The sequence below is a fragment of the Macaca fascicularis genome, chromosome 7 (assembly GCF_037993035.2).
Source record: "Macaca fascicularis isolate 582-1 chromosome 7, T2T-MFA8v1.1".
Taxonomy (NCBI): domain Eukaryota; kingdom Metazoa; phylum Chordata; class Mammalia; order Primates; family Cercopithecidae; genus Macaca; species Macaca fascicularis.
Genome location: NC_088381.1, coordinates 56,283,090 through 56,859,805, shown reverse-complemented (window position 1 = coordinate 56,859,805; position 576,716 = coordinate 56,283,090). Strand labels below are relative to the sequence as shown.

At 44.8% G+C, this 576,716-nt stretch overlaps 5 protein-coding genes, 1 non-coding gene and 3 pseudogenes across 19 annotated transcripts; 3 read left to right on the top strand and 6 right to left on the bottom strand.

Annotated features, from left to right (window-relative positions):
- Positions 1-105,578: 105,578 nt before the first annotated feature.
- TMED3 (transmembrane p24 trafficking protein 3) lies at positions 105,579-116,253 on the bottom strand. The gene is made up of 3 exons (XM_005560228.4): positions 115,961-116,253; positions 113,407-113,655; positions 105,579-106,427 (listed from the first exon to the last, which is right to left on the bottom strand). Exons 1-3 carry the CDS (start codon positions 116,132-116,134, stop codon positions 106,191-106,193), a joined length of 660 nt encoding a protein of 219 aa, XP_005560285.1. The 5' UTR covers positions 116,135-116,253; the 3' UTR covers positions 105,579-106,190.
- Positions 116,254-129,485: 13,232 nt separating this feature from the next.
- ANKRD34C (ankyrin repeat domain 34C) lies at positions 129,486-145,377 on the bottom strand. Its single transcript, XM_005560227.4, has 2 exons — positions 144,876-145,377; positions 129,486-134,484 (listed from the first exon to the last, which is right to left on the bottom strand). The coding sequence occupies exon 2, from the start codon at positions 134,438-134,440 to the stop codon at positions 132,833-132,835; it is 1,608 nt and encodes a 535-aa protein (XP_005560284.3). The 5' UTR covers positions 134,441-134,484; positions 144,876-145,377; the 3' UTR covers positions 129,486-132,832.
- On the top strand, positions 144,187-464,209 carry RASGRF1 (Ras protein specific guanine nucleotide releasing factor 1). 9 transcript variants are annotated; one of them, XM_065548269.2, is made up of 31 exons: positions 144,249-144,454; positions 237,960-238,036; positions 241,761-241,864; positions 241,963-242,345; positions 255,911-256,006; positions 357,364-357,470; positions 363,457-363,604; positions 372,319-372,411; positions 375,258-375,511; positions 387,360-387,439; positions 390,204-390,397; positions 391,039-391,148; positions 394,705-394,823; positions 397,083-397,243; positions 402,135-402,198; positions 404,326-404,462; positions 406,826-406,908; positions 416,007-416,264; positions 418,231-418,604; positions 420,619-420,744; positions 422,383-422,553; positions 423,444-423,550; positions 424,061-424,173; positions 426,478-426,538; positions 432,941-433,044; positions 434,480-434,564; positions 439,673-439,870; positions 444,127-444,206; positions 451,324-451,441; positions 453,091-453,159; positions 462,879-464,209. In XM_065548269.2, exons 7-31 carry the CDS (start codon positions 363,491-363,493, stop codon positions 462,969-462,971), a joined length of 3,366 nt encoding a protein of 1,121 aa, XP_065404341.1. In that variant the 5' UTR covers positions 144,249-144,454; positions 237,960-238,036; positions 241,761-241,864; positions 241,963-242,345; positions 255,911-256,006; positions 357,364-357,470; positions 363,457-363,490; the 3' UTR covers positions 462,972-464,209. The 9 variants fall into 9 exon arrangements, with proteins under 9 accessions (XP_045251819.1, XP_073852604.1, XP_065404342.1 ...); XM_045395884.2 differs by lacking the exon at positions 237,960-238,036 and having other exon boundaries at positions 144,187-144,454; XM_073996503.1 differs by lacking the exons at positions 237,960-238,036; positions 241,963-242,345 and having other exon boundaries at positions 144,187-144,454; positions 416,007-416,255.
- LOC141407222 (heterogeneous nuclear ribonucleoproteins C1/C2 pseudogene) lies at positions 187,120-188,230 on the bottom strand (annotated as a pseudogene).
- Positions 445,345-448,100, bottom strand: LOC141407348 (uncharacterized; annotated as a pseudogene).
- Positions 464,210-484,545: 20,336 nt separating the features above from the next.
- On the top strand, positions 484,546-506,322 carry CTSH (cathepsin H). Of its 3 annotated transcripts, none has more exons than XM_005560223.4 (12): positions 484,546-484,701; positions 489,328-489,359; positions 491,098-491,203; positions 492,446-492,516; positions 493,106-493,210; positions 495,669-495,755; positions 496,621-496,676; positions 498,622-498,703; positions 500,296-500,364; positions 502,672-502,778; positions 504,975-505,100; positions 505,891-506,322. In XM_005560223.4, exons 1-12 carry the CDS (start codon positions 484,611-484,613, stop codon positions 505,964-505,966), a joined length of 1,008 nt encoding a protein of 335 aa, XP_005560280.1. In that variant the 5' UTR covers positions 484,546-484,610; the 3' UTR covers positions 505,967-506,322. The 3 variants fall into 3 exon arrangements, with proteins under 3 accessions (XP_005560280.1, XP_065404339.1, XP_073852601.1); XM_065548267.2 differs by having other exon boundaries at positions 505,590-506,322; XM_073996500.1 differs by lacking the exons at positions 498,622-498,703; positions 500,296-500,364; positions 502,672-502,778.
- A 27,488-nt stretch (positions 506,323-533,810) lies between these two features.
- LOC135964475 (U6 spliceosomal RNA) lies at positions 533,811-533,908 on the top strand (annotated as a pseudogene).
- A 1,113-nt stretch (positions 533,909-535,021) lies between these two features.
- MORF4L1 (mortality factor 4 like 1) lies at positions 535,022-562,163 on the bottom strand. 4 transcript variants are annotated; one of them, XM_005560220.4, is made up of 13 exons: positions 562,047-562,163; positions 556,292-556,338; positions 553,992-554,059; positions 548,077-548,193; positions 546,945-547,031; positions 545,838-545,918; positions 541,777-541,802; positions 541,207-541,295; positions 540,456-540,557; positions 539,128-539,216; positions 538,528-538,700; positions 537,842-537,926; positions 535,022-535,785 (listed from the first exon to the last, which is right to left on the bottom strand). In XM_005560220.4, exons 1-13 carry the CDS (start codon positions 562,084-562,086, stop codon positions 535,701-535,703), a joined length of 1,089 nt encoding a protein of 362 aa, XP_005560277.1. In that variant the 5' UTR covers positions 562,087-562,163; the 3' UTR covers positions 535,022-535,700. The 4 variants fall into 4 exon arrangements, with proteins under 4 accessions (XP_005560277.1, XP_065404337.1, XP_005560279.1 ...); XM_065548265.2 differs by lacking the exon at positions 545,838-545,918; XM_005560222.4 differs by lacking the exon at positions 548,077-548,193.
- An 11,213-nt stretch (positions 562,164-573,376) lies between these two features.
- Positions 573,377-573,449, bottom strand: TRNAK-CUU (transfer RNA lysine (anticodon CUU)). Its single transcript has one exon. It is a non-coding gene; the product is annotated as a tRNA-Lys (tRNA).
- Between the last annotated feature and the right edge of the window lie 3,267 nt (positions 573,450-576,716).

Sequence of the window (576,716 nt, the reverse complement as noted above, 5' to 3'; positions counted from 1 at the left end):
CCAGAGTCAGTGTCTGATATTGACAACCCAGAGTCCTGACTGGTGCATGAGAGGTTGGCTTTCGACTCTTGGAAATAATCATGCCCTGGAAGTCCCAGACAGGACAGCTGCATTGAGATCCAGCTCCGAGTGTCCAGCCATGATGAAACAGAACTCACCAGGCCACAAGAGCTTCCTGATGCTTCCCTCTCCTCTGCAGGATACAGGGCCGTGTTGTTTAACACAGGGACTAAAGTGTGTTGTACTGACCAAGGAGGCAGGAGGCTTGGGTTCCAGGCCCGGCTCTCTCATGTCTGGCTCTGGTACCTTGGCCAAGGCTCTGCAGTCTTTGGACTTCTGTTTGCTCAGCTGTCGAAAGAGGAGGCTGCACCATGTGTTTCCTAGAGACCTTTGCCACTCCGATGTTCAAGGATGCCTGGATGTCTGGAGGAGAGTCCCCAGTTGTCCTGGCTGCCAATTTTTGCCTCCAAACGAGTGAGGCTTGTTGGTTGAGCTGCCGTGAATGAGAGATAAAGGAGGAAACAGTGGAGAGGGGAAAGGAGCTTTGTCCATGGTTTGAGATCCTAATTTCATCATATGAGGTGAGGGAGGAATGAGACGTGCTGTCCTGGTACAGGGGTGAGTGGGGAAATCAATACATTTTGGGCATCACCATTTAACTTACAGTCACCTGTTAACTCACAGTGTTCAAATGTGATGACAGTCATATACTTTGTTAAAGAAGAACCATGGGCTGGGCGTGGTGGCTCATGCCTGTAACATCAGCACCTTGACAGGCCGACGCAGGTGGATCACCTGAAGTCAGGAGTTCAAGACCAGCCTGGCCAACATGGTGAAACTCCGTCTCTAATAAAAATACAAAAATTAGCCGGGTGTGGTGGCACACACCTGTAGTCCCAGCTACTCAGGAGACTGAGGCAGGGGAATAGCTTGAACCCAGGAGGCAGATGTTGTAGTGAGCCGAGATGGTGCCCCTGCACTCTAGCCTGGGTGAAAAGTGAGACTGCGTCTCAAAAAAACAAAGAAAAAAAAAAGAACGACGACTCCTCCTTTTTGAGACAATAATTGCATACTAATGCTTATACAATTTATAGACATCATTGCTTTTGTTGAAACATGAATGTTGAAACTTGCATCCTGGAAAGAAGTATCTAGGCCTTCCTTCTATTTCTTCTCCACAGCACCCAAGCATCCAATAACATTCAAGTGACTTGGAAAGCAAAAGAATGAATTTTTGTAGATTTGGGTCATTGATATATCCCAAGCATTAAAACAGTGCCTGAAATACAGTAGGGGCTCAGTAAATATTTGCCAAGTGAGTTCGATGTTCTTGTAAAAATTACCGAACATGAATCTCCTTCATTTTCAAGTCGCCACAACTAACTTCAAGACCCAGCACATAATAGGTGCTCAGCACATGTTTATAGAATCAACTCTGTACTTTCACGCAATTCTATCTGGGCACCTCCCAGCCCAAGCTTAACATTAACCTTGTAATATCCTCATGCTGCAGCAGGGATTTGGTTTGTTTTTTTTTTATCATGACTTGACAGATTGGAGAAGAAAGCCACAGTGCTGTGAATGAAATGACTTCACCAGGTCGTTCAGAGAGTGGGAGTTCTCTAATGCTGTCCTAACATTTTCTCCACTAGACTGAACTTCAAAAAGAATTGGATCTCAATTCAGCATACCTAAATAATATTGCCTGTAAAGGAAAGGTCAATGAAAGGAAACTCTATCGAAAAGAGTACTTAAGAAAAATCCATTAATGCTGTGCTTGGATTGCTGGTGCTTCAGGTGCTATTTTGTGATCAGATAAAGACCTGGCCTCTCTATCTGAATGTCTGGTAACTAAGCCTCATTCTGAGAGTCCCATTATTTCCATGGAGTTATCTGGATCCCTGAGATAAACAAAAATATTTTTAGGGTCGGCACTGATGGGCACGCCTTCAGGTTTCCACTGAAATAACTACCTCCTTCATGATGTCAGGGATGTCAGATTGGTGGACAGCTTGAATCATCCAAAATTATCTACCAGCTAAGCAGAAGAAAGAGAGCTCTGTTAGCACCAGATCACAGGGTGGCCCGCATCTTATTCATTCTGTGAAAACACCAGTGCTACCAATATGTCAGCCCCTCTGTTAGCTGCATCTGAATGAAGAGATGTCAACAGAAGCTAACAATTATCTAGAACTTCTTGCATGCTAGGCATCTGTTCTGAGACTTACCTTACTTAATCCTTACAAAAATCCTATAAGACAGGTCACGCCATTATTCCCACTTTACGGATGAAAAATTGAGGCAATGAGAGGTTTAGTTATTTCCCTAAGGTTGCAAAGATAAGAAGAGCTGGAGCAGGAATTTCAGCCCAGGCAGTCTGGTTCCAGAATGTTTGTAACATTCTGAGATGAGTGACTCATGGCCTCTGCCCTCAAAAGTCTCACTGTCCACTGGGAAAGGCAGATGCCAAGAAATTCCTTATAATTCAGCGTGACCAGGGAGTGTAGAATGGTGTGGGGACACTGAAGAGGGTGGGCCATAGAGGACTCATAGGAGTGTCAGTTATTGTTAAATCAATTGCTTAATTTATTGTTTTGAATAGGTAATAATACAATGGTATAAAATGTTACAACATTCAAAAGAAACCAACTAGTTTCCTTGTCCAGAGACAACTGCTTTACCGGTTTCTTATACGTCCCTCCAGAGGCAGACTAACAAAATAAAAGCGGGTCAGCATAGTCTGTTATTTTTTATACAATGGTAACATCCTATACACATTAATTTTTTTCACCATCAACATAATATTTTGGAGATTAACAGTATTTATAAGGCTGCCTTATTCTTTTTTAATTAAGCTTTTTACTTTGAGATATATGTGGAGTCGCATGTAGTTAGCTTATGTTTTATGGTTGCATAATACTCCATTGTAGCGATAACCATAATTTATTTAATGACTCTCTATGAGGAAATATACAGGCCATTTCAAAAGTTTTGCTGTTATAAATGTCGATGGAATTAACAGACTTGAACATATTATTTCACACATTTGTGAGGAAATGCCTGTAGGATAAACCCTTAAAAGTAGAACTGCTGAATCAAAGGGCATATGAAATTTTAATTTGTCAATATTGAAATTTTACCTTCCCTTGAGGTTACACCGATATACACTCTCCTCCAATTGAGACTTCAGTTCTGCTATGGTTTTATTTCCTCTCGTTCTACCTGCCCATGTTTTACCTTCCTCTGTGGTCTGGTCATACTTCCCTCACCTTCTATCTTATCTGGTCTTTAAACTTCAGTTATATATAAGTGGCAGCTTCATTACACCTTTTGAAACCATGGCATGTACTTGGCACAATTTTGTGACAACATTTTTCCAGGGAATGTTCTTCATTTGCCATTTGTTTTTTTCTTTTCCATTCCTTTTTCTGATCTTAGCACCATTCCTGTATGGGTGCCTTGCTTGTTATTCATTTCAGAGTGACATTGTCTTTGCATATCTGAAACCTTTTTTTTTAAATGAAGTTTTGCTCTTGTTGCCCAGGCTGGAGTGCAGTGGTACGATTGCGACTCACTGCAAGCTCCGCCTCCCAGGTTCAAGTGATTCTCCTGCCTTAGCCTCCCAAGTAGCTGGAATTACAGGTGTCCACCACCACGCCCAGCTAACTTTTTGTATTTTTAGTAGAGATGGAGTTTCACCATGTTGGCCAGGCTGGTCTCGAACTCCTGACTTCAGGTGATCCATCTGCCTTGGCCTCCCAAAGTGCTGAGATTACAGGCATGAGACACGGTGCCTAGCCTGCATGTCTGAAGCCTTTAGCTTGGAAGGGACGTTTTACAGTGGTGCCTCCTGACTGTGAACAAATAAGAACTTATTCCTTGAGAAAAGTTATTCACTGAAGGTTTGAGAATGGGGGCTGGGGCCTCACTGGAGGTTGGCAGACCCCCCTCTCTTCACAAGGTCATATGAGGTGAGATGTTGGGGATGGGGGCTGTTTCAGCATTCATTTAGTTCCTTTCCTTTGCAGAGGCCAGCTCCTGCCAACTGCTCATAGTGCAGTCTCGGTCCTCACCCCACCTTGATAACAGGCTGCTGACTGCATATAGGATGTGTCTGCATCCACTCAAACTCCCACTATTTCTCTCCACATCAAACTAACTTCAGGAATTTCCCACCACCAGGCGACCCACCCTTTTCTCTTTCCTCCTGACAAGGCATTTCCGGGTTTTGGCCTGAGGACATGTTGCCTTCCCTAGAGAAGTGCTGGCTTTGCCTGGGATTTGTACAGGCAGGTGGGCAGGTGTCCCCTCTGGGGTCTTCCTTTACCCCTCGCATTCATATGACTTCCACTGCCTTTGGAAGCCCCTCCCTCATCACTTACTCCATGTTTCCTCAAAGATGGATTCTGAACTGCTTTTGCCCCTTTGGAGCCCATTTCTAAGAGTAGGGGAAGGCAGAATGACCTCTTCATCCCTTTACCCTAGAACTTCAAATCTAAGAGGTGTTCAATTGGAGCTTGACTGCTGTGTCTGGAGAGATCTGCTGCCCACCTCAGGGACCACCTTCCTTCTGTGGCTGAAGGGAGAGAAACAGGTTTCAGGTAGATGCAGTGGCAAAGATGCAGGAGAAGCAAAAGCCTCCTGGACCTGGAGGGAGAAGACCTGAGATCAAGTCCTTCCTTTGCTGCTCACTCTGGGTAGATCTTCCGGCAGGTCACTGTGCCCTCCATAAGGAGGTCACTGTCATTATCCTAGGCTGGTACCGACCCCCAGCTGCTCCCTGCCTACAACAGCAGAACTTCACAAATCAGAGTAAGTATTCAGAAACTTCCATAGCACTTTGACAGAGTAATTTTATGTATGTTGAATTTAATAATAAACAATCCTGGCTTAATAATAAACAATGCTGGCTTATATTTTTGTGTGTCTGTTTTGTTATTGTACTTTTTTTTTTTACTGCATTACTTTTCTCCAATATTTTATTCAAGTTTTATTTTAACTGATGTTACAGCATTTGAAGAGGAGGATTTAATTCCACACAAAATGGAAGACCCTAAAGTGTACCCATTAAACTGCTAAAAGGTAAATTGAGTAGTGAGAATACAACAGAAGTCCAATTTAGATTCTAAGTGTCATCGCCATGTGATTACAATCATATAGACTCTTCCAAGCTTAGAGCTGGAGCTCCTGGAATCTATTTCATACTCTAGTGCAAAAGCAAAAAACAGCAACATGAAAGGAATTAAGCCCTGAATTATTGGTTTCATTACATCCATAACTTCCCCACACAAAATGACCAAAAGAAACAGTGACCACACCCTGTAGGCCTTTTGGTGTAAAAGAGGTGATGATGAACCGGGGCAAGAACACGTCATGAAGATTTGTCTGTAAAAGTCCTTTTCAGGTGAGTTTGTACACCACTGTAATTATTAATTAGGGTTAGGAAACCAAGTTTCAATTCTCAGGAAGTCACAATTTCATTCATTTACTCAGTATGAATTTACAAAGTGCCCACATATTACCAGATTCCACTTGTAGTCATTTCTAGATGAAAAAGAAACCTGGTCTCTCTAGAGGGAACACCAAGTTCCCCCCAAGTCTACAGCTGAATTATGTTTGCAATAATTTGTAATTACTGTAATTACTTTTCCAAAAATTTATTTTTATTTTACTGTATAAAAGTATTGATTTGAGTAAATTTGGCATTTTTTAAAAAACCGGTATTTCACATCAGATAGTTTGAGAGTCACTGCTTGATAAAATACCCAACATTGCCTAATGATGTATGCAAATTATCTGAGCTCCTATTAAAAATTTGTATATTCAGTTCTCCCTGTAGAATGATAATCTAATGGATATAACATTCAAGCATCAAAAGTTTTCTTTTTCCCTCCCTCAGCATCTTAAAGATTTTTCCTCATTGTCTTCTTCCACCTAGTGTTACTGAGATAAATTTGATTTTCATTCATACACAAATAGTCTATCTTTATTCTCTGGAATTTTAAAGAATTTTCTTTGTCTTTGATGTTTTAAAAATTTCACTACAATTTGTTCAGGTGTTGTTTGTTGGATTGTTTTTTAATTCATCCTACTTGGTAAACAGTAGGCCTGTTCAATCTTTTTTGTGGTGGTAGACAATTAAGCTTTTTTTTTTTTTTTTCAGATCTTGTATTCTTCTCACCGTCATTCTTTCTATTCTCTTCCTCTAAAACTGTTATTAAGTAGATTTGGGGGCCTTTGGATTCATCCTGCATATCTCTGAACATTCCCTTTATGCTATGTGGTTTTTTCCCCTTTAACCATGATTTGAGAGAATGCCTCTGTTCAGTCATATACTTTATTAATTCACTCTTCAATTCTAATCATTCTATTCAGCTCGTTTATTGAACATTTTATTTTAGCATTCATGTTTTTATTTCCAAGATCTTCTTAGTTATAAAATATCTTCTATCCTAACTATGTGCTGTTTAGGGGAGGGAGAGAGGACATGAAGCTGTTACACATAGACAGCAAAGCCCTCTCTTCATAAAGGGTTATGTTACCAGCTTCCACTTGTAGTTATTTCTAGATAAAAAAAGAAACCTGGTATCTCTAGAGGGCATGCTGGGGGACACCTACGCAGCTGGCCAGTGGATAGTCACAGGCGGCAACTGCAAAGTCCAAGCCCATTCGGGTCCCACTTGAAGTCTGGCGCCATCTGACACTGGTGGTGGTCCACTTCAGTTTAAATACCAGTGGTGACTATGTTGAGTTATGAGGCTCTGGGAGTTCCAGGACACCAGAAATGATTCCAGGACTCCCCTGATTAGTTAGTTCCCACTTTATCAGCTCAGTCTGAGAATAATCCCGGGGCAGGAAATACTCTGCCTCCCAGCTTCCCTGCTATCCCTTTTCCTACGTGGTCTTGCCCTCTCACCATGCCACCGCTCCCCATCCCCACAATAGCTAAGAAGGGTAGCCTATGGCCAAGGCATGAACCAACACCCATCACATTATATCTGAAGTCCCAGTAGGGTCAATGTGTTCCTTTAGAATTAAACTCTTCCTTTGTTTGGATGAATTGACTCTTTTACATGGGGTTTGCTCTCTGCAAATGTTTGCTGGCTTTAATTGCAGGCTCATTTTCTTAGCCAAGACTCAGTTAGCGGATCTCCTGCTGGGCTGGGAGAAGATGAAGGAATCACCCCTGCAGAATGCACTGTGCTCACGGAGTGCCCAGGGCAGCTGTCCATCTGGGCATTAGTGTCCTCTTTTCTCCCAGGGCCCTGCCTGTCCTTTCGAGTTCAAGCATCTACACCCACTCTTCCGGCTGGAGGAAAACAGCATTCTTGCTGCTACTCTCGGGCTCCCTCCTGCCCCCAGCTTTTACCACCTTTTGACAAAGAGCATCCTCAGTGTTATCTCCATTTCTCTGTCCCAAGTTGTTCACCTATGGTGTCCCCAGCTGTCCTTCCATCTGCTATCTTAGGGCTTTCCTTAGTGGCTTTCTGCTGTCATCTTTCAAGGACCCATCCCAGATTCAACACTGAGAGTAACCAATGTGGTTTACAAGGGTGACTAGCTTATAAAACATTATTTTATATCATTTCTATGGAGTTTGTGGATAGGCAGAGTGGGTGCAGGGGACTGCGAAACCATGCTAAAGCCTTAGGACTAAAGCAATCTTCACAGCAGTGTTTTTAAAAGACAGTTTACACCTAAACATCTTGCTTAAATAACTTTTATTTTTAGTTCTTAATAGCTTTGCTCTGTGACTTCGAACAAGCATTTCACCTCTCTGATTTCATTTTTTTTAACCTATAAATGGAAGATCTGGGCAAGATCTTTAAATTTCTCTCTAGTCTACAATTCCACATTTCTGCCTTAAATGCAGCTGTGTGTGATCAAAGCAGTGGGGCTTTCTACTCAGATTCCCATAAACAACTCACAGCCTTACCATCCTTTATCTCCAAGGAGAATCACATGATTAATTCTACCTTTTCCTAGTCCTTGTATTTGCACTCCGCATTACAGTAAAACCTCATTAACTTAGATGACACTCATTTAGAATGCATGATAATTCCATAACTGGACCAAAGTTTATCTTCACTTAGTAAAAACGTGGCTTCATGGAAAGTGCAGATAAACAGTGCCAACAGCAGGGCCAAGTCAGTGTTCAAAATCCTTAAGAAGCAGCTATTTTTCAAGTCTCTGCAAGCATTTCCAACATGTGCTTTTGTATCCACCAGGAACCAGTTTTTAATCCAGAGCATCAAACCAAATAGCCTGATGGTCAGGCCTCTTGACGACTCTAAGGCTGGCTGCTTTCCCTTTAGCCCTGCTGTGTGTTTGCTCCATACTTTAAAAGATGGAAGAGTGAACAGCGCACACTGCAGAGGGGATCAAACAGTAAAACAGAGAAACTCTGGTCCTGCAGCAGCAAACAGATGATTTCTAACCACAGCTGCTGCAGCCTCATAAAAAGGGTGCAGGGAAGCTGATGGAAGACACAGGAGATGGCCAGGGAGGAGATCTCCAATTAATGAAGGAGGAAGCCCTTTCAAGTGGCGTTTACCACACAAAGTCAGACACTAACAAACCATTTCAGCAGGAAGACCTGCAGCTTTGGAAGAGAAGCCCATCTTCAGGATCCACATATTTTACAAGTGCCATAGATGATTTCTAAGCCCATCCCTAGGGGAAAAATACTGTGCTGATTAGAAAGGATTATTAACCTTGGTTAATAAGACTTATCCTGCAATGATGCCTGGAACTATCTGCAATTTAATAGACAGATGCTTACGTTAACAGCTTCCTAAACTGTGTATTCTACATTCTTGTGATTGTTAAGGAGATATAATTGAACTGTGTGAACCTGGCAACATTTGCAACTCAAATCCCTACGTTTGAGTGGGCAGAAAAGATGAAAGCAGCCTCCTGCCAAGAAGTGAACTTGGACAGAGTACCTGCCTGTGTTGGAGCCTGTTGACCCTCTCTGTGGGCGGACAAAGCCAGGTGAGCTCACGATACCTGTATTGCACTTGTGATGTCCAGCAGCTGTCTGCCTAAAGGAAAACTTTATAAATCCCTGGGAGGGTAGAGATTTTCCAGATCCCCTGGGGAAAGGGCTCATTGTCAGCTGGTGTCACAGGCCTCCCCTGTGTCCAAATGGATATAGTGAAGATGATGAGAGGAGGGGCAGGGGTCGCATTGGATACTTATGGCCTCTTTTACCATATGATGATTGGGAGTCAATGGTCCTAGACACTGGGTATTCTTGAAAGCTAAGAAGGTAGAACCACAGTGTTTCTCAGCCAACCACCATGATCTCGGCCTGCCTCGCTGACTGCTGTGAATTTGTGGCACTCAGATTCAGGGGTTTATTGTTAGATTTAGTCTCACTTTTCCCATTTGCTGTTCTAACGCCCTTCAATATCTCAGATTATTTGCATAATGAGTTTCCCCCTCAACCCTGTATTTGCCTTGAAGAGATGGAACTCCACAAGATGTTTGAAGATCTATACACTATCATGAAGCTAAAGAAAATAGCCCGATCAGACTGGATTGCCATTATTAATGAAGTGGTTCTGTTCTGATAAGATGAGACTTACGACTCCTGGAAAGAGATCACAGAACTGGCAAGCTGGGAATTTCTCATAATGGGCCGTGGATCCTGGCTGGCCAATATTTTTGGCCAAGAAATCTGTTCGATCACAAACCAGCCCCTCTTTTCCAGATGTGCCAGGTGAGAAATTTCCATACCAGCTGCCAATTCAGGGCTGAACTGAGAATTTTAAGACTGATTCATAAAAAGGCAGCATAGGAAGCCAAGAGAGATATTTTCCGAAAGCTGTCCATAGTGGTGTCTGTGGCAGCTTTAGCTATGATAGAAACAAGTTTCCAGTGTTAAGAAAAGAATTTTGAAAAGCATGCTATATTCACTAAGATGGTGTGTTCCTTGGCCACTAAAATGAAATTAATATCTGAAAGAGAAACAAATTTAAGATATGCTATGTGAACAAAAACTGCAAAGGAATCATATACTGTGTATTACCATTGCAACAAAGAAAATATCTACCTTGGTATATGAACAAGAATTGGAAGGTATGGAGCGGAAGGGAAAGTAATAGTTGATGATTTTTTCTATAATTTTTTAAAAGTATTACCTTACTACACACCCCAGAAAAAGCTTTCCTGCCACACCATGGGAATTTTGTTCGTTAAACCCCTGAGCTATCTCCAGGTCTCTATGTTCTCAGCATACAGGCCTGTAATTAAAATTTCTGTTTCATGCTTCTTGACCTTTTCTGGGAGTGCTGCTTTTGTTACGGCTTTGACAGACTTAGACGTGAGCCCCTAGAGTGATGTGGAGGGAAAGATCCAGCCAGCCCTAAGGAACCTGGCCTGAATGCACCCTCTGTAAGTTGTCTCTGTTCACAATCCAATCAAGTAGAGTCCTCATCCAAATTCATCACATAATTTCCCAAAACTAGGTCCACGGTGCAAAGGTTTTGCCACGACTACTACCAATTTTGGTCTGCAAGTTCAAAAGAATTCAGCCACCCTTGGCAGAAAAATAGTAACATCCTCCTGATATCAGATTAACAAATATGGTCAAGAAATTGCAAATAAGATTATAAGGTCCAAGTTGGGTAATAGCTCCTTCCTGCTTTGGAGGATGTTGAGAAGGCACATTTATTGCCTTATTAGAAATGACACATCGTCTTATCCAGCCCCTGACCTGTGGCTCCCTATGGCCAACATTGTTAATGCAGGACTCCTCAGCCCTGAAGTCACGACCTTCCCAGTAGGTGCCTGTCAATCTCTGGGTGTGCCTGTCCCTATTCCAGACTAACAGCAACTCTTGGTTCCCCGTGAGCACCCTGTGCTTTCACACTCTGTCCTACTCAACAGGGTCCCTCACCCTGGAGGCCTGTAGGGCTTTCCCCCATGTGAAGCTTATCCTGACACTTCATTGGGTTTCCCACATCTGCATGAGGAACCCAACATGGCATCACTGTTGATTCCTTATCTTGACATGGGCAACCTCAAAGATTCAACCTATGGTCGCTGAACACAGGCCCATTGTTAAAATTTGTGACTGTCTTTTCTTAACCTTGCTGGAAAGCTCTGTATTTTATCACAGATTGGACATGCTCAAGATGCAAACCCCTTGAGGACCCTAGGGTGCTGGTTTGTACCCATCTTGGAGTGCTTGCTGCATTATGCTTTGAGCTATAATTATCTGCATACTCCAGGTTAATTCCCCCATCCCACCCGAGTTTGATTGGGTCTTACTCATCTCTGAACCCAAGTGCCCCTCTAGGCACATTACAGGCACACAGTAGGTTCTTAATAATTATTTATGAAATTCAGGTGACTAGTCCAAGGAGGTCACCTATATATCTCCAACCACGCTAAAACTGCCTTCTCTTTAGCTATACCATCCTCATTCTTATCCCCATACCTCAACCTCCCTGTCCGTCCATTCAAACCGTATTTAGCCATCAAAACTGAGCTACAGCTACACTTCCACCTTAGCATCTCCCCTGGTTTGCCTCTTACCTACAGCTTTCTGTCCTCTTCATAGTTTCAACTGTGACTACATCACATATCGTGACACATCATTGCTTTTCTGTACTTGTGGTTTACTCATTCATTTGTTCCGCAACAATCATTGAGCATTTTTTGTGTGCCATGTTCGTGGGAATAGAAAGATTGAAAACATGCATGTAAGTAGAAGGTTGCTTGGTAGGAGGAATTCAGTACACAGGGATCTTAACCTATATATTAGGGCTCTTTGCATGCACTCACAGAATCTGAAACTGGCTAGCTTGAATTAAAAGAGAAGTTATAGGAAGGACATAGTATTGCTTCCAGGAGAGAAAGGAAGGCAGGAAACCCCAGAATAGCATATAGCAAATATCTGACAGCAACAAATGCTGGGATCCCCGCATTTTTGGTCCCTTTGCTTCTTCCCTTATCATTAACATTCAGGGAATGGTGGATCAATAGCCTAGTGTGCACTATCTCACAACCAGACAAAGGCAAGATCTAATTAAATACATACCCCACCTCCCCCTAGACGGTATCCCATAGAAGAGAAGTAAATGGCTGCCATTTTCAGCAGAAGGTGGAATAGGTGCTAGACAGCCATAAACAATTAATATCCATCACAGTGCACAGTGATACGCTCAAATATTTAACAGCATAAAGTTAAAACAGTCTGATGTATCCAGTTCTATAACCAAATCAGACCTGCCACTTAGCACAGCCATGACAAGGTTGATATGAGGGCATCCTTGCCCCTAGACAGTGCTGGGATACATACTGTCCATCCAAGACTCACAGATAATTCTTTATCCTAACTAGATTGTAAAGTTCCTGCTTGAACAAGAGCTACATAAAGTTTATTCTCATGCTCATCTCTATATCCTCCCAGTACCTAGCACATGATCTATGTTCAAATGAACATACCTTCAGTGCTACTAAATTGAGACAAGGTCAGTGTTCCTTACCTGGATGGCAATGCCCCGTCTTCAAACCTCACTGTGTGTTTATTTTAAGAAGGTGATTATTTCAATCAAGAAGTTCACTGAAGGAATCAACACAGGCTCTTCGATCAAAGCTTCTTGGTTGTTTCCATGGAGCAGTAACCCCTCTGTTGGGTTCTACAGAGCATCCGGCATGTGTCACACTCCTTGATGAGCCAATAATTGGGTGGATCACAGAGCTCTATATATAGCTGTCTGTGTTGCAAATGATTGACCTGCCAGTGCTTTGAAGGGAGCTTGGGTCCACAGCTACAGTCCTTCTCTGAATCCTTTTTTAAAAAACTTTTAAGTTTAAGGATACATGTGCAGGTTCAGAACCCTGGCTGGAGAGCTAGTGTGGTCATTTGGAGAAAGAAGGTACTCTGTTTTTTTGTGTGTTTTCAGAGTTCTTGCTCTGGGTCCTTCTCATGTTTGTAGACTGATGTTCCTTCAGTCTTTGAAGTTGCTGTCCTTGGGATGTTTTGTTTTGTTTTTTCTCTCTTGTATCCTGTTTGATGACCTTGAGGGTTTCCTTGTGTTATGAGTTCAAATGACTGGCTTCATTTCTGGAAAATTTCAGGGAGCCAAGGCTAGGCTTCCAACTCCTGGACTGCATACTCTAACCCTAGGGGATTGGTATCAGGCCCAACTTTGTTCTCTGGCTCCTCAAGTTAGGAACCCACTGTGCTGGGTGCAGCCAAGGTGCTCGCTGACTGCTGGTCACAACTCTCCAATGGGTGGTGCCAGCCAAAGTGTTTTGTAGGGCAGTGGCAGTGGGATCTGTCCTCATTCACATGTGCCAGTGGTAGTCGCAGTGGCAGTGCAGCAGGGTGCATGCTCATTGGCTACAGTAGGGTGCTAGTGGGTACCCAGGTGCCAGCCTCCATGTGGCCATTGGCAGCAGCAGTGGAGGCAGCATGGCATGGGAAGGTGGGCCCCCACCCCCAATGGCAACTTTGCATGCTGTCCCCCTGGTAGTGGTGTTAGCATGGGAGCGGGAGACTGGCAGGTGCTGATCTGCGTACACCCTCTGTGTGAGTTCATGCAGGCAGGAGTGGCTGCTTAGGGTGTGGTAAGGTCCACTGTTCTCCCTACCTAGTTTCACTCCAGCAGCAGTGTTAGTGCAGGGGCAAGGCACTGGTGAAGGTGAGGCTGGTGGGCTCTGTGCCTGCCAAGGCTTTGACTGCAATGATGGCATGGTGTGGGGAGGAGGAGGCTGAGTTCACTTACACCAGCAGCAGTGGTAGGGCAGGGCACATGCACACATGCACACTGGCAGGGCAGAGAAGGCAAGATCTGCCTGCTCACACGTGCACCAGCAGTGACTCGGGGGGTGGTCGTGGGCCCAGCAGAAACTGCAGTAGAGGAAGGAAGTGGGTGGGCTGGTGCATGTCCACAGGGGTTGCTCTGCTGGAGCTTTCTGCTTTGGGGAGCCCGGGGGGTCCGCATCACAGCTTCTGCACTGGAAAACCACTGCACTGTTTGCCAGTGCAGGAGCTGTGATGCGGGCCCCCAGGGCTACCCAAGGCTGCAATGCAAGCAGGCATGGCCAGGCTGGGGCTCCAGGAGAGGCCAGAAAACCAGGGGGTGCTCAGGTTGTTGAATTGGCCTCAAATGCCAGGCAAGACCACCCTGAAGAATTTAGTTTGACTAGTTTCCCTAGCGTTAAAGTCTGCTATGGCAGCAAGTCGAGCCTAAAGGGATGGCTGCCCCTGGCTACGCTTCACTGCAAATGCTCCCACACCAAACCCTCTGGGCTCCACCCAGGCTGAAGTGCTGCCCCTACCACTTCTCCAAGCAGCTCTCCCTGCCAACTCAAGTGTCTGTGGTGGTCAAGGGGTCTCATCTTGCCGGGATTCCAGAGGCCTGTGGTGAAAGCAGGTTGTTCCTTGCCAGTTTAACTCACCTGTTCCCCTGGTGTCATTGGGGGCCAGGAGCTAGTCCCAGTGCATGGTAGCCCCATGCAGCGGCTTCCTCCCACTTCAGTGTAGCTTCTGTGTCTTCCCTCCACCCACTCTCAGTGCCTCCTTGCTGAAGATCTGTTAGGAGGGTGCCAGTCGTCCCAGTCCCTCAGTGGCAGGTGTTCCACCTGGCTGCGTATAGTCGGCCATCTTGTCCAGCTCCTTCCAATAAGCTCCTCTGAATCTCATCCTTGTTCAAAAAGATAAAAAGATTTAAAGGATAAAATTTGGAACCATGAACTGCCCAGGATAAAGCCTTCCATTTGCATTCTCTATTGCCTAGCCCCTTTGTGGAAGAATCTACCTTTATCGCTGGCCCTAATTATCCTCCCCTGGCCAGAAAGGTTACACATTCACGTGCCAGAAATGGGGAGCTCTTGGGAACCATAAGATATATTGAACAGGCTCTAGTTCCTGCTTTTCCCTTGGATGGCTGTGTGACCCCAGGTGAGTTACCTAATATCTCTGCAACTATTTCTTCCTGCATACCTTAAATAAAATAAGTGATTAAATAAAATGATCAGTTCCGGAATTCTGAAAGTGTCTTTGCTATTGCTAATTATGAGCAACCAACATGTTTCTTGTTCTCAGGTTACAAATCAGTAAGACAAATATAAAGAGAATGCTTTGACATCAGGGGTCAAAAGACACATAAAACACTATGGTACAGATGTGACATTCCTGTCAATATATTTTCATTAAAAAGGCAGGAAATGTTTCTGGAAATTTATTGTGATAGACTTGGGAAATTATAATTTAGATTGAAGCACTTGCAAATCATTGCTTCTGAGAGGTTGCTGCCAACTTGCATAATTTTATTTTTCCTTTATCCTGGGCTATTATTCATATATATGCATCTATATATACATATATATATTTCACACATATCTTATATTTTTTTCCACAATTTAGAGCTTAAACACCTATGGGAAATCTTCAAGCAATATTTCGTAGGTCCCAAATAGCAGTCATTTCCTGTTAAATTAAGCTAGTGATGGAATTTATTGTATTAACTAAACCAATTTTCATCCAGTTGCAGTGAACATCCTGCATGGCATGCTGGCTGTCTTTGTGATAGTTGTGCTCTTTTCCTGGCCACATCACAGTTGCCCCTCCAAGTGCTCTCCCCAGTTAGGAAGATGCAATTAGATGACAGCGTCACCCTCTCCTATACTGTCAGTAATGAGGAACGGATGCTTCATTCCGATGGGAAAAATTGAGTCTTTTCACAATTATTAATATCCTGAATTAGAATGTGTTGCTTTATTTGTCATTTTACCTAGTTTTCTATGAATCTGAAATATTTAAAGTCTTGTTTATTTAACCATGAGGCTGATAAAGAAAGGGAACACTATAAACCATTCTCAGCATATAGAATTATAGGCTATGTTTCTGGAAGGAAATATATAAACCTCCTAGGCCTATGAACTTATTTTCATTTTAAACAATTATTTACTTAATGAATAGGTGGTATATGTGTGCGGTGTAAAATTCATCGAGTATGAAAGGAGCATAGGGTATAGTGAAAAGTACCAATCCAATGGAGTATACCTCTTATCTAAACTCAGCGCAAAATTTCCTAAAATGGAACTTCAGGTAATTAGTTTATCCCTCCATAGGGGCAACTAAGGTTACCAATTTCTTATGTATCCTCTAGCTTATTTTACAGTTCAGGAAAATTGGGCTCAGAACAGCAAAATGATTAATCTACAGTCACATGGCAAGTTGTTTGCTGCAGCCAAACTAGAACCTTGGCCTCTTCACTATTAACAAAATTTCACCCATAATACATAGCTGTCAGCCGGCTCCAGACAAACCAGACATTCTTTTCTTACAATGCGAACCAAAACTTTCTAATAAAAGCAGGAGGCTGAGGACAACATTCAGACAAAGTGCTTTTGTTTGGTTGAATGCTCAATAAAGAACACAGAATATTCTTTTTAAAAGAGATGTATAAGAAATCTATTCCAACGACCTTATTTTACACATGAAGAAATTAAGGCTCACACTGGGAAACAATTGCCCAGCAAATTAATGTTAGTGAGCCTATTTGCATGAACTCTGAGCAGTGTTTGTGACTTTGCAAACGGAATACAGATCCTCCCTCGCCCTACCTCCAATCATTACCTCTTGGTTCCCCTGCCTATATCTAGGGCATTGCGGCTATGTCATAATGGAAAATGCAGGAGCACATTGATTTCCTATAATGGTTTTATCTATAGAAATTTGTGAGGACGTCCTTTGGTTGGAAGATGGGCGCTGAATATCTGAAAGTGCCAAATTGAACTGAGAAGGAGTGTTCCAAAGTAGTGCCTCAAATGAACCTCTGCTCACCAAGAAAAGTCTCTCTCTGCACTTGCAGACTGTACCTGTCCTTACAGGATGCATCGTGCAGTTGGAAATGTGTTGCCAGGCATTAACGACTTCTTGTTGCCTTCTTAGTAATGCAGGTTATAGGCTTCAGGAAAAAGCAATCACGGAATCAAGCTTTTGAGAGAAGTTCTGTACTTGAATTAACAAAGAAATCTATATTGAGTCGAGTTTTCTTGTATCTTTCTAATTTAAGTTGTATTAGGACAATGTAATTACAGAAACCAAAAGAGAGATTGACCGTGAGATAACAATGTGAATAAAGAGAAGCCGTGGGCCCTTCTTCCCTGCCCTGGGAAAGATGCTATGCCTTTAAAATACTTCATGTGGTACTTCTATGCCCTTCCTCTTTTGAATCTCACAAACCTGGGAGGCAGGAATTCTCACCACTTGCATTTTAAAGGTGAGAAAAATGAAAGCCTAGAGGTCAAGTGATTTATGCAAAGCCACACAGCACAGAACTGACCATTCCAGATCTGGACCCTGGGTTTCTGACTTCCAGAGGCCATTCTCTCTGAATTCTCCCCACACCTCTCTTCCCACTCCTCTGTCTCTGTGGCTCAATTCTTTCCTCCTCTCACTTACTTACATTTAGGCACCCCTGAAGTTTCTCTCTGGGGCTGACTTCTCCTTTCTCCTTCAAATGATGTCATTAAAATTCCTCTTACAGCTTTAAATATCACCTCTTTGCAGATGCCCTATGGCTCTGACCACCTCGGGAGTCAGTGTCTTAAGCTCAAAACTGCTCCTCAGCACTCAGGTCATAGATGCTATAGGTCTCTGAAAAGCCCATGGGTGACTCGTGCATCCGATGGGAGGAACTGGGACTGGCAGAAGCAGAAGGTGCAACCCAGCCTGGCAAAGGGAACTGGGTGTTCCAGCCCTCTAAGCAGGGCCTGCAAACTAAACCTGCATAAGGAAGATCTCTGTAGAGTGATATGAGCAGAGAGGGATTTCACACATAAACATTCTTACATCGTTACAGATGAAGAATTTTTCCCTTGCTGTGGGTTGGAAGGTCAGGATATTGAGGAGCGAAAAATGATACCTCCCATTTTTATAGCACATTGCAGTTTTCCAGGTGGTTTTATGTCCATTGTCTTATTTGATCTTTCCAACAACTTTCTAAAACAGGAAGGGTAGGAACTAGTACTCTGAATGACTTGCCCAAGATCTCACAGTTAGTAAATGGCAGGGCTGGAAGGGTGAAAAAAAACCAGTCTAGTTCTCTACCAGTGCATGCCCCACTTCCTTGCCCACCTAATTCCTCTCTTCTTTGTAAGTTTTCTTAGACAGATAGCATAAATCCTCAATGGACTACTACCCATTGGCTCTCGGACAAAGCACAAGTGAGCAAACGTTTCCTGTCAGGAGCCAGGTAACAAATGTTCTAGACTTTGCAGACCATACAGCCTCTATCACAACTTTTCAGCTTCGTTGTTTTAGTCTGAAAGCAGCTCTAGGCAATACATAAACAAATGAGCATGGAAGTGTTCCAATAAAACTTTATTTCGAAAAACAGGTGGTGGGCCAGATTTGGTCCTCGGACTGTAGTTGGCCAACCCTTGACATAAACCTTTGCAGGATGATTCTTGTCCTCTCCAAGATCTGCCTCCATCTTCCCTCATCGCCTCCAGAACAATAACCAGGGTCCAGCTTCAGTTTGAACAGAACAGGGATATAGAGTCCTTACTTTAGGAAGGAAGAGTCCACATAACTCAAATAATTTCAAGAACTGGCTAATACGTACTAATAGAAACTAGGGAGCAAATGCCCCAGTATCTCGAAAGTTTGGGGCAGGGAAAACTGACAAGAAGAATATAAGGCTGCGTTGGGAGAGTTTATTGATGTAGAAGCACTCTCCCCTGACTCGGAGTTTAATATCCTGCTAAACTCAGGTACAGCCAGTTGTACTTACTGCTGGAATGGCTCCTCCAAACTTTCGCTCAACAATAGCCTTCAGCAAATGAAGTTGAGACACTGGGTCTGCCTTGGCAGCATGTGGAGGAAGAGTCAGGAGAGCCAGGGAAATGGGAATGTAAGAAGGACTCACTGTGTGAGACCAGAGAACCCACCACAAGCGTGACAGCTTCCCTGGAAATGCATGAAGGAGGCTTCTTTCCTAAGGCAATAAAAATCCACTGATGACAGAGGCATTAGCACTTTTAAGAAGCTCAGTGGCCACTGTCTCCCAGTAGCCTGGATTGACACTAGAAAATGCTGCATAGAACTAGGCTCTCTAGTAAATAGATGTGACAGGATTCCCACAAAGCAAGAATCACTTTGGTCAGAGATGAGAAAGATGTGTTAACATAACAGGCAGCAACTGGCGTGGCAACAAGGATGGCCTCAGAGGTTGATGGTAATGCCCGTTAGGCCATAGTATTCCTGGGGGGCGAGTAAGATAAATGGGTAGCTGGCTAGGGTGTAATCTGATTTCAAAACAGAAAAAGTGGAGATCTGATGAGCAGAGGCCAATGTCAACTGCTGCAACACAAAATCACTGTTCCTCCTACAGTTTCCAGAGTTAAGTCAGTTCACAGACCCAGGAACTATTGCTTCCCTGGGAGAAATCAATATTCTTCCAGTCCTTCCCCAAAGGGATCTGTGGCTACTTCCCAGAATAACTGTATGTGTGCACTCTTAGATATGAGTTCTAGGCTAAAACTGATGATAAGGGACCCAGCATGCCATTGTGGCCCCCACCCTCCCAGTTAGAGTGAGGACGTGGAAGGTCATGTGATGCACTGGCCCAAATTCTCTCACAGTGGGTCCATTGTATCCATAGACCTACCCTCTAGTTATTCGACCAGTTGTCAAGTATATAATTATTTCTAGCAGCTGACAGGACATCTCATTCATTTCCTGGTCTGTGGAGAAAGAGCTGTTAAAGCACAAAGGGTGAGTGGAAGTCCATGAAACAGTCCTTCACCCTGGTGAAGACAGCAAATTATAATCCATTCTGCCTCCTGGGTGGAATGGCAAATATTACTGGCTTCCTCAAAGATAGAAAGAGTGCAAGTGTGATGGTCCTCATCACATCTCTGTATTCAGTTCATCTACATGGCTTCTGCCAAAATGAAATAGATATAGTAGATGATGGTGAACTACTTTAAACTAAGCCGAATGATAGCCTCAGTTGCAACCGCTATGCCAGATATATTATCTTTACTGAAAGAGATAAACACAGCCTCAGGCTTTAGGACTGTGGCTACTGAGCTGGTAAATAAGTGCTTTTCAAACTCCATCAGTAAGGAGAATAAAAAGCAGCTCAGCTCACCTTTCTGTGGGAAGGACAGGAGTACACATTGACTGCCTTGCTCTAGGGCAATGTTAATGCTTTTGCTCTCTTAGTAGAGTATGCAGGGATCTGATTGTCTTGACATTTATAAAGCATCACGATGGTCCACTATATGAACGACATCATGCTAACTGGACTGATGAGCCAGAAGTGGCAAGTATTTCAGATACCCAAGGAAAACACACACTGTCAGAATATTAGAGATAAAAGTCATGAAAATTCAAGGGCTGGTCACACTGGTGATGCTTCCAGGCAGTCAGTGGTCTAAGACTTGCCAGGTTATTCCCTGTAAGATTGGTTGCTGTACCCTGCAATCTCTACCACGAAGGTTTGGTATTTTGATTTTGAAAGCAGTGTGTATAATCCTTAGGAATATTACTCCAATTCATTTATCAGACATGCTGGAAGGCTTCCAGTTTTGAGCAGGACACGAGTGAGAGAGGATTCTCTAACAGGTCCAAGCTGGCATTCACACCAATTTATATTGAGCTCCTACCACTCAGGCCATGTGACTGGGAGATCTGATATAGCTAGAAGATTCTGAAGGGAGTGAGGATGCCCTGTGGATTCTCTGGTAATTACCACAGGGGAGTTTCAGCTCAAACCCCCAGAGTTCTAGATCAAAGCTATACCATCTGCAGCAGGGAATAGCTTGCTGGGAATAGCTTGTCATGCTGCTGGGTGTGCCTGAGTTCCTGACCACAGAATCGCAAGTGACTGTGAGACTGGAGCTGAGTATTATGAACTGATATTTTTCAGATGCACTAAGGCATGTTGAACGTTATATGTATATTCAGAATTGGGTCCAAGAGGGTTCAGAGGTGGCCTCAATGGGAAGCCCAAACCTGCAATACTGCTACCTTTGACACACCAGTGCCACCTCCTCAACTTATACTCATGGCCTATGGCAGAACACAGAGGGGTCCCTATGATTAACAGATAGAGGAGGAAAAACTGAGGCCTACTTCACAGATGGATGGGCTCACTTCCTGCCTCCATTACTCTAAATTCTGTTGGATCGTAGGTTGTGATTCCCAACAAAGGAGAGGTTCTAGCAAGATTACAACAAGTTTCCACTGAACTGAAGCTATCACTACCACCTGGTCATTTTGAGTTTCTCATGCCAGCGGGACCAGGAGGCAAGGAAGAAATTACCAGATTGGCAAAGATAATTGTCCCTATCATAGAAACTGGGATTGCTGCTCTATAATGAGGTCTGAAAGGAGTATGTACAAAACGCAGGGCACACTCTGGGAGGCTCTTAGTGCTTTTTCACTAAGAGATAATGGTAAAGGAGAAAAAGTAGCCACTACCACCATACAATGGTAAGAAAAGTTAGAGTTCAGATCCCTACGGATGGGTCCCTAAGGTCTGGGTTGCCCCACCAGCCAAGCAACCTAAACTAAATAAATCACTCATAGGGGATTCTGGAAGGGGAGATAAAAGAGAACATCAATTTCTGCCTCAGGCCCAGTTATAGCAGCAAGGACTATAGCTTGTTCTGCTAACCCTCCCGTATCAAATCAAGTCTTCTTTTTTTTTTTTTTTTTTTGAGACAGGGTCTCACTGTCACCCAGGCTGGAGTGCAGTGATGTCATCTCAGCTCACTGCAATCTCTGTCTCCTGGGCTCAAACGATTCTCATGCCTCAGCCTTCCCAAGTAGCTGGGATTACAGGCATGCACCACCACACCTGGCTTTTTTCTTTTTCTTTTTTTCTTTTGAGTAGAGACAGGGTTTCTCTGTGTTGGCCAGGCTGGTCTCCAACTCCTAGCCTCAAGTCATCTACATGCCCCCTCCTCCCAAAGTGCTAGGATTACAGGCATGAGCCACTGCACCTGGTCCTGTATCAAGTCTTGATGAGGCTGTTTCACAAGGCTCTCTGGCCCAAGCAGTGTGAGGACTGGGCTGTGTCAGACATCTCTTACGCTTTACTTCCTATTCCTTGGCCCTCCTTTTTATTTTTTTATTTTTATTTGAGACAGAGACTTTCCCTGTTGCCCAAAAGGAGTGCAGTGACGCAATCTCGGCTCACTGCAACTTCCATCTCCCAGGTTCAAGCAATTCCCTGCCTCAGCCTCCCAAGTAGCTGGGATAACAGGCACCTGCCACCATGCCCGGCTAATTTTTTTTTTTTTTTTTTTTTGTATTTTTAGTAAAGATGGGGTTTCACCATCTTGGCCAGGCTGGACTTGAACCCCTGACCTCATGATCCACCCTCCTCAGCCTCCCAGAGTGCTGGGATTAAAGGCATGAGCCACTGTGCCTGTCCTCCTTGGCCATCTTTTACCCCACCAAGTGCTAGGGCAATCAGCTTTGTGCTAGGATAACCTGGCAGTGCCAAGCCTTGGCTCTATTATGAATCTCTCACTTTCTGCTTCTGGGCTTCTCTAAAGCCTCAGCATGAGCCACCTATGGGAACCCACCCAGCATTCACTCACACATGTATAACCTGGGGACTGGACAAAGTTAACGACCATGAGATAACTGGACCCATGGGGCACGGGAGCCCGCAGATAAATGCTCCACTCTTTGGTATCTGGGTGGACATCTATGAGGCATGTTCTCTTCTGCTCCTGAGGTCTCAATAGAATTGAGCCCTAGCCATCCGCAGCAGTGACCAGCTCGAGAATGCAATCTTGATGAGCTTTTCCTTCCTCCCCCTGCATGCTCCCTTTCCCCTCCTCCTGATCCCTGAGCTCTCAAAGTGAACCACCTTCCCAAAAGCCTTTGTCACAAGTTTTTCTTTCTGACAGACTCAGGCCAAGACAATGACCTCCTTTCCCTGCCCTCGCCTCCATCACTGCTCCTTTGCCAACCGACAAGGGCCACTGAGGCTACTCTTCATGAAGAATGCCTCCTCCAAAGTAACGTTCTAACGGCCTAAAAACCTATTGATGGGATTTCAATCACTAGCCACATCTATTTGAAAATGGTGTTAAATATCCCCACACAACATGCCGCATTGTAAAAGTGATTTGAGGAGAAAATCTTTTTTCTAATTCTTCCACCCTCATTTCTCTTTTCCATTTGTCCTTTTTGCAGTTACTGGCACTCAGAGGCAAAAAGGTGAAGTAACTCTTTTGCACTGCTCCATGTCACTGTTACTCATTTTTCCTCACCAGGTGAAGACAGGGTTTCTCAATCTTGACACTATTGACATTTGGGAACAGATAATTCTTTGTTGGGGGAGCTGTTCAGTTCATTGCAGGATGTTTAGCAACATCCCGCCCTCTACCCACCAGATGCTAGTAGCAACTCCAATGTGACAACCAAGAATGTCTCCAGACATTGCCAAATGTCCCCTGGGGGCAAAGCCACTCCTGGTTGAGAATCGCTGGTCTAGGAAATCCTTCTGGTCCTCCTGTAGGCCCTCTGTTATCTACCTCATACTCCTGTAAAGAAAATACTTATCTTTCCTTCTTTTCTAAATAAAAATACAAATTATCAAATGTTCATCAAGCAGCTGCTACATGCCAGAGTATGTCCTAGGCATTATGCCATTAAGAAATGACACATTAATACTAGTACTTAAGTGGTTGATATCATTCATTCAATCATGCATGTAGTCCTTCAACTAATATTTATTGAGTGCCCAGTCTGTATCAGGAAATATTCTAGGCACTGAAAATGTATTATTGAAGAAAGGAAATAAACATCCTAAGGCACATAGTATTCACTCCCCATGGTATGGTAAAATATAAGGGGTCTGGGGATAGCACAGGCCTGAGTTTAAGTCCTATTTTTGTTATCTTCAGGCTGTTTGGTTGTGGGATGGTACTTAGTTTCTCTGAAACCCAGTTCTTGGTCTAGAAAATGGGGTGTTGTAATGCCCACCTTAGCAGGCCAGCTTAAAGAGTGGAGGTAATGTATGCCACATGCTCACAATAGTAGCTGTCACCACAGGACAATTATTATTCATTCTGACGGTTTGTTACATTGTTGGGGAAGATCAGACGTGGAAAGGTCCTTTGACATTAAATGATCCGACCCCCTCATTTTACAGAAGAAAATACTAATACTTACAATGATGACAAAGTTAGGAAAACAACATGGGTCTCCTGTTCATTTCTCATTAAATGAGATAATTTTTATATACACAAAATTGTACTAAAATGATGGCATTGTAATTATCACTTACTCTCCTATTTTCCTGTCTGTTAGGTATGTTTAATAGTGAACATTCTAACAGTAATGATAACGAGAAGGCTCTCATCAGCTCTAGACCCTAGATGTCATTTTTTTGCATTGTTCATTTAATCAGCAAACGTTTACCAAAATGTCTATTGTGTGCTAAGCCGTCAACATTCTAGGCACTGGGGATGTGAAGGTGAACAAGACAGCCGGTATCCCTGCCTCTATGGTGCCTATACTTTAGTAAGGGAGACGGACAAGAGATCATTAAATACATTAGTAGATTAAGTGATTACAGATCACCAAAGAAGCCAGGAAGAAAATAAACAGGTGCTATGACAAAGAATAAGAAAAGTGACTTATCTGGATAAGGGTTAAGGGAGGGCTTGTTTGTGGAAGCGACATTGAAGCTGAGAACTAAAATATTAGGAGGGACCAGTGCTGTGAGGAGTGACAGTAGAATGGTACAGCAAAGGAAAGAGCAGATGCAAAGGCCCTGAGGTTGGGAGGAGCATGACAAGTTCGACGGGTCTTTTAGCTAGACCTCAGTGAGAAAAGTTGGAGAGAAAGGCAGAAGCTTTGCAGTGTTTAGACTTTATCCCCGGTACAATCGAAAGCCATTGATGTTGAGGACAGGGGTTGTGGACAGCAATTTCCTGACCTGGTATACCTTGTAAATTACCCTACTTACAAAGTAGAGAGGGTCATTGGCTGTCAATGGACCTCACGGAGAGGAAAAGGCCCTGCCTCTGTGGAGACTGAAGCATGTACTAGTCAAGCTGGCTTAGATCCACGCCTCCTGATTTCAGCTGTCACTGCAGATAAGAGCAGGATTACACTTGACAATTCTCACAGATGCAATTTTTATTTAGCCTTTCCAGAGCCCATTTAGGTTGACATTTGAGTAATGAATCAGAGGAATGTTCTGCCCAGTATGGGAAGGCAGGTCAGAAACCTTTCTAAAATGCAAATCTGATTGTGTCTCTCCCTTGCTTAAAACCCTTCATTACATGCCAGATAAAGGACACATTTCCTGGCATGGAATTCAAATCCCTTCCACACATGGCTCCTGACCACCATTCCAGCTCATATCTGCTACACACCATCCTACTTCTCCAGACCCAAAACTTCCAATTCTCCTGGACACATGATGTGTCTCCATGCCTCAATTTCTCCTCTTTCCACTTTTTTGCATTTTTGGACTCACACAAACCAATGATGATCAACTCATACCAGGACGTCCCCAGCTTTAACACTAGAAGTTGCACTTTGGGAAACCCTTCAGTCCTGGGCACACCAAGACAATTGAGGTGACGGTTAATTGTATGTGTCCACTTGAGTTGGCCTTGGGGAGCCCAGATATTTGGTCAAACACTATTTTGGGTGTTTCTGTGAGGGTGCTTTTGAATGAGATTAAGATTTTGCTGGGTGTGGTGGCTCATGCCTGTAATTCCAGCACTTTGGGAGGCCGAGGCAGGTGGATCACTTGAGGCCAGGAGTTTGAGAATAGCCTGGTCAACATGGTGAAACCCCACCTCTACTAAAATTACAAAAATTAGTTGGGCATGGTGGCACACGCCTGTAATCCCAGCTATTCGGGAGGCTGAGGCATGAGAATCACTTTAACCCAGGAGGCGGAGGTTGCAGTGAGCTGAGATCATGCTACTGCACTCCGGCCTGGGCAACAGAGCAAGACTGTGTCTCAAAAAACAAACAAACAAATAAAAAACATTTAAATTGGTAGACTGAGTAAAACAGATGGCCCTGGCCCTCCCTATTGTGTGTGGGCCTAGTTCCATCAGCTTGTGATGGGTAATTTTATGTGGAAACTTGACTGGGCCATGGGATGCTCAGACATCCGGATAAACACAATTTCTGGATGTGTCTGTGAGGGCATTTCTGCAAGAGACTGGCATTTGAATTGGTGGACTGAGTAAAGCAGATGGCCCTCCCCAGTGTGGGTGGGCCTCATCCAATCCCTTGAGGTCCTGAACAGAAGAAAAAGGTGGAGTAAGGGGACTAACTCTGCATGACTGATCAAGCTGGGACATCGATCTTCTTCTGTCCTTGCAGCTTCTGGTTCTCAGGCCTTTAGCCTTAAACTGGAATCTGCACCATGGTCTCTCTGTCTCATCAAACTACACCTCTGACTTTCCTGAGTCTCCAACTTGCAGGCAGCAGATTGTAGGACTTCTCCAAGGGAGGCTGAGGCAGGCAGATCACTTGAGTCCAGGAGTTCAAGGCTGCAGTGAGCTATGATTATGCCACTGCCTGGGCAACAAAGCAAGATCCTGTCTCTAAAATCAATAAAATAAAATAAAGGACATGAAGGACTCTTGAATGCATATTACTAAGTGAAAAAGCCAAGCTGAAAAGGCTACATACTGTATAATTCCAACTACATGTCATTCTGGAAAAAGAAAGCAAGGGAGACAGTAAAGAATCAGTGTTTGTCAGGGGTTGGATGGAGGAGGAGGGATGAATAGGTAGAGCACAGAGGTTTTTAGGGCAGTGAAACTACTCTGTATGATACTATAATGATGGATACACATCATTATGCATTTGTCTGAACCCAAAGAATGTACTACACCAAGAGTGAACTCTAATATAAACTGTGGACTTTAGGTGATGATGATGTATTAATGTATGTTCATCAGTTATAACAAATATACCACTCTGGTGCAGGACGTTGATAGTGAGAGAGGGTGAGTATGGGTCCAGTGGGCAGGGAGCATATGGAAACTGTATTTTTCATTCAGTTTTGCCATGAACCTAAAACGGCTCTAAAATATTGGCTCTGTTAAAAACTATACCCTTAATTCTGGTACAAAATGTCATCTGGATAGAACTCTTAATGCTGCCTTTCCTGACATCTTATTCAAATATAGGCAAATGCAAAAATGCATATGTATATTGACTGATTAATAATCTGATGCAGGAATCTGGGAGAAGAGAAGCTGAAGCAAATTACAAAACAGATTAACTAAATAGGGAAAAATGTATCCAGCTTCAGCTGCTGGTGTACTTTGTTTACTTACCCTTCATGAAACAGACAACAATGATCAAAGATTGGCTTGCACTTTGAATCTGTCTGTTTTCATTTGTCCCAGCTCTGACTGAGTCCTTGCGCTGACCAGAAAATGGGCAGCCAGTTCTTTATCCTGTGCTGCTGCTCCATGAGGAGGGAAAGAGGCTATTCTGATCTGTTTGGCGTCTTTCCATGTCTAGGCAGAGAGTGCAAAACTCAAAACAACTAAGCAGATGAAAGAAAGGTGAGCAGACTGCTATGTGCACAATACTTTCTGAAAGGCATGGTTCTCAGAAGAAAACTTTCTTCCTTCTCAAAAAATTACTGAAGAAATAGCCTCTGTGAACCCGGAACGAAGTGCTAGAGAGAGAGCAGATTTAGATGAAAAGATAAAAGGATGAAGCAAACAGACAAGAAAAGGAAATAGGAAGATGAATGTAAAAAAGAAATGAGTGAGTTGAGAGGTGCTAAGCAGCAAATGAGAAACAGTGTCATGGTTTTAAAACCTGACCACAAATTTTTTTACACTCCTGCTTTCAAGAAGTGCAGAATGCATTCCTGCCTCTTACATCTGAACGGGTGCTTTGCCCGGCACTGTCCAACACAAACATAATGCAAGCTATGTGTGTCATTTTAAATTTTCTAGTGGCTGCATAGAAACAGTAAAAAGAAACAGGTGAAATTAATGTTAATATATTTTATTTAACCAAACATATCCAAAATATTATTATTTCAACATGCAATAAATTTAAAAGTTAATAATAAAATATTTTACATTCTTTCTTGAATATTAAGTCCTTGAAACTCAGAATATGTCTTGCACTTACACTTGCCTGAAGTCTCACTTCAGGCTAACTACATTTCCAGTGACCACAGTCACATGTCACCAGTGTCAACCATTCTGTGCAGTGCACATTTTGACCAACAGAGTATGATGGAAGAGGTGCTATGTGACTTCCAAAGCTAGATCATAAATCACCATGCAGCATCTGCCTTGAATTAGGAACACTTACACTGGAGTCCAGAGGGAAGATGGAAGAAGTCCAACTACCCTGAGGTTACCATGAATTGAGGAAGCTCAAGCCACATGGATGGGCTACAAATAGGTGTTCCGATTGACATTTCTACTTAGGATGGCCAGTGAGCCATCCATGCCAGGTACTGCACAGGTGAATGAAGATTCTAGCCCCCAGCCATTTAAACCAGCCTTAGCCATTCAAGATGAGGCCCCAGACATAATGGAGTCATGACAAGTTACTCTCTGTGTGCCCTTTATAAATTCCTGACTCACACAATCTGCAAGCATAATTAAATGGTCATTGTTTTATACCACCAAATGTTGGCATGATTTGTTAGACAGTTATAACATAAAAATAAAAGTTACCACCTCACTAGAAGGAGTTAAAGAGTAGAACTGATGGAACCAGAAAGAAGACAATTGTTATGGAGGGCAAACTTTAGCATTTGTTCTGGAATTCAGAGGAAAAGAAAAATGAGATGAAGCAATAAAAAAGATGTTAGATATGGAAGTCAGAAGATGGAGAGACAATTTACTTTTGTCTCCTTGAGGAGTTGCCTGAATTGAAGCATTATCAAAGGAACACTAGAAAAAATATTTCCCAAACAGATTGTCATTTAGACTGACCATGACTTATCAGCAACAACTGATCCAGATGAAAACTGAGTGATATATTCAAAGTATCCATCTAAAATGTTATTATTTGCCGTAGTATCAATTAGGAGAAAGAACAAAATAAGGACATTTAAAATATTCAAACACTGAGTCTATTACACACAGACTTTTATTAAAAGGCCTATAAAAGGATGTATTTAAACATAAATGGGAGATATGAAATAGAAGAAACAATAATGAAACACACAGGAATTCGTAAAATATGTTGGTAAATTTAATTAAACATCTCCCTTTAAAATCTGATATTTTTGTGTTAAAGGGCAAACTAAAATTCTAAATAATAATAACAAAAAATAGTATAAGTATCTCGATGCATAAAGTCCTTATCCATGGCTGGGAGAAGAATAAAAATGTCTTTTTTTTTAAGTGTAGTTAAATATTTTTAAATTAAGTATGGGCACTTAAAAAGCAGAAACATTGGCCAGGCATGGTGGCTCATGCGTATAATCCCAGCACTTTGGGAGGTCCATGCGGGTGGATCACCTGAGGTCAGGAGTTTGAGACCAGACTGGCCAACATGATGAAACCCCGTCTCTACTAAAAATGCAAAAAAATTAGCCAGATGTGGTGGTGGGCACCTGTAATCCCAGCTACTCGGGAGGCTGAGGCAGGAGAATTGCTTGAACCCAGGAGGTGGAGGTTGCAGTGGGCTGAGATCGTGCCACTGTACTCCAGCCTGGGCAATAAGAGTGGAGCTCCTTCTCAAACAAACAAACAAAACAAAAAACACCAGGAACATCATCTACAGTTTCCAAATCAGGAGAGTTGAGTAAAAAAACAAAAACAGAAAATATTATCAGGCCAATAGAAGGCAGAGAAGAAAAAAATGAAAAGATAGACAGAAATAAGTCCAACTATATCAGTAACATTTTTCCACTTATATAGCTTGATAGCCTATAACACAGTGCTTTATAATATTTACAGATACATAAATAATATGTAACAAAAGTATAAAACAACATACATGGAAATAATGCTCTAATTCATGACAGTACTTACCTTTGGGGAAGAAGAGAGGGTACTAGTGTTAGGTACTATTACACAGGGGGTCTCAATTTCTCTGGAATGTGTAATTTCTTAAAACAAAGTTCAATAAGCCGGGCGCGGTGGCTCAAGCCTGTAATCCCAGCACTTTGGGAGGCCGAGACGGGCGGATCACGAGGTCAGGAGATCGAGACCATCCTGGCTAACACAATGAAACCCCGTCTCTACTAAAAATACAAAAAAATTAGCCGGGCGAGGTGGCGGGCGCCTGTAGTCCCAGCTACTCGGGAGGCTGAGGCAGGAGAATGGCGTAAACCCGGGAGACGGAGCTTGCAGTGAGCCGAGATAGCGCCACTGCACTCCAGCCTGGGCGACAGAGCGAGACTCCGTCTCAAAAAAAAAAAAAAAAAAAAAAAAAAAAAGTTCAATAAAGTAGGACACTGTGTTAAAATTGGATAAAACTGGAGTAGTCTGTACATAGGTATGATATTATTCTCTATTCTTAGCTGTATGTTTGAAATAGTCTCTCTAAAATAAATGTAGAAGGAGAAAGAATGCAAGAACCTCTTCTCCATTTGTAGCTCCTTCTTTGAGCTCAGAGAAGGCTGAATGTATGGGACCTATAAATAGTGGGGAAAACCCATTTCGTGGGCATTTCACAGCAAGAATGAAAACTCAGACAGTAATGCCAGCCTATGGATATAAGAACTGCTGCTCCAGTAACAATTAGACTTCAAAATGCAAAATCTGTTTGCAAACTTCCCTCCCCATGTGTATTTTTTAGGAAACCTTGGGTTGCCAACAGAAGGATGAGTCAGTCTCTCAGTCTTCCTAGCCAGAGACGCAACCAGAGCCAAGAGAAACTTGTCACAGTAAACACATGGGAACGGTGGGCGTTCTGCAAAGTTAACATTCTATAAAGATCTGCAAAGTTGATTTTCTGACAGTCTATGGGGAAAATAAACCCTTTTAAAGTATGCCTTTTTGAATGAGCTTTTTAGAGACTTGAGACAGCCTCATTCATTTATTATGTAAATGTCATTTGGTCCTAAATGTGCACTGGTCTACCCACCCCCCTATGCCCCAACTATTCAGACCCTCTTCAGCTCTCAGCATTTTAACAGCACAGTCATATACATTTTGGTGTGAATTCTCCCTCACAATGAGGCCTACATCCATGACTTAAAAATTAGAGGCAGAAAGGAGAGTATGAAATGTCTAAATGGGCCAGGCACTGTGGCTCATGCATGTAATCCCAACATTTGGGGAGGTGGAGATGGGAGGATTGCTTGAGCTCAGGAGTTTGAGACCATCCTAGGCACCATGGCAAAACTCCATCTCTACAAAAAAGTTTAAAACTTAGTTGGGCATGGTGGCATGCACCTGCAGTCCCAGATACTCAGGAGGTTGAGGTGGGAGTATGGCTTGAGCCCAGGAAGCAGAGGTTGCAGTGAGCTGAGATCACACCACTGCATGCCAGCCTGGGCAACATAGTAAGACCCTGTCTTAAAAAACAAAATTTTAAAACATGCTTAGATGAACCAAATGGGACTCGTCTGTATTTCTTCTAGGCATTTATCATTTGCTAACTACTGCCTTTGCTGTTTCTCCAATCTATAACATACCTATCATATCTATCCTTTAAAAATCAGTTTAAAGAACACTTCTGCTTGAAGTTTTCCCAAGTGTCACCAGGCAGAAGTGAGCTTCCACAGAACTTTGTTCACATATATCTTTTATAACATCTTGCTTTTATGGGCAGCATAGTGCTCACGTGTCTACAATGTCTTTCAAATTCAGTCCCGAGTGCCTTGAGGAGAGGCACTCTGGTTGATTCATTTCTGTATCCTCTCCTGGCATTTAACAGAGGTACTTACAGATAGTAGCTACTCAGTTTTTATTGTCTTATTAACAAAACTCGGCTCTAGTTCCTGCAAGCCTACCACCAATTATGCTGTTTTATTTCCTGGAATCTAGACCTAGAAATACTAATAGCTTCCAATTCAAATACTTGCAGACTAGATGTTTTTGACCTTACCCTCCCAAAATTTTGGATCCCAGCACTTTGGGAGGCCGAGACGGGCGGATCACGAGGTCAGGAGATCGAGACCATCCTGGCTAACATGGTGAAACCCTGTCTCTACTAAAAAAATACAAAAAACTAGCCGGGCGAGGTGGCGGGCGCCTGTAGTCCCAGCTACTCGGGGAGGCTGAGGCAGGAGAATGGCGTAAATCCGGGAGGCAGAGCTTGCAATGAGCCGAGATCTGGCCACTGCACTCCAGCCTGGGCGACAGAGCAAGACTCCGTCTCAAAAAAACAAAACAAAACAAAACAAAAAAAAAACAAAAACAAAAAACAAACAAACAAAAAAACTCCCAAAAAGTTGTTCAGATTCCAAATAGCTTCTCTTTAAAGGGATCAAAGAATAAAGAAGAAATGAAAAATTACTTAACTAAAACCTTGGGTGAAAATAAAAAGCCAGAGAGGTAAGTCTAGCTTTTTTCTAGTGATAAAGGGGAAGGAAGAAAAATGCTTCAAAACTGAGATTCACTTTTGGAGATGCCCTGAAGCCAGAAGGATAAAGATTCCAATTTAAGTTGGGATGACAAAGATCTGCAACCTCAGAGAAGGATGAATCAGAAGTGAACCAACTCTTGTATAGCCTTTAGCTTTGTGTCACTGGAAGGCTCAAGCTTTGCAGCCAGATAAAGGTGGTACTGAATGTGTAGTGTCATGTACCTTTTAGAAGAAAAGAAAATGTTACCTGAAGGCCTCAAATTACTTCTTCAAATAATTTTTCAAATACGAAGTCCAGAACAAAAATTAACTCAGCACACTATCAGACAAGACCACATGAGCAAAAAATCAGCTAAAATAATAAACAGTAGAAAGATCTGCACAATTATTTGAAATATTGGAATTAACACTAGCCTACAGTATTCAAAAAGTAGAAGCCTAGGCACATTGTCATCAGGTTATCTAAAGTTAAGGTGAAGGAAAGAATCTTAAGAGCTGTGAGACAAAAGCACCAGGTAACCTATAAGGGAAAACCTGTAACAGCAGATTTCTCAGCAGAAACCCTACAAGCTAGAAGGGATTGGGGCCCTATCCTCAGCCTCCTCAAACAAAACAATTACCTGCCAAGAATTTTGTATCCAGCAAAACTAAGCATCATATATAAAGGAAAGATACAGTCTTTTTCAGATGAACAAATGCTGAGAGAATTTGCCACTACCAGGCCACCACTACAAGAACTGCTAAAAGGAGCTGTAAGTCTTGAAACAAATCCTGGAAACACATCAAAACAGAACCTCTTTAAAGCATAAATCTCACAGGACTTATAAAACAAAAATACAATTTAAAAAGCAAAAACAAACTAACTAAAAAACAAGGTACACAGACAACAAATAGCATGATGAGTGGAATGGTACCTCACATCTCAATAATAACATTGCATGTAAATGGTCTAAATGCTCCAATTAAAAGATACAGAACTGCAGAATGGATAAGAACTCACCAACCATCTGCTGCCTTCAAGAGACTCACCTAACACATAAGGACACACATAAACTTAAACTAAAGGGGTGGAAAAAGGCATTTCATGCAAATGGACACCAAAAGTAAGCAGGGGTAGCAATTCTTACATCAGACAAAACAAACCTTAAAGCAACAGCAGTTAAAAAAGACAAGGAGGGACATTATATAATGGTAAAAAGCCTTGTCCAACAGGAAAATATCACAATCCTAAACATATATGCACCAAACACTGGATCTCCCAAATTTATAAAACAATTACAAATAGATCCAAGAAATGAGATAGAAAACAACACAATAATAGTGGGGGGCTTTAATACTCCACTGACAGCACTAGATGTCATCAAGACAGGTTATCAAGACAGAAAGTCAACAAAGAAACAATGGATTTAAACTATACCCTGGAACAAATGGGCTTGACAGATATATGCAGAACATTTCATTCAACAACCACAGAATACATATTCTATTCAACAGCACATGGAACTTTCTCCAAGATAGACCATATGACAGACCACAAAATGAGCCTCAGTAAATTTAAGAAAATTGAAATTATATCAAGCACACTCTTGGACCACAGTGGAATAAAACTGGAAATCAACTCCAAAAGGAACCTTCAAAACTATGCAAATACATGGAAATCAGATAACCTGCTCCTGAATGATCACTGGGTCAAAAACAAAATCAAGATGGAAATTTAAAAATTCTTCAAACTGAACAACAATAATGACACAACCTATCAAAGGTGTGGGTAAGAAGAAAGGTTGTGGCCCTAAACACCTACATCAAAAAGACTGAAAGAGCACAAACTGACATTCTGACATCCACACCTCAAGAAGCTAGAGAAACAAGAACAAACCAAACTCAAATCCAGCAGAAGAAAGGAAATAACCAGAACTAAATGAAATTGAAATGAAAAAAATACAAAAGATAAATGAAACAAAAAGCTGGTTCTTTGAAAAGATAAATAGAATTGATAGACCGTTAGCAAGATTAACCAAGAAAAGAAGAGAGAAAATCCAAACAACCTCAATAATAAATGAAATGGGAGACATTAGAAATGACACCACAGAAATATAAAAGATGGTTCAAGGCTACTATGAACACCTTTACACATATAAACTAGAAAACTTAGAAGAGATGGATAAATTCCTAGACAAATACAACCCTCCTAACTTAAATTAGGAAGAAATGGATACCCTGAACAGACCAATAACAAGCAGTGAGACTGAAATGGTAACTTAAAAATTACAAACAAAAGTCCACAACCACATGAATTCATAGCAGAATTCTACCAGACATTCAAAGAAGTGTTGATACCAATCCTTTTGACACTATTCCACAACACAGAGAAAGAGGGAACCCTCCCTAATTCCTTCTATGGAGCCGGCATCACCCTAACGCCAAAACAAGGAAAGCACATAACCAAAAAAGATAGCTACAGACTGATGATGAACACAGATGCTAAAATCGTTAACAAAATACTAGCTAATGAATCCAACAACATATCAAAAAGATAATCCACCATGATCAAGTGGGTTTCATGCCAGGGATGCAGGGATGGGTTAACATCTGCAAGTCAATAACAGTGATACACCAGATAAACAGAATTAAAAACAAAAATCACATGATCATCTCAACAGATGCAGAAAAAAGCATTTGACAAAATCCATCATTGCTTTATGATTAAAACTCTCAGCAAAATCCGCATACAAGTGATATACCTCAATGTAATAAAAGCCATCTATGACAAACCCACAGCCAACATAATACTGAATAGGGAAAAGTTGAAAGCATTCCCTCTGAGAACTAGAACAAGACAGGGATGCCCACTCTCACCACTCCTCTTCAACATAGTACTGGAAGTCCTAGCCAGAGCAATCAGATAAAAGAAAGAAATAAAGGGCACCCAAATCGGTAAAGAGGAAGTCAAATTGTCACTGTTTGCTGATTATATGATCATTTACCTCGAAAACCCTAAAGACGCCTCCAGAAAGTTCCTAGAATGGATAAAGGAATTCAACAAAGTTTCTGGATACAAGACTAATGTACACAAATCAGTAGCTCTTCTGTACACCAACAGCAACCAAGTGGAGAATCAAATCAAGAACTCAACCCCTTTTACAATAGCTGCAAAAACAAAACAAAACAAAACAAAACTTAGGAATATACCTAACCAAGGAGGCGAAAGAGCTCTACAAGAAAAACTACAAAACACTGCTGAAAGATACCACAGATGACACAAAAAAATGGAAACACACCCCATGCTCATGGATGGGTAGAATCAATATTGTGAAAATGACCACACTGCCAAAAACAATCTACAAATTCAACACCATCATTCTTCATGGAATTAGAGAACACAATTCTAAACTTCATATGGAACCAAACAAAAGCCCACATGGCCAATGCAAGACTTAGCAAAAAGAAAAAATCTGGAGGCATCACACTACCTGATTTCAACTATAAGGCCATTATCACCAAAATAACATGGCACTGGTATAAAAATAGGCACATAGGCCAAGGAACAGAACAGAGAACCCAGAAATAAACCCAAATACTTACAGCCAACTGATCTTTGACAAAGCAAACAAAAACATAAAGTGGGGAAAGGACATCCTTTTCAACAAATGTTGCTGGGATAATTGGCTAGCCATATGTAGGAGAATGAAATTGGATCCTCACTTCTCACCTTATACAAAAATTGACTCAAGATGGATTAAGGACTTAAATCTAAGACCTGAAACTATAAAAATTCTAGAAGACAACATTGGAAAAACCCTTCCAGACATTGACTTAGGCAAGGATTTTATGACCAAGAACCCAAAAGCAAATGCAATAAAAACAAAGACAAATAGCTGGGACTTAATTAAACTAAATAGCTTTTGCACAGCAAAAGGAATAGTCAGCAGAGTAAATAGACAACCCACAGAGTGGGAGAAATTCTTCACAGTCTATATATCTAACAAAGGACTAATATCCAGAATCTACACCGAACTCAAACAAATCAGTAAGAAAAAAAAATCTCATCAAAAAGTGAGCTAAGGACATGAATAGATAATTCTCAAAAGAAAATATACAAATGGCTGACAAACGAAAAAATGCTCAACATCACTAATGATCAGGAAAATGCAAATCAAAACCCAATGTGATACCATCTCATTCCTGCAAGAATGGCCATAATCAAAACATCAAAAAACAGTATATGTTGGTGTGGATGTGGTGATCAGGGAACACTTTTACACTGCTGGTAGGAAGGTAAACTCATACAACCACTATGGAAAACAGGGTGAAGATTCCTTAAAGAACTAAAACTAGAATTACCATTTGATCCAGCAATCCTACTGAGTATCCACCCAGAGGAAAGAAGTCATTATACAAAAAAGATACTTGTACATGCATATTTATAGCAGAACAATTTGCAATTGCAAAATCATGAAACCAACCCAAATGCCCATCAATCAACGAGTGGATAAAGAAACTGTGATATATATATATATACACACACACACACACATACACATACACACACACATATATATACACACACACGTAATTGAATACTATATATAATATATATATGTAATTGAATACTACTCAGCCATAAAAAAGAATGAATTAATGGCATTTGCAGTGACCTGGGTGAGATTGGAGACTATTAGTCTAAGTGAAGTAATTCAGGAATAGAAAACCAAACATTGTATGTTCTCACTGATGTGTGGGAACTAAGCTATGAGGATGCAAAGGCATACAAATGATACAATAGACTTTGGGGCTTTGGGGGAAATGATGAGAGGAGGGCGAGTGATAAAAGACTACAAATAGGGTGCAGTGTATACTGCTCTGCACTGGTAATGAGTACACCAAAATCTCACAAATCACCACCAAAGAACTTATGTAAACAAACACCACCTGCACCCCAATAACCTACGGGAAAAAAAAACAATAAAAAGTGACACAATACATTTTTAAATAAAGGAAATATAAATTCCAAACAGATTTTTTTCAATGATTGATTTTAACAACAGAGTAATGTAAACGAAACTGAAGGGAGAAGTAGGAAATAGGAAGATAGATCAGAAGTAATCGAGCATAATGAAGAAGAGAAAAAAATATGATAAAAATAATAGAAGAGGTTCTCATGACAAAGGTGATATGACAAGAAGATCTAACATACATCATCAATTGGAAGTCCAGAAGGAGAAAAGAGAGAATAGGGCAAAGATAATATTTGAAGAATTAATGATGAAGAATTTTTCAGAACTAATAAAAGACAACTGCATATTCAAGGAAGCCCAATGAATCCCCCCAAAAATGAATAAATAACAAGAAATCCATACCTAAACATATCATAGTGAAGCTATAGTAAACCAAAGAAAAGTAAAAATAGCTGAAAATCTGCCAAAATAAAAGACAAATATCTTTTAAAGGAACGAAAGTTAGGTAGACAGCTGACTTCTTACAATGGAAGCCCAAAAAACAGTGGAACAATATAGTCATAAGGAGAAGGACAATAACTAGATTTATAATCTATCATATATATATATGTGTGTGTGTATATATATATATTTCAAAAATGAAAGTGAAATAAAGTCATTATTAGGCAAAACATTGAAAGTTTGTGCCCAACAGATGAGAACTGAAGGAAATTGTAAGTGATATTCACACATATAAATAATCATTCTATTTCAAAAAATAGTAATATCATGTCAGATTTCAAAATACATAGAGTTAAAAGACAAGAAAACAACAAATAAATTTCAAAGGGATAAATTGCTTTAGAATTCCAAGACTTATATTGTCTGAGAAGAGATCAGCACTGTTGTTAATGTTGGACTTCAACAGTTATGGATCCATGTTGGTATTTTTAGATTAACCACAAAAAGAATAAAATAAAAATACATAAATATTAAAAGTAGTAAATAATAAAAATCGAATAATAAAAATGATCATCTAAAAGAGGACAATAAAGAAGAGAAAATAATCATAAAACAGGCGAGACACATAAAAAGCATGAAACAAAATGATGAATTTAACCTCAAATATATCAGTGTTTATACTAAATATAAAGGAAATAAATGTTTAAGTAAAACACAAAATATCAGTCTGGATTAAAACAGCACACAACCAGGAAGTCCTAGCCAGAGCAATCAGACAAGACAAAAATTTCTAGGCATCCAAATTGGAAATGCGGAAGTCAAACTTTCTCTGTTTGCCAATGATATGACTACATACCTAGAAAACCCTAAAGAGTCCTCCAAAAAACTCCAAGATTTGACAAATTAATTCAGTAAAGTCTCAGGTTACAACATCAGTGTACACAAATCAGTAGCACCGCTACACATCAAAATGACCAAGCTGAAAATCAAATCAAGAACTCAATCCCTTTTACAATAGCTGCAAAATAAAAAAAATTTAAAAATCTATGAATATACTTAACCAAGGAGGTGAAAGATCTCCACAAGAATTGCAAAACACTGCTGAAAGAAATCATAGATAACACAAACAAATGGAAATAAATCCTATGTTCATGGACTGAGGATCAATATTGTGAAAATGACCATACTGCCCAAAGTAATCTAAAGATTCAATGTAATTCCTATCAAAATACCCACATCATTTTTCACAGAATTAGAAAAAAAAATCTTAAAATTCATATGGAACCAAAAAAGAGCCCAAATAGCCAAACCGACCCTAAGTCAAAAACACATCTGGAGGCTTCACGTTACCTGACTTCAAATCATATTACAAGGCTATAGTAACCAAAACAGCATGATCCTGGTATAAAAGTAGGCACATAGACCAATGGAATAGAATAGAGAACTCAGAAATGAAGCCAAATACTTAGAACCAACTGATCTTCAACAAAGCATACAAAAACATAATTGAAGAAAGTTTAATAAATGGTGCTGGGAAAACTGGATAGCTGCATGTAGAAGAATGAAACTGGATTTCTTTCTCTCCTGTGTACAAAAATCAAATCAACAAGGATTAAAGACTTAAACCTAAGACCTGAAATCATAAAAATTCTAGAAGATAACCTAGGAAAAACTCTTCTGGACAGTGACCTAGGCAAAGAATTCATGACTAAGACCTCAAAAGCAAATGTGACAAAAACAAAAATAAATAAATGGGACTTAATTAAACTAAAATGCTCTGCAGAGCAAAAGAAATAATTATCAGAGTAAACAGAATGGCCCACAGAATAGGAGAAAATATATCCAGAATGTACAAGGAACTCAAACAAATCAGCAAGAGAAAGCAAATCATTTCATTAAAAAGTGGGTGAATGACATAAATAGACATTTCTCAAAAAAAGTCATACAAATGGCCAATAAACATGAAAAAATGTTCAGCATCACTAATCATCAGAGAAATGCAAATTAAAACCACAGTGAGATACTACCTACCTCAGCCAGAATGGCCATTATTAGTCCAAAAACAAAAGATGTTGGCATAGATGTGGTGAAAAGGGAATGCTTATACACTGGTGATGGGAATGTAAATTAGTGCAACTTATATGGAAAACAGTATGGAGATTTCTCAAATAACGAAAAGTAGATCTACTATTCAATCCAACAATCCCACTGCTGGGCATCTACTCAAAACAAAAAAAAAGTCAATTGCAAATATATGAAAGTAATTTAAGTGCCCATCAGCCAATGAGTGGATGATAAAGAAAATGTGGTATATCTGTATCATGGAGTACTACACAGCCATAAAAAAGAATAAAACAATGGCTTTTGCAGCAACTTGGATGGAGCTAGGGGCCATTATTCTAAGTGAAGTAACTTGGAAATGGAACACCAAATACCATATGTTCTCACTTATAACTGCTAAGCTATGAGTATGCAAAGACATACAGAGTGGTATAATGGACATTGGAGACTCGGAAGTGGGGTAGGGTTAGGGGGGTAAGGGATGAAAAACTACCTATTGGGTACAATGTACACTACTCAGGTGACAGGTGCACTAAAATCTCAGCCTTTACCACCATATAATTAATCCATGTAACCAAAAACCACTTGTACCCCTAAAGCTATTGAAATAAAAATAAATGAATAATAAAAAATTGTAAAAAGACAACACACAACTTAATGCTGCCCCAAGGAGACACGTAAGAATAGAAATATAGAAAAGTTGAAAGTAAAAAAATATAAAAAGATGTATCACGCATACTGACCAAAAGGAAGTTTGTTTTGCTATTTTAATTTAAGAAAAATAGATTTTAACTCCAAAAGTCTACTTTACTATAAAGAAAAAAGAATCATTCCTTAATGATGAAGGGTCCAATTCAATATGAAAATATAATAATAATCTTAAATGCATCTAATAAAATGACCTTGAAAATACTTAAAGCAAAAGTAACAAGCCTCCAAACAAAAATACATGTATCCACAATCATAGCTGGAAATATTTTAAAACTATAATTAATAACAAAAACTTGGTAAGGACACAGATGTTGGAATAACACAATTAACAAATTTGCGGTAATGAACAACATGGCACCCAGTAATTAAAGAATACATATTTTCTCAAAACATACATAGAACTTTTATGAAAATTGACCATCTAATGGGCCATTAAGAAAATAACAATATTTCAAAAGGGTGAAATCATATAGAATATTGTCTATTGCCACAATGCAATCAGGCAAGATAAAAAACCAGATTTTTAAAATAACTAGAAAAATAATCATATTTTGAAAATTATAAAATGCATTTCCAAGTAAGCCACAGATCAAAGAAGAAATCATAGTGTTAACTCTAATTAAATTAAATATTTCAACCAAAGTATAAGGAAATCAATATATAGAAAAACTTTGGTAATATACTAAAGCAGCACGTGGGGAAAAAAATGATAGCTACACACACACACATACACACACACACACACACACACACACGAAGAAAGGCTGTAAAAAAATAATGGGCTAGTTAAGCCCCCCAAAAGTAAAATAAATACTGCAAAAAAAGAGTAAACAAAGTCAAAAATTTGTTTAATAACATTAATAAAATTCAGGCAAGAAGGATCTAGCAAAACCAAGAGAAACTACAAATAGACAATATCAGGAATGAAAAACTAGACATCACCACCACTGTATCTACTATAATAATAGGACGATTCTTTTGAAATATTTATGCCAATAAATTGATATAAAAAATAAGAACTATATGTGAAAGGAAAAGTACTATTAAACTCATAAATATAGTAGCAAAATCATGTACATAATATTCACAAGCAAAATTCAGCATGTAAAAAGGATAAACTTCATGACCAAATGGGATTCAATATAAAATCAACATAATTCTGCCAGCTGCAGTGACTCATACCTGTAACCCCAGCACTTTGGGATTCAGAGGTGAACAGATGGCTTGAGCTCAGAAATTCAAGACCAGCCTGGGCAACATGGTGAAACTGTGTCTCTACAAAAAGTACAAAAAATTAACCAGGCATGGTGGTGTGTGCCTGTAGTGGCAGCTACTGGAGAGGCTGACGGTCAAGGCTACAGAGAGCTGTGATGGCGCCACTGCACTCCAGCCTGGGTGACAAAGCAAGACCCCGTCAAAAAAAAATAAATAAATAGCATGAAAATCATGAAAATATGATCATCTCAAAAATAGAATAAAATGTTTTATAAAATTCATCATTCATTAATGGTTAAAAATACGCTCTTAGTATACTTTTTTGTATACTAAGTGTGTAAAAGGGGTGTAAAAGGGGATTTCCCTTTTATTACTTCCCTATTGTCTAAAGAAATAGAGAAAAAAGAAAGAAAAGGCTACCAAAAACATCATAATTAATGGTAAAATACTGAAGGTTTTTCCCTCTGAGATTGGGAAAAAGAAGAATAGTCACTCACTATCACCAGTCCTATTCAACACTTTACTGGGTGTCATGCCAGTTAAAATGGTAAAATAAGAAATAAAATATATAAAGATTGGAATGGAAAAAAATTTCTATATTTTCAGATATTATGATTGTGCTCATAGACTGCCCAGAAGTACTATAGGTGAATCATTAAAAAATAATTTTAATAATTTTAACAATTAAGAAAGATTAGCAAAATTGTCAGAAAACAAAATCAATTTTACTTCTATATGCCAGCAACAAACAGAAAATAAAAATTTTAAAAATTCTACTTACAATAGCATCAAGAAGTATCAAGTATGTAGGAATCCAGATAATAAGAGATGTATAAAACTCACATGAACAGACATATAAAACTTTATTGAGAGAAACCGAAGGAAGACTCAGGCAAATGGAAAGGAATGGATTGGAAAACTGTCTTGCAAAGATGTCATTTCTCCCCAAATCAACCTATGGATTAAATGTAATCCCAGGGAAAATCTGAACAGGGTTATATTAATTTTGTGTATGTGTGTGTGTGTGTATTTTAATTTCACTAGTTGTTTCTAGCATTTTCATGGAAATGCAAACAGCTAAGAATAGCCAAGACATCCATGAAAATGACAAAGTGGGAGGACTTGTCCCACCAAATGTCAACACTTATAAAAGTTCAATTATCAAGTCACTGTGGTATTTGCACAGGGATTGACAAATAGGCTAATGAATGGAAATAAAGAGCCTAGAAACAGATTCACACATATGTAGATATTTGATTCATGACAAAGATAACATTGCAAAGTAGAGGGGGAAATATAATCTTTTCAATAAGAAACTGAAATAATTGGATAGTCATATGGAAATATCAAATAAAATTGGACCCTTACTTTCTAAAATACTAAAAACAATCCAGGTGGATTATAGACTTAAATATAAAAGGCAAAATTGTAAAGCTTTTAGTTGAAATGCAAGAGACTTTCTTCCTAATTTGGGGGCAGAGAATGTTTGGCATTTTGTAGAAGCCATAATTAGCCAGGCATGGTGGCATGCAACTGTCATCTCAGCTACTCGGGGGCTGTGGCATGAGAATCGCTTGAGCCCAGTATTCAAGGTTACAGTGAGCCTGGGTGCCACTGCACTCCAGCCTGGGTGACAGAGTGAGACCTTGTCTCAAAAAAAAAAAAAAAAAAAAAAAAGAAAAGTATTAGTCATAAACCAAAAAAGACTGATAAATTATATTACATTAAAATTTAAAGGCTGTGGGCAGTGGCTCACGCCTGTAATCCCAGCACTTTGGGAGGCTGAGATGGGTGGATCATTAGGTCAAGAGTTGAAGACCAGCCTGGCCAACACGGTGAAAACCTGTCTCTACTACAAATACAAAAAAAAAAAAAAAAAATAGCCAGGCATGGTGGCCCACACCTGTAATCCCTGTTACTCAGGCAGCTGAGGCAGAGAATTGCTTGAACCTGGGAGGTGGAGGTTGCAGTGAGCCGAGATCGCGCCACTGCACTCCAACCTGGGCAACAGAGTGAGACTTCATCATTTAAAAAAAAAAAAAAATTAAAAAATTGTTGTTCATCAAAATACCCCTTTTAGAGAATGAAAAAGCCAAACCTCCATGCAGGAGGACATATAGTCAAAGAAGCAGCAGCACATACTCAATGAGGAACAATGTAGCATATAATAACATGAAGTGATCAGACAAACTTTTTGCTGCAAAGCCCTAGTGAGGTAGAGATGGGGAGAGTGCCTCTGAAAAGTGGCCCCTCACCTGCAGAGAGTGAATACAAGGTATTTTGTTTTGTTTATTATGGTCAAAAGCACACAACATTAAATTTACCCTCACAACCATTTTTAAGGGCACAGTTCAGTGGTATTAAGTGTATTCACATTGTTAGACAATAGATCTCCAGAACTTTTTCATCTTGCAAAACTGAAACTCTGAACCCGTTAAAACCTAATTGCTCCTCCCTCCAGCCCCCAGCCCTTGGAAAATACCGGTTATCTGTAATCCATTCAGTCCTTTAAGACTGTTTTCTCTATCTGCTTTCTCTGATTCCCAGCCTCCATTATGCATACTACTTTCTGTGCAAATTTCTCCCCTGGTCTAGTGTTGTAGAACATGGGGGTTAAATGAAGACTGTGGATTCCGGTGGACCTGGGCTGAAATCCAACAGTTGTTTTATCATTTGTAAAATCAAGATAATAAATAGTATCTAATGATGGCAGAGGTTGATACCATCACGCCGGCTACGGCTGGCACTGCACACTCTATGAAGCCGGTGGGAGCTCCGCCCCTTCTGAGTTGGGGGTGCAGCTCCCCAGGTGCCACTGCAGCTACCCGAAGTGTGGCTGCAGACCCAGGCCTCCTGCTCTAGGGAGCAGAATGGACTTCTGCCCAAACTGTGGCTGTGGATCTGAACCTACCTGTGCTCTTGGAGGTGGCCAGGAACAGGCAGGATCTGCCCTCTTGGGTGCAGCTGCAGGCACCCAACCGGAGATTGAAGACCTGGGCCTTCCGCTCCAGGGAGCAGGCAGGAGTCAGAGACAAGCAGGAGTCCTTCTCCTTCCAAGTGGATGGGATGGGAACTCCCCAGGTGCAGCTGCAGCCGCTTTCCCAGGTGCAGGGCCTGGGCATCTCTGCAGCCTACATCCTCGGGGACCAGAAAGGCCCCCCTGTTCCTGCAGACTCGGGGATGTCTGCTCCCACTGCCCGGCCTGCTCCTCTCCCAGTGCCTACTCCAATCTAGGAGCGGGGTGGGGCCCAAGCCCTGCGGCCTTGAATGGCAGCCAGAGGCAAGAGTCCTGGGCGGAAGGGGGTGGGTCCCTGGTAAAGCCCCGCCTTCATGTCCCAGGGAGCATGCACAGGAGGTAAACAAGCAGTTGGAAGAGGTAGATCCCAGATGGTGATCACACTGGAACCCTAAATGGTGGCAGTGGTGTTGGTGAGGCATTGGGACACTTGGAAAGGAAATAAATCGTGTTTAGGCCCTTGTAATTGAGTTCGTCAGTGGGAATAAAGACTATATTGTTTTGGAAAGAACATTAGTATGAGATACCCATGAAAGATAATATAAAAGAAGCTTCCCTTCCCCTATATCTGAAAACACTACTTCATAAGTAGATAATCTGATCGAAATTCAGGATGAAGAGTGGCAGGAAGGATAGGTGGCTGAAATATCCACTAGCCATGCTGGTAGAAGTTCAGAGTGAAGTGGAGGACATAGAGAAAGGGATTAAGGTTTCCAGCCAGGAGTTGATGGGGGTAGAGGTAGTGAACTTCTAAGCCAAAGGAGCTGAGCACCCAGAAGAATTGTGAAGGGCAAACACAACTTCTGGCAGCCTGGGGAAGGCCAGCAGGCCACTGTGGGATAGGTGCTGCCAGTGCAGGTCAGGCATCACTGCAAGAATGACCTCTCCCCTTGCAACAGCACTTTAGCTATGCATTGTGGCACTGGGCTGGTGTGGGTATCAGCAAGTGGCAGCTCCAAGCAGGTACTACTGTCAGCCAAGAGAAGGTAGGGCTAGTCATAACTATTTTGTTTTTCAGTGAGGCAGATCACAGAGGAGAGTCTGGGGGTCCAGCCAGCTTATAGCCTCTCTAGAAAGAAGTTCCTTCCAGGAACAATGCCTGCTAAGCTGTTCATTCCAGCTCAGTTCCTGAGTAAGGAGTCAAAACTCAACAGTACCATGAACCCATGACCTGCGCATGGCTTGCATTGTGGCCTTGATGTCTCTCTCTTCCTAGGGCAGGCCTGCCATTCATGTTGCTGAGGACTGCCAAGAGGATGGGGTGATCTTCATGCCCATAGCTGCAGAGCACAAAACCTAGAAGGGCAGAGATTCTTTCCTGCAAAGTCCAGAAAAATCTAAGCCCTGTTGAGTAATGAAGCCCTCTCAAGCAGCTACTTTGTACACAACGCACATGATTTTACTAATGGGGAAACTAGGGCCCCCAAAGCTTTGTTAGTGATAGAGCTGGTCACCTCTAGGCTGTGATGCAATATTTTTAAGTCCATATGGATACTTCTGACAGCATCAAGACCCCCAGTGGGCTCTGGAAGAAAGAAGGAAGGTGCTTTGAAGACAGGAAAGGCAGCTCTGACACTGGTAAGTCAAGAGTCTGAGCTGACTTTGCAATCACATGACACACAGCCTTTTAAACCAGCGAAATAATCAGGCAAATGCAACTGTTTATCACCCCAGGGGACAGCAGGTAGCTCTAATAAGACCAAGTCAGGTGAGAGTGGCTGCAACATGACTTGTCTTCTTTTGTCCCTATTCTGATGAGATACCAGGTTAAACCCGCCCTCTCAGCCTGGGCACCTTTGGGCAGGGGAACAAACCTCTGTGACATTTAGTACTTGTTCTAGACAAAAGTTATCCAAAAGTGCTAATGGTTCAGAGGAACAATTAGGAGTTTCACTACAGATCACCTGCTACCTCCTTATTGCTCCAGAGGACCTTTTAACCTTCGTCCTGTTTTGCTAAGTGTGCATCTCTCAAACTGTTCATGCTGAAGTGAGCAGAAAATGAGACTAAGATACATTCACCTTAGCTTCTGTCTGTTGAGGGTTTGTCTCCTTTGGTTCATGGGGTCTGTGTGCACTCTGCCTTGGCTCAGGTTCATTTGTTCAAGGCTGTTAAGGTTACAGACTTAACTGGGTTTCTTTCCTGCCTTAGAGCCCACCAACAACTAGAGGATGCTGCCACCTGGTGGTGGGAATAGCCTTGCACCAGTGAGCATCAAATTGCGCTAAAAAGCTAAGACTTTACAAGAATACCCCTTGCACAGAGACTTGGAAGGGAATCAGTGTCCAGGTGCCTTGACTGCCATTCTTAAAATCTACCTGAGAACAGATTGGAACGATCAGATAGAGTCTCCTTTCCCATCTTCTCTTTTACAATGGCCTTTTTGGACAAAAAAGAAAGGCACATCCTTATCCATCCTGAATCTTACTATTGTGCATTGCCCTGAGCTTTAAACAAAACAAACAACAACAACAACAACAACAACAAAACTTCAGGATGCCAAAGGGACAATTTGAAATACTGTCTTCAAGGACAACTCTATTAGTGATTAATCAAAGCATCATAGGCTTGTCTAGGATTTGTCTCTTTCTGCAGGTCTGGGAGATATTTCAGTTAGGATAAGTGAGACATCGGAACTTATGTTGGCCTGTGCTAGAGTGTTCTGAATTTGGATATATTGTAGAGTAAAGCAATGAAGGGTTTCACCTCTTCCATCCCCCAAATATTGCCAAGTGGAGCAGCACTCTTGAGGGAGAGTCCTCTGAAAATGTAAAAATGAGCCCCAGAAAATGTACCCTCCCTCTCTCTCTCTCTCTCTCCATATATATATATATGCACACATATATATGTATTTTTATACATATATATACATATATATACACACATATATATATACACATATATATGTATTTTTTTGAGACAGAGTCTCGCTCTGTCACCCACACTGGAGTACAATGGCACAATCTCGACTCACTGCAATCTCTGCCTCCTGGGTTCAAGCAATTCTCCTGCCTCAGCCTCCCGAGTAGCTGGGATTACAGGTGCATGCCACCACACCCGCCTAATTTTTGTATTTTTAGTACAGACAGGGTTTCACCATGTTGGTCAGGCTGGTCTCGAACTCCTGACCTCATGATCCGACCCCTCCCTCGATATTTAAGTGATTCCTTTAAAGACATTTATACCAAGGACCTGCACAGCTTAGTGATGCTGATACTTTTAAGCATGATTAGAATGTTTTCTGAGCTACCAGGATTCTCCAGTATACACTGACTCATTCCTGCAGAAAAAAAGCCTTTTGTGATCTTTCAGATTTCATGCGTTTCATTCAATAATTTAGTTAAAATCTGTTTTAACACATCATATTATGAAATATTTATTCCAATTACTCTGTCATTACCTTGTTTCAGCTTATAAAATGTTTAATATTTTTCTATCTCTTTTTAACAAAAAACAAAATTATATACTAGCTGTCAGATTGATTCATTTATACAGTTTCATTAAATACATAAGGAAAGCTTGATCAGTATATCTAATGTGATTTCTGATTTTATACCTGATTCTTATTTAATTGTTAATTATTTCAAAAAGCTAGCCACCACTGTTTAATACACAAATACATACACATTTTTCAAATATATGCCTCATATACCTAGCTTCTTAAATAACAAATTTTAGCCACATTTTACATTGCAATAATATTAGAGTAGTTATTAGATGTTTCACTTCATTATTGATTGCTGTTAGTAATATATCTTACGATATGTGCTTTTAAGTTATTCTTTAGTTGTTCTTTTGAAAATACTATTTTTTGAAACACATATTGAAAAATAAAGGCAATCCTTTGCAGTTTTATTAAATAAAGAAAGTAAACCTAATGTGACTGAATAGTTTGCCAACAAGAAATTGGCTTTGCTCATCAGGTTATGTGGATGATATTTTCCATCAACTGAATAAGCTAAATCTGCAGTTCTAAGATTTCAATCATAATAAAAATTATTTATAAAGCAGGCAAGACAATTAAGACATTTGATAAAAATAATATTGGATTGACAAAGGCATACTGAAAGTAAAATTTCAATTTTCCCCACGCTATTGATTAAATATGGTGCCTGTGAATAAAGGGGCAACAGTGTAATTAATAGTCACTTAATACATATTGGTAAAGATTTTTTTGGTTACATGTTCCAGGAATATAAATAAGAAATCACTTTATGAATGGGCAACATCATTTGAAAATAAGGTGTTTTCCAACTATTTGATTTCAACAACATTGCAGAAAGACCTAATTAGGTCATCAGCTGATATTGATAGATAAGTATATCACATTTGACATATTACTTAGAAGAAGTTCCAAGAATTGAGTCACAGTTCTAAAACATAATTTCTATTCCCACCTCCATCTTTCTGAGAACAAGTTTTCTCAGTATTTGTATCTATAAAAATGAAAAAAATAGAATAGATGCTAAATCATGTTATATTTTGGCAATAAGTAAAATTAATCAATGGAATATAATAATGTTTTTACAAGCATCCATCTCATTAAAAGAATGTATTTACAACAACCTTCCTCTTTTATGTTGTAGTTAGCTGCCTGCCCACCCGTGAGCTCCCATGCCTCATCCTATAATAGAAAGTCCTCCCTGAAAAGCAGGTGTTCACCCAGTGACCTCAGGCATGTCATATGGTCATGTGACTACTTCTCACCCATAGAAAGTAAGCAGTCACAGTGGGTGGAACTTCCAGGCCAAGGCTTTTAAGAAGGTCTTCCCTATACAATCCTCTTCCTTCTCCAGCTGGATTCTGCTAAGATGACGACGAGGCGCTCAAGGATGGAGAAGCCAAAAATCAAAAGAAACTTGAGTCTCTGAATCACTGGACAGAGAGCCACATGCCAACTAGAACATCCACCTAAGACTGGAAAATGGGACAGAGATAAACGTCCATTGTGTTAGGCCACTGGAATTGGGGATTTGTTTAAACAGCCATCCCTACCTTAAATAACACAATACTCAATAATGACTTACCAATATTTATAATACATCTCTGTTGCTTTTAATAAATATATGCTAGTAATGAATTATATTAATAATTCAATCCAGAAGAATTTTTAACACTTAGAGCCTTATGGTCATAGGAAATTGTTTAAAAGTTTAATTTCAATTTCCATTCGTAATTTTGATATAGGGAATTTTGATGGCATGATCAATAAATATTAAAATGTATTATAATATAAGCTAAAATTATGTATTGGAAGGGACATGGCAAAATAAATTCAAGCAAATAAAAGGATGATATAAAACTTTTTAACGTTATGGAACAGTTTGTTCATATACAATTTTTAAAGATGATAGTTTGCCTTAAGTTGCTACCAGAGTCCTTCACTACTTCTTTAAAAATGTTTAAGACTAAAAATCTGTGCATTATAGTAGATATTTTTAAAAGTTACTAAAGCATGAATTGGCAAGTGACAGATCTGTATCTGAAGTTACAGACATCTTTATAATCATTCACAGCATGTGCATTTATTGACTACTCTCCATACTCCAGACACTGTATTAGAGACTGTAAAAGTATAAAAATAAGACACACCTACACTCAAAACTCCCTCCCCACACATACACTCGAAAATCCCTCCCTACATTCTCTCTCTTTCTCTCTCTCTCTCTCTCTCACACACACACACACACACACACACACACATACACTCCACTGGGGGTCTGCTATTTTGAATACCTAGGATGGCATATCCACCTCACCCTAGAAAGTAGGCCCATTGTTGAAAAGAAAATAGGCCCATGTGAGCAAGAAAATGGCTCAACTTAAAATTGCAAATGAAAGAGTGGTCTTGTTCATTTATACATTCTGTACTTTTTTATGATACCTGTAATACCTGTAATCACTGCTCCCTGGTATCCCTCTAGTTCTTCCCAAAGTGGCAATGCCAACAGCTAATTCCAGGTTTTCTCAGCTTCATGAAGACCTACCAGTAAATAGTCACAGCCTTGAACCCCCGTCCCACTGATTGAGGGAGCCACTGAGCACATCGCATACTTGAACTGGCCTTGTTACCTGAGGCTATTTGAAAGGAAGTCTTGGAGCTCTGCAAAAACTCTAAAACAGACCCAAGTCTAGACCAGCTAGATGATTCCAGGAAGGGGGAACAAACTCTAAGCACCAACTAAAAAGCAATAAAACAAACGCCAACAATAAAACTGCTAAACAAAAGGTATTTTGAGGTTATGATGGATAGTAACCCAATGTCAACAATTCAGTGAGACTACCAAAAGGTTAGTGCTATTTTAGAGACATTAATGAAAGCCTAGGTTCCAGAACAGAGGAGGGGTTGTTTTTCATCTATCTGACATAGTCAAATAACAATTGCAGCAGTGTGTTCTGTTCTGGGTAACACACTCTGTAAGCAGCCCTGACAAACTAACACTTCCCCATAAATTATCTCCACCATCTCCACACAAAGCAATGAGTAGTTATGGGATTAAAGTGGGAAATAAGTGGGGTGGGACTGGGGTTGTTTTTGTAATTCTGGAGTTTGGAAAATCTTCTGACATTGCATAACTCTACTAAAATACAATATGCAAAATGACCAATAGTATCTATCTCTAAGAGCATCTGTCTCTATTCTTCTTATTTAAGTTACCCAAGAATGCCAAAAGCTATCAAACAGAGGGCTCTGATCTTCATAGTATGGTTTATAAAAATTAGTGTTATACTTAAACTTAAAGAACACTTTCTCTTGAATAGAGGAAGTAAGTTTTGAGATGGCACGTCCCCTAACTTGGAAGTGATAAGCAAAGGAGGTATAGTAGAAGAGTAAATTGTTAGGTTAAATAATCCCAACTCTAACCTATGTTGCATAGGGCTGCTATGGGCTGTTTTTGCCCTTCACCTTGGATACAGAGGATGAGAGGACAACACATCTGACCATCACCACTCACCTTCCTTCTCTGAAAGGCTTCTGATGTCACATAAAATCATGCACCCTGAATAGTTTGGATGTGTGTCCCTGCCCAAATCTCATGTTGAAATCTAATCCCCAGTGGTGGAGGTGGGGCCTGCTGGGAGGTGATTGGCTCATGGGGATGGAGTTCTTATGAATCATTTAGCACCATCCTCTTGGTACAGTCCTTACGATAGTAAGGAGTTCTTGCAAGATCTGGTCATTTAAAAGTATGTGGCACCTCCTCCGTCTCTCTCTTGCCTCTGCTTTTGCCATGTGATATCCCTGCTCCCGCTTTGCCTTCCACCATGAGTGGGAACTTCCTGAGGCCTCCCCAGAAGCAGATACTCTATAGCCTGCAGAACCATGAGCTAATTAAACCTATTTTCTTATAAATTACTCAGACTCAGGTATTTCTTTATAGCAATGTGAGAATGGATTAATACAAACTCTAAGCTCTCCTGATGACAGTGGAATTTGGCCCCACACAATACTCTCTTTTCCCAGCCATCACAGAGGATGTCCCTGGGGGTAACCAAGAAAGAGATGGGTAAACACAAGGAATGTCAGTTGTTATCCAGACAGAAGGAGACAAAGCAGAGGTTGGACATTGTGCTAATTGGTGACTTGAGGAGCATGGGACAGACAGACCCTCTCCTCCTTCCTGGTCAAGGCCCAGCATCAGAGAACTGGAAAGCTGCACCTGGCATGATCAAAGGGCCAGAGGGATGCTGCTAATAAGGGCCCTTTATATGAACCTTTTGAGGCTTTGGGAATGAAACATTTTTGCAAGACTCTATGGAATTCTGAAGGTCATGAGAAACTACGAGTGTGTCTAGCATTACGAAGACAAAAGATTAGCAATTTAAGGGTGGCTTTGGTGTGAAGTCTTAAGGGAGGAGAAAAAGACCTTCATGCATCTGCTGGATTGCCCTGCTCAGCAACCCAGGATAGGGAATCAGAGAAAAAGCTCACTCTAGGAATGAAGTACACTAGTCTATTTGAAGCATCTCCTAGACTGTGTTTCTTGGGGTCTGCAATCCACTGGACAACTTGCAAAAGGAGTTATGGTCCAAAGCAGAGTTAATGTGATCCACCTGTTTGTCCTGGTCCATTTGCAAATTAGCCTTAACAAGAAGGCCTTTATAATTAACCATGCTTCATCCAGAAATATCCCTAACCCCCCAAGTCCTTGTAATCAGGTAGATAATTTGGCAGGCATTTGGTAGAGAGACATTGGGGATGGGAGAGAATGTACCTGCATTTCATCAGTTTCCATCTTGGTCTTATACATTTTTTCACGTGGGAATTTTTAACTGAATCCACCTAAAGTTTAAGCAATTTCCTGCCCAAAAGATCCTAAAAAATCATTTTGCTTCAGGCAGAAAAGGTCTCAAATGTAAACCAAAAATAAAATTATAAGCCCCCCAACTGACTGAATGGACTCCTCTTCACCAGGGGCATTCCAAAGTAAACATAAAAAACTAGTTCAGGTCATGATAAGAAGAGGGGACATCTGACATGCCTCATTATACTTTCCTCCCTTTGGAATTCAGGCACAACTTACTAGCATTAACATTAAAACAGTGATCCTAAGACTGACAAAACAGTCTCTTTGTAGCAATAAGATACCAAATTCCAACCTGACTCTAGCATAGCATCACATGGCAGATAGCAGTCCCTGGAAGAAACTGAAGCATTTTACCCTAAAATATATTTATTTGACATATTTTGAAAGGGCCCTGCAAAGTTGCAGAGCCACTGGAGAAAATTTACTGAAGAACGTCCCCTTCTTTTTCCAGGTCTTTCCCCTTGATCCAGGAGAGATTTAACTAAGAGATTTAACCTTTTAGAGTCTGATAAGAGACATTTACTGAACCTTGCTACCTGGAGGCTTCATCATAACAAGAACCTTGGCTTCCACAACCTCCCTTATCTTAACTACAAACATTTATTTCTGTGGGCTTCAGCTCTTCAGGCAGACCATAACCCTTTCAACCAATTGCCAAACAAGACATCTTTGAATCCACCTATGACCTGTAAGCCCCTGCTTCGAGTTGTCCTGCCTTTCCAGACCAAACCAACGTACACCTTACATGTATTGATTGATGTCTTATGCTTCCCCTGTATAAAACCAAGCTGTAACCCAATTACCTGGCGTGCATGTTCTCAGGACCTCTTAAGACTGTGCCTCAGTCCTTGGTCACTCATATTTGGCACAGAATAAATCCCTTCAAATAGCTTACAGGGTTTGACTCTTTTGCATCAACACAAACCCAACTATATAGACCATGAAACCCAAAGCCACAGCAACTCAGAGAGGCTGTCCACTCTTGCTTTGTATGCTGAGTTTGTCCTCATACCAGTACTTAATCTTCTGTTCATTTGCAGGAATGAAAGGGATAGATGATAAACTACTGTGGGGAGGGGCGGGAAATTCACTGAAAGATGGGCTTGCTCACATTAAACCATATTTATAACCTTTTGCAGTTGAAGACAATTGAACAGCCAAAGAAAATAGCCCAAGAGGGAGACCAAAAAAATTTAAGATGCCTTGATGGAAGATTCTTGACAAAGTTCCCAGACTAGCATAATCCTGTTGAAAATGCAGCCCTTTCTATCCCTTACCAAGAAGTTTCTATGAATAAAAGAGATAACAGCCTATGACTGGTCTTATCTCCATGATTAGTGGTGTTTATAAAACACCAATTCATTGCATGGCAAGAGAATAACTAGTGCAAACTTGTTTGCAGGTATAAAAATAAAACAGAATCTGCTAAAACCAGAAACACAAGGGCTGCATTCTCTTCTATCTCTACTCATTTGATCAGTCTAGGCTAGCAGTGAGCTAGGCTCTGAGGAATCCCATACAGATAAATCAAAAAATTGTGGATCCGTTATTTACAGCTATCAGACAAACAAGGAGAAAGCTCATTTTTCAGACATTGCCTGAAATTTGACTTGAAAAGATGGGAACACATTATGGCTATAGAAGGGGCACTGTTAAGAAAGGAGAATTCTAAACGATTCTGTTCAATTCTAATTACCTAGCTAGGAACTGAACGGTGGAGTCAGGGTTGGGGAGTGATATGGTTTGGCTGTGTCCTCACTGAAATCCCATCTGGAATTGTAGCCCCCATAATCCCTATGGGTCATGGGAGGAACCCAGTGGGAGGTAATTGAGTCATAGCAGCTGGTTTTCCCATGCTGTTCTGCTGATAGTGAATGAGTCTCACAAGATCTGATGGTTTTATAAAGGGAAGTTCCCCTGTGCATGTTCTCTTGCCTGCCACCATGTAAGATGTGCCTTTGTTCTTCCTTCGCCTCCCACCATGATTTTGAGGCCTCCCCAGCCATGCTGAACTGTGAGTCAATTAAACCTCTTTTCTTTGTAAATTACCCAGTTTCAGATATGTCTTTATTACCAGTGTGAGAACAGACTAAGACTGGGAGGGAAAGGAGAGGACAAGTCTCAGGTATGGAAGATTACAGAAAATTCTGCAGAGAAGGTGAGGACCTTATAATAGTAATTCAATTCAACATACCTGTACTTCAACCTCTCTGCCTGCATCATCCCACATTAAAAATTCTCCACCCTGGTAAAGACATCCACCCCTGCCTATCTCCACCATTTCCTCTGGGCCAATAAGCCTTCTACTTACTTTACAAGTTCTCTACCCATCTTCGTGAAACTGCCTTTACAGAATTATAAGTAATGAGAGAAGCCTAACATGACTGACTCCATCTTGCTTCTAACGTCACAGGCTAAGGTTTTTCTGTTTGTTTGTTTGCTTGTTTGTTTTTGCTTATTCTAGCATGGAGGCCAAGGTAAGTATGAGAATAATTTAGTTGATAGTTAAACTTTGAGACAAGGAAAACTGATCCCCCTTCTTGTTCAGAGATTGATGCCACATTCACAAGAAAAGGTAGAATTATGGTAGAGGCTTGAACTTTGCTAAAGAATAGGCATAAACAATGACCTGCCATTGCCTATCTTGCTTTTCTATAAGTTGCTTACTGTCCCCAGAGGCACACAACCAGAGGCTGCAAAATTTATAACTTCCCCAACTACTCCTATAGATAACATCACTATTATAAAACCTAAAGAACTGATCTTAGAAATATTTTTCAGATTTGGCATTTCAGCAGACCAAGAGATGCCCCTAGACCTGAGATGCCCCTCCCAGGAACTAACTCAGCTGCATGAAGACAGTTTAGATACTCCTGTGGTTTCATCCCTGGCCAATTGATGGTTTCAGTTCCCTAACCCCCTGCCCACCAAAGTACCCTTAAAAACTCTAGCCTCTGAATTCTTGGAGAGGCAGATTTGAGAAATTTCTCCCATTCTCCTCCCTTGGCTGGAGAGCAATTATTAAACTCTTTCTTTGCTGCAACACCTACTGTTTTCAGTGCATTGGTTTTTTTTTTTTTTTTTAGGGCAGCAGGCAATAAGAATCTGTTGGACTGTGACACTGGGGCCCAGGAAGCTGCATTTCCATCACTTCTCACTGTCACTCAAAAAGTCACCAGCACCAACCCTCATCAACAAAAGACATTTTATATGGATTTTCTTAATATAATCATAAATATTTGTATATAAAATTCATTGGTATACATCATGTCATCTAAACCTACTTAGGGACCTCAATTTCAAAATATGCAGCCTGATCAATTCCTTTAAGAATACATATCTTTGTGCATTTGGTTTTCTTGAAGTAGGGCCTACTTGGCACACTAGTTGGTAAACTAAAAGATACATTCTTAAGTATGTTAGAGTTCAAAACTTAAGGCAGTTTCAAGCATGGGCAGATGAATATTCTTTCAGTTTGATCACTGTCAGATTAGTAACAGTTCATCTGCCTCTCTGGAGAAGTTGGCTGGGAAGACTTTACAGATGCCTTTCACACAACCTGTGACTGAGATAAGCTCAATGCAGAGCTGTTTGTGTATTCAGGTAATGGCAATCAACCACAAAGGAGAAATGCCAGACATGCCAAGTAAAGCAATATGAGCAGAAGATCCTCAAAGAATGACTGTTTCGTTCACAGAACCATCAGAAGCCAAAGGACTACACCAACATTCCTTCCCATTTAAGAACTCACAGACTCAAAACTATATCCATAGGTTCCAGCAGTATATCATTGGGTTTCATGGTCTCCATGTAAAAACTACCCCATTAATAACCTAATTCTGTCACTTAAGAGGTCATAAAATCAGATATAGACATTTGACATTGAATGGCAGAACTAGTTATGAAGAGAAATTATCAATCAGTGCCCAGTTAGGAAAACAGAAACCACTCTAGGTGTTTCAGAGTGTTAGAAGTGATGGAGGAGCAAGAGGGGATGGTTGAGGTGAAACCCATGTGACTAGGGAAGCAGAAGGAAAATTGATATTCCCCAGAGCCCATTGCTGGGGCTGATGGAATCCCTACTCCTGCCTGCCCCAATCTGTGGGATGCCAGGGGACTGCACTCCTGTGGAAGCTGCAGGAGTTCTGGAACCTACAGGCATCAGGGGCTGCTCCTGCTGGAGCCAGAGTCCAAGCTTTGAGCTACTGCTGCTTTTGCAACTGCCCTGCTTGAGCAGAATCCAGGAAGCTGCCCTAGCAGGGACCTGCTATTGCCACTTGCTGGAGGTGACTTCAGATGAAGAAGGGGAAAAAAAAGGATCTCCCTTCCTTCTGAGAAACAACAAAGCAGCCCCTGACAGCCAGGAGCTGGCCTGGCACAGCAGGACCTTGGTGTTCTGTTAGACATAAACCACTTCACAGAACACCAACATCAAACAGGGCTACTCAGGGCCAATGATGGACCAAGACAAAAACAAGACTACTCCATAATTATGTGTGAACACAGACAAAACATGAGCACTGTTCAAACCATAAAAATGACCTCACATTCCCCCATTCTGGCTAATATTGTAACTGAAATGCGGGTTAGTTGTTTACCGCTTGCAGAGTCCAATTAACAAGATCGAGGTCTGGTATAAAGGGATTTATCTCCAAAGCCAGCTTAGGGGAAGAAGCACAGGCATCCCACCTTTAAATGTACCACTTTGCTTTGGGAACAGGAAGTGGGCACTTTTAAAAAGCAGGGGAGGAGGCCAGCAAGGTGAGAGTCTGCATGTTAGCTTGGAGCCTTACCTATCAGGCGGTCAAGCTAGTGATAGCTGGCATCTTCATGGGCAGGACTAGGCTGAAAACTACCCAGGTAAGAGAGAGTAGCAGACATGTTTTTCAACTATTATCTCTCGAGGCAACCCCCTGGTGGGTGAGAGTTTCCTAGTGGGCTGCTTTGGTTTATAAATCCACTGTTAACTCTCAAGGAGAGTTCTGTCTTGGAGAACATAGTCAGACGAACTTGCCTTGTAGGAAATGTATGATGAAGGAGAGGTAAAAGGCTATATTTGCATTTCTTTCTTTTTCTTTTTCTTTTTCTTTTTTTTTTTTTTTTTTTTTTTGAGACGGAGTCTCGCTCTGTCGCCCAGGCTGGAGTGCAGTGGCCGGATCTCAGCTCACTGCAAGCTCCGCCTCCCGGGTTTACGCCATTCTCCTGCCTCAGCCTCCTGAGTATCTGGGACTACAGGCGCCCGCCACCTCGCCCGGCTAGTTTTTTGTAATTTTTAGTAGAGACGGGGTTTCACCGTGTTAGCCAGGATGGTCTCGATCTCCTGACCTCGTGATCCGCCCGTCTCGGCCTCCCAAAGTGCTGGGATTACAGGCTTGAGCCACCGCGCCGGCCTTTTTTTTTTTTTTTTTTTTTTTGAGACAGAGTCTCACTCTGTTGCCCAGACTCTAGTGTAGTGGCGCGATCTCGGCTCACTGCAACCTCCACCTTCCAGGTTCAAGTGATTCTCCTGCCTCAGCCTCTTGAGTAGCTGGGATTACAGGCGTGTGCCACCATGCCCAGTTAATTTTTTTTTTTTTTTTTTTTTGTATTTTTAGTAGAGATAGAGTTTCACCAAGTTGGTCAAGCTGGTCTTAAACTCCTGACTTCATGTGATCTTCCCATCTTGGCCTCCCAAAGTGCTGGGATTACAGGTGTGAGCCACTGTGCCCTGCCTTATATTTATATTTCTAAAGGGTTAAGTAGGAAATGGAGAACCAGGGGAACAAGAAGAGAAAATAATAAAATGATTAAAAATAATTAAACTAACTCTTAGAAAAATGGAGGTGCTCAGTTACAATATGACTGACTACTGCTTCTTTACCAATTATAGTTTTGGCTGCACTTAATTTTCCCTCCTTCTAGATTTATTAAGATACCCAAACATAAAATTAACCCCCAATTCCTGGCACCATCTAATATCTCTTCCTTAGTTAAACTTTTCCCAAAAACACTGACTACCAGCCCAAGTCCTATCATAGGTCCCTTCTAACACTATCTTACAGAGGTACCCCACAATTCCCATCGTGTGCAAGCTCCTTCACAACAAGAAGCAAGCCCCACCTTTTTCACTAAAGAGGTTCTCAGTGGTCTTTGGCTGGAGCATTAACACTTCCAACTTCCAATCTGCTGCCAGCAAAGTATGTTGGATTCTGATCATCAGTTGGGAATGATGATCAAAAAAACATGAAAGCCCTCTAAGCATGAAAGTAAAGGAAAATCTTGAGTTCCTTCAAGGCAAATTCCAGGCATCTAGCTGGCCCTTAGAAATAAATAAGCAACTTGATAAGCAAGAAGGTAACAGTAACTTAAAATAATAGCAAAAGAAGCCAGAATCACATGATGTTTGATTCTTCTATAGAAACTAAAGACAACATCCTAACATACGTCCCTGAGTTGTTTTTCAGAAACCTGGATCCCCATCAAATGGATCCACTGGCACTGAGACCTCAGGCAATGGGGAGCTGAGGACTGAGCTCTAACCACTGTTCTCTGTTCTAAATTACTTCCTGAGGGGCCTGGATAAAGGTACACTCACAAACAGAGCTAATTCTTTTCTACTGACCTCAAATTTCTCAAGAAAGCTTCTCTTCCTTAACAAATTGCAAATCAGAAAATCTTTGTATCTACCTATGATCTGTAAGACTCTGTTTCAAGATGTTTCGCCCTTTAGGGCAAAACCAATGTGCAATTCCCGTGTATTGATTTATTGCTTTACTTGTAACTTCTACTTCCCTAAAATTTACCTGTGCCTTTAAAAACCCCATACCTGCAACCCATCGGGTTGTCCAACAGCCTTTTCTGGCAGCACATTGGGAGATGAAAGTGTCAATGCCCCAACCGAAGGCCACCCAGAACACCTGTAGTGGATCGGGTGGGGTTTGCTTCTTGCTCTGAGGGAGCTTGCACACTCTGGGAACTGTGGGGTACCTTTGTAAGAGAGCGTTAGAAAAGACCTGTGATAGGACTTGGGCTTGTGTTAGGTGTTTTAGGGGAGAGTTTAAGGAAGAGGTGTTAGATGCTGCCAGGATTTGGGTGTCAGGACTTAAGCATTATCTTCCCAATCTTCCTTGCTTTATGTCCTACAAATAAAAACCTCCCTTTCTCCCACTGCAAACCCAGTGTGGATCTCTAGTCCTACTGCACCAGGTGAGCAGACCTCAGTTTGATTTGATAACACCACCTGAACGCTGGAGTAATTTCCACTTCACTAATCCAGTTTTCTATAGTATCCAGTAACCCGCCGACCACCTCTGTTTTAGTTCTGCATCATATTGGACTTTGTCAGGCACCACATGAGATACATTTGGTTAAAGATGCCTTTACATCTCCACCTAAATCCTTCACCCAGAAAGAAGAATAAAAAGCTCTGTGTTGTAATTTTGAATGTCTAATTCAGGACCCAGCAGCTGGGCTCAGGTGAAAATGAAACTTGGTTTATAATCAGCTCCGCTTGAACCACATGGACTGACAGTGTGCAAAGGGCAGTTTCCAAGAAAAGCTAGAAGTTCTGTGATTAGAATTAGGAAAAATGGATCTAAGTAGACCAAAATAATGGACTCTCAATTGTTGTTATCTATATACTTAAAGTGAGTGAAAACCTGTGCATTTCGTAGGTTCATTCTCAATGCTATGGCTAGTGCCAGGGAAAACCCCTTTCATGCCCCTTTCTGCTTGGCATTGTCACCAGGATCAGCACTGACCCAAGCTGTCATGATTGTTAACATATTCCAGAATCTGCTTATGCAGCCTTTGCCCCCTCCAGCGTACAGGTAAAAAATGGGGTCTGCCTCTGTATATTTACATGTTTTACTTTTGGATATTGATATTACTTATACATATACATGTATATATATTGCTTTGGAGTTTATAATTCAGAATAAGGTAAAGAACTCCAGGATAACCCTGGAAACTTGAGGACCAACGAGGTATTTCTTCCCTAGACATCTGACAATATTAAAATTCCCTCTTGGTTGTCCAGAACAGGCAATTAAAGCCAGCAGGCTATACTAAATGATGTGTCCAGGAACCTGCCAACCTGGAAGGTTTTAGTTTTGTCCACATATTCAAGAAACGTAGAAATAAAAATCATAATAACATTTATTTATTATCAAATATCATTAATATTCACAAAGACACTCCCTTTTCTTTCTCTAGGACCAAGGGCTACTTGTGGCTTTTAAGGAGCATGGAGTCTGTGAACTAAAAGATGCAAATCACTCAGGCCTTGAGGCTGTTCTGAATGGTGCCCTGGCCTGCTTTGGAATGAATTAAATCTACTTAAACGGGGGCCCCTTATGTGGAGAGGTGGGTGGGACCAAACACCACCCTGTCACTCAGAGTGGGTATCAGGAACAGGCTTTATAGGGGAAACACAAAAGCAAAGGACCAACAAGATGAAGTGTACAGCACCTTGTTCTTCCTCATTCGTGGAGAAATGCAAGAGGAGGGGACGTCTGAACAAACCACGGCTATGCCTCAGGGGCAAGGGGGCTTGGCATGCAGAGAATAAAGTCAGTGCTCAGCTGCCATGCAGTGCGAGCTTAGACACCAGATGCTAGGACTCTGATGTGGTAGGCAGTGGGATAACAGCTGCTGGGACACAGGGAGCCCTTAGCTCCATGGAAGACTGAGTGCGTGCTCAACTCCTCTCACCTGGGGAAAGTTGACATTTGTCCCCAGATAGCCCACTTTCAGACAACCTCAGCAGGGTTCCTGGGGTCAACACTAAACAATTCTGCTTGCCCTTCCACAACTTACAAGGCACAGATTCATCTCCAGCCTTACCTTAGCAGAACAATTAAAGAACCATTCATCCTTAGAACAATTAAAGAATCAATTCATCTTGAGGGAGCATGTAAATCTGAATTGAGATTGTGCTGTGCTTTTTGAAAACAATGACCCAGCCATCATTATTCTCTGCAACTGACTTGGAAGTTTCCATCTGATGAGTCAAAACCAGTCACTTGTATATTAATGAAAGAAAAAAAAATGCACCTTAAAGTGCAGCACATTAAATACACAAAGGGCTGCTGGAATGCTGAAAAAAGAAAAAGAGCCTGACTCCTTCCTCAAAGTCACACGGCTAATAAGACATTCACCGTCACCTTGGAGCTTTAGATTTGTGAAGCCATCCCCAGGCTCTGTGCCTAACATTCAAGTAGCTACCACCTAAAGCTTAGCTTTAGGATCTAAATGGCCAGGCTTTCCAAAGATGTGGATAATGGTGAGATGGAGCAGCGACCCCTCTTAGGGGCCTACTGGGCACTATCCCCCAAGCAAGCATGGAAATAAAGGAAAGTCTTCAGTTCCTTCAAGGGGAATTCCAGGCGCCTAGCTCACCCTGAGAAGTAAAGGAGCAACTTGATAAGCAAGAAGGTATTAGTAGCTTGTAACAACAGCCATGGAAGTTAATCGTGAGATGTTTGGTTCTCTATAGAAACTAAATGTCGTGGGTGAGCAGTGACTACCTGGGCCAGCGGCTCAGGGGTGTAAGAATTTACCACGTAGTTGTAGATAAAGAAAGGCAGATTCATTAGGAACATATAAAAATAAAGTTGCAAGAAAGCAATGGGCAGAATCAGCGAGAGAGCAGCTGACTGCAAAGAAACAAAGGCTTCCCGGAGATTTTGGAGGATAGTTCTTGGGCTTCAGAGTGCTATGTACAGTACGGATAATGCCAAGGTAGCAGGAAGGTAACCTGCATTCAGAGCTATCAGCCTAGGTGTTTGATGATATTGTGAGCTATATACATTATCTACACAGGAGGGCCATATGCGCTGGGTCATACAGAAAGGCAGACCTGTAGCTTATCTGCGTCTTCTTTTTGTTTATATGTCCTGAACCATGAAGAAAGGCAGACCTATAGCTTATCTGTGTCCTCTTTTTGTGTATATGTCTTGAACCGTGAAGAAAGGCAGACCTATAGCTTGTCTGCTTTATCTCTGCTTTCCCTGGTCGTGCCAGCCTGACTCCTTTTCCCTAATTAGGACACCACATAAGATAACATCTTAACATATGTCTCTGACTTGTGAAACTAGGCCTCATAAAACTTAGAAACTAGGCCTCATATAGAAAAAATTAACACCAGGTGGCTCTGAATAGGGTCCCACCCTGCCTCGATAGGGACCCACCCTGATAGGGTCCCACCCTGCCAATTCCGGGAAACAACCTCATGGGGTCCCACCCTGCCAATTCCGGGGGTCCCACCCTGCCTCGAAGTTCCCGGAATCAACAACTCCAGGAAAAAAACCTCATAAGGTCCTGCTCTAACCAATTAGCATAAGACACTTTGCTCAGGCCATAGCTAGACCCAATCATTTTGCGCCTTAAGCTTTGTTTGAATTGCGCGCCATAAGCTGTGTTTGAACTTGTGTTTGCCTATATAAACAGCCTGTAACAAGCAGTCGGGGTCCCAGGGCCAACTTAGAGCTTGGGACCCTAGCGCGCTAGTAATAAATAACTCTCTGCTGTGAATCTCGTGTCGGTGATCCTTCGCGGCGACCCCTGCCCAGGAGGGAATCGACAGTTGGGTTCCAACACTTGTTCTTCAGAAACTCGGACCCCAACAAATGGATCTGCTGGCACACAGACCTCAGATATGGAGCGACTGAGAGGACCGGACTCTTGCTGCTGTGAAAGGAAAATAAAAACTCGGGACCCCAAATCTCTGTGCCAAAAGGAAAAAATTAAGCTGAAAGCTGAGTCATGCAAAAGCTGCCTTTTCTTTTGTTCCTAAGGAGATAGCTACAGATAAAAGGTTAAGTATCTCCACAGATAGCTACTCTATGTTCACCTTATCTTACATAAAGTGCTGATTTACTGAGCGCCAGACATACATAATTGACTGTTCCCCTACCTGCTCCTTTTCTCTTACAACACATGGATTCAGTAATGTGACCATACCCTCCCTCTTTCCCTGCTTTTCCTCTTTTAAATATTGAAGCCCTCAAAATCACCTTTGGAAAAAGGCACAGACTTGTCTCCTGGGCACATCCTTAACCTTGGCAAAATAAACTTTTGAATTAATTGAGACCTGTCTCGGATACTTTTTGGTTTGCACAGCTGTTCTTTGTTCTAAATTTCTTCCTGAGGGGTCTGGAGGAGATCACGTCCACAGCCAGACCTAACATTCTTTTCTGCTGACCCCAAATTTTTAGACAAAGCTTCTCTTCTTTAATCAATTACAAATCAGAAAATCTCTGAATTCACCTATGACCTGTGGGCCCTTGCTTTGAACTGTCATGTCTTTTTAGTTCAAACCAGTGTATAATCTTCATGTATTTGAAAGTGAAACAGGAAAGTTCCCTGATCCCCATCTCAGGATGTACGACAGGGGTGTGACTCGCCTGTTCTGTCGTCTCTGCTGCTCAAACCCCTGAGGGGAGGGAGAGCATGCAGAGGGACAGATGCAGGAGCCCAAGTGGGTGTGCATTACAGTGTGCTCTTTTAGCCCTGCCATCCACAGACAGCTTAAGTGTTAATCAGCTCAATGAACCCTCTGCCTTTTCACAAGGGCAGAGGGCCAGTGTACTAGCTTTCTGTATCCCAAGCTCTTTCCCAGTATCCTGGAAGAATCAAGTCACTCACAGGCTTGAAGGATGAATGTGGGGTTTTACTGAGTGGTGGAGGTGGCTCTCGGAGGGATGGATGGGGAGCTGGGAAGACGGAGTGGGAAGATGATCTTCCCCTAGAGTTTGGCCATCCAGTGGTCAAACTCCTCTCTGACAGCCCCCAACTAAATTCCTCTCAGTGTTCAGACATTCCTCCTCTTCTCTCTTTCTCTGCTGTGTTGTTCCACCATTCATCTGCTTGTTTCATCTCCTCATCTGCTTGTCTGCTTCTGGAACCTGGGGTTCGGGGTTTATATGGGTACAGGATCGGGACATGGCAGGCCAAAAGGCAACTTTTTGGGAATGAGAACAGAAATGCCAGTTCCAACTTAGGGCCACGGGGTTCCAGGCTCGAGGGGTGGGGCCTTTGCTGGGGAACCTGTGCTACCCAGTATTTGTCTGTCTCCTGTCTGTATGAAAAGGAGTTAGCCAGCTTGCTTTAGGCAGACAGTAAAGAAAGGGTCCCTTGAGAACCTCCGACCTGTCCCACAAGTGCTTACACCAAATGTTTTATGCAGATAAGGGAACTTGCACAGGGGGCTTGCCTAAACATGCCCGCAGGGGACTAAGGACCCACATGCACACTGGGGGAATGGGGGTGAAGCCACCAGGAATTCGGGCCTTATACAAATAAGAAACCCAGTCCCATCAGCTTGTATATAAAAAGCCCTTGTATTCAACTGTGAAGGGCCAACCAGCAACCTGCTTTTTAGGACCCCTCTCTTTGCTGAGAGCTTTCCTTTTGCTTAATAAATACTACTCCACTCACTCTATGGTGTCCGCATGCCTAATTTTTCCTGGTTGTGAGACAAGAAGCTGGACCTAGATGAGCTAAAGGAGCAAAAATCCTGCATTATATTGATTTATGACTTTGGCTGTAATCTCAGCCTCCTCGACTTAAAATACCCTTACCTGTAAGCCAACAGAGAGTTTGGATCTTAAGCATGGGCCTCCCAATTCTCCTTGCTTGGCACCCTGTAGTAAACGCTGTACTTTGTCTTGCTGCTATCCCGGTGTCAGTGTTGAGCTTTGCTGCACTAGGTGGGTGGTGGACCCAAGTTCGGTTTGGTAACAATAGAAAGGAGTTTAGAGTACAAAAATAATCAAATCTGCCCATGCTTTATATTAAAACTGAAGAAAATTAGCAATTTCCTTTTAAAAGTATTGTTTTGCTGCCCAGTTGTAAACTGTTACTATTTTAGTAAAAATATTATATATCATCAAACTGGGTGAAGTCACATTCATATATTCATCAGCCATTTGTGTTTCCTTTGTGAATGACTTGTTTCTTTGGCTGTCATTTTTCACTTGGAGACTTTTTTTTTTTTTTGAGTCATTGTAGTTCTTTGTCACTTGGAGTTTTAAAAAGCAAATTATAAGCATTCCTTAAATATAAAGTCACTGGCCATTTCTTTGTGATACAGTTCGCAAGGATTTTCCTGGTTTGCTGTTTGTCATTTTTTATATTTGATATACAGACATTTTACAAGTTTTTAGTCAGATCTATCAATCTATTCTTATAATTTCTACCTTTGTTTTATGATTAGAAAGTCCTTTCTGAAATAAAGGATGTGTAAATAATTATCTGTATTTTCTGTTGTATGGAGTTTTTTAAACATTCAAATCCACCTGGAATTTGTGTTCTTATTTGATAAAAGATATAAAACTGTTTTTCCAAATAGTTACCTAATTGTTCCTAATCTATTTATTCACTAGTCCATTGTTTCCCTCTGACATAAACTTTTCTCATCTAATGAATTATTGTGTACACCTGCATCTGATTCTGGACTGCTGTGTTTTGTCAGTCAGTCTACCCCGATCAAACAATTTTTATACTGTAACTTGGAAATGCTACATTATCTGATAGCACACATTATCCTATCCCTCTTTTTTGTTTTCAGAATGTTTGCAATTATTCTTGTATTAGTTTGTTTTCATGCTACTAACAAAAATATACCTGAGACTGGGTAATTTTTTTAAAAAAAGAGATTTAATGAACTCACAGCTGGGGAGGTCTCACAATCATGGTGGAAGACAGAGGAAGAGCAAAGTCACATCTTACATGATAGCAGGCAGAGATAAGAGCACATGTGCAGGGAACTCCCATTTATAAAACCATCAGATCTCGTGAGACTTAATCACTATCATGAGGACAGCACTGGAAAAACCCACCCCCATGATTCAATTAACTCCCACCAGGTCCCTCTCACGACATGTGGAGATTATTACAATTCAAGTTGAGATTTGAGTGAGGACACAGGGACAAACCATATCAATTCTTATACATAAATAAATATTCTATATTAACTTTTAATTTTTACTTTATTTTATTTTATTTTATTTTATTTAGAGACAGAGTCCCACTCTGTCACCCATGCTGGAGTGCAGTGGCATGATCAAGGCTCATATAGCCTCAACCTCCCAGGCTCAAGAAATCCTACCACCTCAGCCTCCTCAGTAGCTGGAACTCAGGAAGACTGAGTAGCTGGACGGGCGCACCAGCACAGCTAGCTAATTTTTTTTTTTTTTTTTTTTTTGTAGAGGCAAGATCTCACTATATGCCCCAGGCTGTTCTCAAACTCCTGGATTCAAGCAATCCTCCCTCCTTGGCCTCCTAAAGTGCTGGAATTGTAGACATCAGCCAGTGCACCCAACTCTATTAACTTATAAATAGTTTGGTTAAGTACCCCCGCAAAAAAAAATCCCAACGGGATTTTAATTAGCTTTATATTAAATGTATTAACTTATTCTGATAAACTGACTGGTTTACAACATCAAGTTTGTTATTCAGGAACTAAAATGTCTTTCAAGTCATAGATCATGACCTTAGCAAAGCTTTGTGTTCTTCTTATAGACCCTAAACAGTTTTGTGAATTCCTGTGGTATTTTATTTTTCAGTAATAAATTAGACCTTTCATTTTACTGTTCAAGTGATTCATGCTTTTTTTAAAAAAGGAAAATAATTAAGTTTCTATATTTATTTTATAAAATGACACATTCTGAAATCTCTTGTTAATTCTAAGTTGCTTACTTGATTCTCTTGACATAATTTCAGGTCATTAATTTAGTAATTATTTTGGCAAAATACGTATCAGTCATAATATTGAATGTTTAAATATTATTTTTTAAATTTTTTTATTTCCATAAGTTATTGGGGAACAGGTGGTGTTTGATTACATGAATAATTTCTTTAGTGGTGACTTGTGAGATTTTGATGCACCCCTCACCTGAGCAATATACACTGTGCCCAATTTGTAGTCTTTTATTCCTCACCCCCTTCTCACCATTTCCTCCTGAGTTCCTAAAGTCCATTGTGTCATTCTATGCCTTTGCATCCTCATAGCTTAGCTCCCACTTATAAGTGAGAACATATGACATTTGGTTTTCCATTCCTGAGTTACCCGGGGTGCTGTGAATGCCATTAATTCATTCCTTATTATGGCTGAGTAGTATTCCATCGTATATATTGAATGTTTAAATAGTTGTAAAATGTAAAATAAAATTCTTTTACCTGAGTTACCTCACTTAATCCTCACAAAAATCTTACAAGTTTTCTCATTCTTATTTTACAAATGAAGAAACTTAAGCTAGAGAAACCTAAGTCTTCCATAATCCACACCACCAGCAAATGGCAGAATTGGAACTTGAACTCTTGGAATTGGTTTACAGTATCAGTGACATATGGGCAGACCCAGTGGCTCACACCTGTAATACCAGTACTTTGGGAGGCCGAGGCATGAGGATGGCTTGAGGCTGGAAATACAAGACCAGCCTGGGCGACATAGCAAGACTCTATCTCTACAAAAAATAAAAATAAAAATAAAAAAATTAGCCAGGCTGAGTGGTGTGCGCTTGTAGTCGTAGCTGCTTGGGAGGCTGAGGCAGGCAGATTGCTTGAGCCCAGGAGTTCAAGGCTGCAGTAGTTATGATCACAATAGTGCACTCCAGCCTGGGTGACACAGGGAGACTCTGTCTCTAAAAAACTAAAAATTAAAAAAATCAATTAGATGAAATATTATGTATTTATTTTAAGTAATTCTGTAGCATACTGTCTAAATCAATGTTCCACCATTGTTTTTCGTTTTATGGCACACACAGCAGGTGATAGTATCATCATTGTCACGGCACATAGAGTGGACAGCCAGCCTAGGACTCTGACCACTTTTGGACACCTGGATCTCCGGACATATATATAATCCACTTAAGGCACTGCTGTTAGGATGCCATGGTCTAATGATGTGTAAAGATGTCTGTTTTGCAGTGATACACTACAGTACACTGTTGTAAGGAATACACAAGTAAATTTGTAACAATGCTTGCAATAGCAAAAGCCCTCAGTTAGTAGCTATTATTGCCCCTTCTCTTCTGCCCTTGGGTCTACACAAAACAAGTCTTTCTTATGCATCAAGAATGTCCTTTTGATAGAAGACAGTAACTATGTGACCCCTAAAAAGTGCTTCCCCACCTAAACACCCCTGGTTCATCGATGGCATAACCAAGTCTATCCCACAGAAACCTGTGCCTTCTTACTTTAACCTCCATGTAAGATAGCTCAAGATTCAATCCCATATTCTGTGTGGAGCCCACCCCACACCCAGCTCAACCCTCAACAGTTGCATGAATTTCTAGGTGGATTCAACATCCTGGGGGTCCTCCTGCACCTGCTGCACTCCGTGGCATGCTCTTGGCTATTGTTCTCAGATCCCGTGGCTGCCTGCCCTCTCACTGACCCGCTGTGCCCGTCCATGGCCCCAGATCCTAACTTTTTCTTCCCACAGTCTCACTAACAATTGAGATTGGATGTACTACACTTTTGCTAAAGGTTTTGGGTAACAGTGGGAGAGTACAACATAGTAAAGTACAGGCAAGATGTCATATTTATCATTAAACTTTATTGTCCTAAAAATTTATCAGACATTCCTCCCAAGGGCATTCTTGAAGCATAAGAGCAAGACCTGTTCTGTGTAGACCCAAGGGCAGCAGAAGAAGAGAGATAATAGCTACTACCTAGAGCTTTCGCTATTCCACGCATGTATGATAATAAGGGCTTTACTTGTATTTACTCACTTATTCCTTTTGCTTGGTGTGATCAGCTGATTGTTAACTTTTTGATACTATACGTGCTTTCTCTCCCTCTTCTGAGACCTTGATCTCTCAATCTCTTCAGCTGTCAGAAACAACTCCCAAGTTCTACACCATTTATTTGTGGAGCTGTTTATTCCTCTTTTTTCTCCTTACCCTTAAAAAGATCATGCCCTGGACAGGGAGACTCACCTTTCAGTTGATTTTTCTATATAAGGAGTCTTCCCCTTCAAATTGGCCAGGGATGGTGGCTCATGCCTGTAATCCCAGCACTTTGGGAGGCTGAGGTGGGCAGATCACTTGAGGTCAGGAGTTCGAGACTTGGTCAACATGATGAAACCCCGTCTCTACGAAAAATACAAAAATTTGCCAGGCATGGTATGGGTGCCTGTAATCCCAGCTACTTGGGAGGCTGAGGCAGGAGAATGGCTTGAACCTGGGAGGTGGAAGTTGCAGAGAGCTGAGATTGCACCGCTGCACTCCAGCCTGGGCAACAAAGCAAGACTCCGTCTCAAAAAAAACAACTGGGCCTTCTCCTTCAAATAAACTGTACCACTCCTCCGGTATGCAAATAAACACACAGTCCACTTTTGTTTTGAGTTGCAATTTTGTTCCTTCTGGCTACATAAGCCTCCTCACTTCCCTTGTCTTCCCCCCTGGGCAGAATCCAATTTGTCTGAGTGCCTCTCCTGGGATGCCCAGAGCTGTACTCCTGACAGATGAGGTGCTGCTGCACTCTCTCTTGTTCCAGTCACTGCATTCCCAGTAGATGCAGCGTTGGCATGCAAAAAGAAAAGCCCCTTCCCATCCCCACTCCTTTTCTTAGTTATCCTCAGACTGATCCAGACTGGAGGAATCAGGAACCCCACCCAGGTCACGGCTCTCCTGTCCCTGCTATCCACTACCCACTTATCTGAGAAGTTCACAGCAAACTTTTCCTTCAAGGACCAAATAGGCGCAGCCACTTTACCCCAGGGAAAGCTGCATGGAAGTTGCCTGCTTTCTATGAAATTTCGTTTTAAGCATCAGGCAAATAAGAAAATGTTGGGGTCTTAGAAAGCATTTTTTCTTTGCTGAACATCCACTGATGGAAATACTGTTGACTGGAAGGCAGTGGTCAGAGGTCCTAGGGTGGACCCATGACCTCCTTCCAGACCAGGCTAGGGGATGCTTCTGTTAACCTCCTAACCTTGAAGTTGGATCCTACAGATGGCTGTCATAAGAGACAGACTCCACCCCCACCGTCCCCAGCTTCCATCCCAGCCAGGTGCCAGTCACTCTCAATCTGCTCAGTCTAGGCTGCAATCCACAGCCAAGCATAATTTTCTTCTGTCAGCTGCATCCATGGGCCATTCGCCTAGACACACACAGTAGGGCTGTTGTCTGAAACCTCAGAAATAAAAAGTGAGCCATTTAAAGTTTTATGCTTTGAAATGGCAAAATGATGTCACACTTGAAGGTGCTGGCTTGAAGTCCTGACCTTGCAGCTGTCTGCTTCTCCTGGCTGTTCACAGGGTTGTGAGAGAGCAGGCCCCCAGAAAATTCCTCGGACAGAGCCTCCTCCCAGCCTGGCTCTGCTCACTGTGCTCTCCAGTGCCCTTGGCCTCTGATGGAATACAACAAGCAGGACTGACCTCCATACTCTAGTATTCCCCTCATGACATAAACAGGCACCCTTCAGTGGCCCATCCCATTAGGGTCAACTCACTGATTTATCTGATAAATGAACCTATCCTCACAGAGAAGCTGAGACCAGTACATTGATAATGTGTTACATCTCCCAAGAAGGATGTTGATACAGAATTTTCAAACAGAGCAATTGGAGACTTAGACTCACAAGACCAATGAATCCTAGGGTATGATGGCATGGAGGGACTTACAACAATGGTATAAACCAATGCATTAACTTCCCAGATGGGAAAGCTGAGGCTCAGAAAAGGGAAGTGACTTTTTCCATACTTTGTACCTCCTAAGAAGTAGAGCCATACTTTCTGATTTCCCAGCCAGTGCTCTTCCAACTGCCTTGGCAATCAACTGAAATCAGAGTGGACTCAATACACAGGGCGGAGGGCCCCCAGCTCCCTCTACAGTGTCCCAGACTCAGAATGCCCCCAGCACTGCAGTCCTCCCAGGAGGAGACGAGCATGCATTCACAGACAATAGGAACCTAAGGAGAAGAAGGTATAACACTAGTTCAAGAAGACGTGTTCTGCTTTAAAAAAAAAAAAAGTTTAAATTCTAAAATTAGTAAGGTAATAATGTGCTTGCTTTTTTTTTTTTTTTTTTTTTTTTTTTGAGGCAAGATGGAGTACAGTGGCACAATCACAGTTCACTGCAGCCTCAACCTCCCAGGCTCAAGCATTCCTGCTGCCTCAGCGTCCCGAGTAGCTAGGACCACAGGCATGCGCTGCCATGCTTGGCTATTTTTTTTTTTTTTTTTCTGTAGAAGTGGGAGTCTCACTGTGTTGCCCAGGCTTGTCTTAAACTCCTGGGATCAAGCGATCTTCCCACCTCAGTCTCCCAAAATGCCGGGATTATACACATGAGCCACCGTGCCCAGCCATGTGCTTGTTTTTTCAAAATGTGAAAGAGTATAATGTAGAAAATGGATGCTCTTCTCCAGAAGTATTAGCTATTAAGCTGGTCTATCCTTTCAAATGCTCATACAGCTATAAACATATGCATATTTGTATATGTTTATATGTTTATTCGTAACTGTGCATGTGTATATTCTTTTTATTTTAAATGGGCTCATACTATACATTCTGTTTTTCAGTTTGCTTTCCCTTTTGTCCCGGAACAGATCAAGCATACTTGTCTGTGTCTGCATATGTAAATGTCCCTCTTATTTTAATGCCTCCATAATATTCCACAGTGTTGCATATCTTACCTTATTTAACTTACTGATGAATATTTGGATTGTTTTCAGTTTGGGAAAGTTATAAATAATGCTGCAGTGAAAATCTCTATACAGATCTTCACGCACTGTTGAGATGTGTGGGATAAATTCCTAAAAAGAAAAATGCAAGTTAAAGGGGATGAATGCTTTCAACAGAAATTTTTAGAGTGAGCTGCCCTGACCCCCTTGCATAGACCTTCCCATCCCCTGACACTCTCCATCCCTTTGCCCTGCTTTTTTTTATCTCCATCACAGCACTGCACTCATCACCATCTGAGAGAGTGCGTATGAATTTGTGTGTTTGTTATTGATTTTCTTCTTCTGGAAATTTCATGACAGCAGGGGCTTTGGCTGTCTTTTCACTACTGGAGCTGTTCACTGCTGCCATCTGGGTCCTAGCACCTAGCACCATGTGGTAGGTGCTAAAGGAACATTCTTAAATTCATTTATTCATCCATTCATTCACCAAATACATATTGAGCACCTTTTATGTGCCAACATTGTTCTAAACTCTGAGGATATAGCACTAAAGAAAACAGACACAAACCCCACCCTGTCGCTAAATGAATGAAAGGGGTTGTTCTAATGGGGGGACATTTGGGACTGGGGAATGCTTTAAATTCTTCAAAGCACTCAGCTTTTCCTCGCCAATCTAACAAAATCCTTTTGAACCATCTCATCCCTGCGGAAAGCGGCACATGGGCACATATAGATGCTGGGTCCAGAGGCAGTCTCTTCCATGTACTTTGCCAGCCAGGACATGTGCTGGGAGATGGGCGAACAGACCATCAGAATGTCCCATTAAGCTCAGTTCCCCCAACTAATGAGGACAAGCTGGACCAGAAGACTCTTATTTTGCTGACACCTCTGACATTTAATTTATAATAATGATGTTTACTTGGGCTGAAACATCAAAAATTAAACCTCCCACTTAAAATTTAAACAGTAAATTACATTTTCTCAAACATTCAGTCAATTAATCCATAAAAACTAGCTGTAATGTGGGCAGTAGATGCCACCCAGGAAACCACAAATGGAAAAGGCAATGGATGAGCTCAGAGAAAGGGAGGACAAGCCATTCAGGGGAGGGTCAGGCCGGCTCCTTAGAGCTCGGTTTCCTGGTGGCTCACACCTCCTGGTGCGCTCACCCTAGATCCCGAGACTAGCCTGATCCAAGGGGTGAGGACTGGAGCCCCTTCTCCCACCCTCAAATCTGTCCTTTGGTGAGGGTTGCAGTGTATTTGCCAAGCCAAAGATGGATGCTTAAAATCGTCAAGCCATGTCAGACAACTGCTAATTGTGGATGTCTGGCTTGAAATTGCAGCACCCCAGGACTGGAGCCCTGCTTTTGATGGCAAGATGGTTTTCTGAGACTCTGAAAATCTTCTTTCTGGCTGAGTCACTTCGTTGGGTGAGCTGGTGTGGCTTTCTTGCGCATATAGTCCCTTCCCTCCAACCAGCCCAGCCACCTAACCTACGGGCTGGATCCACTGTTGCAAGTGACCCTCCTGTGCTGGCCACTCCCACCACCTCTAGGTTTAGAAGTGAGTGTACAGGGCCCCTTCTGGCAGCTGTCATCATGCAAGTGAGCTATGTTGTTTTTGGATACACGCTGAATAACTCTACAGAGTGGGCTTTTTGGATGTCACGGCTGACTTCCTGGTCTAGTACACAGTGTTTTAGAGTTACTTCACTGGTGAACTGGCATAATATCCTACCTCATTGCAGAAGCATCTGGGGTTCTTAATAATGGGATATTAAGAGGAATAAAGGGCTTACTTCCTGTATTACTGGTACCAAGTGGGTATGTAACCCCAGTGGCAGGGATTGGCAAGGGTAGGCGATACTCAACTGATCCCCTGTCCTGATTCGTCCTGGCCTTTGCTTCTTAAATAAGAGAAATAACTCATAGAGGGCAGTTATGCGGATAACCGCATTATCAGGCATAATTGCATAATTCTCCACCCCAGTGTCTTCTTCCCAGAGAAATATCAGAATTAAGCTAAAAATGGAACTGGGGGTGGAGCTTGAAGGGGAACAGTTGAAATTTAGAGCTTGGTCCCCCACAGGGAATGACCCTATTTGGCTTCGACCTCCTGGGATTGGCAGTATCTTTGCACTGCTTCTATCTTGCTCCATGTGATGGGAGGGGTAGGATGGGCCTGAGGCTTCCTGCAAAGAGACCCCTTTTCTCCTTAGTGAACCTTTCCTTGAATTTTTCTTTTTTTGCCTCTTCTATTCATTGGAGTGTTTTCACAGGGAGTCTGAACTTAGGCATCAGAGACCAAGAGTCCAAATGGTTTGCTCTTAGCAAAGGCTAAGAACCTGTCATCAGCAGTCGGAATCCATAGAAGACTACATGATCTGCACCACACAAGCCTAATGGCTGAGGGTTCTGGCTGGGATAAAGCTTTGGGTGGTAAAGAAAGGAGAATTTCCTGAATTTGCTCTCTGTGCAGAAACCTTCCCCCATGATCTGTCTAGTTGAGGGTCACTGTACTCAAGGAAACTGTTGGTCAAGGACTTGGATGTTCTAGATTCTGGCTCCTGGACATTTCTCTCTTCTCTTCTGCCCTCCTTACTCCCCTCCTCACCCCACAGAGAACAGCCAAGCCTATAACTTTCATTTTCTAGGAAGAAATTAGTGACAAGAATACTGGGAACTTTGCATCAGGCAAAATGAAGCTTTACACAATCATAGTTAATCTCAGAAACTACAAGCCTCGATTCTTCTTAAAATTTTAAACAATACATCCCAACTACTCATGGAAAGTCTTTTCCTGCAACTATGTTCCTTTCTTTAGGCTTGTATGAGGGAAATGAAGGGTTCAGTTCACAATCTGTTGCATTTCAATCCTGACTTTGTGATCCCAAACACAAGCTTCCAAATGTGGCTCATAATTGTCTAGACAAGGATTTCAGGGGAAGCAGGGGTCACTTGGTTTTCCCTGAGAGATCAACAGCTACACAATGGGAAGAAGCATATGACAAAGTGTGAATCCGGGGACAGGCAAAAATGAAGGAGTGGCATCCTTAGGCTTTGCTACAGAGAACGTGTTACTTCTTTCTAAGTTTTTTTTTTTTTAATAACACAACAATGTCTTCATTTTTTAAAACAGTGGAAAAATACAGAAAAGCAAAATACAGCACAAAACCTACAAATTACCACTTAGATCTGCCATAGAGAAAAAAATCATGGTGATATTTTGATGGTTATCTTTTAGAATTGTTATCTGGGCAACTGTGTGTGTGTCTGTGTGTGTGTTTATTTTTAACTCCCAGTGGTGCCGTACTATGGATAATGTTTTCGTTTTATAAACTTCATTTTGGTTCTCAGGAAAGTTATTTTCTGCACATTTAAAAAAACTTTTCCCTGTAGTGGGAAAATATATAAAATTTTGTTGCCATAGTCATTGTGACCTTTTTTCCCCCATTAAATTTTCTAACTAGCTATTGTTGGTTTGTAAGAAAATATTGATTTATATATATTTATATATTATAATATATATCATATATTATATATGTATTTTATATATAATATATATATATTTCACCCAACTTTTTACTGTACTCTTGCTAGTTCTAATGGATTTTTAGTTAATGACCTTGGGCTTTCCGCTTTGAGAAACCTTAGCCACAAATAAAGATAATTTTGTGTCTTTCAAAATTATGACTTCTATTTTATTTTCTTTTAGGGGCTTAAGTGCAGGAAGAAAACATGGTTTCTAAAAGGCATGTGGAACATTAGTAAATCCTCTTAGCTCTCCCCAGCTTTGATGCATCTGAAATCCTATTGACATCTCAGTTTGGGATTGAACACATGACGCCTGACATTCTGGTGCTGGGCGGTTTGTCTTCTGAAAAATGGCCATGAGCTCAGAGGCTTGAATGTTCACCAGGGACCAGAGCATTATTCAAATGCTGACCTTCCATGGGTGCCTTCTGGGGGTGAAGCCAGGTCAAGGGAAGCTCAGGAACAATGGTCTATGCCAAATAATTGTGTGGCAAAGAGGTGGGTGTTTTTTTTCCTATAGTTTTTTGGGGAACAGGTGGTGTTTGGTTACATGAATAAGTTCTTTAGTAGTGATTTCTGATATTTTGGTGCACCCATCACCCGTGCAGTGTACACTGTATCCAATGTGTAAGTTTTTATCCCTCACCCCCTTCCTACTCTTTACCCCAAGTCCCCAAAGCCCATTGTATCATTCTGCCTTCGCATCCTCATAGCTTAGCTCCCACTTATGAATAAGAATATATGTTTGATTTTCCATTCCTGAGTTACTTCACTTTGAGTAATGGTCTCCAATTCAATCCAGGTTGCTGCAGATGCCATTATTTTGTTCCTTTATGGCTCTCAATCAACAGATAAAGAAAATATGACATACGTATATGATGGAATACTACTCAGCCATAAATGGTTCCAAATTTTTGCAATTGTGAATTGTGCTGCTATAAATATGTTTGTACAAGTATCTTTTTCATATAATGACTTCTTTTCCTATGGATAGATATCCCAGAGTGGGATTGCTGGATCAAATGGTAGTTCTACTTTTAGTTCTTTAAGGAATCTCCACACTATTTTCCATAGTGGTTGCACTAGTTTACATTTCCACCAGCAGTGTAAAAGTGTTCCCTTTTGACCATATCCATGCCAACATCTATTATTTTTTTATTTTTATATTATGGCCATAAAAGGTGGGTTTTTAAAACTCAGTTTTCCCATTTTATTTTACAAAGTATTTTATTGTGAAAGAGGAGGAAAAGAACCGATTTGGATGTTCTAGTAATTAAAGGTATTTTCATCTTTTCAACAAGCAGAAACAGTACTGCCAACTAATTATAAAACTGGTCATGTAATGGATTTGTGTATAAACTGAGAATGTACTTATCTGGGCAAAAGTAACTTGAGAAACCTCAGAATATCAGAGCAGTAGACTCTTGGAAATCATTTATTTTTAGGTTTAACATCCTCATAGCACAGCCTAGTAAACTGAAGCCCAGAATAGACAAGTGACTTTCCCATGGTCACCTGACAAGTTAGTAGTCATTATGTCAAGTTATTTTGACTTAAAAATAATATCGAGCCTCCTATCATGATGGCAACTATTTAAGAATGACAGGATTTTTTTAAAATACTAGGCAATAAACACAGTAACACTGAGGTCACTTAGCCATGACTCATTGTTTTATTGAGGAAAAAAAATGGCTCACAGCACACTTGTCACACAGCAAGTTAGCAGCCAGAGTGAACAAAAGAGACCATAAGCTGTATCTCTTCTAATTTGACCAGGTGCCTGCTGTGCCATCAAACATTTCTAAACACAGCTTCTGCTTTTCTGGTGAGAGGTGGTGGCAAAAGGAGTTGATGTACAGAAAACCTGAGATCAGTGAAGTCTGACTTTGACTCCCCAGCCTTCGTGCTTCTTGGTCAGCCATACTCTCCCTCGGCCAGCCATGCTCTCCCTCAGCAGTGTCCTCCATTCCCCCATTCGTTGGCAATGGTTAATATTGAGGGTCAACTTGACTGGATTGAAGGATGCAAAGTATTGTTCCTGGGTGTGTCTGCGAGGGTGTTGCCAAAGGAGATTAACATTTGAGTCCATGGACTGGGAGAGGCAGACCCACCCTCAACCTGGGTGGGCACCATTTGATCAGCTGCCAGCACAGCTAGAATGAAGCAGACAGAAGAAGATGGGCAGAGAGCATACTTGCTGAGCCTTCATTTTTCTCCCATGCTGGATGCTTCCTGCCCTCAAACATCAAACCCCAAGTTCTTCAGCTTTTGGACTCTTGAACTTACACCAGTGATTTGCCAGAGGCTCTTGGGCCTTCAGACATAGACTGAAGGCTGCACTGTTGGCTTCCTTACTTTTGAGGTTTTGGGACTTGGACTGGCTTCCTTGCTCCTCAGCTTGCAGATGGCTTATCATGAGATTTCACCTTGTGATTGTGTGAGTCAATTCTCCTAATAAATTGGCTTTCATATATACATATATCCTTTTAGTTCTATTCCTTTGGAGAACCCTAATACATTCATAATCCATCTAACCATCCAGCTATTCATCCATTTGTCTATCCAACTATCCATCCACACAGCCATCTATCCATCCATTCATCCTTCAACCTAGCCCTTCAACAAATATTCACTGAGCCTTCTCTGTGCTGGCCACTCCTCTAAGCACTGGGTTACAACCACAAACACAATAGCCAAGCTACTCATCCCAGTGCAGTTTATGTTCTACTGGAAGGAAACAGAAAACAAACAGGAAGAAAATAGAGAGGGATCGATGTAAAACAGAGAATTAAAATGGATCCTGGATAGAGAGTGAGTGAGTGGCATCTATGGACGAGTGGTCAGAGAAGCTTTCTGAAAGGTGAGTCTCAAACAGGGATTAATGTCCTCCATTAGGAGGATGTTGAAAGACAGAGCCGCTGAAAAATCAGACAGAGCTTTCTAGGCGGAGGAACAGCTGTTGTCCTGGCCCTGAGGGAAGGATGAGTGTGGCTTGTTCTAGGAGCAGAAAGAAGTCATGCGGCTGGAGCAGGGAGGCAGCTGGGAGGAGATGATGAGGCAGAAAAGGATCAGAACATGTGATACATGCATGTCCTTTTGTGTGCCCAGAAGAAGCATTCTGAATATGACAGAGGCCTGGGAAGGTTGCAGTTATGGCAGTAGTGGTAGGTTTTTAGGAAGAGATGAATAGGATAATTAAATTAAATTTTATTTGTTTTTTTACTGCATAATGTAACACACAGGTGGTTCAAAATTCACAAGACAAAGAGGGGCATGAATGAGATATAAATCTCTACCCATAGCCTGTCTTCCAGCTACCCAGTTTCTCTTCCTAGATGCAATCTCCATTACCAGAGATGATAAAAAAAAAGTATCTCATACTTTTCTTAAAAAAAATTAAGTTGACAGATAACATTCTACATTTTTATCATGATGTTTTGAAGTATGTAAGCATTGTAGAATAATTAAATCTAGCTGATTAACAAATATATTATCTCACAGTTATCGTTTTTGTGGTGAGGACACATAAATCAAAAATATAATGAGATATCACCTCACTCCAGTTAGAATGGCTATCAACAAAAAGACAAATAAAGCCAGGCACAGTGGCTCACACCTGTAACCCCAGCACTTTGGGAGGCAGAGGTGAGTTGATCACTTGAGCCCAGGAGTTTGAGACCACCCAGGGCAATATAGGGAGACCCTGTCTCTACAAAATATCAAAAAATTAGTGGGCATGGCAGTGTGCACCTGTAGTCCCATCTACTGGGTGTCAGGGAGGGACTGAGGTGGAAGGATCACCCACCCGGGAGTTCTAGACTTCAATAAGCCATGATAGCGCCACTGTACTCCAGCCTGGGTGACAGAGTGAGAACCTGTCTCAAAACAAAACAAAAAGCACAAATCACAACAAGTATTGTGAGGATATGGAGAGAAAGGAACGCTTACACACTGTTGTTGGGAATGTAAGTTACTGCAGCCATTATAGAAAAGAAGTTCCATTTTAGAGGTTTCTCAAAAAATTAAAAACAGAACTATTGTATGATTCAGCAATCACACTAGTGGGTGCATGTATACTTTTTACACAAATGGGAGAATTCCATACATTATGGTATGTACTTTTTGGTTTTCACTTAACGGTGTATTTTGGAGATTGATCTATTCCATTACACAGAGCACTATCTAATTTTTAGTAATAGCTGCTTAATATTTCATTGTTGAAATATGCCATTGTTTGCTAATGAGGTCTTTACTGATTTGTCTCCCTATATGAGTATTTCCATCAGCATTCCTATATTTAAATTCACTTCCAGTTTTTTACTATTGCAAACAACAGGGTAGTGACTATCTTTATATACATATATTTGACAAGCATGAACATGTAGCAATAGGAAAAATTCCTAGAATTGCTGGCTCAAAAAGTATATACATTTTCACATTGATAAGTGTCACCATTTTGCCCTTCGAAGGGTGCTGCAGGTTACCATCCGTGTGACAAGTGACCCGTCATCTGTGTTAAGCAAGCGACTTAGCCAGCAAGTTTCTTCGGAGGGCATTGTGTCCCCTTCAGGGGTTAGAGTGAGGGTTAATGATTTAATGCATGTAACTTATTGAAAATATTGCCTGACAACAGGGTAAGTGCTTAATAATTGTTATGTCTTATTTTTATTATAGAGCTCTTACCATCTTAATTTCCCACAAGCAAGGTATGACTGGGCATTATTCTCCACACTTTGGACAATCTAGTGTTTTTCCAAACATTTTGATCTGAGTAAAATCAGCTGTTTTTGTTGACTTTCAAAATGATATGCTTTTTTTTGGGTTTAAGAGCTTTTTCCCCTTTTTCTGTGTCAGCTCTGATTTCTTTGAGCAGTATTTTGTAGTTCTTCTCGTAGAGATCTTTTACCTCCCTGGCTAGCTGTATTCCTAGGTATTTATTCTTTTTGTGGCAACTGTGAATGAGATTGCATTCCTGGATTTGCCTCTTAGCTTGACTGTTGTTGGTGTATAAGAATGTTAGTATTTTTTTTCACATTGATTTTGTATTGTGAGACTATGCTGAAGTTCTTTATCAACATGCGGGGCTTTTGAGGTCAGACTATGGAGATTTTTAGATATAGGATCATGTCATCTGCAAGCAGGGATAGTTTGACTTCCTCCATTCTTATTTGGATGCCCTTTATTTCTTTCTCTTGCCTGATTGCCCTGGCCGGGACTTGCAATACAATGTTGAATAGGAGTGGTGACAGAGGGCAGCCTCATCTTGTGCCAGTTTTCACAAAGAATGCTTGATCTTCTGCCCATTCAGTATGATGTTGGCTGTGGGTTTGTCATAGATGGCTCTCATTACTTTGAGGTTTTTTCCTTCAATACCTAATTTACTGAGAGTTTTTAACACGAAGGGGTGTTGAATTTTATTGAAAGCTTTTCTGCATCTCGAGATAATCATGTGGGTTTTTTGTCTTTAGTTCTGTTTATGTAATGAACCATATTTATTGATTTGCATATGTCCAACCAACCTTGTACCCCAGGGGTAAAGCCTGCTTGATCATGGTGGGTAAGCTTTTTGATGTTCTGCTGGATTCAGTTTGCCAGTATTTTGTTGAGGATTTTTGCACTGATGTTCATCCAGGAAATTGAACTGAAGTTTCCTTTATCTGTTGTGTCTCTGCCATGTTTTGGTATCAGGATGATGTTGGCCTCATAGAATGAATTAGGAAGGAGTCCCTCCTCTTTAATTTTCTGGAATAGTTTTAGCAGAAATGCCACCAGATCGTCTTTGTACATCTGGTAGAATTCAGCTGTGAATCCTTCTGGTCCCGGGCTTTTTTGGTTAGTAGGCTATTTATTACTGACTCAATTTCAGAGCTCATTATTGATAATGTTTCAAGTAAGGCCACACACATACAACTATCTGGTCTTCTACAAACCTGATAAAAACAAGCAATGAGGAAAGGTTTCCCCACTCAATAAATGGTGCTGGGAGAATTCACTAGTCATAGGCAGGAGATTGAAACTAGACCCCTTCCCGACCCCATATACAAAAAATCAATTTGAAATAGAATAAAGACTTAAATGTAAAATCCAAAACTATTAAAAACCTGTATTAGTGTGTTCTCATGCTGCTAATAAGGACATACTCAATACTGGGTAATTTATAAAGAAAAAGAGGTTTAATGGACTCACAGTTCCCATGGCTCAGGAAGTCTCACAATCATGGCGGAAGGTGAAAGAGGAGCAAAGGCACATATAAATGGTGGCAGGTAAGAGAGCATGTGCAGGGGTACTACCCTTTATAAAACCATCAGATCTCGTGAGACTTATTCACTATCATGAGAACAGGATGGTGGGAACAGCCCCCATGATTCAATTATCTCCACCTGGTCCCTTCCACGACACATGGGAATTATGGGAGCTACAATTTAAAATGAGATTTGGGTGGGGACACAAAGACTAACCATATCAAAACCCTAGAAGACAACCTAGGCAATGCCATTCTGGACATAGGAACAGGCAAAATTTCATGACAAAGACACCAAAAGCAATTGTAACAAAAGCAAAAACTGATAAATGGGATCTGATTAAAGTAAAGAGCTTCCGCACAGCAGAGGAAACTATCAAGAGAGTGAACAGCCAACCTACAGAATGGGAGAAAATTTTTGCAAACTATGCATCTGACAAAGGTTTAACATCCAGCATCTATAAGGAACTTAAACAGATTTACAAGAAAAAATACAAACAACTCCATTAAGAAGTGGGAAAAGGACATAAACAGATACTTTTCAAAATAAGGCATACATGTGGCCAACAATCTTATGAAAAAAAACTCAACATCACTGATGATTACAGAAATGCAAATCAAAACCATAAGAAGATGTCATCTTACATCTACACATAATAGAATGACTATTAGTAAAAGGAGAAAAATAACAGACGCTAGCAAGGTTGTGGGGAAAAAGGAATGCTTATACACTGGTGGTGGGAATGAAAATTAGTTCAACCATTGTGGAAGACAGTGTGATGATTCCTCAAAGACCTATAAGCAGAAATATTATTTGACCGAGCAATCCCACTACTGGGTATATCCAAAGGAATATAAATTGTTTCTTTATAAAGACTCATGTATGTGTATATTCATTGCAGCAGTATTCGCAATAGCAAAGCCATGGAATCAACAACCTAAATGCCCATCAATAATAGACTAGATAAAGAAAATGTGGTATGCACACACCATGGAATACTATGCAGCCAAAAAAAGAACAGGATCATGTCATTTGCAGGAACATGGGTGGAGCTGGAGGTCATTATCCTTGGCAAACTAATGCAGAAACAGAAAACCAAATACTGCATGTTCTCACTTATAAGTGAGAGCTAAATGATGAGAACACATGGGCACATAGAGGAGAACAACACACTAGGGCCTATCAGAGGGTGAAGGGTGGGAAGGGAGAGGATCAGGAAAAATAACTAATGGGTATTGGGCTTAATATCTGGGTGATAAAATAATCTGTACAACAAACCCCCATGACACAAGTTTACCTATATAACAATCCTGCACATGTACCCTTGAACTTAAAAGTTAAATTTAAAACATAAAGTAAATACATTTTTAAAAAGAGCTTTCTATTTTTCTTGACTCTCTGGATCTTTGGCCCAGTCTTTCTATTGAGTTGGTGGTCGTCGTCTTCTTGATTGGTAGCTCTCTATATTTATATGTCTTTCATTTCCCCCCAGTTTTCTCTCTTTCCATGAGCATTTCCATTAAATTCCCATATGCTGCTCTGTCTCTCATATTATAAAACAAAAACAGTCTCTTCTATATCTCCTTCTGGCTACTGCTCAAACACAGCAAAGCTTTAAACTTAAACTCCTATAAAACATTGTCTCCCTTTCACACTGCCTCATCTCACTGGGCTCACTACAGTGAAGTCTTTGCCTCCAATATTTCATACAAATTACTCTTCTTAAGTCACCAATGACCTCGACCTTGCCAGATCCAAAGTTCAGTTACCAGTTCTCTTCTTGCTGGCCCTCTGGGTTGAATGAGGTTCCCTCAAATTCATGTCTTCCTAGAACCTGGGAATGTGACCTTAAAAGAAAAAGGGTTTTTTGAAGATGTAATTAAAGTAAGGATCTCAAAATAATGTCAACCTGCATTAGAGGACCCTAAATCCAATGGCAAGTCCTTGTAAGAAAAAAGAGAGAGACCAAGAAACCACCATGTGAAATGGAGTTGGAGGTTGGGTGGTGTGTCATGGAACCTAGTCATGTATCCTAGCCTGGGGCCACCAGAATCCTGGGGAGAGGCATGGAATGAGCTCTCCCTCAGAGCCTCTAGAAGGAGCCAACCCTGCCAACACCTTGACTTTAGAATGATGGTTTCCAGAGCTGTGAGAGGAAAAAATTATGTTGTTTTAAGCTTCCCAGTTTGTGGTCATTTGTTACAGCAATCCTAGGACACCAGCACCAGCTCTTAGCAGCATTTGACACCGAGACTCACTCCTCACTCCTGAAAAGGTATCTTTTGGTGCCTTGTGGGCCACCACACTCTGGGGGGTTCCTTCTGTCTCTCCAGCTGCTCCCTCTCACTTTCTATTTGACCTTCTCTTCTTCTCAACCTCTATAAGTTGGAGGCCCATGGGATCTAGACCTGCTTTTCTGTCTTTATTTCCTTGGTGACCTATCTAGGCCAAGTGTTTTTATTTCACATTCTATCTACATATTTAAGGAATCCCAAAGTTTTCTCTCCAGCCCAACCTACCCTCTGAATTCCAGACTCATATGGCTGTTGAATTACTATCTCTGGAGGACATCTAACAGGGATCTCAAACTTAACATGGCCAAAACAGAGTGCTAGATCTGCCTCCACCAAATCTCCATCCCCAAACTCTCCTTCCCACAGTCAGGCTCATCTCAGTAAATGAGACAACCTTTCACCTGGTAGTTCAAATTCACAAAGTTGTCCTTGGCTCATTTCTCTTTTTTTTTGTGCCTCATATTCAACCCAAGAGCCTGTCCCGCATCCTTCACCGCTCCAGCTCGTTGAATTGTCATGTCTGCCTGGACTATGGCAGTAGCTCCTCACTCCCTGCATCCACTGTTACTCCTGCAGTCTACTACCCACAAAGCAGCCAGAGTGACCCTTCGAAATGGAAATCAACACAAATTTGAAGATTCATAGAAGCCCTATTTGTAATAGTCAAAATTGGAAACAACCCAAATGTCTTTCAGTGTATGGATGTCTAAATAAAATGTGACATATCCATAGCATAAAATACTACTCAGAAATAAAATGAAAGAGCACATATTATGCTGAGTGAAGAGAGATGATCTCAATGGGCCACATGTTGCATGATTCCATCTACGTGACATCTTCAAAGTGACAAAGGTATTCAGATGGAGAACAGATTAGTTGTTAACAGGCACCAAGGGTGGTAGAAGGGAGGGCAGTGCGTGTGATGACAAAGGACTGGCAAGGAAGAGATCTCTGTAGTGATGGGCAGTTCTGTGTCTTGTTGATGGATGTTGTATGCACAGTTCCACCATGGCCTGAAAGTTCTCTGTGAGCTGGCTCCTGGGTACCTTAAACTTCACTTTTTAACCACTATACCCCTTTCTCACTGCCACACCGATTCTTATCTCCATGCTGTTCCTCAAAAAAACCCTTATATTCCCATCTCCAGACCTTTGCAATTGTTCTTCCTCCTAGGTGAATTGTCCCCTGCTCAAACAAAATCTCATCAGTGAGACCTTCCTTACTACCCAATCCCAATAATACCTATACTTACTCCATCTCACTCTTTATACCCACACCTAACTTTGTCTTCATAGCACTTATCACTACCTAATATTACATGCATTTACTAGTTTATCTGTTTATTGTCTAGCTGTTCCATGAGATGTAAGTTTCACAAAGGCAGGAACTTTGTGTTTATGTTATTATCTCCCCAGTGCTAGGCAGGGCCCAGTGCAACATAGACACTCCACAAATGGTTATTGAATTAATTATTTAATTAATTAAAATGACTAATCTTTTGTGATATGAGTTGTAATATGAGTTTTTCCTCAGTTGGCCTTTTGTCTTTTGGTTTTGTTTATACAGTGTATATGTGTGTGTTTGTGTGCATGTTTTACCATGCAACAATTTTAGATTCTAGGTAGTTAGATTTATCAACTTCTTTTATGACACTGTATTTCAAAGGACTTCTTGAAGGTCAAGAATATTATTTTTAAAGATTTTCCTCTAGCATTTAATTTTTTTTCTTTGTAATGTTTACAATTTTTATATACCTGGAAGTTATTTTAGCATAAAGTATGAAGCAGAGATTAAACTTTTTTGATATAAAAGTTGTGACACTGCTTTTTCTTTTTGTTCATATAGTGTATCTTTGCCAACTCTTTTTCAAATTTGCTGGATAACTTGGTCTTAATTGTGTTTCTTGTATACAACTTCTTGTTTATGTTGCATACAACATAAAATTGGGTTGTGCTTTGTGATCTGACATTTTCTCTTCTGATAGATGAATGTCATTTTTCCTTATCTATATGTCAGGTATGGTTGATGTAAGGTCTTTTATCCTATCTTTATTGCTTACGTCTCTGCTTCAAACTCTTGTTTTGTAACGGCAATTACTCAATTATTTCTTTTATTGATAATGACATATTTGGTCATAATTTTCATCTGCCCCCCTCTCGACGTTTTTGGGATTTTCTCATCTTTAATGTGTTTTTATGTGTCATTTTTATTCTCAGCCTAGCACTGATGACACTCTGGGTCATACACTTCTTCATTAGTGGAGGGCTGTCCCGTGCCTTGCAGGATGTTCAGCAGCATCCCTGGACTCTACCCAGTAAGCGCCTCCTCCTCCCCAGTTGTGACAGCTAAAAATGTCTCCAGACATCGTCAAATGTCTCCTCAGGGGCAAAATCACTCGTAGTTGAAACCGCCGATACAGATCGTGCGCTCCTTCCTTTTGATCCCTCATCTCTGCAAGAAGTGAATTCTTCCTGCTTGGGGATGAGTCCACACTCCAGTGAATTAGGAATTTTTCTTATGGCACAGGGAAGGGGAATAAATGAATTCCTGTAAACTTTACTGCTCTGCAGCCTACTGGGCTTGGCAGCTGTTCAGCAACTCGCAGAGCAGTCTCTCTTCTCCATCTGCCTTGCTAACAGCAGCCAGTGATCTGAAAACCTACACCTGGCCATGTGCTCGCCTACCTAAAACCTGTCAAAGGACAAAGCTCAAGCTCCCTCTTATGGGATTTGTATTATATTGTGGCAATCTGTATATTATGGTAAGGCTTTTTTGCTAGCCCTTGCTTCCTCTCCATCTTTAATATACCTATTCCCATCTTACCTTCTCTTCCTAGGGTCCAGCCCAGCCAAAGTCCTTACGTCCCCTGAGTACTCAAGACCACATGAAACCCTGTGCCTTTGTTCATGCTTCCTTCCATCACCTGCTGTCTTTCTTCCCTGCTGTCTTTCTTTCTTCACCTCTTTTTTTTTTTTTAGACATGATCTGGCTGCTCTGTCACCCAGGCTGAATACAGTGGCATGATCGCAGCTCACTGAAGTCCCTATCTCCCAGGCTGAAGCGATCCTCCCACCTCACCCTCCCAAGTAGCTGTGACTACAGGTACATATCACCACACCCAGCTAATTTTCTATTATTTTGTAGAGTTGGGGCCTCACTATGTTGCCCAGACTGGTCTCAAACACCTGCATGCAAGTGAACCTCCTGCCTTGGCCTCCCAGAGTGCTGGGATTGCAGGCATGAATCACTATGTCCAGCAGAATTTCCTCTTATCTGACCCCTTTCACTCAATTAGTCACACTCTACCTTGAGCTAGTACCTCTGTCATAATTCATATTTGATATGTGAATGGATATATGAATTAGTGAATGGATACATGAATGAATGATGTGTTTTTCTTATTGATGTCATTCTGGCCAGTAGTTTGGCTTATTGGAAAATTAATGAATGAATGCATCATTGATATAACTTCCAAGTTACATCATAATTGACATAATGAGAAAATGCTGGAAAAATAACCTCCTTGCATTTAATTGTCCTGAATAACAATTATGGCTAACATCGATTAACCACACACCAGGTGTATTAGTGATCTTTTGCTGCATAACAAATTGTCTCAAAATTTTTGGCACTTCACAACTGCAAACACTGCTTATCACCATCTCAATGGATCAGGAATTTAAGAGAGATTTAGTGGGGTGATTCTGGCTCAGGGTCTCTCAAGAAATTGCAGTCCAGATAGATGTTGGCTGGGGCTGAGGAGGTTGAACTAGGTGGTTTTCAACAGCTCAAGCTCCATGACACTCTGCGATATGTTGACTGGCCCTGAAATTCCCACAACCTGGTCTCTTACAGAGACCCACACTTCTCCCTGCTGAGGAGAAGGGAGACCACGGCCTGTGCCTGCCCAATCCTTGAGGGAAAGTTGAACTTTATTGATGTTTCTCTACTGTCCTCTTGTGGTCGTTTCTCATATTGCTGCAGTTCTTCAAAAAGATGAAATTCAAGTATTTCCAGTAAAAGCTAATTACTGTGCTCAATACAGTACTTTGAACAGTATTTACTAGGAGCAATGGGAGATACACATTCACATAATTTGCCTTTGGAGGTTTAGTCTTAGTAGCAGTGAGACACACAGCCCTAGAAGTGTATGATATTATGCAGTAGCGTGTGTGTGTGTGGTGTGGCTCAGAGCTAGAACAGAGGTCTAACACTGCTCTCTACACACATCACCTCCACCATCACCACCATCATATTCACCACCATCATCACTACCATCACCACCACTATCATCACCACCACCATCATCATAATCACCATCATCACCACCATCAACACTACCATCACATTCACACCATCACCACCACCACTGCCATCACCACCGTCATCATCACCATCACCACTACCATCACATTCACACCATCACCACCACCACTGCCATCACCACCGTCATCACCAACATAATCACCGCTATCACCGTCATGTCATCACCACCTCCATAACACCATTGCCACCACCATTACTACCATCACCAGCATCATCACCATCACTACCACTCCTCTGTCATCACCACCTGCTAGCAACTGCACTGCCACCACCATCACTGCCACCCTCATCATGACCACTACCATCATCACTGCCAACACCACCCCAAATTTGGAGCTATCCGACACTGTGGACGTTTGAAATGAACGTTAATAGAATCAACACCAAATGCAACAGATTAGCTTAAAATTTAATATTTGTACAGAGCTTTTAATTTTACAAGGAACTTTCACAAATAATTTATTATTGAAACCTTGCGATAGCCGTAAGAGGTAAAGCCAAGGCAATTACCATCCTTCTATTTACTTTGTCTTTGAGATGTTCAATGCAGAAAAGTACTAATGGTAACATAACAAACACCCACATATCTGTCACCCAGGACTAACAAACGCTAATTTTTTGTTACACATTCTTCAGCTTTTTAAAGAAAAAATAATACTGCACAGATAAAATGGAAGTCCCCTTTGTACCCATCCCAATTTCTATCTTCAATTCCCAGAGGTAACCTTTTCTTTACAATCTGTGTTTTTATAATTTTACTATATATTATACATGAACACATTATTTTTCCCATGAGCTATACAGAATAGTGTTTAATGTGTGTTTTTACTGATATATAAGTGATACCATATTGGATGGTTTTGCTTTTTCACTGTGCACTCTGGTGTGTCTTCAATATTATTTCGTGTTGCTTTATTGGGAAATATTTTATTCATTTCCAACTGTTATAAAGTATCCCCACATACAAGCATGAAACATTTTGTTTATTCATTCCCCTGTCCATGTGCATTTGAGTTATATTTTAATGTTTTATCACCATACACAAGGCTGCAGTGAATATCATTGTATATTTCCCTTAATACCACATTTTATTACAAGTGAGGAAACTGACGGTCAGAGGGGAGAGACCACGTGGTCTGCTCATCCTCACACAGCTCCCAGGAGCAGAGTCAGGATTTGATCGCTACAGAACTGTTCCGTACACCAGGAATCTTCTGTGCACGTTCCTACTGATGCGAGCGTGTGATCAATATCTTATAAAAGAGATCAGGAAAAAGGTAAGTCATTCAAGCTATGAAATGCACCTAGTCTTGACAAAATGGTAGTTCCAGTAGAATATAATTTAATTTTTTAAAAGCAGCATAGGTTGAAAGACTTAGATGGAATTTATCTAACACTATCTGTTAGTGGCTGAATTGTGTCCTCCCCTTTCTCCCAAATTATTCTATTTTTGTTTTTTGTTTTTCCCCCAAATTCTTATGTTGAATTCCTAACCTTCAGTACCTCAGAATGTTACCATATTTGGAGATAAGGCTTAAAAAGATAATTACATTAACTACAGTGAGCCATAATCCAATATAACTGGTGTCCTTATATAAAGGGGAAATCAGGACATAGACATGCACAGGGAAGGGACTGTGTGAGAACACAGAAAACAGCCATCTACAAGCCAAGGAGAGTGGTCTCAGGAGAAACCAACCCTATTGACACCTTGATCTCTGACTTCCTGCCTCCAGAACGGTGAGAAAATTAATTTCTGCTCTTTAAGCCACCCAGACTGCTGGATACTTTGTTATGGCAGCCCTAGCGGACAATGACACTTTGCAACTGATAACAGCTAAAGCAGATAGATCCAATGGATTCCAATCAGTTCACAGGCAGGCTTGGTAGTAGTAAGGCCTGTTCCACCAGGGTCCACCACAGCCCAGAGCTTTCAAGCCCCTTGCTCTGGTGATAGATGCACAAAGCATTTGTTGTCTGTTATTATAACTACTTTGACACTTGGAAGTTGTGACATCATAAGCATCCTGAGTGTTTCATGTACTGGAAACATCTATGTCCCTCTATTTTATAAATCAATCGACCAGCTCTAGTAGGTGTAGCAAGTGGATTTTGCTGGGTTGGATCCACCTAGAGTAAAAGTATTACCTAGGGTGCTAATGTGTTTGTTTGTTTGTTTGTTTTGAGACAGAGTCTTGCTCTGTCTCCCAGGCTGGAGTGCAGCAGTGTGATCTTGGCTTACTGTAACCTCTGCTCACTGCAACCTCCATCTCCTGGATTCAAGTCATTCTCCTGCCTCAGCCTCCCGAGTAGCTGGGACTAGAGGCACCTGCCACCACACCCGGCTAGTTTTTTTATTTTTAGTAGAGGCAGGGTTTCACCATGTTGGCCAGGCTGATCTTGAACTCCTGACCTCAAATGATCCACCCACCTCAGCCTCCCAAAGTGCTGGGATTACACAAGTGAGCCACTGTGCCCAGCCCTAATGTAGTTTGTTGATGGCTTTATCAAGACACCCCCAGATCCAGCTCCACTAGCCAGCCAGTGGGGGCTTAGCTTTTTGATGCTTTAACATCTGTCTGCCAGAGCCACAGAAGTTCAGAGAGGGGGAGATTTACAACCTCATGTATAAGAAATGCCCCACCTCCGTGGCACCAGAATGCGAAAGGAGTGAATCTGCAGCTCCAGACTCCATAGCCACACTTCAGCTGCCACCCTTATCCCTGACCAATTATTCCTTTATCAAAATTTTTCATCAGGAGTATCTTGTATTGATCTTATAAACTTAGTTTTCAGGGCCTCTTGAGATGACCAAATGGCTTTCCTTATTTTCCTTACTAGCTGCATAGCCTTGGGAAAAGATTAAATTCTCTGTGTCTCAGTTTCCTCATCTGTAAAATGGGGATATGAATGGTTCCTATGCTGCTGAGCTGTTGTGAGAGATTAATGAAATGCTACACATAAAGCACTAAGAACTGTGGTTGGCGCCTAGCAAGAACTCAATGTAATTTCTTTTGTAGTCATTAATGTTCTATCAGGAAAAGTTAGAAAGCTAGCATTAACATTTTCTCTTACCTTCCCTCACCTCCTAATTCTCAATTTCAATTTGCCGTATTGCAATTCTTAAATAATTTGACTTCATAAAATTTATTGTCCCTAGATTGTTCATAGTTGTATATTTAAATGGATGAAATGTTTGTATTTTTTAATGGATGAAATGCTTGCTCACTACCTGCCCTTTTTATGATGGCCCCTTTTCTTTCCTTGCTCAGTAGAGTTTGTCCTGGGGTAGCTGATTCAAGAGTGGTTCAAAGGTGCTCTGTGCCCTGAATTCCTTCTAGTTTTAGAAAGGCCATCTGTGGCCTTTGTATCTGAACGACAAGTTAGCAGTGTATCATTTCTCTGGGTCCACACTCTCCCTGAGTTCCTTGAGGACACTATTCCATGGTCTCATCTCAGTAAATGTCAACGAAAAGAGTAAAGCCACATGATTTCTCCCTCTGTCAGGTTACTTGCTGTTTTGTCTTTGTTGTTTGTTTGATGAAACTTCAATGTTGTTTGTTTCTTTATCTTTCCTAGAAGCCCAGGAATGTCACCAGAATCTGTCTGTGTTCATCATTTTGCTTTATTTTTTACACAAGGTACCTTTTTAAACTGAGGATTTAGGTCTTCCTTGACTTTTATTAAGGCTTTCTTTTTTGATGTCTTTGAATTTGTTCTGTTTTCTTCTCCAGGAACACCAATTATCTGCATGATGGATATCTTTGTTGTACAAAGCTGTCTGGCTCTCCCTAATAACTTTCAGCTTTTTGTTCTTTTTTTCCATTTGTTTTTCAGACAGTCTTCTCAAGGCTTTCTTTAGTGTCCCTCCCTTGATTTCAGCAGGGCAGCGCCTGTTCTCATTTTGGCATCTTAAAGTTAACTATCATTTCTGAAATGGTGTTTCCTCTTCCACACGTTTCCTGAGATTGGACAGCTCCTTTTCATCTCTTTTGTTGTATTATAATCCCTTCTACAGTTTCTTATAACCTTTTCTGAAGTCTTATTGCCTTTTTTTTTTTTTTCCTTTTTCTAAGACTACGGGGGAAAAAACGTGCGCACTGTTTGGCTTCCCGAAGTAATTCTTCCGAAATACATTCCCTGCGTGCCTTCTATTTGTTACTTTGCTGTGATCCTGGTCTTGAATTGTAACTTTTCCTTTTGTGGTCCAGGTCACTGATTTGCTGAAGAGTTGCACTGTGTGGGGAAAAGTTGAAGCAGAAGCAAGCTGCAAGTCAGAAGTGCCTTCTCCACATCCTTTCTCATCAGTTCTCCTGAGATTTGGGGCTATAAAGCTCCCCCCCGACCCTTCCTTCCCCGCCACATCTCCTGCACACCTGCCTGAAAAGCTTGTCCTCTGACGCCACCTGCCCTGCCACTCTGAAATGAGGAATAGAGAAGGGGTCGCCACTGACGCTCACACATGTCCCCTAGATGCTGCCATTCCAAGCTCCACCACTTGGCCCTCCAGGACCAAAACTTTCTTCTTTTAGGAAAGTCTTAACCCTGTAGGACTGTTCTAGTCCTCTCCCTCCCTTTAGTTCAAATATTTGACAGCAACTCTTCACAGCTAGTGATTTTTGACTACGGCTCTTTCCTGGTTTCAGTAATTTAATTCTATTTTACTCTTACTTGCTTGGGTTGATTTTAAGGAACTGGATGTCGGGAGGAGACAGAGATCTTCCTTTTTACATCAGAAGCCCAAGATAATTAGTTTAGAACAGTTAATCTTAAACTATTAGTTCTATTAATTTGCTATTAGCTAATAGCAAATTAGGTTCTACTAATTTGCTGCTGTCTGTGAGGCTACTCTGGATTTGTGATAATCTTATCAAACCACAAATGCTTGGGATATGTTTTTCCCAATTTCTTAGAGCTGAGGTGAGTGCATATACATTAATAAAATTGGTTTTGATTCAAACCATGTTTGAAGGAGAATCTGCCTGAGTACAGCCCTATTTTACTTAGTTTGAAATATTATATTGTCATTTGAGGACTTTTCCCTACTAATTCTAATTCTCACAGTGGCTTTAAACAAAGGGTGTGGGGGCTTCAGCCACCAGGAGTCTCTATTGAACAAAGGTAGCCAAGCCATTACTGTTTCCTGTGCACTATTGAAAGCTGAAAATAGGCCAACAAAACATGTAAAAGTTTTATCAAGTTCTTGAACAATTTCTCCAGGATGTGATTTAAAAAAATGTAAAGTAGTTACTGGTGAAGAAGCCATATCTGAAGACTATTTCTTCCTATGGTCAAATATTCAACTGAAAAACACAAACCTGCAGAAGGAAAATAGCCTTAAACTATGTTAGTATCTCCAGAATTATAATGGCTCAGTAGTTTTGAGGGTATACAAAGGCTTATATCTAGAGTTATATTAGGAAAAAGACAGTTGCTTTCTACATAACCTAAAAGTTCCAATTTGCAGTTTGCTGGTGAGCAAGGAGGAGTTAACAACATTCTAGTCTGTCACTGCCACCAGAGCTGGAAAAACAGGTTCTCCCCAAACTTGCTCCGTATCCTGTCATTCAGCTGTGACAAGTGACTCAAACCCTGTGAGTTTGACCAAGAATGTTCTACCAGCATTCTTACAATTTTGCTTAAATAAATGTCACAGGGGAATGGTCTCCCCAGTAGACCTGTACCAGGTAAAGTCCTAGCACAGATGCACTCTGGCTTTTGGCTCTCTGGAGATGAACGTCTTAGAATACACAGAGTTTAAAGACTGTCCCACTGCAAGCAGGCAGTCAGAATAGAGTGTAAGAGAAGGATTTATGCAAATGTCAAAGCACAGAGGAAGCAAACCGGGCGAGATGGAACCCTGGGCAGTCAGGGGCCATTCATTCCTGTACAGACTGGGAATAAAGTGGCCACAGGCTTCACCTCAGCTATGTTTTTCCCTAAGGCTGAAGAGGAAGTGAGCCTGAAAGTTTGGAAATGAGGAAGTTAAATTGCTAGACTCCATGTCCCACATCATACAATATGGAAGCCCAGAATACATCGTAAACACTAGATCAGATGGCTTTTGTTCAGAATATCACCCAACTGTGCTCCAGGAGGGAGATATTAATCCATGCGAAATCACAACCAGGTAGGTCTCCGGGCCTGGAAGGAGGCCACCATGAAATACTTACAGCTGAATGACAAGCAAGAATGGGCCTGCGGGTTTTACCTTGTCAGGAAAGCAGCCTGCCTTGCCCCAGCATACCGGCCAAGCCTCTCAGAAGGCACCATCTTTCTGATCGCAATAAATTATGGGACTATTGCTGGAGGGTTGTCCTTAAGAGAAAAGCCAACTCTTTAACATGTCTTAGTGGGAGGAAGATTCTGGTAAAATAATAGATTGAATGTGCCCCAATCCCCTCTACTCCCACGTTTAACTCATCCATCTCACCAGGCTGAAGAGCTTTTTCATTGGTCAGATGGCCTGTGTGAGCGAGGCATCGCCACATCTGAGAGTTTTGAAGCAGCTGCACAGGATTGTCTCCCTTGGAGCCTGATGGACAATCCTGTCTGCTGCTCTCAATTAATACGGTTATTAATTCTGTACATTGATGATGGTGGTTTCTACCTGCTCCATCATTCCCTCCATTAGTTCCTTTAACATCAGTATGTAATCTTCCTGTTCAGTACGATAATTTGCCTTGAATTCTATTTTGTCAGATGCTATGACTATTACCTCACTTTTCATTTGGTTATTTTCCTGGAAAGTCTTTTTCATCCTTGTTCCTTTCTTGTTTATTGATTTATTGATTTATTTTTGAGACAAGGTCTTGCTCTCTTACCCAGGCTAGAGTGCAGTGACACAATCATAGCACAGAGCAGCCTCTGTCTCCCAGGTTCAAGCAATCCTCCCACCTCAGCTTCCACAGTGTGTAAGAGTTCCCTTTTCTCTGCATCCTCATCAGCATTTGTTATTTTTTGTCTTTTTGATAATAGCCATCCTAACTGGGGTGAGATGATACCTTGTTGTGGTTTTGATTTGCATTTCTCTGATAATTAGTGATGCTGAGCATATTTTCATATATTTCATCGGCCATTTGTATGTCTTCTTTTTTTTTTTTTTTTTGAGACGGAGTCTCGCTCTGTCGCCCAGGCTGGAGTGCAGTGGCCGGATCTCAGCTCACTACAAGCTCCGCCTCCCGGGTTTACGCCATTCTCCTGCCTCAGCCTCCCCAGTAGCTGGGACTACAGGCGCCCGCCACCTCGCCCGGCTAGTTTTTTGTATTTTTTAGTAGAGACGGGGTTTCACCGGGTTAGCCAGGATGGTCTCGATCTCCTGACCTTGTGATCCGCCCGTCTCGGCCTCCCAAAGTGCTGGGATTACAGGCTTGAGCCACCGCGCCCGGCCTGTATGTCTTCTTTTGAGAAATATTTGTTCAGATTGTTTGTCCTTGTTTAATTGGATTGTTTCTTTTTTTTTTTTTTAAATCTTTGATATGTTTGAGTTCCTTGTACAGTCTGGATATTAATCCTTTATCTGATGAATACTCTGAAAATATTTTCTCCTGTTCTTCAGATTGTCTCTTCACTCTGTTGATTGTTTCTTTTGCTGTGTGGAACTTTTTAGTTTGGTATTATCCCTTTTTTTTTTTTTTTTTTTTTTTTGCTTTTGTTGCCTTTTCTTTTGAGGTCTTATTCATAAAATCATTTCCCAGACCAATGTCCTGAAGTGTCTTCCCTTTGTTTTCTTCTAATAGTTTTATCATTTGGGGGTCTTACATTTAGGTCTTTGATTCATTTTGAGTGGACTTTTGCATTGGGTGAAAGATAAGGGTCTACTTTCATTCTTCCACATGTGAATTTTCAGTTTTCTCAGCACCATTTATTGAAAAGACTGTCCTCCCAATGAAGGTTCTCAGCACCTTTGTCAAAAATCAGTTCACTGTGTTATGGTTTGGGTTTATGTCCCCACCAAATCTCATGTCAAACTGTCATCCCCAATGTTGGAGGTGGGGCCTGCTGGGAAGTGATCAGATCATGGGGGCAGATTTATCATGAGTGGTTTAGCACCTCTTGGTGCTGTCCTCACATTCTGGTTGTTTAAAAGTGTATGGCACCTCCCCTCTTGGTCTCATACTCCTGCTTTCACCATGTGAAGTGTTGTCTTCATGAGTAAAAGCTCCCTTAGGCCTCCCCAGAAACAGATGTTACTATGCTTCCTGTACAGCCTGCAGAACTGTGAGCCAATTAAACCTTTTTCTTATAAATTACCAAGTATTGGGTATTTCTTTATATCAATGTGAGAATGTACTAATACAGCTATAGATATGTAGATTAATTTCTGGGCTTTCTATTCTGTTCTATTGATCTATGTGTCTGTTTTTAGGCCAGTACCATGCTGTTTTGGTTACTACAGCTTTGTAGTATACTTTGAGGTCTGGTAGTGTGATACCTCCAGCTTTGTTCCTTTTGCTTAGGACTGTGTTGGCTATTTGGGGTCTTTTGTGGTTCCATATAAATTTTAGGATTTTAAAAATATTTCTGTAAAAAATATAATGAGTATTTCGATGGGGATTGCATTTAATCTGTAGATTGCTTTGGGTAGTATGGTCCTTTTAACAATATTAATTTTTTGATCCATGAGCATGGGAATTTTATCCTCTTCAATTTTTTTTCATCAGTGATTTACAATTTTCCTTGTAGAGATTTTTCACATCCTTGGTTAAATTTATACCTAGGTATTTTATTTATTTTATAGGTATTATAAATGGGATTGCCCTCTTGATTTCTTTTTCAGCTAGATTATAATTTGTATATATAAATGCTACTGTGTTTTGTATGTTGATTTTGCATCCTGCAACTTTACTGAATGTGTTTGTCAATTTTCATAGTTTTCCAGTGGAGTCTTTAGGTTTTGCTAGGAATAAGACCATGTCATTTGCAAACAAGGACAATTTGAATTGCTCCTTGAATGACCTTTATTTCTTTATCTTGCCTAATTGCTCTGGCTAGGACTTCCAGCATTGTGTTGAATAAGAGTGGTAAGAGTGGGCATCCTTGTCTTGTTCCAGCTCTTAGAGAAAAAGCCTTCAGCTTTTCACTGTTCAATATGATGTTAGTCAAACCTTAGCTGTTTAGTCATTGCCTTTCTTGGGGTGTGGTGGGGTGAGGAGGTGGGGAATGAGCACCAGGCATCTATCTCTAAATAGCCATCCTGTTGCTGTCATTTTCAACATTCTACTTTTATATTTTTCATATATAGCATTTCTACTTGGTTCTTTTTATGACTTCTTGTTACAGCAAAATATTATTAAAATATTCTCTTGTAGACTATATTTATGATGCTACTTAAAAAAATCGTGGTCTACATGTGTCACACCAAGTGTCAGGTTCCAGCCCATGCTGAGGTCCAAGGGGAGTGGGTGGATGGGTGGCAGACAGCAGGAAGAACACTCAGGGGGCTGTAGGTAGGTGAAATGTGGTTTTGTTCAGCAGCTCTCTCACGCTATCCGCCTTTATCTCTGTTACCTGCTCCGGCTCTGCGGCTCCTGCGGCTCCTGCGGCTCCCACACTTACAGCTGCATTCCCTGGCCTGCCAGGCTGCCTCTCCCTTACAGGGTCAACAGCTTCACACTCTCTCTCTCTGGGCACAAGCTGTATGTGCAACATCAGCAGGGCAGTTACACCTTTTACAAACAATAGTGGCTCTGAGCCCAGTATGGGCTTACACAAACGGGCCGTATAACAAGTGGAGTTATGCGCCTGTGCGCTAAACTTGCTGAGTCACTCTGGCCAGGATGTCTGCCTCTGCCTATTCTTGACCAAAGCATATCCATTTACTTTACAACATGTTCCAGTGATTCTGCTATAACGATATTTTGTATCCATTTGTTGTATCCCCTGCAGTCTAGCTGTTTGGGGCTGTGAGTCATGCTCCCATGAGGTCTGGTGATGTGTATTGAGAAGGACTAAAGGCCAGGCCCTGGTTGGCGTCCAGGAAGGGAACCCCTGGACAGAGAAAATCACAATGGAAAATTCCCATTTGCTAATACTTGACAACTTCGTTCAAAGTTCACTTTAAACTCTCAAAAACAACCACTTTGGAACAAAATAGTGGCCTTAGTTTTTAATCCACCACCCCTGGGCATTAAAAAGGGGAGGACAAGGAAGACTGGATTCCTACCCAGACAGGGTCTTTGATCTACCTGCTGTTGCCCCACACAGCAACCAGCAACCTGGGCTGTGCCACTGAATTCATGGCAAAGGGGGCGGCTGTTTTGTTGGGTGTGTGTGAGTAGAAAGAAGGAAATTAGTTTTTGTTTCAGACCAGTATTGTGCTAGGCACATTCGCATACAGGATCAAACAGCAGGGCTGGAAGAAAAGCTGAAGTCTTTTTCTCTAAGAACTGGAACAAGACAAGGATGCCCATTCTTGCGGGTGCCTTAAGGCAACACATGGGAGAGGCAGGCACAGAATGGAAACGTTTTTCCTCCAACTTTGCTTCTGAGTGCTCTCCAGGGGCCTCTGCCCCCAGGCTACAGTGTCCTCCCACCCCTCCCCACAGACCCCTCTTCCAGTTTCTCACAGCTGTGTGTGTGAGAGAGTTCCTCAGATACAGGCTTCTCTCTTGCTTCTATGGTTTCTCCAGGCTTGATTTGGAGGATGGTCACCTTGCCAGATCACTACCTGAAGATGACATAGGGTCTTTGTAACTTATCCTCGCCCCCAACCCCATCCAACACATACACTTACCCCACTGTTCTGCAGTTCCCAGATGTCTGTCCACCAGGTGCGATACAAACCCAGCACATTTTGGGGTGCTGGCTGTGAGCATGGCTAACCCAAAGCTCGTGTCCCAGGTGCAGCCCACCCAGGCTTTAGACCTGCTTAAGGCCCAGTTGCTTTGCAGGGAAGTCAGGGGAATATATTAATTTTAGTTAATATTTTAATTGCCTGAAAGATTACTTTATAAATTAAAAGGAGAACAGGGTTTTTAATTTTTTTTTTTACAATTAAAAATGCAACTCAAATATATTCTCTTTTCGAGGGCAAATGATATGAGAAGCCAGATTGTCATCAAAAGACTGCTTGGTGATCCTAAGAGGAAAAGTCATGACTTTTTCTTCTTCCTGTATCACACAACCCACTGGCCCCCTTGTGCTTCTTTCCTTTTGCAATGGATACAGTTACCAAGAAAGGTGACTTTTTTAAACCAATGTTGAATCAAATTCCAAGAGAAAGTAACATGTTTCCGCATTCACTAGAGAGCTTGAGCAGAAGCAGCTTCATTTTCTATGAAAAGCAGAACAGTCTCCAACAGTTTATATGTCATTTAGGAGTTCATAACTGTATTATATTTACTTTTATAGCTCTTAGAATTCTTACACAAGCTCCCAAATACATAGAAAAAGATACGGCCATTGGCTGAGTGCTGCCACCCTAACTAACCTCAAGGAAGCAACTGTTTTCTATTTCATTTTAGAAGGCTTGTGAACAGATAAAATGAACCATCCCTCAAATGACTATAGCATATAACACTGAAACTACAGGGAGAAGCAAATAAAAGCTGTTGAATTGCCAGTTCCAACAAGAAATAGCAAGAATGTTTGACAATACATTCTCATAGATAGATCTAGATGGCCAGACTCTCCCAGATACCATCACATCAAGTTTATTTATTAGTGTTTTGCTGGGTGTGTGTGAGTAGAAAGAGGGAAATTAGTATTTGTTTCAGACCAGTATTGTGCTAGGCACATTCGCATACAGGATGAAACAACAGGGCTGCAAGACATACACTGAATACACAGGTCTCTGTGCTTGAAGGATACACTTGCACATTTAAAGGAACACCCAGCCTTTTCCCAGAATTTCCCAACCCAGGGGTGGTTATATGTGTATCTGCAGTTTCGTTCTAACCATGCCTGTTTTCTAGAGTTTTAGTTCATTTAGGCTACTATGACAGAATACCATAGATTGGGTGACATATAAATAACAGAAATTTATTTCTCACAGTTCTGGAGACTGGGATGTCCAAGATTAAGGCATTGGCAGATTTAGTGTTTGGTGAGGTCCCACTTTCTGGTTCATAAATGGCTGTCTTGTCACTGAGTCCTCACATGGCAGAAGGGGCTAGGGGCCCACTATAGTTTGGATGTTTGTCCTCTTGCCAATCTCATGTTAAAATCTGATACCAGTGTTGGAGATGGGGCCTAATGGAAGGTGTTTGGGTCATGCAGTCAGATCCCTCATGAATGACTTGATGCTGTCCTTGCTGAATGAGTGAGCTCTTACTCTATTAGTTCCCACAACAGCTGGTTGCTAAACAAGGCCTGGCACCTCACTGCTCTCTCTTGCTTCCTGTCTCACCCTGTGATCTTTGCACACTGGCTTCCCTTTGCCTTCTGCCATGAGTGGAAGCACCCTGAGGCCTTCACCAGATGCCCCCACCTGCAAAACAGTGAGCCAAATAAACCATTTTTTCCTTAAAAGTTACTCAGACTTGGGTATTCCTTTATCGCAACACTAAGCAGACTAAAACAGGCCTTCCCTCAGGCCTCTTTTATAAGAGCATTAATCTCATTCAGGAGGGCTCCACTCTCAGGTCCCACCTCCTAATACCATCACCTTGTGGGGAAGAATTTCAACATATTAACTGGGGAGAAACAGAACAGTCAGTCTATAGCACCTCGAATCCACAAGTGATTGTTCCTTCCTTCTTCCCTCCCTCCTCCCTGTTTTAAGTTGAGGAGAGTTTAAGGGAGGAAATATTTACAAAGGTTGGGCAGGGTTAAGGCAAAGCCCCAAGACTAGCAATAGCTAAAAGTTGTTCCCATCTCAGACGTAAAGAGGCCAAGGGATGAGTCTTTACAGAACCAGAGAGAACATGGAACAGGTGGTCTTGCTGTTAATTAAACTAGAAATCAATGCCACTGCCCAGGGGCTGTGACAGCTCAGGAGCCCCTTTTGAAGTGATAGGAAAAAATGGTTTTAATAAACTACGCATTTCTGGACACCCCTCCAGGCTATTTGATTCTAAGCTTCTTCTTTGAGCTATTTTTGCAACTTTGTGTTTTCTCCACATAGCATATCCTTTTGGATTACTGATTCTAGCCTGGTTCGATGTCTTTGAGCTGTTTTACAGCTCTGTATAAATGTGTCTGTCCTTTGAATTATCTTTTGAATCATTAGGACATCTGTCTGGTTCCTTCATTGATTAGTACATAAAATAAAATCTCTAACATGCTGTGATGGTTAATATTAGGTGTCAACTTGATTGAGGGATGCCTAGATAGCTAGTATTGTTTCTGGGTGTGTCTGTGAAGGTGTTGCTAGAGGAGATAAACATTTGAGTCAATGGACTGGGAGAGGATGACTCACCTACCCTCAACGTGGGAGGGCACCATTCAATCGGCTGCCAGTGCCACTAGAACAAAGCAAGGGGAAGAAGGTGGGATAAGATGGCTTGCTGAGTCTTCTGGCTTTCCTCTTTCTCCCGTGCTGGATGCTTCCTGCCCTTGGACATCAGACTCCAGGTTCTTCGGCCTTTGGATTCTTGGACTTATAGCAGTAGTTTGCCAGGGGCTCTTGGGCTTCTGCCCACAGACGGAAGGCTGCACTGTGGGCCTCCCTACATTTGAGGTTTTTGGACTCGGACTGAGCCTTTACTGACTTTCTTCCTCCACAGCTTGCAGAGGACCCATCGTGGGACTTCACCTTGTGATCCTGTGAGTCAATCTCCTTAATAAACTCCCTTTTTAGCCGGGCGAGGTGGCGGGCGCCTGTAGTCCCAGCTACTCGGGAGGCTGAGGCAGGAGAATGGCATAAACCCAGGAGGCGGAGCTTGTACTAAGCTGAGATCCGGCCACTGCACTCCAGCCTGGGAGACAGAGCGAGACTCCATCTCAAAAAAAATAAAAATAAAAAATAAAAAATAAACTCCCTTTCATATATACATATATCCTATTAGTTCTGTCCCTCTGGAGAATGCTAATACACGCGTTCATTTTATATTTGTATAACACTTATGATTTTATCCTTCTTTGGAAAATTATCTTTCAACAAAGAAAACGTCATCTCCCCACTAAAGTTATCCTGTAGAGAACGCTCTGCAGTAAAGTAAAGTTGCCTGGGCCTCGAGGATTAAAGCTTTCTTATACACAAAGCCATTTTACTACCAGACAGTTGCATCGCAAAGGTTCAGAGTCAGCACCACAAACCGACTCTTGGTCTTTGGAGTCAAGACCAGCTTGCCAGTGCAGATCCATAATTATTTTATGGGGGATCTCATCCCAGAAGCTCTACTGTTTCTTAAAATCTATGGTATGGAGCAAACCAATGCCATTAGACAATTTTTGAAAATCGCTCATAATAATCCGGAACCTCAGTTAGAGTCAGAGGTCCTATGTCTTTTCCCTGGGAGCTTCTGCTTTCTATGTAAGCTAATAGATGTGCTTCCAAATTCCACCTGTCAGCTCCATCCAGGCCTCAAATTTAAAGGGATTTTACTGAAAACAGGGTGAATCCTAATTCTGTTCACCAATGCATAAGCCCCAAGTCCCTGGCCAGTAAAAATACTCCCTTCTGCCCATTTTACAGATGAGGAAATGAAGGTTCAGAGAGGTTCAGTATCTTACCCAAAATGGCACAAGTAGCACATAGCAGACCTGGATTCAAATCCAGAAAGGTCAGACACAACCCAGTCCTCTTTCTACTAAACTGCCAGTGCTGACACCCTTTTCACCAAGCTGCCCAGATGTCAAGGAAAGAGTCTCTCCAGAAAATCCAGATGCAAAGAGCATTTCCTGTTTCTTTTGCTTAAATATCCTCTAAAAGCACTTGAGAAACTCTAAGGCCTCATACATTTTTAAAGCTGACATCTAAAATATTTCATCATGAATTTAAATAGTGACAAAGGAGATAATTTCTACCATATATTAAACCATTACTTTTTGAAAAATTACATCACTTTTAAGTATATCAGTGGATTCTAATTACCAAGATGATTTGATACCCATCATCATCCATAAATAATGCTCAGAAATTTTCCATCTTTCTCCTTCCTTCTTAGAGTCATACTTCCATTTCATCTTTCTTATGGAACTGTATTACTCTGTTTGAAATTATATAGAGTACCCTATTGTATTTCTCTGTAACAAAAAATCTTCAATTTCAAAATGTTTCATATGCTGTTTAACTGTAAAGCTGTAAGTGTTAAAAATATTTCTTCTGGATTGGGTAGTTATTACAACTGTTATTAGTACCTAATTGATCAAAACATAAACACTGCATAAGCAGTACGTTTTATTGCCAACCTTATTTCCTAAATCAACCAGTGGGGCAGGGTTTTTGTCCCCTCAATGAATCTACATATTTACGGATAAATGATTACAAGGTTATATAAGTAAAACAGGTATCACCAGCATTCCTATTTTTGTTTTTCAAGGTTGAAAGAACCTAGTTTCCACAAAAAGTGGAAGACAACGTGAGTTTTAGTAAAGCTGTGTCCTTCAATCCTTTAAACTCCTTTCTCAGTGCTTGATAAAGATTACATTCAGGCTGGTGGTTCCCTCAGAGGGTGAAGGAGAAGGGCAAGTAGAGAGCATTCCAGAAGCAATGAGTCATGTTGCAGTGCTTAATCTAGGTAGCGGGAGCATAGGATTTTTGTATTGTTTTTCACTTTAGACGTATTTCACCTTAGAAATATTTCGTAAGTAACCTTTTATATATACCCAGTACTTAATTCTAAAATAAGAGAAAAGAAATATCAAAAACATATGAAAGATAAGCAATATTTATCTTTCAATCAAGCTAAATAAGTGAGGTTTACGGGGCATCTTTTTAAAGAGATTACTTCGCTTCCTTTCCTACAATGCATTAATGCCTATCAGATGGTACACGATTTCAGATTTGATAGGTTTCCTTTAGCGGAGACGTTGTATCTTCCCTCCAGAGCTACTGCACAGACACTTGATGGGTATGCATTCATTTCTTACCAATGGGCAGGAGAACTAAGGGCAAGTGAGACGGTACCATCTTGAAGAGTGGTTGGGAGGGACTTCACTGACAATGTGCCTTTTGGTCAGAAGGAAATATGATGGAGCAGCGCATGCAGATATCAGGGAGAAGGTATTATCACAGGAAACAGCATTTGCAAAGTTCCGTTGTACAACACGGTGTGTGACCATGTGAGGAGACTTCCTATTTTGTTTTCATTCACCTGGGAGGAGTGATTTCTTGCCCACTCTATATATCTCTGCACAGCACCCTCTGGACCTCTCTAGGTACTCTGTCTCACACTCTAATTATTTATGCACACACCCATACTCTGCAGTAAGCTCGAGTCCCCAGAAAGGGGACAGAAATAAATGCACAAGTCTCCAGGATGCTCACACTTCGTTTTTATTAGCCAGAGTTTCCCACAGTTTTCTACCTCCTAGGAAATACACAGCTCACTAAGGGCACCCAGTCACCATTCTGTCCTGCTTGCATGGCTGACACTGTTGCTCGCCTGGGGTAAGCAGATCTGCAAAGTTGCCCAGGGCCTGGTATCCTCAGGTACAGAGAACCCCAGGGGAGGAAGAGCCAGAACTTAGAGCCCCTTTCTTCTCCACATGGGATAGGACACCCAAGACAAATGACCCATGCATCATGAAACAGAGGCAGGGCCCTGAGCTGCCCAAAAGGCCTGGGCACTTGGAGTTCCTGCTACCAGCCAGGCCGCTGAACCATTGCCTGCCCACCCTCCCACAGTGGCTAATCCCTAGCCTAGTTGTAAACATCTTTTCAGTGCTGCACACATAATGCAGTTGGATGCCTTCTGATTACTGGTCTCTGAGACCTTCAGCTGCTGAGGTGCAAGAATCAAGCATGGGCATGAAAGGCAAAGGGCTACCACAGCAGCATCGTTCTGCCTCCACCCTGGGCTATGCGCCTAGGAGACCTAGGAGAGCTGCTCCAGGCTGGGACATGAGGGGCCCTAGAGCAGGATGCCAGGGCTAGGAGTGGACTGCCCTGCTGATGGGTCGTTTTTCTGTGAAGAAGCTTTTCAACAGTAGCACCTGACTGAAGCTGACCACGAACAGGGCAATCGTCTCGCCGATAGACCAGTAAGAGACTCGGCTATTAAGGTCTTCCGCTCGGGCCCGGTCCTGGGCCTCCCGCAGCCGGTAATGCGTCTGGGAGTCAATCACCGTCTTCAGAGCCTCATGGATGGTCACGCAGGCGGACTCCATCTGGGCAGGAAGAGAAAAGCAGTCACGCTGCTAACCCATAGACATATGTGGGATCCAGCAAACAGCAAATGCTGTCGTCAGCATCCTAGGTGACATCCACTGAATGCTAACTATGAATCTATGCTAAGGGTTTTACATGGTTTTATTTAATCCTCACAACAAGCCTAATTGAGGCTCAGAGAGGTTAAGTAACTTGCCCAGAGTCACACAGTTAGTATGTGGCTGAGTTAGAGTCTGAGTCCTGAGCTTATGCTTTCAAGCACTGCCCCATACTCTCATATCCAGTCCTTACAATACCCCTGATAGGCATGGATCATTACCCTCACTGTTATTGAGGGCTTATCCCACATACAGATGAGGAAACTGAGGCTCCAAGAGGCTACACGAATTGCCCAAAGTCACACAACTAATAAACAGCGAAGTGTGAACTAGACCACAGTTGTGTTTGGACTCTGAATCCACTGCTCATGTTCATTCTATTATGTAATTGCTGCCTATAGTTTTATGTATAAATACAAACACGTGAAGACACATGCCTCATGTACATAAGCACATACACACACATGCAAAGACACATATATATAAACAGGCACCACATAGACACATACGCTTATGTGTAACACATACTACATCATAACTTTCTTTACCTGCAAAAGTATTCAGTGTGGTAGGCAAAAGTCTGAAAATGTCCTTCCCACCACCACCAAGATCCCCTGCCCTAATTCCAGAAAGCTGTGAATATGATGAGCTGTCACCTCTGTGACTGCATCATGTTAATATGACACAGCTGACCTGAAGATGGGGAAGTTATCCAGGCCTGATCTAATCACAGGAGCCCTTAGACACCAGGAGCTTTCTCCAGCTAGTTGCAGAAGAAGTCAAGACAGTTTCCAAGCATGAGAAGAATTCAATGTGCCACACTGGCTTTGAAGGTGGAGGTGACCACCTGCCAGGACCAGAAAAAGGCCTCCAGGAGCTGAGGGTACAACAGTCAGCAAGGAAATGGGGACCACAGTCCTACAACCACAAAGAACTGAACTCCACCGATAACCTGAATGAGCATAAAAGCAGATCCTTTCCCAGAGCTTCCAGGTAGGAGCCCAACCTGCCACCATCTTGACATCAGCCGTGGGAGACCCCAAGCAAAGAAACTGGCCACCCTGCTCAGGCTCACACCGTACAGAGCTGTGTGGTAATAAGTGAGTATTGCATTAAGACACTACGTTTGTAGTAATTAGTTACTCAGCAATAGACAACTAATACATTATGCCCGTGGGAAAACGTTGAGTTCTTATTCAGAGGCAGCCTCTAAAACACCATGTATCCAAGACCTAGAAAATTCTATCCTATCAGTGAGTTCTCAGGCTAGAGGAATTCACAAAGCATGCACCAGACACTTACTTCAGTTCCCAAACTCCAAAGGCAAACTATTTGTAAAGTACAGTACAATAAACTAGAAAAGACTAAGTCATTCTGTGACCTCCCTCCCCAAAACCCTTGTTTCTCTCTCACATTAAACCACTTCCAGAAGACAAACAGGAAACCACTGCCAAACAGTGGTGTTACCCTTACTTGCCTCATTGGGTATCCTTAACTCTGGGCCACTCTAGGAGCTGAACTAGACTATGTAAGGAAGAAAAAAACGCTTCCCTTCAGCCTCTGCATTACAGGGCAGCAGCTTCCATCTTTCTGGCAACAGGTCTACCTCCCAAAGCTATGGGACCCTCCTGCACACCGTGGAAGGCCCTCTCATCCTGGTCCATGTGTAAGAAGTGGTGAAATGTCACATGTAGAAAGGTGGCATGATCACTGTGTAGCAGATGGAACTGATAGAGTTAGACTGGGTACCAGCTCAAAGAGCAATATCAAGTGAAGAACAAGCCTATTTGTCCCCCAGTGAGTACCTCTGTCCTGTTTTCTCAGTGACATCCTCTATGCCCTATTATTTTGGGCTACATATCATCTTTCACAACTGGAGTGTAGTTGGCACTGGACTTCTTCACTTCCCCGCATTTGGTAGGTGGGCTATACCTGCAGATATTTGATACTGAAAAAGGGACAAGTGATCCTAAGAAGGGTTCCAGACATCAGGAAGTTGACTCTAAAGGGAACTTCCAAAGCCAACTGGCTTCAAAGGTCAACCACCAGAAGAGAAAGCTCGGGTGCAGGTCTCTGCACTGGGGCCAATCGTCACATTTGTGGTTGCTCCTCCTAGCTCTCCGGGGAATGCTTCCAAAGCTCACTAAAGTATGTCAACTCTCACAGATGGAATAGAATGCTAAACTGGGAAGGAAGTAGGAAAGAGGTAAATGTGGAGTCGGGCTTAACTTATGTGAACCCGTGTCAAAGCTAATTCAATATATGCCATTTCTAGAAGCCTCCCTAGTGCTCCCTGCCAGACACTACCTATACAGGCAGACTATACTACCTATACAAATCCATTTTGTATTTACATCACCCTGGGGATCCCTGGAAAATCACAAAGGATTGAAGGTGGGGCTGGGGGACTCAGGATAGATACTTGTAGGATGAAGTTACAAGGATTTCAAATCATGGCTGAGTTTTAATCGCTCACACTTCCACTAATTCCTTCATTCAAACATTTATTCAATGTTTACTTTTCTTCCAGGCACTGTGCTAGGCCCAAGGAATTAAGAATCAGAGCCAGACACAGTCCTGGGTCTCAGAAAGTTCACAATTTAGAGAAAAAATTACTCAACTATAATGCAATATAAAAAGAGCCAACAACAGAAGGGTATGCAGAGTCGTGGGAACACCCAAGAGAAAGATGCTGAGCCTGCCAGAGAAGATGGAGTACTTGACATGGGACAAGACAAGCTGAGTCCTGATGGATGGGCAGGACGTCACCAGGCTGAGGATGAGAACACATCCCAGGCGGCAGAAGCACAGGCAAAGAACTATACAGGGCCTGGTCTGGGATCAGGGACTGACACGGTGATGGGGATGCATGGAGAAGCAGCTGTGGGGAGGTGGAAGCTCACAGTAAAGGGCCTCGAGGTCCAAGGCTTTACCATGTGGCTCTGTGAGCAAAAGATTGGCAAGACTGGAATCCCACTTTACGAGAATCTGCCTCTGGCAGATACGATGCAGAAAGGGATGCATGTGAACCAGTCTACGGGCAGGGAAACCACTTAGGTGGCTGCAATTCCACTGGGAAGAGAAGATGCGGGCCTCAATTAAGAAGGTCGCCATGTCAGGGAAGAGTGGATTGGAGGGAAGTTGATGGCACTGAAATCACAGGACTGGATAACAAAGAAGATCATTCTGGAAATCAGTGGGAGGGATGGAGACACACACGTAAGTGTATACATGTGTGTATCATGGTCACAGTATATGTGTATATGTATGTGTGTGGCACACGCATATGGATTCATAGGTACACATATGCATACACATTTGTATGTATAAATCCGCAGAGAACACTACGGAAGGGCTCATTTGATTTTCCAGGCTAGAATTCCATTCTCCAAGTTTATCTGTCACAAACTCATTCAGAAACACTGGACTCACTTGACTGGGGGCTCCTTGGACCGCAGGCCCTGGCCTGGGAATTCAGCAGTACAGGTCAGCATCTCCAGCCTTCTCCCAGGACCCAGAATCACTGGAGAGGAAGGAGGAAGGGAAGAAGAAAAGATGGAGGACGCAGAAATCACAGGTGTAGACACCAAGACAGAGGATAAGTCAGATATTTATGTGAAGCCATCTTCTCTGGCCGAGATCCAGTAACACAGGCCAGAAACCGGCACTAGGACTGCATGAAGAGGCCTCGGTGGCCTTTAAAGGAACAATCTCAGATCAGATCAGATCAGATCAGGTCAGTGATAGCAAAGGGACCAGTTCCAAGAGGGTAATGGAGCAACAGGTGATACTCTACAGCTTTCTTGGCAACTAACACCTGCAGACACCTTCAGGACCTTACACAGACGCTGCAAGAGACCCCAGAGCAATATATCCCCGAGAATCAGAGACACCTGGATGCTCACCCTCACCATGAAAACATGCTACTTCCCCATCCACTGAGATCTTCCATTAGTGCTCGTCTAAAACAAACCTCTTCATCCTGTTACCACAACACTTCAGTTAGGCAATCCCTCAGCCAGCTTCCCACCCAGCAGAAAACCAATGGAACCCCTCTGCTTCCGGGTCCTGTTTTCCCAGGCCACGATTCCCCAGCTCTCCTCCTGTGTGTGACTTTCCACCCTGCTAAGACCACCAGTCCTGGCTGGCTCCCAGCGTCCTGGAGCCTCAAAGGGATGACAGTTGCCACTTCATGGTGACACCCTGACCCATCCTACTTCTCGCACCATCCCTTTCCTCCATCTCCACGCTGACACCCCATCCTGTCCCAGCCACCTGTGGATGCTGAGGTCTTCAGTCTGTAACCACTGACAAATTCCTGCAGCCCTCACCTCATCAGGCCTCCCCTGACCCAAGTATCTGCTTCTTTAAATTCTTTAAGAACTCAGTGACAGGGAAGTAGAAGCTGGCCTCAGAGCACTTAGGAAAACCTTTAACCCTTCCTAGGCCACCAGGGAGGTAGCTCTTGGCCTTTGACCTCTGTCAGAAACCTTCAGCTCTGACCAGGATCTGCCCAGATTCTCAGGAAGCCTGGAAGCCCCTCGAGCTTGGCTTTCCTGAAGTCACGTTCTCCTGGCCCAGGTCCTCTCTCCTAGGAGCCTGGTTTTCCTGAGCTCAGGCCTGAAACAAGTCCTTTGGGCCTGAATCCCTGGCCTGGGCCCTGGTCACTATGGAACCTGTTCTTTCACCTAATACTTACTTTTGTGCCAGAAACCATGGCCTCTGGCCTACCATTGTGCTGCAAGAAGTCTGGGGAGAGGCGAGACAGCAGCTGCTGGGTAAAAGGGGACCCATGCCAAGCAAGATGAAAAGGGCTGGCGAGAAGAAAGAAAGTTACACTCCATAGATGTCACCTGCTCTCTTCATCGAGGAGGCCAAGCTTCTACATTGTCAAGTTTAAGGTAAAGCTCTCCCAGTGAAGCCTTCCTGACTCCTGGAAGAATTCATCAGTGGCTCCTCAAGACCCCTGGCACTTCAGTTACAGCTCTGACCACAGTGCCCCATGGCCAACTGGCTTGCAGGGCTGTGCTCCTTGCAGGGCGCCCAGCACAGGCACAGAGCCATCCACTGCCGGCACAGTGTGTAAACTGAGTGAATGCCGGCACAAAAGCAAGTATTCTCAAAGGCAGGCACAGATGGTTCAAGGAAGCAGGGTCAGAGAAGTGGAAGGAAACGGCTCTTTTGAGGCTAAGCAGGAGCAAAGAAGAGGTTCTAAGATAGAAGAAAAGGGAAGCATAAATCACCCTTTCCTGCAACAAAATCCAACTACTGCTCAGGCTCCAGCAAAGAATGTCTCTATTGACCTAATTCATTAAAGCTTTTCCTACCAATCTGTTTTCTACTGGTTAAGGGGGAAGTTCTTCAGCTCAGCTTTTGGAGACTACAGAATCTTCCGAATAGAGGCTGTTTCAATAGTGGCCAATAAAACTCTCATGAGTATTGGTTGCAAAAGATCTTACACACAATACACACCCTTGGCTGGATCTTCTAACAGCAGTCATGTTGCCAAGCTCAAAGCTCAAACCCAGTTTTGGACAATGGAACTTTCTGTGCATGGCCACTAGTCACCTGTGACTACTGAGAACCTGGAGTGTTGCTATGGTGCAGATGAGGAAGTGAATTTTTAATTTAATATCAATTAATTTAAATAGCCAAATTTAGACACTGGCTACTGTACTGAACAGTGCAGCTCTAGCCTCCAACTGCGTAGGGAAGGTGGAAGACTGGGCAAATGAATCCACAGGCATTCATGAGTGTGCCCAGAGCCACAGAGGAACGGAGCCACCTTGGAGTGCGGCCCAGATCATCTGGCCTCCTTGAAAGTTCAAGACGCTGTGCTTTTGGTTCTGGCACACGTGCAGCTACCGATGGTTATTCCTGTCTTACAGGTTTCCCTGGGCCCTGACAGTCATTTGACAAGTGTTTGGTGAGCTTCTTCCTGTGCCCCACCTTACGCACTGGAGCACTGAGGATACAAAAGTAAACCATTCAGGGTCCTAGCCCTCAGGAAGCCAGCCTGCACATGAAAGGGAAGGAGGAACTTAAATAGCAGAAGGGAAGACAGACGGATTAAGGAGGCTGGGATAATAGAATAATGAACCTTGACAGCCATGGGCGACAGACATGACTATCCCCACAAAATGTCAGAGTTTCTCCTCTGTAGTGTAGAGCTGTTGCTAAGGCTCTACTTGCCAGCCTTCCTTTCATCCAGGTTTGCCACATGACTAAGTTCTCACCCATGGGGCATGAGCACGTCATATGTATTCCCACTGGGCATGGGCTTTTAAGAAGTAGATGGACTTTTCTCATTTTCTCCTCCTTTGGCAGCTACAGGCAGAAGACCCTGAAGCCCTAAGGGAAGACAGAAAGATGACAAGAAAGAATAAGCCTGGATTCCTGAGTCACACCATGGAGGAAAGCTCCTCACCAACCTTTTCTAGATTATGCGTGAGAATAAACTTCTATTCTGTTAAGCCATTGATGTTTGGCATTTATTTTGTAACAGTACCTTGTGTTACTTTAATACATCACACAAAGTAGGACTTTGGTCTTCATGATACAGGCACATCATATAAGCAGAGACACATGACACAGGTACTTCAAAAGTGGTACTGTGCAAAAGACTGAGTGGGAATGAAAGAGTAGACAGGAATATCAGAAGAAAGTACTGCAGGGATCTGGTTAGAGAATCGAAAGGAAGATCGAAAGAAGAGCATGGCATTCTTTAGGACTAGGTGTGAAGAAAGAGGCAAAATCAACCCTGAGACTTCCAGACTGGGAACTGGATAGATGATGACTCCAACCACCAGCCTAGACAGAGGTCAATGAGGAGGAACGCGCTAGGGGGTTCAGCAGCCCCAAACTGCTAATGTTCACTCACCTGGGTGAGAGCCGTGACCCTGTTCCCCATGTCTGGGAGAATGGGAGGCTCATCACCCACTTGAAAGTCAAAGTAGACGGTCTTGTGAGAGAAGGTGGAAAACTCATTACTGAAGCAAAACTGATAAACGCCCTTGACCTCGGCCCGGTATGTGAAGCTGTCGTACTGCTTCTTGGTTTCTCTGTAGATGGTGTTCCCCTGGGGGTCCTCCACATAGCAGTCAACATCGTAGTGGCCTCCAGTGATGACCTGACAACCATAAGAAGTTTGCTGTTATCAAAGGGGCAATCACCACTTACCAAATGCCAACCAGACACTGTGCGCAGACTCTACAAACATTTCTGTCATTTCATCTTCAAAACTTTCTAAGGCAGGTGCTATGCCACTTCTCACTTTACTGAGGCTGAGCAAGGTTAAATAAATTGGCTGTGGTCACACTGCTTGAAAGTGAAAGGGCTAAGATTTGAATCTATGCCTGTCTGACTCCAAAGATTGTTCTGCAGGGGTTCAATTAGCCTAATCGTTTCCATTTTACAGGAGAAGAAACTGAGGCTCCAAGGTTAAGTAACTGCCTAAGGTTACACAAGATAAAGTAGAGCTGAGATCTGACCTGAGAGCTTTTGGTTCCAGTGCCCAAACGCTTACCTACTGCACTATTCTGAAGCATGAATAAGCATACCCCAGGATAACTGCTCTTCATGAGATGGTGCTGATAAGGCTTCCAGAAATCAAGAGCAAGATGAGGAGGGATATCTAAGAAACTATTCCAATGCAGCTAGATGCCACTGATTCTTTCTTTGTTCAATACTTAACACAAGACATGCAGCAAATCACTGCTTTAGGGCACTGCCACTCATTAGCCATGTGACCCTAAACAAGTTACTTTACTCTCTGAGGACATGTCTTTATCCATGAAGTGAGGATTCAATGAGTTATCATACCTAAAGTGCTTAGCACAGTGTCCAACATAAAGAAAGCGCCCAAAAAGTGCCAGCCAATTACTGGACAATTGTCAGACTGCAAACCCCCTGGGGGTGCAGTGGAGATGTGGGATCTGATTTGGGGCCACCCTAGAGCATGCATGCTGCACCTCCTGCTTCTCCCTTCCAATAACAGACAGGTGCTCCCTCTCCCCCAGCAAGGGTCATTCTTGGCTTGCTGAATGGGTCTACTAGCTATTAACAATATATTATTACTGATCGAATGCAAGGAGAAGAAAAATATTGATCGAGGCATTCACGGAATTTCTGAGAGTCTTTGGGAATCATTTAGTTCAAACTCTCCTTGTAACATAAGAAAAATAAGACCCACATAAGGCAAAATCTCACAGGTAGGCAATGGCTATAACCAAGATCCCTCAAAGGACACGGTCAATGGCCTCCATCTGCTTCCAAATTTAAATGGCCTCTTTGTCCAGACAAAAGTTACTAGTCCTGCTCAGCAAGCTTTGCGTAAAGCAGTGAGCATCCTGTTGCTGAGTGTGTTTAAACCCAGGCTGGGCACACTTTGACAAGGGATTTCCGCCCTGGCAGTGAACACATGACATCTGAGGTCTCTGCAACCACACAATTATCATTCTTTTTGTCAATGCATCTAGGTTGCCCATGTTAATCCAGTCACAATTTGCATGTTGTCCACACAGATGTGAAAGTGGACAAATCAGTGACTGAGACTGCCACATATAAGTTGTCTCCAAGCGCAAGCTTCCTTCAGTACCTTTAAGCACAGAGGAACTGGTCAAATAGCTTGCCCCATTCCTGCTGCCCGTGGCACCTCATTTCTGAAGTGCCTGTCAGCATGCATCCACAAGCAGATAGCTGTCTGAGTACGATGCCCACTTGGCCCCCAACCCTAGACCTGCTCACTAAATATCGGGGGCAGACTACTCACTCAAGACCTGCTCCTGTCACCTGTGGGCCACGGGTTCTCTCAAAGGAGACAGGAGTACAGGAACTGAGCTTTTCTAAGCCATATGGCAAGAGCCAAGTCATGCAGCCACACCACTCCTGGTAAACACCGCCAGGCCTCAATGGCTGCAGTGATCCCTCCTTTCCAAAGCGCCCGTTCTCACTTCTGCTGCCCTCACCTCACCTGAACTTTAAACGCTGGAGAGGGGAGGAATAAAATAAAACTATGAACCTACTTCCTCTCGCTGCCATTTTTCAGTACTGGAAGGCACAAGGCGGTCCAAAAGACTGGGGTTAGAGAGCCTCTGTCCAGCCGATCAGAGCTGGCGTTCGTTAGTGTCTCGGGCGCCTGCGGAGATCTCTCTGGCCAGTTCTCCAGGCTGCGGGACCCGCCCTGGCGTCCCCATCCCGGGTTCGCACCAGCGGCGCTATCTCCTCGCTGGCCAGGCTCGTCTCGGGTGGGCCCTAATGATCCAAAACCTTCCTCCTCACGGGGAAGTCAACGGGTGTCCGGGGACTCCCACCCCATGCACCCTCCCTACAGCCTCTGTGGCTAATTCGAGCGCCTCCAGTCAGGGGCGCGCCAGTGTCCAGTTGAGACCTGGGAGTGGAGGGAGAAGGGAGCGCTGCCGGGCGCCCGGCCTCACCTGGTAATCCAGGGAGAACTTCACGCCCTGCTCCACCTCCTCGTGGAAGCACTGCTTGGCGTTGTCCGGCAGCTCGAAGGTGAGCTCGGCCCCTCGGGGCTGCTCGGCCCGGAGCAGGAGCAGGAGCAGCAGCAGGAGCAGCACGGAGGCGGAGAGCGGGGCTGCGCTGCCCATGATGCTCTCGGTCCCGTCCCGAGGGCCGCGGCTGGGGGGCTGCGCCCCTCGCGGCTGGGACTGCTGCTGTGGAGCCCTGGGAGTATGTAAGGAGATAGACGTGGCGCTGGCAGAGCTCCGCGCTTCCGGGAGGGCAGGCGGCACAGTGCGCAGCCGCGCGCTCAGAGTGGGCCTGGGCCCCTTCTGTCGGCTGCGCGTGCGCGCTGGTCGCGCTGGGCCAGGGGACACGCCCTCTCCCCGCCTCTCCCGGCTCGCTCGGAGGATGGGTCTAGACGGAGGGTAGGCGGGCCACCACCCAGCGCGCCCCTACCCAGAAGTGGGAGAAGCCCTGTCCACTGTTCTGCGCTCTCCCGGACCCGCAGGGCTGAGCATCCCCCCAGGTAGGCCCAGGTCCACCCCCCAGCTGCTGCGGCACGAAGCACTTGGGGTTTTACTCCCTCTATATGGCTCTGCTTTTAACAGGCTCTGTAACTTCAGTCTCACACTTCCCTCAAGAACCAGTATCCTTGTTTTGAAATGGGTGTGCCCAAACCTAACACCCACAGTAGTTAGGGGGCTAGGTGAAAGGTAAGGGAAAGCTGGGAACCCGATTAACACTCCTTTCTTCATTCCCATACCCTTCCCAAGGTGAGACTGTGTGAAGGGGGTGGGGGATAAGGTGGGAAGAGTAAGTATAGGCCCATCCTTACACCTGCACTGGGAAAAACACGAGCGTGTTCACACACAAACGATCTCATGAAAACCCAAGTAAAGTCTCGCAGCGACTTCAGGTATATTTTGACTGTCAGGACTCGCTGAAAATTCTTTTTGCACAAAACTGTCATTTTTGCACTTTAACTTCTTAAAAGCTCTGAAAGCACATAAATTGGTTTACTGTCTTACCCATGACCAGTGACTTAAGATTCTTTTGTATAATCGTAACTATGGGTATAGTTTTATATTCACTGTGATCCAATAAACAAAGAGAACAGACATAGATTGTGATATCGATACTCAATAAATAATTTATTCAGGAGAGCATTACTAGACGTGGTATATCTTGATTTCAGGAAAGAATGTTACTGCCCATATAGATCTCCGCTGGACACATTTCACCATGGATGAGCATGCTGATGTGTGAAAGCAATCTGTAGGCTTGGAAATAACATGCATGCATAACATAGTTAATAATATTGACTGGCTCAGTGACAGGCATGGAAGAGGTGTTTAGTTGTGTCACTTAAGGTTCCTTCCCTGGCACTGTCCTATTTCACATTGTTTTTTTAGGAACTGATAGAAAACATGGAAGTAATAATCATCTGATGTAGATGCACTAAGGGGAGAAACAAATGACAGATATAAGACCTCGATTGGCCCGGTGCAGTGACTCACGCCTGTAATCCCAGCACTTTGGGAAGCTGAGGCGGGCGGATCACGAGGTCAAGAAATCGAGATCATCCTGGCCAATACGGTGAAACTCGATCTCTACTAAAAATACAAAAATTACCTGGGCGTGGTGGTGCGTGCCTGTAGTCCTAGCTACTCGGGAGGCTGAGGCAGGGGAATCGCTTGAACCCAGGAGGTGGAGGTTGCAGCCTGGTGACAGAGCAAGACTCCGTCTCAAAAACAAACAAACAAACAAAAAACCACGATTGCCTTGGCACAGGTGGAGTGCTCTGCTAAGACTAACAAAAAGAAATTTTGGGCTGGGCACCATGGCTCATGCCTGTATCCCAACATTTGGGGAGGCTGAGGTGGGAGGATTGCTTGAAGCCAGGAGTTCGAATCCAGCCTGGGCAACATAGTAAGACCTTGTTTCTACAAAAACAAACAAAAATTAACCAGGCATGGTGGTGTGGGCCTGTAGTCCCAGCTACTTGGGATGCTGAGGTGGGAGGATTGCTTAACACCAGGTGTGTGAGGCTACAGTGAACTGTGATTGCACTACTGTATTCCAGCATGGACGACGGAGGGAGACCCCATCTTTAAAAATCAAAATAAATTCCTCTGGATTAAATGTTAAGTCTTACATTTGAATTCTAAGAAAACACCTGCATAAGTTCAGGGCAGGAGTTGACTTCCAAGTAGCTCAAGTCAGAGCATGCAGACTGTTGGCTGGGACATCTCAGTTCTCCTCCAAGTATCCTCTCACATCTAATAGGGTAGATTACTTCCTTATATGGCAGGCTCAGGGCAGCATCCCAAGAGGAACTAGGCAGAAGCAGCAAGACCCCAGAGACCTAAGCTTCAGACCTTTTCCAATATGACTTTCTTCACATTCTGTTGACCAAAGCAAGTTCAAAGGCCAGCTCAGATTCAAGGAGGTGGAAAAATGGAATCTACCTCTGGATTAGAGGAGTTGCAAAGTCACACTGCAAAGGAAGAGCATCCTGGAATGGAAGGAGTGATGGCTGTTAAGCCATCTTCCATACTACCCAGACTCACTCAGCTTGTCAATGGCTAAGCCAGGAAGTGAACCCAGATCTGCTTAATTCTGAAGACTACCAGCTTCCTACTAAACACACTGCTTCTACCCCTACCTCAGGGAACACTTGTCCTACATGTTCCATAGGGCAAACCTTGGACCAAAGCATGAATCTGACACTGAGGCACATTTCAGCTCACACAATAAATGACTTGCTGGAACTAGAGATTTCCAAAAATAGAATGGACAAGGATAGTACATTTTTCATCCCTGAAAATATTTGAACAGATACAGGTGAACAACCAACCACTTAGCAACAACAGAGATGATTCATGAACCTGGGTGACAGATTATAGTGGTGTATGACCTCTAAGGTTCCTTCCAACCTTGATATTGCATGATATATGGCAAATATTGCATGATATATGGTACTAAAGGTAGGATAACTTGAAAGAAGAAACAAAAATGTTTTCTATCCACTTTAGTCCTGGGGTGACTTCTGTGAAGGCCTTTTAAAACAGTAAATAAAAGAAACACACAAAAAAATAGTAAATAAAAAATAATTAAAACAGTAAATAAAAATGAGGATCTTAACAGATGCAGAAAAAAAAAACGTGACAAATTCAACATCATTTGTGATAAAAACTCTTAGCAAAACAGCAATAATAGACAACTTCCTTAATGTCATAAAATGTAACAAATTTAGAGCAGACATCATGATTAATGATAAACATTGAAGTCTTTTCCTTCAAACTTGGTAATAAGACATAAATGCCTGCTATCACAACTGCTATTTAACATTGTCCCAGAAATTCTAGCAGGAAAGGTTAGGCAAGAAAAAGAAATAAAAGGACAAGAATTGGATATATATAAACACCCAAATAGTGCTTGTGTCTCAGGGGAAGGAGAATGCAGAAGTCCAGAAGTGGCACCCAAGAGAGACTCATGAATGTTCACATTCTGACTTTCATTAACTGAACATTTATGTTTTACTTCTCTAAATATGTACAGATCCTCCTTGGCTTACAATGGGGTTACATCTGAATAAACCTATCATGAATTGAAAACATTATAAGTTACATGTGTTATGATGAGATGGGCAGTATAAGGTGGACCTTTCTGTGCCCTAAAGCAGAACTTTATCATTGCTTCATCCAACAGGAGCACTCCCTAGCATGCTATTAGGATGTTGAAACAAAAGCAGAGTTTATGCGTGCATCATGCAGGTAATTGATGGTGAAGGAAAAAAGCCGTACAATCACCGTGTGGATTGACTAAAGCAAATGGAAACTTTGCAAACTACTTAACATTGCCATGGAGCTATAACCAATACCAGTTTTTCCCTGAACAAACCAATCAAGGAAAGGTGACACACACTGCCCTCCTGAGACTCACCAACTTCCCCAGAACAACTGTTTTTGTGGCTGTCAAGCATTTAACTATCTTTCCTATGGGGAAATCCCAACCTAGGTGGGAAACTCTCCCTCTCATCACAGAGCCAAAGAGGGGCAGACAGTCCTTCTCCCTCTGCTTCTGGGTCCCAAGGTGTGTGGGCATGGAACCCAGGCTCTGCCAGCTGGATGCCCTTGTATCTGAATCTTGGAGGGGGGTTGTCTAGAGAGGTAGAAGCAGAGTACAGTGGTGGTTACCAGGGGCCAGGGGGTGAGGGGCTTGGGGAAATGGCCAAGGATTACAAAATTTCAGTTAGATAAGAGGAATAAATTCAATAAATCTATTGTGCAACATGGCATCTGTGGTTAATAATGTAGTCTATACTTGAAAATCACTGAGAGTACCTTTTAAGTGTTCTTAAACTTAAAGACTGGGTTAAGACTGGACAGACTGGATTAAGAAAATGTGGCACATATACACCATGGAATACTATGCAGCCATAAAAAAGGATGAGTTTGTGTCCTTTGTAGGGACATGGATGCAGCTGGAAACCATCATTCTCAGCAAACTATCGCAAGAACAGAAAACCAAACACCGCATGTTCTCACTCATAGGTGGGAACTGAACAATGAGATCACTTGGACTCGGGCAGGGGAACATCACACACCGGGGCATATCATGGGGAGGGGGAATGGGGGAGGGATAGCATTGGGAGTTATACCTGATGTAAATGACGAGTTGATGGGTGCTGACGAGTTGATGGGTGCAGCACAGCAACATGGCACAAGTATACATATGTAACAAACCTGCATGTTACGCACATGTACCCTAGAACTTAAAGTATAATAATAATAATAATAATAATAATAATAATAAAAGAAAATCACTGAGAGTACCTTTTAAGTGTTCTTGTCACAAAAAATATATGCAGTAATATATATGTTAATTACCTCAATGTAGCCTTTCTATAATGTATGCATATTTTAAAACATTATATTGTATACTTCAAATATACGTAATTTTATGTGAATTAAACAAACAAATTTAAATTTGAAAAAGAAAAAGAACTCTTCAATTTTTAAGCTTTGGACAGGAAAATATTGTGACTAAATGACTACAGAATGATCTTTAAAAATTGAAAAGCTTTTTGCAATTCACACGTTATGTTGGATTCGTGGAAATGACTCATATTCTCTCTTGAGTGTGAGGTAAAGAAACATTAATATCTTAAATATAGGAAGAGAATAATCCATGTGCCTACTCACCATGCATGAGTTATATTTTCCTCGTGCTAAAAATTCAAAATTCTTCTTACCCCATTGGGTCTTTGTTTCAATATAAATAAATATAATTTCTTCTGCTCTTAAAAAGAGAAAAACAGAAAAGAAACATCATATAACTTATTTTCTTAACTACAACATGATGGAATGGAAAGAGAATGAAATTCAAGACCCAAAACCTTGGCATTAATGTTTTGACATTCTGTCCTTGTCTGGGAGTCCATGTCTGAAACTTTAAAATAGAGGCTGAGGTTGGGAATTGGGTGAATTGATGCTGAAGGTTTTCTTCTTCCAATTATTAAGACTTTTAATAATTTCAAACAGTGAGCTTGGGCTTCTTTTCTTCAATTTAAAAGAAAAACAAGAAGAAGGAAGGAAGGGAAGAAGGGAGGGAGAAAGAATGAAAGGGAGGAAGGGAAGGGAAGGAAAGGAAGAGTAGCCTCACATGGTCTATGTATTAGTGAGGAAAAGATATTCTGCAGTAAAAATCAACCCCCAAATCTCAGGGCTCAGCAAAAGTTTATTTCTTATCCATTCTATGTTTTTCACAAGTTCAAAGGCAGATAACTCTTCCATGTAGTCATTCAGGGAACCTGACTGACAGAGATCCCCATAATCTTGAAATTGTTTTACCTGAAACACACATCTCCTCCATCACAGCAACAGGGGAAGAGAATGTGAGAAGATCTCATAACAGCAATTAAATGCATCAGCTCAGAAGAGGCACACACATTACTTTCACTCATAGCCCATCATCTTGAATTGATCTCATGGCCCTGCTAAATCCTAAGGTGAATGAGATTTGCCTTCCATGTGTCCAGAAGGAGAGGAAAACTGAATGGTGGTGAATACTGGTTCTGTTTGCCATATCACAGTAAAATGAGTAATAATAAAAACATAACAAAGACTTGCAGTTTCTGGTAAAGACAAGTTAGATTATTTGAACATAAATTTCCCCTGAAAACAACTAAAAATACAACTTTAAAAATGTTTTCTGGGAGGCATCAAAAAGCTGGCAAGAGAGTAAAGAATTACCCAGCCAAAATTGAAAGGAAAACAATAATCTAGAAAGAGAAGCATTCTCAAAAGTTACTTTTCCCATGAGGGCATTGGCCAATCCTGAACATTTTTGAATGTTCACTTTTACAGTCTCACAGGGAGAGTGGACAAAAACCAGAGCCTTAAGGAGGATGTTGAGGGCTCATCATTTCACTTTCCTGCTCAGAAACTGTTACCATCACTTACTACATTAAATTCAAACTCCTGCCTTCACAGAAGCAGCACATCCCCTCTCACCCTGACCATTTCAACTCATCCCAGCCATCATCTCTATTCTACAAGGTCCAGTCTCCATTTGAGCCCCACATGCTATGGCAACCATGGTCATCTCCAACTCCATGGCTGTGCTTGTGTTATTTATATGTCCAGAAGGATCTGCCAGTTCCATTTGGGAACCCCAACCCACTCACACTCTCTACAAAACATCTCTCTCCTCTTACAGCCTATGATGCCCTCCCCTCTCCCTTTTTATAATCATTCTTTGATTCTTCCTACTGTTTCATGGGAATTCCTTATGGTGCTTTGGTAAAACTTGAGGCTAATTTGACATACAATACCTTGTATATATTTGAAGTGTACAATTAGGTAAGTTTTCACATACACCTGTGCAGCCATCATCTCAGGCATGAAATAAACAAATCTATTTCCTGCAAAAGCTTTCTCGTTCTTTTGTAATCCCTTCTTCTGTTGCTCCACATCCTTGTCCTCTGTTCCTGAAACCATTGATCAGCTTTCTATCACTATACAATAGTTAGCATGTTCTAGAATTCTGCATAAATGGAATCATATAATAGCACTTTTTTTAGTATGACTCTTTAATCTTTGCATAGTTGTTTTAAGATTCATCCATGTTGTAGCAGATGCCAATAGTTCATTCCTTTTTATTGCTGAGTAAAATTCCATTGTCCGTATATGTATGAGTTCACTTCTGGTCTCCCTAATCTATTCATTGATCTATTTGTCTATCTTTATGCCAATACCACACTGTCTTGATTACTGTAGCTTTATAATAAATCTTGAAATCATGTAGAGCTAGTCCTCCAACTCCATGCTTTTTTAAAGCTGTATTGGCTATTGTAGGTCCTTTGCATTTCCAAGTGAATTTTATAATCAATTTTTTAATTTCTAGAAAAATACCTGCATAAATAAAACAAACATATATGTGTACAACTGGTTCTTCACAAAGGCACAAAAGACAACTCATTCAACAAATAATGCCAGGAAAATTAGATACATATATGCAAAACAGATGAACTTGGACCCATATCTCACATCACATACAAATATCAATCCAAATGGATCATAGACCTAAATGTAAAACTAAAAGCTATAAAGCTTCTAGAAGAAAAATTGACAAAATATTTATGACCTTGAATTAGGCAAATATTTCTTAGATAAGACACCAAAAACACAATCTGTGTAAAAGAACAAATTGATAAATTAGATGTTTAAAAATTCAAAAATTTTGCTTTTTAAAAGATTATGTTAAGAGAATAAAAGGACAAACCACAAACTGGAACAAAATCTTTGCAAAGCGTACACTGTTAAAGGGTGATCCAAAAGATATAATGAACTCCCAAAACTCAACAATAGGAAAACAAAGAGCATAATTGTTTAAATGAGCAAAAGATTTGAACAGACACTTCCTCAAAGATATATGGATGTCAAGAAGCACATGAAAAGATACTCAACATTATTAGTCATTAAAAAATCAAAATTAAAATCATAATGAGATACTACTACACACCTAGAAGAATAGTTCAAATTAAAATGACTATAGCAAGTGCTGGTAAAGATATGAAGAAACTGGAACTCTCATACACTGCTGGTAGGAATGTAAAATGATACAATCATTTTGGAAAACAATTTTGTAGTTTCTTAAAAAACTAATATATACCTACCATTTGATTCAGCCATCCCACTCATAAGTATTTACAAAAAGAAAAGAAAAAGGAAGCATATATCTGTACAGAAACTTAAATATGAATTGTAGCAACTTTATTTGTAAAATCCCCAAACTGGAAACAACCCAACTGATCATCAGAAAGTGAGTGGATAAACAAATTGTGTTACAATGTGATACTGCTCAGCAATAAAAAGGAATGAACCAGGGATACATGAAACCGCATGGGTGAATCTCTAAATGATTATGGTAAGTGAAAGGGCCAGATGCAACAGAGTACATGCTATAGAATTTCACTTATATAAAACTCTAGAAAATGCAAGTTAATATGAAGTGACAAGAAGCAAATAAGTAGGTACTGGGGATAAGATTCAAAGGGGATGTGCAGACTTTTGGTGACAATGAAAATGTTCAACATCAGTGAGAACACATGGACACAGAGAGGGGAACAACACACACCAGTCTGTTGGGGGGTAGGGGATGAGGGGAGTGAACTTAGAGGACAGGTCAATAGGTGCAGCAAACCACCCCAGCACATGTATACCTATGAAACAAACCTGCATGTTCCAAACATGTATCCCAAAACTTAAAGTAAAATGAATTCAAAAGAAAAAAGAAAAATATGAAAATAGTCATTATCTTAATTGTGATGATGGTTCACAGTGTATACATATGTCAAAAGGATCAAATTTTACATTATATGCACATTATTATATGTCAATTATACCTCAACAATGCTGCTCAATATAATATGTAAATAATTTTATTCCAAAACATGTATTAACTTAGAAACAATGGATAATTTCTTAAAATAATGTATCCTTTCAAATCTGACTCAGGAAGAAATATAAAACCCGAATAGCTAGGAGTGGTAGATGCTGTTTGGGTGCCCGGTACAGATTCCCTTTACCAGATAGCTCACTCATCCCCAGCTGCTCTGTTAACTGCTTAGTTTTTACAGCTTCCCCCTTCTCCCAAGAATTACCCTAAATCTGGGTCAGAAAAAAATAGCATCTTCTCCTCAGCCCACAGTCTATGACTGACTAAAGCAAGAATAAAAATGGGAGCCCCCTTGCACTAAAGAGGGACAATTCTGCAGCTAGATGCATTCTCTCTACACTCCTCCTCTGGGAATCCAGCCAAAGCTAGACCTTACCTGAAATCACCTCTTTCTGGGCCTTTCCCTCTTCTCAATCCTGCTTCCCTACCTTCCTTAGAGGTTTTTCCTGAAGATCACCCCCTCGATACAACACAGGAGCCCAAATCACTGTCCCAGGTGTTGGTTTTACTAAATCCAACTTAAGAACCCCTATAACCATTAAGTAAAAACAATTAGTATTTAAAATCTGAAACTCAGGTACTTGATGAAAGAGAGGGCTCTGGACACAGATTGCCAGACTGGGGAGTTCCAATACCAAACTACCACTTCCCAGCTGTCTGACCTTGGGCAGGTCACCTAATCTCTCTAAGCCTTGGTTTCCTCATTTGTGAATGAAGACAATAATCATACCTACACACTATGAACATGTATGTATGAATGTGTATGGATGAATACACACACACACACACACACACACACACACACACGAGTCCCACCTGGTCCAGATGGTTTTACCAGCAAGATCTACTTACAAAAAAAACCTGTGAGTACACAATCAAGAAACATTTCATTTCAAACTTAAACTTTTTCAGAGAATATAAAATGAGGGATCACCCCCCAGTTCATTTTATGAGGCTGATATAAACCTGATATCAAGCTAGACAATGAGTATGAAATGGGAAAACTCTGGGCTAATCTCATTTATAAGCACAAATCCAAAAAATCATAATCAAAAGATTAGTTTTGCTTTATTCATTTTGGTTTTGTGTGTATGCTGTAAGGACCCAATTTCATTTTTGTTCATGTGGAAAACAAACTGTCTTATCACCATTCATTGACCTGCAGTGCCACCTCTATCATTTCTAAATTTTCCACCTATTCAAGGTCATGTTCTAGGCCCTCTGTTCTGTTTTTGTGGGTCAGTTTATCTATTCCTGTGTCTTATCACAGTATTTTAATTACTACAACTTTTAAAATCTTGTCATCTGGTACCATCATCTTCCAAATGTCGTTACTATCCTTCAAAATTGTCTTAGCTATTTTCAGTTCTTTGCTCTTCTGTATGAATTATAGAATCATTTGTCATTTTTAATGAAAAATCTCATGGATATTTTCATTGTAATCACATTGGGGAAACCAATTTATGCTATCTCAGCAATATCTGATGGCGTAGGAAAAAGTATCATATTCACAATAATGCTTGCTACCTAGTAATAGGATGAAAAAGAAATGTATATGATCTCTATGAAGAAACCTAAACACTTTAATTAGGGACTACAAACTGAAGATGAACTTTTTAGAGTAACAGTTTATGTTTCTGGATTGGAAGATTTGATCTTTTAAAAATGTTAATTAGTACCAAATAACTAAATGATATAATAGAATCCCCCAATCATAATCCCAGTATAATTTTAATAATAAAATGATTTTAAGAAATAATTTGTCCAGTGAAGAGAACTGAGAGTGGACTCGACCCACAATTTGTGAAAGCAAATTGAAACTCTACGATAATTTAAATGATGTGCTGTGATGCTGGTACAGAAAGACAAATACATCAATGGAATGTCACAGAATGAAACAGAATGGGATGGGCGAGTTCAATAATTTTAAAATAAAGAATTTAGCATATTATATGGTATTATAAAGATGGCATTTCAAATCAGTGAGTGATACAAGGATGCTTTTGGCTTTAAGTAAACTAAAAACCAACTACAGCTATATTAAATGATACAAGAATATATTATCTCACATAACAGGAAGCTCAGAGGTGGTGTGGGCTCCAAGCATTACATCATCAGGATCCCTTTCTCTGCTCTCCTCTTGGCTTTGCTTTCCTTTTCTTTATCCTTAGACTCTATTCTCCCATGTTACAAGTAGGTTGTCAAACCAAACTACTGAACAAACAAGCAAATAAACAAATAACATGTCTATTTGGTCATGTCCAGTAAAAGGATGTCCTTCAGTCATGGGATGAATGTCCTTTTGTTCCCTCAATTGGCCTGACTTAGGTCCTGTACCCATCTCTGGATCTAAGGCATTGATAAGGGGAAAGCCATGTGCTGACTGGCTTATGCTGGAGCCCTTAACCAATCACTGGTAAAGAGAATGGAACTGCCATGACTAATTTAGAACAATCATGACTTCTCTTTGAGCTGGGGATGGGGTGAGCTTCCCTTGAATCAAAAAAGCTGCAAAGATAGAGGGTGGCTACATGAACAAAGTCAGGATCTGATAGGAAGTAGAAAGAGGAATCAAATTGAGGAGGCAACCAACAGTGCCTACTGCAGCACAAACAGGATTAACCACTTACTAAATTGTAATAGCGTAAGAAAAATTAACTTGGACCCTTAACTTTCAGGCATCCTTTGTGTGTAAGACCAGGAGTGTCTGTGATGCTGCCAGAGGAGACAGATGGCTCTAGAAGGGAGATCCAGGTGGTCTTATTTCATCAGGCTGATATTTGGATAGGTTCACATTGTCAGGACTTCAACCTCTTCTATCTTTTAATTACCTCTTTCCCTTCTCTTTCACTTTCCTCCAATCCTTATGCATAAGGATTATCTTTTCCTTCATTGAGGACCACTAGATTTTCGTACTATGATTTCAAAAGGGACTCTTTCACAATCTCTGCTAGAATGGACCACAGAATTGCTTTTAGTTTAGGAGTCTTGGTGAGAATTGTCAGACTCTTTTCCTGTGTTGCTGTAATCAGATATTGTTATAGGTATAAAACACTGGCCTCTTTTGATTTCCTGAGGCCCATTCCCTATTTTTAGCATTCATCGCCAGGCAAATTGTGTGATGCAGATCCTGTCCTTCCCACTATATGCATGCCATTTTGTAACTCAGACTAGAGGACACAGAGTGCTATGAATTTCTCTGTATTACCTTTGGATGTAGAAATACCCATTTTTTAAAATTTTCCTTAGTAAAAGTAAAATTGATCCTAGGTTCATCTCCTTCTAACAAAGATGACAAGAAAGTCATCTCAGTCATCCTGGACCTCTCCCCGCTCTGTTCTGTGGAAGTCTTCAACAGCTCATAGCATTCAAGTTCAGGGAGCCCATTGATCTTCATGCTCATTAATAACCATGCTGATGTGTTCATTGTCCAAGCAGCAGGGTTTCTTCAAGGCAGGTGACTCAGAAGCCTTCCTGCCATGCTTAACGCAGCCCTGCCTACCAAGATGCACCATATGCCACTCCTCTCTAAGGTTTTCCTCTGAAAAGGAGCAAGTTCCGCTCAAGGAACCCCAAACTTCTAAGCCTTTAAACAGCCCTCCAAACAACTCCAAATTTGTTTTATTTGATCATCATTCACACTTTTGTTTAGAATATTCAGGTAAATTTCTAGCAATTGTAATTATAGAAAAGGTATAATATGTATAGCCTATGTGACAGAAATTTTTACTTTACAAATGAGTTTAGAGATCAATATTTATAAAAATAACTGGGGATCTCAAGGAGATACTTGAGAAACAATGAGTGACAAGGTCAAAGTGGCTGACCTTAGAGGAGGGAGTGCATTCAATCTTGGGCGTAATCTGAATTAGACTGTGCCTCATAATCTCTCCTCAAAGGATCTGGAAACAATATGGGCCTCTTTCCTAAAGTTAGAAGTGGGGGAATAAACATCCTAAAACTAGTCCTTTTTTTTACTTAACTGAGTTTATTTCAGTAGTCTAGGAGATAACCTAAGGGTAATCTCCAGAGTACCTGTTCTGGATTGGAACAGTCCAGAGAATCAGCGAGTCTGAATAAAATTTGAAGTACAGAGTACAAAAATTTAAGAGACCACAGAGACCGTCAAGCTAATTCACTTTATACTTGCTGTCCTGCCCTTGAATAAGAGCTCATGGAAATCAGCTTACATTAACACTTATGAACATTAGAAATAGGGCCCAAGGAGGGATATCTACTGATGATAAGTCCCTGCCACTAGCAGATGGCAGGTGCAGCCCTGAGGGGTTGAGCATCAGGGGCCAAGTAAAGAAACTCACCCCTCGGAGTGGCAATGCACCTTCTCATTCATTGGGCTGTGCTTTTTTTAACCAGGAGAGATACCATAATACTTGTCTGATTAAAATCTAATTTTGTAAATTATGTGTTCATAAAATATTGGGTGTTTGGTTGATGTTACTAGGCAGTCATGTCAATTCATCTTAAGGAAAAGGTAATACTTGAGATTGCACTGAGAAAAAGTGGAAAATACTATTGAAGGATTGCAATATATAATTTATTGACATATTAGAAACATCTAAATGGTGTCATTACATGGATTTTGATACATCTCTGAGCACATCATCAGCTTGAGACTAGGATTGAACACTGTAGAGAATCAGTTCAAGCAGCACATGATACATCGGAGGCACCAACACAGAAAAAGGAGGAAGGTCAGACACAACCTACATTTGCAAGGTACCATTTACTGATGAAGTTCTAAGAGAGTTGACAATGGGTTTTTTAAGAAGAAAAAAGAAAGCTTTGGAATGTCTAGAAATTAAACCAAAGGTCCAGACTTTAAACTTTAGTCTCACATTCTGTAATATATTTTGATAAACAGTCCAGAAACGCTTAAGCAGTTGAATTACTGAAACTATAGTTTGCAGCTAACTTGTAAGTGACTCCAGGATTCCAAAACGACAAGCTAACCTCTGATCTAGAAATCATATTTGAATCTAAAATATACTTTTAAAAAGCATTCTTATGAGGTTCATTGACATGGACAAAATTGCATATGTATGCATAATCTATGAGAAAGTATTTTGGTTGTTGTACTGGTATAGAACAGTCTAATTCAGCTAACTCATCGTCAAGTAGTGATGAGATAAGATACTATCCTGATGACTGTCTATTGAAAGGCTGATGCAAAGGTCATGACTGACTGATGCAGGCAATGAGTGGCATGAGAGTACCTGATATTACACATTTGTGCAATGGACTGGCTATCCTGAATGAGCAACTCATCATGTTTGGTGTTTCACCTAAGCTAATTACTATAAATGGACCACATTCACTACTTAGGAAATATTGGGTTTCCAAATCTTAGCTAAAGGTTTAGAAAAAAAATTGCTGCGATGCAGTGTCTTGCTAAACTCACAGCTGGATACTACCACCAGAGGTCAGTTTTAACTGACACTAACAACAGCTGGAAAAGTATGGAAAATGTGTTCTCTGTGTGTGTGCATGTGTGTGTTTGCATTTAATGAGCTGCTGAGAATGATGGTTGTCATATGATTCTCTTTTTAATGCACTGGAAAGTTGTTTCTTTGCCCGGCATAGCTTCTACTCGGTAAGAATTATTAATGATTAAATGGTTCTGAAAATAACAGAGTTGTCCACACTAAACCACGTTCATGAGCTATAGATTTTTGCTAATTTTTGTGCTTTTCTTATTTTCTTCCCTTCCTACAAAGTATGAGACCATTAGCACTCATGTTGGAGTGTGTTGGCCAAGAATCCTGAAGGCCCAACACTAGTATTGATTAGTCATCTTACTAAAGCACAATTTGAATTGTCTTAACAGGAGAGCTTAGCTGGCCAGTCAGCACTCACATTTCCATACAGCTTTGTTGTTCTTGACGTATACAATAGGTCTAGCAGTGGAGATCAACGGAGGTGATGCACCCAGGAGACATCTGGCCTTGTCTAGAGACATTTTTGGTTGTCACAACTGGGGAGAGGGTGTTACTGCTATCTAGTGAGTGGAGGCCAGAAACGCTGCTAAACATCCTACGACACACAGCACAGATAGCCCTCCAAACAACTCCAAGTTTGTTTTGTTTAACCATCATTAACACTTTTGTTTGGAATATTCAGATAAATTTCTAGCAAACGTAGTTATAGAAAAATTGTATAATATGTAGAGTTTATGTGGCAGAATTTTTTACTTTACACATGAGTTTAGAGATCAGTACTTATAAAAATAACTGGGGATCTCATGGAGATACTTGAACTTTTCCAGAGAAACTTTATTCCATTTTGTGTAGCATGTGTATTATTTGAGATATTGCTTCAGCAGTCTCAAGAAATACATTAAAATTAGCTACTTCTTTTTCAGTGACTTCTACCTGTGCCAGGCACAATGGCAGGCACTTTCATACATTGTGTCATTTAATTTTCACCACAACCTTATAAGGTGCAGCATTAGTAATCCTATTTTACAGATGAGGGAACAGAGATGCAGAGAAGTTAAGCTGCCTGCTCAAGGTCACACAGCTGGTAAATGATCAGACTGGTATGCAAACCCAGATATGTCAAGCTCAAAGCCCTTACTCTTTCCTTTACATGATGCTGTCCTCAGGAACTAGTGAACTTTTTAACCATAGAACAAATAGATCTCAGCAGCACAAGAGGAAACATAAATGGAAGTAACCAAAAATATATTCATCTAAGATATGGCTACATTATACCAAACGTGCTAAGTCTCTGCTTTCCTTCTTGGGTTTGCTCAAAGCAGCCTAAAAGGGTTGTGCACGTTATTTGTACAAATCTCCTCTCACCTAGATAGTTCAGAAAGAGAAGAAACCACATTTTTCTTCAATTATTAGATGACTGAGGGGGAAATGATAGTTTGCATCCCCTAAAATTTTTAGGCTGCAAAGTGAATTGTCCTCACTGCTTCTCACCTGAGAACCACCCACTTTACCGTTTAAACTATGCACAACCCCTCCTCAGTTATCATTCTGGTTTGGGTAGATCTCGTCGAGTTTTAAGAATAATATGGAAATGCTCCTTATATCTGTAATCTATAATTGTATCACATTCAACTCCAAGTTAGTTAACCTTGACTGTTTTTCACAAGATTTCAACACAAGAGCCTGTGTCAGGGGAGGGGTCTTGGGAAAGTTTCATTTCTGGAGCAAGATTTGTCTCTAAGGCATAAGCTACCGTGACATATCATAATTCAGGGGCCACATAGATGGGATATTTGGGTACTCAGAGCACATACAAATTAGTATGTGAACAAAATATATTACTGGATTGCTGAATGAGTTCAACCACACCACGAATTACAGTGCCCTGACAGAGTCAGAGCCAGGACCCACAGGCCAGAGCCTCTTCCATGGGGGAATTCTGCTTCTACTCCATCAGATAGAACCCAGACACCCAGATTTAGTCACTGAGGGATTGGTTTGGGGCTTTTGTACATTCTAACAAATGTTAAAGCCTCATTTTCTATGTAGGCACTTTATAGATTTATTACAAATGACATACTCCAAATATTACCTCCTGATTTAAATTCTTGTTTTCTGTTTGTCTGATAGAAAATTACTGATGTCCTCAGCTTAGATCATTGTACTTGCTGTGTTACCACTGAACTCCAAAGGCTTTCTTCCTTTGCAGAATTTTTAAAAATTTATCTTTAAAACCCAATTATCGTGAGTTCTTTTCAAGGAGGCCTTTAAAAACCCAGGGATTATTCTCAGAAGTGAAGCAGCATTCTGCTTTTATATCTTCTGAAGTGGCCACACTTCAACATTAAGGAATGATCAGGAAGCAGTCTCATCCATAGTCCCTTCCGTAAACTATATTGATTATTTTAAGCCTTTCTAAAGCTTCTAGGTCATGATTTCTTCAAAATCAGACAGCTGCTTCATTTGTTCGATTTGCATAGAATGCCTTCTGAGGAGCTTCTTTTTACTTCTTAAGTCAACTCTCTTTGGTGAACTTGGAGCAACAGGAACCATAGATTTTAAGCCACTAGTAAGAGGGGAAGAAGGTTTGCTGCTAGATCTAATATCCGGAATAGGTGGGTTCAGATTCACATTTAAAGGCGGCAGGAAGCCAGGCCTAGTGTGAGAAATGCGATCAAGGAGCAGAGTTCCAGAACCTCGTCGTTCTAGAAGATGTGGCGGCCTGCGGCGTCCTGAGCTGGGGGATGTGCTAGGTACAGTGTCCAGGGACTCCCGAGAGCCGTGGAAAAGAGACAAGTGAGAGCTGTTGAGCTTCTTTCTATCTAAAGGTCCTTTGCCAGATTCAAGGGAAATGGAGTTGGGAGGGTCAGGCCCTGGCTGTAAATCTAAGTCGTAGAGGTCATTTTCCAGCCATTTGAGGGATGCTGGCTCTTTGAGAGCAGAAGGTCCTGATGGACCTATACCACATTTCTCTTGGTCAACAGGCAGAGTTCCTCTCCTGGCCAGACGCGGGTGGGGAGTCTGACCTTTTTCATAGGCTGCTTTCCAGGATGCCGGTGCTGAAGAGACTGGAATATTCAGAACCTGCTCTGTGACTGTGTGAAAGAGGGTGGGATCTTTGCTATCGATACTGTTGGTTCTGGAGAGGGGCCCCCTTTTAGGGAAGGACACATCACTGATGCTCTTGATGACCTCGTTTTCTGTGCTGGCACCACGGGTCTCATCCTGACGCGTTGAGGCTGCCAGCACCGAGGGCGCGATCAGGCCCCAAGGTTCAGACTGGAGCCTCTTCAGTTGGGGCAAACGGGCCCTTTTGAGATTACTGACCTTCCTAGTGGGTGACCCAGGCTCATTAACAGCCTTGGAGGTGTTACAACTGCTTGGATGCCCTACTTGGAGGCTGAAGAAGTCATCTTCCTTCTCCGTAAGTGGAGAGTCCAGGCCTGGAGACTTCAGCTCTATGTCAGAGGGAGATGCATACAGTGGAGGTGAATGCCTGTCTTCTACTTTGGGTGAAGGAGGGACATTAAGATACTGTTTGGTAGTTTTGGTGCCTGAAGACGATTTATCTGTTGTTATAATAATCACCTCCTTCCCTTTGGCTTTGCAGGCATCAAGGAGATGTTTCAATGCATCCTTGTCATCTGCATTTATTGCATAAACCAGAGCCGAAGCCCCAGTGCGATCCTCAAGGCTGGGGTCTGCTCCATTCTCCAGTAATAAGGAGACCACTTCTCCCCCGGCTCTTCTGATACAGGCATGGATGAGGGCAGTCTTGCCAGACTTATCTTGGATATTGGGGTCTGCCCTGTTGTCCAGCAGGTACTTCACCATCTTGGACTTGCTGATGCTTTGCTGGTCCACATGCTTGGTGATGCATGCCACCATGAGAGCTGTTTCGCCTTTGTCATTGCTTTCATTGATATAAGCTCCCCCTTCCAACAGCAGTCTGGTCAACCTGAGCCTCCCCAGCCACACAGCCTTTAACAAAGAGTTTCCATCAGTCCTTAATTCAGTGTCATCATCCATCATATTGGCTACAGTTTAGAGTACCTATGCCACAGTAGCAATCAAACCTAGCAAAGGAAGAAGAGGGAAAAAATGTTATATATTTTATAGCAGATCTGTGCAGCATGCTTGTTACAGGGTCTGGGTACAGTCATATCCCAACCTGATCCCAACTTATATTGACTTGGCCAACTTATCTAACATTGCTGAGTTAGTTTCTGCGTCTGTAATAATGTGTCACGGGGGGAGGGGGGATAGTAGTAACCTACCTCATAGGGTCATTGTAAAGACTGCCTAAGAGAGTATGTATAAAACATCCACATGAAAAGCAGTTAACATAATGCCTAGCATAGAGTAAATATTTGTTTAAATGCAAGATGTTATTATGTTGACTGCACAGCACTTACCACAAATGTAGAACTCTACATTCCTTAGAAAAAGTTTGAATTATTTTCTTCACTGCTGTGTCCTCAGCATTTAGCAATGACTCACGTGTAATGAACAGGTCGCCTCATAAATAATTGTTTCATGTGTTGTTATTGGTGTGCATCAAAAAGACTATTAGGAAACACACCAAAATGTTCATCCTTATTCTAGGCAGTGGGATTATGAGTGGTTTCAGATTCTTCTTTTTACAGTTTTCCCAAAATAAATATGTGTGATTATTGTAATGGGGGTTGATGGGGTAGGGACAGTGAAAACAATTGTAAAACAAAATCAATCTAGTTATCCCTTTCCAGGTTGTAGTCCTCACTTTTCCAGCAGATGTCAGAATTCATATTCTTATTCAGAATAATGCCATGCTATTCCCTTCCCTCTGGTTGAACTGATAGGAGGCAGAGAATGGAGAAGGGGATTGCATTTTTGCTCACAAATGTTAGGAAATAAAGCTCAGACCAAAGTTTTCTCAGCTGAGGTTTGTCAAACCTGAGTTTTCTATTTTGATTTTTTTGTCAGTTCCCTAATTCCTGGACTCAAAATCTTCAACCTATGTGTTGCTTGAGGGGCCCTTCACAAATAAGAAGAGGTAGGTATCCCAGTCTTGATGCTCCGCCAGCCCGCGGGTACCACACTGGCCATGTCTCTGCCAGTACAGCACCTTCACATAGGCTTTTTGTGCCTCCAGGCTCCTAATGAGCAGATGGCTCATGTGGTCTACCTGCCACAATGCCTGAGTTTCCTCCTCATCTGATTCACATCATTCTTTCTCTTACGCTATTTGCCTAATCACTTATTTATTTATTTATATTACTCTATTAAGTTGGAAGGCAAAAGCTTTTCTTGGTTGAAGTTGAGAGATGGATATATATGCCTTTGAAAAATTTAATATGTGAATAGATACTTGCTATTAAAATAAAACAAACAAACTACATGTAAGTATATAAAGAGGAAGAGGTCTTCTTTATTCATCCCCCACTCCTCCTTGAAAACTCCTCTTCAGAAGTAACCATGGCTAAGAGTCTAGTGTGTATCTTTCTGCTTCTTCAAATGCATTGTTCTGATAACTACATGAGTCTGATGTTGTTGTGTTTATGTGTTCTGCTAGATTTCCTGCAAAACTACCACCATTCGAGGGCACTGTGTGGTTATTAAATACATTGACAACAAGTCTCCATTTCTGTCTCTCCATCTCCTTTCTGTCTTCTTCATTCTCCTACTGATCTCTGTGTGTGTATGTGTGTGTGTGTGTGGGGGGGTGTGGGGTGTGTGTGTGTGATGGTCTTTCTCTCTCCTCTCTTTCTGTCAATTTTAATTATTTTTACTCCTCTGTGGGCCTACACACCATTGCTGTGTTAAAGCCGTATGCATCAATAAGCTTTTCAGTCTCTGAACCCTGGAGATTTGAAACAGAATTTCCAAAGACTAGATAAATGAGTGGAATGTCCAGAGAAAGCGTGCTTCTTTCCATTTCATCAAAGCGGTCCTTTTTCTCCTGGCCTCAGTCTACCTCTCTAGAATCATTCTCTGCCACTCCAGTCTTCTTCACATTCTATCTTCAAATCTCATTTCTCAAATGCACCATTCTTCATATGTTTTTCCTCTTGGCACTGTTCATGTTTCTAACTATAAGGCCTCCCTGCTCTTCTTTAATTATTCATCATCCCCCAAACTTCAGCTCAAATGTTACTTCCTTTGTACTCAAGAGGAAAATCACTCAAGATCAAAGAGGGAGGGTTGAGTGAAATTACAGTGACTCATCATCAGACTATATAAAGAACTCCTACAAATCACTTCCTCCAAAAGAGGATACACAAATGACCAATAAGCACATAAAAAGATACCCAGCCTCATTAGTACTCAAGGAAAATCAAATTAAAGTAAAACAAAATACCATTTTAGAATGGCTAAAATTAGACAGACTGACAATATCAAGAGGCACGCAGACAGGAAGCAACAGGAACCTGTTGGTAGTATAAATAAATTGAACTAGACTGAACCAAAGCCCACACTCGGACACAGTAATTCCATGCCTAGGTTTACACCTGTGGTAGTTTGCAAACAATGGCCATGAGGTCCTCCCATCCTCATATGTACACTAGGAGTCAGCCTTGTATCTCGCTTTCAGCCATAAAATGTAACTGTGTGACTTCCAAGGCAAAGCCTGAGTAGGCCTTACAGCTTCCAAGTTTGCTGTCTTGGAACTCAGCTGCTGTGTAAAGAAGTCTGGAATACCTACCAGGAAGGGTACATGAAGTTTTAGCTGGTAGCGCCAACTAACTGCAAGAATGTGAGTGAGACAATCTCAGCCCAGCCAGCCCCAGCCAGCCCCTAGAGGATTGCAACTGCATTAGAGAACCCAGGTGAGACCAGTGGAAGAAACACCCAGAGCCTGGGCCAAGCGTAGCAATATTAGCGAATAAACTAGTATGTGTACCAAAAGACGATCAGCAGCCCTATTCATAAAAGACAAAAACTGGAAACAACCCATCAAGAAGAAAATAAGCTGGGCATGATGGCTCACAAGTGTAATCCCAGCAATTTGGGAAGCCAAGGAGGATCACTTGAGACCAGGAGGTTGAGACCAGCTGAGGCAACATAGTGACACTCTGCCTCTACCAAAAAAAAAAAAACAAAAAACAAAAAACAAAAAAAAAACTGGGTGTCGTGGCTTGCACATATAGGCCTAGCTTCTGAGGAGGCTGAGGCAGGTGGATCACTGGAGCCCAGGAGTTTGAGACTGCAGTGAGCTATGATCACACCACTGCACTCCAGCCTGGGTGACAGAGTGAGAATCCATCTCAAGAAGAAGGAGAAGGAGGGGAGGGAGAGGAAGGAGGGGAAGGAGGAGAAGAAGAGGAAGAGGAGGAGGAGGAAGAAGAAGAAGAAGAAGAAGAAGAAGAAGAAGAAGAAGAAGAAGAAGAAGAAGAAGAAGAAGAAGAAGAAGAAGAAGAAGAAGAAGAAGAAGAAAAAGAAGAAGAAGAGGAAGAAGAAGGAGGAAAATAGATAAAGAAAATGTAATATCTTCATACTCTGGAATACTATACACCATATTTGTATATGCTCTCTCTCTTTTTCTCTTGCACACGTGCATGCACACACACATACATACAAAAACACACACATACATATACAAAACTAGATGCCACATCCCCTGTGTTCCTTAATTCTTTGCAACTTTCTTTGAGTATCAGTCTTGTTAATCACCTGGGTCAGCCCCCTCCACAGAGCCCTGCACCCCTCAAACTAGAAATACTGTCTTTTCTCCCTTCTCAGCTGTGTGATAATTAGAAAGTAGGATAAAGGAAAAGATGGAAGAAAGGAGAAAAAGAAGGAAAGGAAAGTGGGAAGGAAGACGGATGGATAATTGGGTTACCTTTTATGTTACGTGCGGTGCAAATCACTTACCTCTAGTCTAGCTCAGAGTCAAGAGAGGGAGGAAGGGAGGCAGGAAAGGAGGCAAAGAAGAAAGAAATGGAGGAAAGATGGTGTATGTAGGAGAATCCTTCTCTCTCTTCAGTTGGAATCAGTGGCCTCCTCCTCCCCTATGCTCAGGTCTTGTCCCTATTTTAACTCTTCCCTTTCAGCACCTAAGGAGGCATCAGGTTGCAAATAAGGCATCCAGGTTCTTTTCTGTGGTCTGGAATATTTATATCTAGCCCACCAATAGGCATAACATTCTGTGTGGTCAGTGAGTTCTTTTGCAAGTTGTCATTTTTTTCACTGTGGGCCTCCCATCTGAAATTCCTTAAATGATGAAATGCAAGAGCTTTGTCTGAGGACAGAATCAGGTGCTTACCTCACTCTTGCAGCCCAGATAAAATGTGCCAGGCTAACGTTAACTGTTAGCATGCTGCAATAATTGTACACTTTTCATTTTAAGAATACTGGGCTTGGCCAGGCATGGTGGCTCATGCCTGTAATCTCAGCACGTTGGGAGGCCAAGGCGGGTGGATCACCTGAGGTCAGGAGTTTGAGACCAGCTGGCCAATGTGGTGAAACCCCATCTCTACCAAAAATACAAAAATTAGCCGGGTGTGGTGGTGCATGCTTGCAATCCCAGCTACTTTGAAGACTGAGGCAGGAGAATCACTTGAACCCGGGAGGCAGAGGTTGCAGTTAGCTGAGATCGTGCCATTGCACTCCAGCCTGGGCAACAAGAGAGGAACTCCATCTCAAAAAAAAAAAAAAAAAAAAGAATACTGGGCTTAAAAGACTGCTATTTACATGGTCTCAGTTGACAATAGCCTTACAAATTATGGCAGACTAAATTCATGCATCATGCCAGATATGCATAGCCATGCCTACTTTCCCTGCCTCTGTGTGTTACACACTCACCTTGCTTTCTTGCCTGAGTGGTCTTAGCAAAGTTCAAACCTTTCCCACAGTCTTAGTGTCAGGTCACTGCTGCTGTTGTCTGCTACAAATGGTGAACCCCCACACCTGGTTTCTGCTGACCAGAAGAAACTGACCCTGTCCTGACTTTCTCCAGCAGTTGCCTGGAAAAACCAGGTTACTCAACCAATAAGTATGAGGGAGTAACCCTTTGTAGAACAGATGTTGACCAATAGAAAATAGAGGATGGGAAAGAGATGTTACGTAAATGCTTCTCCCTCTTCTCACCCAATTGCCTTTTCCAAGATGCAATAGATTATACAATTTCCATAAGACAGAATAATCAGCGCATTTGCCATGAATCTGTGGCTAGCTCAATAATGTATTCCCTTGTATTTGCTCTTTCTCCTCCCTTGCGTCACTTTTCATTTTCCTTCATTCCTACTCCCCAGGGTTTATAGCCCAATAAACTGTTAATACGTATGTTTTTGCTCCAGACTGTTGTTAACTGCCTCCCATGAACCATGAAATGCCCTGTCAGGTAGGTTTTTCTACCATTTCACAGATGAGGAAACTGAAGTCAAGAGTGAAGAAGTGACTTGCCCATGGTCATTCAGGAATCAATGAATGACTCTGACTCTCACAAGCTACAGTGACTCTGTCTTTCTGATATTATCCCTGCCTTCCCCTGCACACAGAGTGAGGCTGATGGTTTATATTATTTGACCTGCCCCATGTGCAGGGCTGACTCAACCTTGGGTGGATTTTGAAATTAAGACTGAGAAACACCAGTTATGCTGGGCTGTTTGTAGAGAACTCTGGTTGTAAGAGTTGCATTTGTGGGTTAGCCACAAGGGCAGAGAAGCAGAAAAGGTGACGTGCAGAGGAAGAAGAATGAAGTAACCACACTGAGACGCTGAGATGAGAGGCAGGGAGAGAGTACTTTTCCTCTATCCTCTGAAGTTTCAACTGTCTTTGGAGTCCATGAACACCTTAGAAGACTTCCAATAAGTCAGCATGTTTTTGTTTATGGTAGCTTGAATTAACTTCTGTTACTTATAAGCAAGTAAACCTTGACTTAAACACTGGCATTACTTGCTCATTCATTCATTCATGATCAAACATATATCAACTATCTACTTGCTCATTCATTCATGATCAAACATGTATCGATTACCTACTCCAGGCTAGGTGTTAAGGATAAAGAGGTATAAAATTCAGGAATGGCTGCCAAGTAATCTACAATTTAGAAGGAAGGTGGATGTATATTTTAATGACAGTAATAAACATTTATGGTATGCTTGCCATGTGCCAAGCAATGTGCTGAAGACTTTATATGCATTGTGTCATTTAATCTTTACAGTAATACTATGAGGTGGGTACTATTATTATCCCCATTTTATGAAAAATGAAACTGAGTCTCAGGAAGGTAAAGTCACTTACCTCAAATCACCCAGGCAATATGTTGTGGAGCTGGAATTCAGATCCAGGCAGTCTAACCCCAAAGTCCACATTCTTAGCCTCTACATGACATAATTGTAGTGCAAAGTAATTAATAAGTCCCGGAATGGAAGACAAATATAAAACAAGGAGATGTGAGTGCCAGGAGGGTCTCGGGGTGCAGATTAGGAAAGGGCTCACAAAGAGAATAAAACTGAGCCAGAACTTGAAAAACATGAGTGGAAATTTGTTGAACCAAAAGGGGGAAGTCCTTACACTCAGGAGTAAGTACAAGTTCAAAGGCAAAAAGTAACAGAACATTGACATTTCAAGAACTTGATGGTTAGTGCATGGTGGTGGTTGGGAAGTGCACTGACAGAGCAAGCAAATATGGGGAGGTCGGCAGAAATCAGATTCCAAGTTCCTTGTAGCCTTGTCCTGCAGTTTGATGTTTGTTATGTGGAAATAGGGAACCACTAAAGAATTTTAAGGAAGAGAATGACATGATCATTGGCCACAGTATGGGAGATGGATTGGGAGGCTTGGGGGTCGCCTAGGAGCCTCTGAGAGATGAAGAGGATCAGAAACAGCACAGCCGGGAGATAGAGAAAGACTCAAGCTGGAGAGATGTTTGAAAGGTAGAACTGAATAGCGGTCCATTTGACAAAAGTGTCAACCAAAATCTAATTTACCTTAATTTGAAAATTTATCTACTATTATGCATCACAGTGAATAAATATTAAAAACATGGAATACTAGAACTTTTTTATTATACTTTAAGTTCTAGGGTACATGTACACAACGTGCAGGTTTGTTACATATGTATACATGTGCCATGTTGGTGTGCTGCACCCATTAACTCATCGTTTACATTAGGTATATTTCCTATTGCTATTCCCTGCCCCGCCCAAATAGGACCCGGTGTGTGGTGATCCCCTTCCTGTGTCCAAGTGATCTCATTGTTCAATTGGAATACTAGAAATATTAAGTGATTTACAGGATCTCTAAGCTTATTGGAGAGAAAAGAAACAATCTGGATTGAAAAAAGCTGATGCATTCCTAGAAAATGTTGAAATCCCATCCACTTTGGCTGCTCTGGGCAGAATATTTTTGTCTTAAAAAATTAGCAACCATAATGTGGGTTTTTTTCATGTGTATCATAAGAAGAGTAAACTGAGAAGTGAGCAAAGTTTGCCTGGTTCCTCCCTTGCTGTCCTCCTTGTCTCTACCCGCCAACCCTCCACCCCCACTCCATCCCTGCCATAACTTTCACCTCTCTGGGCTGTTTTCTGTTGGACGCATTTCCATTATAATGATGGCCAATATATTTTCCAATGGCACAGGGGCTGGAGAGGAAATACTGAAGATTAAAATATCACCAGTGTCAAAAATTAAAATGATGCCTCTTTCATGGAGGCAATAAGTAGATGTAAATGTTTGCTATCTTTGTCCTGAAGTCCTTTGATTATTTTATTGTCCCCAAAACTAAAGATGTCTTATATTTTTTAAGCTGAGAGGAGCCATCTTGTTCAATCTTCCTTGTTTAGAAACAGGAAACTTAAATACAGGGAATGAAACTTTTCTCTTTCTGAATCCAGGGTCTTTCACTCCCATGCCGTCTCACATCCTTGGCCTGAGTAATTTAGACCAAGATTACATATTAAAGGTCTGACGGCCAGTGTAGCCCACAGTCATGTCTTGCTTGGCTGGCACTGTGTTTTAAATCTTCTTTGAATGTTTTAAGATGGATTATTCACTGCTCAGTTTGAAAAGGCTCTGTCATTCTCCGTAGTCTTACAATTGGCCCGATTCAAACATTCAGGTTACTTAACATGCCTGTGTAGGGATGCCGGTTTGTGTATGAAAGTAAAATACATAGTATATAAAATCATGATGCTAGCATTTTGTCCTTCCTGTCACTTCATAGCTGCTTATCTCTTCAGAGTTGTTAGAAGGCCTAAATAAGCTAATGGATGTAAACCTTTATATAAACTTTAAAGTATGGTGTGCTCATGTGAACCATTAGAAATTATGTAACTAACACTTAATTACCTGAGTGCAGATACAATGTCATACACTTTATTCCCCTTCTTCGAGTCACACTGACATTGTATTTCCAGTCAAACATCCCTTGTTTGGCACAGTGAAGATCTCACAGAGGGTAAGGGATGAAATTATACAAAAAAGAAGAGTCCACAGACTTTTGCAGACATCTTCAAAGTTCCTAGACCTCCAAGAAAGGACTTGGATATACACTTTCTAGTACTTAGAGACCAGAGCAAGTTTCTAGGACTTTATAATATATGTCATTTGTATTCATTCTATCTGTGGCTATAGCCTTAATCTTGTTTCACCTCTGCTTTCTTGACTACTTTGAATATATGCAAACCTGACATCTTGTGGAGCCTTATAAACTGCTTTAAATTCTTTGTGGAACAAAATCAATAATCAATAAATGTTTATGAGGTTGATCCATATGAAACTGCTGGTTTCAAAATGGTTTTAAAAAACATCAACGTCACGTATTTATAGTACTTGTCTAAATACACTTTAGTGCTGTAAATGCCCCATAATCCAAGCTCCTGAGAATGTGCCAGTCCATGTGGAAGGATTATAAGCTAGAGAGGTGGGAGATCTGTATTCTAATCCCAGCTCTGCTACTAAGTACCTGAGTAATTTCAGGCAAGCATCATTTTGCTAAACGAGTAGAATAACCCCAGTCCTGCCTACTTAACAAGATTGTTACAAGGATCAAATGATAGGCAATATGTCCACACTCTCTATAAAGTCCTGTTAAAAAAATCTAAGAGGCTATTACACACTGAACTAAGCTCATCCAGAATTCCTCCCACTGAGCCCCGCTCTGTGTCCAGCCCCCTTGGAGTGTGCTGAGGGAAGTATTCACCACCGATTCTCCTTCTCTTCTAATTACCTGCTCCCTGCTTTCAGCCCCTAACACCCAACCACAATTCCCAGTTTCCAGTCTTTCCACACATATTATCTCCTTGGCCACCCTCCCCTGACACTTCTGCAAGGAAAGCATTATCAAGTATTTACAGATAGTTAAAATCTGAAGTTCAGACACATTTAGTAATTTTGTCTAAGGGCACACGTTTGTAAGTGCTATGGCTTTGGTTTAAACTCTGTTGCTCTGACCCCAAGTTCAGAACTATTTCACGCAGGGAATTCCACTCAAGTATATCTTCCCACCACTGCAATCTGGCAGCGTTTAAGAGCGCAGCCATACCATTTGGTAGTTCCATAAACCTGGACAAGTTACTCGGCCTCTCTTGCTTCAGTTTTCTCATCTGTAAAATGGGGATATTCATAGGACACAAATTTGTGGTGCACTGGCTTAGCACGGGGCCTTAGCACAGGGTAAGCGCTTAATAAATGCTAGATTTTTAAAGAAGTTTGGGTACACCTTCCGAAACCCAGGGAGGCCACACCGTTTGGCTGTAGTTTTCGCGGAAGCTTGGGAGATATCTTTACACTCCGCCTCTTCCTTCTGCAGTCACGGGAAGCAGTTACGAGCAGATCAGAAATCGAACACGTTTGCTTTTGCGATTCGAGAGCCCTTTCTGGCGCGGAGCTAGGGGCGGTGTTACGTAGCTGCCCTGAACTGAGAGCAACGGTGGCCGGGGGCTAGGGAGCCTGGCTGTCGGCGCTCACTGTGCGCCTTGGGCTGTGGGGCGCGGGCACTGTCCGAGGTACTGAACTCCGGGGCTCCGGCCGCGCCGGCAGAGTGTGCCGGCGTCCATTATTGCCAGTGTCTGTGGGCATCTTCCAGAAGGCCGAGCGTGGGGGTCAGGTGAAACCAGGGCGGTAAGTGCTTCTCCCATCATTTCCCAGAAATGCCTAGATGCCTACTTTTTACAATTTCGTGCACATTTTCAGGATCATAACCTCTCACCGCCAGTTCCTCACAGGTTTCTGCAAAAATTAACGACCTTTCTCCCCATTCAGTCCCTGCAAAAATCCAGACACCTATCGCCCAGTCCCGCTCCGCAACCATTTCCTACAAGAATCCAGGCCCCTACGCATCTCATCCCCACGCGTCAATGCAAAAATAAAAAATGTTAAATCCGCCTTCCATTCCCGTCTCCCACAATTTCCTGTGATAAAAGCAAGCTCTGTCCTACCAGTTCCCCACTCCTGCCTGTGGCTAAACAGCATGGACTGACTTCTCGGGAGCTCGAGGTCCCCACCCGGGTGACCAATGCAGACCCCTGGGGGGTGCGCTTACCTGGTGGGGACAGTCGCCGAGCGAGGCCACCTGGGTCCAAGCTATGGGTAGTGTCATTATTATTCCCAAAGCAAAATCAGGGGGCGTCTCGCACCCCTACCTGCAGCTGCGGGTTGGCTGGCAGAGGGCACTGCCAGACTGAACCAGCGCTGGGAGCTGGGGCTACTCCGGGCCCCAAGGGTCCTGTTGAGTCACTTGCCCAGAACTTCTTCAAGGTTCATGAATAAAACCTCTGCGTCAGTTCCTTCAAATCATTCCACCGCTCCTCCAAGTTGCGGTGTGAACAGGGGAGTTTTGAGTTTGGTTTGGTCTGGTTTTAAGAAAAAGAAAGAAGCATGAAAGAAAGATAGGAATCGCCCCCGGTTCCGCGCTGCGGGTGTGCAGGTCTCTGCGCAGCCCCAGCCCTCCGGCTTGGTCTTCGGCCGGCTGTGCTGGCTGACGACGCGCTGCTGCCCGCTGGCGCCGAAAGCAGCTCTCCAGCCGAGACGGGCGAGGGTTGTGTGGGTGTGCGAGCTGCGAGGAAGGAGGAAGGAGGGGGCCGCGGGGGTGGGGAAGTGCCTACCTGCAGCCTCGGCAGAGGCGCCTGCCGCCCCACCCCCTCGACCCTAGCTCTTGGGGCTCCGACTCGCTCAGCAACTTAGCAGGGGGCTCCTACACTCCCCAAGGGTGAGCGCGGAGCAGGCGCGGCCACCCTTGGGGTCCGGAGAAGTGAAGGGACGCTCCCAAAGTCTGACGTTGCAGGTCTCAGACCCTGGCAGGGATTTGAACTTGTGTCTCCTTTGTTCTTTCTGCGGCCCTGCCCTCCTCGGCTTTCCTTCACATACGCCCTGGAATCTCAAGGCTGTTTGTCCACAGTGTAGGAAAGAGAGGGAGACAGGAGGGTGCCAGTGTGATCCTCAAAACTGGGGGGCAATCTGATGATCAGGGCTGGTTCCATGGCCATTGGATTTCATTCCAAATCCATGCTTTTGCCTGCACGCTACCTATTCCCAGGGCTTCCCGTGGAGTCGTTCGCTGACAATCTTCGTTTCCGTTTTACAAAGTAGTTAATAGTTACTGTATATGATTGAAAGCATAAGGCATTGTATTTAGAAAGTAAGTGGCTCATGCTTGTAAATCGCAGTGCTTTGGGAGGCCAAGGCAGGAGGACCACTTGAGGCCAGGAGTTCAAAACCAGCCTGGGCAACCTAGTGAGACTTACAAAAAAAAAAAAAAAAAGTCTCTACAAAAAAAAAAAACTAAAATGCTTTCCAAAAAAAAAAATAGAAAGTGAGTGCCCCCTCCTCCCCCACCCTGCAGTGTCCTTCCCCAGTAATCAGTTCCCCAGAGGTAACCAGCATTTTTGTCTAGATACATGTATATGCACACAGGGGTTCTATTTGCCCTGTTTTTTAAATCCCTACTTCTTGAGTCATTTTTAGTAATTTATATTTTCCCAGGATATTGTCCATCTCATCTGCATTTTCAAATTTTCTGGCACAAAGTTACAAATAGTGTCACCTTTTATTTATTTTCATCTCTGATACTGTTCTGTGCCTTCTTCTTATTGCTGATATTGTTTATTTGTGTTTTCTGTTGCTCCATTCCCATTTTTTTCCAAGCTTGCTGGAGGATTATCAATTTTGTCTTTTAAGTGCAAAAATATTGTTCCATAAGTTGCCTTTATCACTTAGTGTCTATAGTATCAGTTAGAGAAATGTACCTTCCTAGTACCCAGTATTTATGATGACTGACTACTGTTTATGGAGTTTTTCTCTCTAAAGCAGTTTCAAATACATGTCTTATCATTCATGGTTTCTAGATTTCCCATCTTGCCAAGGGAGGCTTCATACACCAGAATCACAATACAGTTCCCTAAATGTTCTAGTAAAGTATAGCTCTGTTGTTTAGATTATCATTTCATCTGGAAATTGTATTTGTGCACAGGGTAAGGTAAGGATCTGACAAAAATGAGAACCCAATTGTCCCAACACCAATTCAAAAAATCCATTCTTCTCTCACTGATTTGAATGCCGCCTTTATAACACTTTATATTTCTCAAAACAAACTCTACTTGGTTAATGTATGTTATTTTATACAAATACACTGCTAGATTGGAATTATTTATTTATGTTAATATAAGGTTTATTTCATCTATATTAATAAATAAAAATTGTGTTCTTTTTTCTTTTTAGGGGATAAGGGTTCTCATTCAGCTTTGGTGCAAGGTTATGGTAACTTTGTAGAATGATTTTGGAAGCATTCTGTTTTTTCCTACACTCTGGAATATTCAAATCATCAAGTTAACTATCTGTTCATTGAGAGTTTAATAGAACATGCTCATGAAACCATCTAGACTTGATGGATTTTAGAAGGCTAGATCTTTGATTATCTTCTCAAATTCATTGATGATTGTTGGCATATTCATCATCTAACCCCTCCTGAGTCAATTTTGGGTAATTTGTATTTACCTGGAAAAAAGTTCATTTCATCTACATATTTTAATGTATTGGCATAATGTTACAAATTATGCTCCTTTATAATTTTTCATGTCCTTAAATCTATTCCTACATCCCCTTTTTATTCCTGATGCTGTGTTCTCCCTCACTGTTTTTGGTGTTTGATGTTATTTTGCTGTGAATTATATGATCTACATCATTTCCATGTTGTGCTCTATTTATATGACCAATAAAAAGTTCTCCATGAGCATTTTCCCTCATACTTAATGTAGAAACAAAATGTGCATTCTGTGTTTTGGGGCACAAACAATACAAGTACACCTGCAAAGTTAATTGTAGATTAGTACCTGTATTAGTCCTCTCTCACCCTGCTAACAAAGACATATCTGAGACTGGGTAATTCATAAAGGAAAGAGGTTTAATGGATTCACAGCTCCACATGGCTGGGGAGGCCTCACAATCATGGTGGAAGTCATAGGAGAAGCAAAATCATATCTTACATGGTGGCAGGCAAGAGAGCTTGTGCAGGGGAACTCCCATTTATAAAACTATCAGATCTCATGAGATTTATTCACTACCATGAGCACAGTATGATTCAATTATCTCCACTTGACCCTACCCTTGACATGTGGGGGTTATGGGAGCTACAGTTCATGAGATTTGGGTGGGGACACAGCTAAACCATATCAGTACACTTTACATCTTTACTCTGGACTACAGGCAGCATAGTGTATTGATTAAAAGCACAGACTCTAGGATCAGACTGCCTGTATTTAAATCCCAACTCCAGCACTCACTAGCTGCATGGTCTCCAATGAGACACCAAATGTCTTTGTGTCTCAGTTTTCTCCTCCATAAAATTGGGTTAATTATAGTATCTACTTCCTAGAACTGGGATAAGAGGCAGCTAAGGTAAAGCATGTAAAATGTTTAGTGCAGCATCTGATAGGGAGTAAGCACTCTGTATGTGTTAACTACATTTATCTGCCTGATCTATCACTATTCAAATTAAACTGTTAAGGTCTCCCAAAAGGCTTGAATTCATTTTGTTTTTCAGCAAAAATTTATTATTGAGTATGGGCTATGTGACCTGATCTGCCTTCTTTTGGAGTGCTATAGATTTAGCTGTGAATAAGACAGGCACATTCTCTGCCTTTGCAAAGGAGCCTTCTAAAGACTTGTCAGCATCTCTTTGGAGATGTGTGTGTATGTATGTGTGTAAGTGAATCAACTCACACTGTTCCATGAAGCAAAAGGCCTTTTGCAACCTATTCCAAGTCTGCTTTCTTATGGGTATCTCAGCTACTTCCTCAGAGATGCACCTTATATGCTAGGCCTACTTGATGAATAACAACAACAATAATACTTTTTAAAAAATTCTAATAATAGCAATAGAAGTTTTGAATATCTACTACTATCAATGGTCCAGCTAAAAACCACCAGGAACCCACTTACAGTTGAACAAATTGGCTGTATCACTTGTTGCAGCGAGGGAGAACACATACATTGGGGGTGTCTCACTTAAGAAGGTGCTAGAAAGAATTTGTCATGGAATTTGGGCTGTGGTTGAGAGATTTGTGGGAGGATTCACCCACTCTTACACAGGGGGTTGACATGTGGGGGTTATGGGAGCTATAGTTCATGAGATTTGGGTGGGGACACAGCGAAACCATATCAGTACCCTTTATGTGAAAGTAGTCTTTGTTGACCTCTTGAGCAGTTTCCCTCTCCAGAGTATAGTGTCAGTAAGTCATTGTCCATAAGGAAGAGAAAGTCAGATTCAGAGGTGAGCACTGCGTTCCTTAGGCAGAGTTGTCAGCAAGAGTCATCTGATTCACTGAATTCACACAGATTGGGAGGCCAAATTCTAGGAGGAAGAGATGCTTCCCTAGAATCACATGACAAATTCAATACCAGTCTTGCCAGGTCTCTTGAGACCAGCATTGTGTGATTAGATATGTGCCAGAATATTGTAAATTTTAAAATAACTTTTACTAGATTTGTATCACAATGTGTTACATGTATATTTTTAAAAATGCAGATAAGATATGGATTTTTTTTCCAACCTTCTATTCCACTTTTTAATTTTAAAAATTAGTTCCAAATATTTGTATTGCACATTTAAATTGGCTCACAATTGATGCAAGTGACACAAAACCACATCTTAAACAAAGAGGTGTTTCTTTTCTTTTCTTTTTTTAATTGTAGTAAGAACACTGACCCTGAGATCTACCCTCTTAACAAATTAAGTGTACAATATAGTATTGTTGTTAACTACAGACACAATGTTATGTAACAGATCCCTAGAGGACTTGTTTTCTCTATATAACTAGAAGTCTGAAGGTAGGCAGTTGGGGATGATGGTTCAGAGGCTCAGAACTTTCAAGGCCAGCAGTGATGCTCATGGCCTTTCGCCTTGAGTTTGCTAGAAGGCTGCTGATAGCTCCAAGTATAGCATCCACATTGCAGATAGGAAGAATGGAAGGGGCGGGCACAGTCACATCAGTCCCTTTTATCAGAAGAGCAAAACTTTCCCAGCAATACATCTCCCAGTCGACTTTTTCTTGAATTTTTTTATTAGAAATGGGTCCTTAACCCTTAATAGTTTAAGGTGAAAGAAAGAGAAAAAGAAAGGAAAGAAAGAAAGAAAGAAAGAAAAAAAGAAAGAAAGAAAGAAAGAAAGAAAGAAAGAAAGAAAGAAAGAAAGGAAGGAAGGAAGGAAGGAAGGAAGAAAGAAAGAAAGAAAGAAAGAAAGAAAGAAAGAAAGAAAGAAAGAAAGAAAGAAAGAAAGAAAGAAAGAAAGAAAGAAAAGAAAGAAAGAGAAAGGGAGAGAAAAGGAAGGAATGGGTCATATGCAAGAGATGTTGGGGAAATGGAAAGCAAGCTTGTTGTGGTTGACTGAGATCAAAAAATGATTCCTATCCTTGGTCTGGTCTAATGCCGTCTCAGATAAAATACAGTTCTGTTAGCAAGACAATAAATGGGAAATGGATAATGTGACTATCGCAGTGCTTTTTATGAAAAATGTGGAAAACACTGATTAGCAAGAAAAAGAGACTATATATATACATATATAATATACAATAAACCTTAATTTACACAAATATAATTAAATAATGCAGCACATTATATTCATTTTATTCATTTGTATCTCCCTTTTCTTCCTTAAAAATAAGCTATAAAGCTATCAATTTAGATTATAATTTTTTACTCTACTATCTTTCCAGTCATTACGTGCTATTCTTCTACTTTATTGTTTGTTTGTTTGTTTGAGATGGAGTCTTGCTCTGTCACCCAGGCTGGAGTGCAATGGCGTGATCTCAGCTCACTGCAATCTCTCTCTTCCGGGTTCAAGTAATTCTCCTGCCTCAGCCTCCTGATTACAGGCGTGTGCCACTACGCACAGCAAATTTTTGTATTTTTAGTAGAGACAGGGTTTCAGCATTTTGGCACGACTGGTCTTGAACTCCTGACCTCAGGTGATCCACCCCCCTCGGCCTCCCAAAGTGCTAGGATTACAGGCATGAGCCACTGAGCCCAGTCGCTTCTACTTTATTATTAATGGCTATATTATATTTTAGTGTATGCATGAATCATAATTTCTTTAACCAATTATCTGTTTAATGTTAGGGTTTCACATAGTTTCCATTTAAAATAGCACTGCAATGAATTAATCTCAGTTAATCTTTTTCAAAATTCTGAGTTATTTCCTTAGAGCAAAACATTTGAAGTTTTAGACACAAAGTTTTAACACTTTTGATATAGATTGAAAAATTACTCTCCAGAAAGGTTGCACCAATTTTCATTAATTCTTTATCATATTTGGAAATGCATCCTCAACCACACTTGATCTAATCATTAAAGAAAGTTGGCAATTTGATAGTTAAAAATAAAAGTATCAGGTCACTGTTTTATTTATTACTAGTCAGACTGAATTTTTAAAATGTTTACTGGCTCTCTTTCTGTGAATTGCCTATTCTTATCTTCTACTTATTTTTCTGCTTGTGTTTGTGATTAATAGTTTATTATAAAATGTAAAGTAAATAATATTGTTCATAATTTCCCTATCCAGAGAGATGATAATCACTGTTACTCATCTATAATTCATACAAATTCCCTCCCTCTCACCCACTATCTCTCTCTCTTTTTCTCTCCTCTGCTCCTCCCCTATCTATCCATCTATCTGTCTTTCTATCTATCTATCTATCTATCTATCTATCTATCTATCTATCTATCTATCTATCTATCTTATAAGTATTTCCTTTGATTAGATTTCCAAAACAGGTAACAAAATCTTTAGGCTTTGGTTAAGAATAGTCAAATTGCTCTCTGAAATGTACCATGATACACTCTCATGAGCACTATGGTAATACTATGTTTTAAAATATTTGCTAATTTGAGAGGCAAATTGGAAAGTCTTCTTCTTGTCTGTGATTATGTCCTCATTTTACTATTCCTAATGTTGGCTATTTGGGGTCTCTTTTCTCTTAAGAAGACTTGGTCAGGGCTTATCTGTTTTGTTGTCTTCTTTCCAAGACAGATCTTTCATGCTTGATAATTATAATATTTTTCTATTTATAATTCATTTTGTATTACTTTTATCTCAATTTCACATTCCCATTTTCCTTCCTTGGCTATTCATTTCCTAGCTTTCTGAGTTGAATACACATTTAATTCAGTTTTACTCTTCCTTGTATAGAGTTGAATTCTTTTAAGGATTCAAATCATCCTCAAGGTACAGCTTTGCCAAATCCAACCCTCCCTCCTTTTTTCCCCAGACACAAAAACAACTTTTTGAAAAACAAACAAACAAAATGGTACTCTATCATAAGAAAAATTTCAAAAAAGTCAAAGAAATATAAAGATAAAGGAAAATCACCTGACATTCTATAATTCAGAGCTGACTACTATTGTCATTTTGGGGATCATCTTTCCAGAATTTCTGTTTTATAAATGTACCTAAAAATGATGTGAAAATGGTGTCATACTATACTTTTAACAATATGCTGCATACTGAAAACCTTTTCCTGCCAGTGAACAGAGTATACATAATAGCTTTTAATGGTTAAGTTATAGTCTATTGTATAAATGTAGTGTAGTTTATTTAACCAATCCACAAAAGATGTACATTTTGGCTGTTTCCAATTTTTCAACATTTTAAACAAGAATTATATTTTGTATTTGTCCAACTATGCTCTTAGAGTAAATACCTACAAAAGAAATTGCTAAGTAAATATGGAGACAATATTTAACTTTTTTTTTTTTTGAGACGAAGTCGCTCTCTGTCACCCCGGCTGAAGTGCAGTGGCATGATCTCAGCTCACTGCAACCTCCACCTCCCAGATTCAAGTGATTCTCCTGCCTCAGCCTCCTGAGTAGCTGGGATTACAGGTGCATGCCACCACGCCTGGCTAATTTTTGAATTTTAATAGAGACGGGATTTCACCATGTTGGTCAGGCTGGTCTCGAACTCCTGACCTCAAATGATCCACTGGCCTCGGCCTGCCAAAGTGCTGGGATTACAGGCGTGAGCCACTGTGTCTGGCCACAATATTTAACATTTGAATAAATATTTGTACCCCATCCTCCTGAATGTTTATAAAAATTTATACTCCACCAACAAAAGATGGTACTAAACATATTTATATACCATCAGCAATTCTGGACATTATCAAGCTTTTTAATCCCTAACAATCTGATAAGGGGGAAAAAAGGTCTTATTTTTATTTTCATTTCTTCAAAAATGAATATATTGATGAAATCTGTGTCTATTTACAGGTTGTTTGTATTGTGTGTGTGTGTATATATGTGGATTGGTTGTCCATATCCTTTCCTATTTTTATTTCTCTTATTAACTTTTAAAGCTTTCTCCATATTTCACATTTTATTCTTAATCTGTCATACATATTTAAAATATTTTCCCAGTTTTTATTTGTATTTTAGGTTTATTATCTTGTCTTTTGCCATAAATAAGTTTTAGGAATTTTTTAACCTAAAGATTATGAGAAAATTCCAACCTTCTTTTGACTGTCTTATAATTTCACATTTTGCAGATAGAATTTTGCTCCATCTGGTATTTATTCTGTGAAATTAACTAGATATACACTGAAATCAGTTGTGTTCCAACAGACAAGTAATTTCCCCAATACAATTTTTTCCCAATATAATTTTTTAGGAAAATATTTTCCTACTGTTTTTGAATGTTACCCTTATCACACACTAAATTGCCAGAAAAACTGAAATTTATTTGTGAACATTCCTTCCTATTCCATTGATCTATTTTTCCTTCTATTTGTGTTACCTCATTCTGATTAGTATAAGTTTATGATACACTTCATATGTAGTGGGAGACTTTTTCCTTAAACTCCCTCTCCAAACAATCTGAATTTTATCACAGATTTACTCTTCCAGATTAACTTTAGAATCATCAAGTAAAGTTATAAAAAGACAACATTTGGATTTTACTGGGATTATGTTGAATGTTTTATTTGATGAAATATCAGTTCACCCTTAATAAAGCCATCTTGCTTAATAACGTTATCTTTTTTCATATTAGAACTTTATATTTCTTGCTAAACGGATTCTGCTATGATATTTTAAATTTTCTCCCAAATGTAAATGGTTTTTCTTCTATTCTATTTTCTAACTTAATACAATTGAAACGTAAGACAGTTATTGATTTTTATATGCTCATTTTGTAATTTGCCAATTTACTGGGTTCCCTAAATGTTTCAATTGACCCCCTTTGTTTTCTAGGTATACAATCTTGTAATATGCAAATAATTATTTTTCCTGTCTTTACAATGAGTATATTTTCATACTTCATTTCTTATCTAATAGTATTGCTTAGCACTTCAGAAATTACATTAAATAAAGGATATGGTAGTCCAAATCTATCCTCCTTTCTGACATTACTGAGAAAATTGGTTACGTATATATTCTAACATTGCCATCTTGGACTGGAAGACACCCCTAGAATTTACCGGTGATGTTCATGATCCTTTAAGGGTGTTCTTCAAGATTCATATGTGATGTAATAAGTTTATGCTTGAAGCCAGATGTTCTTGAAACAGATATAAGAGTCATATCAGGAGTAAAAATCTGATAACACACACCATCTGTCAGTATCCTAAAATAAAAGATTACAGTTTTGATCTAATAGTGTTTTCCTTTCTAACCATCATGATACTGTTCAGTAATCTTCTTATTGCTGAGGATCAATTTGAGGTCTATATTTCCAGTGAAAAATCTTACATCATTTTAAAGAATTATCAGCTCCAGGCTGGCATAAAACCTCAGTCTTTCTCAAGGTGATTGGTGACTACAGACTGTAGACTTCCACAGAAAAGCCAATGTCTCCCTGACCATAAGTCTCCAAGGCTCAATCTACAAACACTTCACAGTAAGTCTTCTGAGCTCAATAATCTGAGTCAATTCATAGATTACTCTCTCCCCATGAAGCCTACTTGGTCTATTTATTTGGATGAGGTCCCCAGGAGTACAAGAAATATTTTCTGACAATAACTCCTAGCCTCCTTTTATCTTTCAGTCTATGTTATAAGGTGGAAACATTTAGCAAGATTGATTGGATTACCTATGCTGGTTCACTCAGCCAGTAATGGCAGTAAGTCATCCAATGAACATTACATTTTGAAGCAACCAACATGAGTAGCATCATGGGACATGGCTTTCTAAGCAGTGAGACCTTCCTGAAACCACTCAATACCTTGGGCACCAGCCTGTGTAAAGTGATGACACTGATTTAAGATAGTACTCATAGATGTGTATGTCAAACAATAATAAATATTGTGAGCAGAGAGTAAGAATTTGCCAACAAGGAAATTATGTTTTTTTTTTAGGTTTAGACAGAACAGGTCAGAGTGGCCAGAACCTGAAATTCCTTTTAATCTGTGCATCTCCCTAATCAGCTACTTGTGAGCAATTTACTCATTACAAATAGAACTCCCCAAAGCCTTGGCACTATGAAGATACTCAGTGAGAGTGTATTGAATGGATGTGCAAATGCTGCAGATGCCACGGCTTAGATGAGAGATGAAGGATATGACCTCAGAGACCTTCAGGCCTGATATTCAGCCCATTTTCAAGAACATGGGAAGGGAAGATATGTAGAATTTCTTTCCAGAAGGGTATTTAAAATCAACTCTGTCTTCCTGCCTACGAATGATTGGGCAATGTTTCTCATTCCCAGACTCAGTAGCAGTTTCCTCTAGAAAGAAATTTTATATTTGGGCCCCTAAGTCTCTGGAGCCTGGTGCTGTCACCTATCACCCGGCTAAAAGCAAAGGCTCTGGCATCAACCCCAGTTACCACAGTGTGGATTTGGGAACAGACTATCATGTGCAGGGATTTTTGCCTCTGAAAATGTATCTTGAATTATCTGTTCAAAGCTATTGTCACCTGGGAAGCAACTTGAAAAGATACTTTAGAAAACTGGAATGTTCACATCTAATGGTATGCTGGTAAATGCAACTGGTTCTCTGGTAGGAAAAATGGATGTGAATGTGTATATACATATGTGTATGTGTGTCTATATATGAATGTCTATATATAGAGACACACAAATTTAAGTTTAAACTTTACTAATATAAAGAATGTATAAATAGTACATTATTTATAAATAATAAGAAAATATACAATGGTCTTTTTTGTAAATTCTCTATAATCAATTGATTGTCACGGAATGGTTTCACTGATGTTGACAAACTCTTGTATCCCTGGTCAACCTATGAAGCAATTCAACTGTGATTTGACAGCTGGAGTTGCATCCCAATCCACTAACTCTTTTGCTAGTAAATCTACTGTCATCACAGTAGACATGTGACCTGGTGTTAAACTATTTCTCACTCTCATACAAATTATACTCATTAACTAAGTCCTGCTTCAGCTTTAGCATTAATTTTAAACTTAATCTGCATTATTAACATTTTTCTCCATTGCTTACTTTCTTAAGGATAGGCTGATTCCCTAGTGTAGATTCGTCTATCATAGATGACTTCAAGCTACCAATGGAATATTAGTAAATGCAGAGTTGGAAAGAATTGCAGACCATTATATAGTAGTTCCACCATAAGAACAAAACACACCTAAAGATCCTCAAGAACATATACAATCATAAAATGTATTCAATAATGTGGAAGGAGTGAATTTTGAGTATTTATTATTGTGTTTTTAATAAAATTTATTTAGTTGTAAGTTTGCATCAACTGTAAATAATGGTTGTGTTTTACAACAAGCAGGCAAAATTCTAGGAAACTTAACAATCAGTTCTCACAAGCTGTTACAAGCCAGGTCTAACACACAGCTGTCCAAAATCTCCCAAATCTTAGAAAGGTCAGGCTTGAAGGGCCATTAGTCATGACTGGGTCCAATTTATTTATTTATTTATTTATTTATTTATTTATTTATTTATGAGACAGGGTCTCACTCTGTTGCACAAACTGGAGTGCAGTGGTGCAATCACATCTCACTACAGCCTCGACTTCCCAGGCTCACGCAATCCTCCCACTTCAGCCTCCTGGGTAGCTGGGACTGCACATGCACCCCACCACACTTGGCCTTTTTTTTTTTTTTCTTTTTTAGAGATAGGGATCACTTTGTTGCTCAGGCTGGTCTAGAATTCCCAGCCTCAAGCAACTTTCCTGCCTCAGCCTCGCAAAATGCTAGGATTATAGGTGTGGGTCACTGCACCCAGCCCCAATTTATATTTTGCATAGATGCAGCAACTGGAGCCATAGGCTTACCTAAGACTACAGTTACAGTTATTGACAATGAAAGGATCCCTCAGGTTCCCAGCAACTAGTCAGTATGCTCTACTCTACATTTTGCTACTCAAAGTGTGAGCTTGTCAGAAACATAAAATCTTATGTCCTACCCCAGACCTGTGGAATCAGGATAACATAATCTCCACATGATTCATATGCACATTAAAGTTTGAAGGGCTCTGAATATCAAAGCAGTGATTCTGATACAGGTTGTCCATTAGAATTACCTAGGATATCTTTTTAAATCTCCATACCTGGGCCCCACCCTCGGAAATTGTTTAATTGGATGGGGTAGAGCCCAAGCATGGATGGTTGTTAAAAGATCCCTAGATGACTTTCATGTGTCGACTGGAATAAAGATCTTGGCTGTACCACATTTCCTCCATAACACTGGAAGCTGCTGAGGCCGACTTTTCCAGAGGAGCAGGATGAAAGTGTCCACACCCGGAGGTGGCACAGGGACAATGGTCTGGGTGGCTGGAAACCATCTTGGGCAAGCTGCCTGAAAACCAGATTGCAAGATCTGAATGCATTACAGCTCCCGAAAGCCTCTTTTCCTCCCAAACAGAATGGGGCATGACCCCCTTGAAACTTCTTTACCATCATCCCGTCCAGTTGGGAAAATGAAAGCTATGGGAAACCAGCAGAGGCAGAGAGCTGACAATATTCTCTTTATGTCAAATTTGTGCTGCCATCTCTGCTTGGGCTCTTTATCTCTTCACTCTAAAGAGACTGTATTGAAGGTGCCATTGCAACATAAACGCAACAATATTATGACTGCCCTCTTCTTCCCACCCTCTGCTAAAGGCTCCTACAGAAATTGCTTTTGTCTTTTCAGAATTAAATTTCTTTATAAAAATAGTCAGCAAATATTTCAGCAAAAATAAATGTCCCTAAATAGCCACTCTATCCAGTATAAGTCATCATCACCAGTGCTTCTCCAAAATGCCTAAAATAGAGTCCATGCTCGCAGTTCCCTCCAAGGAACGTCCTTGTTTAGCTAACCTAGTTAGAAGCTGTGAGCTTGTGCTTTTGGGTCCTGTGAGAGCCTTGTGTTTTTAAAATAATCTTGTCTAAAAACCCTCTCTTCTCCCAAAGGAGGTTCAGGATATGCAAATTTCCAATAACTGGGAGCACAGAATGGCCCTGTTTGTGTAGATGCAGCCCTTGTTAGCGGGAGTGCTGTGTGAGCTTATACCAGAGGCAGTGTCTGAACAGAGGCCCCTCTGAAGCCCCTCCAGGATGCTTCCTTTGGGCCATGCGTCTCTGCTGGCAGCATGGGCAGGATGGGGTCAGCAGTACCACTGGACTGCAAGGACCCTTGTCCCTGCCCTGCATTCTTGTCACTTCCTTTAGAGCAAGAGCTGTGGAAGACAGTTCCTGCACTTTAGGATGATTTCTGCCATGATCCAGGAAAGAAATGGGCATGTCTTTCACCTGTTGTGGAAAGAGCACACTTGCAACAGAGGGAGGAGAGTGTCCTCCTTGCAGCTGAACTCAGCAGTTGACTAAAACTCCTGGTTCGGCAGCAGTGATCAACTCACCCTGATTTGCTGGGCACTTTCACAGTTTTAGCACCAAAAAGCACCACCCCCCAAGAACCCTCCCAGTCCTGAGTAAACACAGAGTTCGGTCACCTGAGGTGACAGCCCAGAGATACCTCTTCTGAGGCCTGGAAGAGTAGCCTCAGCTGAGATATCATGATGAAATTTTATAAAATTTAAAATTAAAAGCAAAACAAAGATTTCATGTGCATGAATCAGATGGGTACAGTTATTAACCAAACCCCATTGGGGGTGGGGGTAGATCCAGCTGCTGTTTCAGGTCCAAAGGGCTAGAGCTAGGGTGAGAGACCCTACCCAAGGTAGCCAGCTGCTGAGAGCACTGGGTAGTTGAAGCAGGCACAGAACAGAGCCAGCCTGAGTGAGAGTGGAGGTGAAAGGGAAAGGAGCCTTGCGACGTCATGAGCTGGCTGTGACTGCAACCTTGCTTTCCTGGTCCAGCTGGCTGCGCATGGATGAGTCAGGCACCTACCGACTGCTGTGCAGAGGCTCTTTAAAGAACTAAAGGGAATGAAAACTGTTAAAGCATGTTCTTCTTTATTTTAAAAGTAATACATTCGTAATGGAAAAAAATAGGAAAAGTATAGAAAAAATAGAAGAAAATTAAAATATTACATAAAACCACTGCTCTGAACAAATCATTTTAAATATTGCTATATATTTATTTCTCCCCTAAAAAGCCAGGAATCCCTGTGGTCCAGTTCTGGAACAGTTTAGGAAAAAAAAAAAAAATCTCTCTCCAAAAGTGATCAAAAGCAATTGAGCTCTTCACTGGAGATCCTCAAAGAAAATCCAAGGAAATGCAATTTATAATCTATAGAAACACTTATAGAGTTTTTTGGCCTGTTCTCATTCTCTTGCCACCTCCCATTCCCTGCAGCTTCCCCAAAGTGCTCATAACCCTTTACTCTTACCTACCAACAAAAATCATCCTAAATCCTACCATCTGGGTGTTTCACTCTTTTCCCCCCTTCTTTCCCTTTTTCATGCTTCTCTTCTTCCTCTAAGAGACCCTGTTCTCATTCCCAATATTAAATTATGTTAACTTCTTTCACTCCTTGCAACTCATCTTTTCTTTCTATCTGTTTTCTCAATTCTGCTTGGAAGAGTCTGAACTTGGGGATCTATTCCTTGCCCTAGAAATTGTAGGAGAAGCGGCCATGCAATTAATGACAGAATATTCTTTCATGGGTGAGGGAAGGAAAAAATATCACCAAGTGCTCATAATGTAATATGTTTTAGAAAAACAATCCATAAATATTTTATGTGCATTTTTTACAAAACTAATACTGTAGATGCTATTTTATGTTGTAGTCTATAAACTTCATATTCCTTCATTTATTCATTCCTTAATTCACTTAGAAAATGTTTATTGTGGACTTATTATGTGCCAGACACTCTCACTGGGGAAACAACAATGGAAAAAAAAAAGACAAAAAAAATCAGTGTCCTCATGAAGCTTAGTCAAGTGAGAAGAGACAGAAAATATAAAAGGAAGGAAATTAGATATTATGCTAAAAGGTAATGAATACCCTGTAATTTTTTTCCGTAAAGTGAAAATGGGTCAGAAGCACTGGGGAGAGGGCTGGTTAGTTCTCAGCAAGGTGAAATATCGACAGAGACTTGGACAAGAAGAGAGAGAAGCGTGCAGATTAGGGGAAGGGCCTTCTTGGCAGGACAGCACAGGCAGTACAAAGCAATAAGACCAGAATGTGCTTGGCATTTCCCAGGAATAACAAGAAAGCCAGCGTGGCCAGAGTTGGATGCAATGGGTGAAAGACAGAAGTTAAGGATAACTCCAAGTGTTTTGGCCTGAGCAGCTACAAGAATGGAGTTGCCATTAACTGATATGAGAAAAATGGAAGATGGAACAGATTCTTGGGGAAGTATCTGGAGTTTAGTTTTAGACAGGTTAAGTTTTAGATGCCTCTTAGCTATCCAAGCAGAGACATAGGAAATATAGTTGAGAAAAATATTTTTGCATGTCATTAAGTATTATTTGAAAACTCTAACTTTTAAACAGGTAATGCTTTTCTTATAAATTCAAAAAGTACAAAAGGGCATATAATGAAAATTGAGTTTATTTCGCTTTCCCTATCCAACCACCTATTTCTCCTCCCCAGATGCATTCTCTAAGTTTCTCATATATCCTTCCTGAAACAGTCTACACCTTTTATAGGTATACATTCTATTTTTCTCCCCCATAAAATTTTTAGCATAATATGCACACAATTTTCCACCATGCTTTTTTCACTTAATCAAATATTTTGCAGTATTTCTGTATCAATAAGGATAAAGCATTGGCATCTAGACAGTTGTATAATTTTTAGTTTTGCATTGTATAATATATGCAATATTTTAACAAGGCCTCTGTTGATAGATTTTTTAAGTTTTGTTGGCAATTTTTTGCTATTAAAAGCAGTATTGAAATATACAATGACCTTGTATATATTTCATTTAAATGTGTAACTATATTTCTAAAATAAGTATTTAAAAGTGAATTTTTGTTGAGTCCAAGGATATGTGAATTTTTATTTAGTTAGATATTGCAAATTTCGATTTGGCAATATATAGCATGATGTTTTCCCACACCCTCCTTGTGGGGAGGATGTGCAATCACATATTTGATAATTTTCTATCTGATGTAGTAAGATTGAAAAACTTAAAAATGCATATTATCCTATAATCATATTGTTTATGACTTCTATATCGTACTTTAAAAGGCTTTCTGATCTCTGAGCTTATTTTTTAACTATTTTTTGAAGTAAGTTATAGCTTTATTTTTTCATTTAAATCTTTGATATGGAATTAATTTGGAGGAAGGTGTGAGGTAGGGATTCATTTTTCTTTTCAAATAGCTACCCGGGTGTCCTAACACTATTTATTCAATAATAAATACATCTTTCTTCCTGATGAGAAGTGCTACCTATAAGACATAATAAATTACCACATGGTTTGGGATTTATTGCTGAAATGTCTATTCTTTTCCATTTTTCTGTCCAATGAAACACATGTTCTACATTAATGTAATTACTCTGACTTTAGATTTTATTTTAATATTTGGTAGGATTAATCAGCCCTCATTACTTATTTTTTTCAGAAGTTTTCTGGCTATTCCTGTTAAAAATGTAATTTTAATGATATATATTATTCCATCATATGGTATCATAATTCTATCATTTCATCATAATTCACAAACCATTTCTCTCTTGTTGGACACTTATGTTGTTTATAATTTTTTTGCCATAATAAATAACACGGAATTCTTTCTGTAATTCAATTATTATGTAACGACAGGTTCTAAGAAATGGGGGTGGTTGGCTTTGAATGATTGGAAAAGTCTTGGCATATCAACAATTTTCTAATCAGAGACGGGGGTGCTAATTTACTTTCCAACTGGTACTGTAATAAAGTGCCTATATCGCTACACTTCTGTAAGTACTAAACATTTTAAGGTTTTAAAAAAATTTTCATTTTGTATTTGAAATGTGATGAATATTTAATTTTTCAAATGTTCGTGGAACTCTGGTATTCCTTCTGTTCATCATCAAGTCAGGACTTCTGCCCATTGTTATATTACATGCCCATCTTTTTCTCAAGTCTTTAAAAAATGATCACATAGCAAGGCTATAAAAGGAAACTTAGAAAGAAAAATATTTTCATTTATTCATAATATTTTCACTTTAAAGTAGGGATTGGCAAACTGGACCAAGGGCCAAATCCATCCTGCAACCTGTTGTTGTAAATAAAGTTTTATTAAAACACATTCATTCATGTACCCTCAATGGTTGCTTCCACACTACAGCAGCAGAATTGAGTGGTTGTTACCCTACAGCAGCAGAATTGAGTGGTTGTTAACAGAGACTATCTGCTGTGCAAAGTCTAAAATATTTACTCTCTGCCCTTTTACAGAAAAGTTTGCCAAGCTTCACTTTAGAGTGTTATCTGAAATTGTATTCAAATATGTGCGTATTATAGCCCTGTAATAATTGTTGAGAATTGATTTCAAATTTTCTCTTTTAATTTGGTCATATAGTGTTTCTGATTTTACCCCCTAGTCTTTGTTCTTATTATTTCAATGGCTGATTAATAACCTATCAAGAAGTGATATCGTAAGTGCCTTGACCATTAATTATTTGTCTCCATGCTGCCTTATTCCTAAAAGTGTTAAGTCAGTGATTATCCTCCTATTGTATAATTATTTATAAACAACACTGCAATTATAAATAATGTCTTCACATAAAGTTTTTTTCATGTTTTGAGAGACATCCATTGGAAAAAATATCCAGAAATAGTATTTGAAAAGGAATTAACAATAAATATGAAAGATCATCAAAGTGACCATATCCTTTGACCCAGTTATACTGTTTCTGGAAGTGTTTTCCAATTCAATAGAGCTTTTATTCTAGGAATAAACATGCATGAATACATGAAAAGTAGCTGGAGAGAGGGTAAGAGAAAGGATCTAGTACTGTTAGGGGCATATTCCATGCCTCATAATTTATGAGCAGTTTATACATTTCCTCCCACTTAATCTTTACAAAATCTTTTAGAATAGGTATTGCTATGCCCACTTCTCACATAAGAGACCCAAGGATAAGAGTTTGGGAAATTTGCACATGATTATACAGCCAGCAAGTAGCAGACCCAAAATTCAAACTTAATCTACCTGTCTCCAAAAACAAGTGCTCTTTCCACTACAGTTTTTCAAGATATGCATGGAAGTGTCTAAAATAGTGTCAAGTGGACCCTTAACAGCTGAGAAGACAACAGATACAGAAAGAGATGACAGGGTGCTCCGTCGAGGGCCTCAGCACAGCCCCAGCCTCTCCCTAGTCCTCCCTTTCTCACTCTCTCCTCCCCTGAGCTGAGCATCAGTTTGGCTCCTTTTTCTCTCCCTGCCCTCATCCTTCCCAGGTTCCTGGCATGTCTTGGACCTGAGGTCCCTTCTCACTGCTCTTTCATGCAGCTCCCAAGCACCTTGCCCAGTAGAGCCCCCTTGCACCCTACTTGGTTGGTCAGCACCCCGTGGACATGCAGCCTTGACCTTGGCATGGGGAGCCTCCACTGTGTCAAGCCCAACATCTAGGCCTCTGAAGACAGTCATTCAGGTAGGACAAAGGGAGAATGGGGCCAGAGAGGGCAGGAGAACTTTGGGTGGCTCTGGGGTGCTTGTCATTTAATAAATGGGATTGACAGTGTGTGCATGTGTAAGTGTATGTGCATGTTTTAATGATTGTGAGTTATGGTGGATGTGTGACTGTGGATGTATGTGTGGTTTAGTAAATATGAGTACCAGCATGCATGCATGTGTGGACAACATGTACACTTATCTGTGTGTGTGTGTTTACATGTATATTGGGGATGCCTTTTATGAATGCAAATATTACTTTGTGTAAGCATATCTGTATATGCTATCATGTAGGTGGGGATGATTAAGTTAGATGTAATGTCTTTTGCTTCTGAGAATAAGAGGATCACAGCAAATATATACTTTTTTTTTTTTTTTACTAAGTCTAGAAGCTGAGATTCTTGAGTATGACTGTTCCCCTGGGCAAGGGTGTCTCAACCTTGGTACTATTGACATCTCTATGTAGGTAATTCTTTGCCGTTGGGGGCTATTCTGTACGATGTTTAGCAGCATCCCTGGCTTCTCCCCACTAGATGCCTGTAGCAGCCACCACCACCTCCCTGCTCAATCACTGTGATAACTAAAAATATCTCCAGACTTTGCCAAGCATCCCTTGGGCTACAAAATCATTCCCTGAGAACCACTGTCCTAAACCATCATTTTCATCTCTGGCTGCACATTAAAATCATTGCTCAGGCTCAAAAAGATCAGTGGTTTTCAGGCAATAGTGGGGAGGGAGGGATGACTAGGCAAAGCACAGAGGATTTTCAGGGTGGAAAACCACTCTATATGACACGATAATAGCAGATGCATGTCACTCTACATTTGTCTAAACCCACAGAATGCACAACACCAAGAGTGAACTCTAATGTAAACTGTGGTCTTGGGTGATAATGATTTGTCACTACAGTTTTATCATTTGTAACTAATTTACCTTCTGGGCAGGGGGTGTTGATAATGGGGAGGCTGTACACTTGTAAAGGATGGGAGTATATAGGATATCTCTGTTCTATCTGCTTAATTTTGCAGTGAACCTAAAACTGCTCAAAAAACTAAGGTCTATAACACAAGTACATAAACAAATAAAATACACATATGCAAAAAAATGCCCAGGCTCCACTGGATCAATTAAACCGAATCTCTTGAGCATTGCCAACTTTTAAAAGGAGTTTTCTAAGGATACTCTCATGGGAAGACTGGGTTGAGAACCCTTGCCTTAATCCAGTAGCTCTCACACTTGAAAGTGCATCGGAATCCCCTGGAGGCTTCTCAAAACTCAGAATGCTGGGCCTCAAACCCAGAGTTATTAATTCGGGAGGTTGATGAGGCCTAACAATTTCCATTTCTAACAAGTTCCCAGGTAATGCTGATGCAGGGACTTTGAGAACCTCTGCCTTAAAAAAGCTATTTGCAAACTTAACGCCCACAGGAATAACCTGAATAGCTTACTGAAAATGTACATTTCTGTGTCTAAATATTCTGATTCTGTGTATCCTGGGTAGGGTCCAGGAATTCACTTTTTAACAAGCCATATCCCAGATTATTTTGAAATAACAGAAAAACTAAATCTATGCAGGGTTTCTAGAAAACCCACTTTGGGGAACTCTGCAACATGTATGACAGAAGATCAACAACAGTGTGATGTGTGAGGCCCTTTTTCTGGGAACAGGCTCAGCTAGGGGTGCTGCTGAGACTGGGGCACTAGCAGAGCCATCTCTGCAGCACGAGCCCAGGGCCCAAGAACTTCTCTCACATATTTAGTGAAGGGGAGGGAATTTCACAGGACCAGGTTGAGCATGGAGGCACCAGAGCCAAACCCTCTAAAATTAAAGAAGCTCTTGGAACACTAAATGAAGAGGACCTGATGGCCGGTCCCCATTGCCTGCTGCTTTGCTCCCTGGACACTGCCTAATTGATAACTGACCTTCAATTCCCAAGTCCTTTACTCACACTTTCTTTCGTTTACAGTAGTGTCAAGGCAGGCACAAAAATGGCCCATGTGTAGTCATGATGTCTCAGCCAGGCATGGCCAGGCACACATACAAGAGAGAAACTCTCGCCTTTCACATTCTCAGGTTCTTACCCACCTCACATATACCTGTTTACCCATTGGTCCATCCATTCTTTCTTGTTTACAAGCCCCCTGGTCTCCATCCTTGCTGTTTACTTTCCTGTTTCCATCCTTACTTGGGTTTCTTAGATTTGACACAACAGCCTCCTGGCTTCACCTATGGCTTTACTGAACAGTAATAGAGACTGATGTGGCTTTGGGCCAGCCTGGGTGTGGCCCTCCTGGTGGGATCCAAATACAAGACCCACTGCCTCTGAACCATTGCCTACAGTGGTCCCCACGACCTGACAGATGACAGTGCATGCATAAGACACCAAAGTTACTTGCCTTCAAGATGCTGTAATCTGGATCTGAAAACCAAGATGGAATGAGCACGGCAAGAAAAAGGAAAGACATGAATATTAAAATGTTAGAGATAACATGAATATTTGCAGATAATGTTATTACCCACCTTGAAAACCCAACATACTCCATGAAAAAATAACTAAAAGATATATCAATAATTTTACACAATAAATGCACAAAAATGAGTACTTATTCCATATGCCACTGAAGGGGCATCATTGTCTAGGGCAAATACTTGGGGTTCATCATCTTGCGCTGAGAAGATTATTGAAATGACACAGAAACACACACACGGAGTGGGTTAAGGAACAGAAAGTTTAATAGGCAAAAGAAAAGAGAGGAGAGTAGCTATATCTCATATGAGAGAGAGAGAGAGAGAGACTTCTGAAAGGGGAAAAAGGGGTAGACTGCAGCAGATTTTATAGGCAGGCTTGAGAAGGCGGTGTCTGATTTACATAGAGCCCACAGATTGATTCGACCAGGTGTGATGTTTACATGATGCATGGGGAAGGCTGGTCACCCCCACAATCTTATTATGCAAATGGACTTTCTACTTAGTCAGCTGCCATCTTGTCTGCTCCTTGCTGTACATGTGGTTGGCAAGGAAGAGAGAGGATGGAGCCGTCATTTTCTCTCTTGCTTATTCCCAGGTAGTTTCTTCCTATTGGCACAACTGCTGGCATTCACCTGTGCAAGCTTCTAGCTTGCTTGTCTATGTCTGCAGCTTGATTCTGCAGGCTGTTCTTTCTTAGAAAAGAAAATTATTTGGAGGCTGCTTTTCATTAAAAGGAATATCTTACTGAGGACTCCCATACCCTCACTATCTTTCTAATTTTTTCTTAACTCCTATGTCACCACCAGTAAGAATTAGCATGAGAAAAGGAGCCTATTCACAATAGCAATGGTTAGGAAAAACCTTTATAAGGAATAGACAGGTTTTTGTGGGATTTTTTCCCCTCCTGACAGCAACAAATTCCAGTACCAATTGGGTGTCTAACATGGAGTTCAATTCTGACACTAACTGCCCAGAGTTAGCACCAGACTCCACAGGTTTAAAGGCTCAGTCCCACAAGACTGTTCTCACTTCAGATGCCAGCCACAATTATCAGATCCCCAGAATCCCCACACTTCTGTCTGACTTGGCTACAAGGTCAAGGAGTACCACCTCCCTATGTCCCCACTCCAGGTTCAATAATTTGCTAGAATGTCTCACAAAACTCGGGAAAACACATGATATGGTTTGGCTATGTCCCCACCCAAATTTCATGTTGAATTGTAGCTTCCATAATCCCTGTGTATCATGGGAGGAATGCAGTGAGAGCTAATTGAATCATGGGGGTGGGTTTTTACCATGCTGTTCTTGTGATAGTGAATAAGTCTTACGAGATCTGATGGTTTTATAAAGAACAGTTCCCTTGCACATGCTGTCTTGCCTGCTGCCCTGTAAGATGTGCCTTTGCTCCTCCTTCACCTTCCACCATGATTGTGAAGCCTCCCCAGCCATGTAGAACTGTGAGTCCATTAAATCTCTTTTTCTTTATAAATTACTGAGTTTCAGGTATGTCTTTTTTAGCAGTGTGAGAACAGACTTATACAGCACATAACTTACATTTACCATTTCTCTATAAAGCATATGACTCAGGAACAGCCAAATGGAAGAGATACACAGGGCAAGGTGTGGGTGGGGTTGGGGAGGAGCTTCCTTGCCCTCTCTGAGTGCACCACCCTCCCAGTACTTTGATGTGTTCACCAACCCAAAGCTGTCCGAACTATATTGTTTTGAGGTTTTTATGGAGGTTTCATGACTTAGGCATGTTGATTAAATCATTAGCCATTGATGAGTTGCTTATTCTCCTCCTCAGAGGTTGGGGAGGAGCATCGAAAGTTTCAAGCTTCTAATCAAGTCTAGTTCTTTATGGAGATCAGCCCTAACTTAAAGGTATCTGGAAGCCCACCCACAGTCACCTCATTAGAACAAAAGATGCTCCTGTCACGCTTATCATTCAGGAAATTCCAAAGATTTTAGAAGCTCTCTGACAGGAACTAAGGACAAAGACCAAATATTACTCTACTATCCCACAACAAGACGTATGTAGAGAAAATCACAAATCACTATTTGAAGTGCATTAAAAAGACTTCAATAAATAAAAGAACACATTGTATACTTGGATTAAAAGCCTTAATCTATGAACACATCAATACTCTAAGAATTAATCTAGAAACTTAACACAATTACAAAGTCTCAAAAATAAGTTTTTTGAAACTTAACTAAATGGACACCAAGCTTTGTTAAGAAAAGTACATAAAACGTTGAAAAAGAAGATAATGTAAAAGAAAGAGGTCCAGTATTTTTGTTGTACTAGAAATTTGCTACATAGATAATTAGAAGTAACAACTTACTGGCAAAGTAGACTCATGAATAATAAAACCAAGTATATAGAAAGTCAATGCATGATGAATATGTAATCACAAACCATTGGTGATGGAATGGATATTCACGACATGCATAAGTCACTTTGGGGAATGAATGAATTCCTCATTTCTGACACCAAATGCTAGATGGTTTAAAATTTACACTGTAAAATAAAATCATAAATGTGTTACCAAAAAATTAGAAAAAATTTTTGTAATCTTGCTAGCAAGAAGAACTTTTAAAGCATAACATAAAAGTTGATGCTATAAAAGACATGATTGATAGATCTTCAACTAAAGACACCATAAATAAATAAAATGAAATGACAGATGATGTACTCGGGGAAATATTCCCAACTTATATGACAAATGGCTGAATTTAAAAGAGATGAACACTCTAGTAGGAAAATAAACAAAGGACATAAGTAGACAAGTCACAAAAGAAGAAACACAAATGGACAATAAATGTATGACTCAATGCTTAACTCTATTAGTAATCAGAGAAATGAGTGTTAAATCAACAAAGGAACATTTTTACCCAAGCGATAAGCAAAATATAAAATTCAATGATTCGATTGACCTGAAGGCTATTTGTGAACCCCGCATGTTGCCATTAAGGGATGAGGAGGGGGATGAGGGAAAGATGAAGGCCTTGGGGCTTTAGTTGGCAACAAGATGAGAGTAAGGGCCTCTGTTAGGGCTGAGCAGGAGCAGTAACAACCAGCATCCACCTTGATGGAGCGGGGTGCCCTACTAAGCTCTTCAATAGACATTTGCTTTTTAATCCTTACAGAAACCCTACGAAATTGGAGCTGTTATTACTTCCATTTTGAGGATGAGGAAACTAAAGTGTTGTATTCATTTCCTATTGCTGCTTGATATGGTTTGGCTCTGTGTCCCCACCCAAATCTCATGTTCAATTGTAATCCCCAGTGTTGGAGGTGGGGCCTAGTGGGAGGTGATTGGATCACGGGGGTGGTTTCTAATGGCTTAGCACCATCTCCCTAGTGTTGTCTTATGATGGAGATTTAGTTGTTTAAAAGTATGTGGCACCTCCCCGCTTCTCTTCCTCCTTTCCAGCCATGTAAGACATTCCTGCTTCCCCTACGCCTTCCACCATGACTGTAAGTTTCCTGAGACTTCCCCAGCCATGCTTCCTGTTTAGTCTGTGGAGCTGTGAGCCAATTAAGCCTCTTTTCTTTATAAAATACTCAATCTTAGGTATTTCTTTATAGCAGTGCAAGAACAGACTAATACACTGCTATAACAAATCATCACGAATTTAGTGGCCTACAACCACACAGATTTATTATCTTATAGTTCTAGAGGTCAGAAGTCAGCAATAGTCAGCAATGGGCCTCACTGGCCTAAAATCAACAGGACAGCAGGGCCACATTCTTCTGGAGGTCCCATGGGAGAAGCCGTTTCCTGGCCTTTTCCAGTGCCCACAGGCCACCCACGTTCTTTGACTCCTGGCTGCTCACTCCGACCTCCGCATCTCTAACTCCGACTCTCTTGCTGCTGTCTTATAAGGATGCTGTGAATTACATCAACCCCTCCCCTATTCCCCAATAATCCAAGATAATTTCCCCATCTCAAGATCCTTAACCACATCTCCAAAGTCCCTTTTGCCATGTAAAGTCACATCTTCATAGGTTTCAGGGATTAGGATGTAGACATCTTTGGGGGCCCATGAAACACCTATGGAGAGGAGAAGTAAAGTCCCTAAGATCACAAACCACCAAGTCCCAGGAACTGTGTGAACATGGAAAATAGGAGGACAAGAAGAGGTTTGTTCCAAAGAGGCCCTTGCTACTTCACAGTCCCACCAAGAGGTCAGTGCTCTGTGCCCAGGGGCAGCCTGAGCTGCTCTCCCTGTGGGGTTGCCAGCTACCCTCACTCGTCTTCCCAGGCCCTGTGCATTCTTCCCTGACCCGTCAACAACCTGAGGAAAGCTCTGGAATGCCTTCTCCTAGGCTCTCACTGTAGGATGAGGGCATTTTTCTTACTGTGTAGCTTAATTTCTTGTCTTTCTCCCGTACTGACTGTGAACAGAGACCACATCTGCTCGTCTCTGTTCCCAGGACCCAGTACAGGAGTGTCAGCTTGTGCCTTCTGCTCTGTGTGACCTATCAGAACCCACACACTTTCTCTGGTCATCTTAACAAAGACTCTGTCTACATCTTAACCAGGAGCACCCTAACCCTTTATCTAGAGCCTGGGCTCAGTAAATAAATAAATGGATGGATGTCGTCCACTGATCTACCCCATTATCCTCTTTCAGTTCTCATCATAGTACTTACCACCATATGAACATGTTCTAACTTAGCAAATGTATTATTTGTCTTTCCTTACCAAAATATAAGCTCCAACGTGGCAGGAATATGTCCTGCCTTGTTGAGAGCTGGTACTGAACCTGGCACTTATGACAATAGTAATAGCAATAAGAGTAACCTATGGGCTGCTGCCTCTTGGTGGTATGGGATGGATGAATGAATGAGTGAATAAAGTATAAATCAGAAAAGAAAGCATTTCTAATTAGAAAGTCACGAGATAACACTTCTTAACTATTCATGAAAATATAAAAGTTGCGTGATAGATGCTGATGCCAAGACTGTGGAAAACCACTCCCATAGATTTCTGGTGGGGATACAGAATGATGTATGACATTACCCCTATGGAGAGAATTTGGCAATATCTGGCTAAACTGCATATGTGATTATCATTTGACCCACTAAACCCATTTCTAAGAATCTGTCAAACTGATACACTGGAAAAAGGAATAAATTACATATGCATAAATTATCCATTACAGCACTATTTGTAATAGCCTAAAGGAAAAGTGAAACAGTATGCAACAGAGTTCTATGCAGTGGTAAAATGTATGAGGGTGACCAGAAATTCCATTTCTAAGAATCCATCCAACATTTTGTACGTGTTCATACAAAGGCATATAGGTCAGGCACAGTGGCTTATGCCTGTAATCTCAACACTTTGGGAGGCCGAGGTGGGATGATTGTTTGAGTCCAGGAGTTGGAGATGAGCCTGGGCAACATGGTGAGACCTCATCTCTACAAAAACTTTAAAAAAAATGGCCAGGCATGGTAGCGTGCACCTGTAGTCCCAGCTACTTGGGAGGATGAGGTGGGAGGATCACTTGAGCCTAGGAAGTGGAAATTACAGTAAGCCATGATCACACCAATGTAGTCCAGCCTGAGTGACAGAGCGAGACTGTAAAAAAAAAAAAAAAGACATATGTATGGATGTTGATAGCAGTATTATTCATAATAATCAAGGACTGGAAGTAATCCAAATAGCCGTCAACTGGTTAACAAATAACAGATAAACAAAACGTGGTATTGTCATACAGTGGGGTACAATTAGGCAATTAAAATTGAAGTACGAATACATGCGACAACATGAATGAAGCTTAAAGAACGTGGTAAGTGAAAGAAACCAGACACAAAATACCATATGACTGCCTGAAATGTTTAGAAAAAGCAAATGTCTAGAGACAGAAAGCAGATCAGTGGTTGCCTGCGGCTGGTTTGGGAGTGGGGATTGACTGCAAATGGACACAAGGGAACTTTCTGGAGTGATGGAAATGTTCTGAAACTAGATGGTGTGGTGATTGCATAATTCTATACATCTACTAAAATCATTGAATTATACACTTGCAATGCATAAATTTTGTGATTGTAAATTATGACTCAATAAAGCTGTTAAGCAAAAATGACTGAGGAAGACTTCTGTGTTCAGCTATGGAGTCATCTGCAGGCTATAACACCAAGTTTAAAAAAATTTAAAAACAAGGCATAGAACAGTGTACTGAGTGAGCAAACAATTGAAGTATAAGCCAAAAATTAATAAAAATTATTTATCTACAGGGAGAGAGAAGAAACAGAATGGAAGAAACACGGAAGGAAGCAAGATTCCTCCGAATTCTAAAAGCTAGACTTCTCTCGGTTTTAGTTTTGAATTTGGAAACAAGAAAATATTTCATGTAATTAAAAATATAAAATAAAGCAAATTTCCAATTTCCTAAACTGGAAACAAACTGAAACAAACTATATATCAAGTTTGTTACACAACTATAAGAGGAGTATTTCAAGTGATTTTGAAACCCACTATTTGGAGTATGCATGTCCAGTGAAATAGATGCTAAAACACTCATGCATAGCAGAAAAAGCAGTACAGCAAGCCTGACATGGGAGTTGAGGCTAAACATGGTGAGGAGGGCATCTGTGTTTTGGGGGTGCAGGGGGATGGTGGCAGTGGTGGCTACTCAGTGCAGGGTGTCGGGCGATGGCTGTTCATAGCAGATACACACTATGGTCCTTGTGAATAGCAGATACACACTAAAGTATGGGGGAATGAAAGGGGATCATGTCAGCAACTCACTCTCAGATTGTTCGGCAGGGAAAAGCTTTTTGAACTATTCCTGTAATTTTTCTGTAAGTCTGAAATTATTTCAAAGTAGAAAGAAAAGATAATGGAAGAATGAATGGGGCACAAACTTATTTTTCTGAGAATTAGTAAATGAAGAAAAATAACCAAGTACTTCTCCTACTTTGTTCTGATTTCAAAATAATCAAGTAGTTGATCAGGGAAAGTTATTCTTTAGAGAAGTAGAACAGCTAATTAAGACAGAAGCAAATGATTTAAATAGAGAAAAAGAATCACCACTTTGCAACCCCTAATGATGTAATGGATCCAGGCTACAATCATCAATGAGTGCTAAAACTTTTAGAAGGGTTGTAAGAGATCTTTTAAGTTGATGGGTTCGTTTGACAACATTTGAAGTCAGGGATCAATTTTAACATATGAAAGTTGGGGAAATCAGACATTAGGTCGATGTCATAAGAAATACTCAGCACCACCTATGACTTGTTCCTGGCAAAATGAAAGCTGAGCCAGAATCTAATGCAGTTTCTAGAGCAGTAGCTCTCAACCAACTGGGGACGATTTTGCCTCCCAGACATTTGGCAATGCCTGGTGACATTTTAGGTAGTTAAAACTCGCAGCCAGGAATGTGCTACTGACATCCAGTGTCTAGAGGCCAGGGATGCTGCTAAACATCCCTTTGTGCACAGGGCAGCCCCCACAATCAACAATGATCCAGTCCAAAATATCAACAGTGCAGCGTTGAGAAACCCTCCTCCAGATCTAACTCCCGTATATATATGGGAGACCAAAAAACATGTCAAATAACATCACAAGGATGAAATCAGCCAAACCTAAAATACTAGAAATGGTATAGCACAAATGATCCACTTTCTCCAACAAATGCAGTAAATGAAATGAAAATGGAGAGAGGAGGGGGCACTGAAATAGATTTCTTAGAGACATAAAAAAAAAAATGCAATGTGTGGACATAATTTGGATTCTAATTCAAACAAAGCAACCATTAAAAAAAATTGAGGCAGTATGGGGAAATTTGAACACAGGCTGAGTGTTATTAGAGGATATAAAGAACATGTTATTAATTGTGTTCAAAGTGATATTAGTAGTGTGGTTATGTTTTTGTAAGCCCTTGTTAGAGAGGCATATTAATTATTTATAGGTGAGTGGTGTGATGCCTGAGAGTTGCTTAAACACAGCACTTTTCAAAGTGCAGGCTATAGATATCTGAGGCAATCCCCAAGATTATTTCAGGGATCTTCAGAGTCAAAACTATTTTAATAACAGTATTACGATGTCCCTCACCTTTTTCACTGCCTTGACATTTGCACTGATGATGCAAAAGCAATAATGAATAAAACTGCCAATGCTCCAGCAGGAATCAAGGCAGCAGTATAGAACAGTCCTCACAGTCACTGTATGCTTTTTTTTTTTTTTTTTTTTTTTTTTGAGACAGAGTGTTGCTCTGTCGCCCAGGCTAGAGTGCAGTGACACGATCTTGGGTCACTGCAACCTCTGCCTCCAGGGTTCAAGTGATTCTCCTGCCTCAGCCTCCCAAGTAGCTGGGATTACAGGTGCCCACCACCGCGCCTGCTAATTTTTGTATTTTTTTGGTAGAGATGGGGTTTCACCATCTTGGCCATGCTGATCTTGAACTCCTGACCTCGTGATCCATCAGCCTCCGCCTCCCAAAGTGCTGGGATTACAGGCGCGAGCCAGTGTACCTGGTCTCAGTCACTGTATTCTTTACAGCCACCTATTCAAAGAAAAAAAAAAAAAAAGATAAGAATTAAAAAGGTCAATTTCACTTACGAAGGTACTGGCATGGGAGTGGTGGCTCATGCCTGTAATCCCAGGACTTTGGGAGGCTGAGACAGGTGGATCACCTGAGGTCAGGAGTTGGAGATCAGCCTGGCCAACATGGTGAAACCCTGTCTCTACTAAAAATACAAAAAATTAGCTGGGTGTGGTGGCTCAGCCTGTAATCCCAGCTACTCAGGAGGCTGAGGCAGGAGAATTGCTTGAACCTGGGAGGTGGAGGTTGCAGTGAGCCAAGATCATGCCACTGCACTCCAGCCTCGGCAACAAGAGCAAAACTTTGTCTCACAAAAATAAAAAAAAAAAGAAGGTACTACATGAAGCAATAGAAATTATTAGTTTTGTTAAATCTTGACCTTTCAGAATACGTCTGTTAAGTATTTCATGTGACAACATGGGAAGTACTCATCAAGCACTATTAAAAGGTGCCTTCATTTTCCATCTATGGCTGTATGTGAGGCCAGATTTTCTTCACACATTTCAATCAAACAACAAATTGTAATCGATTGAATGTAGAAGCAGACACAAGAATCCAGTTTCTGGCCAGGCACGGTGGCTCATGCCTGTAATCCCACCACTTTGGAAGGCAGAGGTGGGTGGATCACTTGAGGTCAGGAGTTTGAGACCAGCCTGGCCAACATGGCAAAACCGTATCTCTGCTAAAAATACAAAAAGTACCCAGGTGTGTAGTGGTGGGCATCTGTAATCCCAGCTACTTGGGAGGCTGAGGCAGGAGAATCGCTTGAACCCGAATGGCAGAGGTTGCAGTGAGCCAAGATCTCACCATTGCACTCCAGCCTAGGGGACAGAGTGAGTCTCTGTCTCAAAAAAAGAAAAAAAGATTTTCTCTATCGAGAATCCAGTTATCTTCCATTAAGCCAGACATAAAAGAGATTTGTAAAAATGTAAAATAATGCCACTCTTCTTTCTAGTTATTGTTTTGCAAAATATAATTTTTTTCATTTAAAATATGTCATTTACATTAACATGTAATAAGTATTACTATTATTTTAAAATGAATTAATAAGTAAATATTTTAAAGTTTCTTTGTTTTAATATCTAATGTAAATATAAAAAATTTAACTGACAAAAGCTGTTTGGGGTCCTCAATATTTTTTAAAAGTGTAAAGGAGTCTTGAGATCAAAGAATCTGACAAATATTGCTTTAAAATTACCTAGAAATGAAATGAAACAAAACCAAACAAAAAATGTGGTGGTGAGAATGAGACAGATTTGATGGGATTGAATGGAATTTGAGTAATGAATGCACGGGATTCCTTGCACTCTTCTCTCTCTTCTTGGTATGTTTTGAATTTTCTGCAATAAATAATTTTTCCAAATAGAGCATTTCCTTCACTAAGATGTTAATAACTACATCCGCATGTGACTTCTGGGCCTGGGAGCCCAGTCAGAGTTAAGAAAATTCTTTGCAAGAAGTACGGAACCCCATTCTATTCTAAGGATGTCTAAGGTGGGGGACATGGGTGGTAAAAAGAAAGCAATGTCAGGTCAAAGCCCCCACCTGGACCCGTGCCTCTCAGGTAATGGCAGGGGTGTCCCTAATGGCCACGCCTAGTGGCCCCAGGAAAAATGACACTGCTTGGGAAGTGGGGAGGCTTGGGGTCTTTTCTCTGCACCACTGGAAATGTGCTAAGCACAGACCCTTATGTGGGCCACAGTTAGACTAGATGATCTTTGAGAGCCCTTCCAGCTAAAGCATTTCATGCAAAGCAATTATTCTTGGTCCCATGAGTTTTCATTCATTTAGTAATTTTAAGTGTTTGTTGTCTGTCAAGCACCAGGGTCTACCTTGTTTGTCAGAAGAATATGAAGCAGAGCAGCATCTGTGACTTCTGTGATATTGGGAAGGCCCAGCAGCCCCTCCACACCCCTGCCCCCATCTTCTATTCCAAAAATTCAACCGTTAATGTAACTACTGCCTTGATGCCTTTTGACAGAGTCATCACTGACACCTTAATAAAGATGTGATTCTGACCCTTTCCAAAGACAGAAACCAAAAAGAGGGGTGGGTCTGTATGGAAGGCACTGAACTCAGTTTGACACACATTGATTTGATGGCTCTGCAGGTTGTCTTCATGGTGGTGTCCAGTTGGGTGTATGGGTCTGGAGCTCAGAAGAGTGGTCCCAATGAAAGACAGAGATCTGGGGACTGTCCACATTGACAAGGCAATGGAGATATGGATGTGGATGAGTTCAGCCAGGGTCTCAGCAAACAGAAGGAACCAGGAGGCAAGACTGAGACAAAGAACTCTCAGGGAGAGAAATGTATGAAAGAGACCAGGAAGGAATGGAAAGAGAGTAGGGAGAGGGATACCAGGAAGAAGGAGAGTGTGTGCTCAGGGAAGCGGGGAGTAGACGTTAGTGCCAAAGGCAAGCGGTCAGGTGAGAATGAAAACTAATAGGCACCTGGTGGACTTGGCAACAGGGAGCCATTGGTAACCTTGTCCCAAGCAGTTTCGAATGGGGAACAACCAGCCTAAGGTTGAGAAAGGCAGATTGAGGAAGTGTAAATGATAGGTATAGACTACTCTTGGGAAGTTTAACAAAGAGAGGAGCTCCCCACATTCAGCAAGGAGTTTTGCTTAATTTTTTAAATAGGAGAGATCTGAGTATGTTTAAAACAAACATTGTAATCAGTCTTATTGATTGGTGGAAGGAAGCCAATACATAGAGAGAAGTTGATGAGACAACAAAGATGGTGGGTTATCAAAGGATAGAGAGGTAGAGGAAGCAGATTACAAGAAACACAAATGACCAACAAAGAACCACAAATTCAGGCAACAATGAGATACTATTTTGCACCAGCCAATTTGGCTATTTATGGATAAGGAAACTGAGGCAGAGATAAGTTAAAGATCAAGACCACATCAGCAGCAAATAACAGAGCCAAGATTAGAACCCAGGCAGTCTGGCTCCTGAGCCTGAGTTCTCAACCAGGATACTATGCCTTTTCTCTAAAAGCAGTCATTGCTTAATCATGCATTTCTGTAAATAAATACATGTAAATAAGTATATGTACAAATACATATATGTGCATGTGTAATACATATTAACGTTCATGGAAAAAAGACTAGATGCCAAAATATGAAGGGTGGTTATTTCTGGGTAATTGGATTATAGCTGGTTTTCACTTTCTTTGCACTTTTCTATATTTCTGTATTTCCTACAAAGGGTAAATTGCTGTGGTAGAAGAAAAAGAGAAGTTATTTTTAAAAACAAGCCTGGGGAGGAGACTAGGATGAAGGCAGGGACCAGACCCCTTTGTTCAAGTCCTTTCTTTTGTGAAAGCTTGCAGGGAAGGGAGGTCAAAGCCTGAAGGGATGAGCCAGTGTCTTTCAGCAGCACAGACAGGACCAACAGGATGTCTCTTTGGTTTTCCTGAAAGTTGGACCTACTGCTTAGCATCTGCAAAAGCCAGGAGCATTTTCCCTGAGGATTGCTGTCTCCTGCCTCCAGTAAAACTCCTCTGGCCTGAGGAGACCATCACACAGGATCTTAGCCTCTCCAGTAAGACTGGTCCCCATGGCCTCCCCAGGAAGAAATCATTAAGCTGCGTTGCCTCTGAATGTGCTCCTTCCCTTGGTTGAAAGTGTGCTTTCCTGGCTCTCTGCAGAACCAAGACCAGGTCAAAGGCCTCCCCGGGCCCCTCTGCAAGGCTCAGGCCCCATGGTCAGGCTTGCAGGTGAACAGGTTCTCCATGACACCCTTGCAAGCAGTCATTCCACTGACTCCATCTCAGGAGGCCCCATTCCCTCCCCTTGGTGGCAGCTTTTCCTCAGGAAGACATCACTACCTACTAAGACAGGTGCAACTTCTCCCTGGTGGCAGACACCCTGCCACACTTCCTCCTCTGTCTGCTGCATTCTCTTTGTGCCACCGTGGGAGAGAGGCCACATCCAGACAGTGCTTCCTCCATTTCTCATCTATCATCTCAGCGGCCATTATTATTTTAAGCTGTGAAGTTTGGTATGAGCTACTTACAGCAACTGAATTCTGTAAGCTTCTGCTGCTGCTCAAATACTTTTTTTTCTTAATAAAAGCATCTAAGAGAATAATTCCACACCAAAAAAAAAAATTGAAAACAAGAAAATTTTGCTTGTCTTCTGAGAGTAGAAGAAGCCAATCCACACAGACACATGCACCACAGGATGGGGACCGTGACCCAAAGGAGGTGGGTTGAGTTCCAGGTCTGAAGGAAAGAAAGTTCAGTGTGAAGGGTGAGGGAGATGGGAAAAGCAAAAACTGGAGGCACAGGGCAGGGATGTCCTGCACACAGGGTGGGTGTGCGGAGGGACGCAAGAGCCGGGGCACGTTCACGTCACTCCTTTCTGTTCCTTGTTCTGCTCTGGCCTCTCTAATAGGTTTCCCATGAGGTCCTGCCCACACAGTGAGGGAGCATCCCTAGGCCCGAGGACTCTTTAGAGAATCTGGCAGAAGTTGCAATGTGGTACATCTCCTCCCGTGGAAGCTTCAAATCCCTGCACTCACACCCACGATTTTGTGCCCATGCCAGGGGTTTCCAGGCCAACTTGTGATACTGTGAGCAGGGAGGGTTCCTGCCCTCAAGACTACATTCACTAGGCCACTTCTTCAATGGAAACACACCCCAGACTCTGTTCCTCTTCCCAGAGGGCCTAGCAGAGAGGAAAGAACCAATGCTTCCGAACCAGCCCTCAAGGTGTGTGCATCTCATCCCAGCCACTCACCAACCAGCTGGTGTAGGGCCCCTCGCTCATCCACTCTGTGTCTCAGCATCCCCTTCCATGAAGCAGGGACAATGTGAGGATTAAATAAGAGGTGCTTTAGAAGCATTACTTCCTTCTCCAGCCACCCATGCATTGACTCAAGTCCATTCTCACTCACGAAGCCTCACTCTTTCCAACCCTCTGAGATAGTCTCATTGACTTACACTCTTCATTGGCCTTGTATTCATTCCTCCTTCATTCAACAGACATTAACCAAGTGTCTATCTATCCTCAGGACCCGGTACCAGATGCTGGGGTACAAAGGGGAAAGGACACACAGTCCCCACCCTAAAGGATGTAAAGGCAAGGCAGGGATGCAGGATGTTAACAGCCATGTGTTAAGAAATCCGAGAGAGCTCCTGTACATGTCAGCACCCACCTCCTAGGGGCAGCCAGTGCTAGTGCTTGGGGGGGTTCCTGGAAACGTGCACATGTGGGTAATACCATCAAGAACATCAGTAATCTGTAAAAAAGTAAATGATACTGTCTATGTCTTCAGACTTTGTAGACATCCAAGGAATGCTAATAGGAATCAGTGACAACTGGAGGTGGAGAAGGGCAGAGGTGGGCTGTGGGATGGGTGTTGCCATGTGAGCTAAGACATTGATAACAGAAACTAATGTTGGGACATGCAGAATGCTTTCCTGTTGCTTAATAACCTAGTTTGGCTCCCCACAGCAGACTTACAAAAGGAGTTGTTTTTGTGTTTTTTTTTTTTTTGTGTGTGTGTGTGTTTTAATTAAAAGCCCTACTTTCCTACTTTGCAGATGAGAAAGCACATAGAGAAGTCCTAAATCCGTCTCTGTCAATAGAAGGTGGGGATTTAATACAGATTATTTTGGCCCTGGTGCACAGGGGATTCAGTGAGATAAGGGGGCAGCCAGCATCTTGAATGCTGTCAGAAAGGCCACATCTTTCCCAGTGGTTCTCACGCTGCCATGGCGACAGTCAGTTAAAAATAGTTCAGTCACAAGATGAGGAGTCAATGTGCACTGACACTCGGCAGTCTGGAATGATGAGCAGCAGGCCGCATTCCATCCCAGGGTGGAGTCCTCCTTACAGAGCGGGTGGGTGCAGGTTTCCTTTCTTTTATTTTTTTCTGAGATGGAGTCTTGCTATTTCGCCCAGGCTGGAGTGCAGCAGTGCGATCTTGGCTCACTGCAGCCTCCATTTCCTGGGTCCAAGTGATTCTCCTGCCTCAGCCTCCCCAGTAGCTGGTATTACAAGCACCCGCCACCATGCCCAGCTACCTTTTGTATTTTTAGTAGAGACGGGGCTTCACCCTGTTGGCCAGGCTGGTTTCAAACTTCTGACTTCAAGTGATCTGCCCGCCTCGGCCTCCCAAATAGCTGGGATTATAGATTTTCTTATGGAAGTAGAGATGGGCTAGGCCCAGCCTGCGGGAAGGTTGTGAACAAGCTTAGGGAACCAGGACTACTGCAGCAGCCTCCTCGCCGGCCTCCCTCTCCCTCGGCCTCTCTCACACCTGTAGCTGCTGCTTCAGTGGGTTCCTCCCACTGGACTCTTAAGAGCGGCCAGCAGAGTCTGTGTTTGCTCCACAGTGCTCTACCCATAGCCAGCAGCATGTCTGACCTTTAGTGAGTATTCCACATACATTTATTGAGTGAATAAATAAGATGGTAAAATTACCATTTTAACTCCCTGTTTTGAAATACATTTTAGTATTTCTGCTTCATGCACTGACTAGCCATGATCTGTTTTTGTTGACTAGGATCACATACTTAGCATGTCTGAACTGGGTCTTGATGGCTTAGCTAGCTCAACACTCTCATTTTACAGGAATTCAAAGGGAGCTTGGTCGTGAGTCTCCTGAGTCCCAGTGACATTGCTCTTCTTACCGGCTTTTTCTATCTGGATATAGAAATTGACCTTGATTAAACATTCTCACAACCAGAATGGTTTTAAGACAATTCTGATCATTGTTTTAAAGAGATGCTCACATACAAGCTTTCACATACCTCCAGGAAGACAAGGGCTATGTGTTGGCAGCTCCAGACAATTCCAGAATACTGGGAGAGGACAGGAATGTGGGAATGATCTGCCTGCCCTGTCTGTGCTACAGAACAGGTTATTTGCATAATGAGCCCTGTGCATTCACAATCCTGAGAAGTCAATGGGTATTATTAGTGTCATATCTAGGTCATGCAAGAAAGGACAGAGTTTCCAGATGGTTCCTGAGGATTGGACATTGCACATGTACCTTGAAGACACTAGCAAAAGCCACTAAACTAGTCAGGCCAGTTCAACCATCAACCCTCCCCTCACTCCTTGGGCTGAAGCCTCTTAACATTTTCATTCTTATCCTCCATTTGTCACTTGTCCATTTCAATTGCCTTGGACTTGGAAGGTGGATGACACCCAAATATTTATCTCCAGCCCATGTTTCTCTCCTAAGTTCCAGACATTTAAATCTCTGGTGGTCCCAGGACCCAAACAGTACATCCAAAATCAATTGCAGCATCTCCCTCTGAAGCTATTTTCCTGATTAAATTCCTGTCTTGGTAGTTGACAATGCCTCACCACCCAAAGCCCAAGTGAGTCACCTCCTCAACCAATGAACCAATCACCGAATCCTGTCTATTTTCTCCTACTAAAAGTGCCTTTCTCTCCGTATCTGTAGAACTGTACCTGCATGATACGGCAGCCCCCAGAATGGTTCCCTGCCTCTGATCTTGGCCTCTACACCCCCTACCCTAATCAGTTCTCCAAAATTGCATCCGCATGGAATTTCTGGTCCCACCATGGCACTTTTCTGCATGACATCTTTTTTGACTTTCTAAGGCTATGAGATGGAATCACTGGCCTGGTCCATGGGACCCTGTGACCACTGCTGACCCCTTCAGGGTCCCCTCCACAACCCTTCCTGCACAAAGGCATGTTCCCTGGGCCTCAATATTCCCACTCTTTGCAGGCCCCCAAATACACCCTGCCATCTCTCACCTCACCCTCTGCCCATAGCCAGAGCCTCTCGAAGACTGAAGCATTCAGTACTTTTAAAATATAAAGAAATCCTCATACAAGTTTTCAAAAATGGCAGCAGGGGCCAAGCACAGTGGCTTATACCTATAATTCCAAGCACTTTGGGAGGCCATGGTGGGTGGATCACTTGAAGCCAGCAGTTCAAGACCAGCCTAACCAACATGGTGAAACCCTGTCTCTACTAAAAATACAAAAATTAGTCAGGCATGGTGGTGCACATATAGTCCCAACTACCTGGGAGGCTGAGGCACAAGAATCACTTGAACCCCGGAGGTGGAGGTTGCAGTGAGCTGAAATCATACCACTGCATGGGTGACAGAGAGAGATTCTGTCTCAAAAAAAAAGAGAGGGGACAACAAATTTTAAATGTTTGCCACTAACCCACTAATGCTATTGGCACAAAAACATTATGATACAATTTAATTGTGCAGGTCTGAAGATAATGAAAGGATTTATAGCATATAATAATTCATACTTCCATTCCAGACTTAGGTCTAAGTGACCATCCACCCCGATCTGCTTGGGATTGAAGGGACTTTGGTGCTAAAATCAGAAAAGTCCTGGGTGAACCAGGACAAGCTGGGTCACCCTAAGTATGGAACAGTAGTTTATAGTCATATGATGATGACCTTCTTTCAAAACTGTCCATGTACCTCTGTAGCTGTCTAACGATTGGAGATAAAAGGCCATGTTTGAGGCCATGTCAATGAGCTACTCCTGCCCCTCCTTCCAGGCTCAGTTTTTCTGGGCCCAGCTCACCCTAGCACTGGTCTGCTGATTGTTCCTTCCTATGTTCCTGCAGCGTTCTCTATAGGCCTCCTTTCTAGTGAAGTTGCCCTGTATTTTGATTTTCTGCTTGCATGTCAGTTTCCTCCTGTAGGTGGTGAGCAACTTAAGTTCCAGGTTGACCCATGGATACTCAGTGGGCAATGAGCAAATGGGGCCATTTGCACAACCCACCCCTTCAGTTCCATGTTGAAATGTTGGGAGATGGGCAAGATGTTGGGCCCAGACAATTGTGTAGGCTTTCCTGAAACCTCCTCCGTGCTAAGTGGGAGGAGTAAAGAGATGGCTGAAGCATAGCCCCAGCCTCAAGGAGTTCCGAACTGCTTGAGAGGATAAGGCAGGTGTCGAGAGAGGGAAGGAAAAAGTTAGCAACACTTGTTTCATGTCATGGAATGATGAAACACCATCTAATTACTATGGCACAGGGGACCAGAGAGGGAACAAGTACCTGGGGAGGACTGCTGGGAATGTGTGGAGGTGGCACCCACAGCACCTGCACCAGACATAAGTAGCAAGGAGGCGGATTTCTAGTCTAAAGAAATGTTTTAGAGGAACCAGAAATACCAAGTCCCAGGAGTGGTTGCTCCAAGAAGCAAGACAAGAAAGCCAAGTCCAGATAGCCCCTTCTCTGGATGGAGAGTTGAGCATCACGGCTTCTAAGGTTCTTGCCAGGTTCTCCAATTTAACCCTCAGTATTGCCAGCAGAAGGGTGCCACAGATGTTGGAATTGAGTGGGATATTCAGGGTGTTGTGCTAGAGCTGACTAGGCAGGTCAGAGCATGGGGGAGACGAGCCTGGAGAGGTAGGTTGGGGCCTCAATCCAGGTGTGCCAAGTGCCCTGGGATCTATAAAACATTGAGGGCATGGGGAGCAGGGGAGCAAGTAGCAACATATCTCAGGAGTGTCCACCCAGCTTGGGACAGCAGAAACAACTACCCAGTGAAGGCATGCCGGTATGCCCCCCCTGGTTACTTCTCTCCTCGCCCAGATTCCCTACATTGGCATTTCAGGGCAACCACTGAGATGGAAATCGATCCATCCTCTTTCCACAGTGGGCTCCAAGCAATGTGAAACAGCGGTCACCAGAGTCCACTTCATAGCAGGTAAAGCTAAACTGGAAAAGGCACCTTGGATCTGCAGCTGCAATTGGGATCCCCAATACATTTCCCTGAATTGGGTTTACTCACCCAAAACCACAGGCTTGTCCCTAACAGGCCACAGCATCAGAGAGGCAGAGGACAGGAGGAAAACGTGCTCACATGCATGAGGGCCCAAGGGGAAAGCACTTGGGAGGGGCTGATGGGTCCAACTTCAGGCTCTTTTTTCAATCTGGTCAATTTTATCAGATCCTCCCTTCCCCCAGGGAGGAAGAGGAAGGAGTAAGCCAGGTAAGTGTGGCAGCCTTTAGGGAAGAAGAAGACCATAACCCCTGGCCCCAGAGGCAGCAGATGCTGAGTCTCATGCAGAGTCCCCAGGTGGTCTTTACAGCTACTGGTGTTCCAAACTCCAGCCTGGTTCCCCCCGTCAGGCCTCTCCTTCTGCACATGCATAGGGTAGGGGAGGAAGGCCCTGTTCCATCTGCACAGACACTCTGTGGGAATCCAATAGTTGAGTATAATTCAGTTACTGGATCCAAACAGAGCATTGTGCTTAATTCCTGCCTTCCCAGTAGCAGCAGTGATCAAAGTCTGTGACTGAGCTCTCCCCAGAAAGATAGAGGATACTAGAGTTAGTCTTGTTACAGGAGCCCCTTAGTCCCCTTGATGAGAAAAGTGTGAGATCATAGTACACAGACCTGGACTGGAACCATTGGACCACTGCCAGCTTTGAGATGCTGTGTAAGATGTCACTCTCCAATCTTCTGTTCCATCATCAATACAAAGGGAAGAATAGTAATAGTATCACAAGATGCTGTGGGGATTATGGATAGTGTAGGGACAGCACATAGTGTAGGGACAGCACATAGTGTAGGGACAGCACACTGAACAAATAGTAGGGGTTTTTTTGTTTTTGTTTTTCCTAAGTATCCCGTTTATTTTCTAGTCATGGGTTACTTACTAAAAGTCTGTAACATGAGCTTCTCTCCTCGCCCATATTCCCCACATCAGATCAGAAAACATCAAGTGGGTAGTATTTTTGACCAATTAACATACAAAAGAAAGTGCCTTTATATCATGTATCTTGGCTCCAAAGGTAGTCCATAGTTCAGCCTCTTCTATTCTGCTTTTGTCACCTGTTACATAAAATGATCTATAAAATCCTTATAAATAAGACATGAGTTTTGCCCATAATGCAGTAGGATGAAAAAATGCCAGTGCTGCATGCTATGAAACAATAGAAACTTTATAGGGGAATCCAAGGTTTGTGTGCACAAAAATTATAAATGCCATTTTCTGCTGTGCTGGAAAAACTGAAGTAAAAACACAAATGAACTAGGCCTTTCAAGGATGAGGTATCACAACACTGGCAGCTGCTTAATATATTCATCTTAAGAAGACTGGATGCTAAAAATGCAATCACTGCAATTAATAAAGTTGAGAGAAAACACAAAGATTAGCTAATATGAGTAAAAGATTATTTAGGGTAAAATAAATGTGTGACATTCTCTATGTTTTCAGTCACCTGGGAAGGCAGACTATGGAATATCAGGAAATAAAAGTTTCCTTGTTTTCAGTAACATTGAGGTAACACTTCAGAGTTCAGAAGGTAACTGGGGCTATAAGTAGTAATTAAAAAGACAAAACAGAAGAAAGTAGGGGTTCCATTCTCCAGCTGTTGCAATTTTCCTGAAATCTTAATGTTTTTGAGCCTCTCCTATTTAAGGACAAAACAATTTAGCACACAACAAAAACTTCAAAAAGGGTGCCAGCTGGACCACAAAGCACTGATGAAAAGGCAGAGAGGATATACTTCCCAAACTTTCATTAGGATGTAAAAGCCATTTTGAAAAACAATCTCCACTCTCTGTCAAGTTATTTGACTCCTCAATGCAACATGCATCTCAATGAAATAGAATTTGAGTAGCGTTATGTTTGTATGCATAATGATTATGACTTCAAGAAAAATATATCTAGTACATTCTAGGGGTTTTGTGGAGGACTCTGTAAAACAAAGAGCTTGAAGAAAACAATAATAAAATACAAAAATTAAAAAAAACAGGGTTTTTTTTCCTCCAAATTCCTAGTTTAATAAGGATCTATTTATTTTGAGGAAAAAAAGATCCCAAACATCAGGCTGTTCACAAAAATAACACACAGCATCAACTTTAGAAAACAAATCTTAAGACTACAACACCAATTATTTTTCTAGACGATGCATTTGACATGCCAACTCTCATTCGCAAAAATACATTGTTACATTTGTGTTGAACTGCCCCACACAGCACATTAATGTGGGGGTGTAACACACATACTTCTAATCAAAGCTGCTTTCAGGAGCTACTCAACTAAATGAGATTGTCTTTGCAGTTCGGGAAGCAACTATTGAATTTATTATGTATGAATGAAAAGAACTGTCCTCCCTGCATAACAAGAGATTATTTTGGAGACAATTGATAAAAACCATACATCCTTTTTATTAAGTCATAAAAAGGTATCAAAATTAAAAGCAGAAATTACAAGGTAAGACTTAACAAAACTACTAGGAGTGCCAAAGGAAGTGAAAACAGGACTAGGCACAGGGCAACATGAATTAATAAACATGGGAAGGACAAGGATGGGGAGGACAGTGAGCATGTGCTGAAGATACTAGGGGAGAGTATCTGGTGAAAAATTTGATCTTAGACAAGCGTCTAGGTAAAGAAATAATGGGATAAGATTTCTAAACCCCACTGTGTGCTTAAGAGTCATCCATGCCATTGGTGCTGTCTCATCACCCTCTCCTTCCTCAGCCTCGTTTTCATCATCCTTGATCAACTCCAGCTGGTCATCCCCATCCTCATTATCATCATCAACCAGTACGTCCTCCTCCTTAGCAGAGTTATCTGCACCCCCCCCTCAGACTCCAGCTTCACGTGAGTCTCACCTTTCTTCATGGAGCTGCTGCTCTGCTCCTCTTCTGACTCATCATTCCTCATCTCTACTGCTTGTTTTTGCTCTGCTCCTTTTCCATTTTTTCCAGGTTTTCCAGGAGAGAATCCATGTTTTGCTTTATCTGGGTCAACTCCTTCATAATGGCCTAAAGGTCATCTCCTTTCAACTTTCCAGACTTGGAAGATCCCTGCTCTCCACTCTTAGAACTGAAGCCACTTTTGCCCCTTTGTGAGTTGTTTCCTGATACACGCTGACGTTTCCAGGGCACTACAACCCGAGCAATAGGAGGAGGAGGCGGCACACATGCTGAGTAACTGTACATCGTATCATCATCATCACCTTGATAGTCAGTCCAACTGAAAAGAGGAGCTATACATCTCCGCTGCAGATCGTTTCACACCTGCTTTTCCTCAGTTCACTTTTGGCTCCGCAGCCAGGTTAATATCTAAAACCTGGCCAGCAATCATTCTGCCATCCTCTCCTGCTCCAGCAGCCCGGGCATTTCTCCCATTAAAATTTTGAACAAAGGCAAAGTCCTTATGAACAGCGCAGCCCACAATTTTGCCATACTTCAAAAAGACTGCCTCCACGTCAGATTTCTTGACCACACGAGTGTTGAGATTCCCAATGAACACACAGGAGTTCATGGAGCGAGGATCTGTCTTATTGGTAACGTTGCTGGCCATTGCATTTGATGATAAGGTTTCTCACAAAGCTGAAAACAGGAGGTGGAGGGAGAAGAGATTTGATTCTGAGTCTCCTACTCCCAGGTTCTACATGGAGAAGCCAACTGCTGCTCGAGGTCGGCAACATGGCCACAACCACTCAGTTTTTGTCTCTTTACAAAAAAATCAATAGTAGGTTTTTTTCCTCACCTGTGTAACATCTTGTCACTCCAGATAAACACCACCACCCCTGAGCTGGACTTGACCCAAGTTATCTGGCCACATCTCCATGGCTTCCAAGTAGATGACAGCATCCTGGCTGGGCTATCAGGTCCCAGAATGCAATGATATTATGGAAATAGTTCCTGTGACCCCATAAGTCTAGAGGATTGAGGCTGCTTCTCTCCTCTTTCTCCTTCCAAACTGGCTCTGGAACAGGGATAGGCTGTAATATATAGATAGGACCCTCAGAACCTCTACCTGAGGGGTTCAGGGGAGCCAGAGGCAAATAACACCAGGCAGGATCCTCCTTGAATTCATCCTTTATGCCTTTAACAAAGTAACCAAGCACATGCTGTAGTGATAATCAATTTAGGCACATCCCAGAGATTCCAGCTTCTCTGCCACCAACCACCAGGCATGATCTAAGCATGTTCTTTCACCTCTTGGAGCCTTAATTTTTTCAACTACAAAATGGAATAACTCAACTTCCTTGAAGGTGAGTTATACGTGATCATGGGTGTGAGCAGCTCTTTGTAAACAATGAAGGCCCAAGCAATTGTAAAGGGTGGTGATTATGGAAACTGTCAGAGGTACATTTGTTGCTGTGGAAAACTGCAGGTACTGGACCATTTTCTCATCTTTCTACAGGTTGCTGGAATCACAACTTATAATTAATGCACAGTGATATGGCTTGACCCAGTTTCCTAAATTGGAATGTTTCAGCTAAAACTGATGAAAAATGTGAAATTCTTGTCTTCTGAGCAGAGCTAGCTAGATAAACCCCCTCCAGAGCTAATGAGTAAATATACAGTGAAATATATATATACATATATATATATATAATGCATTCACTTATTCAACAAATATTGATTGAATGTCTACTCTGCACCATTTATTAAGCTTGGTGTTTTTCCTGACTTGTCTCATGTAATCTCCACATGAATTCTGTGAGGTAGGCATTGTTAGCCTGATGTACAACTGAGGAAACTAACAGGGATTCGATTATTGGATCAAAGCCATACACCTAGAAAGTGGCAGACACACAAGTAAAACCATTTCCTTGACCCAATGAACCTGCTTTTTTGTGACACCACATGCCTTCTAAAGGTCTCTTATAAAAGGGGTGCCAGGGTTATGTCAGGGCAGATGGGATTGTGTATTAGTCCATTCTCCCACTGCTATAAGGACATACCCGAGACTGGGTAATTTATAAAGGAAGGAGGCTTAATTGACTCTCAATTCCACAAGGCTGGGGAGGCCTCAGGAAACTTACAATCGTGGTGGAAGGTGAAGTAAACACATTCTTCTTCACAGGGTGGCAGCAAGGAGAAGTGCTGGGCAAAAAGGGGGGAAAAATCCCCTTATAAAACCATCAGATCTCACGAGAACTAACTCACTATCATGAGAACAGGATGGGGGAACCGCCCCCATGATTCAATTATTTCCACCTGGTCCCTCCCACAACACATGGGGATTATGGGAATTACAATTCAAGATGAGATTTGGGTAGGGACAGAGTCAAACCATATCAGATTGGATGTTTAAGGAACAAGTCAGGTGGATGACAAATTCTGGCTCATATGTGCCCCCCAGTATCTCCATCAAACATCCAACCTTCCCTGGGACCCAGAAGCTCATCCTCCTCCCTCTGCTTCAGGCAGCTCCCTGGGTGCCCCCACAGCCCCTGGAATGCATTTACTGCCTTTTGCCCTTGCTAGGCTCACCAAGTTCGTACCACTGGGGTGCTGCCTCACCCTCAACCTTGGTTCTATCTTGTTCCTCTTCCCACCATCCCAGGCCCCTCTAGGACTGGACTGGCACTGGGGCTTCATTTTCTGATCTGGGCAGCTACACCTCCCCTGCACCCTGACTGGCTGGCAGTCATTGGGCAGCCCAGGATGAGAGTCAGACAGATTGAGGCTCTTCTGATTGCTCCTTATTTGACTTTGAGAAAATAACTTGACTTCTCAAGCCACAGTTTCCATATCTAAGAGTAGAGAGTAGTAGCTGTTTCACAGGGCTGCTGCAGGGATGAAATGAGAAAAGATACTGACGTTTTTGATGTCCGGGAGTCACTCCCCAAGTGCTCTCTTTCACTTCTCCTACACTTCCAAAGAGAAGTATGGCAAATGGTAAATTGTGTACTATGTAACCTTTTTTCTCTATGATTTATCATCTTTATTTATCTTTAATTTCGGTGAGCAGAATTAGATTTGGTGAATCTAATTCCTTTTTCAAATTCAATCCTCAATATTTCAACATGATTTATTAAATTTTCCTTCCATATTGCTTACTGATGTTCAGCTCTTCACACGTTATAGCCACCTTTCATATAGTTTGATCTAATTCTGGGTCCTTTTTGTATGATTTATATACAGTTTTCTCTTTATGACTGCACTTCAGCTGTTTTTATTACTATTGCTTTAAAACAGGTTTTTATAAAAGGCAGATAAATCCTCCCTACCTCTCTTCCCCCAACCCCTGTCAGAATTGTTTCTTATTCTTGGCCATTTATTCTTCCAGGCATACTATTCTGTCAAGTTTCAAGAGAGGTATTGGAGATTTAGACTAGGATTTACTGGGCTACATAGAGGATATAAAGGCTAGCACTTACTTTCAGGAATTTGTGTCTAAATCCCATGAGCCTTGAAATCTCAAGTGCTTGGCCACACACATGCACGCATGCACGCATGCACGCACGCATGCACAGCCAACTCTGCTGCCTTCTTGCTCTTCCAATACTTCCCCACTGACAAAGTATAGAAAGAAGGCAGTAAAAAATGACAGTCACCTACCAGGTCTGGCTCCCATTGAAAGTTACTGAGATTAAGATGGAAATTTGTCTAGATTTAAAGGGGATCCCAAGAGCCTCAGAGTCCAGACTGCTCTACCCATTCCCCATTACATTGACATTTGACTAATCTGGTGGTTCTCTTAAGTCGAGTTCCTCGACCAGCAGCATTAACAGTACCTGGGAACTTGTTGGAAATACGAATTATTGGGTACTACTCAGGCCTGCTGAATCAGAAATTCTGGGTATACGGCTCAGTAATCTGAGCTTTAACAAGCCTCCAGGTGATTCTGGTGCATGCTCAAATTTGAGAACCACTGGATTAAACAAGCAGAGATGTACTCAAAGGCTACCTCCACCTGGGATTTCAGGCCTGCTGGTAGCCTGGTCAGCTACATAGAAGCAGCTTGGAACAGTGCCGCAAATGTACAACAGTGCTGCAAAACCAGACACACTGCAATAGGACCACATGTGACCTATAAATGGATGTGAGGAGAATCAGTATCTTCACACAATTGTTCCCACTTGCCAGGAAAATGCAATTCTCTATTTATTTTGGTCTCCTTTAGGAATCAAAAGTAGTATGGCTTTCTCTACCTGGGTCACAAACATTCTGCACTGGATCTATTCCAAAGTAGTTAATACATTTTGTTACTGTGAATGCAACCTCTTTAGCTGTAAATTTCCTAATTGATTATGCCTGGTATTCATCCTGTATCATGGACATTTGTGGGCAATTAGTCATTTTTCTAACCTTTTTATTTCTTGTCATTTTTAACAGCTGATTTATTTGTCTTTTCAGGTTGTCTTTTAGCAGTATTAGTACTTGCTAACTATTTGTGCTTACTATTTACTACATGCATTTCTGCTTCAGGGAATAGCTGGGAAAGTGGATCTTGCTTGACAAAGGATGATGGGGAAGGGCATTTTAGGGGCCAGCTTGTGCTGGAACACATTCCCACCTGTCTACCTACCTGGCCTCCACTCAGGCTTCATGATTCACCTGGCAGGACTTCTTTCGGCCCACAGTCCCCTGGGAGGATATGTCTCCTAGTGTTTTTTATCATACTCTTAAGACTGTAAAAATTCACCTTTATTCTTATCCAAGTTTTAAAATTTGTTTGCAGAGTTATGCGAACTACTCTGTAATCATTCTTTTAATTTAGCTTTAATGGTTTCATTTTTATATTTAACTCTTGGATCCATATGGAATTTATTTGCACATGAAGAATGAGGTAAGAAATCCAGTTTTTCCCCCTTCAAATAACTAACCAGTTTTCTCGACACCGTTTATGGAATAACCCATCCTTGCTGATAAATTTAACGATGCCATTTTAATCAAATACTCAATTCCCATATGTGCTTGAATTCATTTTTGGACTCTCTATTTTCTTACACTGGTCTCTTAGTTTATTTCTGCCCTAAAATTATATTGTATTAAATATCTGTAGTTTTAAACAAGGTTTTTGTTTTTGTATTTTATTGTGTGGGTTATAACAATGTTTTGGTACCTGATAGTATCACAGTCATGTTCATTATTCTTATTTTTTATTTTTTTTTCTGATTCCAATTATGTGTTCATTCTACCAGATAAAATTTGGTTTAACTTACCAAATTTCAAACAAAATTCTCTTGGTAATTGGATTGGAAACACACTGAATTTAGGGATTACATTCAGAAATTGAAACTGCTCTATTGAGTACTCTTCTAAAGAAAAACAAGGGAGGTTTTCACTTACTGAAATATTTTTTCTGGCTTTTAATAGGAATTTAAAGTTTTTAGCATAGGGCCCTAACATTGATTATTAGATTTGTCCCTAAACATTTTGTTTGTTTCTATTGTAAAAGGCATCTTTTCTTCTGATATGGTTTGGATGTTTGTCCCCTCCAAATCTCGTGTTGAAATATAATACCTAGTGTTGGAGGAGGGTCCTGGTGAGAGGTAATTGTATCATGGGGGCAGATCCCTCATGAATGGCTTAGCACCCACCATCCCTTGGTGATGAGTGAGTGAGTTCTTCCTCTGAGATCATGCCAGATCCAGTTGTTTGGAAGTGTATGGCACCTCCCCTCTTTCTCTCTTGCTTCTGCTCTTACCATGTGACACCACTGGCTCCCCTTCACCGTCAGCCATGATTGTAAGCTCCCTGAGTCCTCCCCAAAAGACATGCAGATGCCGGTGCCAGGTTTCTTGTACAGCCTGCAGAACTGTGAGACAATTAAACCTCTTTTCTTTACAACTTCCCAGCTTCAGGTATTTCTTTATAGTAATGCGATAATGGACTAACACATCTTCCATTAAATTTTCTAACTGGTTACTAATAATGAAGGTTTGATTTTTGATATAAATTTATAACAAGGTGCTTTTTCCTTTCCAAGTTTTTTACCTCTTATGTCTTTCTCATGTATGATAATAGTAGTTCTTATTTCTGACTTTCATGGAAATGCTTTTGGCTTTTTACATTAAGTTGTGGTTGTTTGGGGTGGAGGATTTTAATTTTTTGTAATGCTAAGGAAGTATCCACTAGTATCTATTTTATTAATTTTTTTAAAAACCTGAAATGAAGATTGAGCAATGGCAAATGCATTTTTTGGCATCAGATTTTCTAATATTGAGCCATGCTTACATTCTTGGGCTTTATTTATCTTTGTGTATCTTTCTTTTGGTGTCTTATGCTTTCTCTCTGCTGATATTTTATTTAAGATTTTTGTATTGGTTGTCATAATTGAGACTAATCTGTAAATTCTTCTTTTTTCCCTTCTTTTTTCTTCCATTTGTATCAGATTTTGGTATAGTGTGGTGTGAGATTCTCCCATCTCCGGAAACAGTTTAAAAAGCACAATAGAGTTTGGTACTGTGGCTCATGCCTATGATCCCAGTACTTTGGGAGGCTTGATGGGGGTGGACCACTTGAGGTCAGGAGTTCAGGACCAGCCTGGCCAACATGGAGAAACTCTGTCCCTACTAAAAATACAAAAATTAGCAGGCTGTGAAGTTTAAGATCAAGATGCTGGCATTTGTTTCTGGTGAGAGCTGCTATCTGTTTCCAAGATGTGCCTGTTGCTGTTTCCTCATATGGCAGAAGGCAGAAAGGCAAGGAAATGTTCCCTTCAACCTCAAGCCCTTTTATAAGGGTCCTAATCTCATTCATGAGGTCAAAGCCCTCATGACTTAATCATTTCCCAAAGGCCACAGCTCTTAATATTATTGGTATTGGGAATTCAATTTCTGTATGAATTTTAGAGGGCTCAAACCATAACAGGACACAAGAATTATGAAGAATTGGGGAATCATGACACATCCAGAAAAACCTACTAAAGCTGCAACAATGAACCCTAAAGAAATGGAGATCTATAAAATGACTGAAAAATAATTCAGAATAACCCTCTTAAAGAAGGTCAGGGAACTAAAAGAATATATACAGAAAAAATTAAATGAAATTTGGAAAAGAATACACAGACAAAATGAGAAATTTAACAGAGAAATTGAAATAATAAAAAATAGAAATTATAGAGATAAAAAATATAGTAACTGAACTGAAAAGTTTAATAGAAAGCTTCAACAGAAAGCTTGATTAAATAGAAGAAAGAACCAGTGAGCTTGGAGATAGGACATTTGAAATTATCCAGTCAAAGAATAAAAAAAGAATGAAGCATGCCTCCAGGAATTATGGGATACCATCAAGAGACCCAACATTCACGTAATAAAAGTTGCTGAAGGAGAAAAGAGAGAAAAAGAGCCAGGAAGCATATTTTAAAAAATAACAGCTGAAAACTTTCCAAATATAGGAAAAGATGCCAGCATCCAGGTACAGGAAGCACAAAGATCTCCAATTAAATCCAACCCAGAGAGGAGTTCGCCAAGATATATAATAACCAAACTATCAAAAATCAAAAACAAAGAAAAATTTCTGATAGCTGGGTTTTGACTCAGTTGATATATACTGTTCAAATAGCCAGGTAAACATAGAGTAAGTAGTCACAGAAAAACAAAATTGTTCCTCCTCTCCTAATAAATACAGTTTATCCACAGAATGAAGATAAGGGCTTCTACATCTAAGGCAGGATCTTTACCTTGACACTATTGACATTTGGGACTGAATAATTCTTTGTCGTGGGGCACTGTCTGTCCTGTGCCTTGCAGGATGTCTAGCAGCATCCCTATCCTCTATCCACCAAATGCCAGTAGCACCCTCCATACCTCCAGTTGTGACAACCAAGAATATCTCCAGACATTGCCAAATGTCTTCCCTTGTTGAGAAGCATTGACCTAGAAGAAACACTCCACACCTTTCTTCTAGGCTTCCCGCTCACCGATTCCCATCAGTTCCCTTCAAATAGAAGTTTCAGAGTGAGATGTGTGGCAGAAGTGCTGCTTTGTAACAGTGGAGAAAGCCTCTGGTTGACTTCTAGAAGCTTCTATCTCTGATGATACGTTCCAAATTTATGATAAAAACTTATAATCCTTTATTTAGTTGAATGCTACCAATTTATTCCTTGCTGGTGTGTCTTCTACTTCAGTTTTTTATTAATTTTATGGAGAGGGAATTTATGTGTTCCTCTATACTCTACCATCTTTCCATACCTGTTTCCTCTCTCGGTCCCAGCTCCGAATTCTTTTCACTGCATGTCTGACAGAGAAATGTCAGGTTACAGTAAAATTATAATTAAACCTATAGTCAGCTCTTATCAGATGGCATTAAACAGAGGAACCTGGAATAAAGTACAATGTTCTCTAAAGGGAGAAATATTTTTACATGAATATTTTGGTATTTGTTAATGTACTGGAGTTAATAGAGAGGTGTAGGAGGTGCTGAATAGAACTCCAATTTGTAGTGATGATTGCCAAATTAAGATTAGCACAGAAACCTGTCTGGAGTGGGAGGTAAAGTCTGCTGTTCCAAAGAAGATGTTTTAAAGGTGTAGGTGGGGAGAGTGAGAAAAACGGAATGTAAATTCTCTTGTGACAGGAATGAGAAAAGAGCCTGCAGGTCTCCTGAGAGCCAGGAATATTAATTTAGAAGTAGGTGTGACAGCCAGCCCAGAGATGACCAGCAATGGCCGTTCCTTAATCCTGACCTTGTTGACATCCTTTAAAAGCATCAGATTACTTACAGCTTGCAAAGAAATTTCATATATTTAGCATTTTAAGAAAAATGGGTAAATGCATGTGATGGCCTAATAAAAGGATTTGTAATGGGATCCCTAAATGGACAAGGGCATAATTATGATTAGCCAAGGACAATCACTGGGAAGAGGGACTTAGCTGAAAGCTGCTAACATTCAATATTCCCTGTAGCCAGAAGACTTAAGTGTTTCAGTCTTGAAGGTGGGAGAAATCTGGGTGGCAAATGACAGCATCCACTACAGTCTACACCTTGTGCCACTCAGATCCACTTGTTTTGTAGAAGTCTTGAGAGCAGCTCCTTCAGGATTCTGGTGGGCCTCTTTTCCTGAGGGAAAGGTACAAAACTAAAGTAATTGGGTGGACTATAGCTTTGCCATTGCCACTGGTCTCAAGATCATGACTGGTCCTTATTATTTTTTTTCTCTATTATGCATTTGAGAGTCCCCTCACTCTTGGTGAGCACTTCTGATCTAGGTATTTTGCCTTTTGTGAGTTACCTGTGGTCTAAACCCCAAGTCATTATGTCCTTCTCAAGCTGTGGCAGCAATACTTGACCCTTTCCCATGAAGATTGTGCAGGGGAGTACTAAGAGAAGCCCCAGTAGATCACTTTGGTCTCCAACACATTTTTCTCTGCTCCCCTTTGGATGACAGCAGCCTTAGTCTTGCCTAATCAAAGTCAATTACCACAGCTAGAATGGTGACTCCTTTCTTTTTCTGTCAGCACAAACTGCCCAGTGATCATGCAGCAGCCATAATATGAAATTTAATGGGACTTGTATAGCCCTTAATGGAATCATTTCCCCAACCTGAGGTCAAGACCTCTAGACTCACAGACTCCAAACTTGTGTGAACAGGATGCAGACATTCCATAACTGGGAGTAATGTAAGTAGGACCACTCTCCCCACACCCCTTAGTTCCCAGACCCACATAACAAGGAACCACTGAAGTCCTGTGAGTAGAGAAATGGCAATTGCACTGCAGCAATGTTGAGGATAGGCCATAAGGAATGTGTTTGAAGCAGGAAGACCAGAGAGGAAGCTGTTAGAATTGTCCAAGCAGGAAATTATGTGGGCCTAATAATGGAATATTATTAGAGCCTGACATTTTCTTCAGCAGGAAAGCAAGCTCTTGGCATCCAATTAGTGTTTCTGGGTACATCAGGAGGCATACTGTAGGTTAAGAAAGACATTTTTTAAGCTTTCCCTGCACTCATATAAGCAAAACTATTACAGGACCATTCCAAAAATAACTGAGCCAAACTGGTGAGCTGCAGCTTGGCTGTACGTCAGCTTGATCAGCAGAGACGCAGAAATATTGTCACTCCAAAAAAAGACAGACAGACAGGTAGACTCTGTGTATCAGCCCCACCGAGAGTGGGGCCATGTATTCTGCCCCCAGCCCTTGTTCTCTGTTTATTCCTCTGTCCCAGATCGTGTATTACCATTCACCTGGAATTCAAGATATTTACCTGTGTAGTTGTCACCTGCTCTAGACCTTGTGATCCCATAGAGCAAGAAGCTTGTCCTATACTATTCTCCACCCTGAGCACGCCTGTTACAGACTCTGGCCCAGAGATCAAGCTCAGTAACTGTTGAATGGAATTTAAAAATCTTGCAAGTGAGATCACGAAACTACTATCAGTAACCAGTAATAACAATAATAATCATTATAATAGGTAACATTTACTGGGCCCTTCCTATGGGCCAGGCACACTGCTAAGGGATTTCAATGCATTCTCTTAGTTAGTTCTTCCAAAAACACTATGAGGTAGGTGTTACGACCATCTCCATTTTACACAGAAAGAAACTTTAGCACACAGAATTTAGTAACTTGCCCAAAGCCACCGGGCTACTATGTGGTCATCCCATTTGTCAAAAAAAAGAAAAAAAAAAAAAAAAGACTTAGGAGGGTGCTACCACTATGGCCCTGCAAATGTGATACCCATTTCAGCAAGATTCCAGACCTATCTGTGAGATTAATAGCTACTAGACACTTTCAGTGATTACTAGGAACCAGCACATGTTCGTCAAGAACAAGCCATGCTAGGCTAACCTCGTTTCTCTTCCCATTATTCATTCCACCCCAGCATCCCTGAAAACAACCTTCATCAATGACCATGTATTCCAAATCCTGCCCCACGCCCCCAACCCTGCTGCACAACCTTCAGCCATATGCTCCTTTGAAAGTTTCACACATCCCTTTTACGTAGGCATTTATTTTCAAGGAATCAAAGGTGTCATGGCAGTTTCTCTGTCATTCCTCCTCCACAGCTGCTGCCCTGTCCCTGCACAGCTTCCAACAGTTCAGCCTTGGGTAGACTGCACTTGGAAAGAGGAAACCCAGCTGCCTGGGATCACGTGCACAGCAATATCAACTGGAGCCCCAGGACCAGAACAGCCTCACCCCACCCTCCTCACCCTGTGCGCAGCCTCTAGGTTTCTCAGCTTGCCCATCAGAAGGACAGGTTTGCTCATAATGGCCTGGGCTTTAACAAGAAGGAGCTGGAACTCCATCCCTACTGCTGGCCATGTGATTTGGCCATCACCTCAATCTCTCACTTCCCTCAGGAGTGAAAAATTTGCTTCAGGGAGGTAGCAATAAAGTACAAACATGGATATAAGGAACTCCTACAGCTCAACAGTCAAAAACCAAATAACCTGATTTTAAAAATGGGCAGAGGACTTGAATAGACATTTCTCCAAAGAAGACATACAGATGGCCAACAGGTATATGAAATCACCTAATTATTACTAATCATCAGGAAAATGCAAATCAACACCACAGTAAGACATCATCTCACACCCATTAGGACAGTCATTATCAAATAATTAGTGATCAAATAATGAATAATTAGAAAATAATGAGTGTTGTTGAGAATGTGGAGAAATTTGAATCCCTGTGCACTGTTGGTGGGAATGTAAATTAGTACAGCCGTTGTGGTAAACAGTATGGAGGTCCCTCAGACAGTTGAAAATAGAACTACCATATGATCCAGCAATACTACTTCCGAGTATTTATTTAAAGAATTGAAAACAGGATCTTGAAAGAGCTATTTGCATTCCCATGTTCACTGCAGCATTATTCACTATAACCAAGAGGTGGAAACTACCTAAATGTTCATCAAGGGATTAATAGATAAACAAAATGCGGTATATACATACAATGGAATGTTATTCAGTCTTAAAAGAAGGAAATCCTGCCACATGCGACAACATGGATGAACCTGGAGGAATTATGCTGAATGAATCAAGTCAGTTACAGAAAGATAATACTGCAGGATTCCACTTTTTTGAGGTCTCTAAAGTAGTCAAACACATAGAAGCAGAAAGTAGAATCGTGACTGCCAAAGGGGAAGCAGAATGGGAGTTGTTGCTCAGTGAGAGCAGAGTTTAGTTATGCAAGAAGAAAAAGCTCTAGAGGCCAGGCATGGTGGCTCATGCCTGTAATCCCAACACTTTGGGAGTCTGAGGCAGGAAGATTGCTTGAGCCCAGGAGTTTGAGACCAGCCTGGGCATATAGTGAGACCTTGTCTCTAAAAAACAAAACAGGCCAGGCATGATGGTTCACGCCTGTAATCCCAGCACTTTGGGAGGCTGAGGTGGGTGGATAATTTGAGGTCAGCAGTTCGAGACCAGCCTGGCCAACATGGTGAAACCCCGCCTCTACCAAAAATACAAAAATTAGCCAGGCATGGTGGTACATTCCTGTAATTCCAGCTACTTGGGAGGCTGAGGCACGAGAATCACTTGAACCCGGGAGGTGGAGGTTGCAGTGAGCCGAGATCAGGCCATTGCACTCCAGCCTGTGCAACAGAGCAAGCCTCTGTCTCAAAAAGTATATAATTAATTAATTATTTTAAAAAGAAAAAGTTCTAGAGATCTGCTATATAACACTGGGCTTATAGTTAACTATACTGTGCTTATAGTTAACTACACTGTACACTTAAAAATTTGAGGATAGATTTCATGTTATGTCTTTACCACATTTTTTAAAGGAAAAAATGTGAAACAAATCCAGAATAAGCATCATCTGTTCCTAACCACATCACTTTTAGTCTTAATTGAAAGGCAGGGGGAAGGACAGCATATAATCTAGAGCCATTTCACTCTGTCCCTCAAAATTTATCTTGACCTGGGTGGCAGCTATATGGGCATGTGTGTGTGTAAGAACTGGGGTTCATACAGAGAACAAATTCATAAGCTGTGTACAGCTTATAACATTTATACATTAGTGCACTTTCTGTACAATGGTATACTAAAATAAAAATGGAAACTAAAGGGTAAAAAAGCAACTGAATGCTTGAAGAACCTTGATTGACAAGATGAGGAGTTTAGACTATCTCTTGTGATCAGTGAACATCATGGAATATTCTGAGCAGGGGAGGGTCCCACTAGGAGCTATGCTTTTTCTGGAAGCTTCCTAAAGTTTTTGGCCTTCTGTGCAGGCCATGGAGTCATGCCCTCACTCTCCCACTGCCCTAAGCCCCTTGAGGGCTGAATTCCTGGCTGCTTTATTGCAGCCCCCGCTTCAGTGCCTGGCGTAGTCACTGGCACCTAGCTGGCTGACTAATTAAGGGTGGGGACACCCTAATCGCTTCTGGGAAATCAATGGAGACAGCAGGCTGGTGCTCAAGGCCAGCCCACTCGAGTCAGCCGCATCAATAGGGCACCTGCTGTATGCAGAGTTATGAAATGGAGCCTAGAGAAGCTGCTTCGACAACAGAAATGTTCCCGAATTTCCTTCCCCCAAAATAAAGGCCCTCTGTCTAGGTGGATTTTCTTAGAAGCTCCGGCTGATGATTTTCAATTTTGAGTCCCACCCAAAGAGACTCTGTGATGTTATAGGACTTGCCTCAAGATGCAGCTTGCAGACTCCAGCTCAAGCAGGTTCCAAATGAAGCTTAATGAAGACAGTTTTGGGGTTAAAACAATCTCTCGTTGCCATGGCAACATGGCAGGTCATTAAAGAGAAGGCACTTAGGGCTGGCTGGGCTCCTGCAGGTCCTAGGGTTTGTGGGAATCAGTCTGTGGGGCAGGGGGAAGTGGGGCCAGAGAGAAGACTAGTCAGAGAGGCAGAGGTTGCCAAAGTGCCCCATCCTCCTGCTAGGATGCAGAATGGAAGGGACTGAATATATCTGGCACATTCACACGGAATAATGCACCTCTCAGGACTGGTGATGTTTGCAGAGGGGTTGAGAAAAACACTCCTCACTCAAGGCTGACTCAGGAGGCTCCCTTAGCAGGCCCCCACGCCTGGACACTGCAGAATATCTGGAACTGTAACCAAAGAACAGGGAATGGGAAGCTGGAATACACACTCTCCTGGGTAGGTCCCCATCCTAGAGGGGGCTGAGGAAAGAGGGAAAAAAAAAGTGATAGAGAGAGGAAAGGATGATGGGAGGTCTTAAGACAATGAACACAGCCCTCTCTGCCTGGAGACCCCAGGTAAATGCAGGGAATCTAGGCAGAATGTCTGGTGGGACCCCAGATGTGACCACAGATGAGGCTGCAGAGCAGAGCAGGGAGAGGTCCTGCTGCTAAGGCCAGCTGGGGTCACATTGGGAGAGTGACAGGAATTCCAGGCGGAGGGCCTAGATTGGAGTCCAGGCTACGGACAGGGAGGGAGAGGAACTGGGTGCCTACAGATTGAAGGGGCATTCTCACTGTGGAAGTTCATTCCCAAGGGTTGCTTGACCACGTGCATGTGCCCCAGGGATTGGGCCCCACTATGTAGGATTCAGGCAGAGTTTCTGTCTTCCCACAGTGGGCATCACACTCTATGGTGCTTGCTATTATACTTATGAGACATTTCTCATCCCAAACTGTGAAAGTCTTAATGGCAGGGAGGGTTCTTATCATTTTTCTCTCCTAGCACCAGCAAGAACTCTGATCACAGTAGCTGTTCAGTGAATGTTTCTTGAATGAATGGCTGGATAGGTAATAGAATAACTGAACAAACAGATGAATGAATGAATGAGTGGATGGATGAATTAACCCTTTAGAATATAAACATGATTTTTCTCTGTCATATTCCTACCATACAAATGTGTCCAGGTTCTCAACTGAGGCCTCGGAGAATAGGAGACATCTTTGTATGAAATATCTGTGATCTTTAGTATATGACTGAGCTAATGATAGGCCTGACTCAGGTAAACTGTGCCCTCCAGAATATCACAAAATCAAAGCTTCAAGTGTCTACCCTCTAGTGTCCAATTGTTAGACTGCACCACTGCTTTTTAACTTTTATAATCACAGCTGTTTTCCAAAAAGATGACGCAGGGCTTTCTGAATTAGGGACACAAGGGATTTGCTTGAGTTCATTCCACTTTTCTGTCCCTGGAGGAAAAGACATTGATTTGCACATCCTATGTCCCCAGCAAGGGGCTTGTGTGGCATCCCAGCTATCTTCAGGGTGACTCTTCTACCAAGGCATACACATCTACAAAGTAGAGCCTCATTATTATTTTCTAAAACTTGATAGAGAAAAGTTGACTGGCTTCAAAATTCATTTACAGTATCCAAAGAAGTGTCAACATTGCAAGTGCCAAAGAAAGAAAAGAAAGGGCCATCTGATTCCATAAGCATAATTTCAAATGATGAACATTGCTCTTAATTTTTTATCATTTACTGGGGTGGGAAAATTTTGAGTCAGTATGTATTGAATTTAAAAATCATAATCAGGAATTGCATAGAGCCATTTCAGGTATAAAATCTGATTTTTTTAAAAAAAGGTAGATGCAAACTCAAGTTTCTCATGAAGAAATTTGGTAATTTTTATTTATGTTTCACATAAATTTAATATTTAGTATTTTTCCTGATATTTTCTATTATTTCACTCATCTTAATTATATATTATAGAGAAAATATAATGAATTTATTCACCTAGCCCCTTAAATGTTCCAAAATTCCCTCCAGTTTACCTTTATGTGCAAGGCAAATGTTTTCTGTGTGTACCATGATAGGAAAGAATGTTGGAAAGCACTTGGATAGAGGTTGCCTATTTTAACTCAGAACTGCCAAAATTCTTTAAAATCCTTGTTAAAAGTATAAAATTCTGGCATAGGCTTAGATTTTAATAACTCAAAACTGATTTAACTGGAAAAAATAAGAGGTCAGGCTCTTTGGAAGCTATAAAATTTGGCAGCCATGATTAATGTATGGCAGATTATGTTTTCCAAGGACGACTGCAACAACATCTCCCCTCCCACATGATCTTCTTACTCTGTGGATTTTGGCATCCCTCTCATAATAAAATGGGGTCTGTGTTTTCTTTCTCTTAAATCTGGATTTGTGACAAAAATGGAAGATGTGCTGTTTGACTTCCAAAGCTAAGTGATAGAAAGTAATGCATATTCTTGCTGGTACTCCTGGTACACTGGTTTTGTGGAACTCAGCCACCATGCTGTGAGGAAGCCCAAGCAGCCCCATGAGGAAGTCATGTTAAATGTTCCAGCCAACAGTCCCAGCTGAATTTCCAGCTGATGGCCAGCACCAACCTGTCAACCATGTGAATGAGACATCTTGAAAATTCATCCTTTAGTCCCAGGTTGAGCCACCACAGCTGACACTGCACAGAGTAGAGGCAGGCTACTCCCAAGCCCTGCTGAAATTTCAGCTTTGTGAACAAAATAAATGAGTATTGGCATTTAAACCACTAAATTTTACAATAGTTAGTTACACAGAAATAGATAGCAAGAACAATGAAGAAACAAAACTCAGCTAAAATAGGTCAGAGAAGGATAAATTAGCAATGCTTACAAAAAGCTCTCAAAAATATACACACCGCCCTTATACCCAACTATTCCACTATTGGGAATTTAATCCTAAAGAATAAATTAAAGATGTGCATCTAAGATTTCACTACAAAAGTATTCTTCAAAACAGCAAAAAGCTGAAAACAACCTAATGTTCAATAGAGAACTGAGTAATTCAATTATGGTACACGTAATTCTGTCGGTCTAAAATCTGACCATCAGAATCACTTTAGGATCTTTCTAAAGAAAAGGAAAATGAATAGTCCCTCCTTGAGTTACCTTATTGATGAATATTAAGGCTGTTTCCAGTCTGGGGCTATTACAGTCTTGTAATGCATTATACCTCTATTCTTAAGTACTGCTGCTTTTAGTCTCATTCCTAGAAGTGGGCTAGCTTCATCAAAGGTAGGCACAACTTCAATTGTAATAATTTTCCACTAAATCTATAGCAACTTATATTCAGTTCATATGACTTCCCATTTCTCCACAGCCTCACCAGTCCTGGGTGTGACTAACTTCTTAGATTTTATCAATGAGATATACAAACAATGGCTTTGTTTTAATCTGCATTTCCCTGATTACTGGTAGAGTTGAGCAGAAGTTTACTTTTCACTTACATTTCCTCTTCTAGGAATTGCCTCTTTCTGTCCTTTATCCATTTTTTTTTTTTTTTCCTTCTGGTCTGTTTGTCTTTTTCTTGTCAATTTGGAGGAGTTTGATCATTAGGGATACTGCCCTTTGTCAGTCATATGGGTTTTAGGTATTTCCTCTCAGGCCTGTGCTGGCCAGTATGGCAGCCACCAACCACTTGTGGCTACACACATCTAAACTAACTTAAATTAAATAAAATCTAAAATTCTTTTCCTCAGTCACACTAGCTTCACTGCAAGTATCCAGTAGCTACATATGGCTAATGGCTACTATATTGGACAATGCAGAACAGGAAAGTTATACTCCAACTACCATTCATCTTTCTTTTGTGTTTGTGTTATCTTTGGCCATACCTAATTTGAAATGTTTATATAATTAAATCTGACTATCTTTTCTGTATGGCTGCTAGGTATGTCTTTCTGCATTAAGAAGGCCACCCCTATCTGGGTGCAGAGACTTACACCTGTAATCACAACATTTTGGGAAGACGAAATAGGAGGATTGCTTGAGTCCAGGAGTTTGAGATCAACCTGGGTAACACAGGGAGACCCCTATCTCTACGAAAAAAAAAAAAAATTAATTAGCTGAATGTAGTGGCACACACCTGTAATCCCAGCTACTCTGAAGGCTGAGGCTGAGGCAGGCAAATCAGTTGAGCCCAGGAATTTGAGGCTGCAGGGAGCTATGATCGCACCACTGAACCCCAGCCTGGGCAAAAGAGCGAGACTCTATTTCTGGAAAAAATAAAATAAAATAAAAATTAAAAAGCCAACCTATCCCAGGATTATTTCTTAAGGCTTCTAGTTTTTACTTCTAATATTTTTACATTACTTTTTTATTTAGATCTTTAATCCAGAAAGAATTAATATTTGCATATGGTAAGGCTGTACATCTAGCTTTATTTCCTTCCAAATGTATAGCATGTGTATTTGTTAAATAACTCATTCTCTTAGTTATATAGTTTGTATTTAATGTTCAGATGGGTAATGTCTGTGTAATCAAACTGATTTTTTAAATGAATTATGCTTACTCTTATGTTTAGATAGTTCTGCCCCACTGTTGGTCAGGTGAGCACTCAGTTGCATTTTCGTCCAGGTACTGAGTGCCAATGTTCCTTCTGCAATTAAAGATGGGGAAACTGAAGCCAGAAGTTGAAGACCAGCCTGGGTAACATAGCAAGATCTCGTCTCTAAAACAAACAAACAAAAACGATGGGGAAACTGAGTCCTGGGAATGGTAAGATGACAAGAACAAAGGGACAAGGCTATGGTAATGAGATGCATTTTGAGGGCCGCCAACTTCCAGGCTGGAGGATCTCCCAGTATCCACAACACTATCTCCATTTCCTGTACATCTGCTGTTTAGCTCTTGTACCTGGTTCAGTACCTGGATCAGCTACAGAAACACACAGATGGTTTCGTCTTAGACTTGAAGCCCCAGTTTCCTCACCAGCATCCCTTCTCACAGGCTGCAAAGCCTCCACCCTGGCTAGTGCCCAGGCATTCTCCATGGCCATCCTCTGGGCTCAGCCTCTGCAAATACAGCCAGCCTGGATACAAAACAAACATGTGGTTAGCATAAGGAAACCACGGAGCTGATTCAGATGAAAGATCCAGTGAAGAGGCCTCCCTGAGAGGGAGGATAGACTACATAATTGGTGCAAAATGAAAATTGGGTCCTCTTGTTAAAAATTATTACAAGTTTCAAGATGGTAACAGCAGAGAGTTTAGCCAGGCCCAGGGCCTTTCTATGTATGAGGCCCTGAAGCCACCCCTGCTTCTGGAGGTACTAGACCCAGGGAACTGGGACCCCACCAAAGCTCCTTCGGTATTCAAACTGAGGCACCTTCATCCTCCTGAAAAAAGAGCCTCAGAGCCCAGACTGCAGGATTAGGTAATGACCCAGCCTCCCACCACTCCCACTGTGCACCTGAAATAGGGCTCTGCCTTAACTCTCCTAATTCAGAAACTTCAGCTCCACGAAGACCTCAGGCCCCATCCCATCTTCACCCTAGCACATCTGAGCCCCAGCCAAGGGGTGTGATCTGGAGTGGTGGACACAGCCCCGCACCACTGCAAAATAAGCAAGAAGTATGCTCAAGGCCATAGGAAGCAAAGATTCTATACTCTGGAATCATACAGACTTGGGTTTAAATTCCACTGTACTACTCACCACCTATGTGACTGTCACTTAGAGATGCCAATATGAGCCTCAGGGACCTCCATGAGGATTAAGTGAAGTAAGGCCCACTGTCTGGCATGGAACAGTCACTTTTAAGGAGAGCAGTGTAGCCAAGTGGTAAGAGCATACACTCCCTGAAAAATCCCAGCTCTGCCACTTAGCAGTATTCAGCCTTAAGTCATACTCCTGAATGTCTGCCTGCCTCAGTTTCCAAGGAAGTGACATGGGGATGATGCTAGTTGTACATTCTTCATTGTGTCATTTTAAAGATTAGACAAGTTAAGATTTGCAACTCAGTTTGGAACACTGTCTGGCACATAATGAGCTCTATGAGTATGTGTTTTATTGATTCGGAATGATTTATGAATGTTACGTGAGCATTTGGGATTTGGAATTAGAAGAGTTGGGTTTGAGGTTTTCCTCCACCTTGTGGACCTTGAAAAAGAGGCTTGAGCAAGCCCTGTAGCTTATGTGAACTTCAGTCTTCTGGTCCACTTAATGGAAATAAAAGTTGGCACCTTTGATTGTTGCAAAATATGCCCCTGGTGCCAAAGTGCTGATAAGCAAGATGCAAACGTTGGCTGCTGTTGTTATGATTGTCATTGTGATTATCTGTCTGGTCATCAGAATTCCTGGTCTTGTGGGGCCATGGAAAGAGCACAGCATCCATTTATTTGTTCTGTGATATTTACTGTTAACCTGCTCTGGGCCCTAGATTGTGCTGAGAGCTAAGTCTATGAAGGTGAGTAAATTGGAGCCCCTGCCCTCCAGAAGCTCACATCCTCCTACTCATGGCAGACAAATAAACGTGAATTCTACTGCAGGGAAGTAAGTGTGGCAGCAGATGTAGTATGCAGTGCAGAAGTGGCCATGGTTGCGGGGGGCAAGGAGGGCTTCCTAGCATTGGCGTTATTTGACCAGAGGTCTGGGTGGTGCCTCTTGCTAGCAGTGTGATCTAAGCCAGGGACAGATACCTCTGTGAGCCTTGGTTTCCTCATCTGTAAAGTGGTTAAAGACTGAATAAAGCAAAATATGTGCAAACAATCTGTGAATGGGGAAGTAACAGATGTTGCTTTCTATTATGTTCTCTCCTGGCCACGAATATCAATTATTACAGAAATGAAAAGGGATCCTGCACCCAAATTCAAATCAAGCAAGTTCACCCAGAGGTTGCCGTGGGGTGGAGGGCCCAGATCTGGGCTGTTTGGATCTCTATGCAGGATGAAAGGGATTTCCTGGACCTGGCTTTGCTGTCCCTTGTTCCTTTTGTAAGCATCTGACTCTTCCTCTATCCATAAAGATGAAGACATTCTTTCGCAGGGATTTAATATTGGGGCTGCGTGCCTGGCCCCTGAGAAAGCCCAAGCTTCCTCCTCCTCTTGAATTGAACCCAGTGCAGCTTTATGCACTCCAGACGAGCCTGCATTCCCCTTAATGCCCCTGGAATTGCTTACTCACACCAAAATCCGCTGCCTCAGGCGTTTCCAGCCAGAAGTAAGCCTTCTTTTCATGGGCAATCAGGCAGTAGCCTGGAGCACAGAGGGGAAGGGGGCACCTGTATGCCCGGCTGGGTCTCTGTAGACAGTGGATCATGCGAGGCCTCCCCTCTCCCTGACCCTGTGTGATGAGCCCTGGAAGGAGGCACCCAGGCCAGGGGAGGAGCTGTGTAATGACAGAAAGGGCATCTACATCTCTACCATGTAAGTGGGGAAAGTGAGGCTTGGCCTAGCACCAGATCAGTCATGTTGAAACCTAGGTTTGAACTGGGTCTCTGAATCCCCACCCAGAGCTCACTGCATTAAGTCTGAGGTGCCTGTGAGAGTCTGAGGACCTTTACTATGAGACAATGTGTTATCGCTGACTTAGAGTCTGGATAAAGAAGATGAATGCATTCAGAGGAGTAGATTCAGGTGTCAGACATTTGCATAAAAGGCCAATTGTTCCTCTTTGGAAGGTAATTCGCAAGCTTGAATCTCTAAAAGGTTGCATCTAGTGGAGGGTGGGGCTATGTGTCTGTGCACATCTGGTCTTTGGAGTTCTTATTCAGCAAATACTGATTGCAAGCCCACCATGTGCCAGGCATCATGCCAGGGGCTTGGGATCCAGAGATGAAGAGAGAGTCAACCAAGCCCATCGGGTTCTGCCAACCCCTGTAGTGCGAGTGGTGGTTGGAGCATGTGTTACACCTCCAAAAGGTGGGCTTGTCCCCCCTTCCACTTACCAGCCATGTGTCCTTCTGGATGGCAGTTTCCTCATCTGCAAAATGTGTGCAGCCCTAAGACCTGTCACCCAGGACCATTTGGGAGATCAGCTGTTGTTTTGCAGGTGAAAAGATCCATCTGGTCTCTGGGCCTGGCACTCTACCTATAAAGTGAGACTCTACTCCAACATATACCCAAGGTGTGCTCTGTGTAGTAAAGTGTGGTGGTTTAGCACTTTGCCTTTGGGTCTGATGGTCCTAGATTCAAATCCAGACTCTGCCCTCTATTGTGTAACCTGGTGCATGTCACTTAACCTCTTTGGAACCCAGTATTCTCAACTATTAACTGAGGATGATAATCGTAGTAATCATAGTAGTACCTAGGTCAGACTGTTGGTGTAAAAATTAAATGAGCTAATTAAGATTAAAAAGTAAAGTGTTTTGAACAGAGATACTCCTAGTAAGCCCTGAAGAAATGAGAGCTATACTTTTGATTGTTAATATTCTTATAATCCAAAGGATGATGCAGGATTTTTAAAATCTTTCCACATGTATGTTTTTGGACCAGTCCAAAAAAGAATTGGAAACACACTCATGCCGCATAAAGACAGAGTTATGAGGAACTATAAAACAAAACAAAACCTTTGGAGAATCAACTGCAAAGACAAGTATTCTGTTTTTGTTATAGTTCTGAGCCCAACAGTGTCTCACCAGGTGATCACCAGAGAGATCCAACATCGTATGTCCACCAGAGGATGGGGAACACTCAGTCCCTTTTTATCAACACCTTCACTGTCCAGCCAGCCCCTAACTGGCCTCTTTCTCTCTGAAGGAGGTGGCTGAGTCTCTGGGCCGGGACTCTCTGCTCCTCCCAGCCGCCTCTGTCTATCCATCCCACGGCCACCCGAGCCGCTCTCCACAGTCTTGAACCCAGAGCCAAGACACACAGGTGCTGAGTCTCATCCCTAACTGCAATCTTGTGAAAGCACTCTTGGGCCTCAGTCACCTTGGAGAGCAGGAAGGGCTCTGAGGGGACATTCATTCCACCCATTATCCCCAGGTTCCAGTTTGCTTTAAAGGAAACTGAGGCATAGTAAAGGTTAAAGACTTATGGAAGATCATACTAGAAGCTGAGATCCCAGCCAGGGCTATAATCCAAGCGCTGGGACTTTCACAGTTGTCAGGGGGCATCACAGTTGTACATTCAAAGCCTCAACTGTATCTTGCAATCACCTGGGCACAGCTACAGTGCCCAGGCCACACCCTTGACCAATTAAATCAGAATCTCTGGGGATGAGATCTGGGCATCAGTATCAGATAGCCAAGCTTGTATACTCCTGCATTAAAGTGAGAAGGCCCCCCTGTGAACACTAAATGCCTTCATTCACATTCTTTTTGCACCATTCTCAAACCTACTCTTTCCTAGCCACATCCTGAATATTCTGATGTAATTTGCCATGCATCAGGATCATTCAAAACTCCCAGGTGACTCCAACAAGCAGCTAAGGCTGAGAACCACTGTGTTAATCTACCACCTTCATTTAACTTAAAAACTGTATTTACTCTTTAAGTAAAATGATAATATTTAATTGTAGGAAAGAAAAACGTACCTGTTCAGCTGAGACGCAATCCATTGCATGTTAACTGTATTCACATTCCAGGAAATAGAAGAATTTGTAGTTACAGGAATTTTTATCTGTGGTTTTACATCTTTACGCACAGGTGTATAGACTTGCTTATGTGTCAGTCCATTACTGCAGTGTGCCAATTCAGAAATTTATTGAGTTTGACTGGATATAAGTAATTATGAGTTATAAAGGATCATTCTGAATCAACAACGTAATAAATAACCATCTTTAATATAATAGAGAGAATATAAGTTTAGTTAGAGTCATGAAACCTTCTGTCTCAACACATGGTTCCTATAAACTGAAAAAGACAAAAGCATTTGGTGAGTATCTGTCATTAGCTGAAGAAAATGTCTGGAAAGGGACTTTCCCTCAAATCAGATGGCAATTCCTGCTCTCCCTTTTGTTTTTTTTTTGTTGTTGTTGTTGTTGTTTGTTTTGTTTTTTTAAGCAAGAGTACCCCAAATTCCAAAAACTCCTATATGCCTTTATTTACTTTATAAAGAAGTCTGTGGAATAAGCCCTCTTCCCTCACCAACCACCCAACCGCTTTTCTCAAGGGGAGACGCTAAACCCAGTCGCAGAGAGCACATTTTGAATAAGCAAAGTGGAGATCTCACTGACAAAACATAAAGGCTACCCCAGCATCCTCAGGCAGGGGGCGCATACCTGGGCCCCCTATGCCCAAGGTCTCCTCCTGGAATCCCCTGCTGTCTTCGGGCACCCAGAGCGGGAGCGCCAGGTTTTCTCCATCATGCAGGTGCAGGCGGTGCGGGGGGTTCCGGAGGCTGTGAGTGTCAATCACCTACCCTTATCAGTTCTCCGTCCAACACTTACAGTCATAAAGCTGGGCTGGAAAAGTGATAAGGGGACGTGACTGACCGGCAAAGAAGTTTTGATGAAGCTTTGCAGGACAAGATGTAAACGGACGTTTGATTTCCTGGCGAGCCCTCCCCGCCCCCTCTCTGCAGCTCCACCCCTGCCTCAAATTCACAGCCCCTCTGTGCCCTTCTACGTTGCTCTGGCCTCTCGCCCCAGTCTCTCCCTCTGACACCTGGAGAGTCACTTATGTTTCTGCACACAGAAATTCAAACATGCAGCTCTGGACAGCTATGGAAAGTAGTAGATTCTTTGCATTTAAAAAAATCAATTAAAAATAGAAATTAATTTAAATTTTAAAATTAATAAATAAGCCGAAGTTAGTGAAGTCTTTACCCAGTGGCTCTCGCAGGTCTGAGGCCCCGGCCCAGCAGGTCCTGCTCCTCCCTAGGGTTCTGTGCTAAGCTCACACCCACATGCCATTCATAAAGTCCCTACAGCAAGTCTCCTCCTCCAACCAGGATTGGTCCTCCAGAGAGGCTGGCCCCAGGCCAGGATCCATCAGCCACAAATCTGTGAGCTGGATGTGTCCACTGTGCTGCGTGGCCTTGATGGGATTAGGCCAGGGTGGAGTTTGGTTCCAAAGGCAAGCGCATTCTCATGTATCCAAGCTCACTGCCCCATCATGTCAGATTCTTCTGTCTTGACTGTTTGACCTTCCACACTGATTCATACACAGAGTCTTTGAAAACCAAAAACTATTGACATAGCTTCAAGTATGGAGGTCTTAACATGATTCTGTGTATCGGAATGAAACCAAAGAGAACCTGTCCAGGTTTCAGAAATGGATTTCTGTATAGCATTACATTGTGGGACGACCACCAACTTTGGATCCCGTCTGCTTGCCACTTCCTTGTTGTGTAACCCTGAGAAAATTACTGAGCCTTGATTTCCTGATACATTAAACAGAGATATTACCTCCTTAACTCCCAGGATTGCTGCAGGAATTAAGTGAGAAAATGGATGGAAAGAGCTTATGCTCACGCCTAGGTTCAAATCCCAGGTCAGCCACCTCCTGGTTACATAACTTCAGCAGGTCTTTTAAACTCTCCAAATCTCAGTGACTTATTTGGTAAAATGTGTGTTATAAAAGCTACCTCAAAGGGTTGTTTTGAGGATTAAAATATACAGTATAAGGTTAAGAGCTTAGTCTTTATAGTAAAATTGGTCTGGATTTAAATCCTGACTTTGTCATTTGCTGGTTCATTGACAGGGAATCACTCAGCCTCTCAGACCACTTTCCAGATCTACACAATGGCTGTGATCACCCAAACTTACAGAGTTGTGGTAAAGGTTCAATTAGATGAGCTATAAAACGCCCTTAGCATGGAGAATTTAAAAGATGTGCAGCTGATATCATTAACAAGAAAATACCACCGTGGACAGTGACATTGACCCAGAAGATGCCACAGGATGGCAGTTATTTCAGCAAATATTCCAAAAGGTGCATTACTTGAGTGGGCCATGTGGATGGGTCCCTGAGGGTCAGGCCAGTCAAGTCTTGTGAGTGAGTTCCAACTCCATCTGCATCCTGTACAGAAGGCACTGATTACTCACAGAGTAGGCACCAATTACTTTGGAAATCAGCTCCTCGATCAGGACCAAGAGCTTATGCAGCTCCTGCCCTCTGTTTCTTGAAAGTGGAGTGTCAAGGGACCAAGTGTCCAGGGCCCAGGGGGACAAAAGGAATCAGGAACTCTGGCTCATGGAGCAGTCAAGTCAATCCCAGATCATGAGGAAGGGAGTGCTTTGATGTTCAAGGAATCCAGCTGTGAGGGAGAAGGGACGACCTTGGTCTGTAGTCTGTGGTCTGAACTCCTCAGAGTCCTAAGGCTGACCTCTTGGGGAAGCTGAAGCTGTACAGTGAACATACACTTAGCCCAGCCCCCTTGTTCTACTGACAGGAAACCAGAGCCCTGGTAGAAACTCAGCCAAGGTCCCAGGGAGGCAGCTCTCTGTCTCGGACCCTAGACCAGAGCAGGTTTATAATGCAGATAAAAAAGTCAGGTGTTTTCAGGAGGATGTGGGAGGCCTCTGAACAGTGGGACAAGGGGAAACTGATGCCTGGTTAACTGCTGGACTGCCAGGCCCAGTCAACCCCTCTCAAGGGCCCAAATTGTGCCAGAGAGAAAATGCAGTGGTTCATGTCTTTTTCCATGAAAGCAATTGTACTGTCTATCTCAGGGCTCCTATAGGCCTCATCTTTACAACATGGGCCTCACTCTCTGTAAATACATACAGGAGCTTGGAAGTGGGAAAGGTACTCTGGGATGTTCAAACCTACAGTGTCTCTCCTCCACATCCAATCTAAAAGTGAATGCTTTGGCAGGCAGAAGGAGTTCAATTTCAAAGGCTGCTTTCCTGTCATCTTGCTTCCCTAGCCCAGATGATGTTCATATTTAGGTTTTTAAATATGGCCAATTGCTTAATCTGTTTATTTCTTATAACGATTCCATTGAATTCATTTGCATGGGGCTTTTAAAAACTCAATTCAATTCAATCAACAGGCATTGAAGAGACCCATTTATTGTCAGGGACGGCTGTAGACATTGAGGGCGGAGGGCTGAATTCAGTCTCCACATTCAAGGAAATGAGCAGCTCCTGGCTGATGCTGACCCACATGCCCTGGAGTGGAGAGGAGGGAAGGAACCCTAAGGCAGGGGGAGGAGCTTATGGAAAGGTGTGGAGCTGGAAAAGAGGCCTGACCAGGGAGCAGCAAACAGCCCAGGGTGGGGTGATGCTGTGAAATGAGGCTGGAAGCAGAAGGTCAGGGACCGTGGACATCAGGTTAATTTGGGTCTTACCTGACAGGCAAGAGAAAGCGCTGGGGTTCTGAGGAAAATCTCATCTATTTTGAGCTGCTAAGATAGGGGAAGGTTTGGAAAAAGATGGGCAGTGGAGGAACTGCTGCTCAAGGCAGGTGGGAGGTGGTGAGAGTTGGAATTGATGCTGTGGCAATGGGGACAGTGATCTTTCATTTAATTTTAAATTCAATATATTCTAGAAATAACAAAAGAATGCAAGTAATGATACTTCTATCTGAGTAGCATCTTCACGCCCCATGCTGGGCTCAGCTCGTCTCTCTATAGTATTTCATTTAATCCCCTCAGGAACCCTGAGCAGTGTGTATTTGGGATGGTCTTGACCTTTCTTAGGAGCAGCAGGTGTCATGGAAACAATCAAAGCAAAAGGAAGGATTTGAACTTGTAATGCTCCTCCAAGAGAATAGGCTCCATCATTCCCCATTCCAACTTCTTGTCCAGATGGCAGTCAATCACATGGCGACATTTGGGGCATTTGCACTGCGTGTGCCACACCCAGGACACCCACAGGCCGCAAGCTCAGGCTAGCTTTCCGATGGACCACCTAAGCCTTTACCCCATTTACCTTGTCCCCAACATTCCCTCCAAAACTCACTCCAATCCATCTTTCATGGCTGGGTCATAAGACAATGTGCTGATCCACTTTAATTCAGGCTATTCATGGGCACACGGCTTTTGTTTCTAAAATGTCATCAACACAAGGAGGGGGCCCCATGGCCAGGGCAGTCTGGAGGGGCTGCCCACACAGTTTCATCCTAGCTGGACCCTCTGCCCCTAGTGGTCAAGCACCAGTTTTTCCCTTAGCTCACTCATTCTGTGGTCCCAGAGTTGTGACACTCTCCAGCGTCCCTCTCTTCCTTTTGTTAGGTCTTCATGGATTTTTACTAAAGCATATTCTAATACCACTCATGTATATATCATTGAAGCTTAAAAACCCTCTAAAATAAACCTTTGTATATTATATTATTTGACCTGAATTTTCCCACATCCAGCACAATAATTTTTTTAGGGACCAGTTCTACTCAGCATGTCACCATCCTCCTCTTTTTACAGAATAGAAAACAGATTCAGAGATGTTCAGCAACTTTGTCCAAGGCTTTACAGCTCATCTGAATTAGAACCCATCTGATTTCTGTTGCATTATCCTCTCTCTCTCTAAATGCACAAGCAAATGAATGAGCATAACATTCAACATCTCTCACTAAGATGCCAAGTCATGCATGCCTTTTAAAATAATTTACTATTCATTAGCTCCAAAACCAAAGGACAGTCATGGTCAAGGAGGCAGGCTTGAAGGTGAAGCAAAATAATTGCTAAACCACACCCTGCCCATCTTTCACGGGTACCTCATCCAAAAGTTACCATGAGGATCATCCCCTGTGCTTTCTCTAACTCCTTTGGCCTTGATTGACTCTGCGTGGGTTATGAAATCCCACCCTTCCAGTTCTCCGGCTGGGTGGTCTGTCACATTAGCTTTGCATCTCACATAATCCTTTCCTGCCGACTGACTGCTTCCACCGCAGCCTGTCTGCCTGCCCGCTGGTAAGTTCCTTCTGGGCAGCGCTGAGGGTGACCTCAACCCTCCAAATCCCCTTCCCCCAAAGCTGGTGCAGTCCTACTTCCCTGTGGTTGAGGGATATAACAGGCTGTGGAAGGGACTGACTCAGGACAGGGAGAGGAAGGGAAGAGGACCGAGTGCCGAGCCCCTTTCCAGAGCAGACGCTGCTGCCTGGCCCCAGCTGTGTTCAGGGGCTATGACCGTCTGTCTCCTCCCTGGTCTCCATCCGGCTGGGCTCACTTCGCCCAGTTTAATGAGCTCAGGAATGTGCTCAGTTGAGACACCCAGTGTTTGATTTGGCCCTTTTGAGCCGAAACGTGCCCCAGGCTCTGCTCATCCACCTGCAGGACTGCACAGTTCAGTCATCAGAGAGCCAGTGGCAAGAGGCGAGCTATGCCCGGAACGGAGCTCAGAGCCTGCATTTAATATATTCTTAAGTATAATAAACATCTACCAGGCCTGGCCTGCAGAGATGCCACAGACCCACATTGGAAGCCGGGGAAGGCACATTTCTTTGAAGTTGGTTCCAGCTCAGCTATCAGCGTTCCCTGCGTCTTCACTGCAAAGCTGGAGGCAACAGTTCAAGAACCGCCACTCCCCTCTCTGGATATTGCTTGGTTCCAAGGGTCGTGGGCAGATCTGCCTCCGTCTGAAGCCCACATGGCAGTCTGATCACATGTCTAGAAAGCACTTTCTGAGTAGCAGCATGTGCTGAGCTCTGAGCTATGTCCCTGAAGACACAGAGCTGGACCAGAGCTCTCGAGTTCAAGGGAGGTGGACGCATTTACTAGACAGTCCCCACTAGAGGTGATAGGAGAAACAGTAGACGCATGGAAATGCAAATATAATTTCTAAGACAAACTTGGGATCTGGTTATGATTTTTGCCTAACTCAAGGCTTAAGTATATAAGATAAGAAAAGAAAATTTATATTGAGATGGTTCCAGAAAATCTGGGTTGTAAAGCATAAAGTGGAAGAAGAGATCAGAGCTGCCCCCACCTGGACCTAGTTATCATCTCTGGCTCTGATCTCTTGTTCTACTTTATACTTACATTTGAAGTGGAGGCTGGGCAGAAGTGACTGGAGAGGTGGATGGGCACTGATTTGGAAGGGTCTCGAAGGCCAGGCAAAGGAAAAGGTTTCCTCTCCTGGAAGCCATGAGCCTGGAAGGATGAAGGATGTGAGACAGCATCTCCTGCACCTCCTTGTCCTTTGTTTATTCTCCATGTCTTCCACTAGAACACAAACTCTGGGAGGGTGGGAAACATCTGCTTGTTCATTCCTGCTTTCAAAGTGCCTAGGGCAAAGACTGCAGATAGTAGACGCTCAATAAACATTTGGTGAGTGAGTGAATAAGCAGGGAAATTATTTCCTTGCTGGGCCAAGGAGTGAAGGAGGCTGCTTGGGAATTTAAGTTTTTGTTAATACTGGCCCTGGTGCCAATAAATACACTTAAATTTAAAAAAAAAGAAAAAAACAACTCAAAATCCAGTTTCCTATCCTTTTCTTCCAATGCATGCCAGCAAGTAGGTCTTCCCACATGAGCCAGTCATCCTGGAGAAACCTGATTCTGTCCTCTGTCTCAGACAGCCCACAGTCCTTGGGATTTCAATTCTCAGATTAACCCTTAGCCATCCCACTCTGCAAACCCAGAGTGGGCTGGCTTGCGAGATGGAAGTGGGTATGGAAATTAGACAGAAGCAATCCAGAAAGGTAATCTCTCCCACCAGGAAAAATAACCCCCATAAGATGGAGGGAGGTGGTTCCTGGGGGGTTAGAAGACCAATGTTCAAGTCCCAGGTCTGTGCCTTGTTCTCCAGGAGAAATAAAACCAAATGTAGAGATTTTTTTCAGAAATATCCATGTTTCTGAAAAGAAATCACCTCATTTCCACCGTACCAGACACTCTGCTTCTACACTGGGTGCTTCTGAGTCATGGGTAACTCTCATAGTCTTGTTCTTTAAAGGCCTACCCCTCCATGCCTTGCTCTGGATGCCTCAGTGACTACCATTGCCCCCACAGCCCACTCCTGTCTCCTCTTTCCGACCCAGGGCTCTATACAGCCTGGCCCTTCCTCCTTTATCCATATGTTGTCCATGATATCCTTGCGTGAAACTGAGGCCCCAGTCACATCCGACCAGCCAATGAAACCCAGATACACCGTCAACTTTCCCTTCTCCATACCTTTGACCATTCCAGTTCTATTCATATGAAGGTGCCTGCTCCATTCAAATTCAAAGCACTGCTCAGTTGCCATGTCCTCTAAGACACCTTCCTGGATCTTAACAGTCAGAAAGAAGGCCCTCTTCTCTGTTCTGCCCAGCAGTGCATTCATACCTCTCTCCTGATCCTTATTTCTCTGCCCTTCACTGTAATTATATTTCACTCTATCTTCCCTTGAAGGACAGGACTATCCCACTCTTTTTTTTTAAGACAGGGTCCTGCTGTGTTGCCCAGGCTGGAGTGCAGTGATGTGATCATAGTTCACTGCAGCCTAGAACTCCTGGGCTCAAGTGATCCTCCCGCCTCAGCCTTCTGAGAAGCTGGGCCTAGTGCCCCACTCTGAGTACCCTGAATGTTGAGTGTCCTGTTTGCCACAGTAGGTGATCACAAATACTAATCAAAGTGGGTGGTGTTGGCTCCTCTTCCTTGCACCCTTTAAGATTTCCTTCCCCCCAACAATGGTGCAGGCAGAATGGAGGAGAAAAGGTGAACTGATGGATCCTTGGCTAATTTACTCTGGCTAGCAGCATGTCAGTGGGAAAAGCATCAGGCCGTCCTCATTTACACAATGTTGACATGATGCTCCTGGCCTCTAAGTTCCATGCGTGCCCTGATTTCCACACCTGAATCCTTTCCCTATAGGGTTTCCATCATTGTTCTCATCACAAACTCTGTAAGTTTATTCAATGTCATATGATTTCAACGTAGAATTTCAGATATATCCTTCCCATGTCTCCAACCTCTTGCTGAATGAGACATTTCCTTCTAATTCAATACCGTCTCTGTCTACCTGACAAAATAGAACATCAAAGGACTCCTAAACTTGTTAAACCCATGCAGAATCTCGTGCAAGGTATATTTCCTATGCAGTTTAATACAATGAGCAACCAGGAAAATCAGAACAATGTGCCACATGGCATTAACAGCAGCAGACGTTGTCAAAGCCCCACCCATATCCTCTGCACATCCTGTGCATCCCCACTGCAAACACCTGCAATGCTCCACCTAAGGGCTTTTCCTTGGCTTATGCAGGGGGAAAGCTGGATATGCAGGGGATCGGGAGGCAGTTAGCACCCCTTGGGGGATAGATACCCCAGCTGTCTCATCCTCAGGTGGACAACTCTGGCGTGTTTTTCCAGAAGCCTTCAGCAGGATTGCAGCCCAGCTGCCCACAGTGATGGCCTGCTCACCAGCACTCTCTGTGTTGGCCTCCTTCTCTGCCGCATCTCACTTCCCCCCTCAACCTCCTGAATAAACCACTTCAAGTCCTTGTCTACGGATCTGCTTCTGGGAGATCCCAGCTTAAGACAATCTCTCTGTCATTTTAAACTCCTCCTATGGTCTGAATGTTTGTGCTCCTGCCTGCCTCCATTTCATATGTTGAAATTCTAGCTCCCAAGATGATGGTATTAGGAGATAGGTAGGACCTTTAGGAGGTGATTAGGTCGTGAAGGCAAAGCCCACATGATTGGGATTCATGTCCTTATAAAAGAGATCCCAGAGAGCTATCTTGTCCCTTCTACCATGGGAGGATGCAGCAAGAAGGCACTGTCTATGAGGAAGTGGGCTCTCACCAGATAGCAAATCTGCTTGCATCTTGATCTTGGGCTTCCCAGCCTCCAAAACTCTGAAAAATAAACTTCTGTTGTTTATAAACCACCCAGTTTATAGTATTTTGTTATAACAGAGAAGACAACCCATTTTGCCAAGAATATAGTAGGTGCTTCTCCTCCAGGCCCCAACCCTTGTATTTATCTGTAGTCGGCCAGAGGAAGATGGAAGGAATTCCAAAGGGATTCTTGGAGTAAAGACACTCAGGGCTGGCTTTCACAAATTATCAAATTTTAGACTTGTGATGACTGTAGGAGTTGGCCAAGTTCAAGTCCATAGTTCTCAAGTGGGGCATCTGAAGATATTAAGGAAGTGATTTGTCCAAAGTCACCCACCAGGTTAATGACAGAGCTGGAGCTAAGACGCTAGTCTTGTGACTCTCAAGTTCAGGGCTGGGCTCTCTTTGCCATGTTGCTGTGAAAGGATTTAACCAAGTGGCAAGTCCCTCCTAAGGTCACTGGCTAAATTTACTTTAAAAAAAAAAAAAAAAGCGAAGTTCTAACATTCCAACTTTCTCCCATAAACCCAGCAAAAACTTAAAATAGAAAGTACCTAGCCCTTCCAAAGCTCATGTGTCATACAACTTCAAAGCCATAGACAGTAAAGAGAAGCCAATTCTAGAAGAAATTATCTAGATCCCTCTCCAGGGGAGATTTGCCCTAATAATAATCATTGAAATGGTAGTTATAGCTCCAGATCTCTTCTTAGTCTTTGTCGAGGAGACACAGGGCTTATGAGCAGAGAGCATCCCAGCCTCCAGTTGAGGAGCCCTGGAGGGAAGAAAAAGATATGGCTTGAGAAGATCTTATTCAAATGCCTGCATAGAACACACTACACAAAATAATGTGACTTCTGGGCTCATCCAGAAGATCAAGGCAGAAAGCTTTGGAGGAAATATGGGCTTATATTTCTAAAAGGCTGAGGAACATTACTCAGAGCGAGTGTGGGCCTGTAACTCCAGTAACTGCCTACATATCAGGGTCCCTCCATGTCCCCTCTACTTTGTCCTGTCCCCAGTTGGACACATCAGAATTTCACAAAAGCATAACCTTCTCCTGCAGCACACACGAGCTGTTTTTAGGCTGTGAAGCTATCTGTGTTCAAGCAAAAGCATTTTGATTATGCATCTTGAAAGCGAAAAGTAAGCAAGCAAAAATCACATTCGGTCCAGGCCCCAAAATACCCACACAGCCCATGTACACACACAGCCAAGGTGTGGAGAGTGTGATTCAGCTTGGGAGGCTTCTCACCATGTCTTCAAAGATACTTGAAAACTGAAGAGTGGATTAAAACGTTCCTACCCTTTGATCCTGCAATCTCCCTTCTTGGCAGCCCCACCCAAATAGCAGAAGATAGAAAAGAAAAAAATTATGCACAGAGATGTTCCCTTCACCATTATGTATAATAGCCAAAAAACTGGAATAACGAAAATGGCTGCTTTTAGAAATCAGGTGAAATAGGCCAGGCGTGGTGGCTCATGCCTATAATCCCAGCACTTTGGGAGGCCGGGGTGGGCGGATCACCTGAGGTCGGGGGTTTGAGACCAGCCTGACCAACATGGAGAAACCCTGTCTCTACTAAAATAAACAAATAAGTAAATACAAAAGAAATTAGCTGGGTGTGGTGGTGCAAATAAATAAATAAATACAAAAGAAATTAGCTGGGCATGCCTATAATCCCAGCTACTCGGGAGGCTGAGGCAGGGGAATTGCTTGAACCCGGGGGGTGGAGGTTGCTGTGAGCCAAGATCGTGCCATTGCACTCCAGCCTGGGCAACAAGAGCGAAACTCTATCTCAAAAAAAAGGAAAGAAAGAAATCAGGTGAAATAAACTGTGGTGCTTCTATTTTATGAGAAGTGGTAATATTGGCCCCATTTACTGGATGATGTAGTGGTTTTAAAACATGTGTACACTTGGAAACAACCTAAGTGTCCATCAACAGATGAATGGGTAAAGAAAACGTGGTAGGTACACACAATGGAGTACTATTCTGCCATCAAAAAGGAATGAGATCCTGTCATTTGCAACACCGTGGATGAAAGTAGAGGTCATCATGTTAAGTGAAATAATTCAGGCACAGGAAGACAAACACGTCACATGTTCTCTCTTATTTATGGGAGCTAAAAATCAAAACAATTGAACTCATGGAGACAGACAATAGAAGGATGGTTGCCAGAGGCTGGGAAGGGTAGTGAAGGGTCTGGGGGGAGGTGGGGATAGTGAATTGGTACAAAAAATAAAAAGAATGAATAACATCTACTGTTTCATCGCAAAACAGGGTGACCATAGTCAATAATAATTTAATTGTACATTTTAAAATCACTAAAAAAGTATAACTGGATTGTTTGTAACACAAAGGATCAATGCTCGAGGGGAAGGATACCCCATTCTCCATGATGTCCTTATTACGCATTGCATGCGTATATCAAAACATCTCATGTAACCCATAAATATATCCACTTACTATGTACCCTCAAAAACTAAAAATTAAAAAAAAAAGGAGTCCACAGTTTCTTTGACACTCGCTCCATTAAGAGGTGGAGTCCATGTCCCCTCTCCTTGAGTCTGGATGAGCCTCTGTGGATGCCTCAATGAATAAAATGAGGTGGAAGTCATACAGTGTGACTTCCAGGGCTGGGCTGAAAAAGGCCACAGAGCTTCTGCCAACCTGTCTTGAGACACTTGCTCTGGGAGCCGTGGGCCACCACATCAGGAGTCAGCTGCCTGGAGGCCACCAGGCAGAGACCATGTGGAAAAAGGGATGCCTGAGGAGCCCCAGCTGTTCCAGCCCCACCTGTGTGAATCTCCCCAGCTCAGGAGCCAGACATGTGAGTGCAGGTGACATTGAGAAGACCCCAGCCCAGCCCCAGCCACTGACTGACTGCAACCACCTGAGAGATCCTGAGAACCACCGAGCTGAGCTCACTTAACTCCTGATGAAGAAAAATAAATTATTGTTATTCATTTAAGACACTGTGTGGGGATGGGTTGCTACACAGCAATGAATAGCTGAAACAGAGAAATGGAGATTTAGAAAGGTTTAGAATCATACTCAAGGTCACGTAACTAATAAGTGGGAAGCCTGAGCCAGCATCTGAACTCAGGTCTTCAGCAGGGGAACTGGGACAAGAGTATAGTCAACTCAGCTGCAACGTAAGAGAGCTCGTACTAACTGGTGAGCAGAACTGGTAAAGCAGAAGAAAGTTGTTGCTCTGTTGCAGAGCTCAGGTTCTTACTCAACTTTTCCTGACATATTGATGTTTTGCACTGACAAGTTTGCCAAATGCACTAAAGCAGCCGAATGCTGCCGGCTGCAGAGGGAAGCAGGGCTGTGCGCAATGCCCATATGGTGATCACTTCCTCTTAGCTCAGTTTGCCACATGGGCTCTTTTTGAAATGTTATTGCCCAATCCTCCCTGGCATTTGTGTATTCTGCCCTTGACTCCTTACCTTGGCAGCCTCAACGCCTCCTAACATCAGATCCGAAATGCCTGTACAATGATGCCTGCCCCCCAAGACAGGGCTGACACTCCCCAGTGTCCCACAGTCCCCATCTGGTCACTATAGTCCCTGTCATCCCCACTACTTGCCTGGCCCCTGCAGACCATTTCAGTTTGCAACCCTTGGCTTAAGATACCAAGAAGTTCTTCATGATGGAAATGCATTCGTCTTTGCTTAACTCTAGTGTTCTCTACTGGTTTGATCACAGAATTAACTCTTCCCCCATGCCCTCTCCTATTTAATGCCTGCTGCAACATTCTTAGACCTTGGGAGGCACAATTTAGGAAAAGCTGGACTGTGTGACCATGACAGCCTCTTCTAATCCCACTATCAGCACCTGGTCATTAACGGACTCAAGCCTTGGTGAGCTACAACCATCCTAAGGCATTCAGAGAATTTCTGGTTTCCCTCTTCCAGCTCCCAGTCCACTACCTTTACAATGTGGGGGTTAACGACCACCATTACCCCTGCTGCTCCTCTTCCGTGAAGATTTAGTGTCTCGTGCCCTTCTGTTTATGACATGAACTATCCTTCTGATGGTTAGAGCGCCCCTGTCCACTCAGTTCACCCTGCAAGCGACTCCGAGTGTCCTTCAAAAGGACGTGTATAACAAGGATGGATATTGGACTCATGTGTTCAATGTAATTTGGTTGTCTCTGGGGATCAGAGAGCAAGACCACATACTTGTAGCTGATATAGGATTAATAGCCCTTCATCCTAGAAAGTGACCACCCTGAATAGGAAATAAGGACTCTGTGGCGAGTTGAATTGTGGCCTCAAAAAATATAAATAGGTCCAAGTCTTGACCCTTGGTACCTGCGAATGTGACCTTATTTGGAAATAGAGTCTTTGCAGATGTAAGTAAGTTAAGGCTCTTGAGATGAGATCATCCTGGATTTAGGGTAGGCCCTAAATCCAATAACTGTTGTTCTTACAAGAATAAAGAGAGGGAGATTTAAGACACATGGAGAAAAGGACCGTGTGAAGATGGAGGCAGAGGTTGGAGTGGCACCTCCACAAGCCAAGGGAGCCCCAAGCATGGCCCCAGCTGCCACAAGCTAGCAGAGAAGCAAGGGACAGTTTCTCCCTCAGCGCCTCTGGAGGGAACCAACCCTGCTGGCCCCTGAATCCTGAATGTCTGGCCTCCAGAACTGGGCGAATACATTTCTATTGTTTTAAGCCACTAGATTTACGGTCGTTTGTTACGGCAGTCACGGGAGACAAATACAGACTCCAGCGGCCGGTCTCAGAGGAGGAAAAACGGCCTCATCTCAGGGGCCACATGGATGTGGGGAATAGGGGAGGGAGTTGAGGGGGGCCCTGCTGAGTGCCTGTGGGGTGGGGGCCAGGCTGGGAGGTCCCTAGGACCTTAAAGATCGGCATTTTTGTAAGTGACATCCTGGGCCGTGCTTCCCATTTATTCTCACTCAACTCTCAGGAAAACCTCATCAACAATTAGGGCCTGGAGCCAGCTATGCAGTTTGGGAAGTCGAGAGGAGAGCCTGAGGAGCGAAGAGGGAACAGAGGCCCTCTCCCCTGAGTTCAGGGTGGTGGGCGCAGGGGAGTCACTGGAATGGCAGAACCTTCTAAGGAGAGGACCTCCCAGGGTCACAACCCCAGAGGCAGCCCCCAGCAGAGGAAGAGGGACCGGGGTGCAAAGCCTTGACCAGCACCACCCTCTGAGCAAACAGGGAACTGCACCCCAAGGAACCCCCAGAAATAGGGCCATGGGACCTCTTCAGGGGAGTCTAACATCAGAGGCAGTAGAGCTTTTGTCCTATTTTAATTTGACTAGTTAAAAGGAATATGACCTTATTTTGCAATCACAGGCTGGTGAAGCTCAAAACATTCAAGATAAGTGAATATGCCTGCAAAGTTTCCCCAAATAGCCAGGAAATTAGCACCCCCTAAAATAGCTGCATGAGAGCGACGAGCAGGGCACAGCCTTGCTCTGAGGCAGCCGCTGCCTCCTTTCCTCCTCCTCCATTTCTCTCTTCTTCTCTCCCTCTTTCCCTCGTCTGCCACTTTCTTCTCTTTTCTCTTGCTCCATTCCTCTTTTTTCTTTCTGTTCTCCTACATCCCTTCCTTCCACTTTCCAGACCCTCTCCTCTCCTCTCCTCTCTTCCCATTTTGCAGGCTCCAAGCCCACGGTGTGCATTTCCCAACAGCCCCAGCAAGCTGCCTGCAGGAGTCCCTTCCTGTCTTCACTTCTCTGAGGGTGCTGGCTGAGCAGCTAGCAGCATGGCCTAGGGCTACCCATCAGAAAAGCCTCTGTGGGCACATGCTGTGAGGAGGGAGGTGCCCTGCAAGGAGAGCTCCTCTTATTTTAAAAATGAGGTCGTAACATTCTTTCATTCCACCAATACCCCTGGCTAGGATTTAGAGCACCTACTGCGTGCCAGCTCACTGCTGCTGGGTAGCAGACAGCTCTGGTGAAAATATGTCCAGGAAGGTATGGTGTGCAGAAGGGAGACATTCAACCCTTTAGGGGGTTGAGAGCAGGGACAATTTACCTAAGGAGAGGGTGCCCATATATTGTCATTCATGTCCAGCTCAGGACACATTTGAGAGGTGATTTCACAGGGGCAGGCGGTGCAAACCGGAACTGTCCCAGGCAAAGCATGATATCTGGTCACCCTAACACTAAAGATTGTTCAGGGGGTCTCCATTTGGAAGATAAGGGTATTGCATTTCAGACAAAGTGAACAGCGTGAGGGCCTGCAAAACACTTTACAGGTTTCAGGATATGCCCGTCATCAGGTACAGCTGATGTGAGTTTGGAGAGATGATGGGATGGGAGACTGGACAAGTCAGTTTAGAGTGCATCTTTAAAAAGCCTTGAGTATGAAGCCAAGAGTTTTGTTTTTATTCCTCAAGGATTAAATACAATTTTTTAAAATTTTTACTATTACATCAACAGGACCAAAAAAGGACATAAAAGAAAAAGGCAATTTAAAAAAAGCACATATCATATCAATAGATGGCAAAAAGGTATTTCACAAAATCTAATATTTACTCCTAACAAAAAAAATACTGTGGGGACTAAGATTAGAAGAATACTTTCTTGAGATAATAAAATATCTATCTGAAAATAGCAATCAACAGTAAACACTGCAGTTGTTACCACTAAAATAAGGACTAAGACAAGAACACAACTGTTCCTATTGTTGTGAAACATTGTTCTGAAGGGCCTGGTCGATGCCATAAGGCACAGTAACAAATCAGTTGCAAAATTATAAGACAGAAGATGGCAAAAGTATACTCATTTTCAGGCAATATGATTTTCTACCTGGAAAAAAATCCATGCAAGTTTAGTAAAGTAGATTGTTCTATAAAGAATGTACAAATATCAATAACATTCCTAAATATCATCTATAGTTAGAAAATATGATGGGAAAAATATGCTCTACACATTTCATATGAATATATATAGGTGTGTGTACGTGTATATATGAAAATAAACTTAGTAAGAAATATGAAAGTCCTATAAGAAAAAAAATGCTAACATTCATTGAGAAAATCAAGAAAAGACTTTATTTATTTATTTAGAGACAGGGTCTTGCTCTGTCACCCAGGCTGGAGTGCAGCGGCACCATCATGGCTCACTGCAGCCTCAAACCCCTGGCCTCAGATGATCCACCTGCCTCAACCTCCCAAAGTGTTGGGATTACAGGCATGAGCCACTATGCCCAGCCAGAAGATTTTAATAATTAGAAATATAGGGCATTTCCTTGAGGCAGAAGATGATATTACGAAGACGTCTAATCCCAATAGACATCATAACCAATTTTTATAACATTTATTTTTAAAGTTTGTACAATGAAAAATGCATAAAGAAAAAAAAACAAGATAATATCTGAAATAAAAAAGCAGTGAGAGGTAATTGAGCTTTTAATGTATCAATACGCCCTGCAAAGCTACAATACTTAAAACAGTGCACTGTCAATGTGAGAAACGACAAATCAATGGAAAGTCCTGAAATGGCTGACTGTGCACATAAGTAACAGAGCAAAATAGCTATATTTTCTGTCAAACTCTGGTGGGACTTGTGGAAGCTACAAAAATGCCAAAATGGCAGGCAGTTCCAAGTGATGGAGACTTAAACCTGACCGCTGTGTTAAGACTGGCTGGTTTTTCCTTCTGGCATAACTTCCTGAACTGACCCTTCAGTCAAGTAAGCACCAAGTCAATCCTGGGGGGCAAGATGTGTAAAACACCACTGTGGCAGACACTGTAGCATCCATCAAACATCCATCAGCCTCCTGCTCATCCCCAACACCACCTCCTCGCCAGCTGCCTTGTTGCTGGCCAGGGCCATGTGACCAGCTCTGGCCGGGGCTATGGGAGAGAGTGACAGGTGCTACTTTCAGCCTAAAACCTAGAAGAGCCTGGTGTGACCTTTCAGATGTCTCTGCCCCTGCCATGGCAACCAAGGAAACAAGTATTTAAGAGAACGCCATCACACAGTAACAAAGCCTCTGTGACTCGCTCCCTGTGTGGAGTGGAGTCTCCTGCTGACCCTTAATGGACAGGCAGTGTGATGGAACAAACAAACCCTTGTTGTGATAAGCCACTAAAATACTGGGATTAATGCACGACTGTAGGAGAACCCAGCTTATTCTGACGAACACCACCAGTGACCTGGATGTTGGCATTTCAGAGCAGAAGTTCCAGTGCACGCTGCACATCAGAATCACCTGGGAGCTTTTTGAAAATGCCAGTTCCCGGGCCAACCCTTCAAGAGCTTCTGACTCTGTCGCTCTGAGTGTGGCACGGACATCAGTCATTTCAAGCGTTCCCCAGATGATTGATTGTACTGTGCAGCCGCAGTTGACAAACGGCAGCTGCCTTTCTTAAGAAGCTCTGTGTTGTGTAGGGTAACGTTACACGTGGTTTGTGTTTGAGTGAGCATCTGCTCTGCAGACTTGCTTCTTCCCAGGCACCGAGAAGCATTCCTGTGTTTTCCACTGGATTGGCACTGTCCTGGGCTTGCATACAGTTGCTGGTGCTTGAGAAGCTGTGTGTGTGCGTTTATGAAGCTTAGATAACAGGCATTCTGAGGCTGGGGAAACGCCATCTTTGCCCTGTGTTAGAGGCACTTCTATAAATAGGCAAGCAGAGCCTGCAGGTGGGAAATTCAACCTGGAATGTGCAGTCAATGTCCTGCACACTGAGCATTCAAAACTAAGACCCTCTTGGCTTTTGGAGGCAGACTGATCTCATACTCCTGTATTCTGATGCCACTTCCCCACTGGGGCCAGGAGAGAAGCCGACACTGTGGGCGGGGTTTCTGTTGAAGACTGTGACCGTTTCTGCTGTCACCATCAGCCTGGGACCAGGGTGTCAGGCATGGAGCCTGGATTCTAGGGACTGCAGACAGTTTCATGATACTCTCACAGTGTGAAGCGGGGCCCACGGCCTGAGAGACGCCCAGTGCTAGGCAAGGAGACCATCACATCAAATCACAACTCTCTGTCGTGAAACTTGATCCTGAAGGTTTTGCAAAGTCTCATCAAAATTTACAAGCTGGTTTCTGTGCCACTTTGGAAATTAAGGGGCCCTGTGCTCATGATGGAATCATAAAGGATGTCTCCTCTCTTGTCCCCACCCCAGGCCTGCACAGTGGCAGCAGCTGTGGCCAGAGGGACACCAGTGGACACAGAGGCCCAGGGAGAAGGGCAGAGGCCAGCAGGAAACAGCAAATGCTGAGGCCCAAAGTGACCAGGACATCATCCTTGTGCACATCCTGGGAATAGCCAAATAGGGAAACGAATGTCTAAAGAAGGGCTGAAACCTGAAAATCTGGCGGGACTAGAGCTCAAAGTCATGGTCACTTGGGGCACTGTTAGAAATGTGCCTCCTTGTGTTCTCCCAGTGATGTGATAAAAGTGGCATCTCACTGAAAAGGACCAGGGTTAGGAGGGTTCAGTAGCTATGGGGTGGCCCAGGGACAGAGAGCTGCTCATCAAAATCAGTGTCAAAGCTGCATGTGCAGCCCTGATGCTCGGGGGGGCTCTGGTGCAGCGGGTGCTATTGTGTTCCTCGGTGATGATGTTGCTTTACTGGGGGAAGTATCCTGGTACTGGCAGGGTCAGAAGACGGAAGTGAGGAGTGTGGTGCTTCTGGGAGCCATGTGGAATGAAGTGGAATAATTAGCCAGGCAGGGTGGCGGGTGCCTGTAATTGTAGCTACTCAGGAGGCTGAGGCAGGAGAATCACTTAAACCTGGGCAGAGGCTGCAGTGAGCTGAGATCACGCCATTGCACTCCAGCCTGAGAGACAAGAGTGAAACTCTGTCTCAAAAAAGATACAGATAGATATAGATGATAGACAGATAGATAGATAGATAGATATCTGGAAGATTCACAGAGAGTAAATGACAGTGTCCAAACAAAAAGTGTCCTTTCCGCCCTTGCACAGTGCCACCCCCATTCCAAAAACTCTCTTTCCACCGCCCTGCAGCCTGTGTGCATTATAATCCAGCTCACTCTCTCCCACCCAGGGCTGCCAGGCAGGACTACAAACACAGGGCATGGAGCTGCTGTTCTCCCTACCTGGCCAGTGGCAAACATCACTAAACCCAGCCGCCCTTCCCACCAAACCTGCCCGAGGCCTTGGGCTTCTTCTCATCACAGCGGCCCACACAGCCACCGCCTGCCAGTCAGTGCTAATTACAGCCAGCTGACGCTTGCCTTCAAATCCAAGAGAAAGGTGCAGGTCAACTGTGACCCTGGGGCCGAGGCCAAGTCAACCACACCCATTTGTTTGGGTATCACCTATGCTGTGCACATACTGCAAAGGCCAAGTTGAGCAGTTGAGACAGAGACTGTGTGGCCCACAAAGCCTAAGATATTGACCACCTGGCGCTTTACAGCAAAAGCCTGCCAACCCCAGTTAGAAGCAAAGCATGCTCAAATTTGTAATTTTTTTCCCCCAGAATAAAATTGTCATTAAACTTATGAATAGGGTTTCTTAACCTATTCTTAACCTATTCACAAAAAGAAACACAGAGAGCCAGAGAGTTGCTATCTAAACTTTTTTAAAGAAGAGAATGGGAAAACCTAACTATCACAGATGTCACATGCTGACTCCAGGGGTGACTATACGTTAGTTGACTCACCCTTGGTTTGGAAACTTGCTTTCACTCTCTCCCTGGAGTCAGAAGCCTTCCCAGACAACATGTTCTCTGGTCTCGGTCTTCGAGGCTATGGGGAGTTGTGCCAAGGAAGCTCACCCTCCACGGGCCTAGAGCACGAGGATGCCAGGATCGGGTGTTGCTAAGAGCCCTTCCTGCTCTGCCACCTCCTCAAGCCCCCCTCCTCAGGAACAGCGGAGGGAGAATGAAGGAAGGCACAGTTTCACCTTCTCCATCTGCCTTGGAAGCCACAACATCTGCCTTCCAATTAGGATGCAGTTACCGGGGGTGACGGGGTTGGCTAGCAGTCCCCTCGGCTCCTGGCTCCTCTGGGGCAGCCCCCTGTTCTAATGAAGAGCTAATTAACACAAAAAGCATTGATTTAGCCAACTGCTGCTTTGTATAATCACCAGGCACTCTCCGCAGCAGCTTCAAAGCTGTCTCTCCCTTCAGAACACATGATTCGCATAAAGCGTGGGACTAAACCCTCCCCGTGTTTTTAAACAGTGATTTCCCCATACTCCTGAAATGAAAACACCAGCTCTGTAAGTCGACCACGCAGGCGTCCCTCTCGCTGCCTTCAGAGGGGAACTCTGGTGGGTTTGGTAAAAGCTTGTCCCTGCCCCTGTGACCCAGAGATTGGGTTACGAATCAGGTTCCATCTTCTCTCCCGGTTCACAAACGTGTGTGTTGCCAAGAACTAGTAGGAGGCCACGGCTGGGCTCTAGCTGTCTCAATAGAGAAGTAGCTTAAACCCTTACCATGAGTGGGGAACGTCTTAGCTATAAGGGACAAAGGCATGGGAAGCCTCTTAGACAACATCTGCATGGATTTGTTTGACTTCCTCATCCCAAATGATGATCATTGATCTCCCTGATCATCCATGTGGGAAAGTTTGAGACCAGATACCAACTCGAAGCAAGACCAAGAAATTCAGGCTCTGGCTTGGCAAACTTCTGAGGTAGAGTGCCGTGTGAGCCATATTTTTACTGTCTGAAAATTGATCTTTAACATCTACAGGATGGATACTAGCTGCTCCCATGTAAATCCTGCAGTACCCGAAAACATCTGGAGACTTTAGATAGCCCCAAACCAGCCACAATGGATGAGATTTTGCAGGGGCACCACGTCCAAACATAGCAGGCCAGTCTGCCTCATGGCCAACCCCTGTGTTCCAGTGCCTTGTTCTCACCAAGGGACTATCAGTATAATAAAACTGAAACTCTTTCGGGTTTCTCTCTTGACCTGTATCTGACCTCAGCATACTTCACCCAAGGTTGTACTGGTTAGAAGAAAGCAAGTGGAGCCCACGATTGTAAAACTGTGACCACGAAAGGGTCATTCATCAAGGTTTTGACTGAAGGAAGTGAATTGGAAGCCAAGGAAAAATTCCAGGAAAGAAAAGGACTTAACTGAGTCATTACAGACTCAATCCCTTTTTTTAATTTAATGGGTTTAATAGATTAGTTTGGAATTTTTTGAAGACACTTTTCATCTAGATTTCAGGGAGGTACATAGCATGGTAACCCTGTGAAGACATTGGAGCAATGGATAGTTATACATCCAGGTAGATTGGAAACCAGTTCAACAACTCTAGCCAAAGACTATTGATAAAAGACAATTGACATCTAGAAGGAGATGATCAGAGTCACTAACTAGACGGTAGCTGTGCCTTGGATGAAACTTATCTAATCTGCAGCCATCACGAAGTTGAGTACAATATTGAACAAGTTATGTGACAAAGTCAGCATCCATGAGACTCCTCTGTACAGCAGCATCACATCGTGATGAAGTGCACAGACTCTGAGCTGAATCTGCCCAGGATCGGATCCCAGCTCCGGCACTTACTAGCTAGTTATGTTTGGCAAATTATTTAGGCTCTGAGTATTAGTTCCATCACTCAACTGAGTCTCTCCCTCATTAAACCAATGAGCAAATTAAAAGGGATTGTATAGGCCAGGTACAGTGGCTCACATCTGTAATCCTAATACTTTGGGAAGCCAAGGTGGAGAGTCGCTGGAGTTCAGGAGTTTGATGCCAGCCTAGGAAACACAGTGAGACCGTGTCTCTAGTAAAAATACAAATAAAATAAAAATATAATTAGCTAGGCATGATGGCACACCCTTATGGTCCCAGCTACTCAGGAGGCTGAGGGAGGAGGATCAAGGATGCAGTGAGCCATGTTCACACCACTGTACTCCAGCATGAGTGACAGAGCAAGACCCTATCTCTTAAAAAGCAAAAAACAGGGTTGGGCATGGTGGCTCACACCTGTAATTGCAACACTTTGGGAGGCTGAGGCGGGCAGATCATTTGAGGTCAGGAGTTCAAGACCAGCCTGGCCAACATGATGAAACCCCGTCTCTAGTAAAAATACAAAAAAAAAATTAGCTGGGTGTGGTGGCACATGCCTGTAATCCCAGCTACTGGGAAGGCTGAGGCAGGAGAATCACTGGAACCTGGGAGACAGAGGTTGCAGTGAGCTGAGATCCAACCACTGCACTCCAGCCTGGGCAACAGAGTGAGACTCCATCTCAAAAAAAATATGAAAATATAAAGAAAAGAATCAAAAGGATAGTATCTGTAAAGTGCCTGGAACAGAGTTAGTTTTCAACAACTGTCAGCAGTGTTGTGAGCTGAGGCTGGTCACTGGGTGACTGTAATATTATCAGTCGGGGTCTCAGTGATAACAGAAAATACACTCAAATTGGGATAATGTGAGGATGGGTTGCTTTGAGATTTAAAGAATCTGAAGATAGTGCTATAACCCAGGGTAGCAATTGCAACGCCGTTACCACTCCTAAGCCTAAGGGCCAAGGGGAAGAAGCAGTTGTTAAAACCCAGGGGGAGAGAGAAGCATAGGAAGGAGGCCATCAAAGGAAACAGTAACCTTTGGTTGAAGGACACAGGTGATCACCCTGGGAGGAAGTCAGAGGAGTAAACATCCCCAACCTCTCTTTGATTCCAGCTGGAGTACTCATTGGCCAAACCCAATAAGAAGCCCAAGAACAGGTGAGCCTAGCCATGCAGGTCAGTTTCTGGGGCAGAAAGCAGGGTGGAAAAAGGTGACAGTGGGTCTGGAGGGACAGAAAGACACCTGGTACAAACACGCTATTTTTTATGGGGACAAAGGTAAAATCCTGCCTGTCATTTCAATGAAGCGACTACAACAATATTCAGGATGGCAGATACTTGACTTAAGAGCAGCATCTGGAAACAATGATTGAAAGGGTTCAGTTGGCTACAAGTCTTCGTTCATTTACTCAGCAAATGCAGGGAATGCATGCTGTGTGTCCAGACCCACACTAAGCATGACAATACAAAAATAAATAGAACAAGAATGTATCCTGAGCAGAGGACATACTGGCATACAGTTGTGGCTCAGTGAATATATGTTGAACATGTGAATGAATCAACTTCATTGTAATGGACCATCTTGAATAGTCCAACATGGACATAGGATGATTTGGTGGCAGCAGTGACTAGGGGAGGGGAGGCGGAGGGCAGGGACAGGTAGTGTCAGACCCAGTCACAATGCTTATTGAAGTGGTGGAAGGGGGATTGGGAAACTCTCTTCTAGACAGAAATGCAGGGCATCCCCAGGACTCTGGCTCCCTCAGGTCCCATCTGCAAAAAGAAGCATGACATCCAAAAGCTCGATGGTTTCTCAAATGCCCAGGGAAGCCCCAAGTGCGAAGGCTGACAGGGAGGGCAAGCCAGGTGAGTGGTGGCAGCCAACCTCCCCTCAGCTGCCGTGGCCAGTTGGCCCGGAGCACATGGAGGGCAGGCACCAGGCTTGTGCAAACTCCCGCTCTCAGGCAGGTCTGGTCTTGTTGCATCGTGTAGGGAGGGGTCCCTGAAAACTGTCAGTCTGAAGGCCCTGGAGGGGAGGTGTGGACTTCTGCGTGGGTAATTCCCAAGCCCAGCAACAGAGCAGAGCAGGGTGTGGTCCAGGGAGTGTCAGGGTCAGATTCTCGGTCACCATCACTACCCCAGGAAATGAGAAATCCAAATAGCAAAAATTTAAAAATGGACAATTTCAGTTGATAGGGGCAAATGGAGGTTTCTTGGGGGAAGACACAGAGGCTGTCTTCAGACCTTCAAACTGAGTCTGAAGGCCAGCCCAGGAGCTGGGGCAATCACTAAATCTGCCTGCTTGGAATCAGCATCAGCGTCTGAGAGCTACCATGCCTCCAGCCCAGGTCTGAGGTGTGAGGGCCTCCTGAAGCCCTGAGAGCCACTTTTGGGAAACCTCTCCAAATCCTGCATATGCTGCAAGACATGATTAAAACCCAGCCCAGCCATCTACAGGTTTTATGATTTGGAGCAAGTCAGTAAATGTCTCTGAGCCTCGAAGTCTGCAAATATCTAATGGGAATAATCCTACTTCCCAGGGTTATTGTGAGGATCACAGCAGCTCGTTATGGTAAAATACTTAGCACAATACCTGGCACAGATTAGAGACACAAGGGCTAATGCCTTCCTCTTCCTCCTTCTCCCACCGCTTGATGCTTTGCAGAAAGCAGTGGTTCCAAAAGCAAATGGGCCTTTGGAAGTGAGGATGGGACAACAAGACCATCTCTGTGGTCTAGAAGAGGCCACACCATGGGGACTAGAGTCCTCCCAGTTCTGCCAGTTGTTCATCCTGTCTTTGAAGTTCCCCAGGGACCATGGTGGGCCCATCCAGGCAAGAAATCCCAGGCAGGCTGGGCTCAGTGGCTCACACTTGTAATTCCAGCATTTTGGGAGGCCAAGGCAGGGGGATCACTCAAGCCTAGGAGTTCGAGGTCAGCCTGGGCAACATAGGGAGACCCCCGTCTCTACAAAAAAAAAAAATTAAAAAATTAGCTGGGCATGGTGGTACACGCCTATGGTCCCAGCTACTTGGGAGGCTGAAGTGGGAGGATCACTCGAACCTGGGAAGTGGAGGCTGCAGTGATCCATGATCATGCTCCTGTACTGCAGCCTAGACAACAGAGCAAGACCCTGTAAAAAGAAAGAAAACAAAGAAAGAAGAAAGAGAGAAAGAGAGAGGGAGGGAGGGAGGGAGAGCAAGAAGGAGAGAAAGAGGGAGGGAAAGAGAAAGAAAGAGAGAAGGAGAGAGAGGAAGGAAGGAAGGAAGGAAGGAAGGAAGGAAGGAAGGAAGGAAGGAAGGAAGGAAGGAAGGAAGGAAGGAAGGAAGGAAGGAAGGAAGGAAGGCTGTCCTAGACAGCACCCTTAGCTGGTGAAGGTTTGCAGAGTTCCAGGGCTCAGCTACCAACTTCTAGTCCCTACCTGACTCAGGGTTGCTGGAGACTGAGGAGCTTCTCCTTGGCCATCGATTGCATGTATCTGGGGAGCTTTTGCTTTTCATTTTTCTTTGGCTCTCTTAGCATGTCTCCACATCACTGGCAAGCTGGATGCATTTGCCAAATGTAAATCCTCTGGGTTGTCTGAGTGAACAAGCATTCCAAAGGGGAAGCTCCTAGAATTCCTGAGCCCTGGTTGCCCTCAGAGCTCCTCTAGACCAGGGAACACTTTCAGAAGAACAGCCCTCTTTAAGAAGGCAATTAAAACTCTACTCTTTCCCTCCAAAACTGCTTATACCTTGTACACACACACACACACACACACACACACACACACACACACACACACACACACATTCTTAAAATTTCAAGTGTTTCACAAAATCCCCAGCCATGGATCCATAGATCTCAAGTTAAGAACCCTGGATTCACCTAACCCCCTCAGGTTGCACATGTGGGAGCTGAGGCTCAGAGAGGAGAAGGACTTGGATGGCCAAGATCACACAGGAGTTAGTGGCAGAGCCGGGGGAAATATTTTCAAGCTGCCTCCTGATACCTCTCTTGGGCTTCTTGATGCCTCTTTCAGTGTGAGAGCATGAGGAATAGGAGAAGGAGCCTGAAAGTCCTATAATCCTGAGAGGTATCACTCTGGCCAAAGGTGGGATCATTTGCATAAAACCTCACATTTGCCTAAACCTGGAGAAATAATAGCAGGGTTTCTCTCCAGTTTCCAGAGCCCTTTCTCACCACCAGGTGGCGCTTGCATCATGCCTTAGACTGGCGTTATAGCCAGAAAGCACGGTGGCTCAAGCCTGCAATCCCAGCACTTTGGGAGGCCGAGACGGGCGGATCACAAGGTCAGGAGATCGAGACCATCCTGGCTAACACGGTGAAACCCCGTCTCTACTAAAAAATACAAAAAAAAAAAAACTAGCCGGGCGAGGTGGCGGGCGCCTGTGGTCCCAGCTACTCCGGAGGCTGAGGCAGGAGAATGGCGTAAACCCGGGAGGCGGAGCTTGCAGTGAGCTGAGATCCGGCCACTACACTCCAGCCTGGGCGACAGAGCCAGACTCAGTCTCAAAAAAAAAAAAAAAAGAAAAAAAAAAAAGAAAATAGGGGAGATCTGAGTTCCTCTCCTGATTACAGATGGGGAAACTGAGTCCAAGAGAAAGCAAATGACCTCTTGAGTTATCCTGGACAATTATCTTCCTTCTCCATGATCCTCAGTTTCCCTCGTCCAACCACAAGTAAGACATTTAGACTGGAATCAGTTTCCAACAATGGAACTTTGGGTGTAGTGGAAGTTTCTTGGGCAAGTGTCTTGGGGAAGATGCAGAGGCTGTCTTCAGACCTCCGAACCCCTCACTCTGTGCTGCCACGAGCCCAGCCCCATTTTACCTGTTTGACACACAAGACTTCAATGTACAATTTCATTCAAACAAAGGGTTATGTGGTTAAAATATTTTGAAAATCCCTGACCAGGAATTCCACACAACTCTACTCTAGGAATCTTTGTGGCTTCAAACACTGAGGTGTTTCCAAACTGTCAAAGGCACATGGTCCTGATAACCTGGAGAGAGGCTGAGATTCAAACCTAGCGGGAATTCAAGCACATCTGAGTTCAGATGCGGGCCCCTTCACAGCGTCAGCCATGCACACTAATCAAGCACCTACTTTGCACCAGGCATTAGCCCTGTGTGTGTTCAGTGCAGTCACATCTGTTATTTAATCTGCCTCTCTCAACTTTGTCACTGTGTGTAAGGATTATCTCCCCATTTTACAGATGAGAAAACTGAGGCTTAAATGATCTTTGTAAGAGAGAAAAATGAACCAGATTTTCTCAGAGATAAGATTATCTTGGTCTTCCAGTCTCTCCAGAGGAATCTAGAGATAAAAAGCAGGAAAACTGTGGGTACCCCCAGAGCACCCCCGACCCAGACCTCTCCTTGTGGTCCACTCACTGCCTCTGTCTCTTGGGTACATCTCTCCATCCCTTCATTCATGCTCAGCTCCTCCCTCCCTCCTTCCCACTATGGACTCCCTGGCCATTCCCAGCCTGCTCTCCTTCACACCAGTCAACCTTCCAGACCCCAGGAAGCCTGATGCCTGGATTAGGCAGGAGGCTGCCTGGGCTCCAAACCCCTCCCCCATTCACCATGACTGCAAGCCCACCGCTAAGAGTGTCAATATTTGGGGGTGAAGACTATTCCCATGGTAAAACTAAAGCCTCTGGGAAGCCACATATTTTAATCTAAAATCAGGTATTTGAATCCCAGATTGAATGAGTATCTGATCTTTTCCAGAGAGCAAGGAGAGAAGAAAAAAATTACACGAAGTCCAGGAATGGTGGCTCACACCTGCAATCTCAGTACTTTGGGAGGTGAGGTGGGAGGATTGCTTGAGCCCAGGAGTTTGAGACCAGCCTGGGCAACATAGTGAAGCCCATCTCTATAAAAAAATTCTTGAAAAATAGCCTGGCATGGTGGCCTACAACTATAGTCTGAGGTACTCGGGAAGCTGAGGTGGGTTGATCACCTGAGCCCAGGAATTTGAGATAGCAGTGAGCTATAATCGTGCTACTGCACTCCAGCCTGGGCAACAGAGCAAAACCTTGTCTCTGGGAAAGAAAGGAAGGGAAGGGAAGGGAGGGGAGGGGAGGGGAGGGGGGGAGGGGGAGGGGAAGGGGAGGGGAGGGGAGGGGAGGGGGGAGGGGGAGAGGGAGGGGGAAGGAGGGGAGGGGAGGGGAGGAGAGGGGAGGGAGGGGAGGGGAGGGGAGGAGAGGGGAGGGAAGGGAGAAAGAGAAAGAAAGAAGAGGGAGAGAGGAAGGAAGGAAGGAGGAGGGAAGGAGGAAAAGAAAGAAAGAAAGAAGACAGAAAGAAAGGAAAGAAAGAAAAAGAAAGAAAGAGAGAGAGAGAAAGAAAGAAAGAAAAAGAGAGGGAGGGAGAGAGAGAGGAAAAGAAAAGAAAGAGGAAGGAAGGAAGGAAGGAAGGAAGGAAGGAAGGAAGGAAGGAAGGAAGGAAGGAAGGAAGGAAGGAAGAAAAGAAGGAAGGAAAAAAGAAAAGCAAAAAAAATTACATGAAGATTCCTGGAAAGACAGAGGGGTGGAGGCTGAAAGGAGGCAGTGTGCACAGTGTAGATGCCATGGGCACCAAGGACTGTCATCACTTACCCATGGGGGTCTCTCCCCCAAGACTCTCACATTCTGAAATGTGTGTGTTCAGGGCCAGTCCCCAAGCTGCGTGCAGCTAAAGAGATTCACCAGGTAAAGTTCTTGCCCTGGAGGAAGGCAGAAATGAATACACACAATGCCACGTGAGCGAGGAACGAGAGTTACCTTGTTGTCATGTGGGATCCCAGAGCTGAGGACACTATCCTCTACCAGGGAGTCAGGGAAGACCCAAGGAAGTGACAGTGGCCTAGAATCAGAAAGGGTGAGCTCAGGCAGTTCCAGTGTCTATGGAAGCTGAAGCTTACACAGTGGTGTGCATTTGTGCGTGCATGCATGTGCACTGGCAAGAGGAGGTAGAAGCCTCTCTAAGCAAAAGGATACAAAACCAAAATTGAATACAAAATCTAATATTAATTTAGAATGAGCAAAGAAATCACAACAAATTCCTTTTTTTTTTTTTTTTCTTTTTGAGACAGAGTCTCGCTCTGTCGCCAAGGCTAGAGTGCAATGGTGCCATCTTGGCTCACTGCAGCATCTGCCTCCCAGGTTCAAGCAATTCTCCTGCCCCAGGCTCCTGAGTAACTGGGATTACAGGTGCTCACCACCAAGCCTGGCTAATTTTTCTGTATTTTTAGTAGAGACATGGTTTCACCATGTTGGCCAAGCTGGTTTCAAATTCCTGACCTCAAGTGATCCGCCTGCCTCGTCCTCCCAAAGTGCTGGGATTACAGGCATGAGCCACCACACCCAGCCTAAATTACAATTTTTAAAACTGAAAATATTACCAAGTTCAAGAAAGTCAGAAAAATAATGTTTTTATTAATATTCCTGAATTGCCTCTAAAATGCTTTTCTACCGTATGTATTTTTGTTTATTTAATGTTGGATAGCCTCTGATGTGACAACAATTTGTAATGTCAACTTTTCTTGTAGGTAGAATATTAAAATAAGTCCTTTCACAGGCAGAGCAGTAAAAAATACTTGTTGATAATTTCACAATTTATTATTTGTAGAAACAATTTTTAGGATTGTTATCCATTTGGGAAAACCTCAAATCAAGGGTCAAGGATCTTTTATATAAAAACTGCAAGATTTCAAGGCATTTCAGGTTTTCTTTTGCAATAACTTCTCTTAATTTCTCTTTAAATTGATAGCACTCACTAAACACCTTGTTACCAATATACTTGTGGTAGCAGCGTATTGTAGATTTCATGTTATCTTTGTCAATGTTGATTCATTCCAAATCAGCAAGAAATATAAATCTTTTATAAATATATCCATATGATTTTTTCCTCTTCATTAATTGGATAAGCAAACCATCCAAGAACCAACCCATTATTTATATTTAAAGTTCATCTCCTCTTAATAAATTATATACAGTATATGTATAATTCACTCCTTGATGACAGAATAATTTTGTTGCTTATCTTTATAGCTTTTGTTTCAAATTTCATCAATTTGTATTTGAATATTCTCTCAGTTCTTTAATAAATAAATTAAAGATATCCAAAAAAAGGTTTCCATCAAGTATGTCCAAACCAGGAGTCTGAGACTTCTCACTTGTTTTGCAGAAAAAAAGCTTCCAACATGTCTTCCCGAGACTGTAGTTATAATGACATGTTTGAGCTTATTCACTTTTTAAAATAAAGTTTTTGTATCTTGTACTTGAATTTCTCTTCTAAATATTTAAAAACAAAAAAATGTGTTTCGACTCCTTAAAATACCATGAGCCCAAGTGGCAAGGCTTGACCTGTGCATTTTGGGTTCTAGCCAAGGAGAACTTGAGTTGGGGGAACACTTAGCTTGTGTTAGTGAGGTCACCATCAATTCGATTTAGAGTTAAGTATTGTGAGCCTTTTCGAGTGTAGGAGGGGCTTTCAGGAACACTCTCTCCACACCCTCCTCCATGCCAGACCGCTGATGTCAGGGCCCTGAAGTGCTAGGCCAGCCATGGTATCACAGTATGAATGTTACTGACTCCTCTAGTGTCACCGACATGACAGCAGGTGTGGCAAAGGGGACGATGGAGTAGAAAGAGCCAATGGGCATAGCCAACTGTAATCAAAATGCGGTATCTTACTTTTGCACTTTTTTTAAATTTTAAAAATTAATGTCTTAGGGAGGCTGAGGTGGAAGGATCACCTGAGGTCGGGAGTTCAACACCAGCCTGACCAACATGGCACAACCTTGTCTCTATAAAAAATACAAAAATTAGCCGGAAGTGGTGGCACATGCCTATGATCCCAGCTACTTGGGAGACTGAGGCAGGAAAATCGCTTGACCCAGAAGCATGTGAGGTTGCAGTGAACCAAGATCCCATCCATTGCACTCCAGCCTGGGTGACAGAGTGAACCTACATCTAAAAAAAAAAAATTAATGTCAAATGAACACATTGTTAGAGCCCCTCCTGGGCCTTGGGCTATGCACTGACATTTCCTTATCTTCCTGTATGTTTACCTGTGAGGGTAAGAAGGGTATGTCCCAGAGAGAACAGGGAACTCCAAGCAAAGGCAATGAGCACGAGCAAAAACATAGTGGCCACTCATTCAAAAATATATAACCAGTAATAAGCCCCGAGCAACTAGAGGGACATGAGGCTGGTGAGATAGAGCCGGGCCAGATGACAAAAGGCCCATGTTCCCAGGCAAGGAGGTGAGACCATAGCTGGATCAAGAGGCCTGTACAGTATTCCCAGATTACAGACATTGCTTCCCTTCCTCTTCACTTGCTGAGGTTCCCCCCAACACACACACACTTTTTCTTTCCTTTGTAACAGGTTTTTAAATCTTTTTTTTATTTTTATGTTCTAATCAAACGTCCAAGGAAGGAGGTCGAGGAGGACTTGAGGTAGCTACTATTTGATAGCAGAATTTTAGAAATGTGCAGAGTCCAATGTCATCTCAAGAGACTTCACCTCTCCCTGTCTTTAACCACAGTGCACATCCCCCCACTTGGACAGTTTTGTTCTCAACCGCGATGGCTCCAAGAACGGGAAGCAGAGAATGCGTTGGCTGCACGAAGCGACGCCTCGTAACCCGGGGTAGGTGCTTTACAGGTGGCCACTTTCAGCTCATTTTGCTGTAGATTTCACATCCCTGTGAGGCAGCTGGGGCAGTTACTATTATTCCTATTTTACAGCTGAGGGAACCAAGGCCCGGAGGGGCTCCGATGACTCACTGTAAACAGGTTAACAAGGTCCCGCTGCTGTGAGTCATCCTCCCAGGCCAAGGCCAGCTGGGCCCCAGCACTGTCTAGATCGTCCTATCAGCTGTCATAGGAAACCTGCCTTCAGAGTCATCTCGGAGGTGATCCACGCTGTCTCTGGGACCCACCGTTGACGGCAGGACTGCGGAGCCACCATCCTTCCCACGCACCCACCGCCCACTCCCCGCCGGTGTTCTCAGACCTTCAGGCTGCAGGGCTGAACACTGTGAGACTGATCAAAAAATATCCTGACCTCTAATTCTCTGCTAAACCCAAGCAGACCTCACCTTCTAGAAACTACTGTCGTCGCGCAACGAGTAAGGATTCAGTGTTAAAGAAAATGCAAAGTGATAAGACACTTCAAATCATTTACATTGAGCCCTTTCAGCCCATGCATTCACAGTCATCTGAGGGCTGTGAACAGAGCAGCATAATTCATCTCTAGCGGGAACAGAGCAACATCATTTATCTCTAGCGAGAACAGAGCAGCATAATTCATCTCTAGTGGCCATCCCCTTTGACATCTCTGAGCTTGAGAGCAACTGCCTCTCAGAGTGCAGGGCTGGAAAAAGAGCAGGGGATGGTCTAGCATTTCCTTGTGAAAGTACACATCAAAAGCTCTATCATCCATGAAATCTGATGTGCTCTGCCTCACATGAGCTCAGCTGCCAGGGACCTCATCCCAGAAGCTTCCATCCCTCCCCCCTGAGAAGATACAGAAAGAGAAGTAACCCCAATTAATTTCCTGGTAACCACTGGAGGGTCACTCTTTGATGCTCAGCCAAGAAGGGCATCTCCAGCTTGGGGGTCTGGAGTAGAGAACTGAGAGTGTCAGATCACAGGGCAGATGGGGCCAAAGATAGTCTTGAATGAGGCCGTCTGATCCAGGGCCCAAAATCCTTGAAGTCGAGGTCCCTGTGTGAAGTTCCCATTGCCCTCATCTCTGCCCATTTGCACCAAGAGAGCACAGAATTCACTGCAAGTTATGGACTTCTTTGGGTCATTTTTTCCCCCTGCTTCTCACATTGTAATGTGCATACAAATCCCCCTAGGGATCTTCTTAAAACAGATTCTCAGTACATCGGGGGCAGCCTGAGAGTCTGCATTTCTAACAAGCTCCCAGGTGACGCTGATGCTGTTCTGGTCCACAGACCACACTCTGGGTCTCGAGGCCCTCATTTAGTTTCCACCCAAGGCCAAGCAGGCAAGGGAGATGTTCAGAGGTCAGGACAGACAGGTATCGTGTGCAGCCACAGCATCAGTGACAGCAGTGAGTGGGGCTCCTTCTCTTTAGAGAGCCTCCCATCCCAGTATTCAAAGATGGCCCATGGTGTCCCCAAAATAGTTTGATCTTTTTTAAGGCATTTAATCAGCAGTTACTGTCTTCCTTCCTCTGCTCACCTAGTGCCCACACTGTTAGAACCAGGTAACTCGAGAGCTCCTGAAGATGGCCACGATCATCGGACAGGAGCTGCTCACCCAACAACTTCATCACTTTGCAGGCTAGCACATACAATGGCTAAAAACCAGCATTCATGGCAGACTCCTTGGGGTTTATCTGGATTTTGCCTCTTATAAGCTGTAAGGCCTTAGAGAGCTTCTCAGAACTTCAGTTTCTTCATCACTAAAATGGGGGTAATAATAGGGTTGAAGTAAAGAGTACAGATATCTCATTGCACTATCTATAAAGTGCTAGTGCATAATAAGTACCCAATAAACATTAGTTACCATAAACAGCATTATAATCTATTATTATTCAGAATTAGAAGCTATTCAGAATTAAAAGCTCAATCTGCCGTGAAACTGATTAGCTAGCTACCAGAAGCTGCCTTGGAGCCCAGGGTTTATTGCATCCCCCAAATCTCCCTCTCCTCTAAGATTGCTTACCCATTGATAAATGATGGAAGACAGTCCTTTGAGAGAGACACCGGAGGTCTCCCATTTCCAACCTTTGTCACCCAAATGATAAACCTCAGGAAGCTTGACAAGCAAGTCTAGGGTTAGATATTTGTGTCAAGGTATGTCTGCTTTAAACACAGGGGGCTGTATTAGATCCTAGGGCTGCCATAACAAATTACTAAAAGCCAGGTGGCTTAAACAATAGAAACTTATTCTCTCAGTGCTGGAAGCTAGAAGTCTCATATCAATTGTCAGCAGGGCCACGCTTCCTCTGAAGGCTCTAGGAGAGGATCCTTACTTCCCCCTTCCAGGTTCTGCTGGCTGTGAGCATTCCTTGGCTTGTGGCAGCACAACTCCAGACTCAGTCTTCACATGAACTTAGTTCTATGTGTCTCTCTGCCTTCTCTCCTTATAAGAACACCAGTCATTGGATTTAGAGTCTACCCTAAACTTAGGATGATCTCATCTCAAGATCGCTAACTACATTTGCAAAAGCCCTATTTCCAAATCAGGTCACATTCTGAGGTTCTGGGTGGACATGAATTTTGAAAGAACAGTATTCAACCCACTACAGGGACAATCACCAGAAAATGGCCCAAGCCCCGTTCTCAGCTACCTTGCAGTAGGCACCCTTTATGTACACATGGGGACTGTGCGGGACAGAAGCGCACTTGGGAGCGAGAAGCATGCCTTTCTTCCCATCCTTCCCTCCAATGCCAAAGGACCACACCTGCAGGAGCAGAGCTTGGAGTATGAGGAGTCTGGAAGACGTCACTCACAAACAACTCAAGGCTTGGGAGATATTCAGCCTTGACGGTAATGTCTGGGTGCTGGACAGCAAGAATGAGTCATTACTGCCTGCAGTGCCTGGAGATGCAGGATGGTTGGGACGTTATAGATGCTATAAAAGCAGGGGCTGAAGGAAGACAGCACTTGGCTTCATACAAAGACCTTTCCAAAGATGTGGCTTCCTCCCTTTCCACCTGCCCCTGGAGTGTGGCTGCTCCCTGAAGCTCCACTCTCAGCCCATTCTCACTTAGCACCCTCCACAGGAGTCCAGGGCAGCCACTGGGTGGTCTGGATACAGAGATGGGGGGATGCCCAGTTGCTTATCACTGCCCCACTCCTCTTTCCTGAGCTCCAGTAGACATTTGCTGTCTACTGGGGATCTCTACCAACCACTCTCAGAAGAACTAAAAGCACAATTTATCCCACTTTTATTCATTATCTTTACCAGTGCGCCCAGACTGATCTCCTGCCTTTATCCCACAGAACAGGGTTTCTCAACCTCTGCACTATTGACATTGTGGGCTTGATAACTCTTCATTCTAGGGGGCTGTCCTGTGATTTATGGGGTATTTACCAGCCTCTACTTCATCCCCGGTCTCTACACATGAGACACAGTAAACCCTCAACCCCCTGAGTTGCAATTATCAAAAATATTTCCAGGTGTAGTCAAATGTGCCCCGGGAGGGAAATCTCCTGGGTTGGGAGCCATTGCCACAGAGGAACCTCCCAGTAACTGATCCAAAATATGAGCGGCAATCTAAACTCACCCTCCTTCTTCAATCCCCATCCAATTGGGCCTGTTTATCCTGCAGTGCCTCTTCTCACCCTTCTCAAATCTATCCCAACCTCTCCAGCTCCAGTGTTGAGGCACTAGTTCAGGGCTTCGCTGTCCAGCTGGACTATCAGAACAGTTCCCTAATAACTCCCTCTGCTGTTAGTCTTGCTAGCATTAGATCTGTTGGATCCATTTCTGTACAGCCCCTGAATCCTCTTTCTAAAGCAAACCCTTGGCCACATCACTCCCCTTCTTAAAACCCTTAAGTGGCATCTCACTGCCTACCAGATAAAGTCTACATCAATCTGGCCCAAGAGAACTTTCTGAGCTGAATAGAAATGCTTTCTATCTATGCTGTCCCATATGGCAGCCACTCGTGGTTACTGAACATTTGACATGTGGCTTGTGTGACTGAAGATCTGAATTTTTTTGAGTTTACCTCAAGTATATTAATTTACTGTACAGTACAGGTCTACTTGCTTAATATAATCTACATATCTTTAAATGATCTTCTAGGACATTGGGTCTCAGCTGGGATTTGAATCAACTAGGAAGCTTTTAAAAATCCCAATACTCAGTCACCTCTAGGGGTGGGACACAGGCAGTGGCATTTTTAAAGCTCCACAGGTGATTTTTTGGTGCATGTAAGGTTGGGAACCATTGCTCTAGACCCTGCCTACCTCCCAGTCACACACCTCCAGGGTTCCCCAACACACACCTCCTGCCCAACTCCAGCTGTGCAGTCATTTGCATTTTCCTAAGAATTTAATGCCATTTTATGCCTTCATGTCCTTATCCACATTCTGCTCCCTCTGCCCAGAATGCTCTCATATACCCTGTTTAGGTTGGCACCCAAATATGGGATGAGGTTTGGATGGGGAGCACTCCTGGGCAGGACAGGACTGAGTCCTCCAAGAGTGCCAAGGGGGATGCTGAGTCTTTATGTGCCCAGACAGGACAGGACGCCACAGCGGCCTCCATCCAGGGAAGAATGTGCTGAGGAGCAAAACAGCTCTGGGTGGCCAGGCCTCCCCAGAAAAGCTACCTGCTTTGGCTAGCTTTTCCAGATAATTTCTTCAAGTTCTGCTTCACGTGATCACCAAACACTAGCCCTCAGGCTCCTCATCCATAAAGCAGAGATAATTATGGTATCTACTTCATAGGGTGGTTAGGGGAATTAAAGGAGCTGATACACATTAAGAGCTTAGAATGACACCTAGCACATGAGAAACATTCCATAAATGTCACTATCACTACTAGTATCATGGACTGAGCTGGAACCTTATAAACATTTCCTAATAGAGTGTTGTATAGGTAAATTATATTGAACGTTGCAATGTCCCATATGCTGTGGCAGCCACTTACGTGTATGTGCTTAGCACTTTATTACCTCATTTAGCCCTCACAATAATAGCGATGTATTATGGGAACTGTTATTATCATCCTTATTTTACAGATGAGGGCATTGAAACTCAGAGTGGTTGATGACTTGCCCCAAGGTCACACAGTGAATACGCGATAGTGCCAGAATTTGAGTTGGCTACAAAGTCCATCTCCTTCTCACATCTGTCCTGACCTCCAGGCTGTGTGATGCCATCTGGGCTCAGATGCAAACCCCAGCAGAAAATGTGGCCTCTGAGCCACCCCACTTTCCTGCTGACCTCCTGATGTGGTGGGGGTGAGCTGGAGCTGCAGAAGCACTGGCGGAGTAGACAGTTGGAAGCACTTCATTGGCTCTTCACAAGCTCTGTAAATTGGGACTTCTCCCCATTTTATAGATGAGGACATGGGCTCAGGAAAGTTACAGCAAGTTGCCTAAGATGATCCAGCAAAGAAGTGGCAAGTAGAGTGGTGTTCAGACTGAAGGCTGCCTTCAAAGCCACTGGAGACCTGCAGCTCCTTGTATCTTCACAAAGCTTGTGCAAGTTGTTTACAGAGACTTGGAGCCTTTTGGAGGGCTTCCTACAAAAGGAAGTAAGGTTTCTGCCTTTGTCATCCAACCACTGCCATGGTCTCTGCATGCTTTTAGCAATTAATTACCACTATCAATTTCCACTATTACCCAGCTCATTACATTTCTTTGTTAATGTCAATTGCTGGCCCTGGAGCAGGCTGTCGTTTTGAAAAGGGGCAGCTAAACCCACTGCAAAGTTGTGCCCCAGCACAGTCACCTGCAGTCCAACCTGGTGTCACAGGAAACCACCCAGGCCAGGCACTAAGACTGCTCAGTGAGTTTAAATGCCTGCATCTCCCAGCAGCCACAGCTGGGGTGACTTGATGAAGAGATACCCAATAGATAGAACCAGCTGTCAGCCACTTAGAAACACCTAGAGACTCAGGGTATGGGAGAGCCCTGGACAGGGAGTCAGGAGACCTTTGTCCATTCTCTACTGCTGATGACGCTGTGTTCTCACCACAAACTCCCCACAGGCTCCTGAGGACACTGTGTTCTCATCACTAACTCTCAGCCCCTGCCCTCTGCTGCCCACCTTGGGGCTTAGCATCCACGTGCGTGCTCACATGCAGCTTTGTGGGGAAGCAAGAAAGGGATGCTTTTACACCCTTTTTATTGCGTATGTAAGGGCTCACCTCTGAGCTAGTCATGCTGCCTTCAGCACACCCTAAGAAGCAGTCCTCATCCCCATCCCGTGTCCTGACCTCCAGGCTGTGTGATGCCATCTGGGCTCGGATGCAAACCCCAGCAGAAAATGTGGCCTCTGAGCCACCCCACTTTCCTGCTGACCTCCTGATGTGGTGAGGGTGAGCTGGAGCTGCAGAAGCACTGGCGGAGTAGACAGTTGGAAGCACATTCTCGGTACCAGAGCTGGACCTGGAGAGTGGCTCCAAATCCTGAAGAGCTGCAGGGATGCATGTGCAGGGCAAATCTGTGTGCCTAAGGCCGGCCTGGAGTGAAGGGGAGTGCAGCCAACCCAAGGACAGTGGCTAGGAGAGGGGCCAGTGGATTCTTGTGTCACCACATCTGTGCTGTGCAGCACTGCAGGCTCTGGGTCAGGGTGCAGTTTGGGGGAAAGGCATGTAAAACCCATAACACCTCAGAGCCAGTGGGATGTGGAGGCAAGGGAGACTAATCTTTAGAAATGGAACAGATGATCCACTCCACTGCAGTGCCTAGAGAGGGGCCACCTGCCAGCCCAGGGTGATGTCAGGGGAAGCATAACCATCTCTGCCTTGCTCCAGAAGAAATTGCTGGAATGTCCCCAGGGGCCCAGCAGAGGACTAGCAGAACAGGGTGGGCGCTTTGGGCTCCAGAACCAGATGTAATCCCAGAAGAGCCAGGCATGATGACCCAAACTGAAACAGGGGCTTCTAACCAGGGCCTAAGTCCTGTAAGGGTGCACATGGGCCCGGGACCTGGGACTCTGAGGTCAGTGTGATCCCAGGGAAGACTCAAGTCTGGGGCATCCAGAGAGCACAGCAGGGCAACAAGCAGGACGATGGGTTGAGAGGTTTGGCTCGGAAATACAGCAGTCTGGTGTGCACAGGCAGCCCCTTCAAGGAGTGGGGGAGAAAGAGAGGCAGCAGCTGCCCCCCACCAACCACTGACTAACACTCCAGACCCAACATTCGTTCTGCACAAGGAGAGAAGGGTCATCAGGGATGGGCCTGATGAGGAAGACCTTGTAACACCATGGATGTGGGGACCCTGCAGGGTCAGCACCTCCTCTGGGGTTGAAAAGGAGCATGGTTTTGGCCCAGTTTAGCTCTGGAACCTGGAAAAGGGAAAGGCTCACCCAAGGTCACACTGCAGGTAGGCAGCGGAGGCCAGAGCAGATGCCAGATCCCATGGTGCCTCCACGGCACCTGGTGGCCTCCCCTGTAATAACATAAAATTGAGAGTGCTGCTTTTTCTCTCACACATGGGCAGCGGCATTCCTAAGCACCCACGTGCCCCAGGTTGCCCGGCACAGAACGTTTCCCTATCACTTGGCTGGTGATTTGTCTTGTAATCATTACTATTAATTTTAACTTTGGAGGGCATCCAACATATTCGATCTCATGTAGTGGAGCCCTCTTCTGATTCTGCAAGGTCTTCTGAATTCCTCTTTTGCAAATAAGGAAACTGAGGTTCAGATAGGCTAGGTAACTTACTCAAGGTCACACAGCTAATTAGTGGCAGAGCCTGGATTCCGACCCTTTACTGAAACCCCACTGGCTCGAGTCAGCATGTCCACACACTTTCACCCACCTATGACAGTCTATGGCTGTCTGTTCCTCTCTGGCCTCCTCCTAGCCATGTAGACAACCAGAGAACAGGCTTTCAATTTCTCCTTTTAAAATTTGCTCACCTTAGTCTTAAAAGACAAATGCCCTGATGCTGACCCAAGGGAATGCTGAAAATCACAGGTGGAGAGGTAAGGCCCTCTGCTCTGGGGGCCCCCTGCTAAAATGAATCAACACCGGCTGGACCTCCCTCAGGTTCAAGATGAGATCATTCCCTGAAGCAGGAAGCCTCCCACCAGACCAGTCCTTGCCTTTTCTCTGGAACAGGGATGGGGGTGGCCAGCACAGGGGTCTGCGTTGCAGAGCATCTTTCCCCAAGGGAGCTACAGATACTGCAGGTGCTTAAGTCTTCATGAAGCCTGCATTCAGCCTGGCCTTTGCAAGGAGACAGGTCCACAGAGCCACAGTACAAATCTCACGCAGAGTGTACGGTAACAAAAGAACAAAAGAGCATACTGTAACAGCTCTCCCTTCCAGAACTGAAACATGCTTGAACTAAGAGGATTCATGTAAAGAACCCAGGTCAGAGGCTGCACCGTTTCATCTGTGAAATGAGAAGAATAAACAAGAAAAACATTCACCTCCATGGGAGTCTGAATAGACACATTAATCCCTGGGCATAGGTGCCCAGTACAGATTAGCCCAATTTAAGCAAACAAAAAAATATGATGAAGATGTTTCTTCTGCTGAAAAGTGTTTATATCATTTGTCTCTTCACATTTTGAGATTGTATCTCTAATTCTAAAGTAATCCATGTTATTTACTTTAAAAAATTTTTTTAAACATAAAATATACTGAGCAGCTTTCACTCAAACCAAAATTAAGCACTTTTTGCTAATCCCACCGTTTCGTTTAGTCTATAAAGAAGTGAATGCTTCCCCCCTCTCCCAACGCCTCTCCCTACTGGCAACAACTATTAACTCCCTGGTGGTTCCTTCCAGGCCTTTATCTCTGTTTAAATAAACACATGTTGACATATGCAATAGATAAATAATGATCAAAGGCATTCTAAGTATCTTCCTCATGTAAGAAAGAATAATAAGCATGGTAAATAAGAAGAAAAAAACATAATGTTTTAAAATATAAATAGAAAGGGCACCCTATCAGTGGACTGACCCTGCACAGCTGCCTCCCACGCTGTGCCCTGGGTCAGTGGGCAGCCAGGGCTGCAGGGAGTGGCTGTGACTCAGTCTGACTACTGACCCAGGCAGACAGGGGAATGCAGGCAGGAAATGTCAGGAGCCCATCAGGGGAATGGGGTTTATCGATGTGGCATCGGCACCTGCCTCTGGGGAGCTTCAAGAAGTGCTCTGCATCGAGCTGACAGGTCCATTAGTTGTCAGCTCTGGCCATATCTTACTGGACTGGCAAAGCAGCCACAGCCAGCCGGAAGACACGCCCAGATAACACGATCCTGCAGGGTGTAACAGGACATCATGCTTTTGCTGGTAGTCATAATAAATACCAATTGCTGAGTAACAACAACACAGGGCGTTTTTTGCTGGTATCCTATTTAACCCCCTCACAACACTCCTGAAAGATATATAGCTATTATTGACCCCACTTGCAAATGGGGAAACCGAGGCTCAGAGGAGTGAAGTTACCGATCCAAGATCACAGGAAAAGGGAGAAAGCCCACATTTTCATCACATTCCCTGTGGTCAGAGGTGCAGTGCATGGTCTCATACTCTTCATGTTACCCCACAGGAAAGATAATTTTCTCCCCACTTCACAGATGAGGAAATCGAGACTGAGAGAAGTCAAAATCTGCATCCTCCCAATCAGAAAACCCTATTCTTCCCTTCTGGGGCCCAGCGTGGAGGTGGTGCTGGGAAATTCTGAGAAGGGCAGGTTGCATAACATCCTCGTTCTCCGCCAAAAGCTGCAAACACCCACTTACCCCATTCACGAATCTGGGCAATGAGTGGTGGGAGTCAGGGAAAGATATTTTAAAAAATTATCTTCAGTCAGGGAATTTCACAGTATAATTATATAGTGAGGACACCAAATTAGCAGAAAGAGGGGACTGCCAGATGCAGCAGCCACACACCACTGCCTACATCCCCATGTTCGCAGCCGGCTCACAGCCTCTGGGGTGGGCTGGGGAACTCTCCCTCTAGATCCTAAATACACCCGACTCTTCAACTAATAGAAAGACATCACTGGAAGACTCCACAAAGACCATACACCCCAATCCCCTCACCTTACACTTAAGGAAACTGAGGTCCCAGACAAGAATTTGTGTGTTTGAAGTCACACCCTGATAGGCTCAGGACTAAGGGCTGGTCCTCTAGCTCCAGCCCCTGCCTCCAGACCCACCCAGCTCCTCTGGAGCCAAGAGACAGAAATAAACCATGCTTGGGCTTTTAGAGTCCAAAATAAATGCATGTACAGCTCTTTCCATTGTTACCATGGTTATAGATAACAAGGGCTGTGGCAAAGCACAGCAAATTAGTTAATGATGAAAGAGAAACTTCCAACAGTGACATGTTCTGCATGAACAAACTGCTTTCCTGATTCAGTGGCAGGCTGGACCCCGGTGGCAGGGCAAGTGTCTGCGGTGAGCGGGAGAGTAATTACAGTGGAGGTAAGAGCAGGCATAGCATGTTATTTATGGCCTGTCTCCGCCTTCCTCTCTCCCTCTGTAACCAAACAGAATGTGAACAATGGAAGACTCACATGATCTGTTTCAGCCTTGCCTCCCAGGCCATCAGGAGAGGTGTTGGTTGTGTTCTCTGTGAGACCCACAGGGAGGCAGCAGCTGGCACTCGGCAGGATGGGTGGTCAGCACTTGAGCTCAGGAGTTTGAGACCAGCCTGGGCAACATAGTGAGACCCTATCTCTATCAAATATAATTTTAAAAATTACCCTGGCATGGTAGCATGTGCCTGTATTCCCAGCTACTTAAGAGGCTGAGTTGGAAGGATTTCTTGAGTCCAGGAAGTTGAGGCTGCAGCAGTGAGCCATGATCATGTCATTGCATTCCAGCCTAGCAGACAGAGCAAGTCCCCATCTCAAAACAAAAACAAAAAGGAATTTGGCAAGGCTAAAGACTTAAGTCTTCCATGAGGCCTTGCTTGATCACTCAGTGAATTTCCTCTTTGTCCTCAAGCTCCTGAGGCACCTGGCTCCAGTCCTTACCTGTGGTGGTTTGAAAAACTGGCTGCAGTTCTTCTCCCCGCTATATCCACACCTCTCGGCAATGTGACTTTGCTGCCTCCCCCATGAGGAGAAATAGTCCATTTCCCCTCCTCTTGACTCTGGACTGTCCTATTAACTCATTTTGACCAAGAGGATGTGTGGCTGTGCTATAAGAACTGAGTTCTTTGTCTCTGACCCAGGAGTCTCATGTCTTCTGCCAGAATCTATGTAACAGTTACACACTAACCTGTTAGCATATGAATAGGATAAAAATCAAATCTCAGATCTAATACAAACCAGCCATGTTCTTGCCCTAAGACCATCGCAGTCTCTGTTCCCTCAGCATGGAATATATTTCCCTCACCAATTCACATGGCTTATTCTCTAACTTCCTTCAAATCTGCATTAGTCCTTCCTCTGTGAAGCAGATGCTGCAATAGATTAATCATGCAAGGCTTTTATTCCTTTTGCCTTGCAAAAGGAATTAGGGATGGAGCAGAGGAAGGCGGGGGCTGTAGCTAGATCATGAGGCAAGTCTGATCCCAAGAGAAGGAGAAAAGAGAGAAGGTAGAGTGGAAGCCTCCTCTAGTGCTGGGCAGGCTAAGGAAGTTTTGACAAAACCATCAGGGAGTCCCTGAGCTAAAGTGTGCTGATGAGGAAGTCCCAACTCTCCCGGGAGACATAGCCTTCACACAAAAGCAGCGATGAATTTCAAAATGAAATAGCCATGGCCTTCCATCAGTTATGCTCCCTGTAGAAGGTCTTGCAAGACACTTTATCATGGCCACCATAAGACCTCTGCTGAGATGCCCCAGTCTTCCCTGATCATGCCGTATGAAAGAGCAAGTCCCCCTCAACACCCTTTCATTCTTCCCTATTTTATGCTTTTTCATTGCTCTTATCACCACTGATTATGTAATTACTTGCTTACTTGTAAATTTTCCAATCTCTGACCACTAAAAGGTAAGCCTCATGGCAGCAGAAATTTTTGTCTGTTTTGTTCTCTGCTATATCCTAGGACATAGTCTCTGAATAGTCTCTGGCACTCAAAAAATGGCTAAATGAATGAACAAATAAATGGATAAAATAAGAAATGTTTCCTGACAGGTGCTGAAGGGCCACTTTCAAACTGTATAAACCCCATGTTATAGGCTGAATATTTGTGTTCTCTTAAAATTCATATGCTGAAGCCCTAACCCTCAATGTGATGATATTTGGAGATAGGGCCTTTGGGGGGGTAATTAAGGCCAGATGAGATCATGAGGGTGGGCCCTCATGATGGAATTAGTGCCCTTATAAGAATAGACCAGAGTGTTTGCTCTCTCTCTCCACGAGCAGAGGAAATGCCGCAGGAGCACACAGCAAGAAGGCAGCCATCAGCAAGTCAGGAAGAGAGTCCTTAACAGAAACCAAATCAGCCAGCTCCTTGATCTTGGACTTTCCCACCTCCAAAACAGTGAGAAATAAATGTCTGTTATTTAAGCCATCTGGTCTGTAGTATGTATTTTATTATAGCAGCCTAAACTGACTAAAACATCCCAAGTTCGATGTTAGGTAATACTTATCAGGAAGTTTTTGGAACACTCCAAGTAATGTTCCAAACTAAGCATGTCTTATTCTACATAACTTTGAATGCCAGCAGGAAGTGGGACCACCTTTCTTGTGGCTTCTACTAGTTCACAAGGAGACAGGAAATTGTATATTTGTAGCTGGTAGTGACAAGTATATATAGGGAGGGGAAGGGGACAATATCTTTGGTTAAGCATCTAATTTTCCATCCACTTAAATTTTCTGTCTCAGAAAATTCCCATCTTGTCCTGGACACTCACACACAGCAGTGCCCCAGGAGACACGGTGTCAGGCGACAGTGGGTTGGTCTTGATATCTAATCAGCCTCAGAGCTCTGGGGCAGTTTTCCCTACCTTGTTACTATGGCAATACGGTACCCAGCTGCAGGTGCCCACCTGTCACCAAAACCAGGGCCAGACTCTGACTGCATCTGAACATGCCTGTCAGTGTGGGGAAGGAGGAAGCAAATGTGAAAAGGCCTTATGTAGCCCCAGGAAATTGTAGGTGCTAGTTAGGAAGCAAGTCTGGGATGCAGATCTCTTGACTTTCTCAGCTGGACGCCTGAGTCCCCTTGGTGTCTGCACAAAATCCCAAGGCTGCCCTCTTTCTGTGGCAGGCCAGCTGTGAGCATACAAGGTACCTCAACTCCTATAGGCAAGCACTGGTGGGTTCAAAATTCAAGAGAGGCTGCCACCGTAATTCCTGCTTCCACCAGAAATTCTTAATCTGCTTATACCTGAGGCTCATCCCCCATATCTGTTACTTGTTCCCATGTTCACCTCCAAACCAAGGATGGGGGTCCAGGCTCCATCCTGTTCTCCTATCTGTTGGTACCTGCTTACCCATGTGATCCTCTCCCCATGACTTACTGTGTCTGCAGCAGCAGTGGTATCTCTAAGGAGACAAAAGGCATGCCAAGATGTGTCAGTTCCAGATTGCCAGGCCAGGGCTCCAGGTTCTGTGATCACTCTCACTGCTGAGGCCTTCAGGGAGCTCTCCTCTCCTTATCCATCCCCCAGAGAGACCAGTTGGTCACTCTTTACCATGCCATACCACCTTCCTGGACCAGGACCCTTCTTCCTCTTTACCGGGGCCATTGCATCAGCCTCCTAAACCATCCCCTGCTGCCACTCTTCCCTGCCTGCTGGGCCCTGAAGTGATGTGGAATCAGGATCTCACAACATTTTTATGAATGCCACTCTTCTGACTCCTGGCCCAAACCTCTCTCCATCAGGACTCAAAGCTGATTGATATGGTTTGTCTCTGTCTCTACTCAAATCTCATGTCAAATTATAATCCCCAGTGTTGGAGGAGGGGCCTGGTGGGAGGTGATTGGATCATGGGGGTGGTTTCTAATTGTTTAGCACAATCCCCCTAGTGCTGTCTCCTGATAGAGTTCTCATGAGATCTGGTTGTTTGAAAGTGTATATCACCACCACCTTCACTTTTTCTCTTCCTCCTGCTCAGCCATGTGAGACTCACCTGCTTCTCCTTCGCCTCCCGCCATGACTGTAAGTTTCCTGCGACCTTCCCAGCCATGCTTACTGTACAGCCTGCAGAACTGTAAGTCAATTAAACCTCTTTTCTTCATAAATTACACAGTCTCAGGTAGTTTTTTATAGCTGCATGAGAACAGACTAATACACTGATCCTCAGGGCAGACCAATGGTAACGGTCTTGGGGGGAAGAAAGGACAATCACTGACATCCTCCCATTCTCCTTATTTCCCCATCTTTGCATATACCCCTAACCCTCCCTCCTTCCCTAGGCCAAAACAAAAGCCTCACACATATTAACACAAGCAACCAGATCCCTGGAGAACAAGGTGTCCTCCATGCCAGATGTATGCACATGGCAGCTCTGCTCCAGTCAGGGTGCCCTGTTATGTCCATAGATGTGGTAGTAGTATTTTCAGCTGTAAGACTACTCACAGCTGCAAGTAACAGAAACCCAGCACAGCATTCCACACATTGATTCTGTCCTGTAAGAATTCCAGAGGCAGGGCAATTCCAGATTTGATCAGTTCTGCAGGTCAGTATTATTAGGGTTCTTTCCATTTGCCCTTTCTACCATCATCAGGTTAAGAGGCCTCATCTCCCCTTCGTGGTCTCAAAATGTCCACCACAGTTCCAGGTATCACATGCAGACCAACAGGAAGCAGCAGTATGAAATTACTTCAGAGCCAGGGAATCTTTCCCAGAATGCTGGGTGCAGTGGCTCCTTCCTGTGGTCCCAGCTATTTGGGAGGCTGAGGCAGGAGGATCACTTGAGCCCAGAAATTTCAGGTCAGCCTGGGCAACATAGCAAGACCACCATCTCTAAAAAACCAAACCAAACCAAAACAAAACAAAAACAAGAAAAATATTTCCCAGAATTGCCCTGATGGTCTTCCCATCACATCTTGGCCAGAATTGTGCCCCACATCCATTCCTATGTCAGTCACTGGCGAGGGGAATGGAACTCCCGCGATTAGCTTAAAATAATAAAGAGTCACACCGCCTTGGGCTAGAGCAGGGTTCTATTCACCTGATACTGAACTAAACTGGGCTAGCTGCTGAGGAGACAGACGATCAGCTGGTCTGCCTAGATATTCATACTTAACTGGCTCCAACCAGGTATGGCCAGTCCCTCTTCAAGGACAGGCCCAGGCCTGGATCTGGGAGCAGAAGATTGGGGAAAGCAAAGGACCAGTGACAGACAGACACCGAGGACATTTCTGCAATGGTCCAACCAAGAAAAGATGGATGCAGAACAACGGCAGTGGTGGTGAAAGTAGAAAAGAGAAGACAGAGGCAAGAAAAAATTAGCATTAGAATCAGTGAATTGTGGCAACTCCTTAGATATAGAGGATATGGGAAGAAGGGGTAAAAGATGACTTGGAGTTTTCCAACCAGGGTAATTTTGGGGATGGTATAGGCATTGGTATTGACTAGGCTGGACATATTTACTCTGGCTCACTGGGAAGGGCAATGTGCATGTGTACAAAACTTGAAGTTGTCAGGGCTTTTCCATTCTCATTGGCCTCATTAGTTCCTCACAGCAACTTTGCAAGGCAGGCAAGGTGGGACAGGTAATGGCATTCCCATTTTACAGGTGAGGGAAATTGGCATGTTGGCATGGGTCTCAGGCCCTTGGGGTGACACAGCCTGGAGCTGGGACACAACCTGGGCACCAGGACTGGGGATCAGGCCAATCTGAGTTGGGGTCTTCTTGATTGCTGCATTCATTCAGTCTTTGCCCAGGAGAAACTGTACCTGCCTCCATTTTCTGGCTTGAAAAGTTGAAATTTCTTCTTTGTCTGTGGTTCATACCAAAAGTCCTCTTATTGGTCATTCTCAAAGGGATCAACTTCCTTGTACTCTATTTAACTGATATTTTTAAAGTATCATAATTGGATGTTTATGCTATTATATCAGATTAGGGAAGGACTTTTCAAATATTACTTAAACCCAGAGGCTGAGAAAAAGAACGAGAGAGAGGGAACGAAGGAAGGAAGGAAGGAAGGAAAGAAGGAAGGAAGGAAGGGAGGGAGGGAGGGAGGGAGGAGAAAGGGGGAAAGAGGAAAGTAGGGGGGAGAGAGAGGAAGAGAGGAAAGAAGGAAGGGAGGGAGAGAGAGAGAAGGAAGGAGAGAGAAAAGAGAGAGAAAGAGAAGATAAAGGAAAAGACTAATAAATTTAAATTTTTAGAAATAAACATTGCAAAGACCATAATGAATAAAATCAAAATGCAATCTAGGAAAATACAGCATTTGCAAATCATATTACAAAGGGCTAATTATCCTAATAGATAATTAGCTCTAATTATCTAAACTATCTAAATAATTAGATAATAGAGAAAGAGCTCTGCATATCAATCTTTAAAAGAGAAGAAAGACCAACAAACAAATAAGAAAATGGTAAAGGAAATGAACAGAATTCAGAAAAGAAAATACATATATTTGTTGAACCTGTGAAAATATACTCAACTGCAAATTAAATGCACTGATAAATCATTTTTCACCTGACAGTTTATCAAGAAGCAAAAAGATTGACCCTGTCTTTGTGAGGTGTAAGAGAAACAGGGATTCTCATACATTGTGACAGAAGAATTAACTGTTATGAATTTTATGGAAGAGAAGCAATATCTGTCATTATTACAAAGATATATGTCCTTTCACCCTGAAATTCCACTTCTAGAAATTTCTTCTCCAGAAATACTTGCACTTGCACCATATTACAAATATACAAAGTATCTTACAATATTGTTTGTAAAAACAAAACATTGAACACTACCTAAAAGTCTATCAATTGCAGACTGGTTATTAAATTATGACATGCCCATCTTAAAAATCAAGAGCTTTGATTGGACTGATACAGAATAACCTTTAAGAAATATTAACTGAAAAACAAAGTGAAGTATATACATAGTACAGTGCCATTCATGAAAAATAAATATATTTATTTAGTGGTAATTGCACATACAAGTGTAGAACATCCCTGGAAGGATAAATGAGAAACTGGTTACACAAGTTGTCCCTGGGGAGGGAAACCGAGTAACTGGGAACAGGAAAACAAGAGAAGACTTTTTACTATAAATGCTTTCATAGTTTTAAATGTTGGTACCATATGAATTTATTATCTCTGAATAAATTAGATACAAAACAAAATTGAAATGAAAAACACACTGAAAGGATGAAAACTTTAATTAGCATGTGCTGGTTTAGAGTGTTAGAAATGGATATTGTATTAGTTCTCTATGCTGCATAATGAGTTATCACAAACTTAGCAGTTTAAAACAACACACATTTATCATTTCGCAGTTTCCCTGGGTCACAAGTCCAGGCACAGCTTAGCTGGGTCATGTGCTCAGTCTCTCAAGGGTACAATCAATGTATCAGCTGGGCTGCAGTCTCATCGGGAAGTTTGACTGGGGAAGAATTTAAGTCAAGTTTGTTCAGGTTGTTGGCAGAATTCATTTCCATGCAGCTGCATGGCTGAGGGTCCTGACTCTTTGCTGGCTATTGACAGGACATCTCTCTTAGAGTCTAGAGGCTTCTTGCACTTCACTGCCACGTGGGATTCTTCAGCATGGCTGCTCACTTCATCAAACTCAACAAGGGCATCCCTCCCTCCATCTGCCAAGATGAAGTCTTACATGACGAAACATAATCACAGAAACATAATCTCATCACCTTTGCCACACTCCATTGGTGAGAAGCAAGTTGCAGGTTCCACTCACATTCAAGGACAGGGATTACACAAAGGGCAAACACCAGGAGGTGGAGATTGTTGGGGAGCACCTCAGAGTCTGTTTGCTGCAGATAAGATTTTTGAGGAAACAACTTTGTGTGCTTACATGTTTTTCTTAATGGATATTTTTTGTGCAATTCCTATATACCAAGGACCATATTTGGCAGTAAAGTGGCAGCAGAAAATAATATAAATAGGCTATATGTGTTCCCAGACTTGTCTCTCTCCCCTCCTGCCTCCCAACTCAAGGTTTTGGAAGCCTTTGCATTCGGAACTAATCCTGCCTGTCCCCTGCTCCTCTGAGGAATCAGTGTGGGGAGGTCCAATTAAAAAGCTCAAGGCAAGAGCCAACACTGAGAAAAATGCAAAACTTAATGTGTGTTGTGCTGAGGATTGTGAAGGAAAGATAGAGACAACCAGTAACACCCACGGGCTGCTGAACTGTTAGTGTTCCCCACCACCACCACCAGCCTCCAGTTGGCTATGGGGGATGCTCACTGTGAAGGTGACAGGCATCTAGGGCCTACTGAGATTGGGGAGGGGAGGGGTCTTCAGACACCCCAAGTTCTTTTTGGCCAATCCTCTCCAAAGCACCATCTTTGTCCTGGGAGCCCTCTCACTACTAGGATCTCCTACCTTGGGTCAGAGATTTCCCCCACACCAAGAAATGAGAGCTTCTTTTGACCAGCACCCTTAGGGGTCCTCCAAGTAAGGCCAAGCTGGTTGAATCCACCATGACCTCCTGTCTCCTCTGGCCACACCTGTCATTCCCGTGGTCCCCACTCAGAAGATCAATCATGGATTTTCTCCCAGGCCCCTTTGTAATTAAACTTTTGTGACCTAAGTTCCTTGGGTAGCTCTGGGCCTATGCATTTCATACTAGACTTACAAGAGTAACATGTGCCTTAATGTGGCCAGGCACGGGGGTTCATGCCTGTAATCCCAGCACTTTGGGAGGCCAAGGCGGGTGGACCACCTGAGGCCAGGAGTTCAAGACCAGCCTGGCCAACATGGTGAAACCCCGTCTCGACTAAAAGTACAAAAGTTAGCTGGGCATGGTGGCAGGTGCCTGTAATCCCAGCTACTCGGGAGGCTGAGGCAGGAGAATCACTTGAACTCGGGAGGCATAGGTTGCAGTGAGCCAAGATCATGCCATTTGCACTCCAGCTTAGGGGACAAGAGCAAGACTTCCTCTCAAAAAAAAAAAAAAAAAAAAGAGTAACATGTACCTTAATGTGCCTTAATGTGTCACAAGTGTCATCATCATAGCTACTATGTATTGACTGTTACATGTCTCCAAGCTATAGTCCTGCTAGATGAGTGTTGTGAATTCCCGCTTGGTAGATGTGTAACTTCAGACCCAGAGAGTTTTGGAATTGCCTGAGGCCACTTGGCTCATGAATGAAGAAGCAGATTCAAACCCAAGCCTGCGGGACTGAAAGTCCCTTTTCTTCGTCTCCATGTGGCTGCTCGTTGCTCAATAACTCCAGGTCATGCAGTCAGCATTTCAGTGCAGCCACCATGCGGTGACTCATGGGGTCTCGGACTCCTTGGGTAGGGCCTCTCACTGCCATGGGAAGACAACCCTTCACTGACTTCCTTCTGGCAACTCTGCAGAGAGGCCTGGGAATGTCCTGTGCTCAAAGCTCAGAGTCCCCTTCTCTACCGTATTTAAGGGACTCTTCAGCAGCTGACCCAGACACTCAGGCCTCCTCTCCTCACCCCGCCATGTAGGAAGAGAAAAACTATTTCTGGGACACCCTTAGGACTCCCCTCTCCTGCCACATAAGACAGCAGCATCAGACCCAGAGCTGACAGGCCCTCCAAAGTCATTTGCTCCACATGTGTCTTTCAGTGCTTAACTACCTCTCCATCATATCCCCCAAGAGATATATCAGCTTCTGCTTGCATTCCTCCAATGATGTGATGGTGAGTTCACTGCTGGGCTCAGATAGCCCATGCCAAGCAAACCTGGTCTCCTCCTTAAAGGGCTGAATTTAATGGCCCAGCCAATGAGGGGACCTCTCCTGAAGTTAAGACACTGGAAGGCACTTCCAGGTAGAGGGATTTTTTTTATTATTTATTTATTTATTTATTTTTTTATTATTATTATACTTTAAGTTCTAGGGTACATGTGCATAACGTGCAGGTTTGTTACATATGTATACTTGTGCCATGTTGCTGTGCTGCACCCATCAACTCGTCAGCACCCATCAACTCGTCATTTACGTCAGGTATAACTCCCAATGCAATCCCTCCCCCCTCCCCCCTCCCCCCTGCCCATGATAGGCCCCGGTGTGTGATGTTTCCCTTCCCAAATCCAAGTGATCTCATTGTTCAGTTCCCACCTATGAGTGAGAACATGCGGTGTTTGGTTTTCTGTTCTTGTGATAGTTTGCTAAGAATGATGGTTTCCAGCTGCATCCATGTCCCTACAAAGGATACGAACTCATCCTTTTTTATGGCTGCATAGTATTCCATGGTGTATATGTGCCACATTTTCTTAATCCAGTCTGTCACTGATAGACATTTGGGTTGATTCCAAGTCTTTGCTATTGTGAATAGTGCCGCAATAAACATACGTGTGCATGTGTCCTTATAGCAGCATGATTTATAATCCTTTGGGTATATACCCAGTAATGGGATGGCTGGGTCATATGGTACATCTAGTTCTAGATCCTTGAGGAATCGCCATACTGTTTTCCATAATGGTTGAACTAGTTTACAATCCCACCAACAGTGTAAAAGTGTTCCTATTTCTCCACATCCTCTCCAGCACCCGTTGTTTCCTGACTTTTTAATGATCGCCATTCTAACTGGTGTGAGATGGTATCTCATTGTGGTTTTGATTTGCATTTTGTAGAGGAATTTTTTTAAAAAACTAATTATGGGAACAAGCCTGCATATCCTGTGTATGTACTCCAGAACCTAAAATAAAATAAAATTTTTTAAAAAACTAATTATGGGGACAAAAGCATTACAGAATAAGAGGCTAAACACCAAGACAAATCTAATTACCCCCCTGCCCACATGGGTGCCTGTCTTAGTCCGTTCTGTGCTGCTATAACAGAATACCTGAGACTGGGTAATTTATAAAGAACAGAAATTTATCACCCACAGTTCTGGAGTCTGGGAAGCCCAAAATCAAGGCATCAGCCTCTAGTGTTCGGTAAGGGCCTTCTTGTTGCATTCTCACATGGCAGGAGGCAGAAGATCAAGTGAAGGAATGCTGCATGGAGCCTTTTTTATAAGGGTCTTAATTCCATTCACAAGGACAGGAACTTTCATTGCCTAATCACTGCTTAATGACCCCAGTTCTTGATACCGTCACATTGACCACTAAGTTTTAACACCTGAATTTTGGGGGGACACACTCAAGCCACAGCAGTCCCTGCACCCCCAGGACAACGCTCAATCTCTCCCGTGTGTCATACAAAGACTTTCACCTTCAAAGGGCCCCAACATGATAACCCAGGCCCATTGCCTGCCATGCCCTGCTTCCTACTCACTCTACACTCCCACCAGCCCAACTATGCAGCTGCTTCCTGAAAAAAAGACCCATTTGCACTCCCCACATTGAGAGACGATGGTTCCCCTTCCCAGACTGCCCCGTCCCCTCCACTCTTCTTCACATGCCCTTATGCATTGTCTGAGCCTCAGTTCAGTCGTCAGCTCTTCTGTGAAGGCTCTGCCAGCCCCCCAGGAGTTAATCCCTCCCTTGCCTCCAGGTCTCTTGCAGTGCTTATAACAACGTAAATAGCTTCCATGGCCTGAACACCTAATAGGGTACCAGGTCCTATGCTAGCACCTGGGCATGCCTCAGCTCTAGCTTTCATTAAGAACCCTTTGTAGAAGGCATTATTATCCTTAAAAATAAAAGCAGTCAGTGAGAATAGACTTAGAGATACTGCCTAGACCAAGTTCACATGGCTGGCAGCGGATCCAGGATTTAAATCCAGGTCTGTCCTCTTTCCACACCTACAATTACATTGGGATACTTCCCTCCCACTCTGGGCCAGTGTTTCTTAAACTCTTCTGGACTTTGGCCCTCATTAACAAATACGTTGTATATTTCAATCTAGTACTCACCTACACACATAAATTTTCAGAAAACAATATCTACCCTTTCTACTTTCAGTCCCTCTGATCTTCTCTATTTTGTTTCATTTTCTTATATGCTGGTCATGATCCACTAAATCGATTTTGTTATGGGGTGGGGATTCCCAGTTTTAAAATACTGCTGTGGATTGGCAGCTCCTGCATTTACAGGGCTTGGCACACAATAAGTACTCACTCAATCCCCAAGCCTGACTTCCATTGAGCCAGCCCTCTGCCCTGGCCTTGGGAAATAACTGATCCCTGAAAGCCAATAGGCAAGATCCCTGGGGCCTCACAACCTTGGTGCTGAATCCATTTCTCCCAGTGTTAAATTCAGAAAGCAGCAGAAGCTTTCAGAAGAACAGCTGGAGATTTAGTCTGGCTGGGAGAACATGGCTAGTCAGCAGGTCCAAGGCAGCAGCACCTTATGAGGCTCTCTGGTCCCAAGGGCCCATGTCAGGGACCTGCCATGGTGGTCGCACAGTCTGGCCTGGGGGCAGAGCAGGAGTGGCAAGGGTCAGAGGCGTAGACTCGGATGCTGTGAGCTTCCTATGCCACCCTCCATGGGCAGTGGCACATGCCAGCCGGGCAGTGACAGGCAGGTAAGTTTCATCAGCCCTGGATTTCGCCTCTGACTAAACAGTGACTGAGCTCACTAGGACGATGGGTTCTAAATTTAGCACCAAACTCTGCGAAACTGGTGCATTTGCCCCCACTGCCTGTGGCAAAGCGGGCTGCGAGGGTGCTGCTTCATTCTTCCCACTCCACCTGGGCTGTCCTGTGGCCCAGGAGTCCCGCTGACTCACCTGGGGCTGCCAGGGTGGCAGGAAGCACACCTTACCCACGTCCTCTGAAAAGCTGCTGTTCAGCTGGGGGAAAGGGGTGCAGGTGAAACCTTCAGGGAGCTCTCAGTTTCTAAGGCCTGACAGGTCTGTCAGTATCCCCACTGACTCCATCAGTATCTGCCTCTGCAGCCCTCCTAATGCCTCACCCCACAGCCTGAGCTGAGCCTAGTCCCAACCAGCTCTATGCAGGGGGGGCCTCAGGCCTCTGTGCCACTGTGCCTCCGTACTTTGGAGCTGAGGGCAGTCTCCTAGGGTTGGGCAATGATAGCTCCTGCTCTATCATCCAGCCCTAAGAGCTTTTCTTGCAAGAGTGAATGCTGGGCATATACACAGCTCTTGAATTACAGGTTGCAACTGGGCTCTCTGAATCCTTGGGTCGTCTCCCTTCATCCTCACTAAAACCCTGTGAGATAGGGATTATGATGAACTCATTTCACGTAATGGAAAACTGAGGCTTGCAGAGGTTCACTAACTTGTGGGACATTATACAGCTGGGCCAGTGCAATACCAGACCCCTGCTTTTAATGGCCTCAACTCCACTTGCTTCTATGCCTGGGAACCTGCCCTAAACTTTGTCCTGGAACTTTGCCCAGCTGTTGGTATCACTGACCTCCCAGAGCCTGTGAAATAGAGCCTGTGTTAGGATAAGACTCTACAGCTAGAGTTCCTTGCTAGCTGTGTGAGTCTGGGTGTGTTAATTAGCCTCTCTGAGGCTGTTTCCGCATCTGTAAAGGAGGGGTGACTCTTCGTAATCTGTCCAGTTGGCTAGGCTGAGCTCCATTTTTCAGAATTCACTTCCCTGTGTATTTCTGGCTAGGATGGCTCACAGGAAACCTTCGAGCAACAGCTTTGCAGGGCGGAAGTGAAGCTGGTAGCCTTTTTGTAGCTCACACAGGTTGTCGCTTACCTGCTGGCCTACCTCTTTGGTGTGGGACCTGCGACTTTTCTACCTTCCCTGAGATCTACATTCAGCTTCTTCAACCTCTGAGCCAGGTCTGTGTATTCAGCTCCATGACGGCGCACCAGCTTCCCCTAAGGATGCCCAAACTGCCAAGGCTGGAGGTGCAAGAACCGACATGGCTCGCAGGCTGTCCTCATGGTTTCCACCTTCCCCCCTAGTTTGCCTGGGTCTTTCCTAATTTTAAAACTGAAAGTCTTGAATCTCTGGAAACCCCTTCAGTCCTGGAAATACAGGAGAGTTGCTCCCCTTGTTCTAGTTTGTGCTCATAGGGTCCAGCTGGTTCTTGCTCTCTCCTGCTCATTCATCTCCATTCCCAGCTGCTTGCCCTGTGGAATCCAAGGTTCCGCATTAGATGCAATGAACTAGCCTCACAGAGATTGCTTAACCAGCCTCCACATTGTGAAGGTCAAACTTCAATGATAAATCCTGAGAGATAGATAAGATAGAGAGGAGGAGAGACAGAGAGATGGGGGGAGAGAGAGAGGAGAGAATTATCAGGTGGTAACAGTGTTTGCCTCATGGAGCTGTGAACGTTAAATGAGATACACACATGCACAGTGCCTGGCGTAGAGGTAGCAGTCCAACCATATTAGATGTTATTGTTGTTATGTAGCCTTTGCTACTTAATGAAGGTCACAAATTGCTCAATTGTAAGATGGCAGTAGCAGTAGCTGATCCTCCGATCTGCAGCGCCACAGATTGTAGGTGAAACTAATCTAGGATGATAGCACTTGTCTTTGGCAAAGACGCTAACTGGGAGGGGCATCAGGGAACTTGCTGGGGTGCTGGCCAAGTTCTGCCTTGATGGTGGTGGTGGTTACGTGGTATACACATATATGAAGCTTCATTGAGCTATACATGTAAGATGTGCACACTTCACTGCAATATGTTATAACCCAACAAAATGTCAAACTTAAAAATAATGTAGTGGATAAACCAGGAGAACTAATTCCCCTCTGCCATCAATTTGCTGTATGACATCATGTAACTTCTTTGGATCACAGTTATCACATGCATAAATTGCATAAGCCTTATCAGAGGTCAGGAAACTGACCCAAATGATCTCCTTGTCTCCAAATTCTCTGGATTTGTTTCAAAATAAACAGAAGAGAAGAAGTAGCTACAGAGGAGGCCCATGAAGAATTGAGGCACAACCAGTAAACAGGAACTGGGCTGCCTTTTATGGGGTGCCTAGTACTCGCATTTCTAGGCACTATCCTTTGGACAAAGACAGTTGTCGCTTTATGTCTACACAGGAAACACCTCTATGAAAATGCTTCAGAATGCCAGAGGTGCTGTGGACTCACGTTAGATGTGGATACCTGGGCCTGGTAGCAGTCACTGGGGGATGGCAAGGGAAGGTATATGCCTGAGACCTTGTCACCTGGAGAAGGAAGGATGAAATGCTCGTGCCTATAGACCCACTAAGTGCTGGGCTCAGCACCAGGTGATTCACACACACCATCCCATTTTACCCAACAGTGGCTTAATGTGCAGTCACAAAAAAACAGACATGTGGGAACTTAGATTGTATATTCTTCACTCATTTGCATTTCCTAATTTTTTACTATATTTACACAGCAAAAAAAAACCCTATAGAAATTAGAAATTGAAAAATATACAACTGTCAAAGAAATTATTTTTCTCTCTGTGGCAAGGGGTGACTACGTTCTGATTTCAGGAATCAGTTGCACATAATTCTAAACAGTCCTAAATTAAGGCAAAGTTAGGCAGTTATTGTACCAGTTGTATCATCCAGGGACTGTGATTGCCCCAATTGCCACGTGTTTGATTTCGACTTTGATTAACTGAAAGCAAGCTCAGTTGGAGGCAGGGAGACTAGTCGAGAGGCTCTGGCAATAGGAAACAGTCAAAGCGCTACTGAACCCTGTTGCTATAGCAACAGCACAGCAAAGCTATTTAGTTGTTAACTCCTGAGAGAAAAAGCAGGACAAAAATTAGTGTAAAGTTATAGCACAATTTGGACTGCAGGTATTTAACCTCCTTCCCCGCAATGCTCCTGTGAGTATATTCAGCATGTTCCCAGCTAGCTGAAGCTGTGCTCTCTCTCTTCCAGGCCAGAAACCATATCTGAACCAGCGAGAGTAGAGTTATTTGAGGATGATCCCTAGAACGGAGCTTTCAAATCACACTGTGCAAATGAATCCCCTGGGGACTTTGTTAAAATGGAGAATCTGACTTGCAAGCTCTCAGGTGATGTGGATGCTGCTGATCCACAAAACACACTTGGAGTAGCAAAGCCCTACTCTAGACTGCTAAACTTTTATGAAGGAAGGAACTGGAACAGGCATGTCTTGTTCTCTGCTGTATCCTCCAGGTCTAGCATGGTACATGATACAGAAGTGTGGAGGGGGAGGGCAAGGTTATTCAACAATTCAATAATGAATATCAGATTCATTCACATGCTTATACTGGCCTTTTTAACCAGAAAAGTGATGCATGTCCGAGGTAACATCATGAAACAGCAAGGCTTCCCTCCTCTCTGGGCTTCTGGACACCTTTTGGCAGGTCTTCACTTATTTTATTTTATCCTTTCAGAAAGTATTGTTAATACACATCTTTTTTCCTGACACAAATGGCAATATATTACAGGCATTACTCCATGTCTTGTGGCTTTTTTCATAATACCTATACTGGGAATTACTGAGTCTGAATCTTTGTGTCTACCTCAAAGTTTAGATGTTGAAACCTAACCCCCAAGGTGACAGTGTTGATGCAAGGCTTCGGGAGGCGATTGGGTCATGGGGTGGAGCCCTCATGAATGAGACTAGCACCCTTAAAAAAGAGGCCTGAGGGAGCTTATTAACCCTTTCACCTTTCCAGCTGTATGAGGACATAGAGAAAGCACCATCTATGAGGAACGGTCCCTCAACAGACACTGAACTTGCTGGCCTCTTGATATTGGACTTCCCAGCCTCCGGAACTATGAGCAATAAATTTCTGCTGTTTATTAATTCCCCCATCTCAGATTTTTGTTACAGCTGCCCAAAAGGACTAAAACAGAGATTGTTCCGTATCTGCGCATATAGATGTACTTCATTCCTTTAAACAGCCATATAGGAGTCTATTCCAAATGCATTTACGCATTCCCTTTTGCTGGACATTTCCCATTTTACAAGTCTTTTGCTGTTTCAAACTGTGCTACAATACACACCCTTGTATATGTATCTTTGTGCACATGAAAGTAATCTGTTGAATAAGTTCCTAGATGTGAACTCTGAGTCAAAGGGTGTCTGTACTTTTTATGATGCTAGATAATGTTTAATTGCCTACCAAAGGAGTTGCACCAATTTTGCAGTCTCATTAACATTTTATAAGAATGTCTGTTTCCCTGTACTTTAAATTCTATATACTGTCAGCTTTTAACCTAATCAACTTGATAAGTGAAAAAGGAGTCCTTGTTTTCATTTGATCTTATTAAATATGAATGAAATTGGGTATCTTTTCACATGTTTCTACACAATCGTATTAACTAGTAAAGTGTTATTTAGGAACATTATCAATGTTGCATATTGATCTGAGAACCAGAAGCCTGAATTCTCTTACTGTGTTTTTGTTTGTTTGTTTGAGACAGTTTCACTCTGTCACTCAGGCTGGAGTGCAGTGGCGAGAGCTCGGCTCACCACTACCTCCACCTCCTGGGCTCAAGAGATTCTTGTGCCTCAGCCACCCAAGTAGCTGGGACTACAGGCATGTGCCACCATGCCTGGCTAATTTTTTTTTTTTTTTTTTTTTTTGTATTTTTAGTAGAGATGGGGTTTCTCTGTATTGGCCAGGCTGTTCTCAAACTCCTGGCCTCAAGTGATTCACTTGCCTCGACCTCCCAAAATGCTGGGAATACAGTCATTGAGCCACTGTGCCTGGCCTCTCTTACTGTTTCTAATAGTGTTTTTTCAGTTGATTTGTTGAGTTTTCCAGTTATACAATCACAGCATTTGGAAATAATAATTTTGTCTTTTCCTTTATGATTTTTATTCGTTTTTAAAAATGTATTGTAGTAAAAAGAAACATGAGATCAACGCTCTTAATAAACGTGTAAAGTATATTTAACTACAAGCATAATTTTGTACAGGAGATCTCTAGAACTTATCTATCCTGTATAACTGAAACTTTTTATGCCCATTGAACAGCAAGTCCCAATTTCCCTCTCCCCCAAACTCACCTTTCTACTTTCTACTTCTATGGTTGACTACTTTAGATATGTCATAGAAGTGGAATCATGCAGTATTACTCTTCTGCAACTGACTTGTTTCACTTAGCATAATGCCCCCAGGTTCATCCATGTTGTCGAATATGGCAGGATTTCCTTCTTTTAAGACCAAATAACATGCCATGTACACCACATCTTCTTTATCCATTCATCCATTGATGGACCTTTAGGTTGCTTTTCACTCTCGGCTTACAATTTTTATACCTTTATTTCTTTCTCTTATTGTTTAGTGCTCTAGAAAAACTATCAGATAACAATGGTGAGAGTGAGCATCCTTATCTTCATGACTTTAACAGTATTAATAGGTTTTCATCGTGAAGAATAGTGCTTACTTTTGGTTTAAGATATATTTTTTGAACCAGGCATGGTGGTGCATGCCTGTAGTCCCAGCTACTTGGAAGGCCTAGGCAGGAGAATCCCTTTATCCCAGGAGGGAAGGGAGCTATGATTGCACCACTGAACTACAGCCTGGGTGAGAGAGAGAGAGAGAGAGAGAGAGAGAGAGAGAGAGATCCTGTCTAAAAAAATAAATAAATTATATATATATGTGTATATATATATATAAAATATATACACACACATATGTACTTGACTACAAGCACAATTTTATACAGCAATACAACATATATATGTATTCTTGTTTTATTAAGAAAATACCTGCTTTGTTATGAGTTTCCTTAATTCATATTGTATTAAACATTAAAATTTTTATTTTTATTCCATTTATTATTATTCCATTATTTATTTTTATTCCATTTATTTTTATCAGATTTATTATTATTCCATTAAACATTTGTAATGTTTAATAAAATAGGAATGATAGCAAATGAAGTATAAAAAACTTTTCTAATATTGAACCATCTTTAACTCCTGGAATGAGCCCCACTTGGTTATAGGCCTTTCTCTTTCTTTTAGTGTGCTGCTGATTTTCATTTGCTATTATTTTATTAGGATTTCGTATTGATCATCATAAGTGAAGTTCATTGCTATTATTCTTTTTTATGCTTTGCTGGATTTGAAATCCATATCACACTGGTTTAAGGCAAAATTTGTAGTGTTTCTTTTGCAGTCCTCTAATACAATTTAAGGGGTTTTGCAACTCTGTTTTCCTTCACATTTGATAGAATTTCATTTTTTTCTTTTTCTAAATTTCATTTCATTTTTAATTGACACATAATAATTGTACATATTTATGGGAAACAATTTGATGTTGTGATACTTATAAACATTGTGAATCATCAAATCAGGGTAGTTAGCAAATCTGTCATCTTAAATGTTTATTATTTCTTTTTGGTAAGAACATTCAAAATCTTCTCTTCTAGCTATTTTGAAATAAACAATATATTATTGTTAACTATAGCCATAAAGAATTCAATTTTTGTTTGGAAAAAAAAAGACTTGTAAAGTCAAAAATAGCCCAGCAATGGGGAAATGATTAAATGCATTTGGAATGAAATGCTACAAAGCTGTTTAAAGGGAAGGGGTAACTCTTTGGCAAATTTCTCATTTTATTCCACAACAATCCATCAGGTGGATTTAGGTCTTCTGTCTGTAACACAATTAATTTGGGAACTTTATATTTTCCAAGAAAGTAATCCAGTTTCTTCAAATTTTTTTACATGGAAATAAATATTTTCTTAAATCTTAATTTTCTTTGTTTCTATGATTATTTTTCCATTCTCATTTCAAATTTTTTATATTTTATATATTTATGTTTTCTCCCTTTTTGTCTTGTGTATGTTAACTAGTGATTGATTAATTTCATTATATATTATGTTTATGTTGCTCGGTACTTCTCCCTGCTGCCTTCATGTGAAGAAGGATGTGTTTGCTTCTCTTCCACCATGATTGTAAGTTTACTGAGGCCTCCCCAGCCCTGCAGAACTGTGAGTCAATTAAACCTCTTTCCCTTATAAATTACCCAGTCTTGAGTATTTCTTCATAGCAGCGTGAAAACAAATTAATACAGTAAATTGGTCCTGCAGAGAGTAGGGTGCTACTATAAAGATACCCAAAAATGTGGAAGCGACTTTGGAAACGGGTAACAGGCAGAGGTTGGAACAGTTTGGAGGGCTCAGAAGAAGACAGGAAAATGAGGGAAAGTCTGGAACTTTCCAGAGACTTATTGAATAGTTTTGATCAAAATGCTGATCGTGATATGGACAATGAAGTCCAGGCTGAGGTGGTCTCAGATGGAGATGAGGAACTTATTGGGAACTGGAGCAAAAGTGAATCTTGCTATGTTTTAGCAAAGAGACAGGTGTCATTTTGCCCTGCCCTAGAAATCTGTGGCATTTTGAACTTGAGAGAGATGATTTAGGGTATCTGGCGGAAGAAATTTCTAGGCAGCAAGGCATTCAAGAGGAAGCAGAACATAAGAGTTTGGAAAATTTGCAGCCTAACAATGCAATAGGAAAGAAAATCCCATTTTCTGGGGAGAAATTCAAGCCAGCTGCAGAAATTTGCATAAGTAACAAGGAACTGAATGGTAATGACTAAAACAATGGAGAAAATGTCTCCAGGGTATGCCAGAGATCTCCATAGTAGCCCCTCCCATCACAGGCCCAGAAGCCCAGGAGGGAAAAAAATGGTTTCAGAGGTTAGGTCCAAGCCACCCCCCTCCCCCACCACCCCTCCCCACCCAGGGCATCCTCAGGACATGGTGCCCTGTGTCCCAGCTGCTTTAGCTCCAGCTGTGGCTAAAAGAAGCCAAGGTATAGCTTGGGCTGTTGCTTCAGAGGGTGCAAGCCCCAAGCCTTGATGGCTTACACATGGTGTTGGGCCTGTGGGTGCACAGAAGTCAAGAATTGAAGTTTGGAAACCTCCACCTAGATTTCAGTGGATGTGTGGAAATGCCTGGATGTCCAGGCAGAAGTTTGCTGCAGGGGCGGAGCCCTCATGGAGAACCTCTGCTAGGGCAGTGTGGGAGGGAAATGTGGGGTTGGAGCCCCCACATAGAGTCCCCACTGGGACACTGCTTGGTAGAGCTGTAAGAAGGGGGCCACCGTACTCCAGACCTCAGAATGGTAAATCCACTGACAGCTTGCACCATGCGCCCAGAAAAGCCACAGGCACTGAATGCCAGTCCATGAAAGCAGCCAGGAGGGAGGCTGTACCCTGCAAAGCCACGGGGGCAGAGCTGCCCAAGGCCATCAAAACCCATCTCTTGCATCAGCATGACCTGGATGTCAGACACGGCATCAAAGGAGATCATTCTGAAACTTTAAGGTTTGATGACTGCCTTATTGGATTTAGGACTTGCATGAGGCCCGTAGCCCATATGTTTTGGCCAATTTCTCCCATTTGAAATGGGTGTATTTACCCAATGCCTGTATTTCCATTGTATCTAGATAGTAACTAACTTGATTTTGATTTTACAGGCTCATAGACAGAAGAGACTTGCCTTATCTCTGATGAGACTTTGAATATGAACTTTTGGGTTAATGCTGGAATGAATTAAGACTTTGGGGGACGGTTGAAAAGGCATAATTGTGTTTTGAAATGTGAGGACATGATATTTGTGAGAGGCCAGGGGAGAAATGGTATGGTTTGGCTCTGTGTCCCCATTCAAATCTCACCTTGAATTGTAATAATCCCCATGTGTCAATGGCTGGACAAGGTGGAGGTAATTGAATCATGGGGGTGGTATCCCCCATGCTGTTTCCATGATAGTGGATGAGTTCTCGTGAGATCCGATGGTTTTATAAGCATCCAGCATTTCCCCTGCTGGCACTGCATTTCTCTGTCCTACTGCCATGTGAAAAAGTACATGTTTGCTTCTCCTTCTACCATGATTGTAAGTTTCCTGAGGCCTCCCCAACCATGTGGAACTGTCAGTCAATTATACCTCTTTCCATTATAAATTATCCAGTCTTGGTATTTCTTCATAGCAGCATAAGAATTAACTAATACAATTTCCTAAAGTTTTAAAAAAAAAATCATATGTTGAAATCCTCACCCCAAGATGATGGTATTAGGAGATTGGGTTTGGAGGAGATGATTAGGTCACAATGGCAGATCTTCTATAAGGGCACTTACAGAAGAGGCCCCAGAGAGATCCCTTACCCTTCCTCCATGTGAAGAAATGAGAAAGCGCTATCTATGAACCAGGAAACAGGACCTTACCAGACACTGAGTCTGTCACTGCCTTGATCTTCAACTTCCCATCCACCAGAACTGTGAGAAATAAATTTCTGCTGTTTAAAAGGTGCCCACAGCAATGGAAATAATCAACAGAGTGAAGAGACAACCTGTATAATTTGAAAACTATTCACACAAAAAGGGATTAATATCCAGAATCTACAAGAAATTTAAACAACTCAACAACAGCAAAAAGTAATAATCCACAAATAGTCTTATTAAAAAGTGGGCAAATGATCTGAATAGATATTTCTCAAAAGAAGACATACAAATGACCAACAGGTATATGAAAAAATGTTCAACATCATTAGTCACCAGGGAATGCAAATCAAAATCACAGTGAGGTATCATCTCACCTCAGTTAGGATGGCTATTATCAAAAAAGAAAAAACAAACACAAATGTTGGCGAGGACGCAGAGAAAACTCGTATACACTGTTGGTGGGAATGTAAATTAGTACAGCCATTATAGAAAACAGTATGGAGGCTTCTCAAAAAACTAAAAATAGAAGTACCATATGATCCAGGAATCCCCCTACTGAGTATTTACCCAATGGAAAGGAAATCAGTATATCAAAGAGACACCAGCACCCCAGTGTTTATTACAGCACTATTCACAATAGTCAAGACATAGAATAAACCTAAGTGTCCACCAATGGGTAAATTGATAAAGTGTTGAATATACACAATGGAATACTATTCAGCCATAAATAAGAATGAAATCCTGTTATTCACAGCAACATGGATGTAAATGGAAGTCATTATGTTAAGTAAAATAGCCAGGCACAAAAAGACAAACATCACATGTTCTCCTATATATGGGAGCTAAAAAAGTTGATCTCATGGAAGTAGACAGTAGAATGATAGTTACCAGAGGCTGGAAAGTGAGAAGAGAATGAAGAGAGTTTGGCTGATGGGTCCAAACATACAGTTAGATAGAAAAAAAAAAATAAGTTTTAGTGTTCAATAGCACAGTAGGGTGACTACAGTTAACAACAATATATTGTATATTTCAAAATAGCTAGAAGAGAAAATTTGAAATGTCTCAACACAAATAAATGACAAATGTTCAAGGTAATGGATATCCTAAATACCCTGATGTGATCATTACACATTCTATGCATGTATCAAAAATCTCACATGTACTCCATAATTTGTATAATTATTATGTATGAATTAACAAATGTTTGTGCTCTCAAGTCTATGGCACTTCGTTCTAGCAGCCTGAATAAACAAAGACAGTAATATAAGAATCTGAGGATAGCTCCAGCTGTAGCCTCTAAATCTGTGCTGTCTAATGCAGTACCCACTAGCCACATGTGCCTATTTAAATTCATTTTAATTCGTTTAAATGAGATAAAACTAAAAATTATGTTCCCTATCAAATTAGGCATATTTTAATGATCTTATAGCCATAATAGTGGCTTGTGGCTACTGTATTGGACTACACAGATGTCAAACATTTTATTCTGTTAGACTCCAATGCTACAGAATATCATATATAGTTGTATTCATTCAAGTTTCTATAGTTACAAGCACAAAAACCCAACTGAAACTCAATTAAGTCCTAGAGGGAAACCATGAATTCAATGCCTGCAAATCCGTGGAGTACAGCTGGTTTAAGCATAGCTGGATTTACTGCTTCGTTTCTCTTCATCTTTTGGTTCTGCTTGTACTGGCTTCCTCAAATCATATCACCAGGGTTCTTTCTCCCTCTCCTTGTCTCAGTTATCCTTCTTTCTCTTTGACTTTTCTTTGCTCAGCTTACCAGTGTGTGGCATGGCAATGAAACCCTTGAGCTACAAAGTCAGACTCTCTGACTATGAATCCTTGTTCCACCATAAATGTCAGCAATTTATTACTTAACCTCTGTATGTTTCAGTGTTCTCATTTGTAAAATTGAGATACAATAAAAACCTTATAGAGTTGTTATACATAGTAAATGAGATAAAGCATATACAACTGGCATATAGTAAGTGTTCAACAAAGACTAGCTGTTATATTAGTAAGGTATGTTCTTTCTATGTGGCAGGCTATTTGGCCACTGGCAGCTACAGTCTCACATTGTCCAAGCCTAGCATTCCCAGTAGAAAAGTGTCAGCCTTCTCCATTAGCTGAAGAATCTGTTAGAACTCTAACCCAATGTGGGCCAAATACTCATCTTTAAAACAATCACTGTGGTCCAGATCATTGGTTACTCTTGACTGTCCAGGCCTGGGTCCCATGCCCCACTTCTGTGGTCAAAGTAAGATTAGTCGTTGTAATTAACAACTGCATCAAAACAGCAAAGTTTCAGACAGATATAGTTTTCCAAAGAAAAAGTGGGTTACTTTTGCCAGAGGAAGGATATGGAAAAGTGTGTTGAGTAGTCAGAAACTATAGCAAACAGTCTATTACTTTCCACCCTTTGAATACCCAACATGTGCACACACACTGCTTCCCTGGCATATAATTTCTAAATGCCTGTTAACGCAATGCAACTCTCTTACATACAGCAAAAATATGTAAACACTTGCCAACAGAAGACAACTCCAAAGTTACATCCAATTACTGTATCTATCTCCAAGTCCAGAATCCCTGAGTATTGTGTATTCCCAATGATCATGCACCCACCCTGACTAAATGATGCATTTAACCACCCCCAAGCACACCCAATATACAATGGCAAATAGATGATGCTATAAGTGCAAGTGAGTGCACACACACACGCACACACACACACCTTGTTGAGAAAATGGAAAATAAGAAAAGAGTAACTGTGGTCTTAAATCATTAGTGTAAGCCACATCCCACTATGCAAGAATAAAAAGGACTCCATTATCTGGCCATGGGTTGAGTTCCTTGGTCAGTCACTATGTGATATGGTTTTGTGGTATCCCCAGCCAAATCTCATTTTGAATTGTAGCTCCAACAATTCCCACATGTCATAGGAGGGACCTAGTGGGAGGTAATTGAATCATGGGGGTGTTTCTTTCCCATGCTGTTCTCATGATAGTGAATATGTGAAGAGTGATAGTGAAGACAGTGAATCATGAGGTCTGATGGTTTTATAAGGGGGAGTTTCCCCTGCACAAGTTCTCTCTTTCCTGTTGCCATGTAAGACATGCCTTTTGCCTTCCACCATAATTGTGAGGCCTCCCCAGCTACATGGAACTGTTAGCCCATTAAACCTCTCTTCTTTTATAAATTATCCAGTCTCAGATATGTCTTTATCAGAAGAGTGAGAACAGACTAATACAGAAAACTGGTACTGGTAGAGTGGGGTGCTGCTGTTAAGATACCCAAAAATATGGAAGTGAATTTGGAACTGGGTAACAGGAAGAGGTTGGAACAGTTTGGAGGGCTCAGAGAAGACAAGAAAATGTGGGAAAGTTTGGAACTTCCTAGAGACTTATTGAATGGTTTTGACCAAAATGCTGAAAATGATATGGACAATGACATCTAGGCTGAGGTGGTCTCAGATGGAGATGAGGAACTAGTTGGGAACTAAAGCAAAGGTGACTCTTGCTATGCTTTAGCAAAGAGACTGGTTTTATCCCTGCCCTAGAGATTTGTGGAACTTTGAACTTGAGGAAGATGATTTAGGTTATCTAGTGGAAGAAATTTCTAGGCAGCAAAGCACTCAAGAGATGGCTTGGGTGCTATTAAAAGCATTCACCTTAAAAAGGGAAACAGAGCATAAAGGTTTAGAAAATTTGCAGCCTGACAATGCAATAGAAAAGAAAAACCCATTTTCTGAGGAAACATTCAAGCTGGCTGCAGAAATTTGCATGAGTAATGAGGAGCCAAATGTCAATTGGCAAGATAATGGGGAAAATGTCTTCAGTACATGTTAAAAACCTTTGTGGTAGTCTCTCTCATCACAGGCTTGGAGGCTGAGGAGGAAAAAATGGTTTCATAGGCTGGGCCTAGGGCTCCCCTGATGCTTGCAGTCTAGGACTTGGTGCCCTGTGTCCATGGCTAAAATAGGCCAAGGTACAGCTTAGGCTGTGGCTTCAGAGGGTGCAAGCCCCAAGCCTTGGCAGCTTCCACATGGTGCTGAGGCTGTGGGTGCAGAGAAGTCAAGAATTGAGGTTTGGAAACCTTCACCTAGATTTCAGATGATATATGGAAATGCCTGAATGTCCAGGCAGAAGTTTGATCCAGGGGTGGGGCCCTCATGGAGAACCTCTGCTAAGGGCAGTGCAGAAGGGAAATGTGGGGTTTAAGCCCCCACACAGAGTCCTCAATGGGGCACTGCCTAGTGGACCTGTGAGAAGAGGGCTACTGTCCTCCAGACCCCAGAATGGTAGATCCATCAATAGCTTGCACCATGCACCTGGAAAAGTTGCAGACACTCAATACCAGCCCATGAAAGCAGCTGGGAGGGAGGCTGTACCCTGCAAAACCACAGGTGTGGAGCTGCCCATGGAATCCTATCTTTTGCATCAGTGTGACCTGGATGTGAGACATGCAGTCAACATGTCTCATGGAGACATTTTGGAGCTTTAAAATTTGGCAGCCCTGCTAGATTTTGAACTTGCATGAGTCCTTTAGCCCCTTCATTTTGGCCAATTTCTCCCACTTGGAATGGGCGTATTTACCCAATGCCTGTACCCCCATTGTATCTAGAAAGTAACTAACTTGTTTTTTATTTCACAGGTTCATAGGCAGAAGTAACTTGCCTTGTTTCAGATGAGGCTTTGGACTGTGGACTTTTGAGTTAATGCTGAAATGAGTTAAGACTTTGGGGGACTGTTGGGAAGACATGATTGGTTTTGAAATGTGAGGACATGAGATATGAGGACATGAGGGGCCGGGGGTGGAATGATATGGTCTGGCTCTGTCCCCACCCAAATCTCATCTTGAATTGTAGCTCTCATAATTCCCACATGTTATGGGAGGGACCTGGTGGGAGGTAATTGAATCACTGGGGTGGGTCTTTTTTGTGCCATTCTCATGATAACAAATACATCTCATGAGGTCTGATGGTTTTATAAGGGGGGTTTCCCTGCACAAGTTCTCTCTTCCCTACAACCACGTAACACATGTCTTTTGCCTTCTGCCATGACTGTGAGGCCTCCTCAGCCATGTGGAATTGTACTTCCATTAAATCTCTTTTCCTTTATAAATTACCCAATCTCAGGTATGTCTTTATATGAGAACAGACTAATACACTATGGGTGCCCCAAATTCTGCACACTGAGGAAATCTCCCTTGATTAATGTTCTACATGCCCTTGTATTAGATAGGTTTGGGGAGGGATTCCCCTTCTAGAGGATACACTGCCCTAGAATTCTATTTCCTGGTGGCATAGCTAAGGAGGTCTGGAGGTTGCCTTTTGGTTTGAGCAATCACAGATCCAATTTGCCAGTTTAGTTATATTAGGCCATCTAACTCCTTTAAAATTCTGGTCTTATACCTGAAAATTGTTTTCTGGTGTCTCCTTTGAGCTGAAATGCCCACAAGAGAAATACTGCTAAGCTATAGTCTTTGAATTTGAACACATCTTTGTCATTTCTGTCATTCAGAAATAATCTTCTCAGAAAATCTGGACTGAATTGACTTTTGGTAAATAAAATTTTGGTGCATTTTTGTACTGAATCTGAATTTCCTCTAAAATTGTTTAAGAACAACCTGATTTAAGTGCACTTGAAAATAACACAATGAAAACATTTTCTAAGCTATCCAAACCTTAGTTCTGTTATAATCACATGCAGGCAGAAAAAACCCACCCACTCTCCAGAAGTTCAGTGGGGAATAAAGATCGACTTTTTGTATAATATAAGATGACTGACAGGCACAATCGTAACTATATTGACAGGCATTTTTGCCACTATAATTCAGAGTCAAAGTTAGCTAGCCAAGTTAGCTTTGTCTGAAAACCAAATGAAATGTTAATCTATCAAACTTTTGGGGTCCTGTCTCTAAAGCTGGAGTTGAAACTCATTCATGTCTGTAGAACAATTTCCCCACTCTTCCTTAATCATATGGCAGTATCTGTGCAAAATAAAAAAATAAGTTTGTGAGCACACAAATTAACCATCCTTCTTTTGGATGGTTATATTTTCATTTGACAAAGCAGTCTGGGAGTTATCTGATTATTTTTATTAGCACACATCACTGCATTGATTAGGATTCTGGGCTGCAAGCAACAAAGACCAAGTCTAGCGGATGACACAGAAAATTAGTTCATTAAAGGAGAGTGCATTGCTCTCTAAACTGTTGGAAAAGCTGAGGCTTGAGTCTAAGATTTACAAATCAATGACCAAAACCACACCATAGAACTGTCCTACTGATGAGCCCTCCTTCACTTCTTGTACCACCACTGTCCCCCTGGTTCCACTCCACCTTGCCGATTGACATGATTTGGCTGTATCCCCACCCAAATTTCATATTGAATTGTAGTCTAAATTCTAATCCCCACGTGTTGAGGAGGGACCTGGTGGGAGGTGATTGGGTGGTTTCCCCCATGCTATTCTCATGATAGTGAGGGAGTTCTCATGACAGCTGATGGTTTTTAAGTGTGGCACTTCCTTGCTCTTGCTCTCTCTCTCTCTCTCTCTGTCTATCTATCTATCTCTATCTCTCTCTTTCTCTCTCTCCTGCCACAATGTAAGATGTGCCTTGCCTCCCCTTCACTTTCCACTATGATTGTAATTTTCCTGAGGTCTCTCCCCAGCCATGCAGAACTGTGAATCAATTAAACCTCTTTCCTTTGTAAATTACTGAGTCTCAGGCATTATTTATAGTCGTATGAAAATGGACTAATACACAGACGCTCCATCCCTGAAAGCTAGAAACCTCAGCAGCAACCACATTAGCAACATGATTCCACCCAGAGCCTCCTCCTCACGTTACTGTCATTCAAATTAACATCTCAAGTAGGTAAGACTGATTAGTAGAGATGAGGTCATATGCCTACACCCTAGACACCAGGAAAGCTAGGGAAAGTTTTCAAGGTTCTCCCTTAAGGAAGAAGACCTGACTTGTAAGGGTAGATGTTCTCTGAATGTAGCAATGTGGTTAAAAAATTCTAAACATCCATAAAATGTGGTCAATGCCCATTTCAATCATCAAACTAGATTTTTCAGCCATGAAATCTACATTCAAACATTTGAATTGGATAATTGTCAAAATTCCGTACATTTAGGAGTTGTAAACAGCAACCTCCAGAAGCCTACAGACTATCACATGGAGAAATACAATTGGAACAATGAAATCTTTCTCTACCTTCTTTCCCAAATTCTTATTGAGTTGGCCCTAAATAAACCATTGTTGAGAAAGCTACATAATGAACAAATTTATCTTACATGGATTCATGCTCTCTAAAAGGTGATAATGAGACATCTCTTCCAGGAAGATAATTACGAAACTTATCTCATCATTCCCCACTACTGGGCCTCCTGTGTATATCTGGCACACCTAGTTGTTTGTCTTCAATGTTGTCAGTCACCTGACTTAGGATCTGCCTCTTCTGGTTAGATAAACTCTCTTAATGGCTGCCTTCTTTGTGCCTTTTTCCCCTTCTGAATGTCAGAAGCTGCAGCCAAATATCAGTTTTGATTCCCATGCTTGCTTTGATGAACTGACTTTTTTCTTTAGTATCTGGACTGATCTTCTAATGCATTCCCCAAAATGCACCAGGATGGTGGCAGGTGACAGATCAAGACTTTTCTAGGAGTCTCTCTAGGAGTTAGGGTCACCACTAAGGCTGCTGTAAAAGGGAACATTGTGTTCTATCCCATCCCACCCCTGACTACCAGCACACTCCATAGCCCTCCACTGAAAGTACATTAAGTCATGGTTGATAATAGAGAACATTTGTCAATCCTCCTACAGAGATAGGATTCAATATGAAAGAACCATGTTATTTGAAAAAGAGTGGGTCTTCATTTGCATACCATGATCCCTGAAGACTCTCCCGGAACATTTGGATCCACATTTGATATGTAGGTTGAAAAAGAACAGGCTAGATTCTGATTCCTACCTCTCAGTATCACAGACACAAGACAATGATGAACTAAGCGGATTCGATAACGTATACTGGTGGCCTAGACCCCACAAATCGATTTCTTTATTTTTATTTTACATTAATTAATTTTAAAACACCCAGCTAATAAAAACAGTAATCTACTGTCTTTCCTCTTCCCACCTCTGTATTTTTAGCTAATACTGCATCTACGTCCCTACCACAAAATAAGAGGTTTCCACCACTATTTCTTGATTTATCAATTTATTGCAAGATTGACTTTTTGCTGTATTGGATGAGAATGTCGCTATCTAAAACTGTTCCCTTCCCTCTAACCTTCCCCAGTGTCCCAATACAATTATAGCACTAGGTAGAGCTCTTTTTTTGGTTACCTTTGTCAACATGAACAATAAACTAACACAGTATTTTTTGTTCCATCGGTTTCCCCTTTCCAAAATGAGAAGCTCGTAATCCTGGCTTCCCTTCAGCTATTTCTCCTTCCTTCTATATTTCTATTTCTGTCAGCTGAACTCTTACCTTTGCATTTTTAACACTGATAAAATTTGCATTCTATTCTGTAACGAACATTAAGTTGTCTTTGCTTTGTCTAGAGGTTAAAACTAAATTCTAAAATTCAACAAGCAGCGTGTGCATGACTGTGATTATGAAACAATCATTCACTGCAGAGCCAAGTAGTGTAGGATTACTACTCTTTCTTTCTTGCATAGCTATTTACTTTTCCTGAAGTTTATAATTATATTCTATTTCTATTATCAGCATCTCCATTTTCCCCCCACATTCCACAATATCACCTATTCTCTCAAGTCCCTTTTATCCCCCAAGGACCCCTTTCAAGGATTGTTTGGCCTGCACAAAAGTCCCTCTAGTTCTCACTGATCTTCAGAGTTGATTCCTCAGTTTCCTGAATCCCACATCTTCACTTTCCTTGGTTTACTCTTTTACTTTGCAGCACATTTTCAAACAGCTTCCCCAGCAAAGTGAATGTAGGAGGTAACATTTCAGAGTTCCAGCATGTCTGGAAACAAAGTACTCCTTCCTTCTAATTTCAGTTTGGCTGGGTATAGAACTCTAGGTTACTAATTTTTCCCTTGACAACAACAACAAATCACAACAGATTGATGCAGAAGCAGATATGGGACTCCAGCTGTCTTTTCCTAAGCCAAACATTTAAAAGGTTGCCAAAAATGTTATTTATGGCCAGGAATGGTGGCTCACGACTGTAATTTCAGCACTTTGGGAGACCAAGGCGGGAGGGTTGCTTGAGACCAGGAGCTGAAAACCAGGCTGGTCAACACAGGAAGACCCCATCTCCACAAAATAAAAATTTAAAAATTGGCTGGGTGTGGTGGCATGTATCTGTAGTCCCAGCTACCCAGGAGGCTGAGGTGGAAGGATCACCTGATCCCAGGAGGTCAAGGCTGCAGTGAGCTGTGATCACACCACTGCACTCTAGCCTGACAATGGAGCAAGACCCTGTCTCTAAAAAAAAAAAAAACTAATAAATAAATGTTATTTATGTTAACATAAAATGGGTTTACTATCTTTTAATGGATTCATACTTTTTTTATTTTTTAAGTAATTTTTTTCTTAAAACTTTGAAGACATTGCTCTATTACAATCTAGCATCCAGTTCTGCAGATGAGAAAACCATTGCTAATTGACCTTTGTTCTAGAGATGACCTATGTTATCTCTGGAGTCTTTTAAGCTCTTCTTGGTAACCTGACATTTCACAGCAAAAGGCCAGACGATGGTCTTCTTCATTCCTTATTCTCTGCATTTGGTGTACCCTCTTAATCAAAAGATTTGTGCCTATCAGGAAAATCGCCCTTTTTATATATTTACATAATTTCTTTCCCTCTGTTTTCCCTATTCTAGCTTTCTGGGCTTCCAATTATTTAGATTTTGACCCTCCTTAATGGATTTTCTGTGACTCTTTTTTTTCTCACATCTTTTCCTTTTATTGTATTTTCATTCAACGTCAGAAGATATTTCTTCACATTTGTCTTCCAATTCTTCCTTTGAACTTTCTTTGGCAATGTCATTCTCAATGTCTAAGCACTTTCTTGCCCCTAATTGCTACTTTTTCATGGCATTCTCTTGCTGGTTAATGAATATATCTTCTAGAATTTCTGTGGATACTAATTAGAAGTGCTTTGTGTTGTAAGTTCCCTTTTGTTGCCCAAAATCAATATATTTTTAGGGCCTTTTTTCAGTTCCCTTGGTCTCTGTCTTTCATGCTGGAGGATTTCTTCAAATGTTTAGTGATCCTTGATTTCCCTTCATGTGCAAGAGTGAGACAACAAGAGAGCTGAGAGAGAGATTTGTGCATGCAGATGGCCTCGTTTTCTTAGGGTAATAAGCAGGGATCCAGCTGATGGGTCTAGCAGGGTGACTCCCAAATACTCAGGTGGGATGCTCTGGCTCAGGACCATGCCATTTCTTTAGAGAGAGCCCTCCAGTGTATTTCTTTTTCCCTGTAGGACAGACTCTTGGGTGTGTGTCTAGGGGGATGAGGAATGGAGAGTCCATTACCGCAAATAAAACTGTTTGCCCAGGGAAGCCGAGGCCATCTCTCTCACAGTCGGTTTCCTGCCTTCCTCGGCTCCCTACAAGCTTGGTGTTTGCACCTCCTGCTCCAACAGGAGATTAGACCAGGAGGTGGCGCTCTAACCGGCGGCCATCTTCTCCAAGTAGAATATCTCTGCTCCCCTAAAAACCTAAATCTTCCGCCGGGCATGGTGGCTCACGCCTGTAATTCCAAAACTTTGGGAAGCAGAGGCTGGTGGATTATCTGAGGTCAGGAGTTCAAGACCAACCTGGTCAACATGGTGACACCTTCCCACCACTAAAAATACAAAAAAATGCACACACACACAAAATATAGCTGGGTACCGTGGTGGGTGCCTGTAATCCCAGCTACGTGGGAGACTGAGGCAGAAGAATCACTTGAACCTGGGAGACAGAGGTTGCAGTGAACCGAGATTGCGGCACTGCGCTCCAGTCCTCCAGCCTGGGCGACAAGAGCAAAACTTCATCTCAAAAACAAAATAAAACAAAACAAACACCTAAGTCTTCGCTTTGAAGTTGCCTGTTATCAGTATAATGACTTATCAAAAGAAAAACTAGATTCTATTCTATTCCATCTGCATGTTATTTTCTTTTCTTTATTCCCTTCCTCCTCCTCTTTGTCCCCATCATTCCTTTTTCTTTCTTGGGCAAGCCATAAGCTGGACAAGAGCACCTGTTGGCATTTTGCTTCATTCTTTCTTTCTCAGGCCTTCAGAGATTGTTAAAAATATTAAACTCCCAGCTCTTGTTGACTGTGGCACTTTCATGTTCACAATCCATCAAGTGGCATCATTTAACACTGCAACAGCTTCGTCATGATTACCAAAACCAAGGATTTTATTGTACATTGAGTGTGCTCCTGCCATATGGTTTTGAAAGACACTTCATGTCTCAGAAGAAAGGCTAGTTTAGGAAATGTGAATATTTAAAATTCCCCACAGTATTACAGCTTTGTGAAGTCCTTTTGCTCCCTACTGTGAGTTTCTGACAATGGGCTTCTGCTCAGGGATGAATTTAGAATGTGATCCTTCATGTCCACAACACCTCTATGCCCTCTGCTCAGTCTTTGGGCAGGCAGTTCTGTAACTCGGGCTCTGGGCCCGCCTCTGCTATCAGCCCAGGTGCATCATATTTCTGCTGGTATTTATTTTGCACTGAGGAGCTGTCGAATGCCTGTGGCTCTGGCTAGAGTTGTTTTTACATTCACCTTGATCCTGATGCTCACATTAGTGACAGTTAAATTTCAGCAGAATGGAGTCTGACCCCTGCTTCAGGGCCTCTTTGGCTTGAGTGTCTGGTTCCCTGCAGAGGTGTGGGCCCTCCAGTGTCACACACATGATCATGCTTCCCAAAGACAGAGGAAAGATGATCCCACCGCGAGATACTTGAAAAATGGGAAACTGGGAAACCTGAAACATGAGACTCTATTCTATCAGATTGTTTTTCAGAGATATAACTCAGTTCCTTGTATGTAAAAGACAGGATGGGCCAAAAGCTCAATGTGAAAAGGCTTCATCTGAAATATCTGAGGGGTGTTAAGGTCAGGCAGGAAGCTGTGCTTTGCAAGGTTAGAAACCCGAAAGTCTCTTTCAAAACTTCGAGATGATAGCACCAAATCTCAGCCAAAGAATGAACTAAACAAGTGTACTAGCCTCCTCTGTTGAGGGCTGCATCCCAAGCACTTATGCATCTTGCATTCTAATGGGGGAGTTTGAGAAAAGGAAGGAAGGAAGTTAGGAATTTGGAAGGAAGGAAGGAAGGGAGGGAGGGAGGGAGGGAGGGGAAGGGGAGAGTAGGGAAGAGAAGGGAAGAATGGATGAAGGGAAAGAGGAAAGGAAAGGAGGGAAGGAAAGAAATGTCAGCTGATGATAAAAAAAAATGCGAAGAATTAAAATAGAGGGATTAAGCAGCAAATGGCTGGGAGCTACTTCATTTTGCATGTTCAAGGAAAGCCTCTCTGAGATGCAATTTGAATGACAAGAAGACAGTCATGTAGAAACATCTCTGTTGATCCTATGATATATTTGCTGTCACCAGTTCCTAGATGAACAGACAAGGGTATATAATGTTTAAAAATAACTTATTCATGGTCACCCAGCTACTAAGGAACAAAATCAGCCCAAGGCTCCTTCTGTTTCCATAGCTAGCTCTGATTCTGCAGTAGACATAAAGAAGTAGAAACAATTCTTAGGATATTCAAGAGCCTTCTGTCTGGACTTATCCCCAGATATTTTTCAGGCAGGAGCAGTAGGTGGTTATAGGTAAACTGAACACCAGTTTTCTGAAATAAGTTATTTTGGGGGCACAGAGCTAGGGCCATAATACGCAGAGGCACAGCTAGCACTGCACAACTCTAGGGGTGTCACCCACATAAGCTACAACGTGAATGGTGCCCCTGCCCCCTGGGATTGTGACAGACACTGAGGTGTTCCCTAACCTGAGTGATGCACCACTGAATTAGAGCCTCAAGTCTAGCACAGAATTGAGTCTGCAAATATCCAGTGATTTTTTCTGAAAAGACAAAGACAATTATTCTATGGCATTATCTGGTAAAGAATTACAGCATGTCCCAAGGCTAATGTCGGAGGACCACTTCCAGGGCTTATTCAGAATGAGAGCTCTATCACCTTCTTTGGCGATAGGAAATGGAGGGAAGTTGGATATAGTTTCCTTCTCCTTCTATAATTCCCTGGTGTACTTTCCTCCAGCTTTTTTCCACAAATTCATTATGATAACCTCTGTAAGTGCTGTTTCAAAATATTTGGTTCTGGTGGATGTTAGGGAAATACAATTAAAACAAAATATCCTTGCAACCCAGAAAACCTCTTCACAAAGCTAGAGGAAGAGAAAGAAAACAGTTTTATTACTGAATGAGCATTAAACCAGAATGTCATGCATGTCTTAGGCAATTCCCAGAGAGACAGCAAAGACAGAAAGAACTCTCATCCTTTTACTTGGCCAAGCAGATACAGCACACTGCATACATGTTCTCAAGATGAACAATAACTAGTCCTCAAGTAGAAGAACTCAATAGTATCATCTGTTGCATGTAATTCATCTCAAGTTCACTTGATAGTTTGGGTGACCACCTATGTTAACGAATTGGCTTTACCCAAAGAGACAATTAACTTCTCTTTACCTTTTGACAGGAGGTAGTTTTGCAACTTGGAGGCTCCTACCTTCCCACAGAAACTGGTAGATAAGGGCCCTATCTTCCTTGATAATTACAATTCAAAGCAATGGTTCTTAAGTCCTTAAAAAAGATGTTCCTGGATCTCTGGGTTGCAAAGCTGGCCATAGGCTTATTTCAGTTTTTAAAAGGTTTACATATATATCAAAGAGATGAGAAAAAAACTTATAGTTACAAGTTTTCTAAAGCAAATGCTCTGAGAAAAACGGAGGAGGAAGTCTCTTCCCTTATTTTTGACAGGAAGAATTAAGCCTCTTATTTTTAATTTCTATTTGCTTTTTTATGGGCACGAGGAAACCATTGCAAAACTTTAAAATGGTTTTTTAAAATGGTTCTTTTAAAAAATAAATTATGAAATGCTTCTAAGTAGAAAAAAAAAGTAAATTTGTAAAGATGAATCTTGAGGGGAAATGAAAGTCACTACTCTTGGTGATGTAAAGCCACCTTATGCAAAATGGTTTGCACATTTTTAAGTAGCTTCCAAAGTCAGTGATTGCACAATGAACAGCAGTTGCTATGGTAGCAAAAGTTAGTGTTATTCTAATCTAGTTGGTGATGAATTGTCTGGAGTTGCTGCTACTGGATGCAGGAAGCCATGTTCTTCATGTGGAGTTTTTAGTTTTTGTGCCATATCATGGGCACAAATAGGCTGAGCTTACTATATGGAAATCAGGGTGTGAAAGTAGGGCACAGACTCAACATGAGGTCTGAGCAGCCATAAGTCAGAAATTAGAGGAACATGGGAAATTAGAGGTCTTGGGTTGCTCCTTTCCAACCAATCCTCATGGGGGATTGGGCTAGGACTGGGATCAAGGAGGGCAACTGAGTGGTCACTGTGCTGCACAAAAATCTAGGGATTTTATATACATGATCCCCTCTAATCCCTCCAATAGCAGCAAGATAGACCTCACTGTACCAATTTTACAGATGAGGAAGTGAAGGCTTATAAAAACAAAAGCAACGTGTCCGAGGCCATAGAGTTGGTGGCAGTGTCAGGAGCAGAATTTAGGTTTTTCGTCTCAAAGTATGATGAGTTGGCAGTATTGATATGAGCAGAAATTCAAGGAAATCATTTTCACGGTAAGAGGAAGTGTTTGGTCTCAGGGTTAGAGGAGGGAATGGAATAAGTGTCATCAGTGAATTTAGGTCCAAGTTATCTAGAAAGAGAAAGAGAAAACAAGGAGAGGAAGCTGATGATACAGATTAAAGCTTCACTAGGATGTAAGGCCCAGGAGGGTGAGGATGTTTGTCTATTTCATTTACTGCAGTATCTCCAGGCCCAAGAATAGCATTGGGTACACAGAAAGTCCTCAAAAAAAATGTTGAATGATTGTTGAATGAATTCTTGCAATAACACAGGCTGAGGGAAGAATGTAGCTCAACCAAGTAGCTTTAGAATTTCATCAAAGACTAAAATAGTACATATCAATAACTGTGAAGAGCCTGAGGTTTTATCACTTTTACAAGCTGATGAGTTAAGCTGCCAGTTTCATGAATGCTGGCGGAAGACACAAGACTCCTGGGTCAGAGAAAAAGGACTGTGTGACTCACTGTAATAACAACAATCAAAGTATCAGCAGACTTTTTGTCCCACAGGATAATGTAAAGAGGGCCAGATGACACCTGCATATGCAGTGAATTGCATTTCAAGAGAGGAACTCTGAAGTTAGGGAACTTAAATATTTTCCAGTGGACAGTAAGAAAGCCTGCCCTTTGCTCCAGAGGGAGATACTATCTCCATCTTCCATGGCTGTTTGGATATATACACCATTGAAAGAAGTAGTCTGGAACAAAGGCCTCTATTTCTAAGGCATGCAGAAACATGACAGTCCCATGGAGAGTTAGGTCCCAATAAACTAGTACTGTGTTCCCTGGCCAGAAGATCACCCCTCAATAGCAATGACATTGAGAAAACCAAATGCAGATGAAGTAAAGAGTAAAAAGTGATAGATCCTCAAAGCAGACAGCAACAGCCTCCCTGAGGTCTGGGGAGATGTTCAGAAAGATGTTGACTTTTGATATTACAAAGCTTCAGCAATCAGATTTACAGGGAATAAAAGGAAGTGACACTGAAGTGACCTAACAGAAGCTTAATTCCATGAACACATGAGCCTTAAGTACCTTAGTCTAAATTCCCCCCAAAGCTTGCATGAAGTCAGTCTATTCGAAAAGTAATCCCAAGAAGCAGAAGTGAGGAACAGGGGGAGTAAGACACTCAAGAAGGAAAAGGTGATCCAAGGATGTGTTCACAAATTGGCCACCTCTGTGGACAACAGTGCTTAATCCCATGGCTTCTGAGGAACCAAAGGAAATGTATCCAGAACTGCCTTCCCCAGAGATAAAAGAAAAAGCGTGTATCTGCTGAGTGCATATTGATCAGCTGGATGTGGAGAAACGGGATTTTTACATTCTTGGGTTACTAACTTGTTGCTAATGAAGAACCAAAGACATTTAAATGCCCCCACAGTGTTAGTAAAGACCCCAGGGTTTGCTGCTGACAAGAAAGAAAAGAAAAGAAAAGAGAAAAGAGAAGAGAAGAGGAAAAGAAAAGAAAAGAAAAAAGAAAAGAAAAGAAAAGAAAAGAAAAGGCATGTATCCATCAGTTCTGTCCCCCACTTCCATCCACTGGTCATAGGATTGAACTTGGCTTGAACATGGAGGCTGCACATGTGTGAGTTGCAAGCAGGTTTCTGGGGTTCTGCATGCTTAGGGAAGGAAATGAGAGGCACTGGCACAGGCCTGAGAAAAGGAGATATCATGCTGCCCCCGCATGAAGCTGGTCAAAGCCTATGTGGAACTGGTCACCACAAGGAGAGTGGGATAGAAAGTGAGGCTGAAAGGATATGAAGATACACAATGGGCATTGTATACAGTTCACCCCTTGCACCACTCAGTTCTACACATGTCCTTCATTACGGTCAGTGCACACAGTGTTCCCTACAAGGTGGTGGTCAAGGTGATGGTCAGCCACGATATCTTCAAAGATAGAATGCAGTTGGCCCCGAAGCCATGATTAACCGCTATCCTTCTCCTCTACCACTCACCCTAGCTTTGCCTCACCCACAGCCAGTGTAGGAGACAAGGGAAAACTTCCAGTTTGTCCTCTGAAGGTTTGCTGAAGAGTCAACTGACAAAAGTCAGATTAATTGGAGAAAAGGCATACAAATGAATTAATGTGCAGACAGAGGAGAAACACAGAGTAATTATTCCAACCCCCCAGTGGAATTCATAAGTTTATATACCATCTTAAGGCTATGGAAAGAATAGGGGCTGGGATCATGGCAAAACAGATTTGGTGGTAAATCAGGTTATAGTGGCAAGACAGGTTATGGGAGAGAAAGAAGAGGCCTGGCTGGCAAATGTAGTCTTGTTATGTAGATGAAATCTCAAAGGTAGCAGCCCTCAGAGAGAATAGATGGTAAATGTTTCTTTAAAGGTGTCAGACTCAGTTCATCTTTCCTAGATCCAGACAAAGGGAGGCTTCAGAAAACGCCTGGCAGCATCAATGCAGATTTTCTACAGATGCAAATCTCCTCCTACAAAAGACAGCTTCTGTTTGTAGACCCTCTGAACAGCCATCTCAAAATATGCCAAGGCATATTTTGGGACAAAATATTTTGGTTTCCTGATCTCTGTTGCTCACTGGGCGAGGTGACCCAGTTCTTTTACACTGAAGGGTGTGAGCCCTTAATCACCTTGCTGGTTGTGGGATTGTGGTTGCCGAAACAGCCCACTCACCATGATCACCAGGCATGGAAATGCCATAAAACTCCAGTAAATCCTCTGGGCTCCAGACCTGCTCCTTTCTGACCCCATCGTATAGCATGGCCCCAGCACCTTGTGGTCATTAGGGTAAATTGCATGCCCCACCCCTCAAGTTAAAGCTGTCAGTGCTCCATTCATATCCCCTTGACAATCACTGTCACACGCACATGAGCTTTGTACCTCAAACTCTAGAGACTCCTTGCTGAAGCCTCCCTCTGGCTGTGGAAACACACTCAGCCTGCCCTCAGAGCTGGTCAGAGGTGCTGAGAAGGGGACACTTTGGGGACAGTCTCAACTAATGATGACTAGGAGTTGGTAGATAAATATCCCAGCTATGTGGCCCCTTTCATGGGACTGGGACAACTCTGAGGCATGTCCACATGATCTTTTGGAGATCCTTAGCAGGACTGAACCCCAGTTACCCAAGGTGGTGAAAAAGCATGTATCCTTTGACTCTGCCCCCCACTCCCATCCACTGGTCATAGAATTGAACTTGGCTTGAACATCCAGGTTGCACATGTGTGAGTTGAAAGCAGGTCATCAGGCTTTGATTCTGGAATTGAATGTCTCACTGGCCAGGAGGCAAGAAGAATTGAAATTCTGGTGGTAAGTGCAGTGGTCATCACCCCTGCCATGCTGCAGCATCACTCATGTACAGTGGGTTGGGAGGGGCATAGGGGAAGGAGATGTATAGGCTTGAACAATAGCTCCGACATCTGGAAAAATCAGGGGATGATGGTGATCATAAGGATTATGGCGCTGACTAGCTGTTGTTAATGGCCATAGGAACAATGAAGAAAGAAAATAACAACCATAGGCCAGCCAGATATCAACTCAAGGCACAGTGTAAAAGCCAGAGGGGTCCATGAGGCATTTAAAAAGCCCCTTATCTTGAAAAGTTGGAGGGATGACTGTACTGAAAATCACGCTCCAACACGGAGCCCACCCATATCACTTAAGTATTTGCTGTGGTTGGGCATTCAGCAGCTTCCTGCTGTGAACACCACTGCTCCCTGACTGCGGGCTTTCTCCAGCTTTCAGAGCATGCCCAGCTCCCATTCAGCGCAGGACAGGGTGCCCTGGAGTTGAAGCTTCTGGGAACAGCAGAAATTAGTGTTTAAATACCCATTTCTCTGCCCTTCTGATGAGACAACTCTAAGGCATGTTCCACATTTCTCCCAGATGTCCTCAGCAGAGTCGAGTCCCTGTTTCCTCAACAGCAATCCTATGTTGGCTTCCTTCTTCAATCCATCTTACTTCTCTACTCCCCTTCTGGTATTTCCTGCAATCATCTTCCAAATAAACTATTTGCACTCAAATCCTGATTCCAGGACCTGCCTCTGGGAGAATCTATTCTAAGAATCCACTATAACTTTCTTTACCTCCTGGACCATAGGCATAAGGAGTCAAAGTGACCAACTAGATGACAGTCATAGCTTCCAGTTGAAAGGAATTCCTGATAGAAGCATTCCCCACTTGGGAAATAGGACCCCTAATACAACAGAATCTAAGGGTTCAGGACAAGGAAATACAGCTTTCCTAAGTGTCACTGGGAGCAATAGTGAAGGGGGCCAAACTTGCTTCCCCTTTTTTTTTTTTTTTTTGCCAGACCTGTGTATTCTAGCTTCTGGTGACACAGTTTGCTCACTAGCTCAGTGTGCATATGGCATCCTGGAGCTCAGCATGCCAACCCTGAAGATTGTTGTCCCAGAGCCAGTCCCTTAGCTAAGCCAACAGGTCGTGTCATTGTTGCATTAGGCTTGCTCCTTCCAGCTGATGGGTATACCAAGGGAACCCTTTGCAGTGTGCCATTGTCAGCCCTCCCTTTTCCATAAAATAGGTCCCTCAAGCTGGGGCCATGTTATTCAGAATACCATGCCAGTTCTGTCTGTCCACAGATAGTAGTGTTGGCAGAAACACTATTGATAGGGAACACAAACTTATATCTACAGTAGGTAAAAATCTAAAAGAAACAAATTGCTGCCCCATTAGAAGAAGGGTCTGATGTAATTAACCTGTCATCAAGTAGTTGGCAGCCTTCCTTGAGCAATAATGCCTTAACATAGGTCTCAACATCAATCTCAACTTTATGCTTATTGATTGGTAGCAAGTCTTAATAAACTAATTATATTAATAATTTGCCATCTATGCTACATTTCGCCCCATTTTATTTTACCTTTAAGTCTTTATTATGATGGGTTTATAGATATAGAAGTGCCTAGCTTTTGTTTTTAGTGAAATCTACTGACATTCCTGTATGGCTTTTTGTCTCTGTTCCTGTACTTTTAGAAGGCTTTTCTCATTCTCAGGTTGTATATATATTCACCAATATTCTCTAGTATACCGATGACTTCTTTCTCTCATTCTTCTAACATTTAGATGTTTTACCTACCTGGTGTGAGGTAGGGATCTAACTCTTTTTTTCCCCCAATGATTGACCAGTACTCCCAGCATTGTATATTGTATCACACAACCTTTCATCACTGATTTGAGATGCTGTCATCTCCATATGCTGAATCCTTCTAGTTTCTTGGTCTGTGTTGAGATTTTCTCCTCTTTTCCGTTTATGTATTAATTCATGTGGCAATCTTAAACTGTATCAGTTATCATAGCTCAAGGCACTTTCACATCTGGTTGGGAAAGCTCCCTTTATTAACCATCCCTAAAAATTTTCCAGCTGTTGTTGCACATATTTTTTAAAGGAAGCTTCTATATGAATTGGGGAGAGCTATTCCAAAGCATAAGAGATGGAAGAAAGGGGGAAATGTTGCAAGGCTTCAGATTTAGTAGGAAGGATATGAGGGGTAAGGCCAGAGAAACTGTGATCCAAGTGTACCCAGATGGTCCTTGTTGTGGTGGGGGCTTAGCCAGCTCCAGGAAAACTCCCTCCATGTGCACATTGAGGTGCAGAGGTTGGCCAAACCAAAGCTCAGATGATTCACTCTCCCAACAATTTGGGAGGGCTCAGGAATCTCTGGAAAAACTCTTTTTTCCTACATCTATAATGGCAAGAGTCAAAATGGAGGTTTACATGTCAAAATGGATACTGGAGAAGGAGTCATTCAAAGAGAGAGATTCAAAATATGAAAGTCTCTTGCCCCACTTGAATCCTTTGAGAGTGCTAGAGCTAGGTCACAAAAGAAATAAAGACCTGGTAACTTAAGGGGAAAGACTTTGCTGAGACGACCATGGAATGGCCACAGACTCCCAAGCAAACAGGTCTCTAGTTTGAGCTGGGAGCTTAACAGGGAGCTGTCGGATGCAAAAGGCAATATGAACTAAGAATGTCAGATCCTGGAAAAAAAATAAAAGAATACATCGAAAAATACATCTTTTGAATCTGTTGGACATTTTGACAAGCAAGAGCGATTCACTCCATAAAATTGTAACCTCCCATGGGGAAAGAAGGCAGGTTAAGAGCTACCCTATGTCTATAGTTGTATCTGACTTTTTCAAGTAGGAGCTAAAACTGAAAAGAAAAAGAAGAATGCTGTTGTTTTAGAAGCAGGCTGTGTGAACAGGGACCATGTACTAGCAAATATGGGCACATGCGATCCATTTGCTCAGTGGCTTTGCAGCCCCTTCCAACAAATCATAGTATTGCTCAACTGGGAAAATGCACTGTAATTGTACAAACCTAAGGAAATGTTTACTGTGAATGCATGTTTGTTTTGAATGAATACAATATATTTAGCTTTTTTTAACATTTTTTTCTCTCGCAGGGTATGTACTGATTAATTCAGAGACAATTTTTTTCTAAAATTATTATCTGCATTTTCGAAGTCACAATGTTAACTCTTTGAGCTGTTTGAACATTTTCATTATGACAATGAAGACAGAATTTAAGAAATCTAAATTCAGCTTTATAAATCAGTGTGTTCACCAGATTTTTTTGGTGCCACATAAAGGCATGTGAACCTACACTATGATCCATGAATAAATGCATGGACATTTATTTTATTGGGTTTGTCAGGGAACCTGAACAAGGATGTTCAGTATAATGTTTCTTAATGTGGCCAGGGTTGAAAGCCATTAGAGTGTCCATCCCTGGCAGAATTAATAGGTGAAATGTGGAGAATGGATTTCCTGGAGTCCCCTACAGCAGTTACAATCAGTAGATTAGATGTTCATATAGCAACATAGATGGATCTTAGAAACACAGTGCAGAATTTTTAAAAAAGGAAGAAACAATGGGATCTGTAACATAGTACTAATAACAACAATTTAAAATACATGCCCACAAAACAACAGTGCACATTTACAGGAAGACATAGAAACAAAATAATACTCATTAAATATATTAGAATGGTCTTCTACAGGGAGGAGAATAATGAGAGTAGGGAATGGAGATAAAAAGAGAATAAAAAAAGAACATTTTATAATACCTTTTCAATTCTTTTATGTGTACTTCATATTTAAATTGTGATTTTTTTCCCCTTCTAAATCAGGAAAAAAAGCCTCCCACCCACAATATTCTAGGGAGAGAGATGAATATTCACCATCTAACTTTTGAAATTGACATTTATTTTGTGATTCAAGAATAAAAGGTGGTAGGAATAAATAACATAACTAGGGAATCTAATCCATAAAACTGGGAAAACAAATTAGATTTTATTAATAAAATCTGAACTTGGTACAATCATCAGCTTGGGAGATTTACTCACTTGGTGATCTTAATGTGGATGGGGAAAATTTTTAATTAGTAACTTTGCATATTTTTATGGGAATTAAAACTTTTCCTTTGGGTACACACACTCCACTGGATGCAAAACTCAGTGCTCAGATGTGACATTTTCATTCAGTAATGCTTGTTGTACACAAATAGCAATGGAACTCACTGAGAAACCCTACAGGATGGTTAGTCCCTAATACTGTTTTCTGCTTTTGTTTTTATGTAGCCCTGGGATTTCAGCTATATCTGTGTCTTCTCAGCTGATTTTTAGCAGCCAAGTCAAGATTGTCAGCAGCACCTGGGTCCAACTGAGCCCCCTGATGAGGCAGGTCTTCCAGCTCTGACCAGTTGGTAAAGGGATCTTAAGCTGGCCTATTACTCAGAGTACCTTGTGGCCTTCCTAGGCCATGCCTAGGGTTGAGCATTCAATTCTTGCTTTTGAGTGAGAAGTCAGAACCCCACAGTGAGGCAGAGAACTCACCACACTCCTTGTTGAGAATGTCAGTGGCATTGGTGGGCACCTCTGCTGGGTAGCACCATCAAACACGTGCAATTACCTCTCTACCACTCCCATCTTGCCCAGAACCAAAGAATTCCCTGCTTCCTCAAACTGGGTGTTGTGTATCTTTCAATAAGCACTTTCTCAACCTACAGAGGAAAGAAGTGTGGTGTCAGTAAACTTAGGAAGCAGAAGCTACAAAGATGCATATGGGTAGCAAGGCCTGCAGTTCTGTTTCAGTTATCTATTTCTAGAAAACACAGTGGCCTAAAACAAGAACCATCTTGTTTGCTGGAGATTCTGAAGGTCAGAAATGCAGACAAGACCCAGCTGTGCGATTCTTCTGTATTGCTCTGTATTGTAGTTCATGTATTGTCTCTTCACTGCATTTGACTGGTGACTGGGCTGGGTTGGAAGATACAGATCGCATGTCTGATGGCTCAGGGCTCCTCCCTGTGGCATATGTCTCTCACCATGTATTTTCTTCATATGATCTCTCTTTCCAGCAGGATGGCCTGGACTTCCTCACAGAATGGTGGCTGGGGTGCAAGAGGAAAAGGCCCAGTGTGCAAGCACTTATCCAGCCTCTGCCTGCATCACATTTACTAATGTCCCATTGGCTAAAGCAAATCACATGGCCAAGCTCAAGTCTATGTGGAAGGAGACTACACAAGAACATAAATACTGGGAGGCATAATTCTTCAGCAGCTACAAAGTAACAGTCTATCACAATTTCTAATTCTAGTTCTTGCAGCCAGAAGACACTGTTGGGTTCGTAGAGGCAGGGACAGCCCAGAGATCCAAGCAGAGGAAATACGTTTGGCTCTGGGAGAGTCTTGAGTTTTATTAGCAGCTAAAGAGCCTGACTGGGTTGTTGCATGTGACTCCACGGTGCAATACAGGCTCTCCAGCCCAGGGGCCATAAAAGTCAGAAGCCTCCATAACTAGGAGCCAGCGAATGAAGGTATCCTGAACAAGCCTGAAAAGGATTATCAGCTCAAACAGAAGTTCTGTGGGCCTAGGATGGGATCCTGGCCCCAGAGTGGGAAGCAGAAGAATAAACACCCCAGCTTCCTGGCCCCTCAGAGGTGTTCTGGACCACCTCCCAGAATCCCAGCAAGATTGAGGTCCAGGTGCCTACAACATAACCTTCTCATTGACATCCTTTAATGGTTTCCATCCCTCCATCCCTGTCATAATTCTTCCCTATCAGGGCTTCCTGGGGTCACCATTCAAATAAACCACTTATACTAAAATTGGGCCTCAAGTCCTGCTTCTAAGAAAATTCAGGTTAAGACAATGATGGATTTGGACCACTGGATGATCTCAAGTTATTCAGTGGTCCAAATCCAAAGCTTGAGAAGTCCATGATCTGATCAGTGGCGTGGTGGTGTGCAGTTGGCACTAGACAGGCATGGGCTGGAGCCTCAACTTTGCAGCTCACCAGTTTTGTGGCACTTTTGTTTCCAGAGAGGGCCACCAACTATCCTTCTCATTCTTGGTTACACCTGCCACTCCTCTCCTCAAGAGATGGAGTCTATTTCCCTTCTCCTTGATTCTGGCTAGCCTTGGGCTTGCCCAGTCATATGCCTTGCTTTGATCAGAAAACTAAAAGTGATATTTTAGGACTTCTCAGTCCAGGCTTTGAAAAGCTTGCAGCTTCCACTCTTTTGCCCTCTTGGAACCCAGCCACCTTGTAAAAATCCCTGACACCCTGCTGAAGAGATCCCATGGGCATAAAGAGTCTCCAGCCAGTCCCCAGCTGTTCTAGCCATCCTGGCTGAGAGGCATGGGCTCTGAGAGCTTTTGAGATGTCCAAGTGAAGATGTCAAGAGGTCAGTTAAATACAAATAATTCCCCTATATGTCTCTGAATAACAACCGGGGCCTTTCCTCTGTTGCTTGGGCAAAGAGCTACATTGTGCCATCTGAGGAGTTTACCATTGTAAATGGCAAGGCTGCGTGTGTATGAGTATGCAAGTGTGTGGTTTGTGGGTGGAGTGTTTGAAACAGGCCGTGCAGTCTCCTGCCCCTCATAGCCTCCCTCCTACAGACCAAGTCGCAGCCACACCTGTCCCCTCAAGGCCTAGCCCAGGCTGCTAAGTCATCAAGCCCCCAGCATGACTGCAGGACCTCACTCCCAGCCAGCACATAATGTAGCACTTGAGGCCGACGGGAAAGCCTTTCTCACCCACCTTTGGGACCATCCTAGCATGCTAGCCTCTCCTCTAATGCTTGCCTCCCAGCCTCCCCATCTCACCCATTCGCCCTCTGCAACTTCCTTCCCCACCCTTCCCATCAGCCACCCCCCTAAATCCCTGTGCCCTGACAAACAAACTCCCTCCCTCTCCCCTTCCACCTGAGTGGTGGCTCTGCTGAGGACGTCCTTCCCCTGCACCCCCTGGAGGGGTTCACTGCTCATCCTCATGCACATACTCCCAGCTCAGGGTCTAGAAGTTGGGTCAGGGTCCTCTGCAGCTCAGCATCCTCTCTTCTGCCAGGCCACACCAATTACTATAGGGAAAGGCAGCCCCAGGCCTGGCACCTGACTAGTCTAAGTCAATCATGAGACTCTTAGTAGTAATTGGTGCAAGAGTGAACATGTGACCCAGCTCTGGCCAATGAGATGTCAGGGGAGGTCTGTCAGGGAACTTCTGGGAAAAGATTTCTTGCTCTTAGGAAGGAGACAGCAGAAGGAGTAACTCTTAAACCACTGGACGTTGATGGATCTGGGTGTGATTCCTGGAGCAGCTGCCACCATCTTGCAATGAAGCTGAAAATGAAGTCACAAGGCAGGGAGATGGAGAGAACCTCCATGAGATTATTATCCTGTTGAGCCCTGTTCGCCTGAAAACTTTCCTACCTCTGAACTTCATATCAGGTGAGATAACACAAGGCATTACTGTCTGTCATCTGTAATCAAAGATGCCCTGGTCACGATAGCCCTGTGCTTCTCCCATCTTTTGAGGTATCCTCCCTGGACTCTGCTCTGTGCACTGAGGCACCTGCATGACCCAGAGGGGTCACAGGCTTGTGCATCTTACAGCTGGGATCTGCCTTCCAGATTGAATGCCCTGCTACCTTGATATCCTCCACCCCAAACTTTTTATGGCAATGCCGGTAGTCCAGAATCCCTTGCATGGCATTACAAGACCCAGAATTCCTCTCCAGGTTGGCTTCCAAACTGGCTTTGCTACACTCTGCTTCAAGCACACTGATCATTTATTCATATAAGTCATTTTCTATCCCTTGACATGTGACTGGCACTGTGTGAGAAAAGAAGGACACAAAGGTGAGCTTGGGGCTACCCCAGCCCTCAAGGAGCTCAGGCTCTAGTGAGAGCCCAGAGGAGTAAATGACAGTAGTATGCGGTGTCAGGTGCTATGAGGTATGCACCACGGAGACTGAGGGGAAGGGGCCTGGGAGAGCAAAGGAAGGCGTCACAGAAGAGCTAACATTAGACCTCTTTGGGTGGATAGGAGTTGGGTGTGTGGGCAGAGGACATTCGTGCATCTTGGGCAGCCTTTGTTCCCAGACCTAACCAGACCTCAGAGCTCTGAGCCTTTGTACTTGTTGTTTCTCCTGCCTAGAATGCGTTTTCCTTTATTGATTGACCTGGGAACTCCTCTAAGGACCCAAGTCATAAAGCATGTCATCTGTCATCTAAGAAGCCATACATGACTCCTGAGGCAGGCTGCTCCTCTCTCCATTCCTGTATCTTTTCACTCATTTACTTGTGAGAATTTGTTCCCACTTTATTTGCCTATCTATCCTTTCATCAGACAGTGAGAAAAAGACCAGGTCATACTTACCGCTATATGCCCAGCACTTGGCCTAGTGCTAGACACCTGACAAATGCTGCTCTCTCCCCAACCCGCTTGTCCTCTCCCAGCCATATTTTCCAAAGGGTTGAGCAGACTCTGACATGATTGAGGGAAGTAATGACTGACGATAGGAAGCCCTGTCTGCTGGGCAGCCCCTACAGAGAGGGCTCCAAATACCAAGCCAAGTAGGGTCCTCCCCAGCCTTAGAGACCTTTCCACTCAAGACCACCATGTACAGGGGTTCAGGTTGTTTACTTCACAAAGATATCCAGCCAAGGCAGCAAGGAGGGACCGAAATCCAGCCAACACCCCGTTTTCCAAATCTTTTGCTTTTGCATAGTGCTATAACTACCCATAGGGGCACCTTTTTCTAATTTGCACAAAAGTTTTATGTAGAATAGCTGTGGCCCTTGCCCACTTGTGGCAGAACCCTCACCCATCACAGGGCTCCCCTGGCAGGCCTGAACCCCAAAGGTACCAGGGCCTAGCCAAAGAATTATTGCTAAAGACCGTCCTGATGAAGAGAAAACATTATTGGTCATAGTTCTGTTGCACCTATTTACACTGTTCTGTTTTATGGAAAGTACAAAAAAAATGTCTCTGGCCTACACTGTACATCACATTTGCTTGAGATCATGAGGGAAAGTGTGATTCTTACCATAAATTATAAGCATCAGTTACATAGGCCAATTAAAACAAGGTCCACTGCGCAAGGAAAGTCAGATAAAAGGTCAGCACTCAGAAATGCCCATCTTAATGACCCAGACAGTTATTAAAGTTGCATTAAAATTTTAACTCTGAATTTCTAGGCAGCCAAAGTTCAAAGGGAATCTGGATCAGTTACATAATTCTTCATTCAATCAATCAAACATCCTGCCAAGGCTGATGGCTGCCTGCTCTTCCAGGCACTGTTAGACCCAGGGAATCAATGGTGACAAAATAGACATAGTCCTGACCTCATGGAGTTTACATTCTGGTGGGGAAAATAGATTTTTAAGTATACAAGTAAACAGAAATAGGTAAAATGATTACAAATTCTAATATGTGTAATGAAAGCAACAAATAAAAGACTAAGAAAGAGAATAAGAGAAATTGGGAGATCTATTTATAATACAGTAGTCAGAAAAGTCTCCTCTGAGGAACAAAAAATAGGCTGAGGCCTGTAGGACAAAAAGGAGCTAGTCTTGCAAAGGGGTGAAAGGGTGGCTAAAAATAACACATGCAAAGGTCCTGTGGCAGGAAAGGAGCTGGATACAAATATACGACAGAACCATGCATACTTTATTGCACTGATTCACCTCATCTCTGTCCTTACCATCAGTAAGTGTCTGCTTCCCCTGCTGCCCACACCTTAAGGCATCCTGCCCTAACAGGTTGTGTACAAGAAGCCTTATGTAGGTCTATTCAGCCCAGTCCCCTACTGCCTAGGTGCTGGACCAATTCAGGTTTGAGGCAAAGGAGTTTCAAGTCGCCAGGAAACCTGCAGGGTGAGGTTAGACATCCAATCACCATTCCCATCAGTCTAAGCCGGTATCTAATCTTTAACCCCTGGATTCCCAAGTGACCCACTATTATAAGCCCAGAAGGTTCTTCCCATTATCCTGTAGGATTACTTCATTATCCTATCCTTAGGATGATGAAACATGTATATAAAACATACGATGCCTGAGAGCCCCCTATAAGTTCCCTGCATTCTTGCCCCTTGAGCCATGTATGCTTGAGTCAATAGCACTCAAACCAGCCATGCAAAGAAACTAATAGGAACGGAGAAACCTGACAGAATTTGCTTCTTATTTTTATTCAATCATTAAATCAATCAATCTTTTTTTGTCACCTACTATGTGTCAGGCCCTGCACTTTCTATACTGAGAGGATGTGGACAAAGTAGACGTTCAGCTGGGGCTTTTCTCCCAATCAGGCCTGCCCCTCCATCTGGAGTGGCCAACACCCATCTCTTCTGGACCAAATTCTACTCTTCCGCCAAGGGAAAGCTGTCATCATTTGCTTAGCAGCTACTATGTGCCAGGGATCATTTTAAGCTCTGGGGTAAAGCAGAAAGATATGATTGTCTTCAGGGAGCTTAAAGTATAGTGAGGAAGACACTAAACAAATCAGGCCACAAGGGCTTAAGTAATTCCACCTGTGATATGGGCTTCAAAAGAGAAGCACAAGGGATTATGTGAGAATATAATGAGGGGCCTCAACCCCTCTGGGTGGGGCAAGGAAGGCTGTGTAGAGTTTTCAGTAGGAGCCAGCACACTCTGGTCTAATATTCCCATATGGAATCAAAAGTAGAAAATACAACAAATAGAAATAAATCAGAGAGGGGAAACCCAGACCTGAACCATTAGCTTTGCTCCCTACGGCTTGCCTTTAGCAAGACACAGGACTTCTAGTGTGCCTGTGTAGAAATTATCCTGCTGTTGGGATCAGATTCCTGGGTTCCAGTCTAGGCATCACCCTTTCCTCAGTGTATTATTACCCTGGTCTAGTCTATTATCCTCTTGGAGCCTCAGTTTCTCTGCCTGTAGAACGGGGGCAGCATCTCCCCCATGGGATTGTTGGAAGATCAAACAAGAGATGCTTATTAAATGGTACAGTGTACAGAACTGTGGTTAATTCCTCCCACACTGTGACAGCCACATGTTCCTGTCTTGTCATCAACGGTACTCTATTTCTGAAACTCCCAGAGCTTCTCAGCCCGATCATCCCATGGACATGCTGATACACATCGGGTTTTTTTTATATGCCCCTCACAAAGGTATGAGATTCTTGCCTAAGCTGGAATCTCCTGTCCTTTCTGTCCAATTCCAATTTGACAGCATGTTGCAAGTATCTGTTTGACACTGTCGACAACCAAAATAGAAATCCCATCTCCAGCTACCCTGGATACAGCTTGTCACTGTCTTTAGAAGATAAATTTGGTGATGGGCTCACTTAGAATTCTTTCTAGTAAAGGAAGGAGCCACGGAAGCTAGACATCAAGTCCATTCATCCAGATGTGTGGCAGAAGGTGGCATTTTAATAAACTGAGGGGCAGGTGGAACATCCCTTTTCACTGCGCTAGAAAGCTGTTCCCTATTCATGCCTGTACTACACTCTAGCTGACTTTTGTTCAGATTGACAGAAGCTATTATTTATTAAAGTCTACCATGAGCCAGGCCCTGTGGTGGGACTCCATATACAAACACCATTAATGCTCACAACCACTTTGCAAAGCAAAGGGTTTTTTAGTCCATTTTATTGATGAGAAAACTGAGACTCCAGAGAGGGTAACTGGTTCCAAGTCACCCAGCTGGACAGTGCTAGGGCCAAGCTTTAAGCTCAGGTGCCCCACCGCAAGCTCTGTCCAGGGCGCCACAATGTCTCTGCCTCACTCATGGACATTTTCCATCTCTGCCTCTTGCTCTTGGCCTCTGCCTTCCTCGGCTCCTCTTAGCTGGTGGGTTCACAGCATTCCTCATCTGTGGGCCCCCAAGCTGGGATCTGGGTTCCTGGTAGACACAGCTGGTGCCTGACCCCTTTACCCATTGTTGTTAAAGAGACCCAGGAAAGGCTGTGCCAGTGTCCCCAGACCCCTGTGTTCCACCCGCTATGCCTCTGCTTGATGCCTACTTGTGAGTCTGACCTTTGCCCTGCTGAACAATCTAAAAGAGGCTGGAAACCACAAGCGGGAGTCTCACCTAGGCCCCCTGCTGATCTCTGTATGCCAATCACCACTTCCTAGGCCTTCCAATCGGCCTACACTTCCTACAGCCTTGCCCACCAGAATGGTCTCCAGCATTGGGCCAACTCTGCCTTTTGGGCAGTGGAGCACAGGTCACCCTTCTGTCCTGATAAAAATCCTGGACATTTTACCTGAGGTCCCCTCATTAGAATATCCTTCCTTTACTGATATTTCTCTCTGCTCATACCAGCCTCCCAAGTACAAAGGCAGGAAGCATCACCCATAGAGTATTCTGCAAGAAGCAAACTCACCTGGACTACTGGTGCAGGAAGGGCCTTCATACCCATCTTGCTGATCCCCACAGTGCACAGGGGAGACTGAAACCCCAAGAAAGGAAGAGGCACGGGGACTCACTGGCAGAGCAAAGTCTAGAGCTCAAATCAGGTGGCTGCTGTTGATGATCAGGCTATCCATTTGTGATTAGGATTTTGAATGGTTTACAGGAGATAATGCTATAAAAATCTAGGGCTAGTGTTCTTTGGACAGTCCAGAAATCCCCCATATAGGTTTTTTACCACTAGAAAAATGTGCCCCTTCCTCAGGGGGTCCCAACTCCACACCAGGGCAAAGTCTCAGCCAGCAGGGCAAGGGCTAGATTTCTAGCATGCCCCTTCCACCTGCCTCTTCAGCAGAGCACCCTTGTGCAGTAGAGCACCCGAACAACTGCACATGGTAGCCCTGCACATGTAACAGTGAAATTCTTGGCTTAAGTGTGTCTGCTTCTTCCACCAGACTTTGGGCTCTTTGTGAGTGGACAGCCTGTTTCATTAATTCTTGTGTCTGTCCCCCATACACAAGGCATGCTGGGCAAAGAGCTGAATCAATGTGTGTATAAATGAAAGAGTATCTCTTTGCAACCTCACTACTTCCCTTTGCATACATTCACTTAAACCACCTTTACCTATATTTAATTTTTGCAATTTTCCTGCACCTCAGTGTACCCATCTGCAACAGGAAAACACTAACATCTGCTTGTTATCTTCCTCCCAGGAGTGTTGAGAAGGTGGATGGAAGCAACAATAGTTTTCTTATCTCCTTGGAGAAAGATACAAGCCATTACCAAGGTTTTATAGATGAGATCCCCACTGTTCTCCCTAAATTCATGTGTCTGAGCTCCTGTCTCCCTGGTTATGCATTGCTGGCTGGCTGGAGTTATTCTGGGCATTTCTTCAAGTGTCATTGGTAACTTAGAACTCACCAGTGATAAGCTGGCAAATTCACTTACAGAATGCAGCTCCTGAAAACTACTAATGATGCCGTGAGAAGACAGGAGACAAGAACCAGCAGTATTTGGTCTTCAGTTTAAGGCATAAATATCTGAAAATGAGAAATTCCTTGGAGCCAGCCTCCCAGATGGAACATTTAGTGCTCAGTTACGTAAAGAGCTACAGAAGCCAGGAGGTCAGGGCAGAGCTACAGCAAGGCCTGGCAATGGGCCTGGGCGGCAGGCGTGGGGGGCAGTAAGAGTGTGTATGGGAGAGGGGAGCATTGAGAGTATCACCTAGTTCACAGGGAGTGGTGAATGTCCAGCTTCCCTTTATCCATCTATCCAGCTGTTCTACTGAAATAAGAGCATAATGCCAGACACTGCCGGGAGGAATTTGAATGTGGCAGGATTGCCCAATGGGCAAACTGATTGTGCTTTATGATATTATAGACTCATTTGAAAGAGAAAGTTTCAGAAAACAGAATTAAAGGAACCTCATCTTTCTCCTCTGAAGAGAAACAGGAGATCTCTGTGTCCTGAGATCTGTTCCACAGGAGAAATGAAAGGCTTTTATTTTCTGAAGTCTAGGCACTGGGCACAAAGAGCTGGCTTGTCTTGGATGAGCAGGGTCTCTGGGATGGGCAGGAAGAGGCTGAACCCACGGGGAGACCCAGGTTTTCCAGAGACAGGAAGCAAAGCCATGGTGGGATATATGTTGGTGTACTGGTGAAAGCTAACACGTGTTCTCAGGGTGGTGGGCTGGAGGGCATGGGCTCCTGATTTACAGTGTTTACCAGTTTCTGTGGTGTAAATATTTCCACCATGGTCAATTTCAAGCTACCAACTTTATGTCATTGAGCAGGAAGTTGGGAAGAGACACACACAGTTGGCTCTCCTGAGTCAGTATAAGCCTGCTCCAGCACACCACTGACATGGAAACACGCACCCAGCTAAATGCAGCACCTCAGGAGGTGGCAGGACCTTTGATGGGGAGGCCCTTGGGTGCCAGGGACTGACAATCAAGCTCTAAGACCTTGTGAGCTGCTGAAAAAGATCTCAGAGCCTGGCTTGGCATGGAGAGAGAAGAGCCACCCTTCTTTGGAATGAACCATTTGGACTTGAGCATGAGGCTCCAGCAGTGACCATATGGGGCTGAAGAACACAAGCTTTGCTGAAGTTTCTGGACTATGTAAACCATCCTTGCCCACCCTAAGGAGGGGGTGCTCCAGGCAATGACTCAACTATGGTGACTGGGAGCTCACAGCCAGATTTAATTTGGTTTACAAAAATAAAATACTGCCATGGCTCTTGCATGTGACTGTTGGGATGCAAATTCATACCTGCTGCAGAGATTGCTGGGTTCCTCTGATTTATGGGGACATATGTTTCTCAGTCTAGGAGAGGAAAATGAAACAGGCATTCAAATAACCATTATGCCCAACAGAATGTGGTATGGACCATAAGAAGGTTTACCAATATAGTAAAAAAAAAAAAAAAAAAAAAAAAAAAAGGCTGTCACCCATTTATATGTTACCACATTTGCAAGGAGCTTTCATGTACAAGATCTCCTGCCAGGCCAGGCGCGGTGGCTCACACTTGTAATCCCCGCACTCTGGGAAGCTGAGGTGGGTGGATCACCTGAGGTCAGGATTTCAAGACCAGTCTGGCCAACATGGCGAAGCCCCATCTCTACTAAAAATACAAAAATTAGTCGGGCATGGTGGTGCTTGCCTGTAATCCTAGCTAATCGGGAGGCTGAGGCAGGAGAATTGCTTGAACCCAGGAGGAAGAGCCAAGATCGTGCCACTGCACTCTATCCTGGGTGACAGAGCAAGACTCCGTCTCAAAAATAAAAAATAAAAGGATCTCCTGCCATCCTCCTCACAACCCTGAAAAGCTGATAGTAGTACCATTTCACAGATTTGGATGCTGAGAGTCAGGGAGGCCCAAAACTATATGGTCCATTGGTGCAGCACCAGCACTCTCCTTCCTGTCTTCTGACTGCCACGCTCAGTGTTCTGACCCCTGTGAAGTTACCAGCTCATCCTGGCTTGCCCAGAACCTTCCCAGTTTGGGCACTGAAAGTCCTGTATCCTGGAAAACCCCTCAGTCCCAAGCAAACCAGGATGATTTGTCCAGAACGGGTTTCAATACAAAAGTCCTTTGTCCCTTGAACCTCTTCAACTTGAGCAAACAGGAACAGTTAGTCACTGTAATCCCTCATCCTACTATGGAACTCAGAGGAGAAAAAGGAGGAACTTTTGGCTGGGCAGTTGAAATCAAGGAATTCTGGAGGAAGTTTCCATTGGCTAGGTCTCTAAGGCTGAATTTGAACATATGGGAAGGCGGGGGATGTGCTAGGGTGAGGAGATGAACACTTTTCAGGCAGAAATAAAAATGACATAAACACAGAGAGGGGGTCTCCAAGGGCATGAGGGCATTGGCAGTTGTGGTTCTGCCCGGGGCATCAGGAAAACCGAAGGCCACCTCACCTGTGCTTTCTGGAAGGAACAAGGTCTCAGCAGCTAGAGTAGTTAAGAGTCCAGAACATGGTCACAGAGACTGCTAGTCCCTTACCAGTATTCATTCTCCCTTTCTCCCTTGTTAACAGAAACCCACTCTGGCCAGCAATATCTCCAGCTAAAAGGATATATTTCCAGCCTCCCTTGCACAATGGCCAATAAGATACAAGTAGAAGTTGTTGGATAAACGTCCAGAAAGGCTCCTTAAGAGAAATCAGCCAGCCAGAGAATGCCCCTTTGCCTCTTCCTATTTTTCTTCTTGCCTGGAACCTGAGTGTGATGACTAGAATGCCAGCAGCCATCTTGTGCCCTTGAAGATGAAAACAACATGCTAATGAAGTTGGAGCAAAAAGGTAGAAAGAGGTTGGGTCCCTCATGACTATGGAGCCACCAAACCACCCAGGACCACCTACTTCTAGACTTCCTTTACATGAGAGCATGAACCCGCATATATTTAGACCACTGGAATGAATTCTCTGTTGATGGCAGCTAATTATAATTCCAGCTAGGGCACAGCTCAAGCAAAGGCACTGAAGCAAGAATGCACACAGCTTTGGGGGATGCTTGATTACTCCCTAGGGTGGGATAATCCCTTGGTGTGGTTTCTCTGGATTTTAATTTTCATTAGGATCTCTTTCCCTACTCTCACCCATGGGCCTCTTCCTGGTAACTCATAGTAGTGTGTAATGGATTCCTGGGACCCAGGATCACATCTTCCTTTGTCCCTTGGTACCTCCAACTACTCGCCCGCTTTTCACCTAGTCAGCCAATGGCATTAATGACCTCAGGGAATGAGTGTGCATGGAAAAAAGCAGGAAATAAAAGAGCTAATGCTTGGCTTTTGAGTTACAAAATCGACTGTTGGAACTCACAACAAAGACATTAGTTTGAGAAAGGTTTTTCTAATTTCAAAAGCCTGGATACTGTACATCCCTGTGAAATTTCAAAATACCAGCAACAAAAGACCCCACAAGCTTCCAGGGAGTAAAAACAGATGACATACAAGAAGGAAGAAGAACCAGAATGGCTTCTGAGTTCTCAGCAGCCAGTTGCTGGAAAACAGGGAGCAGTACCTTCAAATTTTCAAGAGAAAATCATTTTCAACCTAAAAGCCTATTCCCAGCCAAAGTATCAATCAAGAGGGATAACAGATCCAAGAGACTCTCAGACATCCAAAGACTCAAATATTCTGTCTCCCACACACCCTTTCTTTAGGTAGCAAATGTAAAACAAGAAAGAGAAAGACACAGCTTCCAAGAAGCCAGGGTTCCAACACAGGACAGCCCTGAAGGGGAATCTCAGGAAAATGTATACAGTTGGCCTAAAGAGTAACCAGGAAGGGAGCATATGGGAAAACGTGTAGCCACACGTGCAGAGAAAAGCAGAAAAATGAAAGGCAAGGCAGCTATGAACTCCAGGACAAAGAGTTAAACAGTGTAGAAACATTGTAAGAGTGGACTCTTCATTTATCACGAAGCAATATTTGAACACATATAATACTGTATATGCCAGCTAATAAAATGACCAAAATGTGAGAAAATTATGGTAGATAGGAGTTAGCAATGGGAAAGTTGTGGGAGAGTTAAGTTCTTATCTACCATGACAAAATATAAACCAATAATATCAATTGTTGATGAATAAAACGATATCCATATAAATATATCGTTTAGGGACATAGTAAATACAAGGAAGAAAATTCAGAGGAATTGAGGGTAGTTGCCTCTAGTGAATGGATTTCAGGACATAGGAAGAGGTGGGATACCAACTTTTTAAACTATGTACATTTATTATATCACTAAATATAAATAATAGCTTTGAAAACTATCATTTCAAAATAATGAATTTTTTTCATACCTGTATCGCAATATCTCACGTACCCCATTAAATATATACAGCTACTATGTACCATAAAAATTAAAATGTTTCAAACTAAATAAATAAATAAAAATAAAACAACTTTTTAAAATTTATAAAATAAAAATTTAATCATCTTTTAAAGCCAAGGCCCTAAAGGCACAAACAGTAGATTACAAAACATTTGTGATAGATCAGAATAGTTTTTTGTAATACACATGTATATTTTTAACTTTTTATTTTAAAATAATTATAGATTCACAGGAAGTTGCAATAAGAGTATAAAGGGGTCAGTATATCCTTCATCCAACTTCCCCCAAGGGTCTCATTTACATGACTACAGTACAATAACAAAACCAGGAAACTGGCCGGGCCGGCGAGGTGCCTCACGTCTGTAATCCCAGCACAGGAGGTCGAGGCAAGGCGGATCATGACAAGAGCTCGAAACCAGCCTGGCCAACACAGTGAAACCCCGTCTCTACTAAAAATAAAAAATAAAAATAAAAAAATTACAGCGTGGTGGTGGGTGCCTGTAATCCCAGCTACTCGGGAGGCTGAGGCAGGAGAACCACTTGAACCCGGAAGGTGGAGGTTGCAGTGAGCCAAGATCACTCCACTGTACTCCAGCCTGGGCGACAGAGCAAGATTCCATCTCAAAAACAACAAACAAACAAACAAACAAACAAACAAAAAAACCCAGGATACTGGCATTGGTACAATGTGTGTGTACAATTCTATACCCTCCTGGCATGTGTGTACATTCGTGTGATCTCCTCTGCAATCAACTGTTTCATCACTACAAAGATTTCTATCCTGCTGTTCCCCCAGTTTCTAAACCCTGACAATCACTAATCTGTTTTTCATCTCTAAATTTTGTAATGTTTAGAGTGTTGTGTAAATGGAATCATATCTACAAGATTGGCTTTTGAGACTGGCTTCTTTCACTCAGCATAGTACCCGTGAAGTCTATGCAGGGTGCCATGTGTCTCAGTAGTCTATTCCTATTGATTGCCAACTATGATTCCATAGTATGGCTGTATCACAGTTAGTTTAGCCACTCACCTATTGAAGGACATCCTGGTTGTTTCTGCTTATTGGCTGCTGCAATAAAGCTGCTGTAAGCATTTCTGTACAGGTTTTTGTGTGGACGTACATTTTTATTTTTCTGGGATAAATGTCCAGGAGTGGGATTTCTGGATTGTATGGCAAGTTCATGTTTAGTTTTGTAAGAAACTGCCAATCTCTTTTCCAGGGTGGTCATCCCTTTTTACATTTCACTAGCAATGCATGAGAGACCCAGGTTCTCCATATCCTCACCAGCTTTTGGTGTTGTGACTGTTTTTTATTTTAGCTCTTCTAGTAGGTGTGAAGTGATAGCTATCATGGTCTTAATTTGCATTTCCCTAATACCTCATGACTCTGAACATCTTTTCATGTACATATTTGCCATCCATGTGTCCTCTTCAGTAAATTGTCTCCTCGTGGTTTTTTGCTCATTTTCTAATTGTATTGTTTGTTGTTTTGCTGTTGAGTTTTGAGAGTTTTTAAATATATTCTACATATGAATCTTTTGTCAAATATTTGTAGTTTGCAAATATTTTCTCCCAGTTTGTAGCTTACCCCCTTTTTATCCTCTTGGCAGGGTAATTTTAAATCTTTTTGGTTACTTTATTTTATTTTCTTGTAAACTGACAATTTATAATTGTACATATTTATGGGGTACAAATTGATGTTATGATTTATGAATACACTAGGGAATAATTAAATCAAGCTAATTAACATATCCATCACCCAAAATACTTATCATTTTTTATGGTGAGAACATTTGAAATTTACTCTCTTAGCAATTTTGAAATGTTCAAAACTCTATTATTAACTACATGCACCATGCTATGCTATGCAATAGATATTAAAAAAAAAACCAAAAAACCTTACTCCTCCCATCTAAGATGTTGTACTCTTTGACCAGTATCTCTCCACTCCCCACAACCCCTGGCCTCTGTAAACACCATTCCACTCTCTGCTTCTGTGAGTTTAATTGTCTTACGTTCCACATACAGAGGAGAATGTGCAGTATTTGTCTTTCTATGCCTGGCTTATTTCACTTATCATGATGTTCTCCAGTTTCATCCATATGGTTGCCAATGACAGAATTGTCTTCTTTTTTAAGACTAAATTGTATTTCATTGTGTGTATATACCACATTTTCCTTATCCATTCATCTGGTTGATTGACATGTAGGTTGATCCTGGAGCTTGGCTATTGTAAATAGTGCTACAGTGAACATGGGAATGCAGACATCTCTTTGACTAACCAGGTTTAAATCTTTTGGGTAAACGCCCAGATATGGGATTGCTGGATCTCATTTCTAATTTTGATTAGGTCAAATTTATGATATTTTTCTTTAATAAATCATCTTTGTTGTTATATCAAATTAATCTCATCAACTCCTATGTCCTGATGATTTTTTTCTATATTTTCTTCTAAAAGTTTTATAGTTTATGTGTTATATTTATATTTATGATCCATTCTGTGTTAAATTTTTTTTTGTATACAGTGTAAGGCTTAAGTTGAGGCCCACAGTTTTGCCTATGGATATCTGATTATTCCAGCACCTTTCTTGAAGAATTATCCTTCTTCCATTGAATTGCTTTTGCACCTTTGTCAAAAATCAGTTGGTCATAATTGTTTGGGTCTATTTCTGGATCTTTTCTTCAGTTCCATTGATCTGTGTGGCTACCCCTCTGCCAATACCACACAGTTATATAATATCTTGAAATCAGATAAACTGATTCTTCCCACTTTCTTCTACTTCTTGATTATTGTTTTAGTTATTTTAGGTTCTTCATATTTCTATATAAATTTTAGAATTATCCTGCCTATACTACAAAAAAAATGTTGCTTGAACTTTGATAGGAGTTGCATGAAGTCGGCATATCAATTTGGGGAGAATTGGCATCTTAGCTATGTTGAGACTTCCAATCCATGAATATCATATATCTCCATTTATTTAGATATTTTTTATTTCTTTCATCAGCTTCTGCAGTTTTAAGTATACAAGTCCTACACATATTTTGTTACAATTATACCTAAGAATTTCTTTTTTAGCAGTGATGAATGGCATTGTATTTTTAGTTTTGGTTTCTGTGTGATTATTGCTATTATATAGAAATACAATTTATTTTCATGTGTTGCTCCTATATCTCACAATCTTGCTGAACTCACTTATAGTTCTAGGACTTTTTTTCTTTGTTGATTCTTTGGAATTTTCTATATAGACTATCATGTCATCCGAAAATAGATAGTTTCATTCTTTCCTTTCTGATTGGTATGCTTTTTATTTCCTTTTCTTGCCTTATTGAGCCATCTAGGACTTCCAGCACTATATTGAATTGTTTAAAGAAGAATTAACACTACTTGTACATAATCTCTCTCAGAAAATATTAATAGAATAAAGAACACTTCCCAATTCATTTTATGAAATCAATATTACCCTGATAGCAAAATCAGATAAACACACTTCAAAATGTGAAAATTACAGACCATATCCTACATGAATACAGATACAAAAATTCCTTAATAAAATCTTAGCAAATAGAATTCAGCAATATATAAAAGGGTCCAGGACCTTTTACACACCAGGACCAAATGGAGTTTCTTCCAGCAATACAAGGTTGGTTCAATATTTAAAAGTCAATCAACCATATTAACAATCTACCATATTAAAAAGCTAAGAAAAAATCACATCTTAATATCAACTGATGCAGAAAAAGCATTTGACAAAATTCAACACTTTATCACTTCATGATAAAACCTCTTGGAAAACCTCAAATAGAGAATAACTTCCTCAGTTTGATAAAGAACATCTATATTTAAAAACCTGAAGCTAACGTACTTAAAAGTGAAAACTTAAATGCTTTCTCCCTAAGATAAGAATAAGGCAAGAACAGGCCGGGCGCGGTGGCTCAAGCCTGTAATCCCAGCACTTTGGGAGGCCGAGACGGGCGGATCACGAGGTCAGGAGTTCGAGACCATCCTGGCTAACACGGTGAAACCCCGTCTCTACTAAAAAATACAAAAAAAAAAAAAACTAGCCGGGTGAGGTGGCGGGCGCCTATAGTCCCGGCTACTCAGGAGGCTGAGGCAGGAGAATGGCGTAAAAACCCGGGAGGCAGAGCTTGCAGTGAGCTGAGATCCGGCCACTGCACTCCAGCCTGGGTGACACAGCGAGACTCCGTCTCAAAAAAAAAAAAAAAAAAAAAAAGAATAAGGCAAGAACAAGTACTCTTGCCACTATTATTCAAGTGACTATATATTTTTTTATTTTTTTCCTATTATATAATCCCTGCACTGGAAGATGGAAAAAAGTCAGATGGCAATGAGGAGAGTTGAAAGATAGAGTGGGTCCCCAAGAAGGGGCCCTGTACCACCACTCCTGGATTCAGCCCTATGGAAATGGAACAGCAGAAACCCTCTCTCTATGTAGGGATCACACAGCAGAAAAGCCCTGTGCATCATCTCCCAGTTTCACTCACACCCAGCTTGGTGCTAGGGCAGTAGAGCAGAGCTGGCTTCTTAGGGTGTCTGGGCAATGGCCCAAGTTAGCTTCAGAGTCTCCACTCCTCAGTGAACAGGATGGGGGAACCAAACGTTCCTTGCCCCAAGGTGCTACTGAAACAGCTGAGAAAGGGTGGTACCTAGAAAATTCTGCAAGTCAGGGATGAGGCATAGCAGTGACCTTATGTATTGTGTGTGACCAAGGTCCAAATAGAATAAAGAGCATCTCCGTAGATGCTCCAGTGGCCCCTGTCAGTGATCACACACACACCCCAAAAGCTCACCAATCCTGGGTGTTTGCTCTCCTACAGTTTACTGCCACCCCGAATTTAGACAGAACACCAAAGAAAATGGAAGTGAATCCCTGACTAAATGGAAAATGTGAACTGACTGGATTTACTGTCTGCCTCCTATCAGAATCAGGCACAAAATAGAAATGAATCTCAATTATAGAAAAATATATGACTTGCACATATAAGTTTATGGCCCGAGTGGCTGCTGCACTCATTTGAATGCAGATTTGCCATTATCACTTGGCAACCTGATGTAAAATGACCAATAAAAGAAAACCTAGAGAGCTCAATTTTGAAACATTGGAATCCTCTGTCCCACTTAGGTGCCCCTGGGGGTGGGTGGAAGGAGGACAGAAGGGTAGACCCTGTGGCTGAAAGAAGGATCATAATGGTGGAAAGAGCTTTACATTCCATTTTAACAAAATACGTACAACTTGAATCACAGGGTTCCATAATGATTGGAAGAAAGTGTTGGTCCCTAAAGGAAACGCAACACTCCCATCTGGCCACCCTTTCCTCACTCAGCACTCAGAAATGCTGGAATTCAGTCCTCTGAAAGAGAAAGTCCATGCTTTCACTGAAAAGGCCATGCACCAAAATTCTTACCAGGAAACCTCAACAGGATTGAAAGCAAAAGCCTCTCATTTCCTACACCAGCCTGTGACTGATGGCATAACTAGCTAAAGATCAGGAGGTCCCCAGGCATCAGCTCACCTCTGTTAATAAAAATTCCCTGGCAGATTCAAACTTCCTCCCTGACAGATAGCAGATAGCAACAAGTGACCCAGAAAAAATACAGAGATGGCCAAAGCTTAGACTTTGTTTGACACAACTCTGGGTTCCACACACAGGTTTCTACACACCATGACCCCTCACATACCTCTGTCATCTCTGTCATCAAACAGCAGAACAAAGCACCACTTTGAAACTGTGAAATCCCTCCTCAGGGACCAACAGCATTTTTCCCCATGAGATGCCACACCCACCAGAGGTGGAGAAGGACTTCAGCAGGACAGCCATCAACATCTGGCACAGATGCTGTGTGGACATCCTGAAGCTGCCGTGTTTGGACATGACCTGCCACAGAGTGGCACGTGGGCCACTCCAGTGGGACATTTTCCCCTTCCTGAGCCTCCATTTCTTTACCTGTCAAGTGAGGTTGTTCTCAGGGAGAGGGCCCTCCAAAGGAGCTTACAACCTCAGCACTTGGTGGCTCCAGTTTGAACACACACAGCAAATTCAGAAGGCAAAGTCATTCAGTTCATTTCCCTTTTAGCTGTACTAGCAAGGATTCTGTAGGATGCAAATGATAGAAAACCCAACTGGCTTAGGCAGAAAAAGGGAATGCACTGACTAATTTAACTGAAAAGTAGATTCAGGCACAGCTGGATTCAGTTAAACAAAACCATCAAGAACCAGTCTCCTTCATTCATTATCTCTGCTTTTCTCATGCTGGCTTCAGTCTCACTGATACTGGCAAGACTGGCTGCCAACAGCTCTAGGCTCATATCATATTCTTTTCAGCATCCCCAGCAAAAGAGAAAATGCATATTCCCTGAGAGCTTCAGAATGCCCCTAGAATTTAATTTCTTTGGCTCTGATTGGCCTGGCTTGGGTCACATGACCATCCCTAAGCCATTCACCGAAGTCAGGAGGTGTCATGAAGATTGGTCAGGCCTGGAGCTGCAGGTAGAGTCACTTTTCATCTCAGCCATATGGCTGAGAAGTGGGAAAGAGGAGCCCCAGAGGAAACCAGGGTACTGTTACCAGAAGAGGGAATGAATGCTGAGCAGCAAAAAAAAAAAAAAAAAAAAAGACATGTCCACTTCATTGGCTCTTGCTCTTCTATGAGATGCAGTCCCCATTCTAGAATTCTAGCACCTGAAATTTTTGTAGCCCTGTGGGCAACACTGTATTTGGCCTGCCCTGGAGGTGTCCATTCCAGGGTGTGAAGTTCAAGGCAGAGAAGATGAGGTGGTAAGTCCCGCTGTCCCTATCTATAAAGAGGACGCAAGTGTCTGGTGATGCCTCCCCATCAGATAGCTGGCAAGTACCCACCTGTCTCCCTGCCTACCACAGCAGCCCCAAGGCAAGGCCACAAGAGGTGATGATCCACACAGTGAACACAAAGCAGCATCAGAGAGTCCAGAATCTCAGCACCCTTTTGAGCCCCTCTGCAAATCAGGATGCCTACACTTGGCAGTTTTATCCCTGAGCTCTGGCCAAAGGGACATCACCACTGTGCACCTCAAACTCCATTCCACTGGGTGCATGGCTTCCCCTGGGCTCCAAAACCAAACCCACACAGAGCCTGAGCTCCCCGTGCAGTAGGGGTCTCACCAGCAAGATTTGTTTCCAATGGGTCTGCTTATGGATAATGCTGGATCTCTTCCAGATCCACCTCTCCTGATTCACTCTCCACCTTGATCCATGTCCTAAGAAGCTTATCTTTATGAGACTTCATTGACAGGCTCTTTGGCCCTCTGCCTTCTGGTTAGGTTTGTTCAATGGGAAGCATCCATAGGAGATCCAGGGCAGGGAAAAGTTGGAATATCGATTCCTTCCAGGTCACCATAGGTTGTCTCTATCCTTTAATGAAGGTCATGGCTCCTGTTGCATGATCCTCCCTACATGGCTCTCCCTTTGGGACTAGCGACTACCCCTTCAAGTCTGGTTTAGTGACAGCTCCCCATTGTTACTGGCCCTGGGCTACTGCACCATCCGTTGTGGTTTTCATAAACCCTGACACACCATTTCAAATAATTCTGCTAATAACTGTCCTCCATTACTCAGAGTGTGTCATCTGATTCCTGCCAACTCCCTGTCTAATCCATGGCCCATTCCATGTGACCCTTTGGCTTTCCCAAGGCAGAGCCCAGTTCTTTTCCAGAGCATCAAAACTGAAAGGAACCTGCTCTTGTGGCTTTAGAGCTTGCAGCGGAGGAGCATCAGCTTAGGTGGCAACCCTTACAATGAGGCTTTGTCATAAGAAAGTAGAGGTGGTAATAGTACAGATGAGAATCAAAGAGAGATTAAGCGAACTGCAGGTGGAAGACTTTACATTGACTGCTAAGAGGGAAGAGTATTGCAGGCCAAGAGAAGAAGGAACGGCATGTGCAAACACCAGAGGCATGAAGCAGCCTGGGAGGACTAGGGAACCTCATGCAACTCATCATGACGTCAGCAGAGGATGCAGGGCAGAAAAAGGGAAGCCTTGAATGGCATGCTGGTGAGCTTACATTTTACTCTAACAGTAACAGAGAGCAAATCAGGGGCTTTAAGCAGGGGCTTCTTATTCTCAGATCTAGAGAGCAGACTGCAGGGAGGGAGGCCAGTGAAGAATCTGTTTGGGATTGAGAATCTGGCAGTAGGGATGGAGAAAAAAGGAGAAATAGAGAACTCAAGAGATTGTATATCTGAGACTTGGTAACCATCTGGCAGTGGATGAAGGAGGCATTTTACTGAGACACAGAGAAGTGGAGCAACTTGCCCAAGGCCATCTAGAAAATCAGCAGTCTTGTGGTTCGCCGAACCAAGGTCTTTTGACCCCAGTCAGGACTAAGTGCATTTCTCAGCAACTTGTAAATTAAAGTTGATCTGATGTTCGATGTAATCAATTTTGCAGACTCAGTTCCTGCTTGCTGAACTGCCCACCTAAGGACCTCAAAATCCATAACTCCCTTGCCGTCACATACGCAAGATGATTTGGAACATGCTTCCTTATCTCCCGTGTGTACACACTCCTCCTCAGCACAAAGACTGGATTTAAGCACTTGGTCCCCTTGGATAAGAAGAAAGCTGCCTGTTCCTCACCCTAGAAATAAGGCAATGTCTTTGGCACACACCGCCCTGGATTCCTCTGACATCTTAGGTATCGGGAGCTCTTCAGAGGAAAATTCTGCAATGAGACAAGGGCAGGAACCAAAACAGTTTTTGAAGCAGCAAAACGTCACAGAAAGGGGCTAAATAAATTGGACTTCCAGTTGTGCTGTGCCTCTAGCTAACCTGTTAACCTCAGGTTTTCTTCCTTCCTACAGGTTGGGATGAATGAAGAGCATGTAGAGTGGTTAGACTAAGTGATTTCCATAGTCCCTTTCAAATATAACTCCCTGTGCTACTGTGAACAATTCCAGGATTAAGAGACTTGGTTTCAAGTCTTGGTTGTGTCACTGGGGACATCACTTAACATTTTGAGCCATCTTTTCCTCACCAGTAAAAATAGGAGCGATGACAACAATCTCATTGTATTGTTCATGCCTATCTCAAAAGGCTATTGCATCTCAGAGCTCAACAGGCCCTAACTCACAGCAGATTAAAGGCAAACAGGCTAGAATCAGGCCAGGTGACCTGCAGAAGGGTAACATAGGTCACAGAGATCTCCACATTCTCAGCACCAGAGTTCCCCAGGAGGTGATGGAGTCCCCATCATGGGATCCAGCCAGAGACAAGGAATCTGGAAAGAAAGATATTCCCTGGTTCCAGTCCTAGGAGAAGGAGCTTGTTATCCTCAAGGGTACAGAGTACAGTTCAAGGTTGTACTGTGAGCCTCCAAAGGTATCAAAGTCCTAGGCATTCTTCGAGGAGAGGAACTTGGAACTGGGATCAAGATGGGGGCACCTAGGCAGGGGTTGCAAGGAGGACACAAGCTCAGAAACCGGGGGAAAAGCCCTGTCACAGGATCAGAACTGTTAGTGGGTAAAGCAGGCAGTCACTTGAGGAACTGTGCAGGGGACCAAATTAGGCTAAATGAGAAGCAGGCTCAACACCCATTTCCTTAGAGTCAGAACCTAACATGTTTGGGAATCACTCAGGAACTAGAGAAGAGCAACACCTGAAGGTGGCGCATCTGTGTGCCCAGCTACGGAGAGCTGGGGATAGTAGAGACCAGGAAGGTGAAGCGGAAGACAAGAGAAGTTAACAGCTACTAGAAGCAGCTGAAATGGTGACTTCGAAGACACTTTGAAAACTATAAAACACTCTGCAGACAGAAGGCCGCAGTCTTCTCCCTTTTGGTTATCTGGGTTCTTGGGAGGCAGTGTGACATCGTGAAAAGTGCATGGGATGTGAATCCCATAAATTAAACCCTGCCACATATGAGTTTTGTGACTCTGGGCAGTTTCTTTAATCTCTCTGAGATTTCGTTTCCATCCAAACCTGTTATCCCCTTCCTCCCAGGCACATGGCTAGTCTACATTTCCCAACTTCCTTTGCAGTTAATGAGTGGCCAAATGACTAGTTTTCACCAATGGAATGTGAACGGAAGTGAGATATGCCACTTCTGAGATGGAGCTTTAAGAAAGAGGCTGTGCCTCTGCCCCACTATTTTCCCCTCCCACGATTAGAATCTGGCTAAGTAACATGCTGACTAGAACAAGGCCCTAGGGAGTAGCAGAACCACAAGATGAAAGAAGCCTGGATCCCTGAATTGCCATGTGGAGAGACACTCACCCAAATACCCTGCACTATTAATAAATCAGAGGAATAAACTTCCACTGGGTTTAAGCCATAAACTTTTGGATTCATTTGTAAAGTCTAGCCTGTGTCAGCTAAGACCCAGAAACAGACCTGGGAGTTCATTTACAGTGTATTTAGACTATGAAAAAAAGGGCCTTCCTTCTTCCCTATGTGTCTCAAGGAGTTGTGCAAAGTATAAGAGCTCGAAAGGTGGGATATTGCTATGGTTTGAGTGTCCCCACCAAAACTTATGATGAAATGTAATTGCCAGCCAGATGCAGTGGCTCACGCCTGTAATCCTAGCACTTTGGGAGGCTGAGGCAGGAGGATCACTTGAGGTCAGGAGTTCGAGACCAGCCTGGCCAACGTGGCGAAACCCTGTCTATACTAAAAATACAAAAATTAGCCAGGTGCGATGGTGCACACCTGAGGTCCCAGCTACTCGGGAGGCTGAGGCATGATAATCGTTTGAACCTGGGAGGCAGAGGTTGCAGTGAGCCTAGATTACACCACTGCACTCCAGCCTGGGCAATCAAGCGAGACTCCATTTCAAAAAAAAAAAAAGAAAGAAAAAATAAAGAGAAAAAGATTAACTGCCAATGTAATGGTGTTGGGAGGTGGTGCCTTTAAAAAGTGATTAAAAGTTTGTTATGATAGATTGTCTTAGTTCTCACAGGAATGGCTTAGTTCTCATGGGACTGGATTAATCCCTGTGAGCATGAGTTGTTATAATGTGAGGACACTCTTGTGTTTTCTCCCTTCACATGTGTTTGATCCCCCTTGACCTTTCACCATGTTATGATGCAGCATGCAAGCCCTTGCCGGAACCAAGCAGATGCCAGTAACAGGCTCTAGGACCTTCCAGCAACAGAATCATAAGCTACCTAACCTCCTCTCATTACAAATTATCCAGCCTCGGGTATTCTGTTACAGCAACACAAAATAAGCTAAGACATGAAAAGTTATTCATGAAGTGATTCTCCATTTTGGGCACTTCAGTTGCAACAAGAAACCCCTCATTGATTTTTTCTTTTTTTTCTACTTGAAATATTGAAATAATCCTAATGATAATATATTTTTTAAACTCTCTGAATTCCATTTTTTAAAAATCCTCTCCTATTTTGGACTCTGCAACAAACCTACTCCAAAGAATCCGTATGGGACTTTGGACCAACGATTCCTCATTTAGTAAGGCAGTAAAAATCTCTTCTCCAGAACACTCTAGAAACTCTCCAGAACTGTACCACTGTGGATAGATGAACACTCTAAATAGCTGAAGATTTGCCTACTCTCTTAAGCACCAGAAGTTTTTGACTGAAAACATTTCTTAAAGTGTTTTATTTCTTTACTATCGTAACTTTTTATTATAAAAAGTAGAAAATATAGATCAGAGAAAAAAGAATATTGAATCTAAATGAGAAACTGAGCACATATGCCTACCTCCCCTCCCACTCCCCTAAAATGATTCAAAAGATCAGATTAGTGAGGCCTGATTCCAATGAAGGGAGTGGTAAATCTTTGACTTATTTTTCATATTCTTCTGTGTTTATAAGTCAATTCTAGCTTTCTGTATTTAACAAAATTGAATTGAAAGACAGAATACTGGAGAGGCAAGAATAGCAAACTAAGACCCCAGGGTCCAGAATTCTAGTTCTAGCCATAAACTTGTGACCTTTAGCATGGCTTTTTCCCAATCAAAAGATGAGGAACTTGGGCTGAATTATTCCTAAGTTTCCTACCAGCTGTGTATCATTTAGGGTCCAGCAGGAAACAGATGAAACATTCAGATTGGGTAATTTGAGAGGTGGGTGTAATAAAGGGACTATCTGCAAAGGTTTGAGCTGGGAGTAGGGAAACCACAGGAGCCGGTGCACTGCCCTGGAGTAAATACCATCCTTAGTCCTGAAGCAGTAAAGGCAGGGAGCAGTTACAGGAACCTAGGGACAGGGCTGGTAGGAGAGATGCAACACCAACCTCATTGTCCTCTCTCCCTCCAGGAAAACAATTCTCTTCGTCCAAACCACACCAGAAGCCCTTGATGCAGTTAAGACCCAGAACTGATAACAGCCTCCTGGGACACAGCAGGGTGGAGAAGAGTGGAGAGCAGGTCTGGAGTGGCAAATAGGAGCTGTCCAGCACAAACTTGTACTGGTGATTGCACTAGTGCATGATACTCTATCCTCTGGGCTCATTGAAGACTTACATATGTTTCTCTTCACTTACTGTCAACCACATGTTTGGCTCACTCATCTAGGAGTTTTCCGTGCCCAGTCCTCAATGTCCTAGGAAGCCACATCACCAGGTTCACTAAAAGGCATTATTGTATAATATAAATGCAGAGGCGATGAGCTATGACCTAGGGGGCTTAACTCTGGTAACATTGGAGCTTGGGAGTACATGGACACTAGTGGTGTTCCTTTTGGCTACTCAGGGGCCCTTTATGTTGGTTTCCTGGCCTGCTGCTGAGTTCTAGACTTTAGCAAATCCTTGAGCCTCAGGGACACTGGACAGTGTTAGAAGAGAAAAATATCAGTTTTCTCCAGCCCTGGTGCTCTTAACAGTACAAACATCTGCAACTTCTGTGCACAGCTGCACCTACTCTAAACAGAGATCAGTATCAGAGATTTGTTCCTGAATAATATAATTTATTAAACTGATATGTGCCTAGATATGTGTCCAACTCTATGCTCTGTGAAAACAGTATGTGTTTCCTTTCCCAAAGTCCATGGAACAATCACAAAATTGACCATACAGGACAAAAAAAAAAAAAAAAAAAAAAAAAACTGCAATAAATTTTGAACTGTAGAAATAACACAGACCATTTTTCTGAGCACAATGCAATATAGCTAGAAATAAGTAAAAGCAAGCAAAAAAATCTACTTGGAAATTCAGAAAGTACTCAGTTAAATTTTGATAAACATCCACCTAAAGAATAAATTAGTTTCATACTATTTTAATATAGTGGTAATCAGAAATTTATATAGCAATCCTGGTGGATCTGGAAGAAATCTGCAATTACAAGAAAAGGCGTAGTCTTAAATGCTATTATTATTAAGCAAGAAATAATGAAAATAAACTAAGCATTCAAGAAGTTGGGGGGGTAACAAAACAAATCTAAAGAAAGCAGGACAAATAATTTAATAAATAAACATATAGGTACATATTAATGAGCTAGAAGAACAATAGAATTGACAAATAAATTAGAAGTCTTAATAATATAATTTAAACTCTTGTAAGAAAAGACAAGTAGTATAAAAACACAAAATCAGCGCTTTAAAAGGGGAAGTAACACGTGGAGAAAATTAGAAAAACTGTAAGATAATACTTGGTAAGGTTATTTAATAAATTGGGAAATGTAAATAAATTATCTTGGAAATTATAAATTACCAAGATTGACTCAAAAAGAGACAGGAAAAACTAAATAAATCAATGATCATGTAAAAATTATCCATGGCTAAGTGGGGTTTATCTAAGAAATACAAGCATGCTTAAATATTGGAAAATATATTAAAGTACTTCAGTTGTCTAACTGGCAAATCCAAACAGATGAATTAAAATTTTAGAAACAAGAATGATCCAGGACAATAACAGCTTAAAAATAAATATATAAATAGCAATCGTTTTCTTATGTACTAAGACTGCCCCGTTTTTAAAAAAATAGGAAAGAGATCATATTTCCAACAGTAACTGCAAAACATATATAGAAATAAATTAGACATGAAATATGCAAGACATGTATAAAGAAAAGTGTAAAATTCCACCAAAAGATTTTTAAAAACAAAGAATTGGCATGATACCTTTTTTTCTGAATAAGAAGACAAAACATTTATAAAAGTATTCATTCTTCCTAAACTAATAAATATTTTCAATGTAATTCCAGTTGAAACCTCAATGAGACTTTTTTGAAACTAGACAAACTGAGTATGAATTAATCTTGAAAAGTAAATACAAAAGAATATTCAGGAACAGTATAAAAAGGAAAAGTGATGAAGATGTATCTGTACTTGCGCTTTCAAAATGAATAATAAAGCAATAAGAAATAAAAACATTTGTCACTGGCATAAGAACAGAGGGACACAACAATGGGACAAAAAGTAAAATCTGGAAATAGTCCCAAGTATAGACAAGAATTTGGTATATGATAAAAACGCTACTTCTTATCAGTAGTAGAGTTTGGATTATTTGAACAAGTGGTGGTAGACAACTTGCCAGCCATTTGAGGAAATTAATAATAAAGCCAGACTCGAACCTTAATCCTTTCTCAAAAATAAATCAAATGAATTAAATGATAAATGCAAAAAATAAAACTACAAAAGAAAATACAGCAAATATGTTTCAATCTTGAGCTAGCACGGTAGGGGGGCAATCTAAAATCAGAAACTATTAAAAAAAAGATCTGTCAACATTCAAATTTAAAATTTGTTACAATATACACAACATATAGATACAGATATACAGGATTAAAATACCAACAACAAAGTAAAATAAGCCAGTCCCAAAAAGACAAATACTGTTGTATGATTCAGTTACCAGAAAAAGGGATCTCACTCCAGACCCCAAGGGAGCATTCTTGGATCTGAGGTGGGAAAGAATTCAAGGTGGGTCACAGAGTATAGTGAAAAGAGATAGTTTATTGAAAGCAATTGCATTACAGAGTGGGGCGTCCTCGGAAAGCAAGCAGAGAAATGCACCATCTTTAAGATTTTATTTTATAGGGTCTTATCTATGCAAAGACTAAACTAAGTTGTGCCTACATGCGGGTGAACAGGCAGCATGACAAAATTTATTATTCTATTGATTTAAAGAAAACTAACCTTGACATTTTAGTGTGAGAGTACACCGAAGCCTAACTATTATTATCTTGAAAGCACGTGTTGTTATGGGTATTAAGACATCTGGGCCTTCTGCTGTTGTAGGTGTGCGTCCTTGTGGGTTTTCCTCAACTATAAACATCTTTGGACCCTGGGTTGCAACTGGCAAGGAGCGTGCCTTGCTAGTTCTAAGATGGAGCTGAACTTAAAATGGCTTTACTCTGGCTGTCCTAGGCTTCTACTTCCCTAACAATTCCACTTATGTGGTACTTAGAATAGCTAAATTCATAGAGATGTAAAGTGAAACGGTGGTTGCCAGGGACTGGGGAGAAGGCGGAATGGGGAGTTGTTGTTTAATGGGTAGAGTGTTGCAGTTTTACAAGATAGAAAGAGTTCTGGAGATGGATGGTGGTGGTGGTGGTCGCACAACATGGTGAGTGTATTTAATACCACTGAACTGTATGCCTAAAAATGACTAACATGTAAACATTATGTGTATTTTACCACAATGAGAAAAAGACAGCACTATTTCCAGCATGTATGATAGCCAGTAGTTAATATCCCTAATATATAAAACACTGTGATAAATCTACGAGAAAAATATAAACACATCTGCCAAAATAAAGATATAAAACAAAAATTCAAAAAGAAGAAATCGAATGACTGTAAACGTGTTAAAATGTCTAACCTCGCAATTTTAAAAAGAAATTAAAATTAATGTGAGAAGGAATATCATTATTTTGCCCTTTCAAAATGGGCAAATATTTAAGAGATTGACAATATTAATATCCAGGATTGACAAGTGGATGAAGAAATGGACTGTTTCATCCACTGCTGGTAGCCATGTAAGGAGTAAAAGCTTTCTGGAAATCAAGTAATACAAACCAATGTTGTAAATGTACATCATTTTAACCCTGAAGTGCCACTTTCAGAAATTCAGCCTAAGAGAGGGAAGTGTATATAAAAAGATACCAATTGCATTATTTCCAAAAACTGTGAGTTGAAAACAACCTAAATCCCCAATCAGAAAGAATCCATTAATTAAATGTGTAGTAATATTTAAAGTGTCCCCACATACTGTGATGTAAAGAGACAGCAAGAGATTGAGATCATAAAATAGCATAGCATAGTGGCTGTATTCCAGAAACACACTTCGGTAAATATATTTACTTAGGAAAAGAGGATTGTATAGAAAAAAAAGATCATTGGAGAAATTATCTATTTATTTTCTATATTATCTTAACTTTTTACAAAGAGCCTGCAGTAATTTTAATCAAATGGAATACTATGGCTATTTCCATTGGCTAGAAAGTAAAAGCGTAAATCGCCGTTGTCTACGGTTGCATGTCTGGGCAAAGCTGACCAACTGAGCCCAAAGTTGGAGTAGTAAACTCCCATGGGCAAAGCCTCCATTGCCAAGTCACTTCTGACCCCTTGTGCTTAAGTCATCATTTCTTTAAATGACATGGAAACTACATTTTTCTTTTGGAATATGTTGCCAAAGGAGCAAAGGTTCTCTAGATATTCCATCCACACACACGCTGCATGCCCCACACACATACACAACATACCACTCAGAACCTTCCACACATGCAATAGACAACACACATCACACACACGCGCACACACACACAGACACTAGAAATCCTCACTAGCGGGCACCTCCCATCCAGTCAGACCCACAGAACACCCACCTCAACAAATGCCTAAGTTGAGCTCCAGTCCAAAGTCTAATTGAAATCCCACGTGAAGACTTAGCAGGATTTCGAACTGGGCAATGTCCCTGTCATTAGCTAGCCATTTCTAAATACAGAGATCAAACCCACCAAAATATTCATTATTTCTCCTTCTTGATTCCTTATCTACAGAGACCTCAGTCCACAGGGCTGGGAGGTGGGAAATCCAATAAGACAGTTCTGGGATGAGACCTGGATGAGCAGTCAGAACACCTCATCCCAGCTCCTCCCTGTAAGACTCTGTGCATGTTGTTTCCACTATCTGGGCCTCAGTTTTTCCATCTGTGAAATGGGGTTATTAACCCTTATGCAAACTCTTCTTGGGAGAATGGAACGAAGCATGGCAAAGCCCAGGTGCACCTACAGTGCTCCTGCAGACATCCTCTCCACCTTTGAGGGAGGGTTGGCCTTAAGCCTAGTGGACAGCACACATGAGAGCTAGGTGTGCCCACTTCCACCAGCTATGGCAGGGAATGCCTACCCCCTTCTTGGCATTCTCCACCCCCGCCCAAGCTGGGGCCAGCCTGGTAAACGGTGTCTTCTTAGCCAGCTACCTTAAGCACCTTCCAGGGGCTCTGCACTCTGACTAGCATTGAGGCAAACGACCACAGAGGGGCCAATCAGGAGCTCTTCTTCGGTTTCCGCCTGTGGAGACTGGAGATATATTAATATGCACACAGCTCAGATGGGAGTCATCAAAGCGCCAGGGCTGATGCCACCCCCCTCTTTCTCACACAGAGGTTTTAAGCCAAGCCCAGCCCTCCAACATGGACTGGCCCACCAGGAATTCCTGTAACTCCAAGACCAGCAAAAGGAGGTGGCTCAGACTCCCCAATGCCAGCAAGGGGAAGGAGGGAGTTGAGAGCAGATTTTCTTGGCCCAGGCTTTAGACCAGTGTTTCTCAACCCCAGCTGTGCATTGGAATCACCTGGGGAGGTTTTAAAAGCACAGATGCCCAGGGCCCACCCTCAAAGGTTCTGACTTAATTGGCCTGGGGTGCAGCCTGAGCACAGAGATTTTTAAAACCTCTCCAGGTGGTTCCAAAGTGCACCAGGACTGAGATCCACTGAAGTGGGTTAATTTTTTTTTTTTTTTTTTTTTTTTTTTTGAGACAGAGTCTTGCTCTGTCACCCAGGCTGGAGTGTAGTGGTGCGATCTCGGCTCACTGCAACCCCTGCCTTCCACGGTCAAGCAATTCTCCTGCCTCAGCCTCCTGAGTACCTGGGACTACAGGTGCGTGCCACCACGCCTGACTAATTTTTTTGTATTTTAGTAGAGGCAGGGTTTTACTGTGTTGCCCAGGCTGGTCTCGAACTCCTGATCCGCCTGCCACCTCTGATAGGAACCTTTCCCCCAGATCCAGGGGAAGATGGTTTTCTTCCTGCTACACTAAGGGTCAGGCAGAGAAGGCATGCCTGGGCATCCCTTGCAAGACAGGGACTGTATTTTGTTTATCACTGTATCCCCAGTGGCCCACCCATGCCTGGCACAGATGAAGGGCTAAATGAACACTAGTGGAATGAAATGTGTGTGAATGAATGAATGAATGAATGAATGAATGAATCCCATCACCTCCCACCTCTCAAGTGCCCTAGATCTTTCTGTGGTCTGCAAACCAGCAGCTTTTCATTACCAGGGAACTTGTTAGAAATCCAGATTATCAGGTCCTGTCCCAGATCCACTGAAAGAGAATCTGCATTTTCACAAGATCCCCAGGTGATTCATGTGCACATGACCATATCATTAGTTCTCCCGTATATGAGTGGTTCTCCACCTTCACTGCACATTACAATTAACCATGAAAGTGTAGCTAGCCCACCCATGATCTCTGGGAAGTGCTTGTTAAGTGCTCCCTGGTGATTCTGATGTGCAGCCCAGGTTCAGAACCTATGTTCCTAAGTCTCTCTGCCACAGCAGCCTCTGTGCAGGCTCAGCCTTGGCTCCAGCCTACCTGGGAGACCCTCTCTTGACCATCCTACCCTCTCTTGGGATAAAAGCCAACCTCCCTGCAACCCAGGGACCACCCACTTAGCTCTACAAAGACCTCTGGGACAGACTGCCCAGTTCAAATCCAACCTCCACTTCCTCCTAGCTGAGCAGCCCTGAGCAAGTCATTCAACTCTCCCATGCATCAGTTTCCCCCGTCTGTACAATGGAGCTCACTGGGGAAAAAAATAAACCTACTACATTGGGTTGCATGAAGATTCAATGGCTTAATTGATCTAAAGCACTTAGAACAGTGCCCCTTCCCTGAAGTTTTCTTGGCTTCTGTAACAGACTTCTGAATAAAAGAGTTTAGATAAAGAAAAGCCAGATTAAGACCCTCAATTCTGCAAACTCTGCTTCCATGAAGAGAGCAAATGAAAAGAAAAGATGCTCACAGTGCAGGGAAAATTAAGACTGAATGAAAAGCCTTAGCCATCTAGTCTATTTGCATTATTTGTGAAGAAAAATCAGCACCACTGAGTCCTTGGGGTCCCTAGGACTGGAGCGATGGCACTAAAGGGAGGACTAAGGTTAACAAGGCCAGTCCCTCCCCCAAAATGCTCCCACTCCAGGAACACAGGCCTGCCTCATTGTGCTCAGGACAGGGGCAGCTCCGTTCCTCCACAGCAGAGCTTCTCCATGGATTCTTCCGTGACCTACACAGGGCTGCCTGGTTTCCAAGCCCTTCCCTAGGGCTCCAAACTAGGGTGTGTGTGTGTTTGTGTGTGTGTGGTGTGTGTGTGGTGTGCTGCATGTGTTGTGTGGGGTGTGGTGTGTGTGTGCAGCCCAGGTTTGGTGTGTGGGGTGTGTGTGTTTGGTGTGTGTGGTGTGGATGGTGTGTGTGTGGTATGTGTGGTGTGTGGTCTGGTGTGTGGTGTATGTGTGGGTGTGTGTGGGTGTGGGTGTGGTGCGTGTAGTGTGTGTGATGTGTGTGTGGTGTGTGTGGTATGTGTGGTGTGTGGTGTGGGGAGTGTGGGGGGTGGAGTGTGTAGTGTGTGTGGTGTTCGTATGGTGGGTGTGATGTGTGGGGTGTGTGGTGTGTGGGTGTGTGTGGTGTGTGGCATGTGTGTGGTGTGTGTAGTGTGTGTGATGTGTGTGTGGTGTGTGTGATGTGTGTGGTGTGTGTGTGGTGTATGTGTATGTGTGGTGTGTGGTGTGGGGAGTGTGGGGGGGTGGTATGTATAGTGTGTGTGGTGTTTGTATGGTGTGTGATGTGTGGGGTGTGTGTGTGGTGTGTGTGGTATGTGTGGTGTGCGTGTGGTGTATGTGTATGTGTGGTGTGTGGTGTGGGGAGTGTGGGGGGTGGTATGTGTAGTGTGTGTGGTGTTTGTATGGTGTGTGTGATGTGTGGGGTGTGTGTGTGGTGTGTGTGGTATGTGTGGTGTGCGTGTGGTGTATGTGTATGTGTGGTGTGTGTGGTGTATGTGTATTTGTGGTGTGTGGTGTGGGGAGTGTGGGGGGTGGTGTGTGTAGTGTGTGTGGTGTTTGTATGGTGTGTGTGATGTGTGGGGTGTGTGTGTGTGGTGTGTGTGATGTGTGTGGTGTGTGTGGTGTATGTGTATGTGTGGTGTGTGGTGTGGGGAGTATGGGGGGTGGTGTGTGTAGTGTGTGTGGTGTTTGTATGGTGTGTGTGATGTGTGGGGTGTGTGTGTGGTGTGTGTGATGTGTGTGGTGTGTGTGGTGTATGTGTATGTGTGGTGTGTGGTGTGGGGAGTATGGGGGGTGGTGTGTGTAGTGTGTGTGGTGTTTGTATGGTGTGTGTGATGTGTGGGGTGTGTGTGTGGTGTGTGTGATGTGTGTGGTGTGTGTGGTGTATGTGTATGTGTGGTGTGTGGTGTGGGGAGTGTGGGGGGTGGTGTGTGTAGTGTGTGTGGTGTTTGTATGGTGTGTGTGATGTGTGGGGTGTGTGTGTGTGGTGTGTGTGATGTGTGTGGTGTGTGTGGTGTATGTGTATGTGTGGTGTGTGGTATGGGGAGTGTGGGGGGTGGTGTGTGTAGTGTGTGTGGTGTTTGTATGGTGTGTGTGATGTGGGGGGTGGTGTGTGTAGTGTGTGTGGTGTTTGTATGGTGTGTGTGATGTGTGGGGTGTGTGTGTGGTGTGTGTGGTATGTGTGGTGTGCGTGTGGTGTATGTGTATGTGTGGTGTGTGGTGTGGGGAGTGTGGGGGGTGGTATGTGTAGTGTGTGTGGTGTTTGTATGGTGTGTGTGATGTGTGGGGTGTGTGTGTGGGGGGTGTGTGTGTGGTGAGGGGTGTGGGGGGTGTGGGGGGTGTGGGGGGTGTGGGGGGTGTGGGGGAGTGTGAGGGATGTGTGTGTGGTGTATGGTGTGTGTGGGTGTGGGTGTGGTGCGTGTAGTGTGTGTGATGTGTGTGTGGTGTGTGTGGTATGTGTGGTGTATGTGTGGTGTGTGGTGTGGGGAGTGTGGGGGGTGGTGTGTGTAGTGTGTGTGGTGTTTGTATGGTGTGTGTGTGGGGTGTGTGTGTGGTGTGTGTGGTATGTGTGTGTGGTGTATGTGTATGTGTGGTGTGTGGTGTGGGGAGTGTGGGGGTGGTGTGTGTAGTGTGTGTGGTGTTTGTATGGTGTGTGTGATGTGTGGGGTGTGTGTGTGGGGTGTGTATGTGTGGTGGGGGTGTGGGGGGTGTGGGGGAGTGTGAGGGATGTGTGTGTGGTGTATGGTGTGTGTGGTGTGTGGCATGTGTGTGGCGTGTGTGGTGTGGTGTGTGGCATGTGTGTGGTGTGTGGTGTGTGGCATGTGTGTGGTGTGTGGTGTGTGTGGTGTGTGTGGTGTGTGGGTGTGTGGTGTGTGTGGTGTGTGGTGTGTGGGTGTGTGGTGTGTGTGTGGTGGGGGTGTGGGGGGTGTGGGGAGTGGTGTCTGTGTAGGCTGTGTGGTGTGTGTGTGGTGTGTGGGCATGTGATGTGTGTGTGGTGTGTCGGTGTGTGGTGTATGGTGTGTGTGTGGTGTTTGTGTATGCGGTGTGTGTGACGTGTGTGAGTGTGCATGTGTGGTGTGTGTGGTGTGTGGGTGTGTGGTGTATGGTGTGTGTGGTGTTTGTGGTCTGTGCGGTGTGTGTGGTGTGTGTGTATGGTGTGTGTGTGTGGTGTGTGGTGTGTATGTGTGAGTGTGTGGTGTGTATGGTGTGTGCTGTGTGTGAGTGGTGTGTGTGTGTGTGTGTGTGTCGGGGGAGGGGCGTCCGCAGTTTCCGTGCCGAAAGATGGTGTCTTGCCTTCGGAGGGCTAAGCGGGCACCCATCCCCGCTGCAAAGCGCCCGGGCCAGGCGTGGCTTGCTTTGGGTCCGGGCGAGCCCGCTGCCCTCTGCGGCAGACGGCGATGCGCGCTCCCCGCTCCAGCTCCCGGCTCGCCCCGCAGCCCGCGCGCCCTCCCGGTGCAGCATGCGGGCGCTGTGACGTTCTCGGATAAATGCCGTGTAACTGTGTAGGCGAATGAGAGCTAAAAATAAGAACGGAAAATCTATCATTAAGGTATCATTGCGCCAGCGCAGCTATTTGAAGGCTCCCATGGTCCCCGGCGCCTGCGTTTGAAGCCCGCCTTCAGGCTTTGGGGGGTATTTGCAGAAAACTCCCAGCAGCGGCTCGCCAACCAGACCTCAGGGTGCAGGGCGGGTGGCGCCAGTAATTATGGCAACTCTCAAAATAAAATAATACAAAATAAAGTAACCAACGTTCACCAACCACCACCCCATCTCACCCCCTGTACTGTCCTCAGGTAGCTGGGGAAGCCGCCGGGAGTGCGGCCGGATGCTGGAATTCAGTGTGACCCGGCCGACTATGCAAAGACTAGGACTGGACGCTTTTGCAGCTCTATTTCGCCACCCACCTTCTTCCTTCCACCTTGTATTAGAAATAAAGCAGGGGATGGGGGAGCCTTTGGAGGAGAAAATGACAACTGGCACTTAACCCCAGGTCTACAGTGAGCAGCGGTGGGGCGCAAAGACACAAACTCCCTGGTTGGCTAGCCTCCGGGGTCCCATTGGGTTAAACGAAAATTGATCTGATTTGCTTTTTAACATCCGAAGGAGAGAAGGGGAGATGAGGGGAGGGAGGACAGGGTTTGTGTGTGTGCGTGTGCGCGTGTGTGTCTGGGGAGGGGGAGGACGCGCCAAGGTGCAGCCTGCGCGCGGCTCTGCGCCTTGGCGGGGCTGCGTGCGTGTGTCTCTGTCCGCGCTGCTGAAACGGGCTCTTCGAGGGATCGGCGTCACATGACTCCGCCTGCCCCTCGCCAGCGCGCAGATCGCCAGTCCCTCAGTTTGCCCGGCGCCGGAGGAGGGTCGGGCGGGATCTTCCGGGCACTGGGGCTGTGCGGAGCGGAGAAGAGGTTCCAGCGGGGAATAGTATATCTGGTTCAAGAAGCCGCGGCTCGGCGCCAGATCCTGGAGTGTAGATATTTGGGGGGAGGGGAGAGCGAGGGAGCGAGCGAGCGAGCGCCAGAGAGAGGCAGCGCGCAGCGCGCACGGACGGGGAGCTGCTGCGCGGAGAAGATGTAAGCGCGTGGGGTCTCGCTGGCCTCTGAGCACCATGCAGAAGGGGATCCGGCTGAACGATGGCCACGTCGCGTCCCTGGGACTGCTGGCGCGCAAAGACGGCACGCGCAAAGGCTACCTGAGTAAGCGGAGTTCAGACAACACAAAATGGCAAACCAAGTGGTTCGCGCTGCTGCAGAACCTGCTCTTCTACTTCGAGAGCGACTCGAGCTCGCGGCCCTCGGGGCTTTACCTGCTGGAGGGCTGCGTCTGCGACCGCGCGCCCTCCCCCAAGCCGGCGCTGTCGGCCAAGGAGCCTCTGGAGAAACAGGTGAGGCGAGCGTCGCGTCCTGACCTCCCCGCGTCCCGGCCGCGGCCCTGGGGGCTCAGGGCCTTCAGCTGGCTGATGGCGCTCGAACTTTGGTCCCTCTACTCTTGGCACCCTAGGCGCTCTCTGCACCCTCAGCGAGAGGGGAGGCTTGCTCCTAGCCGGGCGAGTGACTGCGGCGGGCAGAGGGGGCAGGGACTGAGGGCGGGGAGTAGATGTGGGCTGCGGCTGCCCTTCGCCGGACGAGCCCCGTGGGAGGCAGGTACAGAGGGGCCGACACCTGGAGATGCAGAGGAAGATGAGGTCCTAAGGACCAGACAGAGACGCTGAATCTGGACACACGTCCAGCCAAAAATGGTGTTCCCAACCCCCACTCCCACCACCCAGCCCTAATAGCCCCGATCGTCTGCTTCACATCGGGAACGTGTAATTCCCCGCGCTTAGGCATGGGAAGGGCAAGACGGAGGCGTCCAAGCGCTGCCAGCCCTTGCCTCGCCGCAGCTGAGGGCGAAGAGCAGCCTGCGCTAGCTCCGCGGAGTTGGGCGGGGGTTGCGGGGCTACTCGGGTTGGTTCGGTACCATCGAACGGTGGTGGGCTACCAGCTGGCGGCCGCTGGAGCAACAAGCCCGAAGATTCCCAAGGACAGCTCTGATGCGCCGGGGCTAGGGCCAGGGCTGCTGCGGAGGCAGCGGGACAAGTAGGAGCTTCTCTCCTCCCCCCGCACCCTGTGCCGCCGCCGCCGCCGCCGCCGCCGCCGCCGCCGCAGTCGCGGCTATAGCGCTGCGCTCCAGTTTCCTGAGCTGCAAGGCTAAAGAGCCAGGCCTGGATCTGACAGGGAGCCTGGGCCGGGTGGGGGTGAGCCTCTGGCCTGAAGGGAGGAGGGGCACCTGCAGAGAGAGCCACCTTTAAGCTTGGTGCGCTTTCCAAAAGCATCTGGTTCAGCCCCTTGCCTCTAGGAAGATAAAGCAGATGATAGTGTATCCTAAAATGCCGCTGCCGGCAGGAACCTGACATCCATAGGGCCAAACGGCTGGTGATTACCTAGATGGGGACATTGAGGCCCAGAGAGAGAAATTCACTTGCCCAACGTCATGCAAGTAGTTGAGGCCGTCCCAATGTTCTGAAAAGACAACCGAGATCTCAAAAACCACTGCTGCATGAAGACGCAGACTGGTGGTGATTGAATTGAATTGGTTGAAATAAAAGCATCGCTTGAAGTCTTCCTCCCAATCGTCAGGACAGAGATCTGAGCTCAGTCTCTCTAGCACATCTCTTCCTTCCCTGCCCTCAGCCAATGAGTGTTAGGAGATGGTTTCTGAGGACTGGAAAGTGTGGACAGGAATTTTTGAGGGTGGGTCCCTGGAGATGACAAGCCATGTGGTGAGCAGGGACTCCCAGATGGAAAGAAGAGCAAAGGGCAGGCCGCTCCTTAAGCTTAAAGCTCACATGGAGCCTGGGGAACTCATGTGGAAGAGCCAGACCCAGGCCAGGCTAGAGACTTTGCTCTCAGCCCTTCAGAACTTGCCCCTCTCCAGCCAATGTCCACCGATACCTACTGGGGGACTGCAGGCCAAGCCCCAGCCCCAGCCAGAACCCCTCTCCATCCCTCAACCCACTACACTAGACCCCAGAGCTGAGCTCCTGGGTAGGCAGGAAGGGATGGGTGGGGGAAGCCAAGTTGGTATGGGCTCATATTATCTGTTCTCAGCCCCCTGGACCTGAAGACAGACAGGCCTGAGACTGAATCTCAATTCTACGACTTCCTGGCTGTGTGACTTCAGTTAACTTACTGAACTTCTCTGAGTTTCCATTTTGTAATCTACAAAATGAAGATAATAACACCTACCTTTCTGGGGTTTTGAGAGCCCTACATTAAATAATGTATTTGAAAGTATGCTCCCAATACGTTTTAGTTAGATCTAGACGAATCATAGTTGAATCTGAATTATACCCACCTGGACAGAGCTATTTAGGTCACCAGATGTTAAACTTGAACAGGACCTCAGAGATACAGCCTTCCCATTTTACAGACCAAGAAACTGAGAGGCAAAGAAAGGGAGTTACCCAACAACGGAGTAAATCAGTGGCAGAATCAGACCTAGAATTCATCCAGTGCCTAAGAATTCCTGAAAATGAGACCCCACATTGATTTCAAATCATCCAACTCTTGGCCCAGGTATTGAATTATCCTAGCAGTAGATCATGGGACGAACATCAGTGCAAAACTAATTGATGAGATGCACTCATGTTCAGAGCCGTTTCCCCGGAACACTATTAGTCAGAGATCCTCAGGTGTGTTCACAAGAGCAGCCCTCCTGACACAAGAGAACAGAACATGATTAAAAGTAGCAGATGATGGTTTGGCGCAAATTTTTGTTAGAGACTCATACTTTAATCACATATGTTTATATAGGTTCCATTTGCCTCTAGAACAACTTTGGCTCCTGTGGAAAACTAGATCCTGCTCCTTCGGGCTACACATGTGTACAAAAATTCATCACTGTTTCTTTTCTCAATCTTGGAGTAAAATTGATGGTGCCAGCAGCTGCTCCATGTTTCTCTTTGACTGGGTGCCCCATGGCATAAGCCACAGAGCCTAGCGTGATAGGCCTAACTCCAGGCCATTCTGTGACCAGGTTTGAGCCTATGAGAAGCTTTGGCTCAGTCTGCTGGGCATGTACAGAATGCCTGAGTTGAGAGGCCTCTACGAAGCCATCTGTTTAACTAGACTAGCTGGTATCTAATGAAGAATTGGTTTCAGCAGGAAGCCATTTTACCAATGTCCAAGCAGACAGCTTCCTCTCTGAAGGGTCAAGGATGGTTTTTTAAGGAATAGAAACCAACTCTTGGCTGGGAACCCCTAAGTGGCTGGGACAGAGTCAGGGACCGTGCACATAGTAGATGCACAGGAAATGCACATTGAGCTGGACTTGTTAGCCTATCATATGTTAATTCCATATTTTATGTCCTCAGCCTAGAAGCTGATTGTCACAGGCCGTGAGCCCCTGAGGAAGACAGACATAGATAAGGGTGAGCTCCTCACCCTGTGAAGATGCTCTAATAGTGGGATATGCAAGGTGCTCTGGGAGCCCTGGCACCGAGCCTCAGGCCCATCCTAACATTGTGCAGTCTCGTCTGACTGTATCCAGACCAGTCTGGCTGCCTCTGGTGCAGCCCCAGTGTCCAGGAGCTCTATCCTGGGATCTTAAGGCCTCATGAAGACAGACTGGCACATCCATGCCCCCCATTCCATCTGGCAGCTGCAAGCCGCGTCCCTGGCCTGGACCCTTTGCTCAGCCCTGACCTCCTCTGCTCCCAGCCCTGTAGCCCACACACTGAAAGCCCAGGTGCTGTTGACTTAGCACTTGGGTTCAGCTTCCCTAGAAGTTGGCCCTTGTTGTTCCATACCCTTCTTTGGCATGGAGTCCCCCGATCCTGGCTTTTCCCACTCTCATTCCAAACTCCCTGAAATAGAATGTCCAGCCCCAGCTTCTCAGTAGGGTGCCCAGCCAAACCACCTCCAGCACTCCTTTCACCCTTCCCAACCAGGGAGGGTCAAAATGTGGGCACCAGGCTCTTCCTGATTCTCTTAGGACAGAAGAGACTCAGACAAATCCTTGCAGCCAGAACCTCAGAACCTGATGTTGGTGGAGGTCCCAGAAGCAGCTCTTAGTACCTATTATGTACCCACTTTGTGCCCTTCCCTAGAGACAAGACAAAGCCCCACTCCTGGTCCTCATGCACAGGACATATTACTGGTTGGCCTGGCAGATTCAGATCAACAACAGCCTTGAGGTTGATGGGTACACTTATTTTACAGATGAGGAAACAATTTCATCTGTGGCCGCCCAGCAAGGCAATGGCAGAAATGAGACACGTTCTCTGGCTTTCTCACTCTGTAGCTATTCTGTTGTCACCACAAAGCACACCCTCCTTGGAATTATAGCACATTCAACCTCTCAGCCAATCAGAAAAATGAAAAGCTGAATGTAGAAAAATAAGGTTGCTCTAAAAGCAGCAGCCCTTAGACACAGAACCCTGGGATGCTCCGAAAGCATCAGTGGCTCCCATTGCCTTTAGAAAAATATTCAAACTCCCGACCATGACCTGGAGTACCCAGTGAGATCCACCCTTTGCTGGCCCCTCTAACCCAGAGCCACCCATCCCACTCCCCTCCTTCCTCATCCTAATCAGGCCACCACTTTTCAGAGCTGCATATGCCTCCCCTTTCCTATCTCAAGGCTGTGGCAGAAGCCGTTCCCTCCACCTGCAATGATCTCCCACCAACCACGCCCTTAGAATGAACAGCTGCTTCTTCTCCTGCAGGTCTTAACCTAAATGTCGCCTCCATCATCACGTGCATTTACAGCACTGGACTCTTCATTCATACAGTTGATCACAGTCTGTGATTACTTCATGTATTTGGCCAGTTGCAAACCATCCTTCTTCCCACTAGAACATAAGCTCCAGGAGCGCAGGAGGCAGGCAGAGGCAGGAGACCAATCAGGGGCTGCTGAAACCCAGAGTCCAAGTGAGAGAGGTGGAAACCCTGAGAGGATGAAGGAACAGGGTCTTTACGATTAAAAAGAAAAAAAAAAAACTTTACCGAGAGAGACTCAGGTGGAAAATTAGCAAGACCTGCCATCCCATTGGTTGTAACAGAAAAGAAGACAGGATCAAACATGATGTCCATGGTTCTGCCTGAGGCCACCAGGCAGATGCATGTCACCTGTAGAGAGGGGAGAGCTGAAGACAAGCAGGTTTATGGGCAATGGAAGATGATGAGTGGCAGTGATCTCATCACATTTAATCTCAGGGAGGTCACATTTGAGATGCCCAATGGCAGAAAAGGGCTTTAGTGGCCCCCACTCTCCAGTATGGTAAGGACACTTATTACAGAAACCAGTGGAGCCCCATAAGGAGGACAGTGGGTGGTGTGTGCTGAGGGCGGTGGACCGAACAAAAGGGCACGTGCAGAGGCTCAGCAGGTGGCAGCCCTGTTGTCCAGAGCCCAGGGAATGAAGTGATGTGGCTGCCACATGCACCGCAGGGGATGTGCAGGCTGGCTGAGGATAGTGGCAGCTGGGCAGAGCCTCATGAGGTCACTTTGGGGTATGGTTGCACTCAACGCTTTCACAGCCCGGCCTGGCTGGTCAGCCTTTTCTTGCACTTCTTCAAGGGCAACTAGCCAGCAGTGGGAAGTTGAATTTGGTGGCTTGTCCACACTAGGATTTCAGTTTTCAACACTGCCAGGCAGGTGCCACCACTCCTCCTTCATAGGATTTGCCAAAGCTGCACAGAAGAAGTAGGGTTTGAACCTTCTCTCCCACTGGGTCACTGTGGACAAACCCTCAACTTCCCTTCATCGATGCCTTTCTGCCTCATTCTGAGGAGCCCTGGAGGCCACATTCCCACATCAATCAGAGCAGTCCAATTTTTAACTGTTTTATATATTAGGTTTCCACATGAGATTTTATCTTTCCCAATGCTTTAAAAAGCTTGCCCTTCACCATGAGTTATTACTAAATGCCCTTCAACTCTGCCATGCTATGAATGCAGATTTAAATGTACATAATTTTGTAGCAGGATGTTTCAAAACGCCAGACTGAAAATACTGAATGACAATAAATACCATTTATTGAGCATCTGCTGTGTGCCAGGCACCAGAGTGCATGTTTTACATATAGCTCTTCCCTTAATTATTCCAACAGCCCTGTGAGGTTCTCACTATTTGCCCATTTTCTAGATGGCAAAACTGAGGCTCAGAGATGTTAAGTAAGTTGTTCAAAGTTACAGAGCAAGTACATGCAGAAGCTGGCCCATGAACCCAGAAGGTCTTCCTGATTCTAAAACCTGAGCTCTTCATCCACAAACAGCATGAAGACTGGCTGGGGACTGTTATTCCTTGCTGTCTGTTACCAAAATACATGGAGAAAGAAAGAGAATTAACAGCAGGTGAAAATATGTCACAGTCGCGCCAGTGATTTTTGTGAAGGCGGCTTTTGTTTCTGCTTGGGTGGGAACTTTGCAACTCTGAATCCCCTGAGCATTGATGGGAAGCGCACCAAGGCAGGCATCCACGCCCCACAATCCGGTTTCCCTGGAATCTGTGGGAGCGTGGAGCCAGTGCCCGTGTGCGTGCAGCCAAGAACAGAACTCAGCCCCCTGATGTTTATGCAGGAGCACTAGTGACGCGTGGACTTGAGAGAGGTCCAGAACACTGCCAACGCCCAAACACTTCCGTGAGGGCGACTGTCGTGCAGGGAGCAGCTGGGAGGTGTGGGCACCCCCACTCTCTGTCCCCGACTCAGAGAGGAGAATACAGCCCCTCACACACACAGCCTTCATTTCCAGCCTCCAGTCTCCTTCACTGAGGAGTGATTTTGCCCCTGATAGTGAGGCAGCATAGAGAATTTCCAGCCATTGAGGCCCAACGTTAGATCCTGGCTCTAAATCTCGGCTCTGCCACCTCCTAGCTGGGGAGGCTTTTAAGTTCTCTGAGTCTCAGTTTCTCCATCTCTGTGTTAAACTACATGCTGTTTGGAAAGCCCTAGCACAGAACAGTAGGTGTTATCAGTAAATTGTAGCAGCTGGGGCTTCGGCTTCCACCTTTATGACAAGACTGTTCCTCACTATAGCAGTGACCTAGGTCCCTGGGGTCTCTCGCAGGCTGGAAGCAAGTCAACACTGAGCCCTGACCCTGCATATGAAAATAGGATGGAAATCTTAGCTCAAAGAACCTGCGAGTTCCTGAAAAGGTGTGAGCAAGCAAGCCCCTACCAAAGGACAGGTGATTGCTGTGGGAGCTTCCTTTATCCCTGTGGACAAACTATCACCAAGCCCTGTTAGTTTTTCCTCCTGGGTATATCTCTCAGAGCTGTGCCATCTGTCCCTCTCTTCCTCCACCACTCTGGTCCAGATTGGGATCACCTCTCACTTGGACTCATCTTACGCAGTGGCCTCCTGACTGGTGTGTTGGTCAGGGTAGGTTGGGTTGTGCTGTAATAACAACCAACCCCCAGATCTCCATCAGCACAACTAAGACTCATCTCTTGCTTGTGCTTTACGTCCCATGCAGCTGGCAGGAGGCCACTGCTCATGATGATCACTCAGGGACCTGGACTGGTAGAGACTTGGTCCTGATGGCAGCCTCCATGGTCCCCTCCACTGAGGAGAGGGAGTGTGACAGATCTCTCATTGGCTTTTCCCAGAAGGGATCCACTCTGAGCGCAGTTTACTAGACAGGGTGAGCCACCTGGCTTGATTTCAGAAGAGGTGCAGAAGTGCAGACCTACTGTGTTCCTGGACACAGAGCGCCAGAGAGGATATGGTGCTAATGGTATCCACTGTCCCCACACATGCGCTGTGCCCCCTCCTCCAGTCCACTGGCCTCTCTGCAGCCAGAACCACCTTTCTAAAATGCAAATCTGATCATCAGGAACACACACAGTAGCTGAAGAGAGGTTTTATGGTGGTTTCATGAGGACACGGATAGTGTGTGGTGTGAGTGTAAGCTCAGAGCTTACAGGGGCAGGATCCTTGCCTGGCCTCCCCTCCTTTCATTAAGCTCAGTGACTCTGTCATTCTTGACCAAGCGTCACAGAAGCATTTTGGCCACAAGGCTTCCCTAGAATTAACAAGGGAGAGGATTTTAAAGGTTAAAGTGTCCTCCTGAAATGTTAACACTCCATTGACAGCCTTCACTCAACAGAGATTTACCAGTACCTCCAAGGAGCCAGGCCTATGCCTCCTTGGCGCTGGGAGGATGGGATGAACAGCAGGGACCCTCCCTGGAGGGGCTTGCCATTCAGTGAGGGGACAGTCTGTGAACAGACAGTGACAATGCAGTGTGATCCTTGCTGGCACACCAGAGAGCCAAGGAGGGGTGGGAGCTATGGGACTCCAGTGAGGGCACTTCCCCCAGCCCCAGGGTGTGGGGGGGTGATTAGGGACATATAGGCTGCAGGGGACACCAAAGCTGCCCTTTGGACACCAAAGCCTGTGTGCTATGTCACAAAGCTCAGGTCTTCCCGGGCCCAGTGTGGAGCCAGTGCAGGGCTCTGAGTGAGAAAGGGGTGGCTATGATCTGTGTGTTAGGAAGATACTGCAGAGTGAGAATGAACAGGAGAAAACCCATCTGGAGGCAGGAAGCCAGTTCAGAGGGAGCTGCAGAACTGAGCAGTAGCAAAGGCCTGAATTTGGGAAGTACCATGAACACTAAAGATCTCCCCTCCACTCCCATCCCAGCCTGTGACTCAGCCACTGAAGCCTGCGCTGTAGTAGTGGGCCACTAAAACCATCCAGAGCTCAAGAACCTGAGACTCTGCAGCCCCATGCCCTCTGCCCCATGCCCTCTGCCCCATGCCCTCTGGGGCTTCCCACATACTGGGTTTGGGGCGGCAGTGGGAATGTCAAATTCTCATCCCATGAAAACTTCAAGTGTTGTCTCCACACCTTCCAAGCCAGCCACCCATTCAGATAAAACACCTTTTCAGATTACAGAGTCATTTTCCATGATTAGCATTTCATTTAACCACCATAGTAACCCTGCAGTTACTGTGGTTCTACATAAGAGAGGCACATCCTCATTTGACAGAGGAGGCTTGAATAGACAGAGTTCATTCTCTTCACAAATACCTATTGAGTGTCTATTTTGTGCCAGGCACTGAGCTCTCACTGCTAAATGTCAGAATCTTCACCAGGCCTCCCGGTTCTAGGTCAATAAGGTCAGTGGACATGAGGCCAGTTGTTAAATGAGGTAATTTATACCCTAAAGACTAGATTTTACTAATCCATCAAGGCTAATGCAATTTCTTTCCCCTGAAACATGAGATAATTATTTTCCAAAAGATACTTCCTAGTGGAGCTTTTTTTTTTTCGAACTGGAAAATCCAACTCAGATCTTAAAATAAAGTCCTTTCAAAATCAGTTTTAGAAGAATGAATGAATTTTTGGTAACCTTAGCTGGTGTTCCAAAACTCCATATAGAAATTTAGAGAAACCTGATCAAGATGAACTTTTCTTGCTAGACTATATGAGTGAAATATAATCAACTTTGTTTAGATGCCTCTTGGGCTTTTAGCCAAACTCAAGAAATTAGTGAAATCATTTGGAAGAACCTGTTCACATGTAGTTCTCAGCCTGCCCAGTTTCCCTGTGCCCTAAGCCTGCTGCTGCCCTCCCACCCCCTTTCCTCCTCAATGGGCCTTCCTGCCCCCTCACTGCACTAGTAGCCACCCCAGCTCCCTTCACTTCTGGTCACATCTGCAGGCAGCAAGGAATTGGGGTTAGGGGGAAGGGCTGGTGTTTCAGAAGGAAAGCCAGTATTGGGTGGGCATCAGTGAGGAGAAGCAAGTAATTACATCTTAGTTTCCTGGTAGCCTGAGCAAGGAGGGAAACAGGCTGGTTATGAGATAGTCATTGCCACATGGAAAGACAAAGTCCAGTTGCTCAGACAAGAGTACTTGTGTCCCCGGAGCTTGCAATATGGGGGACCAGCAGGGAAATGATGATGACCTTAAGGGTAGAGGCACTGCCAGTATAGGGCCTGCCCCCATGAGCAGCATCTGCTGTCTCTTAGGGGTGGCTGAGCATGCTCAGTGAAGACCACACTACAGGAGGCTTAAATGGTGGGGTCCCAGGGAGGAGTGTCCTGGTGTCCAGATAAGACAGTGTGCAGCTTGGAGAAGCCTGGGGAATGGATGGGCAATTTGAGCCTCTTAAATAGCCATTGCCTTCTTTTATTTTAAATTTTAGGATTGGTAATGCATTTCAATAGCTCAACATTCAAAGAGACAAAAAAGTATACAGTGACAATGCTCCTTTAATGACTCTGTTCACTTCCCTAGTGGCCATTATACCAGTTTCTCATACATTCTCCCAGAGGGATTATATACATACACACACACACACACACACACACACACACACACATACATGCAAACATCTGTCTGTCTATATGCATGTGTGTATAATTATATAAATTGTAACACAGTCTGCACCATGTTTTTCTATTTTGTGGAGAGGATTCTCTGTGAGTACATTGATCACCATTCTTTTTTATGGCTCTATAGTATTCCATGGTGTGGATATGCTATCATTTTTTTGACCAGTCTCTTCTTGAGGGATATTTAGGTAATTTAAAGTCTTTTGCTTATTAAAGTAAATATCCCTGCACATGGGCCATTTCCAACCAAGTTTTTGACAGAAGCTGAAGGGCAGATACATCCATACTGAAGTTCGTACCTTCATTCAGCAACTATGAGAAAGGGGGCTGTTGAAAAGGGGAGGGCAGGCTGGCTAAGGCATCATCACAGATTGAAAGATGTTTGTGCAGGACCAGCCAAGTGTAACAGCCACTAGGACCCTGTTTCATCTGTAGCCATGGCGCCCAGGTCCTGAAGCAATTTACATTAAAACAGAGACCCTTCCGCAGGCAGAGACCCTACACTGACATGGGCCCCCAGGCCTTGGGTCAGGCACAGCCTCGTCCAAGGTTGATTCTGAAAGAGGGGGGCTTTCAAGGGCCTCTAAGCCCTGAGGTTGCAGTCACTTCCTGAATCTCCTCCCACTTACTTCCTCTCAACTCCCAGTGAGGCCAGGCAGGGAGGATGAGTGAACACGTTGCATGGCACCCAGGAGGTCAGTCTCTGGCCGCAGGCCTCTTCCTGGGCTGGTTTGGGGCCCAGAGTGACGTATGGCTCAGGCCCTAAAGACTGGGAACCTGGACAAAGACCTGAGACAGGCACTGAGAACAGGGACAAAGCAGAGGTTCTAGTGCAGCCACCAGGGCCCAGGAAGACTCAGACTTGAGAACTCAGAGTCAGAGTTTGGGCAGAAAGAAGCCAGTTGGAGCTAGGAAGGAGGTCACGAAGTGGGGTCCTGACCCTGTGTAAAACCACAGCTCTGGTTAGCTGGCCCTAACCGGAGCAGCAGAGTGGGACCTGGTAAGGGGTGGGATCAGCCAAGAGTAGTGGCATCTATCCCCGAGCCCACCCCACCCACCCCTTCTCTCAGAGGAGGCAACAAGCAAGAGGCCCAGGCAGCAGGTCTGAACTCCCGAAAGCAGGATGAATTGGAGGGGCAAGGAGATCAGAGGGGACTGTTTGATGGTCCAGGTGGGTAATGATGAACCCCTGAAGCAGGCATGGCAGTGAGGATGGGGGAAGGCACAGATTCCAGAAATACTAGAGAGGAAAAACAGATACAACTGGCAGCCAGTGACACAGCGGGAATAGGAGAGAAGCAGGAACTGAAGATGATGTGCAGGATGCCACAAACGCCGACTCCCTATAACCCACTGATCTTGCATGGCTGTGGCCGTTCTGGTTATGAGCCCCTCCCCACCACGTCCTCAGGATGGCGGCTGGATCCTACATTGTGTGTGTGTGTGCAGGCATATGAATGCTCATGCATGTGTGTTTTCTAGTAATGTGCCACTGCTAGGTTGATTACACCCATCGTTTGACCTTGTAAATGAATCCAGTGGTTTACAAAACACTATTTCAGCCTTTTCATGAATGAGGAGCTCCCACAATGTAGTCCTAAACAACCCCGTGAGGTGGGTAATATTGTCCCCATTTTGTGAAAGAGGAAACTGTCCACAGAAGTGAAGAGGTGTGTTGAAGACCCCAAGGCTAAATGATAAATAATACATTTGAACCCAGGTCTGATGACTCCAAACCCTGGCAGACCCCACAACCCCAGGGCCCCCAAGTGGACTCCCTGGAACACTGGTTTTATGGAATATTGATAGCTCTTCCCAAAAAATGAAAACACAAATATTCCATGGGGGTTCCAGAAAAGGCTCCTTATGGAAGGACTGCTCTGTGCCCTGTCAGCTCTCCCTGAAGAGGCACAGATGACTTTGATGAAAAACAAGTCCCCCCAACCCCTTCCAGCCAGCTCCATTGCCCATGCCTGAGGGGTATATTCAACACCACCCACTTTGTGGCTTTTGCTATTAACCAATTAATAAGCTGGGCTCCTGGGCAGTAGTGACAAATGCATTCAGTCACCCATTCAGTCAACCAGGGCTACCCTGTGCCCCGGCCAAGGCATGGTGCCAGGCTCCAGGGAGAGTTCTTGGTCGGGAATCATTTCTTTGAAAGGAACAGGAGTCTTTTGCTCAAAGCAGCTTAAGCAAGAGAGGACTATCCTGGAAGAAACACAGCGGTAATTGATGGAACCCAGGGAGAAAATAAATGTCTGGGTCTCCATGGCCTGAACACCTCCACCTGGCCTTGCCCCCACCACTTGAGTTCCATCACCTCCTCTTGCCACTTTCTCTGAGACCCTTCTGCTTCCTTCTTGGTTTCTTACTTGCACTTAGAGCTCAGCACACGCAGCTCATCAGCCTGGTCTCTCTGTGCCACTATGCCACATTCCCAGGAGCCCCAGATGGGTGACCCCTGGTACACGTCCACTGCTGCTCCAGGCAGTTGCATCCAGGACCACGGGCCTCTGAGAGGGCATGAGGGGCAGGGGAGAAGTCCTGCATTTCTAGTATGACAACAACCACGTTGCTCCTCCCTCAGGGATTCCAAGCTCTGGGTGATTATAACCAGCTGGGGGGTTTTCAAAAAGACCAATGCCTGCAACCTCCCCTCCCCTCCCCACCCAGCACTCTGTTTTAATGGATCTGAGAAGGGACTTGAGCGACGGTACTTCTTTAAGTTCCCAGACATTGCTACCGTGTAGCCTGGATTGAGACTATGGGCTGTAGCTGGAAAGATAATCAGAACATCATTATGAGTTGAGAATGGCCTTGATGGCGCAGGATGGGGTGCTATCTGAGAGCCCCTGGCAGCTTGCCCATTAGGAACCACCATGCCTTTCTGAAAGCATGTATACAGCTGGCATGCGTGTTGTCATTGATGGCTGCAAAGTGAACCATGTCTGGCTTCTAGTGGAGGCTAAATACCGGTTGAATTAATGAACAAGAAATGACTTGGAAAGTTTGGCATGGGAATTTTCACTCTAATACCACGTGTATAGAATTGACCAAGGCAAGTGTTGTTGGTCCTGTTTATCAGAAAGGAACCAGGGCTTAGAGAGATGAAAAGGCTGCCCAGAGTGCCCAGCTCTAAGCAGCACTGCCAGACCCAGACTCAGCTATGGAGGCTTCTACCTGCTCCTCTGTCTGTAGGGGAACCAAACATCCCAGTTTGCTCAGGACTGTCTTGGTTTTAGTACTGAAAGTGCCATGCCCCCGGGAATCTCCTTAGTGTCAGGCAAACCCAGGACAGTTGGTCACCCTACTGTCAGTGGTTGTCCAATGTTCCATGTTCAGTGCAGGGGCTGCAGGGGCTGCAGGGGCTGCTGGTGAGTTGGGAGAGGCAGGAGGCAAAAGAGAGGCTAAGTAGGTGGGGCTTCACACCCCCAGCCCCAGCTTCCAGAGGGGAATTAGATCCAGCTCCAGACTGACCTCGGGTAGCAGGGGCCATTTTGCAACTTGGTTGGGCAGGAGAGGCATACTGGGGCCAGGAAGCACATACTGGACAGGAAGGGCATACTTGCGCCAGGTATGAGCTGGAGCTCATACACCTCCAGGCCAGCTGAGGCCACAGGTGTGGTTCCAGAACATTTCCTCCAGCAAAGACAAGGGCCCGCAAGTGAGTCTAGTCGTGGCACAACCCCAGATGTGATTTCTGGGTACGTCACAGGTATAGTTTGTGGATCAATCCCTTTTTTCCTACTAAGGCCCCAGGCGAAAGTCTAGACTAGCGAGTAGTTCTCAACCTTGACTGCGCGTTGGAATCAGCCGGGGATGCTATGTAAAACTCCAATGTCCAGCCATGGTTGAGACTCGCAGGTCTAGGGATACTCAGCAACCCAGGTCAAGCCTCAGGAGGTCCAGGCTCCATCCCTGCACCTGGGAAGGCCTTGGAATCATTGTGGATCTGTTACAGTGATTTTGATACCGCCAGTATTTCTCGCTCAATCTTAGGACTCCTGGTAGAATCCCAAATCAGGTTATCCATCTCTTACTTCAGGTCTAGGGAAGCTCTAGGTCCATCTTTGATTTTTGTGGAGGCCCCAGGTGGAGCTCTGGGCCCATCTCTGCAGCCCTGCAGGAGCCTTAGAAGTGGTTCACCAAGTCTTACCTCTTCTCTAGCAAAATCGGGTGTGGCCCATTGGTGGTTTCTTCCTCTGTTGCATTTCTGGGGAATCCCTGAATGAGGCTGTGTTCTGTTCATACAACTGCGGTTGGACCCCAGTGATGGTTCTGTGAATCCCTGGATGCATTATGAGGCCTGGGTGTGGCTCTGAGTTGGCCCCTGCAGGCTAGTGAGGCTCATGATAAGGGTCTTTCTATACATCCCATGGCACCTTCCAGGTGTGGTAGTGGACCTGGGCCTCCCGCCCAGGTGAAGCTCCACATAGGATATTGGCCCTGCCCTCACAACCTGGTGAGTGCTCTGGTAATGCTGAGGCTGTCCTTGCAGTCCTAGGCTAAGCCAGGTTCAGATGTATCTCCGGACTATAAGACTCCCTATCACTGACCCTCACATCAGCTGCCTACCCCACCCTAACCTGGCTCCAGTCCAGTTCAGGGAAGAGCCTTAGCCCAATTTCCCCACAGGTGCCAGCTTCCCTTAGAAGGAGCCATGGGCTTATCAGTTCTCCTTGAAGCATGAACATGTAAGGAATCACCTAGGGTGCTCTTCAAAATAAATCCCAGTCGTACCCCTAGGGATCCTGATTCAGAAGGCCTGCTAGTACTTGGAGATCTACATTTTTAGCAAGCGCCCCAAGGGATATGGAGTGGACAACGGGGATACTGAAGTAGGAGAAATGCATTTTTACATCTACTTACCTCTGAGGCAACTGTAGATCCGAGCCTGATCCTGGAAAACTGGTGATACCCAGCAAGACTGAAGACAGTCCTGGCCCCGAATATAGTTTTATCTCAAGTGATGGTGGCTTGTCTTAAGCAATGCTTCTCATATCTCAGGGTGCAGCAGGATCACCTGGGGGGCTTGTTTCAAAACAGAGGTCTGGGGTGGAGCCCAAGAACTTACATTCCTAACAAATTCCGAGGTGATTTGGGTGCTGCTGCTGCTCCAGTGACTTTAAGGATTCTCATGGCAATAAGGGTGGTGGGACATTCTTGGAAGAAAAAGAACCACAGTACAGGCAGCATTCCCAGCACACATAACTGAGAAGAGGTGGAGTCCAGGTGTTCCAGGGCAGCCAGTCTTGTCCCCATGCCACCCCCAACCACCTGCAGCCAGAGCCTGAGACGCCACCTCTAGCTTTCCACCCTCAGTGCAACTCAGCGGCACCCCATGTCTGCTAGTGCCATCCTCTGTGCTCTGCCATCTCTGCTTGGCCTCACACCTCCTGCTCACCTGTCCTTCATGGCTTCTGCTTGTTCATAGCCCTTCTTGTCTCTCACAACCCCAACTCCTAGTGGTCTCCTTGCAGCTTCTGATGATACTGCCAACCAACTGCCTCTCCTCCTATTTCCTAAGGCAAACTCCCAGCCTCACTTCCCTGTTGGGGCAGTTTGGAGAGCCCTTGCTCTACCTGGCCCCAGTCCAGCTTCCCCACAGGAACCAGCTGCCCTTAGAAAGAGCCATGGGCTTATCAGGCATCATGACTCCCCTGTCCGGACAGTCTGGTGAAGGGCTGCAGGGGATGCTAGATCTGCTCCAGCAACTCTAGTGGGCCTGTGAAGATTTGTCATTGAAACTTGGATGCGGGTCCTATATCTGAATGTATCCTATATCCTTGATCACATATAGTGAGTCTTGATCACATCCAGGGCCCGGGGAATGTGGGCATGAGGCTCTCTGTTGCATTGGAGAGTCCTAGGGTGTCCCTGGGACTGACTCCAGAACAATGCTGTTGTTCTGCAGAGGAATCCAACTGGGATCCAGGCAAGCCTATGTGGTCACATTGTTGTGTCAGGTGTGACTCAGGTCCTATCCTGTGGTCACACTGAGGCTCTCGTGTTGTGACTCTGAGAAGCTCTGGGTAGCTCTGGTTGGTCTCAGCATCATTCAGGGGATGTCCAAGTTGTGATTCTGGCCTCATTACAGCAGCTCCAGTGTTGCCCCCAGTGAGAGTCTGGTTTTCACTCTGCAGCTTTGGAGGGATCTGTCTCTGGCCTCTGCCCAACCTTATAACTCTGAGGAAGGCCAGGTGGGAGTTCAGCTTTCAAAGGTGACTCGGGTCAGCCTGAGCTCTGAACCAATACCAGCTGAGGTTATGAGACTGTCTCAAGAGCTCTGGTGCTATGCAGGGTCATTGTTTTTCCATGGAAGAAATTGATATTAAGATGATTTATCAAGAACTCCCAGAAACCCCCTAACTGCTCCAGACCACCACCCTCTTGAGGTCCTCAGGCAGTTGCTGGCAATATAATGCTCCTCAGTTCTCTGCAGCTATCTCAGAGCTCCAGGGAGCTGGGCTGGCCTGACTGAGGCTTTGGAGCTTGGGCCTTGAACCAAAGCAGGCCAGTGGCTCCTCCTTCCTCCCTAAGCTCATTTCCCAATAGCAGATGGTACTGCTCCAGAATCCAGAAAGCCTCTCCCAAAATACACCCAAACCAGCCAGAACAGATCATAGGGACAGGAGAGTGAGTCTTAGGGCCAGAAGATATGTGTTCAGACTTCTAGGACAGGGGGAAGGAGTGGGAGCCCCTGCCCCTGGTACACTCAGTCACAGCCTGGAGAAGAGGAAGGAGCCAAGAAAGGGGAAACTAGGGGGCCCCAATATGGGGTGCCGCTTTGCAGCTGGTACCACCCTGACCAGTTAACTTCACCTGCCATGTGGAAAGAAGCTGGGAAGAGTGGGGAGGGAAGACTTGGAAAGGGGACACAGAGAAGAAAGGCAGGAACAGAAACACAAAGAAAGGAGGAGACAGCTGCAGAGGGCCAGGCGCAGTGGCTCACAACTATGATCCCAGCAATTTGGGAGGTCAAGGCGGATGGATCACTTGAGGGCAGGTGTTCAAGACCAGCCTGGCCAACACGACGAAACCCCGTCTCTACTAAAAATACAAAAAAAAAAAAAAAAATTAGCCAGGCATGGTGGCACACACCTGTAGTCCCAGCAACTCGGGAGGCTGAGGCAGGAGAATCACTGGAACCCAGAAGGTGGAGGTTGCAGTAAGCAGAGATTGTGCCACTGTACTCCAGCCTGGGCAACAGAGTGAGACTCTGACTCAAAAAGAAAGAAAGAAAGAGAGAAAGAGAGAAAGAAAGAATAAAAAAGAAAGCTTCAGAGAATGCAAAGGAGAGAGACAGAGAGAAATGGAAAGAACAGAGAGGAAAGGAAATGATCCCTTTCCAGGCTCAAAGATCCAAGAGGTAGGGTTTTCCTAGAACTTTGGTCTATCCATGCCAGAGGCAGCCCTGCTCCTTGTTAAAAGTGCAATAATGGGAGATAGCCTTGCAGTGGGTCCTGAGACCCACCATGAAAACAAGGCTTCAGGCTCAGGCATGTCCAAGCCACCATCCATCTCCCTGCATATTTGCTCCTTGGGAACACAGCAAGAGCATCGGCAGCCCAGCCTGCTGGAGACCAGCAGAGGATAAGAGGTCCGAGTGTCCCTTGGGGAAGGTTGCCCTGAGCCTTGACATGCTCCTGTACAGCCACCAGTCACGCACAAGATGGGCAATTCAGATCCTCAACAACTTTGTGTCTATTTCCCTGAAGTTGCCCTTAACTTCTAAAATGGAATGGGGCCTAGAAGATCATCATATTTTTACCCCAAGCCCATACCAGCCAAGAAATCACCTATGCTTTAAAGTGGCACCCAAGCTTGCCAAGGAGAAAGTTATAAAAATATTAATAAAATAAGAAGCATAGTGAACATGCATTGGATGCTTGCTTGCAGGCACCAGAATTATCTCACTTGACTCTCACAACAGCCATGCAAGGAAGGGACTCTTCTTATGCCCATTTTGTAGATGAAGAAACTGAGGTGAGAGCCATCCAGTGACTGGCCCCAGGTTACACACCTAGCAAGTAGTACCAACAATAGCGTTTCCCAGATAACACAATGCCACCTACACCTGTCATTTGTTGTCATCTGAAACATGAAGGAATATTAACTTCCACCTGCTTAGTCCACCTCCAATTATTAAGGCCACTTCTTTATCTCAAAAGGAAATCAAGTTTCCCAAATAGAGTCTCCCTTTTTTAAAAAACCCCAGACAGAAACTAAGGCTGAACGGAAGCATTTGTCTCCCTTTTTCCCCAGTTATATGCTCTGTCCCAGTCAGGGGAGCTGCCCAGATAGGGGCTGGGTGGAGAGTGGGCTCCTTGACCCAAACTGGACCACAAAGCTGGACTATTGCAACCCTGAGACTCCCATGTGCTCTCCATCTCCAAAGTCCCAGAAGATCAGTGGGACACACAAGCATATCCCAGACCCAACCTCACACCTGTGGAACCAAATGCGTCCTGAGCAGAATGCTAGCACCTGAGCATTTCCCAGGCAGAAGCAAGGCACCCCGAACATTACTCCCCAGCCCCTGCTGCCACTATCCATGGACCTCGTGGGGACATCCGGGGTTGGGGGCTTCCACCGTCTTCAGGTGTCTGTGTCAGCTCATGGCAGGGAATCTTCCATTTGGGTGAATGGCGCATAAGAGCCTCATAAGGGCCAAGGTTTTCTGCAAGTGCCGTAAAGTGTAATGGTGAAAGCTAGGTGGTGGGATATGAGTTTTTACTGTAAAATAATTGTAATGTCTGGGAATGTTTAAAATTTTCATAATAAAATGTTGGCAGTGGGTGAGGAAGGTAGACAAAGATCAAGGCCTTTTCAGCCCAGGCACCTCAAGGACCCAATAAAAAGCAATAGGAAGTCCCTTCTTCTGCCCATTTCCCCCAAATCTTTGCCTTCCCTTACTTAAGAAACACCAGCATTGATAGTCTTTACTTTTCTGATGCCATCACCAAAAAATCTCTTTCTGTCCAACTGCTGCAGCAAGACCTGCTTCCCCTGGAGAAGTCTGCCCAGTCCCTCTATCCTGGCTGGAAAGCAAGATAAAGATGGGAAATTGGTTGGCACAGAGAAAATTCTATCACTTATATTCCTCACTCCCAGGGCTCCGCTTATTTGGGGTGAGCCTACATTGGGACAAAGACAGTGGTTACAGATCCTCACTAACCAAAGACAGCAAACAGGGTCTTGCCATCCCCATAGGGGCCTGTGTCCCTGAGAGATGCAGCAGTGTGGCTGGGATGTCACAAGTGCCCAGAAAGGTTGCTTGCAAAATCATTAACAAGTGCAAGAGGGGTGAGGACCATCATGAGGTCCTGGGTGCCTCATCAGGACATCATCAGAACCCCAGGGTGAAGTATTCATGTGTCTGTTCATTCATTCATTCTTCAGCTATTCATCAGCATCCACTCAGTACTAGGCTCTGTGCAGGGTTCTAGAGTTTCCAAATAAGCAGGTACAAGCCCTGGCCCTGAGCAGTCCAAGACCAAAGGGTCAGCCAGGCTGTGAGGCTCCAAGGAAGGAGGGGCCTCAGGGACAAGTCTTGTAGGTGAGGGGAAGGATGGAGTGCAGACACCCCCCGATCCCCAGCCTAAGCCTGGCCAGGCCTGAAGTCCAGGAAAACTCTTTTCTGAGACCTGAATCTCTGGCCTGTGTGTTCCCTGGGGCCCAGGGAGGGGTCCTTGCCTGGCCTCTGCTGGGGTTCAGCCTGCCAGGCTCACACTTAGACCACACTTAGGCCACACACCTGACCTGACAGAGAAGAGGGATGGGCCAGAAACATACACAGCCTCTGAGAGCTACAGGAGAGATTGGGAACAACCCAGGGCCTATTCAGAAGTGCAGGGAAAGACCCAAAACACATCCACACACATCCACGCATGCACACTCTCATTCATATTCTCCAGACAGATACATTCATAGATGGATAGATGTAAAAGCATGTGTATGTATGTATGTGTGTGTAGATATATATACACACAGATCTATATATTAATATATATTTTTACATTTATATGTGTGTCTCTGTGTGTGTGTGTGTGTGTATATATATATTTATATATATGAGCTCAAAAAGACCTTGAGCCCAGCTCATCTAAGTCCCCATTTCATAGATGAGGAAGCTAAGAATGACAAGGAGGAAGAGACTTAGTTGCCCCCGAGCCACACTGTCTCAACTGTAGAACTGACACCAGATAAGACCCCCTTTCCAGTGCTCTTTCTGCACCCAGAAAGCCACTTGCCCCCTATTAAGTTTTGTCCATTACAGTGAAGAGAACAAACAGGGTGAACAGAAGGGCCCTGGGCTAAGAGTCAAGCCATTGTCGCCCTAGACAGCAATCCCAGAGACACCTCACACCCACCTCCAAGCCTCAGCCCCCTCTGTGAAGTGGGGTCATGCCACCTCCCTCCACCGTGGTTGGGCTCCCTCAGGAACACAGTGACAGTGCCTGCAGGGTGACAGGCACACAGCAGAGCCTCACAAAAACAGTCACCTTCCCTTTTTTTCCCCACACCACTGGTTGTGTTTTAGGTTTTCCTGCACATAGGTTTGGAGATCTGCATTCTCAGTGAGTCCCTTTCAACTCTCTAAGCTCCCATTTTCATAGCATCTTCCAGGAGCCTAGAGCTCATCCTCTTTCTCTAGACGTAGTCTTTGGTCTTTCCCAGTGGATTATACTCTGTATCTCTGTAGGCTTCTCCCTCTCCCACCCCGCCCCCACCCATCTATCTCTATCATATCTGTCTCTGTCTCTCTCTCTGTCCCTACCAGTTCCCACGTAGAGCAAAGTCTCATTTACTTGCTACGCAAAGTCCGGATTTGTGCTGATTCAGAAACTCTGGGTGGAAGCTGACTTTCCCTTAGCAAACAATTTCTACAAGTCAGTCGGGCAATGTGGTTGCATAAAACAGATGTCAGGGGGCAGGTTTATAAGCACAAAGGGAACAAACTGCTCTCAATTCATTCGAGGCACTTATATTCCAGCTCAGGCCTCCTGCAGCAGCAAAAGCACCATTGGGCAAAGGCAGCCCAGGGTTCTGGCTTCAGTGATGCTGTTTCTAGCCTGGTGACCTTGGACAAATGACTGTGTCTTGCCTCAAAACATCCCCAACTAAATGGGAATAACAGACTTAATTTCTAGGGCAGTTGTATCTCTAGTCAGCTGATGTGTACAAAGAACCTAATACTATGCCTGAGGCGTGGTAGGGCCTCCAGTTTCCCTTCTCCTTAAGGTGGAGGCCCTCACAGCTGCCTGAACTGCAGTTCCTCTGGCCAGGAGCCTGAAGTGGCTCTGGACTCTCCCAGAGCTCACCCTGGACCCTGGAGCCTGTCTGTTATGCCTCACAGGGAAGCTTCTGGGTCACACCTGTCCTGAAAGCCATCCCTCCATAAACTGGCCACTACACTTGAACTCCAGGCTCGTCAGTCACTCAGGGTCTAGGCAGTGTCCCCCATCCCAGGAGGACAGCAGATGCAGGATGCTTGTTAGGAGACTGTGGCAGTAGCCCTGGAGAAAGGTGGTGGGGCCTAAGCTAGGGCAGCAGTGATGGGGTCAGAGCGAGGTCACACAGATGGAGTAGACAGGCAGACGAACTAGCAACTATTGGAGTGACAGGAAGGGAGTGGGGAAAGCCTCTGGGTAGCCTGCGGCCAGCTTTCTGAAGCCTCCAGGAGCCCCGTGCCTGGTCTGCAGGACAGAGTTGGGCATCATCACCTGTCAGAAGTTCAAGGTCTCTGATGACTGGGTTCAGGCCTGGAGGGTCTTCCTGGCATCCTTCCTCACAGTTAGGTTTCCAGCAGGGGTGAGGCTGCAGGGGATTCCAGTACACACGGGTAGCAGGGAGCCATCTGCTTCCCCACTCAGGAGGGCCAATTGGGAAGACTCTGCGAGGAGTGAAAGCCCTCAGCCAAGCCCATCACGCCATGCAGCTCTGAGTCCCCTGGTGACCCAGTGGGGAAGGAGAACACTCCTGCTCTGCTCCCAGCAATGGGCCCCTATAGCTCTGGGACATTCCCCTTGGGGCTCTAAGGAGACCCAGCAACCCCACCGTGCCTATATGTAGCTGAGTGCCTTGTTTCTGATTTGGGACTCTGAGTCTCACCTGCCTACAGGCTCCTTGAGGTGGGGACTTTGCCTTTTTGTCTTTACATCCCAGGGCCAAGCCCAGGGCCTAAGCAGGCGGCAGTTGCCCAGTGCAGGTGTGTCATCCTGGCTCCTCTGCTTTCCCGCTGTTTGACCTTAGGCAAGCAGCTCAACTTCTCTGAGCTTCAGGTTCATCAGCTGTAACACAGAGAATACCTGTTCCGCTTGGTGATTGTGGAAATAATGAGATCATGGGAGACAAGCATTTGTGTGTTCATCATCTCTCGAGAGATGGCGAAAGTGCTAGGTAGCCGCCTGCCACTATGTGTCACCTGCTTCCTCCTCGAGGGGGGCGGGTTGCCCACTGGAGCCTTTCAGATTCAGTTATTTGAGGCTATAGCTGACATTTCATTCTATAGCCCCAGTTATCTGTTTCCTAGGAAACAAGAGACAGACATTGACTCTGTAACAACTCTCTCTCTCTCTCTCTCTCTCCCCCCCTCCCTCCCTGTCCCTCTCTCTCCCCCCCACCACACTCATTTCCCCCGCCCCCTGCTTCACATACACCCGGCTGCCACCTAGACTGACAATTAACAAAAATACATAAATGTCAGCAGAAGCTAAAATTAGTTTACACACTGCACCTTGTGCTGCTGCTCCCTGCCACCTGGACACTGAGGGATGGAGGGACGGGCACCCTCTCTGGCTCAGTACCACACCATGGCTGGCCCGTGGTGCATCCTCTGAATGGCAGACCTAAGGACCCCTCTCTGTACCTCACCCCCTGCCTCTCTCCTCCCCGTTTCACCAGGACTAGGCCCAGGCTGGTCCCCCAGCACTTCGTTTGTCTGTCTGCTCTCTTCAACGAATCCCTCTGCGTGCAGAACTGGCCCCTCAGAGCCCCTGCCCCTTCCTCCTGCCAATGTCCCAGCCCAGTCTGACTCTCCCAACATGCCCAGTTGCTCAAACCAGAAACCTGGGCTTTGTTCCTGCTGCCCTCTCCTCCCACGGCTCCTCCTCTCAGCTGCACCCCAGCCCCTGCCCACCTGCCCACTGGCATCCCTGTACAGCCCCCTCCCCCTCCCAAATATGCTGTGAGCTCTGGACACCAAGCTGTCCCCATGCTCTTCCATTCAGCTGAAATAAAACCAGAACCAATGTCCCATCCTCTGGGAAGCCCTCCTGATCTCCCTGGGATAAGTCAGTGGGTGACTTGCTCTGTGCCCCCACAGCCCCTTGTTCTTACCTCCATGACAGTAGTGATTGCACCACATTAATTATAGCAATTACAGTGCTTACTAGGTGCCAAGCATTCTTCTAGGAGCTTTACATGTATTTAACTCATATAACAGTATTGCAGATGGGTGTCTATTGTCTGACTCTTCTGCTTCCCTGAGTCCTTAAGGGGCAGGGCCCATGGTTGACATGGTTCTAAGTTAGTCACCTACACCCAACACAGAGGTGGCTTCCAGTGGGCTCTAATAGGGACCGTGTCTGTTTACTCATCGCTCTAACCCCAGGACCTAGAAGGGCACTTAGTCCATTTTTGTGCTGTGAGTTAAATACATGCTGCATTGAATTAGTACCCAATTCCCAAAAGGATGTTCTAATGATGTGCTTTCTCTGCCTTCCCATCGGCGTGCCTGATGGTTTCAAACTGGGTTTTTTGCAATTTGTTGTCGAACAGGGCTTTGTGTGTTTCGTTTCCTTCTTACAATATCCTAAGCATAGGTTCTGTTACATGGTACAAAAGCCCTTTTAATCGAGAATTGGAAACTGCTAAATAGAATGGCATTCTGATTATCGCAAACAAGGAATCTGTGCCTAGCTGATGTGGCAGCAGGCCCTTTGCAAAACAGCTAGATTGATTGCAGGAGTCTCTGTTGGTCCCATGGACACTCTGGTAATTGGAGATGTCTTCTTCTTGGTACAGCATTACTTCACGGTGAACTTCAGCCATGAGAACCAGAAAGCCTTGGAGCTGAGGACAGAGGACGCAAAAGATTGTGATGAATGGGTGGCAGCCATTGCACATGCCAGGTATGTCTCCTTGCCCAGGGCAGGAAGCCCCCACCCCATAGTCCAGGCAGAAGAGACCAGACCCAAGGGCCCTTGAACAAAGCCAAGCCCCATGAAGAGGAGGGCAGGGGAAAGGAGGAGAAGAAGCATCTCTTGGCAGGGTCCACCCTTACAGCCTACACCTCTGAGATGAGCCTCTCAGTGCCACAGGGAATGAGAGGCCGTGAGTATTGTAGCTCCTACCCTGTTCCCACACTAGTTACCTCTTTTATATTAGTGGAACCAAGTATTTGGTTTGGTTAAAGGATTTTTTGGTTCCTGAAGCCTAAGTCCTCCAACATTCTGACCCAAATGCAGCCATTCATTTGCTGCATGACCATGAACCAGTCCTCTCTGCTCTCTGGACCTTGCTTTTCTCATCCAGAGACTGACATTCTAAACCTCTCTGAACTTTGACACTCAGGGATTCTAGGCCTGCTCCTTGCCTCTGCTCCAGCAGTAAGTGCCCCCTGGAGGGAGACTCCCTGGGCCAGGAGAGGGGAAAGACAAAGGACAATAGGTACCACAGAGACAACAGGGGCTCCAAGCTGAACGGAGTCCCTTTTGGGTCCTAGGGAAATGATGGGTTTGTGAGTCAGGATGTGATTCCAGAGCTGACAATCGCCTGGCAGAGCTGAGCATGGTTAGGGGCAGCAGCACCCAGACTTTCCCTTCTGGGCAGTGGATCTTTCTACCTTAGTGAGTAATGGTGTTTCTGTATCTGCTGCCTAAAAAAATGGAAGCTCCTGAGGGCAGGGATCAGATGTGATTCTTTGCATTACCGAGGCCTGATAAATGCGTAGACAGAGTGCCCAGTAAATATGGGTTAGAGGAATGCAAGAATGGATGAATGGTTGGAGGATAGATGCAAAACTGGTTGTTGAGTTTATATATGGAAGATGAATGGTGAATTAATGGAGGATACATGGATGATGCATGGACGAGTTGAAAGTATGTGTGGATGATGGATGTATGCTTGGATAGATGGATCCTAGGGCCCCTCCTTGAGCCTTGGGTCAGACTAGTTAACCAGAAGCCCTTATTATGACTATAGCAATGACCTTGGCCCTGAGATAAGGCCACCTCTAGTTCTTTCCTCAAGGGGTATCCATTCTAGCTACAGAGACCAGGTTGTCACATATGAACCAGTAGTCAGGCCCAGTGCACAGTGCTGGGAGACAGATGGATGCAACATAAGTATTCCCTCAGGTAGACATTAGATGTATGCACAGATAGCTCTGGTGCATGAGGCTGGGTTAAATACAAAACAACATGAGAGAGAGACATTACTTCCATCTGCAGGGAAATGGGAGAATATGAGGAAGCTGGAAATAGGGTAAGATTTGGCCTGAGTAAGGGGATTGGGAGTCAGACTTAATGGGTTAGATTGGTAGCATTGAATGCTCATTTCTCCCCACCCCCCACAAAAAAAGCTTTAAATAAAGGCACTGATACAGGAAAGATAATTCCAAGAATAATGAAGAGGCAAAGTCTGGGTGTCATAAAGTGATGAGGTTGGCCAGGTGCAGTGGTTCACACCTGTAATCCCAGCACTTCGGGAGACCAAAGTGGGCAAATCACTTGAGGTCAGGAGTTTGAGATCAGCCTGGCCAACATGGTGAAGCCGCATCTCTACTAAAAATACAAAAATTAGCTGGGCATAGCGGGGGATGGTAGGGGAGCCTATAGTCCCAACTACTCAGGAGGCTGAGACAGGAGAATTGCTTGAACCGAGGAGGCAGAAGTTGCTTGAACCGAGGAGGCGGAAGTTGCAGTGAGCTGAGATCGCGCCATTGCACTCCAGCCTGGGCAACGGAACAAGGCTTGGTCTCAAAAAAAAAAAAAAAAAAAAAAGAGAGAGAAAGTAGATGAGGTTGGACCGTGGACCGTGGGCTGGAACCAGACCATAACTGGATCTTGAATACTGCTGAGATGTTTGACCTTTCCCCTGTGAACAGTGGGAAGCCATCGAGGGTGTTATACAAGGGGAGTAGCATGATCAGAACTATGATCTGAATTGGAAATTGCTCATGATGTGGAGGATAAAACTGAGTGAGGAAGAACCCAGATGCAGGGAGAGCAATTGGACCTCAGTCTCCTAAGCACTAAAGTAGAACCAAGAGCACAGTTATTTTAAGGAGCAAATGAAATTATTTATGTGAAGGGGCTTTGTAAATGTAGAAGTATTATAGAATTCTAACTTTTACATGCTAATAACCAGGACTACATTGATTTAGAATCTCAATCAATAAGAAAAATTTCTAAAGGCAATGAAATACCAATACTTATATAGTAGAGTGGCTAAAATGGTTAAGACAGAAAATACTGAATGTTGAAGATGAGTGGAACAAACATGACTCTCATCTAGTGCTGGCAGGAGGATAAAATGGCACAACCACTTTGGAAAATTGCAAGGCTGTTGCTTAAAAAGTTAAACATACATCTGCTCTGTGACCCAGCAGTTCCACTTCTTGGTACTTATCCAAGAGAAATGAAAAAATGTCCATAAGAAGTCGTATGCAAATATCCCTTAGCAGCTTTATGCATGATAGTCCAAAACTAAGAATAGCCAATGTGTCCATCAACAGGCAAATGTCTAAAGTCACCTTGGTACATGCATGCAATAGGATGCTGCTCAGCAGTAAAAGGAACCAGTTACAAATGCGTGCAACCTGGTGGATGAATCTCAAAATCAATTTGCTGAGTGAAGAGTCAGACACAAAATAGTACATGATATTTGGTTCCAGTTACATGAAATTCTAAAATAGGCAAAATGAGCCTGTGGTGATAGAAATCAGAACAGTAGTTGCTTCTGGTGTAGGGATTGACAGGGAAGGGCATGAGGGAACTTCCTGGGGTGATGGAAATTTCATCTGGATTTGAGTGCATTCATTTATCAAAACTGATCAAACTGCACTTAAGACCTGTGCTTTCTACAATATGTATGTTAAACCTCAAATTTTAAAAATGAATGATATATATATTTTTTAATTTTAAAGATAGTGTTTTAATTTTCTATTGCTGCATGAAACTCAGCAGCATGAAACAACACCCATTATTTTACCTCCCTGTTCTTTGGGTCAGAAGTCCATACTTGACTGAGGTCTCTCTCTGCCCAGGGTCTCATAGGCTAAAATCGAAGAGTCATAATCCCAGCACTTTGGGAGGCCGAGGCGGGCAGATCACGAGGTCAGGAGATTGAGACCATCCTGGCTAACACGGTTAAACCACATCTCTACTAAAAATACAAAAAATTAGCCAGGCGTGGTGGCGGGTGCCTGTAGTCCCAGCTACTCGAGAGGCTGCGGCAGGAGAATGGCTTGAACCCGGGAGGCAGAGCTTGCAGTGAGCAGAGATTGCACCACTGCACTCAGCCTGGGAGACAGAACAAGACACTGTCTCAAACACAACAACAACAAAAAAAGAGTCAGTGAGCTGGGCTCCTCTCTGAAGGCTCTGAGAAATGATCACTTCCAGGCTCGTTCTTGTTGTTGGCAGAATTCAGCTCCTTGTAGCCATGGGACTGAAGTCCCTGTTTCCTTGCTGGCAGCTGAGAAGGGGAGTGGGGGGCACTTCCTAGAGGCTGCATACTCCTTGCCACATGGCCTCCTCCATCCTCAAGCTAGTAACTCTCCAGCCTCAGATTTCTCACTGTCCCTTCTACAACCAGCAGAGAAAACGCCCCGCTTTTAAAGGCTCATGCAATTGGATCACAGCCACCTAGACAATCTCCCTGCTTTAAGGTCAACTGAGCCACATTGACACAAGCTGGTGACAGGAGAAGCAGCCCTGCAGGGCAACTATGCAACGGTGCATGCCAGGCAGGCAAGGCACTCCTCTCCTGCCTACCATGGACAGGATAATTTTTCAAGCAATTCACTAAATTAAAGACTGGCTCTAAGAAGCCAATAAAATAATAATAATCCAATTGACATCAATGCTGCCAAGCCTGTCTGGGCCTCCAGAGCCTGACAGAATGTTCTGCATCTGAGAGTGTCTGTCTGCTGTGCAGTCTGTCCAGCTCTCACAGTTCATCATGTGCTTACGATAACCCAGGGAGGGGTCCCTTCAGCCCATTTGACAGACGTATGACCCAATGTCACACAGGACATGGGTGCCTAAGTGAGGGTTGTAGAGTCCCAGATCCTGGCTCCCAGTAAGCTGGGAGCTCTGCAACTGCCAGGTAATGCAGATTCAACACAAACTAGAAGCCTTCCTCCCCAGTAAAGGAGCAGCTGGTGATGGAGACCACAGACCTGTGAACAAAAACCTCTCCATATGCATCATCCTTTTGGAAGCCAGGGGCACATGTCAATGGGACAGTGATGGAATGATGGGACAGGTTGATTGTTTGCCTTCTTCCTTTGTCAAGCCCTGGGGCCAGCCCACTGGCCTCCCAGGAATGTCTCCCATTCAACATGGGGGCCAGGGGAGTGACATGGTGATGGTCGCAGAAAGGGAAATCGAGGCACCTTCCTTAGAATAGTCAACATCAACATCAGCCATCCTGGCTGAGCTGAGGCTTGTTGAGCAGTGCCTGGGACAATAGGAGCTATCGTGCTCTTATCTATGGAGTTGGCCATAAGACCAGAGGGGGACACTGTAACTGTAAGCATCACTGAACCCTCAGACACTGTGTGTGTGTGTGTGTGTGTGTGTGTGTGTGTGTGTGTGTGTTTGTATCAAGGGAGACACTGGCTGTCTTCCACAACCATATTAAGTATTTTTACATATTCCCAACTTAGTTTTTATTTACATATATATAATAGATACTTCCTATGTACGAAAAAAGGCACTGGAGTATATTAATATCATGTAGAGACACAATGTTCTCTCGTGCTGTATGTACAATATTCTGGTATTATGGGATGCCTCTGTGGGGGGTGTGTGTTTATGTACAGCAAGGTACAAAATGCAACATCAAGTGCATTTTACAGTGTATGTTTCAGTGGAGAGAACTGTATGCCAAACCAGAAGATGAAACCACTAAAGGAGGCACAAATGCACTGTCAGGGGCTGGAGCCCAACTCTAGCTCCAGCTTTGACACTCATGGACTGTGATTTGGACCTCAGTTTCTTCATTTGTGAAATGAGACAGCTGGTCTTTTGTGATCCCCAAGTTCCCTTCTCTGAGAGTCTCTGAGTCTGTAAAGATCACGCCTGCACAAGGGAGGATAGAAGGATTAGAAGGATAGGAAGGAATGGAAGGATAGGAAAGATAGGAAGGAAGGAAGGATAGGAAGGAAGGGAGGGAGGGAAGGAAGGAAGGGAGGGAAGGATAGGAAAGGGAAGGATAGGAAAGGAAAGGGAAGGGAGGAAGGAGAGGAAAGGAGAGAAGGATGGAGGGAGGGTTGGAACGAGGGACAGAAGGAGGGAGGGAGGCTAGCAAAGCAGCCTGCAGATGAGGTGGATGCCTGTTTTACAGCACTCTGACGGGGTCCATTAGTAAGAACAGACTAATGAGGCAGCTGAATTTTCACACCCGTGGGGTGAGGGGAGGTGTGGTGGTACAAAACAGACTCCTTCAGCCTCTCAGCTGAATTTCCTTTGCAAGGAAAAACAATTAAGTCTCTTGAGAAGTTGGAAAAACTTAAAAACCTGATATTCATTTTCATAACAGAAGCACAAAATCTTATTACACTTTAATAGGACAGCATTACAAACTAAAGGATTCTCTCTTCTAGCCCTGTTATTTATCTTTAAAAGTGGGTGGGAACAAGAACGCAGATGTGCTTTCTAGAGCAGACTCGCACTCGGGCCCACCGCCCCACCTTTCTCCAGCTGTCTCCCTGCCTGGACTGCCCCCAGCTCCACCCTGCCAAGCCCTCTCACTCTGCAGGGTGCTGGGAGTCAGGGCCTTCTGCTAAGTGCAGGTGGGTGGGTGAGCCCCTCTCCCGGTCAGTGCCCTGCTTGGTTCGCCAGAGGACAAGGAGTCAGCATCTTACCTGCCATGTCCATCTGTCCACAGCTACAGGACCCTGGCCACAGAGCATGAGGCATTAATGCAGAAGTACCTGCACCTGCTGCAGATCGTGGAGACGGAAAAGACCGTAGCCAAGCAGCTTCGGCAGCAGATCGAGGATGGGGAGATCGAGATCGAGCGGCTGAAGGCAGAGGTGACTGCGGGCTGGCGGGTGGAGAAGGCTGGCCAGGGGCCCAGGCCCTAGGCACAACATCTTAAACCCTGGGCTCCTGCAGGATCGGGGAGCCACATGACGGGCAGGGGAACCAGCTCGCAGATGCAGTTCTTCCAGGCTCCAAACTTAAGATGTGGTAGTACTGGCAGAATGAGAAGGTCCTGTGGTCAGACTGGGTTTAACTCTCACCTCTGCCACTTACTGACTGCAACCTGGAACAAGTCCCTCAACGTGCCTGTGCCTCAGTTTCTGCAGCTGTAAAACAGGGCTTTCTATAAACACCTGACAAGGTTGTGAGGATTGAGTGAGATTACCTATGGGTAAGCTCCTAGTTACTGTGTCAGCAACTGTATTGACTGAGCATTCTGCGTTAATAGCCCAAGACTCTGGAGGGCGCAGGGTCACTGGTAGGTCACTAGAGTGTGGGCTTCTGCTCAACTCCAAGGCAGCCCCTTCCCTCCACCCATCTTGATGAAAGCTCCTGCAGGGGCCCACCAGCCAGCATTCTGGAGGCGGCATTGTTGCCAGACTAAGCTTCTTGGCACCTGGCTTCCCCAAGTGTGGGCCGTGAGGCAGCAGCATTGGTTTTACCTGGAACAGAATCTCAGGCCAGGCCCCAGATCTTCTAAATTAGAATCTACAGTTTCACAACAGCCCAGGTGATTCCATTTACATTAAACCTTGGGAAGCACCAGCTCTTAGTCCCTTAGATGCCCCTCACTAGCTATCAACCCCGACACAGAATGATCTGATCATCTCTTCCCCCGTCACCTCACCAGCATGCTCAGAACCATCTGGCCATATCACACAAGGACCATGGACTCTGCACTGAGGAGGGGAAAATGAAAACACAGACTCCTGAAGTCAGCTGGGTATCCAATTTGCAGGGTCTGATGCGAGGTGAAAATGCAAGGCCCAGGCCAGGGAAGTCATTCTCCTGTCCCACAGCCTCCTGACCTAACTCATGGCAGACAGGCAGCACCCAACCTCAACCTCCAGCCTGCCCTGCCCCGACTGCCAGGATGTGCTCAGTAGCTGGACTTGGGTGGGCAAGGAGCTCCCTCTGAGTCACCCATCTAATGCACCCTGGCACTGCCAGCCTGTAGCACCGTGGGGCGCACACTGGCCCCCAGCCTGCACCTATGCCCAGGCACCTGCTGAGGGCCAGGGGCGATGGTAGACTGTGAGTCTCCTCAGCTGACTCAACCAGTTGCTCCCTGAGCAGATGGTAGCAGAGGTCTTGGGGCCTGGGATGCCAGAGTGTGAGGAATAAGCAGTCAATAACCCATCCAAGTTGCTGAGAAAGCAGTGGGAGGTAGGAACATGCATGAGCCAAGGCTCCAAGACCCTGTGGTGTGCTCATGGTCCCATCAGAGTTCACTCACTAAACACAATTCAAAGAGAAAACTATTTTAAGAATTTCAACAAAAGAGCTTGAAGTCCCAAGTGCAGGGCCTTCTGAACATAGGAGCCCATCACACCTGCTAATCCAGCTCTGCCTGGAATGTTCAAAGATCTAAAGCCAACAATTCCACCTTGTTCCGCAGCAGCCAAGCCCAAAGTAACATCAGCTTGCAACCTCAAGGTCAACAAAAATTCCAGATTCTACACACCTCTGCTAGCCTGATAACAGGCACCTTCAAGACATACTTTCTTTCATTCCCCACAACCATCCTGATGGGATCAGTCACTTACATTTCACAGGAGGAACCAGACTCAAAAAGCCCAAGTCACTTGCCCAAGCTCACACAGCTGGGAAGTGGCAGAGGGCTGGAACCCAGGTCTCCTGTCTGCTTGCCAGTCTTTCCACTCTACTCTGGTAGCCTCTTCCCACAGGGCTACCAGAGCTCAATTCAGGGATGTCCCCTCTCCAGCCCACCCAGTTCATTGTGGGATCAATCCTTGCCCAACACAGATTCCTAAATCCAAACTGAACTCCTATACGGGATCAGGGAAGGAGCCCAGCCCCAGTACCAGATTATTAGCTTCATGATCAAGGGTGTCCAGGTGTCATTCATTCATTCACTTACTCACTGAAGATCACCTACCACTGACCTCATCCTTGTCCTCAAGCACTCACCTCTTCACTGTGGGCACCAGTGCACTACCCGTCTCCTGGCCTTTGCACATGCTGGTGCTTCTGTTTGGAATGCCCTTTCATCCCCAAGCGTCCTACCTGGTGACATCCTACCAAACTCAAATGCCTCACCCTGGGGGACCCCTGGACCGGAGGGTGCTCCCTGCTGTCTGCTCCCATGGCTTTCCCACACTCAGCTCACCATGTGAGAGCAGGCTCCATGCGTGCCTGTCGCCCCAACAGGCCCGGCAGGAACTCCATAAGGACAGGGCTGTGTCGCTTATCACTCCTTCTTTTGGCCTGGCACATAGTAGGTACTCAATAAGGGCTTGATGAATGGATGGTTGTCAGACTTTGTGGGAAGCATTAGAGATATGAAAGTTTCTGCCTTTGGATCTGATTTTGGTAGAGTGTCATCAGTGCCGTAGCAGGGTTTGCGGTGTGAACCCAAGTCAGGAAGTCAGTTGTTTTACAGCCCGGGAGGTGTGGGTTCATGTTGCACATGGCCTTAAAAGGTGTCAGGGCACTTTAGGTCAGAGAAGGGGTGTAGGTGCAAAGGGCAGAGCCCCCTGTGGTGTTGGGGAGCAGAAAGCAGGTCAGTCATGACTGAGTGAGAGTGTGTGTGTGTGTGTGTGTGTGTCTCAAAGTGGCAGTAGAGACCCACTTGATGGGAATTTTCGGAGCGATGCTTCCAACTGAGTGTATTACCCTTCAGGGCAAAAGATTTTTTAAAGAAGACTTTGAAAGAAGGACCATCTTAGGAAAGCTTTCTGGCCATAGTATCTCTCTTGGTCTCTCTCTCTCTCTCTCTCTCTGTCCCCCTGATATATACACACACACATACACATATGCAAAAATATGTCCTGCAGGTCAGAGGGTACCTGCTGGCTCTGAGTGGGCTCTAGGAGAGTGGAAACAGAGCTCATTCCTGAGGAGTGGCCATCAGGTGGGCAGGACAGAGTGACACCAGTGAGGAAGGCCCGGGGTCTTAGACTGTCGGAGCCAGGAGGACTCTGAAGACACCAAGTCCATGGGGAGGAAGCAACTTACCCAAAGTCTCTCGCCTCCACCACTGGATCTCCTGGCTGAAATCCTTGGTCTGAGCCTGCCCCACCACAGCCTTCCCTCCCTGCTGAGGAGAAGACCTTGATAACAAAGTACGTATTCAGGAATGACAGTGTTGCCTGGATGGTCCCACACTCTCATGGTCCACCTCTCTTCTGATGGCCAAATAAGCTTCCTCAGGCCCCATCCCACATATTCCTGAGGATTCCCAGGGGTTTACATTCCCCTGGCCACCTCTTGCTTTCAAACTCCACTCTCCTGACCTGTCACTGCACTTCTCACGGCAGCTGCCTCCACTCAGTCTTCACTGCTTCTTTCCCCTTGAGTAGTCACTACCTGTATCTGTCAGAATGGGCTAGATTATGCTGCAGTAACAACCTCCGAATCCGAATGTCTTAAAACAACAGAGGTTGATTACTGACTCTTGTGTGTCCATTGAGAGTTCTGCTGAAGACTCTGCTCCCCAAAATCCTCCAGTGATCGAGAGACAAGCCAAGGAGGCTTCTGCCATCAAGAAATTCACCAGTCATGTGGCTGGGCTGGGGAAAGGCACATGGCACAGTGCTCACGTCACATTGGACAGAGCAAGTCACGTGACTGTACCCAGCTTCAGAGGATCTGGGAAATACAACGCACCATTTCCAAGAGGAGAGAGAACCAGAGTATCTGCAAAAGTCCCAACAACGACTCAGAGGAGGCTCCTCCTTCAGTCCCTAAACCTGTAACACAGGCTGTTGTATGTAACAGAATGGAGGGGCACTCCACTATTAAAACAGAAAACAGCTCAAAAATGAATAGAAAACACCTCTGCCCTCATGTCACCCAGCCTTTCCTGCCACAACCATCCTTCACCAACCTCCCCTTTACACACTGACTTCTCTCCTCACACTCCCACGTGCCACTTTTGTTGTTGTCCATAACCTCTTTCCCTAACAAGATCTTCCCCCTGCATCCAGTGATGTGCCAGAGCCTGCTTCTACCATTGGCCATTGGCCATCCACACAACACTCTATAACACCAGCTTGCAAGAGCCAACTGTTAGATTTTCAAGAATTTCGCTAGCTGCGTATTTGACCTTTGGTAGCTTGAAACGGGCTGAGCTAGAAATGGGCTGACATCATGGGAACTGGCAAATTCTGCAAGTCAGTTTTCCTTTCAGAGAGCTTTACCATTTATAATTTACCATTATATTATTGTCTGTAACTTTTTTCATGACCAGCTCTGTAATTGGCAGGGCTCAGCACGAAAGAAAATGTGGGGCCCTTAAAAACTTCAAGACAGCAACTGCAGAAGCTTAAACCAACCATTGGGCCCTTGTAAGCCTGGGGCTCTGTGCAAATGCACAGGCCACACATCTATGAAGCCAGCCTGTCTCTTCTCCCTTCGTACCCTCCATCCTGGGGCACCCACCCCAGCCATCTCTGTAACAGGAGATCATGCTGACACACCTGTAACGTTACTAAGTTAAACAATCAATCCCCTGCTGACTTAGTCTCCTCTCTCCCTTCTAAACAATCCTATCAGGCCTTCTCTTTCATTACCAGAAAACCCCATCAAGGAACCATCTAAATAAGGGAACATCTGCCTCTGAGAAGACTCCTCCCCTCCTCTAGAATGCTCAGTTTGGCATGATTTCATTTTCTTAATAGCTATTTCTCTCCCATTTGCAATTGGAAGTAAATTTGGAGAGCTAAGACAGGCCCTAAGGGGCAGCATAGGAGTTTGCAGATGGCTGTAATATTTTATTGGCATGGGAACACACATATCCCAGAAAGCTGACAGTGGAGGGAACTGCAGAGATCTTTACCCTAAGGTTCAAAATGAACACTTAGCCTTGGAATCAGTTTTAGGTTTTTTTATATTTTTATTTTTGGAGATGGAGTTTCAATCTTGTCGCCCAGGTTGAAATGCAATGGCACGATCTTGGCTCACTGCAAACTCCACCTCCCAGGTTCAAGCAATTCTCCTGCCTCAGCCTCCCAAGTAGCTCGTGTTACAGGCACCACACCCAGCTAATTTTTGTATTATTAGTAGAGATGGGGTTTCACCATGTTGGCCAGGCTGGTCTCGAACTCCTGACCTCAGGTGATCACCTGCCTCAGCCTCCCAAAGTGCTGGGATTATAGGTGTGAGCCATCGCAACTGGCCTAGAATCAGTTTTGCAAACACACTTTGATGTGGAACCCCAATATATAAAATAGGTAGAAGACTGCTCTGGGGAAAGGAGGGGAGGGTGGCCTTGGTCCTTCCCCACCAGCACCCCCTCTCCATGGCCACTCTCCCTGCTGTGGCCCTGCTGCCCATCTCCTGCCATCCCCCATTCCTAAGACTTGCTGCCCTGGCACACAACACTCTATCACACCCATGCCTTTGTTCATATCATTCCCTCTATTTGAATTCTCTCCCCCACATATACCAACTGTTGGACTCCTGTTTGCCCTTCAAAACCTTTCCTGGGGAGCCTTGCCACTTCCTGGCCGAGGCCCTCCCATGGCAGTGGGTACACAGCTCTGTTCTGGCCTGGCCTTGTTGGATTGCAAGTCATCTCTATGAATGCCTGACCTCCTTCTTAGGCTGGGAGCTCCTCCAGGGAAGGGGCACTTGGCACAGTGCCCAAACAGACACCATCAGAACATGCTGATAAGGTTGGCACAAAGGGAAACAGAGATGGGGGCACCTGTTGGGCTTGGATGGGGACAGAGGGAGGCAGGGAAGCAGGCGAGACAGCTGAGTTGTGTGGCACCTGCTTGAAAAGCAAGCAATGCAGCAATCTTTAGTAAACCCTTGGCTGCTAACAAAGAGCAAAAGACCTGGATTAATTCCATCACCCATTACTGCACTGACTAAACACGTTCCGGGTTAAAGAAAGTGTCTCCAGAGAGGGGAGTAGGGTGGAGCAGGAGCCAATGCACCATGCCCAAAGCAGGTGTAGCAAGTAAGAGTTTGCCTCTAGGGGCAAAGAAAGCCAGTCTGAGGGTGGTGGGTGGGCAGGAGCCAGCCAAGACACCAGGCATGGAGCCAGGTGTGGAGTCAGCCAGTCAGAGACAGGGCGTGACTCAGAGGTCCACTTCCCCATGGCTGTAATTCACCAGGGTCAACTAAGTAGGGGCAGGATGTAACCAAACAAAGCAGGGTGCAAAGCAAAATCTACTTCCAGGAGGCACCTGCCAGTGTCAGGGAAAGGCTGCCTCCATGAGCCCTCCATGAGCCCTTTAGGCCTGGGGCTCCCACCACCATCCCGATATTGGCTCCTAGTTGCAATTGGCCAAGACTAGACATAGTTCAAGACTCTTGCAGGGTCCCCAGGCTTGCAACCCTCCAGAGCTTTGCCCACTTAGCCTGATCCTTAAATAAAGACTCCAAAGCTGCCATTGTTGCCTGTGCATGTAGCATGGTGCCTGACCTAATTGCATCTGTTTTCTGCCCTGGTCCCTGTTGAGTAGATGTCCCGGCATGCCTCTCTCTGAGAAGAGCACCATCAGTTTTAAACACAGACCACTTCCCCCACCCCAGCACACATACACACACATATCACCATCCTAAAGTGAAAAGAGTTGCTATGTGCAAATCCCAAAACTGGCAAAGAAAGCATCCTGGCACAGAGGTGAGAAGCTGAAGGTTAAGGTGTTGACTGAGCAGGCTCCAAAGGCGTGTGTGTGTGTTTGTGTGTACACACACTTGTGTGTTTCTTAGCCCTTTAGAGTCTAGATCAAAGAATCAGTCATCATTTCAATGTGCAAATGTTCTCAAAGGATCAAAAAGGGGGAGGGGGAGGGGAGAAAAGCCCATCTCCATGCTGACTATTTCTCAGTTAGATATTTTCGGCCACTCTTCAATCACAGGGGTAATTTTAGCAACCAAGGAGTGGAGAGCGGGTAACTGTTCCATTTTGCTTTCAAAGTGCTTGATTTGCTCAATTATGAGCACCCATTCATCCTGTGGTTCAGCAAGTGGCCTTGAGGGGACAAAAGCCATGTGTTCCCAAGAGAGAACAGCACTGGGCTTTGTAGCTGTGTTCATAGAATCCTCCAAGCTACTATCTTTAGACATGCGGGGCTTCATTACTGCAGTGTTTTCCCTTGGTTAATGTTTTTGTTGCTGCTGTTGCTCTGATTTTTTTTTAATTCACTTATTTGTATAGACAACAAGAATGTGCTGAGTGCCCAATGTCGCGCTAGGCACCAGGAGCACAATAAATGAAACAGCTGCAATCCCTTCTCCCTTAGAGCTCACGGGAAAGATAGAAGAGTAGACAGGCAATTCCAGCATTTTCACAGGAAAGTCCATGGTGCAGTGGGAACCCTGCTACAGGACACAAAACAAGGACTTACAGAATTGGAGTGGTTGGGTGAGCCCTGCGCAGGAGGATACACCACTGGCCTGTCTATGGGATGAGTCCCAGAGGCCCCTGGCCACAGTGCAGCTTAAGGTGCACCTTCTCCTAGGCCCCATGCCTTGGTTTTGTTCTTGCAGCTATGTCGACATCTGTGATCCCCAAATTATGCAAATGGAGATGTTTAGAGCAGCTAGATATTCGAAGAGCTATTCCACTTTTCTAGGCCAGCAGTTTCCAGGTTATGATTAAAATAGGCCTCTGATTCTAAGAGGTGCTTTGGGGCTGCCCAGGAAGGAAAGCGCCAAGCCAGCAGGGCTTCACCCGGAGCCACCTGCTCTATCTGATTTATATCCAGATACAATTTTGTTTGAAAAATAAAGGGATTACCTAGATGCCCATCAAAGGGGGAATGGATAAATAAATAAAATGTGGTCTACACACACGAGGGAATATTGCTCAGGCCTTGAAAGGGAAGGAGACTCTGACCCATGCTGCAACATGGGAAGAAACTTGAGGACATTATGCACCATGAAATAAGCCAGTCACAGAAAGACAAATAGCGCATGATTCTACTTAGATGAGCTACCTAGAGGAGTCCAATTCAGAGGCACAGAAGGTGGAATGTGGTTGCCAGGGACTGGGAGGCAGGGGAATGGAAAGTTATTGTTTGATGAGTACAGAGTTTCAGTTTTACAAAATGAAGAGTTCTGGAGGTAGATGGTGGTGATGGTTGCACAACACTGTGAATGCCTTTAATACCACTGAACCGTACCCTTAAAAATGGTAAAAATGGTAAATATTATGTTACATGTGTTCTATCACAGCAAAAATTATAAAATAAAGGGACTAAGTGGTTTGGGGAGTAGGGAGGAGAATCACAGATTTAGGTCAAATTCTGAGATTACAAATGAGGTGGCTACAGCCCCGAGAGCAGAAGTGCTTCATCCAAGGTCACTCTGGTTGGGCAGCCCAGCTGGCCTGGAACCCAAGTGTCTACCCATCCCCCATGCAGCGCTTGCTTCTCACAGATGTCTGGGGCCTGTCTGGTTCCATGACCTGGATGCACAGAGTCAGAATCACAAGCTGTGGCATCATGGTTCTTGGGGAAGAAGAGGCAGGGCCGGCTGCCACCCTGTGCCTGCCACCCACCGCCCAAAGACCTGGGGCCTCCATGAACCAGTGCCCTTTGCAGGCTGACCTGTGTTTCTGTTGCAGATCGCATCCCTGCTCAAGGACAATGAGCGCATCCAGTCCACCCAGACTGTTGCTCCCAACGATGAAGACAGCGACATCAAGAAAATTAAGAAGGTCTGTACTATCCCTCTGGGTGGCCCTCTTTGGAGCTCTCTCTTTAGAGAGCCAGGCCAGGGTTGGCAGTATCCACCCACAGTCCCACTGTCCTCAGGGCGTGCCCCCATCCCCCAACCTCAGCTTCAAAGACAGAGCCCACAACCCCTTATCTCTGACGGGTACCTTGTCATTTCTTCTGGTTATTCCTGTGGGGTAGAGTGCTTCAGCCCCATTTTATAGATAAGAAAACTGAGGGCCGGGCGCGATAGCTCACACCTGTAATCCCAGCACTTTGGGAGGCCGAGGCAGGTGGATCACGAGGTCAGGAGATCGAGACCATCCTGGCTAACACGGTGAAACCCCGTCTCTACTAAAAATACAAAGAATTAGCCAGGCGTGGTGGCGGGTGCCTGTAGTCCCAGCTACTCGGGAGGCTGAGGAAGGAGAGTGGTGTGAACCCGGGAGGTGGAGCTTGCAGTGAGCCAAGATCATGCCACTGCACTCCAGCCTGGGTGACAGAGTGAGACTCCGTCTCAAAAAAAAAAGAAAACCAAGGTTCCACAAGAGGAAGGAGTGGGGAAAGCCAGGACAGAAGCCCAGGCCTGGGACTCTCAGCTGACCACTTTCCTCACATTGTCATTCACCTTGCCAAGACCCCCAGGGCCACCTCTCTGCTGCCACTCCCTGGCATGCGACCCCCACTGCCATGTACACGCCACCTCTCACAAGTACCTCCTGAGTCCCCAGCAGACCCAGCACAGTAGTCCAGCCTTTTTCGGACCTCACTGCTTTTACCCTATGAGAGTTCAGGAGGAACAGACATGTCAGAAGCTACCAGGGATCTGCCCAGTGGCCAGGTAGTGACATACCATGGGCCACCCTGTGGTGGTGTGGCAGAGGGAAGGGGCATAGGCTGTGCTTGTAGCTTGCCAGACTCAAGGCAGGGGAGCCTGACTCACCCTAAGAAAAACAGGTGAAACCACAGAATCCTATTTGTTGAGTGCATAAAAGGACCCCAATGCCATCCCTAGAAACTGCAAACTGGCATCCCATGGGCCAAGTTCAGCTTACCAGTGTGTTTGAGATTTTGAGATTTTCATCCCACTGGGCTTTTTTTTGGTTTACATTTTTAAAAATTTGTTGCCAGTGCTTTAAAAGCTAAACACATCACACAAAAATCTGGATTTCTGGTTTCTTAAGACTAGAAATAGCTAACATTAATTAACTACTTTCTATGTGCCAGACATTATTTTAAGAGCTTTATGCAGATTAATTCTATCCTCACTAAAATCCTCTGAGGTTTATTTATTATTTTCCTTTTACATATGGGGAAGCTGAGACACAGAGAGGCAAAGGAACTTGCCCAAGGTCACACAGCTAAGTATATACAGAGTAACATTCAAACCCTGGCGGCCAAGCTCCAGAGGCTATGCTGCTGGGACACGACATCTCCTTAAAAAGCAGAAAGTCCAGCAGCCCCAGGCCACCTCCTGCACATGACAGCAGCTGGCCCAGGCAAGAGATGCCACCTTATGATATACCCCCCTGCCCCACCCAGCCAGCTTCACGTACCTCTAGGAACTGCCAGGGCCCCACAGACACTGGGACTTGCCACCCGGGTCTGAGTCAAGTCCCATCTGGGCAGAGATGCCCTGACCCACCATGTTCTCTGCTACAGTCCCAGTGAGCTTCCCAGTCCACCCCTGTACTTGGAGCATTCTGGTTGGAACATTTTGTTAAAGGCTAGCTGAAATCCACCTCCCATCGCTCTATTTTCACCCTCCTGGAACCTCAGAGTAAGCCCCTCCCTCTTTGAGAAAGGCCTTCCTATCTTCAGAGATAGCTCCTGGGGCTTGGGCAGGCCTCTTCTCTCCACAGCACCCATCTCTAGCCAGCAGGTCTGCCCCTGGACAACTGTACCTGCTGTTTGGAGACAGTGGTCCTTTCAGTGGAGAATATTGTATGAGCACCTCTGCCTGGTCCCCAGTGGCTCATCCCAGCACCCTTCCTCCCAGTGTGGACTGTGAGCTTGCACAGTCCTTGTGCAAGAAGCCCTTGATTGGAAGCCTGTACAGCTCAGAAGCCCTTGATTGGAAGCCTGTACAGCTTAAGACAACTCTCTGTGTGTATGTCAATCAAGGCCCTTTCCCGAGTTCTTGCCAACACGAGGCCACTCCAAGCAGCCCAGCACCAAGGCAACTGAGTTAAGTGTCTCTGTTCATTTCCCTACTGAGTCAGGAGGAGAAGCTCCAGGCAGGCCCCAGCACTCAGAAGCCGCTGATGAGGGCTGAGTATGAGTTAACTAATTTTCCATGTTCTGTTCAATTTGATAATCACCCTTCTATCCAGAAGAGCTTTAATTGAAACTTCTGGGCTTTCAGGCAAGTCATTAGACAAGGCAAGGTATGACCCGTGCCCAGCACAGCCCTGCAACCCTTTATCCTCAGGCGACCTCCCATTATGGAGACATGGAGCCACATTTGCCCTCCAGCGAGTGCTTCTAAAGCAACCCAAGGGGTCTTGTTAAACTGCAGAGGTCTGGGGTGGGGCTTGAGAATCTGCATTTCCAATAAGCTCTTCAGAGATGCCAGTCCAATTTGTGGACCAGACTTTCAGTCTAGCCATCATCTCTTTAGCCCCATTTTACAGATGGGAAAATTGGCTCAGAGCAACCAAACAACTTGCCCTGCATCATGTGGGCAACAGAGCCAGGCCTGATCTACATCTGAGCTCTTTTTGCTACATGCCCGGCATAGGAATAACAAAGCCTTGGGTCCCTGCCCTTGGGGAGCTCACAGCCTCGAAGGACAGCAGTGGTCCAGACTCCCTGACAGGAGCCTCTCCCCACTGGTCTTGCTGCCCAGGTGCAGAGCTTCCTGCGGGGCTGGCTGTGCCGGCGGAAGTGGAAGACCATCATCCAGGACTACATTCGGTCACCCCATGCCGACAGCATGCGCAAGAGGAACCAGGTGGTGTTCAGCATGCTGGAGGCTGAGGCTGAGTACGTGCAGCAGCTGCACATCCTTGTCAACAATTTCCTGCGCCCACTGCGGATGGCCGCCAGCTCCAAGAAGCCTCCCATCACACATGACGATGTCAGCAGCATCTTCCTGAACAGGTGAGCACCCCTAAAGGTTGACCAAGGCAGGAAGGAGACTAGTGAGCATTGGCCGCAGCTAAGCTTTGACACACTCTCTCATGTGTTTCCCACCAAGTGCAGATGAGGCCCAGAGAGGATGGAAGTGCCCAAGATCACGTGGCTAGAAACCACCAACCCCAACAATTGTGGGATCTGGGGCAGGGGCACAAATGTAGGCTCACAAAGTATAGGTCTAAACCAGTGGGCCTCAACTGGGGCAGTTTTGCTCCCCAGGGAACACTTAGGAATGTTTGGAAACACTGTTTATTGTCACCACTTGAAGGAGGTTGCTGTTGGCATCTAATGAGTAGAGGCCAGAGGTGCTGTTAAATATCCTACAATATGCAGAACAGTCCCCCACCAACAAAGAATTATTCCAACCAAAATGTCAGTAGTGCCACAGTTAAGGAACCCTGGTTTAAATGTTCAAGAATTATAAATCAAGCTACAAAACGTAAAATAAAATATTCTTCGACCTTGATGCCATCATAATGACCTGGAGGCCAGGTTGAAGCTTACAATTCTCAGGTGCCTTAGAGTTCTGCTGTGGACCACGCTACCCACATGCCTTACAAAGAAGTCACTTCTCCCAGATGGTGACCCTGGCATTAGTATGAGGCTTATGGTTCTTCAGAAGGCTGCGCTGATGGCTGCTCTTCTGCTGTCAACTTCTTTTTAAAAGGAAATGGTTTAAATGAGCTTTCTGGTGGGTGATAAAATTGTATAAACTAGATAAAAGCAACAAAAATGAAGACATACAAACAGCGTGCTATTTACAATGGAATGTCATCTACTAATTAAAGTAAATCATTATGTTCCCCTAGATGTTCATTCAACTACATTTCTTTTCAAATATTCAGCATTCAGTCCTTTCACTAATCTCAACCAGCCTTTTCTTCAAGCCCTCTGCATGATTATTTGGGACCCAGGGCCACCTTCCCTGTGTCCTCCTCTTCCCCTTTCCCTAACAGTGTGATGTGCCGAGTTTGAGGGGACTGTGGAACACCCCAGGGTGGGGGTGTATGAGGTTGTGAGTCAGACATGAGTCTGAGGCTCAGTTGAGAGATTGGGCTGAAGAAACTGAAAGTCATTGGAGTGGGACAGGTGACATCACAGATGTGGACAAGGCATCAGAATATGGGGGACAGAGAGAGAAGCAGGCAGGAGGAGGAAAATAGCTTTTGGCCTCATGAGACCTTTTCCAGAAAATGAATCACAGGGCCCCACAAGGTTGCTTTTTAATAGACATGTTGATCACAGTTCTTAGACGTTCAATAAATGCTTTTTATGCATTGACTAAAACAACAACAAAAAAAGAATTATGTGTGTGTGAAATCAGGTAACATTTAACCCAGAAACTCCAAGTGGGTTGTTTAGATTCAGTGACCTGGAATTTGAATGAAAAATGTGAAGAACATGTTCCTTGCTGAGCAAACCCTTGATAGCTCAGCTGACTTCACAGATTCTCAAACACAAGCCCATCTGTAGGTCTGGGTGGAGCCCAGGGGACTGCATTTCCAACAAGCTTGCAGGTGCTGCTGATGCTACTGGTCCCAGATGGCACCAAAATGGGAGGCTTGAGATAAACAGAGGTGGCTGCCTGTGTTTATCTCCACCATGACTCCTTATTTGAGGTTTACTTCAGGAGGCAGTGGTGTAGTTCTATGTCGTTTGTACTTTGTTCGCATATTAGGCCACCAATGCAAACTTTTGGTGACGATTTATCATCGTCGCTAAGAGGCGTCCTTTTGTGTTTGTTACCTTTTCATAATTTTATTATACTTCATTGATTCATCTGAAATAGAATTCTTTTGACCTGGAATCTTTGATAGAGAATATTCATGCCAGCTCACAGCATTTGTTCAAAAGTTGTTCGGAAAAAAAAAGAAATCACAACATGGTTTTATATTTTTATCTTCAAAGAACTGAATGGATCAGGTCAGATACCTTTAATGGAGAACAAATGAGAAGGAGGAAAGGGGGGGATTTTGCCTTCTCATGAAGCTGATATTTTCAACAATGACCTTAAAAGGAAACATGATAGACTTCAAGATAGACCCAGAAACAAAACAGGGCAAGTGCCCTTCAGCAGGGCAAGTGGAAAGGTTTACCCAAATCTGTTTTTCCCTTTCTCTTGTCAATACAAGGCAGTCCATAGGGTGGAGCCCCAGCAATGATTAGGGATGGAAGGAATGGGTTGGTAGCCAGCAGCCCCACCAAAGGCAAGGACACTCATCCACTCGCTCATTCAACAAACAAGCAACACAGAGTGCCTGGCTGCGTGCTGGGTTCACATATATAGAGTGAGCCATGTAAACCCCACCATCAAGTCAAATGATCCAGCAGATGTTTACCATGAAATGTGAGAACCACCAGAGTCTTCCTGGAGGAGGTGGTGTCTGAGCTTAGTCTTTAAGGACACGAGAAAGTTTACAGGAGAAGGAGGAGGAAAGAACTTTCCAGGTAGAGAAAACAGCATGTGCAAAGGCCCAAAGGTGAGAGTGGGACTTGATTCTGGAGGCAGGAAGGAGCCATCAGACATTTCAGGTAGAGAATGTCATGGTCAGGTCTGTTGCAGGAAGCTTAGCCCCTCTGCCATGTCGGGGGGCACTCCTTGGGGAGAGTGGAAGATGGGAGGCTGGTAGAGAGGCTAAGTGAGCATGGAGGGACTCCAGGGCCTGAGCAGGCATGACTGCCCAGCACATGTTTGCATCCTGCCAGCAGAGGCAAATGTGCATCTGAGCACACTTCCCTGGTGCCTTGTAGGGGGCTGGATAACTGAAGGCTGGTGGACCCAGAGGCAAAAGTTTGAAAGAGTAATGAGCTCCCCATCACAGTAAGAATCCAGAAGAGTAACCCTTTGTCAGAAACATCAAATAGGTTTAGAAGTTTAATTAGATGCTCTTTAAGATCCTCCAGCTCTGAATAGTGACACTATGAATGTGATGCTTTCAGGGCCTCCTGGGCAGTGTGCATGCCTGCCTAGAAAAAGACAAGTGGCATCCTCCACAGGCTTCAGACTGAGAAGCTCCCTTACCCATCCCCATCTCCCCAGGTAGCCGCTTCTTCATCCCAAGGATGCTGCCCATTTCACTTTCTTTACGATGGGCCCAAGGCCAACTGTTGCCTACCTTAGCAATTTTATTGATCTCAGGAAAAATAGCAGCAGCCTGATCAATTCTCAAGACCTCTAGAATATGGACTCTAGAGGTCATCAGAAAAGGCTGCCCCAGGAATGGTACCTGTCTCTTACAGGCACTAAAGGATCAAAGAAGAGACTTGGTGTAAAGTGTTTAGCACAGAGCCCAACATAGCCCAGGTGCTCCATAATAATGCACTGTGCAAGAAATCAAAATCAAATATAACATGGAAGGAACACTTCTGACTCATTTTACAAGTCAGCATTACCCTCATATCACAACCAAATACATCACAAGAAAACTACAGCCCAATATCCCTCATGTGCATATATACAAAATAGCAAAGTGAATCTAGCAATATATAAAAAGAGTAATACATCCTGACCAAGTGGGATCCATCCCAGAAATGCAAGGCTGGTTCAACATTGAAAATCAGTCAATGTAATTTACTCTATTGTCTTCCTAGATTAAGTGAGAAGACCTGGTGGTTATATCAATAGCTGCAAGTCTGATGAGGCTGGTTCCTCTTCTCTACCCTGGTCCCTGTTCTCAAACATGTGCAAGCCAGAAATCTTTCCTTCCCCAGGGGTCAGAGTGGGAAGGAAGAGCTGGAACATGATGGTCTCCAGATCATCCTTGCCTTATACATGGTCACTTGGGGACAGCACAAGCTTCACTATCTTAAACTCTATGATTTTTTGCAAATGTAAGGAACAGCTGGAATTATTATTTTTTTGTGACCTTAAAACAGCCCCCACTCAGCGCTTTGCAGGATTGAAGTTTCTGGACTGCACTTCCCATACTACAGCAGTGCTTTATAGGACCTGCATTGTGCTGGGCTCTCTGCCAGCACTTGACCTGCATGCTTTCTGATCCTCAGAGGCACCCATGAGGCTGGAGCCAGGATCAGAGAGGTGACAGGAGATGCTCAATAGCACACAGCGAGTGGGGCAGGCTGGGATTGTAACCTAGATCTGTTTAATGATAAGGCCCCAGCTTCCCGCTGCTGCCTTGTTAAATAATGGGCTGGAATCCTCTCCAGGAACCCATTTTCCTTGCCCCCACTGCTAATGAGTGTGGGTCATTACAGCACAGGTCTGGGCATGCACCCTCTGTTGGAGAACTCCCCCTTGTGTGTGAGACCCACCTTTTCACTTTCTGTCCACGCTGTGGGGGGCCGATCCAGGACGTGAACCTCGCCGCTCTCCTTGCCTCAGACCACAGCACAAAGGTCTGTGTGTCATAAGCCACAGTGGAGCTGCCAGCTCACTTGCTGCAAAGCTTTTCCATATGTAGCTCTCTCCTAGATTTGCTTTTAGGCTGAAATATACAGCCACATTAGAAACCTGATGCTAATTTGGTGATTTACTGAAGCTCATTTTAAAAGGTCCTTGGGAAGACAGAAGCCTCTCTCCAGCTTGGCAGATTCATCGAGGATGTTGCAGACCTGGGGAGGGTGTTAACTGTGTACTTCTCAAATAGGGGGGAAAAGATCTTTGAACTAAACATTTGCAGCAGGCTTTGTTCAGTCAAGACAATAAGCTTAGAGACTGGCTATTTCCCTTTAATGAAAACCATGCCCAGCGCCGTGTGCTGGGAACCACAGGTGTTGCCCATGACAAGAGGCATCCTGTCCTGGTGACAGATGGTTTATATCTTGCTTCCTGTGCTGACTGATTGGCAGTGGCTGCCTGGAGCCCTGAGTTGAGGGAATGATGAGGCTCAGCAGGAGAGCATGCCACAATCAATTCATCCTGTCTGCATGGGCTGGAGGGTGACGAGGGGCAGGCCCGGAACCCATGATGAGTGACTGGTGCAATGCAACAGGCAGGGTGTGGGGGCAAGAGTGAAGGGGCCTGATTTTGTCCTGCTCCTGCCCAGCCCTATCTGCCTTGGACTGGCCTTGGGTACATCATGCCCCTTTCTGGGCTCAGGAAGTGAACCAGGCAAAATGAACATGTCCTGCAGTTAGGCCACTTCTCTTGCTGGAATGTTCTTCCCACCCTACTCTCCTTCCGACAGCAATCCTACTCTTTCTTCATGTCTTTCCTTGGTTGCCATGTCCCTGACCACCCCCATGCCCCTTGCCACCATTGGTTTATGTGCTTTGGTCGTGCTGTCCCAGAGCCCCTATGCTTCTCTTTGTTGCATGCATCACACTTAAATAAAGATTTCTTTTTGTGTTTAGGTCTCTCACTATATTAACTGTTCAATGTGAATGGGGACAGGGCCATAGGTTACAGCTGCACCAGCTGTGCACTGAACAGTTCTGGGGGCACCGTTCACATTGCATAGGGGTGGGTGGATTTTCTTCTGTAAAGAGTCAGTTAGCAAATGTTTTAGACTTTGTGAGACATACCATTTCTGTTACAACTAAGCAGTCACAGATAATCCAAAAACAAATGAGTGTGGCTATATTACAGTAAAACTTTTCTTTTGTTTTCAACCATTTAAAAATGTAAAAATTATTCTAAGCTCTCAGGCCATACAGAAACAGCAGCTATGCTAGATTTGGCCCATGGGCTATAGTGTGCCAACCCCTGACATACACTAGGCTGTGAATGGTGCCCACTAGAACTGTGCATCCAGCAGCCTTGATGGGGACTATTTCTGTTTTTATGATTGCTGAAGTTAGACACAGGGAGACCATTGTCTGAGCAAGTGCCTGACACCTAGTAGGAACTCAATAACTATATATTGAATGAGTGAATGAAACACTAGTTCTGCAAGATGTTATTAGGTATTCCACCTTCAAGGGGTCATGTAGATTTGAGAAAGGTGCATGGTATAATTCCCTTAGAGAGTCACAATGAACTTGGCATTTTAAAAGAATCAATCATTTTTATTTAAACTGTTATAGAACATTGGATAAAAGTAGAAAACTTCCCAATTTTTTTTTACCAAAACTTAGTCTTAAAAATAGCACATTTATGTGTGTACAGACTCTCTCTCTCTCTCTCTCTTTCTCTCGCTCGCTCGCTCTCGCTGATAAATAGAAGAGCTATGCCAACAAAGGGGGTGGTGAGAGCAAAGGGAATGGCCTGTGCAAAGGCCTTAAGGCAGAAGAAAGCAAATCCAGGGAACAGAAGGCCAGAGTGGTGAGAAGGCATAGGGAAGAGGGAGTAGCCCATGAGACAGACAGAGGCAGTTCCTATAGGGGGCTGAAGGCCAAGTTAAGGCCACTCCCCCGATTGGATTCAATTTTTAAGAGATGAATCCACTGTGTGGAGAATGGGTGGACCAGGAGCAAGAGTGGAAGCAAAAGACCAGTTAGGGGCCCACTGACAATGGTCTAGGCAGAGGTGACAGGAGTGGCAGATGCAACAGACAGGAGACAGCAGAATCAGCAACTTTGATGGAGTAGATATAGGGGTGAAGGGGAAAGAGGTGATAGGTGATTCCTAGGTTCTGTCTGAGCCTGGTGGGAAGGGCTGCTATTTAATGAGAAGAGAAGGAGGAGAAGCAGCTCTGTGGGGCAGACCCAAGGTCAGGGTCAATGGAAAAAAAAAAAAAAACCTCCTAAAAACTATTAGGAGTTCATGTTGTTAAAATATAAGCAAAATCAGGCTGGACACAGTGCCTCATGCCTCTAATCCCAGCACTTTCGAGGCAGAAGGATTGCTTTAACCAGGAATTCAAGACCAGCCCAGGCAACATAGGGAGATCTCATCTCTACAGAAAACTTAAAATTAGAAGGTCATGGTGGCACACACCTGTAGTCCCAGCTTCTCAGGAAGCTAAGATGGGAAGATCGCTTGAGCCCAGGACACCGAGGCTACAGTGAGCTGAGATCACACCACCATACCCTAGTCTGGGGGACAGAGCAAGACCCTGTCTCAAAAAAAAAGAAAAATCAGTAACTTTTCCCTATATCTACAGAAACCACTTAGAAAATATAGTATGAGAAATAGCAACAAGAACATAAAATGTCTAGGAATAAACACAGTATCTATGTGATGAGGCATCAACAAAGACATAGTAAAGTAGAGAGACACACCAGCATCCTGGACAAAAAGATGTGTGTTGTGCCAGGCACAGTGGCTCACGCCTGTAATCCCAGCACTTTGGGAGGCTGAGGTGGGTGGATCATGAGGTCAGGAGATCGAGACTATCCTGGCTAACATGGTGAAACCACATTTCTACTAAAAAATACAAAAATTAGCCAGGCGTGGTGGTGCGTGCCTGTAGTTCCAGCTACTAGGGAGACTGAGGCAGGAGAATGGCGTGAACCCGGGAGGTGGAGCTTGTAGTGAGCCGAGATCACACCAGTGCACTCCAGCCTGGGCGACAGAGCGAGACTCCGTCTCGAAAAAAAAAGAAAGGATGTGTGTCACAAAGATGTCATTTCACCCAGAATATTCTGTAAATTTAATGTGATGCCAATCAAAGTGCAGCCTAGCAAAATGATTTTAACATTCAGTTGGAGGAATAAATGCATACAGACAGATAATATTCTTAAAAAACAATGAAAGAATTTCCTACCTGTAATTAAAATATATTATAAAGGCTTATAAATATATTAAGTAATAAAAACAACCTAAGACTAATACAAGATCAACAAAATAAAATAGAAAGTCCAGAAAGAGACTTACGCATATATTAGAATTTTTTTTTTTTTTTTGAGACAGGGTCTCACTCTGTTGCCCAGGCTGGAGTGCAGTGATATGATCTTGGCTCACTGCCAACCTCTGCCTCCTGGGCTCAAGCCATCCTCTCAGCCTCCTGAGTAGCTAGGACCACCAGTGTGCACCACCATGCCTGGCTAAGTTTTTTATTTTTTGTAGAGATGGGGTCTCCCTATAGTGCCCAGACTCAAGAGATCCACCTGCCTCAGCCTCCCAAAGTGCTGAGATTACAGGTGTGAGCCACCTCACCTGGCAAGAATTTGGTAACTATGAAAAACCAGCCTAGTAAATAGCTGGTATATTTGATTAACAGAATTGACAATTGGCTAACCAAATTGAGGGAAAGGCTATGTCTATCTCCCTTATTCATATCATACACCAAAGCAAACAATAATTCAGTATTTACATGTAAAAATGAAACAATAAAATAATATATACATGAGTATGTAAGCAGTCTGGGAGTGGGGAAAGATATGTTTCCCCAAGCCAACCAGAAAGAAAATGGTCCACCTTACAAGGAAAAATGGAAAAACTTCAGAATAACACCACACACAAAATTAACAGGCAAATAGCTGAGCAAAGATGTCTACAACATAGATGTCAGACTATACACTTAATATAGTTATTTAAAATTAATAAGAGAGAAAAGATTAATAGGAGAAAAAATAGCAATGACCATGACTAGGCAATTTTTTAAAAAGAAATACACATGGCCAATATATAAGAAAAATGTTCAAACAACCCATTAATAATTTGACTTTTTTAAGCAAATCAAGTCAAAATGAGATAATATTTTTAGTTGGCTGGGCAATGATAGTAATTTCTGAGTAGTAGAATTACAAGTTAAATTCTTTAAATTTAACCTTAGAAATGGAGGCTTCATCAACTGTATTTTTATAATTCTAGCTTATGATGTTCCTGATATACTGTTGCACAGGCATGTGCAGTATTGGGATATAAGAAGGTTCATTTTCTCCCTGGTCCATCCTAAACAGTTGTCTGCTGTGCTGAAGCTGTCTGAGAATGGCAATCCTAAGTCTTGCCATGGCAGTACTCAGGGTTATCTAAAAGGATCTAGACATATGTCAAGATCCTATATATCAGGGGTCCCCAACCCCCAGGCCACAGACTAACACTGGTCTGTAGCCTGTTAGAATCTGGACCCCACAGCAGGAGGTGAACAGTGGGTGAGCGAGCAAAGATTCATCTGTATTTATAGCCACTCCCCATTGCTCACATTACCACCTGAGCTCCACGTCCTGTCAGATCAGTGGCAGCATTAGATTCTCATAGGAGCACAAACCCTATCATGAACTGCACATGTGAGGGATCTAGGTTGCATGCTCCTTATGACAATCTAATGCCTGATGATCTGTCACTGTCTCCCATTACCCCCAGATGGGACCGTCTAGTTGCAGGAAAACAAACTCAGGGCTCCCATTGATTCTACATTATGGTGACTTGCATAATTATTTCATTATATATTACAATGTAATAATAAAAGAAATAAGCCAGGCATGGTGGCTCACGCCTGTAATCCCAGCACATTGGGAGGCCAAGGCAGGTGGATCACCTGAGGTCAGGAGTTTGAGACCAGCCTGGCCAATATGGTGAAACCCCGTCTCTACTAAAAATACAAAAATTAACCCAGCGTGCTGGTGCGCACCTGTAATCCCAGCCACTCGGGAGACTGAGACAGGAGAATCACTTGAACCCGGAAGGAGGAGATTGCAGTGAGCCGAGATCACGCCATTGCACTGCAGCCTGGGCGACAGAGCAAGACTCTGCCTCAAAAATATAATAATAATAATAGAAATAAAGTGCACAATAAATGTAATGCACTTGAATCACCCTGAAACCATCCCTCCACCACACTGCCCCCACCCCACCATCTGTCTGTGAAAAGATTGTCTTCCACAAAACCAGTCCCTGGTACCAAAAAGATTGGGGATGGCTGCCAAATATGGCTCCCTCGAGAACCCCTGAAAGTCCCCTGACCTGACCTCCTTGCCTCCCACCTCAAGTCAGACATTCTTCCCTCTCTGCACTCTCATGCAACCCTAGGTCGGTCTCTTGCTATTGGCCATTTTGAAGGGTCTTCACATGTGGACTCCCAAAGTTCTTAAAATTGGAACATTTATCCATTCAACAAACTCATTTGAGGGTCAGAGCCAGACAGAAACCAGGCTTACCAAGGATCATAAGATGTCGCCATACCTGGAGGGACCCTTTCTCTGGGAACTTTAGGGAGATGACAGACAATTTACAATACTTAGTGGGATCCACACTCAGAAGTGAGAGCTCAAAGTCTTCTCTGCTTGGATTTTTAAGTTCGCATTGGTTTCAGTCTTGCTCAGTTTTCCTTTCCTTCTACATATTCTGTGGAATGCAGTTGCTAGTTTCACCCTTTAGCCTGGAGGTGTTGTGTTCTGTTCTGTTCTCTCTCCCTGCCTTTCTTCCTCTCTCCCTGCCTTTCTTCCTCTCTCCCTCTCTTATCTCCCTCACCCCTTCCTCTCTCTTGCTATCTCTCTCACATCCTCTTTCTCCCCACCCTACCTGTTTATCTGCAAAGCAGGCATGCGCAGGACATTTCACATCCCTCTGGGGTCCTGAGCCTCTAACCTCTGAGCCCCCTCCATCCACTGGCCCCTGTGCCCTGCCCCACACCGCCTCGAAGCTGGAGCATCTCTGTGCTCACCAGATGTCTTCCACCCTCTGCTCTCATTGTTCTAAGACAGTGAGATGGAGGAGGGCTGCCTCAGAGCACAAACCGCTGGGAGAAGGGCCAGCATCCCAAGGTGGGAAACACCAGGTACCTCAAACAGCCAAACAAAGTCCTGGAGAAACAGAGGCGGGAGGGAGCCCAGAGCACACTGTGGAGAATGCTGCCAAAGACAGACAGGAGAACATTCCAGGGAGAGAGGGGGGCCTGCCCAAAGGCTCAGGGCTCTCCCTGACTCCTGAGGTACTCACTTTCTCTCTCTGGGCCTCAGTTTTCCTATCCATAAATGGAGTGTACCGCAAAGAGCCTAGAGGGAATCTGGGGGAAACCCCCAGGTCTCCAAGGTGGTAGGAGCTAAGGAGTAGGGGAGAAATGGTTGGGCAGGAAGGAATGGGGGTACCTTCAGGAAGCAGCAGAAGCCGGCTCTCTCTGGTGTTCTCTCAGTCCTCACAGCTTGTCCTGGGAGAGGAGACGCCCGGACTGTGTTCTGGGACCAGCTGCTTTGGGAGCAGTGGGTGGAAAACGGGTTGCGCGGAAGGCCCAGCAAATGTGGCTATCTGTATCAAGCCCGCTAAGCTGCCAATGAGAATACGAGTTCAGCACGTTATGTGGCAACAAAACAGAGGCTTTGCAAGCAGCAAGACTCTGGGTCTTTTGGCTTCTCTGACTTTGATTCCAAAAAGCAGGGGCGGTTACTGGGTGTTGGGGACCTAGCGTTTGCTGAGCGTCTCCTGTGCACTGGGCACTCAAATTGTCCCAAGGCTTCCAGGAGCTTCCTCATTTCACCTTCGTATTTTACACAGAAAGACTCAAGGCTGGGAGACCTTAGGTAACTTATTCATGGTCTCACAGCTGGGAAGGGGCATTGGGCAGATTTCAGCCCCTCTCTGTGCTAATCTCAAACTCTAGCTCTTCTGTTGATCCGTGGCTTTTACCCGTGTTCGCCAGAGCCCTGGTTTCCTCCAAGATACCTTGGGGGAGGGGGTGTGGAGCCCAGCAGGTCAGGACTTGAGGAGACAGAGGCCACTGGCCAGAGCAGCTCCCTGCCCTCTACTGGCCCATGGATATGCCACTCCATGCATAGACGAGCCTGGGCTTGATTTAATGCTCTGCTGTCACCATCTGGAAATGCTTAGTAATTCTTTAACTAGGGGCCTGCATTCTCATTTAGCACCAGGCCCCCCAGATTATATCATCCATCCTGCCGATGCAGTTTTCACGTAAGGTCTCACATGAGAAAAGGGTTTGCTGCTGAAGTCGTGCAGGAGGTTTGAGGACAGTCACCTCTGGAGGAGCAGGAAGTCCCTGGGGCAGAGGTGACCTTGTGCTTTCTCTTTCAGTGAAACCATCATGTTTTTACATCAGATCTTTTACCAAGGCCTGAAGGCCCGCATCTCCAGCTGGCCCACGCTAGTCCTGGGTGAGTAGTCAACCCTCACTGAGGCCCCCAGAGAAATCCCCCTCCAGGGGCCACCCCAAAAGGCTGCAGCAGTTTTGTCCTTCTAGAGCATAATAGAGTGTCACTTTTTAAAACCCACAGAATCCTTCAGAGGGGGCAGAAGAGAAAAGACAAGTTGGCAAATCCTGTATTTCTAAGAGGAAATGATATATTTTTAGTTTCCTATCCACTTTCCCCTTTTATAAAGAATGTATACACATCCATTTGAGAAAAATTGAGAACCCATAAAAGTAGAAAATGTTTAAAAATATCAAGCATAGTTCTGCTTCCCAAAGATAACCACTATAAACACTTTGGTGTGTTTTCTTCCAATTTTTTTCTATGCAGAGATCTTGGGTTTTTTTCCACTTTACATAATTGCAAACATACTGAATATAGAATTTGTATCTTGCTGTGTGTTGTTTTTTTTTCTTTTACTTAGCATTATCCCATAAGCATTTTCTCATGCCAAAAGCATGCTTTTTGATCACTGTGTAATACTCCAGTACCCATGAAGGCACTGTCATTTATCAAACTGTCTGCTATGGTTGGCTCTTAGAGTTGTTCCAATTTTTTGTTATTAGAAATAATCATCGCTTCATAAGAAATTTTCTCCATATTAGAGATCATTTCCTTGGGATAGGTTTCCAATTAGCAGAATTGCTAAAACAAAGAACCCAAAAATGTGAAAGGCTCTTGCTTCATACATATTGTCCCATTGTTCTCCAAGATGGCAGCACTGCCCTAAGTTCCACAAGCAACAAACAGAAGAACCTCCTGCATCTCACCCTCAACCTGCACCAAGTGTCTTTCTTTTTTTTCACTTTCTTAATGTGGTAGATAAAGGTGAGTGTTGGTGTCACCTCCACGATGGAGGCAAAGAAAATGGCTTAGGGAAGTAAAGGGATAGCAAAGGCTGCATAGGTGGAGGGCACAGAGCAGGCCCAGGCCTGGCTCTCCAGAGCTCCCCTGCCCTCAGCTTCCCAGGGGGAGGTAGACACTATTATTTTTCTCAAGTCAAAGACCCGTGCTTTTCTCTAAGGTCAAAATAAGAAGTGTCCTTAGAAAGATGGGGTCCTCATCTTCTGCAATTGCATTGTTGAAGATATTGTCCATCAGGTGGTCGGACACCCATCACATGAGCTACCATTTAGAGTTGATTACAAGGAAACCATGTTTCCTTTCTTAAATGGGACTTATAAGAAGATGTTTTGGCCAGGCATGGTGACTCACGCCTTTAATCCCAGCACTGTGGGAGGCTGAGGCAGGCAGATCACCTGAGGTCAGGAGGTGAAGACCAGCCTGGCCAATATGGTGAAACCCTGTCTCTACTAGCATTACAAAAATTAGCCAGGTATGGTGGCATACACCTGTAGTCCCAGCTACGTGGGAGGCTGAAGCAGGAGAATTGCTTGAACCCAGGAGGCAGAGGTTACGGTGAGCCAAGATCTCACCATGGCACTCCACTCCAGCCTGGGCGACAGAACGAGACTCTTATCTCAAAAAAATGAAGAGGAAGAAGAAGAAGATGTTTCAAGGCCAGGCACAGTGGCTCACGCCTGTAATCTCACCACTTTGGGAGGCCAGGGCAGGCAGATCACTTGAGTTCAGGAGTTCAAGACTATCCTGGTCAATGTGATAAAAATTCTATCTCTACAAAAAACACAAAAATTCAAAAATTATCTGGGCGTGGTGGTGCACACCAGTAGTCCCAGCTACTTGGGAGGCTGAGGTGGGAGAATCACTTGAACATGGGAGGCAGAGATTACAGTGAACCGAGACTGCACCACTGCACTCCAGCCTGGGCAACAGAGCAAGATTCCATTAAATAAATAAATAAATAAATAGAAGATGTTTCACATGACTCCATCCCAGTCTATCAAATGTTGAAGGACAGATTTGGGGAAATTGGTTGGGACTTAGGGGCACTGAAAGGAAAGTTATATACCCAGGAAGCTGGAGACAGAACTATAGCCAGAAAGGGCTCCACCTGGTGAACTAGATAGTGCCAAGCCTGGAAGGCCTGCTGGGACAATGACAGATGAACGAAGGAGCAGAGACTCATGTGTCATATGGTAGGAAAACCCCTGGAAACAGGGGGTCAGGAGACCCAGCTCCAGGCCGGCTGTTGACTTGCCCTGTGACCTCAGATAGGCCACTTCTGTCCCAGGACGGAGACTCCAGGAGGGAGGGAAGCCTCTTGGGGAGTGTCCTAGGCCATAGCACCATAGGGCATGGGGGCAGGCAGAGGGAGGATCTGGGCAGCATTCCAGCTGCAACAGAACCTCAGCCGACCCCACAGGAAGCTATGGAGAAGGGCGACCTCACACTAATGTCCTGAATTGAAGCGGGAGGACAGACCAGGCAAGGCAGCTTCCTCCAGCTGAGAGCAATGCCTGGAGAGGGACCCAGCTGAGAGTCATTGGCCACCAGCACTGCTGGCAGCTGGGGGGGATCCAGGTGGCACCCCAAAGTGCCCACTCTACCTCCTCTCTCTGACACTCCCATCACAAGTGTCTCTAAGAGTCTGTGATTCTAATGTGGTCCCAATGACGGAGGCCCACCTACTGGCAACTGGACAGGGCAGTGGTCCTGGAGTCATCCCCAAGAGCAGAGATGTCTCTGGGGTGAGGAACTTGAACCTGGCCCCTGGCCTCTCTGGGTGTAGCTGGGGGAGCCAAGGGCCTAGGGGATTCTGTCCCCACCAAGCTGCCCTGGCCACCCACTGACTGCCTCATCCTTCCAGCTGACCTGTTTGACATCCTGCTGCCCATGCTCAACATCTACCAAGAGTTTGTCCGCAACCACCAGTATAGCCTGCAGATCCTGGCCCACTGCAAGCAGAACCGTGACTTTGACAAGCTGCTGAAGCACTACGAGGCCAAGCCTGACTGCGAGGAGAGGACGCTGGAGACCTTCCTCACCTACCCCATGTTCCAGGTGGCGTCTGGCCCTGCCTGGGTGGGGGAGAGTCAGGGAGGCAGGCATGGGGGAGGGACCATGGCAGGCAGAGGGGCTCAGTGTTTAACGTGCCCCAGCTCTGGGTTGCCAGAGGGGGTGGGGGAGGTGGTTAGGGCCAGCAGCAGACAATGCTGGGTGCAGGGCAAGCTGACTGTGGGCCTGTCCACCCCACCTTTCTCTCCTGGCTCCTGAGCACCCCACACCACCCTCAACCAGAGCAGAGCCCTAGACAAGACCCTGGAAGAGCCTCCAAGTTAGAGTCTGTGACCAAAGGGCAGCCTATCTCCTTCCTCAGTTCTGCTCATGGAAGTAGTCCTCTGGGCTAAAAACCATTCTCTCTCTCTCCCACCACCCCCCTTCATGCTCTCTCTCTCTCTCTCCCCGCACCTGTACCCTATGCTCATGTGCTCTCTCTCTCTCTCCCTCTCTCCCCCGCCCTCGCCACCTCTTTCCCTCTCTCCCTCTCCCTCTCCCTCTTTCTTTTTCTCTCTTGCTCACTCCCTGTCTGACCCTGCCTTACTCCCCGGCCCTACTTCCCTGGCCCTACTTCCCTGGCCCTGCTTCCCCGGCCCTACTTCCCTGGCTCTTTCTCCACCCTCACCTCTCCCACCTGCCCGCAGATCCCCAGGTACATATTGACCCTCCACGAGCTCCTGGCCCACACACCTCATGAGCACGTTGAGCGCAACAGCCTGGATTACGCCAAGTCCAAACTGGAGGAGCTGTCCAGGTGAGGCCTGGCTCTTCGTGCACCAGACCGGCAGATGGGGCAGGGCTGAGGACGCCGCTCACCAGGAGTTCGCTGAACCCCTGACAAAGCTCGAGTTCAGATGGGGATTGTAAGGGAGGGGCACAGCTTGCCACAGCTCAAAGCAGAGTCCCCTGGAGTGGTCCTGGGGGGGTTACAACTCAAGCCCTGGTGGGCAGGAATAGCGGGTGCCATGCTATCCCTGGCACAGATGGGGCCCGAGGAAGGCCCCTGAGCACTCAACATCTCCCAGGAGAAGGAGCTGTCCGGGACTCCCAGGCACTCTCTGCCTGTTTCCTCTGTTCTCCAGTGTCAATGTGTCAAAACCTGTGGCCATAAGAGGCCCAGAGGGGGTCCTGGGTGACAGGCCCTCATGTGCCCAAGGCTCTAGTCAACCAGAGGCAGGTAGTGGCAGTGGGTGGATAAGCACATGGCTTGTCCAATCTAGTGCCCCAGTCCTCTGGTCAAGGCCCCTCACCTGGCCCTCTTTCAGCCCCTGAAGCCCAGAGGGAAGCTTCCTCTGCAAGGGCAGACATGGGGGAGCACGGAGGGGCTCTTGCAGCACCGCAGGCAGCAGACGACTGTGGTCATCCAGGAAGAGGTTCCAGGAAGAGGTTCAGATCCTGGATGCAATGGGATTTTCTGATGGATTTGATGTGGAAAGAGAACGAGTAGAGTCAAGGGTGATTGCAGGATGTGGGGCTGAGACACAAGAGGGCAGAGGTGCCGTCAACCGAGCTGGAGAAAACTGCAGGAGGGACAAGTCTGGAGGGGAGTTCAGGAGCTTTCTTGGGAGCATGTTGAACCTGAAATGCCAATTCAATGTCCAAGTGGAGATGACAAGAAGGGACTAGGGAATTTGAGTCTGGAGCGGAGGGGAGAGAGAAATCCGGTAATCATCAGCTTGCAGATGGTGTTTAAAGCGACAGCACTGGTGAGATTGCCAAGGGAATTAGCTTGGGCAGGAAAAAGATGAGAACCAGAGGCTGAGCCTGGGGGTATCTACCCTGTGAAGACCAAGAGATGAGGAAGGGCCTTGTGGTCAGAACTGGGCTGCCAAGGGCTACAAAGAAGGATCAGTCTTCAGGGTCTGGGATCCAGCCCCGGCCCCTACCCAGGGCACTGCCAAACACCCAGTGAGCTAAAAGTCTTCCTGAGGCTGGCAAGGGGCAGCCAACCAGGCCACAGCTCCCAGCTGGGTGGAGGGAAGACCAGGCTGGACCAGCACAAGGTATAGGGTGCCCCCTGATCCTTCCACGACCCAGCCAAGTTGCACACCTGAGTGGAGAATCAGGGCAAGGATGCCATCAGGGTGTGATTGCAGAGTTGCAGAGTAACGAAACCACCGATCACGAGGGTGGAGGGACTCCAGTCCTCCCATGCCCAGGGATCCAAATCCTGTACACTCTTCCCCAAGGAAAAAGGTTTGGGACTCCTGTAAGGCAGCAGGGCTCCTCCTTGCTGAGGGATATCCTATCCTGTTGCAAACAGAGCTGCAGGTGGCACATGGTGCCGAGGTATTTGACATAAGACCCTGATCCCTTATCCCCGGGATCCTCGGTGTGTGGCCTACTCTTCCTTCCTCCCACCCAACTACCTGTACCTGGCCCTGAACCCAGCTCCAGTGGCACAAAAGGTTTTCCTATCATCATGACAGTATCCCTTTCATTCTCCTCTCACGTTCCCCCAGGGAGGAAGCCATTAGATAGCCAAACTTCTCCTAGGCTGCGCTCAGAAACACTCCCCACCTCCAGGGACTGGGCCTTCATCCCACCCTTTTATCCTGACCCTTATATTCTCTGCTCACTGATAACCCAAGTCATCATTTCCAGGGCTCCCAGGAGCCTGGCAGCCTGGAAACTCCCACCGCCTTCCCAGAGCTCCCACATGTGTGCATGTGGGTCCCGAACACAAACCCCACTTGGGGCTGGAACTTAGAATGTGTAAACTGCAGCTGCTCAGGAAAACTAGTTTTGCTACCTTGGAATTACCCCCCTTGTGTTTTACCAAACACAGGCTTCCCCCACAAAATCCCACCCTCATCAAGAGAAGTGGTTTTAATTACCATTGGCTACTTCCATAATGAATCCATCTCTAGGGAACTAGCATGTGCCCAGAGGTGCCTCCCTCTCAAACATCAAGCAGGGGCCTGGGCTTCCAAGAAGAGCATTGCTGGGGAAGAAAGGGGGAAACTGAGGCTCCCAAAGAAGAGACTCCAGCTAAGGGCCCCGGTCCATTTATTAAAGTGCTAGTCTAGTGACTTTAAGCCTAAAATGCATGTCCTTAACCAGGAAAGATAATAACAACTCTTTTGCAACCAATGATAATATCATCAACAATGACTACTACCCTTTATTTAAGCAGCTGTCATGTGCCAGGCATGGCATGGCATGGGCGAGTACCTGAAATCCCTTTTATTCCACCTTCACCCCAGCATTCTGTAGATGAGGAAACTAAGGATCAGAGGGATTGAGGAATCTGCTCAATGTCATGCTGATTCAGTTAAGCACAGATCCAGCTCCGGAAGAGGCAGTGTCATCTTTATTTTGGGGTTTAAATTGGATAATGTCTATGAGAGAAGTTTGTAAGCCACACATATTAATCAGCCCTTTTGTTGGTCTTAGCTATAAAAATTCAGGCATCAGCAGCAGATAAAAGGTTTTGTACTTTGCTTGGAGTAGGTGGGGTACTTTTGCCAGAAGCCCCCCTTCCCCACTCCCCAGACCCTGCCCCTGCCAAATTCCTCACTACCTTCCCAAGACTCCTGGAAACCCACCAAGGCAAAATTGGCGGCTCACACTCACCTTTTCCCACCAACGCCATTTTTTAAAAGCTATTGGATGGCGCCACCTCTCGGAGACGAGGGGTATTACAGCAGTCGGAGAGCAATAAATAGGGGAGTTGTCTATATTCAGGCTAAGGTCAGCCAGAGCTTACAGAAGTAGGCTAAGGTCAGTCATCCCCTGAGCCAGTGGGATTGCCAGGTGCTCCAAAAGGTAAGCCATTTCAGGACCCAAGCAATATTAAGGACACAACTATGCAAATATTTGGAGAAAGAGCATTCAAGAAGAGGAGACAGCGAGTGCAAAGGCCCTGAGGGAGCAATGAGCTTTGTTCTTGGGATGGGAATAAGGCTGGTAGAAGGATGAGGGTCAGGGTCATGAACACAGGATGTCTCCTGTACTCCCATATCCTTCCCAGTGCTGAGCTGCCCCTGCTGTCTGTTCTACATAGTTCGGACTCTAAAATCTGACAGAGCTGCTTCGTAGATGCTGACTTCTGTTTTCTTTTTTCTGAAATAAGAACAGTTGCCTCCTTGAGCTGTCAGAAGGATAAAATGAGGTCATGCCAATGAAGTGCCCAGCATGCAACAGGCACTCAGTAAATACACACTCCCATCCCCTCCATGACCACAGACCCCACCTGAGAATCCGCGTACCAGGCTTTCTTCCTAGGTCTGGCCAGAAGCCTGGCATTCTCACCGCCCTGGGAAGTGGGGGCAGCCTGTCTCTGACTGTGCAGCTTCCCATCCCCACAGGATAATGCACGATGAAGTAAGTGAGACAGAGAACATCCGGAAAAACCTGGCCATCGAGCGCATGATCATCGAAGGCTGTGAGATCCTCCTGGACACCAGCCAGACCTTTGTGAGACAAGGTATGGCCTCTCCACCCTGTCTCCCCCAGGTGGGCCCCAGCAGCAGGAGGGAGGTGGCACTCGGGGACACCACCAGTTGGTTTGGCTGCCACATGCCAAGACCTGCCAATGTGATTGCAGAATATTCCCGGGCTGCTGGCGGAATGCAACAGCTATATGTAGATGTCAGTATCTATACATATAGATGCAGATATTATTGGTTTTCACAGTTTCCTTCTCTCCAGATGTAAACAGAATTCTACCCAGATGGCCTTGGTTTGTCTATTGTGTGTCATAGTAAACATCGACATGTCCTTTTTGGGGAGAAAGTATGGGGCGGGGGATGAGGACAGCTAACAGTTGTCTCTGTGAATCAGAAGCATTTTCAGTGTCTGGGAGGAGGTCAGTGTTGGGTCCATTCCCCTGTCCTTTCCTCATCATCCTCTGCTGCTTTAGAGAGACCATTTTCACAGTGATTCTCATGGGTAAAAGGTCTTTCCCACACTTTAGCCTTGCTTCCCTTGAGAGCAGTGATTAAGAGGCACAGCCCGGTTGAGAGAGGCGGGTGAAGGCTCTCTGTGGCTCAGGGGACTGACATCAGAACTGCAATGCATTTGAAATTCATCACATTCAACTTCCATGTTTTGTGGGAGACTAAGCTCCTGCTGGCATGCCTCACAAGTGACCTCTACCTCAAACGGACCTCCAGAGTCTCTTCTCTGTAGCCCTGGGATTCTCTGCCTAATGAAATACTTGCCAGCACCTCCCGCTGGCCTATGCAGCTGCCTTGGACAAGGGTATCTCCTTTTCAGAGTTTTGTCCCAGCCCCTGTGTGTGGTGGCCCCTATGTCCTTCCCCAGGCCCACCCTGTGACCTGCTGAGTTCAGAGCCAGCCCTGCCTGTTTCTCAGCTCGCCTCGGGCTGTGTTGGGCGTTCTCTATGCCAGAAGTATTCTCACATAGTATTTTAGGCCCCCTCTGAAGGAACCCCAAGTGGACCTGGCTTGGAAGTAGCCCAAGAAATGACCCCTCCTGGGGTGGCCAGTATCCCCACAGACCAGAAATCTGCTCCATCACCCTGAGCCAAGGCATTTTCTCCCTCTCCAGCTGGGCTGGACCTGAAGACAAAATGAGTGGATTCTGCAAGGTGTTTCTCACTTGTCAGTCATGCAGCCAACACTGATACCTGCCCTGCTCATTCCAGACCTACAGCGCGTTCTGGGGACACTCAGAGAATAGCCCCGGCCCTGCCCTCCAGAAGCCTATTGTACAGAGGGAGAGAGTCATGAGGGGACAAATGCAGGAACGTGTGCCAGGTGGATCTCCCTGATGCAGGAGGCAGAGCAGTGGCCTGGAGCAGAACCAAGAGAGTCACGAGGGCTTTCCCAAGGATAAGCAGGAATTCACAGGGAAGACAGAGTGAAGGAAGGGCTTTTCAGAACTAAGAGTGACACTCAGGCTAACTTGACCCGGAACTACATGTGAGGCAGAAGAAGGGGACAATTGTAAGAGGGCAGGCTGGGAGGTGTGCCCAAGCCAGACCGGTGGAAGGCCTCGAGTGCCTGAATCCTGGGGACAGTGAGTAGCTGTGGATGTCAGTGGGGAGGGTCCCATAGGGTATGTATTAGGGTGGGGAGACCAGAGTAGGGCAGCAATGGCTTTCATGACAGGCACCTACTCTGCTCAGTAATGGCTTCCTAGAGTGCTGTGCTGAGGACTGAGAGGCTCTGTCTGAGCTCCGCAGTATGGTGCAGTGATTGATTGGTGATGTCTACCATGGCTGTGGACAACAGGAGTGCAATGTATCTTTTTTTTTTTTTTTTTTTTTTAATCTTAGTAGCTATCTTTTTTACAAATAGGATGGGAGGCAGGTTTTGCCCTAAGCAGTTCCCAGCAGGAGTGCAATGTATCTTGTTAACCCCTTGGGGCCTGCAGCCGGTTCCCCACTTATTCAGCCCCCTGCCATCCCCAGACCTCAGCCCAGCCCTTCAATCTCACCACATGGGCCACGCCCTTTGGGGTTTCCTTTACTTGCTGAGTCCCTAGCCCCTGGCTGGGACATCAGTGGGCACTGCATGGAGCTTCTCTGGTCACCTCTCATCCCCCAACCATCTGACCCTGCAGAGAGGCCTAAAGGAGCATCCCAGGAACACATTTGCCACTGGGAACCAGAATGGACTTGTCCCACTGCTGCTGCCCCAGTATCTCAACCTTCAAAGCTGGGTCAGAGGCAAAGGTCACCCCAGAAGATGGGATCAGGGTCTCTCTCTTCCACCCACAGGTTCCCTCATCCAGGTGCCCATGTCTGAAAAGGGCAAGATCACCAGAGGGCGCCTGGGGTCTCTCTCCCTAAAGAAAGAGGGTGAACGACAGTGCTTCCTGTTTTCTAAGCATCTGATTATCTGTACCAGAGGCTCTGGAGGGAAGCTTCACCTGACCAAGGTAAGGGCTGCGGAAGAGGGGCTCGGGGGCTGCCCAGTGAGGGTCACACAGGTGCTGTCCTGGCCATAGGGTCTATGGGCCCAGGTGGTGGGCAGGGGTGTTGGAGATATATGCATGCACACATGCACAGATATACACACACCCCGTAGTTTGGCCAGTTGGAGCGAGCAGAACTTGACCAATTTTCCACTAGTGAAATCCTGGGAGATGGGAAGGTGAGAACCGAGGGCCTCAGATTCCCCACGCTGGGCACCTGGGCAGAGGAACCAGAGGACCTGGACAAACCCCTAAAAGGCATGTGTGCGTGCATGTGTGTGTGTCTGTGTGTGTTTGTGTGTATGTATGTGTGGTGTTTTTGTGTCTGTGTGTTTGTATATGTGGTGTGTGTGTATATATGTATATGCATGTGTGTGTATGTGTGCGTGGTGTGTATGTACATGTGTGTGTGTCTGTATGTGTTTATATCTCTCTGTGTGTATTAGTCCATTTTCTTACTGCTATGAAAAAATACCTGAGACTGAGTAATTTACAAAGAAAGAGAGGTTTAATGGATTCACAGTTCCACATGGCTGAGGAGGCCTCACAGTCGTGGTGGAAGGCGAAGGAGGAGCAAAGGCACGTCTTTCATGGCAGCAGGCAAGAGAGCATGTGCAGGGGAACTGCCCTTTATAAAACCAGCAGATCTTGTGATACTTATTCACTATCACAAGAATAGCTTGGGAAAAACCTACCCCCATGATTCGATCCCCTCCCACTGGGTCCCTCCCATGACAGGTGGGGATTGTGGGAGCTACAATTCAAGATGAGATTTGGGTGGGGACACAGCCAAACCATATCAGTATGGATATATGTGTATATGTCTTTGTGTCTGTGTGTGTGGTGTGTGTATGTATGTATGTGTATATATGTGTGTCTGTATTTATGTATATGATATGTGTATTTGTGTGTAGTGTGTGTAGGTGTTTGTATGTGTGTTGTGTCTCTGTGCATTTGTGTGTGTTCAGTGTGTGTGTGTGTCTCTACGGTATATGGCATATGTGTGTGTGTATATGTGTTGTCTTTCTGTGTACAAGTGTGGTGGGTATGTGTGTGGTATATGTCTGTGTACCTATGTGTATATCTGTGTATGTTTATATGTATGTATGTTGTGGGTGGGTGTGGTATATGTGTGTATGTGTGTGTGTCTGTGTGTGGTGTATGTATGTTTCTGTGTACATGTGTGTATGTATGTGTGATGTGTGTGTGGTGTGTATATGAGTGTGTGTATGTGTGATGTGTGTATGTGTGTATCTGTGTGTGTCTATGTGTGAGATATGTGTTGTGTGTGTGGGGTATGTGTTTTTGTGTCTGTGTGTGTGGTGTGTGTGTGTGTGTGTGTGTGTCTGTGTGTGGTGTGTGTGAGGGGCAGGGTGGAGGGCCTCCACTGGCTGAGGGCCAAGGCATCACTCAGAGCCTTTCTTTCATCTCCACCCCAAGGGAGCTCTGACAGATCCCCTCCCAGTGACCTTTTCAAGCATTCCCTCCTCCAGCACAGGAGCCCTGGAGGCTGCTGAGCTTCTCCACATGGAGCTTCTAGACCTTGCAGCCCTGTGTGAGGCCCCCAATGCTCAGCTAACCAGCTCATCCCTAAAGGTGGAGGGAATGAGCATCTCAGACCTGCTCCTGCCTCCTCATAGGCCCAGGGCCTTTTCTCATGCTGTCTGTTCAGCCACACAGCCTCCTCTCCCCTGGCAGACCACCTTCACATCCCTCAAGGCCTGTTCAAGTGCCACCTCTGCTGTAAAGCCTGTGACCTGGGCAGGATCTCCTATCCCCCGACACAGCCCACTGCTTGTCTCATTGCTCTGAGCTCCACATCAGTCCCAGCTCCATCCCTTACACACATGTGACCCTGGAAAAGACTCCTGCCCCTGTCCACACTTCTTCTATCAAATAGAGACATTGGCCCTCACAGAGACATTGCACAGATAAGTTAGCGCTGAGCTCACAGTGGGTGTGGATTTGCTGTCAATTAGGAAGCACTTGCCTCTGTGAGCTACAGTCCCCGCAGCCCTGCACTCATCACCTTGGAAGCCTGAACACATTGTGGCCTGGAAAGGGCCAGAGGGTGCTCTTAATTAAGCCACAGCATCAGAGAAGCCATTCTTCCAGACCCCGGATGCCTGGCCCGTAACCTCCTGCGGAGCTAACAGACCCAACAATGGCTTCAGGGAATATACTGCTTATGTTCACATAGCCACAAATTAGCTGGCTGGCTGCACAAGGGGAAATTAATTTACAAATATTGAATACTTCTGTTTTAACCAAATTATGTATCAAGGAAAGCTTTCATTATTTATTAGCTCTGGAGTTTCTACTGAGAAGATCTGTGTCTAGGCTGGGGGTGTGGCAGGGGTCAGTGGGGACAGGTTAAACTGAAGACACGAAGGTTCTGAAAATCCAAAAGCATGTTTTTATGTTTGTTTTATTTTATCTGGAGTTTTTTGTTTGTTTGCTTGTTTGTGTTTAGTTTTTTGGGGGGGTTTGGGGGGGTTTTTTGTTTGTTTTTGAGATGGAGTTTCGTTCTTGTTGCCTAGGCTGGAGTGCAATGGCGCAATCTCTTTTCACTGCAATCTCCGCCTCCCAGGTTCAAGAAATTCTCCTGCCTCAGCCTCCCAAGTAGCTGGGATTATAGGCACCTGCTACCATGCCTGGCTAATTTTTGTATTTTTAGTAGAGACAGGGTTTCACCATATTGGCCAGGCTGGTCTCGAACTCCTGACCGCAGGTGATCCACCAGCCTCGGCCTCCCAAAGTGCTGGGATTACAGGCATGAGCCACCGTACCCAGCTGTTTTTAGTTTTAAAAGTCTGTTAGCACATTGATGAAGAACATGGACTCAGAAATCAGCTCAAATCCCAGCACTGCCATTTACCAGTAGGTGACCTCAGACAAGTCACAAGGCCTCATCAGGCTTCAGTTTCCTTATCTGCATAAAGAGTGTAGAAATACCTTCTTCATAGGAGTGCTGTGAGGAGTAAGTGAGGGAGTTCTCATGTCAGGTACACACTGCATGCTCACTGGATAACAGACATTGTCACTCTTAATTATGTAATAATGAACTTGTATTTCTAATATCAAGCCCTTACATAATGCTTACTATGGGGCAAGAACTCGCTCAAATACATTATGTATATTTAATTCCCAGAACAGCCCACTGAGACAGATACTATCATTTTCCCCATTTTATATAGATAAGGGAAGCAAGACAGAAGAAGCCAGCACATGGCAGGGCTGGGATTTGAACTGAGCCAGTCTGGCTCCAGAGTCTGTGTTCTTAATCACTGTGCTCTGCTCTCCAATAGCCGTAAGCTAAAATTCAAATCACTTCTCTTGAAATATCACAAGTGGCAATAGAATGCCTTAAGTCCTTTCTGAAGGGGGCAGACTACAGATCTGCAAGATTTAAAACGACTGTAAGAATTTTTGAGACCCTGAAGTAAGAGAATGTCAGAGCTAGATGGGGCTTTCCAAATGATGAAGCCCAGTGATGTCACTGGGCAGGCTTGAGGCCCAGTGGGTTAGTCCTGGGGGCTAACCCAAGGCCACCAAAGAGCAAAGCAAGAAGTCAAATCCATGGTTTGGCAGTCCACTTTGCCTCCCAAGGGGCAGCCTGCTCTGCAAGCGTTTTCATATATAAATTAGTCACATGGCCAGGTCTCCTTATCATTCATTGCTATTTCACTTCAATCTGTTGCTATATAATAAATTACCCCCAAATGTAGTAGCTTAAAACAAACATTTATTACCTCACAGTTTCCCTGTGGGTCAGGAAATCAGGAGCGACTTATCTGGGTGGTCTTGGCTCAGGGCATCTCAGGGGTTTGCAGTCAAGATGTCAGCTGGGGCTGCAGTGTTCTGAAGGCTCAACTGGGGCCGGAGTATCCTATCCTTTTCCAAGATGGCACACCTCCATGGCTATTGGCTGGAGGCCTCAGTTCCTCATTCATAGACCTCTCCCCACAACATGCCAGTTGGTGTCCCCCAGAACAGGTGATGCAAGAGACAGCAAGAGAGCAAGCAGGAGGCTGTGGTCTCCAAAGTGGCACACCATCACTTCTGATTTATTCTTTTAATTAGATGTAAGCCACTAAGTCCAGCCCACACTCAAGAAGAAGGGAATTAGGCTTTGCTTTTTGAAAAGAAAAATGTGAAAGAATTTGTGAGCATGTCTTACAACCACCACAGCTGTGGCCACTCTTATTTCTCACTACAATATCAAGGGACCTCCTACCCAAGAGATGCTCACACACTCATGGATGGGAGGCATTTTTCCAGGTATTCCTAATAATTAAAAATAAGTAACTGACCAGGACTGGGATCAGGCCCTTGAGGCTCTCTCCAGACTCACTGCTAACTTGCCAGGGGACCTTGAACAAGGCATGCAACTTCTCTGTCTTCATTTCTTCACCTGTAAAATGAGAATTACAATACCCATAAGATCAGCCTCTGTCTTCCTGTGGGTAACCTGATAGCTTTGGCCCAAAATGGGGGATTTCAAACCACTGCAAACTTAGGGCTGTGAAGCGATGCCCTGGAACTGCTGTGGAAGCAAGAAAGGGTCGAGCAGGCCAGGTTCTGGCCACTCCACCCGTGACCTGAACTCAAGCTTGGTTTGGGGAAGGCCTCTCTGAGACAATCCCCTTTGACTCACTTCACTGAGCTTCTTATATGAAGATAAAGTTCTTCCACTGAAAAAGCAAAATATCCACTTGGCATATAATATATCCATACATCTGTGTGTGTACATGGATGCTCCTTGTTAAAGTCCCTTCCAGCCCTATCATCCAGGGACTCCTAAACCAGCACATCTACCCCTCGATCCAAAGTAGCCCCTGCTGCTCTTTTTCAGAATGGAGTCATATCCCTCATTGACTGCACTTTATTGGAGGAGCCAGAAAGCACGGAGGAGGAAGGTGAGTGTGAAGGCTGCATGGGCGCATGTGTGTGCTTGCACAGACACACACATGCTCACTCCTAAAGGTTGGGCCAGGCTTTGGTTTCTTTAGGAGGAAGGGAGGATGCTGAAGTGCAGAGGGGAGGTCCACACATGCCCTCATGCACGCACTCTATTCAGTCCCTGCTACAGCTGGGCTCTGCTCCCCTCGTACTTCCAATAAGGTGTGGAGAGACCAGAGCCTGAGGCTTTAAAGAAAGAGCTCCCAGCCCAGCAGGTGATGACCCTGATCCACCTTCCTTGTTCCTTCCAAGCTCCTTGGGCTGCTGGGCCAGTTGGCACTGTTAGGTTTTGGGGTCATGGCATCTCGGTGAGCACGCCTCATTCATGCACCTGCATGTGACATGCATAAGGACTCTCAGGGCCACATGCTGGGAGCCAGGGAGACACCCAGCCCTATCTCTGTCCTGCAGTGGAAAAGGAAAGAATGTGCAGGGGGCACTGACAGAGGGATTGCAGGGCTGAGGGTCCTAAGAGAGGGAACTATCCCCTAGCAGGGACCAGGAGGGGAGGCAAGACCTCAGTGAGAAGGGACTGAACAACTCAAATGGAGCTGAATGGGGAAGTGCACGGAGGGCAGAGTCCTTGGTGCTGTGATGTTTGATGGGATTTACCTCCCAAGGCATCAGAATTGGAGGTGGGGTCATTATTCAGATTAGCGGGAGTGATCACTACTGTTGGGCCAAAGTTGGCACTCATCTCCCTTCTTCACTGACCCCAAGCCAAGACCCTCAGAGATGCCTCTGGATGCCCTGCTCTGTGGGGACACCAGCAGGACCCGTGCTCTTTTCCCTCCTCAGACTGGGCCTCCTGGGGTGGGCTGTGTCTGAAGCACCTCAGCCTCACAGGCCCAGCATGGCATGGGGATGGGCATGGGCCTGGGGGTTGCCACACACACACTTGGCAAACACAAACACACACACACATGCCCTCATGCATGCACCCTGTTCAGCCCCTGCTACCACTGGGTTCTGCTTCCCTCATGCCCTTCCAGTAAGGGCCAAACCAAGTGGTTCCCCAAGGGAAGAATAAACGAGGAGGCAGCTTACCTGGAGCCTTCCTACCAGTGCAGCCTTCTTTCATCGTGGCCACAGCAGGTCCACAGGAAAGCCCAGACTCAAGTGGCACTGTCAGGCCCCAAGGCTCTTTACCCTCCTAGGCCCAGGGAGGTGGGAGCCTGGCCACAAGCGTCCCCCACCTGAAACACACTCACACACAGGCACCCACTTCTCAGAGACTCCAGCACAGTCCCAGGACAATGGGCTCCCCCGTGCCCAGCAAGGACTCCTAAAATTCTCAGGTGTCAGAACTGGAAGGGACAGGAACCTCAGAAATCAAGTCCCACTCCTGTTGTACAGGAGGACATCTGAAGCCCAGAGGGGGAAGGAAACCACCACAACATCACACAGCCATAGAGCTTCAGAGGAAAGCAGAGCCAAAGCAGGCCCTTTACACCATTAACCCATTCAGTGCATCCCCAATTAATGTGAGTGCATTGAAAAGAATCTTGAAGCCGTGGTCTTAGTTTTTCCAAATAAACAGCTTTCAAGACTTCAAGGAATTTTCAGGTTAAGAGCAGTAATAAAAATACCTTGGATTCACTTTTGCTTTGGGGAGCTCTAAACTGAACTAAATGTCCAGTCCAATCCATAAAAGTTTAAGATCTTGAAGTTCCTCATTTGGCCCCAGAACCACCTTGGGGGTAGCAGGAGGGCCTGGCTGTGAGGCCCATTCTAGCCCTGCCCTGGCTTGGCCACCACCCTGCTGGGAGCCTTGGACAAGTCCTCGCCTGGGACCTCACCTCCACTGGTGTAAGGAGGGCAGAGGGCAGACTGATTCCTAAAGGCTCTCCTGCTCTGAATCCGGAACTGCCCCTGAGTGATCGTAAGCTACGTCTTAGTTTTTCCATCTTTGAAATGGAGATTCCCCACTTAGAAAAATAATATTCTGAAAGTAGCAGCAATTGGCCTGGTGCCTTACCAATGCAGAGCCTCCACCGGTACGTAAGACAGGGACCAATAAAACATTTTCCAACTGAAAAAGTGTCCACATTCATGCTGCTAACTTTATGTTTTACAACTGGAAGCCAAAGGATCCAGCCAAGACATAGATCACTTGGATTTTAAAATCGGGGTGGAGCCAAAGGATTCCCCGCCCTTTACGGTCATCCTAGTGGCCTCGTCCAGACAGGAGAAGGCGGCGTGGACCAGTGACATCAGCCAGGTGAGTAGCGTCACCTGTTCCTGAAAGCGAGTGGTCCCTTCATGCTTAACCAGGTCAGGGGCTTGGCTGGTGGGGGGATGGGGAGGGGCGGCGGAGTAGCTGCACTGTTCTGCAGAGAAAGATGCAAGAATCTTCCAAGTCCACAGCCCTACCCAAAGCTGAGCTCAGCTAGTCCATCCCATTTACAGTCCCCTGGGTCACCTTGAAAGTGTGGTCTGGAAACCCCTCTTGCATCTGTACCACCTAGCAAGGTGATTTTAAAAACTTCAGTTTCCTGGACCCTTCCCCCTTTCCCCACTACCCTGCCGACCTACAAATCTAAATTGTTGGCATATGACCTGCAAATCCACATTTTAGTACATGCCCCAGGTAATTGATATGCACAGAAAAGTCTGAGCATATTAGATGTAATAATGTTCACAGTGAGAGAGCGGTCTCCCTGAAAGCCGAGGGTAGCTTCTTCAGTGAATCGGGGCAGCTACCTAAGATCAAACCTAGCCTCAACTATGCACATGGAAGATTTAGTTTTGCTTTGGCCTGCTGCAAGCATTAGGGTCATTCGCCCTATTTGGAGCATTAACCAGGAAGCACAGACTTTCCCAGGTGCCAGTGAGCAGACCCAGAGTGCCCATGGGTGCCTAAAGTACAAGGGGTGAGACTTGAGTCCAAAAAGAGGTTGTCAGCAGCACCGGGGTTCAAGCCCCAGGACAAGCCCCTCCCTGAGCCCAGCAGGGGCCTGTGATGGATCAGGGATGTGCCATCCCAGCAGCTGGGAGCCTTGGTCATCCTCTCTGTGGGGTAGGGTGTAGGAGAGCAGCCAACAGCAGGAGAAGGGGAGGGAGGTTGGTGGCCCCCCCCCCACCATGGTCCAGAGGGTTGCAGGAGGCCTGTGCCTGTAGGAACTGAAAGGGCAGGGCAGCATCTTCATGGGATCTAGGACGGCTGCCCTTGCTCACTCCCCACCTTCTTGGTTTTGTGCCCCTTCCAGGCTCCCCTGACTGCCCCTCCCAGCCTTCCTTCTGGCCCACCTGCCCATCTCACAGTCCCAGAGGAGTAAGGCGGGTAGGACGATGCATAGCACATGCCTGTTCTGAGTCTTCCCACATGTCTTCAAAACACCCAGGAAGCCCTGGAGAAAACTGCAGACCCTGAGCTTGGCCCTTTCACACCCCCAGTGAGCTGCAGCCGTCAAAGGCCCAGGGCTACTTGCCCGGAGGGTGCCCACTAGTCCTCTGCCCTCCTTGCAGCTGTTGTGGATGCCAGTGAATGGGTCAAGGTGGGAGTCCTCTGGCCCCTACACCAAGCCCTCCTGCCTCCATAACACTCTGAGCCCCTGGCCAAGTCTTTGTTCTGCAGTCGCTGGTAGAACCAAAGCTAGAGAGATTGTCAGGTGGGTGAGAGAAGTGGGACTGAGAAACGCAAATGACAGAAGCCTCCCTCATTGGGATCCTGGCCCTGCCCAGAAGTCTGGGCCTGGGAGGTCCACCACCCACTGTGCCAGCTCTCAGTTGCTACTTCCCAATGACTTTGACACCCTCCTCCCTGCAACACACACATTCTCAAAACCAGAAGATTCTGTAATGTGCCACCAAGGCTTCCCCATCGCTATGCCAAGAAGAAATCCTCTCATGGCAGAAATGTGAAGACCCAGGGCAGGGGACAGTGCAGGGGAAAAGAGGCAGGCCCCCCAAGAGATGCAGCTTTTATTTTTGTTTGGGCGGGTACTTTTTATTCAAAGCAAAATTTGCATTTTGAATATTTTTGGAGGTCGAGTGAAATGTACAATCATCTGTGGCCCTCCTGCCAGTAGCCTTGCCTTCCCCAGGACCCCACACCCATGCATTCTTCATATAGAAAACCATCCACAGCATCCAAGTGTTGGCACTGTGATGGTCAGAGCACAGAGAGAACAGTTCAACACCCCCGTGCAGCGGGGCAGAGGCCCTGCTGGGCTGGCCTCCCAGGAGAGAGATCCTACATCATCTTGGATCTGATCTTGTCCTTGACACTGGACCCCAGAGATCAGCAACAGAATGGTCAGTGGCAGATGTATTCATTTTGCATCCCAGTGGTTGTTTGCAGTCAACCCAGTGAGGCAGAAGTCATTATCCCCACTTTGCATATAAGGAAACCAAGACTTGAGATCAAGTAAGTTCCCCAAGGTCACTCAACTGAGACTTGACTTCTGGCCAAAGTCTAAAGGATGCTCCACACTGACCCTGCCTTTGCCAGGACAATGCCCTTGAAGCTTGAGGACCCTGTGTCAAGCCAAGGCATGTGAACTTTACAGTTGGCAGAGCTCCTGGTGGGCCTGGGTCCAGCAATGGAGAGCTCTCACGCTGGGGTCCTCTCTCTGATTCCAGTGTGTGGATAACATCCGATGCAATGGGCTCATGATGAACGCGTTTGAAGAAAATTCCAAGGTCACTGTGCCACAGATGATCAAGTAAGTGCCCTAAACCCCTTTTGACCAGGCAGCATTCCAGAGACTGAGTACCACAAGGCGACAGCCAGGACACTGGGATGAGCCAGCTACTGGGGTTCAGAGATGCTGGGCTTTGTCTTCGGGGGTGTTTTGGATGTTTTCTTGTTTGTTTGTTTTGAGTTGGGTGATTGCTATTTGGATGATTGCTTTGGCTTAGTTTTTTTTTTTTTTTTCTTTGTTTGTTTTAATTTTTTATTTCCATAGGTTTTGGGAGAACAGGTAGTATTTGGTTATATGAGTAAGTTCTTTAGTGGTGGTTTGTGAGATTTTGGTGCAGCCATCTCCCCAGCAGTATATACTAAACCCAATCTGTAGTCTTTATTTTTATTTATTTATTTTTATGTTTTTGGTTTTTTTTTTTTTTTTTTTTTTTTTTGAGACGGAGTCTCCCTGTGTCACCCAGGCTGGAGTGCAGTGGCGCGATCTCGGCTCACAGAAACCTCCACCTCCCGGGTTCAAGTAATTCTTCTGCCTCAGCCTCCTGAGTAGCTGGGACTACAGGCGCCTGCCACCACACCTGGCTAATGTTTTGTATTTTTAGTAGAGACAGGGTTTCACTGTGTTAGCCAGGATGGTCTCGATCTCCTAACCATCTCGTGATCCACCCGCCTCAGCCTCCCAAAGTGCTGGGATTACAGGCGTGAGCCATTGCCCCTGGCCCCAGTCTGTAGTCTTTTCTCCCTCACCCTCTTCCTACCCTTTCGCCCTGAGTCCCCAAAGTCCCTTGCATCATTCTTATGTCTTTGCATCCTCATAGCTTAGCTCCCACTTATGAGTGAGAACATATAATGTTTGGTTTTTCATTCCTGAGTTATTTCACTTAGAATAATAGTCTCCAGTCCTATCCAGGTTTCTGTGAATGCCATTAATTTCTTCATTTTTTTGGCCAAGTAGTATTCCATCTTATATATATGTATATGTATACCACAATTTCTTTATCCACTCATTGATTGATGGACATTTGGGTTGGTTCCACATTTTTGCGAATTGTGCTGTTATAAACATGCTTGAGCAAGGATCTTTTTTGTGTAATGACTTCTTTTACTCTGGGCAGATACCCAGTAGTGGGATTGCTAGATCAAATGGTGGTTCCACTTTTTGTTCTTTAAAGAATCTCCACACTGATTTCCATTGTGGCTGTACTAGTTTTCATTCCCACTAGCAGTGGAGAAGTGTTACCTTTTCACCACACCTACGCCAACATCTATTTTTTTTTTTTTTTTTTTTTTTTTTTTAGTTTTCTATTATGGTGCTTTGGCTTAGTTTTGTTATGGTTCATCTGTTTTGTACATGTGGATTATTTTTGTATTTGGCTGTTTAAAATATAACATTAGGAATGAAACTTTATCTACTCTTTTTTAACAACTATTTTTCTTTTCCTAATTAAAAATTAATACATAGAACATTTCAAAAACCAGAAAAACCAAAACACAGGCTCCAGGACCACTGTGTTTGTTTGAACAATCCCCAGAGACAAGAGGGATTTAGCAGGTGTCCTACTAAATGCAGCTCTCCAAGCCCTGGGTAATGCAGCCCCCCTCACCTGCACCAGGCACAATTATCTTGCAGTCACCTGCGTGCCTAACCCCCTCACCATACCCTCCTTCTGCCCCAACCCTGGAGCCCAGTGGCTCTCTGACCTCAGTTCCCATCTCTGAGTTCTGAGTCTGCCTTGCTCACCTGGTGCATGCTAGGACTCTGTTCCCACCTGGGCCATGTTGCTGTTGCCAGAACAATCATCTAGGTAACCCAGGCCTCTTTGCTACTTCACATACATGCTCTGGGGAACCGAAGAGTTAATGCATTTAATCCACTCACCACCAATCTGAAGTCAAGTGTGATGAAGCGAGCCTTTTATGAACCTACTGTGTGCCAGGAGCTAGCCGAGGCAGTTTCAGGTCCACCAGGTCTTTAAGCCTCTGCACAAGTTGATAAGGAATTATTCCCCTCATGACTACATCGCTGAACAGGTGGTGGGGTACAGCAGGAAAGTCTGGCCTCGAAAGCAACAGCCCTGGTCACCAGCCCTAGCTTTGTGTGTGACTATAGACAAGTCGCTTAACCTTTCTGAGCTTGGGTTTCTCACGTTGTAAATGGGGGACATGATAGTACCTACCTACTTCCTAGATCTGTTTCAATAATCCAATAAAACTCACAGCTGGAATTACCATTATATGTTTAGCGAGTACCCACTCAATTACCATTATATGTTTAGCGAGTACCCACTCAATTACCATTATATGTTTAGCGAGTACCCACTCATGCTCTGGAAAGGGTGCATATTGAGACAGCCAAAGGAGCAGATGAACTTTGGGAGGCCGAGGCAGGTGGATCACTTCAGGTCAGGAGTCCAAGACCAGCCTGAGCAACATGGTGAAACCCCATCTCTACTAAAAATACAAAAATTAGTCAGGCCTGGTGGCACATGCCTGTAATCCCAGCTACTCAGAAGGCTGAGATGGGAGAATCACTTGAACCTAGGAGGCAGAGGTGGCACTGAGTCGAGACCTCACCACATGTATATATGTGTATATATTTTATATATATGTATATTACATATCTATATATAATATATATTATAATAAAACATTAATATAAAATATATATTAACATATATATAATTTTATATAAAATTTATTAAAATGTTATTAATTTTAATAAAATTAAAATCACCTACGAAAGAAAAAATAACAAAATGTTGAACTATGATAGTGATAAAGTGAATGGAATGTCCAGATTAAAATGACAACTTTAAGGACCCATCTGCTACCAATCTAAAGCCTGGCTTCCTTCACAGGAGGACCAGTGAGGGGACCAGGGAAGCAGAAATGAGCAGGTGGGGTCTCTGTCCTCGGGAAATTCATCGTTTAGTGAGAGAGAGACACATAGAGAGATTATTAGAAAGCAGTGTAGCGCATGCTGCAGAATGGAATCTGTGTAATCCAGGTGAGGTCCAGAGGATGAGTGACAGATCTACCTGGCACAGTTAAGGATGGTTTCTTATGGAACGGGACATCAGAGCTGGCCTCGAAGGATCAGTTGGACTTTGCTAAATGACTGAGGGGGAAGGGCATTCTGGGAAGAGGGCACAGCATGAACATAGGTTCAGAGGCAAAAAAGTGCATGGTGTTTGGGGAGAGTGCAGGGTTGGGGAGAGTGACATGTCATGAAGGCAATGACCTTGATGCAGTTATGGTCTCCAGGTACACTACCAGACAAACTATTCTAGAGGCTTTGGAACAGATTCATAGGCTAAGTTAAGATGCTTCATTTTGGGGCCTAGAGTATTGATTTTGTTTTTGAGACAGGGTCTCACTCTGTCACCCAGGCTGGAGCGCAGTGGTGTGATCTCGGCTCACTGCAGCCTCAACCTCCTGGGCTCAAGTGTTCCTCCCACCTCAGCCTCCCAAGTAGCTAGGACTACAGGTGTGCGCCACCACACCTGGCTAATGGTGTATCAATTACAAACACATAGCAAGACACCAGGGAAAGGAAATGGGATAGCTACTGATGGAGTGAAGTTTGAACCAAGGAGCCCATGCGATGGAAAACACTTGGGCCAGTGGCACAGACTTGCCCTCTCCCCGGTGTAGGGGCGAGTGCCTGGCCACAGCTGCAGCCATCAGTTCACCTGGAGAACAGCTACACCTTTCTCTGCATTTCTTGGGCAGGGGACACAGAGGGTCAGAATAGCCATCACCAATAGGTGGCTGACTTAAGACCTAATAAATATTGAATGTCCCATATGCCTCATGAATATTAAGCATAGCATCAATATTTGGCGCCTTGTGGCTATTTAGTGCCTTTGGTCCCTCTGTCCCTTCCTATATTCAGCATGCAGGTGCTCTCCTTGGTATACTATGTCTAGTGTAAGTCTTCTGTACTTAGCTTCATCTGTCTTCCTTATTTATTTCTCTTACTTTTATGGCCCAATTTGACTTTCTTAAATAATATAGCGATCCATACGACGTAGTGAAAGATGGGGCTGGAGCAGTGGGCAAGGGTCAGATCACAGTAATGTGACAGGCGAGGAGTGGGGCTTTGTTCTGTAGGTGATAGAGACAAACCAGGGGAGTGGCAGGCTCCCCGCTGCTGGCCACTCTGATGGGGAGAGTGGGGAGTGGAGAGCCTAGCTGGAGAAAGGTGTAGGGATGATAGGCGGGGAGTTGGGGGTATTCCTCCCATATGTCTCCCAAAACATGCTGAGTTTCTAGCACAGTTCCCTGCTCTCAGACTGTGAGTCAAGAGCATCCTGATTTTGGGTTTGCAAGACAAAGGCATACACCGCACGTGTCCCAAGTACTCCCACTAGCCCCTAACATGATGCATCCAGGCCTTACCACAGCAGCTCTGTGGGTGGATGTAGTGGTCAGGGTCTCAGGTCAGCCACCAGCAACCCAAAACTGAAAAGTCTCCTTCCACCTGCCAGGCTCCTGGGGCTGAGGCTCTGCCCCAACATGTGACCTCAAGGGCAGGTAGACTCAAGGTGGGGGCACTGTCCCTGGGAAAAAAAAGAAAAAGTCCTTTTCCCTTCAGGCAAGGCCTGTCATTGATGCCTGGGAGACAGGAATACCACTTGGAGCATTCATCAAGAAGTGTTGGAAGATCAGAGAGAAGCAGATCTGAATTTCCAATGAGAAAATGTTCACATTCTAAGGCACTGAATACACTTTCTAGCAGGGATAGCAAGTATCTGGCACTCAAGCCAGTCATCTCCCATCCAAAGCCCCTGGCAGACATTGCTAATGGATCACAGCACTCTCTTGTGTTGAGTCTGAAAGCATAGCCCTGGGCCACTGCCACCAGTCTGCCTACTTTAATGCACCCTCCCATTTTACAGACAGGGAAGCTGAAGTCCAGGATAGTTCTACAGAATATTGGGGATATTGCCGGGTGTGGTGACTCTTTCCTCCAATCCTGGCACTTTGGGAGGCTGAGGCAGGCAGATCAATTGAGGTCAGGAGGTCGAGACCAGCCTGGCCAACACAGTGAAACCCCATCTCTACTAAAAATACAAAAAATTAGACAGTCATTGTGGTGCATGCCTGTAATCCCAGCTACTCAGGAGTCTGAGGCAGAAGAGTCGCTTGAGCCCCAGAGGTGGAGGTTGCAATGAGCCGAGATTACACTACTGCCCTCCAACCTGGGCGACAGAGTGAGTGAGACTCTGTCTCAAAAAAACAAAAAAGAGGGCGGGTGCGGTGGCTCACTCTGTAATCCCAGCACTTTGGGCGGCTAAGGTGCGCAGATCACAAGGTCAGGAGTTCCAGACCAGCCTGGGCAACACAGTGAAACCCCGTCTCTACTAAAATACAAAAAATTAGCTGGGTGTGGTGGTGGGCGCCTGTAATCCCAGCTACTCAGGAGGCTGAGGCAGGAGAATCACTTGAATCCAGGAGGCAGAGGTTGCAGTGAGCCAAGGTTGCACCACTGCACTCCAGCCTGGGCGACAGAGCAGGGGTCCATCTCAATTAAAAAAAAAAAAAAAAAAAAAAAAAAGAGTATTGGAGTTACCAGAGGCACTGGAACCAACAGTGATTGTGAGGTTTAAAACAGAAAAGGGGCTGGGCACGGTGGCTCACGTCTGTAATCCCAGCACTTTGGGAGCCCGAGGCAGGTGGATCACGAGGTCAGAAGATGGAGACCACCCTGGCTAACACATGGTGAAACCCCGTCTCTACTAAAAATACAAAAAAAAAAAAAATTAGCCGGGCATGGTGGCGCGCGCCTGTAGTCCTAGCTACTCAGGAGGCTGAGGCAGGAGAATGGCGTGAACCCGGGAGGCAGCAGAGCTTGCAGTGAGGAGAGATGGCGCCACTGCACTCCAGCCTGAGTGACAGAGTGACAGAGAGAGACTCCGTCTTAAAAAAAAAAGGAGTAGAGAATGCGGGGGCTTTTCTTCACTTTCTCTTCCCCCTCCAGTAGCAGGAGCCCACAGAAAAGGTGCTAGAAGCAAACCCTTGCCAGAGGGGTCAGATGATCCCTATTTGGATGCCAGGCCTGGGCTGGATGCTTTGGGATCGTGATGTGGGAGTGGCTGTCCTCTCCCTCTGAAACATGCAGCCCAGTGGGAATGACTTGGCTTCATTTGAGAGACAGTTCCTGAACCCCTTCAGCCTCCAGGGCTGGACGTCGCCCTTACTCGATGTTGCTGTCCCAGGCACTTCCTCCAGCCCAGTATTTCTTTTATTAGTGCTTCTTCACAGTTTCTCGCCTTCCTTTTGAGACTTTTAGTGTTGACTAAAGGAAAAATGATCAAGCTTTTAAAGAATTCAGGTTTATTTTCTTTAGAAGCCTTCCTGAGGACTGTCGACGGAGGCCGGCAGCCCGGGAGCCGCCCTTCAGGGAGGTCCTATCAAATCCCAGCACAGTGTTTCAGCCAGCTTAAATGCAGGTGGGGGGCTCAGCACCTGCAGAATCACATCAGACTTGCTGAGAAGAGACATTGAAGCAGAATCACATAAAGGTTTGGGCATGAGAATACATCTGGTTAGAGATGACAGAGGCGTCCTCACTAACCCCATCAGACGTCATCTTATGTTTGGGAAAGGCAAGGACAAGGGTCATTTATCTTGTAGGGAGAATAGAGACTCAGGCAAGAGACCTGGGAGGCCATATGCTCTGGCCTGCTTTGTCCTCAAAGCATCTTTCCAGAGAGCTGCACATCATCACAGAGTCGGGGGCCTTGTGGAGTTATGCCGTCGAGCAGAAATGAGCAGGCGTGGCTTCTCTCGTTTGCTACTTTGTCTCGCAGTAGTGAGAGGTCCTCTCTCTGTCCACTCTGTGTTGCTTCCATGTTCTCTCATTTCATCCTCTTTGTCCTTCTCTGATTTCTAGGGCACTTCCACAAATGTGTTTAATAGACCACTCTGATTTTCTGATTGTCCGATCTGCCATTTCCTGAATTCATCCCAGCCTTCAATTCAGCACTCTTGTTTTTCACATCCAGGAAATCCTTCTGACATCAGATTACTCCCTCTTCATGGTTGCTTCTCGAGGTCCCATAGATGCAGTGTATATTTTCCTGAATCTTGGTGGAAACAAAATCGGGAGTTTTCTAAAACGTTTTGTGTCTTGCAGCAAAGCTAACTTAGAAGGCAGCATTTCCTCGATTTCTTTGGAATGGTCTCTTTTTGAACTGCAGTATCCTTTCAGGCCCTGTGCTTTTCCCATATTGTTCTCATCCTAAAAAGAAATCCCCCCACCCTGCTCATTGAAGGTGCTCAGTAAAAGTTGTTTGTTTATTTCAAATCCCAAGAATGCTTCCAAAGAAAAGCATTTAAGAAAGATAGTGTGAAAGGGAGGCTATGTCCATTTGCTCGCTTCCTCTGAGCACTATCTACACTCCTAGGTAGAAGATACCCTCGAAAGAACAGGTGAGCCAGGTGCAGTGGCTCACGCCTGTAATCCCGGCACTTTAGGAGGCCGAGGCAGGTGGATCAAGAGGTCAAGAGTTTGAGACCAGCCTGGCCAACATGGTGAAACCCCGTCTCTACGAAGAATACAAAAATTAGCCAGGCATGGTGGTGCGTGCCTGTAATCCCAGCTACTTGGGAGACTGAGGCAGGAGAATCACTTGACTCGTGGAGGCAGAGGCACTCCAGCCTGGGTGACAGGGCAAGACTCCATTTCCAAAAAAAAAGAAAAGAAAAAACTAGATAGTCTGGGCACAGTGGCTCACACCTGACATCTCAACACTTTGGGAGGCCAAGATGGGAGGATCACTTGAGCCCAGGAATTCAAGACCAGCCTGGGTAACATGGTGAAACCATGTCTTTACCAAAAAATACAAAAATTAGCCAGGCATAGTGGCATGCACCTGTAATCCCAGCTACTGGGAAGGGTAAGGCAGGAGGATCGCTTGAGCCCAGGAGGGCAAGGCTGCAGTGAGCCATGATTGCACCACCGCACTGCACTCCAGCCTGGGCAAATGAGACCTAGCCTCATTTAAAAAAAAAAAAAAAAAAAAGAAAACTAGATACAGCCATCAGTATGTAATAAGGACAAACAAAAAATAAAGAAGTAAATAAAAAGAAATGAGCACTATATTTGATTCTAAGATTCTTGGTAGTCAAAACAAAAAGTAAAACATGATGACAAAGACTTACAATGTCCAAAAAAATGAAAACCCACAGTTGCTGAAGAGTCCTGATAGCTCCCGTTGGATGACCAATAAAACACGATTCCAGTGGTTTAACCACCAGAGGGCGCTATGTGGTACAGCAACCTTCAGGGCCACTGGTTCCCACTATGCCCTGTAAAGGCTGCCGACCTCAACTCAAGTTCACAAGCAGCTGAAACAAGACCCCTGCAAGTTCACACCCATCTCAGCCCCTTTGTCCTCACATCTTGGCAGCTGCTAGCAGATCCAGATCGAATAGACCACATTTTGTTTTTCCACCTATCAGCTGATGGACACCTGGGTGGTTTCCACTTTGGGGCTATTACGAATAATGCTGCTAAGAACATTCATGCACACATTTTTTTTTGAGGCAGAGTCTTGCTGTGTCACCCAGGCTGGAGGGCAGTGTCACAGTCTCAGCTCACTGCAACCTCCATCTCCCGGGTTCAAGCGATTCTTGTGCCTCAGCCTCCTGAGTAACGGGTATTACAGGCATGCGCCACCACACCCAGCTAACTTTTGTATTTTTACCAGACAGGGTTTTGCCATGTTGACCAGGCTGGTCTCGAACTCCTGACCTCAAGTGATCCTCCCACCTCAGCCTCCCAAAGTGCTGGGATTACAGGCGTGAGCCACTGCACCCCATCCATGTACACGTTTGTGTGAACAGAGTTCCTTGTATCTTGTGAACTCAACAACACGTTTTTAAGTTTGTAATATTTCTCCTGTACTTCTAGGGGTTTTATAATGGAGGGTTTTTAGGATATTGGGAAAACGAAGTTGTACCCTCCTTCAATGTCATCCTTTCCAAGCTTGTTCTCTTAATAAGACCATCCTGGGCTGTCAGTGTGTGGGGGAAGCAGTGATGAGTAGGCCTGGTGGGTACCATTCAGATGCCTTTAGACCCACGTCACCTGCATCCTTCCTCCCCTCTCAGGTCTGACGCCTCCTTATATTGTGATGATGTTGACATTCGCTTCAGCAAAACCATGAACTCCTGCAAAGTGCTTCAGATCCGCTACGCCAGCGTGGAGCGGCTGCTGGAGAGGCTGACAGACCTGCGCTTCCTGAGCATCGACTTCCTCAACACCTTCCTGCACTCCTACCGGGTCTTCACCACCGCCGTCGTGGTCCTGGACAAGCTCATTACCATCTACAAGAAGCCTATCAGTGCCATACCTGCCAGGTGGCTGAGGTGCCCTATCCTCCTATGCCCACAGAGCTTCCACGTCTTGGAGGAAAACTGAGCATGCACGGGGTTGGGGGTGACCCGGAAGGTCCCTGGGGGAGCAGCAGTAACACGTGCTGGGGAGCTGTGTGATGCTCACCACCACTGCCCCCTCTCCCCTGGAACCAAGCTTCCTTCTGCAGAGAGGTAGGGATAGCTCACCTGTCTGGTGCTACTGCTCGGTCTCAGCTTCTTCCATCTCCACCTGCAGGGATCCTGGGGTGTGGAGGGTGCTCTCACCTCCTAGCCCCACTCCTGGAAGCACAGGGTCCCACCCTCATCAAAGGACAGTGCTTCCTTTGGTGAAAAAAGAGAAAGGAAATGAGGGGAGGGAGGACAGAAGGAGAGAGGGAGAGGGAGAAAGAAAAATAAAGGGAGAGAGGGAGGAAGGAAGAAAGGAAGAGAGAAAGGAATCTTACCCCTGCTCTGCTTGGACCACCTCCTACTCTGAGAAACGATGGAGCCCTTTTTGGCCTAATTGGGGTGAGTCAACATAAGGAATGCAGGCCACCTTAGCCTTGGCTTCCCGAGAGACATGGAGTAATGAAGGACTTGGTCAAGGCTGCCGAGCAGTAGGTCAAGTTCAGGGATTGGTTCAGGCCCCTGATGGGCCTCACTGCTCCAGGAGGAGCCCGTCCAGGAATGGTAGGTGATTATCTTTTCTGAGAGGCCACTTACCCAGATCCCAGTTGTGGACAGCCCATCCCAGCCCTCAGAGGCTCAGAGGCTCTCTGAGTGCCCCAGCCCAAAACACCCTAGGCAAGACATGAGGCCAGAGCCTCAGCTCTAGGGCTGCCTGGAGCAGAGCTCCTGAATCACACTGGCTCCCCAGGGCTCCCCAGGAACCTCACCATTCGTCCCCCAACCCACACCTCTGCTGCCAGAGCAATGCAACGACCCAGAATACACCCATTCCCTCTTCTGTTCCCTCCTCCTGCCCCCATCTCAGGACTCACTGGGGCAGGGCACATCTTGCCTCTCTGCCCTGAACTTCTGAAACCTCAATGATCCGCTTCCCAGGGCTCTGAGAAAGCAGAAGAAAACATCCTATGCAGGATGGATTCACCCCCTAAAAGTCACTGAGATCATTCCCAGGGGCCCAGCAGCAGTGCCCTATAGAACAGAGAGGCTGGTTCAGAGACTGCTCTCAGCCCCGTGGCCTTGGCTGAGTCCCTTAACCTCTCTGAGCCTCAGTTTCCTGCCTATGACATTCCTACAGTTATCCTGTAGACTAAAAGTGCCTACGTTCTGAGGCAGCAGTGAGGGTTAAGAGAGAAATCCTGTCCTGTGCGCAACGTGGAGCAGACAGCCTTGATGAAACAAGCTATGGTTGTTCTGGATGTGTAACCTGTTTCCAGCCTGGCCTGAGGTGGGGCCCTGTCATGAAGATAGCAGGGGACATTTTCAGCTTCCCATCCCCCTAAGTTTGCATATAGGGCCACTCAAGCCTCATGGCAGGTGGAAAGGACCCTGGGTTTAGAGTAGGAGGCATCAGATGAGTCATTTCCTGTCTCTGAGCCTCAGCTTCCTCATTCCACAAACCACGCCTGAGGACCTCTCTAAAGATGAGGCCAGAGCGTGTAGGCGGGAGCAGGCCCTGTGTGGGACGGAGGGGGGTTTTACACAGCCTGCAGGTCAGGGGACCCTTAGCACTTCAGGTCAGATGCTGCAGCTGCTGCCCTGAGGGGGTGGGGGGCGGAGCATAGAAGCCCCATATCCTCTGACCAAACCACCCAAAGCAGGACCCTTGGCCCCGGGCCATTTAATCACATTGTCCCTGCTCAGAAGATCAGCTCAGGCTTGGGTTTCAGGGATCATGAGAATGCTGGAGCCATTGCTGCCACTCTGAACCCCGCTGGAGACAGCCCCCAGGCCTCGGAGGGCAGGCAGGCCTACGTTGTCATTTTCACCCCCACTCCCGCCCTCCCAACAGGTCGCTGGAGCTTCTGTTTGCCAGTGGCCAGAACAACAAGCTTCTGTACGGTGACCCCCCCAAGTCCCCGCGCGCCACCCGCAAGTTCTCCTCGCCACCACCTCTGTCCATCACCAAGACATCTTCGCCAAGCCGCCGGCGGAAGCTCTCCCTGAACATCCCCATTATCACCGGCGGCAAGGCCCTGGACCTGGCCGCCCTCAGCTGCAACTCCAATGGCTACACCAGCATGTACTCGGCCATGTCACCCTTCAGCAAGGCCACACTGGACACCAGCAAGCTCTATGTGTCCAGCAGCTTCACCAACAAGATTCCAGATGAGGGCGATACGACCCCTGAGAAGCCCGAAGACCCTTCAGTGCTCAGCAAGCAGAGTGAGTAGCCATGCCGTCGGAGCTGCCCCCCAGCCTCCCAGCCCCACTGAGGCTCAGCCTGGCCCAGCAAGGCCTCGGGGCTGCTCTTCCTGCTCCCATGGGGAAGGAAGGGAGAGGCTGGGGGTCCCACCAGGCAGACTGTGGAGGCAGCACAGAGTCTGGGCGGTGCAGAGAGGTAGCCGTATGTGGGAGCCTAGGGCGCGGCGGGAGGCAGGCAGAAATTCCCAGGGCATCACCACACTTTAGATGAGTGTCAGTTCCCATCGTGAGCAATTTAGGCATCCCTCTGCCCTGACCACAGCATCCTGTGGCATCCCTGTGTTTGTCCATGTCTGCAGAGGACGGGGCCTGGGCCAGGACCATTCAGGGCCCGGGAGAGAAGAGGTCGTCAGCAGCACCTGCCCACTGGGATTCAGTCTGGCTGAGGACTCAGACCAGACACTGAAATGTGGACACCTGATATGAATGGCGTGTGATAGGGGGATGCTCGAGGGACACAGAGGTTGGGGTGGGAACACCATTGGGGGTGTCATAGAAGGCTTCCTGGAAGAACTGTTGGATCTTGATTTTTACCAAGAGGAAAGAACATTCTAGACCATGGGAACAGGATAGGAATGACTGAGGAGCAAGAAAAGAAAGGCCTTGTGTGTTTCGGGGACAGCTGAACGCCAGGCAGACCTGAAATGCTGGGTGTGAGACAGAGGCTGGAGATAATTCCAGGACAGGCTGGAGATAATTCCAGGACAGGCTGGAGCCTCCCCACTCTCACGGTTTTTCCTGGGTTCTAAAAGTGTCAGGCCTGATTCTGTTTTAGATCTGATCAGGCCACATCTTGGGTGCCACCAGCGTTGTCTTGGTTAGCACATGAGAGCATGTGCACACACCCACGTGCAAACCAGGGCTGGTCAGATGCCCCAGGCTTTGAGGAGAAGGCCTTTGAAGAGGGAAGGATTTCTCTCCTCTCAGCTGTCAAGAGGGAAGGCAGAGGGCACCCCTAGCAGAGGGCACAGCTGGGGTGAGATAAATCCTCCACCATGCTTCTTACCAAGTAACATTCACTGTGGCACATGCAGTTAATGGGTGATGCGTGCAACTGAAAGTCAGTAACCAAGGAAATGGCCTACCAGAAATTTTATAATTTCACATTCTGAAATGTAACGCAAGGCAGTCCTGAGAAATTAACTTGTACCAGGCTTCTTGATTGGTGATCCAGGAGCCCATGAACCTAATTGTGTGCCAAACTGTGTGTGTGTATGTGTGTGTGTGTGTATGTGTATATGTGTATTTGTGTATGTATAAATATGTGTGTGCATGTGTGTGTGCATGTGGACATTATTGTCTAAAGAGAAGACCTGTGGCTTTTTGGGGGTTCTCAAGGTCAGATGCAACTACATCCACTCTCTATGTGGGAAAACTGAGGTCCAGAGCAGTTAAGAGTTTCTGACCAAGACATCACTGTGCCAGACCTACGCTTTTAATATAATTCATCAGCTTCCCAAGGGTGTGTGGACCATGAGTCTCCCAAGATCAGGAAGCCTCTATAATTAATTGTCCGAGACAGGACATTTTTTAAGAGCGACCAGGGGCATGGGGCAATAGGTAAAAAGCAGAGGAAAACTGGAGCAGATGGTGACCTTAACTAAGAAGCTTCGCCAAAAAAAAAAAAAGAGAGGCCATCACCTGGAACTTGTTAGAAATGCAGACTCTCAGGCCCCACCTGAGATCCCCGATCTTGTCAGAATTTGCATTCTGACAAGATCCCCCGGTGTGTCTGGTAAGGTTGGAGAAGCCCTGGTAGAGCAAAAGCCATCTTGGAGATTGACAGTGCTCATTAGCAAGAGAAAGGTTCTGATAAGATCTGTGGGAAACAAAGCTGTTAAACTTTCTTCAGCAGCTGTATCGCAAGCTTACTCTGTTTTGCCTCAGTAAATTATAGACATAATTTTAAAAACAGATATTTAAATTTTAAAATTAAAATTGAGAAAAGTAAAATTATTTATTTCTTTTCTCCCAGGCTCAGAAGTCTCCGTGAGAGAGGAGTCAGATACTGATCAAAACCAGAGTGATGATGGTGATACTGAAACATCACCAACTAAATCTCCAACAACACCCAAATCAGTCAAAAGCAAAAATTCTTCAGGTACAATGCACCAATTCAAAACCACAAATAGATTTCCAGTTTGGGAGAGGGCAGCAGGTCAAGTCGAGTCCAGGCAAGTGGGTGTCATCCCTTATGCTTTATGAGTGGCTCCTAAGAGCAGTAACTTTTCTGATGTTTCATGACCCACCCGCCCCGCCCCGGGGGAAGGGGCTGTGGGCACTGGAACATTGGCTGGGTAGATCCTGCTCTTCAACTCAACCAAGTCACTCTCCCAACTTCAAACAAGACTGCCTTGAGCCCACCCAGCACAGGTGGGCAGGGAAGCTCAGCATCTAGGGCTCATGCATGGAAGATCCTGATTCAGAAGGTGCTTCCTGAACTGCGTGTCAGGCTCTGCGCAGGCCCCTTTCATCATCTTGACAACCTTGCAGGAAGGCCAGGTTTTTCAAATAAGGGGAAAGACTCCAAGAGGCGGTGACATTGCTCACCCGCAGTCTCAGACTCCTGATCCTGAAGGGTCCTTGAGAAGCAGTCTTGGTCTCTGGTTTTCATAAAGCCCTTTCCCCTATACAAGGGGGCTGTGAGATACCCAATGGTGAGAGAGAGCTCCCAGGGGACCCACCTCCCAGGCAGCCCCTCCTCACACAGCTTTCTCCAATGCCCCTGCTCTCACATGCAAAGGGCAGCCTGCAGCCTGAACTCCCCACTATCCAGGCCTTCAAAAGAAACCCAATAGGTAGCAAGGTCATCGAACTTGAGAGAGAAACTGCCCAAACGCACTGCAGCCCTGCCACAGCTGCTCAGACACACAGAACAGAGCTTAGGAGAGCCAAATTTCAGAAATAAGCTGTGAGTCCTTAAAATAAATCATCTGTGCCTCACAGCATAAATACTGCTATTTTGTCTTAGTCTGGATTGCTTTCCAGAGACAAGATGAAACCAAAGGTTTCAGGAGCAGGCTTCTCCTGTCATTACTACTAAAAATTATTATTGTTATTACTAACAGCAATGATATTCCATAGCATTTATATAGCTTTTCACCTAATACAAAGTACTTTCATCTATGTTATCGCCTTTAATCTTTATATCCACCTTTTGAAGCTTTATGCCTGTTATTCAAAGGAGATTGCTGAAACCCAGAGAGGTTAAATAACTTACCCAAGGTCACACAGCTAGTAGGGAATAAGGGAGAATTTCAACTTAGGTGACTGGACTCCAGGAGCCATCCTCTTTCCATCCCACTGTGCCCACGAGCCCATCAGTATGAATTGTTATGGATGTCAGACATTGAACAGGTTATGTGTTAATCCCAAGTAGACTGAGAGAGTAAGAAAACTCATGACGCTGCCCTCAGGCAGGCCCGTGCCCAGCTGGACCTGAGAAGTGAAGGGGTTGAGAGCTGCAGAGAGATGGAAGGGGTGACTGGAGACCTTCTTCAGAAGCAGGAGGGTGCTTCTGAAGGGGCAGCCCTAAGGGTGTTGTGGTGTGACTCTCCCCAAAGATTCTAACACAGAGAGACCCACACACACAAACCAGCACCACCCGACATGCCCTCGTACCCTGAAGACACAGCCTGCTGGCTCTTGACGCTGGTCTAGCCTCGGGACCCCTGGTTTTCTAACAGCCTGAGGAGTTGGGACTGGGGACAGCTGAGGGTTGGTTCCCTCCTCTCTGCAGAGTTCCCGCTTTTTTCCTATAACAACGGAGTCGTCATGACCTCCTGTCGCGAACTGGACAATAACCGCAGTGCCTTGTCAGCTGCCTCCGCCTTTGCCATAGCAACCGCGGGGGCCAACGAGGGCACCCCAAACAAGGAGAAGTACCGGAGGATGTCCTTAGCCAGTGCAGGTATGTGGGGTGGTCTCCGCTCACAGGGTCCTCCCCACGGTCAACCCCAGTGGCAGGTGATAACCGGCATGGTCCTGGGGACTTGTTCTACTGTGGGTGTTTAAGGTGTGCTGCTGAAGGCACAAGTGGGTCCTGTTAAATTGCTTCAATTGATTTCACTCACTCACTGGACACGAAGCTTCCTGAATCATTATTTTGACTTGGGCACCGCCTTCCACTTATGGAGGTGTGGGGTCACAATCCCCACCTCTCTGCACTGGTTGGGGCTGTGCACACACCCAGGGCCTGAACACCACACCTAGAGCCAGGGCCACTGCACATCTAGGGCACAGGCTGCCCTGCACCCTCCTCTTCCAGCGCCCAACTGAATGCCATCCATCCCACCCCCAAACTTCCACCCTGCAGGCATTTGCTAGTGCCGACCCTCCTGCCTGGAGGCCCCTTCCTTCCCACCCGTCACCCTTTGCTACTTGGCCAACTTCTACTCAACATAAAGCCCATCGACCATGGGAACCTCTGTTCCCCCATGCTCCACCTCCCACTTCTGCAGCCTTGGTCCTGCAGCAGAGACTGGAATAGGGGCCCCCGTGAGCTCTGGTCCCTGGGGATGGCCTGCATGGCTCTGTCTTTGGAGGCTGCCTGAACCTTCCAGCAGCTCTTGAAAGATGGAGAGGTCTAGAAGAGGCTGGGCATGCATGGACCATGTCCACTGAGAAGCCATGACATCTGTGCTATTGGTCAGACACTAGTTGTTAAATATGTTATTATCCCTCTGCCCATGACCCTCTCAGCCCAGCTCAGCCAGATCCCAGAGGCAAATCCAGGCTAGTGTCAAGCTCTGTTTCTTGTCCTCACCTGTCCTCTCTCCCCTCTGCCACGCATGCTGCCAGGGTTTCCCCCAGACCAGAGGAATGGAGACAAGGAGTTTGTGATCCGCAGAGCAGCCACCAATCGTGTCTTGAACGTGCTCCGCCACTGGGTGTCCAAGCACTCTCAGGTGGGTGGGAGCCCTCCCTGGGCAGGCTGCTGGGGACCACCAGGCAATGGCCCCAGGAACCAGCTGCCTTCCAAAAGCAGCTGCGGGCAGAGTGAGCTGATGGCTGGCAGTGGGGCAGCAGGAGGGAGGGAGATCAAGTGTGCCACCCTGATGTTCCCAGAGGACTGCTCAGATTCCCTAGGAGGGAACCAAGGACAAGGAAGGGACAATGGGCCTCTGTCTATCCACCCTGCCTGTAGCAGGGGTACAGGTAGGTTTGTGCCTCCCTGGCCCAGGGGTGCAGCCAGCTGAAGGATGGGCTTTGGTCTGGCCCCAGTGCTTTTATCTAAGATTCTCTAGGCCTGGAGAGCCTCTCATGCCCTGCCAGGAAGCCAGCAGAAAGGAAATGAGGCAGGTCAGCCTGCCCTGGGCAGAAGAGAAACTGGAGCTCCCTCCTCTGGCCTGGGCCCAGACCACCTCAGAGCAGCTCAAAAACAGTAACCAGAGCCACCCATCACGCCTTCCTGGCAGGACTTTGAAACCAACGATGAGCTCAAATGCAAGGTGATCGGCTTCCTGGAAGAAGTCATGCACGACCCGGAGCTCCTGACCCAGGAGCGGAAGGCTGCAGCCAACATCATCAGGTAAAGGCAGTACCTGGTTCCTGGCTCAGGACTGCCCGCTGCGACAGGAGCCCTGCCTTCTGACTCTATGTGGGCTGGTCAGAGGCCAGGGAGGTGAAGAGCGCCCTTGTCAAGGACAGCCCCAAGTAGGAGTGCTGGGGTAGAGGTGAGCTCTTGGGGACAGGCTCGAGCCTGGGTAGTCCATTTGTCGTTCCTTCCTCTCTCCCCACCCTGTGCCAGACCTTGATCTCTTCGAAGCAAGAACCCAGCACACTTCTGCATGTGTGTCCACAGCTGCTACCCCCTGTCTAGCCTGTGCCATCCAATATGGTAGGCGCTAGCTACACAAGGCTATTTAACTCTTTTTTTTTTTTTTTTTTTTTTTTTGCGCTCTTGTCACCCAGGCTGGAATACAGTGGCGCGATCTTGGCTCACTGCAACCTCCACCTCCCAGGTTCAAGCAATTCTCCTGCCTCAGCCTCCCCAGTAGCTGGGATTATAGGCACCTGTCATCATGCCCAGCTAATTTTATTATTATTATTTTTAGTAGAGACGGGGTTTTACCATGTTGGCCAGGCTGGTCTCGATCTCCCGACCTCAGGCAATCCGTCCGCCTCAGCCTCCCAAAGTGCTGGGATTATAGGCATGAGCCACCGTGCCCAGCTTTGGCTATTTAAATCTTAATGAAAGTTAAATAAAATTTAAAGTTCAGCTCCTCAGTGACATGAGCCCAGCAGCCTCAGTTTCACCCCTGACATGTGGCTAGCAGCCCCTACATTGGACAGTACAGGGTGTAGATCACTGCCATCACTACAGAGATTTATTAAACAGTGCTGGCAAGGCCTGATTTGTAGGTGCTCAGGGAGTGCCTGTTGAATTGAATTCAGTTAAGTTGTTTATCCTCAAACCCGTGCTTGTCCTTTCCTGGCAGAGGTCAGGGTCAGGCAGCCCCATGTCTGAGCTGGCTCAGCCAGTGACTTATGTGAACTGGGCAAGGCCCCTCTCTGAGCCTCATCCATAAAATGGGTGAATAACACCCACTTCAAGGCTGGGGTGAGATCACAGGTGTCACTTCTACAAGCTGTTCAGTGGGTGGCGGGCACCTACCGACTCAGCCTGTCTGCTCCCAGCCCAGCCCAGGTGTGAGGGCTTGGGCCCTGGCCTTTCCTCCTCACCTCTTGCCTGGCCCCAGCTTCCCCAGACTTTCCACCAAGTCCTGCCTGTGACCAGAGTGCCCAGTCTTCCTCCCCAGCCAGGCCGTTGAGGCCCCATGCTGGGGCCCATTCTTCCCTCAGGCTCACAGTCCTAAAGTCTCTTTCAGACCTCCCCATCTTCAGTACAGAGGCCAGAGTGTGTGCACACATACACACACACACACACACACACGCACGCACGTGCATGCACACAACCACCGCTCACATCCTCCCAGGAGGCCTTAGGAGTGTGTGGAGCCCCCCAGCGAGCATATTGATCAAAGCCACCCTCGGAGGGGAGCCTGTTCCCTGGGTGCGATGAAAGAGCAAGCTCTGGAGTTGGCTGCCCTGGTTTGGAGCATGGGCCCACCGTGCTCCAGCTGCGGGACCCCAGGTGAGGCAGTTCCCTGAGGGGCCATTTCCTCAGCTGTAAGATATACATGACAATGCCTTCTGCCAGGCTGATCCAGAGAGCCACTCCCTGCAGCTCCGGCAGGCCTGCAGACCTGACTGTCCCCATGCAGCCCAGACCTGGTTCTCCAGTGTCCGCAGCCTCCGTTGGCACTCACCAGCTGTGACTCTGAGCCCATCACCGTGAGCGTGAGGCACTTTGGCCTGACTTTGAGGCTCCACCCTCATTCCCCACCATGGGTATCACTCTCCTCTGCAATCCCAACTCCATCCTTGCAGTCCTTCCTCTGGGCCTGTGGCTGCCATACTGCCTCCCTGCTCCCTGTGCTTCCTTCCTCTCATGCATCCCGTCATCCATGTGCTCACAGGAGCGCCTGCTGAATGTCCAGTCCTATGCTGGCACCAGAGCTATGGGGCTGAATCAGACACAGTCCCTCCCTCAAGGGCTCCCTGCCTGAGGTGGCAGAAAGGCCATTCCCACCCAATCAGATGCAGGAAGCCCAGGGGCTGAGAGGGCCCCAGAAGGGGACCTCCCACAGCCAGGAGGGTCAGAACCATCAGGAAGAAGAGAGTGAAGGACGAAGAGGAAAGGGTGCTCCTGGCAATGGGGATGATGAGGACAGAGGGGCGTAAGAGCAGAGGCCATGTGGGGCTGCCCGAGCTGGGGAGGGGCTGCAGAGGAGTGAAGTGGGGCTCACTATGCCTTCTCGTTCCTGCCTAGGACTCTGACCCAGGAGGACCCAGGTGACAACCAGATCACGCTGGAGGAGATCACACAGATGGTGAGCCGGGCCCACCCTCTTGCTTTCCAAGGCTTTCCTCCCCGTCCTCCTACCCAGGACCCCTGATCCAGCACAGGCATCACCCGTATTCATTTTCTGTGGCTGTTGTGAAAAAATACCACAAACTGGGTGGCTTAAAAAAACAGGAATGGGCTGAGCACGGTGGCTCACACCTGTAATCCCGGCACTTTGGGAGGCCAAGGTGGGCAGATCACCTGAGGTCAGGAGGTGGAGACCAGCCTGACCAACATGGGTGAAACCCCATTAATACTAAAAATACAAAAATTAGCCAGGTGTGGTGGCAGGTGCCTGTAACCCCAGCTACTCAGGAGACTGAGGCGGGAGAATCGCTTAAACCCAGGAGGCGGAGGTTGCAGTGAGCCGAGATCACCCACTGCACTCCAGCCTAGGGAACAGAGGGAGACTCTGTCTCATTTAAAAAAAAAAAAAAATTATTCTCTCGTAGTTCTGGAGTCTGAAATTAAGATGTGAGAGGGAGGCCAGGCACGGTGGCTCATACCTGTAATCCTAGCACTTTGGGAGGCCGAGGTGGGCAGATCACTTAAGGTCAGGAGTTCAAGATCAGCCTGGGCAACATGGTGAAACCCCATCTCTACCAAAAATACAAAAAATTACCCAGGCATGGTGGCGCATACCTGTGATGCCAGCTACTTGGGAGGTTGAAGTGGGAAGACTGCTTGAGCGTAGAAGGCAGAGGTTGCAGTGAACTGAGATCGAGCCACTGCACTCTAGCCTGGGTGACAGAGTGAGACCCCCATCTAAAAAAAAAGGTGTTGGAACGGTCATGCTCCCTCTGAAGGCTCAAGGGGAGGCCCTAGTGGCAGTGTAAGAGCTGGTCTTCACCCCAGGTCTGGCTGACTCCAGAGTGACAACTCTCCCTCATTCCATCTACCACACTGCCTCATCCTCAGAAGTCGGGCTGCAGCTCACCACCTGCCCAGAAATGATGGGACCCCAGAGAGAGAGCTGTGCTTACCACAAACAAAGCCAAGCTCATCGTGGCATTCCACAAGGAGTAAGGGAATGATGGTCTTGTGCACTTCCAGTGTCCTGCTACAGCCCACTTTTTTCCAAGTCAGTGCTATGCACCCCAGAATACCATCACAAGCCACCCCAGAGCCCTTGGCCCCTGCATCACAGCAGCCAGGGATGCTCAAGACAGACTCACTCTGACCACACCACCCCCACCAGAGGCAGAGATTGCGCCATGCTGGCTCAGCCCCTTGCTGGCTGAGTGACCTTCAGTCTGTTGGAAGTAGCCAGTGTGAGGACCTGGGACTCTAGGCTCTGGGCCCCTGCTGCCCCCACTCCTCCCATGTTGCCCTCCTGGTTCCTGGAAGTGGTGAGGGCACCTATGAAGCTATAAGCACTCTGCCCACACTCTGCCCCCAGAGCAGCGCTGCAGGGCTGGGCCCCCAGGAACCCACACGTGCTCCTTAGGCAGGGAAGTTGACGATGCCCAGACCCTACTTCCTCCAGACTGACCCTTTGGGGCCAGAATGCTGGGTAAACCCCAGGACAGAAGTGCTCCTCTTGGCAGCTGAAGGGAAGCTGACTGCACTCTGCTCCTGTTTCCCAGAAGAGGCCCACCTGGAATGTTTACCCCTCAAGAGCATGAGGGCCCCTTGTTCCTTCGTGAACAGCCTGAGGTTCTTCCAGAACAAACAGCCGCTGAGCTGCCCGCTCTTGTCCCCAGAGCGCGTGTGGGGCAGATCTGGGTTGAGAGGACCCCGCGGCCTCACTAGAGACAGCGAGGATTTTCAAAAGCCTATAAAAGGTGGAGGAAGTTGTCATTTTTGACCTCTGCTTCCAGGGTCACCCTCTTTCCCAGGCCACCCCAGGGAAAGGAGCCAACTACCCCACCTTGGCCAGAACGCCTCTTCTGGCCACTGGTTCTGGTGCAGGCCTCTGGGCCCCACAGTGCCTGGGCCTCTGGGCCATAAGCCACCCAGCTCCTTGAGCTTACCCTTGGCCCTGTCAGTTCAGCCCAACCCCAGGGCACCAGATGGGAAGGTACCCTCAGATGGGAAGGTGGCTGGGCTGCCCACCTGTATTCACTCAGCTGCTTCAGAAGCTGAGGGTCCCCTCCCTGTGAGCACACAGGGGATCCCCTGCCTGGGTCCTCTCACTACAACCTGGCATCCCAGTGGCCCTGCCACTCTCCTCTCCACATCCCCAAAGGCTTCATGTCCTCCAACATCCATACTCCTGCACCTTGGTTTCTGTACACACCCCTCCCTGCCCAGGGCAGCTCTGCCAGGAAAAACTCACTGACAGCCACCACACACACACACACCACACACACCACACATACACTACACACACCACACACACACACACCACACACACACACACCACACACACCACACATACACTACACACACCACACACACACACACCACACACACACACACCACACACACCACACATACACTACACACACCACACACACACACACCACACACACACACACCACACACACACACACCACACACACCACACATACACTACACACACCACACACACACACACCACACACACACACACCACACACAAACACACACCACACACACCAAACACACACCACACACACACCACACACACCACACATACACTACACACATACCACACACACACACCACACACACACACACACCACACACACCAAACACACACCACACACAAACACACACCACACACACCAAACACACACCACACACACACTACACACACCACACACCCCCAGCAAACACACATACCACACACACCACACATACACTACACACACCAAACACACACCACACACACACACTACACACACCACACACACCCAGCAAACACACATACCACACACACCACACATACACTACACACACCACACACACCCAGCAAACACACATACCACACACACCACACATACACTACACACACCACACACACCCAGCAAACACACACACTACACACACCACACACACCCAGCAAACACACATACCACACACACCACACATACACTACACACACCACACACACCCAGCAAACACACATACCACACACACCACACATACACTACACACACCACACACACCCAGCAAACACACACACTACACACACCACACACACCCAGCAAACACACATACCACACACACCACACATACACTACACACACCACACACACCCAGCAAACACACATACCACACACACCACACATACACTACACACACCAAACACACACCACACACACACACTACACACACCACACACACCCAGCAAACACACATACCACACACACCACACATACACTACACACACCAAACACACACCACACACACACTACACACACCACACACACCCAGCAAACACACATACCACACACACCACACATACACTACACACACCAAACACACACCACACACACACTACACACACCACACACACCCAGCAAACACACATACCACACACACCACACATACACTACACACACCAAACACACACCACACACACATACTACACACACCACACACACCCAGCAAACACACATACCACACCACACACACAACACTCTACACACACAACACACATCACACCACACACACACACATACTACACACACTTCACAAACACAGTGCTCACACACCACATACATACACACATACCACACACACCACACATACACCACACCACATACACACCACAGATACCACACCACATACCACACATACACACACACACACACCACCCACACAGGTGCACACCACACACAACCACATACACACACATACCACAGATACCACACACCACAGATACCATGCACACACACACCACATATACCACATACATCACTCACACGCACACACCACACACACACACCACACACACACCACACCACACGCCACACCACACGCCACACCACACACTCCACGCACACAACACTCACATACCACATACACACATACCACACCACACATATGCATACACATACACACACACACACCACGTGCACATCGCATTATACCACACACACCACTTACACACACATCAACACAGGCGCACAACACACACACATACACACCACAGATACCACACACGCACACACCACACACACACCACATACACACCACAGATACCACACCACACACACATCACACACACACATACCACATACACACCACACCACACACCACATACACACATCACCCACAGGCACACCACACACACACACACACACACACACACACACATACCCACACCACAAACACCCCATACACACCACACACACACACACATACACATACACATACACATACCCACACCACAAACACCCCATACACACCACACACACATACACACATACACATACACATACCCACACCACAAACACCCCATACACACCACACACACACACACATACACACACACATACCCACACCACAAACACCCCATACACACCACACACACACACACATACACATACACATACCCACACCACAAACACCCCATACACACCACACACACACACACATACACATACACATACCCACACCACAAACACCCCATACACACCACACACACACACACATACACATACACATACCCACACCACAAACACCCCATACACACCACACACACACACACATACACATACACATACCCACACCACAAACACCCCATACACACCACACACACACACACATACACATACACATACCCACACCACAAACACCCCATACACACCACACACACACACACATACACATACACATACCCACACCACAAACACCCCATACACACCACACACACACACACATACACATACACATACCCACACCACAAACACCCCATACACACCACACACACACACACATACACATACACATACACACACCACAAACACCCCATACACACCACACACACACATACACATACACATACCCACACCACAAACACCCCATACACACCACACACACACACACATACACATACACATACCCACACCACAAACACCCCATACACACCACACACACACACACATACACACACACATACACACACCACAAACACCCCATACACACCACACACACACACATACACATACACATACCCACACCACAAACACCCCATACACACCACACACACACACACATACACACACAGCACCCACACGGACACACAGAGGCTGTTTTCCTCCACGGTCCTCGCTCCGTTCACATGACTTGGAACCATTTAGGCTGGAGCTCCCTGAGGTCAGGGCCCGTGTTTCCTGCCTTTCTGTCTCGGCATGTGGCGAGGCCTTGGTGCAGACCTCAGTGCTCATCTGAGGAGGAAATGGGAGGAAGGGAGACACTTAGTTTAGGAGGGATGGCCCCACTTCCTTTGGGACCCAGCAGATGGGCTGCTTGTGGGTGCTCAGCCCAGCCCACTGGGATTTCTGGACAGAGTGAAGTGAGCATGAGAAAGCGAAGGCGTGAGGCACACGAGACAGTCATCTGTTGGAGCACCTGCTGCCCGAGGAGTTGACCCCTCTCCTCTCCTCCTGTGTGGCCCAGTTGGTCCTGAGGTGGTGATGGGGGAGGATTCTTGTTCCTAACAGGCTCCTCCCAAGACCAACATAGTTGTCCCTTTACCCACCGCCTTCCAGCACCCCTCACTCAGATCCAGCAGACCTTCCAAGAGGCCTTTGTGCCCAATACACTGGCCTCCCCATGTCCACCTCTCATCCATCTCCTGCCGTGGGCACCACTGTCCCCTGGCTAACGTTTCCCTGAAGATCTCTGATCATAGGGCCCAAGTAGTGGACACCCTTAATGACAGTATCCAAGGGTGGCCCCTGGGGACCAGAGACATTGACTAAGGCCCAGGACTAAGGTGGGTCAGCTGTCTTCTAAGCACAGGACCATCCCAGGAGCTAATCACGCCTGGGAGTCCACACCTGCTAGTTTCAAAAGGAAATTGTATAGAGCCAGTTGTTGGCTCAGGCGGACCCTAAAGGGAGTGGCCAGGCACAGCCTGGAGTCAGATGACCTGGGCTCCAGTCCTAGTCAGCCCACTTCCAGCTTAGCAACTTGGGCCAGTGGTTCACATCTGGAAACCTCGGTTGTCTCATGCATGTGCTGGGAGCTCCCTGGCAGGGTGGGTGAGGGCGGTCCGAGCACTGGGCTGCACACACCAGCACAACAGGGCGGGGCCCATCTCCCTCCATTCCCTTCCCTCCACCTTCCCTCATCATACTCCATCCACCCGCCCACCAGATTCGAGGTGGCATCATACCCCATCCACCCGCCCACCAAATTCGAGGGGGAGAAACCCCCAGAGAGGCAGCTGAGAATCCAGGAGGTGTTCGTCGTGGGCCTAACTCAAAACCTTGCTCCCCTAACTCAAAACCAGGCTGAAGGCGTGAAGGCTGAGCCCTTTGAAAACCACTCGGCCCTAGAGATTGCGGAGCAGCTGACCCTGCTAGACCACCTCGTCTTCAAGAAGATTCCTTATGAGTAAGTGTTGCAGGCAGCACCTGCCTCCCCCCGCTTCCTCAGGCACTGTCTTGGACAGCACCCCAGAAGCATATACAGTGAACTTCCAGAGCTGTGCGGACCCTCCACAGCTTAAAACAATAGTGCCTGGGTCCGCAGAATGACGGAGAAGCCTGTTTCTGTTCCTGCCCACCAAGTTCTCTCCTTACCTGTCAGCTGCACATACACACTTTTCTGGAGTCATCTCTAACTCAGAGCTCCTAGAAAGACAGTATCTAGAAAAAAGCATGTGTTCATGTGTGTGTGCACACGTACCTGTGAGAAACTGTGCACACAGGTATGAGCGTGGGTGCGTGTGTGGGTCCAGTGACCTCCAGGAGCTGATTTAGGGGACAGATGTGGACTTTGAAGAAGCCTCAAGGCCTGCTGTTACCTGCTCTGGCCTCAGTCATCCCTGGTGTTCATTGCAGTTATTCTACTTTTATAATTTTGTATCCTTCTTCCTTCCTCTGACGCTATGCCAACATGGCATTTGTAAACATTATTTTTAATGAGTACACAGCATTCTCTAACAGTGTGTTACTAAGCCACAAGGGTGTTTTCAGTCTCCACTTTTATATTTATCGCTGCAGTAAGCATCCTTGTAACAAATATGTCTCAGTTCCTAACAATGGTCCCAGAATGGTTTCCCAAAATTGAGCTTGCCGGATTTGAATGATTGAGGGGCTTTTGGCCTCAGCTCCACCTGGCACTCTCGCAGCCCTCCCCAGCGTGGGTGCTGCCTCGTGTAAATAGAGAGCGTCGGCACTTTGGAAACCTGTCACATCTCCTGGACATAGAAGCAGCTGATATTCCTGATATGTCCCTGTAGGAGGAGAAGCGGGATATGTTTTCAAACACAGATCACCTCCCCTGGCCCCTTCTGCCCACAGGGCTCTGCCAAGGTCCCCTCTCCCTGTCACTTTATGATGTCAGGAGCCTGTGGCTTGGCTTGCAGGCATTTTAAGCCTTTTATCTGCCCCCTTTTAGGGCCTTCTATTCCCTCATCCTACAGACCAGCTGCTGCAATGACTAAAATGTGAATTCTCCCTGTCAGAAAACAAGATTCATAACAAATTATTTCCACTGTACCTCACAATAAGGTGTGTGCTTCCCACACCTTATTTCAGCCTCCCAGTAACCCTGTGAGGAAAGGATCGTCTTTATTCCCATTTTACAGATGAGGAAACTGAAGCCCTGCTCTATAAAGGGTTTGTCTGAGGCCACACAGCTGCGACAAGGCAGAGCTGGACTTCAGCCCAGGGTTCCTTCCTTCCAGGGTTCTGCAGAAAGTCATTCCCCCAAAATGACAGCCTCAAAAAGCCAAAAAATAAAAATAAAATAAAAAGCATGGAGCAATGAAATCAGCAAGGCAAACCTCACCTCCTCCACCTGGGTCTCCCCTTACTTCCCACAGGGAGTTCTTCGGACAAGGATGGATGAAACTGGAAAAGAATGAAAGGACCCCTTATATCATGAAAACCACCAAGCACTTCAATGATGTGAGTATGGATGGGACCGCTTCTCTCGCTGAGGTTTTTCTTTGGCAAGATGCTCAAGAGGCTGGGTAGAGAATGGGCTATACACCTGGCTGGAACCAGACTGCTGGGTCCTCTCCAGCCCTGCCACCCCTTGCCATGTGGCCTTGGGCTGGTTGCCTCACCTCGGTCTCGGTCTCTTTTCCTATTAAGTGGGGCTGACCATAGAATGGTCGTAGGATGATTAACTGGGCAGTCATCTAAAGACATTCAGCCCAGCATTGGCTCGCCACGAGCCCTCACCCAGGACTTGTGATTCCTAAGAGGGGTCACTCCTCGGAGCAGGGTGTTTGGGGAGTCTGCGGCAAAGAGAACAGAAAGGAATGAAGGATTAGAAGGAAAGCAATGAAGACCTTGCTATGCTTCCTATTTTTTAACCTCATCAAATGGCAGACAGCTTCCCTCTAATTCATACATTATCCAGAACCCTCAGAATCTCCTAATGTTTTGGCTGTTTCGGCTACCCTGAAGGTGAATGTTTAATTCTCTTTAATGTTAGGAGGCCACAGTGCTGAGCGAGACTAAGGCTCCTGAATGTCCCCAGCTAGGATCAAGATGATCCAATATCCAGCTCCTCCAGCCCCCTCCTCTAGACCTCCCAGCCCCAGCTTTCGTGGGGAAGAACTGTTGAGATGGGACCAAGCACTGGGCCTGCAAACTGGCCTGGCATAAGCGACTCAAAGCGTCTGGACTGACTGATTAGCACACTAAGTTCAGATGGGTGCATCACACACCCCCAACTCCCAGAATCCCTTCTCAGAGAAACATGGGAGCAGCAGAGAACTGGGGGCCAGACAGGTCCCAGAGCCTTCTGAGGCTCAATTCATGTCCACAGGGAGCATTTGCAATGTTCTTTAATAAGAATATCCACTGCCCCCTAACCGGGTGCCTACCTGGTGCCTAGCACTGAGCATTTTGTGCATAGTAATCTCATTGAAAGCTCACATCAACTAAAAGATGGGGGCTGTCCTCACATTTTTAGATACAAAGAAACCAAGGCTCTGGAGGGGCAAATGCTGAGGTCTCCTAACCGGTGTGTGGTGGCTCATGACTTTCATTGCTGCACAGTGCAAATCGGCTGTGTGAGAAAAAAAAAAGAAAGAAAGAAATCCCTCCCAGCAACTTCCCCACATTTGCGCAAGTTCCAGCCCCTGAACCACAGAGATGGGTCACTCCCAGCCTCGTAACAGCCCTGAGAACAGTTGCACTCAGCATCCTCATTCTTCTGAGTTTAATCATCAACACGAGGAAAGAGCCTTTGAGGGCCGGTGGTGGGAGCACATGATTCCACTTGCCCTGGCCACCTTGGCCAGGGCCACATCCCACCAGCCCCAGCCCCCAGCACACCATATCCTGGGAGGATCCTCAGCAGCCTGGAAGAAACAAGAAAGACCCAGGGATTGCAGCTCAGGGGAGGAGCCCTCTGGGGCCTCCTAGGCCCGGGCACCCAGTGGCTCCTGCAGTAAGCACAGCAGCAGAAAGGAGACTTGTGTGCCTCTCAGGAGAGAAAGAGGGACAGAGACCAAGCCTCAGGAAACATCCTGACAGAGGCCTGATCTGACCACACCTTACAGCACCAGGCAACAAATCACCGTCCCCTCCCTTCCCCTGTCCCACTGTGTGCCCAGGAGTCAAGCAAGTGACAGATAAGAATATGAAGTGAGCATTCATTGAGCGTTCAGCGCATGCTAGACGCTGTGCTTCAAAAGCATCATCTCATTTAATCCTGCCATTCCCACTTTGTGGATGAAGAAACTGAGGCTCGAGGAGGGGAAATTTCATCCCCAACATTACACAGCAGAGTACAATTTTGAACGCACACGGTCTACCTGAGAAGCTGCCCTTGTAACGACCTGGCATTTGGCCATCTCTGTTCAAATCCACCATTTGGTTCTGATACACAGGACATGTGCTGGCACAATAGCGATTTACCTCGTCTCTCCCTGGCACAGTTCTGTTTGCTGTTTTCTGGTCCTTTTGCCTTTAATGTCTTTGTCCTCTTAGCTGGTACTGGCCAGGATCTTCAGGACCATGGCCAAGCTGGGGTACTGGGGTAAGACAAGCAAGGTCCCCAGAGAGCAAAATCTAAGGAGCTACTTACCCTTCTGCACTTGTACCCCATACCTCGCCTGCCTCACCCTAGTTCCGTCTCTGTCCAGGACAGCGTGGAATGGACTTGGTGATCATGTGTCTCCTTCTTGGGTTTTTTGTGGGGTTTTTTGGGGGGTTTTTTTGTTTGTTTGTTTTTGGGTTTTTTTGACAGAGTCTCACTCTGCTGCCCAGGCTGGAGTGCAGTGGTATAATCTCGGCTCACTGCAACCTCCACCTCCCAGGTTCAAGCGATTATCATGCCTCAGCCTCCCGAGTAGCTGGGATTACAGGTGCACGCCACTGCACCCAGGTAATCTTTGTATTCTTAGTAGAGACAGGGTTTCACCATGTTGCACAGGCTGGTCTTGAACTGACCTCAGGTGATCCATCCACCTCGGCCTCCCAAAGTGCTGGGATTACAGGTGTGAGCCACTGTACTTGGCCACCTTCTTGGTTTTAAAGGAGATGCTTCTAATATTTCCCTATGTGGAATGATGTTTGTTTCTTTACCAGGTTTTTTTTTAAATTAGCTTTTGTTCCTTGGGTGCTAATGGATTTAACCATGAACAAATACAGAATTTTATCAAATATTTCTTTCTGCATCCGTGGAGATGGTCATATGGTTTTCCTCCCTTAATCTGTTGATATAGTAAATGACAATTATACTTTTTTTCTAATATTCAATCATCCTTGCATTCCAGGGATAAACCCAATGTGGTCACGGTATATTAAACAAAAGGGTGTGTAGCTTTCCTTTCTTTTGTTATCCATTTCTGGTCTCAGTATCAAGGTAATACTGGCTTCATAGAATGAACTGGCAGATACTCCTTTTATCCTTCTTCTCGGAAGATTTGACTGATCTATTTATTTCAAAAATTAGTATAACTTTTATATAAAACTGTTTTTAAGTTCCATGTTCTCTCGATGGAAAAAAATTTAACTACAACTTCAATTTAATTAAGAAATATAATACATGTACTACTGTGCGTTATTATCCTTCCTGATAATAAGTAGTAGTTCTTAAGTAGTAGTTCCATTCTTAAGTAGTTTTACAATTCATTCTTCTTGATGAGCATCCTTTAGAAATTATTTTTGAGGTTTCTTAGCAATAAAGCCCTATAATATTTAATTCATCCGTAAATGTCCTTTTATTGCCTTTTTTTAAAGTAGTAGTCTTTTTTTTAATTTTTTATTTTAAAATAATTAAACAGTCACAAAGGCCGGGTGCAGTGGCTCACACCTGTAATCCCAACACTTTGGGAGGCCGAGGCGGGCAGATCACTTGAGGTCAGGAGTTCGAAACCAGACTGGCCAACATAGTAAAACCCCATCTCTACTAAAAATACAAAAATTAGTCAGGCATGGTGGTGTGTGCCTGTAATCCCAGCTACTTGGGAGGTTGTGGTAGGAGAGTCGCTTGAACCCAGGAAGGGGAGGTTGAAGTGAGCCGAGATGACACCACTGCACTCAACCTGGGCAACAGAACAAGACTCTGTCTCAAAAAACAAAACAAAACAAAAAAAGTCTTAGGAAGTGACAAAAGAATGTACCAGAAAGCCCACTGCTTCCTGCTGTTCCAGCTTCTTGCAATTCTAATTCCCTGATGTTCTAGCCCCAGCTTCCCACCCCCGACCCCAGCTGCTCCAGGTCCAACCTGCCCTTGATTGGTTCATGTGCATGTCATGTTTGGAGATGGAGTCCTAGAAGATATCTTCTACTGTGTATGTGAGACCAGCAGTGCTTCAAAGTGTGTCCTGTCCAAGCTCTAGTTGTGTGATGGGGGATTCCCTCAGAATTTGGCCCCTTTTAACTATTTGTTCTTCCAGATGAACTTTAGAATTACTTTGTCTATAATTACTTTTCTAGAGAAAGCTCTCGTTGGTATTTGGTTTTTTGTTTGTTTTCAGGGTTTTTGTTTTGTTTTTTGTTTTTTGTTTTTCTTTTTGAGATGGAGTCTCGCTCTGTCACCCAGGCTGGAGTGCAGCGGCGCGATCTCAGCTCACTAAAACATCCACCTCCTGGGTTCGAGTAATTCTCCTGCCCCAGCTTTTTGAGTAGCTGGGATTATAGACATGCACCATCACACCCATCTAATTTGTGTGTGTGTGTGTGTGTGTGTGTGTTTTGTAGAGACAGGGTCTCACCATGTTTGTCAGGCTGGTCTCGATCTCCTAACCTCAAATGATTCGCCCGCCTCGGCCTCCCAAAGTGCTGGGATTACAGGTGTGAGCCACTGCACCAGGCCTGAGTGTTTTATTGGATTACATTAAACACATGTATCAGCTTTCAGAAAAATGACATATTTACATTCCCATTTGGGAATTTGATCTCTTTCTCTGTTATTCAAGCCTTTTATATCCTTTGGTGACCTGTTTTTTCCATCCTACATAGTTCTCATTAAGTTCCTAGGTATTTACAAATTCCCATTGTTATTTGGAAGGTTGTATTTTTGTTGTATTTTCTAATTGATTATTGCTAATGTATATATAAACTTTTCATTTTTCTTTTTTTTTTTTTTTTTTTTTTTGAGACGGAGTCTCGCTGTGTCCCCCAGGCTGGAATACAGTGGCGCGATCTCGGCTCACTGCAAGCTTCACCTCCCGGGTTCACGCCATTCTCCTGCCTCAGCCTCCTGAGTAGCTGGGACTACAGGCGCCCACTACCGCGCCCAGCTAATTTTTTGTATTTTTAGTAGAGACGGGGTTTCACCGTGGTCTCGATCTCCTGATCTTGTGATCCGCCCGCCTCGGCCTCCCAAAGTGCTGGGATTACAGGCGTGAGCCACCGCGCCCGGCCAACTTTTCATTTTTCTATATTGAACCTTTAGCCAGCAACCCTAGCAAGCTCTGTTCATTGTTCTCACAGATGTCCAATTCCTTCTTGTATTTTCAAACAGGCAATTATATCTGCAAATAGTGATTATTTATCATCTTTGCAATACTTACTCCTCTTTTTCCCTGTCTTATTGCATTGGCTTAAAGATCAGTAACTTGATTGCTTCAGAAATCATCCGCAATGAGGACATCAATGCCAGGGTGAGCGCCATCGAGAAGTGGGTGGCCGTGGCTGACATCTGCCGCTGCCTCCACAACTACAATGCTGTGCTGGAGATCACCTCATCCATGAACCGCAGTGCAATCTTCCGGCTCAAAAAGACATGGCTCAAAGTCTCTAAGCAGGTGCGGGCAGGAGGCTGGCACCACTGCCTCCCTGGGGCTGGATTGGGGATGGGGCAGGAAGACCAATGGGCTGGCCACTGGGCATCTACAAGTGGGCAAAGGACTGGGCTGAGGTCTAACACTCCCAGGTAAAACAGAGAATCACTTCCCATATATCACCTGGGACCAGAGAGCAGGCCCACAGATGTGGCAGTGAGACTGTGGGACTGTAATTCCCACTTGAGTAATTAAAACCTCAAAGTGGAAAGAATATGTTGGTGATTATTGGTCCCAACACTTTTCTTCTGGAGTTGGGGCGAGAGTGGTGGCTTTATGGGGATCTGCAGGGCAGCTGAGACTGTGGTCAGGTGAGCCTTCCATCAGAGGACCCTTCCGTCAGATGATCCTGCAAGCCCTTCCCAGGATTCTGATTTCACCGGCCCTTCTGGCCACAGAGAATTAGCTGCTCCTGGAGCCTGTCAGCTAGCTGATCACCTTAAATGTGGGCTCGATCCCTCTTCACTCAGAACATGAATCTGAAAAGTCATAAACATAAAACATGAACATAAAACCATAAGATAGATTCTTCCTCAGGAATAAAGTTGCAGGCATTAGGGTCAGGAGGGACCAGTGCTCCTTGTAGAAGAGCACAATGAGGCACTTGGACCACTTCCTTAGTGCACTTGGTGGATGCCCCCACCCCAGCCTGCATGTGTGCAGGAGGCCGGACAAGCACCCCCAGTAGACAAGGCAAGCCCCCAAGCACGATCCCTTGGCAGCAGTGTCTGTCATCCTACCGCTGGGTGGGCTGTGTGGGATCCAATGGCTCCAAGGGCCCTGTCTCATCTGGGCCACTCTGGACTTGCATACTGTGTCACCCTCATTGTTCTCTTTATCACCTGCTCACTACCCTCCTCATGTCAATGGCAGGTCTTGATTCCACCCACCAAGCAGGCGGCATGTCCATAATCCTCCCTACTTAGCAGCCAAACTCAGGAAAGTCTTGGGACATCTCTGCTACCCTTCCCCCACCTTCTGGTCACTCCAGCCCCTGATGACAGCAGGACTACAGAACATGCAGGGACACCCCATTACGATCCAGTGGGATTGGGCCTTTTGCTTCTTGGCACACAGAGATGCCAGGCTTGGGGTCAAGGACCGTAAAAGATGCTACTCTTGTTTGCGGGCTCCAGGAAAGAGCAGAGCTCAGGAGCACAGGAGCTCAGAGCTGCAGGCACATCCAGCCAAACATGGTACATACTGTCATGAACTCCTAGAGGCAGGTGTTGAGCAAGGCTCTGCACAACCTCCAAGTCACCCAACCTCATTTGGCTTGTCAAGGTTCAGGCAGGGCCCTTGCCACAATCTGGGGGCCCATTCCAGGTAAATCTCTCTCTCCTTCTCCCCTGTACTATGGGAATGACATCATCTTTTCCAGAGGCCCTGGAGACCAGGCTTCAGTTTCCCACCCCACTTAGGCTTCCTGGAACCCACACTCCTTGCATTTCTTGGTCTCGATCTCCAGCATCACCTTCCTGATGGATTTGGGAGGGAATGAGCTTGGCCATCCTGAAATCTTCTGTTCTCTGCAGAGAGTGCAAATCAAGGACACTCGGTGGTCAGGGCATGTGATTCAGCCTGTGTTCTAGGATGTCTTTCTGGACTTAGGGTCAGCTGGCCTGGTTCAAAAATCAAAAGTGCCTTTGGCACCGCATGAGGTCTCCACCCTCTATGGCAGTCTGGACCCAGCTGTCTTCTGCAGCCCTCAGCTGTGTAAGAGTTGTGTGTCTGCACAGCACCTGGCCCCAGGAGCTTCTGGGAGTTCCTGGTCATGGCCTGCTCAGCATCTGCCAGGGGCAGTTCATTATCTCTCTACAGGCGTCCCATGGACATTGGAGACCCTCTGAAATGGCCACGTTTCTTAGATGGCCTGAACTGTAACCTCAGCAGCCAGTTCTTATTGCTCGCTTAAATGTGCTCACCACAGCAGAAAAGCATTATGTCCAAGTCTGGTTCAGCCCCTGGCAAGAGTCAGGCAGCTGGGTTTCATTTGGGACTTTTCATTTCCCCTTTCTTCTTTTAACCCCTCTCCCCATCCTCTTTGAAAAAACAAACAAACAAACAAAAAAAAAAACAAACCTCAAGACAGGATCTGATGATGATGCTCTTCCATAGGACAGTACAATGACTAACATGGATTTGTGTGTCGCCTCTCCTGGAGACAAAAGCCTCGCCTTGGCTAACAATAGATTTTGGCCTCTCTGGGAGGGAATATTCTTGGCCAGCCAGAAGTCCTCCGCTTGGTGAACAGGAAGTGATGGAATTTTGGAGACCACAAAATCATCTTTCTTCCTGACATTGACTCCAAGGCTCCTTGCTTGGTCCCTGCTCTCAATCACATATTCCAAGGGCCCCTCATGTCTGCCTGCTGGTGTCCACACTCTAACAGAGACACCCAAGATCCCAGAGGCTTGGTATCCCATGGAGCATCAAAGGATAGAAGCTCCTGGCCCAGCTAGAAGATAGATACTTGAACTGCTTCAACTTGGAACATACTTTTTAAGCAGCAGCTGAGAAAATTCTGTGGCTTCCCAGGCCATAGAGCTCCTTCCTGGAGAGAGCATGACAACCCAAAGAGGAGCAGCCATACACAGCAAGCATGGGGATGTGGAGGAAGTTAAAAATGTGACCGGTTCAGAGCCACAAATTGGTCCCGGAATATCTTCTGCACATTTTCACGGCCTCAGAGCACCGTGACACTTCATCTAGAGCTACATGGCTCTACCGGGACCTCCTGATCAAGCTTCTGTGTCTCCCACAATTCTAGAATGTCTGAGCTAGTATTGCCCTAGGGAATACCTGGATTTACCCTCCCATTTTCCATATGGGGACCCTGAGGGCCAGACAGGCAAGAGGAGTGGTGATTTGCCAGTCGGCATGCCAAGGGTAGGTGACAGAGGCTGGGGAGGCCCTAGGTTTCCTGACTCAGCCCCCGCCTCTGACCATATCAAGGTCATTCCTCTGCAGGTGGATGGAGAGGAAGAGGAAGGAGGGTGCAGCTCTGGAAAGGGGCAAGTGCAGGAGGGAAGCTGAGATCTAGAACAGAGGTGGGCCAGGGCATCCAGCCTTCGCCAGTCATTGGAGAGCAGACATCTCAAGTGAAAGCAGAATCATCTGCCTTGACTCTGTGTGCTGTGTGCTATTCCGTTGCGTGTCAGATCCGGAACACAGTTGTGCTCTGAACAGGATTAGTCCACACCAGGTGGCTAGGCTTTTTCTGCTCGTTGATAAGGCACGGAACTGAATGGTACGTTCAGCCCTTCTTTCCCCTTGAAGAGCACACACAGATCTCCTCCTGTCAGAATGGAGACTTAGATTGTCCTTTTCAGTAGACAAGTTTCTCAGCAGAAATCTGACCCCAAGATTGGGCATGTGCTTGGCCTCCAGGGCCTGTCTCCCCTTCAGGCTGACTAGGGCTCTGGTGGCGCGACGTACCGCTGTGCTCCGGTGGTTTCTCAGCCACATTCTGAATCTTGAGGAACAGAGCTGCAAAGGAAGTCTCTAACCTATCTCACCATTTTATCAATGAGGGAGCTGAGGACCCCTGAGGGAAAGGACCTTCCCTCAGGCTCCACAGCGCACAAAGCCAGGCTTGACCCAGGGCGCTCCGTGGGTCAGACAGACTCCAGCCACTGAAACTCGGCTGCAGCCTGATGTGTGTGCTGGGCCTGGCGGGGTCGCTTGGCAAAGCCCTTTGCTCTGGGGCTTCCTCTCTCCAGCCAGGCCTTTTCTTTTCTGATGATCAGTTCGTCTCCCATCTTTTTTCTTGATCCTTAAATTTGGGTGGTGTTTCTGATGTGAAAAAGGGAACATGTGAGATGAGGGTCACATCCTTTGGGTGTAGTTCATGAGAAAGATCAAGAAAATCAAAAATCTGCCATTTCCTGCTCTCAGCGTAGGCTCCTGGGAGTCACCCAGCAAGTCCTAAACTGCCCAGGTGTCGGGCTCCTGCAACATTTCCCAGGGCCAAATCCACACTCAGGTCCCTCACATCCACTTCCTTGCTTCTGAGAGATGTGTGAGCACAGGCACACTCAACAAGGACCCATGCCCAACTCCTGAGGAGTTCAGGAGCAAGGTGCCCAAACACGGGAGGCCCCCAGATCCCAAGGGAATGCAATTCTGGAACCCTGGCGGGCAGCATGCTGGAGTGTGGGCCTGAGGTCCCGGGCCTTGGTGTGTGCTGTGTGTTAGTAAATGCTTCTGATTCCTTCTAGACTAAAGCTTTGATTGATAAGCTCCAAAAGCTTGTGTCATCTGAGGGCAGATTTAAGAATCTCAGAGAAGCTCTGAAAAAGTAAGTGTCTGTCGTTTTGTCACTGTTATTTGTAAAATCATAGACCCGCATTGCAGAGGCATTCACGTGCCACCCCCAGCCAGAGCAGGAGGTCTGTCTGTCTGTCTGTTCATCTGTCTACCCACAAGACCCCTACATTTCCTGGACCCCAATGGTGGAGTCCTCCATGGTCTGCCAGAGAAACTCCAGAGTTTGCTGGCATTTCCTGGGAGAAGCACAGGAATCATGCTGGGATCCCTGAAAGCCTAGTAGCTGTGATGATAATAATAGTGGTGCCAGATGTCTCGATTCTAAAATGTACGTTTTCTTTTTACATTTTAATAATTCTGACATCAGGAGATGTCTTAAAGTCAGTGTTGTTTATTTAACATGATTGTGTTTCCTTTTTCACTTGAGAATTCATCATCAAAATATGTTTTCATTTTATAGACAGTGGCATCTTGGAATCAAAAAAATACTGTTTTACAATAATCATACTTAAAGTTTGTAAAGGACTTGCCTAGACATTGTGTGTTTAACGCCATCAACATTACCCATAAGGCGGGGTCCTCAGCCTCAGCACCCTTGCTATTTTGACTACAATGATCCTCTGTTGAGGGGGACTGTCTTGTGCACTGTGGAATCTTTAGCAGCATCTCTGGCCTCTACCTGTGAGATGCTAATGGCACCCCCTTCAGTTGTGACGACCAAAACTGTCTCCAGACATTACCAAATGTCCACTAGGGGGCAAAATCCTCCCCCCTTGAGAACCACCAGGATAAGGCTGCCTCCCACATCCTGTTATTGCGGACAAAGAAACTGAAGAGCTAGTGACTGGTCCAAGGCCATGTGACCATGGCCTAGCACCAGGACTGGCCCAGGCTGGCCTCCAGAGCTTGGCAAGGTTTGCCCTGGGCTCCAGACAAGCTCTCCCAGGGAAGCACTGATTCAGCCCGTCTGCACACACTGTGGCTGCACACTCACACGAAATGGGGGGTTTGCTTCTGTCACTCTCATTAGGTGCTTACTCAGGCTTCTGCACTAGTCTCAACCCTCCTTTCATTGAGTGAGTGTCCGTTCCTCTCCTTGCCTGACTGGCTACTTGCCACACTTTGGAGAGACCCGGCGAGACCCCTGGGGTCCCGGTTCCCTGTATAGCTTAGGAAGCCTCTCCTCCCTTCCTGGTGTTCCCATGATCATGGCTGATGCAGGGACCACCAGAGTTTACTACCCCCAGACCCTGAGGATGGGGCCAGCCAAAACCTCCAGCCCTTCACAGTGGCTTTGACGGACTGCTCACCCCCTCTGCCAGCCTCGTCTGCCTCCTCGTTTTCTTCCTGCCATACTTGGTCTGTCCTTCGCCAGCTCTGTGTGCCATCGCCTTGACCATCTCCACTTTATTTGTGTTCTCAGACAGATGTTGCACCCATCTGTGCTGTCCGGCCGTCTCTCTTCTGCCTGGGCTCCCCAGAGCCCCTGTGGACTGTGCTTGTGGGGAGCTGCCCCTCCGTGCATTCACCAACTTGTCCGTCCGCCCCCGGGGCACCACTCCATCCACCTCCTCACATGGCTGGCTTCCTGATCTGCTGCCGCCACCACCGCTGCCTCCACTGCCTCTGGGGCCCCCCTTTCTGTCTGAGTCCCCATCCTGACCGTCTTCCCTCTTTCAGGTGGCCTGCGGGCCTGTGTAAGTGTCTCTCCCACATTCTCCTAGTCCCTGCAGCACAGGGCAGAGGTGGCCTGCGGGCCTCTGGGAGCTAAGAGCTTTATGCAAACCAGGTTCTGGACTTACAGAGACATAGGCAAAGCACGCAGAGGAGGGAGGGACTGGGGAAACCTGGGGAAAATGCTTCCCGCACCCCCTCTCCTGAGGCTCTAAGGTTTTCACAAAGAGCGATGTTGCATGAATACTGAGCGTCTGTTTCACTAGGCGGGGGACGGGGGCAAGAGTAGCAAGGTGGTAGTCCATGGGCATAGCCAATGACCTTCCCAGACAAGCAGCCATGCTGTGGGCCTCACCATGTTGGTCTGCAGCCCGTTCATATGTCCCAGGCATCTTTTTCAGCTTTTCGTTAAAATATCCAATATCAGGCTAGGCACAGTGGCTCACGCCTGTAATCCCAGCACTTCAGGAGGCCGAGGCGGGCAGATCACTTAAGGTCAGGAGCTAGAAACCAACCTGGCCAACATGGCAAAACGCTGTCTCTACTAAAAATACAAAAATTAGCCAGGCGTGGTGGTGCATGCCTATAATCCCAGCTACTTGGGAGGCTGAGGCAGAGAATCGCTTGAGCCCGGGAGGCATAAGTTGCAGTGAGCCGAGATCGCGCCACTGCACTCCAGCCTGGGTGACACAGCAAGACTCTGTCTCAAAAAGAAAGAAAAAGGAAAAAAGAAAAAATATCCAATTTCTACCAGCATCCAGGCTGGAAAATGGCCTTATTGCCTTTCCCAGCCAAGACTTCACCACCAAACCCTAAATCAACACCCCGCCAGCCATTCTCTTAAATGTCCCTTGCCCCACCTACAACAGCCCTAACTGTGTGTGCCCCTTCAGTCCCTGCCGGGTGCCCTGAGAGTGGCCTCATCTCCCCTTTTCATTCCCCAAGCCTACATCCTGGCGAAGTCCCATGACTGTTCCCTCCTCCCAACCTCCCAGCAATCAGAACCTTTCCACAGCTCCAGGCAACAAGAATTTGGTTGAGAACTGAATTTAGCGGTAAAATGTGGTCACCAGCTCTTTTGGGGCCGATTCCAGTTTTGACTACCCTGTCTAATCTCAACCGAGCACACACTTTCATATCTGCACATTTTGTGTTTAATTTGAATAGGAAGTCCTTGATTTAGAGGAACATGTGGGACACACTGTTACTGTAGGCTGCTGCAGTGAAAGCTTTTCCCCTTTGTTCCCCTGAATTAAGGATGGGAACAGCCATGGAGGAGTGTGTCAGCTAGCTGACTGCCAGGCCATCCCCTATACCCTTTAATCAGGGTGAGAATCAATTTATCTATATGGATATGATGAGCCCAAAGGCTGAGCTCTAGAATTTCAGGGGTTCCAGCAAAGCCAAATATCTATCTGTATCTTTATTTTCTGCCTGTGACCACAGAGCAGAGTAGCAACCCAGTGGTAAAATGGGACTTTCCACCCCCACCCCATCGCAGTGTTTTTTTCAAAGACCACCTACCTAATCACCCTGTACCTTGTGCCAGAACCTTGGACCCTGGCCCCAGGGGATTCAGCCCACACGGCCCAGCCTCAAGGGCCCTCACGCCTTCCCTGAATGCCCATCCCAGGCCTCAAGATAGAAGAGAAGAGATCCCCAACTACAGTCGGCAGAAACTTGTAAGAGAGAGTGGCCCATCCCACAGCCAGGGCAGTACAGGGAAGAGAAAAGTCGGAGAGAAGGAGGAAGGAGAGATGGACTCAGTGCTTGTCACGGGTCGGTTTCCTGGAGTTTGGTATAGAGCGTGGGCAGCTGCCTCATGCCAGCAGTAGCTTGTCCCCCATAATTTCCCTTATTCCATTTAACATCATCAGGAGCATCTTGGTGGAAAGAAACATCCAGTTTGGGGGCTCCAAACAACCACAGGCAAGGTCAGGTGTCACCATGCATGGGAGTGCCACAAGGCCTTGCCCAGAAACCAGAAACAGCTTTCAGGCTAGGGGTGGGACACTTTCCTCTCTGCTCCCTAAAATGCTAGCTGCAGACCTGTGAGGGCTCTGCCAGAAGAGGAAACCACCCCTGTATCAGCTCTGCTCAATAGGCAAGAGCTGGCCCTCACCCGAGAGAGGCCAAAAGGCCCATATGGAAGGTTCAGGACTGGCCTGTTGTTGGGTATCTTGCCTACAGGAAGCCCCAACATGCTTCCCTGTTCATTCAGAGGCTCGGTGTGGCTCAGTCCCCATGCCATGTCTCCCTGCGGGGCCCTCCAGCAGTCCTCTGTCCCACTCTGGCAACTCCATACATTTGCCCACATGGCTGTGAATTTCGGATGTGGGGGTGTGTGTGTGTGTGATTCAGTGTGCTCTCATCCCCTCTTTCATGGCCCCTCACTACAGAGCAAGCCTGTCCAACCTGTGGCCCAAAGGCCGCATGTGGCCCAGGGTGGTTTTAAATGCAGCCCAACACAAATTGGCAAACTTCCTTAAAACGTTAAGATATTTTTTGTGATTTTTTTTTCAGCTCATTAGCTATCGTTAGTGTGTTAGTGTATTTTATATGTGGCCCAAGACAATTCTTCCAATGTGGCCCAGGGAAGCGAAAAGATTGGACATCCCTGCCATAGAGGTAGTAAATAGGGACAGAGGTTAGTACTGGGGCTGGGCATGCTACTTGCAAGTGATTCTATTGCACATCCACCACCTTCCCACAACTGGACCATGACTCCCCATAAGTACCAGGGGAAGTCGACCCTCAGTGATCAGAGGACCTCGGATCCTTTTCACTGGTCTGGGTGTTCAGAAACCCCCAAAAGCCTTGAGAAACACTGAGTCCTTTGATCATTTGCAGTCAGCTCGCAGTCACCAGGCCTCCCGTTCTCCCTTCTATCCTTAGAGCACTCCATGGCTACCTGGCTACTGTCACACGTGCAGGTGGCAGGGTGAAGGGGGACAGCACCTCTCAGAACCCACTAGTCTACACTGCCACAGCCTTACAACCCCAGAGTTACTTCTCAGATCTTTGGATTATTTCTCCATCAGACTGATAATCCTGGGCTTCAGACTTGGAGAATGATGGAAAGGAAATGAAGAGCTGGCTGGGCACAGTGGCTCACATCTGTAATCTGAGCACTTTGGGAGGCTGAGGCGGGCAGATCACTTGAGCTCAGGAGTTCCAGACCAGCCTGGCAACATGGCAAAACCCTGTCCCTACCAAAAATACAAAAATTAGCTGGGTATGGTGGTGCGTGCATGTAGTCCAGCTACTTAGGAGGCTGAGGCAGGAGTACCATTGGAGCCCAAGAAGTCAAGGCAGCAGTGAGCTGTGATTGTGCCACTGCACTCCGGTCTAGGTAACAGTGAGACCCTGACAAAAAAAAAAAAAAGAAAAGAAATGAAGACCTGAGCATGTAATAATCATGGACTAGAGGGAATGGAAGGATGCAGAGCAGCCCCTCCAGTGGCTGGATGATCCTTACTCTTTTTTAATCACAAACCACAGTAAATATATATATTTGAAATTACAAGTCTGTATACAAATGCATATATGCATTACAGGAGAAAAAATTCCACAAAACAATATATACCTTTATTCCATTTGATGAAGTCAGATATTTTCTTTTTCACTTGTTATTTTTATTTGTTTTCAATTAAATAGAGATGGGGTCTCACTATGTTGCTTAGGCTGGTCTTGAACTCTTGGATGCAAGTGATCCTCCTACCTCAACCTCTCAAATCCCACTCCCTGGGATTACAGGAGTGAGCCACCACACCCGGCCCTTTTTCACTTTTTAAAAATTCTAGTCTACACCCTCTAAATTGATTTCAACACCCATGACAGGGTCAGCCCTACATTTGGAAAAACACTTTTGCCTGCTGTGTCCCTAACGCCAGGCATCTGCCTCCTTCACGACTTCGCCATACTGTGCCAACTGTACTTGTGTTTACCTAACAGCCTCTTTACATTAATTCACTTTTTCCCAAAAATATATAAGCAGGAAATTTTTATATCATGACAAATGGAAAACCAGCATACTTGCTGTAAATACAAGAATGCCATTAAAAAATATATGGTAAAAACAAAATAATGTTATTGAATTCTGGCCAAATACTGATGCTTGCCAACACTCTGATTCTGACACCTGTCGCTATTTGTTTAAAAAGATAAAATGTGAAAGGAGAATGGCAAGTGTCAAAAGTGTCAAAGTCACACTATCACCAAATGAGGCACTCTCCCTGAGCAGAAGGGGGAAAAGTAAAAATCCAATGTTTCTTACCACGTGAATTCATGTTATTTAATATTGTGCCTGTAAGTCACCTAAAATCAGCTGTCAGACCACCTAAAATTGTCTTAGCTGGCATCATTGCTTTATACATGAGGAGCCTGAGGACCAGAGAGGGAAAGGCCTGGCACGGGGTCACACAGTAGGCAGGTGAGGGACAAGGCCCAGGTTTCTACTCTTGCTCTATCATCCTCCCGGCCTCCCCTTCCTCCAGGTTAGCAGGGTTGCCAGGCGGCCATAAGGAGACAAAGGTGAGATGGGCTGGGAATGAGGGTCACTGCACTGTGCTCGATGATGCCACCGCATCTGTGTGCTGAGCTGAGAGGAGGTGGCAGAGCACTGGGGAGGAGGCCCCAGAAGGAGCTAAAGGGAGCCCTGCCAGCACATAACAGCTGCCAGGCTCCATCACAGCCTCCATCAACCCTTACCCAGCATCCAGCCAGGGGCACCAGAACATGCTGGGAAGGAGCAGTAACAGGAGCCCCTGCTTTGGACCAAAAATCAGAGAGGCATGGCCCATCACTCCAGGGGCCCCGCTCCCAAAGATGCAGTCCCCCAAGAGTCACCAACTATGGAAACTATCACCCAACCTCCTGCCCCGAAGCTACGATTACTTTCAGGAAAGTGATCTCAGAGAGCAAGGGTTCCCTGCCCTGGCACCCAAGCCCAGTGCTTAGGTGGGCGGGAGATGCCAGTGGAGACAGAGGTCTCAGGGAGCAGAGACAAGGGAGTCAGATAGGGTACTGGCAGGAGTGGGGTGGCTGGGGCTGCAGAGCCCTCCGGGAGGTGATTCAGGGGGCAGATCTGGATGGGAGAGGCTCAAGGAGAGAGAGGAAAGGTGAGTTTAGAGGGGCTGGTGACAGAGCCCAAGGACTGACTGGGACAGAAGGCAGACAGGTAGGGGAGGACCTTCTGGCTCGGGAAGGAAAGAGACAATTTGAGATGCCCCAGTGGGTATAAGAGGCCCCAGTCAGTACCATGTCGCCCTCACCACCCCAGAGGACTGGCCCTGAGACCCAGCTGACAGTCCTAGGCTTGTAGAATAGTCAGTCCTAGAGTATAGTGTGATTCTTGGTGACTGCAAGTCCCTTTGCCTCTAGCAAAGCAAAAGGTGCATGCGGGATGTTCTGTTCTTGGTAGACGTTACCTTTTTTTAAATGAAAAACTTTTGTTAATTCCGTTTGCTTCCAAGTTGTGACCCACCCTGTGTCCCTTACCTGGGGATGTACCTCACCGACCTGGCCTTCATCGAGGAGGGGACGCCCAATTACACGGAAGACGGCCTGGTCAACTTCTCCAAGATGAGGATGGTGCGTTCCCCCCAGCCAGGCAGGGGAAGGGGGGTGTCGAAGCCCAGATGACTCAACCTGGGGCCCACCCACACTCTGCCCTCCAAGGCTCAACCCGCTGCATAGGGTGCCACCATTTGGGAGCCTGGGTCCAGCTTCCCAATGAGAGCCATCATTGATGAGCAGTTAGAATCTGGCAGGCCCTGAACCATGCTTTCACAGGCATTTCCTCCTCTAGTCCTGACAGTCTGAGAGGTAGCTGCTCTTATTCTGCACCATTCAGATGAGCAGACTGAGCCTGGGTGAGGTCAAGTGAGCAGCCCAAGGTCACCCCACAAGTAAAAGGCAGAGCTAGGTCTGGAGCCCAGGTCCAGGTGACTCCAGAGCCCCACACTGTTATTCACACCCATCTGTATTGTTCATATTGACGCTTGATGTGGACAAAGTAAAACCACTTACACAGCACCTCCTAAAAGAATAAGTTTCCAATTTTCCCAGAAAAATCAAGAACCTGGGATAAGGGATGAGGAGACTTCTCCCATCAGAAACAGGATTCTAACCGTCCCCTTCTGCCCTCTCACTTCAACTGGAAAGCCTCTACTTGCACCAGTTTTATATAATGGGCCTCTACATTCGATTTTTGTTGGATGGAAAGGGTTTCTTCAGACACCATCCTGAAGAGCGAAAGCCCCTTTTCATGATGTCTTGTGTACAGCAGGCACTAAGGAAGTGGCAGATGCCTTTAACTTTTGCTGGAGTCGTAGGGTTTTGTTTTAGTGATGTTAGGTAGCTTATGCCACTAATTAAAGGAGATTTTTTTCTTCTCTCAGTCACATAGTGTAATTCACCTACAGAATCTCGACAAGTCTTGGAAGCAGATTTCTGATTTAAGAAAAAAGAAAAGGCCGGGCGCGGTGGCTCACGCCTATAATCCCAGCACTTTGGGAGGCCGAGGCGGGCGGATCACAAGGTCAGGAGATCGAGACCACGGTGAAACCCCGTCTCTACTAAAAATACAGAAAATTAGCCGGGCGCGGTTGTGGGCACCTGTAGTCCCAGCTACTCGGGAGGCTGAGGCAGGAGAATGGCGTGAACCCGGGAGGCGGAGCTTGCAGTGAGCCGAGATCGCGCCACTGCACTCCAGCCTGGGCGACAGAGCGAGACTCCGTCTCAAAAAAAAAAAAAAAAAAGAAAAAAGAAAAAAACATGAGGCTGGGTGTGGTCACTCACACCTATAATCCCAGCACTTTGGGAGCTGAGGCAGGTGGATCACTTGAGGTCAGGAGTTCGAGACCAGCCTGGCCAATATGGTGAAACCCCATCTCTACTAAAAATACAAAAATTAGCTGGGTGTGGCGGCATGCACCTGTAGTCCCAGCTACTCAGGAGGGTGAGGCAGGAGGATCGCTTGAACCCAGGAGACAGAGGTTGCACTGAGGCGAGATCACGCCACTGCACTCCAGCCTGGGTGACAGAGCAAGACTCCATCTCAAAAAATAAAACTAAAAACAAACACACATGATGCCTCCGTGGGACCTTCCAGGAGGCAACACGTATGGAATGAAGAGGCTGACTTCAGATTTCGCTGTTGGTGCCCCTTCAGTTCTGCAACGTGGGGGGTAGAACTAGGAGAGCAAACTGTGTTCTGAAACTCTCCTTCCTTCCCACAGATATCCCATATTATCCGAGAGATTCGCCAGTTTCAACAAACTGCCTACAAAATAGAGCACCAAGCAAAGGTAAGCTGGTGCCTTTTCCTGGTCACTTGCATGCTTTCACAGTGGCTCTGTCTAGGCCACCTTCACCCTATCCCCTCCATACCCATCCACTTTCCCTTCCAGAATTCTCCTGGGCCCAGCTCAAACACTATCCCTGTAAGGAAGCCTTCCCAAGTCCCTATTTCTTCAAATTGGGCCTGTGTTCATCTTGTGACTGTTGTCTGGTTTTACCTACCATAGGATGGTTTGTTTTCATGTCTAATCTCCCCCAGGGCAAGAGAGGCAGAGTTGATAACATCTGTTTCTGAAAGGTACTATGCTCACAAGTTACAAAATCCGCAGATACAAGGAGTGCACAGTGAAATGTTCCCCAGCCACCTAGTTCCCCTTCCAAAGGCAACATTTCCACCCATTTCTTGTGTCTAGGTCCACAGGCAGTCCATAAACACAAGCAGACTTTGCATACTATTCTCCAGCATACTATATACTGCTCAGTATCATTCTTTTTTCTCCTTCATAATATATCTTGGAGATCATTCTCTATTAAAACAGAAGCATCCTCATTCTTGCTTACAGCTGCAGAGGAATTTATTTATTTAGCCAATCCTCTGTATTGATGGTCATTTAGGTTGTTTTGATATTTTGCTGCTACAGACAAGGCACAAAGAAATACTTTGTACATCCAGAAACAGGCAGGGAGGGCCATAGGGTATGGATCCCAGGGTCTGTGCTGCTCTGAGGGCCTAGAGAGCCTTACTGGAGGAGGAGAATCTTGGAAGAGTTTTCCTGGTTGGGGTGGACATGTCTTTCTTGCAGAGAGACAAGCTTGTGTAAGGCTAAGTACAGTGACCCACCACCACCACCAAATGGCTGGCTGCAGAGAGCAGCATCAGACCTGGGACTTTGTCCTTAGGACCATAGGAAGCCCTGAAAGGAGGTTATATAATTGGACTAGTTTGCATTTTTAAAAGATTGCAAGGCCATGTAAGAGAATGGTTGGTCTGGAGAAAAAAAAAAAAAAAAAAAGTCTCAGCTCACCAAAAAGAAAAAAAATTGTTTAATAAAAAAGAATGGTTGTCATTTTAGTCTCATTTTATTATTCAAAGCCTGTGCTGTTAGCCCCATTTTACAGATAAAATAACTGAGATTTGCTAACCCAGACTCTTGGGCTATGACTTTTCTTTTCTTTTATTATTATTATTATTGTTGTTGTTTGTTTGTTTGTTTGTTTGTTTGTTTTGAGACAGAGTCTCACTCTGTTGCCAGGCTGGAGTGCAGGTACAATCTTGGCTCACTGCAACCTCCACCTCCCGGGTTCAAGCAATTCTTCTGTCTCAGCCTCCCAAGTAGCTGGGATCTGGGACTTTGTCCTTAGGCCCACGGGAAGCCCTGAAAGGAGGTTGTATAATTGGACTAGTTTGCATTTTTGAAAGATTGCAAGGCCATGTAAGAGAATGACTGGTCTGGCACGCCACTATGCCCCAGTAATTTTTGTGTTTTTGGTAGAGACGGAGTTTCACCATATTGATCAGGCTGGTCTCAAACTCCTGACCTCAGGTGATTCACTCACCTCAGCCTCCCAAAGTGTTGGGATTACAGGCATGAGCCACCACACCCAGCCTCCAATCCTATGACCTTTCTTCTCTGCCCAGAGATATAGCATCTTAACCTCCTAGTGTGCAGTTCACAAAAACATCCAACTTCAGACACACCCTCAAGCACACCAGAAAATCAAGCTTTTATTGTTTTTCCCTTCTAATGTCCTTTGTGATTGATGTGTTGTTTGAGAATGTGTCTGTTTTTTGCCATGTCCTGAGAACTCATGATCTGCTTTATAACCGATAGCCATATCGAAGGAGAAAAATCGGTGGAGCAACTACAATTAGTTAAACTGGCCACTTTTGCTTTGCTTTCCATTCATTCTCTCACTCTACAAATATTCACTGAGCAAGTCCTACATGCCAAGCACTCTAATAGGCTCTTGGCTCAGCAGTGAACAAAACAGATAAACTCTTGGCCGTCACGAGCTTGCGTTCTAGAGGGAGATAGACTAAGAGGTAAAAAATATAATATGACAGATGATTATTACAACCATGGAAGAAATGAAGCAGGGGAGAGGAATGGGAGGTTGGGAAAGGAATAGGGGGCCGTGAGGTCCTAGAATTTTCTTTTCTTTTCTTTCTTTTTTTTTTTTTTTTTTTCGAGACGGAGGTCTTGCTCTGTCACCCAGGCTGGAGTGCCGTGGCGTGATCCCAGCTAGTTTTTGTACTTTTAGTAGAGACAGGCTTTCACCATGTTGGTCAGTCTGGTCTCGAACTCCTGACCTCGTGATCCACCCGCCTCAGCCTCCCAAAGTGCTGGGATTACAGGCGTGACCTAGAATTTTCAGTGTTGGACAAAACAGAAATAAAGGGCATCATGAGCCACAACATCACCTATGTTATGCATCAAAGTGCTTGAATCTAATCAGGAGGAACCAACAGACAATTTCAGAATATGGGACATTCTGTGAGACAACTGGTCTGTAACTCAGTGGTATGCTAGTAAATGTTAAACTGGTTTTGGGGGTGGGGGATTGAGTCCTGATGTGTAGCATTATTTGCTGTTGAAGAGAAAAACGATTGGAATACTTGTTAAAAATGGTAAAATTGGAACACTTGTTTAAAAGAGTAGGTTTACTCAAATGCAATAGAGGCCAAGACTGTTTCTTGGGGGAGAGAGATTGAACTCAGCTATAAATACAACAGGGACAGGTGGGGATTTGTAGTCAATGGGTCAAGGAAGGGGGTCAGTGGATGGAAAATTACTAAGAGGAGATATCAAGAGTAGGGGAATTCTTGCTAAACTGGCCTAATGAGGTTTTTATTAAAGTCAGGCCAAGGACTTCAGATATCAGGGTTGGAGAATGAAGAATTTGATCAGATATCAAGGTGGGGGAATTCTTGCTAAAGGCAAGCCAAATTTGAAGCCTACGTATGAAGAGGTCTCAGAGGAGCCTGGTAGGTGATGCTGGCAGGGCCACTTTCAAACCACCACCTGGACATCACTGAAGCAGAGTTGGGAACAGAGGCTAACAGTGGGCACGTGCAGGCTGGCATGAGCCAGCTCCAACACACTACTGCATATACTCTTCAAAAATATCAATGTCTTTTAGCAATAAAATATTTTCAATTAAAAATATATGTATCGGCTGGGAGTAGTGGCTCACACCTATAATCCCAGCACTTCAGGAGACTGAGGCAGGAGGATCACTTGAGCCTAGGAGTTTGAAGCGAGCCTGGGCAACATAGGGAGATCAGAGATCCTGTCTCTAGCAAAAATCATAGTAATAATTAGCTGGGCATGGTGGTGCGCGCCTGTAGTCCCATCTACTCAGGAGTCTGAGGCAGGAGGATCACTTGAGCCCAGGAGTTCAAGGCTGTAGTAAGCTATAATTGCACCACTGCACACTAGCCTGGGCAACAGCGTGAGGCTTTGTGTCTAAAAACCAAACACACACACACGCACCCACACACACACATATCAATGTCATGAAAAATAAAATAAAAAAGACTAAAACACACAGGCTGGGCTCATGGTGAGCTTTCAATCCTAGCGCTGTGAGAGGCAGAGGCAGGAGGTACTTGAGTTCAAGAGTTCAAGATCAGCAACATAGTGAGACCCTGTCTCTATAATGAAAAAACATTTTTTTTTCAAAAAAAAAAATACTAAATCATATGACATCCAAATGCAATGTGTGAATGTTGATTGGATCTGGGATTTAAAAAAAAAAAAAAAAAAGCTGTAAAGATTATTTTATTCATTAAAACTTGAAGAAATTTGAATATGATCTGTGCATCAGCTAATTTTATTTTATTGATGTTAAATGTCCTAGGTGTAATGATGTTACAGTTATGTAAGAGAATGTCCGTGTTCTTAGGAGATGCATGACTGAAGTATTTAGTGGGGGAAGCATTACACTATTTACCTTCAAATGGTTCAGCCCTCAGAAAAAGGATTATACATATATGTTGTATGCATAGTTTTTATATTTTTTAAATAAAAAGTTGGCAGGAAAACAGACAACAGTAAAAGCATTTACCATGGAAAAACAGATATAAATACTGGAAGGAATATGTAAAACAGGACTATCCACTAGAAATATAATGTAAGCTACATATGTAACTTTAAGTATCCTACAGGGCCACATTTTTTAAACTTTATTTATTTATTTATTTATTTATTTATTTATTTATTTATTTTAATTTTTTGAAACAGGATCTCACCCTGTCACCCAGGCTTGAGTGCTGTGGTGTGATCTTGGCTCACTGTAGCCTCGACCTCTCCTGACTAGCTGGGACTGCAGGCATTCACCATTACACCCAACTAATTCTTTCATATTTTTTGTAGAAACAGGGTTTTTCTGTGTTGTCCAGGCTGGTCTCCAACTCCTGCCTCAAGTGATCTGCCTGCCTCGGCCTCCCAAAGTGCTGGGATTACAGATATGAGCCACTGCACCTGGCCTGTTTTTTGTTTGTTTGTTTGAGACAGGGTCTCACTCTGTCACCCAGGCTAGAATGCAGTGACACAATCATAGCTCACTGCAACCTTGACTTCCCCAGCTTAAGGTATGACCACACCCAGCTAATTTTTTATTTTTTTATAGACAGGGTCTGCCAATGTTGAACTCCTGGGCTCAAGTGATCCTCTCGTCTTGGCCTCCCAAAGAGCTGGGATTACAGGTGTGAGCCACCATTCCCAGCTTCATTTTTTTTTAAAGCAAAAAGAAATAGGTAAAATTAACAATAATATATTTTACTTAATACAATATATCCAAAAAATTGTCAGTTCAGCATGTAATCAATATAAAAATTGACTGAAATATTTTACTTTATTTTATTCATACTAAATTTTCAAAAATCCAGTGTGTATTTTACACGTCACATCTTAATTCAGATGAGCCCTGTTTCAAGTGCTCAGTAGCTACATGTGGCTAATGGCTGCTGCACCGGATTTGGGGGCTAAGAACTGAAAATGGCTATCTCTAGAGAGCCAGGCCTGGCGGCTGAGAAGGGGCAACAGAGAATTGCTGGTTTTCGTTATGAACTGTTTAATGCTACTTGGCTTTTTTAATTACATAAAATAAGATATAAATCAACTTTAAAATAAAAAGAAATAAAAATACAATTTAAAAACAAATAGTCCCGGGCCTGGCATGGTAGCTCCCAACCAAAATCCCACACTTTGGGAAGCCAAGGCAGGAGAATTGCTTGACGCCAAGAGTTTGAGACCAGCCTAGGCAACACAGTAAAGGCTCCCAACTCTACAAAAACAAAAAAACCTGAGCCAGGCATGGTGTCTCATGCCTGTAGTCCCAGCTACTCAGGAGGCTAAGGCAGAAAGATCACTTGAGCCCAGGAGGTCGAGGCTACAGTAAGCCGTGATCGTGCCACTGCACTGCAGCCTGGGCAACAGAGTGAGAGCCTGACTCTATTTAAAAAAATAAATAAGTGCTCATGGTCTGGTAGGGAAGCTTTGAGTTTGGGGGCATGGCTCTTAGATGATAAAAACACGGTGATTTGAATAACAAGATCAAACATTGAATCCATCAGCTTAAAGCACTAAGGGAATCAGGCCCAAGCCGCCAGGGTTCAGAATGGCTCTTCCGCCAATTAACAGCAGCAAGCCAGAGCCTGCTCAGCATCTCCGAGGCTCCTCCCTCTGCCTTATTCAACACCAACCAGCCCCCACTCAGCCCACTCCCACATCCCATGAGCTTCTCTCAGTCGACCAGGGAACACCTGGGTTCAAATCCTGGCAAAGCCACTCACCAGCTGTGTTACCTTCTGCCTCAACTGTAACATGAGATTCTTTTATTTTTGAGACAGAGTTTCACTCTGTCACCCAGGCTGGAGTGCAGTGGCACGATCTCGGCTCACTGCAACTTCTGCCTCCCGGGTTCAAGTGATTCTCCTGCCTCATCCTCCCAACTAGCTGTGATTACAGGTGCCCGCCACCATGCCTGACTAATTTTTGTATTTTTAGTAGAGACGGGGTTTCACCACATTGGCCAGGCTGGTCTCAAACTCCTGACCTCAAGTGATCCACCTGCTTTGGCCTCCCAAAGTGCTGGGATTATAGAGCCACTACGCCTGGTAACATGAGATTCTTATACTAGCCTGGGATGGGTTGTTTTTGAAGATTAAATATGACAACCTTTGTGAAAGGACTTTATAAAAAGCATTGCTGTCTGATGCAAGAACTCGTGCATACATGAGTAACAGTTGGTTTCTGGTCTCCGTGGATGGGTGAGGGGATTTTCAGGGCCTGGTGAGGGGGTCTAATGTGACTAAAGAGGGAGGTTGTTGGCAACTGCATGGCTAGAGCCCCTGCTTTGGAGGCAAGAACTTCAGGGAAAGAGCAGAGGTGTTTAAAGGCAGTGGGTCTCCAGTGTCCATGTGCATCCAAATCACACCCACCAAAAAGAGTGAGTTGTACTGTATGTACCTTTTTTAAAGTAAAACAATACTCAATGCTTGACAAGCCTACTCTGCTGACAGTGTTGGCCATTGATAAACACTGTCTTGAAAGAAATATGAAAAAATGCAGTAAGGAACCCATGATCCTTCTCCTAGGGATTTACACTTTAAAAACTTAGTTAAGGCAAAAGGCTATATTCTAGAAGATCTTCATTGCAACATTTATTTTATATATAAAATAGCAAAAAACCCTGAAAACAACTGGTCAGGAGTTCTCGACCAGCCTGGCCAACCTGGTGAAACCCGTCTCTACTAAAAATGCCAGGCATGGTGGTGCACACCTGTAATCCCAGTTATTCGGGAGGCTGAGGTGGGAGAATTACATGAACCCAAGACACAGAGGTTGCAGTGAGCCGAGGTCGCGCCACTGCACTCCAGCTTAGGTGACAGAGCGAGACCTCGTCTCAAAAAAAAAAAACAAAACCTGAAAACATATCCAACATATCTTACATACCCAATAATAGGGAAAGAGGTTAGTAAATATAGTGCAAGATGATGCAGTCTTACAGCCACTAAAAAGTGTAACTTTGGAGATTTTGTTATGGAAACATGGACATTTTTCCTAATAGTATAAGTGAAAGCATACCAAGTGCTATCCATTCCGTAGGTACAACTATGGAAAAGTACTTTTGTATTTTAAGAACTAGACGATCACACACACAAAAAATGAAAACAGTTATTTTAGAGTGGTGAGATTACGGGCTTCTGTTTTTCTCCAAAAATGTATTTTATATTGTTACATCCTTTCTTCTACAATAAAAAATATTAAGACAAAAGTATCAACATAACTCAGCAGTATTTGAGGGTCTGTGTTTGTGTGTTCATCCAGCCTGGGAACCACAGAGTTGCCATGTGGATCACACAGGGCTTATCCAGAAGGTACCATGGTCACAGTGGGCCCTGGAAAAGTCTCAGAAGTTACCAACAAAATTTCAGGGTTTTCTTCCATCTCCTACTTTTGTCTCCTTAAACTTTCCCTCAAGCTCTGATGTGCAATACAAATAAATATTACTGACCAGGGCCAGTGGCTCACGCCTGTGATCCCAGCACTTTGGGAGGCCAAGGTAAGCGGACACGTGAGGTCAGGAGTTCAAGACCAGCCTTGCCAACATGGTGGAACCCTGTCTCTACTAATAATACAAAAATTAGCCAGGCATGGTGACACATGCCTGTAATCCCAGCTACTTGGGAGGCTGAGGCAGAAAAATCGCTCGAACTCTGGAGGCGGAGGTTGCAATGAGCCAACATCACATCGCGCCACTGTACTCCAGCCTGTGTGACAAGAGTGAAACTCCCCCTCAAAAAATAAATAAATAAATATTACTGCTCTTCAGTCTTCTTTCATTAACAGTTTTGCAATGGTGGTATATGCTGCCAGTCTCCCTCCAAAGTACAATGTCTTAGGAAAATTAGCCTGACTTAGCCAAGTCAGGTCAAGAGTTCGACATCAGCCTGGCCAACATGACAAAACCCAGTCTCTACTAAAATTGATCCTGCACATGCTCACTATGGAGGAAACTGATCAGTTTGCTGATCCCCAGGGGGCTTGGGAGGTAGAGATTCATGCGTCCTAGAAAGGACTGTTCACATGATGCTACTATCTAGACATAAAAGACTATTTCACACAGTCATAAAATCACCATGTCTTTATCAGTGGGTGTAGGTTAAACCAGACTGTGATATCTAAAGTCATCTTCCTAGAAGTGCTGGGTATGAGCTGCTAATCGGACATAGTAATCACTTTATCTGCTATCAGCATAGCAGACAGCTGGTTCCATCCTTTATAGTAGCAGAGTCAATTAGCCAAGACAAAAGCAGCAGACTTTATTTTTCTCAAGCAGCTATCAAAAGATTCCCAAACATATAATAAGAAAATTTGGCTAGGCACGGTGGCTCGCACCTGTAATCCCAGCACTTCGGGAGGCCGAGGCAGGTGAATCACTTGAGGTCAGGAATTCAAGACCAGCCTGGCCAACATGGCAAAACCCTGTCTCAACTAAAAATACAAAAATTAGCCAGGCATGGTGGTGCATGCCTGGGATCCCAGCTACTCAGGAGACTGAGACAGGAGAATCGCTTGAACCCGGGAGGCAGAGGTTGCCATGAGCGCAGACTGTACCACTGCACTCCAGACTGGGTGACAGAGCAAGATGCTGTCTCAAAAAAAATTTTTTTTTCTTTCTGCTCTGGATTTATGTAGGGGGGAGAAATGTGCCTTTAGTTCCAAACAACTGACAAATAAATAAGTCTTGGAAAGACACTTTTTGGAGCAGGGGGCTGCCTGTGAGGTTAGAGCTCAGATCCCTCATTGCACATTTAATGCACAGGCGTTCAGCAAAATGCTTCAGAGCAGGAGTGGGGTGGGGAGAGGGGAGAAGACAGGATAACCTAACTCATATGATGCATCTTTCTGATTTTCCACTCTTAAGATTTCTCCCCAGGGTAAGAAAAAGGAAGGCTCTTCTCTCACACAGCCTCCATTTCTACTTGCCTCTCTTGGAGTGAATCTCTCACAGTACCATGTAATCCTAGTGTTTAAATATATTTTATCCCAACATTTTATTATAAAACATTTTATTTTATTTTAAGACAAGGTCTGTACCCAAGCTGGGGTACAGTGGTGTGAACACAGCTCACTGCTGCCTTGACCTCCTGAGCTCAAGTGATCCTGCTGCCTCAGCCTCCCATGTAACTGGAACCACAGATGCACACCACAATACCCAGCTACTTTTTTTATTTTTTGTAGAAACAGGGTCTCACTTTGTTGCCCAAGCTGGTTTCAAACTCCTGGGTTCAAGTGATCCTCCTGCCTCAGCCTCCCAAAGTGCTGGGATTAGAGGCATGAGCCACCATGCCCAGCCTTATGAAACTTTTCAAACATACGGAAACACTGACAGAATTGTGACAGACAGATCAAACATAAACACTGACAGAACTGTGAACACATATATCTGCCACCTAGTTTCTACAATTGACTTTTTTTTTACTTTTGTACCAACCTTAATATTATGACAATATTAAATAATAATCCTAAGACAATACTTACGTCAACTACTGAAAACTTATGTCAAGATGGAACACTACTGAATGCATTTTTGCCTCATGTGCCAATCTGACTCTCCCCAGGAAGAGACTTGGGCCCTAGGAGATAAAGGGCATCCACAATCAGCACTATGGAGGTCCCACAACCCTCCCATTCCCTTTTCTCTTTTCTTTTCTCAGGTAACGCAATATTTACTGGACCAATCTTTTGTAATGGACGAAGAAAGCCTCTACGAGTCTTCTCTCCGAATAGAACCAAAACTCCCCACCTGAAGCTGTGCCCAGCCCAGACCCAGCTGTTCCCGGGGACACGTGCTAGATAATACTGTACATATTCGTTTGGTTTCACTGGATTTTCTTCTTCAGTATGTGCTTCTCCAAGAATACAAATCGTCCTTGTTCTTAGATTCCTGTAGAACCGGAATATGAGTTTCTGCACCGTTTCAGACTTTGCCCACCCGTCCCTCCCCTCATCTCCTGCAGTGCCTGTTTCTTTTAAACAGCTGTACTCTTGGTCCCTCTTCCCTAGACTCCTCACTCTTCTCAGAGGGGAAACAGCACCCTTGCATACAAGAACCTCAGACTCCAGTCCTGCTTCCGTCCCTCCCCAGCCCAGGCTCCTGGGTTGAGGTGGCCACCCAGGCATCCTCCCAGCATGTTCCATGTAGTTGTTATAACTGGGTGGGGGGGTGGGGGGCGGCGGGAGGGGGAACCATACCCTGAAGTCCAGTCATTGACAAATCTTCCCGCTGATGGTGATGTCAATTTCCAAAGCAGCTTCTCCAGCCAAAATCGCAGGTCTCAAAACTCCCCATCTGTCTCCCAGTAACCTGGACGGAAGGGAGTCCTCTCTGCTCAGAACCACACCCCTCGTACAAATGCTGCCATCTCGTTCAGGCCCCATGTTGCTCCTTGCTCTAGGATTAACACCAGATAGCATGAATAGCAGTCTCAATACAACTGGATAAGGCCCTAGACTTCCCGAGGAAACAGAGTCACAAACACCAAGCCACGTCGACTCTTGCCGACCACCGGCCCAGCATTCACCGAAAGTCGGGAACACAAAAATATCACTTTTCCTCTTTAAGCCGCCTAACGGTCACTACAAGCTTACATTGAGATGCTCTAAGTCTGTATACCTTGTGATAATTAGTACCACACTGTAGAATTAGGAAATCAATAACCAAGTGTTTTTATTGCATATACTGTAGTCCTGTCTAAATGCCTTCTAGCAGGAATATAGTAATGTAGTGCTTATTCTGTGAATATTACCATGTATTTTTTACATTGTACAGTATAGAAAACACAGGTTAACTCCGAAGTGGCAGGCATGCTCCACTACAACAGACAGACAACTTTTGCTGTAAGCAATACCTAGTGGTATGAGAATTCTATTTCAAGTCCTAAAATATTTCAACTTACAGCTCGTTTGGAAAAAAATTTCCATTTTTGTAAAAATATATGTTTCCTGATTACCTCTTGCTAATAAATCTATTCTATCTCAGGGTGAACAGTGAGTTTTGATGGGTTTCATTTGTTCAGTCAAAGAATATTTGATGAGCACTTGCTCCTTACCCAGCCCAGGCTGGGACCAGAGATCCAGAGTGTCAAGGACACTATCCCTGCTTTTTAGGCACCAACAGTTTGATGGGGAAGACTGTTTCAGTTGCCTACTGCACCAAGAACAACCCACTCCAAAACATAATGGCTTAAAACCATTTTTTGTTACCTTTCACAGTTCTGTGGGTTGACTGGGTCCAGCTGTCAGTTCTTATTTGGAGTCTCTCATGAAGTTTCAGTCACACAGCAACTGGGGCTGGAGTCATCTGAAGGCTCAACTGGACCAGGCGGTGCTCTAGTTGGTGCACCAAGATGGCGCTGTCACATGGCTGGGTGTTGATGTCTGCTGGGCTGCACTAGGGCTGTTCATGGGAGCATCCACACATGGCCTCTCTATGTGGCTTGGGCTCCTCACAGTCTGGCACCTGGGTTCCAAGAGCGAAGCTGCAAGGCTGAAGCTGCAAGGCTGCCCAGATGGCATCCTGCCCAGCTGTGTCCTCACTGTCACCCAGGAAGGGAAGCCCCGGAACACCACCCTCAGTCACAGGCATAGGGCCCACTGTAAGGCACAACCCCTTCCAGAGCTCCCAAGGCCGCCTCCCCTGGGACCTGCAGCCACCTGGCTCCACAACCGCTTTTCCGTTTCCTCCAGACATTTCCATCCCCTACTTTGTGCTCGGATCTGAGGGGGACAGCAAGTGGAGAAAGAGGGGATCTAGAGGGAGAAGGTTCTAGATCCTTCTTTTGACTGCCAGCTGGTTTTGACTGCCAGCATTACCTGCTTCATGAGCTCAGCCAAGTCACTTAACCTCTCAGAGCTTCAGTGTTCTCATTTGAAAAATGGGGAGGAAAATGATGTCTCATAACAGAGTAAAATTGAATTATTATAATTAATGGTATTAAATACCATTAAACAGTTAGTGGTAGAGAAGGAAGAGTGTGTTTTGAGGTGCCAATGAAGTAGTATAATACAAGCTGCTTTGTTAAGCAAGACATCAGCTGTTACTCTTGACACCAAAAGCCATCCTGGGGTTCCATGGGTCAATGGCCTTGATACCAAAACAAACTTGGGTCCACCTGCCCGGCACAGCAAAGCCAAGCACTGACACTGGGATTTCAGCGAGAGAAAGTGAGGCGTTTATTGCAAGGACACCAAGCAAGATGAATCACGCCACTCATGCTTAACACCTGAACTTAAGTCTTTACCCTACCTGATGGCTTACAGGTAAGAGTTTTTAAAGTTGGGATGGCAGGGGTGACAGGCAAGGTCATAAATTAACACACAGAGGCTATATATTGGTTAACGTATAAAGGCAGTTGCATCTTGAGGCAAGTGCTGAGCATCAGTCATAGGTGGAGTCAAAAATTTTCTGGGCCAGGCGCAGTGGCTCACACCTATAATGCCAGCACTTTGGGAGGCTGAGGCGGGAGGATTGCCTGAGCTCAGGAGTTCAAGACCAGCCTGGGAAACATAATAAAACCCTGTCTCTACTGAAAATACAAAAAATTGGCCAGTCTCAGTGGCTCACGCCTGTAATCCCAGCACTTTGAGAGGCCGAGGCAGGCAGATCACGAGGTCAGGAGATGGAAATCATCCTGGCCAACGTAGTGAAACCCTGTCTCTAATAAAAATACAAAAAATTAGTTGGATATGGTGGTGCGTGCCTGTAATCCCAGCTACTTGGGAGGCTGAGGCAGGAGAATCGCTTGAACCCAGAAGGCAGAGACTGCAGTGAGCCAAGATCGCAACACTACACTCCAGCCTGGTGACAGAGTGAGACTCCATTTCAAAAAAAAAAAAAAAAAAAAATTAGCTGGGCGTGGTGGTGCATACCTGTAATTCCAGCTACTCAGGAGGCTGAGGCAAAAGAATTGCTTGAACCCAGGAGGCAGAGGTTGCAGTGAGCCGAGATAGCACAGCTGTCTTCCAGCCTGGTCGACAGTGCAAGACTCTGCCTCAAAATAAATAAATAAATAAATAATAATAATAAATTTTTTAAAGATTTTCTGATCCGTAATTGGTTAAGGAAGAGAAGCTTTGTCTAAACATTTGGGATCAGCAGAAAAAAAATGTTAGCTCTGGCTTGTGGACATGACCTCCTCCAGGCCCCTCAGGAAGAAATTTAGAACAAAACTGCAGCCAGAGTTCAGTTCTATGTGCCAGTGGGTCCATTCGGTGGGATCCCTTCCTCTTCACTGAAGGTGAAAAGCACAGTTGGGCAGTTTGGCCTTCCAGCCTCAGGAGGGAGGCTTCTGCCTCCATCCCCACAAGCAGACACTGGGGCAATGGATGCATCAGATTGGAACCCAAGCATTTCTTCATTTATTCAAAATAGGAAGGCAGTGTGGTGGAGTGATTACAAATTCTAGAGCAGGCCAGGTGTAGTGGCTCACGCCTGTGATCCCAGCTGAGGCGGGAGGACCACTTGAGGTCAGGAGTTCAAGACCAGCCTGGCCAACATGGTGAAACCCTGTCTCTACTAAAAATACAAAAATTAGCTGGGCGTGGTGAGGTGCTTGTAATCCCAGCTGCTCCGGAGGCTGAGGCTGGAGAATCGCTTGAACCCCAGAGGTGGAGGTTTCAGTGAGCCAGGATCACACCACTGCACTCCAGCCTGGGCAACAGAGCAAGACTGTCTTAAAACAAAAACAAGCTCTAGAGCAGCGGTTACCAACGGGGCGATTTTACTCCTCACCTCAGAGTCTGGAGACATTTTTGGTGGTCACAGTTGGGGAGGCCAGGTGATACCTCTACTAGGTAGAGACGAGAGATGCTGTTAAATAGCCTACAATGCACAGGACAGCCCCTACCACAAAGAATTATGCAGCCCAAAATGTCAATCATGCTGAGTTTGAGAATCCGTGCTCTAGAGCCAGACTGCTCAGGTTCAAATCTCGGCTTCACTGCTTACTAACCATATGACCTTGGCAAGTTACAAGACCACTCTATGCCTCAGTTTTCCCACCTGTACAATGGAGACAAGAATAGTACCTGCCTTGCCAGGTTGTTGTGAGTATTAAATGAGCTGCTACAGGTGAGGTGATCAGCACGTGGCAAGTGCTTGAGAACCATCAGCTGTTGTTCATTCATGAAATATTTCCAGAGCACTTACTTTGTATCAGGCCCCATTCCAGGCATTGCTGACCTAGTGAACAAAGCAAACAAGATCCCTGCCCACACAAGGCCTATGTTCTAGTGGGCAGTGGGGAGTGAGCAATTTTTAAAAATACCCAAAGGAGGCTGGGCGCGGTGGCTCACGCCAGTAATCCCAGCACTTTAGGAGGCCAGAGGTGGGTGGATCACCTGAGGTCAGGAGTTCGAGACCAGCCTGATCGATATGGAGAAACCCCGTCTCTACTAAAAATACAAAATTAGCTGGGCATGGTGGCGTGTGCCTGTAATGCCAGCTACTTGGGAGGCTGAGGCAGGAGAATTGCTTGAACCCAGGAGGTGGAGGTTGTGGTGAGCCAAGATCACACCATTGCACTCCAGCCTGGGCAACAAAGGCAACACTCCGTCTCAAAAAAATTAAATAAATTAATACATAAATACATAAATACATAAATAAAATGAAATACCCAAGGTAGGGTGATAAAGACCACGAGGACAATCAACAGGGGAACACTGAGGCTGGGCCGTCTAGCCTGAAACTTGGATAATGCAAAGCCAGATACCTATCGTTAAGGAAGCTGTGAGGTCATCACTCACTCACTAACCTTGAGAGTGAGTCCGGGACTCCTCTTATAGGCCTGCTGGGCACCCCCCAGGGATGGAAATAAAGGAAAATCTTGAGTTCCTTCAGGAGAAATTCCAGGCACCTCCTCTCCCTGAGAAGCAAATGAGAAACTTGATAAGCAGGAAGGTAACAGTAGCCTGAAACAATAGCCAAGGAAGTTAGAGTGATGGGATGTTCCCTATGAAAACCAAAGATAACCTCTTAACATATATTATTTTTCAGAAATGCAGATGACCCTGGCACATAGCAGGTAAGGGGTAACTGGGACTAACCTCTGTCCGTCACTCTTTGCTCTTCCTGAGGGACCTGGAGGAGGTCATGCCCACGAGCCAGAGCTATCATTTTTCTCTGCTGATCTCAAATGTTTAGACCGAGCTTCTCTTCTTTTACCAATTACAAATCAGAAAATCTTCGAATCCACCTATGACCCATGCCCTCCTCCCCAAGATGTCCAGACTTTTTAGGTCCAACCAATACATAGCCTCCACGTTATGGGGGTTTGTTGCTGTTGTTTGTGGTGGTGGTGGTGTTTATTTGAGACAGGGTCTCACTCTGTTGCCCAGGCTGGAGTGCAGTGGCATGATAATAGCTCATTGCAGCCTCAACCTGCTAGGCTCAGGTGATCCTCTCACCTCTGCCTCCCGAATAGCTGGGCCCACAGGTGTGTGCCACCTTGCCCATCCTGCCTCCATGTATTGATTTATGACATTGCCTGTAACCTCTGCCTCTCCACCTTCAAAAGCCCTTGCTGTAAGCCATGAGGGAATTCAGGTCTTAAGCATGAGCTGCCCGATTCTCCTTGCTGGGTGCCCTGCAATCATTGCCTCCCTTTCTCTCACTGCAATCCCAATGCTAGTGTTTGGCTTTGCTGTACCAGGTGGGCAGACCCAAGTTCTGTTTGGTAACAACCTGCTGCAGATGGTCAGTGTTCTGATCTGGCGGGAGGCACTGGGCGATTCTCAGGGGCTTTTCCAGGACCTACACTAGGATGAGGCAAGAGAAGCACCCACTCAGGTATAACGTTTAAGGGGCTGCCAAAAAAAAAAAAAACAGTATTATTATTGAAATGAATAACATTTTACGGCAATATTTTAAAAAGTCAAAATTTACAATAAAATCCACAATGACCAAGACACCCAAATAATCAAAGACAGGATCAATATTTCTGGTGTTCTTCTTTTGCCTCAGGCTTCAAAATGTTAGACACTGGGCTTCTTGGCCCTTGGTCAATGAGTCATAAAATACTTCTAGTTCACAGAAGGAAATAGCACTCTAGGCTCTAGGCTAGTTCCTGGGGAGAGAGGCAGTGGGTTTGGTTAGCTTCTCTGTTTACTGGTGGATGTATGTGGTTGGTTGGTTTTTCAGGATCTTCCCTCTCAACTCTATGAAGGAGTTTTTTAAGGTCAGCACAGACGAAAGTTTGCACCTGGCCTATTAGCATTCTTTGGTGTAAGTGGGTTTCACAATGGCAGATGGTGTCACCTGTTGATGTATGACTGCCCCTCAGCAGCCTTCATGCTCTTGCCTGGTATTTAAAGATTATAGTCTCTTTCCAAACAGTGGCCCTGTGGAGGCTTCCCTGGCTGCCACGCCAATAACAAGCTGAAGAGGCAGGTTGTTATTGTCAGGGGAGTATGAAGGTGCCACCCAGAACCACCCACCCTTTAAGCATTCATGAAGTGCCTGTGTGTGTATACCTAGATAACAAGTATGTAACCAGCTCCTGACCTCCCCGAGCCCATGACCCAGCTGGAGAGTGGAAAACCACAGGTCAAATAACATGTGTCTAGCTCCCAGCCCACACATCGCTCCAGACTCCAGATCCTTATAGCCAACCACCTAGAAGCCGTCTCAATTTGAGGGCCCTATTTCCACCTCCAACTCACCTGGTCCAAACTGATCTCATCTTCTCCATCACATCTCAGCTCCCTCAACTCCCCACTCAGTTGTGCAAGCCAGAAACCCAGAGGTCACCCCTAACCCCTCATCTTTCTCTTCCTTCCCACAAAGGGTCACCACATCCAGTCAATATTAACCTTCTAATTATTTTTCTAATAGAGGCAGGAGGCAGAGAAATTCTAGGCAGACAAGGGCAGGTTCCCAGCAAAACCCCACCTTCCAGCTGAAAACCTTGTAATCCACAGTCCAAAGTGAGAACTTATGTCCCTGTTTGCCCTCTCCCAGTTGGTTCTTTCTGAATATTATTATTATTATTATTTTTTTACCAATCAAATGTTGCCTTTTCCAAAACTACCTATGGCCCACCCCACCCCATATCCTGTGCCTATAAAGACCCCAGATTCAGTTGGTAGAGGGGAAGAAGCGGTTTGACTGGAGAGAGGCAACTTGACTTCAGAGGAATGACTGGACTTCAAAGGAGAGACCACTTAACTTCAGAGAAGAGCTGACTGGGGATAGCTGGACTTCAGAGAAGATTACCTGCCCGTCCCACCCCCTCTCCAGCTCCCCTCTCTGCTGAGAGCCATTTCCACCACTAAATAAAATTATCTGCCTCCACCATTCTTCAAGTGTCTGTGTGACCTCATTCTTCTTGGACACTGGACAAGGGCTTGGGACCCACCAGTGTGGGTACCCAAAAAAGGCTATCACACTGGCCCTTTGCCCTTACTGGTGGAGGGCAAACCCCCACACGATGAGGCAAGGGACTCACTGAGCTGATAACACACCACTGTCCATGGACAGTGGAGCTAAGAGAGCATTGTAACACGCCCTCTGCGGTTTCAGGGGTCACAAGCACCCCCACCTGGGTGCCGCTGCAGCGCCTGCACAGAGCCTGCTCCTGCTAGTGCTCAAAGCAGCCAACCAGATCTCACGCTTGTTCACGCATGCCTGATCTGCCCATGGGGCCTGCATGGAGTCATTATGCTAAGTGAAATAAGCCAGTCACAAAAGAACAAATTCGTATGACACCCACTCATATGAAGTACCTAAAGTAGTCAAATTCATAGAGACAGAAAGTAAAATCGTGGCTGGCAGGGGCAGAAGGAAGTTATTGTTTTATAAATATAGAGTTTCAGTTTTGCAAGGTGAAAAGAATTCTGGAGATGGACAGTAGTGGCAGCTGCACAATAATGTAAAATTCCCTAATGCTACTGAAACATACATTTAAAAGTGGTTAAGGCCCGGCACAGTGGCTTATGCCTGTAATCCCAGCACTTTGGGAGGCCAAGGTGGGTCGATCACTTGAGGTCAGGAGTTCGAAACCAGCCTGGCCGTCATGGCGAAACCCCGTTTCTATTAAAAATACAAAAATTGGTTAGGCGCAGCGGCTCACGCCTATAATCCCAGCACTTTGAGAGGCTGAGGCAGGAGGATCATGAGGTCAGGAGTTCAAGACCAGCCTGGCTAACATGGTGAAACCGCATCTCAGGCCGGGCGCAGTGGCTCAAACCTGTAATCCCAGCACTTTGGGAGGCCGAGATGGGCGGATCACGAGGTCAGGAGACCGAGACCATCCTGGCTAACACGGTGAAACCCCGTCTCTACTAAAAACTACAAAAAAAAAAATTAGCCGGGCGAGGTGGCGGGCGCCTGTAGTCCCAGCTACTCAGGAGGCTGAGGCAGGAGAATGGCGTGAACCCGGGTGGCGGAGCTTGCAGTGAGCTGAGATCCGGCCACTGCACTCCAGCCCCGGTGACAGAGCGAGACCCTGTCTCAAAAAAAAAAAAAAAGAAAAAAAAAAAAAAAAGAAACCGCATCTCTACTAAAAATACAAAAACTAGCCAAGTGTGGTGGCATGCATCTGTAGTCCCAGCTACTCGGGAGATTTGAGGCAGAAGAATTGCTTGAACCCAGGAGGCGGAGGTTGCAGTGAATGGATATCATGCCAGTGCATTCCAGCCTGGGCAACAGAGCAAGACTGTCTCAGAAAAAATAAGGGTAAGATGGTATATTTTATGTTATATGTATTTTGCCACAATAAAAAATTTTAAATAACAACAAACCCATAATGCATAATGCATTATGCATTAACTTTTCAAAATAAAAAATAACCATTTTCCAAAACAGTTTAGTGAGAAGACTGGCATCATTTTACATTTTTGCAAATCTCTTTAATATGTGGCTTAACAGAAGCAGCTGCTCCTGAATTCAATCAGCTATGATATCACAGGCCACGCAGACTTTGGAAAACTACTGTATGGTCATGAGAGAATAAGAAGGAAAAGGATAATATCTTAATATTGGTGTAGAAATTGTCTCTACCTCACAAACGCCTTTTGAAAGCCACCACTCTGAACCAAGCCTTGACTGGACTTTTTTTTCTTTTTTTTTTTTTTTTTTGGAGACAGAGTCTCACTCTATCCCCCAGGCTAGAGTGCAGTGGCGCCATCTCAGCTCACTGCAACCTCCGCCTCCTGGGCTGAAGCGATTCTCCTGCCTCAGCTTCCCGTTCTCCTGCCTCAGCTTCCCAAGTAGCTGAGAGTACAGGTGCACACCACTGTGTCCGGCTATTTTTTTTTTTTTTTTTTTTTTTTTAGTAGAGACCAGGTTTCACCACGTTGGCTAGGCTGGCCTCAAACTCCGGACCTCAGGTGATCCATCCGCCTTGGCCTCCCAAAGTGCTGGGATTACAGGCGGGAGCCACCATGCCCACTAGACCTGTATAATCTTGCCCTCTCAAACTCCTAGGCTTTCTATGTCCTCTCTTGGGCATTAATCTTCCTTCCAATCTTTTTTTCAGCTACAGTCGAAGTGATCTTTCCAAACACCAATCTGATCATATTACTCTTCTCCTTTAAATTCTCTAAGGCCATCCCATTCCTCTCAGGATAAAGTTCAAAATCCTTAATGTGGTCTCCAACGAGGAGACCTGTGGTTTTCTTGTCTACCTCCTCTCTCCTTGCTTCCTGGGCTCCAGCCACACAAGCCTTCACTCTAGGTTTCCAACCAAACTTCTTTCCAACTCCGAGCCTTTGCACATCCTATTCCCGCTTTTCCTCAATATTTATCAGATGGTCTTTCAAGACACCATACCTCTGTCATACATTCTCATGCCTCCTATTTATTTTCCTTACCTAATTTGTTACTTAATTCCTATCTTCCTCACTAAAGCATAAACTCCACAAGAGCAAAAACATGGCTGCTTTATTCATCACTGCCTGGTATATTGTGAAATTCTACAGTGAAGGTTTATTGAACAAATGAACCAGGTCTTTTCTATTCAAAATGTGACTCCTAAACCAGCAACATCTGGACAGCCTAGGAATTTATTAGAAATGCAGAATCTCAGGTCACAACTAGACTTCCTGAATCAGAATCTGCATTTTTTTCTTTTTCCTTTTTTGCTTTTTTTTCAGACAGAGTCTCACTTTGTCGCTCAGGCTAGAGTGCAGTGGCGTGATCTCGGCTCACTGCAACCTCCACCTCCCTGGTTCAAGCAATTCCCCTGCCTCAGCCTCCTGAGTAGCTGGGATTACAGGCACATGCCATTGCCACCATGCCCAGCTAATTTTTTCATATTTTTATTAGAGACAGGGTGCATGCACCATGTTGGCCAGACTGGTCACGAACTCCTGACCTCAGGCAATCTGCTCGCCTCGGTATCCCAAAGTACTGGGATTACAGGCGTGAGCCACTGTGACCGGCCCAGAATCTGCATTTTAACAACATCCCCAGGTGATTTGTATACACTTGACCATTTTAGAAGCACTAGTATAATATTGTAAAACAGCAATACTCTGTCTCAAAAAAAAGAAAAAGGAAAACCGTCCTATGCATGGCCCGACGTAACCCTTCCCTATAGAAAGACCCTATAAAACTAACCCACACACTACCCTTGAGGAGCAGCTGTTCCTTTTCCTTTCTTGATTCTGGTTCTCTTGTTCACAAGCTAAAATAAACTTTCTTTGCTATTGTGTCTGGTGATCTCTCTTGGTTTCTATCCTGAGAGATTATAAGAACCCAGGTTGCCACTAACAAAAGCACCTACCACATCTGACTGTTCATATCACTCTCAGCATGGTGGGCACCATCATCCCCATTTTGCAGATGAGGAAACCGAGACTGTTGCACAGCAAGTGTCCAGCCCAAAGTTAATAATAAATGTCAGAGCAAGGGTCTCCTGTCCCTTCCCACTTCCCTGCCTTCGTCAAAGCTGTTCCCTCCACCCTGAGCACCGTATTTGCTCTGTCTTTTCTACCTTTCCAAATCCCATCCTTCTTCAAATGTCCTTCCCTCCAGGAAGCCTTTCCTGATTTTCTCCCAGACAAGGGCTTCATCTGTACCCATCTCAGGTCAATAGGCTCTACCTGATGGCACAGACCCATGTCACTTCCCTCACATGAGATTCCACATGGGCCAGGGAAGTCTGACTTGGCTGGTGTCTCATGCAGCTCCCTGATCCATGTCTGACCCATGGGAGATGCTCAGGAATCAGGTCTGATTCAAAGTGAGTTTCCATGAAAAAGGAGATAAAGTGGACTTCATCAAAATTATAACTTCTGTGCATCAAAGGACATCATTAAGAACATGAAAGGACAACCTATAGAGTGGCAGAAAATATTTGCAAATCAAGTATCTCACAATGGTTTAGTATTCAGAATACACAGAGAACCCCTATAACTCAACAACAAAAACCAGACAACCCAATTACAAATCAATTAGCCAGGCGTGGTGGAGGGCACCTGTAATCCCAGATACTTGGGAAGCTGAGGCAGGAGAATCGCTTGAACCCAGGGGATGGAGGATTCAGTGAGCCAATATCGGGCCATTGCACTCCGGCCTGGGCAATAGAGCAAAAACTTCGTCTAAAAAAAAAATAGACAAAAGATTTGAATAGGTATTTCTCCAGAGAAAATGCACAAATAGCCAACAAGCACATGAAAAGATGTTCAATACCACTGGTCATTAGGGAAATACACATCAAAACCACAATGAGATACCACTTCATGCCCACTAGAAGAGTTATAATCTAAAAAAAAAACAGGAAAATAATAAGTGTCAGTGAGAATATGGAAAAATAAGAACGCTCATATATTGCTGGTGGAAATGTTAAATGGTTTGGCTGCTGTGAAAAAATAGTCTGACAGTTGCTCAAAAACTAAACAGAGTCACCATATGACCCAGCAATTCCACTCCTAGGTTTATATCCAAGAGAAATGAAAATGTGTCTACACAGAAGCTTGTACCCAAATGTTCATAGCAGCATTATTCATAATAGCCAAAGGGTGAAAACAGGCCAAATGTCCACCAACAGATGAGTGGATTTAAAAAACATAGTATAGGCTAGGTGTGGGTGGTTCACACCTGCAATCCTAGTACTTTGGGAGGCTGAGGCTGAGGACGAATTGCTTGAGCTCAGAGTTCCAGACCAGCCTGGGCAACACAGTGAAATATTTTCCTTACAAAAAATACAAAAATTAGCTGGGCATGGTGGGGAGTGCCTGTGGTCCCAGCTACTCAGGTGACTGAGGTGGGAGGATGGCCTGAGCCTGGGAGATAGAGGGTTCAGTGAGCTATCATCACACCACTGCACTCCAGCCTGAGCAACAGAGGCAGACCCTGTCTCAAAACCCTGTCTCAGATACAAAACCAGGCCCCGTCTCTACTAAAAATACAAAAATTAGCTGGACGTGGGGGCATGCACCTGTAATCCCAGCTACTCGGGGTGGCTGAGGCAGGAGAATCACTTGAACCCAGAGGCAGAGGTTGCAGTGAACTGAGATTGCACCACTGCACTCCAGCCTGGGTGACACAGCAAGACTCCATCTCAAAACACACACACACACACACACACACACAAAATGTAGTGTAGCCATACAACAAAATATTACTCAGCTTTAAAAAGAAATAAGTACTGGCCGGGCGCGGTGGCTCAAGCCTGTAATCCCAGCACTTTGGGAGGCAAAGACGGGCGGATCACAAGGTCAGGAGATCGAGACCATCCTGGCTAACACGGTGAAACTCCGTCTCTACCAAAAAAAAAATACAAAAAACTAGCCGGGCAAAGTGGTGAGCGCCTGTAGTCCCGGCTACTCGGGAGGCTGAGGCAGGAGAATGGCGTAAACCCGGGAGGCGGAGCTTGCAGTGAGCTGAGATCTGGCCACTGCACTCCAACCTGGGTGACAGAGCAAGACTCCGTCTCAGAAAAAAAAAGAAAGAAAGAAAGAAAAAAGAAATAGGTACTAATGCATGCTATAACTTGGAAGAACCTAGAAAACATTACGCTAAGTGAAAGAAGAGAGACGCAAAAGGTCTCTCATCATATGATTCCTCTTACGTGAAGTGTCCAGAATAGGCGAATCCATAGAGACAGAAAGCAGATTAGTGGGTGCCAGGGGACTGGGGTGGGGAGAGGGGAATGAGGAATAATTAGTTCATGGGTATGGGGTGTTCTTTGCAGGTGACGAAAAAGTTCGGAAACTAGAGAGAGGTGATTGTTGCACGACATTATAAATGCACTAAACACCACTGAATTATACACTTTAAAATGGCCAATTTCATGTTGTGTGAATTCTGCCTCAACAAAACAAGAGGAAAACTGGCTGTAACTGCTCATTCACAAAGCACTTCAGATGTGATCAGATTATTTAGATTGATGGGATAACTGAATTACATACCTTAAAATGGTTGAGTATATGCTATATGAATTTCACTTTAATTTTTTTTAAGTTTAAAAAAAAAGAAAAAGAAAGAAAAAGGGATTGGCAAGGGAGAGCTTCTCAGAGGAAGGGTCTTAAACTTGTTCTTGAAGGAATAGAAGAAACTCAGGGTTTCTGGAGAGAAGAGGGGCTGGGGAGACCCAGATAAGGTAGACTCTAAGTGATGGGTTGAGTTGCAATAGGGTGAGGAGTCCAGGGAGAGTGGGGCCCCTGTAGCCAGTGGGGAGGTAGAGGCAAGTGGCGGGAGGTTGGGCCTGGGTATGGGGCTGGGTGGGTGGCTGATCCCAGAAGTGTGGAGAGGCACCACAATAGGGCTTGGTGGTGAAATCTTGTAGGCTCTCTTCTTACCTGGCCTGATTCCATTTTCATTCAGTCAAGACCTTATCGGCCCTTGTTTGCTTGTTTACTATGCAATTATTATCCAAATCAGACCGAGTGACTCATGACCCAGAAATAGCCAAGGCCCTTCTCATGGCCAGGAAGGGGAGTTAGGAATGTTCTTCTCATGTCGGGCAGGTCCAGGCAAACTTGCAATCCTCTCTCGTCACTGGCCTCTTCTGGGTCTCTCCATGGTCCCAACTGTGCCTTTGTATTTCTTTGTTCCCTCTAAATCTTGCACCCACCTGCAAACACCATCCACCCATTTTCGCTTCTCTCGAGAGACTTATCAAGGCACTCACAAGCCTATTCAGGAGGTGAGTACAGCACCTCCAAATGTCTCTATTCCAGGACCCTAAGCCCTTCAAACATTACCTTCAATGCCACAAGCCTTTTACCATCTGAACTCAGAATAAACGATAACAACTACTGTTACTGCTACTGCTACCATTTGTGTTGTGTCTGCAGAGAGCCAGGCTCTGTGTTTGAGCACTAACGCATGAGTGTGTTCCATTTCACTGAAGACACAGGAAACCAGGGGAGTGATTTTCAAAATATGTAACCACCAGTGTGGCGTGGGTACTGAACCACTCAGACTAACGGCCAAACAGGTGCACACTGGCTAAAGATCAGTCAGCTGCAGGACACCCTGAAAAGTCATGAAGGATTAAACATGAGTGTGTGGTACAGATCATTAATTCAGGAGCTCAGGAAGAGGACGTTTCCATAGAGGAGCAATTCAACTGGGGTGAAATTTAGAATAGGTTGAGGAGGGTTGTCACATGTGTCCGTGTGAAGAGACCGCCAAACAGGCTTTGTGTGAGCAACAAGGCTGTTTATTTCACCTGGGTGCAGGCGGGCTGAGTGCGAAAAGAGAGTCAGCAAAGGGTGGTGGGATTATCATTAGTTCTTAAAGGTTTGGGATAAGTGTACGAAGTACATTCTTAAGGGTGGGGGAGAATATATCGTATCAGTTACACGAGCAGGAACAAATCACAATGGTGGAATATCATCAGTCAAGGCTACTTTCACTTCTTTTGTGGATCTTCAGTTGCTTCAGGCCATCTGGATGTATACATGCAGGTCACAGGGGATATATGATGGCTTAGCTGGGCTCAGAGGCCTGACAAGGGTGTGGCTGAGATGGAGGAGAGGTGGGGAGAAGGATTGAGATGGGTCTGTGTCCAGGACAGGAAGCAGATCTGTGAACTGATACTGAGTGCAGAGGTGGTGGGCATTACAAGCAGGATAAGGATATATCACAGAGGGTCTTAAGTGCAAAGCAAAGGAGTATAGGCTGTGAAAATTTGTGAACAAAGAGAGACTGAAGGAGGCCCTGGAGAAGAAACAACTGGAGGCTGTAACTGTGTGATTCAGAACTTCTGCCTCTGAACTCCTACCTCCCCCAGAGGCAGGAATTATGCCAACTAAGCTGGGATAAGCTCACACTGCACAGGAGTTTGCAGCTTGCAGAAGAGTCCAGAAACGAGTACTCTATCACAGGGCCAGGACTAGGGTGAGAGCAGCGAGGCATATTATCGAGGTGCAAAATGTAAGGGGGTGCCCAAAAATGCAGTAATCAAGATAAATAATGGTTGAATGCAGTATGTTTTAAAATGAAAAGTTATTGCAAAAAAAACACATGGTGAGCAAAATGTCACATTTTAAATCAGGCCGGGCACAGTCGCTCATGCCTATAATACCAGCACTTTGGGAGGTCGAGGTGGGCAGATCACCTGAGGTCAGGAGTTCAAGACCAGCCTGGCCAACATGGTGAAACCCCATCTCTACTAAAAATGCAAAAATTAGCCAGGTGTGGTGGCATGTGCCTGTAATCCCAGCTAATCAGGAGGCTGAGGCAGGAGAATTGCTTGAACTGGGAGGCAGAGGTTGCAGTGAGCCGAGATCATGCCATTGTACTATAGCCTGGGCAACAAGAGTGAAACTCCATCTCAAAAATAAATAAATAAATAAATGATCGACCTTTGCACTTGCACAGCATAACCTCGCTGCTTCACCCTGATCCTGGCTGTGATGAAATACCAGCTTCTGGACTTTTCTGCAGGTCTTCACACTTTTCTCGGCTGTGGGTGCAGCATCTCCAGTGTTTGGCCAAAGAGGTGGTGTTCTCCATGTTCTCTGACTTTCCATGGGACAACCAGTGCCTTCTCATTCAGTCAATGGACATTTTTCAGGGCTGGACTTCTCTGGACTTCAGGGCTGGACTTCTCTGACCCATAGCCAAGGGAAGTAACCAAGGTGGCTAGGCAGGATGTCTCCTGGCCAACAGAACTAACAAGAAGTTCAAATTCACATTACAACCCAACTGAAGCTGCTTTGGTGACTGAACTTCCTTGATGCAGACTTACACCCCTACTGTATTCGTTACCTTTTCCACTCTACAAACTTTGGTCACTCAACCCTGCATCCATCCATCCCTCCTTCTACCCATCCATCCAACAATAAAGCTGTTTGTCCATCTTGCCATGGACAGAGCTGTCTATCCAGCCATCCCTTCTTCTACCCATTCATCCATACATGCATCCAAACACACAACCAGGCACCCAACCACTGAGCCAATGCTCCACCCACCTACCATATAAAATCAGCCTGTGGATGTGGAAGGAGTCCCACCTCTTACCAGCAGGCCTACTTAACTTCTCCAAGTCTCAATCTCTTCATCTGAAAATTGAGTATGTGTATGCTCACAAGGACCTTCACAGGGTTGATATGAACAGTAAATAACAAAACCCATGTGAATGGTGGCTATTATATTGCTATTGTACAAAAATGAACATGGCTAACGGCCCAACTTGTCTGCTACGATGTTGGCTGTAACAGGTAATCTGGAAAACCAGTCAAACCTGTAGTTAACAGTTGCGGTGGTGGGGGAGGGGAGTGATAAAGTTGTGTTATCCTTTTTGTTATCCCCAGATTCGGCTTAAGAAAAAGAATAAATGGATGCGGGGCAGGTAACAATGACTAGAACATTCATGCAGGAGGCATTCTGCATGCAGGCATTGATTGCAGATTCCAGGACCTGTGGTTAGTGGACTCCTACTGATGTTTCTGGGAATTCTAGACCTGGAAGTTCAGGAAGGTAGGCAAGCCTCAGGACTCACTGTCATCACTTGTTCCCATGGGGCAAATGCTTTAGTGGAGTAGAACTCTGGACTCAGTTAGCCAGGAATTCAAATCCCACTCTTACTTACTTGTGTGTGGCCTTAGACAATGTACGTAAGTGCCTCAATTACCTCATCCATACAATGGGGATTTAAAAAGTGAAGATTCTGCTGGGTGAGGTTGTGGTGGCTCAGGCCTGAAATCCTAGCACTTTGGGAGGCCTTGACAGGTGGGTTGCCTGAGCTCAGGAGTTCAAGATCTGCCTGGGCAACATGGAGAAAACCTGTTTCTACTAAAATACAAAAATTTAGCTGGGCGTGGTGCCAGGCACCTGTAATCCCAGCTACTCAGGAGGCTGAAGCAGGAGAATTGCTTGAACTGGGGAGGCGGACGTTGCAGTGAGCCGAGATCGCGCCATCGCACTCCAGCCTGGGTGACAGAGCGAGACGCTGTCTCCAAAAAACTAAATAAATAAAAATAAAATAAAAAGTGAAGATTCACAAAGTTGTTGTTGTTTTTTTTTTCCTTTTTTGAGACGGAGTCTCGCTCTGTCGCCCAGGCTGCAGTGCAGTGGCACAATCTCGGCTCACTGCAAGCTCTGCCTCCCGGGTTCATGCCATTCTGCCTCAGCCTCCCAAGTATCTGGGACTACAGGTGCCAGCCACCACACCCAGCTAATTTTTTGCATTTTTTAGTAGAGACAGGGTTTCACTGTGTTAGCCAGGATGGTCTTGATCTCCTGACCTGGTGATCCGCCCACCTCGGCCTCCCAAAGTGCTGGGATTACAGGTGTGAGCTACCGCGCCCGGCTGATTCACAAAGTTTATTTGCGTGAAGCACTTGGAGCAGGGTCCAACACATCCCCACAAGAGGTCAGGACTCTGACCATGGATAGGCCTGCTCTCTGCCCTTGGCCTCCCAGCCTCCATATGCACCAGACCTTCAGACCAATGAGGCACCTGCCAGCTTGGGCGTTTCATCTGGTATATTGGTTTCCTCCTATTGTTGTATGCTAATTACCACAAACTTAGAGGCTTACAACAGCACAAATGTATTCTATGGAAGTTCTTTAAGTCAGAAGTCCATGTGAACTTGGTTGGCTCCCTGGAGGGTCTCGGGGAGAATCTGCTTCCAAGGAGCTCATTCAGAGTGCTGGCAGCGCAGCTCCATGCTGGTGAAGGGCTGAGGTCCTGGTTTCCTTGCTGGCTGTCACTAGGGTTATTTCCAGCTTCTAGAGGTTGCCTGTGTACCTTGGTTTTGGCCCCCTTCAAAGCCAGCAGTGGCAGATAGAGTCCTTCTCATGATTCAGAGCTCTCTGACCCCACCTGCCTCATCCCTCCTCTAACTTCTCCAGCCTCTCCTTCTGTCCCATCTCTCTGAGTCTTCTCCTATGCTCTTCTGCTTCTAAAGGCCCATGTGATTCCATAGGGCCCCTCAGATAACCCAGGATAATCCTATTTAAAGTCAGCTGATTCAAATGTTAATTCTATCTGCAAAGTCCTCCATGGCAGTCACTAGATTGTGCTTGAGTGAATAACCAGGGAATAGGAAGCTTTCGAGTTCTGCCTACCAGCCCTGTCCAGCCAAGACGGTGCCAGAAGCTCCAGTCCTCAGCCTCATTTCTGTAGAGGTGCAGAGAACTGGAACCACGGAGAAGCCCTCACAGAGGTGACAGCCAGTTGGAGACAGAGGGTCAGACAAACTCACTATGAAAGTGTGTGCAGGTAGCAAAGGACAAAAAGCACACAACAGAGCATCAGAAAAGCCCATGCATGGCAGGGAGTCACTATTCTGGTGCCATGCTCAGGGCCAGGCATTTTACCTATAACTATATTTAAACTGCATGACTGTATCTAACTACCCTGGAGAGCAGGGACACTTGCTCCATTTTACAGATGAGGAAACTGAGGCCCAGGGGGAGTGGGGGAACCACTTGCTTAGGTCACACAGTGAATCTGTAGTATGGCTAGAACCAAACATCGGTTTCCAATTAACCAGGTCAGTGCCCTCCACATCTCAGCACCCAGGGGCCCTGTCCTGCTGGAACGATCCACAAAGGAGGGTCACTAGGGACCTAGCGCAGTGGGCAGCTCTGGGGTCTGAGGTCTAGTATGCAGAGCTTTTAATTCTGACATTCTCCAAGTGGCTGGGATGGGCAGAGGGGTGAAGCATTCCAGGCGCACTTGAAGGGCAGGACATCTGCCTAGGGAGGACACCTTTATCCCAAGGCCAGCGACTCACATTCCAAAGAGTAATCCAGCAGGGTCTTTTCTGAGACATTTGCCTCAAAGCACAGAGAGGTTGGTCTCACCCATAGGGGCATCCAGACAGGGATGGAGTCACAACCCAATGAAGATCTGCTTTATCTGAAAAAAAGTGCCTGCTGGAGCTGACCCCTGGTCCCATGGAGATTCCACGTCCACGTGCCACACCAGCCGCAGGAGAGGAGACAGAGCGTGGGGGAGGCTCTTTAAATGCAGATTTCTGAGCCCTACTGAGACCCAGTAGGTCAAATCCCAGGAAAGAAGTCCAGGAATCTGCTTCCCCAGGTGCCTGAGAGGCAGAGTCTGGCTAGAACATCAGGGGATAAAACACCAGTAGGAGGGAGGCCGTGAGAGAGCTCAGATCTGGTTCCACTCACAGGTTGGAAAGACACATTTTTAAAAAGAGAGGGCAGGGCACAGAGGCTCACACCTCTAATCCCAGCACACTGGGAGGCTGAGGCAGGAGGATCACTTGAGCCCAGGAGTTTGAGACCCCATCCCTACTAAAAATACAAAAAAATTAGCTGGGCGTGAGCCTGTGGTCCTAGCTACTCAAAAGGCTGAAGTGGGAGGATCTCCTGAGCCTGGGAGGCCAAGGCTGCAGTGAGCTGTGATGATGCCACTGCACTCCAACCTGGGTGGCAAGAAAGCCAGGCCCTGTCTCAAAATAAATAAATAAAAATTTAAAAATGAAGAGACAGAGAAAGAGCAAGCCCAGAGTGGAGAACACTGCAGTAGGTCAAGGCTGGGTTCAGACACTCTCTGCATGCGGACTGGGAAAGTTACAATCTACTCTTGGGGCCTCAGTTTCCTCTTCTGTAAAATGGGGGGTCAACAACATGCCACTTTGCAAGGTGATGATGTAAGTGAAGAACAGGGTGCCACTGGGCACTCGAGGCTACGGCACAGGCGGTTCTAAATCACCCTCTCCTCACCCAAAGCAGCGACAGCGCCAGCCTTCTCGGCCTGGAATGCACGTTCTTCTGTCTGTCTCACACCCACACCCTTACATACCATCTTCTTCAGCTTTGCAAGCTTCAGAGAATGGCCCTACAGTTCTTAGTGTAACTTCCTCAGCAGAAATGTTTATTGAGGGGCAAAGCAATTCACAAGGAGGGTGTCTAGCTTCTCCAGTTGTAAGTCCACTCCAAGCAAAAGGGAAGCCAGGGGAATGTGGTTAACCAGGGCAGGGAGACGTGGGGAGTGTGGGGGAAAGTCCGAGGTGGAGACACACAGGGACATGAGGGGGTGTGAGGTGGGCCAGGCACGAAGATGGGAGGTGCAAGGCTGGGACAGGAAGGGACATAGTGGTGTGAGGTGGGGAAATGCAGAGAGATTGGGTGGGGGTGCGAGGTGGGGAGGCAGGGATATAGGGGGTGCGAGGTGGGGACAGGCAGGAAGATGGGGGTGCGAGGTGGGGTCAGGCAGGGACATGGAGGGTATGAGCTGGGGTCAGGCAGGGAGATGGGGTGGTGCGAGGTGGGGACAGGCAGGGACGTGGGAGGTGCGAGGTGGGGACAGGCAGGGACATAGGGCGTGGGAGGTGGGCACAGGCAGGGAGATGGGGGTGCAAGGTGGGGACAGGCAGGGACACATGGGGTGCGAGGTGGGGACAGGCAGGGAGATGGAGGGTTCAAGGTGAAGATAGGAAGGGACATGGAGGGTGTAAGGTGGGGAAAGGTGGGGACAGGCAGGGACATGGGGGGTGCGAGTTGGGGATAAGCAGGGAGATGGGGGGGTGCGAGGTGGGGACATGCAGGGAGATGGGGGACGTGGGGATGGCGACACGCTGGGAGAGGGAGAGGCCAGGCTGAGACCTCCCCGCTCTGTGCCAGCCAGTCCAGGCAGATCAAGGACTCAGCCAGGCCTGATAGCCAGACAAGCCCTTCCTCCCAGAGGAGATAAGGGAGAGACGCGGCCGGGTGATAAGTGAACTACAGCGGGAGGGTTAGCCGGCACCGCCCACTCCCGCAAGCCTGGCCCCGGGGAGTCCCGCTCGCTCCGCCCCGCGCTCGCTCCGCCCCGCGCTCGCTCCGCCCCGCGCTCGCTCCGCCCCGCGCTCGCTCCGCCCCGCGCTCGCTCCGCCCCGCGCTCGCTCCGCCCCGCGCTCGCTCCGCCCCGCGCTCGCTCCGCCCCCGCGGTTGTGCAGCCCCGCCGCACTCGCAGTCGCAGTTCTGGGCTGCCACCTCCGTGGACCCTGAGCGCCAGAGCCCAGCCGCCACCGCCGCGATGTGGGTCACGCTGCCGCTGCTCTGCGCCGGAGCCTGGCTCCTGGGAGCCCCCGTCTGCGGCGCCGCGGAACTGTCCGTGAACTCCTTAGGTACGCAGAGGGGGCGCTGCCCGAGAGGGTGCTGGCAGGTCCTACAGTGGACGCCGGGAGAACTTGGCCGGGGACGCACTGGGCTCCGGAGGAACGGGGCAGAGCTTTCCCCGGTGAGAGGCCAGGGACTCTGCGTGCTGGCACGGGGAGGGTTGAACTGCATTATAGGTGGGGGCGGGGGGGCGTCTCGGAGGGTAGGCGGCTTGTGGGACCAGAGGAGCAGATGGGCTGAGTGTCCAGGGTCCCGCTTAGCCAGGCGGCTCTCCAGCCTAGAATACCAAAGGATCCCGCAGCTCCTTCCGCCTTCCCCAACTGGGGACACAGAGTGTCACACAGAGGACTTTGATCTGTCCCTGCCAGAGGCGAGCAAGGACTTTCCAGCCTTCTGTAGCAGCTTCCCCCGGGACTTGGCACACAAGGGATCCCCATAGTGTCCTGGGAGTCCCATCTGTAGAGTAGGTTGGACGGGCTGTTTGAGAATGTGCAACGGCAGCAGGGAAAGCACTCAGACCAGCAGCGCTTTTAACCGCACCCCAGGGCCCATGGTGTCAGGTGGAGCCCCAGGACTCCTCTTGTTGGCCAGGCTGTGACTGGTCCAGCTTCGTGCTGCCCTTGCACCCTGTCTACTGCCCGGGCTCAGGCACCGCCCTGGCTGAAGGCAAGGAGCCTGCTCTTCCCTACTGCCTCTCTCCTTTCCTACTGCCTCTGGTCCCAGCCTCAGCCCACAGGCTCTGAACTTAAAGACCACCTGCCCCCTTCACAGAGAAAAGTAGCCAAGAAACAACCTGACGAGCCAGGAAGGGGGGTGTTCTGAGCTCTGGAGGAACGGGACAGGGCTTTCCCCCAGCTAGAGGCTCAGGGGATGGGACAAAGATCACCGAGGCTGAATCTGGGCCGGAGGGTTGCCTCATTCCTTCCCACCTATTTATTAAAAAAAAAAAACCCAGTCTTGCAGACCTCAGTGGGTGGCCAGCTCCAGGTCAGTTCCCGCCTAAGGAAAACGCAGCTGCCCCAAGCCAGGGCTGCTTGGAGGAGGCTGGCACTGAGAGACTGTCCGAATTCCAGAGCAGGGCTTGGCAAACTTTTTCTGTAAAAGACCAGATGGTAAATAACTTAGGCTTTATGGTGGTCTCTGTAGCAACTACTAACTCTGCCATGGTAGTGAGATAGCAACCATAGATTGTATGTAAGTGGGTGAGTGTGACTGGGTTCTAATAAATGATTTTTTTTTTTTTTTTTTTTTTTTGAGACGGAGTCTCGCTCTGTCACCCGGGCTGGAGTGCAGTGGCCGGATCTCAGCTCACTGCAAGCTCCGCCTCCCGGGTTTACGCCATTCTCCTGCCTCAGCCTCCCGAGTAGCTGGGACTACAGGCGCCCGCCAACTCACCCGGCTAGTTTTTTGTATTTTTTAGTAGAGACGGGGTTTCACTGTGTTAGCCAGGATGGTCTCGATCTCCTGACCTCGTGATCCACCCGTCTCAGCCTCCCAAAGTGCTGGGATTACAGGCTTGAGCCACCGCGCCCGGCCTAATAAATGATTTTTATGGCCACTGAAATTTCAGTTTCAAATGATTTTCAGATGCTATAAAATATTATATTTCTTCTAACCATTCAAAAGTGTAAGAAACTGTTTGTAGCTCAGGAGCTGTACAAAAACAGGGGCCAAGGACCGGGCGCGGTGGCTCACACCTGTAATCTCAGCACTTTGGGAGACCAGGGCAGTCGGATCACTTTAGGTCAGGAGTTCGAGACCAGCCTGGCCAATATGGTGAAACCCTGTCTTTACTGAAAATATGAAAATTAGCTGGGTGTGGTAACCAGGCGCCTGTAATCCCAGCTACTCAGGAGGCTGGGGCAGGAGACTCACTTGAAACTGAGAGGTGGCGATTACTCCAGCCTGGGTGACAGAGTAAGACTCCATCTAAACAGACAAACAAACAAACAGGGGAATACTGTAGTTTCCTGAAACCTGCTCTAAATCCAGGCAAGGCAGCACACATTATGGCACTTTTAAAAGTCCTGACTAGATTGGAATGGATCTATTTGAGGGTAGAGTACGGTTCACCAGCAGATTATTCTGGCCCCAGAATAATCTCCCCAGAGGCAAACTGGTAGTCAATTGTCCTAAACTCAAACACTACCTCCAACTTTTGTCCTGAGTTGAGGTCAGTCTTCCTCTAAAGCCCTCAGCTGCAGCAGGGCACTTAATCAAGATTTGGAGGCCGGGCGCGGTGGCTCAAGCCTGTAATCCCAGCACTTTGGGAGGCCGAGACGGGCGGATCACGAGGTCAGGAGATCGAGACCATCCTGGCTAACACGGTGAAACCCCGTCTCTACTAAAGAATACAAAAAACTAGCCGGGCGAGGTGGCGGGCGCCTGTAGTCCCGGCTACTCGGGAGGCTGAGGCAGGAGAATGGCGTAAAAACCCGGGAGGCAGAGCTTGCAGTGAGCTGAGATCCGGCCACTGCACTCCAGCCTGGGCGACACAGCGAGACTCCGTCTCAAAAAAAAAAAAAAAAAAGATTTGGAATCCCCTGAAACTCTAAAGGGACCCATGTTGGGGAAATGTGCACTTTCCCCCAGGGAAAATGGCCATAGATTGGTCTCTGGAACAGGTTCGAGACCCAAAAACAGAGATCTGAATGCTATGTGGTAGTGATCTTCACACTGGAGGTATGAATCCTTGGGGAATACAAAGATATTCCAAGTGATGCCGGCAGAGTGTTCTGGAAATCCATTTACAGACCTTTTATTTCCAAATGTCCTCTTTGCTAAAACTGGGAGAGAGCCCCTGAAGGCAAGGGGGTGCCTCTTTCCTCTCATTCAATCTGAACCTGAACCCATGGGTATAAAAACAACAGGGACGGCAAACAAAAAGACAAAACGGTAATAAATCCTTCATATCTGGCATTCTCCATTCCTCAAGGAAACTGAATTGAAGAGGAGAGGACCTTATGGGGATATCAACTGATGGGGTCTTAAAGATAATGTTGAGTGAGGCCAGGCGTGGGGACTGATGCCTGTAATCCCAACACTTTGGGAGGCCAAGGTGGGTGGATCACCTGAGGTCAGAAGTTTCAGACCAGATTGGTTAACATGGTGAAACCCCATCTCTACTAACAATATAAAAATAGCTGGGTATGGTGGTGGGCACCTGTAATCCCAGCTACTTGGGAGGCTGAGATAGGAGAATTGCTTGAACTGGGGAGGTGGAGGTTGCAGTGAGCGGATATCATGCCACTGCCCTCCAGCCTGGGCAACAGAGCCAGACTCCGTCTCAAAAAAAAAAAAAAGAAAAGGAAAGAAGGAAGGAAGGAAGCGAGGAAGGGGGGAAGGGAGGGAGGAAGGGAGGAAGGGAGAGAGGGAGGGAGGGAGGGAGGGAGGGAGGGGAAAAGAAAAGAAAAGGAAGGAAGGAAAGAAAGGAAAAGAAGAAAAAGAAAGGGAAGGAAGGAAGGAAAGAAAGAGAGAGAAAGAGAAAGAAAGAAAAAGAAAGAAAGAAAGTTAGTTGAGTGATAGAGTACCATGGGATTGGATGCACAGAAAGGAGTGGAAAGATTTAAATGGCATTGCTCTTAAAAACTGCCTGCATTCCCAGCTGCTTATTTGAGCAGGGTTTCCCAGTCCTTTGACCTATAAGAAACAAAAATAAGACCAGAATTAATGCTGAACCTTTTCTCAATCAAACAATATTCACTCATGAAAATATAAATCCATTGTGGGGGATGGGTAGTAGAGTCCTGTTTATTTCATTAAGAGATGCATTTCTGATACAATTTTACTTTTGGTGTTTAACAATTACTTTTCATAATGCATAATACATTTGAAATGTTTTAATCATTTGGGACACTAATAATAATTATGATTACTCAATCCAGAATAATTTTTTTTTTTTTTTTTTTTTTTTTTTTTTGAGATGGAGTCTTGCTCTGTCACCCAGGCTGGAGTGCAACAGCACGATCACAGCTCACTGCAAGCTCTGCCTCCCAGGTTCAAGTGATTCCCCTGCCTCAGCCTCCTGAGTAGCTGGGATTACAGGCACACACCACTATACCCAGCTAATTTTTGTATTTTTGTGGAGACGGAGTTTCACCATGTTGGCCAATCTGGTCTTGAACTCCTGACCTCAAGCGATCCACCCACCTTGGCCTCCCAAAGTGTTGGGATTCCAGGCATGAGCCACCGCACCCAGCTGGAGTAGATAGATTTTTAAATTAACTTCTTACTGACATATAACATCATACAGAAAGGGGCACAATTCATTAAGTATGCATTTCCACACATTTTTGCCATCTATACACACTCAGGTAACCGGTGCTCAGATGAAGAAACAGGACATGAGCAGCACCCCAGAAGCGCTTTCTGTGCCCCCACCCAGTAGGCATAGCGACTCTCTGGACTTTTAACACCATTGATTAACAGTACATACTTTGTCACGTTAATTTGGGGTACAAAACCAGGAAGAGGCAGAGTTTCTTTTTGCATTCTGCATTATATCACACCATTTTTGATGTTTTAAATTTAGCCCAGTTTTCTAAAATGCAAATCAGTTCTAAAGTGCCCTACTTTACTGTAGACTCAACAGTACTGTGATGTGCCCAGACCTAATTTTTTTTTTCTTTTTACAGAGAAGTTTCACTTCAAGTCATGGATGTCTAAGGTCAGTGCCCAACTTCTTCTTTCTGAAGTTTTTCATTTCACAGTTTCCTGTTATCAAACCAAACTGTCCCAGATTTGAGACAATGAAAGAGGGAATTTCCAACTTTGCCTAATGGGGTCTTTCCAGACGTCGAATTGGCCAAACACTGGGAAAGATGCAGTTAAGTAAATTCCTTCCAAATAGTGGTCCCAAGTGATGAACTTGGCTGACAGCCTTCCAAGCCCTGGGATTCGTTTCTGTATGTTGTATTCAAAGCATATTGTGGAGAATGTAAATTAGTACAACCATTGTAAAAAAAAAAAAAAAAAAACAGTATGGGGGTTCCACCAAAAACTCAAAACAAAACTACCATATGACCCAGCAAGCCTACTACTGAGTATATATCCAAAAGAAAGGAAAATAGTATAATGGGGAGATAACTGCACCCTCATGTTTATTGCAGAACTAGTCACAATAGCCAAGATACGGAATCAACCTAAGTGCCTATCAACGGGGAAAGCAAACATGGTATATATACACAATGGGATATTATTCAGCCGTAAAAATATGAGATTCTGTCATCTGCAGCAACATGGATGGAACTGGAGGCCAGTATGTTGAGTGAAATAAGCCAGGCATGGAAAGGCAAATATTGCATGTTCTCACTCATATGTGAGAGATAAAAAGGTGGATCTCAAGAGGAAAGACAGTAGAATGGTGACTACCAGAGGCTAGGAAGGGTAGGGAAGCAGGGATGAAGATAAATTGATTCATGAATACAAAGAAATTTTTTTTTTTTTGAGACAGAGTCTCACTTTGTCACCCAGGCTGGAGTGCAGTGATGCACTCTCGGCTCACTGCAACCTCCACCTCCTGGGTTCAAGCGATTCTCATGCCTCAACCTCCTGAGTAGCTGCGATTACAGGTGCCTGCCACCACGCCCAACTAATTTTTGTATTTTTAGTAGAGATGGGGTTTCACCATGTTGGCCAGGTGGGTCTTGAACTCCCGACCTCAGGTGATCCACCCGCCTCAGCCTCCCAAAGTGCTGGGATTACAGGTGTGAGCCACCACACCTGGCCCAAAAATAATTAGAAGAAATGAAACCAAGTGTTTAGCAAATAAGTAGATTGGACTGTAGTAAGCAATAATTTATTGTGTATTTCCAAATAGCTATAAGAGAATAAGTTGAATGTTCCCAGCATAAAGAAATGTTTAAAGTAATGGATATCCCAGTTACCTTGATTTGATTATTACAGATGATATGACTATATCGAAATATTACATGTATCAAAAAAAGTACATCAGCTTTATATCAATAAAAAATTCTACACATTTGTTTTTAGAAAATCAAAGCACACTGTGTACTGGTTGCAAAATCAGTTGAGGAACACCAGTGCTTGTGCTTTTGAAAAATGGTGATTTTTGCCATAAACTTGACCCAGCACCAGCAGCGGCGTCCAGGAGTGCCCCGCATGTGGCGGATCTGTCCACCAGTGCCTCTTGGACCGCAAGCTGACTTTCAAGCAGCTGCATGGTTTTCATTCTGGCCACAGGACCCTGAAGATGGGGTTGTTTTGTAACTTCCCAAATTTCTCAGCAGAGACTAAGGGCAGTGCCCCGCCCATAAACACAGATTTGGCCTGTGAATGACAGCAGAAAGAAAACCTTCGTCTTTCCTCTTATGAAAACAAAAACGTCTCCCTCTGGGGAGCTGTATCCTGTTTTCATGACTTGCTGCTGGCGTGTTTTGTTTTAGCACCATAAGACATACAGCACGGAGGAGTACCACCACAGGATGCAGACGTTTGCCAGCAACTGGAGGAAGATAAATGCCCACAACAATGGGAACCACACATTTAAAAGTATGTGGACACCTTCCTTCCTGGAAAGAAGTCAGTTAGTGAACCAGCCCATGAAAGGGCCCACTGGGTGCTGGTGGGTGGAGGGAGCAGGAGCCCGGGCTCTGAAGTTGTGTTTGGCTGACCTCAGATTGTGGCTCTGCTGTTACTCTCTGTGTCATGTGGGATCATAAATTTGGGACAAAGCCTGTACCCCTCTGGGTGGTTGTGAAGTTTACAAGAGACTGTAGAAGCCCCTGCCCCATTCCTGCCATCTGAGGGTCCAGCCTAGAAGCCAAGCCCTGTCTTTGGATTGTTGTGGGGGGTAGGGGTTGCTCATGGGCTCAGAGCAGCCCCTGGGAACATCTGCCTTCACTCCGGATTAATTTCACTAGAAACTCACACACACGTCCGGCATATTTGCTAAGGACTCTGAGAAATATTGGTAGTTGACTAAATTGGTAATAAAGGCATCAAGCATGAACTGGAAGGAAACTTGGGCTTGAAACTCATTTCTGCCCAGTCCTAGCCTGTGACCTTCAGGGATGCTAACATGGGCAGTAAAGAGGAAATGAGGCCAGGTGTGGTGGCCCACGCCTGTAATCCCTGAAGACGAGGTCAGGAATTTGAGACCAGCCTGGCCAACATGGCGAAACCCCATCTCTACTAAAAATACAAAAATTAGCCAGGCATGGTGGCAGGCGCCTGTAGTCCCAGCGACTAGGGAAGCTGAGGCAGGAGAATCGCTTGAACCTGGGAGGCGGAGCTTGTAGTGAGCCGAGATTGCGCCACTGCCTCCAGCCTGGGCAACAGAGCGAGACTCCGTCTCAAAAAAAAAGAAAAAAGAAAAAGCGGAAATGATCACGCATCCCTCCTGGGGCTGTGTAGAGACCAAATGAGGCAGCAGGTGGGAAGGCGGCTGGCACCAGTGGAGTGGCTCTTTACCTAGCCATCCATCAGATTCATGAGGGGAGTATCTAAAAACGTAAGTGCCCAGGCTCCACCCCAGACCAACTGCATTAGCATCTCTGGAGTGTGGCCCGGATATCTATACCATCGAAAAAGCTCCCCAGGTATTTTGGCAGCACTGTAAGGGCTGACCTTAGTATACTGAATTATATTAAATACAGAAACTTAAAGGAGATGAGTTGCAGTGGTTCTAAACAGGATACAGGTAAACAGGAGGTTTTATCATTTTTTCTTGTCTCTTCATTAATGATTCACTAGTCACCTGTTTTATTTTGGTTTTTTCCTTCCTCTTTGTAGTGGCACTGAACCAATTTTCAGACATGAGCTTTGCTGAAATAAAGCACAAGTATCTTTGGTCAGAGCCTCAGGTAGGTATAATTCATTGCAACCAAATCTGAATCCTTTTAGTGAAACCTTTGGAATAAATTTGGAGCCTGCTCTGCTTCTAGGCAGATTCAGTCCCATCCCCAGATGCAGCTGAGGGTGTCCCCAGATTCTTTGGGGGAACCAGAGTAGTCAGCTCTCAGCAGTCCAGGCCCATGGCCTTAGCAATGTGGACCCTTAATTTCGGGCTCCCAGACTAAAATATAGATGCTCAGTTAAAAATGAATTTCAGATCAACAACAAGTAATTCTTTAGCATAAGTATATTCTAAATATTGCACAGGATATACTTACACTACAAAGTTATTTGTTGTTTACCTGAAATTCAAATTTAACTAGGTGAGCTGTATTTTTATTTGCTACATCTGTCTACACTATCCTAACGCTCTGGACTCTCAAGGGGACATGTCATTTAGCATCTGGGACCAGTAGACAGGAGAGGGAAGGTTCTGACAGCTGCAGTCTTTCTCATTCTCTCTTGGTGCTTCCATGTTTATACATTTCTTCTTCTTCTTGTCAGAAAGGTTTTTGGTTTTGTTTATTTTCCTGAAAATAATGTGTTTGGTTGTTCCAGAATTGCTCAGCCACCAAAAGTAACTACCTTCGAGGTACTGGTCCCTACCCACCTTCCATGGACTGGCGGAAAAAAGGAAATTTTGTCTCACCTGTGAAAAACCAGGTATGCTTGGCAATCTCCATCCTCTCCCTGCAAAACAGCCACACTGCCAGACAATACACTAGGAAGAACAACTCGAAAGGTCCACAAAACCACCTTAAACTCATCCCTGCCTCTGTTTCCTCTCAGCTTCTCTCCAGCCCTCTTCCTTTGAGGGGCCAGGGAGGTCAGCACTTCTCTAGGCTGCTCTGGAGGATGCCAAAGTTCCTCTTTATTGGGCTAAAGTTCACTGCCTTCCTTCGCCACGTCCCACATTTTCCCATTGGTGCCAGGTCTCTCCTACAGAGCCATCTAAAACACTATGTCCCCTGTGCCCATCTGGACACCAGAACTCCATGCATCTCCTCTTCCCCGCTCCTTCCTCTCCGAGCCACCAGGGTCCAGCCCCTGCCCTGGCTGGCCGCATCCCTCTGGTTAGTCTGTGTGTCATGCATCAGCAAGCTTCTCATGGCAGGGGCTGGCCTCCGTGGCCCTCGTTGTGGGGCACAGAGGGCTTGGCAAGGTGAGAGGCCCCGCCTTCCTCCATGGGGGAGCAGTGGGGGGGTCTCAACACGGGCCCTGTCCCAGAGAGTCTGGACCCTGCCCCCGCTGTTCTCCTGGCCTGCTGTGGCCCCTCCCCTAGCAGTGAACCTGCTGTGGCCTTCTTCAGAAAGACGCTGACCACTGGTCTCTAGGAAATATGAAGTGAAGGTTTCCTTCCTGGAAACTCCTGGCTTTCCATCAAAATTCTCCATGAGAAATGTTTTTTCACTTTCCAAAAAGCCATGCAGCACAGCTTTAAATCCTCCCGGGCTCTCAGTGTTCATGGAGCCTGCCAAGTGTTGGATGTTTAACTAGCACCCAGGAGCCAAAGCAAACCTCTCCTTGCTGCAGGGAGTGGAGTAGAAGCCTACCTTTGCCCCTGTGACCTTTTTAGACCCTCTGAGAACCACATGACAATTCAGGGCAACACGTAGTAAGTGTGGAAACCTAAACCTGCTCACCACTTGGACAGGTAGGAAAGGGAGGCCCACCAAGAATTTTCCAAGTCCTCCTGTTAACTGATCCCGGGCTATCAGGCAGAACGCAGCCAGCTGGGCTAAGGGAGCAGAATGAGGTGCTTCCTGTCATAGATGTGTGCTGTCTCTTACTGTGGCCGCTGTGTGGGGATAGAGATGGACAGCAGCCCCAGCGTCCATCAGCTCAGCACCCCCTTTGAGAGTTTCTCGCTTTACGGGGGGGGAGCCTGAGAGGGAGGGTGGTTTGCCTGAGGTCCAAGGTAAGTAAGTGACAGAGGGGACACAAAACCAGGCCCCTGCCCCAAGTCTAGCACCCAAGGCTCAGCCCAGCTCCGCCTCCTTCAGCAGTGAGCATAGTCTCCCCCGAAGTGGCCACGCCTGCCTCATTGACCGTCTCAGGGACTCTCTCACCAGGCCGTCCCTCCCTCCCCCAGCTGAGAGAGATATGTAAAGGGAAGAGATTGGGGGTGGCCAGTGTGAACCTGGGATGATGACATGGAAGGCAGGAAGGGGACTTAGAGACATTTCAGAAGCCGAAGACAAAAGACTGAACCAGTGAGGCAAAGAAACAGGGATGAGCCCGAGAGAAATCCTTACGGCAGCCACCAGCATTGTGCCCATGGGGGCGACTGCCTGACCAGCAGGATCTGACCTAACCCTGCTAGTGCCCTGCAAGCAGGAACCCTTGCCATTCCCACTTTACAAGCAATGAAGCCAAGGCTTCGAGAGGGGAAGTGACTTGCCCAGGTCACCCACCTGGTGTGTGGCAGAGCTGGGATGTGAACCAGGCAGGCAGGCTGCAGCCCCCCACACCTAACACTCATGTTATTCTGGAGGTGTTGTGAATAAGGGGGCCAGGCAGCGGCAATGAACTGTCAGAAGGTGGGGAGATGGGTGGATGGGGCGGGTCCCCCAGAGTCTGGGGTGTCAGGGGTATCTGGGTGGGGTTGGCTGGCAGTTAGTTGGATGTCTGAGCCTGAGTAGAGGTCAGCACTGGGCTAGGGTTTGGGGAGCTGTTAGTTTAACAGGACTGTGGGCAGAATGAGACTGGAGGTGGAAAGGTGAGAGAAGGTTCTAAAAACAGAACTTTGGGGCATCCTTCTGTGGGGGACCAGTGGCGAAAAGAGGAGCCAGTTGAAGATTGAGAAGGAAGAGAGCCAGAAGACTGTACAATGGGGTGGGGGACTCCAGGCCCTGGCAGGATGGTGGAGATTGGCCACCAAGAGGTGGGGATTGGGAGTCCACACGTGCTGGTCAGAGGCCACCTGCTGCTCCTGCTCCTTTGCAAGCCTCTCAGGACTTGTGAGGCTCAGAATGAATGGATCTGGAATAGGGCGTTGTAAACTGTCAAGGCACTTGAGGACTCGGGAGCTCTGGCAGGGTCAGCAGAGGAAGGCAGAAGGCAGGGCCGTCTCACGGTGTCCCCATCGCTGATGTCCTCTGCCCTCCCCTGGCCTTTCCAGGGTGCCTGCGGCAGTTGCTGGACTTTCTCCACCACAGGGGCCCTGGAGTCTGCGATTGCCATCGCAACCGGGAAGATGCTGTCCTTGGTAAGAAATCAGCCACAGGCCACCCCCTGCAGAAGACACCCCAGCCTGATGTGGGCCAGGCCTGAGCCTTTGGTCTCCCTGGAGCACTGGCTAAGGGTGCTGTTTCAGGTGGACCCAGATGCCCCAGCCTTGTGGACATCTAGCATGAGAATCTTAACTGATGCTTTTCCTGGGAAGGATCTGAGTTTATTAAGGAACTGGCCCAAGGGCTCATTCCCAGGTGGATCTGGGTGGTCCTTAGCTTGACAGCCTGGAGCCTTCCCCGAGGAGGGGTTCAGAAAGGCGGAGCCTGCCTAGTGGGTAGCCAGCTAGGAGCTACGCCCTTCCCAGCAGCCTCAGTTGTCTTCATGAGGGAAGAGCTGGGACCTATGCATCCATCCCCTCGCCCACAAGAAAGGGATGATGCCCCTGCAGGAACTGTCCTAGCCCCTGCCTCTGTGTGGGAAGGAGGGAGTGTGCACAGCAGGCCTGGTGAGGCCATGAGGGCCCTAGGTTGAAGACAGATGGGGGTTGGGTTTCTGGCTAGGCCTGTTTCCCCCATCCTATACACCGCTGTGGGACCCCATGCTCTGCATCGTATGGGCACACCTACAGGGCAAGGGCTTGGACCCAGCAGCCCTCGCCCCCTCTCACCTTCCCTGGCTGCCCCTGCTTACTGAGTCCCTCCTGACATATGCCAGCTGCTGAGCTGGCACTGCAGGACATACAGCAACTGTTCCTGTCCTTGGGGAGTTTATAATTTGATCACCTGGACACAGCACTGATGGGGCCCCAGATGTGGCTCAGCCAGGGAGGCTCAGCGTCTCGTGCCAAACCTTTGATGGCTTCTCAGCTCGCAGCTTACTGGGTTGTGTCCTTCTTCCAGGCTGAACAGCAGCTGGTGGACTGCGCCCAGGACTTCAACAATCACGGCTGCCAAGGGTATGTCCCTGACCAGGAGGGGCCCAAAACCTCCTCATTTCCCACTGACCGCTTCAACAGGATCCAGTGTGTGCTGGCTGTGCCACAGATATAATCCCACCACTGCCCTGGGTGATGGCTAAATGGTCTCTGTCATACAAGGGCGGTCACCTCACATGGCCATATCTCATAGCCAGGACAGGGCAGAGCTGGAATCCGAGCCCAGGCCTCTGTCCTCTCTCCACTGTATCACCTGGCTCTCCATAGCATAGTTGACCCCACCCGCCACCAAGGCCTCTGGGAATGTGGCTAAAAGAATTTAACAGAGTGAGCAACACACCATTACACATCATCCTCCAAACCCGAGATCCACACACAGATACAGGGTTGGCCTTTAGATGAACTTGCTAAAGTCCCAGCCTCCCAAGCTCGTTGCACCCTGTGAGGGTGAGGTGGCCGTGCGTAAGGGCTGTACCTTGCCTGGACCTGCTTTCCTGGCCCACTCTAAAGCAGGTTGCCAGGAATTTGCTGACATTTCTACAGTGACTGTAGCCCTCCCTTCATGCAGTGCTCTGAGACATTTCAGTGGTCTTTGCTCACCTGGCACATGGTATGCATAAAGCCAGGCCCTTGGGGTGCCCTGCCTCAGCTCCCCTCCACCTCCCTGCGGCACATCCCTCTCCCAGGCCCCAGCCCCTCTGAGCTGGCTCTTCCTCCTGCAGGGAGCCGTGCTGCGGCTGAGTCCTGGGGACCCAGGGGTGAAGTCACAGCCTGCTCTCAGATCCACCATCCTGCTCAGTGTCCCCTCACTTCTGGTCTGTTTCCGTTCCACAGCTTAGAAGTCTGACCCATAACAAGAGTCTGACATTTGGGTACTCTGGGGTCCCACTGTTTTTATTTTTATTTCATTATTTATTTATTATTATTATTTTTTTGAGACAGAGTCTCGCTCTTGTCGCCCAGGCTGGAGTGCAGTGACGCAGTCTCGGCTCGCTGCAACCTCTGCTGCCTGTGTTCAAGCGATTCTCTTGCCTCAGCCTCCTGGCGGTGGTCCACGGCATTACAGGTGTGTACCACCACACCTAGCTAATTTTTGTATTTTTAGTAGAGACAGGGTTTCACCATGTTGGCCAGGCTGGTCTTGTACCCCTGACTTCAGGTGATCTGCCTGCCTTGGCCTCCCAAAGTACTGGAATTACAGGCGTGAGCCACCACATCCAGCCTGTTTTTCAAAGGAGTCTGTTTGCTTTGGTTCGGGATGATACTTCCTTTTCTCATTCATACAACAAACATCACAGAGCACCCACTGTGTGTAGGCCCTGGGGATACAGCACTCAGCAGAACTGGAGGAGCGGGCATTCTGACAGGCTCAGACAGACCACGGTCAAGGCTAGACTAGGTCAGGTGGTGCGGAATGCTAAGGAGAGAAACAGAGAAGGGATGGGGATTGCTGGGCAGCTGCTGAGTTTTTGTTTATTCTGGGAGGCCATGTGATGTAGAAAAACACCCACTTTTGAACCACTTCCCAGCTTTAGCTGGGTGGCCCTGGCCAGGTTATTCAGCCTCTTTGCCTCAGCAAATTACAGCATCTACCACACAGGGTCGACACGAGGGGTCAGGGAGTCGTGCCTGGGAAGCACCTGCTCAGGGGCACGGCCGTGCTGATGACTGCTCTGGGCTGATGCTGTTGACCGTGGTGTGGGGCTGTGCGCTCCTGACAGGGCGGCTGGCCCTGAGGGGTCTTTGTCCCACTGAGGCATGTTTGGACTGGTCCTTGGACTCCGGTGGCCTCACCTGAGTTTGCTGAGTCTTATCTCAAGGCCTCTCAGAGACCTCCTCTGCCACTGGGACACGCCCAACCAAGTCCCCAGCCTGCCAGGCCAGACATCTTGCTGCGCCAGCCCCCGAGGGTCCCGCCTCTATCAGGACGGCCCCAGGTGGGCTCACCTGTGTGTACTTCTTGCAGGGGTCTCCCCAGCCAGGCTTTCGAGTACATCCTGTACAACAAGGGGATCATGGGTGAAGACACCTACCCCTACCAGGGCAAGGTAACTCCAGCAGCCTCCGCTCTGTCTCCTTGGTGTACAGCACGTCTAGTTTCACCCCTCCCCAGCCTTGGAAGACATCCCTTCTCCCCCCACCTCCCTCCCACTGGAATTCTCACTATTGTCTGTGCTCTCCAAATTCTTCCTTGCCCTCCTCCACCCACCTGAGCCCACTGCTCTCACTAGTCTAGGGGCCTCTTATTCTCACCCCATACCCGCTGTGCAGTACCATATCTCTCCTTCCTGAGCCAGCCTTCTCAGGACCCCTCCTTCCCCCCACCTGCCCCATCTTCCGGGCTCCTTTCCCTCCTGCCACGAGCGCCATCCTCTCGCCTCTAGCCTCTGTCCATGCAGTCGGCCTCTTGTGCCAAGGACCCTTTGGGGGCCCACCCCCAGCCCCATGCTCTCAAGGCTGCTGGTTCTCCCCACCATCACCTCCGCCCAGCCTGGCCACAGCCAAGTGACTTGTCTTTCCCCAAGACCTGTTGCTCTTCCTGTATTTCCCCTCGCGGTGATGAGCGGCACTGGCCTCCCTCAGAATTTCCTGGGTGTCCATAGTCCTGTCAGGCCGGTCCCCTTCCCTACCCTGCCCTGCCGCCAGCCTGCTGACCACCACAGACCTCACAGAACTCCCTTTGCCCATCTGTGTTGCTGACCGCTCAGACTGGGGCTCCCATCCAGACCCCTGAGGGTGGCCTCCCCCAGGCCTCTCAGACCCAGCTCAGACCCCACACCTGCCTGAATCAGAAAGCTGCAGAGGCTCCATGAGGCCTTCAGGAGAAAGCCCAGACTCCAGCTCAGTCTCCCTGTCCCTGTCTCTTTTACTCTCCCTTCTTTTTTTTTTTTTTTTTTTTTTTTGAGATGGAGTCTTGCTTTGTTGCCCAGGCTGGAGTGCAATGGCGCAATCTCCGCTCACTGCAACCTCCGCCTCCCGAGTTCAAGCAATTATCTGCCTCAGCCTCCTGAGTAGCTGGGATTACAGGCACCCGCCCCCATGCCCAGCTAGTTTTTTGTATTTTTAGTAGAGACAGGGTTTCACCATCTTGGCCAGACTGGTATTGAACTCCTGGCCTCGTGATCTACCCGCCTCAGCCTCCCAAAGTGCTGCGATTACAGGCGTGAGCCACTGCAACTGGCCGACTCTCCCTTCTTAACCTCACGCCCACGCCCAGCCCCATGCTGGTTCCTAAATGCCAGGTCCTGCCCTCCCTCCAGTCCTGTTGGTTGTCCTGCTGCCTTCTCCTGCCTTGAAAGGGCTGTGCTTCCCTCCTTGTGACTTTACCCCTGCACCTGCCTCTTGGGGCTGAGACTGTCCCCACTCCCCTGCCACACAGGCTCTGACTCGGCCTCCACTTCTCAGCGAGTTTCCTCAGGCCGGGTCAGGCCCCTCCCCAGGCTCCCACCACACACCATGTGTGCCCACCTCTGCCAAAGCCAGGACAGGACCATCTGCTACCAGACCCTAAGCTCCTTGAAGACAAGGATGCCAGGCCCTGGCACATCTTGTTTTGTTTAGTAAATGTTATTGAACTGCATGGGGAGGCTGAGACTTCAGGTCCCTAACCTGTATTTCATGCCCTTTGCATCCTCAACAGGATGGTGATTGCAAGTTCCGGCCTGGAAAGGCCATCGGCTTTGTCAAGGATGTAGCCAACATCACAATCGTGAGTGCCGATCCCCCCTGGGATGGGGAATGTGTCCTGATGAGGAGACCTCTCTCACGCTGTCCGATAGCCAACGGGCCCAGCAGGGCAGCCTTTCTGGCAGCACATCCCTTTGATGAGTTCAGATTATCATTGGGTCTCAGTTGCTGTGACAGTGGCGAGGTGGGAGATGGGAGGGAAAGTGCGAACTGGCAGGCAGGCTCTTTGGTTCTGAACTCCAGATCCACCCATGCCTTCATTCTTGTGGTTCTCTTTTCTTGCCTGTAAAATGCAAGCAATTGTCCACATCCCACAGAAGCGGGTATGGGCATGTGCTTGACACAGCGTGTGTGAGACTGAGGAGGGTGACTGTGTGTCACTCAGGATGAGCCAGGTTCTGTTGTAATAACAACTGTGCCCAATCTGCATGGCTGACAACAGTCAAAGGGTGTGTGGCACCCCTGCGCCCATGCACAGCTTAGGGAGGGTGGTGTGTGCTCGGTGTCATTGGCCTCATGCCAGGACTAGAGGGAGAGGGTGGTAAATAATGCCCTAGCTCTAACGCCAAAGCAAGTCGCCCAGTCACAGTTGACCTCAAGTGAATAGGGAAGTGTGGTCTTACCCTGCTTCTCCCAGAGAGAACTGGAACGTGAGTGAATGCCCTCATGACTCCAGTGTGCATGCGTACAAGTGTGGGAGGGTGTGTGTGAGGAGTGGAGGAATATCCCTCAGGTTGTGTGTGTGCCCACAAATATATGTACAGTTCATAAACGTGATGTCTGTGTAATGACAGCAGCTGCCATTTAGTTGAAGCATATGCCAAGCTCTCAGCAGTAACATCCTTAACTTGATGGAGTACTTCTAGGCGATGTACCAACCCTCCACACACACCATCCCCTCTAGACCCGAACTGGCCCTAGGAGATGAGTATCCTTATTACCTCATGTGACAGATGAGGAAACGAGCTCCAAGTGGTTAAGTAACGTGCCCAAGGCCACAGAGCTAGGAAATGGATGCTGGATTTGAACTAAGAATATGTCATTCCAGAACCAGGGCTCATTGCCTTGACAGCGTACAGTCCACACCCTGTACTCAGGATATCACCCTCTTCAGAATGTTGCTGCTGTCACTCAAGCTGGCTGCTCTGGGCCGTGATATCCCACAGACAGGTGAATTGGGGCCTCAAAGGTATCCTTTGCGTGGTCCCCAGAAGAGCCTCATTGGTGACACCTGCAGGGCCCTGACGACCAGGCCAGAACTGGCATTCAGCCCTCTTGGGCAGGCCCATGGGGTGGAAATGGTGCCACCCACAGAAGTCATCACCCCTGTGCTGGGCCGGCCTCTGTGCCCTCCATGTCTCAGATATGCCCCGACTTGTCAAGCTCACAGGGCCTCGTCCACATACTAGGAAGGAAGGCACTCCCTCGCCAGGCAGCTGTTTGCTTTTCACCACTGGGTCTCTGTCCACCCCTCCAGGGAGGCAGGACGGAGGGAGGCTGGGCGCCCCGTCCCTCCTGCACTTGCTTCCCTTCAGCAGGGCCCTGGCGTCAGCACAGGTAACTTTCACCCCCATTTCAACTCCCAGAGGTCTCTTCGTTAGCGCACTTGAACCCAGCCACCCCCAACCCAGAAGCTCCAAAAAGTGCTGATGCCTGGGCCCCACCCTGCAGATACTGCTGTAGTTGGTCTGGGGCACAGCCTGGACTTGGGGTTTTTTTAAAGTTCCACATGAGGTTCTACCTGCTGCTGTCACCTGGTCTCTGCAGCTCTGTTCCAAAGCTGCAGCCTCCAGGAAGCCACCCTGACTTCCCCCACCTGCCTTCCCCCTTGGAGGGGACAGGTTCTACTCAGAAGGCACACAGCCCTCAGCTGGGTCATCTCTTGTTTCCACCGCCATCTGGGACCTACCCGTCCATGGTTTATAATCCCTGTGTTCTAGCAGCAAATCTTTGTGGACTGGGTTTATGGGTGTAGGGCGTCCTGGGGTAGTGGGACATCATACCCATCTCGGCAGCCCTGAGAGCTGCTGGCCCAGGAGAGGACCTCAGGGAATGGGTGTGAATGACTGAATGAGTGGGTCCACGCTGTCCCCCGAGGTCCCTATCCCAGAGGGTGCAGGGTTTCCTAGGAGCAGAGTTGGGGAGAGGAATGAGAGATGGCCAGACAGACTCAGCCAGAGATGGGAAGGGAGAGAGGCCACAGGGGAGCTAGTTCTGGCCATGATGCTGCTCTGGGCCTCTAGCCCCTAGCTTGAGGCAAAAGGCTGTACTGTGAAAGGAGTAGGGAGGTGACAGGCCGTGTGTGTCTGTCTCGGTCCTGTTTCTACAGTATGATGAGGAAGCGATGGTAGAGGCTGTGGCCCTCTACAACCCTGTGAGCTTTGCCTTCGAGGTGACTCAGGACTTCATGATGTATAAAACGGGCATCTACTCCAGGTGAGTCGGGGTCCCAGGAACCAGGAGGGACAGTGGGGAGGGCCTTGGTGGGCCTCCTCACACCCCACTCATAGGACTTGGGCTCACAGCCCAGACTCCTTCCTCTGTGTCAGACCCTTCATGACACCTGCCAGGTGCTGGGCGTTTTACACATCCCTCAGGTAATCCTCACACAGCCCCAAAGGCTAGGAGCCATGGCCTCTTCTCACAGCAAAGGAGACAAGGTCAGAAAGGATACAGCAGACACAGGCCACCTGGCTAGTGAGAGCTAGGGCCAAAATGTGAGAGCTCTGCGTTCCTTAACAGAAGAGCTGCCTCCAGTTTGAAAAACCCATGTTCAGGCCAGGCGTGGTGGCTCACGCCTGTACTCCCAGCACTTTGGGAGGCCAAGATGGGCGGATCACTTGAGGCCAGGAGTTAGAGACCAGCCTGGCCAACATGGCGAAACCCCGTCTCTACTAAAAATACAAAAATGAAAAAAGAGCCAGGCATGGTGGTGCGCGCCTGTAATCCCAGCTGCTCGGGAGGCTGAAACACAAGAATTGCTTGAACCCGGCAGGTAAAGGTAGCACTGAGCCAAGATTGTGCCACTGCACTCCAACCTTGGTGACAGAGCGAAGCTCTGTCTCAGATAAAGAAAACCCATGTTTAAAAATTCAAAGACATAAAATAGGGAGGAGAGAGTAGCTGCCCTCACACACCAGGATCCTGCACTGGAGGAGTCACCCAGGCTTCTTCAGAAAAACCAAGCTTTAGCCTCTTTACTACGGGGTTTCTCTCACCAGCACCTCTTCGCCTGCCTGGTTTGCAGCCTCGTTTCCCTCCCTTCATCAGTTGCTGCCCTTTAACGTCACTCACATCTGTGCTCTCCTCTCTCTCCCTGAGGCTCTGCCCCGGCCCTTATTGTCCTTGGACCCCCTAACCCCCCACACACTGTTCCAGCCTCCACTGGGAGCTCTCTGCCTTCTGAAACACTCCTCTTAACACACCAACCTTTGAATACACCAATGTCCCTGCTTTCCCAGGGTCCTACCCTCAGGGGGACCCTCATGATCTGGTCCTCCCTCTTTTTCTACACTCATCTGCCATCAAACCCCTGTCTCCTCTGTTCCACCCTGCAGCCCCCACCCCAGCCACACAGAAGGGTTTATAGTTCCATGGGCATTCCCCACCTCCTCAGGGAGCCTTCCCTGACCCACCCTGCCCACCCCCGCCCCGGTGGGTTGGATCCCCCTCCTGTGGGCTCTGTCACCCTCCCACTGTCACAGCCCTCAGGCCTCTGTAGAGAAGCAGCTTCTTTGCCAACCTGCTCCCTGCCAAACAGGGCTTCCAAGGGACAGTTATGCATGCTGCCTGGATCCCAGCACCTGGCCCCGGGCCTGGCGCGAGCCCATGGCCCACTTGCACATCAGCTGAATTCACACCTGACCACTGCAGTTTGTTCTCTTGAGTTTCTTGGAATTTCCTTATGGAAGCTAGTTCACTTTTGTAAACAGAAGAAGTTGTATTTTTGCCATAGGTGTAAAATAATATTTAATAAATGCAGTGGCAACGAGGCAAAGCCGTGTTAAATTCTGCCAGACGCTGTTGCCTGGAGAAGGTGCAGCGGGAAGGCGGCTCTCTCCTTGCTAGGAAAGAGGGAGTAGAAAGTGTCAGGGGTGAGACATGGGCCAGCACCATATGGGGAGTCTCCCGACAGGAGCAGAAGAACCAAAAGAACTGAAAGGGCCGGGTGTGGTGGCTCACACCTGTAATCCCAGCACTTTGGGAGGCCTTGGCGGGTGGATCACCCAAGGTCAGGAGCTCGAGACCAACCTAGCCAACATGATGAAACCCCATCTCTACCCAAAGTACAAAAATTAGCCAGGTGTGGTGGCGCACGCCTGTAATCCCAGCTACTCAGGAGTCCGAGGCAGGAGAATTGTTTGAACCCTGGAGGTAGAGGTTGCAGTGAGCAGAGATAGCACCATGGCACTCCAGCCTGGGCAACACAGTGAGACTCCATCTCAAAAATAAAAAGAACTGAAAGGAGTTCTCTCGCGGTGACTAAATGTGATTAAATCACCACCTTACATGCCTCCCTGGTCCCCTGTGGGGAACATTGGTCTAAAGAACTCAAAGAGGCATTGTTGGATGGGACTGTCATTGCTTTTATCCTTCCCATATGATCACCTCTTTTTAAATTTTGTTTTCCAGTACTTCCTGCCATAAAACTCCAGATAAAGTAAACCATGCAGTACTGGCTGTTGGGTATGGAGAAGAAAATGGGATCCCTTATTGGATCGTGAAAAACTCTTGGGGTCCCCAGTGGGGAATGAATGGGTAAGCAGCTCCCAGGTCCCACTGCTGGGAGGGGGCTGTTGCTTAGGCCTGGAGGCCCTGGGGGCATCGCTTCCACCTCAGAGTTACGGCTTCCGCAAATGAGCTGGGCAGCCAAGCCCTAGCCCAGGCTAGGGGGAAAGGGAGCATGAGAACGTAGCCACATCTCCAAGCCCCCATTTGCAGCCCTCACAGGGCCCCAGGTCTTCAGGATGCTGCAGGGAGAGCAGGAGGCCAGCTGGCTCAGAAGGACTGCTAGGAAAACAGCTCAGAACTCGGAACTCTGCTGGCACGAAATCAGTGTCTGGGAGGGTCCGTCTCTGAGAAATCAAGGCAACAAATGTACCCCTGATCACTGACAGCCCCTCCTTTGGGGAGAAAAGGCTGGCATGGGGGGGCCTGGGTGTACATGCTGCTGTGCCTTTGTTCTGTCCTCCTCCCAGACTCTATGTCTTCGTCTGAAAAGGAGAGCTTTCGTGTTTGTTCCCTCAGGGTCCTGTTGATTAAATAGCTGTGTGAGGGCCTGGCCAGGGCTAAGAGGGGCCCTCGGTAAATTTTCGGGAGAAGTGGGATATGGAATGTTCATTTGGCAGCCAAGGAGAAGGAAGAATGAATTCTTTATAAAGTCAGGTCAGTGATTTGCTGGTGATCAAATAAGCTGAATGCTACTGTTTTATGAATAAATTCAGAGGGTCTCATCCCTAAAGTCAGCTCTTGGTGAGCAGCAAAACATTCTAGAAAGGCCTGCGGTCAGGAGACCGCCGGCTGGGCCTCAGCTCCTCTCTTTGCCCAGGTACTTCCTCATCGAGCGCGGAAAGAACATGTGTGGCCTGGCTGCCTGCGCCTCCTACCCCATCCCTCTGGTGTGAGCCATGGCTGCCGCAGTGCAGACTGGCGGAGAAGGAGAGAAACGAGCAGCCTGGGCCTGGGTGGAAATCCTGCCCTGGAGGAAGTTGTGGGGAGATCCACTGGGACCGCCAGCGTTCTGCCCTCACCTCTGTGCCCAGCCTAGAAACCTATAGAGAAGGAGGAGTTCCACCACGAGCTCACCTACGTCTGTGACGCAAAGATCACCAGCCATGTGCCTTAGCGTCCTTCTTAACAGACTCAAACCACATGGACCACGAACATTCTTTCTGTCCAGAAGGGCTACTTTCCACACATAGAGCTCCAGGGACTCTCTTTTCTGTATTCGTTGTTCAATAAACATTGAGTGAGCACCTCCCTGGATGGAGCATGCTGGTCATCAGTTGCCCATCTCTACTGAAAATACAAAAATTAGCCAGGTGTGGTGGTGTGTGCCTGTAGTCCCAGCTACTCAAGAGACCGAGGCAGGAGAATTGTTTGAACCCGGGATTGGGAGGTTGCAGTGAGCTGAGATGGCGCCACAGAACTCCTGCCTAGGTGACAGCGAGACTCTGTCTCAAAAGAATAAAATAAAAAATAAAAGGGGCAGCCAGGCGCAGTGGCTCATGCCTGTAATCCTAGCACTTTGGGAGGCCAAGGTGGGTGGATCACAAGGTCAAGAGATCGAGACCATCCTGGCCAACATGGTGAAACCCTGTATATACTAAAAATACAAAAAATTACCTTAGCATGGTGGCACACGCCTGTAGTCCCAGCTATTTGGGAGGCTGAGGCAGGAAAATCGCTTGAACCCGGGAGGCGGAGGTTGCAGTGAGCCAAGATCGCGCCACTACACTCCAGCCTGGCAAGAGAGCAAGATTCCATCTAAAAAAAAAAGTAGGGGGGAAAGGAGCAGGGGGGTCTGCAGGGGCCAATTCCCTCCTTTTCAGCCATTTATCAAACACCTACAGAGTGTCCAGTGTATGCAGTCCTCTCCTGTACCAGGCACCGGGGAGCACACAAGGATGTTTATAGCATCCAGTGTTGGCAGGACTGTTGTGAAATAAGCAGAATGGCCCGTGCCTTGGTGCTGTTTGGAGTTAAAGAGATCGGCAGACATGGCTACTTCCAACTGGGATAAACAAATTTCAAATGCACTTGAACCCTGAGGATGCTACAGAGCCTGGTAAAGAGCAGGTGCTGCCTAATTGGTCTCAGTCATCACCCCTGCCCCTACTCCATGACAGGCCCCATGCGGACCTCTAGGAATCTCAGGCCCATGGACTATGTCTTTGACACTAAGGTGCTCCCACACTTAGGGGAAAGATAGCAGAGTTTTTAAAAAACGAAAAACAGTTAAAGTCCAAAGGTTAAAAACAAAGACATCACAAGAAAAGAAAACTACAGAGCAATGTTCCTTATCAATACAGATGCCAAAATCCTCAATAAAATACTAGCAGACCAAATCCAGCAACATAGAAAAAGAATTATACACCATCTCTACTAAAAATACAAAAATTAGCCAGGCGTGGTGGTGTGCACCCGTAATCCCAGCTGCTCCAGAGGCTGAGGCAGGAGAATTGCTTGAACCCAGGAGGTGGAGGCTGCAGTGAGCCAAGATTGTGCCACTGCACTCCAGCCTGGGTGACAGAGCGAGACTCTGTCTCAAAATGAAAAAAAAAAAAAAAAAAAAAGCATTACTATATGACCCAGCAATTCCACTTCTAAGAGAAGTGAAAACATGTACACCCAGAAACTTGTACATGAATATTCCTAACAACATTATACATAATGGCCAAAATGTGGAAACAACCCAGATGTCTGTCAACTGACAGATAAAATATGATACATCTATACAAAGAAATGTCCAGCATAAGAAGCGGTGCTGACACAGGCTACACCATGGATGAACGTTGGAACCCCCAGGCCAAGTGAAAGAAGTCAGACACAAAAGACTACACGTTATATAATTCTATGAGTCAGGCACACGCCTGGCTCAGGCCTGTAATCACAGCACTTTTGGAGGCCAAGACAGGAGAATTTGTTGAGGCCAGGAGTTGAAGACCAGCCTGGGCAACATGGTGAAACTCCATCTCTACAAAAAAAATACCAAACAAACAAAAAATTAGCCAGGCATGGTGGAAGAGCCTGTAGTCCCAGCTACTCAGGAAGGCTGAGAGGTGGGACGATCACTTGAGCCCAGGAGGTCAAGGCTCCAGTGAGGCATGATTGTGTCACTGCACTTCATCCTGAGTAAAGAGCAATACTGTCTCAAAGAAAAAAAAAGAGAAAAAGAAGGAGAAGAAGGAGAAGAAGGAGAAGGAGAAGAAAGAAGAAGAAAAGAAGAAGGAGGAGGAGGAGGAGGAGGAGGAAGGAGGAAGGAGAAGGAGGAAGAAGGAGGAAGAAGAAGGAGAAGGAAAAGAAGAAGAAAACAAAGCAGAAGCCTGTGTACTCAAGACTTCAAAATTTCAAGACACATTAATTGTAGAAGATCAGGGCATGTGCCTGCCATGGTCATTATTAGTGTGAGTGAACTAAGCATCTCCTCCCAAAACCATAGCGTCCATGACAGGAAGCCCAGCTCCTGCCAGAATATCCAGTGGAAAGAATGTTAATGGAACACAACTTTTTGGAAGCAGACACACCTGGATTCCAATCTCAGTTCTCCCTTGAATTTTCTGTGTGACCTAGGCAGTGGGGGGGTGTTAGTTACCCTCTCTGAGCCTCCATTCCATTGTCTATAAATTGATATAATCATATTTTCTTCACGATTTTTAAAAGTTTTTTAATTTTTTTTTTTTTTTTTTTTTGAGACGGAGTCTTGCTCTGTCGCCCAGGCTGGAGTGCAGTGGCCGGATCTCGGCTCACTGCAAGCTCCGCCTCCCGGGTTTACGCCATTCTCCTGCCTCTCCTGCCTCGGCCTCCCGAGTAGCTGGGACTACCGGCGCCCGCCACCTCGCCCAGCTAGTTTTTTTGTATTTTTTAGTAGAGACGGGGTTTCACCGTGTTCGCCAGGATGGTCTCGATCTCCTGACCTCGTGATCCGCCCGTCTCGGCCTCCCAAAGTGCTGGGATTACAGGCTTGAGCCACCACGCCCGGCCAAGTTTTTTAATTTTTGTAGAGATGGAGTTTCACTATGTTGCCCAGGCTGGTCTCAAGCTCCTGGACTCAAGTGATCATACCGCCTCAGCCTCCCAAAGTGCTGGGATCACAGGCATGAGCCACCGCGCCCGGCCTTCTTCACGATTTTGTGGACAGAACTGAGATGATTTATGGAACTGCTCAGCGCCACATCTGGCTCTTAGAAAGCACTCATAAAAGAGAGTTATCTTTCACTCATTTGTCCAACATTCGTGTATTAAACCCCGACACATGCCCAGCCCTGCCCTAGGAGGCAGAGGAGGCACACAGCGGGGGCAAGTCAGGTCTACTAGCTGCACCTACAAACTCATGAGCTTCCTCACCAAAGTGAGTCTTTTCACTTTGCCCTGGAGACAGCCAAGAGCCATCCTGCCAGCCAGGTTTAATGTGGGACTGTTGTAAAAGTTCCATCTGCGTAGATCAAGCTCATATTCATTAAGCACCTAGTGCAGGCCAGGCTCTGTCCTGGCACTCCAGTCATCTGACTTCCTTTAGTCCTCCCTCTGGCCTATAAGGCAAGATAGTCCCATTTATAGAAGAGGAAGCTGAGGCTCAGTGAGATGACGTGGCTTGCCCATGGTTACAAGCCATAGGGGAGGAAACTGGAGTGGCCTGAGCCCTAGCCAACATGCTCCACCCAACCAGACGCCTGTGAGAAGGGCTGGATTTATCAGTATGGGACCCTTCTCTTTGGTACAATTGCTCCTGGCCTCTGGGAGTGATTCAGGGGCGTGTGCAAAAATGTCCACTCCTGCAGAGCTGGGTGTGAGTTGATTCGCCCCCTTTTGTGAATTCAGCCACCACTGGAGGGCACAGAAGCTACCCTGCTGGGGACCAGGCTGAAGACCTTCAGCAGTCCTAAGATCTGGGATGATTAAGCCCCTTCTCCTACTCAGATATGTGTGTGTGTGAATAAAATGTAGAATAAATGTATATCGCTTGAAATGTCACAAATGGGCCGGGCATGGTGGCTCGTGCCTGTAATCCCAGCCCTTTGGGAGGCTGAGGCGGGTGGATCACCTGAGGTCGGGAGTTCAAGACCAGCCTGAGCAACATGGAAAAACCCCGTTTCTACTAAACATACAAAATTAGCCTGGCACGATGGCACATGCCTGTAGTCCCAGCTACTTGGGAGGCTGAGGCTGGAGAATCGCTTGAACCTGGGAGGTGGAGTTTGCAGTGAGTCAAGATCTCGCCGTTGCACTCCAGCTTGGGCAACAAGAGCAAACCTAGTCTCAAGAAAAGAAAAAAAAGAAAAAAAAAAAAAGAAATGTCACAAATGTGCATGCATGCAAAAATTAATAGCTTCCTTCTAGGTTGTCAAATTCTAGCTAAGGTCACTGAAGAAGAATTTAGGCTGGGAGTAGCCTTGTTTTGGGTGTGTGGTGACCAACCAGCCTGATTTGCCTGGGACTGAGGGTACTTCTGGGACCTAGAACTTTTAGTGCTATTAAAACTGCAAAAAGTCTCAGGAAAATGGCCAGGCAGGGCTGGCTCCAAGGGCGTGTGACCAGTGAAGTCATACAGGGCTGGGGTTTTAATACTCTGCTGTCATCATCTTAACATGCATAATTATTTTCTCGTTGAATATGTGTTTTGTAAGTGAAGTCCAAGGGGACAACTGGAACACATGCCAGGGGGCGTGGAGCCTCAGCTGAGACATATTACCACTTCCCACCACCTTCCTGCCTCTCCTGGCCAGTTTCTGAGCCACTCACTTCTCTAACACATGGCAGAGGCCTGAATGAGAGATCAGGAGGATTTAGAACCAGGCACACACGCTTCATAGCAGCTCAGGATGGGGCATGGCGGTGGCTACCCCTGACCCAGGCTGGCAGCTCTATGGCACACCAGGCAGGCAGTTCAGTGGCGGTGAGCCTCCCACCCACCCCTGATCCAGATATAAAACATGTTCCAGCACAGAGGCTGCAATCCCTGTGGGCCACCTCTCTGCATGGTTAGGAGCAGCATGTCCATGGAAGGCGGAGACTGACTTCCTGCCCCCGCTGGGTCCAGGCATTTGTTCAGAGGCTGATGGGCCATGTGTGCATGGAGTCGCACGGCAGGACCCCAGATGCCTATGACAGCCTGTACATGCCAGGCAATTCTCCCTATGCCCAAGGGAGTGCAACATTAAATAACGCATGGAGAACACTATGAGAGGTCAAGAGAGAGGCCGCAGGAGAAAACATTTTGTATTTTCTCATACCTTTAATGGCACTGGTTTCCTGCTTTGTTGGTTTTTGGTGTTGTTTTTTGTTTTTTGAGCCAGAGTCTTGCTCTGTTGCCCAAGCTGCAGTGCAGTAGCATGATCTCAGCTCACTGCAACCTCCACCTCCCAGGTTCAAGTGATTCTTATGCCTCAGCCTCCCCAGTAGCGGGGATTACAGGTGCACACCATCATGCCTGGGTAATTTTTGTATTTTTAGTAGAGACGGAGTTTTGCCACATTGGCCAGGCCATTCTCAAACTCCTGGCCTCATGTGATCCACCCACCTCGGCCTCCCAAAGTGCTGGGATTACAGGCATGAGCCACTGTGCCCGGCCTGGTTTCCTGCTTTTTGAACAAAGGCCCTGCATTTTCACTTTGATGCAGCCAGCTGTACCAAGAGAAAGTGGTCACCCTATTTGGGTCCACCTGCCTTGTAAGTGCTCTGGTGTACATAAAGCCTTCATCTGCTCTTGGGGTTACTGGCCCTGCTCTTGGTGGCCACCTGTGCCAGACCTCTCATCCAGAACATGTGCCAGGTGGAGGCCCAGAAACCCATGCAGGAATCCTCACTGGCTTCCAGGAGCAGAAAGCATTCACAGTTCCAGCAGGAGCCATGCCATCATTCGTGGGAATTAATCATCACCCGAACACAAAGAAGGTATAACATGGTGGTGGCCTCTGGTTGCCTGGGCTCAAATTCCAGCTCAGCCATTCACTTTATCACCTTGAGCAAAAATCAGTAAAAACCTACTCCAGTGTCCTTGCTGTATTATGCTGGACTATGCTATTTCACATTTATTACTTCCAGTCCTTACAATGACTTGTAAGGTAGGATTTATTAATATCGTCATTTTACAGGTGGGAGAATGAGTCACTTTCCCAAGGCCCTACAGCTAATGCAAGAGCTGGAATTCAAACCCAGGTCTGTCTAACTCCTAAAATCTTTACTGCTCTTCTTTCCTACTTCCCAACCCCTGCTCTGAGCCTCAAAAATGGAAGCGAGGGCCAGGCGCGGTGGCTCAAGCCTGTAATCCCAGCACTTTGGGAGGCCGAGACGGGCGGATCACGAGGTCAGGAGATCGAGACCATCCTGGCTAACACGGTGAAACCCCGTCTCTACTAAAAAAATACAAAAAACTAGCCGGGCGAGGTGGCGGGCGCCTGTAGTCCCAACTACTTGGGAGGCTGAGGCAGGAGAATGGCGTGAACCCGTGAGGCGGAGCTTGCAGTGAGCTGAGATCCGGCCACTGCACTCCAGCCCGGGCGGCAGAGACTCCGTCTCAAAAAAAAAAAAAAAAAAAAAATGGAAGCGAGACTAACACCTTCCTCACAGGACTACAGCATCTACTTGACATAATGGACGTATGACCTGAAAACTTATGGTCAAAGTATTTTTTAGAGATGTAGCATCGTTCTAAGGCTCCAAATAAACAGATCATTACGTTTCCCATGGTAGAGTGACATTAGGATAAAACCCCAGCCCACCGGCACCACTACAATGAACCAGGAAGACCCCACAGTCAGCGATAAACCCAGTCCCCGTTACATGTAATTACACAAAAAACCAAGAGGCCAAATTCCGTTCATTCCTTATCAGATGCTTTTTTCTTTACAGATAATAAAGTAAATATGCATATTGACTCTTATGGGTACACATATATTCTTCATTACAGAAACTCACTGAACTAATGAATGAAATCAGCAATCTTACTCTTAATTTCCCATTACAACAAAACTCCTGAGGTTTTTCCCCTAGCAGCATCAAGAAATGCCAAGCTCATCTCAAAAGTTAAGCTGAATGGAAGGTTTACCTGGTTCCCACCAGCAGTCACTTCAGTTACGGGTTTTGAACTCAGGATGAAATATAAACTTTTTTAAACTGACAATCATTATATATGTTCATAGGGTACAATGTGATGTTTTGATACATGTATGCATTGCAGAAAGATTAATCAAACTTACATATCCAACACCTCACCTATGTACCCTTTTTTGCAGTGAAAATGTTTAAAATCTAGTCTTCTGGCTATTTTGAAATATATGGTCACCATGCTATGCAACAGATCTCTAAAACGTCTAACTGAAACCAACATCTTTGACCAACATCTCCCTTTCCCTATGTCTCCCCCTCCGGGCCTCTGCTAATCAGCATTCTACTCTCTGCTTCTATGAGTTCAACTTTTTAAGATTCCACATATAAGTGAAGATCATGCGGTACTTGCTTTTCTGTGTCTGGCTTATTTCACTTAGCATAAAATCCTTCAGGTTCATCCATGTTATCATGATGGCAGGATTTCCTTTTTAAAGATTGTATAGTATTCCACTGTGTATATATACATTTTCTTTAGTAATTGTTCTTAGCATCCAAACAGCACTCAGGGTTTAAGTAAACACAAGAATTTCAGCATGAAGCTGTGTTAGCCTGGACTGACTTGGAGAGCGGGGCCAGAGGCAACTTGCATGAAGGACCACAGGGCCTCCTGGGAAACAGCCACCATGGGGGACAGAGGAGGAAGCATCCCACCAGCTGGTTAAGAATACTGAATCAGGGCTGCAGCCCTTGTGGTGACCTTGCCCAAGGGCACTCCTGGCCTGTCAAGTCAAAGCCCCTGCACCAGAAACCTAAGGAGAAGATGGTAAAACTGACAGAGTAGGCTGGGTGCGGTGACTCACACCTGTAATCCCAACACTGTGGGAGGCCGAGGTGGGCGGATGTTCCATGAGGTCAGGAGTTCAAGACCAGCCTGGCCAACATGGTGAAACCCTATCTCTACAGAAATACAAAAATTAGCCAGGCATGATGACGGGTACCTGTAATCCCAGCTACTCAGGAGGCTGAGACGAGAGAATCGCTTGAACCTGGGAGGTGGAGGTTGCAGTGAGCCGAAATTGCGCCATTGCACTCCAGCCTGGGTGACAGAGTGAGATTCCATCTCAAAAAAGAAAACTGACAGAGTAATTTCCCCTATGCTCCTGAGGGGCTCTGAGAGCCTACAGACATGCTGGTCTTTTGACCTCTATCAAAGGGCAAGAGAGAAGCCCTTCCTTCTTGCAACTGAAGCAGGTTAATCAGCTCAGCTCAAACACTGGCGTTTTCTTGGTTTCATTTAACAGACACTTTATTTGCCAGGCACTGCACTAAGAAATACACAGCACACTCACTCCCCACAGCAACACTGTGAGGTAGATACTATCATGATTCCCACTTTCACATGAGGAAGCCAAGGCACAGATTGGTTAAGCAACTTGCCCCAAACCACAAAATCGGTTAGTGGCAGAATCAGGGTTTATACCCGAGCCCTCCAACCTCAGTCTCTGTTCTCAGCCTCCCTCTCTGCTTCCTCTCCAAAGAGGATGCAGAGTCCTTAGGATTCTTAAAAAGTCTGAAAGTGATTCAAAATGACTATGCTCAGAGGAGACCTGGCCCTGCCCGCCAGGTCCGGGGTGATAGCTGAGGTCCATCTGCATAACTCCATCTACGGCACTGCCCCATCTAAGGCCTGGTGGGTTCCCTCCTCCTGTCCACCTTGATAAACAAGTCCTTTATCAAGCTCTCCTCACAGTACCCAGTAGACTGTGCTCTTTCTCAGGGAGCCTAGCTGATACAAGGGAGTAGCTGAAAGGTAATATTATGGGATGCTTTTAAAAAAATAGTTCTTGGCATTTTTTAAAACATTTTAAAGGAATTATGCAAATATAGAGCGATAGAGTAAGTCTAGGCTAGAGACAGAGAACAGATTTTCATTATTATGGGAAAAATCATTTGACCAACTTCCTGTGGTTATGTGAATGTAAAGTCAGTGTGTGTTGTTCTAGGGGAAGGCTATACACAAGATCTCTGGTTTGCTGTGGGTAGTTCAGCAAAGACGATCTCTCCTGGAATTCCAGGGTGCAAGGTGGACCAATTTGCACAGGAACCCAGAGATGAAGTTGGGGACAGCCATTTGGGTGGTCTGGGATGCGCTGAAGCAGGCTCATGGCAGGAAAAGATCTTAAGGGGACTCCCTCAGAAGGGAGGGGAAGAGAGGGGGCTGGCCCCAGTTCAGGATCTAAAATTTCACAGAGGCCAGGTTCCCACAGTAGGTAGGGCTGAGTGAAGATACTGCGGGCTTGGAAACTCTGGTGGGTGCCCTACTCTGAGGGATGATGGCGGAACATGAGGTGGCCGAGAAAGGAGCAGCTCTAGGGCACGAGTAGGATGCTACCTCGGCCCTGTGCAGGTGGGCAGTGCAGGTGGGCAGAATGGCTGAGCCCGTGGATTGTGGGGAAACCCTTACAACAGCGACACCTTATGGCCACTATGGTAACAGTGCACACATCTAATTTTCTGGTCTCCCAGTATGGCTTTGGAAAGACTGGAATTCTTGGATAATGAAGGGAAGGGTGATCAAGGGGGAAGAATGAGATTCTCTGCCTATGGAAGTAAAGGCTTGCACAATCCTCTGGAAAAGTAAAAGTGCAAGAATGTGTCCCAAGTTGACACAGATTGTACCAGGAACCTCCAGGGTCCCAGATCGGTCCACCTACAGTGAGTATCCTTGTGTCTCCGGCTCTGGGATCAGAAAGGGCAGGCTGACTTAGTTCCTGAAGGAAACCATGTAGCCCTCACATATGTCACAAGCATAGAGGAAACGTACCACCTTTATTGCTCAGGTTCACCAGGGGGCTTTGCAATGCTGAGACCATTCCTAGGCCCAGGACAATCTGCCATTAGTTCTGCCCATGGTAACTTTATGCCAGAGAGCACCAGGTCAAGGACATACCAAACTTCCCTCTTCACACACACACGCACGCACACACTCAAAGGTTTGTCTAAACTTAATCACCTCTAGACACACCACCAGCAACCACCCAAACCCCTCCCCAGGACTGGAAGTATATCCTAGGCTCAGCTGCCCTTCTCTCTCTCCCCTAAGTGTGTATCACAAACACACATGCTTCTGTTCTTCTGAAACCAACCATTCATCTCACATTTCTTCTTCGTCATTTCCTAATTGTTTCCAATATTCTAAATGCCAAGAAATAAATAAGTGTAAAGACTACTTTCCTGACGGGCATGGTGACTTGCACCTGTAGTGCCAGCTGCTCGGGAGGATCATGTAAGCCCAGGAATTTGAGACTGCAGTGAGCTATGGCCATGCCACTGCACTCCAGCCTGGTTGAATAGACCCTGCAAGACCTGATTGAATAGACAGAGCAAGACCCTGTCTTCAAAAAAATATATTTTTTAAAATTTAGAAAATAAAGACTACTGGCCAGGCATGGTGGCTCATACCTGTAAACCCAGCACTGTGGGAGGCCAGGGTGGGGGGATCACCTGAGGTCAGGAGTTTGAGAGACCAGCCTGGCCAACATGGTGAAACCCTGTCTCTACTAAAATTCCAAAAATTAGCCAGGCGTGGTGGTGGGTGCCTGTAATCCCAGCTACTCGGGAGGCTGAGGCACAAGAATCACTTGAACCAGGGAGGCAGAGGTTGCGGTGAGCCAAGATTGTGCCATTGCACTCCAGCCTGGGAAACAAAAGCATGACTCCTTCTCAAAAAAAAAAAAAGACTACTTTCCCTTTGATTTCATTTTCACAGCTTCCCCTAACCAGATTCTCCCCAGAGGGCATGGGGACCACCCAGCCCAGCAAACCCAAGGGCAGAGAGTTCCACCCCACTGTGTGACTATTGGTTTTATCAATTGCGAGGACAGCTGAATGTTTCCATCATTCCTAGCGATTGTTGTCCTCCCTCCTCTGAGTCCCCCGGGGCTGGGTTTCTCACCTCTGCCCTGGCCCTACTAAAATTCAGCTGTTGGTCACAGGGGAAAGTCTGGAAGGATCTACACCACATTTTTAAACAGTATTTAACTAAGAATAAGTGAGGAAGAAGAATCAATAGACTTCTGGATAATTTTACTTTCTTTCAACAAAGCACATATATCGTTTGTAATTAAGAGGTCTAGGCCGGGCGCGGTGCTCATGCCTATAATCCCAGCACTTTGGGAGGCTGAAGCAGATCACCTGAGGTCAGGAGTTCCAGACCAGCCTGGCCAACATGGTGAAATCCCATCTCTACTAAAAATAAAAAAATTAGCCAGGTGCAGTGGCGGGCGCCTATAATCCTAGCTACTTGGGAGGCTGAGGCAGGAGAATTGCTTGAACCCAGGAGGCAGAGGTTGCAGTAAGCTGAGATGGCACCACTGCACTCCAGCCTGGGCAATAGGGCAAAAACTCTGTCTCTAAAAAACAAAATCAAAAAAAGAGGTCTGGAGCTGTTAATCATACCCCTTTCCTTTATAAGTGCTAAGCCAATTAAGAAGCAAGCATGGAGCCACTGGGAACTAAAATATACTATCTGCTTTATTGCTGGATCTGAGAAGTTGCTCCAAACACACCAGACTCCAGTCCTTCTTATGTTCCGCGCCCCTTCCTGCCATGAAGTCTGTGCAGGCTGTGCCCTCTGCCTGGTGAACTCTTCTCCATGTATCACATCTCAACTTCAGCATCACCTCCTGAGGGAAGCCTTCCCTGAGGAACACAAGTCCCCTCTCTAGGCTATCACAGAACTTCACACAGCTGTGATTTCATATTTTCAGTGGAGGGGGCATTTTCCTGAGTTCTGTGAGTTATTCTAGCAATTTATTGAATCTGGGGGAGTCACGGGAACCTCTAAATTTATAGCCAGTTGGTCCAAAGTGCAGGTGGCCTCAGGACTCTGAAGTTGCAGCTGTAATTTAAAATAAGGGCTCCCTTGGTGGGGACTGTGCCCTTTAACTTGGGAGGTCTGCACTAAATCCAAGTGGTCAGTGCCAGAATTGAATTGAGATACAGCCAGTTGGAATGGAAAAAGAAAAGCCTTTGGAGAGAAGGGCCATGTCTTCCTTCTTTCATTCCCACTTCGATGTTTGTGATGCAGACCCTATGACAGACAGAAGGTTCAGCGGCCACCTCGAACCAAAAGGTGGCCTAGGGAACAGAAACCATGGACGGAGCAAGAAGAGGTGCCTGGGTCCTTGGCCCCACAGTATCACACTGAACTTCCTGTCTCCAGACTTCAGAATGCAAGAGAAAGAAGTAAACTTTTACCTTGTTTAAGCGGCTGTTCATTTGAGGCTTTACACTCTTCACAACCTGACCAAATCCTAACTAGTATAGAGAGTCAGTGGATACTTGGATTTTTTTTTCTAAGATATTACCAGATTGCATTCCACAAAAGGCTCTAATAATCCACATTTCTACCAGCCATAATGAGTACCCCTTCTCTACATCCCTACAAGAAATGGTAGCATTACTTTTTAACTTTTAGCAACCTGGTAAGTCTCCATCCAAATTTTCTCTGTTGAATAATGCAGTTTTCACCATAAGAAAAAAGAGTAAATTTTAAATGTAAGCAATGACCAAAAAATAATAACATCATGCCTAGCACATAGAAATGATAGATTCTTTCCTTGGACTTTACACCAGGCAATATCATGATTTATGAAATCTGGCTCTGTTACTAGGTAAGCTGAAATCATACCAACCATAGGTTAAAACTATTCTGGAAAACTATACAATAAAAATAAATTTCAGCAGAGCACGGACTCTTAAAAAAAGTCAACCAAGAAACTAAAGAACAAAATGACCCTGTACTTGCAAAGGACTGAATTTGAAACCTGGAATATTCAAAGATGTTCCCTCATATGGTGTTTAAAAATTACTCCAGATTTTTTTTTCCATTTCTATGAGTTCTCCTTTAAGATGCTTTAAAAAATATTTTAGTATATCTAATCAATATTTTCCTGAAGTACCCTACTGTTCCTCCCAGGAAAGAACAGATCATTTCAGTGAGAAAATAGTCCACTCCACCCTAGAATGTTTCATTGGTTACAGCTGTAATCCCAGTGTTTCGAGCGGACCTCTAATTCTGTAACATTTCTCCCACTGACAGGTAGAGTCTGTGTTCCCTGCACCTGACTCTGAAAAAGCTCTATGACTCCTCTCACCAATAAAAATAGCACTTTCAAGCACAGCCCTTAACTATCCTGGCAGCTTCCATTTCTTATCTCTTTGAACCCTCGATCTTGGAGTTCTGAGATACCATGTAATTAGTCCAGCCAGCCTGAGGCTGGCAAGTCACAGTATGAGATGTACAAACCATGCAGAGAAGACCTCAGTGGTTGAGATGCCGTGTGGAGGAAAGAGGGGCCAAGGAACACAGAGGTATGAGATATGTAAGTGAAGAAACCATGTTGGAAGCAGATCCTCCAATTTCAGCCACGGCAGCTGACGCCAAATGGATCAAAGATGAACTGCCCAACCAAGCCTATCCTGAATTCATGATTCAGAAAGGTATGAGCAAAACAAAATGGTTGTTTTAAGCTATAAAGTTCTGGGATAGTTTGTTAGTGCAGCAAAAGATAGCCAGAATACAAACCTCATATAAAGCTTTTAAAAAATATCAGAATGATATAACCACAATTGTGTTTTAAAATCAAATGGTAATCCCAACACTTTGGGAGGCAAAGGCGAGTGGATCACTTGAGGTCAGGAGTTCAAGACCAGCCTGGTCAACATGGTGAAACTCCGTCTCTACTAAAAATACAAAAAATTAGCTGGGTATGGTGGCACACAGCTGTAATCCCAGCTACTTGGGAGGCTGAGACAAGAGAATTGCTTGAACCCGAGAGGTGGAGGTTGTGGTGAGCCAAGATTGCACTGCACTCCAGCCTGGGCAAAAAAGCGAGTCTGTCTCAAAAAAAAAAAAAAATGTTTTTTAATAAAAACAAATAAATAAAATGGTGCTTTTGCCTGGTCCTTTGGAAAACCCTGTCCCAGTAAAACAAGGCTTGGCCATTTGCCTTTTTGTAATCCTTTCTCCATCTGGAAGAAATACAGAGACGTGGTAACTGTAACAAGGAGATACTGCTACCTCTCAGCTTGGGCAATTCCACCCCCAAGAGGTGATTTATATGTGTTACAAGGAGAAAAGGAGGAGAAGGCAAAACTGTTCTGGGTGCTGGAACCTCTGAAGCCACTTCTGAGCATCCCCGCTCTACCCCCAAAATAGAGACTGGACCCAACAGCTTTTGTCAGGCGACTGACAGAACAGCAAGCTACCAGGAAGGAGGAAGAACCTTCCCCCGCACCCGCCACCCGCCTCGCCCCGACCCTTGCCTTCCAGTTTCCCTCTAACGCCCTCTACTGGCAGAACCTAACAAGAAGCCAGCTGACAAATAATTTAGGGTCCGAGCCACAGGATCACAGAGCAGGATTTAGAGCTGAGATCCAGTAACTTCATAACCAACTCAGTCCTCTCCTTAGGATGCTAAGCATCCATCTATACCCTTCCACACATATTTTCATCACCATATACCACCACTACTTCATGCTGTAGCCTAGTAAGATACAATATCCTTCATACAAAGGAAGACACTCTCATCCTCTCCACCAGTGTCGTCTGTATCCCTCACTGTGCAATGTTAATTACTCTTCTAATTCAAATGTAATCCCATGTGGATATTCTACCACATGAAAAAAGGCACAAAGTTGTTATAGTCCTTGTCTTCATCTTATCTTCATAATTGGTCGTAAGACCCTATCTAGTTGATATTTCTTCTGCCTGCCTGTTCCATGTTTCCTTTGCTCTCGGCCAGCACCTCAGCTGTTTTTGGTTTTGGTCTGATTTTGTCACCAGATAGGGTGGCTTCAAAACTCATTCCTAAAGAATCTGAAACCTCAGTGGTCTTGTGTTTTTAAATTTATGTACTTTTCTATTAAACTTTACCTAGGAACATAGAAGTACTAAGACATATCCCAGAGAATCCTCTGGGTTCCAGACAAGGTCCTTTCTCCCCTCATTGTATAGCAGCACCCAAATTTCTTCTTGGTAATCAGAGTCGATCATCTCAGCCAGTGCAGTACTTCTCTTCTTTGCCTGTTGGCTCGGTGGTATGAGGAAACCAAAATAGCTGTCTAACTTCCAATCCAATGGAACTATCATGTTGCCTGGATGACAGAATTTCTCCTTGGGAACCAAAACCTCTATACCAACTGAACCCAAAGTTACAGGAATGGGAAGCACACATTCTGTAATTGGTTTGTCATAGTGAGAAGCCAGTCCTATTAATTTCCAAACCTATGCATTCCATGAGAGATCACCATATATGGGCCATTCATTCAGAGCACATACTGCATCCTTTAATTAAGAACCTCAACTTTTCAGGTCTCCCAACTGGCACCACAACTGACTCCTCAACAGCTCATTCTACCATTTTCTCAGGCTGATAGGGTACATTAGAAGCAATGTTACACTGACTACCATGAATAAAGGTTTCTGGGTCCACGGATGATGGTGTTAGCGAAAGCATTAGACAGGGAAGGTATTCATATTTGTAATATTAATAAATCCATATATCCAGAATGCATGTCTATTCCAGTGAGGAAAAATTGGCATCCCTTTAACGATGGATGGGGTCCAAAGTAATTAACCTGTCACCAGGTGGCTGGCTTGTAACCTCAGGAAATGGTGCCATATCAGGGGATGGCAGATTTGGCAATCGCAATGGCAAGTAGCCAAGTGTTCAGGTCACCCTCTGCTACATAACAAACCACTCCAAAACTTAGTAGCTTGGAACATTATTTATCTGACTCACAAGTCTGCCATTTGGGTAGGAGCTGAAGGGGACAGCTTATCTCTGTCCCATTCTGCATCAACTGGGAGGGCTCAAAGACTGGGAGCTATAATCATCAGAAGGCTTACTCACGTCTGGCAATGATAAGACCCTAGCTGGGGACATGGTTAAAACACCAATAAGTCTTCTTATGCGAGATGACATATGGGAGCCTTGTCTATCATGAATGCCCTTCGGTGAACTTTCATACAAGACACTAATATCTTCACTCTGGATCTAAAGAGGCCCAACTATATAACTCCTCCTCAGAAATCCTTGCATCAACCTTCCATATTGTATAAGGCATGTCAATATTTGAAAAATTTGCGTAACTCAGTATTTTCCAAATGACCAATGCAAAGTCTTACAAAACCATGCATGAGCAAAATATCCATGCAAAGACTAAATGATTCTAATGTAACAAGAATTTTTAAAATTGTGATACGCTTTCACGGTCCACCTTGCAATGAACATTTAAGAAACTGACTGTAATCCCGGCACTTTGAGAGGCCGAGAAGGGCAGATCACGAGGTCAGGAGATTGAGACCATCCTAGCTAACACGGTGAAACCCCATCTCTACTAAAAAATACAAAAAATTAGCCGGGTGTGGTGGCGGGCGCCTGTAGTCTCAGCTACTGGGGAGGCTGAGGCAGGAGAATGGTGTGACGGAGTTTGCAGTGAGCCGAGATTGTGAAGAGCAATTTTCCATCTCAAAAAAAAAAAAAAAAGAAACTAACAATATACACCTATTTTGTTCTGGTGGTCTCAAAGAATATCCACAATTACCTGAAATGGCTATTTTAAAATGCTCCCTTTTCTGTGTGAGGCTCGATTTTCTCCACATACCTCCACTGAAAAAAATGTACTGCAAGAGACTGAATGCCGAAATAGAATGAGTTGTCAATTTGCGAAAACATAACACAATGCCACTTTTCTCACTAAATTTTCTTTTGAGGGTAACCATTTTAACTAAAAAATATGCTATTCATGGTGATAAAATACAATGGGTTTTGGGGGCTTCATTCTGCTTTTCTGCCACAATTGTTCCCCATTTAGCCTTAGTTCACCCTTTGTGAACTGTTTCTTCGACTGTTTGTTCCAAAATCTAGGCCCGTCTTCAGGTGAACGTGGCACACAAGACTGCACTACTTTTTCAAGGTCTTTAGTCTTTGGCCACACTGGAGTTATTCTCACACTCCTCTTCCTGCTCACTCATCTCATTCTGACCACCTTCATCAAAGTCCTCTTCATCTGTTTCTTGCAGAATTGTTTTAGTGGATTTTTTGGAGCTTACTTAGTGTTAGGAAAATGGAAAAACATATTCTGGAGACATTAAAAGCCCTGGGAGTCTCCATGAGAAAATATGGCAAAGTCAAAGCATTTAAGCTGGTACTAGAAAAATACAAGTATCAGGGCCGGGCACAGTGGCTCACGCCTGTACCTCAGCACTTCGGGAGACTGAGACGGGTGGACTACTTGATCTCAGGAGTCCAAGACCAGCCTGGACAACACGGTGAAACCCCATCTCTACAAAAAATACAAAAATTAGCCAGGCATGGTGGCACACGCTTGTGGTCCCTGCTGAGGTGAGATCACTTGAGCTCAGAAGGTCAAGGCTGCAGTGAGCTATGATCATGCCACTGCACTCCAGCCTGGGCAACAGAGCAAGACATTATCCCAAAAAAAAAAAAAAAAAGAAAAAAATATGTAAGTATCAATTCCAGGAAGCACAGAGCAGTTTATGGATTTTTTTTTTCCATTTAACCTCTAATATGAAAAGTATCAATATGCATAATCCACATAGACAAAAGTTCATGACTCAAAATGTTCTGAAAACAAAATGAGAATCACTGCTTAGGCCTTACTCAAAATTGGGTCTTTTAGGTTACTCAGTAAACATACGAGAGCAGTAAACTCAAATGTGCTCTACAAGGTATCAAAATTCAAAGAAGTCTACTACATGACGTGCCTCCTTTCTTAGTGGTTGCTTATGCAAGATTAGAAGCAAGATGGCAGTCACCTAGATGGGAACGTACCAACAGGCTCCAGATGAATGGATACCCCACCCTCCTAGAAACCACCACCCAGTGGCAAGTGCCTGAATTTTCGTGATTTATCTCCCCTATCTGGCTCATAAGTGATCCCTGGCAAGTCCAGCGGAACTGCCCGGCTGAGCCCAGCAAACCTGTAGAATCATGAGAAATAATAAATCATTATTTTAAGCAAACTAAGTTTCAGGGTAGTTACACCAGCAACAGATAATCGAGACAAACTTTGTATTTATCTCCCATCCTTCTTTCAATCTTGTATTTTAAACGTGTCCCTTGTAAATAGCATACAGTTGGGTTTTGTTCTTTTAACCAGTTTGACAATCTTTTATAATGAAGCATTTAACCATTTACATTTAATTACTAATATATTTAGGTTAGGTTGGAACCTGTCATCTCACTATTTGTTCTACCTCTCCTATGTTCCTCTTCTCTGTTTAAAACAAACAAACAAAAAAAATTAATGTGCATTAATCCAAGCAAACTAATAAGCATTTGCTTGGAAGCTACTCTTAGCAGTCTTCCAATGGTTACCCTAGACTGCAAAACATGTTTTCTTGATTATTACCACCTTCTTGGACAATGAAAGATCTTTTATGTCATGATCATCATGGGATTATAAAGACAGCACCATGGGTTTATACAGTCAACATTAACGTACCCACAAATCTGTCATTTGCACTGAGCTTTCTTTGCTTCTTCACGCATCTCTGACCTTCTATTACAAAATATTTTTTCTCGGCCGGGCGCGGTGGTTCACGCCTGTAATCCCAGCACTTTGGGAGGCTGAGGCAGGCGGCTCACGAGGTCAGGAGATCGAGACCATCCTAGCTAACACGGTGAAACCCCATCTCTACTAAAAATATAAAAACTTAGCCGGGTGTGATGGCGTGTGCCTGTAGTCTCGCTAATTGGGAGGCTGAGGCAGGAGAATTGCTTGAACCCAGGAGGCGGAGGTTGCAGTGAGCCGAGATTGCACCACTGCACTCCAGCCTGGGTGACAGCGAGACTCCATCTCAAAAAACAAAAAACAAAGTATTTTTTTTCTCCAGTTTGGGTTTGCTGGTAAATTTTCTAACATTTTTCCAGTTTTGTATGAAAATGTTTTCTTGAAGGGTTTTTACTGAGTTTAGAATTTTTAAATTGCAGTTTTCTTTCCGTTTTCTAAACATACTCCATTGTCTTCTGGCTTCCATTATTTGCATTGTCAAGTCTTTTTAATCAGGATGCCTTTAAAATTGTCTTTAGGTTTTAATTATATATGCTTTTTTTTTTTTTTTTTTTTTTTTATTATTAAAGACGTCTTGGTTCTGTTACCCATGCTGGAGTACAGCCTTGAAGTCCTGGGCTCAAGCAATCCTCCCACCTCTGCCTCCCAAAGTGCTAGGATTACACTAATTAAGCTGCAATGCCTAGTCTTAGTATCTTTAACTGGCTTTTATTTTTGTCATGCTTAAAGTTAACACTTTATTAACAGTTCTGCAAAGTCATCAATCTCAATTATTGCCCCATTTGCTCCTGCAATAATTGTATTTTCAATTAGGTTTACCACTGCATTATCTATCCTTAATGTCTCTGTCCCTCAATATGCCTATTTGTTTCCTGGCCTATCTTCCCACTCTTTAATCTGTTAAACCTATTCATTGAGTTCCTATTTTAGCTACTGCGTTTTACATCTGGAATTCTGATACGCTTTTTAAAGTTTGCTGTTTAGGCTGGGCGCGGTGGCTCAAGCCTGTAATCCCAGCACTTTGGGAGGCCGAGACGGGTGGATCATGAGGTCAGGAGATCGAGACCATCCTGGCTAACACGGTGAAACCCTGTCTCTACTAAAAAATACAAAAAACTAGCTGGGCGAAGTGGCGGGTGCCTGTAGTCCCAGCTACTCGGGAGGCTGAGGCAGGAGAATGGCGTAAACCCGGGAGGTGGAGCTTGCAGTGAGCTGAGATCCGGCCACTGCACTCCAGCCTGGGTGACAGAGCAAGACTCCGTCTCAAAATAAAAAAATAAATAAAATAAATAAATAAATAAAGTTTGCTGTTTAAGTTCTTTTATCTCATCTAAATATAGTAAGCATAGTTTTTTAAATGTCTTACATTGTCAGTGTCTGACTTTGCTTACTTAAGGAATGATGTAGGGCACTTTGTTTTGTTTTTGAGACAGTATCTTACTCTGTTGTCCAGGTTAGAGTGCAGCGGTGCAATTTCAGCTCACTGCAACCCCAACCTCCTGAGCTCAAGTGAATCTCCCAACTCTGCCTCCAGAGTAGCTGGGGCCACAGGTGTGTGCCACCATGCCCAGTTCATTTTTGCGTTTTTTGTAGATGAGGTTTTGCCATGTAGCCCAGGCTGATCACCAACTCCTAGGCTCAAGTGATCTTCCTGCCTCAGCCTCCCAAAGTGCTAAGATCACAGACAGGAGCCATCATACTCAGCCAGCACTTGTTATTTCTAAAGTAAATTGGATCAGACAGCCTATATCCTGTCTCTGTTTCTCAAATGAGTTTCTTGATGTTTTCTCCTAACATCAAGAAAAAGGGTTTCTATTTTTGAGACAGGGTTTCTCTGTTGCTCAGGCCGGAGTGCAGTGAGGCAATCTGCTCACTGCAGCCTTCCTGGGCTCAAGCAATCTTCCCACATCAGCCTCCCAAGTAGCTGGGACTACACACACACACCACCACACCTGACTTCGTGTAGTTTTGTCTCATGCAAAACTAGCTATTTGCTGCATATATTTGTAAAATTGTAAAATACATTTGAAGAAATAGTTAAATCTGGTTCATCTTTATTCCTGGGGTATCTTTTTGGGGTCCTAATTTCTTGGCAGGTATCAGACTCCAAATCATGTCCAAGTGAGACTATCAAAAGAACCAGACTATAAGCCTCTGACCTTGGCAAACAACTGCAAAATAAAAGCCACACTGAACATGGACTTCCAGCCCTGAAACTCAATTCTCCACCAAATGCTGGTCCATCACCATTTTCTTAGGTCTCCAATGCCTTCGAGCAGATGTTTTCTCTCTCTGCTTATTTTCTAGTCTTCAGTGGAAGATTGCTCTGAATTACTTACAAAGTATGCCATTACTTTACACTGGTCTTGGTTAAGTCTATTTTGTTTGCTTTTCTCACATTTTCAATTCTTTTTATGTATTTTAAATACTTTGTATGCAGTATCTATTACCGAGATTGAAGGCAGATAAAATTTGGGGGTTTTCAGTTTTAGTCTCTTCCCTTTTTTTGCTCATTTATGCATTTAAAAGGAAATTGTATTTGGCCAGGTGCAGTGGCTCACACCTGTAATCCCAGCACTTTGGGAGGCCGAGGTGGGCGGATTACCTGAGGTCAGGAGTTCGAGACCAGCCTGCCCAATATGGCAAACCCCATCTCTACCAAAAATACAAAAAATTAGCCAGGCATGATGGTGGGTGCCTGTAATACCAGCTTCTTGGGAGGCTGAGGCAGGAGAATTGCTTGAACCTGGGAGACGGGAGGTTGCAGTGAGCCGAGAATGCGCCACTGCACTCCAGCCTAGGAGACAAGAGCAAAACTCCGTCTCAGAAAAAAGAAAAAATAAATTGCCCATGAGTGGTGGCACACGCCTGAGACGCTGAGGCATGAGAGTCACTTGATCCTGGGAGGTGAAGGCTGCAGTGAACTGAGACAGCTGAGATGATGGCACTGCACTTCAGCCTGGGTGAGAATGCGATGTCGTCTCAAAAAAAAAAAAAAAAAGTTGTATTTTATCTTACATTTCTAGGTATTCTGTAGTCTAGCTCCCCATGACAAATCTCCAGACCTTAAAAAACAAACCAACCCAGCTGGGCACAGTGGCTCAGGTCTGTAATCCCAGCACCTTGCGAAGCCGAGGCAGGCAGATTACAAGGTCAGAAGTTGGAGACCAGCCTAGCCAATATGGTGAAACTCCATCTCTACAAAAAATACAAAAATTACCCAGGCATGGTGGCAAGCGCCTTTAGTCCCAGCTACTCGGGAGGCTGAGGCAGGAGAATCCCTTCAACCCAGGAGGCGGAGGTTGCAGTGAGCCGAGATCATGCCACTGCACAGCCTGGGTGACAGAGACTCCATCTCAAAAAAACAAACAAAACAAAAAACACACCCACATATGTATATACCCTAGGAAATACGGTATTTTTTCATATACTGTATTACTGTTCTCCAACTTGCTTTTTCCATTCAACAGCATGTGAAAGCAAGCTTAGAAGCAAAAAACAAAAGAGAACTGACTGAAACACCGCATGGTGATGTGAAGACTGGGGAAGCTTGTGGGCGAAGGATTACTCAGGCGCCGAGGCAAGAGACTCAAGGCACAAACTGTTTCAGTATAATAAAGAAAATACTTAGAATAGTTATAATACAAATTGGATATAGAGATGATCATGGACATTATCAGTCATTAGGATAAACATTATCATTGGCTTTTAATATTACTCTTTGTTGTATTACTGATATAACCAAGGAATAACCATAGGGTATAGGGTCAGATGCTTTAATGATAAACATTATCATTGGCTTTTAATAGTACTCTTTGTTGCATTACTAATATAACCTAGGAATAACCATAGGGTATAGGGTCAGGTGCTGAAGGGACATTGTGAGAAGTGACCAAGAAGGCAAGAGGTGAGCCCTCTGTCACACCCGCCTAAGGGCCGCTTGAGGACTCCTTGGTCAAGCGGTAATGCCAGTGTCTGGGAAGGCACCCATTACTTAGCAGACCACGAAAGGGAGTCTCCTTTCCTTGGCGGAGTCAGGAAACACTCTGCTCCACCAGCTTCTTGTGGGAGGCCGGATATTATCCAGGCCTGCCCGCAGTCATCTGGAGGCCTAAACCCCTCCCTGTGGTGCTGTGCTTCAATGGTCACACTCCTTGTCCACTTTCATGTTCCTCCCATACTCCTGGTTCCTCTTTGAAGTTCTTAGAAGATAGCCGTAGAATAAATAGCCAAAGTCTTAAAGTCTTTGATCTTTCTTATAAGTGAACAGAGAAAACGCTGACGGGCCGGGTGCGGTGGCTCAAGCCTGTAATCTCAGCACTTTGGGAGGCCGAGACGGGCGGATCACGAGGTCAGGAGATCGAGACCATCCTGGCTAACACGGTGAAACCCCGTCTCTACTAAAAAAAATACAAAAAACTAGCCGGGCGAGGTGGCGGGCGCCTGTAGTCCCAGCTACTCAGGAGGCTGAGGCAGGAGAATGGCGTGAACCCAGGAGGCGGAGCTTGCAGTGAGCTGAGATCCGGCCACTGCACTCCAGCCTGGGCGACAGAGCGAGACTCCGTCTCAAAAAAAAAAAAAAAAAAACGAAAACGCTGACATATGCTGCCTTCCCTCTCTCAGGCTACCTAAAAGGTAAGAGCCCCCTGTCCCATGATCACACGACTTGCTTGACCTTATCAATCACTTGGACGACTCACCTTCCTTACCCTGCCCCCTTGTCTTGTATGCAATAAATGTCAGCACGTCCAGCCATTGGGGCCACTACCGGTCTCCGCATCTTGGTTGTAGTGGTCCCCCAGGCCCAGCTGTTTTACCTCTTTGTCTTGTGTTTTTATTTCTTACAATCTCTCGTGTCCGCACACGGGGAGAACACCCGCTAAGCCCCACAGGGCTGGACCCTACAGAAGCTGTGTTTAGCAAAGTTTGTACCTTAACCTAACTTGGCCTTTACTCCCATGACTCAAAACACTATCATACAGGAAACCGTTTGTTTTAAAGGAGAAAGAAGCATGATTATTTTAATCCAGAAAACTATTAAAATACACTCTCCACTGTAGACATTTAAGAGGCAGATAGGACAGACAAAAGTATTTGGTAATTCATAAGACTCAGGCATTAAATGTTTAAGGGTGTGACTGGGAAACAGGGTGGTGTTTAACTCAGCTCTATCACTCCTTAGCTAAATGACCAGACCATAGGCAAGGGTTACCAAACCTCTGTAACTAACTTTGTTTTAAATATACACTACAAAAATGACAGCAGATACTACTACAACAAATGCCCATAAGACATGGCAGTTAGAAGAATGCCCAAGAAAGGAGAATCAAGGGCCAATTATCTCGATTTTGAGGAAATAATTTCAAAACTTAGAAAATATCACAACTGATCAATGGGAGTGCCTGGCTTGTGCTCATTGGAAATTAACAAAATTTTTAAAAAAGAAAGAAACCAGCCAGGCATGGTGGCTCATGCCTGTAATCCCAGCACTTTGGAAGGCCAAGGTGGGCAGACCACAAGGTCAGGAGATCCAGACCATCCTGGCTAACACAGTGAAACCCTGTCTCTACTAAAAATACAAAAAATTAGCCGGGTGTGGTGGCGGGCACCTGTAGTACCAGCTACTCGGGAGGCTGAGGCAGGAGAATGGCGTGAACTCGGGAGACGGAGCTTGCAGTGAGTCGAGATCACGCCACTGCACTACAGCCTGGGTGACAGAGCGAGACTCTGTCTCAAAAAAAAAAAAAAAAGAAAGAAAGAAAATAAATAAATAAAAAACCAAAGTGCCTAATACGCAAACAAGGTACCACTACGTCAATGCTGTCAGATGACATAAAATATGGCAAAAAAGCTGATGTCTTTCACAAGTATATCCTACTCCTAATGACACAACCACAGCCTACAATTTTACAAATCTATTTCTCCATGAACATGTATATCAATTTCTAACATTGTACCTATTACATATCATTTGCCATTTTACAAGTGATTTGAAAATAGTTAATATAACGCTTTAGAAACAAAGACTACGATTGAAGGAAGTGACCTTTTGGCCGGGTGCGGTGGCTCACACCTGTAATCCTAGCACTTTGGGAGGCCAAGATGGGCAGATCACTTAAGGTCAGGAGTTCGTGACCAGCCTGGCCAACATGGTGAAACTCGTCTCTACTAAAAATACAAAAATTAGCCGGTGTGGTGGCACGCACCTGTAAGCCCAGCTACTCAGGAGGCTGAGGCAGGAGAATCGCTTGAACCCAGGAGGGGGAGGTTGCAGCGAGCGGAGATCACGCCACTGTACTCCATCCTGGGCAACAGAGCAAGACTTCATCTCAAAAAAAAAAAAGAGTGAACTTTTAAAAACTATGTATTGAGGCCAGCTATGGTGGCTCAAGCCTGTAATCCCAGCACTTTCAGAGGCCAAAGTGGGCAGATCATCTGAGGTCGGAAGTTGGAGACCAGCCTGACCAAAATGGAGAAACCCTGTCTCTACTAAAAATACAAAATTAGCCGGGCGTGGTGGCGCATGCTTGTAATCCCAGCTACTCGGGAGGCTGAGGCAGGAGAATAGCTTAAACCCAGGAGGCAGAGGTTGCAGTGAGCCAAGACTGCACCACTGCACTCAGGCCTGAGCAAAAAGTGTGAAACTCTGTCTCAAAACAAACAAATAAACAAAACTATGTATTGGCCGGACGCAGCAGCTCACGCCCATAATCCCAGCACTTTGAGAGGCCAAGGCAGCAGATCACTTGAGGTCAGGAGTTCAAGACCAGCCTGGCCAACATGGTGAAAACCCTCTCTCTACTAAAAATACAAAAAATTAGCAGGTCGTGGCAACGGGTGCCTGTAATCCCAGCTACTCAGGAGGCTGAGGCAGGAGAAGCACTTAAACCAGGGAGGTGGAGGTTACAATGACCTGAGATCGAGCCACTGCACTCTAGAGCGAGACTCAGTCTCAAAAAACAAAAAAACAAAAAAAACCCCTATGTATTACTTATAGACCAGAACCTTTAATTAGAAGCAGTAACAGGAAAAGGAGAGGATGGCAAAAAGCCAGAATACTTGTCAAAATGCACCCTTTATCACAAGCCATGCTTCTTCCTACCCTTCCAGTAACTCTTCCTTCAATCTACTTGATTAGTTCAAGAAATAAATTGAAGACTAAAAATTCTCTAGATTGTACTATAAGGCAACTAATCCAGGAAAATCTCTAACATGGCTGAGACTCAAACTGCCTTGTTTAATAAACACTGGAGGGTAAAAACATCTGGAAACATGCTGGGCATGGTGGCTCACGCTTGTAATCCCAGCACTTTGGGAGGCTGAGGCAGGAGAATCGCTTGAACCCGGGAGGCAGAGGTTGCAAGTGAGCCACAATCGCACCACTGCACTTCAGCAGCCTGGGCAACAGAGCAAGATTCTAAAAAAAAAACACGCCTGGAAATAAAGACCTAGGTTTAAAGGAACGTATTGAGGCCGGCCGCAGTGGCTCACGCCTGTAATCCCAGCACTTTGGGAGGCCGAGGCGGATGGATCACGAGGTCAGGCATTCAAGACCAGCGTGGCCAACACAGTGAAACCCGGTCTCTACTAAAAATACAAAAATTAGCTGGGCGTGGTGGCGTATGCCTGTAATCTCAGCTACCTGGGAGGCTGAGGCAGGAGAATTGCTTCAACTTGGGAGGCGGAGGTTGCAGTGAGCCAAGATCACGCCACTGCACTCCAGCTCAGGCAACAGTGCGAGACTCTGTCTCAAAAAATAAAAAAATAAAAAAATTTAATGGTACTAATATTAATATTCATCTAATTTCATTTTTTGGTAAGCAATGATTAATCAGTATGATTTTGATTACATCATTCCAGCTACTTACTACTAATATGTAAGATATTCTGGAGCCACAGTGAGAATTACTAGAAAATGAAAACATTCAAAATACTCTGTAGATTTAATATCCAAAGACCACTGCCTCTTTTAGTGTCATCAAGTAAACCCATCAATGCTTTATTCTAATGCCATGTTTAAATGGAGGCAGGAGGCTTAATGAATAATGAAGAAAATCCTGACTTTCAGGTTTTGTGAAGGAACGTTTAAATTTCTAAATACAGAACCCTAAGACTGTTATAATCCTCAGGACACAAATATCTATAGCAGCAGTTCTCAACGAGTGGTGCAGAGATCTCTGCAGTACCTGAGATATTTTCATGCAGCCTAGGAGGTTAAAGCTATTTTAAATCATTGGTTTTTTGTCAAGTGTACATGAAATTTTCTTGAGGTTACGTGTGTGACAGTATCATTCTGATGACTAACAAACACACATATTTCTAAGTTTTAAAGTTTTAATTTCTACCATAGTAAATACTGATAACATAAACGAAAAGATCCTTTGAGTCCTCAACTTTTTTTTTTAAGAGACAGGGTCTCTTGTCACCCAGGCTGGAAGGAACACAATGGTACAATCACAGCTCACTGCAACCTTGATATCTTGGGGTCAGGTGATTCACCTGCCTCAGCCTCTCAGGTAGGTAGGACCACGGGCACATGCCACCATGCCAGGCTACTTTTAAAATTATTTGTAGAGGCCAGACACAGTGGCTCACGCCTGTAATCCCAGCACTTTGGGAGGCCAAGGTGGGTGGATCACAAGGTCAGAAGATCGAGACTATCATGGCTAACACGGTAAAACCCTGTCTCTAATAAAACTACAAAAACTTAGCCAGGCGTGGTGGCGGGCACCTGTAGTCCCAGCTACTCGGGAGGCTGAGGCAAGGAGAATGGCGTGAACCCGGGAGGCGGAGCTTGCAGTGAGCCGAGATTGCGCCACTGCACTCCAGCATGGGCGACAGAGCGAGACTCCGTCTCAAAACAAATTATAATTATTATTATTATATTATTTATAGAGACAAGGTCTCCTCCCCTATGTTGCCCACGCTAGTTTCAAACTCCTGGGCTCAAGTAATCCTCCCACCTCAGCCTCCCAAAGTGCTGAGATTATAGGTGTGAGCCACCACGCTCGGCAGGCAAATCTTTAAATACCTAACCAGTAACACTAATGTTCAAGAGACCATGAGTACACATTAAAAAATCACATCTAGGGCTCATTTTGTTAGCAAAAGTATTAAACATTCAAACAATAAAGATTAGCATGGCCTCTGCGCCCAAGAACGACACGTAAATTCTTGAAGTGTTTCATTTTTTAAGTCACATCTACATAAACGAGAACATTCAACAGCTCAAAGACACCAGGCAACAACAATCCCTATTTGTTAGAAGTCCAACTACATAAATCAGTACAGTTGTGACAAAAAGGAAAGGGTAACGAAAAAGAGAACAAGGAAGCCGAATGAAGGAGGCAGCAGGAAGGCAACTATGGGTAGAAGCAGTTCCCTTTAAACAACCCAAGCAAATTCTGCTTCTTTGGAACTTATTCCTATTTCCCTCTTGCACTCATTTTCCCTCCTGTATTGCTGCTGTAACTCTTGCCAACTGAACTTATCTGCTGCTTTGCATTTTAATTCTGTTTTTGGAGTTTTTTTTGTTTTGTTTTGTTTTGTTTTTTTTTTGAGACAGAGTTTCACTCTTGTTGCCCAGGATGGAATGCAATGGCGCGATCTCGGCTCACTGCAACCTCCGCCTCCTGGGTTCAAGCAATTCTCCTGCCACAGCCTCCTGAGTAGCTGGGATTACAGGCATGCGCCACAACGCCCGGCTAATATTTGTATTTTTAGTAGAGATGGGGTTTCTCCATGTTGGTCAGGCTGGTGTCTAATTCCTGACCTCAGATGATCCACCTGCCTCAGTCTCCCAAAGTGCTGGGATTACAAGCGTGAGCCACTGCACTCGGCTGCATTTTAATTCTAAGCATCTGCCACCCTCTACCCAAGTACAGACCACTTTAGTGTCTCTATCAAAGGGGAGAAATGTTGCCCTTTACAACCTTTGTGTTATTTTAATATGTTGTCTACTGACATTTTTGGTTGTTTCTAGGGTAAACCCGTAAAATAAACAATTACAGACAGAAAAAAAGCTGACCATAATTTTATACAAGTAAAAATGCCCTTAATTAATGCTCAGAGTAACAATTTGGGGAAAGTAAAAAAACAGTCATGTAAACTTCTAACTTTTTAGCTAGGACTCAAGACAGCAAACTGCCAAAGCTGCTATGGATTAGCGCTACGTACTAAAGCTAAAGCATTATCATTCCATCAAGGCCATACCAGAAACAAAGCACGCACCTGAAAAACCACTGTCTAAATACAAGGAATACACAAATATACAATGGTTTTTGTAAGGCATCAACACAAGCACACTGTTTTTTTGAAATTTAAAGAAAAAATTTATTGAAGATCTGAAAAACAATTCCTAAAAGATTGACTTTTCCAGAAAACTAGCTACACAATGCATTGCGTCTATCATGTTAAAACGTGCATTAGACACAAATACAAAAACCATGAAACAAGCCACCATTCTTCAACAATTTGAGCAAAGATAAAATGCCTAAGTAACAACATGGATGACTTGCAAAGGATGGGCTCTTTACTTTAAGCACCATTAAAAAAAAAAAAAAAAAAAAAAAGGAGCACAAATGGATGAGTGTGTTCAGTTATATACACTGAATTGAACCTTTGGCACTAGGAATCAGAGCATTTTGTCATATAGCATTAACACGTATTATAAAAGTGCGTAGTGTCAAAGGAATAGAACCACCAGCATTCAAAAGCAGCTTTGTCAACTAGGCAATAAAACACTCTACAGCATATCCCTCCTGTTGTCCATCATTGAAAACACTGGCAGCAAATTTGAAATGAAAAAAAAAAGAAAAGAAAAAAGGAGCTATTACCCCTTTTATTTTCTCTGTTTAAAAATCAAACAGAAAACAAACATCAATTGTTATACACTAACATCTTCAAAGCACATCGTTTGTACAAGAGATAGACTAAGAACAAAAATGTGTTTACGGAGATCCAAACATAAGTGAGTGAGAGTGCCTCTCACACAGCTTTCCGATGGTACTCAGGAGGAGCCACTTCGTAATCGCTGGCACTAAACAAAGTTGCAGAATTCTTTGCCAGGTACCTAAAAATAAAATATTCATTACAAAAAATTTTTAAAGTCATTATCTTAATCCAAATCTCTTCCTATATATTATATACATAAGCCACAGAAAACACTTCCCTAAAATACATTAAACTAGACATTCTCTCACAATAAAACCACACATAATGACAATTCAGGTAAATAAGGTTCTATAATAAACAACACTATGCATATACAAAAGAATGAACTCTGGAATTACTCCCCTATTTCTAAACAGCAAAGAACAGTTATGTCTTCAGAATACCAACCTGGGAGTTTGAACTATCTTTAAGAAACAATTAACCTATTACATGACAGCATTACCCTAAAAGAACATCTAGATATTTTCTTTAGAAAAAAATCGTATCAGCCGGGAGTAGTGGCTCATGCCCGTAATCCCAGCACTTTGCGAGGCCAAGGCAGGCCGATCACCTGAGGTTGCGAGTTCAAGACCAGCCTGACCAACGTGGAGAATCCCCGTCTCTACTAAAGACACAAAATTAGCACATGGTGGCGCATGCCTGTAATCCCAGCTACTTGGGAGGCTGAGGCAGGAGAACTGCTTGAACCTGGAGGCAGAGGTTGTGGTGAGCTAAGATCACGCCATTGTAGTCCAGCATGGACAAGCGCAAATCTCCATCTCCCAAAAAAAAAAAGAAATAAAAGAAAAAAAAGTCATATCAGGCCAAGAGTGGGTGCTTACCCCTGTAATCACAGCACTTTGGGGGGCCGAGGCAGAAAAATTTGAGGCCAGGAGTTCAAGACCAGACTGGCCAACATGGCAAAACCCCGTCTCTACTAAAAATACAAACATTAGTCAGACATAGTGGTATACAGCTACTTGGGAGGCTGAGGCACGAGAATCGCTTGAACCCAGGAGGTGGAGGTTGCAATGAGCCGTGATTGCCATCACTGCACTCCAGCCTGGGCAACAGAGCAAGACTCTATCTCTAAATGAATAAACTTTTTTTTTTTTTTTTAAATCATTATATAAAAGAGAAGGTGAAATGTCAAGTAGTACAGCACATTCCATAAAGAAGGTATTTATCATTAGTAAAGCAAAAACAGTAAATTTTGCCTAGATTCTCAAGTCCACGTTGCAGTTTTAAATTTACTGTAAAACGACTGTAATGAGAAAATTCATATACAGAAATATACAAAGTAGAAACTGAAAACTCCCACCCTTCCTCCCAACACCACTCCCAAGAAATAATCCAGTATTAACTAAGATCCACATTGGAAAGCCAGATCTTATGCAAAGATTAAAATAATGTTTCTCTACAAGTAAGAATTATACCATACTCCTCTACCACAACTTGGCTGTTTTACAAATGAAAACACAGACATCTTTATCAGTATGTTTAGAATGACCTCATCCTTTTAATTAAGTTCTTGTTTCAAATTCTTCACTATTATAAAAATGCCCTCCAAAAACTAGTAGAAACCAGGATTGCCCTTTTCTCCATTTCTTCAAACATTTAAACCTTAGCCAATCTGACAAGTGCTACTTTACTGACAGTTTATACTTCTATCATTATTTTTGACATATTTTTAATGGTCCTTTGTGCTGCTATGGCTGTAAACTTCCTGTCCTACTTTTCACTGGTTTGTTCATTTCTTACCGAAGAACTCTGTGTGTATTAAAGGCACCAGCCATTTATCATAAATGGAACACTACAGAACTATGAAAATATTACATTTGTCCTCTCATTATCTTAACAATTTTAAACTTCGATTCATCTAGAATTTTGGTACACGTGTGATGTTTGGTACATGACATCACACAAAGTGTGGCTTTGTTTTCTTCCAAACTGTCAGCTGTCTTATCACCATCTACCAGATTCCACTGCTTTCCCCTACTGCACCAATATGCCATCCATATACCATCTGTCATTTCTGAGACTCCACTATATTTGCACTTACTTATACTGCTCCATTACGGTCTATCTATGCCTGTACCAATACAATGTTTAATGTTTTAGCATCTATACTGCCAATCCCTCCTATTACACACTAATTTTCAAATTCTTGTTTATAATTTCAAGCACAGACTTACTTTAGGAAATCATGAAGATAATTGAGTAATAAAGCAAGGCTCTTCTCATCCAGAGGTGTATAGGCCAACATTGCTCCAATTCGTACTGTTTAAACAAGAGAATTTATCCAAAATTACATCCAAGGCAGGAGCACTACAACCATGTATTTTAAGTAAGTGAGCAAACACCACCAATTCCTTTAAAATACATGATTTTAGGCCGAGCGTGGTGACTCACGCCTGTAATCCCAGCACTTTGGGAGGCCAAGGTAGGCAGATCACTTGAGGTCAGGAATTCGAGACCACCCTGGCCAACGTGGTGAAACCCCATGGCTACTGAAAATACAAAAATTACCACAGGTGTGGTGGTTCACGCCTGTAATCCCAGCTACTTGGGAGTCTGAGGCAGGAGAATTGCTTGAACCCAGGAGGCGGAGGTTGCAGTGAGCAGATCGCACCACTGCACTCTAGCCTGGGCAACAGAGTGAGACTCTGTCTCAAAAAAAAATTATAATAAAATAAAAATAAGTAAAATACATGATTTTTGAAACCCTTGCTCCCAAAGAGATTTTGCTATTTAACATTCTAGACAAAAGTTCAAATTAAAATGGAGTCATGTTTTGGAAAGTGAATTACTTTACCTCTTACTCATTTAGGGAAAACCCCTCCAAAAAGTAAAATCCATTATTTTCCACATGGAATATTACCAAATAATCTGAGGAGATGTGGCGCTCCATACACCTGGGACATGGGTGCATCGGGATGATCTGCAAGAATTTCGGCATACTGTGGTCTCTCAAATTTGTAGAGTAGCTGGGTGCCCAACATTACGTTGAAGTATTCTTTTATCCCTGCCACAACTTCATTAACCGCATACTCCCTGATAAATGAACAAAAATATTCCAAAACTGGTCAATGAAAAGAACTGAGATACAGAATAATTCAACCAATTTAAAGCATTAAAAACTGAGCTAGTAACAATGAACCATAGCTGAGATGTTTTAAAAGGGCATATGAAAGCAGGGTTTGACAAACTAAAGCAATTAAGATGATTCTTACATTTTCAGATGGTTAAATTTTAAATGGTTATACAAAATACCTACATGATAGCTTAAATTTTGCCTAAAAATATTTACTATCTGGCCCTTTAAGAAAAAGTCAGCCAGCCAATTCCTGTGTCAAAGCAGTGAAATTCTATTTTGCTAGTTTCTGGTGGTACTGGTTCGGAGTCAGTACGAGTTTCGGATGACTTATTTAGAAACTTTTTCAAATGTCTTTGAGTGTATCTGAAAAATGTATATTCTTACTTATTATCTGTGTTTCCACGAGATTTCTTGTAATTTGCATAATCCTCAAGAATGGAATCCACATTCTTCTTGGCAGGAAGATAAAAGAGCTATGAAGACAAAAACATGCTTAAATATACGCACTCTCTTTTTTAAAGAAAAATTATACCAGGCAAGTTTTTATACAAAGATCAGGTAACAGTAACAGTATTTCAAATTAGGAGGCATTCAGCACTTAAAACATGGATAATGTAGCTGAGAAACTAAAAATTTAATTACAGACAGTTCTCAACTTAAAATGGTTTGACTTAATTTTCCAGCTCTCTGCTGGGTTTATTGGGATGTAACCCCATTGTAAGTTATGGGGCATCTATATATTTAAACAGTCAAACGTGGCTAATGAAACTCTACTGGACAGAACAGCAAAACTTTTAAAAACGTCAATCTGTTACACACACAACAGACATGAATGTGCCTTTGTAGTATTACCAAGTCATCATTTACTGTTATGCATATTATTTGCTAGACCTAGTCTAAAGCATTAAAATAATTATCTTTTCATCCTCTCATTAGCATTGTCAAATAGGAACTACTATTCCATTAAATGCAGAAACAAAAGCACAAAAAGACTAAGAAACTTGTCCAAGCTCACAAATAATAAGTGATACAGCCATGGCTTGAATCTTTGCAGTTTAGCTATAATTGCATAATCCTCCAAAGGATTCAAATCCAGAAAAACCGTATCCACAAACAGACTGATATGTCTCTTAAGTCTCATAATCCTCAAGCAGTCCCTAATCATCTCCCCCCACTATCCCTAACCCTACCTATGCCATTTGTTTAAATAGCTTCGTTTGTCCAAAAAATTCTCAATTATAGAGTTCAATGACTGATAAACATGTCGCTCCATTAAACATCTTATTTCCTGCAAACTAATAATAGACTCAGGCGCTTAGTAAGATTCAGGTTCTTTTCAGGGTCATGAACACCTTGCAGGTGGTGGTGTGTGCTTTCTATGTCCTACCATCAGCAATGACAATAAGACAGTAAACACATGCTTCTTTGCCTTTACGAATTTTCAGAACAAGTTCCTGCCGTAGCAATCTCCAAAAACCAGTTATTTCCACCTTTATCATTACAAATTCATAAAATTTATATGTGAACTTTTATTCTTCTCCAAGTTATTCTTTCTGGTAGTAGTTCTAAAATGTTCAGCCTCTAAATTACAGTATTATTTTATCAGTCATGCCTTAATAATTCAAGTCAATATAACACTTTCCTTTAAAAACTTTTTTTGCTAGCAGGAATGTATCATACAGCTTAACAATCTGGGTAGCTTTTCAAGTTACCTGTTTTTGCCTGGTAATTAAGTCCCAGTCATCAACAAGCCACGGTTTTAGCTCTTCAGGAATCTTTACTTTAACTTCAACTCTGTTCATGAATGTTTCCTCCTAAATAGAAATAGGAAGAGTATTAAAAACCTAACCTTTCTTGCTAAAGCTAAATACCAAACATGGAAGGGAGCTGACTTTTAGAAGCACTAGGGATAAATTCTTAAAGTAGCCAACCACACATACAGCTGTACTGTCATTTTTAAAAATCGTAAATGAAAAAGACCACACATAGTTTGCTGTTGGGAGAAAAGAATCTGACCCGAACTATAGTCTATTTAGAGCATTTTCTTGTAAAGGTAAAAATTCTTCAGTAAGGTTCCTCTTGTTCAGGAAATGAAACACACTGACTTGATATTTTTTAACTTAATATTTTCTTATTTACCATTGATACCAAAACAACTATTCCAAACACAACCATCTTAAAGGTACATCTTTAACTCATAAAAATATATATCTAACACCAAAGAAATAGTCTTGTAGGTGAAGGTTACACAACAAATGATGATTAACTGGGTAGGTAAATCTAGAGCTACAGGTGAAATAAAGATGTACAGAAACATATACTTTACCCCAAAAGAGAAAATGTTTAATTTTAAGAATTAACCATGTAAGCAAATCTTGTAGAGAATCAAAGCTCCCATGGTTATGTCATATAACTGAGACTAAAAATCCTAACATGCTACTCATAAACTCAAGAAAAACTCACATTTTCAACAGTAGGATCTACCCGGGCCCTTTTCTTCCGAGGAGGCTGAGGGGTCTCACTGGTACTGCCACCATCTCCATTTCCAGGTGCTGTAAATGTTGGGGGGGAGGAGTCTCATTTTAGCTAATTTAACAAATTCTATAAGGAAAATAGTCTCTTGACACATTCTCCCTTTTCATTATATTATTTCTCCATTACACAGCTGTTACCTGAATCTAAGTTAAAGAATCATATTCCCACCAAAAATACAACTTTCACGAAGAGCTCTACCAAACATTTGGTATAGGATTTAGTATCACCACCTTCCATTTATTTATAAATGTTATCTTCTCAGTGGGAGTAATTAAGACTAAAGCAGATGAAAATAAATGCTCACGAGTTTCTCCTTGGTAAAAAAAAGGTCTCTACCACCATGTACCTATTTTATAACACTGCTGTGAAACACCTATTTGAAATAATCAATAAATATAAGCCTACTCCAAAATTTCATAGCTTTCAAAATAGTCTAACTAAAAATGTCAATGTTATAAAGGTAACATAAATTAACGTTAAGAAAGTTAATATTCTTACTTTTCTGTTTGTTCTTTTTTGTTTTCCTAAAAGGAGAGAAAAAGAAGAAAAATAATTATTTCCAGTAAAACTGCCTTTGTTTCAACTCCCTTTATCAGGGTTAAGTTCACAGAGAAATACTAACTTGGATAAAAGATCAGGTGGTAAATCGTGTCCTACTCAGACACAAGGATTTTTATTAACAATTGGTTAAATTCCCATCTCTCTCCATATAATAGAAAAAAGTAAACCAAGCCAGGCGCAGTGGCACATGCCTGTAATCCCAGCATTTTGGGAAGTGAAGGGGGGTGGATCTCTTGAGCTCAAAATTTGAGACCAGCCTGGGCAACATAGCAAATCTTCTTCTCCATAAAAAATACAAAAATTAACTGGGCATAGTGGCAAGCGCCTATAGTCCCAGCTACTTGGGAAGCTGAGGTGAGAGGATCGCTTGAGCCCAGGAGGCCAAGGCTGCAGTGAGCCGAGATTGCACCACTGCACTCCAGTCTTGGTGACAGAGTTTCAAAGACAAAAAAACAGAAAAGCAAACCAAGAACACTTTAGTAAACAACTTCGTTCTTCCAAGGTTATATTAATATGTGTTATAGTATACACTACATTATTAGACCCACCAAAAAAGTGTCAAACGTTAAAATTTTTTTCCAATTATTTCTGTTCCCCAAAATATTAATTTTTAGATTTGTGTATTTCTTTTGTTGTTGGGTTTTTTGTTTTGTTTTGGAGACAGTCTGTTGACCAGACTGGGGTACAGTGGTGCAATCACAACTCAATGCAGCCTTGACCTTCTGGGCACCAGCAATCTTCCGTCTCAGCCTCCCAGGTAGCTAGAATCACAGGCACACACGAACATGCTGGGTGAATTTTTCTGTTTTTATTTTTTATTTTGCAGAGATAGAGGTCTCTAGCACTATGTTGCCCAGGCTTGTATACTTCTTAAGTACCAATCTGTTATTCTATTCTCACTGGTCCAAACTTTGTTTCACTTTATTTCTTCTCTAAATTATGTTCCCTCCTGTTCAATACTACACACTCCATAATCCCACATTTAGGACAACACTTAAGTCTCCTCATCTTGATTATCATCTCCAACAGCAACTTAACTCATGTCTACTTACATACTGCCAAATGGAAAATTGCTAGTTTTGCTTTTTTATTTTATTTATTTTTTTGAGACGGGAGTTTTGCTCTGTCTGTTGGGTGATCTCGGCTCACTGCAACCTCCTCCTCCCGGGTTCAAGCAATTCTCCTGCCTCAGCCTCCCAAGTAGCTGGGTTTATAGGCACCCACCACCACTCCCAGCTAATTTTTGTATTTTAATAGAGACGCGATTTCACCATGTTGGTCAGGCTGGTCTCAAACTCCTGATCTCAAGTGATTCGCCTACCTCGGCCTTCCAAAATGCTGCTATTACAGGCGTGTGCCACCATGCCTGGCCTAATTTTGCTTTTTTACATTATTATTATTTCTAGACCACAAGGGAAACAGTTTATAAAGCCCATGATTATGGATTACTTTCAATGGAAAGATACTATAACACCTGGATTTTTTTACTTTTCTGTAGCTTTAAATAATACTTATAAATGTTATTAATTAAATATATTCATTTAATTTAGGTCTAAAGGTTTGACAATTAAAATTAACTTATGTTTGGATATAAATACAAAAATCTGGCCAAACTGAAGTATAGGTTTTCTCTGTTAGTTTTGTAAAAATATGTTGGACTGTATTTCTCGGACAAAGTCAACCATGAACTTTAGTCGCACATGTCAATATGTGAAGACTAAGGGAAACCAAGAGTCCTCACACTCAATCCTTTACCCACTCACTCTATAATATAAAACTAAAACACTGACAAGTGATCTCAACTCTAAAGTAAGAGATCTATAAAATATACAGGTTCAGCATCCCCAAGCCAAAATGCTCCAAAAATGCCAATTTCTGAGCCAACATGACATTCAAAGGAAATGCTCATTAGAGCATTTTGGATTTTGTATTTGGGATGTTCAACAGGTAAGTATAACGCAACCATCTCAAAATCCAAAAAAAGTCTGAAATATGAAACACTTCTGGTCCGAAACACTTCACACAAGGGATATTCAACCCATATACTTCAATAAGTCCCAGTAGTAAGAGACTGACATTCATGCTTCAAACATCTAGACTCAGGATCCTTCAAAAGACTCAGAAGCCAATGTGAAGAGGCTTCTACTGTTCAAGAATGGGAAATTTGAATTTTAAAGCTTTACTTCATATATTTACTCAGCCATTATTTTTGTAGTTGAAACTGCACAATACTGTATTCAAATGCAAATAACTTATGGGCATACTACCACTTGAATTTCTATGTAACTCAGCACAGTGATAAAGAATTAGTTATAAACTATTTGATAAAAATCTTTTCTAAATAAAGAGAAATTGCTGCCTTTTAAGATATAATTACTATTAAATCTTAATGAAATACTACACTACAGTTTTACAAAGAACCAGATCATGAAAACATGTTACCACTTAATAAAACTATGAGCAATCCTCAAACAGTAACACACTTACTCCTTGCCAAACCAATTATCTTCTCACCAAAAGAGTAAAAAAAAAAAAAAAAAAAAACGGTTTCAAACATCTCCAAATGCATTAAATGCTAGATACCTTCATTAGTAACACCTTTTTTTAAGAGGCTAGAATGCAGTGGTGCAATCACAGATCACTGCAGCCCAGAACTCCTGGCCTCAAGCAATCCCTCCTCCCTCAGCCTCCCAAAGCACTGGGGATAGCAACACCTTACTTTTAAGTAGAAAAGGCAGATCAATAAGTCTGGTAAGAAATAAAATGGCCTCTTAATAAAAATTATAATCTTTGTTTTTATTATTAACAAATACTTAAGAATACTTATTAAGTTACCACTCTTGTCATCCACTTCCAGGTACATCAACTTTTTTTTTTCTTTTTTCTTTTCTTCTTTTTTTTTTTTTAAGACAGGGTCTCACTCAGTTGCCAAGACTAAAGTGCAGCCTTGACCTCCTGGGCTCAAGTGATCCTCACATATTGGCTTCCTGAATAGGTGGGACTACAAGCATGTGCCACCACCCCCAGGCTAATTTTTTTATTTTTCTGTAGAACCAGGGGCTCCCGATGCTGCCCAAGTTGGTCTCAAACTCCTGGGCTCAAACCATCCTCCTGCCTCAGCCTCCCAAAGTAGGGGAATTACAGGTGTGAGCTACCACACCACCCTACACAAACTTTAAACATACAAAATGTATACATGCATATGACTTTCTCACTCTAGGCTTCTTATCAGATGTTCTAAAATCTAGAGTTAACAAGAAGTAATGGTTTTGGGCCGGAATCAGTGGCTCACGCCTGTAATCCCAGCATTTTGGGAGGCCGAGGCAGGTGGATCACCTGAGGTCAGGAGGTCAGCCTGACCAACATGGTGAAACCCCATCTCTACTAAAAATACAAAAATCAGCCAGACGTGGTTGCGCATGCCTATAATCCCAGCTACTTGAGAGGCTGAGGCAGGAGAATCACTTGAACCCGGAGGCAGAGGTTGCAGTGAGCACAGATCACACACCACTGCACTCCAGCCTGGGCAACAAGAGGGAAACTCTGTCTCAAAAAAAGCAAAGGTTTTCTTGGGGGTGAAGACGGGAAGGGCAGTTATTTGAAACCTTAACTTCTCACAAATTCTTACCATGGGTTTCACTAAAGTGGGGGTTAATTGGTATGTATTTTTAGCACTTGCCAGCACTTGCTTTTTACGTTTGAAAAGGCTTGCCAAAAATTATCTCAAAACTTATAACCACTAATACTATCTTTGTAAGAGAAAACATTACACACACATATATTTATACACACAAGTTAAAGGGAGGGGGAATCTGCTGAGGAAAATTAAGCAATATGTATTTTAAACTACTTTAATGACCTGATACCTGAGGAATGGGATTCTTACTGGTTCCGACAATGTTCCAAAAGTTTCAATTTTCAACACAGTCTAACACACAATGAGTATAAAATATTATCTTCACATATAGTATGCAAAATCAAAACAAAGAGCTTCTTACACTTCAACATTTTTCTGTTGCAGACCAGATGTCTTCTTTCCTGGGGCAGCCCCTCTCATCTTCCCCTCTGCATACTGCTCCCTTCAAAAATAATTTCAGTAATGTCAACATAAAATGAGCATTTACATGAAAAAAAAAAATTATGTCAGCCTGATTCCATTAGGAATTTATATTCAAATTCTGGCACCAAGTTTTTAACAAGTTGGACAGGGGTATTTCCAAAAAATCAAACAAAATACTCAACAAAGAGAAAAAGGCTCAATTAAAATCAATGTAGTAAAAAGTGACTGTAATAGTTCTCATAGCACTGAAAATTCCATTTGCTTTGGAATTCACTAATCCCAATGTTTTATTTGTTCTTTTTTTTTTTTTTTTGAGACAGAGTTTCGCTGTCACCCAGGCTAGAATGCAGTGGTGTGATCTCCGCTCACTGCAAGCCCCGCCTCCCGGGTTCACACCATTCTCCTGCCTCAGCCTCCCAAACAGCTGGAACTACAGGGGCTGCCACCATGCCCAGCTAATTTTTTGTATTTTTAGTAGAGACAGGGTTTCACCGTGTTAGCCACAATGGTCTTGATCTCCTGACCTCATAATCCACCCGCCTTGGCCTCCCAGAGTGCTGGGATTACAGGCATGAGCCACTGCGCCCGGCCATCATTTTAGTTTTTTTAAATATACATTTCAACTTTGAAATTACCCTATAGATCATACAGTCTTACAGGGTCCCTTTTCCTGTGCTTTCAGAGATGAAAAACAGAATAGGAAATGCCTCGTTTGCTTTCTTGTTTCCCCACCAAATTTGTCTTCCAGAGCCCCAAAAGTAAGAAAGATGTTTACCAATGAGTTCACACCTATAGCAATTTCCAAAAACATTCTGCTGTTTTCTACCTAGATCTAAGGATAAGCTTAAGTAATGGCAGGTATGCTACTTCCTTTACCTAGAAATGGCCTGATTACTTGAAGTCAAAGCTGTAACACAGCAGCTGAGAGGTACCAGAAATTATTTTATAGGCAGGGCAGCCAACATGATCTCCATTGTTCATTCCATACCCAAAAATTAATCTACAGGCATTTCTCCTTAATATTCAGTTCACAAAACAAACTTACTGATTGGCTTTTTGAAGTTCTCGCTGTTTCTGCAAATTGGTGTCCACGTATTTGAGTACTCTGCTCTCTGGAACCCACTCATCCCAACTGAAAAAGAGGAAAGTTAAAATTTAACTCAAAAATACTCTGTTCTCCAACTTATTTTCTGAGATCCAAGAGGCAAGACTGGATTTCTCTGAAATAATTTGATGAACTAGCACTACAAATGTAGTCTCAACTAAAATGAAAATCTAAAGGAAGTCTGTTCTGTAAAAAGGAAAACTTTTTATTTTCAAAAAGCAGCATTCCAAATCTAAGCTGCCGGAGTCCAAAAGCAGATTATTCAAATCATTTTTAGAAATGGCTTAAGAGTTTGGCACTTAATGTAACATTCACTAAGTGATTAGCCTTATGTTATCTTAAAGACTTTAATTGTCAAAAATAAAGCACAGGAGTCAAAAACTCAGTTATTTTTAAAAATTAAAACCAGCTGTGTGTAATGACAAAGTTCCACATAGCTTTTTGTGTTTTCATTTCATTATGAAATGAGAATAACAGTACTTATCTCAAAAAATTGTTATGAGAATACATGTAAAACACCTGCGAATCCCTGACACAAACAACACTAAAAATATGTCAGAAACATATAAGGAAGTCTACAATACTCAAACACCAACTAGACTGGAACCTAGTCAAGTTTGTAAAGTATTAAAATGATTCGACACCATTCTTCACCTTCATTCAGTCACAAATGCACACAAACTTTCAAGGCTGATCAGAAAGCTGGCTTTCTAAATATTAGAAGGCAGAACCAACTCTCTTAAAAATGTTAAGGCATTCTGGCACTTCAAAAAGCTTGTTCAAAACACAATTTCTGATTATGTGTTTTTTTCACCAAAAATGGCAAACAAAACTGTTATTTCTTAGGGAATGCTAAATTTTTTTGAGCAGTTAATCTTTTCTCCTGCTGATGGAGCTCCTTTAGTGACACAATTAGGTGTACTCTCAAGGTACCCAATTAAAAAAAAATTTAAGACTTTCTTTTGTTTAATGATTTCCCACCTCTGACCTCATATAATACAGCCAAAAGGAAAATAATAAAAAGCAATCCTGAACATGATTTCCTAGAGAAAAGTTCAAAACATGCATTTACCTAGAGGTCAGGAGGGGGTGGAGTACTGAGGGAGCTCCTTCAGGAACAGGAAAAAGGGCTACAATATCCTCACGTGTCTTCAATGATTTTTCAGAGCGCCTGGGCCTCACAGCACTTCTGATACAGACAGCATAGTACAAAGTAATCTCAGTGACCAGGTGCAGAATTTGGCTTTAGCTTTATTAAGATTCATTTACAAATGGAATATTTAAGTGTCTGTGTCAACAAATTCCAATGAGGTTTGAAAATTTAGAAATCTCAATCATCTAGTATGTTTTTGAAAAAAGATTAACTGAAGTTTAAGAAAATTCCAATTTGGGGATTAAGGTTTTGTTGTATGAATTTTAAAAAGTACCCCACACAAGCCATTTTCAAAATGAGATTTTTGAGATATTTATGTATATATATGTGTGTGTGTGTGTGTGTGTGTGTATATATATATATATTTTTTTGAGATGGAATTGCACTCTTGTTGCCCAGGCAGGAGTGCAACGGTGCGATCTTGGCTCACCACAACCTCCACCTCCTGGGTTTAAGCGATTCTCCTGCCTCAGCCTCCTGAGTAGCTGGGATTATGGGCATGCACCACCACACCTGGTTAATTTTGTATTTTTAGTAGAGACGGGGTTTCTCCATGTTGGTCAGGCTTGTCTCAAACTCCCAACCTCAGGTGATCCGCCCACCTCAGCTTCCAAAGTGCTAGGATTACAGGCATGAGCCACCGTGCCTGGCCATGTATTTATATCTATTCCAATTCTCTCTAAATCAAAGGGAGTTAGCCAATTTTCACTTACAAGTTTCCATTTTAGAATGTTATAAACCCTTTCCCACTGATATAAAACGTATTTAAATAAGCAACTTGCTCTAAACACAAAGTTACTGTTAGAGTTTGCTTTAGAGGTAAAGAGCTGACAATCCTTGCTGAATCAAAGAAAAATGAAGTGGACATCTTTTGCTCTAAGGAACATCACTACTAGGATAATAACAAAGCCAAACACTCAGAAATTTTTACATATAAGTCAAACATAAAAGAATTTCAGAATGTTTTCTTTTTTGTTAATACAAAGTCTCACTCCAGGCTGGAGTGCAGTGGCATGATCTCGGCTCACTGTAACCTCCACCTCCTGAATTCAAGCGATTCTCCTGTCTCAGCCTCCCAAGTAGCTGGGACTAAAGGTGCGCGCCACCACACCTAGCTAATTTTTGTATTCTTAGTAGAGATGGAGTTTCACCATGTTGGCCAGGCTGGTCTTGAACTCCTGACCTCGTGATCCACCTGCCTAGGTCTCCCAAAGTGCTGGGATTACAGGCCTGAGCCATTCTGACTGGCAAGAATTTTTTTTTTTTTTTTTTTTGAGACAAGTCTTTCTCTGTCACCCAGGCTGGAGTGCAGTGGCATGATCTCGGTTCACTGCAACCTCTGCCTCCCAGGTTCAAGTGGTTCTCCTGCCTCAGCCTCCCGAGCAGCTGGGATTACAGGCATGAACCACCACACCTGGCTAATTTTTGTACTTTTGGTAGAGACAGGGTTTCACCATGGTGGCCAGGCTGGTCTCGAACTCCTGACCTTGTGATCCGCCCACCTTGGCCTCCCAAAGTGCTGGGATTACAGGCGTGAGCCACCACACCCGGCCCAAATTTCAGAATTTTCTAAAGGTCATTTGTGAGTGCAATTCCAAAAGTTACAATGATCCATGGTAATAACTGAAGGCCACTCAGAAAATTTTATATATAGGTGAAGCATAAAAGAATTTCGTAATTTTTTTTTTTTTTTTTGAGACAGAGTCTGATTGTGTTGCCCAGGCTGATCTCGAACTCCTGACCTCTGGTGATCTGCCCACCTTGGCCTCCCCAAGTGCTGGGATTACAGGCGTGAGTCATCGCACCCATCTAGAATTTCGTAGTTTTCTAACGGTAACATGACTACTTCCCAGAGTCACAATGATCCATGGGCAGTACTTACATAGACTAAATACACAACACGTTAGGTATTTGAATAACTCCTCCTCCTTTCAAAATGAATTTAAAGGTTTCTTTGAAGACTTCCTAAAGCTAAGATCATTCTTTCAATATTGCATATATTTATCTACACGCCAAGTCAACCAAAGACATTTCTGATATATTCCTCAGTACATCTACAAAGATAGTAACAAATCTAATATTTGATGCCATTTCTTCTTAACTTTCCCCAACAGTAATTAATATGTGTCAAATTAGTTGAGAACAAAAAAATCTACACAAACCTATCATTTCTTTGAGTTACTGGACTACAATACACCAAAGAGGAAAATTTTTCGAAGCAGTAAAATCAGAAAATACAAAGCATTTGGTATTTTCACAATTTGTGACAAGCTACAAATGCCGCTTAAAATCCAGTCTTTGCGCTGTACACATCTATGTGTGCAATTTTATACAGGGTATCTATTGTATGTGAAAAAGAACTAAGCATAAAAGCTGTATTCATAGTTACTAAGGTGAAATTCTAAAATAATTTTTTAAGGTTTTTAAAAATATCTTCTTTATTCTATTCCTTTTTCATAGTTTCCTTTACTTCGTTTCTTATGTGTTCAATCTTTTTTTTTTTTTTCTGAGTCTCGCTCTGCAGCCTAGGCTGGAATACAGTGGTGCGATCTCAGCTCAATGCAATCTCCACCTCCCGGGTTCAAGTGATTCTCCTGCCTCAATCTCCTGAACAGCTGGGACTACAGGCATGTGCCACCACACCTGGCTAATTTTTTTTATTTTTTTATTTTTTATTTTTTTTATTTTTTTTTTAAGACGGAGTCTCGCTGTGTCTCCCAGGCTGGAGTGCAGTGGCCTGATCTCGGCTCACTGCAAGCTCCGCCTCCCGGGTTCACGCCATTCTCCCGCCTCAGCCTCCCAAGTAGCTGAGACTACAGGCGCCTGCCACCACGCCCGGCTAGTTTTTTGCATTTTTAGTAGAGATGGGGTTTCACCATGTTAGCCAGGATAGTCTCGATCTCCTGACCTCGTGATCCACCCGCCTCGGCCTCCCAAAGTGCTGGGATTACAGGTTTGAGCCACCGCACCCAGCCATTTTTTTTATTTTTAGTAGAGATGAGGTTTCACCATGTTGCCCAGGCTGGAGTTGAACTCTTGACCTCAAGTGATCCAACCACTCTGGCCTCCCAAAGTGCTGAGATTAGAGGCGTGAGCCACCACACCCAGCCTCAAACACTTCTTTATAATTTTTATTTGCTTAATTATAAGAGGGGTGTCTAGCTATGTTGCCCAGGCTGGCCTCAAACTCCTGGGCTCGACCTCAGCCTCCCAAGAAGCTAAAACTATAGGTACCACCATACTGGCTCTAAAACAATTTCTTTAAAATGCAGGAGGTGGAGGAGAGTAAGCCTAACCCATAAATCTGCTTTGTATTTTTCTCTTATATCCTTTATGGTCTTTCCCACTCATAGTATGCATAAAATTATTATCTTTCCTGTAGAGAAATGAGATTCTCCTAACACTCTCAACTTTATCTGGATATTGTCAGAATATTAACACATAAAATGTAAGTCTAATAGAGACTGAAATGCAGTTTTAGCAAGGCACTGTTTAGTAATAAAAAGCTATGAGATACACTACGAGTCACTATTTTCCTGTTTCCTAGATATTAGAATCCATTTAGTACTAAAAGCACAGTTTACTTTCACCAAGACAGTTTTCTCCATTATTTTCCCAACTTCTCAATATTTATAATACAAGTCCATGAGGCTGGAGTTACCTATCATTATTAGATATTACCTATCATTATTAGAAATAGATGTTATTGTTTCTTTTTAAAGGAGTCCAGGTCTTGCTCTGTTACTCAGGCTAGAGTGCAGTGGCACATCATAGTTCACTGCAGCCTCAAACTCCTGGGCTCAAATAATCCCCCTGCCTCAGCTTTCCAAGTAGCTGAGGCTACAGGTGCGCACCACCACATCTCACTGATTATTAGAAATACTTTAATTATCATTAACTGGGAAAAAAACCCACAAGTTGTCAGGATGCACTTCTATGCATTTCAGATTTCTACCTTTCCACATTTATATTAATGGAAGTGAAATGTCTAATAAATTCTCAGCTGAAAATATCTGATACGTGCAAACAACTTCCTAACAAAGAAATAAAATTAACTGGGTTGGTCACCTAGATAGAGTACTATATGAAACAAGACCAAAGTCACAGGGCCAGTGAACTTCACAGGGGGAAAAAAAAAAAAAAAAAAAAAAAACTCCTTCCATAGTAACAGAATACTTCTCAAATCAGATGGCACTGCTCCCATGGTAAACCAGGTACCAGAGCCTGAGTCAGGTGACACAAAGCCTTAAGTTACTAGAGGGCAATTTCGCAAGAACAATACTAAATAGCAATGGCAGTGCTATCTTTGAAGGACAAAGCATCATTAATAAAATGTAAAACCTCCCACAGTAAAAATTACAAGTCTTTTAATTACAATCACCAAATAGGAGACTTGGGTAAATTTTTAGACAGGGTTATTTGTGAGGCCCAAGGAGAAAAGTCTCATCACTGAAAAAGAGCTCCACTGGATGGACATTCTAGAATGTGTTCAATCTATACCCACTGTCCATTCCTGGAAATAGATCAGTAACATTGGTGCTTTACATACACACACACGCGCGCGTGCGCGCGCGCGCGCGCGCACACACACACACACACACACACACACACACAGGCCGGGCACAGTGACTCACACCTGTAATCCCAGCACTTTGGGAGGATCACCTGAGGTCAGGAGTTCAAGACCAGCCTGGCCAATGTGGTGAAACTCTGTCTCTACTAAAAACACAAAAAATTAGCTGGGCGTGGTGGCAGCTGCCTGTAATCCCAGCTACTCAGGAGACTGAGGCAGGAGAATCGCTTGGAACCCAGGAGGCGGAGGTTGCAGTGAGCCAAGCTCACGCCACTGCACTCCAGCCCAGGCAAAAAAAAGTGAAATTCCATCTCCAAAATAAAAAAAAAGGCTTAACTCCTAGGGGTGAGAAATTAAGACTCTATAATTGAATTTCTGTGTTAAATCATGCTAAAAACTGGGTCACATTAGGTCATTTTCTGTCAACACTAAATCATGTTTCTGAAGTTCAGAAAATGAGTTGGTAAATTCTGTCTTTATTTCTCAATGAAGCAACCTTTATCCTTTCCCCTTTTCTAGACAGAAAACCCAACTGGTTTTCAACACAGCTTCTTGAAATAACATATATAATCAATGTTTGTGGTAAGGCCAAAAAATTCAGGCCATCCTAAAAACGTACCAAAACCGGGGAAAAAAAAAAAAAACAGAAACAAAACAGAAAAATGTGATTGCCACATTCTTTTTTTTTTTTTTTTTTGAGACAGAGTCTCGCTTAGTCGCCCAGGCTGGAGTGCAGTGGCCGGATCTCAGCTCACTGCAAGCTCCGCCTCCCGGGTTCACGCCATTCTCCTGCCTCCGCCTCCCGAGTAGCTGGGACTACAGGCGCCCGCCACCTCGCCCGGCTAGTTTTTTGTATTTTTTTAGTAGAGACGGGGTTTCACCGTGTTAGCCAGGATGGTCTCGATCTCCTGACCTCGTGATCCGCCCGCCTCGGCCTCCCAAAGTGCTGGGATTACAGGCGTGAGCCACCGCGCCCGGCGATTGCCACATTCAACCAGAATAATTGGTTGACTATATGACTATTAGGTATTACACTAGCACATAATAAATACTCCCAAGAACCAAGTATATTTAAATTAAAATGGCTCAGTACCCTAATTTCCAAAAGTTTTGTCACACTACAAATGATTCACCCTTGCTTCAATATGTATTATATTACATGAAAACTGCAGAAGAATTGAAAAGCATATGCTTGTTAAGCCAGTCCGTGACACAAGCTATCTTGTTAATTATAAATAAAATTGTAAGATCTAATACTCACTTTTTATTCCAACCACTGTAATGTATAAAGTATTTCACTTGTTTGTCCTTTATGGCAACTTTTACACACTGAAATTAAAAAAAAAATAATAATTCACTTAGAAATTTTTTAAAGAGACACTACCTTTTCAAATCATCCTTCAAAGACACTCTACACAAGCTTTATGGTGGCCTAAACAAAAGGACTAAGAGAACACTATTTAAGCTTGCAGAATACTCAAGTTACAAAACTGCAGATTAGTCACAAAAGGTCCAACAAAGCTGAGAACCACAAGCATAAAAGGTCACCCTAATCTTTAATCAATGGATTACAAAAGCCATCCAAGGACAGCTAAAGAAAGCTATGCTTGTGTTTTCTCAGTCTAATTAGCCAGGAGCTATATTTATTTCAAAAGCAAATTCCTCTAAAGCAAAGTCTTTAAACTATATTATAAAAGAACTTCATTGGCTTATGAAAGGCAGTAAACGGACCTGTTTGAGAAAAATTAAACAACTTGTAAAGCAATGAATGAAAAATATTTCACATTTTTCTTAAAAGCAATCAGACAAAAGGAATTATTAGAAGCAAGTCATTAACTATGACAAGTGATGACTAACTGGATTTGGATTTAAAAGTCTTCAAGAGAAAACCAAAATAACCACAACAGTTTAATTTGTTTTGATAGCTTCAATTCAAAAATTGTTCACCAGAGTGTCAGCTGCCAGGAGAAAACTCAGCCAGTTTAGTAGAGTTTGCCAAACATTGATACACAAAAAACAACATTCGGGATAAAAATGATTAACAGGACACACAATTTTTTTTTTTGGTAGAGAGAGTCTTGCTATCTTGCCCAGACTGATCTCAAAACTCCTGGCCTCAAGAGATCCTCCTGCCTTGGCTCCCCAAAGCCCTGGGATGACAGGCTTGTAAGTCACGGCACCTGGCCATGAGCCGTAATTTAGCACTTATAAACTGTATAAACGTTATATCATTAAGATATATGTACATATACATATACTTAGAAATTCCTGACCATCTCCATACATCCAAATTCAGCCATTTTAGGATTTTTTTTAAGAAAGTCTCCCGCGGGGTGGTGGCTCATGCCTCTAATCCCAACACTTTGGGAGGCCAAGGCGGGTGGATCACAAGGTCAGGAGTTCAAGACCACCCTGGTCAACATAATGAAACCCCGTCTCTACTAAAACTACAAAAATTAGCTGGGTGTGGTGACTGGCCCCTGTAATCCCAGCTACTCAAGAGGCTGAGGCAGGAGCCGGGAGGCAGAGGGGCAGAGGTCGCACCACTGCACTCCAGCCTGGGCGACAGAGCAATACTGTGAGGGGGGGGGGGGGCAGGGGGGGCAGGCAAGCGGGAGAGACAGTCTCGCTTGGTTGCCCAGACTGGCCTTGAACTCCTGGGCTCAAGCAATCCTCTAGCCTCAGCCTTCTGAGTAGTTGAAACTACATGCATGTGCCACCGCGTTTGGCTCTTCAGAACTTTAAAAACACACTTCTGTGTATTTAGAGCACAGGAAAAAAAAAAGTAGTGAAAATGGCTAATATTTAGTCAGAATTGTCTGACACTTTATAATTAAGGCTATTTTCAGACACATATAGCATAAAACTATTCAAGAATTTACGCAGAAATTGCATAAATTAAACATACTGTTTTGTACTTTACGGGTTCATTTTTAGAGCTACAACTGTTTAATGTATAGTCAAGTCTTAAATATTTTTACTAAAAAAGTTATCAGAAACAAAATACTGTAACTTTTTTTGACTTTGGAATGCATTCTCCTGCTTACCTTCAGCTAAATGTAAAATCAGTTTTTAAAACTTGAGCACACTCTGATACAAATGAAGCCTCCCAGGATTCAAATTTTGCCAGACAAACCAACAATCAAAAGTTAAATGTATTTATTTTAAATATTAGCTTTTACTTTTAACCTAATATAATTAGCTCAATGCTTACTCAGCATATATTTACTTTTAAAAGTAACTTGAGCAATGTTTTCTCACCAAGTCATTAACCATAAAATGCTATTTTTTCCCACAACCCATCTTCCCCTTCTAACACTCCCCTCAAATGCTACTTCCAGATCGGTAAGAAAAGCGGAAGAGAGTAGCAATGTTTTTATTTATTTGAGCCACTAAGCAAAACAATAAAAATCCCAGAAAGATGAAGAAATTTATTAACTACGAACCTAAAACAGGCAACTCTCTTACTGAGGCAACAACAAAACACTGCACTTGTATAGTAAACGGTCAGATCTAACCAGTAGTTTTGGCCAACTTCTCAACAGAAAACAAGTTTCATACCTTTGCTTCATAAAGAAGAGGCCCATGAAAGCACAGCACTCGCTCACCTGTAAAGGGAGAAAAAGTACTGGATTAATTGTAATTTCTTCTCATCTATAAGATGATTCACATCTTAGAGAGTCATCACACTATTATTAGGGTATTCCTAGCCAAATTAGGAAAAGCCGGGACAGCTATAGAGTACCACTGTGGCTCAAACTTCAACCACACCCTACAACAAAAACACCGTTGGTATCCGATGGTAAAAACAAAAACAATTTATTAGCAGATCAATCTACTTAAATAATTAAATCATCTATCACCTGTCAAGCACATAGGTAGAATCTCCTGCAACGCTGTCAAGGTTGGTTGGTTTTAACTGTACATCTGAAAATACAGTTATTTAAAGATTTCCTCATCTGGTTTTCTAAGTTGAGGACCTTTATTCTCCACTTGTATATCTGCTTCCAACCCTTTTACTCAGTAAAATATCCTACAAATTAAAATATCAATACACATCAGAGATTGGCTGGATTAAGGGGTCTCACTATGTTCATTCCGCAAATGTGGAATGATGTTCTAAGTGCTAAGCTGCTTCAATGAACAAAGAAATGAGACAATAAAGCCTAACCTTTGGAACTTAACAGTCTATGTTGAGCCTACTCGCAAGACTAAACAAAATGTCAGGTCCTGGAAGTCTTGGAAGCAATTCTACGCAGTACCTCAGATTACATTTGACTACAGCTGAAAGATTTTGCACACATTTTCAGTCCACTTGGTTTCAACAGACCCACGGACAACTGAAATATCCAACAATGTCAGCTCTTTTTTAGCTCTAAAATTAACAGAGCAGGCATGATGAGGTGGCTCACGCCTATAATCCCAGTACTTAGGGAAGCCGAGGTGGGTGGATCACCTGAGGTCAGGAGTTTGAGACCAGCCTGGCCAAGAGGAGAAACCCTATCTCTTCTAAAAGTACAAAAAATTAGCCAGGCACGGTGGTGTGTGCCTATAATCCCAGCTACTCAGGAGGCTGAGGCACAAGAATCGCTTGAACCCAGGAGGTGGAGGTTGCAGTGAGCTAAGATCGTGCCACTGCACTTCAGCCTGGGTGAGAATGAGACTCCATCTCTTATATACATATATACACACACACACACATATACAAACACATATATACACACACACGTATATATACACATATACACACACACACACACACACATATACCACCCGGACATGGGGGTGCACACCTCTAGTCCCAGCTACTCAAGAGGCTGAGACAGGAGAATTGCTTGAACCCAGGAGCTGGAGGTTGCAGTGAGCAGAGATCACACCACTGCACTCCAGTCCGGATGACAGAGCAAGACTCTGCCTCAAAAAAAAATTAAAATTTAAAATATATTTTTAAACTATGTATTTTCAAGCCTCACCAGAGACCCATATTACAACAATCTCCCAGAGCACGACCTATTAACTTTATTTAATTCTTGTAAGTGGTTCACTCTATAAAGAATCACTGCTAGAGGCTGCTGGACCTACGCAAAGCATTTCTGCATTAAAGTGGAGATTGGAAAACAGGGAGATCAAAGACTTCTCCAACAGCCCAGGAACAAGAACTAAAATGGTTAAACCATACTGCTAGTAACAGCGCCAAAGATCAGATCAGATCTGTGTTTCCTAATTTCACTCTCCAGGTACATTTTAAAGGCACTCTGAAAATGGCCTACCATTTTTTCCCCCTTCGCTGCTGCTGCCGGAAAAAAGTGCACTGAAACGGAGGCCCTCTGACCTCCATTCTAGCTAGAGGCCCTAGTATTCTGTTGAAAAAATACACAGCGCTGAGGAGTATGACCCAGGACAGCAAATGCTCCATCTCAAAAACAGAACAAAACAAAACAAGCATTTCCAATGGAAAACCAAGTCCACTGCAAAGAAGTCACTATGCCTTAAGAATTGCTTATAGAACATTCAAATAAAAAAACTTTTTTACAAGTTTACAAGAATCATTAAAAACACTATTTCTCGGCCGGGCGCAGCGGCTCGCACCTGTAATCCCATAACTTTGGAAGTCCGAGGTAGGCTGATGACGAGGTCAGGAGATTGAGACCATCCTGGCCAACATGGTGAAACACTGTCTCTACTAAAAATACAAAAATTAGCTGGGTGCGGTGTCGCGTGCCTGTAATCCCAGCTATTCAGAAGGCTGAGATAGGAGAATCGCTTGAACCCAGGAGGCGGAGGCTGCAGTGACCCAAGATCCGCGCCACTGCATTCCAGCCTGGGCAACAGAGCAAGACTGCCTCAAAAAGAAAACAAAAACACACACAAAAAAACACTACTTCTCACCACTCTTTTTTCTACCATTACATTACTCTGGAGTGTTTCAAGACGATTCTGTTAGCATTCATAAAATATTCCTTTTCCCTTGCAAGATATTCTCTGATCATCTTATAAATAAATTTTTTTTTTTTGAGATGGAGTCTCGCTCTGTGGCCCAGGCTGGAGTGCGATGGCACGACATCGGCCTACTGCCACCCCCGCCTCCTGGGTTCAAGCGATTCTCCTGCCTCAGCCTCCCGAGTAGCTGGGATTACAGGCGCCTGTCACCACGCCCTGCTAATTTTTGTATTTTTGGTAGAGACTGGGTTTCACCAGGTTGGCCAGGCTTGGTCCCGAACTCCTGACCTCAGTCTCCCAAAGTGCTGGGATTAGAGGCGTAAGTCACCGCGCCCGGCCCACTAAAATCATTTTTAAAAGGTGGTTATACAATTCCATTTTAAACACAAGTAGAAAACACATCTGGAAAATAATGTTAAGTACAGAATCTCTCACATAGCTTTCAAAACCTTACTTGGGGATACCTTAGTTCCTACCTTTCTCCAATTACACCACTTAAAACAGCACAAGGGGGCCGGGCGCGGTGGCTCAAGCCTGTAATCTCAGCACTTTGGGAGGCCGAGACGGGCAGATCACGAGGTCAGGAGATCGACACCATCCTGGCTAACACGGTGAAACCCCGTCTCTACTAAAAAATACAAAAAGACTAACCGGGCGAGGTGGCGGGCTCCTGTAGTCCCAGCTACTCGGGAGGCTGAGGCAGGAGAATGGCGTAAACCCGGGAGGCGGAGCTTGCAGTGAGCTGAGATCCGGCCACTGCACTCCAGCCTGGGCGACAGAGCGAGACTCCGTCTCAAAAAAAAAAAAAAAAAAAAAAAAAAAGGCACAAGGAATTCTCTGCTGCTATTCCCCTCTTAACTAGCAACCCTCTAGAACTAAAGCGCTTCCTTAAACAGCCAACCTAAGGCTGTTCCTACAGAAGCGATTAACTTTTTGTGCCTTGTCTGATACAGCCTACGAGCCGAATGATTTCATAAATACATAAAACACACAGTAGTACAAAGGCAACCAACTGTATCGAAACACCAAAACATTTTAAATGTCACGTTCTATGACATTACAGGACAAAGACTTGGCTAGTCATCCAGCAACTACCCTAATTTTGAAGAAACGAGAATGATTGATAACTGAAAACATCTTCCACAACTGTAATGCTGAGATATGAAAATACACTGAAAATACTAATGCGGCGTTTTTTTTCGGGGTTTGGGGGGAGGAATTACACTGTTAACTGAAAACTAAACTTGGGTACACAGAAAAAACACATCTTCCTCATTCAATTTCACGGACCCTCTGAATGCACTGACTAAGAATATCTGCTCTAAAACGTCTAGTAAAATAATGAATCCATAGGAGGTAGAGTCACAGATTCTCAAGGTGGGAGAAGGGTATTAAAAGTCACACGGCTGAGCGCGATAGCTCACGCCCGTAATCCTCCCACTTTGGGAGGCCAAGGCGGGTGGATCGCTTGAGCCCAAGACTTCAAGACCAGCCTGGGCATCATGAAACTCCGTCCCTACCAAAAATACAAAAAAAAAAAAAAAAAAAAAAAAAAACCCACAAAGAAAAAACCCCTAAAAACAAAACAGAACAAAACTCAGCCGGGCATGACGGCGCGCGTCAGTGATCCGAGCTACTTGGGAGGCTCGCTTTAGCCCGGGGGGCAGAGGTGAGCCGAGTACCATAACTGCCCTCCAGCCTAGGTGACAGAGTGAGACATCGTCTCAAAAATATAAACAGGCCGGGCGCGGTGGCTCAAGCCTGTAATCCCAGCACTTTGGGAGGCCGAGACGGGCGGATCACAAGGTCAGGAGATCGAGACCATCCTGGCTAACATGGTGAAACCCCGTCTCTACTAAAAATACAAAAAACTAGCCGGGCGAGGTGGCGGGCGCCTGTAGTCCCAGCTACTTGGGAGGCTGAGGCAGGAGAATGGCGTAAACCCGGGAGGCGGAGCTTGCAGTGAGCTGAGATCTGGCCACTGCACTCCAGCCTGGGCGACAGAGCGAGACTCCGTCTCAAAAAAAAAAAAAAAAAAAAATATATATATATATATATAAACAAAAAAGTCACTCGTTAACAAAATACCCCTAAAACTCCCTTAAATATCCCATAAGATACGCAGTACTACGGTTTAAGATTTATGTCTCTAAAAGGAATTTTAATGCAAGTCTAAAAATCCCTAGAACAAAAATAGTACGCATGGAAACACCGTATTTACGGTAACTAGCATAAATTTCGATAGCAATGAAAACGAATATTAGAGTGTTCCTCCTTTTCAACAGGATTTTACTTCCTTTTTAGCTATTAGACCTCCACCTTATTATACATAAATTGAAGCGTTGTGAAAATTTAAAGAGCTGCCTTCCACTGGCAGTCTAACCCTAGCCAAACATGCCAATCGAAAACCAATTAATAAAAATAAACTCAACTTTCAAGTCACCGTTAAACACTGCAACTAATCAAACAATTACTGCATTTAAAAAATGACGTCGAGACAATGGGACTTACAAAGGCAAACGGCGTTAACACTGCATTCAGATCATTTTTATTTACTTTTTACGAGCAACTGCAAAGCGAGAGCGCACTAACATTACCATAGGATCTTGGCACTGCGCCTAAGAGCAGAGTAAGGCCTCCAGGCAACACAAAGCGGAGGAAAACGCTCATCCCACTGATCCTTTTTTTTTTTTTCTGTCCCCACCCACCACTCTGAGGTAAGCGAAGGGTCCCGGCAACCTTGCGGTCTTCGTGGAAGGGGGCGCTGCATCTGCCCTGAAGCTGCGCCTGCATACGGGGCAGAGACGCCAGCGGCCATGATGAAGCCGCCATGTTGCAACGGCCATTTTACAACACAGTTCTCCCGCCCCGTGGCGCCAAACCCACCCCCATCTGCAGCTCCGAGTCTCCACCGAACGCGACCACCCCGGGGCTCCAGGGAGCACCTAACCGCCCGTCGTGGCTGCCCAAGCGGCCGGGCGCGCTGCAGGACAGCCAGAAACCACCGCCGCCCCTCCCCCCGCCGCCACATCACTTCCCCTAACCGCCGCCATGGCGCCTTGGTCGCCTCCCTACAATAGGCTGCTCTCTCCGCGCCCTCTTCCTCAGAACAATAACAAACACTTGACGAGGGTGTGCCACGCGCCAAACGCTCCCTCTCCCACTCTAACGCCTGCGTAGCACTCTCGCTTCACAAAGCGCTCGCAATGACGCATCGGAATTGCCATCCGCAATGCGCTTTCCCCGCACAAAGCACTATCCGCCGCCTTCTCAGGGTGCACCCCGAGCCACCCCCGGCCCTCAAACCTCAACCACCTCGAGCCCGCCTCCATCTCCTGCGCCGTTAGGTGCCTTTTTCCCAAAGGCGCACACTCACCCTCCTGGAATTTAGGCTTCGGGTCCTGCTTCGGCGCCATTTATAAGTGATTCGCCGCCTCCTCCTTCTCCCACCACCCCCGACTACCGCCCCCTACTCTCTACCCCACCCAACTCCGCGTCAGACGCGCCGTCAGGCACTGCCAGCTCTACATCCTGGGCCGGATTTGCTAGCGCCCGCAGACCTCACAGCAGCGCGACCCGCGCAGCCGCTGCTCCAGCCAATGACAACCCGCCGCGCCCGCGCCCCTGCGCCCGCGCCGCCCCGGGGCACGCCGGGACTGGTAGTTTCTAGTTGGTGGAGGCGCAGCTGGGTGGGGGAGGGGCCGGCTACCCTACCCCACTCCTCCCCACCCCCCCGCCACTCCCCATCCCCCGGGCTGCTGCGGGTTGGTAAAGCGGGGAATTGATTACGTGGGAGGTTAAAGCAGAGCGGGCAATGGGGGAGAGTGGGGGCGGTGAACCACCAGCGATGAAAGAATGGGAAAAACCCAGTTGCGACGTCCTTTGGGCAAATAAGCCCCCATTGATGTTGAAGTAGCCGGAGAGAATAGGGCTGCCTCGAAAACCTATATTCAATAGCATTCCGCTAGTTTTTGTATAGAAAAGCTTTAGGATCAGCAATGTGGCCACAAGAGGATGGGAAGTGGGGTCCGCTTCTGGAAGCTTCGTTGTTTAGCAAGCCCACTGCCTAGTCTATTTGGTGGGATTGATAGCCATTTGTTGGCTCCCAGGTCTACCTCCTCTTCTCCAGTCCCGGCCTTGCGGAAATGAGGAAGATGACGTGGGAAACACTAGTCAGGCTTTGGCTTTTTGAGATAATGGAGCTCTGCTATCCGCAAAAGGCTAGTGTGAATATGCCAACCTCTGCATTCCGTACCTGCCCTGTTTGTACTTTTTTGTCATCTAATTTTTGAGCCATGATTGAATGTACACACACTAAACAAACGGATTTCTTCAATATTATATATTTTTCTTTTCTTTTCTTTTTTTTTTTTTTTTTTTTTTTTTTTTGGAGATGGAGTCTCGCTCTGTCGCCCAGGCTGGAGTGCAGTGGCCTGATCTCGGCTCACTGCAGCCTTCACCTCCCAGGTTCAAGCGATTCTCCTGCCTCAGCCTCCGGAGTAGCTGGGATTACAGGCACGTGCCACCACGCCCAGCTAATTTTTGTATTTTTAGTAGATACCGGGTTTCACCATGTTGTCAGGCTGATCTGGAACTCCTGACGTCGTGATCCGCCCGGCTTGGCCTCGGAAAGTGCTGGGATTACAGGAGCAAGCCACCGTGCCCAGCCTGCCTCCATGGCTTTTCTAAGCCCTCCCCTGCCCGGGTGCCACACCCTACCATTTCCGGGCCCCTCTCCATTTTTCTGACTTCCATTTCTCCTTCAGTCTTTTTAACACAACCCCTTCTTCGACAACAGAAACCCACAAAAACCTTCGTTATTCCAGTTGAATATACACCATCTTGTCACGGCTGCTACTTGCAAGCTTGTCCAACCTGCCTTATTTTCCTGTTGTTTTGTTTTGTTTTGTTTAGGCTTTTAGCACCCTGAAGCCATGGTTTTTAGTTTCAGTCTCTAGTAATAAGTAGAAAAGAGGGATGAGGAAGGGGCTTTACTGGCCCAACCAGAAACAGAAACTAAGAACCCATGACTGTATTCCCTCCCTTGGACACCATTACTAAGCTGTAAAAAGGGACAAGGGCTTCTTCGAACCCCATCCCACCAAAACTGTCCTGTACACTTTTAAATTTTTTATTGAATATAAAATACACACATGGTTTATTATTATTATTATTATTATTTGAGACAGAGTCTCGCTCTGTTGCCAGGCTGAAGTGCAGTGGCACAATCTCAACTCACTGCAACCTCTGCCTCCTGGGTTCAAGCGATTCCCCTGCCTCAGCCTCCTGAGTAGCTGGGATTACAGGCGCATGCCACCACGCCTGGCTAATTTTTTGTATCTTAGTGGAGACAGGGTTTCACCATGTTGGCCAGGATGGTCTCGATCTCCTGACCTTGTGATTCTCCTGCCTCAGCCTCCCAAAGTGTTGGGATTACAGGCATGAGCCACTGCGCCTGGCCAATTTTTGTTGTTGTTGTTGTTGTTGTTTTGAGACTACGTCTCACTCGTCGCCCAGGCTGGAGTGTATTGGCACAATCTCAGCTCACTGCAGCCTCCACCTCCTAGATTCAAGCGATTCTTCTGCCTCAGCCTCCCAAGTAGCTGGGATTACAGGCACATACCAGTATGGCTGGCTAATTTTTGTATTTTTAGTAGGGACCGGGTTTCACCATTTTGGCCAGGCTGTTCTTGAACCCCTGACCTCAGGTGATCCACCCGCCTCAGCCTCTCAAAGTGCTGGGATTACAGACGTGAGCCACTGTGCCCGGCCTGCAGATACTTTTTTAATCCAAAAGTTTAAAAATATAAAAATGAAAATAGTGGGCCAGGTGCAGTGGCTCACACCTGTAACCCCAGCACTTTGGGAGGCCAAGGCGGGCAGACCACGAGGTTAGGAGATCAAGACCATCCTGGCTAACATGGTGAAACCCCATCTCTACTAAAAATACAAAAAATTAGCTGGGCGTGGTGGCGGGCGCCTGTATTCCCAGCTACTCCGGAGGCTGAGGCAGGAGAATGGCGTGAGCCAAGATCGCGCCACCACACTCCAGCCTGGGCGACAGAGCGCGACTCCGTCTCAAAAAAAAAAAAGAAAGAAAATAGGGAAAAGTCTCTTTCCCACCTCCACCCCTCATCTGCCCAGTTCCCCCTACAAAGTAACCACTGTTATGAGTTGTTTGGGAATCCATGAGGAGTTATTTTTATCCTAGAACCCTCTTTGTGTTATTTCTGCTTTTGTGTTGAAGTTAACTTATTTGCCTTTATGTGTTAATTACATAGGTAATATTCGAATATTTGGGTTCATGATGCAACAATTGAGAAATCTAAAATACAGGGCGAAACTTAAGGAACACGTTTATTTCTCCCCATTAACCTTCCCACCATTTGGTGTGTGCATTTTTCTCTACCTTTTGTGTGTGTGTGTGTGTGTGTGACAAGTCTCACTCTTGTCGCCCAGGCTGGAGTGCAGTGGCGTGATCTCAGCTCATTGCAAGCTCCACCTCCTGGGTTCACACTATCCTCCTGCCTCAGCCTCCCAAGTAGTTGGGACTACAGGCGCCCGCCACCACGCCTGGCTAATTTTTTGTATTTTTAGTAGAGACGGGGTTTCACCATGTTAGCCAGGATGGTCTCAATCTCCTGACCTCGTGATCCGCCTGCCTCAGCCTCCCAAAGTGCTGGGATTACAGGCGTGAGCCACCGCGCCCGGCCTATGTATGTATGTATGCATGTATGTATGCATGTATGTATGTATGTATTTATTTTCAACATAAATGGTCTGTACATCCTGTTCAATTTCTTTCTTTTTTAACATAATAACATGTCCTGGAGATTGTTCAAATTACATATAGGTCTATCTCACCCATTTTTGTTTTTTTTTTTTTTTTGAAACAGGGTCTTGCTCTGTCTCCCAGGCTGGAGCACAGTGTCATGATCATGGCTTACTGCAGCTTGCAGCTCCCAGGTTCAAGTGATCCTCCTGCCTCAGGCTCCCCAGTAGCTGGGACTACAGATGGGCGTCACTACACCCAACTAATACTTTTATTTTTGCAGAGATATGCTCTCACTATGTTGACCAGGCTGGTTTCCAACTCCTGGACTCAAGTAATCCTTCCACTTCTGCCTCCCAAAGTGCTGGGATTACAAACATGAATACTTCACGTTTTCAATAGCTGTTGACATATCATAATATAAATATTTCAAGATTTATCTCATCTTTGTGCACATTACTTTTTCTTTCTTTCTTTTTCAAGAGACAGGGTCTCACTATTCACTATGTTGTCCAGGGTAGCGTGTCAGTATAGCCAGGCTATAATACTAGGTTCAAGCAGTTCTCACGCCTCAGCTTCCAGAGTAGCTGGGACTACAGATGCATGCCACCATGCCTGCCTTCTGTACTTTGCTTTTATTTTTTTAGGATCTTAGAAGTAGAATTACTAGGTCAAAGAATGTGGGCATTTTAAATGGCCTTATGAGAGGTTTCATCGTTTGACATTTCAACTAGCAATTTAAGAAAAAAGACTTGTTTTTCCACATTCTTGACAAACACGGTATCATGGAGTCTCTGAAAACTGGTGTTTGTTTTTGTTTTGACATGGAGCCTCACTCTGTCACCCAGGCTGGAGCGTAATGGCATGATCTTGGCTCACTGCAAACTCCTGCTCCCCGGTTTAAGCGATTTTCGTATCTCAGCCTCCCAAGTAGGTAGGATTACAGGTGCACACTGCCATGCCCGGCTAATATTTTGCATTTTAGTAGAGATGGGGTTTCATCGTGTTGCCCAGGCTGGTCTCGAACTCCTGAGCTCAGGCAATCCACCCGCCTCGGCCTCCAAAATGCCGGGTTACAGGTGTGAGCCACTGCGCCCTGCATGAAAACTGGCTTTAATATAACAGGAACTCATGTTGTACAAAAGAAACCAGACACGAAAGAGTACATACTTTATCAATAGTGTTAGAAATTAGGGGCACTAGGAAACTACAGAACAGTGACAGAAATGTTCTGTATCTTAATCTGGTGTGGTTAGATGGTGTTACATGTTATACACATGTAAAAATCCATCAACCTGTACACTTACTAGTAATGCACTTTATGCAATCTACATTATACTTCAGTAAAAAAATTTTTAAAGTCACTTTTTAAAGATTTTATTGTGAAAAGTTCAAACATACAGAAAAGCAAAAAGAATAATACATTTTAGCCAGGTTGTGGTGGCTCATGCCTGTAATCCCAGCACTTTGGGAGGCCAAGGTGGGTGAATCACAAGGTCAAGAGTTTGAGACCATCCTGGCCAACATGGTGAAACCCCGTCTCTACTAAAAATATAAAAATTAGCCGGGCACGGTGGCACATGCCTGTAGTCCCAGCTACTCAGGAGACTGAGGCAGGAGAATCGTTTGAACCCTGGAGGCGGAGGTTGCAGTGAGCCGAGATTGTGCCACTGCACTCCAGCCTGGGTGACAGAGCAAGACTCCATCTCAGAAAAATTAAAAAAAAAAAAAAAAAAAAAAACAAGAAGAAAAAGACATTTTATGTCACCTCCATTAAACAGCTGTGAACATTTCCCCATATATACCTTATATTAACATATATTTATGTGGTATGTGTATGTGTGTGTGTAAACACATAATGACCGTTCACACCTGGTTTCTTTAGTATGTACTTCCAAAATAAGCATTTTCTACATGCCACAATACCATATCACATCCAGCACAATAACATGCAGTCTGCTTTCAACTTGTTGCTGTTAGAAACCTATGTCAATGGGGAATAACAATTGTTTTCTAAAATTATGCAGTACTCCAAATTTCATCACTTGTTTGTGTCATGCTTTTTTCAAAACAAGACCCATTAAATGACAATGTATTGCATTTGATTGTTACATCTCTCTCTCTCTTTTTTTTTTTTAGACGGAGCTTTGCTCTTGTTGCACATGCTGGAGTGCAATGGCACGATCTCAACTCACTGCAACCTCTACCTCACAGGTTCAAGCTATTCTCCTGCCTCAGCCTCCTGAGTAGCTGAGATTACAGGCATGCACCACCATGGCCGGCTAATTTTTGTATTTTTTGTAGAGATGAGGTTTCTCCCTGTTGGTCAGGCTGGTCTCGAACTCCCGACCTCAGGTGATCTGCCTTCCTCAGCCTCCCAAAGTGCTGGGATTACAGGCGTGAGCCACTGCTCTCAGCTAAACTCTCTCTCTCTCTCTCTTTTTTTTAATTATGCCCCAGAACTGAGCAATCTCTTTTTTGTTTGTTTGTTTGTTTTGTTTTGTTTGAGACAGAGTCTCAAATCTCGGCTCACTATAAACTCTGCCTCCTGGGTTCAAGCCATTCTCCTGCCTCAGAGTAGCTGGGATTACAGACACACACCACCATGCCCAGCTAATTTTTGTGTTTTTAGTAGAGACAGGATTTCACCATGTTGGCCACGCTGGTCTTGAACTCCTGACCTCAAGTGATCCACCTTCCCCAGCCTCCCAAAGTGCTGGAATTACAGGCTTGAGCCACCACGCCTAGCCAAATAGCTTGTCTTTTTAAACCTAGAGCAGAAGGTCTTAAACTAGGAGTCCGTGGATACAATTGAAAGGGTCCATGAAGTTGGATGAGGCAAAAATTACATTTTAATTTTCACCAAATTCTAATTAAAATTTAGCATTTCCTAGGCAGGGTGCAGTGGGTCACGCCTGTAATCCCAGCACTTTGGGAAGTTGAGGAGGGCGGATCATGAGGTCAGGAGATGGAGACCATCTTGGCTAACACAGCGAAACCCCGTCTCTACGAAAAATACAAAAAATTAGCCGGGTGTGGTGGTGGGCGCCTGTAGTCCCAGCTACTCTGGAGGCTGAGGCAGGAGAATGCTGTGAACCCGGGAGGTGGAGGTTGCAGTGAGCTGAGATTGCGCCACTGCCACTGCACTCCAGCCTGGGCGACAAAGCGAGACTCCATCTCAAAATAAATAAATAAATAAAATAAAACTATTGTAGTTATTGGACCTGCTGCTAGATCTTGTTATTTAATGCATTAATAATGGAACATGTGTATTACCATATTGTTCTTTTAAATATTTTGGTAACTGTATTTCAATGTAGTTTTGTTAATAATCTTGTGGGGTTTTTTTTGTTTTTATTTTTGTTTTTGTTTTGAGACAGAGTCTTGCTCTGTCGCCCAGGCTGGGGTGCAGTGGCCGGATCTCAGCTCACTGCAAGCTCCACCTCCCGGGTTTACACCATTCTCCTGCCTCAGGCTCCTGAGTAGCTGGGACTACAGGCGCCCGCCACCTCGCCCGGCTAGTTTTTTGTATTTTTTAGTAGAGATGGGGTTTCACCGTGTTAGCCAGGATGGTCTCGATCTCCTGACCTTGTGATCCACCCGTCTCGGCCTCCCAAAGTGCTGGGATTACAGGCTTGAGCCACCGCGCCCGGCCTGTTTTTTTTTTTTAAATGCATTTAAGACGTTCTGAGAAGAGAATTCACTGGCTTCACCAGACGGTCAGTGGGGCTGGAGGGGAAGCCTTTGGCTCAAATACAGTCTGCCCCCCTACACATACCCTTTATTAGTAGTGGTATTAGTCTTTGTTTAGTATTAGTATTTGCTTTCTGAAGAGCCCAAGCCTTTGCTGAATGTCTGACATTCTGAATTCACCCGATTATTTACTCACAGTGTTACTTGTTACTTACATTTCCTATAAATGTAAAGTTAGGTCTAAAGGCTTGATTAGATCTAAGTTGAGTGTTTTGACAAGAATATTTTAAAGGTGACGCTGTGCAGTTCTCATAAAATTACATCAGTAGGCACATGATATCTGGTTGTCCCACTGTTAGTGATGCTAAGTGGGCTACAGAGGTTAAGACAGTTTTGTTTTTGCATAATCTAATGGTATTTAAATTTATGGAAACGTGTAAACATATACAGTAGCAGAGGTGATAGTGTAATGAACTCTGTTGTGTGGGTCACTCGGCTTCTACAATTATTAACATGTGGCCAATCTTGTTTCATTGATATCTCTTCATTCCTCTCCCCCCAAAAATGCATATACCCAGATTCCAGAGATCGTGTCTATTTTATTCATAAACAATAGTATGTATCTCTAAATGACATTATTGCATTTAATTGCAAACAACTCCTTATCTCCAAGTACCCAGTCTGTGTTCAGATTCCCTGATGGTCTCATAGATGTTTCGTTATGACTGGTTCAAATCAAGATGGAAACAAAATCCACACATTTCATTTCATTAAGATATCTCTGTCTGTCTTTTTTTGCCATTTACTTGTTGAAGAAACTGGACTGCATTGAATTCGCAGACTGTCTTAAAGTGTTCATTGATAGATTAATTGAACGTAAAATCTTCAAATATGAGTTCCATGGGAGAATCAAATGTATTTGACGTGGTATATCTTTGCATTTTTTAGTACAAATAGCAATAAGTCACTACTCAACATAATGAATCATCAGCTAACAGTAAGAAAAAATATCCATTAAGATTAAGCTTGTTAAAATGCTACTTCTGAAGGCTCAGTGATCCTAACTTCCTCCCTTGACCTTAATTTTTTTTTTTTTTTTTTTTTTTTTTTGAGACGGAGTCTCGCTCTGTCGCCCAGGCTGGAGTGCAGTGGCGCGATCTCGGCTCACTGCAAGCTCTACCTCCCGGGTTCACGCCATTCTCCCGCCTCAGCCTCCGAGTAGCTGGGACTACAGGCGCCCGCCACCACGCCCGGCTAGTTTTTTGTATTTTTAGTAGAGACGGGGTTTCACCATGTTAGCCAGGATGGTCTCGATCTCCTGACCTCGTGATCCACCCGCCTCGGCCTCCCAAAGTGCTGGGATTACAGGCTTGAGCCACCGCGCCTGGCCCCCTTGACCTTAATTTAGGACTGCATCAAAAAAAAACCTATTGCTTCTCATAAAGACTTTTCGAGAATGAAGATGATGACAATTACTTAATATAAGGTATAATAAAAAAAAATAAAATTTAAAATCAAAGTTACCTCCCAACTGGAATACTGATTGTATTCGTTTCCCAGGACTGCCAAACATAAATGTATTATTTCACAGTTCTAGAGGCTAGAAATCCCATATAAATGTGTTGGTAGGTTTGGTTCCTTCTGAGGACTGTGAGGAGGAATCTGTGCCATTCCTGTCCCCTAGCTTCTGGTGGTTTGCTGGCAATCTTTGGCGTTGCTTAGCTTGCAGGAGCATTTGGTGTTCCTTAGCTTGCAGAAGCATTACCTCAGTTTCTGCCTTTGTCTGCACATGGCTTTCTCCCAGGTTTCCAGATGTTGGTGTCTGGGTTTGTGTGTCTTTTTCCAAATTTCCTCCCCCCCCCCTTTTTTTTTTTTTTATAAAAATACCAGTTATAATGGATTAGGAGGCCACCTTACTCTGGTAGGACCTCATCTTAACTAATTACATCTACAACAGAGCTTTTTCCAAATAAGATCTTATTCTGAGGCTCTGAGGGTTAGCGCTTTAAATATAAATTGTGGGGGGGACACAAGTAACCCCACTCTTCTATTTTAAATTAATATGTAACATTTTCATTGACCTTTCATCAATTTACCAATTTGGTTTTTTTCCCACCTGGTTTACTTCTCTGGAAAAAATCCGGGCCTGGCACAGTGGCTTATGCCTGTAATTCAGCACTTTGGAAGGCCGAAGCAGGTGGATCACGAGGTCAGAAGTTCGAGGCCATCCTGGCCAACATGATGAAACTCCCTCTCTACTAAAATACAAAAAGCTAACTGGGTGTGGTGGTGCGAGCTGTAGTCCCAGCTACTTAGGAGGCTGAGGCAGGGGGATCGCTTGAACCCGGGAGGCAGAGGTTGCAGTGAGTGAGATCAGGCCACTGCACTACAGCCTGGCAACAGAGCGAGACTGTCTCAGAAAAAAAGTTAAAAAACAAAAATAAAAAATTCACCTCACCTCCCATCACCTAGAGATTAATTATGCATCTGTAATAATGGGGGTGTTTGGGTATCTTCATTTCTGATGCTGAAATTTGCTGGAAAAAAAATTTTTTTTTTTTGAGGCAGAGTCTCCCTGTCTCCCAGGTTTGAGTGCAGTGGCGCAATTTCGGCTCACTGCAAGCTCCACCTCCCAGGTTCACGCCATTCTCCTGCCTCAGCCTCCAGAGTAGCTGGTACTACAGGCGCCCGCCACCACACCCGGCTAATTTTTTTTGGCGTTTTTAGTAGAGACGGGGTTTCACCGTGTTAGCCAGGATAGTCTCGATCTCCTGACCTCATGATCCGCCGGCCTCGGCCTCCCAAAGTGCTGGGATTACAGGCATGAGCCACGGCGCCCTGCCAGATACTGACATTTTTTAATATCTTTCTTCCAAGGTCTGAAACTATTTTGAATTGATGAGATAACATATAGTAATTGTGGAGAACATTTGAGAATTGCTAGGAATGACTAAAAATATTTAGGTAGAGGAAAAAACATGGAACTGTCAACATACAATAGTTTTGCTCAAAGAAAGTGAGCTTCTGGCCGGGCCCGGTGGCTCACGCCTGTAATCCTAGCACTTTGAGAGGCCAAGACCGGTGGATCACAAAGTTAGGAGTTCAAGACCAGCCTAGCAAACATGGTGAAACCCCGTCTCTACTAAAATACAAAAATTAGCCTGGTGTGGTGGCCTGTGCCTGTAGTCCCCGCTGCTCAAGAGGCTGAGGCAGGAGAATCACTTGAACCCGGGAGGTGGAGGTTGCAGTGAGCCGAGATCGACTCACTCCACTCCAGCGTGGGTCACAAGGCCAGACTTCGTCTCAAAAAAAAGAAAAAAGAAAAAAAAAAAGAAAGAAAGAAGGGAAAAAGGGTATCTACATAGAAGCACTCAGAAAAAAAAAAGGATAAAAAAGTTCTAAGGCTCTGCTCACAATAACCACCATATTTGTTCATCACTAAAACAATCTTAACAGTGGTTTAAAAATATGCAGAATTGTTCTCCAAACTAATCTTCAATATCACATAATATTAAGTAAAAAATATTTCAAGCGTTTTAACAGAGATTACTTCGGCAATATTATGAACTCTACAATTTCGTGAATTTTAATGTCTTCTTATGCCCTAACCTTTGGCGTTCGGCTGCCCTTCAAGCAGGCCACTCAGCAACAAATACTTTTCTACAGCAGATAGCCTTTAACTGTGTAATTTACAAGATGAAATTTTCTGGTTTCACTGTTCTTTTTTTTTTTTTTTTTTTGGAGACGGAGTCTTGCCCTGTCGCACAGGCTGGAGTGCAACGGCCCGATCTCGGCTCACTGCAACCTCCACCTCCTGGGTTCAAGCGATTCTCTTGCCACAGCCTCCTGAGCAGCTGAGACTGCAGGCACTTGCCACCACGCCCAACTGATTTTTGTATTTTTAGTAGAGACGTTGCGGGGTGAGGGGACGGTGCGGGGTCGGGGGGACGGTGTGGGGGGTGGTCTCACCATATTGGCCAGGTTGGTCTCGAACTCCTGACCTCGTGATCCACCCTCCTCGGCCTCCCAAAGTGTTGGGATTACAGGCGTGAGTCACCGCGCCTGGCCCATTTTTCCTTTTTTAAGTTAGTTTAGTTTTAGTAGTTTTGTATGTATTGAATTATTTGAAAATAAGACCATCCAGGCTGAAGTCTGTTATTACCGTTGATGAGAACTGAAACTGGTGAAATTACTGACATTGATGGGACCTGAAGTTGGCCAAATGAAAGCAAAATGAACACCGCCCAACGTGGGGCTCGAACCCACGACCCTGGGATTAAGAGTCCCATGCTCTACCGACTGAGCTAGCCGGGCAGTCGCAAGAAAGCATTCTTTCTAGATCTTTTCAAAGGAATATGATTGTTTTGATTTGCTCCAGGAAATTGCATTTCGTATTAAACGATCTTTCCATTTTATATACATATATATGTATTTTTTGCAAAGTTTTTCACGACTTTTAAAACTTGTGTTTCATGTCTGATTCTGTGCGCACGAACTTCTGTTGTTTGATAAAAATGTATAAACAGCCCTCTAGTGGTCAGCACCTTTCCGTTTCCTTAAAGGTAAGGCGGGCCAAGGAAGGCGATGCCGACTCCAGCCTGGAGAATAGGAGTGAGTGTGGGGGTGCTTCCAGTTCATCCGAAAGATTCCCGCCGGCAGAGCGCCCACCCCCTGCAGCGCGGGGACCGGAGATGTTCTCAGCACCCTCGTGGCCCACTGCAAAAGAAGGCTCGGGAGAAACTTCCTGCACACTCTCTGGAAACGATTGGAACTGAAAACCCAGCTGCAGAGCTGGCTGGCCTCTTGAGATCGTGTGACTTAGAGATTTTCGGAATCCTTTTCTTTGGCATGACAGTGGTTCAACTAAGACATACCATGGTGTTCACACAAGAGATTGGAAAACTAAAGCAGTCTCAGCGAGTAATTGAAAATACCGTAGAGAGTTTGCTCACGCTCAAAACTAAAAAGTGAAAACATTTATTCCATAGACTAATGGAACCTCAGTGTGGGAAGGGACCATTATTCCAAGCCTCTCCCTACTAAAACAAAAAAAATAAAGATTCATTCTGTTTTCCAGTAGAAACGATTTCACAGTAGCCAAACAGTCCCAGTTAATGAGGGAACCTACTTCGTAAGAAAAAAACACAGGCCGAGCGCGGTGGCTCACGCCTGTAATCCCAGCACTTTGGGAGACCGAGGCGGGCAGATCGAGACCATCCTGGCCAACATGGTGAAACCACATCTCTTCTAAAAATACAACCGGGCATGGTGGCACGCACCTGTAATCCCAGCTACTTGGGAGGCTGAAACAGGAGAATCACTTGAACCCGGGAGGCGGAGGTTGTAGTGAGCTGAGATCGTGCCACTGCACTCCAGTCTGGTGACAGAGCAAGACTCTGTCTCAAAAAAAAAAAAAAAAAAAAAAAAAAAAAAAAAAAAAAAAAAAAAAAGCAGGATTAGAAAAGCATACTTTGGCAAATTCACTTCTTATTATTATTATTGACATAGAGTCTTTGCTCTGTTGCCCAGGCTGGAGTGCAGTGGAGCAATCTCGGCTCACTGCAACCTCCACCTCCAGGTTCAAGTGATCACTCATGTCTCAGCCTCCTGAGTAGCTGAGATTACAGGTGTGCACCACCACGCCAGGCTAATTTTTCTATTTGTAGTAGAGATGTAGTTTCACCATGTTGGCCAGACTGGCCTCAAACTCCTGACCTCAGGTGATCCACCCGCCTTGGCCTCCCAAAATGCTGGGATTACAGAAGTGAGCCACCACACCCAGCAGTGGCAAATCCTTTTAAACAAGGGTTATCAATTGTGGCTAAACCATTATGTTAATTTTATATGTTAATAGTTGGTGGAGAACTGGATATTTACAGGGTCAAAGTAACACCACACAGGTTAATAGATGCAAGGACAATCTCACTGTATGATGGTGGGTTCAGGTTGTTATTACCTTAATCCAGAAATTAATCTGAGTTTTGCTAGTGCTTTACTAATCCTCAACGAGATAGTGTATCTTTAGCAGTGATACAACACAAAATCAATGGTAATTATTTATTCTAGTCAAAAAATGTTTTTGATTAATTAGTATCTAAATGTCAATAGGCCTTTAGATATTAATTCCAGTGTACAGGAAATACAAAGGAAAGAGGAACAAGATGAATGACACCATAAGGAACCAATAACACAAAGTCAGAGGGTGGGAAATTCTCCAGGACAATTAACCTTCAACAAGTATATATATATTTTTAACGACTTTTGCTAGTTTTTCTTTTTTTTTTTTTTTTTTTTCTGAGACGGAGTTTTGCTCTTGTGGCCCAGGCTAGAGTGCAGTTGTACAATCTCGGTTCACTGCAACCTCTGCCTCCCGGGTTCAAGTGATTCTCCTGCCTCAGCCTCTTGAGTAGCTGCGATTACAGGTGTGTGCCACCACACCCAGCTACTTTTTGTATTTTTAGTGGAGATAGTATTTCACCATGTTGGGCAGGGTTTCACCATGTTTGCCAGGCTGCTCTCGAACTCCTGACCTCAGGTGATCCACCTGCCTTAGCCTCCGAAAGTACTGGGATTACATGTGTGAGCCACCAAACCTGGCCAACTTTTGCTAGATTAAAAGAGACAAAAGGGCCATAATAATCAGATGCAACAGGTGATCCTAGATTGGATACTGTTCTGGAAAAACTAGTTACAAAGAGATTTTGGAGTCAACTGGAGAAACTTGAATATAGTTTAAATATTGGATGAGATGAAAATTTACTGTAATGGAAAGTGGAGATGTTTCGCTGAAAAAAGCAAGTTACAGAATAAATGTAATCACTCATTTTGGTAAAAAGAAGGCCATTTACTAATATATTAATAATTGTTATTTGGGTAGTGGGAATCTGAACATTTTACTTTTTAAATTTTTTGCTTGTCTTTGTTTTCAACTTTTCTAAAATGCATATGTATACTTCTGTAATATTAAAAGGGTTATTTCTTAAAAGTACATGAGAAAGAAGAAATAAAGTAAAGCAAAGATAAAACTTTAAAATGTGGCCAACAATTAGTCTTACTCTGTCACCCAGGCTGGAGTGCAGTGGTGTGATCTTGGCTCACTGCAGTCTCCACCTCCCAGGTTCAAGCAATTCTCCTGTCTTAGCCTCCTGAGTAGCTGGGACTAGAGGCACCCGCCAGCATGCCCAGCTAACTTTTGTATGTTTTTAGTAGAGACGGAGTTTCACCATATTGGCCAGGCTGGTCTCGAACTCCTGACCTTCTAATCCTCCCCCCTCAGCCTCCCAAAGTGCTGGGATTACAGGCATGAGCCACCAAGCCCAGTCTCTTTTTTTTTCCTTTTATTGTGGCAAAATATACATTACATAAAATTTACCATCTTAACCATTTTTAAGTGCAAAGTTCAATGGCATTAGGTACATTCACATTATTATGTGACCATCACCACCATCCATCACTAGAACTGTTTCATCACCCCAAACTGAAACTCCATGCTTAGCAAACTGTAACTTTACACTGCCCTCTCCCCTCATCAGCTCCTGCAACCACCATTTTTTTTTTTTTTTTTTTTTTTTTGAGATGTAC

What these genes read in the sequence shown, in the direction of transcription:
- ANKRD34C (XM_005560227.4), bottom strand. Translation starts at nt 134,440, where the DNA reads ATGATGGATGATGACACTGAATTAAGGACTGATGGAAACTCTTTGTTA.
- CTSH (XM_005560223.4), top strand. Translation starts at nt 484,611, where the DNA reads ATGTGGGTCACGCTGCCGCTGCTCTGCGCCGGAGCCTGGCTCCTGGGA. An exon ending in CCGGGAAGATGCTGTCCTTG is followed by an intron (nt 495,756 to 496,620) that starts GTAAGAAATCAG and finishes TCCTTCTTCCAG; the next exon opens with GCTGAACAGCAGCTGGTGGA. An exon ending in AACAATCACGGCTGCCAAGG is followed by an intron (nt 496,677 to 498,621) that starts GTATGTCCCTGA and finishes TACTTCTTGCAG; the next exon opens with GGGTCTCCCCAGCCAGGCTT.
- MORF4L1 (XM_005560220.4), bottom strand. Translation starts at nt 562,086, where the DNA reads ATGGCGCCGAAGCAGGACCCGAAGCCTAAATTCCAGGAGG. An exon ending in GAAGCCTAAATTCCAGGAGG is followed by an intron (nt 556,339 to 562,046) that starts GTGAGTGTGCGC and finishes CTCCCTTTACAG; the next exon opens with GTGAGCGAGTGCTGTGCTTT. An exon ending in AAAAAAGAACAAACAGAAAA is followed by an intron (nt 541,296 to 541,776) that starts GTAAGAATATTA and finishes CAACATTTACAG; the next exon opens with CACCTGGAAATGGAGATGGT.
- TMED3 (XM_005560228.4), bottom strand. Translation starts at nt 116,134, where the DNA reads ATGGGCAGCGCAGCCCCGCTCTCCGCCTCCGTGCTGCTCCTGCTGCTG. An exon ending in AGTTCTCCCTGGATTACCAG is followed by an intron (nt 113,656 to 115,960) that starts GTGAGGCCGGGC and finishes TATGGTTGTCAG; the next exon opens with GTCATCACTGGAGGCCACTA. An exon ending in GGGTCACGGCTCTCACCCAG is followed by an intron (nt 106,428 to 113,406) that starts GTGAGTGAACAT and finishes CTTCCTGCCCAG; the next exon opens with ATGGAGTCCGCCTGCGTGAC.
- RASGRF1 (XM_015453166.4), top strand. Translation starts at nt 333,114, where the DNA reads ATGCAGAAGGGGATCCGGCTGAACGATGGCCACGTCGCGTCCCTGGGA. An exon ending in TCGAGCGGCTGAAGGCAGAG is followed by an intron (nt 363,605 to 372,318) that starts GTGACTGCGGGC and finishes TTTCTGTTGCAG; the next exon opens with ATCGCATCCCTGCTCAAGGA. An exon ending in ACATCAAGAAAATTAAGAAG is followed by an intron (nt 372,412 to 375,257) that starts GTCTGTACTATC and finishes CTTGCTGCCCAG; the next exon opens with GTGCAGAGCTTCCTGCGGGG.